The 576,716-nt window shown below is 35.5% G+C and overlaps 2 protein-coding genes, 1 long non-coding RNA gene, 1 other non-coding gene and 2 pseudogenes across 5 annotated transcripts; 4 read left to right on the top strand and 2 right to left on the bottom strand.

Moving 5' to 3' along the window:
- Nucleotides 1–79,895: 79,895 nt before the first annotated feature.
- On the bottom strand, nucleotides 79,896–79,967 carry TRNAE-UUC (transfer RNA glutamic acid (anticodon UUC)). The gene has a single exon. It is a non-coding gene; the product is annotated as a tRNA-Glu (tRNA).
- A 47,674-nt stretch (nucleotides 79,968–127,641) lies between these two features.
- LOC150103461 (phagosome assembly factor 1) lies at nucleotides 127,642–535,819 on the bottom strand. Of its 2 annotated transcripts, XM_090398202.1 has the most exons (15): nucleotides 535,793–535,819; nucleotides 445,152–445,218; nucleotides 399,131–399,216; nucleotides 339,617–339,699; nucleotides 303,962–304,045; nucleotides 286,937–286,980; nucleotides 257,589–257,668; nucleotides 239,259–239,338; nucleotides 212,626–212,729; nucleotides 203,140–203,252; nucleotides 185,680–185,756; nucleotides 179,736–179,876; nucleotides 156,985–157,185; nucleotides 150,150–150,281; nucleotides 127,642–129,264 (listed from the first exon to the last, which is right to left on the bottom strand). In XM_090398202.1, the coding sequence occupies exons 3-15, from the start codon at nucleotides 399,153–399,155 to the stop codon at nucleotides 129,187–129,189; spliced, it is 1,242 nt and encodes a 413-aa protein (XP_090254328.1). In that variant the 5' UTR covers nucleotides 399,156–399,216; nucleotides 445,152–445,218; nucleotides 535,793–535,819; the 3' UTR covers nucleotides 127,642–129,186. The 2 variants fall into 2 exon arrangements, with proteins under 2 accessions (XP_090254328.1, XP_090254327.1); XM_090398201.1 differs by lacking the exons at nucleotides 399,131–399,216; nucleotides 445,152–445,218; nucleotides 535,793–535,819 and adding an exon at nucleotides 355,162–355,296.
- Nucleotides 255,156–255,271, top strand: LOC150103464 (U6 spliceosomal RNA; annotated as a pseudogene).
- LOC150103463 (uncharacterized) lies at nucleotides 354,806–408,382 on the top strand. The gene is made up of 3 exons (XR_016548839.1): nucleotides 354,806–354,934; nucleotides 367,539–367,784; nucleotides 408,093–408,382. It is a non-coding gene; the product is annotated as an uncharacterized LOC150103463 (long non-coding RNA).
- LOC150103462 (5S ribosomal RNA) lies at nucleotides 436,361–436,479 on the top strand (annotated as a pseudogene).
- Nucleotides 500,433–568,263, top strand: LOC150103460 (protein big brother-like). The gene is made up of 6 exons (XM_090398203.1): nucleotides 500,433–500,593; nucleotides 500,896–500,982; nucleotides 503,734–503,829; nucleotides 549,993–550,109; nucleotides 550,262–550,381; nucleotides 564,556–568,263. The coding sequence occupies exons 1-6, from the start codon at nucleotides 500,459–500,461 to the stop codon at nucleotides 564,610–564,612; spliced, it is 612 nt and encodes a 203-aa protein (XP_090254329.1). The 5' UTR covers nucleotides 500,433–500,458; the 3' UTR covers nucleotides 564,613–568,263.
- Nucleotides 568,264–576,716: the final 8,453 nt, after the last annotated feature.

Raw genomic sequence — 576,716 nt, 5'->3', positions numbered from 1 at the left:
CATCTTCCAACAGGATCTCGCTCCATGCCACATTTCAAAAAAAGTGGAAGAGTTGCTCAAAAATCACAACATCTCCAGTTGCTTTAGTGGCCAGGTAACTCTCTTGACATTAACCCAATAGAAAATTTGTGGGCCATAATGAAAAAGACTGAAAAGTAAATTGTGATATAAAGGATAATACAATCCATTATAAAAGTATGGTTTCAAGATGCAGAAATAAGAAAATGTGTTGTACATTGGTTGAGTCCATGCCTAAGCAAATTAATGAAATTATTAGGAACAGAGAAGCACATGTAAATTATTACATAAGGTTGGAGTTTATGATGAAAGTTATATTTGGTCTTTTTTCAGGATTAACACATACTATTTGGAATACAAGACCATAGGTTTTAATACACATATATACAAAAATGTCTACTAGTTTCGCTAGCTGTAACTGACTAGCTTTGTCAAGATGAGAAGGTAAAAAACTACTGGTAAATGCAAAAAAAGGAATGCAGTAATGGTTAACAACAGTTAGACAAAATTGGAAGGCTCGCGTGACATGATACGCATGAAGCGTGAAGAGTCAGTCATTGTTACAAAGTCCCGTTACATAATTTTTTGGCGTAATGTAGCTCCGCTAACTAAATGAGTTAATCAGATTTTTCCACATATCCTTTAATATAACCCCTTGGTTTCGATTAAGGTTATATCCTGTTCGTAGGACTACTGCAGCTTCTTTAAACGTTCAACAACTGTAATCCTCTTCTATGTATGGCATGGAGCTGTTATCCCAATCTACTGCGTGGTTTGAAGTTGAGAAATGATGTGCCAAACCTGAGGTGTCTGTTCTGTTGTGATTGACATCTTCAACACGTTCCTTCTTTCTGATTTCTAGGCTTTGCGAAGTTTGGCCTACATAGGATAGTCCACACGTGCATGGTGTACTATAAACACTTGCATATTTGAAGAAAGCTACATTGTCTTTAGGGGATCGTAAAAGCTGTCTAGTGATACTCGTCAGTTTAAAATGTTGCTTCATGCATATCATGTCACACGAGCCTTCCAATTTTGTCTAACTGTTGTTGACCGTTACTGCATTCCATTTTTTTTTTTTTTTTTTGCATTTACTAGTAGTTTTTTAACCTTCTCGTCTTGACAGAGCTAGTCAGTTACAGCTAGTGAAACTAGTAGACGTTTTTGTATATATGTGTATTAAAACCTATGGTCTTGTAATCCAAATAGTATGTGTTAAGGTTGGAATTTAATTTCTGTACCTATTTTATTGCGAAATTAAAATTTTTCTTTAAAATGCGAGTGTTTGGATTAATTTGTTCACTACTGTATGTGGTAATTTGCACCAGTTTTGATCCTCCATTCTGCTCTGCTTGGTTGCGAAAAGATAACATGCTTTGAATAACTACTGTGGTATTAATGTTTTTTATTCAAAAATTCTTGGTTGGTTAGTGATTGTATTGCATGTGTATTATAAGAAAAATTGTGTGCAATGAGTAGCTTCCATATGGGAATGTGTAGTATTTAAAACTCGCCATTCTTTCTCAATCAGTCTCACGTTTTATTGTATTGCTGGTTGGTATCTGAATTAAAAAAAGAGTGACACCTGAGTACATGTAAGTTGGTCATTACCTTACACCAATACAAATGGATAGAATTACACTGTGTAATCTTACTGGTTTCCACATAATATATAGAGAGAGCCTTTCAATTACACTTATTTTTCAAGATTTAATGAATGAGTTCTTTTTTTTAATGAATTATGTGTCCTCATTTCAAGTGACCCTTAATGTCCTTTTATTTATTTTTTTGTTTTGTTTCTATACAGTAATGCAATTATTATGCATAATATTTTATTGTATATTATTAATATTTGAATAACTCAAAGTGATCCCTACAACATCCTTCATTGCTTCCAAAACAGTTTTAGTACCCCCCCCCCTTCACAAAAGTCCTTAGCTTTACATTTGATAATGCTCAACTTAATGAAAATAAGATCTCTCTTCTCAGACCGACTCTTACTCGTAACCTTTCCTGGAATTATCTCATCATCATAACGCCAATTACGGGTATAGACCATATTGGTCTGTTCTGGTCTCATCATCCATCCAATATCCTTTTTTGAGGTTTTGGAATAATCTAATCACTTCTATAACATCCTTGACTTCCAAAAAAAAACATGGCATACTTTCACAATGTTACTTTAACATCTGTTTAGTTGCATACTCTGTACAAATCCCAAATCCACCAAACATCTTGGAATACTGTTCTCACATTTGGGGTGGTGCAGTAAAAATGCTAAAAAGAATTCTTGATGCTATTGGAGAGAGTAGATTGATTTATTAATGACCTCTCTCAGAAGCCCAATTCAGTCACTGTCTCACAGACAGGCAATTTGTGCATTATGTCTGTTCTACAAATATATACATGCCCCATCATAAGAATGTTCTGACTATAGTATTCCTTTAATGATCTGATTGCAATGGGAAATCATTTTGCTGGCAAATAATTGCAGGGTCAATTAAATGAAGATGCAGTTACATGGCAACATAACTATATCTTAAAATAACTGAACCTTCAATTGAACAGCCATTGAATGAGTTAGCATGTCAAACTTCTATACCAGAAGTTGGCTAACTCATTCAAGGCTTGATTAATTGAAGGTTCATTTATGTGAAGATCACATAATTTAGAAATCAATGTATTATTATTATTATCATTCAGGCCTCCATGGAATCAAGAGACTCATCGTGGGAGGTCCTTCCTAGGAAACACAAAGTCTATCATACCATTCGAACTCATTGACCATTCTTGCTCTCACCACTCTATCAGGCAATGCGTTCCACGGTTCAACCACCCTCCACGCAAAGAAACCACTCCTCGCCCTTTTGCTCACAGCTTCCTTTCGTAACTTTCAGGGATGGCCCCTTGTCATTACTCCTTCTTGCTGTTCCACCAAGTGAAAGAACTTCCCAGTGTCAACCCTGTAACTGCCTCTCAACAGTTTAAAAGTCTCGATCATATCACCTCTCCTTCTTCTATCCACCAAACTTTGCAGTCCACATTCTCTCGGCCGATCCTCATAACTATCATTGTACAGTCCTGAAACCATCTTTGTTATCTGCCTCTGTACCCTTTCCACAGTTAATTTATCCCCTTCATATCCTGGGGACCAAATTTGAGAACAATAGTCTAAGTGTGGTCTGATCAGGGTCTTATACAACGGGATGACTCTTTTATCTTTAACTCTATTATCTCTGCAGGTCAGCATCCTTCTCAGTATTGTACAAATCCTCTGGGTTACCTTCACTACCTTTGCAATATGCTCCCTGAATTTCAGTTTTCTATCAATCATCATCCCCAGATCTCTTTTCTCCCCTACTTCCTCCATTCGAGTATGCAGCCTGCCATCGATGTATCCCAAACTTCAAGACTTTACATTTTGCTGCATTAAACCGACAACCCTATTTATTTGCCCATCTCTCTAGTTTATCACATCATGAAATTTTATTTTATCGCATCATCAAATCATCTTGCATTGCTGCCACATCTGCACTGTTACTAATAACCCTTCCCAGCTTCACATCATCTGCAAACAACTGAATATTCCCCTGCAATCCATTGACAATGTCATTGATATAAAAGTTAAACAATACAGGTCCCTGTGGAACCCCACTTGTAAACCTTCTGCCTCCTTGATATTGCCCCACCATACACAACTCTCTGTTCCCCTATCAGACAGCCAATCCTGTATTAAGAAATTATGGATTCTGTTCTGTATAGATTGTTATTTCAGCCAAATAGTGACTTGTCATTAGTTAGTTTGCCTTTCAGTTTTTAGAAACATTTCACTCAACTCATTTTGATTCATAAGTAGCACGAGCTTTGAGTTAAGGATACAATTTTGTTGGGCTGGATGACAGTGCAGTTGTTTGGGTCATCTTCCAATGTGTGTTGGCTTTCTGTAAATAGACAAAGACAATGAACCATTTGAAAGGTATGTGACTAGTTGAATCTAGGAAGGACCAACAGTTGATTTTTTTTTTTTTTTTTTTTTTTTTTTGTATTATGAAGTGGATTATTGGATGGTAGCTGTTTACATGCATGTAAACAGCCCTTTCCTAGTATATGCCTTTTATTTCCAATGATACTGCTCACGCAATGGAATTCATTACTGTTATCACATATTTTAGCCAATGGCTGTAACTCCTAAAAAATGGATAAAATACTAAATGTTTACCCTCCCTCCAATACACAAGACCACAGAAAACTGTTAACCAGAGTGCTTAATAAATATAAGCATAAATACATCATATCCAGGAGCGTATGAAGTGCCTTGTAGTTGTTAACTGGCTTACTATGGACAGACAGGAAGCTCTGTTCACATCTGTCTTGAAAAAATGTAAGAAATACATTCACCGCTATTGTTATGGCAAGTCAGGAATATTAACAGACCATGCCTTAGACATCCCTTCACACAGCAAGAAATGGAAGAAAATCAAAGTGCTACAAAGAAGTTGCTGTAAGTCGGATTGTTTCTGGAATTAGCAGGAGCTATGAAACATTATCTAAATCTCAACAAGCATGGCTGTATTAATTTACCAAAAATCTAGGAGACAGCCAAATATTATTATTATTAAGAGAAACCTCCAGGGAGTCAAGGACTCATTGAGGGAGGCTATACTATCTGAATTAGTGTTCATATTTCTTCCTGAATTCATTCACACTACTTGTGCACACCACATCAAATGGGAATCCATTCCAATCATGCACTCTTCTATGAGGAAACAATTTAGCCCTAAACCCCTTCATGATAGCATTCATGAAGGGGTTCCCGTAAAATGAAAATTTCCAACTAATGAAATCCTGTATGACCCTTTTAGAAGTTTGTAAGTCTCAGTCATATCCCCCCTCTTTCTTATGTTTGCTAGTGTCTGCAGTCTATAAATTCTCAATCTGTCTTCATAATCAATATTCCACAATCCCACTATCATTTTAAACACACACTCTCTCCACTGTATCAGAATCACCACAGAAACCAGAAGACCAGACCTGTGTACAACAGTCGAAGTGAGATCTTATCAATTATTATTATTCAGGCCTCCATGGAGTCGAGAGACTCATCGTAGGAGGTCCTTCTTAGGAAACACAAAGTCTATCATACCACTCCTTGAACTCATTGACCATTCTTGTTCTAACCCAGTTTTCTCAACGTAGGGCATATGCCTCACAGGGGGGGGTTAGAAAATGTACATGTACATATTTATATTATACTTTTTCAGATCTTTGAGACGTTGAGGTGGGGGCATGATCCAAAAAAGGTTGAGAAACACTGCTCTAACCACTTTCTCAGGCAATGCATTCCATGGCTCAACCACCCTCCACGCAAAGAAACCACTCCTCACACTCTTGCTCACAGCTTCCTTTCATAAGTTCCAGGTCATCGCTCCTTCCCGCCGTTCCACCAAGCAAAAGAACTCCCAAATATCTACCCTGTAACTGCCTCACAACAGTTTAAAAGTCTCGATCATATCACCTCTCCTTCTATTCATCAAACTCTGCAGTCCACATTCCCTCAGTCAATCCTTGTAACTGACATTGTACAGTCCTGAAACCATCTTTGTTATCTGCCTCTGCACCCTTTCCACAGTTAATTTATCCCCTTCAAATCCTGGGGACCAAATTTAAGAACAATAGTCTAAGTGTGGTCTGATCAGGGTCTTATACAACGGGATGATAATTCTTTTATCTCTGCAGGTCAGCGTCGTTCTCAGTATTGCAGCAATCCTCTGGGTTACCTTCACCGCTTTTGCAATATGCTCCCTGAATTTCAGTTTTCTATCAATCATCACCCCCAGATCTCTTGTCTCCCCCTACTTCCTCCAGTATAGCTCCTCCAATCAAGTATGCATCCTCCCATTGATGGATCCCAAACTTTAAGACATTTTGCTGCATTAAACTGATACCCTCATTCATTTTCCCATCCGTCTAGTTTATTCAAATCCTCTGGCAGGGCTGCAACATCTGCACCATTATTGATAACCCTTCCCAGCTTCACATCATCCACAAACAACTGAATATCCCCTTGCAATCCATTGACAATGTCATTGATACAAAGGTTGAACAATACAGGTCCTAGTACTGAGCTCTGTGGAACCCCACTTGTAACCTTCTGCTTCTTTGATATTGTTCCCCCCCCCCCCATACACAACTCTCTGATACTTATCAGACAGCGAATCCTGAATCCATTTGACTAACCCGACATTTAAACCCATGTGCTGCAACTTAAATATAAGCTTATCATGTGGCATCCTGTCAAATGCCTTTGCAAAATCCAAAAAAATGGCAGTATATGCCTTTCCCTCATCAACCACTCTTGTCAATTTATTATAAAAGGCAATCTTATTACTAAAGCAAGAGCTCCCCTTAACAAATCCATTTTGATTCTCACAAATAACATTATTCTCATCTGCCCAATGATGAATATAGTCCCATACTAATTTCTCCAAGACCTTAACAACTACTGATGACACACCAACTGGCCTATAATTAGATATTTTCAGTCTGCTACTGCCCTTTTGCAGCGGCACTATTTTACCTTCTTTCCATTCCTTGGGTACCTTTCCCGCAGCCAGACTTTTACTGAAGAGGCAGGTCAACGGAGCTGTCAGTTCTTTAGCACATTCTCTCAAAACCCATGGTGAAATACCATCTAGTTCCACAGCTTTAGTGATATCCAGAGTACTCGGTATTTGGAATACACTCTCCTCTAAACCCTGAACCTGCCCTATCCTTCTAGTATTAAAACCTTCTTCTCCAGGATGAAATACTCCAATAAAGTGCTCATTGAACAACTCCACTATGTCCTCTGCATCAGTCACTCTATTCCCATTTTTATCCTGCAATTTTTCTTCCAGAGTCATTTCTCCTCCTACTGGCCACATAGCTGAAAAATTCCCTAGGATTTTCTTTGGATCTTAGTGCCAATTTCTTCTCATATTCCAGTTTTTCCTTCCTCACCATACTGGTCACTCTCCTGGCCTGTGTCTTATATTCTTTGTGTATCTTCCCTCGCCCCAGTCTTTTTTATCTCTTCCATAATCTCTTTTTCAACTGCAGTTCCTGTTTGATATTGTTTGTCATCCACTTTACACCAAATTGTGTCCGCTTCTTCACTTGTGGAATACAGCTTACTATTGCTGCTAACAAATATTCCTTCACAACTCATATACAGAAGCTAGTGACTTCACCAAGAAATTATATACTTGGTTTAATCCTTTATCCAAATGAAGTCATTAGCTTCTATATATGAGTTGCCCCAGTCTTGATTATATTTCAGGTGCAAACTTTGTTTGCTTACACTTCGATAAAGGATTAAACCAAGCATATAATTTCTTGACATCTTTAATGAAATCCCTTCTGACACTTGGTTCCTTTTTCATATTCTGCTTGAAGAAGTTGTCTTGCAACAACTCAATAAATTCAGTTTCATTCTTCTCATGAGATTTCACAGCTACCCAATCAATGGTTGGATAATTAAAGTCCCCAATTATGATCACTTGTTTTGCATCCATCATCTTTATTTGATAATGCAGCACTAGGTCTGTAACAACACCCCACTATATATTTGATCTTGTCAGATGGTGCCTCATACCAAATGGCTTGAAACTCTCTGCCACATGAAAAACTATTACTAGTAAGTCACAGGTCTCAACTCTAACTTTAACTGGATTCAATTCGTCTAATATCATTAGCAGCACATCCCCTCCTCTCCTATCCTGTCTACCCTTCATTAAAATACTGCACCCTTTACACTCGATAACAGATAGTATGTCTGTTTCTGATAGCCAGGTCTCACTAATGTCTACAATATGAGGTCCCAACATATTGACCAAGCCAGTAAACTAGCCCTTTTTCTGATACTCCTAGCATTCTTGTACAGACAATAAGTTACCTGCATGCTTTTTTTGTATACTCTTGTCTGTAGTCTGTGTGACACAATTGGACAACTTGCAGATCTCTGTTCTGATCTAGTGCCTTACTTATGCAGACATCTTTACACATGCTTGATAGGTCCAAACTGGATGAACACAAAATTGTTCTGTCTTCATAATCATTTCCATAATAATAATACCCATTCCCATCATTAATACAGTTATATAACACTGTCACACTTACACACAAATTCTCACCATTCCTCCCATCGTAATTCGGTTTCCCTGACTCTGTGTTAAGTCTCACACTAGTTAATAATTTTTCAAGGCTCCTGATACCAAACACATTCAAGTGCAGGCCGTCCCTCTCATACAAATCCATTCTTCCCTCATGCTCACTCCATACATCCATTCCTTTTACACAGCCTACATACCAAATTGTTTGGCATCATAGCCATTCCACTTAATTAATTTCTATGGCCCCAAGAAAAACTGTTCCCAGGTGGAAACAGTTTTTCTTGGGACCATCCCTGGAAGTTACGAAAAGAAGCTGTGAGCAAGAGGGTGAGGAGTGGTTTCTTTGCATGGAGGGTGGTTGAACTGTGGAATACATTGCCTGATAGTGGTTAGAGCAAGAATCATCAATGAGTTCAAGGAGTGGTATAAACTTTCTGTTTCCTAGGAAGGATCTCCCATGATGAGTCTCTTGACTCCATGGAGGTCTGAATAATAATGATGATGATAATAATTATTATTATTATATCTAGGTAATATGCCTTTGATTTTCACTTTCTCACTTCTTCCAACAAATTTTTCATATCCTCTCTCATACTGAATTTATCGATTAGTTAAGTCATTCATACCTAGAATTATGATCTCTGACTTTTCTTTTCTGTTTTCAATTGTATGTGCTATATTTTTAATTTTGCTCCAAGAAAACCTTAAGTTATAACCAACTTACCACGATAGTCGCGATACCAAGCAACATCCTTTTTATAATCAACTTTACTTATCAGATTTTTGTTATTACACACTAACTTACCTGATTCCATGCTTTGTTGTTTTTCATTTTTATTATGATTACCTGACACCTGCAGGGAGTCCAAAGACTAATCGAGGGAGGGCACTTACTCTAGAACTCTCCGTCTCCACCACTCAATCCACAACTACAGCAAATCACATCATCTACACCAATGCCATCTGCTGCCCACCACTACCATTAGTATTTTCACAGACAATCACAAACATCCAAGGCCATGGCTGGATTCGAATCCGCAGCCTTTTGGCTGGAGAGCGGATATGCTAACCACTCAGCCAACCAATCCAGTAAATATATACCAATTCCACAGAACTTTGAGCGATATAGCCATTCTCTCTCTCTCTCTCTCCCCTTCAATAAAAAAGAGAGAGGAGAATGTTTGAATAGGCATTTTAAGTAAAGAATAATTTAAATATTTTCCGTTTTCTATTCTTCATATATATGAAAGAGAGGCCTGTGTAGCTCAGTGGAAGTGGCACTTGGCCGCTCGAAGTTAGACCTAGGTTCAAGTCTAGTCACCAACAGGAGGAACTTTTTCTAAGCCTATCTTCGACCGGTTCCCAAGTTAGTCGATCTCTGGCACAGGCGAGCGGGTTTTTTGTCCTGTAAACTCAAGAAAATCGACCGTAGTACCCACATTATTTCAGACAATAACATATCCTGTTAGGGTTAGGCACCAAGAGATGGCAGCACTTGGTTGCTGGTCCCTTCATCAGTAGCTGCCTATAATTAGTGACAGACATGGGCCAGCTATCTCTAATTGGCTACGATGGAGATTGAACTGCCCACTCCGTCTCCAAAAACTAGATAGGGTATAAAGGCCTCACCTACTCCCTATTAGGGAATAAAAGGCGTTAGCTGATATGAAACAGATGACCTCAACTAAATATAAGTGCTACCACCCATGAAAGATTGGAAAGCTGGCACATTAGAACAACAAAAATTGTGGATGGTGTATAGTGTCCTTCTTTTCATTCAAGTCAGGTTCCCATGCCTGCTTTTATGAATTTTTAATAATACCTGTTTTTGACAATCTCATTATAGAAATTTATTTTTTTTTTTTCAAAATAGTACATATTGTTCTGTGTTAAAACTAATTATTCTATAGTTTTATTCACAACACTAAATGAACAAAATAATCAAAAACAATCAGGGCACAAATAGTTTTTCACAATGGGAAAACACTAACAATCGATAATTAATAGGAACAGATTTAAAAGTAACAGATAACACAAAGAAGACTTAATTTGTACCACTACTATTGGATAAAGAAAAGTTCAAAAGTTTATTTCTAAACAGAAATTCGAGTGCATAGGGGAACACAGGGAGAATTGGTTGGCTGAGTGGTTAGCGTATCCGCTCTCCAGCCAGTTTATCACCTTAATAGCTGTACTTCAGGACAACCAGCCATTGAAAAAGTCTGGTAATGGAAACGTGGATCTGGTTGGCCAAGTGATTAGCATATCTGCTCTCCAACCAAAAGGCTGCAGGTTCGAATCCTGCCATTAGGCATGGATGTTTGTGATTGTGAAAATACTACTGGTGGTGGTAGATAGTGTTGGTGTAGAAGATGATGGTAGTTGCAGTTTGTTGTAGTTGGTGGATTGATGAGTGGTGGAGATGGAGAGCTGTAGACTAGGTGCCTTCCCTCGATGAATCCTTGGAGGTGTCATGTAATAATAATAACACGCAGATTTGGTACTGGGTTTTCATGGTCACAAGGATATGTTGGAATGATTCACAGAGAAGATTCACAAAGCTGGTCAGTGAATCATCTCTGGACCATCCCTGGAATGTGAAGTACAAGGACAGATTGAGAGAATGTAAATTGCAAAGCCTCGTGAACAGGAGGAAGAGGGGGGATATGATTTAGACATAAACTAGTCAAGGATTGTTATCAGATTGACATGGAAGAGATTTTTCATAGAATGGGAGAGGGAGGAGGAGAATGAGAGGGCATTGCTCGAAACTCTTTAAGGAGGGTGTCAGCAGAGTGAGGAGTTCTTTGCATGGAAAATGGTTGCTGAACAGAATGCATTGCCTGACTGTGTTGTGAAAGTTGAATCAGTTTAAAGCACAGTTGGATGAGCATTGTGTGCAATAGTGTGTACCTATTACGAAGAGTCTCTGACTCCATGGAAGTCTATGTTAATAATAATAATAATACTTTACTTCTCTAAGTCCAGCCAATTTTTATTTAGAGTTTGACTTAATGCTAAATTAGATATAGTTTTAATAGAAATTTTGGTACTGTACATAATGCATTTATAAAAACATTGCAAATTATATATAAGTTAGTAAGATATATATAAGTAGTTAGTAAGATCTTGGAGAAAGTAGTGAAGGACCGTATACAGCATTGGGCAGATGAGGGTAATGTTATCTGTGAGATGTGAAGGGGTGCTCTTGTTTTAGCAATATGCTAGCGTTTTATGACAAAGTTACAAGAGCATTAGATGAGTGAAAGGCATATACTGCCATTTTCTTAGACTTAGCGAAGGCATTTGGTAAGGGGTTGTTATAGGATTAATGGTGGAGAAGTTCTACAGAGAATAGTGGGAGATCAGGGGAGAACCAGAGGTCATCCCTGGAAACTGTATAAAGAGGGTGTGAGTAGGGGAGTGAGAGGCAGGTTTTTTTCGTGCAGAGTTGTGAATGATTGGAATGCCTTGCCTGAGAGTGTGGTGTCTGCAAGGAGTTTGAATGTGTTTAAGACCCGGTATGATGAGATGTGTGTGAGATAAAAAGACCTCCTAGATGAGTCTTTGACTCCATGAGGTCTTGTTTAATAATAATAATAATAATAATTTGACAGGATGCCACATGATTAGCTGATATTTAAGTTGCAGCACATGGGTCTGGATGTCAGATTGGTCAACTGGATTCAGGATTGGCTGTCCGATAGGTATCAGAGAGTTGTGTATGGTGGGGCAGTTTCAAGGAAGCAGAGGGTTACAAGTGGGGTCCCACAGGGCTCAGTGCTGGGACCTATATTGTTTAACCTTTATATCAATGACATTGTCAGTGGATTGAAGGGGGATGCTCAGTTGTTTGCAGATGATGCTAAGCTGGGAAGGATTATTAGTAATCGTGCAGATGTAGCAGCCCTGCAAGAGGATTTGAATAAGCTAGATAGATGGGCAAATGAATGGGGGATGTCGATTTAATGCAGCAAAATGTAAGGTCTTGAGGTTTGGGAAACATCGATGGGACACTGCATACTCTATGGGAGGAGTTATACTGGAGGAAGTAGGGGAGACAAGAGATCTGGGATTGATGATTGATAGAAACCTGAAATTTAGGGGACAATTGCAAAGGTGGTGAAGGTAACACAGAGGATTGCTGCAATAATGAGAAGGACACCGACCTGCAGAGATAAAACAGTTATCATTCCATTGTATAAGACCCTGATCAGACCACACCTGGACAATTGTTCTCAGATTTGGTCCCCAGGATTTGAAGGGGATAAATTAACTGTGGAAAGGGTACAAAGGCAGATAACAAAGATGGTTTCAGGACTGTACAATGATAGTTATGAGGATCGGCTGAGGGAATGTGCACTGCAGAGTTTGGTGGATAGAAGAAGGAGAGGTGATATGATTGAGACTTTTAAACTGTTGAGAGGTGGTTACAGGGTTGACACTGGGGAGTTCTTTCGCTTGGTTGAACAGCAGGAAGGAGTGATGACAAGAAGCCATCCCTGGAAGTTACGAAAGGAAACTGTGAGCAAGAGGGTGAGGAATGATTTCTTTGCATGGAGGGTAGTTGAACCATGGAATGCATTGCCTGATGGAGTGGTGAGAGCGAGAACGGTCAAGGAGTGGTATGTGATAGACTTTGTGTTTCTTAGGGGGGGACCTCCCCTCGATGAGTCTTGATAGGCTTTGTGTTTCTTAGGAAGGACCTCCCGCGATGAGTCTTTTGATTCCATGGAGGCCTGAATAATAATAATAATAATAAATACTACTATTAGCACATGTAAATACTGTATTTATTTTTAATATATATTATGATGAAACTTCAGATATCTGGGTGAGCTAAGATTTTTTTTAAAAAAAACCTCAGTTCTTCTATTTTCAACAGCAGCATCAAAATACATTTGCACCACATAAAGAAATTAATTTTAGAAATTATGGACTTTACAACCATGTTATAAATAACTATTTTAATTATTATTATTACGTGACACCTCCAGGGACTCCAAAGACTCATCGAGGGAGGGTACCTGCTCTACAACTCTGTCTCCACCACTCATTTCACCAGCTACAACAAACCGAAACTACCTTCATCATCTATACCAATGCCATCTACCGCCGACCACCACCACCCCTAGTATTTTCACAATCACAAACATCCATGTCCACGGCAGGATTCAAACCCGCAGCCTTTTGGCTGGAGAGCAGATACGCTAACCACTCGGCCAATCAAGCCGGCGTTAATTTCCTGACATTTTGACCTTTTCATATTAAGGTGTATATACGTATCTGGAGTGTATACAAATATACAAGGACAAGTTGAGTTACATTTCACACAGTATGCTAATCATTGTCTCCTTAGTATACTGTGTGAAATGTAACTCAGGCTTGTCCTTGTATATTTGTATATACTCCAGATGATGACCTTGATATGAAGGGCAAAACATCGGGAAATTAAAATAGTTATTCATAATATGGTTACAAAGTCCATAATTTCTAAAATGAAAATTACTGTACGACTCTCTCTCTCTCTCTCTCTGTGTGTGTTCTGTGTTCATGTTTGCAGTGTTAATTCAAAATACTTTCTAAGCAGTTCTTGATGTGTTCACACAGAGCCTTAAATTGCCCTGACTTAACTAGAAAATATTTGAAAGCAGATATGGCAAGAAACCAACTTGGTAGATGATTTTAATTACTATGTAAAGAAAGGTACTATCTAAAACAAGCGTGCAGTGCAAGTACCAGTACTCAGTCTTGTGATCAGTACCATAAATATCTTATGTTGAAAATCAGTGGCCCATTTAGAAGTCTGATACATTATCTTTGAGTGGAAATAACTAGAATTAAATCCTATTAAAAAAAAAGAAATCCCGGAAAAATTCCTAGCTTTTCACAAGTGAAATGTGATTGATGTAACTGTAATATAGTTCCCAATAGCACATTGCCATTCATAGCCTAAAACATAAGATAACTCACAATAAACTCAAAGCAGAGTATATGGGCTTTTCAACTGAAGGTGAGTTAGTTTGTTTCATATGGACAGTTTTACCTATGAGAGGTTCCCCTCTTTTTCAAAAAAAAAAAAAGGGATAAGCATGCAGTAATAGATATAATAACTGTCATAACTCCATTTGCTTTAGCATAATAATAGTTTATCACACTGAAATTAATTGAACTATTTCACAGTTCATGAATCACACATCATAAACAGCCTATATATATAGTTTCATCCATTATTCATCATCTGATGATGAGCTTCTCTCAGAATTAATTTTTTTTTTTCAATACTACAAAAAGCAACAAATCTGGCATCTTTTTAATGAACATGCATTTCAAAATGTTTATTATTGTCAAACATTTCATTTAGTTTAGCATAATGATTGGAAGAGTTTTAAAATATATAATATAATAACATTAAAATGATTAGGTAATTGAAGATTGTCTACAAAGGGAAAAAAAGCACATCTAAAAAATGAGCATATGAGCACTAAAAATGTATATGTGGTCCTAAGTGTGAAAGTATTTTAATGCTTATTTTGAAATTCAGAGAGCCAGGTTTGTATAATTTAGGTGAAAATGAAGGAGATGATGACATTCTTAAAATGACATTCTTAAAATATGTGACACTTTTTTAAGCTTAGGGTATATCATGTTAAAATTTCTTCCCCATTTATAGAAATCAACCAGAAAAGGGACATGTTCATCTTTTCTTTTAAATATGTTTAGCAAAATATTATTGCATTATTTCTATAATTACCAATGCTATTATAAAAACATACATTAATAGATATTTTAAATGCCTCATGTATGTTTTATTATTATCATTATTTAATATTTTCCAGTTCTTGGAATTGAGGCATTTGCAACAATGAGATGGATTCTAGTTTTGTGTGGCACTTTGCTAGAAGGAATACAAGTATTATCCTTAAATTATTTTTTAGTTTTGTGTAGCCTCACAGACCTCCATGCCACCTCCCAAATTAAAAAAAAAATGCATTACGCATTTTGTCTTTCAGATTATTAAGTAATTAAAAGAACAGTATTGCTCATAATAATATATTCCTAAAATAGCTGTATTCAGTAGTTTATTTCTGATATTTATAACACTGTAAAGAACTGTGCTGTGCTGATAAGAAGAATCCACTACATTTTCTAATGAAATGCTGGTAGGAATATCACGTTTTACTGAACTGCCACTTTAAAAATATGACATGGCTTAACGATAATTACATCTCGAATAATCACGACTGTAAAGTTTACTTACTCACTATTGCTATTCATCGCAGGAAATTACTGTTTAAGGTTTCAAAGCATGTCAAGATTTTAGGAGTAAATTTTCAAAACTACTGAATACAGCCACTAATATTGAAACAGTAAGACTGCAAGTACCACACGGTCATTAGGAGAAACAAGTGTTGAAGTGTAAAATTTTAAATCACGGCATTAAATATTAATATCATTTTATTCGTTATTTTACTTTGTATCTAATAATTTAGTGGTTTATTTTGCTGTGGAGGCGCAGAGGAACAGATTGACGTGGTTTATAAAAATTGGTTGTAGGCGAAAAGGATGTGTGTGTATATATATATATATATATATTTGGGGGAAGGGGGCGTATGATATAGACATTCGCAATTTTTCGGTACTTGATTAATGTAAGAAGAACTAGTGATTGTCTCTGGAAAAAGAATGTGGTCAGTGAGGACGTGATTTTTAATTGGAGAGTGGTGAATGACTGAAATGAGTTGCCAGAGCCGGTTGTTGTCTTCGAATGAACGTTAACACCTGGTAAAATTTAAGTGGGACTCCTGCGATGAGTCTCTAGACTCGATGGAGGTGCCCGTATAATAATCAAAAACGAAGCATTTTTGATATTTCCATATTAACATTGCGGAGATAACCGTTGGCGAGCGTGTTCATTGGAGAAGGTACACACTGCTTAATTCCGAACACTAAAATAAGCACCAAAACTTGTCGAATCAAATTATTAATTACAAATGTGTTGTAATTAATAAAAAGGGACGAAGTTCTCAAATTTCATGTTACACCGTAGCATACACATATACAGTATCATCAATATGATCTACCTTTGATAAAGTATTGATAAAAGAAGCGCCGTAGTTTTTACGCTAGTAATTCCGTAGCTTTTATCCCACAATGCTTGTCAGGAATGTAAAATTAAACCGAATATTAATGGATGGTATTATCTTTCTAATGACTTAAATCGAGGGGGAGTGGGGTCAGTAAAGAACATTTCACTCCCTAAAATTCAGTTAGCAAAATTTTAACAGTTTGTGTGTGGGGGGGTCAATTAGCACCAGTAACTGACAAAGCAAAAGATAAGACCTACATTTATAATATTTAATTAGAGTGATAAAATGAATTTTCTGCATGTGACTCGAAATGGCCTGTTCATTAAATTCAGCTACCTAATGAAAAGGCGGCTCTTAAGCCATCAAATTCACCTCCATATGTCAGAGAATTTATTATTATTATTCTTATTTTACTTTCATTCACGAAACACTAAACCTATAGCACATTAATACAATGGGTGAAATGAGGATTAGATACTGCGGAAACTTGAAAAGTTCATGTTTGCTCTAGAGAGCAAACATGAACTTTTCAAGTTGCTTCAACGAGCTGAATGGTGGTTTCACACCAATAGGTGATATTCATCTACTACCCCCTGAGACATTCAGAAACATCCATGCCCATTGCTGATTCAAACCACAGCTTGCTGATTAGATCTGGTACGTTATCTACTTGGACAACCAGGCTGGTAATGTATCCTGCAGTATTCATTGTGTTTATCTAATGGAAGAATCTTGAATGATAAGCTAGGAAAGTTGTCCCAACTTTGAAGCAGAGTAGTGTAGGAGGTAGAGAAGGTATGTTACAGTATAGTATGGGTTCGCTGGTTTTTGTGATACCAAACATCATTTGTGACACTTCATTGAGAAGAATCTAGCCAAGCAGGCCAAAGCCAATCCTACGGAATTCTTTCGTTAAGTGGTAAGCAAGAGGAATAATGACTGTGGAAGATTAATCTTAATGAGTGATGATGGTCACAAGGTGACATAAGCAGATAAAATGATTGAGTTACCGAGCCATTTTGCAAGGCATATCATCCTAGTGTAGTTACTGCTTTAACATACTATTATTATTGCGTGACGCCTCCAGGGAGTCCAAGGATACATCGCAGGAGGGCACTGTACTTCGCTAAATACATCTCACCGCTAAATACATCAATACTCCTACTATGTGACTACTACTACCATCAACGCCATCTACCGCCCATCATCATCAACAACATTATTTCTGTCTATAAATTGCGAGTGTTCTGAAGGCCGATTTGTCTGTAGGTGGGATGAAAAATCCGAGTTTTCATGAGAAAAAACCCTGCTACCCTCGTATGAGATCTGAGTTAGTATTAAGATCCCATCGTGACGATGGGATCTTAATATGGGCTGAGTTCTACGAGAACCGAACTCGGGGCTTTTCCACTCGAAGGGCGCAATGTTTCACTGTTCTTCCAATTGCGTTACAGAGGCACTTTATGTGACAGACACTGTCATGTCATGTATATATATATATATATATATATATATACTGTGTGTGTGTGTGTGTGTGTGTGTGTGTGTGTGTGTGTGTGTGTGTGTGTGTGTGTGTGTGTGTGTGTGTGTGTGTGTGTGTGTGTGTGTGTGTGTGTGTGTGTGTGTGTGTGTGTGTAGAACGTTTTTTTTACCTTGGGTGTAATATAATACGTTGAAGATACGAAGAAATTTTATACTTAGTTTTAATCCTTTCCCCAAGTAAGCAAAACAAAGTTTTGTGCGTGAAATATATTCACGTCTGAGCTACTTACTTATATATATAGATATATATATATATAATCGGGGTGAATATTCTAGGTGTGCTACGTGTGTGGTGCTCATCCACGAAATATTAGTATCAACGATATTATATTTTTGCATTTATTTCCATTAAAGAAAACTGTTTGCAGACTTTACGTGATTCCTAAAATTAAACAGAATATACGAATGCTTCATTGCCCTCTTCACGAGGATAATGAAGCATTAGTGCTTCATGAAGAGGGCACTTTTTGATGCGTAAACATTGCGTCACATTTGAAAGCACACAAAAGTGTGCTTTCAAAATGCATACGCCTTTGAAAATATGTAAAGAGGGTGCAGCAGGTCAAATTCTGTTGAGTGTTGACTTCTATGGCAAGATGGACATCAATCTCTTGGATTTATATCCCGTAAACGATACGTTTTAATTATTTAATGAAAGAAATTTATGAGCACCTGGCTCGCCCCAATTAGGGCTGTGTTGAATTATTTCAATCTGTGATCAGAGCCGCGTTTGTGTTTCCATCTGTCTTTTTCATCGTAATCTGATGATTCGCGAATGAGTTGGTTGGGATGGAATGATGCCTGGGCAAAGTACTTGGCTGTTATCTGGAAGAGAAACATAGGTATGTCTGGCAGGTTTCCGTCTTGGTGGAGGAGAGTGTTCCTTACAAACCGTGGAGCATCGAAGATCATTCTGAGGTATTTATTTTGGATTACTTGTAATCTTTTGATGTTGTTAGGGGAGGTGTGGCTCCACGCTGGTGATCCGTAAGTTGATGTGGGGCTCACGATTGCTTTGTATATTCTTAGTGTGTTTTCTGGACTGGCTTTGCTTCTACGGTTGAGTAGAGTTGAGCTATTGCTGAGTTAGCTCTGTTGCAGGCATGACAGATGTGGGAGTTGAAGTCGAGTCGGTTATCTAGTTTGATTCCCAGGTATTTTACTTCTTTTTGCCATGGGATATCAATATTGAACATTGTGACTACTCCGTGGTGGTTTGCTTTCTTCCTTGTAAAGAGTATGGCCATGCTCTTATCTTCATTGACGTCTATTCTCCATTTTTGAAACCATTCTTCAAGATTTGTTGCTGCATTTCATAGTCGTGTGTCTAGGTGTGGTCTGAGTGATCTTGTTGGTATCGCCATGTCATCTCCATAAAAAGCAATGATGGTTTATGGAGTGTTTGGGACGTCTGAGATGTAAATATTGAAGAGTAGCGGCGATAGAAGGGAACTTTACAGGACACCTATTGTAATACTTCTTGCAGAGGATCTGAGGCCACGCAGTTTCACTTGAAATTTTCGGTCTTTCAGGTAAGAGTCTATGATTTGGATGAGGCTTGATGAGTATTTTGCAGTTGTTAGTTTGTGGATGAGGCCTTTGTGCCACACATTATCGAAGGCTTTCACCACGTCCAGGAAGATTGCACTTATATGTTGTTTCCAATTGAATCCGATAGTTATGTATTATGTAGTCTGTGAACTGTTGAGTTGTGCAGTGGCTTGTGCAAAAACCAAATTGTTCTTTTGCGATTAGGTCTAGATTGTCCGTTTCGCTTTGTAGGCGTTTTAGTATTACTTTTTCTGCGATTTTCCCTAGGCCAGACAAGACTGATAGGTCTGTAATTCTGGGGGAACAGAGGTGCTTTCCCCAGTTTGTGGATGAGGATTATATCTCCCTGCTTCTAGCGAGTGGGGAAGTAGTTTAGTCTTAGCGTCGTGTTGATGATAGCCACAAGATGCATTATTGTTTTGTGAGCGAGTGCTTTTATAATTTTGTTTGAAATCTGATCATGGCCTAGTGCCTTTTTGTTGTTGAGGTTCTTGATGATTTGGTATATTTCCTTTGATGTGGTGTAGCTTGCGTTGTCCCGGCTGGTTGGATGATGAAGTGCACAGCATACTTGCCTGTGGATTTTTTCGATGAAGCGCAAGTCCGCATGAGTGTAGTTTGGTTGAAATTGCAGCTCCAGGGCGTCTGCAAAGGCTTCTGCTTTCTCGTCGTCTCTGTAGACTATGCCTCTTTCTCCATGGATTGGATGTATATTGGGGCGGTCGTTGCGAAGGGCTTTAGTCATTTTCCATAACGAGTTATCTTCGGTGTTTAAGGAGCTTAGTTTCCTCTCCCATAGCTGGTTCTTATGGTCTTTGATCGCATATAGGTCTAGGTTTGTCATCACCCTGTTTAGCTCTTATTTATCCTAGGTTGATAGAGTTGCATGGTAACGACGTCTGATCCAGTTTTTTTTTGCGGATAAGCTTTAGAATCTCTTCTGGAAGCAGGTTGGTTTGAGCTGGAGCGGTAACGGTGGAGGCTGTTGCACGGCCAGTTTGGATTGTGTTTTCCAGTTTATTGATCGCTGTGTCTACTTCTTTGGGTGAGGAGATGGTTGGAACAGGGCCTGTGATGTTGCAGAGAGTTGCATTGAGCTTCTTGAGATTTGTATAGGATTGTCCAGGGATGGTTTCTGCTTCTCTGCCTAGGCTAAGCAGAACTGGATTGTGGTCGGAGCTAAGATCATTAATAACCTGTAACTAGAACTGGTGTGGGGTGTTCATAAAAATGGCTATATCCAGTACATCAGATTTGCCCAGTGGTCCATAGTGTGTTGGTTCAACAGGACCTGCTATGGTGATGTTTCTTGTCATAGCGAATTTGTGTAGGCTCTTCCCATTATTATTGGTGTTTCTACTGTTCCACGCGGGATGTTTAGCGTTTAGGTCTCATGCCATTATTGTTGCTTCATTTGTGTCGAGGAGCTGGGAGAGATCCGTGGCTACTAGTGGTTTGCTTGGAGGGTTGTAAACAGAATATAGTTTTAGTCTACCTGTATTGTTGGTGTGTATCTCAATTCCAGGTTTGTGGTTGTTATTTTCTTGATCTCATTGTATCTTCTGTTTTTTTTTTTTTTATGAAGACAGCTGTGCCTCCCCCTCTGGCATTGAGCCTATCATTCCTGAGTAGTGTGTAGCATCTTAGTTTGGAGTTATCACATGGCTGGAGATGAGTCTCGTTGATTAAAAGGATGTCCACTCTATAACGCGCAGCAAATTCTTCCAATTCTAGGAGATTATTGATTAGTCCATTACCATTCCAGAATGCGATCTGTATGAAATTATTCGAAATAGGCTTATTAGTCATTGTTTAACATTAAGAATATTACTTGAGTGTTTTTTAGAAACTTGTTTGTATCACTTTGGTTGGTGTTGGTCTTGCTGAAAGTCGCTAACATCTCCCCTAGAGTGGCAGCTAGGATGACAGCTGAGTTATGTTTGTTGGGAGTAGATTCTGTTGGTTTGATCTTTGAGGAAACTGCTGCAGCGCATGAGCTGTGTGATGTTGTTTGCTGGTGGGTACCTCCTTCCAAGAGTACTGTACGTTTTTGAGATGGTGGAGTGTTTGCTTTTCTGTTTTTTGTCAGGTTATCTGAGTGGTGGATGCAGCCTTTATAGTTTGCTGGGTGTGGTTCACCACAGTTTGCATATGTGGCAGGAGTAGTGCGTGGTTTGGAGGATGTGAGAAGGATGATTGTTACCGCATTTTACACATTTGTACTTTGCACAATTTTTGTGAATGTCCGTATTTCTGGCACCGATGGCATTGCCCTGTAGTTGCTTTTTGCCTTAGTGGTTCCGTTTTAATCACTAGATTGCATACAGTCTTTAGATCATATATATTTCTCTTTGGTCCTTGCTTATTTCAGCTAGTACCAGGGGCATGTGACGATTGTCCGCCCTGTACATCATAGAGACCTTAAGCGGTTCGAGGTCTTTTTTTTTTTTAAGGTCAGAGGCTATTTCTTCTGCTGTCACAGTTTCTATGAGCCCTCTTAATACCACTTTTAAGTTTTTTTTCACTTTTCAGCTGAAACGTATGGTTTGTGATTTCCAGCTCGTCCATGTGTTTGGTAAGTCGGCGGTAGTCCGATACTCCTTTTGGCTGTATTCGAACTCCTTCATCTTAGTTTTTAGCTAGAGTGAAATTAATTTCTGAGTTTTTCATGACCTCCACAACTGTTGACTGTTGTTCCTTAGCACGTAGAATCACCGGTGGTATTCGTCCTTTGATCTGTGCAGATGTGTCCATTGGTGCTTCATGGTCTGCAGTGATAGCTACTTTGTCTGTGGGAGCTTGGAACTCTACTGTTGTAACCACCTTCCTGTGCTTCTTCCTACCGACTATCTGATAGTCGTCAGTGTCCTCTAGTGTGTGAATATCAGCTGTTGTGGTATTTCCTCTGCTGGTGTCTTGTGAGGTGTTGGGAAGAGGGTCAGGGAATTGGTAATCCTCTGATTCAACCTCTGCTATTTGGTGGATTGCTACTTTTCCTTGCCATTTACTTAGCAGCAGGCCTCCTACATGTTTGAAGACTGCCAATAGCTGCTTCAAGTCGAGCTCATCATATAGAGCGTCCATGATTTGGCCTAATTTGTGATTAGAAAGAGAGAATAGATGTTGCTCGGGTGTCCCGAGTAGTTTGCAAGTGATCCTGTGGACTTTGAGGGTCCACTAGCTAATCTCGTAGACACGCTTAGCATATGCGTCTACCAGCAAAAAGTTAGTTTATGGGTGGCTATCCTAAAAACAAGGAAAAAGGAGTTTCGGGAACTTACTTGGACACAATGCAGAGACCTACCTCCCTAAAGTACCATTCATCCACCACTGGTCCTCATTGTGGGTGGGGCCTGCCAGCCGTCAGACCTCGTGCATATTTCATACAGAGGGGGATATAGTAGGTCTCGAACTGTGTTAGTTCCAGTGCAATGTGAGCTTCCCGAAAAACCTTATATAAAATTCAACTAGGCAGAGTCTAAAGGAATACCTCCAATCACGTCTAACACACAGAAGAGATTCTCCTCAGATGCCTCATCAAAATCCGTCAAATTTTTCGAGATCAGGTCAAATTCTTACCGTTGTAGTATTTTTAAACCGCTTAGAAGGCGAGGCTAGGTAAGCTCACATTGGGAGCTCACCTAGCAACTGTGATTGGTTATTGTGTCAACCAATCCAATTGAATGTTGTCACTTGTCATGAGTTGAGCGCTTTCTGATAGCTGGTAATAAAGCTTGTATCCGATGGCAGTATTACAAACAGCTGCTACACATGTTTTCTGGAGGGTCCACTAGCTAATCTCGTAGACACGCTTAGCATATGCGTCTACCAGCAAAAAGTTAGTTTATGGGTGGCTATCCTAAAAACAAGGAAAAAGGAGTTTCGGGAACTTACTTGGACACAATGCAGAGACCTACCTCCCTAAAGTACCATTCATCCACCACTGGTCCTCATTGTGGGTGGGGCCTGCCAGCCGTCAGACCTCGTGCATATTTCATACAGAGGGGGATATAGTAGGTCTCGAACTGTGTTAGTTCCAGTGCAATGTGAGCTTCCCGAAAAACCTTATATAAAATTCAACTAGGCAGAGTCTAAAGGAATACCTCCAATCACGTCTAACACACAGAAGAGATTCTCCTCAGATGCCTCATCAAAATCCGTCAAATTTTTCGAGATCAGGTCAAATTCTTACCGTTGTAGTATTTTTAAACCGCTTAGAAGGCGAGGCTAGGTAAGCTCACATTGGGAGCTCACCTAGCAACTGTGATTGGTTATTGTGTCAACCAATCCAATTGAATGTTGTCACTTGTCATGAGTTGAGCGCTTTCTGATAGCTGGTAATAAAGCTTGTATCCGATGGCAGTATTACAAACAGCTGCTACACATGTTTTCTGGAACTGAAAATTTGAAAGTGGATGTTAGCAGAAAAAAACCTAAATTGTTCTCTTGCTATGCAGTATAGCATCTGTTGAGGTTGCAAAGTTTTTTAACAGTATATAGAGACATTTTTATTCTAGTCTTCGGAAACTACAGACAGTAAAAAATATCTCTTCATGAATATTCTGTGTATTAAAAGACGTTGTTGATCTACAAAAAAATACCAACAGATGTGAGATTGATAAGGCAGAAGAACCGCTGATACTTAAAAAAAAAAAAAAAAAAAAAAAAAAAAAAAAAAAAAAAAAGTAATGAATGTATGTAGGATTCCAGAAAGTGTGGACAATTCCAATGATGATGATCGGCTGTTATGTACTCTGAGTCTCAGTAAACAAAAGCAAATTCTTGGAAAACGGAGCGAAATATACACAAACCAGAGAAATACACATAACATGGGCGACAAATTTTACGAAATGATTGGCTGCTCCATCAAACGATATTTATTCCTGCCATACTCTCTGTCTCCTCCTATTTTTTTTTTAAATTATGTCATCATAAATTCACTTATTCATGTCTAGACTTTATAGGCTCGTGGTGCTATTCGCTCTACCCAGTAACTTATAGGCCACACATATCAAAAATATTAATTATTAATAATTCGTTTAGCATTAATGAAAGTATTTCTACTCCCTTATTCTTTCCTATTCTCACATGTCTTATAAATGATGGTTCACTTGTTTTCATCTTTGAGTATTGCAAATATACCAACCAAATATAGCATTCTCCTTCATTGTTGTTTTCTAATAAATCCTAAAACAAACCGATTTTTTCCCCACTGTAGAAGTATTCAAAGTTATCCTGCAATTAATTGCATTTGACTAATGCGCTATACACTATCAAAACATCGATAAAGATGCAATCATACGGTCATGTGCATCTGCAGAGGGGGATAACGTGGAACTCCCCCCCGGATCGAGTAAAAAATTCCACAAATTATAATCGTAAAAGTCATTGAGATATGTAATCTTACACTTTCGACGTTTTTTCTGTCTTAAAATTTTATTATGGGTTTGCCTGTTTCGGCCCACGGCCGGGGTATTCATTTTATGGCTACCCTGCCATAAAACACATGTTCACTATGGCCGGGTAGCCATAGAACACGTGTTTTATTGCAGCAATAAAGCACGTGTTCCTGTTTTTCGTTCATCATTTTTCTGATTTGTGACAAAAATGTTCATTACTGTTGTGAACCGTGTTCGTTTGCCCTCTGTGACTAGTGAATCACTGAGTGAAGTGTGAATTGTAAATTTATAGTGAAACAAATTTAAACAGAAAAATACTTTTTTAAAAGGTAAGTGTATGTAATTTAATATTAGTTTACTTGTTAGTTTTTTTTTCCTTTAACTGAAATAATTTGATTTAGGATTTTGGGATTAATTAGTTGATTTTTAATAAAATATGCCGGTCAATTTTTATATATGAAATATTGCGCTAAAACTCTAATAATTCCGAATACTTTTTTTCCAAGAATTTAAGATCATTAAAATTGATGTAAAATGAAAATAATGTATTTATAGTTTGCATCGACAAATAATTACATCAAAAATGCTAAAAGACGTTTATTGATGTAATTATTTAATTATATCAATAATTATAAAAATTTATTGATGTAATTATTTGTCTCCAAGCTTTCCTGGAAAATTTTCCACGGATGCCCATACGTATGGTCAAATTGACATGAAATTTGTAGTATGGGTTCATAACCACACAACAGCACACCCAACGAAATAGGCACGCAACGCCACTGATATATATATATATATATATATATATATATATATATATATATATATATATATATATATATATATATATATATATATATATATATATATATATATATATATATATATATATATATATATATATATTATTGAACATAATTTACTTGGTAGATAATGTATATAAAAATGAATTTAAATGACTCTATACCGAGAAAGAAAAGTTTAATGTTAAGATACGACTAGATTCGTTGAAATTCAAGTTCTTCAGGTATCACATGCAAAGAATTAAATAAAAAATATCAGATACACGATAAAATGCATTAACAGATCTAGTATAAAACACACAAGTACATTTAAAAACAGGAATGTGTGCTTGAGTTTCAACTGAAGTTGACTACGTGCGTGAGCTGACACGAGTGCGCCAGTATTGGACAGTGGCAATGTGTGTATCAGAAATATTGTAGCTAAGGCTGTTATTAATATGAGATGAATCAAGTACTATTTCTCTAGATTCAACCATTCTTCTTTCAAGTTCATCATAGCACACATGAATATTGGAAGTTTGTGGCCAGTCTACGAGGCGTTGGCGGCCTTCATCCGAGTTGATAGAGAAGAGAACGTGGCTAGAGAGAGCGCTGGCCCTGGTTCTGTTGTTGGAAATGTCTCTTTGGTGTTCTTCCATGCGAAAAAGGATGGATTGAGCTGTCTGGCCGTAGTATGGTTTGCCACAATCACGCAAAATATTGTAGACTCCTGGATACTGAGTACGAAGATGTTTCATTTTAGGTCTACTTAGTATAGTATGGAGCGAAGTTTAGGAAACGTAGTGAAGCAAGTTCTAATGTTGAATTTCTGAAGCATTTTGGCTAGTTTGGGGAGAGAGAGCTGATGTATGATAACGAAATAAAAGCTCTTAGTGGAGAAGAATCTTCAGAAGCAGTTGAGCGGTGGACAGAGAGAAATTTTTTAATCTTTTTAAGAGAGAATCCATTGTTAACAAAAGACCTTTTAAGAAAATTGACTTCATATTCAATTTCTGTTTCATCTGTTAATAATGATCTGGCTCGATGTGCCAGGATAGAAATAATACCAAACTTTTGTGGAGGGTAGTGATGGGAAGAAGCATGAAGGTATCTGTCTGTGTGAGTGGGTTTCCTAAAAATGGAGATTTTGATATTTTCAGCGCATCTCGTAAGTTTTAAGTGCAGAAAGGGAAGCCAGTCGTCGGATTCCAGTTCGCAAGTAAAATTGATATTCTGATGAAACTTGTTGAGGTGGTCCAGAAAAAGTTGAGGTTGTTAATACCGTGTTCCCAGATGAGAAATACATCGTCAATATAACGATACCGTACTTTAGGTTTAAGAGTCGAGGAATTAATAGCTTTTTCTTGAAAATCCTTAAGAAATATGTCAGCAAGAATCAGAGAGAGCGGACTGTCCATAGCTAAATCTGAATTTTGTTTATAAATTTTGTTATCGAATTTGAAGTATCCTGAGTTCACACAGTGAGAAAATAATGAAAAAAATTTCTTGGATAGTTTCTTCTGGCGAAGGTTTAGAACTTCTTGAGTAGGTACATTTGTGAAGAGGGAAACGATATCGAAACTTGCCATTAAATCTGATGTGTTGAGTTTGATGTCTTTTATTTTGCAGACAAAATCAGCTGAATTTTTTACATGAGAAAACCAAGTACCACAAAAGTTTTTAAAAAGGATGCGAGGTATTTAGAAAGGTTGTAAGTAGAAGAGTTTATGCCCTCGACGATTGATCTTAGTGGAGAGTTTAATTTATGGATCTTAGGGAGTCCATATAATCTAGGGATTAGAGGATGAATCAAACTAAGGGAAAGACGAATGTTTCTTGGTAACTCTGACGCGGTTTTCAGTAAATTGTTGGTCCTATTGCGTAGTTCTTTTGTAGGATCACTATTTAGTTCAGAGTAAGTGTCAGTGTTTAGTAGTTCCAAAATTTTGTTATGGTAATCCGATCTATTTAAGATGACAGTAGCATTCCCTTTGCAGACAAAGGGAATGCTGTCATCTTAAATAGATCGGATTACCATAACAAAATTTCCTTTTTCTCATGGAAGAACACCAAAGAGACATTTCCTACAACAGAACCAGGGCCAGCGCTCTCTCTCTAGCCACGTTCTCTTCTCTATCAACTCGGATTAAGGCCGCCAACACCTCGTAGACTGGCCACAAACTTCTAATATCCATGTGTGCTATGATGAACTTGAAAGAAGAATAATTGAATCTCTAGAAATATTGCTTGATTCAGCTCATATTAATAGCAGCCTTAGCTACAACATTTCTGATGCACATATTGCCACTGTCCAATACTGGCGCACTCGTGTCAGCTCACGCACGTAATCAACTTCAGTTGCAACTCAAGCACGCATTCCTGTTTTTAAATGTACTTGTATGTTTTATACGAGATCTGTTAATGTATTTTATCATGTCTCTGTTATTTTTTATTTAATTCTTTGCCTGTGATACCTGAAGAAGTTGAGTTTCAACGAAACTAGTCGTACTTAACATTAAACTTTTCTTTCTCGGTATAGAGTCATTTAAATTCATTTATATATATTAGAAAGTTTTTTACCTTGGGTGTAATATAAAGATACCAAGAAATTTTATACTTGGTTTTAATCCTTTTCCCAAGTAAGCAAAACAAAGTTTTGCACATGAAATATATTCACGTCTGAGCTACTTGTATATAGAGTTCCTGACTTCATATCACTTGCCTTAGCATGTATCCCATAATGCAAATCACACTCCCTTTCGGGCCTGTATAATACAGTGCATAATGAGAAGGGCCACTACCCAAACCGGTTTCGGCCTCTATTGAGGTATCTTTAGTTGGAGCCAGACCCGGGACAGACACCAAGGTTGAAATAATGCAGAAGTCATATTGTCTCATATACAAGTACACAAAAGGTGCTTGACCTTCTTAATAAAAATCTCTGGATGAGAGAAAGATGTAGAAAGTTTTTTACCTTGGGTGTAATATACTTGTATATGAGATATATGTGACTTATATATATATATATGTAGAAAGTTTTTTACCTTGGATATACTATGCGTTAAAGATACCAAGCAATTCTATAAACTTGGTTTTTATCCTTTTTCCCAAGTAAGCAAACGCTTGGTATTTTTGACGTGTAGTGTACCCAAGGTAAAAAACTCTCTGCATCTTTCTCTCAACCTGAGATTTTTATTTAATAAGATCAAAGCATCTCGTGGCAACTCGTATAGGTAAAATTTATAAGCTCTGCGTTACTTCAACTTTGGCTTCTCTGGGTCTGGTTCCCACTGACGAGACCTCAACAAAGGTCGAAACCGGTCTGGGTAGTGGCCCTTCCCTTAATGCATAGCAGCATACATGTTCGCAAGGAGATGTGTTTTGCATTAGGGGAGATACTAAGAGAAAGTGATCAGAGCTTTCTCCACCTTTTACCACGAGTTGCCTCAGACCTGAAAATACTTCAGGCGCAAACTTGACTTACCTGTCTGTTTGCTTACATGGGAAAAAGGATTAAAACCAAATTTATAAAATTGTTTGGTATCTTTAACATATATATATATATATATATATATATGAAATATACTTATATATGAGATATATATGACTTCTGAATTACTTGGTACTCTCCCGGGTCTGGCTCCCACTGAAGAGACCTTAATAAAGGTCGTAACCGGTCTGGGTAGTTGCCCTTCCCATTATGCATTGCATCATACACGCCTGAAAAGGGGGGGGGAGGTGCTTTGCATTATGGGATACATACTAAGGCAAGTGATATGAAGTCATGAACTCTATTATATACAAGTAGCTCAGACGTGAATATATTTCATGCGCAAAACTTTGTTTTGCTTACTTGGGAAAAGATTAAAACCAAGTATAAAATTTCTTGGTATCTTTAATGTATATTACACCCAAGATAAAAAAAACTTTCACTTTATATATATGTATATATGCGACAGACACTGATTTGGGAACAGAGGTGGATGAATTAGAAGTTCTAAGGATATTGCTGAATCTCAATGTAAATACAGCTGTGGAATTAGATGCAGTGGTATAGCTGGGGGGGGGGGGGGGATCTGGCTCAAGGCGGCACTTTGCGTTTAAGAAATCTTGCCATATTGTCTATAGAATAACAACTGAGTGATGAAATAGACTTTCACAATGTCATCGACGATTTTGCTAACGGAAAAGCAAGAAAAATAACATTTTAGAATGTTGGAATTAAAATTTTACTTCAAAAATAAACATAGTGTTTTCATTTATTTCTTTATACATCGTCTGGACTTTTTGTAGGTGTGTATTGAGAGGAGCGGCAAATTCCTCTCAATACACACCTACGTATATCGTCCCGGGCGGTAAAAGCTCTAATTCCGCGAATTCTGAACATCCTCAGCGACAGACCTCTTAGTCAATCTGGAAAATGCTGCACATCTGTTATCACAAGAACTGTCTGCAAAGATTTGCTTGCCTTAGGTTACCATGGCAGGGCTGCTGCGAACAAGCCATATTACCCTCCCACCTCAACGGCAAACGACGTGAGGTCTTTCACACTGTTCTTGGGTGGTAGAAAATTAGAAAAGGGTTCTGTGGAGCGACAAATCACGCTTCCAAATGCTTCGCTCTGATGGTCGTGTTTGGATATGAAAATTAATAATAATAATAATAATAATAATTATTATTATTATTATTATTATTATTATTATTATTATTATTATTATTATAAGTTAAATTTATCTTGCAGAAAATAATTTCATCAGGAATTCAAAAAAACCAGTTAACACCTTTTATTCCCTTACAAGGATTAAGCAAGGTCATACTTAGGTGTGTACTTGCCACAACATAATAGCAATGTCAAATTATAACTGTATCATTGGTGAGTAGGTCTTCAATACTGTCAGATATACCTATGTAGTCCTTTGGAAATTTTTTTTTTTTTCCATGGAGCTATGAAAACGTTTTTTCATAGCGCTAGACCACCCGAAGAAAGACTGTTTTAGCTTTGATTGTATTTCCGACTAGAGAAACATTTTCTAGCCATTTCTTCAGCTGCGTCGATCTTTGGCCCAGGAGTGTAATGTTTTATTCCTGGAACCGTATAATTCCGAAGCTCAAAAATTTGACCATAACATTCACACTATTCTAGATATTATTAGACATTGATAGCTTCAAACTCGCTGTCAGCGATGCCTGAATGTAGGAGACTGGCTGCCTACGTTAAAAGAGCTTTGCCTAATAGACCAAAGTGGATTATTTCAAATCTGATTGGACCAACTATTTGCCAGTCGAATGTTATATATCCAAATAGTTCCGAGACTGCTGTAAAATGATACCAAGATCTGAATACACCATTTCACAATGCTACTTTCTTTCAGTAGCTCAAAACATTGCATGTAGGTAATCCATATTCAGATATGAACTAAAAGGATGTCCTTGATAGTGGCGCTAATGTTAATGGTTCACTAGATATAATCTGTAATTGGAAATGATAACCATTTTTATATATCCCATAATGGTGGTAACAAGAGTATAATGGGATAATACTCTTGTTTCATTCAGCATAAAAAGTTCTAAGGAGTATGAGCTGCTCTGAGTTAATGCAGTAGATGGTAACCTTTCAGCAACAGCCTACAGTTTTTGTGTCTACATAGAGTGGTGAATATACGTGCCACCAAGTTGCTTAATTGATCTGTGTTATAATCGGTTAAACAAAGTTTTTGGAAAGACCTCCCAATGGCAATACTGCAGTTAGCTAAAATATTGCTTTCTCCTTTGAAGATAAAAGGCATCAGGGAATTTATTTATTTAAATTTGTTCTTGGGATCTCTTTGCGTATGGAAATGAAAGAAAAACATTCGCTAATTCTTTTTATCCCCAAAAGGAAGTAAACAGAGCCGTTTAGCCCTTGCTAATTTTTAAAGTTCTATGGGGAGCCAAACTTCTCACTCACTCACTCAATAAGGGTATAAAGAGATTTTAATTGGCGTCCGAGGTGGGGAAGAGTACGTTGCCATCTTTAGAAATCAGTTTTCTACAAAATACATTGTTCCACCATTTCTTAGACCACTTTATTCGCCTAACTTAGAATTCTCCTAGCTGCATCCAAATTGAAATAAAAACTTTTAAAAGGAACTGGCTTATCTAAGGAGAGTCCGTTGGACGCTTTAGGACGCTTCGGAAATGCTGGGACTGGTACGCTCAAGCATAGAACGTACTATTTTTGAAAAGGACACTGCGAGTCATTCAATTTGCAATTTATCAGTAAAAATAATTTTTTTTTTTTTTATTTTTATTTTATTTTTTTTTTTATTCATGGAATGTGATTTTCCGCAGAATGGTGCTACATTCGCGTTTTTGAAAAGGACACTGTCGAATCATTCATTTTGCAATTTATCAGTAAAATAAATGTGATGGAGGTGGTAACAGAGGAGGTGAGAGAAGATGCACCTTGGACAATGTTGTATGCAGATGACATCTTGCTGTGTGTAGATTCAAGAGAAGAAGCGGAAACTAAACTGGAAAGATGGAGAAAAGTACTGGAAGAGAGAGGTATGAGACTGAGCAGAAGTAAGACAGAGTATATGTGTTGCGCAGTGGGCGGTGGCCAGGAGACAGACCTGGAGCTGGAAGGAAATGTCATCAGGAAGGTGAGAGACTTTAGATACTTAGGTTCGACAGTGGAAGAAGATGGAGGAGGTGAGAAGGAAGTGGGATGCAGGATACAAGCAGGTTGGAGGAACTGGAGGGAGATGGCTGGAGTGTTATGCGATAAGAGGGTGCCGATCAATCTGAAAGGCAAAATTTATAGGACAGTAGTGAGGCCAGCTATGACATATGCTGTAGAAACTGTGGCCCTGAGGAAAAATAACATTAGCAGGATGGAAGTAGCAGAGATGAGAATGCTTAGGTGGATGTGCGGTGTGACCAGAAAGGATCATCTGAGAAATGACTATGTCAGGGGAACAGTGAAAGTTACGAACTTATAAGCGAAAATACAGGAGGCAAGGTTGAGATGGTTTGGTCATGTGATGAGGAGGGAGGACGAATATGTGGGAAGAAGGGTCATGCAGATGGATGTGCAAGGAAGGCGGAAGCGTGGGCGGCCAAAGAAGAGATGGAGGGAGCTGGTAGAAGAGGACTTGAAGATGAAGAACTTGGATGTGGTGACAGCCCAAGACAGGAAGGTGTGGAGGAGACTCATAACAAACAGTGACCCCACTTAAGTGGGAGAAGCTGCAGAAGAAGAAGAAGAAGAAGATCAGTAAAAATAAATTCAGGTTTTTTTTTTTTTTTTTTTTTTTTAAATCATGGAATGTGATTTTCCGTAGAATGGCGCTACATTTGCGAGTTAAACACAATGGTTATTTCTCAAAATATAAAAAATAATAATAAACAATACAAATTAAAAAAAAAAAAGCAGAATAATTTTGTTGCTGAGACGATACATTAGATGTGATAATTGTACAAAAGCAACAGAACAAAATGAAAAGGATGTACGTTAGAAATGCAGATTGAATATTTGTCAGTTCATATGGAATTTAACCTTACAACACTCGGAATAAAAGCCTTGATACTTGTCCACAATGTATGACATTTGGCTGTTTAGTAAAGTTTCTTTAGAGTTAAAGTTTCATTATCATTACTGTCATTAAAGATAATGACAGTAATGATAATGATAACAATGATAATGATTATTAAATCAGGTGTTTATGAAACATCCCGTATGATTCTGAATGGTGGCCATTGATTGGGCAGAGATAGTCGCAGCTTACACCTTAATAAAACTACTCAACATTAACTGTAAAGGTAGTGTGCTGAGTTTTGAATATTAATATAATTTCTGCCATTTTCTACATTTCTAATTCAACTTAAGAGTAGCTTGTAATGGCCATAATAATACGAAAAGATCAACACAGACAATAAACCAACCAACAGGAAACGTGTGGGTTTTCAATTTCGATTGAATGTAAAATATTGATCACCGATTTTTAAATCGTGCATATTGCTGTTTAAGAGCAATAGGAAATATTCATTATATAATGATTCTCGGGACAAAACCCAGAGGGCTTTAGGAATAAATTGGACCAAGTATTATCGATGTAGGCGTTATTCAAACAGTGAAGTATAATGCATTATCGTTTGACAATTTTTCATTGTAAAATCTGCGCCAATTTAATACTTACTACAACGCCAGAATCTATTGAATTTCATATGAAAGATGGTCTATCCGCTTTGATGAAATAGCACGAGATTAGATTAGTCAGCATGACTCAGTACCTTCCCATGCTGATACATGAAACTGTTCAGTAGGTGAGAATTATGGTGTCCCATTTATTATAATCATCATAGGTTATCTCAATGTTTCTCTTCGTTTTATAATCTGTACCATGAACGTGTTGATTACTTCTCAACTGTAAATATGTTATTAATCTGGATTCAATCTTAGATTCATCCGTTTCTGAGAATAACATTAATAATTCAAAAAGGAATAAATAAATGTAAAATAAGTGTTTTAATGTTTTTATTTCCCATAGCGGGACTTTGTTAGTTACCCCCCCCCCCAGGTGGTGGAGTTCATATCTACCCAAGATTTGTAGATATATGGATGACAAGAGCCGCGTTGTTTTGAGTTCTGCGGTCAAAAACACATCTTATCGAGAGAAAAATAAATCCTATTTGCCTGCTCCGAAGGTCGTATTAACTCGGGAAATGACTAATAAAAGGCATAGGAAGAGTTTTCTGTGTGATACAAACCTGTAATGATCTTTCACACAAACGAATGTTATAAACTTTCTCTGAATAAACGTATACAAACAGGTAACACCAAACTGATAAATACAAGCAGCTTGATAGAGAAAATAATTTAACCGAATTAAATTTTAAAAAAAAATCAGCTGATGCCTTTTATTCCATTGTAGGGAGTAGACGAGGCCTTTATACTCTTTCTAGCTTTTGGAGACTGAGCGAGCAGTTCAATCTCCACCGGTAGCCAATCAGAGATAGTTGGCCCATGTCTATCACTAATTATAGCAGCCACCGATGAAGAGGCTGGAAAACAAGTGCTGCCACCTCTTGGTATCTAACCCTAACAAGATATGTCACTGTCTGAAATAAGGTGGGTACTACGGTCGATTTTCTTGAGTTTATGGGATGAAAAACCCGAGTTTCTGGGAGGAAAAACTCGCTTCCCCGTGCCAGAAATCGACTAACTCGGGAACCGGTGAAGAAAGGCTTAGAAAAAGTTCCTCTAGTCGGTGACTAGACTTGTACTTAAGTCAAACTTCGAGCGACCAAGCGCAGAGGACACAAGAGTCATTTCCACTGAGGTACACAGGCCTCCCGAATTAAATTTATTGAATCTTTAATTTTGACAAAATGTTTGGTCAGATTTTATAGTCATCATCATCAGTACTACAACATGATTTCTAGGAAGGAATTACAAAAAACAAAAAAGGATAATATAACAGTAAACATTGTAAATTAAAATAATGATATGGTACTTGACTAGAGAAATGTTCTAACCTTTAATGGACATTTAGTAAAGCCAAATAGCATTTTATACTCGCTAATTTAACCGTATAACTCAAAAATTTGACCAAAGAACTCATAATATATCAAACATAATATATACTTGTTAAGATTTAGAGCCACAAGATCTCCTCATGATCTCTTCCTGAAAGCCTTAATTCATGGGGAGATTCGAGCTCACTATCAGTGATGGATGAAGGGTGGAGACAGGCTGCTCACTGATCTTCACAAAGTTAGTTAAGCTCTAACTATTCCTTTGGTGGTAAAGGCATTGGAGGCAAAAAATTATGTATTTCTTATGGTGTGGTACTTGTGGTTATACAGATTACTTACCAAAACTGGAAAAACAAGAAACTTAGGTTTCCATTTCAGTTTGATGTATGGAATAGAATTATACACTTCTGGAGAATGGGAGTCTCCCAAGATCCTATTGTGGCCTAAGTGGCTTCGACCATAATCCCACAGGTAGATTGCAGTGAAATTTCGTATTCAAAATCCCTACGAAAATTTGTCAAATTATTTCAATTTTGCTTATATCGGATACTTTTAATTAGAAAATTTGGAAACACATTTCAAAAAAGATTACAAATAAATAATCCCAATTTGAACGGATAAAAGTTTAATTACTTAAATATAAAGAGCCAATAGGTTTCATTTTGGCAATGTAAAAGTTTAATGATATTTGACATTTAAAATCTTTATTAATATTCGTTTGATTCAATTTTGGTTTCAAAAGAAATGCTTTCATCTGCGTGGTTAGCCTAGTGGCTGTGACCTTCGCAACCATATGCCTGGGGAAGGAGTGTCCTAGGTTCGATTCCAGCCGGTGACGTGAGGAGCTGAAGGATCTTCCTCAGCCATAGCCAAGTAAGCCAGTCGGCGCGGACAGCAGGGTTTTTCCTCCCAGTTTATCCTTTGGTTTTTCATCCCACAAAGCAGGCAAACCGGCCTTGAGAACTCAACATAAGATACACCAGGGTATAAATCTGACCACTTTATCCTGTGAACGGTTTGAGGTCCGATGACTAATAAACCCACACCGCAAGGTAAAAGAGGGTAAAAGGAAGATGAGATGAAGGAATGTTTTCTGTTTTCATCTCCAAAAAAATTAATTTTCTCTCAGGAAATAAAATTAAAAAAACCAATAAACCAAACACGACATTAAGCTCATTTGTGATAATAATGTTGCTATAGAAGAACGCTATTATTATGAAACGCACCTTTTCAATGATTATTTTAAATAATTTTCTTGATTTTTTAAATGTTCTAATTCAATATTATTCCTGAAGGTTACAGTACAGGTGTTTGTGTCTTGTAAATGCGGCTCCTTTCATTCAGCTGTTATCATTTTTTTCACTACAGGAGCAACAGTTTTTCATGGAATCATCATAAATAAAAAACAATCCCAGTTTTTGAATGTTAACTTATCACTACAGTGATAAGTTAACATTCATGTTAACTTATCACTGTAGATGTTAACTTATGATGTTAACTTAGATGTTAACTTATCACTACAGTTTGATCATTGAAAAAACTATTTATTTCAATTTATTTTAATACTACATTGCGAATATTAGTTGACAACCCACTCCTGAGTTAGTTGACCTCTGGTACTTGCAAGCGGGTTTTTCAACCAGTAAACTCAAGAGAATCCATCGTACAACCCACACTATTTTAGACAATAACATATTGTGTTCGATGGTGACATCTATAAGTTCTCTCTTCACCAGATGCTGAAGTGTGAGTCTTGGGTCAGCTATCTATGTCAGTCTCCAAAAGTTAGATGCTAAAACGTCCTCACTTGCTCCCTCTAAACGAATAAAAGGTGTTACCTGTTTTTTTCACAAAATCATACTCAGAGATGTCACATGCATATCAGGGTGTCTCATAAGTTCCTAGATATTTGAACAATTCATAATAATTAGAAAAATTGGTAGTGCGGTTTGCACGAAAGTGAATCACAAGGAGGGGATTTTTTTTTTTTGGTGAAAAAAAAAATTACTTCAAATTTTCACCGTTACAGGGCTCTGTACCGTATGCATCATGTGCAAATACGTGCAAATGAGAGTTTATAAAACGCAGGGTGTACTGTTGACAGCTCGTGATGAATACGTACAAATCTCCAGTCATTGGGATTGAACAGATTTTTTTTTTTTTTTTTTTTGCAAAAATAAAATTTTGTTGCTTACTTTGGTGGATAAGATATTGTTAGTGAAATTGTCTTACATAAGTAGGGAATCGGTAGTGGAAATTTTTGAATGCAGAAAAGAATGAAGAAAGGTCGATTTCGAATCACTCCTGCCAGAATACGGTCTCTAATACGACGTTTCGAGGAAACTGGAAGTTTGTCAGATCGCATTCGAACAGGCAGACCAGTGTTATCCAAAGCCCATACCAGTGTTGTGGAATCGCAAATGAATGCCTTAGCAGCAGCACAATCAACAAGCGATGCAAACAGTGCACGGGAAGCTGCAGGAATCAGAGGCATAGCGAAAATGTCACTGTTCTGCATCTTTCATGGTGCATAATCATCACACCACCAAAGTAAGTATCACAGCAACAAATTTTTTTTTTCACAAAAACAGTTCTTTTCACCCCCAGTGACTGGGGGTGAAGAGGACTGTTTCACCCCCAGTCACACGCATTCTGTACGAGCTGTCAGCAGTACGCCCTGCATTTTATAGAATTCTCATTTGCACGTATTTGCAAATGATGCGTGTGGTACATCGCCCTCTACCGGTGAAAATTTGAAACAATTTTTTTCTCCCAACCAAAAAAAATCTCCCTTCTTGCGATTCACTTTTGTGCAAACCGTACTCTAATATACCAATTTTTCTAATTTGCATGAATTGTTGAAATATCTCCGAACTTATGGGACACCCTGTATATATATAAATATAATGTAGTTTATCGAAATAGTGTTTACATCCATAGCGCTAGACATCTCAAAGAAAGACCGTTAATGTATGATCCTAGTCACTGACTATATAAACTTTTTCTATGCTTTTCTTTAACAGGTTCCTAAGTTAGTCTAATTCTGACACAGATAAGTAGTTTTTTTCTTCCCAGAAAGCCAAGTTTTAATCTCTCATCTTTAACACATCATTGTAGAACTCAAGCAATTTCAGACAATAACATACTGTATATAGTGTTAGATTTAGTGGCCACGAGATGGCGACAGTTGTGTGATCTACTTTAAATCATTAATAGTGCCTCGGACAACTATCTGATGGTTAAGGGTGGAGTTGGCTGCCTTCCAATCTTCAGGTTAGTTAGGTTAGTTAGTTACTAACTAACGAACTAGCCTGATGCTTTTATTCCATAAAAGGTGTTAGTGGATTTACTTTATTCTAATTATTACTGAATCTTCACTCACACCTTCCAGTAATGTTTCTGGATGTGTTAAACTATTAGTTTACATTGACTAAAACACATATTTTTCAATAAGCTCATAATTTCTATGGGCTTTCTTCTTGACATAAGATATCGCAGTTTCTTAAGCAGAATATAACCTGACAGGTAACATAGAATGCCTCTAATTGGTATTAAAAAAAAAAAATCAGCTAACGCCTTTTTATTCCCGTAAACAGGAGTAGGCGAGGCCATTTAGCCCTATCTAACTTTTGGAGACTGAGTGGGCAGTTCAATCTCCACTGGTACCCAATCAGAGACAGATGGCCCAAAGTTATCACTAATTAAGCGGTACGCAGTGAAGAGAGACGGCTCAAATGTGCCGCCATCTCGTGGTCCCTAACCCTAACACAATATATTTAATGTCTGAAATAATGTGGGTTCTACGGTCGATTTTCTTGAGTTTACAGGAGGAAAAACCCGAGTTTCCGGGAGGAAAATCCTGCTTGCCCGTGCCAGAGATCGACTAACTCGGGAACCGGTCGAAAAAAGGCTTAGAAAAATTTCCTCTAGTCGCCGACTAGACTCGAAATGAAGTCTTCCTTCGTGCGGCCAAGCGCGGTGGTGTGCAAACGCCACATCCACTGAGCTACACAGGCTATTACTCTTTATTATTTCATAACCATTGCCATTCGAAACTAAATTTTAAATTTCAGTTTATTATTAGTATTATTACTATTATTACGTGATACTTCCAAGGACTCATGAGAGGACAACACTACACACCACTAACAGTCTCCCCTACTTAATTCTCCAACTGCACACAATAACACTACCATCAACACACAACGCCATCTATCACCATCACCACCACCAATAGTATTTTTGTCTGTAAGTTGTGTGGGTTCTGATGGCTGATTTTCCTGATGGGAAATTGCACTTATTATGAAACCAACAATGGCTTTATTTTTCAGTACTGTTAGCCGACGTAACAATATTCAAAGCTCCTATGCTTTATTGACTTTTTTTAAAAAAAACTTTCTTGCAGTTTAATTGTATAACAGCCTAAGTTTGGTATGGATCCTAAATACGAATCGTCATCAAGTTGTCCGGATGGCACTTAAGCGACATAAATATCTATAGACACCAGTTTTTAATTATCATAGATATTATTATTATTACTATACCCAGAAGGAGGACATTTTTGCGAACATAGAAGACCAAAAGCTATATTAACCTCCTATAGCGATGCATAATCTCCATGGCCATTCAGGGCGAGCAAACTGCTCATACATTTTACCCTCATTGTAACCGCAACAGATAGCGGGAAATATGAAAAGCATCTTGCTTCACCCCTAAAGACATAAATGTCAATTGTCAATCAGGACATTTTTGTTACGTCTGGCTTCAAATTAACCTTGAATAGCATATGACCTATCTATTTTGCAGTATTATTTTTATTCAAGTTTTAAATTAAGTTCGTAGTTATTTTTCCAGATTTAGAAGGCGTTATTTTATTCATATACCCTTAGAAATTAAAATAAAGCAGATCTTTAAACGCTTATATTCCCCAAAGACAACATAGACGTCATTCGTATAGCCTTAACTTTTTGGAAATCGGTAGGCACCCAGCACAACCATTAACCAGACCATCATTGGACCTTAGCCAAATGCTGACCTATTTGCCTAACTGGTTAACTTAACTGCTCTCCAACCAACAGGACTGCGGGTCGAATGCACCATGGACATGGAAGCTTGATTGTCCTTAACTAGGAAGCTCTGTCCTAGATGAAATGCATCTAGGTAGGGTTTTCAGACGAAGTAAAAAAAAAAACGTAAAGTAAATGAAGCAATGGTTACCTGCTTGCAACTGACTAGGGAACCAGCCAAAAAAAAAAAAAAACTATACAGGCAGAATCCTAGATATCTATGGCGTGTAAATTGTTCAATCCACCTGCACGCACACATATTGAGAAGTAACTCATCTCGTTGATATTGTACTGTGTTATTGATTGGAACGTTTCGTTTCCTTCACCCCCCCTTAAAAAAATATTTCGTCAATCGTTCTATACAGGGTGATTCAGAACTCTTCGCAAAACTTGAAGGGGTGATAGAACACACCCAAACAAGCACTTTTCGTCATACAGTGCATGGTCCGAACTCAAGAGGTGAGTTCGGACCATGCACTGTATGACGTTGCAGTGCATGGTCCGAAGTTGCACTGTGTCAGGAAATGAAGAAACGCAAGAATGACAGAAGAGATTTGAAACAATTGCAGAAATTACAGAACATAAATTAAAGAATTTTATTGAACAAATTACAGAAACTGCTCAAAAGAGCGACCGCCAACATTAACGCAGGCTTCACACTTTCGACGCAGTGATTGGCGTACACTGGCGAAAACACCAGGCATTTCTCGTACAGCAGCAGCGGCAATAGAAATCCTGGCAATAAGGTCCTCATTGGAATCGATGGGGCTATCGTAGATCAGGCTTTTCATATGAGCCCACAGGAAAAAGTCTAGACATGAGAGATCGGACGATCGTGGCGGCCAAGCGATGGGACCACTCCGATCAATCCATCCTCCTGGAGATGTTGCATCCACGCTGAAATGGGGTGGCGCTCCGTCGTGTTGGAACCACATACGTGTTTGAATGTTTGCTGGAACAGGGTTCAGTAATTCTGGCAAGACCTCTTGTAAAAATATGAGGTACGTTCTCCCATTCAGTCGTGCTGGCAGAAGGTATGGGCCAATCAAATGATCATGTAGGATTCCAGCCCAAACATTTATGGAGAAACGCCACTGGTACGAATGTGTACGTGTGGCATACGGATTTTTGCTTGCCCATACATGATAATTGTGGCTATTAAAAATGTTCTTACGTGTAAAGGTGCATTCGTCAGTGAATAACACATTTGCATCAGTGTCCAGTTGCACTGTAGTCTGCTGCAGGAACCACTGTGCAAAATCCACACGAGGCGGCCGGTAATCTGCAGGCGTCAAGGCGTGTACCCTCTGTGCATGGTAAGGGTGTAATCTTTCGTCTCGTAGAACTCGCCACACCGTCCATTGGGGCACACGTACGGCATGAGAAATTGCTCGCGTGCTACATTCAGGACGATCTCCAACTCTACGTAGAATTTCCTCTGTAACACGTGGCGTCCTCACACTCCTTGCACGCCCTGTATCCTGCATGCCGCTGACAAAGGACCCCATTTCGCACAGATACCGGTGCAATCGCTGAAAGTTTTACGATCAGGCACGCGTCTAGTCGAAAAGCGCTCTCGGTACAGTCTTTGAGCTTCCCTCGCATTCCCGTCCGCAGCTCCATAAATGGAATGCATGTTAGCCTTCTCCTGATTTGTGAAAGAAACCATCCTTTTTATACTCCACGGTAGAAATAACGACGACTGCAAAAAACCAGCGCTTATAAGTGCTAGAAATCTTATAAAACCAGCGCTTTCATTGGAAAGCGCCCTCCAGCGCTTCACCGCTTGAGTTTGGACCATGCACGAAAAGTGCTTGTTTAGGTGTGTTTTATCACCCCTTAAAGTTTGGCCCAGGAGTTCTGATCACCCTGTATATTGTTCAAAGAAATATTCTTCAATGGTTTATTTTTCGATACGTCAAAAAAACCTAAAAATTAATGAAAGTCTTTCCACTCAAGTATAAAGTACGACGTTGTCGACATATGCGTTGTCCTTGCAATTAATTTGCGATGGATACGCTCAACAGCAATCGAAATATCACGCTCTGTCAAACATCTACTTGAATGGTATCCTTTCTGTCATGGTAGGCTGTTTTAGCTTATAAACAAAATTTAAATCTGAAGTGAAAAGGAGCGTAAATATAGGAGATATTAAATTACGTAGATATTATGTAAAAAGAGGATGGGGTGGCTATCTCTTAACGTTCACTCTTTCTTACCACTAGAAGTGTGGATTATATTCGGTTTTTTCGGGAGTATACCATATCTCTAAATTCTTCTGGCCAGTTTGCTTGTTTTACGGGATGAAAAACCCAAGTTTCAGGGAGGAAAAACCTTGCCGCACCTCTGCAAGCCTCAGGAGATTGCCACTTCCACTTGGCAAACTGGGCCAGCATATTTGTCAGCATTGTAATGTGCATGTGTGTGTGTGTGTGTGTGTGTGTGTGTACGTACATTCTGTTTATATGACAATGATGATCTCGTGATAACTTTATCAATCTAATATACCGTTTTCCCTCCTTTTCTAGTTATTTTTTTATTAATTAGTATTTCATTTATTTGTTTTCAGCACGGTATTCCCTATTCCAACTTCACCTAGAAGTCTGTCAGCCAGAATGTGGATCGTCTTTGACACGCTAATTGGCTTCGTCATTAATTTGCAAAGCTATGCCGTCCATCGATTTTGGATCGATGATTTTCCAGGTTGTTTAACATTTATTTAAAAATCGCAGAAGTAAAGATTAATCATTTATGAAGGAAAAATAAAAAAAAAGGGAACCATCTCACATAATAAACAGTCATCTTACATCTTGGTTCGAATCCAGAGTTCGAGTCCACATACAAGCTCTTAAACATCTTACCAGCCATTATTTCTGTGATAATTTAACTAAGAAAAATATTTACAAAAAAATTAACTAAAAAAATCCAATAATTATTTCTTCTCCTTTTTTTTTCTCCATGTATTAGTGAGGTAGTCACTTGCATAGGAAGGCAGCAGATTTTTTCTTTCTGAAACTCAGGTTTTCATCTCGCATACAAGCGGCCAAAGAACTCACATTTACAAATAATAATGATTGAGCAGATAGAGAATTAAGTAGTGCAGACGGTGGGTTGTGTGGAGTGAAGTGCCCTCTGGCGATGAGTCCTTGGTAGTGTCACGTGATAATATCGATACTGTGGGGAAAGGATAACCTGGAAACACCACTCTAGAGATCAAACAGAGAACTTTTTCAAGCCAGTCCTCCAATAAGCAGTATGATGGCCACACACATATATACACATCAATCAATGAAATCATCTACAACCTAAAATTAAGAATTATATTGCGTATATTAAACATACATGTAATATATAGGGTGGCCATAAATTAACTTTCCCTTTTTAGAGGTATCTGTAGCTAAAACTAATACACGGAATGAGACCTCTTTTTATATTAAGACTTTCGAAGGCATGGGGAGATGAATTCCGCGAAAAAAAGATATAGTACCAAAGTCGCCGATAGGGAGAATTTTGGCGCTGGCGGAGCCGAAAGCAGTCAAATATTTGTAGTAAACGCAGGTAAAAAGGATTATGCAAATTTTACTGTGCGTACGTGACAGCAGCGCCACCAATTCCACTTAAAAAAAGGGATTGAGAACGTTCAGGCAGTTATTCGAATGACTGACGAATTGTGCTCAATATGCGTCCTACCTTGCCTCAGCGTGCTTTACTTGTTAAGTTGTTTTACCTTAAACAGTGCAATGCCGTAGCGGCCCTTCTGGAATTTAGAAGGCTTCATAACCTGCGTACAGGTCCTATGTGAGCTGTAGCACTGAGAGCACTGAGACTAAGAAGTTTGAAGAAACTGGATCACTAGGAGTTAGACCTGACAGAGGACGGAAAGCAGTGCAAGAAGAGACAGTAACAGACGTTGCTACTGCGGTGTTCGAACGACAGAGGGACCAGTACTGGTCTAAGCGCTCGTGGCATAGCTTGCAAACTTGATATGGCTTATGGTACAGTCTGGAAAATCTTACGGAAAAAATCCGCATGAGTTCAGTCATATGCAAGCACTAACTACCGCAGATTATGATAAGCGCATGACCTTCGCGCTAACGTTTCTTGCCCGAATGGAGGTCGACAATGACTGGCCTTGGAGAACATGGTGGGATGATGAGGCTCATTTTGATCTGAATGGGTCGGTCAACATTCACAACTGCAGAATTTGGGCATCTGAACATCTCCAAGCGATCCAGCACGTACCACTGCATTCTCCAAAAGTAACCGTGGGGTGTGGCTTCACACCCGATTTCATAATAGGGTCATACTTTTTTGAGCGTATTACCCCTAAGGTCCTGTAACCTGATCCATTACTGGAGAGATTTATCGACGAATGCTGGAAAATTTTGTCATTTCTGCATTGTAGTAAAGATAATGTTTAGACTCCATAATTTTTATGCAGGATGGAGCATGGCCACACATTGAACGTTCAGCACGGCACCTTTTACGCCAGCATTTCAGTAATGAGAGGGTTATGAGTCAGTTCTTTCCGACTGCATGGCCGCCTCGATCCCCGGACATCACTCCATGTGACTTTTGGCTGCGGAGGGTATTTGAAATCCGTTGTGTATATTAGTGGGTATATTAGAAAGGTCAGCACATTGAAAATCGTGTATGTGGTCCAGGGGACCCTGATTCTGATGAATAAAACATTATTTTCTGTGAGTTCAATCACTACATTAACCCCTTAACATACAAAGACGTCTGTGACACGTCTTTTGTTTATTGCACCAAAACTGATTTTGAATTTTGGTTTTTCACATATAAATACAACCGAATATAGACGCTAGACAATCTTGTGCCTATTTCCTTTCAGCCGAGAAAAGTTGCCAACGGCGTGTATCGGCTATTTCGTCTGCGTTTGCACAAATTCATCATTATTTTTCAGATAATGATGAATGTGATCCAGCAAATCACCCTCGCCCAAAAAATTGGCAGGAAAACGACCGCTTTCTGATTTTTAATTGGTACGTTAAGAGGTTAATTTCTGTGTCTCTCGCAAGTTGTTTTAGTTTAATTATTATTATTTTATTATCATTGTAATGCACCACATATTCAGCTGGAATGAGTGACGGGGTTGTCGCTTACACCGTCTAAATGTTATTATTCCATTTTATCTGCCTTTAATGTAATTATCCGCTTGTTTTCGGCTCCGCCAGCGCCAAAATTTCCCCTTTCGGCGACTTTTGGTACTAAATTTTTTTTCGTGGGTCACTCCCCATGCCTTCAAAAGTCTCAATATAAAATTTGGTCTCATTCCGTTTATTGGTTTTAGCTACAGATGCCTCCAAAGAGGGAAAAGTTATTTTATAGGAATTCTGTATATTTAATATATATTTGAGTAAGTCAGGGCGGTTAGCCTAGTGGCTGTGCGTTTCGCAACGATATGCCCGTCGACGACGTGAGGAGCTTAATCTACATTCGAGATGCTTCAATAATTTCTACCTGGTCCATGTAAATATTGGCTAATTCACTTCCTGTTGTCGTTCCAAGACATGTTATTGTTTAATCATCCACAACATGCTCCACATATTGTTGTATTGTTTTAACATATGAGATTGTTCGACTGCTGTATTATATGTTGTTGCAATGTTGTCGTACTCTTGTAATATTCTGTTGTATTGCTTTAATATTGTATGCTGTAGTCTTGTCTAATATTGTATGCTGTTGCATTCTTCTAATACTGTATGTTGGTTTATTGTTCTAATTGTTGTATTGTTGTATGTTATTTTATTGTTCTAATACTGTATTTGTTGCATTCATCATCCGACTCATGCTATTTACAAATATTCATATCACCCATCGCCTGGGCTATCCTTTGCAGATATAGAATGCTCAGAAAATTATCGTCCATGCTCATCATGAGGGAACATGTTTATTAAGAGCAAAAACTATTAGAGAACTGTTTGGTTGTCCTAATTTTTCTCTTTCTGTTCAGATCATGATTCCAAATGCACTCAGTGAAGTCTTCCTTCTGTAGTATAATAACTGTTGTTCATTATATCGAGTTCCTTCCTGAAAAATAAAATACGTCATTAAAAATATGCATTTTTTTTATACTGCAGAAACCTTTGGGCCAAACCACGAGTCTTGAATAACAGCATACACCCTCATTTGCACAAGCAGTTGATGTAATATTTAATTCAGCATAATGGTGTATAAAATGAACACACACACATTACAACCCTTTTAATTTAATATAAGTCAATGCATAAAGGTATTTTAATTGAAAGATTTGCATTTAATAAGAATCAAGCTTAACAATAATATCGGAAAATTTGTACGATATAATTTTCTCAAATTAGGAGTGGAGACCAGTTGCCTACCGATTTCCTAAAGTTCGTTAAGGCTCAAAGACCTATCTCTTCTCTCTATCTACTTCCTGTGGGAATAAAAAGGCATTAATAGATTTATTTATTTATTCCTGAAACTACGCGAGAATGCATTAGGCTTCAGCTATGCTTTCTGGAAGTTAGAGCAAAGCATAATTCTCTTTTTTAAAGCTCACGAAAAGTAATCACATTATCAGCAATCTTTTTAAAATTTAGATTGTCACGACCACAGCCCGGCTTATTTTTTTGTTTGAAGCGGCTTGACAAAGTTCCATGTGTGGTTCGTAGAGCAGGGTTTCCGGACTAAGTACAAAGTGAATAAAAATACCAAAAAATATATATATAAAAATAGAAATGTAAAAATAGAAAAAAAAATCCCTAGCCCACCCACAAATGTACAATTGGTTTGGAAAAAAAACGTTTCGTGGATGAGAGCTACAGCAGGGAACAAATTAATCAGACCACTAACATTTTCAAGAATAATTTTAATTTCGCAAGGAAATAAGTACAAAAATTAATAATTCGCTTACGACCATCATGTGTAAAACAACCCCAGAACATCTTTTAGCTGGATGTTTAGGAGGTTGAAGGTGGGCGGGAGAAGTCTTCTCAGCTGCTAATTTGCAAACGTGCCGTACTCTCCCTCCTTGGACAAAGAAATGGCTCTCATCTGGGAATATGACCTTCTTCCACTTCTCAACAGTCCAATCTTTTATACTTTTGTCCACTGGAGCCTCTTTTTCTGCATAGCTTTCGTCAACAGTTGTTTCTTTTTTTGGTCTGTGGGCAGTCCTCCCTGCTTCCAACAATCTTCGACTGATTGTCATGTCAGAAACATTAATCCCACTAGCTGCCAAGTCTCTAAGTCCACAGCAGTCAATCTTGGATTCATTTTGATTTTCGTAACTAGTAAACGAACTTGAGTAAGTGTGTAATCTTCCTTTTTCGCCCACATTTTCCCACTGTGAGGAGAAAAGGTACGTCTCCCTAAGCCTCTTTAAAATCGCATTAACAGCGCCCAAACCAACACCACTCTCATTGGCAATTTGTCTTTGAGTCATGGATGTGTGCTGAGAAAGAGTACGTATTTTTGAACGCTTTCTTGGAAATATATCCATTTTATAGCTACACAAAATGAATAAAACACTACGAATATGAAGTTGTTTACACTATTAAAAACGCACAACACTGTTAAAACATGCAGCACTCAATAAAAATAGTGAACCCAAACCAAAAACCTGACGAAAATTCGACTTGTTCTGATTTTGTTCGGTATTCTACATAAAATAAATAAATAATAGATAATAATAAGAAAATGGCTGTCAGTTTAATGTTAGTAAGTGTAAAGTTATGCACTTTGGCGTCATTAGAGTTCCAGCGGCATATTATATTAGCGGGGTAATGCTACAAGAAACTGAAGAGGCAAGTGATCTTGGTGAATTGATGGATAAGAATTTAAAGTTCAAAGGTCACATAGCAAAAGTTGCAAATACAACTCAGAGGATAATTTCTATGCTGAAGCGAACCTTGACATGTAAGGATAAGGAAGAAATTTTGCCTGTTTATAAGGCTTTGATAAGACCACACCTGGATTACTGTGCGCAGATTTGGTCTCCCGGGTTCCAAGGGGATAAAGAAGCTGTGGAAAGAGTGCAAAGAAGAGTTACAAAGATTATATCCGGATTGTGGGATTTAGATTATGAGAACAGATTGCGAGTATGTGGATTACAGACTCTGGTTAACAGGAGAAAGAGGGGTGATATGATAGAGGTCTATAAACTTTTGAATGGGTGTTATAGCATTTCAAGTGATGAAAATTTTCGTTATATGGAAGGCGGGAAGAGAACACGGGGGCATCCATGGAGGTTAAGGTTGTTCTTAGTCAAGAAAGGGGTAAGAGCTAGGTTTTTCTCTTAGAGAACAGTGAGTGAGTGAAATATTTGCCTTTAGGCGTAGGGAGTGCATCTAGTGTAAATGAATTTAAGGGAAGGTATGATAGCTGGGTTGGGTAATTTACAGCCTCCCTCGATGAGTCCTTGACTCCCTGGAGGTCTCAGATAATAATAATAATAATAATAATAATAATAATAATAATAATAATAATAATAATAATAATAATAATAATAATAATAATAAACCATCAGGCTCCGTGTGTTTTCTAATGTTTTGATTATTACTTAAACTTTTATTTTCTTACACAACATCATAACCCTTAAAATATTATTACTTTTTCTTATTTTAAATCTAGTGTTTAATTTTTGACAGGGGCGAATGCTGGTCTTGAAATTCACGCTTTCTCTTGTTGTCATTCAGGGAGTGAGTGAGAGGTGTGATTGAAGTCTGATGAGCGGAATAATGAATTACTGACCATTTAAAACTATATATTTAGAAATTTATGTATATTTAATTATACAAATACAACATTTATTTTACAAATGATACCTGTCTTTTCAATTTAGCTATTTGAATACAAATTCTACCCTACGGTTCTTCTTTATGAACTGGTCAATACCATCGTCATAAAAAGTTGGTTGTAACTTAATTTTCCCAAGCAACACGCACACTTGTAAAGGCTGGCTGAAGCTCACTGGCTAGAGCTACTTTGACTGCGTATGACCTGTGTTTGAGAGTGAGACGACGTGAAATGGCTATGCGCGCGCATAAAATCACAGTGCTGCTGCGAGGACCTGGAAGCTCCTACAACCGAGCAAACTTTGACTAGACGAGCAAACATCGGCCTTCGATACACAACGCAAAGCTCAATTATTGCCGCACAAGCTTAAGACGTCTTCTGTCTACAAAAATAAAAACCTAAATGGAATGCTTATAAATGCGTGCATTTATTAACAAATAAATATAATTGTTCCTCAATTAACGAGCTTGCGCAGCAAGCATGGAGAATTCGCCACTATTTTTGATCAATGATTATGTGATATCACTAGACCATCATTTATACATAAATGTCCTTATATAATAATAATTTTCACAATAACTATTCAACGATATCTTCAGTTATTCTCGTACACTTTGTAAATAAAGGAGTATCGACATATGTCAAATTTTATTGTTTTAAATATAACATATTTAAAGATTAACAAATAAGTATTCGGGATATGGCGATTCGCTTTTTACTATTGGAGGTCTGATGCGGCTTGAAAATTTCGTTTGGTCTCTATAACAGGGTTCGGACTGTGTTAATGTAATGTGTGTTTTCTTATACCTTTTAATGTAATGTTTTAATTTTAATGTTTGAATTACATTAAAAAAATGGTTTAATCGAAATGTAGTTCAGATAAATGCAATTAAATCAAAACTAATTAAATTAAACTCAGTTAATTCAAAAATATATAAGTGGATAATAATTGCTATTATAAAATCACAACTAAACTGTGTTTTGAAATTATACTGAATAGATCTTTTTGATCAACAATACTCAATGTATAGTGTATTGGCTATGGCTTGCGCTGCGCACACTGTAAAATGCGCCATCTATGTTCTGCATCTTACCTGCATTGGTGAGCTAATAGATACTCACGAGATCGTGAATAGAAATCTAATCAAGCCCGTAAATATTAAATATGCAGGGGGAAAAAAATCCAATATTTATTCCTTTTATCTCGATTTAAAAAAAGAAAAAAAATTATATATTTTTGAGATGAATTTTCTGTTATACAAGATTAATAAAACCAAGAGGACGAGAAATTTTAGTCTTCTTCAACGTAAATGGAAGTTATTTTGAAAATAAAATTTCGATTTTATGCGCTAGATACCTGGTAAAATCACCTTTTCAAATATTTCAAAGAAAAAAATTACAGCTAAAAAAAACAGGTTTTAACTACTGTTTTTTTTATTTTATTTGACATTCCTTTTATAGAAAACATTAATTTATTTATTTTTAGACTATATTTGTAGAAATTATTTATTTATTAATTTTCCATTTGATTTAAAATTTTTCATAAAAATTAATTATTTATTTATTTTTATAAAATTATTTTATAGAAATTATTTATTTTTTTAAAGATATACTGTTTTTATATAAAATATAATAAAAATCTGCAACTTATCGCTGATAAGCTTGCGGTGTGTTCTGAAATAAAACTTGTTTTACGTGACTTATTTGTGCTGCTGTAGCGAAAGCTGTTAAAAACTCATCTATCAGCAGTCTTGACCAACTTTGCTTGGTTGAACTTGCAGAACGAGAGAATTCATACTGTAAGCGAAATTTGCTTTGTGTAGGCAAACTAAACAATAAACATGTTTTAAAAAAAAACACTTTTTATAGTTTCATATCTATTATTTCAAACGAATATTTGGAAACGAACGTGTGATACGTCCATGAATTGTCAACATAAAGATTTTTGCCTTTTTTTTTTTTTTTACCCGAATCTATCTAACAAGTAATATTTACGGTCATTTTGCTAAGATCGCCTGTTTCGTCTCCCTGACTACGTATATTTTCCATCAAAAAAAAAATAATAATACTATATAAAAACGAAAAAATAATTTATTCCTGAAAAAGTATCTCACTGAATATCTTATCGATTGGCAAATAAAAATAGGTGTTATAACAGTACGATATCAATTATGCTGCGACACACTATTGCAACAGACAACTGTACAAGTGGAATATAACAACAATCCAGTTGTGCAGATCGGATGTGACGTCATTGAAACATGCCATCTGTTACTGAACAGGCGCCATTATTATAATAGGATTACTTTAATAATGGATAGTCTAGACATTCGCGCAGGCTAAATCGAATGTTAGTAGACGTCATTGCATACTCGTGTAGCCAGCGAGTATGAATTGAAGCAATTATACCGTCACGATCGGTGGTAGTGGATAATCGCAGAAATCGTCTGATGGTCTGTACAACGTAATTCACTTGTTTACTTATTTTTGAAGTAAGCAAGTAAGTGTAACGTGTTTGCTTTCTGAACTGTTTACTTTTTTACGCATTTATTTTTATATTAGGGTGCGCTGAATTATTCCAGTGGTTTAACAGAATGGACTACACGCCAAACCGGATGTGACGTCATGGAAATAATATCGTATCAAAGACAGCGATTGATCTTCCCTAACATACATCACACCGTCTTGATCGACAGAGTGGCTGTTTAACGGCCAACTGTGGATGTCTGTGAATAATTTCGGAGGGAGGTGATTTTCACCATCAGATGTGACGCCGCCATGCTACTTATTGGAAGCCCTGAAGTGGATTTTAAAGTTTGATCTGTAGATCAAACAAAATATATTTTAAAATCCACTTCAGGCTTTTATATAAATCAAAGGCAAAATTTTGTGAAGTGTGGCATCTGTTGGAAGATGAGTTCTTTGTCTTTCTGGATCTGTGGGACCACTCTTTTCTCCAATATTTTTATGTGTCGGTCACTTTCATCAAACCCCCAGAACATCTTTTAGCTGGATGTTTAGCAGGTTGAAGGTGGGCGGGAGAAGTCTTCTCAGCTGCTAATTTGCAAACGTGCGGTACTCTCCCTCCTTGGACAAAGAAATGGCTCTCATCTGAGAACATGACCTTCTTCCACTTCTCAACAGTTCATTCAATCTTTTACGCTTTTGCTCACTGAAGTCTCTTTTTCTGCACAGCTTTCATCAACAGTTGTTTCTTTTTTGGTCTGTAGGCCGTCCTCCCTGCTTCCAACAATCTTCACCGGACTGTCATGTCAGAAACTAGTTACAAAGTCTCTATGAAGTCTACAGCAGACAATCTTAGATTCATTTTGCTTATCCTGACTAGTAAACGATCTAGTTTTCCTTTTACGTCCACATTTTCATTTTCCGTAAGGAGAAAAGGTACCGCTCTCTAAACATCTTCAAAATCGCATTAACAGTATCCAAACCAACACCACTCTCATTGGCAATTTGTCTTTAAGTCAAATATATTTTTGAAAGCTTTCTTAGAGATGTATCTATTTTATAACTACACAAAATGAATAAAATACTACGAATGCCAACTCGTTTACACTATTAAAAACGCACAACACCATTTATAAACATCGTGGAGACACGCAGCACCCAACCAAAATAGTGAACTAAAACCAAAACTATTGTGAACTTAAACAAGAACCAAACCGAAAACATGACAAAAATTCGCCTTATTCTGATTAATTTGATGTCATATAAATTGCTAGAGACCAAAATAATAACTGATTTAATATTTTATTCTCAATTTCCAGCGAGAGCGATTATATTTATCATTATCATTAACCTGCGTAAATAAATGTACGTAAATTTATTGTGTAAATAAATTACAATCCTAAACGTCATTTCGCTATTCACCAACATACCTGTTGAAGAAGTTCTCAAGATCTTTGAATTTAATTGGTTGATGGACTGAGTCCTTGACTCTTTATCCCTTCATCTGGATTTTAGATTGTGGGTGATGAGATTATTGTGGGTAATTTACCCGCTCATTGTGAGCATTGAGGCTGTATCAGCTTTCTCTTGCGATGGAGGATTTCGGTTTTTTATGTTTGAAACGATCTGAGGGCTTGTAGTCCGTTGCCCGTCGAACGAGCTGATTTGGGTGATTATCCGTTCTTAAAAGAACTGGGCGATGGACTGAGTCCTTGACTCTTTATCCCGTCATCTGAATGAAGAAAATCTGTGTGGATGGGGTGTTATTGAGCTAAAAGCTCTAGTCATGGCTGGGTAACGGCAATAGCCGAGCCTCAGTTAAAATTTCATTGGCTACAGCATTGCCATTTGTTACCCTGGAAGTCCTAAAAAGGACTTTTCCTTCTTCCTTATAAGGACTGGCTTAAATGGGCGAAGCAAGAATGCTTCTCATCTTCCCCGTTATCTGTAGAGGACAGTGTAGGGATAAGGTGTTATTGAGCTATTAAAGCTCTGATCATGGCGGGAGGATAAGATAACAGCAATATCCAAGCCTCAGTTAGAACTTCGTTGACTACAGCATTGTCATCCATTATCCTCCAAGGGTATTAATCTTAATCACCGCATCTCACGGTCGATCTATCATCCATCAACATTCCTTATAAGGACTGGCTTAAAGGGGCGAAGCAAGAATGCTTTTCATCTTCCCCGTTATCTGTAGAGGACAATGTATGGATAAGGTGTTATGAGCAATTAAAGCTCTGATCATGGCAGGAGGGTAACAGCAATAGCCGAGCCTCAGTTAGAACTTCATTGGCTATAGCATTGCCATCCATTACCCTCCAAGAGTATTGGATTGAATGAATCAATCACCGCATCTCACGGTCAATTGATTCAACCTCAGTTTTCCTTCTACCGGCTCATCCATCAACATTCACCACTTTTCCTTCTTATAAAGCATACTTTATTAATAATGAAAAGGTGTATTTATAAAACTCATTATATCTTCTTAAGTTCTTTAAATCTAAAGATATCTTGAAGAAATAGCATTTAAAATAAAACTTTATGTTGTATTCTATATAAAAATCTAATTCTATTATGCTAGTTAGTGTTAAAATATCAACATAATGGCAAATATTTAATTCAGCGCTTAAAAAATCCATGCAGATCGAATGCGGAAGTTATATTTTTAGCATCGTTCGTCACATGAGTGCTGCAACTACTTTATGCTGCTTGGAATGAAAAGGGAAAACTTCATTGATAAGCATGAATGGGTATTCCAGAGCAACAGTTTGACGTACAAGCGACTCTTGTAATACAATTCTGTTCTTTTATGGCCGTTTTCAATTTCCTCAACAATCAGATTTCTGCATTTGTAATTCTAATTCACTTATATGCCAAGAATGAATGTGATTCTTTCTCTTTAATTGCTTTTTTTTTTTCTTTTCCATTTTAGAGTATATTTTGTCACTTGTTATATTTTGTTAAAATCAGGATCATAATGACATAACAATTTTGAAGGCGTGATTATTAAGGAAAAAGTTATATTAATTAACAAAAGGTGTGTTTTCTAAAATATATCATAACATTCAAAATTTTGAAAAATAAGAAATTATTTAAAAAACTTAGCAATTAATGTAAGACTTCTTTTAAATTTTTTATGAAATATTAAATTATAATCAGTCACTTAAAACTTTGAAAAAAAAATATGGACAGTGATGACTTCCATTTTGATAGTACACATTACTTTATTACAGAAAACACCCTATTTTATAAGATAATGAGAAATTAAGCTTGAAAATAAACTGAGAATTATTTTTGAGGTACATTACATCACTTCCCCGTACTTTTTTTTTTTTTAAAAGTGTTTCGACCTAACATTACTTTTAACTTCACTTTCACGAAGCTGGTCAAATTTAGTTAGCACATAATTGAGAAATTTCGATAAAATTTGCTTTTTAAAATTCGTCTATGGATACTCACATTGATTGAATAAACTATTCATGGTTCGACAGTAAATTAAAAGTCTTGTATTTTGTCATTCTTTAGCAGAAGGCTGTAATAAAAGCCAAAAATAAATAATTTGTTAAATTGTTTCTCTCTAAGAGTTTAAAATTTTAGAATAAATCAAAATAATTGAAAAAAAAATGTTAGTGGAGACGAAATACACCTTTTTGAAATCTATATAATTTAACTATTTTAAATACCCAACTGGGCGTAATTATTGAGATGTATTAAATAATGTATGCTTCGTAACAAAGCCTTTTTAATAGTTACAAACATTTCAACTTCGGTGGGTATTTGTCATCTGTATGTTTATTAATGTGTTGGTGAAAACAATTGCCTAACGTAATACCTTTAAGAAGAGTCTTTCTAAACTGGAATGGTTTTATAAAGTAGGTTTAAAGAGTAGAATTTTAATCTACAAAATGCTATAAAAATTAAAAGTTTGAGACTCAAATTTAATGTTTATTAATTAATTTTTAATTCAGATATTTCCTCCTCATAGGCAGACATTTGTTACAGAAAAAAAAGCACTATATTCGTCATTACATGTTCTAGGGCAGTGTTCGTTTCTCAACCTTTTGTCCATCGCGGACCAGTTAAATCTCAGATAATTTTTCGTCAATATGCATTGCACATAAATCTCAGTTTCCTTCTGAATCCATCAATTTTGTTATATAAATGGAATATATTTGTCATACTTCCCTGCAAACTTAAATTTAAGTCATTGACAAATGAAAATATATCACTTAAATAAACAAATTTCACAATCCACTCTGGTTCTGAAAAATATGCTGAGAGTGGGGACTTTCTTTCAATTAAGAATATTTCTACTTCTGTCCTTAATTAAACTTAATGCTGGTCAGTAATCGTTAATAGTGTTGATCACAATAGGAAAAATAAAGATCTTTCGGAATTCGATAAATGGCTTATTTTCGATGTCCGTCTGGCTGGGGCCACAATTTTGGAAGCAGCAGAGCTGACTGGTTTCTCAAAAGATGAGATATCCCGGTGTTTAATCAGTGGAAAAATAACCCGCATTGTTTGTCTAAGAGGCGTAACTTCGGTCCTAAAACAGCCTGTTAGAAATGTGATTGCCGTTGTCTGAGAAGGCGTTTACGGACAAACAGAATTTCTTGCAACAAAAACAGAATTTCGTGCAGCAATTGACCAAACCCTTTAATGAGGACTTTTCCCGACCTGTACTATGCGCTGGGAATTGAAGAAGGTCGGTATCCGTGACTGGACACTGGAAGACTGGAAAAAAGTCGTGTGATCCGACTAGTCACTGTGCATCTTGTTCTGTACCGACATTAGGCAGAGAGTTTGGCAAGAGCCTCATGAAGCAATGAACCCAGCTTGGCTTGGGTTGTTGCTCGATATATATTCTATGCTCGGATATGCATAGAATATATATCGAGGAATCATTACCGCATAAAGGCGGAAGAAGTATAATTTTTTTTTTTAAATAGAACTACAGTGCTTAAAAATGAAATATACAAAACTGTTTCAGAATCTTATGGAATGATAGATAGTTGAAAATAATAAATGGATACATATGTTACTGCTAGACTCTGCAAAAGCACTTAACGTAATATTAGGTTGTTTTGCTGATGATGTTCATAAGTTACGTATGGCAATAGTAAATAAAAGTGGTATAGAGATCCCGCAGGATGGCTTGATAAACTGACGCTATGAGCAAAGGATAATGACTGTTGTAGGTTCACTGTGGCAAAGTGTAAAGTTATGCACTTTGAACACGACTGTGAGCTGTGATTGAGGACCTTTTCCAACCAATATACAAATTTTATTTTATTTATTTATTTTGTTGTTAAAGGCACGAATGCAATAAAAAGGTCTAAATTATCAATAATAGTAAATTCATCATTTGATGTTCAAACTATTAAATAACTAGGATTATTGAAAGTCCACGTTTTAAAGAAGAGAAAGCTACGAAAAAACCTTAACCCAAATAAATAAAATCTGAAGAATAAAAAAATAGGCTTAAATGAGCATCCAAAGTTTACTTTTGTTTGATTTACGAATCACGTGCTAAGCAGCCGAATAAAGACAGTTAATCACAACAAATTAAAAATTCTTGATTATTGTACTATGCTGCTACAATGAAAATGAACTAATGAGAGGGCGCTACTAATTAGGTAAATATTTACAGCAAGCCATATCATAAACATCAAAATTGGTTATATCGTCTGCTTTAATCTTAGGATACGGAAACATAAATGCAATATAAAATAAGGCATTAAATGCAAATAAAAATATAGAAAAAAGTATAAAATAAATAAATTCGCTTTGGAAGCTGTAGATTTTATTATTTTCCAAAAATAATATAATGATAAAGATTCAGTGATGACTTCATTTGTGAAATCTATATATAATCAAAAGGTAACCAAAAAAAGTTTGTGTCGTTGTAATTCTTTGATTGCAATTATTTGATTGTTTCTCAATTCCTTTGACTAAAAAAGGAATCGAGAAAACGAAAACTTAATCAATAATCACTAATTCAGTTGTGGAACCTTGATGTATCAGATATCTTTTGCGCTGGCGTCCAATAGACTTCTATATGAGTCTCTTTTGTATCTGCGCAATGGCAATCAAAAATGGTGGCAGCAAGGACACTTCTCGTTTTAAAAAAGAAAAGGGAGTGTGTGTGTGTGAGAAGCTCAAAGAGCGTTTCGCGTAATCGTTAGGGTCGCATGTGATGCTACTATTACCACTACAGTGGTGCCAAACTTCATTCTCTGTAGATATTCAGGAGCCCGTGTGCTGTCTCCACAATGTTCCATTATCTGTTGATTACACTCTGGACTTGGCAACGCTCCAAACTTCTTTAGACAGGCACGTAAGCACACACACACACACACACACACACACACACACACACACACACACACACACACACACACACACACACACACACACACAGGAAGAGTGAGAAGTCTGGATAGACGAATATTTTCCATGGAACAGAAAAGATAAAATGTTGAAAGGCAGCTTTTCATATGTGAATTTTACAAAAGATGAAGAGGGTGACGAAAGAAAGAATAAAATAATACAGGAAGGAAGAAATAAAATTCGTAAAAGGAAAATAATAACGAATATTAAAATAACAGAAGGAAAGATTCTAAAACTTGAACCACTTGTACCTTCTATGTAGTGGGATAAACAGATGACTTTTCTTGAGTACTTTTTTGATTACACAAACTTTCTATAGCGTGTATGAGGAAATATCCATCCGCGTTTCGATAAAGAGTGCTGTAAAGAAGGCAATATCATAAGTTGCAATAAGCCAAGTTCAAAATAAATTACAAGAAAATGCAATATTTAGATAAATCTTAAAATGTTAGAAGATTTTAAAAAAATTACAATGTTACAGCACACTACTGGCTTTATAGTTGTTGGGAAGAATTAACCTGCAATACCCATTAAAATTCTTTATTCTAATTCAAAGAATAATCTCTGAGTCTAATAGTATATAAAACAGTATGAAAAAAAAAATTCAGTAACAAAGTTATGTTAACTAACCCTAAATAATAATAACAATATATGGGAGTCATTTCAGATGTTCTGTACTCTGCGCATGCTTAGTCCGTGGGTTATATAACAGTGTCTACTCTTGCGTCAGATACAGGTGTTGCGAAATGCTCCATATCGTCCTAGGACTTCGATCTATTCTCTAAGCTGGAATAACATTTGTTCGAAAACGATCCTCCATCATTCATTGACGATTTATGTTGGCAAGAATGCGACTTATCCAAATGTTGCAGCAATGATACGTCAGAATAGACTTTATATTGAATGGCTATAATGCAATAAATGTATAACTTGAAATATGAATATAGTGCGCAGAACATTTGAAATGAGCTTATATGCATATTATATATGCATTAAGTATATATATATATATATATATATATATACAGCAATAGTCCGGCTTCGATCAGTCCGGATTCACTATAGTCTGGTTTTAAATTCTAAAAAATTAGTACACAAAATTATTTTTTTTATACATAAATGTTCGGTTTTTTCCCTTTATACGTAGGCTGTTCAATAAGTAATAAGACTATATTTATACAGAAAACAGATTACCTTTAATCGTCATCATTTACATGGCCTTTTTAGAAGTAACTACTGTGAGACGCGATGCATTTGTCCCAACGTTGCGTCCACTTCTTAAACACATGTGAGAGTCCGTTTTTTGAGAGTTCTTTCAAAACCGCCTTCCCAGCTTTTAACCACCTTACCGGCCGTTATGGATCAAATACGCATCCGCATACCCTTCGTATCCATCATATATTTCATTGTTATAACAATGGTATTACAATTTTAATAAGCACTTCGCATCCATGATAACGTGAACGTCTATAGACGTCTTGGCCGGTAGCGTGGTTTTAAACATGCGTTGTTGCTTTCGAAATGGCGGCCTCTTAGTGGTTTCTTGAGCTGAGGAAACAGCCAGAAATCGCACGGTGCGAGATCAGGACTGTATGGAGGGTGTGGTAGGATATCTGTGTTGTTCCTCTGCAAAACGTCCACTACACAACCAGCAATATGTGGCCTTGCATTATCGTGGTGCAATAAGAAGCCATTCTTCAGCAATGGACGCTTCCTTTTGACGTGCTTGATGATAATCGCTGCTGTGTTGATCATTGTCTCTGTGATGGACGTTGAAGGTCTTCCCTCACGTTCAAGATCTTCCACATTTTTGTCTTCTTTCCTTAAAAGGTTTATGCCAGCGAAAAACACTTGCCCTCGACATTGCTTCATCGAGGAAAGCTTCGCGTATCATGTTAAAAGTGTCCGATGCCGAGTTTTGCAAACGCACACAAAATTTAATCGCATAACGCTGTTCCAAGGACGCTTCCATTTCGAAGACTGGTCGCACCTCTGAGGCGCGCCGATGAGCACTTGCGTTTAGTCACGTGACACTCTGGCACATCAGCCCATCACCATCTATCAACCTCTTTTGTTAATACACACAGCAACATTTCTTTATTCCACATAAATTAATATTGTGATGAGGGTTTCGCCACAGTAATATTAGTCTTATTACTTATTGAACAAGCCCACGTTCAATCAAGTCTCTTTTTGTGCGGTTAATTTTTATGTGGTTTTAAAGTTATGCGATACGATATTTCAGTTTTTTTGGGGATTTCCCCGTTGTATTTGTATGTACCTATAGACTCGGCGAGAATATAAACGCTGTATTATGTTCAACGTCTTAATGTGTAAGTTATGTATAGTACGAGTAAGCAGTGGACGTTTGCGAACTTTAATGCTGAATTAACTTCTATGTCTATCAGTTTTCGATGCGCAGATCTACAGTAAAGTTGATTTGTGATAATTAAATTTTAATCCCATTTTAAAAAAACTACATAATTCAAAAAGAAAACGTGAAAGTGATTCTGTCACCAAGAAATAAATGGCTCACTTTAGAACAAAAGCTCGATATATTATTATTATTATTATTCCTGATACCTCCAAGGAGTCCGAAGACTTATCGCGGGAGGACATCTTCAACTGTCTCTACGCCTTACCTCTACTACGAATCAACGCCATCTACCGCCCACCTCCAACACTACCACAACTAGTAATTTTTGTCTGTAAATTGCGTGTGTTCTGAAGGGCCGATTTGTATGTATGCGGGATGAAAAACCCGAGTTTCCGGGAGAAAAAACCCTGCTACCTCCGTATGAGATCGGCTAACTCACCATCGATTGAAATCGACCAGATAAAGATTCCTCCCGTCGCGACGAGAATCGAACTTAGGCCTATTCCAATCGAAGGGCGCAATGTACCGTCGTTCTTCCAATTGCGCTACGGAGGCGCTATATATAATCAAGCTTCGTGAAGAAGGTGCATCCTTTGCTAAAATAGGCCGTGATAAAGGAATGGAGGAGTCATCAGTTCGGAAACTTGTCATAAAAAAAAAAAAAAAGATCAAACCAGAATCACTCGAAGAGCGGGAGGACAACTTAGACAACGACGACTGTGTTGATGTGCCTGCACGAGAATTAACAGCTGAACAACTATCAAAAATTATTGGAATGGTTGAAACCTTGTCAGAGCATATTATGGAAGTTGATCCCAATATTGAACGTAGCCTTACAATTCGCGATTAATAAACAATGCAATTCGTTGCTACAAAGAAATCTATGAAGAGAAGAAAAACCAAAGAAGAAAAATGTGCAGACATCGATATTGCAATTTTTAGAGTATAAAATATGAATATTACGAAAACATGTAGTTTTTGTTTAATTATTTTTGATCAAGACATTTGAATGTATTAATCTCGTTTTATTTATTGAAAAACAGGAAGAATATTTTTTTTTTTTTTTTTTTGCGGAACCGATTATCATTTTTTGTATGTATTTAGTTCCTCGATTAGTCCGGTTTCAAACAGTCCGGGATATCGGTGGAACCGTTTACCCGGACTATGCGAGGTTTGCTGAATATTGAAATTGAAAATCTGTAAACAAACCTTCAATTATATAAATATAAATATAAATAAATCTACAATTATATGAAACTTTATTACCGCGTGCAAGACTTAAAAATAACTTGCAATTGTTTGAATTTTGAACTTAAGTTGATGGACTGAGTCCTTGACTCTTTATCCCTTCATCTGGATTTTAGATTGTGGGTGATGAGATTATTGTGGGTAATTTACCCGCTCATTGTGAGCATTGAGGCTGTATCAGCTTTCTCTTGCGATGGAGTTTGAAACGATCTGAGGGCTTGCAGTCCGCTGCCCGTCGAACTAACTGATTTGGGTGATTATCTGTGTCTGAGAAGAATTTCTTCGCAATGCCTGTCATGTAGATCTTAATATCTGGAAGATTGGCTTCTTAATGTAACTGGATGTTTCTGATGAACCATGGGGCATTAAATGCCATTCTTAGGCATTTATTCTGTATTATCTGAAGTCTGTTGATGTTGCTTTTAGTTGTGTGACCCCAGGTTGGAGAGGCGTAAGTTAGTTGCGGTCTGATTACCGATTTGAAAAGGAGGATTTTGTTGCTTATGCTTAGGAAGCTGTTCCTATTCAAAAGCGGATATAGCTGTTCTATAGTCTGACTTGCCTTAGTGGCAACACTGTCCATATGTGACTTGAAGTTTAGACGTCTATCAAGATGAACTCCAAGATATTTGGTAGAATTGCGCCAAGGGATGATTTTACCAAACATTTGTATGCTTGTATTCGGTTCTGCTTTACGTCTGGTGCTGCAGAGTACTGCAGAGCTTTTGTTTGGATTAATTTTTTAATTTTGAGTTTGGAAAAAAGTACTGCAGAGCTTTTGTTTGGATTAATTGCGATACGCCACTTGGTGTACCAATCCTCCAATTCATTGACTGCTCTCCACAGCTTGATTGTGGACGGAGGGATCTGGCTATAATGATTGTGTCATCGGCATATAGAGCGGTGATAGCTGGGGACGGTTTGGGGAGATCTGCCATGTATATGGAGAGGAGTAGGGGAGATAGCAGAGAGCCTTGAGGGACTCCGGCCGTGATTCTCTCTCTGTGGATCTGATACTGTTGAGTTTTATTTTAAATTTTCTGTTATTTAGATATGATTTGATAAGTAGAACTAGTGGCACTGGAATACCAACTTCGTGTAGTTTAAAAATTAGTCCGTGATGTCACACTCTATCAAATGCCTGAGTGATGTCCAGGAAAACTGCGCCAGAGTGTTGGTGCCATTCATACCCTTGGGTTATATATTCGACGACTCTGTAAATTTGTAGCATTGTGGAGTGATATTTCCTAAAGCCAAATTGCTCATCTTGAATGACATGGTTGGTATCTGCTGCCTCTTGAACCCGTGTGAGAATAGCTCGTTCAGCTATCTTACCTACGCATGAAAGAAGGCTGATTGGTCTGTAATTTTCAGGAAACTGTGTATTTTTTTCCAGGTTTGGGAATTAGGAAAACGTCGGCAATTTTCCATCGCGCTGGGAAATAATTTAGTCGGAGGATTATCCTCAACAGCTATTATAATTTTTATATATAAACCAGAAAATGGTGTATTAACATATTGTAATTTAACTGAAAGTTATAACTTATTTAAAATTTTAGTTTAGTTATAATATGTATTGCTGGTTAATTCAATTTATTTTTGGCATTTTACAAAGCTTTAATTTTTATATTTATAATTATTTATTAATAAAGAAATAAACCATAATTACTAAATTTATTAATTATTTACAGTTACAATACGGAATCAAAGGACTGAAAATGTTTGTGAATGCCATTAGGATTAGAGCTGATTTTCATGATCACCATGCCAACATACTGGACGAAAGAAGTTGATGCTTGAAAAAAGCATCGAACCCTAGTGGCATTCACAAACATTTCTTTAACTTTGCTCAATTTTTTACCGTTTTTGTTGAAATTGGGTATTTAGAATTCTTGAGAATATTTAGCAATACGTTTCAGAATAAAATAAATTGGGTATGTATGATATTGTTCTAAAATTTCTTTATTCAATCGGCGAATATATTCGAAATAATATTACAATTACTCTCTGAGTAGATAGAATTTAAAGAATTCTGATATATATTAAAATTTGTTGCGTTATTTTTGCCAATTTTATCTCTAAGAATGATGTCAGACAAATTTAACGAGAAAATGTTTCGTAATCTCCTTTTTTCAGCTTATTTTCAAGTCAGTCGATGTTTAGGACAGACAAGTGGGCTTTCATTTTTTTTTTCTACTTAAGAACATGGGTTTTTAACCTTGCAAATCAGAAAATTCGACTATAGAATTTACGCTATTTTAGATAATAATACCAGTAGCGGTTTAGGTGAATGAAATAGTAACAGCTGTAACCTTGCCTCTAAAGTCCTTGATATCGTCGGTAGCAAGTAATGGTTTGGCTCCGTATTCAACTGTGATGACTAAGTTGCCTACTGCCTACCGATTTCCAAAAGTTAGGAGTAAAGAGTTCTGCTTACTCCTTTTGATGATTTTTTTTATTTAATACCAAACCACGAAATTCCATCCAGCTACTGCAGAAACGTTCCTAGCAACAACAAAAAAAAAAGGAAAAAATAGCGAATAATAATGTGGCCACTGTTCTCACAGGTGTACCTGGAGTCCGAGCAGTGGTATGGGGTTGGTAGGGGGGGGGGGGTATTATTATAAAATGATTTGCAGAAGAGATTAATCAACTCTCCATCTATGACTTGAAAACATTACTGTATATTCTGTATCATACCAAAATTTCAACTTAACTTGGAACCTTGTTAAGCAACCTACCTTGCAACTTAGAAATCAACACATATTCAACCTGCTTCTAAAAGTGCAGCAGATCTTTACCATTAACTTATTGTTCACCCATTCAATTACTGTCCAATTGTTCTGACTTCAATTATTTGTAAACCATTGAAAAATCCATTGAGTTTTTACGATCTGTCCCATGTTGATAGACCTACTGTCGATCAACAAGGGTTCGTCTTGCTTATGTTGCTAATTTTTGTACAAATGCTATGAAGAGGTGTTGCTTCCGATATGTTTAAAACATTTGATCAGGAATGACACAGAAGCCTGTGAAATAAGTTTCCCATCATACTTCTTGGGTCATTCCTCTGACTTCTGAAACTGGATTGCCAGTTTCCTCTCTGGTAGTAAATTACCTGTGGTGACAGATGGATCTTTTCTCAAACTATGAACTAACTAGGATATCACATTTCTTTCAGTATTAGTGACCTTCTATACTTGACTGCAGTTCCATCCAAAGGTTTTTGATGACACCACATTGCACTCTTCTTTCTCATTAGACAAACTATACACACTTTAGAAATCAGCAAAATGCTCAGAATATCAACTTCTATAGTGCTCAATTTCCGATCTTCAAACCATTCATCAAGGGGGGGGGAGGGTTCGGATAACTTCCTTTCATGTTCGTGGGATTTTGTTTAACATCTCATTTCCTCTTGTATCGCTTTCGCAACAGCTCTCCTCACTCCCCTTTGTACAATGATTCTCAAGTATTATTATAAATACTTATACGTTTTTTTGCATGTGCAGACAATTACTCAATCCATAAAAATATCTACCACATATTCTCTTATAACGTCTAGTTACTAGATTGCTAATATTACATTATTTTTTGTTTAGTTTACTACTCCCACATTTATTTCAAGTTGTCCAACATTTAATTTCAGTCGTTTGTCGATTTTCCTACCGCCACAAACTTTCTTTTTACATCTTGTTTTGATGTAATAGTTAAATCATCTGCATAAAATATATTCTGTCATCTTACTGCTTTCTATCAGTACAATAATATTGGTAATAATCTGTAAACAGTTAAACTTAGTCTCATATATATTTAATTTTAAAGTGGCATTACCCTGTTAGTTCATTTGAATAAATTATTATTTAATTTCGAAAATGGTAAAACTATAGTGATTATTAATTATTAACTGACCGTTAATGTGGAAACCAGTAATAATATCCACTTATTTCGTATGTAACCCGCTTTTGCAAATAGGATTACGCAGTTTATTTACACGTTTCGTGCTTGATGTTAAATGAGATGTTACTTTGTGTAATTGCTGTTGATAATTGGAAAGTTAATGGGGATTATTTCCTACGTTGTTACAAAATCACGACCATTATATTTATCGTTTACAAAAGCTCGTAAAACGTTCAGAGATATGAATTGTGGAATGCCGTTTTTGAGACCACCTTCTTGAGATCTTTTTTCGATTAAAGTCTGTAATTTTTACATTATTATATCACATCATAAAATATTGATTTATAAATATAAAATATACATTATAATAGATATTAAATATTATAATAAATAACAAATGTATAAAAATATATTAATTTGTCAAAATACATTTGTTAGGACTCCAGTATCATCAGATATTTAAGGGATCTTCTAAGTACATCAATCCACCTTAATCCTGTCTTTTTTTTTGGGTCTTTTCCTGCCCCCTTGGCATCAAACACAAAGGTATTTGCATTTGCCTTTCACATTCTGTTTAAATGGCTATATTACCTGAGATTAGCTCTGAATAATGTCAACTTCCTTGAAGAGCATGATACTGCCAATGATGTCATCTGTTGATTCACTTAATGGGTTGTATATTGATCTCTATAATGTTCCGTTTACACACCATATAAATGTAGTGTTTTAAACAGCTTTTCCCTTTGAACATTGTTAAATGCCTTTTCCAGATCTATAAAACTTAAGTACAGATCCTTGTTTTGTTCCAGGATTCTCAACTGTTTGTCGTAAAGTAAAAATTCAATCTTAGCACCCTCTATTTGGTCTTGACTCGGCTTGTTCTTCTTCGAGTTCCTCTTCTAAGCTTTTTCTTAACTTCTCAGTTATGCTCTCATCAATGCTACCAAGAAACTCAGTACTCAGTAAGGAAATACTTCTGTAATTATCACATTCAGCTTTATTCTCTTGTTATATAGATGGAAACTATGAAAAATGGAAACTACACATTCTACATTTACTGTCTTCTTGAATTTTTTGTATTTTTGCCTTCATAACGTTGGTTTTAATGGCCTGTTCTTGTGCTGCATAAATTACTGATTCTGTTTCTTTCTTTAGTGCTCCATTTCTCAACCATTGCCAGGTCAAGTTGCTGTCAGCGCTGTCCTCTATGCTGTGAAGGTATTTTCCATGCAATGCCTTATTTTTCCATCTTTCAGTTCTCACTTTTACTTGGTTGGTTTTGTATTCCAATTTTGTCTCCATGGGTTTAAATAAACCTTCTTTCCTTACCTCAATTAGACATTTTCCCGTTGTTTTCTGCAGATAATCATTCAAATTTCGTTTTTCTTCTTCAATAACTTGCTTTACTTGTAATAATCCTCTACCTCCTTTTTTTTGTGATAGATATAGCCTATCAATGTCACTGCGAGGATTGAGAGCATGGTGCGTTGTCAATAATTTCCGAGTTTTTCGCTCTAAATCTTCCATCTCTAGCTGGGTCCATTCAACAATGCCTGCTGAATATCTCAGAACAGGTATTGCCCAGGTATTAATTGCTTTTCAAATTTCCAGCATTAAGCATTAACTTAAGGAGTTTTCTTAGTCGTCTTATGAATTCTGCTCTAGTTCTTTCTTTGATCTTATTGTGCAGAATTTCTGATGCTTCTAAAATTCCCAAATATTTGTAGCTTCTTCGAATTTCATTGCCTTGATTATTTCACCATTGAGCAGCTCGATTTCGTTCAGATCTTCAAACTTTCCTCTTGTTATTCCAGCAATTGCACATTTGTCTAAGCCAAAATCCATTGATATATCTTGACTGAATATGTGCACAGTGTTTAGATCCGATGTTCATTCTCTGATTTTGCATACAACTTCAGATCGTCCATGTATAAAAAGTGAGATATCGTTGCACTTTTTTGCGCAGTTCGATAACCATGGGCAGTTTTATTTAAAATTCTAGTTAAGGTGATCAATGACAAGATAAACAATAGAGGAGATAACGAGTCTCCTTGAAAGATACCTCTTTTTATCTTTACCTCTCCAATTTCTTCTCTATTCAGAACCAACGTTGTTTTCAGTTTTTCATGCTGGATTGCAGAAATTTTGTACGTTTTCGCTAATACCGAATAGTTCTGTGCATTTTAAAATCCAACTATGAGGCACCGAATCAAACGCTTTTTTATAATCTATCCAAGCCATATGAAGGTCGGTTTTTCTACGTTTTCAATTTTTCAGAATCGTTTTATCAATCAGCAGTTGGTCTTTTGTGCCTCTTGAATTGCTGTTACCTTTTTGTTCAATTGGGAGAAGAGAATTTGCTTTAAGATAGCTGTATATTTTATCAGCTAGTATGCCTGTGAGTAGCTTAAAAGTTGTTGGCAGGCAGGTTATTGGTCGGAAGTTTTCTGGGTTTGGACCTTTTTCTTTATCCTTTATGATCAAAAACGTTTTCGCTGCTGTGAGCCACTCTTCTTTGCTTTGTCCTTCTAAAACATCATAAAATTGGTTAGCAAGTCTTTCGTGTAAGCCTGTTAGATATTTCAACCAGTAGCCATGTAATTCATCCTTCCCGGGTGTTGACCAATTTTTTATCTTTTTAGCTTGCTTTTGAACCATTTCAGTTGTTATTTTCAATTGGCCCATTTTTCGTTCTTGAGATTCGTTCGTAATTTGCTCAATCCACTTTGCCTTGTTATTGTGCCTCTTAGGATTGTCCCATAGGTTTTTCCAATATTTAAGTGTATTTTCAAAAAACACCTAATTTTTTACCAACAATGTTATAAAATATCACATATGGTAAAGACATAAAAAAATCTTACTGAGGAAAACAGAATCTACCATCGAATGAGGGACTCCTATCTCCCTCAATTCCTGGAGCAGGAAAGATACCTGTTGGGGGAAGAACGGTTTCTAAGGTGATGGTGTAGGCCACCCATCCTGTGTCAGATTACACAGGGGGAATTAAAGTGTGCATATATTTGTATCATCATTATTTTCATGACCTTTAAAACACAGGTTTTATTAGTTTTGTCCTTTTAGTCTAATTTAATTTTATTCTCATGTAGGGTGATTGGCTTAACAAACCTGGGCTGCGAAGGCCAACATCGAGGCTGTCCTGAGTCCTTTTAGGGCGGGATGTCCTAGGCCAGATCTCGCCAATTTGTTCACTTGTTTTTATTGTTTTTATCCGTTTATTAGAGTTTTACAGGCTTTTATACTTCGCATACTGGTTTTTATAGCATTTTAATATTCTATTTGTTTACTCTTGTTAGGTTTTTAGTGTATTTTTTTCTCCTTTCTGGGTCTTTACCTTTAATGAGTGAAAAGTGCAACGACCGTTTTAGAAGCACCCGGTGGGTCAATAGTTAACACTGGACAACTGCCTCTTTCGCTCCTCTGTCACTATTTCACTCTATCTTTTTATCTTCCTCTCTCTCTCTCTCTGCTGAATCTCAGCGCCACTTTTATGCTCAATAGGCCAGTAACGAGAGACTTGAACTGAAAAAATAAAAATAAATAATAATAATGATTAATCGTTGAAGAGCTCAACAATGCATTCACGTTTTGGCGTTACTATGGAAACAGAGATATACCTTCGCTTGAAACAATTCAGTCTTTTATAAAATTATCACAGACCATTTCACTTTTATTATTCACTGATAAATCCAAAAAAGAAAAAGAAATATCTGATCAATTTGTTCTGCTGATAAACAATGTCCACCTCTGATCACGATTCCTTCTCATACGGAAATGGAATTCATTTTTGGACATCGAAAACAAAAGTTGTTACTGAAGTCGTTAAAAAAAATAAATCACTTGTTCTAGATACAACCGGGATTAATCTACGTTCAGTTGTACTTGCAAACACTTTGTTTATCCATTTTATTATTATTATTATTATTATTATTATTATTGTTGTTGTTGTTGTTGTTGTTGTTGTTCCGGGCAACTCCAAGGAGTCGACAGACTCATCGAGGGAGGCCCTAACATCATGTCAAGAACAGCTATTCGACATTCACACAGTATCTATCATACTTTGACTTGAACTCATTCACGGTCGTAGCACCCACAACAGACTCTGGCAGCTTATTCCACTCATTTACCGCTCTCCAAGTAAAAAACCTAGCTCTAACACCCTTGTCAACCACGCTCTTGCCCAGCTTCCATTCATGGCTCCTAGTCCTCCCACCACCAGTCATATTTTCAAAAATATCTTCTGGATCAATCTTATAGAAACCCTTCAGTAATTTGAATGTCTCAATCATATCACCCTCCTTCGCCTATCGACCAATTTCTGCAACCCACAAATCTTCAACCTATTCTCATAAGGTTCATTCCACAGACCTGTTATCATCTTAGTCACTCGTCTCTGGATCCTCTCCACTTCCTCCCCATCACGAAGAAACCCTGGTGCCCATAACTGGGCACAGTAGTTTAGATGGGGTCTTATCAAGGCTCGATACAGAGGAACAACAGCTTGTTTGTCTCTGCATGTTAAAGTATTTTTCATAAGCCAAGTGATTTGGTGAGCCGTTTTAGTCACTTTTGCAATGTGCCCCCTAAACTTCAATTCCCTATCCACCAACACTCCCAAATCCCTGGCCTCATCAATCTCCTGGAGTACGGTTCCACCAATGCGATATACTGCTGCTATTCTTTCACCCCAAAGTGCATAACCTTACACTTTGGCACATTAAATTGACATCCATTTTTCCTAGCCCAGTCCTCCAAACTATCCAAATCATCCTGTAAAATTTAAACATCCTGTGCACTCACAATTGCTCTACCCAACTTTGCATTAACAGCAAACAAGTGAACACTTCCTCTCACATCCTTTCCTATATCATTGATGAACAAATTGAAAAGCAGTGGTCCAAGAACAGAGCCCTGTGGCACTCCACTAGTCACAAGTCGTCTTTTAGACTCCACTCCTGAATAAACCACTCTCTGGTATCTCTCTTTCAACCACCCTCCTATCCATCTCACCAACCCTATATCTATCCCCATCTGCTCCAGTTTACTTATTAGGGTTCTATGTGGTATCCTATCAAAAGCCTTGGCAAGGTCCAGTAGTATTACTGTAAACTCATTACCCCTATCCAGTTCAGCCGTCACTGTGTTATAAAACGTGAGCAAGTTATTGCGGCATGATCTACCCTTCACAAAACCATGTTGTCCCCCATACAATATCCCATTTTCATCTATCCCATCCTGTATTCTTTTCTTGACTAATTTCTCTAAGACCTTGACAATGATTCCTGATATGCTAATCGATCGGCAATTTACAACAGCAGTCTTGGAACCACCTTTATGCAGTGGAACTATTTTCCCCTCTTTCCACCCTCTCGGGACTAACCCAGACCCGAGACTCAAATTAAACAAAATGGTCAAGGGTACTGACAATTCTTTAGCTGCTTCTCGTACAACACGAGCTGGTATACCATCCCATCCCACAGATGTATTGACATTGAGGTTATGCAATAGACTACACACCTCCACTTTATTCACCACAATTCCCGTATAATCTACTGGTACATTCGTTTCTGCAATGTCACCACCTGGATGATATATTCTTGCAAAGTGCTCACTCAGTAACTCAACTATATCAACTGATTCGGTTACCTCCCTACCATCGGCATTCTTTAAAATCATTCTGCCATGTACATTTTTCCTTTTACTTGCTACATATCTAAAACATTGTTTAGGATTCACTTTAGCCTGCATGGCCAATGTTCTTTCGTAATCCTTTTTTGCTTTTCTTACCACACTCGTTACTCTTCTGGCCTGCGCTTTATACCGTTCGTGTGCCTGCCGGTCACCTTTCTCCTTAAATTCCCTCAATAGTTGTTTATTTTTTTACAGCTCAAGCTTAATGGTGTTATTCATCCATTTAACCCCTAGTTGATTCATTATTCGGACTCTAGGTATACAGTCAGCCATTGCTTCATGCAAACACTTCTTAACTACCTCCCATGCACTATCGACTTCTAGTCCTTGCAGTTGTACATGCCATGGCACTGAACCAATCAAAACTCCTAAGCTTGTCATACTTTCCAGCCCGGTAATTCCACATGTACCCTGTCTTAATTGAAAATTCTACACCTTTAGCCACCTCGCAAGTCAAGACCCTATGATCACTCTCACCGATTGGTGGCAATGTGGTCATATTTGTTACAGCCAAATCCTCAGATGTAATTACTAGGTCAAGCACTCTCTGACCCCTAGTATTTTCCATTACATGCTGTCGGAGATAGTTATCCCTTAATAACCGCATAAAATCCAATTCCTTCCTCCCGTGTGTGTGTCCTCTCCTCACTCCAGTCAATGCGACCATAGTTGAAATCTCCCATAATAATTACCCTCCTTCGACTCATTTCTTCTATTTGGGTGTGCATACTGTCACCACCATCTTTTCCATCACCTTGTCTATAGCAGCACCCAATTGTATTTAGTTCTGCTAGCCACAATCTCACACCAAATGGCCTCAAATGTGCTCTTTTCTCTATCCTGCAATTCAACTTCTATTCTCCTTGGCTGCAGCTCATCAGTTATCATCAACAATACTCCTCCCCCATTTCATTCTCCCTGTCATTCCTGAACACACTGTACCCATCACATTCAATCCCACTAGCTATATCATCTACAGTCAGCCATGTTTCACTAATACCAATAACCTGTGGTCTGGAAGTGCCAACCATGGCCAAAAACTCTTCCTTCTTGTTCCCAATACTCCTTGCATTAGTGTACATGAATTTAAGACCCCCATTTGCCCCAACCCTACCTTGATGCCTTATATTAACTGTCCCACTCTGATTTGTTGTCCTTATTTGCTCGGGCATATTATTTGACGGATAATATTTTTTTATTTAGGAATAAAAGGAAGTTTCAAAACCCCACCTAACTGACCGGTTTTCTACAGTGATCAAGGGACGCTCTCAAAGGCACAGCAACCATAGTTCGTCTTTTTAGGGAGTTGTTTACTTTATAAAAGAATCTTTTGCCTACTCTCAAAACGAACTCCGTGAAAACATTAACCAGAAATCCTTAAAACATATTCTCATAAATTAAGCTGTGGAGCTATGGGAGGGATTTGACCATGAAGCCACGCTGATGACGTCGTTTTAATATGTCTCCATGGTCAAATCCCTCGACGACGGTTTTCACAATCTCAACAAAATCCAAACACACGAACATGAAATTTATTGTTGAGCTGCAGCGAATCCAATTGCTCATCTCCTTTTCTGCCTATAAAACGAACGGTGTGTGTGTGTGTGTGTGTGTGTGTGTGTGTGTGTGTGTGTGTGTGTGTGTGTGTGTGTGTGTGTGTGTGTGTGTGTGTGTGTGTGTGTGTGTGTGTGTGTGTGTGTGTGTGTGTGTGTGTGTGTGTGTGTGTGTGTGTGTGTGTGTGTGTGATCTCTATACAGGAAACAACTCATACACAAATAGATGTGTGCATGCTACTTCCCGCCATTATGAACCTCATAATGTAGGCATCATTTTAACCTTGGTGCATCCTTATCAACGATCAAGAGAGATGAGCCTGACAAAAGAATTTTAATTCCTTACACACCATTTCAAGACTTCTTGCTAATCAACCAACTGAACGCACGTCTAACAATGAAGATATAAAAGATTAGATTCTTACGAAATACATTCTCTGTTGACTTCAGCGTAAAACCACAGAATGCTCAAAAAAATGCAAAATTAAAACATCGTTTGTGCTCTGAAATATCCTGGAGTTTATCATCTATGATGTGCCTGTAACGTGATACTAAAGGTCGGAACAAAAATCTGTTGAGCAGCTTATCGAAGAGCATGTCAGAAACATTAAATACCAGAGACATCAGGCCACAGCTCTCCCAACACGTATTGTCCCAGGAACTTGCATGATGGCCTGGGAGAGACACCAAGCCTGAAATCTATCACTTTTGCTATGGCAAGACCAAAAGAAAAATCAATCTCCAGTGGTACCCAATCAGGTATAGCTGGCCCAAGGCTATCGCTAATTATTATTATTATTATTATTATTCGTGACACCTCCAAGGAGTCCGAAGACTCATCGCGGGAGGACCTACTGTACAACTCTTCATCTCCACCACTACACCAAACCTGTACTACCAATCATCAACATCAGCGCCATCTACTGACTACTACCACCACCATAACTAGTATTTTTTTGTAAGTAAATTGCGTGTATTCTGAAGGGCCAATTTATAGGTATGTGGGATGAAAAACCCAAGTTTCCCGGAGATAAAACCCTGCTACCTCCGTATGAGATCGGCTAACTCACCTTCAATTGAAAAAATCCGTATAAAGATGCTTCCCATCATGACGAGAATCGAACTGAGGCCTTTTCTAATCGAAGGGCGCAACGTACCGTCGTTCTTCCAACTGCGCTACGGAGGCGCTAATATACAGTATACTGTTTTCCCGTAAGTTGAGATAGTTGCACAGAGTCTTCAGATTGTTATATATATATATTCCATTACAATATATTTTCATGACCAGATGAAAATACTGATTTCTGAACTAGGAATGAATCTCTGACGCAGAGCAGATTAATCATAATTCGCCAATAACAAAGTTGATAGTCGATAATAAAATGGTACCATAGGTATTTAAATTTTGAAAGTGCTTAATGTTTTTATCTATTTTTGTAGAAAATAAAAGAGTAACGTCATACTAAAGGGTCATACAAAAAGGGTAAAAGGGTCAATGAGTGCACATCATGAGTAAACGTTTCTAGTTCCATAATGCTAGACAGTCTACCTTTATGGGTTCGAGTCTCGTGCCCAAATAGAGGAACTTTTTTTCTTCTTCTTCAGTTGATTTTTGTAAATTTCATTTTTGCAAAGTTGATTTTTGATTTGATTGTTGTAAGGTTGATTTATAATATCTTCTTCTTCAACCTTCTGGTTCTGTCCACTGCTGGACGAAGGTCTCCCCCATGATTTTCCAGATCACTCGGTTTTCTGCTTCTCCCATCCATCCCACTGCTGCAATTTGTTCCAGTTCATCTCTTCACCTTCTTCTCGGTCTTCCTCTTTGTCTTGCTCCATCCATTGGTCTCCACTCTGTTGTTTTTCTAGTCCATCTTCCATCACTGCATCTGGCAATATGGCTAGCCCATCTTCACTTAGTTTGTTTAATGTATTTTACAATATCTATGACACCTCTTACCTGTTTGAGATCTTATCCAGATATTTGTCTTCCTATCTCTTAATGTTATTTTTAGCATACTACTTTCCATGCGATATTGTGTTATTCTCAGCTTTTTGTTTAGGGCTTCTGTGAAAGTCCATGTTTCTCCTCCGTATGTTAGGACAGAAAGTATGTACTGGTCGAAAGCTTTCCTTTTTAGACTCATAGGGATGTCACTTCTGAATATGTCTCTCATTTTCCCATAAGCCATCCATCCAAGGTGAATTCGTTCAATCTCTCTTTGACACTCCTCAAAGGAGAACAATTGGCCCAAATATACATATGAAGTAACTTGTTCTATTTGATAGTTTTCAACTTTAATAGTTCTATGGTTTATGTATTTATTCATCATTAATTATAATATACTAGTTAGGATTTATTATTATTATTATTACTATTATTACGGGCAACTCCAGGGAGTCATTAGACTCATTGAGGGAGGCCCCAAATCATATTCATCACAACTATTCGACATTCATACAGTATCTATCATACCTCGCCTTAAACTCATTCACTGTCACAGCATCCACCACAGGCTCAGGGAGCGCATTCCACTCATTCACTACTCTAAAAGTAAAGAACCCAGCTCTAACACCTTTACTAACCACACTTTTGCCCAGTTTCCATGGATGTCCCCTAGTCCTCCCACAACCAGCCCTGTTCTCAAAAATATCTTCTGAATTAATTTTATAGAAACCCTTCAGTAATTTGAATGTCTCAATCATTCTCCCCTCCACCGCCTATCAACCAATTTTTGCAACCCACAAATCCTCAACCTGTTCTCATACGGTTCATTCCACAGACCTGCTATCATCTTGGTCACTCGCCTCTGGATCCTCTCCACCTCCTCCCCATCAAGAAGAAACCTAGGTGACCAAATCTGAGCACAGTAGTCGAGATGGGGTCTTATCAAGGCTCGATACAGAGGAACAATAACCTGCTTGTCTCTGTTTGTCAACGTATTCTTCAGCAACCAAGTGATTTGATGAGCTGATTTGACCACTTTTGCAATGTGTCCCCTAAATTTCAATTCCTTATCCACCAACACTCCTAAATCTCGTGCCTCATCAATTTCCTGGTTCCACCAATGCAGTAAACTGCCGCCAATCTTTTCACCCCAAAATGCATAATCTTACATTTTGCCACATTAAATTGACATCCATTCTCCTTAGCCCAGACCTCCAATCTATCCAAATCATCCTGCAAAATTTTGACGTCATCTGCATTCACTATTGCCCTACCCAACTTCGCATCATCCGCAAACAAATGAACTGTTCCTCTCAGATCCTTTCCTATATCTTTAATGAACAAATTAAACAGCAATGGTCCAAGAACAGATCCTTGTGGCACTCCACTAGTCACAGGCCGTCTTGTGGACTCCTGAGTAAACCACTCTCTGATATCTCTCCGTCAACCACCCTCCTATTCATCTCACCAACCCTATGTCCATTCCCATATGCTGCAATTTACTGATTAGAATTCCATGTGGTATCCTGTCAAAGGCCTTAGCAAGGTCCAGTAGAATCACTGCAAACCCATTACCCTTATCCAGTTCAGCCGTCACTGTGTTATAATACGTGAGCAAGTTACTGAGGCATGACCTACCCTTCACAAAACCATGCTGTCCCCGATACAGTATCCCATTTTCTTCTATCCAATCTTGTATTTTCCTCTTGACTATTTTCTCTAAGACTTGATAATGATTCCTGTTATGCTGATTGGCCGGTAATTTTCAACAGCAGCCTTGGAATCACCTTTGTGCAGTGGAACTATTTTCCCCTCTTTCCACCCCCTTGGGACTGACCCAGTCCTGAGGCTCAAATTAAACAAAATGGTCAAGGGCACTGACAATTCCTTGGCCGCTTCACGTACGACACGAGCTGGTATACCATCCAATCCCACAGATGTATTGACATTGAGGTTCTGTAATAGACTAGTTACCTCTACTTCATTCATTACAATTCCAGTATAAGCTGTTGGTTCTTCCATTCTTGCAAAGTCACCACCTGGATGATATACTCTTGAAAAGTGCTCGCTCAGTAATTCCACAATATTGAATGATTCGGTTACCTCCCTACCCTCAGCATTTTTTAAGATCATTCTACCATGAGCATTTTTCCTTTTACTTGCAACATATTGAAAAAAACTGTTTGGGATTCTCTTTAGCCTGCGTGGCCAATTTCCTTTCGTAATCTGCTTTTGCTTTTCTTACCACCCTTGTTACCATCCTGGCCTGAGCTTTATACTGTTCCTGCGCCTGATGGTCACCCTTCTCCTTAAATTCCCTCCACAATTGTTTCTTTTTTTGCAGCTCAAGCTTAATAGTGTTATTCATCCATTTAACCCCTACTTGATTTATTATTCGGACTCTTGATATACAGTCAACCATTGCCTCCTGCAAACAGTTCTTAACCACCTCCCATGCACTATCAACATCCAGCCCTTGCAGTTTTACATGCCATGGCATTGAGCCAAGCACACACCTAAGCTTGTCATACTTACCAGCCCGGTAATTCCACATGTACCCTGTCTTAATTGTAAATTTGACTCCTTTAGCCACCTCCCAAGTCATGATCTTATGGTCACTCTCACCAATTGGTGGCAACATGGTTTTCAGCCACATTCTCAGTTGCATTTACTAGGTCCAGCACTCTCTGCCCCCTGGTATTTTCCAATACATGTTGCCGTAGATAGTTGTCCCTTAATAACCGCATAAAATCCAATTCCTTCCTCCCATGTACCCTCTCCTCTTTCCAGTCAATGTTACCATAATTGAAATCACCCATAATAATTACCCTCCTTCCACTCCTTTCTTCTATTTGCTTATGCATACTATTCCCACCATCAACTCCATCACCCGGTCTATAGCAGCACCCAATTGTATATTTTGTTCTGCTAGATTCTATCTCACACCAAACAGCCTCAAATGTGCTTTTTTCCCCATCCTGCAGTTCAACTTCTATACTCCTTGGCTGAAGCTCATCAGCTATCATCAATAACACTCCTCCCCCCTTTTTATTCACCCTGTCACTCCTGAACACGCTATACCCGTCGCATTCAATCCCACTAGCTTTATCATCTTCTTTCAGCTATGTTTCACTAATACCGACAACCTGTGGCCTGGAAGTGCCAACCATGGCCAAAAACTCTTCCTTCTTGTTCCTAATACTCCTGGCATTAGTGTACATGAATCGCAGAAGCCCATTTGTCCCATCCCTACTTTGATGCCTTATACTAACTATCCAATTCTGATTTGTTGTCCGTCGTACTCGCTCGGGCATAATATACTCATTCATACACTTAACTGCCCCCCTAAAGTCTGCATATCTACTCCCCCCCTCTTAATAAATCTAGTTTCCCTGAGTCTGTACATCCACTTCCACATCATTCATCAACACTCTTTCAAGTCTCCGTACACCAACTCCATTCAAATGTAACCCATCCATCTTATATAAGTCCTTTCGCCCATCGAACTCATTCCACACATCCACAAATTCCACACCACTCTCCATGCTTAACCCACGCATAAAGTCATTGGCAATTATGGCCCTCCTTCTAAACACTTCGCTGTCATACCGCGGTAAGATACTCACCATCCTAACTCTCTCACTCTTCTCTTTTGCTACCTCAAACAACTCCCTCACTTCCTCTATCATTTCCATTTTGTCCTCTTTCAAATCATTCGTTCCTGCCACGATTATCATCTCTTTCACCCTCTGTTTTTGCAGTCGAATAGATTCGACTTAGGATCACAAAATAGATTTAGGATCACAAAATGGCTGCATCTGGCAGGTGTATTTTCGCCCTCGTGTATCTAAATCCATTGATAGTCATTATGGGCTAAGCTTTCAGAAGTTACTCGTGTCTAAAAGAGTCCAGCTGCCCTTTGGGTAATAAAAGACAGGGGAGATTAGAACTAATAAACATTTTGCATAAGTAAATATTTAATACTTTGTTTTACGTATCGCAAGATCGCTTTCCCCATAGACTGAAGTACATTTTGAATCTGTTCATAGCTGATAGGCTTAGCTGTAATTGGGTTTACATAATCAGGAATTGTCTGCTTATGATAGCTAATTTTATTAAATTGTCAATTGCTTTTTTTTGTTTCCGGTTTAATAAGGTAATTCAAAAGTTGCAAAAAAAGGATTCAATTTTAATGATGTTACAGCTGCAGTTTGTCTATTAAGAGTCGTATTTTTAAACCTAATGGTCTGAGTATGAGTTATTTATTTGAATTTTACATGTGAAAAAATAATAAAATTTGTATTCTAATTCGTCATCAGCACATTGTGGAGCGTTACACAGAAGTGCTGAGTATGAAATGAGAAGAGGAGGAAAGAGCTAATCTCAACACCATTTGAAATGCTGATTTGGAAAGTGTACTGACCTTGAGCTTCAACTCGTTTCCGTCGTTAGATCCACTGTCCTGCTGACAGGATCAGATTTACATTTTGGGCATTCATAAGCATATTTCTTCAGACTTTTTCTCATTTGAAATAATTGTAGATCATGCAAAAAAGTATGATAAGTAAAAGTGAGTTAATTGATAAGTGTGTGTGTGTGTGTGTGTGTGTGTGTGTGTGTGTGTGTGTGTGTGTGTGTGTGTGTGTGTGTGTGTGTGTGTGTGTGTGTGTGTGTGTGTGTGTGTGTGTGTGTGTGTGTGTGTGTCCTACGACTTTTAATAAGGCGATGCGTGGATGTAAGTGTATGCGCCATTATGACTGCGCAGACCACGAACAAGTTGTTGGCTTACTTATTAAAGATGGGAGTCTATGATTGACAGACAGAATATCTTGTCGTCATTATGATGATGATAACTGTTATATAACCATAAGAAACTTTGGAAAAGAAAGACTAGCGCAGTCAATACGTAGGTTATCAGACTATCTTATATGTGTAATGGTTGTTCAGGTTCATTAAGTTGGAGTTCTGAGGTGAAAATACTTCGGAGATCCACAGTTAATAGTAAAAGTCCAATGTACCAACTGCTTTCTCTAACGAGGTCTATTTCAAAATTATTATTATTATTATTATTATTATTATTACTATGTAATGCATATTTCATATTTTTTTGAATGTCGGATTTTGTATTAACTTTATGGATTTTTTCCCTTCTGATATGAGTTAGTAATTCATTTTAAACTTAGTGATCTGCTTGGTAATGTTTGAATGCAAGGGGACTGCAAATATTCGCATTTAGTCCTAATAATAGTTTTTAATTTAAAGTCTTTTTTGTTCTAAAATAATTTTTTGTTGTCAAAAGCAAGTAATCATGTTTTTTTGTTTGTTTGTTTGTTTGTTTTCTTATTTAAATTTTTAAAGTAAAATAAGCAATAAATAAGAAGCAAAGAAAAATTCTTCCCATGCCGGGAATCGAACCCGGGCCTCCTGGGTGAAAGCCAGGTATCCTAGCCACTAGACCACATGGGAACATATAAACATTGTGTATTGACCGATTTTATAATATGTGATCATGATATTGTTAACTATTTTGAATAAAAAAATTTTTTTAAAATTTTGTATTAAATTAATTTGTTAATTTACATAAACTAAATAGCCATGTTATTCAGCAATTATAAATCAAAATTGTATTATTGTCCATTTCATTATGATCCACAGTCCACACAAATATGAAAAATTTGTTATTTTTATTTACAGTTCAAATACAGTATATATAATCTACATATAATGTTCGTACTTTAATTAACCATTTAATTTTTTTATAAATAAACTACGTCTAAATATAAAACAAATTCCCATTTATAATAACTTTAAATAAAAAATACAAATACTGTACTTATTAATGTAGAGAGCTGTAAAGATTTAACGTACTTATTCTCATAAGTTCTCGGGTAATCGAAACCTTTAAGCTTTTTTCTATATTCACCTATAAAATATGGATGGATCTATAATATTCTTCAGTTCAATGTACAGATTTTTATTTATTATGGAAAACTGAATCTCAACCAGGTGAAATTTGTATATAATGAACTCCAACATCCGGGAACTTTCTGATAACCCGGATAAACAACAAGTTAAGATTACAAATAAATAAAATGCAAATGTTGAAATTGCTATTTCATATAAACCTTAAACAGCTATAAATACTAGATTTTGTTTTTATAAACATGTACAGTCCTGAAGTTTTATATTTCTAATAAAGTTAAACATAGCATGCAGTCGTGCACTCAAAATCTTGTTTGTGCATTACTTCTCTTCTACAGAATAATAATAAAAAAAAAAGACATTAAATAAACAACATTGTGTAGATTCATTGATTTCATTGAAATTGTGTCCTCGGTAAAAACGAATCGAATGGGTTTGCTACCAGCCTAGAGTACTTAAGAATATTGCTTTCAATATGATTTAATTGAAATTATGAACAGACGTCAAAAGTTGGTCATATCCATTATACTGATTTGGGTAAACAGCGCCGAATAAATTTTCTGTATAAGAGAGAGAATACCTCAGAAATTTGATTTGTGACTGGCTAAAGGTTAAAACACAATAAAAAGCATACGAAAAAAAAAATCCATGGAAATTATCTCAGAACATCATAAAAAAGATTTTTCGTGATTAATTAATGCTGTGAAAAGACGAACAAAAAATCTGCATTATCAAATAAACAATCAAATGCCAGAGGATCATACGCAATTAATAAAGTGCCTTTTGATAGAGCATTAATAGAGAGCTCAATTAATTAAGAGAGCAATTAATAAAGCGTCTTAGAGCGCCTTTGTTGCTTCAGCAACAATTTCAAGTGGTACTAAAAATATAATTTTAATTTTTCTAATTCTCTGTGTCTTAAAAACACAATAATTAGCTTGCTATTTTATTTATTTAATGCAAGGTAGTAAATGGTCTGTCTTATTAATAAGGTAGCCTCTTTCTAAAATGTTAGAATAAGGTATTATTAACTATAGAAGTGAAAACTTCATTTTCTGCTAATTCAGATGCCTCATGGCCTTGGCACTGAAGTCATTTCCTCAGGCCTAGAGCAGAAATTATGGCATTATTCCTTCCTTCACTTATTAAATCATGAATTGATTAAATGAAGACTTTAATTGTGATTTCAGTTTGTTTGAGTTATTTATTCAGTTTTGAGAAACTCAAATGGAATGAGAAGTAGTTTAAATAATGAGAGAACAGTGAAAAAACTTTAAACATCAATTGGATAAGATGAAAGATCAAGTAGGCTGATATTAATTAGAACGAATTACTCTATGGGATTATCTTTTTTCTCTAATCAAGTTTCTTGGGCATATTCATTGCATGTTACATGCAATAATAATGATTATAATTAATCAAGTGAAATAAAACAGCATTTAAAAAAAAGATGAGCATTTTACAATCCTTAGGAGAGTATCTCTGTAATATGTTTAGCATACAAATTAAATATGAAAACAACAACAACAACAACTAAAGCCTTTTTATTCCCGTATAGGGAGTAAGCGAGGCCTTTAAATCCTATCTAGCTTTTGGAGACTGAGTGAACAGTTTAATCTTCATCGGTAGCCAATCAGACAGAGCTGGTTCATCTGCATCACTAATTATACACAGCCACGGACGAAGAGACGAGGAAACAAGTGCTGCCATCTCTTGGTACCAAGCCCTAACAGGATATGTTACTGTCTCAAATAATGGGAGTTCTACGGTCGATTTTCTTGAGTTTATGGGATGAAAAACCAGAGTTTCCGGGAGAAAAAACCCGCTTGCCCGTGCCCGAGATCGACTAACTCCGGAACCAGTCGAAGAAAGGCTTAGAAAAAGTTCCTCCAGTCGGCGACTTCACTCGAACTCTAAGTCTAACTTCGTGCAGCCAAGCGCAAAGGATGCAAGTGCCACTTCCACTGAGCTACACAGGCTTTAATTAATTAAATATGAATATATTTAGAAAAAAAGTTAGACTAATATACGGGCACATTATGATACTGACTTGTTTTTGACGCATTGCAACTAAACGATCCACTGTCCAATCTACACTCGGTGTGATTCCTCCCACCGCACGTGTAACATTTATTCAAGTATTTATGCAGTTTGATATGGATCGCACAAATGACAAGCAGAATCTACCAGGACGGATTCTGTCACTTTAGATCCACGGATGATCTTTCTAACATCCGCCAATGACGGCTAGGTTGTCCAGTGATTAGTGTACCCCGCTTCCTAACCAACAGGCTGAGGGTTCAAATCCTGCATGGGTATTTATGATTGTCTTTACTTGGGAGATGAATATTATGGCCGGTGTGAGACCACTGCCTGCTTATTGGAAACCTGAAGTGGCTTGAAAATGTTCCATGTTTGGACTCTAGAGCAGGGTATCCAGACTATGTAAAAAAATAAATTTTAAAAATATCAACAATGTATATGTTTAATTTTTTTTAAAATAGAAAACTCCTTAGCCTACCCATAGTATAAATGTACTATAGATGTGCAGAAAAAAAACTTTCTTGGGTGGGAGATAGTTTTAAAAAAATTACAAAAAAATAGCCAAAGCAACGCACAAATGAATGAAAGCTTTGAAAAACCGATGCCATTTCATTTGACATTTGAAGAACGCGTGATAGGGTATAAAATCGATTTCCTTAATCTTAATAAAGGAAATCGATTAAGGAAACGTAATTAAAGATTAAGTTTCCTTAATCTTTAATAATATCCAATTTGTCAGATAATTTGACAAGAGATATCTTCTCCCCTCCCTTCCCCGGAAACTCGAATTTTTCATCCAGCATACAGACAACTCGGCCATAAGTGGGCGGTAGATGGCGCTGTGTGTAGCTGAATAATTAAGTAGGGGAAAAAGAGAGTGCCCACCCGCAATGAGTCCTTGGACTCCTCATGCCTGTATCACGTCCATCATTTTATTTTTATTCTGTTCCACTCGATTATAGCATAACCAACATTACAGTTGTAGCATGCATTAAAATTAGCCACAAAGCTTGGTAAAAAAAAAAAAAAAAAGTAATTAATAAAGAATTACAAATTCTTGTTCCAAGTAATTATTCTATGTTTGAGTATTATTCTTGTTTGCTAATATAATTGTTAAATATGGTTTGAAGAAAGTCATAAAATCAACAACAAATTCTTGCAGTGCTACTCAAGTATTTGTCATTCTGTTTCTTTTTTTTTCCCTGTTTATTTTCTGTTCATTATTTCACTAATACCTTATTTATTTTAGTGAATCTTTTGCTTTATACCAAATTGCGTAAATAGTTTGTTTCTTTTAGTGTCATTTTTATTTAAGTAGTTTTTGTAACTGTCTTCTGTGCTTATATATCATTTTTTACAAAAAAAAAAGAAATCTAATTTCGCATCCGCCATCATTATCATTGTCGTCTGTATGAGCAGGTCTCATTTCTTCTGTGTTAATATCGAAGTTAGGGTTAAAGTGATAAATCCAGTCATTATTAATAATTACCGGTTAAAGTGAATAATTTACAGGAATTATTCACTTTAACCGGTTAAAGTGATTAATTCTAATTATTCACTTAAACCGGTAATTATTTATAATAACCGGATTTATCACTTTAACCGTAACATCGACATGAATATCGTCTGCCTATGTATTAGAATGCGATTGTAACTATATAACGCGCACACGTGATATTAAAAGAAAATAAAAATCAGTGCGTATATGAACTTTGATATTAATAGATGCATAATTTTAAATATGTTTACTTTCGACACATCATATTTAATCCAGATAATGACTCACTTTCGATATCTCATCAAAGCTGTACTAAGTACGATACACACAGTCAGGGCAGATTAAGCCAGCTGGGGAGACCCCTGGCAGTAAAATTTACGTCTCCCTCACAAAAACATTCTACATTTGGAAAATGTCACATTTCTTTTGCAGCCTGGTGTACTTGTGTTGCAGTATTGAATTTGATTTTATCTTCTTTTAAAAATAGTAGAAACTGTTCCAATTCATCCTTAAAATGCTCAATATCTACATCGTTCTTGTAGATCTCTTTTAATTTTTCAATAGCTCGGGACCGCTTGATCTGCCTCTGCATACAGTAATACTTTTTTTGCTAAGATGATCACCAATAGAAATATGGAGACGAAGCAGTCGCTTTTGACTTCAATTAAAATCCTATATTCACTTTTTAAACTGTCAAGAGTCATTTGAATTCGAACAGATAGATCAAGCCTTATATAGACGTAGTTTCCCAATGTATAAGTAAAAGATTTCCTCCGCAGAACGCAGAACGATACTGACTTGATGGGTGAAGCATAAATGCTTTTCATATTCCCCTCCATCTGAAAAGGAAAGTTCTTTGAGTGGAGAATTATGAGCTTTAAACTCGCCCTGAAAGGGCAGTGAGGTTAACTGTGTTCAGCTGAGCATAGAATTGACTTGGGTCTCTTGTATTTGCAGAAATCTGCTTCATTATAGTCTGAAGCTTGCTTGATCAGTGGGTTCGGATGATTAATTGTCTTGATGAAGAACTTTTCAGCTAGGTCGTGAAGGAGGGATGTGATGTAGGGAATGTTGAACTTCTCTGTGAATCTGGGAGCTTCTGATAAACCACGGGGCATCCAAACTCATCCTCAGACATTTGTTCTGTATTCTCTGCAGCTTTTGAATATTTGTGTTCGCGGTATGACTCCATGCAGAAGATGCGTAAGTGATGACTGGGAGTATTACCATCTTGCATATGAGTAATTTGTTCCGAGTATCGATTTTACTTTTTCTGTTGATCATGGAGTAGAGCTGCGCTATTACTTTGAATGTCTTTGAACTTATGTGTTCTATATGAATGGTGAATTGTAAATTTTTATCGAGAATTACGCCGAGATATTTGACTGTATTCTGCCATGGGATTTTAACTCCTAGTCAATGTATATCTTCCTTGATTTGAGGCTTTTTTCTAGTATGGCTGAACTCTTCTGTGGGTTGGCTTGGATTCTCCAGTCCATCAACCATTTTTCTAGCGTGTGAATACTGTTTTGGACTATTTTGATAGCTAGTTTGGGGCTGAGAGATCTTGCTAATAATGCAGCATCATCTGCATATAATGCAGTGATTGCTGAGCTTGGGTTTTGCGGGATATCAGCTATATAGATAGAAAACAGCAAGGGGGACAAGAGTGAGGCCCTGCGGCACTCCCGCCAGAACCTTGCGTCTGGTTGACACAGTTTCATTTATTTTGACTTGCATATATCTGTCTCTGAGGTATGAGTGAATTATTTAACTAGATTAGTAGGCATATTGAATGTGATGAGCTTGTAGAGAAGACCCTGATGCCACACCTTATCAAAAGCCTTTGCAGCTGTATTAAGGTTCCGGTTGAAGCCTTCGAAGATGAATTCGATCAGCCTGTGGATCTGCTGAACGATGGAGTGGGTTTTTCTAAATCCAAATTGCTCATTTGGGATTATACCTAGTTTATCCGTTTGTGATTGAAGTCATGTAAGGATTACTTTTTCTGCGATCTTTCCAAGGTTAGACAGAAGACTGATAGGTCTGTAGCTTTCACGGAGTTGGGTGTTTTTTCCAATCTTTTTGATTGGCATGATATCTGCTATGTTCCATGTTAAGGGGAAATACTTGAGTCTGAAATGGCATTAATTATGTTGACTAGATGTATCTGGGGAGTAGTTTGATTATTTTGTTTGTAATTCCATCTGAACCTGGAGCTTTATTGTTGTTCAGGTGGGTTATGACATTTATAACTTCTGTTGGAGAAGTGGGTGTGAGAGTATCTAGGTCATCTTTTTGTTGTGTTATGGCCTGCCTGACTTGGTGAATCTTGTAGATGAGATTGATATTCAAATTTTCATAAGAGGGGTTGCACTGAGTTTCCAAGCTGTCTGCCAGAGCCTCTGCCTTTTCCTTGTCAGTATGGGCTATTCCCTTCATGGTCTGAATTGGGAGTAGAAGTTGCCTTTTAGTGCAGAAGATTCTCAGGAACTTTCAAATGGAGTTATAATTTCGTTAGCTTAGATTCCCATTCTTGGTTTCGATGTTTTTGGAGGGCTTCTCGGACTTGTCTGTTTAATTTAATCAAATTTGTTTTTTTCTTGAGGGGCTCTTGTGTTATGGTATCTCTTTCTGGTTTTGTTTTTCATTCAGATTAAATCCATGATTTCTCGGGGATCCGACCACTTGGGTGAAAGACTGTAGTTTGGGTAATTGACTTTATTGCATTTTTGATTTGACTGGTAAGGTTGTTTGCAGCCAATTCTATCTCCTCTTTAGTGTGAATAGCAGGGACTGGACCAATATGATCAGGTAGGATTCTGGAGAGTTTGTCCCAAAATATGAAAGAGTGGGGAGGGGAGAATTGTTCTTGTGTACCGAGTTGAAGCAGAATAGGATTGTGATCGGTCGAAAATTCATTTGTTGTTTCCAGCTGATATTGGTATCTTATGTTTTTGAGGATTACTATGTCAAGTACATCTGAACTTCCAGCTGAGCTGTGATGGGTGGGCTCTGTGGGTCCGGTTACAACAATAGGATGTTCTGTTGACTAATGGTTTAGAGTTCGACCTTTGTTGTTGATTGTGGAGCTATGCCAGGGTGTATGTTTGGCGTTAAAGTCAGCAGCCATGATGATGGAGTCTGTGAAGCCGAGAATGGTGTCCAAGTCAGATACTAGTAATGGAATGCTGGGTGAATTATATACAGCATAGATTTTGATACTGCCAGCATTGTTGGTATGAACTTCAATGCCTGTTATCTCTAGGTTCTTGGTTTGTGGATTGGTCAGAACGTTGTGGCTTAGGTAGTTTTTAATATATATGGCTGTTCCTCCTCTGCTGCTGGTGAGTCTATCTGTTTTGTACATAATATAGTTCTGTAATTTGGGGTTATTAGCTGGCCTGAGATGTGTTTCATTTACTAGTATTATGTCAGGATTGTGTCTGTGAGTGAACTCTTGTAGTTCTAGGATTTTGTTATTCAGTCCATTGGCGTTCCATGCAGTGATCATGAGAGAGTTGGGATGGAATTTTCTCTTATTCATTATTGAAGGCTGTCAGAATTGAGTGGGTACCTTGCAGGAATCTTTTCGTGGAGGATGGCGAAGGATTTGTCTTACTGAATTCTTGTAACATGGTAGCAAGTGAGGCAGTTAGTACTGATGTTAGATTTGAGCTTATTTGATCATGATATGGAGCAGCCTTTGTCCGTGCTGCCTCTGCATATGTTTTGGGCATTTGTTTCCTTTCCTGAGTTGTCAAGCTGGAGATAATGGCAGAATAAAATATACAGTTGGGTGCTGCTATAGACCAGGTGATGGAATAGATGGTGGAGATGGTATGCATAAACAATTTGATGAAATGAGTGGAAGGAGGGTAACTATTATGGGGGATTTCAACTATGATAACATTGATTGGAAGGAGGAGAGGACACATGTGAGGAAGGAAATGGATTTTATTCAATTATTAAGGGATAACTATCTGAGACAGCATGTAATTGAAAATACTAGGAGTGTGAGAGTGTTTGACCTGGTAATAGCATCTCAGAACTTGACTGTAATGAATATGACCATGTTGCCACCTACTGGTGAGAGTGATCATAAGGTCACCTGGGAGGTGGCTAAAGGTGTGGAATTTTGGATTAAGACAGAGTATATGTGGAATTACCGTGCTGCCAAGTATAACAAGCTTAGGAGATTGCTTGGATCAGTGCCATGGCATGTACAACTGCAAGGGCTGGATGTCGATAGAGCATGGGAAGTGGTCAAGGAGCATTTACAGGAGGTTATGACTGATTGTATACCTAGGGTCCGAATAGTAAAACAAGAAGGGATTAAATGGATGAATAACACCATTAAGCTTGAACTGCAAAAAAAGGAGCAACTGTGGGACGGAATTTAAAGAAAGGGGTTACCTGCAGGCACACGAACGGTATAAAGTGCAGGCCAGAAGGGTAACGAGTGTGGTTAAAAAAAGTAAAAACGGATTATGAAAGGAAACTAGCTATGCAAGCTATAGAGAATCCCAAACAGTTCTTTCAATATGCTGCAACCAAGAAAAAACTGTACACGGCAAAATGATTTTAAGGAATAACGATGGTAAAGAGGTCATTGAATCAGTCGATAAAGTGGAGTTACTGAGCAAGCACTTTGCAAGAGTATATCATCCAGGTGGTGACATTGAAAAAATGAAGGAACCATTAGTTTATATGGGAATTGTAATGAATGAAGTGGAGGTGAATAGTCTATTACAGAACCTTAATGTGAATACATCTGTGGGATTGGATGGTATACCGGCACGTGTCTTGCGTGAAGCGGCTAAGGAATTATCAGTGCCTTTGACCATGTTGTTTAATCTGAGTCTCGGGTCTGGCTTAGTGCCAAAGGTGTGGAAAGAGGGGGAAATCGTTTCACTGCATAAAGGAGGATCCAAGACTGCGGTTGCAAATTACCCACCGATCAGCATATCAGGAGTCGTTGTCAAGGTCTTGGAGAAAGTAGTCAAGGGAAAAATACAGGAATGGATTAATGAAAATGAGATACTGTACGGGGGACAGCATGGCTTTGTGAAGGGTAGACCATGTCTCAGTAACTTGCTCAATTTTCGGTCATACTGCTGGACCTGGCAAAGGCGTTTGACAGGTCCAGCAGTATGACTGTAAACCCATTACGTAATCCGTAAACTACAACATATGGGAATGGATATAGGGTTGGTGAGATGGATAGGTGGGTGGTTGATGGAGAGATATCAAAGAGTAGTTTATTCAGGAGTAGAGTATACCCACATTGGTGGAACTGTACTCCAGGAGATTGATGAGGCCAGGGACTTGGGCGTGTTCGTGGATAGGGAGATGAAGTTTAGTGGGCACATTGCAAAAGTAGCTAAATCAGCTCATTAACTGACTTGGTTGTTGAAAAATATCTTGACGAGCAGAGACAAGCAAGTTATTGTACCTCTGTACCGAGCCTTGATAAGACCTCATCTCTACTACTGTGCCCAGATTTGGTAACCTAGGTTCCCTCTTGATGTGGAGGAGGTGGAGAGGATCCAGAGGCGAGTGACTAAGATGATAGGGGGTCTATGGAATGAACCATATGAGAACAGGTTGAAGATTTATGGGTTGCAGAAATTGGTTGATAGGCGGAAGAGGGGAGATATGTTGCGACATTCAAATTGCTAAAGGGTTTCTATAGGATTAATTCAGAGGATATCTTTGAGATTAGGACTGGTGGTGAGAGAACTAGGGGACACCTATGGAAGCTGGGAAAGAGTGTGGTTAGCAGGGATGTTAGAGCTAGGTTAGTTACTTTTAGAGTGGTAAATGAGTGGAATAAGCTGCCAGAGTCTGTTGTGGGTGCTATGATGGTGAGTGGGTTCAAGGCAAGGTATGATAGATACTGTGCGAATGTCGCATAGTTGTGTGGACGTGATGTTTAGGGCCTCCCTCGATGAGTCTAAGGATTCCCTAGAGTTGCCCGTAATAATAATAATAATAATAATTTGGACCGGGGTGCGACTTGCACGGCTGTCTTGAGCATCGCTGAAATGTGTTGGAAGGGTAGTTTTTGCTGACCCTCTGTTATTTGGGTGTGTAATGCATCCCTTGTAGTTGGCAGAGTGAGGTCCTCCACAGTTGGCGCATTTAGCTGCTGTGGATCTTGGCTTTGTTCACATGACGGTCTGGTGGCCTTCGTCGCATTTTAAACACCTGTAATTTATGTTGCAAAGTTTTTGGGCATGGCCAAACCTTCGGCACCTATGGCACTGCCCAGCTGACGACTTTTTCCTTGGTGGTTCAGTAGAAATTCTGAGACCACAGATCGTAGTCAGTTCATATATCTCTTTCTGTGCCTTATCAATTTCTATGAGTACCAATGGTATTGGCCGTTTATCTGCCCTGAACATCCTGCTCACTTTCACTGGTGTTAGGCTCTGACTCATAAGGTCAGCAGTGAATTCTTCACAGGTGACGCCTTCGATTACCCCGCGAAGTACTATTTTGAGATTCTTTTCACTGGGCAAAAGTGTGATATGGAAGAATTTTGTTATCCATTAATCTTGTCAACTCTCTGTAGTCAGTGACTGAGGCTGATTGGATTTTGACTCCTTCATCTTGATTTTTAGCCCAGGAATATGAGATTTTATGTTCCCTAAGGTCTGATGTGACAGTGGTCCATTTGTCCTTGTCCCTTAGTATAACAGGTGGAACCTTTTTGGTGTTCCTCGGGACATCTGATGTTGGTATGTCTTCATCCATCTGGTCTTCTATAGTTCTTCTTCTTTTGTTAGAATGCTCTTCCTGAGAGTTGTTTTGACAGGGGGATTTTGGTGACAGAGCAGCAATGAGTTCATCTTGTGAAATCTCATTCTCCTCCTCCTCTCCATCCTGATCATTAGAGTGAATGTATTGTTTTATAAATCCTGGCCAGTCAGATTCTAGCTTGCCTATTATGAGTTTCAGTACCTCTAGGGACTGCTCCTTATTAAGGATCTGGATCTGTTCTTTGGTATTTTCCATGTCAAAGTGGCGATTTGCTGCCGGCAGAAATTGGTTGACAGCAGTATAAATAATCCCGTAAGGCTAGGGGCCTGCCAGCAAAGTATCCTGTAGACCTAGATGGACTACTAGCAGTAGATAATCCCGCAGGGCTTGAAGCCTGCCAGCAAGTGTCCTGTAGACTGAGTTGGTCTACTAGCAATTTAAGTCTTGTTGCAACCTACTAATTGGGGAAAAGGAGTATCAATATCTCACTTGGCCACAGTTTAGAAACCTACCTCCCAATAAAACCTTAAATCCACCACTGGTCCTCATTGCGGGTGGGGCCTGCCGGCCATTTGATCTCTAGTGTGTTTCGTGCAGAGGGGGAGACAGTAGGAATCAAACTGTCAGCGCCAGTGCAATGTGAGATTACGGAGAAACCTTGTATGCAATGTAATCAGACTCAGTCTAAAATAACACTTCCGTTCTCATCAAAAAACCAAAAGCAGAATTATCTTCAAGGTTTCCTCCTTATAGTCCTTATAAAGACTGGCTTAAAAGGGCGAAGTAAGAATGCTTTTCATCTTCCCATTATCTGTAGAGGACAGCGTGGGGATAAGGTGTTATTGAGCTATTAAAGCTCTGATCATGCAGAAGGGTAACAGCAATAGCCGAGCCTCAGTTAGAACTTCATTGGCTACAGCATTGCCATCCATTACCCTCCAAGGGTATTAATCACCGCATCTCATGGTCGATTAACTTCTGATCGGTTGCAAGATTTCCTCCAACTTCTAGGCAGTCTATTGTAGAAAATATAAATAAAAATATTTTAGGTGTGCTAAAGCAGTTTTGTTATTGTCAGCGTTCGTTCCAGTTCATGATCAATTTTCTATTTATAAACAAACTAAGAAATTTTTTCTTTATTTTTTTTAACAAGTCGTCAACTCTATAAATATGAACTTGCACTTATTCTTTTATTTACTTCAAAACATAAACTGACTTGAGGACATAGGCCATTACAGACATAACATTGTTTTCTTCTTGCCTTAATAAAACTTGAGAATTATACGAATCATGTACAATAAGTAATTTAAAAAAAGAGTGTTAAAATTTTACATTTGGGGTAAAAAACTAAAGTGAGTGCATGGAGCTTACTCACCCCTTTACTCCGTGTTGTCTCTATGCTGTGCTCTTTAAAATACACTAACCCGTAAGATTACTGATTGAAGAAACGTCTTAAACATAAATTTAAAAAAATCACCTTGATCTTTTGCAGAAGTATGAATGATAAAAATGCTTCTCAATGAGACATAAAACATTTTTGTTCCTGATCAAGCTTTGGAACCGATAATTATTTCCAAGACCTGACATCAAATAAGATCTATTTCAAATATTTGTAATTCTTTAAATAGCTGCCGGTTTTTAGCGCTTTCTTTTTATGCAAAATGAAAAATACAATAATTACTAATAAATAGAATAAGGAATGACTTCAAGATGAACAGCTGACAGATCTCCCCCCCCAACACACACACACATATAAATAAATAAAATAAAAAATAAAATCGTATTATGAATATCTCAAACACCAAACTTTATTCAATTGCATGATCTACGCACAGAGTACATTAACATTTTCTGTCAAAGATCAATAAAAAAAAAGTTAAATTCTAGGGTAAATGTTACTGTAGATTATATTGAGAGAGAGAGAAAAAAGTTCCTATAAAGAAAGTTTATTTAGCTTTTTACAAAACATAATATATGTAGAAAGTAAATCTAATTGCTAAAAATCACGATAATTCTTTATGAAATATTTTTTGCAATAATAAATATCTCGACACCAGATGGTGCACATTGTCTATGTATGATTTCCAGTACAATAGAATGTTACGAAGTACTTCAACGTATCAGGTAAACCGTTTTAAATTATGATGCAGCAAATAATGTTATCATAATTATGATAATTTATCATATACACACACACAGTGAAACTGGGAATCTGCTAACGTGCTTGATATTCTCAACTTGTATTAATACAGGCAAAGAACGTGAGGTAAATAAACGTAATTTCATCTCTACATCTATAACGTTTAAACAGTATTTTAATCTCGCTACCAGAGAATTAAAAAAATAATAATATAAATAAAAAATAAGGAGAACGCTTCCTTGATTGAATAGCTATCATTTAACTCCTAAACATTTTAATTTAACATGATTTCGTAATATTGCCTTTCGAAACCAAAAAACAAACGATTCCCATTAAAAGTTACAAGAATTTTCGTTTTTAGACGTCTTTCCTGGGATCGAAATAATATTTTTTTTTTTCAAAGACATCGAGCTTTTGTATTATTGCTCTTTGTATTCTGAAATATCCGTCATGTAGATCGCAGATGACTTTCGGAGGGTAATTGCCACATGACTTAAAGTACATTTTTCATTTCATGAAGTTCATTTTTCATAGGACTTCGACATTAAATAAGCAAGTTCCGGTTAACGATAAAATGTCATTAGCTGAAAACAAATCTTGTTTTTACTAGTACAGTCAAATCCAGAGTGAGGGCGTCAAAGAACCGAAATAATATTAAAATTAAAGGTCTCGTGTATGTAACTTCTAGCTATTAGTTGTAATCTCGTTGCAAATTGACTTCTTCCACAGAAAACTCTCTGGAAATCAAACATATTTCATGCTATTCAGGCCTCCTATAAGAATCAATCCAACATTTTATTTTTAAATTTACTGCTATATATTAAGATAATACATATTTGTGTAATAAGTTAATCATTTAAAATAACACACTTTTATGTAATACGTATTTAATCACAGAGGAGTCATAGATTTTCAGATATTTTGAAATATTTTCTATTCAAGTGACTGAAAGCCAAAGTCTTCTACACAAGTAGAATTTGACTCCATCTAAGAGGAATTAGTTCAGGTTGATCAAAATCATATTGTAACTTAACAGCTTCAACAAACACTTAGGGTCATCTTAAGACCGTCTTTAAATTTGGGATAATTTCCCATATCCTCCTGTTGATATTCTGGTGACCATTTTGGATATATCTTCGTCAGTTCAAGTTCTGTAATTGGAATTTATTTGTATACAAGTAACATATAATATCCGGGAGTTTTCGATGAATTTGCTCTATGTTAGTCATTCCTCTGGTGTACGAGGTGTGTACTCTTCTGGTTGTATCCACGCTGAGTGTACTTGTTTTTCGGCAAATCCTAAATGACTTTGTCATCAAAAAGACTATCCTCACAGTCCATGATGTAGACATACAAAAACTGAAATATAAATGCATCAGGTTCCTTTTTTTATTCACCAAAAGCAGCACACAAGAACAGATGATTATCATATGAACCGTTCGCAGTCAATCATCTGTAACTGCAAATCTTGACATGTCCACATAAAATGAATTATGAAGGACTGAAAATTCACTATCTCGTTTGATGCAAGATATTTAATCTGTCAATAAACAAGGACTTTAGTCCCAAATATTAACCACAGTGTTTAAAGTACTTGGATTTGTCTTATTTTTAATGGTATATGTTCTCCTTCCTTCTTTTTTTTGGTAATGATGGAAATATGACACCATATTTCCATCATTACCAAAGAATGATGTAATGTATACATTCTATGGCGAATAGGATAGAATTCCATTATCGCACACATCTTGATCTTCACCTGTTTTCCCGTTCTGAGAGTAATAGAAAAGATGTGTGACAAATCGTAATGGTGGTTGACCCCTGGTTGTTTAAAAAAAAAACACATTCTGAGTAATGTGGGAGTACTTTCATTGAAACGTACTATGATAGAAAGAAATTGTGCCACTCAAGCTTATTTATTCCATGCCAGATGTAAGTTTAAGCTACGCTAAAAATATGCATGAAGTCATTGAGGCTTGCCTTGGTAGCCCGGTTGATAGCATATCCAACAACATATAATGGATAGCATATCCATTTTGAGGGAGTGAATCTACTCTGGTATTGATGTTTGTAAGGATGATATTCAAGAAGATGATTTTCACCTCCTCCCTTCACTCCAAGTGTGAGAGTAATGTGTGTGTGCACTGTTAGTTCCCCCACATTACTAATGTGGGGAACTAATGTGCTGAAAGTTTGCAATATTTAAGGACAGAATTATCATTAAAAATTGTATTCATTTCCCTTTGTGTTCCATTAACTTTGGAATTATAGTGTTGCTGATGATTAAGATGATATGCGATATTTTCTAAATGCCCTATTGACGATTTCCAGCGATTTTAAGCATTATAATCGACTATAAAAAGCTTAATGTCTTGGCAAAAAGATAGAAATCACTAATTCACTTTGAATAACAAGAAGACTTTTTCTTCCATCATAAACCATCGATATCCCATTCTCGTCTTTCTCCCCAGCGATGTTCTTTATCGAGTCGCATTAAGTGTAAAGTTCAAGTTCCTTGATTAACAATTCTCCATCATTCTGTTGCAGCGAACTGCTCTTTAGTCGACAGCGAAGGTCATTTGCGTTAGCAACAGCTGCGAACAAGAAACTCAACAGTCCATAAGTGGTTGCCGCCAACATTATGTGATCATCGCGCAACTACGTTTTGGCAACTCCTTTTGACTCCTACATGTATGACTCCATTATCCGCACATAGGCGACACGTACGATTTTTGCGTCACAGCTGTCAGTAAACGAGGTAGGGAGGAAGCAATACCAGCATTAGCAATCGGAATTTTGATTTGTAATATTCTAAGAAGAAAATTAAATTTCCTCTTTATGTATTCTTTGTCATTTTCCTCTCACATGAAATGAAAGAGTAAAATTACGTCTTTATCATTAAGCCAATTAAATATCCTGAAAATTAACATTCTTATTATCTTAGCATTCTAATTTAGTTTCATAACACTCAAGGGGCATGTATGTAAGTCAGGGCACTCGAAATTGATGAGTCGCATATGATTTTTCGTCTATCCATGGCATTTATTGTATCAACAAGCTATGCCAGGATCTTTTTCTAAGTGAGGCCAGTCAAACATAAGTTTTAAAAGCTAACCTGATTGTTGTTATCTTTTATAATGTCACATATTTCAGTACACGTGTTTATTTTCTAGTGCTTCAAAGAACGTTGCTAAAAACAATTTGTATTACTATCACCGAGATTGATTAAGAAATATAGAACACCAGAAGCAGTCACAATACCAGTGAGAGTCCCTTTATACTTGCAAATCATTCAACAACGTCTGTGGCTTTTAGGAGAATTATGAGTCACATGACAGCCCATCTTTGGCAACGAGCCACTGTACTTTTGGGAATGTTTCCTAATTAACAATAGGGTGTTATCTGTATTATTTTTTCCTTCCACAAAATAGTAAAACTAACCAGAGAAAACACAATTAATAAAAGTGGATTGTGCAGTGTAAATTGTGAAAATGTAACAGTCATACTTGAAAGATCACTGGTTCTACCATTAAGGTACACTTTTTTTTTGTTGTTGTTTTTGACGTTCCTACTGCTTACCAAATACCAAGAGAAACGTTATAAACATAGTAAAATTATCATCGAATTAAAGAATCTCTAAGATTTCATTTAAAGAATGTGCTTAGAATATTTATATCGTTTATCCTTGTTATTTGGATCAGTCATTCATTATGAATGCTTCTCTGCCTTATATTTCTACAAGCAACTATAAATTCAAAACCGCATAATTAAATTTCGTTTTTTTTTACAGTGTCAAAAATATAATTACATTTTGTAGTATGACATGTTCATGTCTCCCTCCAGTGATAACATAAGAAAAGATTGCTTTTACGATTTTTTTTTCTCTTCACATAATTATTAATTTTAGTTTACTAAAAGTATTTTTATTAATTGAAAATGAACTTCTTAAAATCAGTTTTTTTTACCGTTTTGTAGATTTCGTTAATTCCCAAAACGAAAATCTTCAAGTTTCTACAAGAAAATAAAATTGGTATCACATTTGTTATTCTTTGTAAAATTGACCTAACGTTCTTATTTTTACTTTGCCAATGAATTTTACTCGACTTGATAAACAAGTGAACAAAACCTATATCATTTTAAGCTACGTATGAATATTTAAATAATTTCAATAATTAAAAGAATTAATCTCACATTTCGTGAGGAAACTTTTATTTCCTTCAATTATATGCTGCCATCTAGTGTCATAAGTTAGTAAAAAAAAATAATTATTATATTTCAATACTGATTCTAAATAGAGAAGTGATGATTTTTTAAATATAAAAATGATGAGTTAAGGAAATTATTATGAACTAATATTAATTCAGATTGTTGTAAAAATAAATAAATCCCTTAACGCCATGTTAAAATAGAAATCAGTCTACTGATTGTTGACAAATGGATTTTTATTTTTATTTATTTATTAATTTTTATTTATTTTTTCATTTAGTTCCAAACCGAATTATTGTAGATGTGTATTATTGTAGAAATGGGACATATTTTGAAACTGAAGTTCAGTTAGAGGGTCTATGGTCCTCTACTTGAAGATCTTAAATTATGGTTTCCTGCGATGAGTGCTCGGACTGCATGAAGCTATTATGTAATCATGAAATCAGTTATGAGTGACGTCATTAAACGGAAACATGCAGAAAAACCCTTTGGTTGGAAAAACTTGTGCATGGATCCTGTCTAGCAGGTGAAAAAACCTTCAGATGAGCTTTCCAACTTAAGGTAAGTTAGCTGTCTCGTTATTTAGCAGAGTGCGTTGTGAGATGAGATCCAGTGACTGATGAAGAGAGACGGGGGAGGATCATTATGATATATATGTGACAATTCCTAAATGACATGGACTGTGCAAATATTGTCAGCCATCCCATTCGACGTGTCCATCACCATGTTCAGAATGTAGTCGCTTTGAATAGATATACAGTATATTGTTTGATAATTCAAGTAGGCTGCAGATTAAGCACTTTATTGGCATTATTGGGATACCTAACAAATTTCAGAACAACATTCTCCCAGATCATCGCTCTACTGCCTTGAATTGTTTTTACCAAACTAAAGCAAAATGAGTCCATCCTTGTGTAACTCTTGCAGTGCTTTTTTTCGTTTCGTCTACATGACCAACAGTACAGTGACTCATCACTCCATCTGATCCTTTTTCCATTCATCCACTGGAAATAATATCCACTGCCACCCACATTCTCTGGTGTCCACTGCTGATGTTCAGCAGTGGACACTATGACCTTTCCTGCTAGTTTTGTTGGATAAGAAGCAGTAGTTGTCTACAGTTATATATTTTACTGGATGGTATCCAACATGATACATTCAGATATGCTTCCTTGCATATACTGGTTATTTGTCCAATGGTAACACGTCTATTGAATTTACAGTTCTATCGATCATTCATCTCACTCTTTATCTGTTTTTTTTTTCCCACGTTGATCAGGTATTTCCAGCCCGAATGCCTGATCACATTCATATTTTCTGTTTAACACACTTATTTCGGTATACCAAAGAGAACGTTGTTTGTGGCCATTTTACTAGTACAGCTGAGTCCTGCTACCAATTTTCCTCCACTTCTGTTTGATGTGATTCAGATCATGACCTTGATGTGATTCAGATCAATATCATACAATAATTGGACGCACATACTGTCTTAGGAGCGAAGTAATATAGGATTTTTGTCCATTTTTATGATATATATATAAGTTTTTTACCTTGGATATAATATACGTTAAAGATACCAAGCTATTTTAAACCTGGTTTTAATCCATTTCCCAAGTAAGCAAACAGACAAGTCAAGTTTGCGCCTGCAAGTAGTGCAAGTCTGGGTGACCCGTACGTAGTTTTCAATGCTTTCATTTTCAGAAAGCATTTCCACAACTCAGGCCCTTGGGTATGGCTCCAATTAGTGGAATATAACCAGCCTTTTCTTAAGACTGAGGAAGCAAATCAAGCTTTGATGAATATTACATACATATAATTGAAATATTATACATACTGAAATTACAAATATATATCTTCTTCTTCTTTGGTGCATCAATCCGAAAATTGGTAAATATAGCAGCACTTCATCACAACATCCCAATATTATACATCACAACATCCTGTCTTGTGACTTCCTTTTTATCTCTTCATAACTCTTAGCGCCAGTTAGCATCATTATGTTATTTATATATGAAATTCTTGGTCTGCCTCGTGGCCTCTTTCCTTCTACAGTCCCCTCCATTATTTCTGTAATCAGTCCCCCATGCCCCAAATGGTGTCCAATTAGGCCTTTTCTTCTCTTATTGATGTGTTTCATTAATGACTGCTCTTCATGAACTATATTCAGAACTTCTTCATTACTTTTCTTTTCTGTCCAACTAATTTTCATCATCTTTCTCCAGCACCAAATTTCAAATGCCTCCAACTTTTTCATGTCTTGTTTCGTTAGAGTCCAGGCCTCACAACCATATAATGCAATGCTCCATATGTATGTTTTCACTAGCCCTTTTTTTTTTTTTTGAGCTGGATGCTAAGTCCTTTACTGGCAAAAATGTTTCTTCTGTTGAAAATAAACCTGGAAATAAATAATAACCTACTACAACAGGTATCCTCTTTTAAATATCTTGGAAGTCTTATCACAGAAGATGGAAGAAACCAATCGGATATCAAAGCATGAATAATCCTAGCCAAAAAAAGCATTCTATAATAGAAGAAACATATATATATATATATATATATATATATATATATATATATATATATATATATATATATATATATATATATATATATATATATATATATATAATTGAAATATTATACATACTGAAATTACAAATATATATATTGTGACTGATATTGACTCGACTTGTAGACATACCTTCAAACAGAATTTAACCATCTGAGAAGCACATTCTTAAACAACGGCTATTCTTCTCGAAGCATCACTAAACATCTACATCAAAGTATTCTACCTCGACAAGAAGATAACTCCAATCCTATTACTCACATCCAGTTGCCGCTCTCTATCTCCAAAACTGGCCAGAACAATGAAGAAATTCAACATTAAACCTACTTCACCACCCTACCAAAGCTTCGTTGTTTTCTGATTCGCCCCAAACCAAAACACAACCAGCTTCAGTTTCCAGGAGTTTATAAAGTCGTCTGCAACCACGGTAAACCTTTTTATGGAGAGACTGATAAGTCTATTTCACTACGTCTTGAGTAACACCTGCGTGACATCTCTTACAAAAGAACCCGTGCAAGCGCATTCTTCAGTCATGTTCTTTTCTCTGCTAACTCTAATCTAGAAGAGCTTCAACACCAGATAGACTGGAATCTTACTACCAATATCTATAAATACGGTGACGAACTTGAGAGACGTATCGTAGACTCAAAAGAGATAGTTCTGGACCCATCACACATAAACAGCAATTTAAGCTACAGTTTGCCTGACGCCCACAGCGCAGCGATTGGGTTCTGGCCCTCTCGAATCAGTTGCCACTCACAACTCACGCTAGTCCTGCCACGCGGACACCAGTTCAGATATGACTGTTGCCATTCCTATTTTGTTAATTTGATAAGTCCATGTTTTTTACCTCGTTATTTTTCCAGTTTTTTTTTTTTATTATTATTATTATTTACACACCTGAAGAAGTCGGCGTCCCAAAGAAACTAGTCGTGTTATATTAAAGTTTTCTTACCTTTCTCGGTATTCTTAGTCACTATAATTATTAATTAAAAAAAAAAAAATATATATATATATATATATATTTGTGAACAGCCTGTGTAGCTCAGTGAATGTGGTTTGCATACCACGGCGCTTGACCACACAAAGGAAGACTTGGTGTTTCGAATCTAGTCAGCGACTAGAGGAACTTTTGCTAAGCCTATTTTCTACCAGTTCCCGAGTTAGTCGATCTCTGGCATATGCAAGCGGGTTTTTTTCTCCCGGAAACTCAGGTTTTTCGCCCGTAAACTCAAGAATATCGACATTAGAAGCCACACTATTTCAGACATTAAATATATTGTGTTAGGGTTAGGGACCACTAGATGACGGGAGGAATCTTTATATGGACGTTTTTCTATCGAAGGTGAGTTAGCCGATCTCATACTGAGGCAGGGTGTTTTATCTCTGGGAAGCTCGGGTTTTTCATCCCACATACCTACAAATTGGCCCTTCAGAACACACGCAATTTACTTACAAAAAAATACTATGGTGGTGGTAGTGGCCAGTAGATGGCGCTGATGTTGATTGGTAGTAGAGGTTTGGTGTAGTGGTGGAGATGGAAAGCTGTACAATAGGTGTCCTCCCACGATGAGTCTTCAGACTCCTTGGAGGTGTCACGAATAATAATAATAATAATAATTAGTGATAGCCTTGGGCCAGCTATCTCTGATTGGGTACCAGTGGAGATGGAACTGCCCACTCAGTCTCCAAAAGTTAGATAGGGCTAAAACGTCTCGCCTACTCCCTATAAGGAAATAAAAAAGCGTTAGCTGATTTATATATATATATATTTGTAATTTTTATATAGTCTGGAAACCCTCTATAGATAACAAACATGGAATTTTTTCAATATGAGTGATAGTCTCACACCGGCCATGAGATCCATTTTCCACCTAAAGACAATCACAATCGTTTATATCCACACTTGGATTCGAACCCGCGACCTGTTGGCTGGAGAACGGGTACTCTAACGACTCGGCCGACCAGGCAGGCGAACATGAAACTTTCTCAACTTCCAAAAAAATCGCTCCAGACTTTACTTGGAAGCTGAGAATTTTAATGTTTGCCTGCCTACAATAACATGAGTAACAGCTGTTTCACTGCCTAGTTGTCTTTCACTCCATCTTTGTTCCAGAGAATTGCATTGCTTGTTCACTGCAACACGCACGCACGCACACACATATCGCCATCTCCAGGGAAAAAGAAAAAATGATTAACGAATGAGTAAAATTCGGACTTGTGATGAGTGGTAAAGCTGGTGAAAGTCTTAATCATTACGCAGAATGAATGCTCGCTTATACGTATACTTTTAGAACACATTCATACGCATTTCACTGATGTAACTCTAGTGATGTTATTTATTTCTGAAAAACTTGACACAAACTTGCTTTACAAGATTCTTGAAACTACAAAAACATTATAATTTGCCTTCAAACACTAATGTTGTACTTATTCTTTCACTTCGGGCACATTTAAAAAAAATGGATACCACACACAGCGGAAACTTTGCTAATCAAGTCCTAAGCGTCGTCTGCTTCTGTCACGACTGCAGCGCCTCCTCGCCAAAGTACACAGTTTTAAAGAGAATTCGCAAGTCTTTGTGACAAAAATCTTTACAGCTCCCTTTGGGGGAAGCACATCCGTCACAGGAGTGTCGATGTTGCATCTAAAAAAAAAAACTCAGGCGAGTAATTGACTCTAAAATACAAGAAATGAGGTGAGAGCTTTATGGTGCGATGCAGCTCCCACACACACAAAAAAAAACTATATAATTATCATTAACTAAACATCAAGAAAATATATAATCATTATTAAGAAACAAGCCAATAGCATTAATTAATTATATCAGTTTTTAATCTGGAAAGGGCATCAGCGTTACCGTGACGACTACCCTTTCTATATGTAACAGTCAGATTATAACGTTGTAGGGCTAAAGCCCATCGGGACAACTTGGCACCATGAGGGGCACTTTTAGTTAGATAGGTCAGAGGGTTATGATCTGAAATTACCTGTATTTCAGCACCAAATACCCATGTGTCAAACTTTTTCAATGCCTCCAAGACACAAAAAGCTTCCCTTTCAATGGTTGACCATTTCATTTGACAGGAATTTAGTTTCTTACTGAAGAAAGCAATGGGCAATTCTTTTCCTTGTTCGTTGTTTTGAGCTAAACATGCGCCAATTGCTGTTGCTGATGCATCCGTATACAACTGGAACGGCTTGTCGAGATCTGGAGTATGCAAAGAAGGCATTTTTATAAGCTCTTCCTTGAGTTTCGTAAAAGCTTCATCAGCATCAGTAGTCCAAGGAATGTTGTTTGGGACACTTTTCTTAGTCAGATTTGTCAGTGGTAATACAATTTGGGAGAATTGTGGTATGTAGTCACGGTAGTAGCTAGCCAGTCCAAGTAGACTTCTTACTTCCTTCTTTGTTGCTGGTGTCGCTAAACCTTTTATAACCTCGACCTTCTCTGGGTCTGGAGAATGTTGACCGGATCCAATCAAATGACCTAGGAACTTCACTTGATTTTTCCCGAATTCGCATTTTTCTAGGTTTACTGTTAAACCCACCTCTCTTAATGTTTTGAAGACTTCATCTATGTGGGTGAGATGTTCAGACCATGTTTTAGAAAATATAGCCAAATCGTCGATATAAGATCGGCAGTATGCCTTATGAGGAGCTAGTGCTTTATCTAATGATTTCTGGAATGTGCTTCCAGCGTTCTTCATTCCAAACGGTAAGACATTCCATTGATAGTGACCAGAATGCGTCACGAATGCGGTGAAGGGCTTTGCTTCCTTTTCCATAGGGATTTGCCAATATCCCTTGGTGAGGTCAACTACAGTGATAAATCTTGCTTGTCCTACCTCAAATAATAAATCTCTAGCTATTTTCATTGGATAAGCATCTGGAATAGTAAAACTATTCAGCAATCTAAAGTCAATGCATAGTCTGACACTTCCATTTTTCTTAGCCACACAAACAACGGGATGAGCCCATTCACTGACACTTGGCTCAATGAGACCCATATCTAACAGTTCTTTGACTTGTCGATCTACTTCCTTTTGTAGAGTGATTGGCACCCTATAGGGTTTGAGTCTCTTAGGGGAACAGTTCTCTGTAACTTTGATGGAGTGTCCATCAACTTTGGCATGACCAGGTTTGGAACTAAAAACATCTGCATATTTCTGGAGGATGTCAAAAAGTTCTTGTTTTTGTTCTTCCGTCAAGAGAGCTTCCATATCCTCAAGGTGTTTCCTAATATCTTCAACTGATTTATTCATCTTGTCAGCAGGTGCATAGTGGAGTGTTCCGAAATCTTCATCTAGTTCGAAAACTAGACCGACATGATTAATTCTTTGAATATATGGTCGAAGCTTATTTATGTGGAGCTCCCTGATACTTCCATCCTTCATCTCAACCTTCGCAGAATGTGGTCTAGTAAGTTGGACGACTGTAGCAGGTCCTGTCCAAGTATTTAGAAGCTTATGAGAGGATGAAGGTAACAATACTAAAACCTTTTCACCAACCATGAAGGATTTTTCTTTGGAACGAAGATTATATCTGGAGGAGTATTGTTCTTGAGACCCTTTGGCATTCTCGGATGCAATTTCATGAGCTTTTCTTAGATTTTCAAGAAGCTCTTGTAAATAATTTTCAACCGAGCGAGAGGCAGCAGTTGGGATGACTCGTCCACCAGTCCAAATTTCTTTTAACAAAGATAAGGGGCCTGGAGGTAATCTTCCATATACCAACTGGAAAGGTGATAACCCAGTAGTGCTATGTGGTACTTCTCGGTATGCGAATAGAAGATAGGGAAGATGTAAATCCCAGTTTCTTCCATGTTCCTGTATATTCTTATTCATCATCTCTTTTAAAGTTCTGTTCCAACGTTCAACAGCGCCCATACTCTCAGGATGTCCTGGAGTGGAAAAACGTGGAGCTATGCCTAGCAGATCTTCAAAAGCTTGAGTGAGTTTAGATGTGAAATTCGTACCTTGGTCGGTACAGACCATTTTAGGAAATCCAGTCTGAGTAAATATCCTCATTAGAACGTTACATGTAGTTTTAGCACTTATTTCCTTGACAGGTATGGCTTCGGCCCATCTAGTGCATAAATCAACAGCACATATTATGAATCGATGTCCTCTTCCCGATGGGGGTTCTAACGGTCCGATACAATCCACGCTCCATACCTCAAACGGAGCTTCTGGTCTGACGATAGGTCGTATGGGGATTCTATCTCTATATGTAGCAGTCCTTCTCATTTGACATTCCTTGCAGCTTTCGCAATATTTTTTCACGTCTTGTTTAATGGTAGGCCAAAAGAATGAGTACTTGATTCGCTGACGGGTTTTCTTTTCGCCGAGATGGCCAGCAAGAGGGATTTCATGTGCCATCTTTAAGACATTCTCTCGTTTCACACGCGGTAGCACTACTTGTCTAATATTCTCGCCACAAATATGTTCATTATGAAGCAGAACCCCATTGTCAAACGCATAGGAATTTTTCTGTCTTTTTGCCCATTCAAAACACCTTCGAAGCGTCTCATCATCCTTTTGAAGTTTGCCGAATTCGAATTTTGTTTTTTCTGGTATACACTCATTTTCTTCACCTGGTGGGGACTCTATCGTACTTACTGCCAATGCTGTACTGGTTATTTTCGAAGGCATGTCTTCATCTTCATCATCTTCTGACCGTTTATCGCTTAAATCTTTTGATTTCAGAACCGGTGTCTCCCAATGATGACTACTCTCATGTAGCTCGACGCTTTCGACCAGCATTTCATAGGCAGAGGAGCTCAGTAGCAGATCGGTAACCAGTTTTCTTGAGACAGCACATGTGACCGGAACATTACCATGTAAATTATCATCAATTTTCATTTCAAAAATCCTTAAGGGTGTTATTTCATTTTCTCCGAAAGCAGAAGATATTTCTATCTTACTTTCTCCATCATGGGGCGTATCTGCCACTAAATCTTCGCGCACTACCGATATTTGCGCTCCCGTATCTATTATTCCATTTAAAACCCTACTTCCACATTTGATTTTGACCACCTTCAAATCATCTACATTTCGATCAATGTCCACTGATTTGGATACTGGAATGGAAATTTTGGCAGTCAACACACCTGATTTATCGTCATTCCCAGTGGTAGACGTTTGAACTAGGTTACTGTGTGCTGTAGTAGGAGTACCTTTTGATTGACTATTTTTCATACAAAACTTGGCAATATGACCTTCCCTTCTACAAGTAAAACAAGTTGGTTTGTAGTGAGGCTTGTATGAATCATCATTTCGCCACGGCTGGTACCATCTCGGTGGACTTTGAGAGGGAGATAACTTATTTTTGAATGTTCGCTCAGCAGGTGGAGTATAAGGTCTAAACTTTTCAGTAACCTTGTCCTTCGGAATAGCTCCGATGGGCTTCCTTGATGTACTACGAACACTGTCGTATTCGTCCAATCTGTCAGCTAACTTAGTTGGAGAAACGAATTTTGTCCAGTCGTCTAAGAGATGTTCTCTCACTTCATGTGGTACTTTCTTCTTCAGTTGATCCGTAATAATTAGATCTTTTAACCCCTCAAAATCCTTGATATCAAGGCCACCAATCCACTCTTCGAAATAATTAGTTATTTCATAACAGAAATCCCTCCAAGATTTTTCAGCAACCTTTTGGTGCATCACAAACTTTTTTCTGAAACTTTCAGGATTCAGTCTAAATCTCTTTAGTAGAATTGTTTTAATATATTCATAATCTTCGCAATTTTCTTCTGACTCTCTACCAATTAATTGGACAATCTCAAATGGTAACAAAGTCAAGAGACATGATATCCAGTCTTTAACATCTATTTTTGTTCTCTTAGCTTGTCTTTCAAACAGGGATAGGTATATCACAATGTCATCCTCTTGTAATCTAAACCTAGGCATTAGCTTAATTAGTTCAAGACAATATGGTTTATTGTCACTGGATACTGGAGTTGAGGTTGGTTGAACACGCGCTTCAATTTCCAGTTTCTTCAACTCGAACTCCATTTGTTCTCTTTTCTGTTGGGCCCCCAATTCATCTTTCCGGCATTGGGCTTCTAGTTCTTCCTTCCGCCGTTGAGCTTCTAATTCTTTCTTCATCAGTTCTTCCTCGAGTCTGGTACTAATAATCGTCTCCAACATCCCTTTAACAAATTCTTCTTCATAAAATTTACTTCCCGTAATAATCATTTTAAGATCTATCACTTTCATTTCAACAGTTGGCTTCTCTCCCAATTCTTCAGCCAATTTACGTAAATCTTCCTTTCTACCTTTGGTTAAATAAGTCATGGTGCTAAACAATAACTCTCTTTACTGATAAAAAAAAAAATCACCCTAAAAAAAAGAATCAATTGCACTTTTTTTTTTCTTTTTTTTTTTTTTAAAAGCCCAAAAAGAGATGTATACATTTGGCGATTATGGGACTCATAATTAAATTCAACATATCATTTGTAAACATAGATAAATCTTACAATATTATCAGATAAAAACTTCAACTACACAATTTACTACACTTTCAAATACACAAATATATATATATATATATATGTGGATATATAAAAACAAAACAAAAAAATAGTTCCGATTTTACACCTCTACTATATAATAACTGAAATCTCGAAACAGAACTATCAAAACAGTATGCAAAAATTAACTATGATAACACTGTCGTGTTCTTTCTCTGGCGAGAAATCACAAGTTCTGACTGTTCCAAGATGGAACTAACATGCAAAACAGGACAAATCAGTAACTGCAGAACAAAATAAATTTAAAATGAAAAAAAAAACAACTATTCTGAACTATCTGGGACGAAAATATAGCTTGAACACTGGCGTGTTTTTCATTTATCCAAACTGTTGTACTACTGTTCCAGGATGGAACAAAATTTGAATACTGACGTATTCTTTCTCTGGCGAGAAATCAAAACTACTACTGTTCCAGGATGGAACAAACTACGAACACTATTTTTTTTTTTTTTTGTTTTGTATTAAAACAGACTTTCGCCCAAATAATCAAAATAGAACTCTAAAACATGGGAGCATGCATTTACATAACGAATTGCTCTCACCTTGTAGGTCCTGTCGACTGCGCCAGTAAAATTCGGACTTGTGATGAGTGGTAAAGCTGGTGAAAGTCTTGATCATTACGCAGAATGAATGCTCGCTTATACGTATACTTTTAGAACACATTCATACGCATTTCACTGATGTAACTCTAGTGATGTTATTTATTTCTGAAAAACTTGACACAAACTTGCTTTACAAGATTCTTGAAACTACAAAAACATTATAATTTGCCTTCAAACACTAATGTTGTACTTATTCTTTCACTTCGGGCACATTTAAAAAAAATGGATACCACACACAGCGGAAACTTTGCTAATCAAGTCCTAAGCGTCGTCTGCTTCTGTCACGACTGCAGCGCCTCCTCGCCAAAGTACACAGTTTTAAAGAGAATTCGCAAGTCTTTGTGACAAAAATCTTTACAGAATGATTAAAAATTGTTAAGATTTTTTTAAGTCTTATAAATTTATATGACAAGGAAGTGCTGCAAAGTTTGAGCTTTAACACGCAGTCGTTCCAGTTTAACCACCGTTGGGATCATGGTATCCTGGGATAGAAAAAAGGTTTAAATCAACAGACGTACGATAGATTTATTTCGACTACTTTTATTGCATATTTTGTATTGACATTGGAGTTTAAATAGTTAAATGCTAGTCGAATGTCAAAAACTATAAACGCCGGAACTGAAATTTGGAATATGACTTCCTGTTATCATAGCTTAAAAATATGCCGAGGAGGAGGAGAAGTTTGGAGTGTGTTCTCCCAAAACAATAAGACGTGTATAATAAGATTTATACTAATGTATTTTCTAAACGAGACGAACAAAAGTCCATCAACGTAGAATATATTCTCTTCTTATCACACCTAGGGGAGAAATGTAGAGGTTTGATCCCAAAAGTACACCAAGATTTTGCGTTACAATAGTTATATTTCTTAATAAGAACTAGATCAACCACAGTTGGAATGCATGCTCCTTCTTCTTCTCTTCCGTTCTCAAGACGGGTTGAATCCCTCATGGATAAGAGCCTTCCACTGTTCTCTGTTCAAAGCAAGCACTTTCATATGCTAAACAGCTTTTAAAGTCCAATGTAGTTCTAAGGGCTTTAGGTCATGTTAATTTTCGTCTTCCCCTGGGTCTTGTGCGCTCAGATACCTGTCAGTTTTATTCGTATAATGTGTCCAAACCAAAGGAGTTGATGCTTTTTACCTTTGTTAAGAATTGTTGAGTTGAGGATATTCGAATATTACAACGGTCGTGCGTTAGTCTTATGTTCTGTCCAACGAGTTTTGTTTACTTTGTTGATGCATTTCATTTCAAAAGCCAACAGCTTTTGAAAGAAGCTCTCTGCTTCTTGTTTTTAAGGTCCAAGTTTCTGCTCCATAGAGAGCTGTTTATTTTTATTATACTTCCATATAATTTTTGAGTTGTAGTAATCTTATTGTTTTTTTTTTTCAAATTTTATTGTTTGTTCATCATTGGGCATGTTATGGAGATTCTGTGTTTTATTGTTGCTCTGTCATTTAAATTTAAAGTCAAGTATGCTTCTTGGTAATTAAAACCACGAACATCTTTTGGGTGTCTTCCAATTTTCATTATCTTTGTTTCACTTGCATTTATACCCATATTACATTTTATGCAGTTTCTTCTGGTTTTTAATTGGAGATTTAATTTATGCATTATGATTACTACATCATCTGCATATATGATATATGTGATTGTTTTTCCATTAACGTTTACTCCTTTGTTGAGGACAATGTTTCTTTAATGAATTCTTGGATAAAAATGTTAAAAGGTATGGGGGAGAGTGGACATTCTTGCATAACTCCTTACTTGATTTCGTTTTTTAGTGATGATATTTTTATGTTGAGCTGCTGCACTTGTATTCTGATAGCAGTTTGAAACAAATCGTAGTGTTTCGAAGCCAATCAATGTTATTTTTTTAATATTTGAATAAGTTTTCCCTCTTCTGAGTCTACAAAACACCAATAAAGGTCTCTCCACATGTCCCATGCGATTTCGACCAGACTATGAAGAGTAAAAATATGGTCAATTATTGACTTTTTTTTTCTATAACCAGTTTGACTTGTTCTTCTTTTATTAGCTGTTTATAAATGTTATTTTTAGATGATTCCGTATTGTTATTACAAAGACTTTGTATGATTGGCAAAGAAGAGTAATTAGTCTATAATTATTACATTTTTAAACATCACCTTTTTTATGTATAGGCAAGATATTGCCTATTTTCCAACCATCTGGGACAGTCTCAGTAATATAATTGTAAGTTTGGTTAGTTTAATTACACCAAGTCCACCATTGTTATAGTGTTTTGGATATTTCATCAATTTCAGATGCTTTTGATGATTTCATTTGATTTAGTGAAAGGATTACTTCTTCCTCTAGGATTATGGGTGTTCTTTACCATAACTTAAATCAATGTTTGGCTGTGCTCTTTCAGGATTCCAACATTACAGGCAAGCACATATTCATGTTAAACAGATTATCCACTTCAGTGTTTCCAACGCTTACTCAGCACTGGAAAGAGTAAATGAAGTGTTGGGTCAATCTTGCGAAACTGCACTGGATTTGAGAACAGACAGGCATTCGACAGAGTTTGGTTGCTAAGATTTAAAAAAAAAACTCTGTGAATATTATCAATCACTAGGGGCTCGTTAGAATTCTCTTCCCCCTCACAGAAGATAGTAGGATCTTAAACACATAGTATGCTTATTTTCCAGTACGTCTAATCTGACCTCCCATGACAAGTTGTGGCGTGAACGCTTGTGCTTATCTTAGGTGGGAGATGAATTTCATCTGGCAAATGTGAGACACCATCATCTTTAATGGAGGTCTGAAATACTAATGTGTGATAGGGTTATAACCTTTTGCGAATGAGACACATCGAAATAAAATAATATACTGGCATGCGTGTTAATAGAACGATTATAAAATATCATTAAAATACAAGGAACATCAATTGTTATTAGCTTACAACCAAAGTAAATAATGCCATGGGGCTAATGTATTATATATTTTAATAACGAGTGTTCTTTTGGCCAATTTTTCCGTTTTGTGGGAGGATGAAAACTCCTCTACCTCCCTATGAGACTGTCTAACTCACTTTCAGTTGAAATGTCCTTACAAGGGTTTACACGTCCTAATCAGGATTCGAATCCAACTCTGTCAATCAAAATTTGGAAGGAGTAATGATTACAGGAAGAGAAGGAAATGAAAAATTGAGACAGCATGTATTAGGGAGAACACGAGGTTCGAGTGTGTTGGATCTGGTCATAGTATCAGAGATGACAATCTACCCATGCATCTTCTCTTGATAAAAGCGATCATGTCTTGACCTGATAGATTGTCAGAATGTGCTGCTAAAGCAGGTGATCAGGCACTGCAAGCTAACTCCTTAGCTTGTAGTGGCGTGGCATGGCATAAGAATTTGGAAGGAGGAGATGCTGGAATTGCATAGGACATGGTCAAGAGGTGTTTTAAGAAAGCAGTGAGATGGTATACCCAGAATTAGAAGGATAAATCTGGTATCTGGTAGACGTTAGATGGATGAATAGCATCATTACGCAGGAGCATGCTGGCTACTCGACTCAATTAATATCTTCTATCTACGAAAGCATCTCCACTGCTCTTGTATGATGTGGTGTAGCATTATCATCCATAAAAATGAATTCTTTGCCCACAGTATCATGGAACAATCGAACGTGATTTTGAAGAACTTCCTTGCAATATCGTTCACCAGTCATAGTCCCTGTTTCCAGCACTTGTAGCTCAGTGCATCCATTAAGCATAATTCCTTCCCACACCATGATCCTGATACCACTGCTTCAATCCTTGTGAAGAACATTTTCGATCAAGGTCGTCTAGAACTGGAGGAAAGACTAAACTACTCTCATCTGTAAAACGTACATGAGCCCATTGGTGTCTTGTCCAATTTGTATGGATACGACATAACTGAAAACGTGCTCTAAGATGAGCTATGTATAAAAGGACGCAGACTACGGGCCTTTGGGATATAGGCCTACCCGTCGCATATGTCTTGCCACAGTTTGAGATATTTACGTACCCTGTGTTTGAATGGAGTCAACTTGCAAGCTTACCGGCCGTGGTGCATCGATTACGTTTTGCTGTTATGAGGAAAAATCTGTTATGCTCCGTGGTAGAGCGAGGGTGGCATCATAGCAGCCTGGATGCAGCGCTATGTGAGATTCCAAACTTTCTGGCAATATCAGTAATTCTGCAGCCTTCTTCAAGTTTCCAATAATTCTTTCCCACATGAAATCATCTAGATGGTCTTTGAGACATTACAAGATATCAAAGCTTGCAATTTTATTCCTTCACGAAAAGAGCTTCCTTCAAACAGGATAAAAGGCCTTTTGCCTTTTATCCTGTTGAGTGCTACCACGTGACCTCTTTGCACACTATTCGAAAATTTGAATGTGAACCCGCTTTCTACGCGAATTCGTCAGCTATACAAATTGACACAAACTGATTCGTCTGAATATCCAGTTGTAATCTTCAAAAATAGTGTTCGTCTGTAGGTTTTGGACATCAGTGCACAAACACATTTGAAAGCTACAGGGAGAATAAGTTTGAAAGTGAAATGAATGGATAAATTTAACTTTACTTAAATACATTCACCGAGTAAGTTGATACATGCAAAAAAGAATCTCCAGTTGCTTATTTATTTAAATCGAATCAACTATAGCTGAACAAAGCAGATTCCTAAATAGTCGAATTCCTTTAAGTTACAAAGTTCGAAAAATCCGCTAACGCCTTTTATTCCCTCATATGGAGTAGGCGAGACCCTTGAGCGCTATCCAATTTTTGGAGACTGAGGGAGAAGTTCGATCTCCACCGTTAGCAAATCAGAAATAGCTGGCCCAAGACTATTCTAATTATACACAGCATTCATGAAGAGATGCGGCCAACATCTCGTGGTCATTAATCCTAACACTACATTTTGCTGTCTGAAAAAAATAGGGCACGAGTTCTGTGGTCGATTTTCTTGCGTTTATGGGACGAAAACCACGGGTTCCGGGGGGAATTCTTTGGGTGGCCTATCGACATCGATTAACACGCTTCCACTGAACTACACAGGCCTCAACCCAAAATAAGACGTCACAAGAAAATTATATCTTGCAGGATTCCAAAACAATGTCCATCTTACAACAGACAACATAATCAGATCATAGGTTAGTGGTATCTTAGACTTCTGGACTGAAATGTATGATGGATCCAAGGATGGAAAACAGAAAAATCATTGACATTGTGCAAAATTATATCATTTTAGTGATTTAACTAAATTATCATTCTAAACTGATGATCATTACCATTTTTAATTATATTACAATAGTTACTAAATGTTCATTTCGAATCCATTCTTCTTCAGGAGTTAGCAATCAGCTTTTATAGGGAAAATGTATTACATTATAAAATTATATTTTTCCATCTTAAAAGACAACATAATCAGATCACAGGCTAGTGTTATCTTAGACCACTAATCTTAATCCATTCTTCTGCAAGTTAGCAATCAGCTTTTATAGGGTTCTCAATTGAAAGGGGGGGGGACCTCCAGATAACAGTAATATTACATTTCCCCTGGATTCTTATCCCACTCAAGGATCTTTATATGATGGTGGATTAGCCAGTCCAATAGAGGTAGAAAAAGTTTTTTTTTTTTTTCCCCTTTCTTCAAAACACAACACTCGCCTTATAGCCTTAACTGCTCCTGGCTTCATTTCAAACATCACAATCCAACTCAAATTTTGACGTTCCTTAGTCTTTATGCAGAGGTGGTGGGTTTCCACCATTTTCTTACTTTTTTGGATGGGGGAGGAGGAAGAAGAGAACAACACTCATTAACAAACACATTAATATTAAAAACCATCTTTTCGAAAAGCAGAGTTACTTGGAAGTAGCAAATCTAACATGGAAAATATAAGATGGGATATAAGTTTATTTAATATAATACTGCAATATTAAATTAAAAGATAAAATTTAAAATCGCCTTTGAAGTAGATATTTCTTAATGCTTTTCTTATTCAAGGATTCTATAAGTACCTGTAGTCATTTTTAGATAAGTGAAAGTGGAGAGAACTACAATCACACATACACTCTCTGCACAAATGTCTCCACAGAAATTTGGACTAAAATTTATATATATATGTGTGTGTGTGTGTGTAGAATATCTGAACATTGTTGCCAATCAAGTCCATCCTGCAATGTTGACTTTTTATTCACCAAGTGATGGTTATTTCATGGACAGCAATCTTCCCTGGTCACCACCAGATTTAAACTTCATTGAGAATATATGGGACATGTTAGAAAAACAGATTTGGGAGCAAAGGCATCTTCCGTCAAATCTGAGCCAGTTAAAGTTGTCTCACAAATGACTAGTATTGAATATTGAATGACTAGTAGATGCTGTCCAACTCCTTCTGAAATCTATGTGTTGTAATTCAGACTAAAGGAGGTCCACTCTGTATTAAATAAATTTCTAATTTAGCGGCTGATAAGCATACTATATAAGCCTGTGTATGTATAAACTAGGGAACGTAAAAACTGGGTGCCTGAACTTCACACCCGTGGAAAGAGTATCTTTAGAAAGTTGTAACCTTACAAAGTCAGATTTTGTAGAAAAATTATTGTAAAAAATATATTGTAAAAATTTATTTAAAAAAATCAGCTAATAATTGTTAAATCCAACCAGAATGCAATTACTGATTTATCATGTAATTTCAATGAGATCTTTTGGGTATTATCATTATTAAGAGAGACCTCCAGAGAGTTGGGGACTCATTGGGTGGTCACATCACACCTTTTCTTGAATTCACACTACCTGCACTCACCAACTCCAAATGCATTTCATTCTAATCACACACCATTCTGTGAGAAACATCTAGCTCTCGCTTCCCTTCATTCATTCATTCTCAACTTTCATAGATGCCCTCTTGTCTTTACCCTACCCTCCACAAGATGAAAAATTCCATCTATGACTATCCTGTATGACCTTTCAGAAGTTTGCAAGTCTTAATCATATCACTACACCTGTTTGCATCTGTAGTCCATAAATTTTCAATCTATCTTCATAATCAATCTTTGACAATTCTGATATCTTTAACATGCCCCTTTGCACTCGCTCACTGCTGTATAAGCATTACTATAGAAACCAGTAGACCAGACCTGTGCACAATAGCCCAAATCAGGTCATATCAATGCTTGGTAATGAGACAAAACTTCCTTATCATTATATTCCTTGCTTATGCATTGCAATTATCCTTGGGGCTGTATTTTTGCAATTTTTGCTCTATGACCCTTGAACTTCAACTTCTACTAAAATTCCAAGATCCCTAGCCTGATCAATTGACTTCTAGCATAATCCCATATATGACAAATGAATATCTCATTACACCAATTGCATAACTTTACATTTTACTAACATTGATCATTTTGCATGTAAGTTGCATTCCCGATTACCCTGCCTATCTTTGCATCATCATCTGTCAAATCCTTTCCAATGTCATTAATGTCAAGAATGAATAAAATGGACCAAGGACTGATCTCTGTGGTACCCCACTGGTCAACTTAAATCTTGTAGACTCACCCCCCCCCCTCCATATACCATTTTTTGATATGTCAGTCAGCCTTCTTCTTATCCACACTAATATTTCATAATCTAATTCCATGTTCTGCAATTTATGCAACAGGTCTTGCATGCTGTGTCATCCTGTCAAAAAGCTTTAAATGTGGTGATGAAGATTTTGGAAAGGTTGCTAAAAGTATCATGGTATATTCATTCTCCTTCGCCTTGTCTCACTTGCTGGTTATGACACAATTATAAAATTTGTGAGCAAGTTGCTCAAACATGACCTTCCCTTAGTAAACCCATGCTGTTCATTGCAAAGTATAAATTTTCTGTCAACCCATTTCTGTATACAAGATCTTAGCAACTTTTCCAAAATCTTCATCACCACTCCAGAGATTGTGAATCTCTAAGTTGGACACATCAGTCTTTGAACCAATCCTGTGCAATGGGATTATCATACATTCTTTCTATTCCTGTGAAAATTTTCCTATTCTGAGACAAAAATTATTTGGTCTTCATTGTGTACAAAGATGTACACAATGATGGTCCCCTTTTATATTGTATATCTGTGAATAACAAAAGATTAATGATACTGTCACCGTAAAATTACAATGCACATCACACTAGACAAATCCATACCACTTTATCATGACTGAAAGTTATTTATTTTTTTATTTTTTTGTAAAGCTTAGGAATTTTAGTTATTTACTGCTTGCCAACAACTGCCAATAAATAAATAAAATAAAGTCTTTCATGGGGAAGGAAATGGATAGACAACATTGACAGAATCCCATTAACAAATGGAGAAATGAGGCAAACGATAGAACGAGACCGATTTTTTGTGTATGTGTGCATCTGAAATTAATTAAACAAAAAACATTATGGCCACCAGAACTATTTTATTAGATGTTTTAAGTGAGGAGAAATTATCAACCGTCTATACTGGTTGACCTGGGGACCAATGATGGTGTTTTGCTGGCAAGAATAAATACAAATTTCTGTACAAACCATGGCAGCAGCATTAGCAGAGTAAAAAACATTCAAGAAACTATGAAATTCATTTACATCAGAAAGCTGGTACTTGACATTTCCAGCAGCATTGCTCACACTTTGAAAGTCTCTGAAGCACTCACAAGTTTGCAATCATTCGGTTTCCTATTATATCATGCACTCACGCAACCACACACACAACCATCTCTCCATACACTCACACAAGCATGCATGCACACATACACAAAATACCCTTTCATGCACTTTTTTGTAAAAGAAACATACAGCAACTTGCACTTTAGTATGTAAACTATTAACATATTTCTCTTATTTTTAACTACAGTTTCTTTTTCTATTACAACATGTACAAATTGATTTGGGTGTATTACAGTTGCATAAAACAATACAAAAATGAGTACGGCTAGAATGGGAAATGTTTCAGATGCTGTGTATGATACAGTTTATACAGTTTTAAATAAATAGGGGTAAATATTCAGTAAATTGGTCAAGATATCACAGCCACATGCCCTGGCCTGACTTAGTCCTTCTGTCAGAAACAAATTACACCAAGCACCCTAATCAGAACACTTTGTACCTATTATGGTATTGCATGACAAATTATGAACAGGCCTATTTAAAAAATGACTCCATTTTACAAAGAAAAATAGACATGTAAAGCTTCGAAAATTACCAAGTATACATAATATATCAATCATGCAAACACATGCATATGATATCCAATCAGTATATACCAACACTCAATTATATTTAAAACCTCAAAAATATTTATAGTTATGTCTGGGTGTGATACATTGGTAAATATCTACTAAGTCTCAAATACATAATGGTCCAACTAATGAATATGCACAAAATATCCAAAGGTAACACAGAACAGCAACCCTCCCCCCCACCTTCATCTCTTAACAGCAAAATATTTCATAGTAAACTGGCAGCATTTGTGATATACATGAAGGGGCGTAAAGTAGAAACAGGGATTTAAACAAATCAGATCTAACAGTGAGTAATGCCAGTGTTAGAAATCATGATTACACAGTACAGTAATAAGGAGGAGAAAATAATCTGTTGTTTCATTTCTTGGCAAATATATAATATTTCATTCAATGTTATAAATAAAGCAGAAAGAAAATCTCCAAATAATCAAGGTAGGCACTACTACCTCAATTATTTAATTACTACCTTAATACTCGGTAGTATAACAACAAAATAAGTGAAAGAGTGCATAACAGAATCTAATCTAAACTCAAATACATATATGAAGCACTTTTCATTTTATTCCAAACATTACGATATTATTTAATATAAAACAATTTTTCCCCCAGTTTTCAGGAACACACTGATTAAAACAATAACCTAATAAAACTATTACAAAGGATGTATACATTGCATTAAAGCATATCATATTTGTATAAGAAATTCACTTTTAATGTGAATGCAACCAATTAAAAAAGCAAAACAATTTCAAAATGACTTGCTATTGATAATGTGTTGGTTGGTTTCATTAAATGCTTTAACAATACCAACTTAATATTATATAATTATAACATTTGCAAAGAAAAAACTTTATTGCACAGTTTGAAACAATTATTTACTAAAAAATACAAAACACCTTTCTGTTGGTATAAAATGCGATCAGATGTGTTTGGGTCTATGAATATAAGATAACATACTCAAAAAATCTTCTGCCAGTTTACTACAAAGTATGAAACAGCTCATGAGTTAATGAATGAAGTTAACTCAGTGATACAAAATTTAACAGAGTAATGCTGTGTAACCTCAAAACTGAAGGTTTGGAATATAAACATGTATAATTACCACAACTCATCTACATTCATATTTGCAGTTCCAGTTAGTTTCATTCCTACAAAATATACAATACTTTGAGGTTAAGATGTGTGATCCTAGCAAATAAGGATCGAGATATAGTATTCAACATACGTTAGATGGAAATTGAGGAAATTGATCGTCAAGTAGAATGTCTGTGTGTGTGTGGTGGATTCAAGCTACAAGAAGCAGAATCTTTTGAATAGAATGTACCTGATATAGATTTTAACTGAACTGCTTTCTCAATGGCACAGAATTTTACATTTATGGCATCAACATTCTACAGTGTTTACAATAGCATCTTCACACTTTTATACCTGAAATTCAATCATTTTTTAAGCAAATTACAAACATTATCAGAAAATATCAGCATAATCACAATATACAATAACAATTTTATAATTTTAAACAGCTATATGACTACTAACAAGTAATACTTAAGAGAATAAGCTAAATATAGTAGTAGTAGTTTATCTAAATGATTATAATTACAAGAACATTTAACTTTTTATGACCTTCCATAATGACAAGATTTCATACTACAAATATTGTAACATTTTAAATATCCATCTAATATAAGCTCTGACAAGTAAAGTATATGGCGGGTTAACATCCAAAAGTCTGATGCTAATTCTAGTCTATTAAACTTTTCAAATCTATCATCTTTTATAATTTGAATACAGAAATTTCCAAATTTGAGTTGTTATTAACATTAAATCAATATACATAACACCAATTTGTATTATCACAGGAATGTAATAATTTTAACTTTTTTTTTTTATGTATATTTTCTAAAGTAAGACACCAGCCATATTAGTTCCTATTTTAGAATGAATGGATCTAAGAATACAAAGTGAAATGATGAAACTTAACTGTATTAACTGTGAAATGATGAAACTTAAGGTATCTTGTTAAAACAAGTAATTTTGTTAGACTACTTAAAAGTTTGAAACTTTATACTTGGTATTTCATTCCGTACAAATATTTTAGCATCTTTAAGATGTTTCCTAAAATTTTTTAAAAACAAGTGTACTCTTTTATTATAAATTGCACTCCCCCCCCTTGTGCTTATATGTAAATTGTATTACAATAACCAGAATTATTAAACATATATTCAATCAAATGCAAAGATCAACAGAACTAGGATATATGACTACTAACAAGTAATACTTAAGAGAATAAGCTAAATATAGTAGTAGTACTTTATCTAAATATTATAATTACAATTCTTCAAACTACTATGAAATTTTATAGTCAGATATAAATTATACTTACCAAGAAATTGTATTCCTATTTAATCCTTTACCCAAGTGTAAGCCAACTAAGTCTGTGAATGAAGTATCTTCACGACTAGAATACTTGTATATACAGCAGATGCAGTTGGATATTAGATTAGTGCAATGGATTGGAGATTTGCTATTATTAGATATTAGCAAGTTGTGTATGGGGGAGCAATATCTCAGAAGAGGAAAGTTGCTAGTGGTGTGCCTCAGGGGTCTGTTTAAGAGCCATTGCTGTTTAACCTGTATGTTAATTATACTGGGTTAGATTTGAATGGAGATATTCAGTTATTTGCAGATGATGCAAAGTTGGGAAGAACTATAAGGAGTAAAGCAGATATTGTGCCCTTACAAGAAGACTTGAATAGACTGAGTGAATGGACATAGGAGTGGGGATACCAGTTCAAGGTTGCAAAATGTAAGATTTTAAAATTTGGAAAACAAAGATAGGATATACAGTTTACACTTGGGGGGGGATACATTGTTAGAGGTGGAGGAAATAAGAGATCTTGGTGATGGTGGATAAGGATCTGAAATTTAGAGGACACATTTCCAAAATTTTGAGGACAACACAATGAATTCTGGCGATGATGAGGATGACACCGACTTATAGAAGTAAAGAGATTCTGGTTCCATTATATATGGCCTTGATTAGGCCATATATGAACTATTCTGCACATTCCATAGACCCGAAAAGCTACCTTAGTAGCTTTTCGGGTCTATGGAATGTTGAGTATGAAAAATAACTGATAAGATGCAATTTCCAGTTTAGTGGATAGGAGGAAGAGGGGGTGATATGATAGAGATGTACAAGTTCGTAAGGAGTTGTTATAGGATTAACATTGAAGAGGTTTTTCGTAAAATGGTGGGAGACTGGGGAACAAGAGGTCATCTTAAATACAGCTCTGGAAGCTGTATTTAAGGCACAGTATGATAAGCTGGTCCACGTGGTTAGCTTAGTGGCTACGCGTTTCGCAACCATTTGCCTGGGGAAGGAGTGTCCTAGGTTCAATTCCCGACGACAACATGAGGAGCTCAAGGATCTTCCTCAGCCATAGCCAAGTTAGCCGATCTTGGACGTGGACTGCAGGGTTTTTCTCCCCAGTTTATCTGGGGTTTCTCATCCCGCAAGCAGACAAACCAGCCCCGTGAACACACACAGATTACAGTCATGAATATTGCCCTTAGGGGATGCAGCAGAGGAGTGGCGAACCAGCTGCATTAATATGCCAGTAACCTCTCATTAGGAGGGGACTCAACCCGTTCTAGGAAGGACGAGAGGAGTAGGATAGATGATGAGCTGTGTGTGTGTACGACAAAGGGACCTCCCACAATGAGTCTTTGACTCCATGGATGGGGGGCTTGGAATAATAATAACAGAGGCTTCTGAATTCACAACAAGTGCCTTAGTATCCCATAATGAATGGCTCACTTCCTTTCAGATGTGTATGTTGCTATGCAGTATGGGAAGGGTCACAGCCCGGTCTATTCTGCATTAATTCAACCTTTATATCTCTCTGAGTTTGGCTCTTGCTGAGATCCTTACCATAATACATAGCAATAAACACATCCAGTGGGAAATGTGCTTCACATTATGGGATACACTAAGGCAACTGATGCAAGGTGAATACAAGTAATCTAATTGTACAAGCAATACAAGTAATCTAATTGTGAAGATTTTTCTTTGTTTGCTTAGGTAAAGGATTAAACAAGAATACAATTTCTTGGCAGGTATATTCTTTGTAACTAAGTGAAAAAAACAACAACTTTCTTTCCTCTACTATAATCAGACATGGAAAGTATTAATTCATTTAGAGTAAATTCTTGATTATCCTGGGGTTGATTAACTGAGTTGCAGACTTACCAACCCTTAAAATTCAAAAATTATAAATTTTAATTTCCATTCTACATACAGGTAGTTACCATTTATTTTATTACAATAAAACAAATATACTGTGTTTAATAATTTAGTACATCAGTACAAATGCAATTTCACAACTTACACTGTATATCCTGTGACTGCCCCCATCAACTACTGTCTGGTAATCTATTATAAAAGTGTGGTAACTCCAACAGAAGCAACTACATGCAGCCAATCAGTGCCTATCACATGGTGCTCATGCAGTTCAAGTTTCAAATTGTTTTACCGTACAGTGCAAAATTTAAACCTTTTACCCATTGCATTAAAAAGAAAGAGTTGTTTTCACAGTTCAAGAAAAACATGAGCTCATAAGCAAATGCAATAAGGGCTCTGCAGTATCGACTTTAATGAGAGAATACAATTTCAGTGAACAAACATTTCTTGACCAAATAAATAAAGGCTAAATAACTGAATTTGCTAGTGTTTCTGTTGTGTCAAAATGAAACACAGCAAAATCATACAGTGACCATGACAAAGCAATGGTTTATATGGTTTAATCAGCAGAGGGAATTCCCATGTCTAGAACAATTCATTTCCACCGTACAAAGCTATGCAAGCTAAATATATTTTTTTCGGCGAGTTCAAATTAGGAGATTTTGAAGCCTCTTCTGATTGGTGCTAAATAGGTTTATATGACTGTATATGGCATTAGGCTAAACTGCCATTTCAGGCAAGAATTAAGTTCTGATGAACATGCTGCTGAGGAATTTAAAAATCCATCAAAATGAATTAAAAGAAGATATTTTGGTGATAAAATATCACACAGAACATTAATGACAGAAAAAGAAAAGCATCTATCTTTGCTTTATTTTTTTATTTTTTTTATTTTAAGTAAATAATGTATGTATCTTATTCATATTTTATGGGATTTGAATATCTGGGGAAATTGATTCACATCCCTGTATAATTGGGATGTCAATAGTTTTAGATAAAATAAAACAGACAACTGAAGTTATAATTTTCATGAATATCAATTTACTAAACACACCATTACTTCTTTGTGTTGTTTAGTTCTTTTTATCTTTTTTTTAGTTCTTTTTGTCTTTTTTTTAATACAGCTAGTGTTACCTACAAAATACAGAGGTGGCAAGTAGCAGCATTTAACAATGCTGTTGCTGCTGAGCAATTAATAATAATAAAGAGTAGAACATTCCCCTTATGAATCTATATGATGATGCTTATTAAAGAAGATTATAATTTTTTTCTGTTTTTTTTTAATTCTCAAGGTATATAATAGCATATCAGATAAAATCTGTCCATATGATATTTTAGAATATATTCTTAAATAAGGTAAGCCCAGAGAATGGCATTTTTAAGACTTGGCAACTACTGTGCAGAGACCTACACTAATGGCAAATGATATTTATGTTTTTTTTTTTTTTTTTTCATTTTTATGTACATTATTTATTTTGTGCTACAAATGAACTTAACTGATATTTACAGTTCTCTCTACCAATGGAGACAAGCTGAGAGTTTTTTTTTGACAGAAAACCCTTCTAAAAATATCAACCAAAGATAAGTTGTGAAAAATACCCTTGTCATTTTCACATTCACTGAGTAATTATCAAATTTTTTCCCTCTTCTTTGTGAGGAAAAAGTCAATCTTCATTTCATTCATTACAGTTTTCAGGCCTTATGTAATAGTCATTAGACCAACTATTTGAAAAACTCAGAATTTCTGACAGTGCTCCAGTGCAAAAATTATTAGTTATAAACTAAGCTAGTAGTATATATATTTATTTTCCCCCATTATTCATGATACTATATACAACAGATGTTGGATATCTGTGATATCCCAGAAATCCAATATGAAAATTAAATACTTCTCTTAATAACAAATATGATAAATTTTATTTTTATTGCCAATGTACTAAGGAAAAATACAAGGCTACTACAAAACAATGCTGGGATTTTAAAATGCAAACAGTTTTCACACCAAACTGTTATTTATGTTCTAAGCTTCCACAGATAATTTCTTGGACTTCATGGTTTTTTTGAAACATTCTTCTACAGACTTAATTTTCTTAGCATTGCCAATTTTTTCAAATGGATTTTACATTTATTACTTTTTACTTTTACTACTACATGATGTTTGCAATCATTTGTGCAATTTTACAGTTGAGTGTTCCTTGGTCAACTGTTCACAATAGTGCAACAATGTAAGCAGGAGTGCTTTAAAGAAAATTGCAGTATAAGTCTTATTAAATGACTGATGACAGACAACTCCATTTTTTAGTTTGCCATGAGTAGGTGTTGAAAAAAAAAATGGAAGAGGGCAATTTTTTTTTTTTTTTTTTTGCCAGAATTGTATTTAAGATGAGGCAACAGTCCATCTTTCAGGTAATAAAAACAGCTATTTTAGGATATAGTTTATAGTTAATTTAAGGATATAGTTTATTCATCGAATATCTAGACTCCAAAAGAGATTCCTGCAAAGAGAATATGTACTGTACACTTCATGAACACAGAAGTAATAAAATTGTTTTCTTTGTAGAAAAAAATAATAATAAACAGTACTTCACTGCCTCCTCACCCCTTGATTTCATTTTCAGCTAGATGGGGCAGTTTGCATTTTTTCAAAACACCAGGCAACAAACTTTGGATGTCCATTTGTCAAACAGATGGTTGTTAGAAAAGACATATTTCTTGCTTATCTCATGGTCCTGATCTCATTTTCCTCTATAAGATTGCATAAAGGGTATAAAGCATGTACATCAAAAATGACTTTATTACAAGAGCCAAAAAAAAAATTAGATTTACTCTGGATGTATTCTCTTAGAACATTGTGATAATATTTGTTATTGACATATCTTAATTTTTTTTAAACATAAAATACCAGCATTCTTATGCAGAAAACCATGTATAATACTTGAAACTAAAAATCATTTTATTTATCCAAAGACTATAGTTTGATTCTGAATCAAGAATTTTTCAGTATTAGCTCCTTTATACAGTACAGAAATTAAATGCAGAAAACAAAGTTTAACAGTAGGCCTACTATTCATCAAAAATATAAAGACATCATCCGGAGGACAATAGAAAAAAAAATGTAAATTTCTTTTAACTACTCTATACTATCTTACCAACAATGCAGCACAACAGACTAGTCTTCAGAACTGTATACCAATAACCTCAACAATTCTTAATCTCAATTTTGAAAGTTTAAACAGAATTGCTACTTTCACACACTGACAATGCATTTATACACAATTCCTATGAAAAGGTTTTAATAATAAAAAAAAAAAAGTAATGGCACAAAAATCTCCGAATTTTTTTTTTCTTTTCTCACCATGATAAAAATACTAAATCTACATGAATATCTAGCTTATTTACATATCTATAAGGTTATAAGAAATGCATAAAAATGCTTATTTGGTTTGTTTATGTATTTTTTACATCATTGTTCCATAAGTTTTCTGTGCAGAAATGCATTCATTAACAAACAATCAATCAAATGATACAAAACAATTTATGATGAAGCAAAAAAGAAGAATACTATTCATTAACTATATCTGGATTAAATCTGAAGTATCCATCCCATCCCAGCTAGAATTAAACTTTCAAAGTCATGAATTTAAAACAACTTTAGTGAGATGTGAGAAATGTTTTTAAGATGAATAATATCAATAGTTATTTAAACACACAAACTAACAACTTCAGCTTCTTTCACAATTTAAAAAAATATCCAAACTGTTAAACTATGCTATCTAATACTTACATATGAAGAAATGGCACAGTAAGTACAGTATTAAAGACAGGCAGATGGACAGTTATGCTTACAAAATTGAGCAGACTGAGGTTCAATTTTAGAGATATTTCTTCTTGATGAAACGGTATATCAATGTCATCATTATGCTAATCATATACTTAGATCTAACTCAGTGTAAATGGCTAATTTTGTGGAAAAAACTAATTTCTTTTCCAATGATTTATAAACAGGTAGGATTAACAGCAACTAATTTTCATGTACTTCTTTTTTTTTCCTCCTATATATTGCATGCATATTTTATACTGCTGTAGATTAATATATACAGGAGTATATACCTTTGGATATTGAACACTGATCTGTGATAGCAAAGAACAATAATAACCCCAAAAGACATATACTTCCAAAAACGAAACAAATTCTTTGACCAAGTTAGTGCTAGTAATTAAAATAAATAAAGGAAGCCAATATTTCCAAAACCATTTCCCAGCTTAGATGTTCTATTAACTTCCTAATCTCCACATTTTCTGATAATAAAAATCAGGTAATTATGAGCTGACCTATTCATTATCTGTATACAATATTGATCAACATGCTAGAATATGATTTACGTACATTTAATGATAAGCAAAATAATTTCTTAAACTCACATGGAATAGTAAAAACTAAAAGCATGCTTATTTTTGTTTTATATTTTAAGTGACTGGTTAAAATTCCTAGAATGAGATCAAAAACACTGATTTAAACCTTTTAAATGTTTTCTATTCCTAGTCTGATTTTTAATGATTTTTATAAAGTAATATAATGCCTTTTTTTTTTAAATAATTTTCGTTTTCCTAAAGTTGAATATCTCTTACTGAAGACATAAGAAGTAAATTCAAGATGATACTAAATAATTTTAATATACCATAAAAAACATCACTAACTCTACAGCTAATTATAACCAAGTAATTTCATTTAAATGAATATTAATAATTAACAAGGCTTGAAAACTTTTGCACTGGCTTACCAATCAGGACAAATATCTCAATAGTGAAGTGTAAGCCTGGATGGAGCATCACAGTTGCCTAAAATTATTATTACATAACATTTCCACACCACATTACACAATCTACTGTCTGATAATTGTATTTTTGTCTGTTAAATTGTATGTACATACTATATGTATGTGTGTGTCCACACATATACACACACACACACATATATATATATATATCATAGTCCTGGACCTGGTTAATTTATAAGCTTTTGTTAATGTTATGACTAACTTTGGCAACTACAAGTATTGAAGCAAATATGTTAGTGTATTTATCAGCCTACAAGACATGAAAAAACTCCTATCAGTGATATATGATGGGAAGCAATAAACAGGTTATGCTTCTCGTGAAGCATCAGAAAGTGAAAATATAATCAAAGCATATTTAGGTTAGGTTTTTATGAAATTATAAAATTTAGAAAATGAAAAAATATATATATATCTGTAGTACTTATTTTTGAACATTCCAAGTTTTCATATCCATTATTAATGGTTCAAATTCTATGTATTCCATCAGTGGGTACAAAATACTGATTACTATTGTAGTAATTTAGGTAACTGTGTTGTGAATGGCTGGCTACTGATAACTGAGCACTTTCCAGAGATCAAATGATCCATGGGTATCCTATTCTCCTATTGGTTATATTCCATCACAACAAAATTAGTGATAACTGAACAGAACAGGTGTTTATAATGACCATCATGCTCCAATAGTTCTGACAAGTAAGGTCAAATTACAAAAAACTATTTACAATATGAAATATGCCATAGAATAGTATTATATAAATATGTTCTTTCTCTCTCTCTCTCTCTCTCTCTCTTCTGATTTCTTTAACTCATCAACTAAAAATTCTCACTTGTCAGGAGCAGAAAAGTGCTTTTCAAGCCCTGATAATTAACCCATCCTGAACAGTAATTTCAAACTCTGTACTATATAAAATTGTACATGCATCACAAATCAAAGTTTTATAACAGCAAAGATAAATATTTAACTCCTCTTGCTCATTATGTTGTTGGAATTATATTTTATTTACTTAGGTTTTTTTTTTTTCAGTCTTTAATTTTATAATGTACTTATTATTATTGTATGCTTAACTATATATGTATATATATATATATATATATATATAAATACAGCCACAGAAATAAATATTAAATGAAAAGTACAATGTGGTAATAATTTTACCAAAATTTTCATTAACTACTATACCACTAGTTGTTAAAACTTACCTACAAACCATAAACCTATTAAGAAACTCACATTTTATGATTATGTATTTCATATTTTAACGATGCTTTTAAGAAATAATAAATATATGACATAGAAATTAAAAGTGATATAAGACTTATTTATGCACAATCCAAAAACAATGTGATCATATTATAATTCCTTTCTTCCACAGTTCTTATTCAGGAGAAGTCAAATGTTTTAAAATGCTTTTCATTTTCCACTTTGGTGAAAGATATAAAATATCAAATTTGAGCATCCAAACAGTAAATATCAAAGGAAAATTATAATTATTTGTACTACATAAGTAACATTTCTGACACCAGAATCATTTTAACTTTATAATAAAGTAGTCAAAGGTTACAGAATATTGTTTGTTTGTTTTGTTGGTTAGAAAAAATTGCACTTTATATAAATAAACAATATAGTCACATGTACAGCAAAATACAAAATGAGCAATTTTCCTACAATTTTTGTTCCTCTATGCTATTTGGAACATATACATGAATGCACTCAAATATGCATACATATTATACAAGACTTCAAAAATGTTTACTTTAAGTAGTATAACATCGCAAAAAGGTTCCTCCTGCAAGATAAATTATCAGTATTTGAATGACAGACCAAGAAAATCACAAATGAGCAAATACAGTGATCTCTCAATTATGACTTGTCTGAATTATTCAATCCCTAATTAGGTTAGTGTGCTAAATAATTTATGGGACAGTAGCACATAATTGTACCTTTAATTATCCATCCCTTTCTACCTGACATGACCAGCAAATTGCTTTTTGGTTTTGCTCAGATACTGAGAGATTACTGTAGATCAGCAGTCTGGAGATTACTTTTGCTTAATTCTTCTTTTTGTATTAGGGGAAGGAAGTTATTCTTCAAGTTCAACAGGCATCTGTCTTCTTTCTACTAATTAGTTATGGCTATATTTTTGAAGCCCTATATATATATATATGTTCCCCCTCTCTCTCTCTATGAGTCAGTTTCATTTTTTTTAACATAACTGTTAGCAAGTCCTGCGAGCTACACCTGTAGAAGCATTACCATGAGATCAGATATGCTGGAATGATAACAAAAAGAGCTAACACTAGAGTCAGATAACTAAATATATTTCGTTGATAGAGAATTCTTATTTCAAACTACTTCAAAAATTCCTTTTTTTTTCTTTTTCTTTCTTTCTTTTTTTTTTTTTTTCTTTTGCAGTGACAGATGATTCACAAACTTTTAAACATCACTCTTACATGCTGCTTATTGCAGCAAATAGCCCATATAGTGAAACATTTATCACAATTATTTTAAATAAGATGTTATTATTCTTTTCGAAGGTACTAAATCTCTATTAACAGATAAACATATCACCAAAATGTTAATGCTATTCAACATATACAGACACACACATATACAACAAATAAGATCAAACTATTTTAACAGTGAATTTACATAAGCTTACCAAAACACTGCCATATGTGAACACACACACACACAAAAAAAAAAAAAAAAAAAAAAAATTAATAATAATAAAAATAAAATAAAAAAATCTGAGTGGAAGGGAAAAACACAATTCCCACTTAAATGGCATACTCAATTGTACAGCATACAAATATTGTAGGATAATGGCTGTATTTCTCAGTGGATAATATGTGGTATATATATACTTGTGCCCTTGATTCCTTTCAGTCAAGGATAATATAATGGAGATATGTTATAATGCCTGCCATCCACAGAGATAATGCTCCAGCATCATCTGCAGGTTACAGCATTAATATGACCACTTCATTTTTTTTTCTTTTTTTTAATGAATGTACAATTTTTTTGAATAAGTGACTAGCAGATTTCTGCATGATTTAATGCTGTGTCAAACGTCGAGTCTTTGTTTTCTGACATGCTTTCGTTGATAAAGAGTTACAGATGCTATGTGATTATTAGGCATTACCTGAAAAGGTTAAACAATGTTAATTTTCCTTTATGGGCATCAGCAATATTCACTTAGTCTATAAAATACCAAGAGACTAACAGAATAATAAGATTTTTTTAAATTCAAAAAAGAAAATTAAATACTTAATTTTAATATTAACTACATTTATTTAATATAATAAAATACTAACAGCAGTATGATCTTAATAATAGTAATAATAAAATCAGCTACATTTTGAGAAAATCCAGGCTGTGCACTGGACAAAACTCAAATTACTTCCAAATACCAGCCTGGATGGCTGAGTGGATAGTGAATAATGCACACTATCTCCAGCTAATCAGGAGAACGCATTCTTTCTCCAAACAACATGCTGTGGGTTAAAATCCTACCATTGGCAAGGATGTTTGTAAATGTCTTCAAGGTGGGAGATGAATTTCATCACCTGGTGTGAGACTACCATCCTGCTTACTGGTGAGTTGAAGCAGTTCAAAATGTTCTTTGGTCTCCAGAACAGGGTTTCTGGATTATGGTAAAACATAAAAAATATATATTGTGTCTTAAGATCCACAGTTTGTCTTAGATTTGTGTACTATTATAGTGAGCATTTAAAAAGTCACTCTGCATGACAATCATGTATGGATTCAATATGGATCTAAATAATTATACAACATAATATTTGAATTTTTGATAATTGAAGGTGGGAGATAAGAAGAGATGATGCTGTTTATGATTACAGCAACTAAGATTATGATATAAGCATATCACGTTTACGTTTGTGTGCGTGTTTGTATTTTCTGGCCAGTCTGTTTCACAGGACTAAAACCATATCACTTTTTATACAAGGCTAGCTAACCCACCCACAGCTGCAAAACCCTCATTAATATTTTTGCATCCTAGATAGCATCTGAACCCAGAACTTTCCAAAGTGCATGGTCATTCTTCACTGCAAGGGAATAAAGATAAGCTATGAAGATATAAGAGGGCATGTCTTGAAGGTATTTAGCTGGGTTCTTTTAAGTGAACCATTATGAGCATTGAAGCAAGTGATCTTACAGTTCAAAAATAATTCAACATATCAAGCAAGTGATGAATTAGATAAAGATCCAACATGATATCACTAGTTTATTAAAGCTAAGAAACAAATTCCTTGGCCTTGACGTTTAGGCCAAATTCCTTGGCCTAAACGTCAAGGCCAAGGAATTTGTAGAGAGGCATTTCTTGAACCCTCGAGAGGAAGAATACATCTCGTTTGGATTCATCCCTAAACTTGTTTTAAAATAAGAGAGAAAAAAAGAGAGCTAGTAACAAAATGTAAGAAAGTTGTTCAACTTTTGTTTCTTACATTTTGTTACTAGCTCTTTTTTTCTCTCTTATTTTAAAACAAGTTTAGGGATGAATCCAAACGAGATGTATTCTTCCTCTCGAGGGTTCAAGAAATGCCTCTCTACAAATTCCTTGGCCTTGACGTTTATCCTCCTTATTCTTTTATCTGTTTTACATCAGCTACTAGAGACTTTGAAAGGGTCAATCATATTTGCTATGGCAATGCAATGACAGATTACCAACACAACATAACATCTGATGCAACATATGTTATAATGCCAATATGTTATAATGTTATAAATATATATCTAATTACCATGGAGTTAACAATAGTCATCATCATCAATTTTCTGATATGTACCCTCAAGGAGTGTTCAGGTTACCATGACAGAACTACATGACTAAGTTTACATTATTATTAATCTTCTATCAACAATTTTCCTCCCAATCAATCTATTACTGTACTTGTGGGCATTCCAATATCTCATATCTAACATTTTGTGCTTCTCGAGCCCTTCTGACTGAATTCAATCCACCTAGACCTTGGTCTTCCTCTGGGTCTCCTTCGTCCCATCTTGGCATCAAGCACCTGTTTTGCTATCCTTTCCTCATCCACTCTGTTTAACTTTATACCATATACCACCTTAGATTAGCTCTGCTTAAATATTCTTGAATGCTAACAATGTCAGGTTCCTTTCTAATATAGAATCCTGGAGACCTCCTCTTTGTCAAACTTAGTTCTTTGCATAAAGTTTTGCTCTTTGCAGCTAAGTGTGACATCTCCAATTCTAATATCAGGCCAAATGCCACTTTCTTTCATAATGTGATCCATATAGATGATGAATAAGAGTGAAGATCCTTGTCTTACCGCTGATTTTACTTTGTAAATAAAATGAATAATGTCTTACCCCTGATTTTACAAAGTAAAATCAGGGGTAAGACATTATTCATTTTATTCATTATTATTCATTATTCATTTTATTCATTATCCATCTTCCAGTATTCCTTTCAATTCTAACTGCTGATTGACAACTTAAATATAGACTTATGTATAGCTCTGTTTTATATCCATTCCCTCTATATAATTGTAGTATTTTGAAAAGCTTTTCTCTGGGCCTTGTTGTATGCCTTTTCCAGATCTGCAAAACTAAAGTACAAAGCCTTGTCATATTCGTACGATTTCTCAACTATATTGTGAAAATCTGATCTTGACAACCTCTATTTGGCCAGAATCCATCTTGTTCTTTTCTAAGTTTCTCTTCCACAATCTTTCTCAACCTCTTTTCAAGTATGCTTGCATAAATCTTACCTTGAACACTTAGTAGAGAAATTCCTCTGTAATTCTCACATTTAACTTTATCTCCCTTTTTTTATAGATAGGTACTGTGCAGTGGCGCACTCAGGATTTAATCTTGGAGGGGGCCCGAGTTGAGTAGACGATTTGAGAATACACACTACGCACTGCATACACCCTATGACTGAACATCTGCAGTGATCGCTAATTCATAAGTACAGTACTGTAGAAATAGAAGACACGACACAACATAAATTTTTAAAAAAATTAAATTTAATTAGAGAAAGATTTTTGGAAAATTTTCTAATGTTTTTTCCTTTTTCTTTGGAGGGGGCCAGAGCGCCCCCCCCCTCTGGGTGCGCCACTGGTACAGTGAGAGTTCAACTCCAATCATTGGGAATTCAACCTTCTGACCAGGCCCTCTGAATTATGCAAAACTTTTATACCTCCATACTTAAGCATTTCTGGTTGAATGTCATCTATTGCAGCTGCCTTTTCACATTTCAAGTTTTTGATAGCTTTTTCTACCTCAAGTATTGATATGTACTCCTCTTGAGCAGTCTTTCAAAGTCCAGACATCTAGAATATCCTTATCTTCAGTTTTTATGTCACCACTGCCATCTTTGATTCCTTTTACAGTAGTTTTCCTCCATTTCTAATCTTCTTCAATAGCCTCCAGAACATTTCCCCCTTCCTGATATTTATTTTCCATACTCTTAGCAAAGTCTTCCCAAGACTTTTGTTTTTGCTACTTTTACACATAGCTTAGCTCTCTTACATTTCCCCCTGTATTCTTTTATGGCATCTGTCAACTTATTTTCCGGGCTTTCATATTTCATAACTTATTTCATATATGCCAGGCTGGTGCATATATTGATGACAGTAATCATCATCAATAAATATATCTGTTGCCTACTATGCAGCACTGTGGAAATGGCATTTGCATCTATAGCACCAGGCCACCCAAAGAAAGACCATTATATGATTCTAGTTGTCAACCATTTCTAAGCTTTTCTTTGACCATTTCCTAAATTATTCTATCTCTGACACAGGCAACTAGGGTTTTTAATTTCCCATAAACGTGGTGATAGACGTCTGCTGTACCTATTCAGATTGCTAACTACATGTGATGACTAAAGGTGGAGATTAGCAGATCCTCAGTCTTCAAAAGTTAGTGAAGGCTAAATGGCCTGAAATACTTCATTTGGGGAGAATAGAAGGCATTAGCAGATAGTGAACTTAAGGAAAATAAACCATCTCCCTATCCATTTCTGTAAACAGTAAAGAGAAACTAATGCTGTATAATGGCTTGCATAAGACCTTCCTTGAAAGAAGGCTTAAAAATTATCTTCATATATACATTGTAAAAACTGCAGAGCCTGCATACCTCAGCTGGTATTGACAATGCTCTTTGTTTGGAAGGATGGATCTAAGTTTAAATTTAGTTGAGGATTATTATTATTCAGGCTTCAATGGAGTCAAGAGACTCATTGTGGGAGGTCCTTCTTAGGAAACACAAAGTTATCATACCACTCCTTGAACTTATTGACCATTCTTGCTCTCACCACTCTCTCAAACAATGCATTCAACGGTTGACTACCCTCCAAGCAAAGAAAACACTCCTCACCTTCTTGCTCACAGCTTCCTTTTGCAACTTCCAGGGATGGCTCCTTGTCATCGCTCCTTCTCGCTGTTCCACCATGCAAAAGAATTCCCCAATGTCCACCCTGTAACTGCCTCTCAACAGTTTAAAAATCTCGATCATATCACCTCGCCTTCTTCCATCCACCAAACTCTGCAGTCCACATTCCCTCAGCCAATCCTCATAACTAATATTGTACAGTCCTGAAACCATCTTTGTTATCTGCCTTTGTACCCTTTCACAGTTAATTTATCCCGTTCAAATCCTGGGGACCAAATTTGAGAGCAATAGTTCAAATGTGGTCTGATCAGAGTCTTATACAATGGAATAATAACTCTTTTATCTCTGCAGGTCAGCGTCCTTCTCAGTATTGCAGCAATCCTCTGGGTTACCTTCACCACATTTGCAATATGCTCCCTGAATTTCAGTTTTCTATCAATCATCACCCTAGGATTTCGTCTCCCATACTTCCTCCAGTACAGCTTCTCCAATTGAGTATGCAGTCTCCCATTGATGAATCCCAAACTTCAAGACTTTACATTTTGCTGCATTAAAATGATATCCCCATTCATTTGCCCGTCTGTCTAGTTTATTCAAATACTCTTGCAGGGCTGCCACATCTGCACTATTACTGATAACCCTTCCCAGCTTCACATCATCTGCAAACAACTGAATATCCCCTTGCAATCCACTGACAATGTCATTAATATAAAGATTGAACAATACAAGTCTGAGTACCCCTTTTAGCATGGCAGGATCTGCCCCATACTGGGCAGGCGTATTCAGCAGAAGAATAGCAAAAGGCCAAGGCAGAAGATCTCAGTGTGTTAGGGTCTGCACCCCATTTGGAGGAAGTAAGCTTTCGTAATATATTGTTTCTTGCATTCACTTTTGCCTTTGTTTTTTCTATGTGGGTTTTATATGAGAGGGGTGCAATCGAGAGTCACACCGAGGTAGACTGGGTTCCAGGAATGTTCTATTTTAGAGCCTTCCCAAAAAATCTGTAGCTTCCCTATTGTTAAGGTGCAAAAGGCCAGTCTGGGTTTTCAAGGGGTTTGGTTTTAGTTGATTGCTGGTATAGTATGTGGTTAGCAGTGATGACCGGTGAAAATTTTAAGTGGGGGTGCTGCATATACAAAATAAATTTTAAAAAAAATTATTTTTTTTCCTAATCAGTAACCAATTTATTAATAAATAAATTTACATGTTAAAAAATTGCTTTATTAAAAATATTTCACCCTCACCACTTACAAACACCCAATAATAAAAGTTTCATATATCACAGAAATAACGCGCATCGATACACTGCCCAAATGAGCGGTGTCAAGCGTATATGAATGTTGGCTAGTCTAGCTGCAATTTGCACTATCGTTCTCACACTGCGTTAGATCACAATGCATTTGTTTCATGTAACCATAATTGAAAAAATATAATTCTTTTCATATTTTCAACAGTGACATTCGTCATAATTCAGCCTTGTATCTATAATAAATAAATAATTATATGTTATTTTAACAGAATAAAATAAGATTTGCAAAAAATGGTTCACCCTCACCATGAACACACCAATAAAGAATAATGGGCGCAAACATACACTGCCCAAAGAGCAGTGTCAGATTCATTAGTTACGTGCAATGAGAAGCGCATACGAATATCAGCGAGTCTGGCTGCGATTGGCTGAATGTGATATAACGAGATAATTCTGACACTGCGTTAGATCACAGTGTATCTGTTTCGTAATCTAAAGCATTAATTGAATAATTCCAATTATTAAATATTCAATCACTGTCGAAACATAAGCTGTAACCTTTAACATGTTGTACTGCATTTATATAATGTTGTAAGCATTATTATTAGTTATATTAATTTTTTTTTTCCTTGGGGGGGGGGGTGCTGCAGTGTCGCAGTGCTTATGTACGGGCCGCCACTGGTGGTTAGACTATTTAAGGCAAGTGATCGAATAGTTTCAATGGACTTGAAATTTTTTGATTGAGTAGCTATGGCAAGGTCATCAGCATAGATAAAATTTCTAGTTCCTAGAAAGATGGGGAGATCACTGACATAGATGTTGAAAAGTAATGGTGATAACACACTTCCCTGGGGGAGGCCATTTTTTTGGAGGTGCCAGCGGGTCTTCCCACCCCCAGGTCCACATAAAAGCATCTGTTTTCCAAGAGTGATTGGATCAGGAGGACAAGGCAATAGTCTCTAGTTATTCTGTATATTTTATTTCTGAGTGTGAGATGGTTTATGGTATCATATGTTGTAGTTAGGTCTACAAAGACTGCTCCTGTGGCTCATAACTATTTTCTATATATTGAGTGAGGTTGAGAATTTGTGATGTTCAGGATTTGCCTGGTCTAAAGCCAGCCTGCTCAGCAATAAGATGGGATTCGATTAGGGGTTGTAGCCAATTCAAAATTAATAGTTCATAGAGTTTAACGAGGTTGCTGAGTAGTGATATAGGTCTGTAATTTTTTGCTTCTGTTGGAGTTTTGCCTGGTTTCAGAAAGGCCACCACTCTGGCATGCCTCCAGATAGTTGGTATCCTTAGGGTTCTGAGGCAAGTGTGTTGTATAGGTTTAATAACCACTCTTTAGTCCTGTTTCCAAAATGTTTAATCTGTTCATTACAGACATCATCAAGGCCTGCAGATTTTCTAGGTTTTAATAGGTTTATGGCAGCATTGAGTTCAGTGATGGTGAAATCTGAGTTAATCATATTTTGTTCCTCACTTGGGGTTCTAAGTATCTTCTTTTTTTGTGTGCTTTTTAGGGAATTTTCCATTCAGCAGCAGTCGGTGAGCAATTTAATTTGCTGTTACCTGCGGATAGTCATATGGCTTAGTGAAATCCTTCCTAATTCTGTTGATAAAGTTCCATGCCTTTCTGCTACTATGGGTCATATCAAGGGCTTCTATTTTTTTTTTTCCATGAGGAACACCTTTCCTCTGCCATTTTGGATTATAATGTTTCTCCTGCTTGGATAGTCTCTTCTGAGAAGGGGTTGGTGTTGTAAAGTTGTAAGTAATCAGCATACTGGACTTGTATGTCACTGGAAAGGCCTGGAATATAGTTTGTGTGGCATCCTCGGGGGGATGTGTTTGGTGGAGATTTTCTTCAGTATTTTTATGAATTCAGGATACTCTTGAGGGTTTGGAGCTTGTTCTATGGAGCGGTCAAAATCTTCCATGAAACCCTTCCAATTAGCTTTTTGGAAAATAAATCATCGTCTATAAGGGACTGTGTTAGGCATAATTGCTGGGTTGAATTGAAGCATTATAGAGTATGTGGAAACGTTTAAGACCTTTTTAACACAAATGTTGGATATTTTTGAACTAACAAATATGAGTTCAGGGTTATAGCCATGCTTCCATCTGCCACTGTTGAAAGAAGCAGGGAGTTTTGGATTATGTATCAGCTTTAGAGAAAGGTTTTCAGCCCATTTTTCAACAAGTTCTCCATCTTCACTGAACTTTGTGTAACCCCAGTTAACATTATGGCTGTTAAAGTCACCTAATACAACATTAGTCATGTATGCATTATTATTGAGAAGGATGTCAGGGAAGGAAAAAGCTTCTTCTGTTGGTTTATAGACTGAGGTGATTGAGATATTTTTAAATGTGATTGTAATAATCTCAATGTTTCTGTTGTTCGATGAGTCAATAGACGATGGGATTGCAGTCATTATCTCTGCAAATATTTGCAATAAGATCTTGCTTGACACTGGAGAAACCCTCAATATTAAGTGATATTATATAACCACCTGAGATTAGTCAAGTTCAAAATATCAAGTTTCTTCCTAATATCTTCATTTTTAATATGATTCTGCCATTGATGCTATCTATTCACTCTCATAATATTTCTTTGATGAAGTGTTTTATTTTTAATCCTGTTCTCAGATTCATAAGTTAAAACTGGTTTAAGTTAGTTTAGTGTTTTGACTAATTTCTCTCTTATTCCATATAAATTTATTCATCTGATTTCCTACCATACCAGCTTTGCTAGTTCTGTTGTCTATTTCCATATTTAATTTGCCATCTTCACTAAAAATGGTCCTACATGGCTGAAATGCTTTACTAAATGCTATAGGATCTCCATTCAAGGATGTACTTTATATTTTTAATGTTCCTGTCTATTTTCACTGTCTTTGTATTATTATTATTATTATTATTATTTCATGACATCTCCAAGGAGTCCAAAGACTCGGCTAGGGAGGTAGATACTCAACAACTCTCCCTCACCACCACTTAATCCACCAACTACACTGAACTACCACTACTATCATTTGCCACCAACGGCATCAACTGCCCACCAACACCACTAGTATTTTTGGTCTTTAAATTGCATAAGATATGTATAGTAACAGAAACAAAGAAAAAACAAAAAGGTACAAAAGAAACAAACAACTATATACAAATCTACAGTGGGGTAAAAAAAGAAGAAAGAGCAAAAACAGGTATAATGATTATGGTACATAAATCCCTAAAGAACAATATTGTATATTACAACTATTTGAATGAAAGGCTAATAGAAATTAGACTCAAGACATTAAGAGGCCACATAACAATAATTGGTGCATATGCACCAGAAGAGGGAAAAGAAGAAAACAGTAATATATTTTATAAAGAATTACAGAATGCCATAGATAAAAAACAAAACTGACTATTTACTGCTAGCAGGAGATTTAAATGCCAGAATAGGAAACAAAAAATACAAAACAAACATAGGTAAATTTGGCGAAGATACATGTAATCAAAATGGTCGCAGATTGCGCGATTTTGTCATTTATAATAATATGAGAATAATGAATTCAATGTTTAAACACAAGGAAATACATAAATATACTTGGTCAGCAAGTGGATACAAATCAGTAATTGACTAAGTTATCACAAATTTTAAATTAGCGGAGTTAATTTTAGACGTAAGAGCATATCGAGGCTTTGAATTAAACTCTGATCATTATATGGTATCAGCAAAATTTTGTTTTAAATCAAAGTGGCTAAAAACACATAGAATTGGAAATTCTTACCAGCCAAGCTACAAAATTTCTTCATTACAGGATCCTCAAGTTAGACAACAATATCAAAAATGCACAAACTTAAAAACAGAAACCACACATGAATCAAGTGAAGAACCACACGAATCAAGTGAAGAACCACACATGAATCAAGTGAAGAACCACACATGAAACATAGAAGATGAATGGGAAAATTTGAAACAAATTCTCACAAAAGCAGCAACAGAAACCTTAGGAATAAAGCACAAATGGATTAGAAAAAGAGGACTATGAGACTGGAACAAAGAAACAGAAAATATAATAAAAACCAAAAAGGACAGTTACCAGAAATGGCTAAATTCCAAAACAATAGAAGCAGAAAGAGAGTAAAAGAAATAGTGCAATTGCAAAATGAGAAGTAAGGAAAAAACATAGAGAAAGATGGAACAATTTTGTAACAGAACTAGAAAAGGATTTATTTAAGCCACAACCCAAAACCTATATGGTAATAAAATACATGAATAAAGAAATAAAAGAAAAGATAAAAATACAAACAATAGATTTAGAAAAATGGGTGACCTATTTCCAAAATCTCTGGACAGATGAGAACAATGAAATAAAATTTTATAAGACAAAGAATGACCTAATAGAAAATATCACAATGTTAGAACTGAAAAATATAATAAAGAAGATGAAAAATAGGAAAACACCAGGAGAAGACAATATAAATATAGAACTATACAAAAATGCAGGTGAAAAATTTAGTGAAAGACTTCTGAAATTTTTTAATATGGTTTGGATGTATGGAAAAACCCCTAACTCTTGGAAAAAAGCACTGGTTATCCCAATCTATAAAAAAGGAAATAAAGACAATTGCAATAATTATAGGGGAAAGAAGCCTGCTGAATACAGGATATAAAATATATGCAGGAATATTAAAAGAGAAACCAAGCAGCATTGTAGAAGACAAATTACTAGAGAACAAAATGGTTTCCAAAAAGGCCGATCCTGCATAGATCCAATTATTTCTTTAAAATTATTAATAGAAAAGAGAAGAGAATTTCAAAAAGAAACACATGTGGCTTTTATTGATTATGAAAAAGCCTTTGACAAAAATTTTAGTAGACAAAAATTGTTTAATATATTAACTGATTTAAATATACCAACTTTTACAATCTATTCAAGAAATATATACAGGAAATAAAATAGCAGTTAAATTAGAACACATCTCAGAATGGAAAGATATATCAAAAGGAGTACAACAAGGATGTACCCTCTCACCTCTGCTTTTCAATATATATATAAATGAAATATTAACAATCTGGAAACAGCATAACCCATTTGGTATACAAATGACCCTGCAAATGAAGATACATACGCTATTATTTGCAGATGATCAAATATTAGCTACATCAGAAGATGACTTACAAAGATCATTAAAATTATTAAATGATATCGCAAAGCAATATAATATGACAATATCTAAAGAAAAAACAAAAATAATGGCGTTCAAAGAAGAAACCCAATAAGAAGTAAAATAGTGATAGATAATAAAATACTAGAACAAGTAAACACTTTCAGATACTTGGGATGTGATCTATCATACGAAGAAGAAAAAGACATAGACACTAAAATATCAAACTTTATCAAAGTAAATGACATAACAAATAATATATTTAAGCCATCCTTAGTACAAAAACACACTAGAATCAGACTATATAATGTCTTGTCAAAACCAACTACTATACGGAAGCAAAACATGGACCATGAAAAGGAAAGATGAAAAACAAATTCAAACAGCAGAAATGAAGTTCCTCAGAAAAACAGCTGGATATACCAATTGGGAACCACAAAATAAATGAAGAAATCTTACAATCTCTGAAAATAAAACCAATTAATTACTACATAAGACAGTATAAACAAAAATGGCTAGAACATTTAAATTGAATGGACAACAGCAGACTACCAAAAACTATACAGATACAAAATAAGTGGAAAAAGAAGAATCGGAAAACCAAGAAAGAGATGGCATGAGACCGAAACAGGCCACTTGGCCTAAATTCCATGTTAGGAAGAAGAGAAACTGCATGAGTTCTGTATGTGGGTTTTGTATTGCTGATTTTCATATCCAATTTATTACAGCAGTTATTTAATTTAGTTAGGGAAACCTGCACTCTTGCACTGGATTTATTAGAAGTATTACATCATCCACATAAAGTAAAGAGCTGAGATTAACATCTCCAATCTTATTTAATGTCACTTTCCTTAATAATGCAATCCACATAGATGATGAATAACAGTGGAGATTATGTGCAACCTTCTTTCACATCTGATTTAACAACAAACCATCTTCCTATACCTCCCTGAATTCTAACTGCTGACTTATTCCCATGATTTTTCAACTAATTTGTCTTAAGGTGAAAATTCAATACTGACAACTTCTATTTAGCCTGACACTAGCTTGTTCTTCTCCAAGATTCTCTTCCAGTTTTTTAGCCTTTTCTCAAGTATGCTTGCATAAATCTTATCAGGAACACTCAGCAGGAAAATTCCTCTGCAATTCTCACATTCAGTTTTATTTCCCTTTTCATAGATGGATACTATAAGAGGTCTACTCCAATTCTCCAGAATTCAACCCTCTGATCAGGCCATTCGAATTATGCAGTATAGTCTGGAAAACTTTTATACCTCCATATTTGAGTATTTCTGGTCAAATATCTACTCGAGCTGCCTTTCCACATTTCAGGTTTTTGATAGCTTTGATAGATTTCTACCCTCAAGTACTGATATGTACTCCCAATTGCATTCCTGCTGAATGTTTTCTAACACTGTGCTGTCACAGCTTGTTTCATTTAGCAATCTTCCAAACTAATTACTCCAGAAATCTAGAACCTTTATCTTCGATTTTCATGTTCCTTTTACAGTACTCTTTCCCCAATTTCTAAGCTCTTTTAATAGTCTCTGGAATATTTTGCCACATTCCTGATATTTATTTTCTATGTTCTTATCAAAATCTTCCATGGCTTTTATTCAGCTTGTTTTACACAGTACTTCATTTTCTTATATTTTTCTCTGTATTCAACTAAGAGCAAAAGATGATTTACTTTCCAGAAACTTTCAATATGGTTTCTTCTTTTCCTTGACTGCCTTTATGAAATCCTGAAAGTCTGGTTGAATGAGTGGTTAATGTACTGACAATGCAATTAACAGGCCACAGGTTGGAATTTCACCAAGAGCATGGATGTTTGTGATTGTCCTTAAAGTGGAAGATTTGGTGTCCCACTTATTGGAAGCCTGAATTGGCTTGAAAAAATTCCATGTCTGGTCTCTAGAGCAGGATTTTTGGATTATGTAAAAAATAAATTTAAAAAAATATAAAAACTAATTATTATTATTATTTGGTACCTTCCATGGAGTCAACAGATTCATCATGGGAGGTCCACTCAACCAGCAACATGTCTATCATAACGAGCTTTGAAGTTATTTACGCTACATGACTGTATGAGAGTGTCATACAGTTTTTTGAAAGTGAAAATGAGGCTGATCTCTGTCAACAATTAAAAACAATAAAACATGATGCATTTTATTTGGCATTCATTTTTAAGAAATTTAATTAAATTAATTTGCAGCTTCAAGGAGCCAATCCAACATTTATTAGTTGCAAAAAGGTTGTGTCATTATTTATCAAATAACTTGATCTTTTTCGTCATAATCTTCTGAAGAGGGAGTTTCATTATTTTCTGGAACTGTCATCAATAAAAGATGATGCAACTCCAGAGGAGAGTGAAAGGTTCAATAGTCATCTCAATGAACATAAATTGGTTATGGAAAAACGATTTAGTGATATTTTGAACTTGAAGGTGTATGACTGGATGGTGAATCCTTTTTACTGCATGTCAAGAAGAACTATTAGAACTTATGTATAATGAAAAGAGCTAATCAAATTTCAATAGTGATGGATACCAAAAACTCTGGCAAAATAAAAAAAATGCCTGCCTTATATGCAAATATGTGGAAAATAATATTTTGAAATCATGCTTTAATGCTGTGAATCATTGTCACCAAACAGAGAAACTGTCTGAAAATCACTGAAAGAGGAGACCTTCCTTCACTTGTTCCTTACAAAAAATCAAACCAGATATCCAACATTTAGTTTCTCAGAATCAGGCTCATGGATTAAATTAAAAGTGATTTCAATTAATTTTATTGCTTTATATAGGGTATATAACTTTTTTCTTTTTTTTCAATTTAAATATTAGTGGGCAGTAAGGAAATTTTAAATTCTAAGTATTATAAGACCAAAGAGCACTGATATACACTGATGAAGTGTTCATTAAATAATTTCACTATATCATTTGCTATGGTTACTCTGTTACCATAACTATCCACCAGCATCAATCTACCATAATTATTTAAGTATAAAGAGCTAATAAGCTTCATTTCGGCAATGAAAACATTACTTAAATTAAGGGGATATTAAATCCCACATAGTTTTAAAATCGAATAAGAAACTCAAAGATTGGAATCAGAGAGTTTCTTGCCGAATATAGTAAACTATAGAGTATCGGCGACACTAGCATTAGCCAATGCAAGTGATCCTAGTACGTAGTACAATACCAGGGCAGCTCGTTGCAAAGGTGGGGAAGTTCAGATCGCTATTCTTAGGTATTTTCCATAATGTAAAAACACATTTCCTAGGAAATGTGTTTTTAATATTTTAATGATTTTAAAATTTTTAGTATTTTCCATAATGTAAAAACACATTTCCTAGGAAATGTGTTTTTACATTATGGAAAATACCTAAGAATAGCGATCTGAACTTCCCCACCTGTGCAACGAGCTGCCCTGGTATTGTACTACGTACTAGGATCACTTGCATTGGCTAACGCTAGTGTCGCCGATACTCTATAGTTTACTATATTCGGCAAGAAACTCTGATTCCAATCTTTGAGTTTCTTATTCGGTTTTAAAACTATGTGGGATTTAATATCCCCTTAATTTAAGTAATACCATAATTATTTTTCCTCTTGCTTGCCACATAACAGAAAAATTCCCTTGGATTAGTTTTGACCTGACTGGCCAATCTCTTCTCATATTCTACTTTTTATTTTTTAACCAAGCTTGTCACTTTTCTGGCCTGCACTTTACATTCTTCATGCATCTGTTCACTGCAAACTGTCTTGTAATTCCTCTATAACAACTTTTGTAACACTACTTGCTTGATTTCACTGTTCATCCATCTCACTCCTACTCTATTTATTTGCTTAACTTTTGGTATGCAGTTATGCATTGCTTGTGTTAGATATTGCCTTATCATTTCCCATGTACTGTCAACATCTTTTCTACACAATTCATCGACCCAATGTATTGATGCTAGTTGATTACAGAGTTTCTGATAATCACCCACCTTATAGTTCCACTTATAGACCTTCTTAATAACTTTTTCCTGTTTGACTACCTTCCAAACCAATACCTCATGATCAGTTTCACCAACAGGTGGCAATGTTGATACTTCATTCACAACCACATCCTGTGAGGATATCACCAAACCTAATACGATAAACTTTGGGTTGCTTCCATCACATGCTGCTCTACTTAGATAGTTATTCCTCAGAAACTCAACAAATTCACTCTCCTTGTTACTATACACTATCTCTTCTTTCCAATTCACATTCCTATAATTAAAATCTTCCATTAGGATCATCTTCCTTTTACTTGCTCAACTAATTTGTCTAAACATTTCACAATCAATACTCTCCAAATTCCCTGGCCTATAACAGCATCCTACTAGATATACTATTCTACTGATCTCAATTCATATCAAACAACTTCAAAATCTTCACACACTACTATTTTCCACTTTAACTCTTGAAGGACACAATTCCTCTGCTACCATAAAAAAAAATTCTGTATCCTGGCAGTACATCATCCTCAGTCAACCAGGTTTCACTTATGTCAATTATCTTCGGGCATACTAATTCAATCAATGCTACAAAACAAATTCAGCCCTTTTATTTATAATACAACGTACATTAGTATATAAGCATGACAATTCTCCACTCTTTGAGGCCATCACACAATCACTTTGTACTCTCTCTGCTATAATGCACTTCTCTCTTCAAACCCATTCAAATGTATTCCTCAGCTTTGAACCATTCTAACTTTCCTTCAAATTCATTCCATACATTCACAAATTGAACATTCTCCACCTGACACAATTTAACGATCTTGTTATTCAGTATCATTGCTCTCTTCAGTTCACTATTGTCATATCGGGGCAACAAACTAACCACTTTCCCAATGAAATTATTATCCTTCACTTCCTGCAACAACTTCTTTTTCAAATCCCTTTCCACATTCTTTGTCTCACTATTCAAGTCATTTGTGCCCACCACTAACACTAATTCTGATGCCTGTTCCTTCCTTCTAAGCAAAGCATCTGATATTCGTTTTATTGTACCACCTGTAAAACATGTCTTATGCACTTTATTTTTTACCACCCCTTTAATGATTGAGTCACTTTATAAAAGCAACCCTATCATCCTCAGAACTTGCTTCTTCTTATTAACTTCCTCGTTATTTACATTAGTTATACTCTTCTTTAAACGTTCAATTTTCTCCTCCATACACATAACCTGACTCCTCATTTTCATTAACTCTTGCCAAAGCTCTTCCACATCATTTCTATCAATACAGTCGCAAGCACTTCCATCCATTATCTGATTATTACTCGTAACAATGTTCTCATTTTTGAACGTCCTAGCCTTTCATTGCACTTCTCACATACTATAATACATTCCTTTTCATTGTTCAATCTAACAAGCTATAAATCTTTAAGGTTTCTGGAGACATACATAAAACAATTCTTGCATCTTATCCACTGCAAAAAAGTCCAAGATAAAACTTTATTGCGAGTTGAGACCTTCCGTGCTGCTGGAGTATGCTTCTTTGCTGCCACTGTCGCCATTTTTATAATATTAACTAGTTCCATGTTAATCAAGATATCAACTAAAGTGAACAATTTTAAAACCACAATACCACAGTACAATAATTATATCCAGTCTGGCTATCACACAAAAGCACTATTATACAATTCTACACAATATAATTTAAGAAAAGAAAAAAACACTTTTCATAACACTGTTCAAATACACAAATATACTGCTAAGGATTGCTAAGTATCCTTAGCAGTGTATCTGAACGGTGTTAATTATCATGGTATTAATATAGTATAGTTTACAACCTTTCATCAGTAGGAGTCACATCAAATATATATATATATATATGTGTGTGTGTGTGTGCTTCAGGGTATTTACTGGAGCATTTGGTACTGGTGCTTTTGTCATAATGTAGAATTGTGAGCATTATAATGCTTCTTTGTAAACAACATTAGAGTTTCATCATCCTCAACAAAAATAATTAAATTCTCAGGACTGCTAACTCGAGAACATGCTACATACAACTGCCTCTGTCCGAAACATTCACCTCTTAAATCTAATGTCCTTGGGGTTTATTAATCATCACTGCAAATTGTAACTTTTTAATTGTAATAATTGTAATTGTATTAGAAATTGTAACTGTTTGAATGCAAATGGATAGTTCTGAAGGAATGGGAGGTACCCAAGGAATGAAGACAATTTCGCTGATATGGACCTGTAAATATCGCAGCTTCTATCATATTCAGTTTCAACAATTTTACTTGAAGCCTAGTTTCATTGCAAAGATTTCAGGGATGTAGATTTCAGAGCAACATAATAGGAACACTCATTTTCAATGTAATTTCATGACTAGGCAATCAGGTGAATTAGGCAAATTTAAAAATTCAATGGGAAAATGAGCCTCTGCAGCTCAGTCAGTATAGACGAAGCCCTTTGGTCAGAAAGACCTGAATTCGATTCCCATCAGTGACGTGAGGAATCTTTACCTAGTTTCTTTTGATGAAAGGCGAGTTAGCAAGTCTCATACGGAGGTAGGGGGTTTTTTCACCCAGAAACGCAGGTTTTTCATACCCCAGAACAGGCAAACCGGCCCCATGAACACGTGCATCTACAGACAAAGGCCACACTGGGAGGCATAGGGCCAACCACCTTATCCTTGGGACATAAGCTAAGGTAATCAGGTGGATTAGGCAAATTTAAAAATTCAATGGGAAAATGAGCATCTGCAGCTCAGTCAGTATAGACAAAGCCCTTTAGTTGGAAAGACCTGGGTTCGATTCCCATCAGTGATGTGAGGAACCTTTACCTGGTATCTTTTGATGAAAGGCGAGTTAGCAGGTCTCGTACAGAGGTAGGGGGTTTTTTCACCCAGAAACTCAGTATAAGCTAGTATGTCCTTAGTATAAGCTAAGGACAGCTCCATTACAAGTCACTAGGCATAATACATAAAAAGGAAGAAGAAGAAGAAGACTGGGAAAATGAACTGCATCATCTACATCCACAGGAGTATCTTCATATTTGTAAACAATAACAGATCCATTAACCCTATTAAGAACCAACTTGTTCATTATTGACATGCCGTCATTTTGAAGTGTGAAGATAGCTCTCTCCCTGAACCAAGATGACTTTTCTGTTATGTTCTCAATAGATGGGTAGACACTGCACAACAGTTCGTCTGCAGTTTGGACAATTTTCCCAACATTTAGATGTGTTAATATAATTTTTCTGTCTTTTTGCTGTACTTCACCATTGCCAATTTTTAACAATTTTGAGGAGAAGGAATGTGCATGAGAGTCTCCATGTAGGTGAACATGCATATTGATTTTGAGAGAAAACTTCTCTATATCAGACAGTGACAATTTCTTAAGGCAGGCATTCACTTTGTCTGCCCTGGTTCTGTGGGATACGACAGGAAGTGTTTGTCAAAAATCACAATAAATAAAACAGTTATTCTACCCATTCTTCAATTGTCTGATCTGATATCCCTCAGTGTTCTGTCAACCACTTTAACAAGTGTTTTATGGGACATTGCACATTCATCACAAACAATCAAAGAAACCTTTTGTAATAATTTCAACAAATTACTTTGTTTTGATATATTGCTCATAGGTGTATCATTAGTCACATTAGTAAGTGGTACTTTGAAAGTAGAAAGAGCAGTTCTACAACCTTGCTATACCTAGGGATGCCACGCCCATAGCAATTTTACCTTGGCTTCTCAACTTAGCTAATAACAAGCTTAGTAAAAATGTTTTCCCAGTACCACCTGGAGCATCCAAGAAAAACAGGTTCCCTGATTGATTTTCGCAGCTTGTGAAAAACTTCAGATTGATTTGAAGTTAGTGATTGTTCGTGCCAACTTAATAAACCCCAAAGTTCACCGAAATTGTATGAGCTTTCCCGGATTAAATCTGTATCTAGAGGAAAATGATTGTTCGGTATTGGAAGACCAAAATCTTTAACACTTTTGTCACTTATTGACTTAGCAATTGATTCAAGTCTCAGTAATGCCTCATTATATATTGCTTCATTAAATTGAGCCTGAGAATTAGTAGAATGTTCTTGGTGTAAGATATCTTCTGAAAAATTATTTTGTAAGTAGACTATAGCAATAGAGGATCAGTCATGTTGCAGTGAACCAACATTACAGCAAACAAAAGGTGCAAGATGATGGCGAGTTTGAAATTATTGCAAGACAATTGAACCAGTGAGAATCATCATCTATCAAATTCAAAGCCTTATGTGCATCCCAATATGTCTGATGTACTACACCATTTACTGTTCTTGGGTCGATGAATGATTTTGGTCCTTTCATATGCATCAAGAGCATTTGTAAATAAAAGCATTCAGCATTGCTGGGATGTACACTATAAACACGATCTAGAGCATCACTCTTTTTCACACAAGGATAACTGTCCACATTGGCACCCTGTCTTCTTTGTTGAAATTTGTTTTGTTGCCAGACGTAGTATGTTTGTACCTCGTTATAGGTCAGTGTTTGGGCAAAATTATCTTCGATGCATGGCTTAAAAAAGGCTGTTAATGTTGTGTTCCTTGGTGACTCCACTATGCTGAGTGTGTTACTTTCTTTGAAATATACTCTTTGACCATTTTCAATATGAACTGTGAGATGAACTACAGTTGGATGGTGCTCATGAATATCAAAAGATAAACTCTGCCAAACGGTTTCAGAGATACTAATGTATCATCCAGTTTGGTATAGATCTACTTTGCTACGTTCATTTTGCAAACAAAACGTAGCTTGGTCTGAGCCCTTATTTGATGGATTTTATAGAAATGCAAATTTCAACATTTATATGTGCATTAAAGGTTTGTGACAAAAACTGAATTATAAGGCACTATAATCCAGTTATTATCAATCTGGCAATTTATCAATATCAAAAGTTCCTTGGCTATTATGTATGATAGCAATTCGGCCACCATCTGAAGGAACATGTAGATGATATCATGGATATCCATCCTCACTTGTTTGAGTTTCATTGATAAATGATCTTGGATATCTCTTCATGAACTTTCCTGACTTCATGCACGGTGAGTTTGGATTAACAGGTCTGCATGGACCATGCACCATATGTTTTGTTATGATATTGAAAATCCAAGTTTCTTGAAAAAAAACTTGCAATCTCTGTATGCAGTTCAACTAAATAGTCCTTATAAAGGTTTTATGTCCTAGACTTGATTTGAACCCAAGTTTGGAAAAACATCATAATTTTTTCCTCCACTAACACAGAATCAAAAATTGTGATATTTCAAATATATAGATTTTCTTATCTTGATCTGAATATTTTGCACTTCATATTCTTTTTAATTTTTTAAGATCACTTCCAGTGGCATCTGTTAATTATATGGCAATCTATTTATTTACATTTGCAGGCAACATAAATAATTGAATGCCAAATTTCTTTCTTGTTTGTTTGTTTTAGTTTTTATCTCTTCCCTTCTTGTTTACTAATAATCAATGAACCATATAATCAATAGCCAACCTACTGTGCCCCAAACCCACACATCAAAATAGATTCTAAAATTTTAGAATTAATTTGAAAGCAATGTATGAGTCAAGAGGTGGAACACTAACACATTGCAAGATTGGCAACAAAACAATTAACAGTCTTTGATGTTTTTACAAATGTTACAATTTTTTTTACTTTTATCTACTGCTTTACAAGTGAGTGAATACCAACCCATATATATGAGCATACTTTAGGTCTAATTTTAAGTTGTCCTTAAAATCTTAATATTGCACACATTTGTGTTTAGCTCCATTGGAAGTTAATGTGGCTCAATCAGATATGAAATAACAGCAATGTAAAGGAGGTACTAGTATTGCTTGGAATTATGGATAGTATTTTATGTCTGTTTTGTAGCATGAAAAATGTAAGTTTGGGAGAAAGGATCCTCATGTGCTTAACTAACTTGGCATCAGTTGAAAAGTCCTTTTATAAGGACTTTTCAACTGATCCTAGATTTACAGGATGTGAGGGACCTAGGTCTTTCCAAATCAAATGCAAATGTCTCTGAAAAACTTGCTACAATGAAGGCAGCTGACAATCTGTCATTCAGAGTTCAGCTTGGGTGATAACTAAATAAATAGTAAAACACTTTAATTCAAAAATAGTTAATACAGTAAAATGAAAATCTTCAAAATAGAAACATCAAAAGCAGTAACCTTGTCTTTTTTTTGTCATACCTCAAAAATCATGTCTTGATAACCATAGCAAAAGGTTGAACCAAATGGATTAGTTGCATTAGGGGAGGACGTTCGATTGAGTACTACAGGTCTTTCTGAAGGTTTCACTAACCTTTCTTGTATTGTGTCCCACTATAAATAATAATCATAATAACAAATATATAAAAAAGAAATTTAGCAACCTTAGTAATTATTTTCTTTATCAGAAATGATTAAATATTGGTAATGCAAAACTGTCAGAACTGCTATAATAAAAATTAACATTAAAGCACAGGTTTTGGGGAACAACTTGGTGTTCCTAGTTATTCCCAAAATAAAAATTCTTTCATCTATTCTGATATATCATTTTTCCTTTTTTCTATTTTTAGCTTGTGTGTGGTGAGGGGAGGAGAACATAAACTCAGTTTGATATATATCTATCAACTCCATGCAAGAGAGGTCTTAAGACCTATAACATAAGTGATGTATGTGTGTGTGTGTCAAGTGATTAAAGAGAAGAAAGGAATCTGTTAATGTGTGCTTCTTGAATCTTGAAGGGTTAAGAGTTGTATTCATTAAGAAAATGGTACAGGGAAGACTGTACCAAATGATAGAGGTATATGGAATGAAAGATGAAGGAAGAGAATGAGAAGTTGATCTAGTGACTTCGGAGCTGAACCATATATGGATGTGGACCAGCAGCTGTCTGTGCTTGTATATGATTAGAGGAAAATGGAGAAATAGCTGTGGCCAGTTCAGAATAGCAGTATCCATTAAAAACACCTAAAGACTAGACATAATGCAAAAACATAGCACCTATAGTAAAGTGACTGGAGGGAGTCAGTGAGAAAGGGCCCATCTATTGAATGAAGCTCTCTTCCAATTACATTTAGCATTCTGAGGGAGATATCTGGTTCACCACCACACACACACACACACACACACACACACATATATATATATATATGAGAACAATATTTTTAATTAGAATTACTTTTATCTACTGCTTTACAAGTGAGTGAATACCATCAAAGCTATACATCACCCATACAAGTTGCTATAATTTCTCTTAAAGAGAAATTATAGCAACTTGTATGGGTGATGTATAAAGAAACTCAGTGTAGAACAGCTTTTTCTTTCATAAAATAAGGAAATATTCTGTTTTGATATATTAAAATTCACTAAATTATCTTCAACCCACTTGAGAATGGCTAGATAATCAGTGTCTAAAGCATTGGCCATAGAAGATCTTGAGTCACCTCAGCAAGGTTTTGTAAATAAAGACAAGCATGGAGTGTACTGTCATCAGCAAAGTTATGAATGGGACTGGATATTAGTGAGAGAACATCACTGATGTATAGAAGAAAGTGTGTACATGAAAGTACAAAGCCTTGGGTTACCCAAGCACTGATGGAAAAATCAGATGAGAAGGAACTATCTACCATAATATGCAATGAATCACTAGAGAGAAAGATGGCAATACACTCACAAAGAGTAGAGGGGAGACCAAAAGAGGGAAGCTTGTAGGAAGACAGTAATGCCAAACTCAATCAAATACAATGGAAATTATCATCATCATCATCATCAAATTCCTGCTATGTACTCTCAAGGAGTGTACAGGATATGATAGTACTACATGAAAAAAATTACATCATTACTAACTTCCTATCTACAATTTTTCTCCAAATGTGTCAGTTACTTGTCAAGACTCCAACATTATCAGATCTTATATTTCTATCGTCTAAGGCACTTTGTACCGTATCAATCCACCTATATCTTGGTCTTCCTCTGAATCGTTTTGCTGCCAACCTGGCAGTGAACACTTGGTTTGCTAATCTTTCTTTGCCCATTCTGTTTAAGTGACCATTCCACCTGAGATTAGCTCTGCTAACGCATTCCTGGATGCTAACAATGTCATGTTCTTTCCTAATATCCTTGTTTTTAATATGATATTGCCATTGATGCCATCTGTTCACGCCTATAATCTTTCTCAGGATTCTCATATCTGCAGTCTCTAGTCTTTGGTCAAGTGTTCTACTTCTGACCCAGCTCTCAGATCCATAACTTAAAACTGGTTTGAACACTGTCTTGTATACAGCTAATTTAGTGTTTCGACTAATTTCTCTCTTATTCCATATGAATTTATTCAATTGACTTCCCACCATACCAGCTTTGCTGAATCTGTTGTCTATTTCTATACTTAATTTCCCATCTTCACTAAAAATCGTGCCTAAGTAGCTGAAATGTTTTACTTGTTCCACAGGTTCTCCATTCACAACACACTTGACATTTTCAATGATTCTGCCTATTTTCATTGTTACAACAGTTCATACCATATCTATTACAACAGTTATTCAATTTAGTCAGAGAATCTTGCAGACTTGTAGCGGATTTATTTAGAAGTATAACATCATCCGCATAAAGCAAAGAGCTGACATTAACATCTCCAATTTTGATATCATGTTTAATACCACTTTCCTTCATAATGTGATCAATATAGATAATGAATAACAGAGAGGAAGACCAAGATATAGGTGGATTGATACAGTACAAAGTGCCTTAGACGATAGAAATATAAGATCTGATAATGTTGGAGTCTTGACAAGTAACAGACTGATTTGGAGGAAAATTGTAGATAGGAAGTTAGTAATGATGTAATTTTTTCATGTAGTACTGTCATATCCTGTACACCCCTTGAGGGTACATGGCAGGAATTTGATGATGATGATGATGATGATATTCCAACTTGAAATCCATTAGGCAGTTCCAGTTGATTATCATTGTAAAAGTCTGGTTTCATAACTCATGAGTTTTTTATATTATAATGAAAAGCAACATATACATACTGGCCACTGAATTAGAAACTTTTATGCAAATGTGCGTAAACGTCACTTACACAGCAAATATGCAAAATACTTAGTCACGTGCATTACCACTTGTTCTATGTAACTATTTAAGAATGCTGCCGGTCAGTAATCATAAATAGTGAATGAGAAAAACAAGAGTTTGATTGTGTGGGTGCCCATCTGGCTGGAGCTACAATTTTGAAACCAGCAGAGCTGAGTGGTTTCTCAAAAGGTAAGCTACCATGGGTGTTAAATCCGTGGAAAAATAATTCCCAATGCCTCGTCTAAGGGGCATAACGGTAAACCTAAGACAGTCTGTCAAAAACAAGATTGCCATCGTTTGAGAAGGCTGTTCCCAACCAATATCTCAATAAACTATGTGTAGGGAATTGAAGAGGATCAATATTGGAAGCTGCATGCCTATATGGACACCACAGATTTCTGCAAAGTTTCTAATTCATTTCTAATTTGAAATTTCTAAATATATGCTCCTCAGGTAGGAGGATGATTTCAACATCTGTGGTTATTAAAGCAAATATTATTGAAATTATCTATTCTTAGTGTACACAAAGCTAGTTTTGAATATATATATATATATATATTTCATGTGCAAACTATGGACTATTGTGTAACAAAGCTAAAATATAATATGGCTGAATATGATTCTTTATCTACTACAATATACAAGGGGATACCCAAAAATAACTGGAATCTGAACTTGGCATGCACACACATTTTCTAGTTACGGGTGATGTTAGGCATCGTGAGTGCAGTTTTCCGTGCAAGTCTGGCAGGTGGTATCATCCTGTGTGAACTGGTTCATTGTTCTGGCAGCTTTTTTGTTAGTGCTTACAAGCAAGTTTGGTGATTTTGTGATGGCTGACCACAAGGAACAGAGAATGTGCATGAAATTTTTGTTTTGGGTAAAACTGCAGCTGAAACTTTATGCTTTGGCAAGCCTTTACAGATGACACTTTAGGTAAAATGCAGGTCTACAAGTGGTTTTCCCTGTTTCAAAAGTGGGGTCAATGGCAGGAAATGATGAAAAGGTTTGCCAGGCAATCAATGAAGATTGTCGAAAGACCACTGAGCAAATCGATGGTCATGCCAGCAAATTTTAACAGAAGACACGTTTCTTTGTTTAGCATAAACACATTTTCATTTACAAAGGAAATATGTGTGTGTGCTAAATTTGTGCCTCGTTTGATCACAGAGGATCAAAAAAAAATCATGTGAATGTTTGCTGTAATCCCTACTCACCCGATCTCTCTCTCCATGCAACTTTGCTTTTTTTTATTTCCACGGATAAAGAAATCCATGAAAGGGCAGCGATTCATTGATGTGAACGAAGTGAAAGAAAAGTCACTGGAGGCCATAAGCAGTCTGTTATTCCAGTTGAACAGTTCCACAACTGTTTCCAGCAATGGAAAAAACATTAGGACAAGCATTGACTCATGTGGAGAGTACTTTGACGCCAACTAGAATATGGTATTATAAACTTTAATAAAAACCGTAATAAAATGAAAAACAACCTTTGCATAGCCATTGTCATAAAATAAGTAACTTTTAAAAAATTGAATTTTTTTTTTCTTTCTTTCTTTTTTTTTGTCTACTAATTAAAATTAGAAACATGAAATAATATTATTTGTTTTTTTTTTTTTAAAGTGATGCAAATTTGCAAAATGATACAACTCATCATCACATACCTCATACAATAATATTAACAATTGCACGTTGGGACTATCATAATTATTCTATACTTCAAAGGGCAGTGATGTGCTTTTAAGATCTTTTCATATCAAGAAACTATAAACCAATCCATCCATAATCTTGTTTTGCTAATTTTTCATCTCCTTCTCTTTAAAATGGTCACATCACTTTTAAGTGCTAACAATGATAATGGTGAACTCATTTTGAATGCCTTTATTTATACTATGGTTCTTCTGGTGATGTAAGTTTTCCTCAACTAGTTCATTTTGCTCAAAATGTGTATATTTGTATCAGCAATTTACAGCCTCTTAGGAACTAATTTTCCAGTTCTTTATGTTAAAATAGAATTAACATAAATTCCATTTTAACATAAAGAACCTTGGTATTACAATAAATAATTCCCAAATGTCACTTTTCTTCTTTTCTCTGATGCAGAATCTCAAAAACTCAATAACATTTAGTTATTGAGTTTTTAACATTTAGTTATTTTTTATATTTATTGTGAATAATTTCCTATAGTCCAATCTAATTCTTTATGATAATCCCAGTAATAAAGGGTTGGAAACCTACAGTATCAGCACTCTAGATGGGCTAAGGGCAAGATAATCAGGAACCTTGCTTGTTTCCCAAGAGCAAGGTTACTATCTCAATCTTGTCTGGGAAACTGATATAATCTTATTATCTCAATTCAGAGAAAGGTTGCATCAAGTTGCAACAGAATTTAACATGAAGTCTACTAGTAACAAATGGTGAATGTAAAAAATACTTTCTCCTGATGTACAAATCATGCATATATATTCTCTTCATATATTGAAGATTTGATTTTTTCAATGTCATATAACACAACGCCCTTCAAATATTCTTATATATCCTATACATACTGCCCATAATTCTATGTACAGTCGACTGGCACTATAGAATTAACATTTAATTGTGTGATATGATGCCAAGACATTTCTACTCACTAATAATATAATGTGAATTGTTCCCATGCCATTCAAAATGCCAGACAACCCTTACTATTCTCCAACATTCTTAATCTCTTCTTCACCAATAATGTTCCATCTAAATACACTGTAGATGTTTTTTGTTTTTTTTTCACTTCAGGAATTTAGATCATAAATATAAATATAAATAAATATCTAGTATAAATATCTTCTCTGATGAAATGCTACTCAAATGCCCACTAGCAATATCATTTTTTTCTTTGGCATTATAAGAATTTCCAAGTGGAATGCCAATTTCTATACTTCATTTTCTTTATTAGATTACTGATTCCAGTTATCTTTGTTTTATAATACTGAAACAAAAAGTATAGAACCATTTATTCCACGTTCCGCTTTAACTTCTTGTCCCCTTTTCTTGGTTTTTCAAGCCATATCTGTTTTGGATAAACCAAGGCTGCCCAAGCTAAGAAAAAAACATATTATTACTGGCTTTCATCAAATCTCTAGCTTCCTTTTTATATCTCAGAGGTTATAAATAAATTATCAATACATTCAAAAGCTCATTTTTCAAAGACAAATAGGCAGTGATTCTGTATAATGTCCAAATGATAGTCATATTTTCAGGTAATGGTTGTAATTTTTGTCTGATCCTGCTCCCATCTCTTTTGCACATTAAAAAAAAAAAAAAAACTGTAGTTGTAAATACCAGATGCAAAAAAGTTGGATTAGAAGAGTAATAATGTAAATTTACCTGTGTAGTACTATCCTGAATACTACTCGAGGGTACATATGAGAAAATAATGATGAACCTTGCTCAACAGAAAGTGTGGTAAGGCCACTTTAGGGAACCAATATTCAGTAGCATGCTTTTACTAGTGTAAAATCATGCTATTGCATCTGCTATCTGCTTAACCAACCAGGGAGGTAAAAATCCACATATGCTGCTTCAATTATATGGTCTCCACCATCCCAAAGCAGTTCAATGAACTGCTTTGGAATCCTTATCAATGGACTGCAGTTCTGCATTTACTTTTAAGTGGTTGATTTCAAGGTAAAAAAAGATCCTGTTATTTTTGTCGACATTTCTTGGCAAAAACTTTATATATACTTTTTTTTTTAAACTACCTATTCCCTTCTCTTATTTTATATAAATCAGATCCTGAATGTAACCTTTTCTGTAAATATTATTTAGGCTTTAATATATTCAAATGAAGAAACTGATGAAATAGAATTTTAACAGTAAAAAAAAGTTGAACTTATAGATCACTACATGCATAATTACAAGCAATCCTTATGAGATATATAATATAATACAATATATTAAAATTATCAAATGATATATGCAACTCTTACCTTGGTAAAGGCAGTAATAATTTGTGTATTTTGTTCAGTAACATCTATCAAAGTAGCCTCTTCTGATTCTTGAGGTTTATGCGTATTCAAAGTAATAACAAAATTACATCGGAAATACATGTTAAAGTTGTAATGTCCAGGATAGTTTGTATGAAGTATAAACTTCTTCACACTATGTGTCTTCGCATCGAAGAGGACATCCTGAAAAATTATAATAAATCATGTTAATCTATTAATAGTTAAGAAAAAAAAATTGGTATTTGACCATTTTATCAGATCAAATAAGATCAAACTTACATTCTAAAGGGGAACAAAATGATGAGCAGCAAGGTTTAAGAAAAAAAAATTTTTTTTTTTTATTCAAAACCCACATCCTGTGGAAAACTGTACTAACTTGATAAATGATTTGTGCCAAAGCTTTCATAATGCTTCTGTTCATTCCAAATGGAGGGGTACATTGAAGGAGCCTCCTCGTAGATTGTGTTATATACAAAGGTGATCACTCAGAAATTACAATGCATACCCTTGACAACGTTGAAACTCAACATTGGCTAATCCTTCAGCTACCGGAACAATCATGCGAACTATAAATCCTTCTTCAAGGCTAGCTTTTAACACGACTTCAATAAATATTGAAGGACTGTCATCTGAAAAGGAAGTTTTATTAGCAGACATGTGTGATACACGCAAATGTGATGTTTTAGTTATCCAGGAGACACATCGAGGGGTAAACAGCAGTAGACCAAAAATTCATGGCATGAAATTAGTAGTTGAGAGACCACACAAGCAATACGGTAGTGTTATATTTGCTAAACCAGACTTGGATATTAAATCTATACATATGACATCCCATAATAATATAGAGATATTAACCATCAAGATCAAGTCCTGCACAATCACATTGGTATATAAGCTACCTAATGAAGATTTCGTCTTCAAAGAACTTGCCAACTTTAACACCCAGAAGGTTAAAATAATACTCGGAGACTTTAATTGTCAGAGTTTAACATGGGGCTACAAAATGACTGACAGGAATGGTGCTGAGCTGGAAAATTGGGCTGAGAGAGAAGGACTGAAGCTAATCCACGATCCCAAGTTAAGATCATTATTCAATAGTGGAAGGTGGAGAAGAGGCTATAATCCAGATAACATATTTATCAGTGAACAAGTAGCTGTACAAGTGACGAAGATAGCAGAAGAGCCGATACCAAGAACTCAGCACAGACCTGTTACTTGTGAAGTCAGAGCCGTTATCAATCCAGAGATAGTACCTTTTAAGCGACGGTTTAATTTTAAAAAAGCAAGATGGGATGGATTTGTGAAGGAACTCGATCAAACAGTAAACACTCTTGAAGCAGATCCAAGTAACTATGAAGAGTAAAGTTCGTGAATACCATCAAAATAGTATCTCGGCAGTACATACCACGAGGGTGCAGAACTCAATATATTGCTGGGCTTAATGAAGACCAGACGGAACAACTAAAAGAATATAAAATCAGATATGACAAGGATCCTTTCGCTGTAGACACAATTGAGGCATGCAAAAAACTGATGGACAAACTCACAGATGGTAGAAAGAAGAGATGGATGAAGCTATTGCAGGATTTGGATATGAAACAGAAATGGCAGATGAGCATGGAAACTGGTGAAGAATTCAAGCAACGATCCAACTAAAACTCCAGTTTATGTAACAGAGGTCATGCCAAACCAGATCGCTTACCAGCTATTATTGAATGGCAGGACAGACAAAAAGATACTGAAAACCAATCTTACACGCATTAAAGAAGCTGAGACTAATTCAGTAGCCTCTCCGTTCTCCGAAGAAGAACTAAGAAAAGCTATATGTCACCTGAAAGAGAATAGAGCTGCTGGCCCGGACGACATTTGGACAGAACAGATAAAGCGTTTCGGTCCGATAACCATCCAATGGCTGGTGAAATTGATGAATAGGTGTGTAGAATCTCTTCAGTTGCCCAAATTATGGAGGAAAGCTCAAGTGGTAGCTTTACTTAAACCAGAAAAGGAACCTACAGAGTGGAAGAATTTTCGCCCTGTTTCTCTCCTCTGTCACTTGTATAAAGCTTTTGAACGAATGATTCTGGAAAGAATAGCAGCAAACATTGACGAGAAACTTATACCCGAGCAAGCCGGTTTCCGTCCCAGAAAGTCCTGCTGTGGCCAAATTCTGAATCTCACGCAGCACATTGAAGATGGTTACGAGAAGACATTTGTGACTGGAGCAGTTCTACATAACTTTGCAAGGAAAGAAGAGCAGATGGAGAAATCAGAAGAATGGTTTACCTCAAGGCAGCATATTAGCCCCGATGCTCTACAATATTTATACTAATGATCATCCAACTCACCCACAAGTGAGGAGGTTTATCTATGCCGATGACACAGTTATATGCAGTCAAGTAAGGAGTTTTGAAGAAGTTGACAGAATCCTTAGAAATACTCTCCAATTACTATGAGACCAATTGTCTGAAGCCTAACCCAAACAAGACTCAGGTTTGCGCTTTCCATCTGCACAACAGGGAAGCAAAACGCCAGTTAAACATTGTCTGGAGAGGAAAATGCCTCGCACACTGCAGCAACCCCAAATATCTTGGAGTTAAGCTGGATCGTACCTTGTCGTATAAGGTACATTGCCAGGAACTAAAAGGAAAAATCTATGCAAGAAATAACATCATAAGAAAAATGATTGGCACGACGTGGGGGAGCTCAACCAGAAGTACTTTGCTCGACGGCTTTGGCATTGTGTTTTGCTGCAGGGGAGTACACTGCCCCAGTGTGGGAGGCATCTGCCCATGCGAAACACGTGGATGTGGCTTTAAATGATACCATTAGGATCATAACCGGATGCCTAAGACCAACCCCAGTCAACAAATTATATCCCTTAGCAGGCATAGCACCACCAGGCATAAGACGTCAAGTGGCCGGTGAGATGAAGAAAAAAAAAGCAGATGACGGACGAAAGACATCCAATGTACGGCCATATTATCAAGGCTTCTTGACTCAAATCGAGGCAGAGTTTCATGCAAAGAGCTAATCCATTGATCCACAGACCTGAGGAGCAACGCCTTGTTCTATGGAGGGAATCAGTTCAACTTCAAGAAGCCCCCATAATTAAGGAAGAGTTAACCAAGGGATATCACCTACCCTATAGCACCTGGAGGACTTTGAATCATCTTAGAGTGGGAGTGTTCAGATGCAGAAGTAACATGCTGAAATGGGGTTATGCAGATGATGACTGACAGCTGTGACTGCGGAGACATCCAAACTGACGAACATCTTTTATGTTGCCCAGATCTAATTGATGTGTGCTCCACGGATGACATTCTGAAGGTCAGTGACAAGGTGATACAAGCCGCTGTCTTTTGGATGGAGAGGATATGATTGGTGTTCCAGACTCAGAAAGTAAAGTAAGTATTCCAAATGGAGAACAAAAACTTCACCATTCAGATTTAACTTGAGATGAAGTAAGATTCCATCTGAATATAAACATTCTCTCTCTCTCGGGTATGTCAGTCCAAAGATGGTTGGTGTAACAATGCTACTATACAAGGGAATGGTGATTACATAACAAGGTAGCTTTCCATTGCCTTCCTTGCCCCAGTAAGTATTTATGTCCATAGATATGTGTGGCCAGTTTGCATGTTTTGAGAGATGAAAAAGGTTCCTAGGAGAAAAAATTCTCCATCTCCCTCTGAGAATGGCAAACTCACTTTTGATTAAAAAGCCCTGATAAAGGTTCTTCCCATCACAGATGGGATTCAAACCCAAGTCTTTCCAACCAAAAGGTTCCATCGAAACTAACCAAACTACAAAGATTCCATGTAAATGTCAGTTCTCAGAATTATGAAATATGGTTGATAGAATATCCTCGATAGTTATATTTATAGTTATAAGTTAACAATATTTATCTACAATATTAACAATTTATAAACAATATTTATAGTTATAGTTATAATACTTCACAACAAACTCCAAAAAGTTGGGAGTTCAATGTGCAATATCATGAAAGATATTGTCAATGGTAAGGATTATTTGCAATCATGCAAAAATTAGTAGAAACTTGATCACGGGATGAACTCATTAAAGTATAGTTTCAATAAGACAATGAACTTCTTCAACCATTTCATGGATGATTGATTTTGGAAGAATTATGGCCACTAAAGTCCAAAGCTTACTCTCAATTTCTTTTCATGGAGATTTTTCAAGAATCCCATGTATTCAAATCATGCTCTTGCACTGCAAGAGCTAAAAGTTAAAAATTCAGCATGCAATATTCAATTTCACTGATTCAATTTCTTTTGTGGGTCATGTTTCTTTTCTTTTCAGAATGTGCAAAACATTCTGAAAAGGTTTTCCAGAAAGGTTCAAACTGATGGTCATAATTCTGATCTGCTAAAAGAAATTGAATATATAGCTTTCTACTGAAATTCACTATTTCAATTTTAGCTTTGATTTGACCATTTGCAGTGACAAAACTATGCAAAACATAAAAATGGGTTAAGGTGTCATAAACATTTGGAATTTTGCAAAAGTGCTGCTACTCAATCAATTTCTCTGAATAATAAAGTTTGTCATAGCCATCATAATAGTTCTTGTGACTATGACAAAAATATCAACTGAAAATTTAACAGTTTACGAAACTGTATTATATGTAGAGAATTAAAAGAGATTACTACAAAGAAGTGTATTTTAGTCAAATAAGTAGGTTGTATTGCAGTCATTTTCTGTTTTTAAACTAGTCTTAGGTTCAAGACTGGCTGATAAAAGACACCCGCCCTTATATTTTTCTTCATAAACTGATATGAAAAAACATTAGACATATCCGCAAGGAGATGTGTTTTGCATTATGGGAGATACTGAGATAGGAGTGTTGGTAGCTTGCTCCACCTTTGCAAGACGTGCCCTGGTGTTGTACCACCTTACTCCAGTCCTGAAGATACTTTCAGGCACAAACTTTGTTTGCTCACACTTGGATAAAGAATTAAACTAAATTTATTATACTCTAACCAAGTGAAAAATAAACTTTCAACATCTTTCTCTAAATCCAGAGTAATTTATTAAAAAAGGGTGGCACACCATTTGGCAACTCCTATAGGTAGAGATGACCTGCTAATGCTTCTGCCTGGTATCTCCACTTGGGCCTGGCTCCCACTGAAGAGACCTCAATAAAGGTCGAAACTAGTCTGGGTTGTGGCCCTGCCCTTACTGCCCTTAATGCATAACATTAGACATATCTGTAAGGAGATGTGTTTGGCATTATGGGAGATACTGAGATAGGAGTGTTGGTAGCTTGCTCCACCTTTGCAAGGAGTGCCTGGTGTTGTACCACCTTACCGCAGTCCTGAAGATACTTTCAGGACTGCGGTAAGGTGGTACATTAAATAAAATTTGGTATTTTGGATCCTATTAAAATTTGTTGAGACATTTCAACTGTACCACTTTAATGACAAAATTAAGCAAAGTAAAATTATGCTTGCGGTATGCCAAGAATTGTTCTAGGTTGAACTGTTATAATAACGAATAGTGTTGCTACACAAAACATATATTGCAAAACATACATTATTTTATGATTGCCTGTAATAATTTCTTTATCTGTTTATTATTACTACCAGACTTTTACCGGAGAGCATAAGTCGATTTAGAGTAGCAGTAGCACGAAATTCACAAATTATCACAAAATCAGCTCTACTCAATTTATATGTACATAATGCTTTCAAAATTAGTTCAAGGAAGGTTTATGTTTTGTGGAAGGAAATAGAAATGCTAGAGGAAATGTCCAAATCATAGCCTAGGAGACCTCAGACCACTAGCAAAAACATATCATCAGTAAGGTAAACCACATAGGGACTGATCATCACATCAACTCAACTAAACTGATGAACGTGGCATAAGAATCATCCTCTACAGTGTTAAGCTGGCTATGCATCTTCGTGCTTATGGTTTAACTTTCACATAATTCTCATTATCCTCATTTTTTTATTTATATTTTTGCAAACAATATCAACATTCCAAGCCTCCATAGCTCAGTCGGTTTTGAAACAGTGTCATCACTTTTTGACTATTTTCTCTTTTATTCCATGTTATCCAAGTTGCCTTCCTACTGTACCAGCTTTTCTAATCCTGTTGTCTGCCTAAATAAAATTGTTTCACTTGTTTTGTAAGTTCTGTATTCAGGATGCAGTTGATGTTTTCAATGTTTATGCCCATTTTCAATATCTTTGTCTTTTTATTACTGATTTTCATATCAAATTTATTACAGCAGTTATTCAATTTAGTCAGGGAATCCTGCAGAATTATACTAGATTAATTTAGAAGTATAAAATCATCTGCATTAAGTAAACAGCACAGATTAACATCTCCAATATTGATATCTTATTTAATGTCACTTTCCTTCATAATTCTGAAGATGATCAATAACACTGAATATTATGTGCACCAAATTTAACTGATTTAACAAAAAAACATCTTCCTGCATTTCTTTCAATTCTAACTGGTAACTTACATTGCTCTGTATAATGTTCCATTTACCCCATATAATTGTAATGTTTCCAATAGCTTTTCTCTTTGCATCTTGTCATATGCCTATTCTCTGATATACAAAACTCATAATATAACAGATCACTGTTATATTCTGATTTCTCAACTATTTGTCTTAAAACCTCTTGGTCGTCCATGTGTTTCCGAAGTTAATGTTGAAAGAATTCAACAAACATTCATATGCAGTTCAAGAAAATCTACAAGCCACACAAACAAGAAATTAGGAATTCCTCAAACAATGGTGTGGCATGTACTCAGGAAACGATTGCATATGAAAGGCTACAAGTTCCAGTCAATGCAGGCACTTACACCCCAAGGACAAAGAAAAAAGGTTACTTTTACATAAAAATGCTGGATGACATGGAGGATGATGCAGCACAGCTCATGTTTTCTGATGAATCAATTCTTCGCTTAAGTGGTGAGGTGAATATGGCAGCCAGAACATCCATGTGCAAACACTGAACACGAAAGGAACTCGCCAAAAGTGAGCAGGTTTTGTACGATTTCCCATAGGAAAATTTATGGAATTTTTTTTTTTTGTCAAGGCAACAGTAACTAGGATGTCATACCTCGATATGTTACAAATCTGGTTGTTCCCTCAATTCGAAGACGGCTCTGCTGACTTCATTTTCATGCAAGATGGAACGGCACTTCAGTTTCGCTGTAATGTCTGTAATTATCTCAACACAACTCTTCCTAACTGCTGGACAAGTCGAAGTGGGATAGATGATCTTATACTGTGCAAGTAGCTACCCAGGTTCCAAGACCTGATTTTTATCTTTCGGGATATGTTAAAGATACCATTTACATGCCACCACTTTGGCATCAAACTGTAGCAGAGATGAATTCAATAACTGTCATACAGTTACAAAGAATCAGGCATGAAATGGACTATCGTTTTGATGTGTTTATTACAGGAGGTACATACATACATACATAGAGTGTGATATCTGACAGTTTTTTCCCTGTCAGGTGACATAACTCACGTTTATATTGCTGGAAATAAATAATTCATAAACAAGTACAATCTGCTCCTTCATTTTGAATAATCCTTATATAAGAATGAACAATTAAATATAAAGAAAATGAAGACAAGTATTATTTATATTACAAATATATATATAAAGAATAAAATTTCTCACTTATGAAGATACTTTAAAAATTATAAGAACTATATGAATTATAAGAATAAAATATTAAACTATTCAGATTTTTAAGAATGAAAGTTTCAAAATATGAAGAAAGCTCTGTAAATCAAATTATAAGCATGAATTCTAAGATTAAAATATAAACCAGTTAAAAATTAAGATAAAAACTTTTTACTGTGTGCATGTGTACAAGAATCCCTGCAAGAAAACAGTATAGACTTGTAGCCCTGCAAGGTAGATTTAATAGGTAAATAATTTAGAAAACACCTCTAGAGATCAATTCAGGGTGGTAACTTCACACTTCTTCTTCTTAAGTATTCTGCAATTAAGCAGGTTCTTCTCTTAGTAGGAAAAACTTTCCTTCCACTCTCTTCTGTTCTGAGCCTTCTCTTTCAAGGTTGTGTACCTGTCTCCATTCAGCATGTCATCTAGCACTGTTTTCCTTACTCTTCCTCTGGGTCTTTTTCCGTCTATTTTTCCTTCGATGGCATCTCTGAGATTCCATTTCCTCTCAGAATGTCCGATCCAGTTTCCATTTCTTCTTTTTATCCTCTTTAACAGACATCTTTCTTCTTCTTCTACTACTCTTTTTAAGACCTCTTCATTAGTTATTTTATCTGTTCATTTGATTTTTTTCCATCCTTTTCCAAATCCACATCTCAAAGCTTTCCAAAATCTTAATTTCTTCTTTCTTCAATGTCCAAGTTTCAGCTGCATTAAAGGCAACACTCCACACATAGCATTTTATTATTCTTTTCTTTAGGTTTCTGTCCATTTTACTTCTGAATAAATTCCATTTTCTATTAAAGGCATCTCTTCCCATCGCTATTCTTGCTTTTATGTCACTTTTACATCTTCCATCACTGCTAATCACACTTCCTAGATATTTAAATATCTTTACTTGATTCAATTTTTTCCCATTTATTCTGATATCCATATTTGCCTCTTTCCTTGCTATTTTCATTACCTTTGCTTTTCTTATGTTAATTTTCAGTCCATAATTGATACAGGATTCAAGAAATCTGTTCAACAGATGTTGTAGTCCTGTTTCAGTATTTGATAATAATGCCTTATCATTTGCATATCTTATTTCAAATATCTGTCTACCTTCAATCTTTATTCTTTCTTCTGAATTCTACAGTGCTTCTTTTAACATTGCTTCGGAATACATGTTAAACAAAATTGGTGACAGAGAACAGCCTTGTCTTACTCCTCGTCTAATGATACCTAGTTCTGTTGTACCATATATGTCTCTCACCATGGCAGTTTGTCCCATATATAGTGAAATAATTAGCCTTATGTCTTTCCAATCTATACCAATCTTTTCCGTTACATTACTTCCACCATCTTATCACATTTTACAAAGTCAAAACCTTTTTCAAAATCTATATAAGAGATATCAACTTCTTTATTCGCTTCCAGACTTCTTTCACTTATTATTATTAACAATCCAATCACATCTCTTGTTCCCCTACCCTTCCTGAAACCAAACTGATCTTTTGCAAGAAATTCTTCTGCCTTAGATGCAATTCTCCATGTTAGGATTCTCATAAGTATTTTTGATGTACGGAAAATGAGGCTTATTGTTCTAAAATCCTTGCAGTTCACTGCATTACTTTTCTTTGGTATAGGTATAAATATTAAGGTCATAAAATCTTTTGGCAATTCTCCTTTGTTATAAATTAAATTTATTATTTTGATAATTTCTTCAGATAATTTCTTCTTCTGAAGTTGATTCAGGAATTCTGCAGGAACTTCACAATATGTAATGAAATAATTTCCTGTCATCTTTATTCGCAAACATTCACTAAGTGGAATCAGAACCTATAGCTTGTTGGATAAAGAATGGACATATGTACTTAAGACAGTGAGGTAGGCATTTAGGCAAATCAATATGGATAGAAGCAAATGAAAGACAACTAATATCGGCATAAGTTTGTCTTTTCTGGTACTTTTATTCAACATATACTGAGAAAGCAGAGAAGGTGGTGGTGGTGGTGGTGGTGGTGTGTGTGGGGGGTGGGGGAAATGACATTAATAGTGTTCATCCTCACGTGTTCATTTAGAATTCCAACATACTTTACCTTTTTGAATTTTTTTTTTTTTTTTAACAGCCCATAATCAAAACATCCCAAAGTAACTCAAAATGCAAAAATAAATAAGTCTAATCTTTATTAACACTGTTAATTTACTATATGATTATTACCCTCTTGATATTATATTCCTGCCATGTACCCTCAAGGGGGTGTACAGGATATGATAGTACTACACGAAAAATTTACATCATTACTAACTTCCTATCTACAATTTTTCTCCAAATCAGTCTGTTACTTGTCAAGACTCCAACATTATCAGAACTTATATTTCTATCGTCTAAGCCACTTTGTACCGTATCAATCCACCTCTATCTTGGTCTTCCTCTGAGTTGTTTTCCTGTCAACCTAGCAGAGAACACTTGTTTTGCTAATCTTTCCTCGCCCATTCTGTTTAAGTGACCATACCACCTGAGATTAGCTCTGCTAATGCATTCCTAAATGCTGACAATGTCTAGTTCTTTCCTAATATCCTCGTTTTTAATATGACATTGCCATTGATGCCATCTGTTCACACCTATAATCTTTCTCAGGACTCTCATATCTGCAGTCTCTAGTCTTTGGTCAAGTGTTTTACTTCTGACCCAGCTCTCAGATCCATAAATTAAAACTGGTTTGAACACTGTCTTGTATACAGCTAATTTAGTGTTCCGACTAATTTCTCTCTTATTCCATATGAATTTATTCAATTGGCTTCCCACCATACCAGCTTTGCTGATTCTGTTGTCTATTTCTATATTTGATTTACCATCTTCAGTAAAAATCGTGCCTAAGTAGCTGAAATGTTTTACTTGTTCCACAGGTTCTCCATTCACAACACACTTGACATTTTCAATGATTCTGCGTATTTTCATTGTCTTTTTCTTTTTATTGCTGACCTTCATACCATATCTATTACAACAGCTATTCAATTTAGTCAGAGAATCTTGCAGACTTGTAGCGGATTTATTTAGAAGTATAACATCATTATCTGCATAAAGCGAAGAGCTGACATTAACATCTCCAATTTTGATATCATGTTTAATACCACTTTCCTTCATAATGTGATCCATATAGATAGTGAATAACAGAGGGGATAATGTACATCCTTGTCTCACACCACATTTAACATTAAACCATCATCCTGGACTTCCTTCAATTCTAACTGCTGACTTACAACTCAAATAAAGACTAAGTATTGCTTGATATAATGCCCCATTCACACCATATAACTGCAGCGTATTGAATAGCTTCTCTCTTGGTACTTTGTCATATGCCTTTTCCAAATCGACAAAACTTAAATACAGATCTTTGTTATATTCCCATGCTTTCTCGACTATTTGTCGTAAAGTGAAGATCTGATCCTGACAGCCTCTATTTGGCCTGAATCCAGCTTGTTCTTCACCAAGCTTTTCTTCCACAATTCTTCTGAACCGTTTCTCAAGTATACTTGCATAGATCTTGCCAGAAACACTCAGTAGGGAAATATCTCTGTAATTCTCACATTCAGTTTTATTTCCCTTTTTATATATGGGTACTATGAGAGCTCTACTCCAATCATAGGGAATTCGTCCCTCTGTCCAGGCTTTCTGAACTATGCAGTGCAGCCACCGTAAGACTCTTATACCACCATACTTCATGATTTTTGGTCGAATATCATCTACTCCTGCTGCCTTTCCACATTTTTAGCCTTTGATGGCTTTTTCTACTTCAAGTATGGATATGCATTCCTGACTACATGCCTGGTCAGTGTTTTGTACCACTGTGCTGTCATCACTGCTTGTTTCATTTAGCAGTTTTTCAATGTAATTACTTCATATTTCAAGGATATCTTTTTCTCTCGTTTTCATGTCACCTTTATCATCTCTAATTCCTTTTACAGCACTCTTTCCTCCATTCCTAAGCTTCTTCAACAACCTCCAGAATATTTTGCCACCTTCTTGATATTTATTTTCTATATTCTTGCCAAAGTTCTCCCATGACTTTTGTTTAGCTAGTTTTACATAGTGTTTAGCATTCTTGCATTTGTCTCTATATTCTACATTCAAATTACTGAAGGGTTTCTATAAAATTAATTCAGAAGATATTTTTGAGAACAGGGCTGGTTGTGGGAGGACTAGGGGACATCCATGGAAACTGGGCAAAAGTGTGGTTAGTAAAGGTGTTAGAGCTGGGTTCTTTACTTTTAGAGTAGTGAATGAGTGGAATGCGCTCCCTGAGTCTGTGGTGGATGCTGTGACAGTGAATGAGTTTAAGGCGAGGTATGATAGATACTGTATGAATGTCAAATAGTTGTGATGAATATGATTTGGGGCCTCCCTCGATGAGTCTAATGACTCCCTGGAGTTGCCCGTAATAATAGTAATAGTAATAATAGTAATTCTCTAAGAGCACAAGCTGACTTATTTGACAGGAACTTTTGATATGCTTTCTTCTTTTCCTTCACTGCCTCTTTAACTTCCTGTGTCCACCATGGAGTTCTTCAGAGTTTGCCATTGAATCTCCAAGGTTTAATTCCTGTTCTCAAACTCTTTCAATTTTTCTTCAATAATCTTTGTGTATTTTAATCTACAGTTCACATCTGAGAGCTGCTCAACTTTTATTCGCTTTAAAACTTTCTTACATGTTATTCTTTTCAATATGAAATTCAATTTTATCCTGCTGAACACTAAATAGTGATCACTTCCAATTTCAAATCCTCTGTACACTCTGGTGTCCTGCACCAGGGAGAAAACATCACTATCAACGATAACATGGTCAATGAGATTTTTCTTATTCCCTTGCCTCTTCTCTCCATGTGAATTTGTGCACAATTTTATGTTGGAACATGGTGTTAGTAATAACCAGTCCATGTCCTGAGCAGAAATCCAACAGATATTTGTCATTATTATTAGCTTTGCTCTTTTCTCCAAATTTCCCCAAAATATTTTTGTATGTCTCACAATCATTTCCTACTCTGCTATTTAGATCCCCAACAAGGATCAACTTTTCCTTTTTCATTGTGTCAGTTGCTTTTTCTAAAGCCTCAAAGAAGTGATTTTGTTTGAACAAAAATTATATTTGTTTGCGACAGACTTAGAGAAAGGCATATTATTACATTTTCCTACATTGAAGAAATATCAACAATAACAAACTGATAATAATTCCATAAATTTAACCTTTTTCAAAGAAATTGTGGTAAATATGGGATCTGCATTTAATGGGAGATTTGAGGAATTTAGAAAGAACAAGTCAACTATGTCATTTTTATTACGACCACTTGAAATTAATCCTGCCAAATTAAATTTTTCACCTTTTGCTGGAATTGATGAGGCTGCAGTTAAACTTCAGTTTGAGGACCTGAAAACCTAGGATTTGTGGAATTCAAAATTTAGAAATCTTAAAGCTGACCTGGAGGAGTTGGAAAGACAAAAATCTACCTTTGCAATTCAAAAAAAAAATGGTCTGAAATAGAAGATCTTAAAAAGCAAGATCAGATTGTATTTGACACGTTTAATTGTTTACCGGACATTTATATTCGGTGATTTCAAACATACACATTTGGACTTCTATCGATTTTCGGATCGACATATTTCTGTGAGCAAATATTTTCTAATATGATTTGTATTAAAAGTAAGTTGAGAAACCTATCAAATATGAGTCTTTTGTCATGTTTGAAAATGAAAATTACGGCATATTCGATGCATATTGAGAAACTAACCCAAGAAGTTCAACAGCAAAAGTAGCACTAAGATATTTTAAATTAAAACAAAATTAAAGAAATAGGTATGTTATTGGATTTTATACATATGTTTTTGTAAGGAGGAGCAAATCTTTGTTTTATTATTTAATATTTAAAAATATCATATAATTTTGTGTGACATGCCACCCCTGCATTTTACAAGTATGATAACGTGTTACTGTAAAAAAAAAAAATAATAATAAAAAAAAATAAAAAAAAATAAAAAACTGAATAAATAATTTAATTATAATATTTTTCAATGTAGTTTCTAAATTTAAAGCAGTGATGAGCAATTAAATAGTAAATCAAATACTTGGTTCGATCCGCATAAAGAATATTTTCTTTTTCTTTGATAACAAAGAATTATTTTATTTTCCATTATTTAACTATATTTTAATTTTTTAACCTGCACAAATAAATCCACATGTAAAAATCAACATTCATAAAATAGATTTTTAATTAAAATATACTAATTCTGCCGTACAAAACTAACACCGTGGACCACACAAAAAAATCTGAGAGGGCCGCATGCGGACTATTGGTTGCTCATCACTGTGTGCAGCTCCCTAAATTTTTTTTTAACAGATATAATTTTAAAAATGGCTCTTCAATCCAAAAAGGTTGCCGACCCCTTATCTAGAAGATACCTTGTTCTCATCCATTCAACTTCCCCAACCCTCTCATTGGTTTTCTTATGTGGATGATGTGTTTGCTATTTGGCCTCATTCTGAAAATGAACTTACCACTTGCCTACAACAGATCAATAGTCTTCACCCACGCATTCAGTTCACCATGGAAAAATAAAAGGCTGGTAGTTTACCATTCCTGGACATCCACCTTACACGTACAGCCTCTGGTAATTTATCAACCAGTGTTTATCGCAGATACATCCATCAAAAGTCTGCTCATCACACCTCTCAAAAAATCGGTGTTATCAAGTCTTTAATTAATAGAGCACATAGGGTGTGCTCCTCTCCCTCAAGCGTACAACAAGAACTGCTCACTATTAAAAAGTTAATGGAATTTAATGGTTCAAATCCAGCAGATAATTGACTCCTGTGTTCCAACGCCTCAGGATTCTTCAACAGACTGCACAGAGTTCCAATCCCTTATATTTCTGGCATCTTGGAACTGATTAGTAGAATTCTGAAGAAGTATCATCTCATTCCCACATATTTTCCGCTCAACAAAATTTCTCACCTGTTGCCATCTACAAAAGACAAACTGGAACCTCTATCATTAGCTGGCATTTATCAGATACCGTGTGAATGTAATCTAACATACTTTGGACAAACAGGTCATTTTGTAGAAAAAAGAATTAATGAACATCAATATTAAACCGAATACATGACACCTCAAAAGTCTGGTCTGGCGCAACATAGTGTTGACACTAAACACAATATCCAGTAGGATAAAACTTGTCTTCTCCATAGATGCAGGTTTAAATATGAATGCCTTTTCAACAAAAGTTGTAAAGCCCTTTTACATTGGCCAAATATGAATTGGAATGATTGTCTCTCTCTCCCTCCCATAAGTTTGGGAGATTTTTATCTGATATAACCATCAAAAATAGTTATTTAATAATATTTTTAATAATATTATTTATTAATACTAATTTCTAGCACGCGGCAACGTTTTTAATTGGTAAATCACCAATTGCTGTATGTACTTTGTAACCTGGTTCCTTTGATTGCTTGTTTCTACACACTAATGATGTACTGTTAGTTTCAGTATGAACAGGGGCGGCTCATGCATAGGCTGCGGAACTGCAGCACCCCCAATTTTTCTCGATATATAAATATATTTATTAATTTATTTATATTTGCTTGTAATATTTAATTTAATTGTCAACAATCCTATACAATTCTCTTATTTTATATAAAAATAATAAAAATCGATCTTGTAGCACTTAGGAGGGTGAAGGATGCTAGCAGCACTGTGTTTACCAGTGTCATATTGCTAGTATTTGCTACACCTTTTCAAAGAAAGTTGCAAAGTCCTTTTACATCGGCCAAATATGAATCGGAATGATCATCTCTCTCTCTCTCTCTCTCTCCCCAAAAAGTTTGGGGGGCTCTCTCCCAAAAGTTTGGGAAATTCTTATCTTATATAACTATCAAATAGAGTAATATAGCACTGAGATGCGAGCTATAGCGTAATGCAGCACCGTCCATCGCACAGTTCCACTGTTGTTTATATGCACTTTGCGCCAGTAGTAGAGTGTTCATAGTGCTTATTGTGTTTACTCCGTCTCTTTAAATAATTGGACATTACAATTAAAGACATAACATTTGTTATAGTTTTTATTTTAGAACATTATTGGGGTTAGGATAATGGATTTCGTTTTTAAGTAATTTTGAATTTATACTAAACTGTATCATTTTATTGATAATAAACAATATTTTTTCATGAAACAAAACAAGAAGAATATATTTTATTTTTAAGTAATTTTGAATTATACCAAACTATTATTTTATCGATAATAAACAATATTTTTTCATGTTTAATTTTTTTTTAAATTTTTACCTGAATTTTGATATTTAACCAAACACGTATACACTGTATTTAGAGTGTGTATATATTTTGAAAGTTGCAGCACACCCCACAATTTCAAGCCACGAGTTGCCACTGAGTATGAAATATCTGTACTTTCATTTCATTAAAGTTAATTACTGTGGTTATTGTGTAGCAAAAAGAAATAAGTAACTTACAGTTTGTTAATATTTCACACAGACTAGCAAACCCTGACAACTATATGTAAAATGATTATCTGACCTCAAATACTGACTTGGCTGGCCAAGCAGATAGCTATGAGTGTGAATCCCATTGTGGCATGGATGTTTTTGAATGTCTTTAGGCCAAGCGATTTTTGTTGGAAGACTGTTACCCTGCTAATTAGCAGAGTAACATTTCTGTCTCCAAATGGAGTCAGAAGCAGCTTGAAAAAGTAGCATGCTACTTTTTGAAGCTGGTTTTTTGGTTTCTAGAATAGGTTTTTGCGATTACCTAACATGCAGAGGAATGAATGTGTACATGCAACACTTTGTTAATAGTATTGTCATTAAAAAATAAAACTTTCACATTCAAAAGAGTACTGTGAAAAACATTCCTTGAACTCAAATGTAACAATGTCCATATGTATAATAATTACAGTCCAAACTGGCAAGAAGCTATATGGCAATTTAGCCAATGCTAGGCAGGTGGTCATTTCAAGATCACCACTACTATCACATATGATTTACTCACACCTGAACCTCATATACCACATATCCTCCAAGAACACTATACTGGTTTAAAAACTGGCATGTGACAACAGTACCACTGCACAATACTTAAAGGGTATTTGCATGGTGTGGCAACAAGTGTTGATAGTTTATAGAAATAAAACTGCACAAAATAAATAAATGGTGAAAAAGATCAGCTAAATACTGCTTCACACTTACAGACATTTTTGAATTCCCACTTATCCAAAGTTACATCAATTGCTTCATAGTTATAGCTCCTTAGCACGATGACACTACCACATGAAAGGTGTTGCTGTCTCACTATTGTCAGTGTGCATTCAAACACAGCTTGTGTCACATGTCTTTTTGTTGTTGTGTTGCAGTCTATGATTACAAGAATATTAAACAGTTTTTAACTTTTATTCTACTATTTTTGTTGTGATTAAACTTGATATAATGGCAGATAAAAGTGAAAAGAAAAGTCATAAGGCTATTACATCAGATTCAAAAATTAAACTCTGTGATGAAGGTGTATCACAAACTGAGAAAAGCCAAAGACTAGTCCCTCACACTACTGTTAACATTGTGATTAAAAACAAACAAAAATTCTTGCTGAAGTTAAAACATCCAGACTCTTAACAGTCTGGAATGATCAAACTAGCCACTATGTTCCTTTAAACCAGACCATTATTCAAAATAAAGCCCAAACCTTTTTAATGACATGAAGGCTAAGAAAGGTTAGAAAGTAAAAGAACTCAGAATTCAGAACAAGCCATGGATGGTTTGATAGGTTCAAGAAGAGATCAAACCTACATAACCTCAAAGTGCAATCCTTTCTTTCATGCTTACATGGTGATAAGAATACATTATGGAAAATTATGGAGACAACTACCGTGTTAGAGCAAAACTTTAGTTTAATATAAACCAAAATGAACACTCGACGTTTCAACCTTCATATCAAGTCATCATCTGGAGCATATACATATATATATATATATATATACAGAGAAGCAAGCTGCACTACACAATCTACATGGTTTGCTAAAGTTACTGACCAACCATTACAACAATTATTAACCTGACCTTTGGTGAAAAAAAAAAAAACAAAAAAACTACACCCATTCTCCCAGAATATATGGTGTTCCTAAAGTACACAAACAAAACGTTCCACTACGGCCGATAGTTGAAGGAATAGACAGCCCTAATTATCACCTAGCCAAGAATTAGCATCAACACTCAAGGAGTTGGTAGGTCATTCCCCCCTCCTATATAAAGAATACACAACACTTTATAAACAAAATTAAAAACATAACATTCAGCAAAGATGATTTATTAGTCAGTTTGACATTTCTGCCCTTTTCACAAATGTCCCAATCAGTGACACAATTCTTCTCCTACAGAACAAATTTCCGCCCGACATTACGGCCCTCTTTGTCCACGTACTATGTTCCGGTTACTTCGTGTGGCAAAATAAATTTTACCTACAAAACGAAGGTACGGCCATGGGCTCACCGCTATCTCCCCCAATTGCTAACTTTTATATGGAAACTTTTGCGCAAAGTGCTCTCGATTCCTTTACACTAAAACCTACAGTGTGGCTTAGAGGCTTAGATACGTTGACGATGTTTTCGTTATCTGGCCACACGGTCGACAAACATTAAACACATTCCTTAATCACCTGAACAAACAACATGAACGCATACAATTAACTATCGAAATTGAAAATCAGAACTCGCTCCTGTTCCTGGATACACTGGTCGCACATCTTCCCTCAGGCAGTCTATCCTTCACTGTTTACCGCAAACCGACACATTCTGGCCAATATATACATGCTAACTCATATCACCACCACCCATCGCAAAAATTTGGAGTCATTAACACCCTTAAAAACAGAGCTGTAACAATTTGCTCTAATCAGCAAGCTCTTAAACAAGAATTTAAGATTATTAGCAACACATTTATAAATAACAGCTGTAACAAAAATACTATTAATAAAATTCTTCATAAAACTTCATCAAAAAAGAATACAGATTACAGTAAAACCATACCATCCCATACATTAAAGAGTTATCAGAAAAAATCAATAGAATCCTACACCATTATAATCTCAATGCCACTTTTAAACCACCTATAAAATTAAAAAAACATATTCAACTCCTCTAGGGATCCTCTCATCCCATTGGCACATCCTGGAGTTTATTGCATCTACTTCACCTGTAACTTACCTTATATTAGTGAAACTGAACGTACAATCCCTATAAGTAAAAAAGAACACAAAAAGACATATTAAATATAACAATTTTGGTGAAGCAGGCCTCTCAGATCACACTCTCAACATCCTACACCAAATTGTTTGGAAAAGTACTTGCTCTTTACATCATACACAAACCTGGTATGAAAGAAAATTTAAAGAAGCCTATGAAATTCTGATTAACCAACCCTAATCTCAGCAATGATGGTGGCATAAAAATTCCAAGAATTTGGATGGCACATATTCAGCCTACTTAATATCTAGCATACTTTAGGACTTGAAGCAATTTTCAGCTTTTATTGGAAACTATTCCATACCAACTGGTTGAAATTTATATGTATAATCACAGTTTTTTTAATTTTTTTAATATATATATATATATATATATATATATATATATTTTTATGAAAAAAATTGAATGACTAGAACCGAGATTTAATTAAAAAGGTTTTAATATAAACACACTACTAGTTTCGGCCTGTAACAGCCTTCTTCAGGTGACATTATAAAAGAAAAGAAAAAACACTAAACATTGAGGGTTAAAAGACTATGAACAACATAGACAGTCTTTATACATAATTAGCATTAAAACGTTTTAATGCTAATTATGTATAAAGACTGTCTATGTTGTTCATAGTCTTTTAACCCTCAATGTTTAGTGTTTTTTCTTTTATAATGTCACCTGAAGAAGGCTGTTACAGGCCGAAACTAGTAGTGTGTTTATATTAAAACCTTTTTAATTAAATCTCGGTTCTAGTCATTCAATTTTTTTCATAAAACTATGTATGTTAACCGAGTCAATGATCATTCTGTCATATATATATATATATATATATATAAACATGTTGCTCTCTAGCCCAATTTAATTTTGTAACCTAATAGATAATAATAGGACTTTAGCTTTGATGTAGTAAAGGTTTTTTTTTTTTTTTTTTTTCACCAGAGGTCGGTTAATAATTGTTGTAACAGTTGGTCAGTAACTTTAGCAAACCATGTAGATTGTGTAGTGCAGCTTGTTTCTCTGTATATATGTGTATGCTCCAGATGATGACCTTGATATGAAGGTCGAAATGTTGAGTGTTCATTATGGTTTATATTAAACTAAAAGTTTTGCTCTTACACGGTAGTTGTCTCCATAATTTTCCATAATGTACTCAAAGTACCTGTCTAAGGTTGTAACCTTAGACAGATACTTCTGAAAAAGACCAGCACCATCAACATTAATCCAATCTCGTTAAATGTAGAAGATATATCTGGCACAGTGCTATGCCTGACCACCACCAACAACAACAAATGGCATTGCAGCACACAAAATACATTCAATAAACCAGTTTTAATATCATTAGGTTTTTTTATTTCAGTCATAACTGCACCATCTTCAAACTTCAACACAGTGCTTTGACCTAGGCATTTCAGAGTTATGGCACTGCTCTGGAGTCAAAGGTGACTTAACTATGAAGTATGACTGTGTTATGTCGTTGTTTTTCTTTAAATCTATGTTATTATTATCCCCCTCTCTTGTGCCTACTGAGATCTCTAGTCTATCTCTCTGGGGCCGTCTCCTTTTCGAACTCTGACAAATTTGTTTGTTCCAGATGCGCCAGTCAGAGTCCTAGGACAGAAGAATTCTTGCTCAGAGAAACTTTCCCAGAGTTCTAACAGCTACCTCAATTCGTTAAATATATATAGCGTCTGTAGAGATCTCAGTTTGCAGTCATGGCCCTATCTTTTCTAATTATTCTTATGCATAGGTTCAAACTTTTATGAGTGGTAAATTAGTCTCATGCTCAAGCAAAACTCAGGCTTACATAGTAAAACATGTTTATTAAAGATCTAACGAGTTTACAATTGGGTTTAAATATATCAAAAGCTAAGATGAAAAGCCAAAACGGCTAATTTTCTGGCGAGGTTGATAAGTTAAAGGGATAAAAATCCCTTCTTGTTTTTTCGGCTTTTCATCTTAGTTATAATACATTATAATATAATATAGTGACACACCTTTCTGGCATTCGTATAGCGAAAGTATGTAAGTTCTTTTCACTTAAACTCTGATATTCTAGGTCTAGCTACTCACTGATGAGACCTCAAAAAAGGTTGAAACCGGTCTGGGTAGTGACCTCTCCTCATAATGTAAAGCAGTACTACATCTCCTAGGAGCTGTATGTTTTTACATTATGAGAAAATATCAAGAATAGTGAGGGATCTTGCTCCACCTTTGCAACGAGTTGCCTTGCTGTGGCACTATCAAGTGGTCACTTACGCTTGGATCCGCCAGCATGAAACGTTCAGATCGTAGTTTTCGATCTTAGTTTTGCTTACTGGCTGAAAAACAAGAAGGGATTTTTATCCCCTTAACTTATCAAAAGCTTATTACAATACCTGTATTAAATCAACTGATAATCATAAAAGAACACTTAATGAACATATAACTCATATCCTCTGGTCAATTAAAACACACTTAGCATGGGAAAATACAAGTTTACAATTTTAACTTCAAATGCTAACACAGACCCCACCACATTAATTAGGTCTCACACAAGAATTTAAGTCCTCCGATTACCAGTCCAATGGAGCTAAGTTACAATGTATATAAGTCATTCAAAAAGTTCTCTAGGCAATTGTCCATTTTTCTTCTAACTAGAAATTGATTCACCCTTTTCCTCTAATGCTAACTGTTAATAAAACGAGAAATTATGTACATTACCACTGCCGCATGAGGTTACCGTGTCCCCTTTGTCCTTCCTTTCCTGTTTCTTCAGTGGGTTGCATCTACATGGAGGTCACTTCGCTCGTCATGTACAACCATTTTCTCCATTCTGCTGGGCAAACGCTCATCTCGCTGGTCACTATCATCAGACTGCCTGTCTCCCTGGAGGAACTTTCCATTGTCTCATTCTGGTAGCACTTCTACCGATGGCCCGAGTCAGTGGACGCCGTCATCTCGCATATAACTCGCACGATACTCGCCAGTCAGCAACGGGGAGAAACTTGTGGTAGAATTCCCTTCCACTGGTTAGCATCGTGGGTCCAAATGAAAACAAGAACAGAAAAAAAAACGGGGCTCAAAACCCGCATTTATTATCCCTTTTTACGCCCTCTTTTCGCTGCAGAAGTTTTCTCACAGCGTCTTCCTACTGGTCCTTAAGTTGTTTAGTCACAACTCTTCTTCTCATGAGTGCTCTTTTCGGGGAACGCGAGTTCAATTCACTTTCCACAAATGCCTTTGCTTTGGGCATTACGCTTATCATGGGTAACTCACACACAACCTTTGGACTTTTGTTTGTATTAACATACATTTTGCATAGAGTATTTTTTTCTTACTAGTGTTTTCAAACAACAATATTTCTATCTAGACAGACAAATTCCTCCTTTTTTTTTTGTACTTCATTTTAAGGTAATTCAATTATGTTCTCTATTAACAATTTCTTTCTTTATTAACAGTACAAGTATTTCTTGGTTATTATTGTATTATTGTTAAATCTTGAATGAATGATCCTTTTGATGAAAAGGTCCTTATTCAAGATCTAACAACTGTATTTATAACATAGTCATAATATTAAAATGACTACTGAAGGTCAAAACTACATAAAATTTCATCATATTTCCTTTTTTGTATATATTGATACATGTGATTAGTAATTCACACTCCAGTGGGTTGCCAGAAACTTCTGAATTATGTGTTGGAGCAAATGTGTTTATATTTCCATTTCTGAAAGTATCTAAAAATGATAGCATTTATTATAAGACTATTTAAACTTCAAATAAGGATTTCTAATCACTTACAATTCCAAGGGTAAAGTAATTATAAAAATAATCTGAAGAGCGTGAGGTTAGAAGTTTATGTGAATTAGGGGAATGGATTTTCATTTTGTCCTCTGCTTTGTAGAATACCTTACTAGGAGAACCAAGGGCAGCAGCCACATCCTTTAAAAGAGAAAATTCTTTACTTATTAGTGATCGATACAACTGTATAAATACTAACTTATGACAACTATGTTTGAGTTATTACATTAAATCAATATTACACCATTTAATTCAATAACCAAAGCAGTACAGTGAATTATATATCTGACCTCCTCAGTTCCAAGTAGACTTGGTTATTGTCATCTTGGATTATGACTGAAGCACTAAGGCTATGAGGACCAGTATATTATGTCAGTTAACTATATGTTATTCTGGCCAGTTTGCCTGTTTAAAGGATGAAATACCATGCCACATTCATGTGAGACTGGCTGACTAACTCAGTTACTTTCCATCCTTGATAGGATTCGAATCTAGGCTTTCAAAATGAAGGGTACTGTCAATACTAAATGAGCTGGAAGGGTTGGTGTTTGGAATGACCGAATGTTAAGATCAAAGCTGGAATTAAACAAAGGACAGTCAGTCTATTTATAGCAAAGGAGAAATTAACTAGAAAGCCAAGATCAAAAGTAAAACATAATTAAGCTTAGGTCAGAAGGTAAAAATAACTGGTAAAGAAGATAAAGAAAAGAAAAATGGCATAGGAAAGAGGAAGACTAGGGTAGCCTGATAAGTTAGAAGCATTCAGAAGATGAAAAATTAAGAGCAGATCAAATCAGGCATCTCAGAAATAGACACTAACATGGCTAAGAAAAAATGTTGAAGAGATTTAAGAACAAGCAGGTTTCAGGATCATATTTTCAGTTGAGAAATCATGGGAATATAACAAAACACATAACATAGATCTGGAAAAGGCATACAAGCTGCTAAGAGAAGAGATTTTCAGAACGCTAGTTAGATTGAGTAAATGAAATATTGCACAAAGCAATACATAGTCTATTTTTAAGCCATAAGTCAAATGTTAGAATTGAATTGTTATTCATTTATATGGATTATATTAGGAAGGAAAGTAGCATTAAACCAAATATTAAAACTGGAGATATTAAACTTAGTTATTTTATGCAGATGTTATGTAGTGCAATTCTTCAGGATCCTTCAGCCAAACTGAATACAAAGGTGGGGGGGGGGGAGTTCTGATAAACACTAAAACAAAAAATTAATCAATTTTGTCTTCTTATACATACTTAAAGAAAAATAACAAATTATTACAATTTGATGAAATGTGGGGTTAAAGGGTTTTAAGATATGTTGCTTCTTGTGGTTATATTAGTTGCTTTAATATCATTTTTATTCTAGGTGTTTATAGAACTTTCCAGTCCCCCCCCCCCTCCTCATAATTCCTTTAACAGATTTGGCATGAAAATCAGCAATATAATGAAAAAAAAAACTATGAAATCAATAGCAATTCTCAATAAAATGCAGTTAATGTTTTCCATACAGAATAAGTAAAATATTTTGTCTATTTAGCCAAAAATATTGTACTTATTCTATATAATAAACCATCTCCCTTGATTTTCACTGGTTTACAGCTTAAATGTAGACTAAATATTGCTCTGTATAATATAATGTTCTATTTATTTCATCTAACTGAAGTGTTTAGAAAAGCTTTTATTAAGCACTTGTAAAGTGATTCTAGATCTATGACATATGCCTTGTTATACTCCCATAATTTCTGAACTGAAAAACTGATCCTAACAAGAGCTATTTGACCTGAACTAATTGTTTTTTCTCCAAGTTTCTCTTCAACAATTTTTATTAGCCTAAGTATGCTTGCATAAATCTTACTTGCAGCACTTAGCATTTCTAAGCATGCCTAATTCTCACATTCAGTTTTATTTCACTTTTTTGTTTTGTAAATGGTTACTATAAGAGCTCTACTGCAATCATTTCGAATTTGACTCTCTGACCAGGCATACTTGGAAAATACATAAATGGATATTTAATGTCTTTCCTTAATAAGTTAGTTTTATTAAGCTTGATTCAGTTTCATTGTGGTATTTGTTCCTGATCCAAGAAGGTTGCCATATAATGCCTATGTAATCAATTATCAAATGAAATTGGTAGTTTACTTTAGTGAAGAAAGATAAACAAGCATTGTACAAATGGAAAGATAATTATTCTAGTAGAAGATGAGCTTAGCTTCTAGTAGTTTCAACTGTTCCCATGGAAATGGAAAGATCCTGTTTTGTTTAAACACTACATTAGTTTAATGTAGGGTCTTTCATACTGTGTATGCATCATTTTCAGATATGCTGTGTAACTTCTATTCCAAGAATGCACAAGACATTTTTCATTCTGCTCATGTGTGCAAAAGTCAAACAAAAGCATACGAATGTTAATGTGTGGAATTATCATTAACTCTCCTCTCTGGAAAAGTAAAAGCTGTCCCATTTTACATGTTGATCTGTTCTTCTCAATTATCAAACTTGTGTTCTATGGCAGAAAGTACCACCAAGCAATATGCTGTTACTGCTGCCACCATAGAACTTAGATTATCTCCATATTCATTTCTCCAATAACATGTATTCAATGTTTATCAAATATAATTTATTATTATATTTGAATATCTGCCACACATACACATAGGATGCACACTCCATTTTGCCATTTAGACAGGGGCACGCCGGCCATATGTGCAATGTGTGCGATGCACACAGGCACCAGGATAGTAAAGGCACCAAAGATTTGGTATGATATTTTAAATAAAGCAAATTTTTTTCAGCAAAATACTGCAGTCTTCATTTATGAATCTCCAACTTACTTTAGATGCATTGAATGATCTAAATCAATTTTTAAATGATTATAGGTCTGATGAAACTTTCAAAGAAATTAAAGGGCGAATGCTGGCCTTCAAATTCATGCTTGTTCTTGTTATCGTTCAGGGAGTGAGAGGGATGATTGAAGTCTGATTAGCGGAATAATGAATTACTGACCGTTTAAAACTATATATTTAGAAATTTATGTACATTTAATCATACAAATACAACATTTATTTTACAAATGATATTCTATCTTTTTCAATTTAGCTACTTGAATACAAATTCTACCCTACGGTTCTTCTTTATGAACTGGTCAATAACCTGTCATAAAAAGTTGGTTGTAACTTAATTTTCCCAAGCAACGCGCACACTTGTAAAGGCTGACTGAAGCTCACTGGCCAGAGTTACGGTGACTGTGTATGGCCTGTGTTTAAGACTATGTGAAGGGAGCGGAAATGGCTATGCTCGCACATGAAATCACAGTGCTGTAGCGAGGACCTGGAAGCTCACACAACCGAGCAAGTCAAGGTAGCTTTGACTAGATGAGCAAGAATCGACCTTCAATACACAACGCAAAGCTCAATTATTGCCGCGCAAGCTTAAGACACCTTCTGTCTACAAAAATAAAAGCCTAACTGGAATGCTTATAAATGCATGCATTTATTAACAAATAAATATTACTTCTTTCTCAATTAATGAGCTTACACAGCAAGCATAGCAAGCATGGAGAATTCGCCACTGAAGAAATTGTAGAAAGCTAAAATTAATTGCAGCAAAATTTGACACAGAATCTGTATTTTGTAGTAGTAGACCACTAAGGTGACATAAAAAGACAACACAATTTGATTACAAACATGAAAATGAAAATATAGTAGATCCTGAAATTTCATTTAAAGTAATTTTTTTCTCTGCATAATAGATCAAATATTACAATCTTTGAAGGAAAGATTTACTTTATTAAAAGAACATATGAATTCCTTTTAGTTTTTGTATTTGTTAAGTACTTCACAAAATAAAGAATATTTATTATCTTGTTGTAAAAAGTTACGACAAAAATTAACACATGAGAATCATTCAGACATTGACACAGACGATTTATGCAAAGAAATTTTACACTGTCAACCATTTATTTCTAATTTTAAAAACGATACATATCAGATAATTCAGTATATTTATTCAAACGACTTAATCACAGTTTATCCAAACTTTACAATTGCTCTTCAGATTCTTTTGTCATTGCCGGTATCTGTAGCATCTACAGAACGGTTCTTTTCTAAACTTAAAATTATTAAAAAATACTTGTACTCAACAATGGTACAGACTTTCAAATCTTGCCATTATATCAATAGAGTCAGATATTTTGGATCAACTTGATATACATGATATTATTCAAGAATTTTCATTAATGAAAACTAGAAAAGTTCAATTCACTAAGTGATTTTTCTTTCTATTTAAATATTTATTTAACTATTTCTTTACCCAATAATGTTTAATATGTTCCTATTTTATATACTTGTAAGTTACTATTATTTATTTATCTTATTATTTATTTACTTCATTTTTTTTTTCAAATTATTTTTGTACCCTTGTTGTATGTTTATTGTTTTTTATACTTTTTTTTTGTAATTTCTGCTTTTTGTTCAATAAATTTATAATTAATATATTTCGTATTTCATTTTAACTCACTGATACGTTTTTATAAAGTGATTTTTTATTGGGGGGAGGAGTACAGGGGCGCCAACTAAAGTTTTGCATACAGGACACTACTGGCGCACCCCTGCATTTAGATAATAACCTCAATCACCTGAAAGTTGATTTGGAATTATGATAAGGTGGCTGTGCAAAAGGTAGGTTCAGTCAGACTAAATGGACTTCAATCTGACTGACAGTCACTGATGTGCCAGCACATTTAATGACATATTCAGTTTTTTATCGTTAGCTGTTCCTTACGTTTGCCAGATTTTAACAAAATCTGAACCCCCCCCATCACAACTATTAAAATGTGATACAGCTGCCTTTTTTTTTTTTTTGCTAATGATATGGAACTCTTTTCAAACTGGTTACAGTAATAACACTTTTTGCATCCAATGATGCAGCTGTGTTTTAGATAATCCTAGGGCAAGCCACAATCATAATTTAAATCCATCTTTTCAGAATCTGTTTACTGCAACTTCATGGGATAGCTGATTTTATCAACTAATGGGAGACTACTACTCTCCTCACTGGAAGCCTGAAAGGGCTTGACAAATATGTTTTGTCTTTGGTACAGAGTTTCAATATTATCATCCTTGGCCTGTCAAAAGTACTTAGGTGTTATACATTTAAAACTGTTTGTGAATTATCATCATAATTAAAAAAGAAAACTGTGGCTAAACAAATCAACCTATAATGCTGCTTCAAAACCATGTATTCAACTATCATGTAAAATCATGTAAGATGAAGGCCATTTCTTCATGAAACCATAAGAAAAAAAATAATACCAGTGATTGGTGATAATCTTTGTCCAGAAAAGTACTCAATATAGCTCTTCTTAATGTTAGCACTCACTGTTAAGCTAACAAAGACTAAAACTTTTTTTTTACAGAAATACTAAAGCTTTCTCTATATAGATAGCATGCCAATATACAAAAATATATATATGCTATAAATATAAATTTTGCTCATTTCGGTATGTCAAACAGTAGTGGATAATAAAGGACCAAATAGAAGACCAAAAATTACCACTGTTAAATATATTTGAAGTGTCACACTTGTAACCAGTGGCGTATTTAGGTATTTCCCGCCCATAGGCCCGCAGAAAGTGCCCCCCCCCACATTTAATGAACATGTTGATTTACATGCATAACCGATTTATATCGTAAATTCGTAATATAAATATAATTACAAAAATGAGAGCCTGGAAATTTCGTTCGCCCCTCAAAATTTGTTGCTCTAGGCCCAGGCCTATATGGCCTATACCTAAATATGGCACTGTTTGTAACCAGATAATTCAACTTACAACTGGCATTTGATACAAATAAAAATTTATTCTAGGGTTAAAACATAGTTAGTTTATCCATAATATAACAATTACTAAAAAAAAATTTATTTAAATAAAATACACTTACTTGTGCTGCATCTCCAAATTTCAAGGTTTTAGTTGCAACTTGTTTTCTTAATTCTGGAAGTTTACTTGTACCAAGGGCTAAAATGTACATTATATTTTGAATGTATTAATAGATGATACTATTGACAAACTTATGTTTAACAGATGTTTAACAGTCATAAAAAAATTATTTTTTATGACTAATAAATTCTAATGACAAGTTTTTATATTATAATGTAATTCAATATAAAAATTTGTCATTAGAATTTATTAGTCATAAAAAATAATTAAAAATCATGTAAAAACGGAATTATTAAAAAATGTGAAATTTTGTATTCTGTTTAAAAGTTGTATATTTCTGTTGAAAAACTAACAAAAGAATGTGACATACTAAAAATATTATATTACTGTTCACAATCAAAAAGTTATATGGGAACAGCAACCAAAGTAAAGCACAGGATTTTTATTGCATCATTAATGCACTTTTCATGACATTAAAGGTGCATGAATGCAATAAAAAAGATGGAATATATAGTAGAATGAGAAATGACCCAACCTTTATGTGCCTAGTGATTTCTGTATGAAATAAACTATCACAATAGGATGCATGAGGAGTGTTTGCCAGGAGGAACAATAGAAAGGGTGGCTTTGGCAGTTAAGAGAGGTGAAAGGGTAGATGAGATGATTGTGATGGTGGGAACAAATGACTTGAGTGGTGGTGTAAATAGGGCAGCGAGAGATATGAGATTCTTGCTTGAGGTGGTACGAAAGAAGACATAGAGAGGAAAGATAGTGTGTGTGTGTGTTGCGTAGGTGTGATAATGACGAACTGAGCAAAAGAGCAGTAATATTGAATGACATAATAGCTAGAATGTGTGACAAAAGAGGACTGGAATATGTGGATGCTTGGAGTGCGCTTGAGGACAAAGAGGAACTGTATGCAAGAGACTGCTTACGTTTGAATGAGGAAGGACATAGGCATCTGGAGAGATTGCTGTTCTGAAAAAGTCAGTGTGTCCCAGGGAGGATGGTAGCAGGGGTGGCCTCTTGTGGGAACGGGTACTTGGGAGAAGGGGGACAACATCAGGTAACACTGAGCCCAGCGGAGTCTAGAAGGGATAATGCTGGGTATAGAAACAACGACATTTATATGCTTTACACTAATGCCAGGAGTATCTGGAATAAGAGAGAGGAATTGATGGTGCAGATAGCATCAGCGTGGCCAAAAATTATTGGGATCACTGAGACTTGGTTGACAGAAGAGGATATAATAACAGGAATAGAAGTCGCTGGGTACAGTATTTTGCGGCAGGATAGGAAGAGAAAGCGTGGTGGTGGAGTACTGCTTATGATAAGTAATGACCTATGTCCTCCAAGAGTGGATACTTTGGAAGGCAGTGACCCTAATGATTTTGAAAGCATATGGTGTGAGGTAGAGGTGGGCAAGACAGGATATTTGGTGGGGTGTTGCTACAGACCCAGGAGTACAGAGGGTGGGGACCAGGAAATGTTTAGACAGCTGAGTTTGGCAAGTGCAAGAAGAATGATTGTTATGGGAGATTTTAACTACAGTAGTATAAACTGGGGAGAGGAAGATGCATGTAGCAATAAAGGAGTGGAATTTCTAGAATTCTTGAAGGGCAAATATCTTAGGCAACATGCAGTAGAGGGAACAAGAGGTTCAAGAGTTTTGGATTTGGTTATAGCATCAGAAGAGTTGATAACTGAGATGACATCTCTCCCACCAGTTGGAGAGAGTGACCATATGGTTTTGACTTGGAAAATGAATAGACATGCAGGAGTATCAAAGAGACAGGAACGTATGTGGAATTATAAGACAGGTGATTATAATAGTCCAAGACGTCAACTTGGGGAAATTTCATGGAGGGAGGAATTGTAAGGCCGGGATATCATTAGTGCATGGGAAATTATGAAAGAATATTTGTTAGCAGCGATGGTAAGTTGTATACCACGAGTGAACAAGAGGACACAATTTGGGGTAAAGTGGATGAAAAACAATATTAAACAGGAATTGCATGTGAAAAAGAGGCTGTGGAAGAGATATAAGGAGACAGGTGAAGAGAAGATGCATGAAGAGTATAAGACACAGGTCAGAAGAGTGACTAGTATGGTAAGGAAGACGAAACTGGAATATGAGAGGAGATTAGCACTAAGATCCAAAGAAAATCCTAGGGAATTTTTTAGATATGTGGCCAGTAAGAAGAGAAATGACTGTGGAAGAATGATATTGTGGGATAAAAATGGGAACAGAGCAAATGATGCAGAGGACATAGTAGAATTGTTCAATGAACACTTTATTGGAGTATTTCATCCTGGAGGAGTCAGTTTTAATGTTAGAGGGATAGGGCAGGTTTGAGGTACAGGAGGAGAACGTGTTTCAAATACTGAGTACTCTGGATGTCAGTAAAGCTGTGCGACTGGATGGTATTTTACCACAAGTTTTGAGAGAATGTGCTAGGAAACTGACAGTGCCTTTGACCTGGCTTTTCAATGAAAGTCTGGATGTGGGAAAGGTGCCCATGGAATGGAAGGAAGGTAAGATAGTGCCATTGCATAAGGGTGGTAGCAGACTGGAAGTGTCTAATTATAGGCCAGTTTGTGTGTCATCAGTAGTTGTTAAGATCTTGGAGAAAGTAGTGAAGGACCATATATGGCATTGGGCAGATGAGGGTAATGTTATCTGTGAGAGTCAACATGGATTTGTGAAGGGACGCGCTTGTTTTAGCAATATGCTAGCCTTTTATGATAAAGTTACAAGAGCATTAGATGAGGGAAAGGCATATACTGCCATTTTCTTAGACTTAGCGAAGGCATTTGACAGGGTGCCACATTATCATGTGGCACCCTGTCAAATGCCTGTACTTGTTTAATAATAATAATAATAATAATAATAATTTGCCAGGATGCCACATGATTAGCTGATATTTAAGTTGCAGCACATGGGTCTGGATGTCAGATTGGTCAACTGGATTCAGGATTGGCTGTCCGATAGGTATCAGAGAGTTGTGTATGGTGGGGCAGTTTCAAGGAAGCAGAGGGTTACAAGTGGGGTCCCACAGGGCTCAGTACTGGGACCTATATTGTTTAACCTTTATATCAATGACATTGTCAGTGGATTGCAAGGGGATATTCAGTTGTTTGCAGATGCTGCGAAGCTGGGAAGGATTATTAGTAATAATGCAGATGCGGCAGCCCTGCAAGAGGATTTGAATAAGCTAGATAGATGAGCAAATGAATGGAGGTATCAGTTTAATGCAGCAAAATGTAAGGTCTTGAGGTTTGGGAAACATCGATGGGACACTACACACTCTATGGGAGGAGTTATACTGGAAGAAGGGGAGACAAGAGATCTGGGAGTTGATTGATAGAGACATATTGCAAAGGTGGTCAAGGTAACACAGAGGATTGCTGCAATAATGAGAAGGACACTGACCTGCAGAGATAAGAGGGTTATCATTCCATTGTATAAGACCCTGATCAGACCACACTTGGACTATTATTCTCAGATTTGGTCCCCAGGATTTGAAGGGGATAAATTAACTGTGGAAAGGGTATAAAGGCAGATAACAAAGATGGTTTCAGGACTGTACGTTATGAGGATTGGCTGAGGTATTGTGGACTGCAGAGTTTGGTGGCTAGAAGAGGGAGAGATGATGTGATTGAGACTTTTAAACTGTTGAGAGGTAGTTACAGGGTTGACACTGGGGAGTTCTTTCACTTGGTTGAGAGCAGGGAGTGATGACAAGAGGCCATCCCTGGAAGTTACGAAAAGAAACTGTGAGCAAGAGGGTGAGGAGTGGTTTCTTTGCATGGAGGGTGGTTGAACCATGGAATGCATTGCCTGATGGAGTGCTGAGAGCGAGAACGGTCAATGAGTTCAAGGAGTGGTATGAAAGACGTGTTTCTTAGGAAGGACCTCCCACGATGAGTCTTTTGACTCCATGGAGGCCTGAATAATAATAATAATAATAATAAAAACAATAATGTTAGTGGAATTTTCTGCATAATAAAAGTCCCCAGAATGCTGCTTTCCCTCAGTGCACAGGATAGACTAAAATGGTACCAGCATGTGTCAGATATGAGGGTGGTCTGAAAAGTTCTCAACCTAACAATGAAAAAACGAATTTATAATTTCAAAATTACTTTCATTTTTCAACATAATCTCCCTTACGACTAATACATTTATTCCAGCGATGCTCCAGCGCCATTATCCCGTCCCTGTAGTGGTTCTCAGTAAGATCTGCAAAATACTCCTCTACAGCTGCAATCACCACGATTCGAAGAAAAACGCTGACCAACGAGGAAGAGTTTTAGTTTTGGGAAGAGATAAAAGTCAGAGAGAGCCAAATATGGGAGATAGGGTGGATGTGCCACCAATCATAGTGCAGATCCCTTAATTTTCCCCTTGCCAAACTTTTGTGGGCAGATGCATTGTCCTGATGAAAGATGATTTTTTTTCTTCTGCAAACCAGATCTTTTCTCACAAATTTTTTCGTCTAGTCTGGATAAAAGATCGGAATAATATTCCTTGGTTATTGTTTTTACCCTTTTCAAGATAATTAATAAACAAAATGCCTTTAGCATCCCAAAACACCGATGCCATGACCTTTCCTGCTCACAGAACTGCTTTGTCTTCTTTGGTGCTGAACAACCAGCTTATGTCCACTGTTTTGACTGCTGTTCGGATTCTGGTGTATAATGGTGAATCCAAGTCTCATCCATAGTAATAAATCGATGCACAAAATCAGTTTTATTCTTGTTAAAACGTTCCAAGCACTGTACAGAGATTTCTTGCAAGTCCATTTTTGATCTGCTGTGAGCAAGTGTGAGATCAATCTTGTGCAAAGCTTTTTCATTTGCAATTCTTCGTGCAAAATATATCCTACACGTTCTTTTGAAATGCCTATAGTCTCAGCAATTTCACACACTTTGTCAATACATATCATGCGCTTCATCAATGATTTCTGGTGTTGTTACACTTTTGGGACGTCCTTCACATGGATCATCTTCAAGGCTGGTATGGCCACGTTCAAACTCAGCAGCCCATTTCTTAATTGTCGAAAATGAAGGAGAAGAGTGCCTGTAAACTGTTACGAACTTGGAATAAATTTCTTTCGGCATTAAACTTTCTTTTACAAAGAATTTTATAATAACCGGATAATATTCAATTTTATCCATTTCAAGTGATACAGACAACACTTTTGCTTTAGACAGCTGTATAAAACAAACTACTTGATAGAATGACTTGCAATTTCATATGGATTCTTATGACAGATGTAATCTTGCCATCTATGGTCGAGGCCGAGAACTTTTTAGACCACCATCATATGTGAATTTCATTATCACAATACTAGCACTTTTCATCCTATAACATCACATTAATATAATAGATTTATATTAATTATCATGGAAGTTTATTTTGCACTTGGTTAGACTATAATAAATTTAGTTTAATCCTTTACCCAAGTGTAAGCAAACAAAGTTTGTGCCTGAAAATATCTTCAGGACTGAGCTAAGGTGGTGCAACACCAGGCAACTCCAAGCAAAGGTGGACCAAGCTCTCGTCACTCCTTGTCTCAGTATCTCCCATAATGCAAAGCACATCCCCTTGCAGACATGTATACTGATATGCATTAAGGGAAGGGCCACTACCCAGACCGGTTTCAATCTTTATTGATGTCTTGTCAGTGGGAGGCAGACCCAAACGTGGAGATACTAAGGCAGAAGCAATAGGAGAGGTCATATTTACCTATACTAGTTGCCAACAGGTATAACACCTTATTATTGAATTACTCTGAATTTAGAGAAAGATGTTGGAAGTTTATTTTGCACTTGGTTAGACTATAATAAGTTTAGTTTAATTCTTTATCCAAGTGTAAGCAAACAAAGCTTACACCTGAAAATATCTTCAGGACTGAGGTAAGGTTGTACAACTTTCTCTAAATCCAGAGTAATTCAATAATAAGGTGGTACGCCTGTGGAATGTGTTAAGAACAATGGGAGTCCCAGAGCATTTCATTATCCTTCTGAGGAATCTTTATTATGAACAAGAAGCTACTGTCCGAACAGATCTTGGAGAAACTGAGTATTTCACAATAGGTAAAGGGGTGCGACAAGGATGTATTTTATCTCCGTACCTGTTTAACTTGTATAGTGAATACATTTTAAGAATGACAGGGCTGGAGGAGTCTCCAGTTGGAATCAAAATTGGTAGAAAAAATATTAATAATTTGAGGTATGCAGATGATACCACCTTGCTAGCAGAATGCAAAGAAGATTTGAAGAAACTTATTATGAAAGTTAAAGAAGAAAGTGCTAAATATGGTCTTAAACTTAACCTCAAAAAGATAAAAGTTATGGCAACATGTGAACTTAATGATTTTGAAGTAGATGGGAAGAAAATGGAAGCAGTTTTGTGTTCCTAGGATCCCGAATTGATAAAGATGGTTACTGTACCGAAGAAGTTAGAAGAAGATTATTACTCGGAAAAAAAGCAATGACAAATTTAAGCAAGATCTTTAAAGATAAAGATATTAGCCTCACAACAAAAATCAGAATTGTGAAAGCAATGATATTCCCTGTGGTGCTGTATAGATGTGAAAGTTGGATCCTGAGAAAGCGTGAAAGAAGGAAGATAGATGCATTTGAATTAAGGGTTTGGAGATGCTTACTAAGAATACCATGGACTGCAAAGCAAACCAATAAATCAGTGATAGACAGAATAAAGCCAGATTGCTCCCTTGAAGCTATGATCATCAAGCAAAAATTGTCATACTTCGGACATATTATGCAAGCAAATGACAGTCTGGAGAAGATGATGATGCTTGCTAAAGTTGATGGAAGCAGGAGAAGAGGAAGACCAAGAATTAGATGGGTGGATGGAGTTAAAGAAGCAACTGGAGTGCGCTTGGAGGTTCTGAAAGACATGGTCAGGGACAGATCGGAATGGAGAGTGTATGTTTGTGGAGTCACCAGGAGTCGGAAATAACTTCATGGATCATAACAACAAAACACCTGTTGGCAACTCATATAGATCAATATGACCTCTCCTATTGCTTCTGCCTTAGTATCTCCACGTTTGGGTCTGCCTCCCACTGACGAGACCTCAATAAAGGTCAAAACCGGTCTAGGTAGTGGCCCTTCCCTTAATGCATAGCAGTAAACATGTCCACAAGGAGATGTGCTTTGCATTATGGGAGATACCGAGACAAGGAGTGATGAGAGCTTGGTCCACCTTTGCTTGGAGTTTCCTGGTGTTGCATCACCTTATCTCAGTCCTGAAGATATTTTCAGGTGCAAACTTTGTTTGCTTACACTTGGATAAAGGATTAAACTAAATTTATTATATTATTTATCATCTTTATTATTAGTGAAAGGGAATAAACTCATAAAAAATGAAAGAAGAAATCATGAAAAGAACATAGTTTGTAGCAAAAAAAAAAAAAAATCCTTGCATCTGAGGGAGGGGGAGAGACATTTTTTTTCCCAACTTTTCCTTTTAAATAATTTATGATTTGTAGATGAGATATAGTCATTATTGAAGAAGATGAAGAGGAACTAGAAAGAACAATGCTAAAGTTATTCTTGTATAGAGGCTTAAGTGATGTGAGGACATTATGTTGGAGGTTTAATGGATTTTTTGCAACACTCAAAAAGAATTAAAATAGAATTTAATACTTCCTATATTTCGTTCTAGTCACTAGGACATCTACGGGGATTACAAAAACAATTAACGTAACATGCACACAAAAACTTACAATACTAAGCCCAACCACGTGGGTGACACTAAAGTCCTATCTAGGTGGAGCGCCCTCTAAGGGCGGTCGTAGGTGGCCTGGAATGTAAGGTGGGACCTCTGGTGATGAGTGTTTCCCAAATCTTCGGAAGCTTAATGCAACCGTATTTATTTAGATTTGGTTGGTTTCTGAGAGCTGCTGCTGCTGCTTTGCTCTCATAAAGTACTAAAGTTAAATGAAGAAGGAAAGATATGGGTTGATTCTTCTTCTTCTTCTTCTGCAGCTTTTCCCACTTAAATAGGGAAGCTGTTTGTTTTGAGTCTCCTCCACAACTTCCTGTCTTTGGCTGTAGCCACATCCAAGTTCTTCATCCTCAAGTCCTCCTCTACCATCTCTCTCCATCTCTTCTTTTGGCTGTCTGCGCTTCCTCTTCCCCTGCATGACCTTCTTCCCACATACTCTTCCTCCCTCCTCATCACATGACCAAACTAACCTTGAAAGATATGGGTTGATTCTTCTTCTTCTTCTGCAGCTTTTCCCACTTAAATAGGGAAGCTGTTTGTTTTGAGTCTCCTCCACAACTTCCTGTCTTTGGCTGTAGCCACATCCAAGTTCTTCATCCTCAAGTTCTCCTCTACCATCTCTCTCCATCTCTTCTTTTGGCTGTCTGCACTTCCTCTTCCCCTGCATGACCTTCTTCCCACATACTCTTCCTCCCTCCTCATCACATGACCAAACCAACCTTGCCTCCTGTATCTTTGCTCCTAATTTCGTAACTTTCACCGTTCCCCTTACATAGTCATTTCTCAGATAATCCTTTCTGGTCACACCACACATCCACCTAAGCATTCTCATCTCCGCTTCCTCCATCCTGCTGATGTTATTTTTTCCTCAGGGCCACAGTTTCCAAAGCATACGTCATAGTTGGTCTCACTACTGTCCTGTAAATTTTGCCTTTTAGATTGATCAGCACCCTCTTATCACATAGCACTCCAACCATCTCTCTCCAGTTCCTGCATCCCACTTCCTTCTCAGCCTCACAATCCTCTTTCACTGTTGAACCTAGGTATCTATAAAGTCACTGACCTTCCTGATGACATTTCCTCCCAGCTCCAGATCTGTCTCCTGGCTGCCATCTGCTTTGCAACACATATACTCAGTCTTACTTCTGCTCAGTCTCATACCTCTCTCTTCCAGTACTTTCCTCCAACTTTCCAGTTTGGCTGCCACTTCTTCTCTTGATTCTGCACACAGCACGATGTCATCTGCATACAACATAGTCCACGGTGCGTCTTCTCTCACTTCCTCCATCACCACCTCCATCACAATATTAAACAGGAACGGACTTAATGCAGACCCTTGATGCAAGCCAACTGTCACTGGAAAACTTTCTGTCACTCCCAAGCAGGTTCGAACACTTGTCTTCACATTTCTGTACATCTCCTGCACCAACCTGACATATTTCTCCGGTACCTTCTCCCTCAGACACCTCCAGACTTCTTGCCTTGGCACTCTATCATACACTTTCTCCAGATCAATAAATACAAGGTGTAGCTCCCGTTGCTTCTCTCAAAACTTTTCCATCATCTGTCGTACCCCAAAGATAGCATCTGTGGCCGATCGACCAGGCATGAAGCCAAATTGCTTCTTTGCAATCTCCACCTCCTTCCTCAGTCTTCCATCACGAACCCTTTCTAATATTTTCATTGTGTGGGACATCAACTTTATTCCTCTGTAATTCTTACAGTCTTGTGCATTCCCTTTACCCTTGTAGATGGGGACAAGAGTACTTTTCCTCCATTCCTCGGGTATATTTTCCTGTTGGCAAACTTTCATGAACAGGTCCCACAGCAAGTCAATTCCTTCTTCCCCCAGAGCCTTCCATGCCTCCACTGGAATCCTGTCTGGGCCCACCGATTTTCCATTCTTCATCCTCTTCATGGCCTCCTTCACTTCCACTCTACTGATGTTCTGCACCATCCCTTCAGAAGGCTGCTCTGTGAGTCCTCGCATTTTCCTCATTCAAAAGTCCCTCAAAGTATATTCTCCATCTGTTTCTTATGTTCACATCCCTCCATAATATTCTTCCTTCGGCGTCTTTGATCTGCCTCACATGTACGATGTCCTTTGAAGCCTTATTTCTATATTTTGCCAATTGGTAAATCTTTCTCTGTCCTTCCTTTGTTTCTAATTGATCATAAAGGTTGTCTTGATATGCCATGGCCTTCGCCTGTGCAACAATTCTCTTGGCTTCTCGCTTTTTCTCTCTGTATTTCTCTTTGTCCTCTTCCACTCTTGACTCGTCCCACTTCTGCTTTGCCTTCCTCTTAGCCACCACTGCTTCTTGTACATCATTATTCCACCACCAACCCTCCTTCTGCTCTGTAATCTTTCCGGATGTTTCACCAAGTACCTCAATTGCACAGCTTAGAATTACTTTATATGGGTTGATAATGCACATTAAAAAAACAAAAGCAATAATATTTGGAGAGAAGAGGATGAAAAAGCAAATAGAGATCAACAGAAGAGCTGGAAGAGATTAGGAATGTCACATACCTAATGATGCACGATTTAGACTTTAAAAAAGAGATAAGATCTTGGATAACAAAATCAAAAGTAAACCTACAGGCCATGGACAAGGTATGGAAAAGGTAAATCAATGAGCCTTCCTATAAAGTAGAGACTGCTGGCATCATGCATATTCACAAGTGCTCTCTCTATGGTTGAGACATGGATAATGGTCAAAAATGCTGTAAGACAAATATTGGCTTATGAATGAACATATTATAGAAAGATTCTACAAATTGGATGGGTGCAAAAGATAAATGAAGAACTATATAGCAAAGTAAACTGCAAACAGAGTCTACTGAAGAAAATAATTCAAAGGAAATTAAAGCTTTCTGAATATATCTACAGAATGGATAATAGTAGAATGATCAAAACCTCGATGCTTAGTACAATGGACAGTATAAATAGAAGAGGATGGCCAAGGCAAAAGTGAGCAGATAATGTAAAACAGTGGTGTGAAAAGAGTTTGCAGGATTTGAGTCACCTCACAATGGACAGAGAGATATGACAAAGAATGATGAAACAGGTATCAGACACCAACAGGCATTGGACCCATGGATAATCATGATGATTAGGTGCAAATATGGCTATCACAAAATATGTAGTAATATCACAAATCAATATTGGAACTCCCATTTGAAGTAAACTGTCCTTTGTTCATATTTGTTAGAAAATACATTTATTCTTCTTTTATAAAATTTCATCAACTGCATAAATTAAACTGTATTTAATTTGCACAAATACAGCCAGTTGGCAGTAATAATTATCATTTGTGCATTATAGGGAAACATTTCCCATTTCATTGTGTAAACTTTAGTTTGCTGTTATTTCACTAAATGCTAGAAGATGGAAGAAATATGTTTTTTGCATCTCAATTCTCTTTGCAACAGTATAGGAATGGTATAGTAGTGGAGGGGTAGTTTCTAAGAATGCTGCTATCAGATGGATCCAACTGACAGAATACCTTACCACTTATTGAAATTGTCAAAAATTTCCAAAAACACAAAAAAAACTCACAACTGTTCCTTTTTATGTGCATATTCATTGCAACATGTTGTAAGCATTCTATATTAATTTCAAGAAGCTAATATTTCACATTCCAAACAAAAGTGCAGTTCAGGAGTTTTTTTCTTTCTTTTTCATCAGTCATTTTATTTTTCTGTATACATAAGTCTTTTTTTATTAATAGAAATGAGAGATGAACATTAAAAAACAGCAAAAGCAACAATATGTTACTTGTACTTATCCAGAAATTATCATAATATTTATTGAATAATAATACACATTATCCTTTTTTTGAAATATGATTCTATAGGACTGAAATGGCCTCGCCTACTCCCTATATGGGAACAAAAAGGCTTTAGCTGATTTTTTTTAAAAAAAGAGCCTGTGTAGCTCAGTAGAGTGGTGTTTGCACTCTAAGGTGCTTGACCGCACAAAAGAAGACTTATAAGTTCGAGTCTAGTCTGCCAGACTGTCCAAAGCTAGACATACCATATGAGCAGGGAATCTGGTAGACAACTGGAGAGCTGAGTAGAGAAAGTTAGTCTTTAGGTGAAGAAAGGAAGGTAGAAATCTTTATTTTGTGTTCCACTATTCTTATTTTTCTTAAATGTTTAAGAAATTTCTTAAAAAACTTAAATTTTTCTTATAAGTTTAAGTTTCTGTCTGTAAAATTTCAACCTGTCAGGAAAATTTCTACCTTCCTTTCTTCATGCAGCCTTCCAGGTGTTTATCAGATCCTCTGCTCCTATGGTATGTCTTACTTTGGACAGTCTGGCAGATCTGCATCCATCTATCATGAAAAACATAAATCTGATATCCAGATATTGAATCCAAGTTGTCTGGTTTAGACTAAACAGTTCTTTCAAAGAAAACTACTTTTACATCAGAGTAGATTCCTTATAAAGTAGTTATATAAGGAGATCTGTGAGACCTTTCTTCAGTGAGTGAACTTATACAGATCCAATAGTCTTCAGTTATTCCCCTTTATGGGAAATGTGATTATATCAATTTTATGCAAATTCCTGATTAATATCTTATTAATTTTTTTTAATAATAATAAAGAATTTCCTGAATGTCTGTTGTCCTGCTGATGCTGTAATGGTGCTTTTTTGAAATTTTTGATTCTGTATTCTAATTTATTTTGTATTCCATTGTTATTGTACTGAAGATACATATGATACATAAGTGAAAATCTTACAACTAATAAGTTGATTTCATGTAAATTTAAGTTTCATCTTTAATTTTTGAAAGTATGTCAGCATACATTCTTATATTGAAGAAGTTAATTGCAGATATGATTACAATTATACTCAAAATTCAAACTTCAATTCATAAGAAAAATAACTTTTTTTTTTGTTTGGTGCGGTTAATAATTCTCCTCAAAACAGGGAATCAAATTTGTTTGGGAAGTAATGTAGAATTAATTACAATATATCACCAAAGTGTTAATGTTCTCTTGTATATGGTTTAATATACAGCAAATGATGTTTAGTTCAGATGTAATTTAGAGCATAAGCATAAGCTGTATCATACACAGCATTTTGTCCAGAAGTTAATATTTGTGTAATACAATATTGTTTTGGTGTGTAGATGTCCTGTTTACAATTTTAAATTCATGCTATTTTGTTTCTTTATTTTATTATATTATTATAGCTGAAAGGTTGCAGAAAGTTTTTTTTCACTTGGTTACAAAATAAGTTGCATAGATAAAAAATTATTTTCTCATTTTAATCCTTTACCTAGGTGTGAACAAACGAAATCTGTGTGTGAAGTATCTTCAGATCATTGTCCTAGTATCCCAGAATGCATACACTTCCTTTCAGATGAGTATTGCTATGTATCATGAGGAGTCACTTTGAGTAGTAATTTTTCCATGATGCAATTCTTCCTACAACCAAAAACTGGGTATTGACTCTTGCCATAACAATTAGCAAAATATGTCAAAGTAGGATATGCATTAGAAAATACTATGGCAATTTGATGGGAAGTCATCTGCATCCATATATACAAGTAGCCTAGCCATGAAGACACTTCACAAGCAAGCTTTTGTTCACTTATACTTGGGTAGATTATTAAAATGAGTATATGTTCTTAATTAAAAGCAAGGGTCAAAGCTGTATAACTGAGAGGAGACCTCCACAGAGCCTTTAAAGGAATGCAGAGAACCAACCAGGGCTTCTGACCTAATGTCCAATCTTCATCTTCTTGTGGTGCACCCTGTTGGATATCTACCTGCATACTGAACGAACGAAGATGGGCTGGCAAATTGGGATTTAGCCGACAAAATTGTATTCTTATTGGCTTAAACCAATATGCAAAATGATGGTACAACATGACAAAATTTCATGCCGGCAGGGGCGTTGCCCGGTTAAACAAGGTCCCTGTTGTTTTTGCCAGGGAACCAGGATGAACAGCGAAAAGTCAGCTACTGGAACAAATCTGAAAGCACACCCCAAATCAATATCACAAGAGTTAAAGATCGGTACTATCAACATAAGAAGACTGAATGGCAAAGAAATGGAGCTAGCTGAAGAATTAGATAAGTACCAGATCGACATAATAGGGGTGACTGAAACAAAAACGACAAAAACTGGTGAGATCTTTCTGAGCAATAAATACAAAATGTTATATTCAGTCAATAACAATCAAGGAAAAGAAGGAGTAACCATAATATTCAACACAAAATATGAGACTAATCTTCTTGAATGGCAGGCAGTCTCAAGTAGAGTGATGTGGGCTAATATCAGAATGGGGAATTGGACAATGAGACTTATTTGTGCCTATGGTCCCACAGAAGGTTCTACTAAGGTAAAAGTGGAGGAATTTTTTGATGCTTTAGAAAAAGCAATTGACACAATGAAAGAGGAAAAGTTGGTCCTTGTTGGGGATCTAAATAGCAGAGTAGGATATGACTGTGAGATATACAAAAATATTTTGGGGAAATTTGGAGAAAAGAGCAAAGCTAATAATAATGGCAAATATCTGTTGAATTTCTGCTCAAGACATGGAATGGTTATTACTAACACCATGTTTCAACATTAAAATGTGCACAAATTCACATGGAGAGAAGAGGCAAGGAATAAGAAAAGTCTCATTGACTATGTTATTGTTGATAGTGATGTTTTCTCCCTGGTGCAGGACACCAGAGTGTACAGAGGATTTGAAATTTGAAGTGATTACTATTTAGTCTTGAGTAGGATAAAATTGAATTTCATATTGAAAAGAATAACATGTAAGAAAGTTTTAAAGCAAATAAAAGTTGAGCAGCTCTCAGATGTGAACTGTAGACTAAATACACAAAGATTATTGAAGAAAAAATGAAAGAGTTTGAGAACAGGAACCAAACCTTGAAGATTCAGTGGCAAACTATGAAGAAAACCCTGATTGATTCAGCCAGAGAGGCATGTGATGAAGTAGTCTGCAAAGATTGAAAAATCAGAACTCCATGGTGGACACAAGAAGTTAAAGAGGCAGTGAAGGAAAAGAAGAAAGCATATCAAAAGTTCTTGGCAAATAAGTCAACTTGTGCTCTTAGAGAATACAGAGGCAAATGTAAGAAAGCTAAACACTGTGTAAAACTAGCTAAACAAAAGTCATGGGAGGACTTTGGCAGAAACATAGAAAATAAATATCAAGAAGGTGACAAAATATCCTGGAGGTTGTTGAAGGAGCTTAGGAATGGAGCAAAGAGTGCTGTAAAAGGAGTTAGAGATGATAAAGGTGACATGAAAAAGGGAGAAAAAGATATCCTTGAAGTATGGAGTAATTACTTTGAAAAACTGCTAAATGAAACAAGCAGTGATAACTGCATAGTGGTAAAAAACACTGACAAGGCATGCAGTCAGGAATACATATCCATACTTGAAGTAGAAAAAGCCATCAAAGGCTTGATATGTGGAAAGGCAGCAGAAGTAGATGATATTCGACCAGAAATGCTGAAGTATGGTGGTATAAAAGTCTTACAGTGGCTGCACTGCACAGTTCAGAAGTCCTGGACAGAGGGACAAATTCCCGATGATTGGAGTAAAGATCTCAATAGTACTCATATATAAAAAGGGAAATAAAACTGAATGTGAGAATTACAGGGGTATTTCCCTACTGAGTGTTCCTGGCAATATCTATGCAAGTATACTTGAGAAAAGGTTGAGAAGGATTGTGGAAGAAAAGCTTGGTGAAGAACAAGCTGGATTCAGGCCAAATAGAGGCTGTCAAGATCAGATCTTCACTTTATGACAAAAGTTGAGAAAGCATGGGAATATAACAAAGATCTGTATTTAAGTTTTGCCGATCATCTGGAAAAGGCATATGACAAGGTACCAAGAGAGAAGCTATTCAATATGCTACAGTTATATGGTGTCAATGGGGCATTATATCAAGCAATACCTTGCTTGATATAATTATTGAAGTGAACAGATGGCATCAATGGCAATATCATATTAAAAACGACGATATTAGGAAAGAACTTGACATTGTCAGCATCCAGGAATGCGTTAGCAGAGCTAATCTCAGGTGGTATGGTCACTTTAACAGAATGGGCGAGGAAAGATTAGCAAAACAAGTGCTCTCTACCAGGTTGGCAGGAAATAGACTAAGATATAAGTGGACTGATATAGTTAAAAGTTCTTTAGAAGACAGAAATATGATCTGACAATGTTGGAATTTTGACAGATGACAGATTAATTTAGATGAAATTGTGGATCAGAAGTTAGTGATGAGGGTCTTCATGTAGTACTATCATAATATCCTGTGAATTTGATGATGATTCTTTCTTTTTCATTCTATTATTAAAGGACACTACAGTAGAACATTAAATGAGGATTAATAATGATAGTGAAGGTTTAATTAGGGGCTGACTGATGCTGAAAGCAGATATTTTAACTACTCAGTCAACCAAACTTTAAGTGAAGATGAAATTCAATGCCCGGTGTGAAACCAACAACCTGCTCATTGGAGGCATTTGAAAAAATTTCCATGTTTGGTCTCTAGAGAAAGGTCTATATGAAAAATAAATGAAAAAATACAGAAAATATGTAAAATTAACAAAAATAGGAAAAAAAATCTGTAGCGTACCCACAGTACGAATGTACTATACGTTTATAATGTAGAAGCCTTTCATGAATGAGAGCCACATAAAAAAAAAGTAACTAAATTAAAAACAGCTGGCAAGGAGTAGCCATTAGTGAGCTTCATGTAAACATACCATATTCAAAATTGTGTGTGATATGCATGACCACTGGTCAAGTGACAAATTGGACTATTTACTATAAATTATATATTTAGTTTAATCCTTTATCCAAGTGTAAGCAAACAAAGTTTGTGCCTGAAGTATCCTCAGGACTGAGGCAACTAATGGCAAAGGTGGACAAAGCTTTACATCACTTGCCTTAGTATCCTATAATGCAGAGCACATCTCCTTGCTAACATGTATAATGCTATGCATTATGGAAAGGGTCACTACCCAGACCGGTTTTGACCTTTATTTGAGGTCTCTTCAGTGGGAGCAGACCCAGAAGTGATACCAAGGTTGAAACAATGCAGAAGTCATATCTACCTATACGAGTTGCCAAAAGGTGTCACACCTCATTATTAAATTACTCTGGATTAGAGAAAGATGTTGGAAGTTTTTTTTCACTTGGTTAGACTATAAATTATATATTTAGTTTAATCCTTTATCCAAGTGTAAGCAAACAATGTTTGCCCCTGAAGTATCTTCATGACTGAGGCAACTCGTGGTAAAGGTGGACAAAGCTTCACATCACTTGCCTTAGTATCCCATAATGCAAAGCACATCACCTTGCAGACATGTATAATGTTATGCATTATGGGAAGGGTACTTCCCATAATGTACCGTCGTTCTTCCAATTGAGCTACGGAGGTGCTCATTGTTTATCTTATTCAACATTATTAGTGGTCACTTCCTATTTCATATCCCCTATAACACTCTTACACCTTGGATGACAATCAACAATACAACTGATTACTTTTTTTGTGTGTGCTTCCTCCACATTAATTTATACACACTTTATGTTGGAACACAAAAATGTGAATGATTCATAAATGCCATTTAATAAATTTTACAGCTTATTTTAAATTAAACTAGAGATAAATCTGCTGTTTGTAATAATGATAAAAAAGCTGAAAATTTAACTTACCTTCAGTAACGATTAGCACTTTCACACCATGTGTCATACATTTATCCCGCAATACTTCTAACTTGTCTAAATAGCAGTGATTATAGAAACTAGTCATGGGCAGAGGTGGTGGTCTATATAAAAACAGAGAGAAAAGATATGATAGCTTAAATAATGAAAGATTAAAAATATATTTTGCAATGAGAACCATAATTTTTTTAAATATATTTCATACAATTAAGTATAGTCTCTGGGAAAAATATATTTCATACATTTTATAATGCTTTGAGTATTAAAATTATTTAATTTATCATCATTATTTCCTGGAAAGATTATACAGGATATTATTGTGCCATATCACAAAAAGATTTCATTATTACCATTTGTTAGATCTCTTATCTGATATGAGACAACGCACCCTTTAGAAAGAAAACAAGATTAGGAATCTAATTTCGTCTTCTTTTTTTAAAGCATTTCCAGGCATAATCTTCTGCTTGGTCTCTTACTCACCATTTTTGTTTCAAATACACATTATGCTGATCTTTTCAACTTCCATGTTGATTATGGTGGTTAACTCTGTTTGCATATTCATCAATAATAATCATGGTAATTCACATTCATCTTCACTTTTAAAATGGCTTTAATAATCAAACTGTTTTGCAAATTCATCAGATATGCTTATGTGAAAAAGTAGCATGATCAATATAAACTGCTAGTTTGGTGTTTGGAATAAATTCTCAATATCCTTCCAGAATGCAAATTTATTTATTTTTCCACTATACCATCCTTGCTAACTAGTTTCTTGTATGTTTAATTTCTCTCACTAAAAACTGTGATTGGATGCTGATTTTCAGCATCCAATCACAGTAGTTATCTAATTATAACCATACGGTAGTTATTTAATTAAAGAAATTATGTTTCAAGATCTGTAATGTGACCATAATGCTCACATCATCTGTATGATGAAGCGTGTGTGTTATCCCTTACTTCAACATGATTTCACTTAATTATGTAGTCTATGTGGATCAAAAATAATGCTCTATCAATTCTGGGAATTTAATTAGTCATTATAATACATATAGACCAGAGCAAAATGATATGATTTCTTACTCAATGTAATAAAAACCAAAGTCTCATATTATATCAATTATAGGCAGCATATAAAAGACCTATATATTAAAATGAATTAGGCTATGAGAGAAGTTTTTCCTGATATCAGCTAGTGTGAGACCATCACTTCACTTACTGGAGGACTGAAGTGGCTTGAAAAGGTTCATGTTTGGTCAATAGAGTAGGGTTTCCAGACCAAAAAAAAAAAAAAAATACAAAAAAATCCTTAGCCCACCCACTATGGTATTATAGGTTCACAAAAACTTTCATGGGTGAGAGCAACATGAAAAAGCAAATTATTAACATCCAAATTTATTCTGAAAGGCCCTAAAGCAGGAAATTTGAACTTATGTTCAAATAGTCATTGTTCTTTTTGGTCTCCTACCCAAAGCTACTGATTAACTTTTGTCAAATTTGCTACTGCCTCTGTGACTGTTTTTTTTTTTATTTATTACCAACAGAAAAGCTAATCTTCTGGTTTCTTACTTTTCCTGCATTTTTTTTTTCCCCATTGATGACTTGTAAATGCCCTCCTGCCATATCATATAATATTTAATGTCTCCTTTCATTTTAAGCATAAAGAGATCAGAAGAACTGTCCAAAGATTCAAAAAAAAAATTCTCTAGGTCCTGGAGAAGTAGTCCAACACTACTCTATGAAGTATGTCCATTAGTAACCTTTTATTCATTCCACCAGTTTCGTGTCTACCCCTAATCTGCTCCAACTTATAGAATAAGGCGTTAGGCAGGGTATCATAAGATACCTTGCCTAACGCCTTATCTTATGGCAGAGTATCTTATGATACCCTGCCTAATGCATTAAATAACAAAGCCATGTTACTATTATTAACAGAGACCTCCAAGGAGTCAGGAACTCATCGAGGGAAGCCACATATCACTCACACAAGCTGTCATACTCTTTCTTGAATTCATTCACATTACCAGCACTTAACCTTCAAAGGTAATCTGTTCCAATTCCACATCACACTATGAGAGAAAAATTTAACTCTCCTTCCCTTTAACTGCATTCATTCTCAACTTCCTTAGATGCCCTCTTGTCCTCTCCCCGACCCTCCATAAAATGAAAAATTCAATCTGCTGATATCCCGTATGACCCTTTCAGAAGTTTGTAAGTCTCAATCAAATCACCCCCTCCCCTCTTTCTCCTGTCTGCTAGTGCCTGCAGTTCACAAATTCTCAACTGGTTTTCATAATCTGCATTTAAACATTCTTCTTTGCACTCTCTTTACTGTGTCAACATCACCATGGACACCAGGAGACTAAGCTGCCACATAATAGTCCAAGTGAGGTGATATTAAGGCCTCGTAAAGAGGGGCAAAATGGCTTCCTTATCCTTACATGACAAGATTTGTTTTATCATTGCAATTATCCTTGGAGTATTTGAAATCATTGCTATATGGCTCTTGAACTTCAACTACCTATCTATCAACACTCTAATATCTCTATCCTGATCCATATCCTCTGGCATAATCTCATCAATATAATATGACAATGGATATCCCATTACACCAAAGTGCATAAGCTTACATTTACTAACATTGAAATAACAGCCATTTTCACATTTCCACAATTTCAGCCTATTCCAATCATTCTGCAAGTTCTGCATATCATCTGCATTCCTGATGAGCAACTGCATCATTAGCAAACAGCTGTTATATCACCTGTCAAATCCTTTTCAATGTCATCAATGTAAAGACTGAATAACAACTGACCAAGAACTGATTCCTTGTGGTACACTACTGGTCACCGTAAATCTTGTACCCCCCTCCGCATACCACTTTTTTGATAACTGTCAGTCCACCATCCTCTTATCCATTCTAATACAGTTATACCCAGACTTACGTGAATCCAGAGTTACGTGGTTTCTTATATGTACGTATTCCCATCCCGCTTCACGCCTCACCACTAGTCGTATCTTTCCGGTGCCAGCCGCATCCGCCATTGTCGCACATGCTGTGAACAAGCACTGACATGTTTCACATGGTCTCCATTCATACACGACTTTTAGTCTACAAACCTTGCGACTGTTTAATGTTATATTCTTGATAAAAATGTTATCACATAAAAAATAATAATGTCGCCCAAAAGAAGCAAGTCTGATTCTTCTCCAGCTAGCAAGAAAAGAAAAACATTGACTTTGGAAAAAAAACTCAACATTATTAAGGATTTTGAAGGTGGAATGAAAATTTGTGAGCTATCAAAGAAGTTCGATCTACAGGAATCCACAGTAAGAACAATCATGAAAGATAAAGAAAGAATTCTCACTGCTGTGAAAAATGCCCAATCATTGAATTCAAGCATAATTCGTAAACGTCATGGGATTATTGGCGAGATGGAAACGATGCTTAAATTATGGTGTGATAATCAAGTGAGAGTAAAACATTGTCCAGTTGATCAAACGACAATATGTAGCCAACCCAAGCTGATTTTTGAGAGGCTAAAAGTAGAAGCTGGAGAAGAAAAGAAGAAAATTTCATGGCCAGTAATGGTTGGTTCAACTGATTTAAAAATCGCTGTAACTGGCACAGCATCGCAGAGAGTGGATAGGCGGCAAGCGCTGATAAAGAGGCTTCGTCTGCTTTTCCTGAGACACTTAAGGCTATCATCGAGGAAGGTAGCTATAGCAGTCAAACCATATTTAATGTAGACGAGACCGGCTTGTTCTGGAAAGATGCCTAAGAGAACTTTCATCGCACATAAAGAAAAAACGTTTCCTGGCTTTAAGACTTCCAAAGACCGGTTGACAGTAATGCTTGGTGGAAATGCAGCTGGTGATTGCAAGTTAAAACCTTTCTTAATTTATCGCTCCAAAAATCCAAGAGCTTTGAAAAAAAAATCTAAAGCTGGCTTGCCAGTGATTTGGAAGTCAAATTCTAAAGCTTGGATGACAGCTTCTATTTTTGAAGACTGGTTTGGTCACCACTTCATACCTGAAGTTGAACATTATTGCCAGTTTAAAAAAATCCGTTTAAAGTTATGCTCATTATTGATAATGCACCTAGTCACCCTCCTGCAACTTTAATTGATTTTGATCCACGTGTAAAAGTTGTTTTCTTGCCTCCATATATAACGAGTTTACTTCAACCAATGGACCAAGGAGTTATCAAAACATTCAAAGTGTAGTACTACACACGGCGTTCGTTTGCAAGTCTGAATGAAGCTATGAGGCAAAATGAGCACCTGTCTGTTAAAAAGTTTTGGAAATAGTTTAATGTTTTAGATGCTGTAAGGATTATCGGAGATTCTTGGGGTGAAATTTCCCAAAAAACCTTGAATGGTGTCTGGAAAAAACTTTGTCCATCCTTTTTTAAATGCGAAACGAAATGTTGTGAGAAATTGATCAAATTGCTGAGGCAATAGAAGAAGTTGTCAACCTTGCCAGACAATCAGATTTAGAAGTCGACAGTGAAGATGTCGGCGAGCTGTTAAACTCACATAACCAGGCGCTTACTATCGATGAGCTCATAGAAATGCATGAGCAAAGCGCTACTGAAGAGACCAAAACCTCAGATCCAGTTCTACCAGAAAAGCACATGACAATTGCAAAATTAACAGAAGGTCTCAGCTTAATTAAGAAAGGTTTAGAGATTTTGGAGGACATAGATTCTAATGAGGAACGAATTGTAGCCACAAGGCAAGGAATAAAAAAATCATTGGCTTGCTATGAAGAAATTTTGCATGACAAGAAAAAGACATTATGCCATCAGACGAATCTATTAGATTTTATGAAACCATCGACATCGAAATAACTTTCTTTTTTTTTTTTTTATGTACGAAAAACTACAATTATGTTTTGTATGTTTGTATATATAAATTATATGCAAAATTATACCCCGAGTTATGCGAATTCAACTTACGTGCTTTTTGTTGGTCCCACCTACTGCATAACTTCGGGGTATCACTGTATTTCATTAGATTATTTGCATTAGATTATGTATTTCGTAATCTAATGCCATGCAATTTAAGCAACAGTCTTCTATGCTATGCTAAAAGTATCATGGTATTTCCATTCTCTGTCTAATTCAATTGTGACGTTATTATAAAATGTCACCCATTCCTTTCTTTAGTAAACCCATGTTGTTCATTGCAATGAATAGATTTTCTGTCAAACCATTTCTGTAAACAAGCTCTTAACTAATTTTTCCAAAATATTCATCACCACTCCAGAGATACCAATAGTTGGACATGTCAGTCTTTGCACCATGCTTGTGCAATGGGATTATCATACATTATTTCCACTGCTATTGAATCTTCCCTCTTCTGAGACAGAAATTATATAGCCAGTTCAGCTGAACATTCTTTTAGCATTGGTGCTTATATCCTATCAATTCCTATTACCAAAGTCTTATTCAGTTTGTGCAACACCTGTAATATCTCCTCATAGAACTGAGTTTCTTAAACACTTCTGCATCAGTCACCAACATACCATCTTTATTTAGTAGAGTTATTCTTTCATACCTATTCATTCTTTTACCTGCAGCATAACAATAGAATTATTTTGGCTCTTCTATAGCTTGCGATTCATCCATTTAACTCCCATTTGATTTACCATCCTGGCCATGGATATGCAATCTGATACTGCTTTCCTTAAACAACTTTAGATCATTTCCCATACACTTCTAAAATCCTTCTCACAAGTTCTTATTCTTATTCCTGGGTTAGTAATAATCACCAACCAGCCATGCTTAGTGAAAACTTGATATGCTGGTCCCAAGCCCGTATAAATGGGGAGGGTTCAACGCAGGGCTAGCAACCCAGTCTCAGAAAAAAATCTTTGCTATGCAAACTGAAACCTTCCAAAATGTGATACTGGACCGGTGAACAAATGGTGGTGGAAGACCTATGCTCCCAGGTGGAGTGAAGAGGATTAAGTAAGTAAGTAATAACACCAACTTTGTAGTTCCACATACACTCCTGTTAAATGAAAATTCCGCATACTGTCACCTCCCAAGACAAGACTGAATGATCACTCTCGCCATTTTGCCTTAACTCTTGGTTATGGAAAAATCTGATTTTATCAGAAAGATCTGATGTTTTCAAAGTAATCATTTCTCATCAGATTGGGCCATTATGAGATAGCAACTCATAATATATATAACCAGTCAACTCAATTCCACCTTCCTGTGTTTTAAGATTTCTCATTAGTATTGTTGAATATCTATTTACAAAATTTTGAGATTCTAGAACTAGTGAAGGTTCTCCACTTTTTGAGTATAAGCAAGTATAAAAGCAAATTTTAAAAAATCAAGTATTTTTTTTTAATACATGAAAAGATAGTCCAATATTCACAGCATATACCTTCTCAGTAAGGTTTAAAAGAAATATGTTAAAGAGTCTAGTTATATATGCAACAATCAATCACCTAAAATCTAAAACAGCTTTAAGTGGAAATCCTAGATCTAGATTAAAGTATTTATTAAAAAATGAGACAAAAAAACAAGGTCTTTTTCTTTGGATTAGGTGGTTCTTGGCATGCTGCCCAATAATCAGGATATTAAAAAGGAAGGAAAAAAGTATACAGAAAGAATCAGAATATATCCCCATCTATCATGTGGGGACATTAATTTGGAAAGAAGTCTGGAAAGGATAGAGAAAAATGAACACAGGAAGAGATAAATGGGGAGAGGCAGAATAATGTATTATGCAAGGAACATAAGTTCCTTATGCTTTGTAATTTCATCAGATTCTGGGGGGGAAAATGGAAGGTTCAGTGACCTGGAATAGGAATGCCCTTTGAATCAAGCTTGCGTAGGCAATATCATGGCCTTCCTGGAAATTACTTTTATATATGCCCATGTGATTGGCACAGGCCCCTATGAAGTTGTGTGTCCCTAGTTGAGTAGTGGGCCCCATCCCACCTGCTGTATAAAAATACAAAAGTAATTGTCAGTAAGGAGATGATATTACCAACAAAAGCTTCATTCAATTCAAAGGATATTCCTATTCCAAGTCACTGAACATCTCAGAGACCATGGCATGCTATCCCAGACTACCACAAAGGCAAAAAAAAACAAACAAAATGATGCTTCCTCTAACCAAGCTACAGAGCTATCTGCATATATAAGAGAAACAAAGCATATTCCAAAAATAGAAAGAGCATACATACATGCATCCTTAAATTCCCCATGGAATCCATAGTAATAAGAAAGGAGAACCATAATTCCTCTTTCTTAATTACTATGGATTATCTCAGTTATATATGATTGTCTCAGTTTTATATAAGAATCATTAGCTGATTGTCATATAGTTAACTACTCTTTAGCATATTCCTTTGAAACCTTACAGAGAAGGTATATGTGTGAACATTGGATTATCTCTCCATGTATTAAAAAAAAGAGTGATGATTTTTAAGATGTTGGCTTTTATATGCTTGTTTATACTAATAAAAAGTGGATCATCCTCACTAATTCTAGAATCATGAAATTTTGTAAACAGATGTTCAACAATACTAATGAGAAATCTTAAAATTTTTGCTTTAAGGTGCTCAGAAAGTGAAAACTTCAAGAAAAGTTTCTGAAAAGTTTTTTGGAATAACTTAAAACAAGTCACTAGATTTTATAGTTTGTTTTGTAGAGAACAACCAACTTGAATAATCTCATTTAGTACATCAATACCAGATGTCGTGACGTTGTTCTCTTGATGTTCGAATCCGCCATCTTGTTAAAAGTCACTTTCATAAAACAAAGGAAAACTAATTGTAAATTGATCACTGATCTAAGGGTAGAGAAATTTCTATTATACTGCGCCACTCTATCCTTAGATAAGTCTATATGAAACAGTAGGATCAATTCAAAACTAGTTAGCAGTCTTTTCATTCATTCAGGCCGAAGTATTTATTTTCTCTCTTTGGGATTCCCGCTAGATTCGAATTTTTGTGAACGGTGCAGTAAAAAGAATTTCAGGCAAATACAACAGTTAGGTTAACAAATAAAGCATTTAATATAGGTCATATAACACTTACATAAATTTTACTTCTAATTTTAAACAATAGAAATAAGTCAAACATTAAGTGAAGTCAATTACATTAGCACAATCTTCCAAGTCTTCACATACACCTTCTTAGCTTCTGGATTATAAAGTTTTTACACTTAAATGAATATAATAGAACATCCAATCTAATTAGTTTTCACACATTTTTCAGTCATGCTATAAGTTCAAAATATTACAGGATCTAATAGCTGAAAATATCTTTCAAACAATTCCCATCTCCAACTCTCAATCACAAAGGTTCCTAGAACATCTATTATGTTGTGAGCAAACTTCTGGAATTTACTTATCACACTTAAAGAATAAAAACACATCTACAAAACTTATCCACAGTTATACTTAAAGCACTATCAATTACGCTTCAGAATTCTTGACATCAATTAGGGCACTTCAACTATCCTTATTACCACTTATAAATTAATTAAAACACTGTGAGGTTCTCTTTAGGGCAAATTGGAAATAAGCTGCAATACTAGATCAGCTGGGTTTATTCAGAATTCTTCCTTGAATGTTCAGCTTTTTACTTTATCCGATTGTAGCTTTAATTTTCCTTCTATTATTACTGCTGATTTCACTTTCAACTAACTATAATATTCGTTACGTTCTTGCTCACTTATAAAAATTATCCACTTAACTCCTACCCTTAAGAACCTTTTATTTACTTCTACTTCTTTAGTTTATCACCTTACTTCCTTTTACTTCCAAGTTTCCGTCCCAACTCCTTACTTTTTTATATATTTTTTTTATTCTCTCTTTAGCCCACGCTCTGTTCCACTCGCGCTCATTTATTTCATGCGTCTCCATGACAACAGACAAACATAAACATTCTTGCCAATGTTAGATAAGGCTATACTACTACATTGAGTCATTACATACGTTAAGCTTTATACACAAATAGGAATAATTAGAATATTTGCTTTTCAATAAATGCATAGTTAATATTGCAAATATAAGTTTCTATAATATTGACATAACAATAAATAAAATAGCTTAATAATATTTAATACAGAATCTATTTACCATTAACACATTTCTTTGATTAAATAATTAAATATTTGATATAATTAAGGTAGTTATATGATATCAAATTATAATTTACGTTATTTACATTAAATAATATTTACAAACATAGCCCTTGTGATGGAAAATCATGTTGGATTCTGAATCAAATAACATTTATTCTATTTTCTACATAATTAGAATCCAACACAGGCACCCTGTACATGAGACAATGGAAACATTGGCTTCAAGTTTACCTTAAAAACAACACCCCCACCCCCAACTTTTTTTTATATAATATTTTTAACTCCTTCATTTTCCATTTAACTTTTCATCTTCTATGGCCATATAGAATGAATTTTTATGGATAAACATTACATTCTAAACTTACCTAGTGTCTGATAAACTGTTGCCACTATATATACACATCTTTGAAACTACTGGAGAAGCACCATTAGGAAACTGGAGACTACCTAATCCATGAGCATATCTTGGCTAAAAATAAAATAATATTCCATGTGTAATAAGAAAAATTGAAACAGTATTAATTATGAATTTGTTTTAGGGTTTGAGTTACCAAGTTTACACAATTTCTCTTGAAATAAATAATCTAAAAGGCTCTAACTAATAATTCTTTGGAAATTGAGTGATGCTATCCCAGGAAAAATTCCTAGCTGAGGAGTAATAATTATTTTATGTGAATCTGAAGCCATCCTTTAGAGACCAAACATGGAACTTTTTTTCAAGCTACTTCAGGCTTTCAATAAGAAGGGTGGTGGTCTCACACTAAGTGATGAAATTTGCCTAGGACCAAACATCCATGCCTGCTGTGGGATTCAAACCCATGACCTACTGATTAGAGAGCAAAATGTATTATCCACTCAGCCAACCAGGTTGAGTATCTTGGACAGTGACTCATATCTTGGGCACAAATTCCACATGGTGACTAACTGCATTGAGACATTATATTGCCCGTTACTGCTTGGGTTCTAAAGACTGGTTTGTCTGTTTTGTGGATGAAAAAGTGTTTCTACCACCATTAACAACTGCTCACTCAACAAGGAAACTTAGTTTTAACCTGAAAAGACCTAGGTGGTATATGATTTTCATTTCCCTGAGTAACACCACAACCATCTGGCAATCTTATCAGCTTATTAACTTTTCATTCACCCAGAGTGAAAGTGTGCTACAGATTTCCAACTTGTGTATCGAGCAGAGGGAGTGATATATAATTTTTTTACAAATTTTAATAAGTATTTCATTAAAGAATAACTAATAATTCATATTTCTAAACCAAAGAAAGGAAAGCTAACATACTAATTGAATTTTCTAAGAGAACAAATCAGTACAAATCTCAACACTATGATGCTCTTGAGAGACATGATCCTGAAAAGGAATTTTATTTTCTCTTTCACTGGAAAAGAAGGTATAAATCACATGGAACCTCCTGTACATATGTATATACATATGAAGATTTGTCAGAGAACCTGATAACTTGCAAAATTATGTTTGCAGCACTGAAAATGATATGCAAATTATTTTTGATAATGATGTTTTTTTGTATTCATATTTTTTTATACTATTATTATTGAACGTGTAGAAAGACTTATGTGTTCTTTGTACATGTTGTTAAATTTTTTGACGGTATATATTAGAACACAGAATAATAAGTAAATAATTATTTATTGACTTATTGCTGATATTTCACTGGTGTTATAACCAGCATCTTCAGAGCACAAAAACACAGTTTGTCACAATATGCGAGACTATAACAACATGGGGTAATCAACGGACTAGTTAAACAAAATTGTAGCAGCAACACAAACACTAAAGTCCTAATTTGGTGCCCTCTATCTAAAAAAAAAAAAAAGTGCAGCTACCACATAAGACTAGAATCCTAAAATAAGAAAAAAAGCCGGTACTAGTTTTTTCTTAAGATGACTGTCTCCCAGATTTTAGGCAAATTTATACAGCCATATTTGTTGAGATTTGGAGTGTGTTTCAGGGCTTCTGTTGCCTCTAAGAACAATCTCTCTGACTTGTAAGAGCTTCTGTGGAGTACTTTTCTTTTCTTCCAGTTAATCCTGTGTGCAGGGGTATCCAAAGCATGGTCTGCCTTGGCCCGACTTGCCATAGTGATATGCCAGATGTATCTTTTATATTCACTGATGCAGATGTTCACAGTTCTTCCTGTTTGACTGTAGTAGGCTTGATTACACGAGTAGGGTACTTCGTAAACTCCTGGATGTGATAAAGGAGGAATGCTGTCCTTGAGTGAACAGATAAGAGTTGCTAATTTGACACATAGTCTGAATATGGTGCGTAGTTCATGTTTATTAAGAATTCTAGAAATCTTTTCGGATGTGCCTTTAATGTATGGGATGGTGACTGTTTTGTTGTAGTTCTCTGTGGTGGATAGTGGGAGGGATTTCTTAGGAGCGTTTAGTATTTTGTTTATGTTATTGTGAATTATAGCCATTAGCCAAGAAGGTGTGGCGTAAGTGAGACAGTTCAGCAGCAAGAGCATTGTCATTGGAACAGATTGCTCTCGCTCTGTAGGTTAGTGTTTTTAAAATACCATACTGTTGAGAAGGGTGATGGTGTGATTGTTTGTGTAAATATCTCCCTGTATGTGTGGGTTTTCTAAAAACTGACTACACGTTTAAGAATACTTAAATGTGTAGAAAGAGTTACCTGTTCGTCATACATGTTTATTTTTTGGCGGTATATATTAGAACACAGAATAATAAGTAAATAATTATTTATTGACTTATTGCTGATATTTGCCACTCGTCTGGAGTTAGCAAAATCAAATTCAACCATCAACGCACTACATGAATTACTATATAATATTCTGAATATGGAACTATGGGAGATCCTAGACAATATCACCGACGCAACGGCTAATAAAGAATTCAGCATAGTCAAAAACCAGCACCAAAAAAAGTTTGAAAATCTCCAACAACGCAGTGCTATACAACGACTGCAATTACAACAAGATCGCGTCATCGTGAATCTATCATCGCTCACCATAAGCAAAGAAGCCACTAGTGCTTTAAGTCGAGGGCACAATTTTGCCGTGACTCCGAAACAAGTTCCAAAAGCCAAAATAATGGCATTCATCGAACGGGGAATATACAACCTGCCTCCAACAATAGCCAATAACATAAGTTTAGATGTGGCCAACATCCTAATCAAGTCTAAGCCTCCTAAAAATAATACCCCTCATAAGGAAATCATTGCTGTAAAAGAGCTACAGAATAATAGCCAGATTATCATAACAAAAGCAGACAAAGTGAATGTAATTGTGGTGATGGACACAACAGAATATGAAAACAAAATGCACGCACTTTTACAAGATCAGTCAACATACAAAATTATAGATCGCAATCCCACCAACACACAAAAGAATAAGGTATGTAAATTACTGAAAAAAAGTCACTTTCTGGCCCAAAGACACAGTAAACAAACTCAAGCCCTTCAATGTTAAAACACCTAGGATTTATGGAATACAAAAATTCACAAACAAGGTACATCCTTACGCCCTATTGTGGATAGTATAAATAGTCCCACATACAAACTGGCTGGACATTTAGCTAAGCTACTAGCCACTCTCACAAACAATTCTCCCTCCTCTGTCAAACATTCAGCCCACCTAAAAAGCATCTTACAACACCATACCATAAAAAGCTCAGACTTAATGATGAGCTTTGATATCACCTCACTATTCACAAATGTACCACTAATAGAAACCCTCAATCTGCTGAAGTCACACTTCCCCCTTGATATATTTGGACTATTCAAATTCACAATACATGCAGCATATTTCACATGGAAAGGGAAAATATACAAACAAATAGATGGGACAGCCATGGGCTCCCCCATGCCAACCCTTAGCCAACTTCTACATAGAACACCTGGAAAAACTAGCTATCAATACAGCCACTCTCAAACCAACACTTTGGTTACGCTATGTTGACGATGTGATTGCTATTTGGCCACATGGTCCAGAGACATTGGAAGCATTCTTAGCACATTTAAATAGCCAACATCCAAAAATCCACTTTACAATGGAACTGAAAGCTAATAACTGTCTACCCTTCCTGGATACACTTATCACAAGTCTTCCAGATGATTCCTGATCATTTTCAGTTTTTAGAAAACCCACACATACGGGAAGATATTTACACAAACAATCACACATCACCCTTCTCAACAGTATGGTATTTTAAAAACACTAACCCACAGAGCGAGAGCAATCTGTTCCAATGACAATGCTCTTGCTGCTGAACTGTCTCACTTACGCCACACCTTCTTGGCTAACGGCTATAATTCACAATAACATAAACAAAATACTAAACGCTCCTAAGAAATCCCTCCCACTATCCACCACAGAGAACTACAACAAAACAGTCACCATCCCATACATTAAAGGCACATCCGAAAAGATTTCTAGAATTCTTAATAAACATGAACTACGCACCGTATTTAGACTGTGTGTCAAATTAGCAACTCTTATCTGTTCACTCAAGGACAGCATTCCTCCTTTATCACATCCAGGAGTTTACGAAGTACCCTACTCGTGTAATCAAGCCTACTACAGTCAAACAGGAAGAACTGTGAACATCTGCATCAGTGAACATAAAAGATACATCCGGCATTATCACTATGGCAAGTCAGGCCTAGCAGACCATGCTTTGGATAATCCTGTGTGCAGGGGTATGTATTGGAAGAAAAGAAAAGTACTCCACAGAAGCTCTTACAAGTCGGAGAGATTGTTCTTAGAGGCAACAGAAGCCCTGAAACACACTCCAAATCTCAACAAATATGGCTGTATAAATTTGCCTAAAATCTGGGAGACAGTCATCTTAAGAAAAAACTAGTACCGGCTTTTTTTCTTTTTTTTAGGATTCTACTCTTGTGTGGTAGCTGCACTTTTTTTTTTTTTTTAAGATAGAGGGCACCAAATTAGGACTTTAGTGTTTGTGTTCCTGCTACAATTTTGTTTAACCAGTCCGTTGATTACACCATGTTGTTATAGTTTTGTGACAAACTGTAACTTGCACATTGTGACAAACTGTGTTTTTGTGCTCTGAAGATGCTGGTTATAACACCAGCGAAATATCAGCAATAAGTCAATAAATAATTATTTACTTATTATTCTGTGTTCTAATATATACCGTCAAAAAATAAACAACTATTATTATTGATCTATGCATGGCCACTGAATTAGAAACTTTTATTTAATAGCATGTTGGACCTCCTTTAGCATGAATTACAGCATATGTGTGGTTTGGCATTAATTCCAGAAGGTGCTGCATGTAGGTCTACAACATACTGCACATTCACCAGGCAGCCCTTTAACTGGCTTAGATCTGATGGAAGAGGGCTTTGCTCCCAGATCTGTTTTTCTAATATATCCCATACATTCTCAATGGGATCCAGATCCAAGCTTTGTGGTGACCAGGAAAGATGGTGGAAGTCGCTATCATAATTGCTGAACCACTGCTGAACAATTCTTGCTTAACAGACCAGCAACATTGTTCAGATATTCCTTGGAGAATACCTGACCTTCCAGCAATATCAGTGGACCCATTCCATACCAAGAGAACATGCCTCACACATGACATTGCCTCCAGCACCTTGAGCTGAGTTTACAAGGAAAGCTGGGTCCACTGCTTCATGGTGCTCCCACGAAACTCTCTGCCTGCCATCAGTACAGAACAAGGTGTACTGATTTGAAAAAAAAGTCATGTATTGAACCACATGACTTTTTTTCCAGTCTTCCAGTGTCCAGTCAAGATGTTCCTGACACCACTACAGATGAACTTTCCAGTTCGCAGAAATCAGTGGTTTCCATATAGGCATGTGACTGCCAATACTGATCCTCTTTAATTCTGTGCACATAGTTTGGTGAGATTGGGAACAGCCTTCATTAAACTGGTAATTAGCTTACAGAATTAACAACGCATATGAAGGATATTAATTAAAGGCAACTTTAATGAATAACTTCTATATTTCGGCAACGTCACGTTGCCATCTTCAGGAACATAAAGATATGGTATGTGCACGCAGGCACTAACAAAAGCAAATGAGGAAGAAAGCAAGAAACTAATATTGTTCCTAAAGTCCTAATGGTGCCATCTGGTGGGCTAATTTGGTTGACTTGGCAGTTGGGCTGAAGTTCTCAAAATGTAAGTCTCCCAAATTTGGGGTAGTTTCATGCACCCAAATTTGTTGAGGTTTGGAACGTTTTTTAGAGCTGATGATGATTCCTTGAATAATCTTTCATACTTAAACTTACTGCAGTGTATTATTTTAGTTTTCTTCCAACGAATTCTATGGTGGGTATCTAAGGCATGGTCTGCCAGCCCAGAGTGGCTGTACTGGTGAAACCAGATGTAGTCTTTGTGTTCTGAAATTCTGATATTTGCTGTCCTGCCTGTTTGGCCAAAGTAGGACAATTTGCAGCTGCAAGGGACCTGGTATACACCAGGTAGGTCTAGGGGAAGTGGTTGGTCTTTGGTAGAGCAGATAAGGGATGCCAACTTTTCATATGGTCTGTAACAAGAAGTAAGGTCATATTTTTTGAGGATATTGGCCAAAGAGGCAGGACAGCAAATATCAGGATTTCAGGACATAAAGACTACATCCGGTTTCACTAGTACAGCCACTCTGGGCTGGCAGACCATGCCTTAGATATCCACCATAGAATTCGTTGGAAGAAAACTAAAATAATACACTGCAGCAAGTTTAAGTACGAAAGATTATTCAAGGAATCATCATCAGCTCTAAAAAAACGTTCCAAACCTCAACAAATTTGGATGCATGAAACTACCCCAAATTTGGGAGACTTACATTATGAGAACTTCAGCCCAATGGCCAAGACAACAAAATTAGCCCACCAGAGGGCACCATTAGGACTTTAGGAACAATATTAGTTTCTTGCCTTCTTCCTCATTTGCTTTTGTTAGTGCCTGCGTGCACATACCATGTTTTTATGTTCCTGAAGATGGCAACGTGACGTTGCCGAAATATAAAAGTTATTCATTAAAGTTGCCTTTAATTAATATCCTTCATATGCGTTGTTAATTCCGTAAGCTAATTACCAGTTATGTATGACCAACATATAAGCCTTGCTACTAGCCTCCATTAAATGCTTCAGTCAATTGCTGCACACAGGAAGTTCTGTTTGTCCATACAAGCCTTCTCAGAGGATGGCAATCTTGTTCCTGACAGACTGTCTTAGGACAACAGTTATGCCTCTTAGACAAGCGACCCAGGAAAGCTGACCTTTTGAGAAACCAGTCAGCTCTGTTGTTTTCAAAATTGTGATCAATCAGATGGTCAGTAATAGTCATACCAGCCACTGAATGCAAAATGAACAAAAGTTACTGCAGCGTAAGGGGGTGTGTCATTGAAAGGTGTGGAATGTATGAACATTGAGATGTGCAGAATATGGCATGAATCACTACCTGTCAATTGCATGAATTTTAACCTTGAGAGGGTTAAAAAAAATGAACAGGATAGTGATATCAGGCTAGATAACTACAATATATGGTCAGTATTCTTCATGATAAATATGTTAAAAGATTATATTAATAAATGCAGAATCATGATATAACAGCTGTGAGGTCCATACAGGCTGTTACAGCACCATCCTATGAAACAAATATAAAGCTATTAATTAAAAATATTAAAAATTAAAAATATAAGGCTAACTCACCTGTAATTGAAAGCACTGATAAAGATTTTTCACATCTTAGATGGGATTCAAATCCCATCTAAGACCTAGGTCTTTCAAAGCAAAGAGCATCATTAAAATTCACTGAGTTACGGAGGCTGTGGTGATGATCATTATTCTACAACTTGTACATAGAAAATATATGATTTCTGCTGTTTGCCCATGAAGTATCTTCACAGGTAAACTTTGTCTGCATAGGCTTTGGTAAAGGATTAAAGCAAAAACATCATTTCTTGTCAAGTATAATATGCTTGTATAACTGAGAGGAGACCTCCACATAGCCGTTAAAGGAATGTGGAGAACCGACCAGGGCTACTGACCTTATGTCCAATCCTCACCTTCTCGTGGTGCACCCTGTTGGGTATCTACTTTGATACTGAATGAACGAGGATGGGCTGGCAATTTGGGATTTAGCCGACCAAACTGTATTCTTATTGGTTAAACCAAAATAAAAAATGATGGTACAACATGACAAAATTTCATGCCGGCTGGGGCGTCGCCCGGTTAAACAAGGCCCCCGTTGTTTTCGCCAGGGAACCAGGGTGAACAGCGAAAAGTCAGCTACTGGAACAAATCTGAAAACAAACCCCAACTCAACATCACCAGAGTTAAAGATCGGTACTATCAACATAAGAAGCCTGAATGGCAAAGAAATGGAGCTAGCTGAGGAATTAGATAAGTACCAGATCGACATAATAGGGGTGACTGAAACAAAAACGACAAAAACTGGTGAGATCTTTCTGAGCAATAAATACAAAAAATGTTATATTCAGGCAATGACAATCAAGGAAAAGAAGGAGTAGCCATAGTATTCAACACAAAATACGAGGCTAATCTTCTTGAATGGCAGTCAGTCTCAAGTAGAGTAATGTGGGCAAATATGAGAATGGGGAACTGGACAATGAGACTTATTTGTGCCTATTGTCCCACAGAAGGTTCTACTAAGGCAGAAGTGGAGGAATTTTTTGACGCTTTAGAAAAAGCAACTGACACAATGAAAAAGGAAAAGTTGGTCCTTGTTGGGGATCTAAATAGCAGAGTAGGAAATGATTGTGAGACATACAAAAATATTTTGGGAAAATTTGGAGAAAAGAGCAAAGCTAATAATAATGGCAAATATCTGTTGGATTTCTGCTCAGGACATGGACTGGTTATTATTCAACACCATGTTCCAACATAAAAATGTGCACAAATTCACATGGAGAGAAGAGGCTAGGAATAAGAAAAGTCTCATTGACTATGTTATTGTTGATAGTGATGTTTTCTCCCCTGGTGCAGGACACCAGAGTGTACAGAGGATTGAAATTGGAAGTGATCACTATTTAGTCTTGAGCAGAATAAAATTGAATTTCATATTGAAAAGAATAACATGCAAGAAAGTTTTAAAGTGAATAAAAGTTGAGCAGCTCTCAGATGTGAACTGTAGACTAAAATACAGAAAGATTATTGAAAAGAAAATGAAAGAGTTTGAGAACAGGAATCAAACCTTGGAGATTCAGTGGCAAACTCTGAAGAAAACATTGATTGATTCTGCCAGAGAGGCATGTGGTGAGGTTGTGTGCAAGGATAAAAAAATCAGAACTCTCTGGTGGACACAGGAAGTTAAAGAGGCAGTGAAGGAAAAGAAGAAAGCATATCAAAAGTTCCTGGCAAATAAGTCAGCTTTTAGTCTTACAGAATACAGAGACAAATGTAAGAAAGCTAAACAGTGTATAAAACTAGCTAAACAACAGTCATGGGAGGACCTTAGCAAGAACATAGAAAATAAATATCAAGAAGGTGGTAAGATATTCTGGAGGTTGTTGAAGAAGCTTAGGAATGGAGGAAAGAGTGCTGTAAAAGGAGTTAGAGATGATAAAGGTGACATGAAAACAGGAGAAAAAGATATTCTTGAAGTATGGAGTAATTACTTTGAAAAACTGCTAAATGAAACAAGCAGTGATGACAGCACAGTGATAAAAAACACTGACCAGGCATGCAGTCAGGAATACATATCCATACTTGAAGTAGAAAATGCCATCAAAGGCTTGAAATGTGGAAAGGCAGCAGGAGTAGATGATATTCGACCAGAAATGCTGAAGTATGGTTGTATAAAAGTCTTACAGTGGCTGCACTGCATAGATCAGAAAGTCTGGACAGAGGGACGAATTCCCGATGATTGGAGTAGAGCTCTCATAGTACCCATATATAAAAAGGGAAATAAAACTGAATGTGAGAATTACAGAGGTATTTCCCTACTGAGTGTTCCTGGCAAGATCTATGCAAGTATACTTGAGAAACGGTTGAGAAGAATTGTGGAAGAAAAGCTTGGTGAAGAACAAGCTGCATTCAGGCCAAATAGAGGCTGTCAGGATCAGATCTTCACTTTACGACAAATAGTCGAGAAAGCATGGGAATATAACAAAGATCTGTATTTAAGTTTTGTCGATTTGGAAAAGGCATATGACAAGGTGCCAAGAGAGAAGCAATTCAATACGCTGCAGTTATATGGTGTCAATGGGGCATTATATCAAGCAATACTTAGTCTTTATTTGAGTTGTAAGTCAGCAGTTAGAATTGAAGGAAGTACAGGAAGATGGTTTAATGTTAAATCTGGTGTGAGACAAGGATGTACCTTATCCCCTCTGTTATTCATTATCTATATGGATCACATTATGAAGGAAAGCGGTATTAAACCTGATATCAAAATTGGAGATGTTAATGTCAGCTCTTTGCTTTATGCGGATGATGTTATACTTCTAAATAAATCCGCTACAAGTCTGCAAGATTCTCTGACTAAATTGAATAGCTGTTGTAATAGACATGGTATGAAGGTCAGCAATAAAAAGACAAAGACAATGAAAATAGATAGAATCATTGAAAATGTCAACTGTGTTGTGAATGGAGAACCTGTGGAACAAGTGAAACATTTCAGCTACTTAGGCACGATTTTTACTGAAGATGGTAAATTAAATATAGAAATAGACAACAGAATCAGCAAAGCTGGTATGGTGGGAAGTCAATTGAATAAATTCATATTGTTACACCTGATATCTTGAGAATATAATATTCTCAGTTATCATGGTGTAACATGAAAAATAAATAACATAAATAAAAACCCCTGCATAAAAAGGATAATTTAATTAATAAAATATTCTTGCATCCAGTATAAATTGAGTAAAATGTAAAGGTCTATTGTTTAGTTAAGATAACAAAAGAAAAGAATGTATTAAGATGCATTATGACTAAAGAAGGAATTTGTATTAAATAAGTAGCTAACTAAGAATTAATATAGTAATGCGATTAAGAATGAAAGAGTTAAGTGCATAAGTATAAAAGAATGAGTCATGAAATACGCTATGTAAGAGGCTACAGATTAAGCATTAAGTAGAATTCTGAGAAAAGGTTTAAAAGGGGGTTAAGATAGAGGCTAACAAGAGAAATAACGGAATATCGCTTAGGGCCTATGCCCAGATAGAAACTTCCTTACGAGTTGCCGATCAAAATGACATATGGCGGCAAAATGCTACCCAATTGGTAGACAGACGGAAAACAAGTAGGAGGCGATGCCTCCTACTTGTTTTCCGTCTGTCTACCAAAAAAAAAGTAAGAAAGGGCGCCATTAGGGAAGCAGCTATAAAAGGGTTGGTAACCCCCCCTTCGAGGCTTTTTGAGAAGAGTAGGCTCTTTTGAGTTTTGGGGAAGATGTTCAGATAGTCAAGGAGGCTTGAGGCCTTTTTGCCTTTTGCCAGAGGAGAAGAAACGTTTGGATAGTCGCGGTGGTTTTAGTTTGGTTTTCTAGTGGATTTCACGGTGTTCCTGAGTGGAGAGATATGGCTCATATCCTCATGCCACAACAAGGAATCGAAGGTGAGCGGGAAAGCTATTCCCGTATTCCTATGTAGAAGGCGAAATATACCATAGAGTCATAGGAAGCTGTGAAAATATCGATGTCCTCGTTTCGGATAGTACAGCCGACCGCGCAGATGTTTATATAGCCCTGAATTGCAAGAAGATATGCAAGCAAGTTCGTTCAGTAGAAGGTAAAGGCCCGTAAGTGAAGCTAAAGAAAGGTATTGTGAATTTTGTCTTATGTTAACTAGAAGTTGTTTGTGATAGGTACCATTGTCATAATACGGAACTGTTAAAGTGATTAGGTAGAAATTTTAATAGGACTTTAGAATTTGATAGAGAGTGTTAAAAGTAAGCTAGCTAGTGTTGATAATTTGTGAATAATTAATTATCCTAAGAATCTTGAGTGCCAACTATATTGTAAAAGGAAAGTTAATGACATAGTTGTGTGTTAATGAAGTAAATGGTTTTATTAATATTGAGTTTGATTAGTGTAAATTGAGTAATCAAGTAGCCTGAGGAATTTGAATGCCTAGTGTGATGTGTAGAGAATCGGAATTGTCATAAGTATGTGCTAGAGTAGTTAATGATTTTGTTAGTGTACTTGAAGTTGAATAATCTAATAATGTGTGGTGATCTAATTTTTCCATGTTAAGTGAATTCATGTTTTGTATGAAATTTTGTGGCGGCATGATCGTAGTAACTTTTGTCGAATCATAGCCTAACTACTTGTATTAAGCTAATTTTAGTGTGTAAGTAATTTAGTTGAGTATTTTGATATGTACCATGTTTAGAGAAATAATAAACCTTTTGTTTAATGAAAAAAAAAAAGAGTTGTCTGATATTGCTAATCCAATGCACCGCTTAGAAACATTCGAGCCTAACCACGCGGGGAATTAATGTTAAGAAACGGGAAGTTTAAGGAATTAATGTTGAGTAACAAGAAATGGTGTCACGACTGCAATAGTTACACTTTCAGATATTTGAGTTCCTTTTCTCTGTTTATGTATAAAATATCTTAAACTAAATATCCCAAAGGGCGCAGTTAAAATACAAATACTAGGGATACTACGGGGAACAATAACTCAGATATTAGTAGAAATTTTGGCGATGTCTTGAAAGTAGAAGTTAGGAGAATATAGATGAAGGCTGTTTGTAAGACAAGCAAAATCGTAAGATAGGGACATAACAATATGGAATAAGAGAGAAATTAGTCAGAACACTAAATTAGCTGTATACAAGACAGTGTTCAAACCAGTTTTAACTTATGGATCTGAGAGCTGGGTCAGAAGTAAAACACTTGACCAAAGACTAGAGACTGCAGATATGAGAGTCCTGAGAAAGATTAGAGGCGTGAACAGATGGCATGAATGGCAATATCATATTAAAAATGAGGATATTAGGAAAGAACTTGACATTGTCAGCATCCAGGAATGCATTAGCAGAGCTAATCTCAGGTGGTATGGTCACTTAAATAGAATGGGAGAGGAAAGATTAGCAAAACAAGTGTTCTCTGCCAGGTTGGCAGGAAAACGACCCAGAGGAAGACCAAGATATAGGTGGATTGATACGGTACAAAGTGCCTTAGACGATAGAAATAGAAGATCTGATAATGTTGGAGTCTTGACAAGTAACAGACTGATTTGGAGGAAAATTGTAGATAGGAAGTTAGTAATGATGTAAATTTTTCATGTAGTACTGTCATATCCTGTACAACCCTTGAGGGTACATGGCAGGAATTTGATGATGATGATGATGATGATGTATAATATGCTGTATACCCTTGTATCCTAAAATAGTCTGAATATAATATTATGAACAATAACAGTCAATAAGACATTTCTTTTGTTCTCTTCATATGAATACATTGGATAAGAGTATGCTAGCAATGAATAAGCCACATCAAACACAACTCCAACATGTACTGAACTGTTATCTAGTTCTGTCCTTTTCTTCAAATTTTCATAGAATGTTTTTCTGTACATGATTTGTTTTCTATGCTGCTGTTTAGGTTATAAAGTAGAACTAGCTTTTCCTTTTTCATTATACTGCTGTTTTCCTCACCACCAACGACTCCAGAATTCCTTTCCTCCTTCGCCACTAATACCTTTGATAGGATTAGAGGCACAAATAAATCACATTTTTCAATCTACTGGAAACTGCTTGCCATTCAAGGTTTATCTTAATGTTTAGTGTTAAATACTTTTGCCATACCTTCTTTTCCCTGATCACTATTGGCTTAATTCAAATCATCTCATAACTGATATTTAGATGATTACACCTATTTTAGTCTTGTTCCTGGAAATCACAAATTAGATATATCTGAGAAATTCCTCTGCTAGCCCTGCCTGTTTTCATTGGTGCATCTTAGAATGATGGAGTCTACCTTTGATTCTGCTGAGTAGATTTCCAGGCAGACTTTTCCCTGTTCATTATGATTCACTGATAAAAATAGTTTGGACCTTTTTTAACCAGACAAAAACTCCCTACTCTCAAGCATATGATATGTCGTATATATAGTTTAATCAAATACAGAATACACAGTGTGCAGGATACCGATAATACTCACATGATTAAGTTTGCACTATTCCTAACTTCCTATCACAATTTGCCTTCAAATTAGTCTGTATCCTATACATTGTAGAATGTACAGGATACCTTGCTACCATAACCAGATAGAATGTTAATAATGCCAGAGCTTACATTTCATTCTTCTAATGCGCTTCTAACATTGCATCAATCTACCTATATTTTAGTCTTCCTTCTAGTCTTTTTCCTACTATCCTGGCAACAAATAGCTGTTTTGCATTAATATTTCCCTTCCATTCTATTTATATGTCCGTATCACTTTAGATTAGCTGTGCTCGCATATTTCTGGATGCTAACAACTTCAAGTTCCTTCCTAATATCTTCATTTTTTCCTATGATTGCTACTATTGATGATGCTGATCATGCTCCCCCCCCTGTCTTCACAAAATTCTCATAACTGTGGTCTCCATCCTTCACTGAAGTATTTTATTTTGAAATAAATGTTCAGATCAATCAGTTAAAACTAGTTTGAAACACTAACTATATACTACTAGTTTAGAGATTTAGCTAATTTCTCTTATTCCATATAAATCTATTCAATTGACTTCCCACCATAACCAGTGTTGTTTTTCTATTATCTACTTCCATATTTAATTTGCCATATTCATTAAGCATAGTGCCTAAATATTTTACTTCTTCTATAAGTTCTCTATTAAGAATGCATATGATATTCGATAGTCCTGATCATTTTTATAGTTTTTGTCTTTATTTCTGATCTTCATGCCAAATCTGTTATGACAGTTATTCAATTTAGTTAAGGAATCCTGAAGATATGTTTACTGGATTTAATTAGGAATATAATATCATCTGTAAAGTAAAGAGCTAAGTTGAATATCATTAATTCTGATCTCAGGTTTTGTTATCTGAATTTAAACTATCTGCCAGTAGTTCCTTGAATTCTGCTGTTGCTTAAGAGTCAAAATAGAATAACTGGGAGGGGATCACATAGACTTTTAAGGAACACAGAGAATGAATGAGGCTTTTGACGTGATGTCCAATTCTGACCTTCTTGTGGTGCACCCTGTTAGTAGGTATTTACCTAGATGTTGAAAGATCAGGATGAGCTGACATTGGAATTTAGATGCCCAAACTGTATTCTTATTGGCTCAAAAAAAAAAAAAAAAAAGACAGTATAGCATGATGGAATTTCATGCTAGATGGGATGCTGCTGAGTTAAACAAGGCTCCTACTGTTTCTGGTGGGGAACCAGAGCAAACAATGAAAAATCAGCTACTGGAACAAACTTCCACTCAACATCAGCAGAGTTCAAGATTGTCACCATCAACATAAGAAACATTAATCGAAAAGAAATGGGAAAAGAAGAAGAAAAGAGGAAAGAAGAAGATTTCAGATTAACATAATAGGTGTTGATCTGGAAACAAAGATAAAAACAGATGAGACTCTTATAAGCAACAAATACAAACGTTATCTTCAGGCAATAATAATCATGAAAAAAAAAATTTTTTAAAAAGGAGCAGCAAGAGAATTCAACATTAACTAAGAGAGAATAATCTTGAATGGCAAACAATATCAAGTGGAGTGAGGGGTGGCAAATATCAGAAAGGGGAATTGGACAATCAGACTTCTTTGTGCCTATGGTCCAACAGAAGGTTCCACTAAGAAAGAATTGGAGGAAATTTCTGAAGCATTAGAGAAAGCAACTGATGCAAAGAAAAAGGAAAAACTTGGTCCTTGTTGGAGAGCTAAACAGTAGAGTAGGAAATGATTATCACAGAAAAATATTTTGAGAAAATTTGTAGAAAAAAGCATAGCTAAAGGTAAGTGTCTGCTGGACTTCATACAGACTAGTCATTACTAATACAATGTTCCAACACAGATGTACACATAAATTCATATGCAGAAAAGAAACAACAGACACAATATAAGAAAAGGCTGAGTGACATCTTATTGTTGATTATGATATCTTCATATTGGCAGCATTTGAAACAGTAATCATCATTTAGTTTTGAGAGAATAAAATTGAATATCACATTGTGAAGAAAAGTATGCAGAAAAGTCCTAAAAAGAATCAACATTCAGCTGCTTATAGAAGTGAACCACTGAAGTAGCAAATATTGTTGGGAGAAAACTGAGGAAGTGTGGAAACAATCTTCAGGCAATACATATTAAACAAGAGACAAACAATGATTGATTCAGCCGGAGAGGAATGTAGTGAAGTTGCCTGCAAGGATAGAAAAATCAGAACTCTATGATGGACACAAGAACTTAAAGAAGCAGTCTTAGAAAAGAAAACATATTGAAAGTTCCTATCACTTCAGCAAATGCCCTAAGCAAATATAGAGAAAAATGTAAGAAAGCAAAGCAGTGTGTAAAAGTAGCTAAACCAAAGTTTTACAAAGCCTTTGGTAAGAATATAAAAGATAAATTATAAAAGATATTATTATAAGGAAGACAAATTACAAAGAGCAATATATGTAATTTAAACATTATAGTAGAACAGTTTGAAATGAAAATATCCATAGATAAAACTAAAACAATAGCATTTTGTGGACAAACTCTAAGAAGTAAAATAGTTATTAATAATAAAATAATAGAAGAGAAATACTTTCAATTATCTTGGATGTGAAATATCATATGAAGGAGAAAAAGACATAAAATTAAAAACCTTCAAAATTTTTACAGAAATGGGGATAAATAGAACACTCAATCCAAATATTGTACAAAACGAAAAATACTTGAAAATATACAATACTTTAGCAGTGCCTACATTATTATATGGGCAATAAACAAACAAGATAAAGAATAAAAACAAGTGAAATAGGATTCATGAGAAGAAATGCAAAATACACATTATTAGACAAAAAGCAAAGGCAGCAAAGGAAGGAAGATATTTTAAAAGAATTAAAAATAAAATCAATAGAAGAAAAATTAAACAATTACAAACAAAATTGGATAGTAGTTGTTGAAAGTTTTCCACTTGGTTATACTATAAATTAAAGATACTAAGAAATTATATACTTGGATTAATCCTTTATCCAAGTGTAAGCAAACAAAGTTTGTGCCTGAAGTACTTTCAGGACTGAGGCAACTCGTAGTAAAGGTGGTATGACTTCACATCACTTGCCTTAGTATCCCATAATGCAGGGGGTCTCAAACTCAAACGCAGCAAAGGGCCAGTCAATTAGATGTATATCTGATGTGGGCCATATTCAATATTATTCTGTGAACCAAAACATAATCTAAAAAAAGAAAGGCTCTAACAAAGGTCCTTTTGTTGCTGCGACTTTACAACTTACGTAAAGGGTTACACCACCATTTAAATTTTACATTTATAACCATTTTTATTTTTAAAATTTAAAAATATAACAAGTTTAGAAATATAAGTTCAATTACATTTTATTCATACTTTAAGAAAATTATTTAAATACATAATTTTGACTTATAAAAATAAAGATTCTTAAAGATACGAGTCCTTTTTTTAATTCCATTTTGATCCTGAAACCTGACATCTTTTCCTCTGTACTAACATGTCAATATCTGCTTTTTCATTTCATGTTGCAATATGAGCATTTAATCTAGAATCTTTTATCCGTGAGCAGAACTTTGACTTATTAAGTTTCATAATTGAAAATAATTGTTCATATACATAGGTTCTTCCAAAGATTGACAACATTTTTGCACAATAATTTGGGATATTTACTGCCAAGGTATTTATAAAAATTTGGTATGCAGACTTCGTTATATTTATTTTTTAGTTCAGTATTGCACTGGAGTTCAATTACTTCCATTTGTAATTCTTCATCAACATTTTCAATATTAATTAAAAAAGGTGAACTAAATAATAATAATTCATTTTCAAACTGGGTTGAAATTAGAAAATTTTTTTTCAAATTCAATTTTCAATTCTTCAATTTGAGGAATATACTTTTCAGCATCATTATTATTTCGAGAAATCGATTTAAGTGTAGGAAAGTGGGCTAAATTATTCTTTGCCAACTGGGTTTGCCAAAGATAGAGTTTTTCTGGAAATTACTTAAGTGAATCATACGTATGACATATCAACTGTTCACATCCGCAGAGCAGTATTCAAAGTGTTTAAGTGGCTTATTATGTCAACTAAAAAGGCCAAGTCGTTGCACCAATCTCCATTGGTGAGCTGAGGAATCAATTTTCCTTTGGATGAGGTAAGCATGTCAATTTCTTTTAAGAGTTCAAAAAATATTTTTAAAACAAAACCATCACTAAGCCACCTAACCTCTGTATAATATAGCAAACTGCTGTATTGTGAATCCAATTCATCCAACAAAGCATTGAATTGTCGATGATTCAAGGCATTAGAGCATATCCAGTTTACTATTTTAATTACTACACTCATGATGTGTTCCATCTTTAGTTTTTTAGCACAAAGTGACTCCTGGTGCAATAAAATTGCAATGAAACGATTAAAGTTTGTCCTTACACAACAGTTCCTTTTTCATTTGAAGTTTTATAAAAAGTCCGACGTTAACACCAACCATAGCAGGAGCCCCATCTGTAGTCACACTTACTAATTTTGACCAGTCTGCGTGAGCATTTTCAAGACTTTTCTCAATACACAAATATAAATCATTTCCTGTCATTGTTCCTGACATAGGCACTATATCCAATAGTTCTTCAGTCATGTTCATATTGTCATCAATGCCACGAATAAATATTGCTAAATGGGAAGTATTAATAATGTCTATACATTCATCAACTGCAATGGAAAACACTACAAAACTCTTTATTTTTTCATGCAATATATCTTGGAAGTTCTCTGCTATATCTTCAACACACTCCGCAACTGTATTTCCTGATAAGCTTATACTTTGAAATGCTTGCTTTTTTTTCCAGACATGATTTCGACGGCATTTAAAATACAATTTTTAATAATTTCTCCATCAGTAAAATGTTTCGAAGCCCGAGCAATTTTTTTACTTATGACGTAACTACATTTAACAGCAGCATCACTTGTTGTGATAACATTCAAAAATATCCTCTGTTGAAACTTCAGTTCATTTTTTAAATCTTTAAGTTTGTCATCACACATCTTTTCTGTATATTTATTACAGTTCTTATGGTTTGTTTCATAATGATGTTTTAGGTTATATTCTTTCACCACGGCAACACTTTATCTATTTGTTGGAATAAAATATTCCAACAAACATGTTGGAATATTTTTTACTTCCACAAAGATACATGCCTTCTCCTATTTTTCTTGAAAAGTTCTGCCTTCTTGATCTATTTTTCTTTTTTTAACTTTAAATTCAGACATTGTTATGGGCAAAAAAATATAAGTTATTGAGGTAACTTTTTATTAACACACTATCATATTATAATGAACCTGTAACTTATTGACATTGTTTCACGTGGCTTAAAATGGCTGCGTGACAAGTAACTTCCATTCAGTGTTGCCAACATTTGATGATAGAAACACGGTGCAAAGAATTGTAGTAATAAGTTTTACTTTTGTTTAAAGCTGTCATAAAACATTTAGAATTTTGAATTTTTTCTGTTTTAATCCCCGCAGGATGTTAGAAACATTGATTTTTAGAAAAGAAATCATTAAGGTCGTGGGCTGGATAAGAAGCCTTCATGGGCCATATCTGGCCCTCGGGCTGCCAGTTTGTGATCCCTGCCATAATGCAAAGCACATCTCCTTGCATCTACATGTCTGCAAGGAGATGTACTTTGCATTCTGGGATACTAAGGCAAGTGAAGTCATACCACCTTTACCACAAGTTGCCCCAGTCCTGAAAATACTTCAAGTGCAAACTTTGTTTACTTACACTTGAATAAAGGATTAAACAAGTATATAATTTCTTAGTATCTTTAATTTATAGTATAACCAAGTGGAAAATACACTGCAGTTGATATCAAGTAGGAGGTAATTGATGTTGATCTTAGCTCTTTACTTTATTCAGATGATGTTATACTTCTAAATAAATTCAGTACAAGTCTACAAGATTTCCTGACAAAACTGAATAACTGTTATAATAAATTTGGTATAAAAATCAGTAATAAAAATAGAAAGAAACATAGAAAACATCACTGTATCCTGAATGGAGAACATATTAAAGATTTAGGTACAATATTTAATGAAGATGGCAAATTAAATATGGAAACAGACAACATAATTAATAAAGCTGATATGGTAAGAAGTCAGCCAAATAAATTTATATGGAATAAGAGAGAAATTAGTCAAAACACTAACTTAGCTGTATACAAGACACTGTTCAAACCAATTTTAACTTATGGAGCTGGGTTAGAAATAATGCACTTGATCAAAGACTAGAAACCACACATGAGAATTCCAAGACAGACTAGGAGAGTGAACAAATGGCATCAATGGCAGAATCAGATTTAAAATGAGGATATTAGGCAAGAACGTGCCATTGTTAGCATTTAGGAATATGTTAGCAGCACTAATCTCAGGTGGTATGGTCACAAAGAGAATGGAAAAGGAAAGATAAGCAAAACAAGTGTTTTTTTTTTGTCAGGTTGGCCGATATTAGAAGACAGAAATATAACATCTGATAATGTTGGAGTCTTGAAAGATAACAGATTAATTTGGAGGAAAATTGTCGATCAGAATGTAGTAATGATGAGTAGAGACAGAAATGGCATGGATAAATGAAGAGGATGAGTAGTCAATATGATAAATATGCAGTTTAACTAAAAATTGATATTAATTAATTGCTGATGGAGTTTTAACAGATTTTAAAGGGTGCTGGAAGTATAGATACAAGTTCAAATAAACAATGCCTATAAATGTTAACTGCTGCAGCAGAGAGAGAGAGGAATCATTCATAATAAATTTTAATTCTCCAAGTTGTATAGAGTCCAGAATTGAAGGAGTTTGGGTACACCACCCAGGCATGACAACAGCATTCTTTCCCGGGGTAGATTTCAGATTAGTAGAGGATAAGCACATGTTCAGATAAGAAATAACATTGGAAGGGAAAAAGAAAACCACCTTCTTAGATGCCAAGGTACTAACACTGATATGATTATGCCTTGAGAAGATTGAAGTTCAATATGTTTAATAGTTTTTTGAATATCTCAACGATTTTTAAGACTTAAAATGTGTCAAGGTGCTGTGTGTATTTAAATCTGAAAAACAAAACAAAAATTTTTGTAAGAAAATATTTTAACTTGACATCATGATATAATCATCAAGTTCTTGTTACCATTGCATGTCATTCTCCAGACTATGCTCCTTAAGTTGTTTCAAAATACAAATTATATGGATTTATGAAATGCATCTTTCAAGAATGGCTAATATAGGTATTCTGAGTTTCCAAATATTAATTGTTAATTATATAATTATATGTAGAATTTGACGTAACATGTTACAGTTGTGGTGATTATAATTTTTAGAGGTTAGCAAGGAAAATTAAAGGGTTCAATCCTCTGATAAAGGGAAGGAGCTTTGTCAGAACTGACACAAGATGAATTCTCATGAATACGGCAAAGCTTGTGACTAGAAAATTGCAGGTGGCAATACCATTTATTGTGTACATCTGTAATACTGCAGAGCAGAAAACAAATGGAGAAAATTACTGCTCTATTCTCTCCAGACTAATCACCATGGCTCACAAATCTACACAATAGGTACCAAGTTTCCATCCCTTAAATGATACAGGGGTATAAAGAATCTCTGGACTTAAAATGGTGTGTCCACTAAAACTAGGAACCTGGAAATGTTAGAAACCTGTATGAAGCAGGTAAGCTAAGAAACAAAATCCAAGAAATTAAAAGACTTGGAATTGGGATTTTAGGAATGAGTAAAGTTAGGTAGGCAGGATTAGGCAAAAGTCAAGTTGATAACATGATAATGTACCACTCTGGAAGTAGTGAAAACAATCATCAAAATTGAGTTGGAATAATAATAAACAAAGATGTCAATAAGTCACTGTTGACATACATCCTCTACTCAGATAGGATGATGTTATTAAAATTGAAAGGTCAGCCAATAGATATCAATCTTATACAGGTCTATGCTCTCTACTGCTGACAAGAATGATACTGAGATCGAAGAATTTTATGATCAATTAAAATAACTAATGAAAAATACAAAATTAGAAAATAAATAACGAGAAGGTGGCAAAATATTCTGGAGGTTGTTGAAGAAGCTTAGGAATGGGGGAAGGAGTGCTGTAAAAGGAGTTAGAGATGATAAAGGTGACATGAAAATGGGAGAAAAAGATATTCTTGAAGTATGGAGTAATTACTTTGAAAAACTGATAAAAAAAAGAAACAAGGTGCTGACAGCACAGTGGTAAAAAACACTGACCAGGCATGCAGTCAGGAATACATAACCATACTTGAAGAAGAAAAAGCCATCAAAGGCTTAAAATGTGGAAAGGCAGCAGGAGTAGATGATATTCGACCAGAAATGCTGAAGTATGGTGGTATAAGAATCTTACAGTGGCTGCACTGCATAGTTCAGAAAGCCTGGACAGAGGGACGAATTCCTAATGATTGGAGTAGAACTCTCATAGTACCCATATATAAAAAGGGAAATAAAACTGAATGTGAGAACTACAGAGGTATTTCCCTACTGAGTGTTCCTGGCAAGATCTATGCAAGTATACTTGAGAAACGGTTGAGAAGAATTGTGGAAGAAAAGCTTGGTGAAGAACAAGCTGGATTCAGGCCAAATAGAGGCTGTCAGGATCAGATCTTCACTTTACGACAAACAGTCGAGAAAGCATGGGAATATAACAGAGATCGGTATTTAAGTTTTGTCGATTTGGAAAAAGCATATGACAAGGTGCCAAGAGAGAAGCTATTCAATACGCTACAGTTATATGGTGTCAATGGGACATTATATCAAGCAATACATAGTCTTTATTTGAGTTGTAAGTCAGCAGTTAGAATTGAAGGAAGTACAGGAAGATGGTTTAATGTTAAATCTGGTGTGAGACAAGGATGTACATTATCCCCTCTGTTATTCATTATCTATATTAATCACATTATGAAGGAAAGTGGTATTAAACATGATATCAAAATTGGAGATGTTAATGTCAGCTCTTTGCTTTATGCGGATGATGATATATTCTAAATAAATCCGCTACAAGTCTGCATGATTCTCTGACTAAATTGAATAGCTGTTGTAATAGATATGGTATGAAGGTCAGCAATAAAAATAGGCAGAATCATTGAAAATGTCAATTGTGTTGAGTGGAGAACCTGTGGAACAAGTAAAACATTTCAGCTACTTAGGCACGATTTTTACTGAAGATGGTAAATTAAATATAGAAATAGACAACAGAATCAGCAAAGCTGGTATGGTGGGAAGTCACTTGAATAAATTCATATGGAATAAGAGAGAAATTAGTCGGAACACTAAATTAGCTGTATACAAGACAGTGTTCAAACCAGTTTTAAGATATGAGTCCTGAGAAAGATTATAGGCGTGAACAGATGGTATCAATGGCAATACCATATTAAAAACGAGGATATTAGGAAAGAACCTGACATTATCAACATCCAGGAATGCGTTAGCAGAGTTAATCCCAGGTGGTATGGTCACTTAAATAGAATGGGCGAAGAAAGATTAGCAAAACAAGTGTTCTCTGCCAGGTTGGCAGCAAAACGACCCAGAGGAAGACCAAGATATAAGTGGATGGATATGGTACAAAGTGCCTTAGATGATAGAAATATAAGATCTGATAATGTTGGAGTCTTGACAAGTAACAGACTAATTTGGAGGAAAATTTTAGATAAGAAGTTAGTAATGATGTAAATTTTTTATGTATTACTATCATATCCTGTACACCCCTTGAGGGTACATGGCAGGAATTTGATGATGATGATGAAAAATACAAAGAAACATGTTATTAACATCATCATGAGCGATTTCAATGCTAAAGTTCGACAAGGTAGAAGTGGAGATATATTTGATGAACGTGGACTGGAACAAGAAATGAGAAAGGAGGCAGTCTTATTCAATTCTGCCAAGAAGAGGAACTAATAGTCACAAACAGATGGTTTAAGCTACCACCCCGAAGGCTATATACTTGGCGATCACCACAGGAAAATAATTCAAATATAGTCAGAAATCAAACTGATTACTTGCTTATTCAAATTGATATTGAATCCAACATTATTTCAAAGCCGAATTCGGTTTTGAAATAATGGTGGATTCAATATCCACTTAATTTGAATAATTTTGCATCACCAAAGTGAAGCCTTTTGGCTCTCTTTTTCAGTAATTCTTGGTGCCTTTTGTGATGTGACACCGTTTTAGCAACTCGTATGGTAAAGTATAAGTTCTGCATCACTTCAACCTGAGTATTTATTTACATTTGTGTCTGGCTCCCACTGATGAGACCTCAATAAAGGTCAAAACCGGTCTGGGTAGTGACCCCCCCCCTCCCCATAATGTATAACATCATACATGTCTGCTAGGACATGTATTTTACATCATGGGAAATACTAAGGATAGTGATCAGAGCTTAGTCCACCTTTACTACGAGTTGCCCCTGTCATGAAAGGTTTGCTCACGCTTGGATCCGCCGAAACGTTTATAGTTTCTATATTCGGCATGAAACTCTTGGCTATAATTAAGAAACATCAACCAAAAGTTTGATCTAGGAAAGTTAAAAAAACCCAAAGATAAGAAAAGAAAACTGAGTCAAGATCTGAATCAAGAGATAGCACTTATCAAGAATGATGGTGTCATGAGGGTTGATGAATCATGAGTCAAATTAAAATCTGCCTTCATGGAGAAATATGCCAGTACTTTGTGTTCTGATACAGCAGTAAAAAAGAATGATTGAATAACTGACAAAATTCTTTCTTGTGGATCAACACAGATCATATAAAAATCATAGTCCAACAAAATATAAAGAGGTTAAGAAAATCATTAAAAACAAGATCAAAGAAGCAAAAGAAATCTGGGTGAATGAAAAATGTAAAGAAATAGATTTTCCAGGAAAAGCATGACAGTTTTAATCTACACAAAAAACTGAACGAGACCTCAGGTATATTTAAGAAAAAACAACTATGTATCTGTCAAAACAAAAAAAAGGGAGAAATAATATCTGAAAAGTATGATAAAATACAAGAATGGATGAATTATGTAGAAGAACTCTTTACTGATAACAAACAAAACCCAGAAAATACTTATGAATAGATGGAAGGTCCATGCATTCTAAAATAAGAGGTAGAATATGCACTGAATTCTATCTTAAGAGGTAGAATACCAGCAGAAATAGTAAAGTTATTAGAAGGCGACAACGTTACTATATTAGTAAAGCTATTTAATAAGCTCTACGATACAACCATAATCCCTCAAGACTGGTTACAGCCGACCTTCATCATGCTATCTAAAAGAGCAAATGTGAAAACTTGTAATGATATAGAACGATCAGTCTAATGAGTCATGTTCTCAAAATGCTTCTGAACATAATTCAAAAAAGTTTATAAAGAAAATGTGAAGACAACATCAGTGATAACCAATTTGGCTTTAGAGGCAGTTTGGGAATGAGAGGGGCTCTTTTCTGTTCTCAAATCTTATTCCAAAAATGTAGTGACCAAAACAAGGAAGTATTCATTTGCTTCATTGACTTCGAGAAAGCATTCAACAAAGTCCAACATACTAAAATGATTGAATTTTTAAAAAGAATTGGATTAGAAGGTAAAGACATTAGGATCATCGAAAGCTTATATTGGAACCAGAAGGTATCTGTTCAAGTTGATGACATTATTACAGACTCCATTAACATCAAACGAGGAGTAAAGCAAGGAGGTGTGCTGTCACCTCTCCTTTTTAACATATAGTCAGAAGCCATATTTCAAAAAATCTTAAAAGGAAGAGATTAATGTAAATGGCTGACAATATTCAGGATCTTCAAAATCTTCTCAAACTAGTGAATGCAGAGAGTGAAAAAATGGGATTAAGAATAAATATCACCAAAATTAAATTCATGGTCATAAGCAAGAAACCAATTCTTAATTTAACACTTTCTTTAAAAGGGAAACAAATAGAAAGAGTGACAAAATTTAAATATCTCTGATGCTGGTTAAATGAAGAATGCAATCCAGAAATGGAAATAAACTGTGTAACTGCAATTTAAATTTAGAGCTTAGAGTATGCAATGGTTAAATGCTATGTATGGTCTGTACTGCTGAATGGTGCAGAAACTTGGACCTTGAAGACAACATTGATAAAAAAAAAAAACTTGAAGGCTTTGAAATGTGGTTATACAGATGCATGTTAAAAATCCCATGGACAGCAAAACGTCCAATCAAGAAATATTAGAACAAATGAGGAAATCACATGAACTTTTAGATACCATAAAAAGAAGAAAAATTGCATATCTTTTCACCTACTTCATAATGAAAAATATATACCTCAATTGATTATAAAAGGGAAGAGAAACATGAAGAAGTGGACAAGGAAGACGAAGAAACTCTTGCCTGGCATGAGCTCTGAGATATTGTTCAGAGTGGCTGAGGATTGCTCAAAATTTGCCAAGGTGGTCACTGACCTCTGATAGGATATGGCACTCAAAGAAGAAGCTAACAAATTTATTTTTATTTTGCTATTGGCAAAAATGGTTTGATCTACTTTTTGTTTTGTTTTGTTACTGTAAGAATTTCTGACTAACTACATGCTTTTGTTGATGTAGGAAACAGTTGGATTGTAAAAGGATGACTACATCTACATCATTGAAAGGTCTTAGAATCAAAGTTTTACAGATATTAAACAACATGCTCTACAGGCTAAACAATTAAAACTAGTAACATCAAAATTACAAGTATGTTATTTCATCTTCATCTACCAAACAATATTTGCACAATGATGAATAAAAGAGGACTAACAAAACAAATAAAACTTATTACACATAAGAAATTAGGTAAGTAGTTACCTGGAACTTGGATTCTATAGGAAAAGAAAATGAAAGTCCTCTAAAGTTTAGTACAAACAGTTGCTGTGTTGAATCATACACTGAAAAAAAAAAATAATACAAGAAAGTAAGAACATAAGTGGTATTAAGAAAGATGATTTGTTCTTACAAGAAATTATTCTATTTTAGCTTTAAAATAATTATTTCCACAAACATAAATGACTAGACAGCTATTCCATTCAGAAAAAAATGGAATCCTCTTTACTGGCAACTTTGCAACAAACTTAGAGCTGGAATGGAGAATTTTCTGGATGTATGTCTCCTCCTCGCCTATCTATAAAACTGCATAATACGAACACAATTGGTATTCTGCATTTATAAGCATCAATAGTCCTCTAAGTCACATAAAAGTCAATGCTGGATTACAGGAGATAGCATGATCTTAAAGAGCATCTAAAAAAAAAAAAAAGCTTAATAACAAATAAGAAAATATCAAACTGCAAATTGTAAGTTCATGCATCTTCTCAGATACTGAATGAATGATGATAGGGATAACAATCATCTCCTAATAATTTTGGATTGACCAACCACATATTCTGAAAACTTAAACACGAGTACAATATATATTTTATGTCAATCCTTCTCATCACTCATACAATGCTTGAAAAACCTACAGCACATTATTGCTGTGAATGAAGTGAGGCTGACAATCATGGCTTTTTTCATGCCATAAAGCATCTTATGTAAACAAAACAGTAAAAATATCAAACTGAGCAATGAAAATTTAAACCTTAACTTCATTATTTTTTTCAAGTAATCCCAATAACTTTTCAATGCTAAATTTTACTAACATAGTGTATGCCACGGTGACATTCAAACACAGAACATGCTACTGGCAAAGCAGCAAAGGCTTTACCTACTCAGTTATTGAAGTGCTCACATGAATGGTTTTACCATTTGAAAATATATATCTAATGTTCCACAATGGTGGAACAATTCCTAATGCAGCCAAAAAAAGTTTTCTTCTAACAAGGTAGGCATTTCTACTATTGCCACATCAGTAAATAATGACAAGAGGGGTGGTATGAAAGTAATGCCTCCATTCCCCCCCCCTCCCCAATCTGAACACAGCAGAAAGTTTTACACATCACAGTGGACAGTAGCACTCTAGTTTTATCACCGTGAGTGATGCTACAATCAGTCACATGAACGAATGCAGCACACAAGTAGTTCAAAATGGTTGCCATTATGAACAGCATTTAGCCTCACACTAGTGTTTGCACACAAGGATGCAATTGCAACATTTGCCTGGACCGATCTTTCCCATCCCACTCATCATCAAAAAAAAAAAAAAAAAATGTTACATTTCACCTTGTTGAAATCTGTTGTGAAACTGGAAAAGAAAAAAGTGTAAATCATCCAAATCAATCACAGAATATTAATATATAATAATAATGCAGTGTTTCTCAGTGTGGTCCATGGATCCTGGATATCTGCGAGGTCAAAACTATTTTTTATAATAATAATAATACCAAAATGTTATTTTCTCTTTTTGTTCTCATTCTGTCATGAATATACAGTGGAGTTTTATTCATACACTTCAACCTAAATGATAATATATTGCAACACATTTAACAAAAACAGATATGAATATCAATGCACCAATAATGCAGTGTTTCGCAAAGTGTTAAAAAAAAGAAAAAAAAAAGTAAAACAATGACACTCTTTGTTGGATTTCTGCTCAGGACATGGACTGGTTATTACTAACACCATTTTCCAACATAAAAATGTGCACAAATTCACATGGAGAAAAGAGGTAAGGGAATAAGAAAAGTCTCATTGACTATGTTATTGTTGATGATGATGTCTTCTCTCTGGTGCAGAACACCAGAGTGTACAGAGGATTTGAAATTGGAAGTGATCACTATTTAGTCTTGAGCAGGATAAAACTGAATTTCATATTGAAAAGAATAACATGTAAGAAAGTTTTAAAGTGAATAAAAGTTGAGCAGCTCTCAGATGTGAACTGTAGACTGAAATACACAAAGCTTATTGAAGAAAAAATGAAAGAGTTTGAGAACAGGAACCAAACCTTGAAGATTCAGTGGAAAACTTGAAGAAAACCCTGATTGATTCAGCCAGAGAGGCATGTGGTGATCACTGGATAGAAAAATCAGAACTCCATGGTGGACACAGGAAGTTAAAGAGGCAGTGAAGGAAAAGAAGAAAGCATATCAAAAGTTCCTGGCAAATAAGTCAACTTTTGCTCTTAGAGAATATAGAGACAAATGTAATGTAAGAAAGCTAAACACTTTGTAAAACTAGCTAAACAAAAGTCATGGGAGGACTTTGGCAAGAACATAGAAAATAAATATTAAGAAGGTGGCAAAATATTCTGGAGGTTGTTGAAGAAGCTTAGAAATGGAGGAAAGAGTACTGTAAAAGGAGTTAGAGATAATAAAGGTGACATGAAAATGGGAGAAAAAGATATCCTTGAAGTAGTGAGTAATTACTTCGAAAAATTGCTAAATGAAACAAGCAGTGATAGCACAGTGGTAAAAAACACTCAACAGGCATACAGCCATGAATACATATCCATACTTGAAGTAGAAAAAGCCATCAAATGGAGTAGATGATATTCGACCAAAAATTCTGAAGTATGGCTGTATAAAAGTCTTACAGTGGCTGCACTGCATAGTTCAGAAAGCCTGGACAGAGGGACGAATTCCCAATGATTGGAGTAGAGCTCTCATATACCCATATATAAAAAGAGAAATAAAACTGAATTTGAGAATTACAGAGGTAAATTATACATTTTTGGTCGTTTTATAATAGAAATACAATTTTAATTAATACAGACCAGTATTTTACAATAAAAACATTTATTCAAACCTACCAGTTTCGCCAGCAAACTGTCTGGCTTTTTCAAGGCATTACGGAGATATGAAAGTTAGTAAATGCAAATTAAAAGGAACATAAAAAACATTGTAAACCAAACTAGTATCTATGGTTACACGTTTCGCGTGACAGAGATGACTTATTGTTCTTATTCATTATCACGCATGCTTTTGTAATAACAGCTTTTGTAATAATGATATCTTTATTTTTCTTCAAGTTGAGAATTGCCTTTCTATCATAAGGAGACGTGTTGAGAACAGGTTGTTTGGCTTTGGCTAGGATTATTGTACTTTTGAATCTAATAGTGTCGGCAACGTTTTTTGGTAGTGGATATAGGCCTTTTTCAATTCCACACATAAAATCCATTTTAGGAATGTGTTTGGGCGTAATTAAAATTAATCACGAAATTAAAACCTTTTTTGAGAATACCAGATTCATTTTTTGTGAGGCTATGATTTGACAAATTGAAAATCACTTTGTCATCCAGGAGGTTGTTTTGTGTCCGATATTTTTTCTTGTAAAGTTCATTGAATTTCCTAATTTGGTTGTCCTTATAAAGTTTGAAAGTTTTTTCATAACTGCGTTGTATCATTTGATCTAATTGATTCCATATGCTGTATTCTACGTTGTTGGAAATTTCATCAAAGAACTTGTGGCAATTAATATTAGATTCAAAAGTACAATAATCCTAGCCAAAGCCAAACAACCTGTTCTCAACACATCTCCTTATGATAGAAAGGCAATTCTCAACTTGAAGAAAAATAAAGATATCATTATTACAAAAGCTGATAAAGGAAATTCTACAGTTATCCTCAACTCTAAAGATTATTATGATAAGTTAAACGTATTACTATCAGACACCTCAACTTATAAAATCCTAGACAGAGACCCCACAATAAAAAATCATAATGAAACAAGCCAACTAATCAGAAATTGTAACAATTGGCCAGAAGAAGTGAAGAGAACACTTAAATCCTCACATCCTATCACTCCAAGACTATATGGGGCACCTAAAATACATAAACAGGATATACCTCTCTGTCCAATAGTTGATGGAAGATCATCACCAACCTACCTTTTGGCAAAGCATCTTGCAAACTTATTAAATAATAAAATAAGATCAACAGAATCCTATATCAAGAATAGTCAACATTTTGTAAATAAACTCCAAGCCATTAAGATTGCACCAACTGACATGCTAGCCAGCCTAGATGTTGTATCCCTTTCACCAATATTCCAGTAGAAGAGGTAATAAACATCATCAAGACCTCTTTCCTCTAGACATCACACAGATGTTTAGACACTGCCTTCAATCTAATTTCTTCAAGGTTAACAACACCATATACCAACAATTAGAAGGCCTAGCAATGGGAAGCCCACTATCACCATCTTGTGCAGACCTTTTCATGGAAAAACTTGAAAAAGAAATTCTCTCTACAATCTCTCCGAGACCATCTACATGGTGGAGATATGTGGATGATATATTCATCACATGGCAAGACAGCTTAGACAACCTAAAATCATTTGTGGATAAAATCAACTCAATACATAGCAAGATAAAATTCACTCTGGAAGTAGAAAACAACAACCAACTGCATTTTTTAGATTTTTTTTTAATAAAAAAACAACCTAACAGTGTCAAATTATCCATTTACAGAAAGCCCACAGATACTGGAAGATATCTTCACTATACTTCAAACCATCACAAGTCACACAAACTGAGTATTATCCACATGTTGAAACATAGAGCCAAAAAGTTTATATCAGAAGAGGAGGATACACAGAATGAACTCTCACTAATAGCCAACACATTATCACAAAATGGATATCCTCAAAACATTATCAAAAAATATCTATACAATGACAACCCCAGAAAAGAAGAATCCCACCATCAGCACATTTCTACTGTAGTGATACCTTTCATCAATTCAATTTCTTATCAAATAGCAAAAATACTAAGAGCCCACAACATCAGAGTGGTCTTCAAACCAACCACCAACATCAGACAAGTTTTAGGATCTCCAAAAGATAAAGTTCCGTTCTACAAATATCCAGGAGTATATTACATTCCCTGCTCCTGTGGTCTTGCCTACATCGGATAAACTTCACGAAGTTTAGAAATTAGACAAAAAGAACATGTTAGTGATGTAAATCACAACAGAAGCATCTCTTCCGGCTTAGCACATCATTTCTGCACGTCTAACCACACGATAGATTGGCAAAACAGCTCCATGCCATATCTCAATGACGACTACAGACATCGTGTATTTAAGGAAGCCACAATAGTACTAATAACCGGTGGAAACCTCAACAGAAATCAGGGTGTAATTCTAAACAGTTCGTGGAAAAACTTGATCCTCTCTCTCTCAATCAATCTGAACTACAGCTAGCCAGTAATCACATTACAAGTCTACAACAAACACGCATGCGTGATAATGAATAAGAACAATAAGTCATCTCTGTCACGCGAAATGTGTAACCATAGATACTAGTTTGGTTTACAACGTTTTTTATGTTCCTTTTAATTTGCATTTACTAACTTTCATATCTCTGTAATGCCTTGAAAAAGCCAGACAGTTTGCTGGCGAAACTGGTAGGTTTGAATAAATGTTTTTATTGTAAAATACTGGTCTGTATTAATTAAAATTGTATTTCAATTACAGAGGTATTTCTCTATTGAGTATTCCTGGTAAGATTTACGCCAGTATACTTGAGAAACGGTTGAGAAGAACTGTGGAAGAAATAAGCTGTATAGGGAACAGTAGATCTTAGGGAATAAGCTAACCTACCTTCAGCATTTTCTGCAGCTCAATTCCCATGATCTCAACGTGGCTTGGGATCCTGCACAGACAAACACCCAGATGGAGCCTTGTTAACAACAGAACAAATGTTGGATCTGGGATTGCACTGGATGTTGTTGGTAATGCATGTCAAGCTGCATTTAAATTTTATGTAATTTAATGGAAGCTCTACTGAATATAGTTCAGTAGTATAATTAGTACATTCTGGTGGGATCTGATTGTATATTATGCTGTCTGAGAAGCAACTGCAGATTCCAGATTGATTTTGGAACCATCTATATAAACATGTACAAATCAGAGTATTCTGTTCAGTGTGTTACAAAGAGTTGCTGGTTGACAGAGAAAGGAAAGGCATGGAATGCTTCATTAATCTGCACAAGCAGCAGCAGCATGATGGAATGCAGCTGTATTTAATGCACTGAGTGCTATCTGTACAGTATGGGCTACTCTGATGTCTAGAGCTTGGATAATGCTTTCATTCAGAAAATGAAGCGATTTATAATCGCTTCGGTTTCTGAAGATAAAGTCTTTATCTTCAGAAACTTTATCTGGAGATAAAGTCTAAAGCTTGCTGTGATGTTGGTATGGGAGTTGGGGTAGCCCTCATGTTCCACTTCCAAGTGCAGTCAATTGCTTAGCAGGTAATAGTCATCCATGTGTGGCTCTGTGGTGAGTGGATGGGGCCCTCTGGCACTGAATTCTTACTTCATTTGAGAACGAGTCTCAAACAAACCCTAACCCAGTACAAAAACTATTTGCACATCAACAGACAATAAACAAAACACATCAGGGTTACCTACAAATATACCAAATTTCCTCATTATACGTGCAACAGGTAAACATCCAATTGAGAAAATGTCGCCCTCTTTTATCCAGAAGGATTTAGAAGGGTTTGCAAGATTCCAAAATCAGTGTAAGAACTCTATTCAGGAGACATTCTTGTCGAAATATCCTCCTGTAAACATTTAGAGGAACTGCAAGCAGTATAGCACTTGGTAGAATACCAGTCATAGTAATCATCCTACCACATACCAAACAAAACAACTTTTCTCAAGGAGGATTATTGGAATGGCATCTTTTCAATGTTCCTGATAAAGATTAAGGGGTGACAGCCATAAGACGAACTCTCATACATAGGTATGGTATTCTAGTACCAACTAGAAATATCATCTGTGCATTTAACACCTACCTCCCTCCCCAACATTAATGAAACCAAGGTATGGCAACTGCCTTGTTAGGCTCTATATCCAGAAAGAACCTCTTGTGCTGAAAGAAGAACCTTATAATATCAGAAATACTGTGATGGCAAGATGGCTTGTCATGGTTCTTCCATCTTTGTCTGATGACATGGTAGTAAAGAGCATAAAATGCAAAAGATCAAACTGTCCTAATTTGCAAGGGAAATCATAGCTTACTCATGAGCATTGAAGAGTGGAAAGGAGATTCAAAAGATCAAGGCTGGAGCATGCAAGGAGGCAAAGAGGATTTATACCAACTATCTATTGGAAAACTTTGTTATGAGGAGAAGGCAACAGTAAAGAAAGCCTCAAAGGAGACATTAGCCCATATGTCTTTTCCTCCTCAGAATTTTTCCCATACCTGAGTGGTATGATTTACTTGTAGTCTCCATTAGAATTAAAGAAAAAAAAATTAATATGGTCTCACTCCTAGATTTAGATTAGTGGAACCATTTCTATACTAGAAATGGTTCCACTAATCTAAATCCATCATCATCATAATCAAATTCCTGACATATATCCTCAGGGGGTACAGGATCTTATGATAATACTACATGAAATGTTACATCATTATTAATTTCCTATCAACAATTTTCCTCCAGATTAGCCATTATCTATCAGCATTCCAATATTATCAGATCTTATATTTCTGTCTTCTAAGGCACTTTTTACTGTATCAATCCACCTACATCTTGGTCTTCCTCTGGGTCTTTTTCCTGCTGTCTGGCAAAGAACACTTGTTTAACTACTCTTTCCCCTCCCGTTCTGAGATTAGCTCTGATAACACATTCCTGAATGCTCACAGTGTCAAGTTCTTTCCTAATATCCTCATTTTTAATATGATACTGCCACTGATGCCACTTGTGCTCAGTCCCCTCATATCTGTTGTCTCCAGTCTTTGATCAAGAGTTTTATTTCTAACCCAGCTCTCAAATTCATAATTTAAAATTGGTTTGAACACTGTCTTGTATACAGCTAGTTTAGTGTTTTAACTAATTGCTCTCTTATTCCATATAAATTTATCCAATTAACTTCCTACCCTGCCAGCTTTGCTAATTCTGCTGTTTATTTCAAATTTAATTTGCCTTCTTCACTAAATATTGTGCCTAAATAGCTGAAATGTTTCACTTGTTGTATAGATCATTCGTTTTCATTCAGGATGCAGTTGCTGTTTTCAATGTTTCTGCATATTTTCAGTATCTTAGTCTTTTTAATGCTGATTTTCATATCAAATTTATTACAGCAGTTATTCAATTTGGTCAGGGAATCCTGCAGACCTTGTCCTAGGTTTATTTAGGAGTATAACATCATCTGCATAAAGTAAAGAGCTGAGATTAACATCTCCAATTTTGATATCAGGTTTAATACCACTTTCCTTCATAATGTGATCTATACAAGTGATGAATAACAGTGGAGATAATGTACACCATTGTCATGCATTTGTACTTGTATCAATTCTAACTGCTGATTTACAACTCAAATAGAGACTATGCATTGCTTGATATAATGTCCCATTAACACCATATAATTGGAGAGTTTTGAACAGCTTTCCTCTTGGCACCTTGTCATGTGCCGTTTCCAGACCTACAAAACTTAAATACAGATCCTTGTCATATTCCCATGATTTCTCAACTATGAGGGTGGTCTGAAAAGTTCTAGGCCTAACAATGAAAAACAAATTTATAATTTCAAAATTATTTTTATTTTTCAACATAATCTCTCTTAAGGCTAATACATTTATTCGTGTGATGCTCAAGCGCCATTATCCTATCCCTATAGTGGTTCTCAGTAAGATCTGCAAAATATCCCTCTACAGCTGCAATCACCTCTTGATTCAAAGAAAAACGCTGACCAGCAAGGAAAAATTTAATTGTGGGAAGAGATAGAAGTCAGAGGGAGCCAAATCTGGGGAATAGGGTGGATGTTCAAGCGATTCATAGTGCAGAATTGCTTGAACATCCCTTAATTTTCCCATTGTCAAAACACCTTTGTGGGCAAGTGCATTGTCCTGATGAAAGATGATTTTTTTTCTTCTGCAAACCAGATCTTTTCTCATGAATTTTTTCACCTAGTCTGGTTAAAAGATTGGAATAATATTCCCCAGTTATTGTTTTACCCTTTTCAAGATAATTAATAAACAAAATGCCTTTAGCATCTCAAAACACTGATGCCATGACCTTTCTGAGTTCTGGGTTTTCTATCCTTGCAGATTACCTCACCACATGCCTCTCTGGCTGAATCATTCGGTTTTCTATATGGTTTGCCATTGAATTTCCAAGGTTGGTTCTTGTTTTTAACTTCATTTAGTTTTTTTTAAATAATGTTTGTGTATTTGAGTCTACAGTCACATCTGATAGCTGTTCAACTTTGATTTTCAAAACTTTCTTACACACCCCCTTGTTTTCAATATGAAGTTCAATGAGACTTTTCGTCTTCCTTGCATCTTCTCTCCATGTGAATTTGTGCACATTTTTATGTTAGAACATGGTGTTAGTAATAACTAGTCTAAGTCCTGAGCAGAACTCCAGCAGGTACTTACCATTATTATTAGATTTGCTCTTTTCTCTAAAGATTCTTATATGTCTTTTAATCATTTCCTACTGTACTGTTTAGATCTCCAAGAAGGACCAACTTTTCCTTTTTCGTTGTATCAGCTGCCTGATCTAATGCCTTGAAAAATTCCTCCACCTCTTTCTTAGTAGAACCTTTTGTGGTACCATAAACATGATTAAGTCTCATTGTCCAGTTCCCCATTCTGATATTGGCCCACATCACTCTATTTGATATTGTCTGCCATTCACTAAATATGTGGATATTCTAGAAGAATATCCGCATATTTAGTGTTTAATGTTATAGCTACTCCTTTTTCCTGATCGTCATTGTCTGAATATAACATCTCGTATTTGTTGCTTAGAAAGATCTCATCTGTTTTTGTCTTCTTTATTTCAGTAACAGCTATTATATCACTCTGGTACTTATTCTTCTTCTAGTTCCATTTCTTTTCTATTGATGCTTCTTGATAAATCTTGATCTCTGCTGATGTTGAGTTGGGGTTTGTTCCAGTAGCTGACCTTTCGCTGTTCACCCTGGTTCCTCATTGAAAACAATGGGGGCCTTGTTTAACCAGGTGATGCTCTAGCTGGCATGATATTTCATCATGTTATACCATCATTGAGTTATGGTTTAAACCATTATTACCATTATTTAAACCATTATAAGAATATAATTTGGTTGGCTAAATCCCAAATTGCCAGCCCGTCTTCGTTCATTCAGTAACCAGGTAGATACCCAACAGGATGCACCATGAGAAGGTGAGGACTGACATCAGGTCAGAATCCCTGACCTGATGTCGGTTTTCTGCATTCCTCAAAAAGCCACGTGGAAGTCTCCTCCTAGTTATCCAGCCTTGACACTTAAGCACTCCAACTCAGCAGCTATCCTTATTGTATACAACCAAAAATTCCCAAAAAATTTGCTGCATTCTTCAAATAATTGCTGGGTGACAGAGGAAAGGAATGTTTCATTAATCTGCATAATGAGAAGCTGCTATACTTTCTTCACCAGATGCAATCAATACCACCAATAGTGATATCAGCAATTTTTTTTTTTTTTTTTTTTTTTTTTTTCATAGGAGAAGCTGCATGATAGAATGTTGCTATGGCATGGTGGTAGTGCATTTAGCAGTGTCTGTGACATACTGGCTATGCTGACGTCTAGACTTTGATATTAGATGTTATATTGAAGATGTGCAAGCAAAGTCAATTTAAGATAGTAAGGTCACTTAAAAAATAAGAAATGAAATATCATCAAAGCAGGAATTTGAGAGTGAGAGGAAGATACAGAGAAAGATCAAGAATTATACAAATCGATGCAGTCAGCAGTGTTTAGAAGACAGAAATAAGAACTGACAAATTATTATTATTATCCTAAGACCCCCAAGGAGTCAAAGATTCATCTAGGAGGTCTGTTTGTCATACACACGGCTCACCATACTACTCTTCAATCAGATAACTCTGGAAGAGGTTGAAGTATTCACTTCAACCTCTATCTCACAGATGTCTGTTACATTTCTTCTTCTTGTTCTTAAAATTTGGCACTGAAAATCTATTAAATACATTCAGAAATGTCTGTTTTTGCAGAACAAAAGACAGAACAATGAAAGTAAAATTAAATCTTCAATTTGTAGTGGCATTTTAGAAATAACACTAACAACGTTGTAATGCCAATTCTGACATTACAACATTGTCAGTATCAATTATGATATAAATATATATAACAGAAAAGATGAAGAAACATTTGGTATTCTGATATATCTTGATCTGATAATATTTCACTGAATTACCATATTACATGATGGTGAAGATGGATAATGTAGTAGCTAAAATGTTATCCATTTAAAACTTTTTCAACGTGTTGGATATACTTTACAAATGAAAAAAAAAAAAAAAAAAAAAATTAAAGAAAGGTTAATTCTGTTATCAATAAAATAAATAGTGTGGCAAAAAAAAAAGACAGATGAGTTACAAATAATAATAATAAATAAAGATATCTAAAATGAAAATACCTTCGCCATGGGATCCTTAGGGGTCTCATGCCAGATCCAAACCTGGATAAAGGAGGAGGGTCAGTTAGATGAGTGTCGATGCTCTGACCCATAAAGAAAAAACATGACTGTTATGTGATGCTTCTACGATCAACAGATAAAACATGCCAGCTCAGATGTCACCCAGATGAACAAGGTCCATAATACCAATCAAGCGATCAGGGTTAGATCGAAAAGTGGGATACGAAAGGAAACAGAAACTGAAACTAACAGAACTGTTCTCAGTATGAACATGGAACGTACAGACACTTTGGATGTCAGGAAAACTAGAATTACTTCGCGAGGAAATGAAGAGATATCAGTGTGATATACAACTGGTGGAGACGCGATGGACATCATTAGGAGAGATAAATGGATGCAAAGTCATATGGTCAGGACATGACACCAAGCACGAAGCAGGAGTTGGTTTCCTTCTTAACAAAAAAGCTAGAAAGGCACAATTAGGCTACAAACCAGTCAATGAATGAATCACAGTAGCAAGATTTCAAGCAAAACAATTTAATATATCAATAGTCCAGACATAAGCACCCACACCTGACAGCAAAGATGAAGATATTGACTTATTCTACAAATATCTAACAGTGACAATAGAAACAATACCAAAGCAAGATGTACTAATTATTGAAGGAGATTTGAATGTCAAAGTTGGAATAGATAATGATGGTTGGGAAAGTGTCATGGGAGAATATGGTTTTGGAGAAAGAAATGAACAAGGTGAAAAAATGTTAGAATTTGCTGTGGACCACAAGATGATGATCTGTAACAGAAGATTCCAGCAAAAGGAGTGTAGAAAATGGATGTGGTGATCAAATGATGGGAAAACCAAGAACATGATCGATATGATTACGATTAAAAGAAGATGGATAACATCAATGTCAAACTTTTCAAGGGGGGGGGGAGGATATAGACTCAGATCATAGTTTAGTGATCGCAAACATCAATTTGAAATTAAAAATAAAATATAAACCCCATCATCAGAAACGAAGAGACCAGCAAGAATAAGTGAAGCAGAAACAGGAAGAAGGTACAGAACAGTGTTAGAAGAGACACTTAAAAGTGTGGAGAAAGAAGAAAATTCAAATCTAAGAGTGAATTAGAAGAAGAGAAGATCAAGAAGAAGTGGATTAGACAAGAAACACTGAAGTTAGTACAGGAGAAGAGAATGTTGAAGATAAGAAGGGATACATCAGAACAAATAGAGGAGCAGTATAGAAGAAAGTGTGATGAGGTGAAAAAAGCAGTCAGAATGGATAACATGAAATGGTTAGAAGCCCAATGCAATAATATAGAACAGCACTATGGAGAGCATAAAACTAGGGAGGTGTACAAAATTATTAGAACCATTAATAGCAGGTGGCAACCAAAATAGACCACAATTAAAGATGAAAAAGGAAAAGTATTGATGAATAAAGATAAAAATTGTAGAGCGGTGAACAAGATACTGTAGTGAGTTACATGAAGAAAACCTAGACTTAGCATTGGGAAACTGATTGAAGAACTGAAGCTGAATCACCATCAGGTAATATGATATAGACATTTTAAAAGGAGAGGTAGAAAAAGCAATAGGATGACTAAAATACAAGAGTCCTGGTAACGATAACATCACTGGAGAAATGATTAAATATGGTGGCGAAAGCATGGTTACAGAAATGCACCAACTACATAATATGGTAAGGTTGACGAGTCACTTTGGTAAGGTGATGATGATATTGACAGAAAGATTGAGAACACAATTGGAAGCATACTTTACGGACGAGCAAGCAGGATTTAGGAAAGATAGAAGCACAATTCAACAGATTTTGACAATGTGGTTAATAGCAGAGAAAGCTAGGAGAAAAAACAAAACAAAAACATATATATCTGCTTTGTTGATTTTCAGAAGGCATTTGACAGTATCGACCAGAAAGTGAGATTAGCAGTGCTAGAATCCTATGGAATTGATAGAAAACTGATAGCTATATTAAGAGATGTTTACAAGAATGCAGTTGCAGCAGTTAGAATAGGTGATGATTTGGGGAAATGGTTTAGAACAAGCAGAGGTACTAGACAAGGGGACCCAATCGCACATTTAGAAAGAGCAATGGATAAAATGAAGGAAGGTTTGAAATGAATATTGGTACATGGGATGAGAATTAACAATCCAAGATTTGCAGGCGACATTGTTATTATGGAAGAAGAAGAAAGAGAACTAAAAAAAACATTGAAACTGTTTTAAATGAGGAAGGAAAGGGAGAGATTTGGACTTGTTATGAACTTGGAAAAAACAAAGACAATGGTATTTGGTGAGAAGAACATGAAACAAAAGATACAAGTGGATGGAATTGATATAGAAAATGTAAAACAGTTCACATACTTGGGAAGTAAAATGATATATACGATTTAGACTGTAAAAAAGAAATAAAGATCAGTGTTGGAAACATGCATCTTTAGAAGTGTACTGTATAAATCTGAAACATGGGTAATAAATAAGGAATCAAGAAAAAGAATTTTAGCATTGGAAAAAACTTGTTACAAGAAGATTCTAAGAATAGGATGGGTATAGAAAATCACAAATGAAGAGCTCTATTGGAAGATACAACCAAAGGAGAATCTAATGCAGAAGATTATAAAATGGAAGCTGCAATTATTTGGACACATCTGCAGAATGAGTGAAGACCAGAAGATAAAGACATTCATGTTTGGTATTATGGATGGTGTAAACAGAAGAGGTAGACCATACAGAGAATGGATAGATGACATAAAGGACTGGTGTGGAATGGATGTACAGAAACTGCGACACTGTGCACCGGACAAAGAAAGGTGGGAGAAGATAGTGAAGGAGTATCGGACACCAATGGGCAGCGAGTCCATGGTTCGTGATGATGATGATGAAAGTGAAAAGATGCTAAAAAAGTAGAGAAGCATGCCTTTGGCATTCCTACTGACCTCAAACTAGTTGGTCCTCAGTTATTTTTCTGTAACACAAGAAGACTTGTAAATAAAACATTACAAACAACTTATAAGGATAGGGCTTGGCCTAAACAGAGCATACACATTTCAATGGTTTAGGCATTTTAAAATATTACATGGAATTTTCTGAAATTCGAGTTCCTGTATTATTTCCTTGCTTCAGCAGTACATATATGTACTTGTATATTATTTCATTCAAGCATACTTAAGTATACATTCATACTTGCTTCAGCAATAATACATATATTAGGCCATCCCAAAAGTAATGTCATTTTTAGCATTAAGTTTTGAAAAGATATAAAAGATAAATCACTTGCTAATTTAATTAAGTATATATATGCTCCATTTGAATCAATAACACTCTTCCAATGCTGTGAAAGCTTCATAATGCCATTTCTATAGAATTCAGAAGATTTGGAGGCAAAGAAATTGCATCAGCTCAGTTTCAATACCTCTAATGTATCATATTTTTTTAATTAATGAAATGTTGCAAACTTCAAAAGAAGTGGTAATCTGAACGTGCAAGATCAGACAAATACAGAGGATGTGGAAGCTTTTCCTAGCCAAGTTCCTCAATCTCAGTACAAGTGATTCTTGCACTATGAGGGCATGCATTATCATGATGAAAAACAACAGCCTTTCAATTGACCAGAAAACACCTCTTTTCTTTCAGTTTTTCATTCAATCAATCGAGTTGCTCACAGTATACTTCAGCTGTGATTGTTTGGCAAGACTTCAAAGTGCATAATATCAGCCATATCCCACCAAACACTTAACAAAATCTTCTGAGGGTGAAGGTCTTAATTTAGCTGAGATTTAGCCTGTTCCCCTGAATGACCCCACTGCCTTCATTGCTTAACATTGTTGTAAAGTATCCACTTTTGATCACCAGTGACCAAATAACTCAAAAACAAAGATTGAACCTCTTGAGAATGAAGAGCAGTACAAATGTTGATATGCTCTCTTTGATTATTGTTCATCAGTTTGTATGAACCCACTTACCAAGCTTTACTATTCCAAGTTCTTGCAAATGGCACCAGATGGTCAACGACGAATTAAGATCTTTGCTAAATCTTCAACAGTTGCATTTGCATTTCTTGCAATAGTGGCTTCCAGCATATCATTATCGAGAGAGACAGGGTGCCCAGAGCGAGAGGAGTCTTTCAAGCTCAAGTGCCTTGACGAATTTTTTGGCACCATTGCACCTTTTCACATTCAAAACATTATCACCATACACTTCTTGTGCATTTTTTTTTTACAGTGTTAGCAGCACAGTTGCCTTTTTTGAACTCATAAAGCATGTGCTCTTCAGTGACCTCCATAGTAATAAAAGGTTACATAAAACAATAACTTATGTATGATTCCTTAGAATGAGGCTGCCTCAGCTTAGCTACTTATAAAGCTATTCATGTTTAGACAAGCTGAGACACATTTGAATAAGTACAGTAGAAAAAATGACTAAAAAAAATTGGAACAATACAGAGAAGATTGACATGGCCCCTGCACAAGGATGATATGCAAAATTGTAAACCATTCAACATTCCAAGTCAAGACCATGCAGACTTGACTTGGAAGATTGTACAACATGAGGAATATTCTGTAAAGAAGGGGTATATGTAGACCTACAAGGCACATGATTATAACAAGCTTAAGATGAAGCTTAAATCTATGCCATGCATAAAACACTGAAGTGTAAGGATGGGAGATAGTTAAAGGTCATCTAGAAGAAGCCGTATTAAAGTATATACCTAAGGTAAAGAGAGTTAATCGGGTAGAAGTTAGATGGATGAGTAATATCATTAAGCATGAGGTACAGAAGAAGAAAATACTGTGGAGAGTATATAAAGAGAAAGTTGTCCAGCAAACTCACGAACAGTACAAGGATCAGGTATGGCAAGGAAGGCAAAATCAGATAATGAGAAGAATTTAGCCAAGCAGGCCAAAGGAAATCCCAACGAGTTCTTTTGTTATGTGGCAAGTGAGAGAAAGAATGACTATGGAAGATTAACCTTAATGAGTGATGATGGTTACGAGGTGACAGAAACAGATAAAATAATCAAGTGACTGAGTGACCACTTTGCAAGGGTATGTCTTCCTAGTGAGGTTACTGCTTTAACATGTGTGGCAGACACTAATGCGAGAACAGAGGTGGAGGATTGGAGATTCTTAGGATATTGCAAAATTTCAATGTAAATACAGCTGTGGAATTAGATGGGATATCAGCTAGGATTTTGCCAAAATGTGCAAGGGAACTGGCAATGCCTCTAACTAAGCTCTTTAAGTCTTAGCTCTGACAGTATTCCAAGAGAATGGAAAGAGGGCAAAATAATTTCCTTGCATAAGGAAGGTTCTAAGACTGCAGTAACAAATTATAGACCAATCAGTATCTCAGATGTAGTGGTAAAATTACTGGAAACATTGGTCAAAAAGAGAATTCAAGAATGGGAGGATAAAAATATGATACTGTATGAGGGGCAACATGGCTTTAAGAAGGGTCTATCATGCCTTAGTAATTTACTATCTTTTTTATAATAGAGTAATAGCAGAGTTGGATAAAGGGAATGGCTACATGATTCCACTGGATTTTGCAAAAGCATTTGACAGAATACCATATGGAACTCTATTATGCAAATTAGAACAAATGCAGATGGATATGACACTGGTTAGGTGGATAAGAGGGTGGCTACTAGACAGATATCAAAAATTGGTATATGGCCAAAGTCAAGGTGAAAACAGGTGACTAGTTGTGTGCCACAATGTTCTGTGCTTGGGCCATTGCAGTTTAATTTGTACATAAATGATATTGGAAATAACCTGAAAGGATATATTCAGTTGTTTGATGATGATGCAAAATTAGGTAGAGTAACAGTTAATCAAGGTGACATGGAGAGCTTGCAGAACAATTCAAATAGGCTGTATGGACAAAAGATAATGGATATCAGTTTCATGTGGAGAAATGTAAAGTTATGCATTTTGGGATAACTAAATTACAAGCTGTATATCACATTGATAGTGATATACAAAAAGATGAGGCTAGAGATTTAGGGATGGTGGTAGACGTAGTGAAGTTTAGAGGACATATTGCTAAGGTAGTCCAGAAGATTACTTGGCTATTGAAGAACACATTAACAAGTAGATATAAGGAAACTGTTATTCCTCATTTCCAGGAGATCAGACTGTGCTCAAGTCTGTCTCCTGGGTTTCTTGGGAATGAGGAAGTGGTGGAGAAGATTCAGAAGGGAGTGACCAAGATGGTTAGTGGTCTGTGGAATGTTCTCTATGAAGATAGATTGAAGGTGTGTGGACTGCAGAAGTTGGTTGCTAGGAGAAAAAAATGTATATAATAGAAACATTTAAGTTGCTTAAAGGGTTTTATAGGATTGATGCAGGGGAAATGTTTTAGCACTTCGCTGAAGTGGCCAAAATAAGGGGTCATCCCTGGAAGTTGAATAAAGGTGTGGTTAGTAGGGGTGTGAGGACTAGATTTTTTGCTCAGAGAGTTGTGAATGAGTGAAATGGGTTGCAAGAGTCAATTGTGAGTGTTTTATCTGTTAATGGGTTCAAGGAGAGGTATGATAGATTGTGTGATAGGAAATCTATTAAAATAAATCAAGTTAAAATAAAATTAAAAATAGGTATTTGAAAACATTTTCCATAAGTTACCACTAATCGGTAGCAATGTTTCTTAATAAATGGCAATAATAATGAAGATATTTCAAAAGGTGTGGTATTCTAGACTGAATTTAGATTTAAAAATCTACTGCAATTTTAAGAATTTCTCAGAGTATAATTATTACTATAGTAATTACTGTTAAACAATAATTGGATTAATGAAATCAATTTCTAAAAAGTTCATAGTCACCTCCTGGATGAGTTGCCCCAAAAGAATGGTCTATCTGTTCTATTGTCGGAGGTACTTCAGGAGAACAAAATGCAATACCACTAAACAGAAAATACACAAATGATTACATACTAGTGAAAATTTTAATAGCAGTAAATAAATATATTCAATAATAGCAGTAAATGAAATATCAATTTTTGCCAAAAATATTTTTTGGCAAAAAAATAAGGATGCTGCATTTTTAAAAATAAGTCTGAATATTTACTACTACTGGAACATTTCATAAATTATAATAATATCTTAAAATTTAAATTTTTACTGTAGCAAACAAAGAAAAAAAAAAGACAGTTGACTTGAGGGGCATGGGAGAGAAAACTTCACCCTTGTTGGAGATCAAAACATGAGAGAAATTAATATCAGACATATTTCTATATGTTGTGAATATCTAGAGAAAAGAAGAAAGCTAATAATAGAGATAAGTACTTGCTGGATTTCTGTTCAGGACATGAGACTAATCATTACTAACAACATGTTCCAACAAATACACTAATTCACATGGAGAGAAGACAAGAAATAAGAAAAATCTCCATGCCCATGTTACTGTTGACTCTGTTGAGCTCTATTTTGCTTTATTTGTATTTTTATTTGCTTTATATTTTTATTCAATCTCTCACACATGGCAATGCATTTGTGAGTGGTAAGGTGTAGTAAAAATCTTCTTAGCATTTAGCAATTTACAGAATTGTAACAGCAATTCAGATGTAAAATTTGCTCCTTGATCTGAAAGAAAAGTCTGAGGAGCTCCATACCTACAAATAATCATATTCAAGAACTTTCTTGCAACAGTCTTTGCAGTTTGATCTTTCATTACAACTCCTTCAAGAAATCTGGTAAGCATATACATGGCTACTAGAATATACTTATTGCTTTTTAGTAGTAGTTGGCAGTGGACTTACAGCAACAGCCTGAAAAGGTCTTGTTGAAATAGAAAATGGTTGCAATGGAGCTTTTCCCTCTAAAAGTGGATCTTATTTGAAACATATGTGATTTAACATATGTGACTATGTCAGTTTCATACCGCTCTAGATGTGCCTATTCTTCATTCTTTGCCAAGTTCTAGAAATTGCTTGCCATCCTGCCAAGTCAGAATCATGGAAAGTGTACATAATCCATAGAATCATTTGAGTTGGTGAAAATATATTTTCACTTTAACCTTCCTTCTTCCATATGTCTAGATAGGAGTAATTTATCCTTATCCAAATATAAGTTTTCCAAATTTAAAAATGTATCTAACTGAGTTTCACCTCCCAATACAGCTTCATAAATAGTTTTTAGTACAGGATCATCTTTCTAAGCTTGAATAATCTGATCCATTTCCCAGATTGGCGAGCTCAGTTCTTTATTCACTTTATGAAAAACATGAATTTGGGGGTTGTTTTCATCTTGATCCAAATGGTTATCTCTAGATGATTCGTCATTATCATATCCTAAAGATCCAGATAAGTAATCTTCTCCCACATTTCTTTTTCCTGGAATATAAGCCATATCAATATTATATTCCTGTAGTTCCCAGTGCCAACCTAAGGGTGGGCACTGAGAACTACAGGAATAACAAAGGCTGGTGATCAGATCTTATTTTAATATGTTGTCCTAATAACAAATAGCTAAATTTTCTCAATGGAAAGATTATCACTAGTGCCTCCTTCTCTAAGGTCAAGTAGTTTAGTTTTGGACCTATAATTTCCTACTCACAAAGACTACCAACTTAAAATCATCTCCTTTCTTCTGTTCTAATACAGAAGCAACAATATAGTCATTTGAAGCATCAGCAGAAAGATAAAAAAATTTTCACCAAATTTAGGGTAAATGAGAACTGGAGCTCTAATCAATGCTAGTTTTGAGTTGTCAAATGCTTCTTGTTGAGCTTTATCCCAAATCTAACACTTTTGCTGTCAAGGTCTCAATAAGTGTAAAAAATTAAGAATAAATTTTCTATAGAAATTTAACATGCCGATAAATCTACAAAACTTGCCTGTTTTTGGAACTTTGGCTGATAACATACCTTCTACATTTGTATGTGTTGGCATAATTCACTTTTTTATTGATTCTCTGGTCTAAGTACTCAGCTTCTAGTTTTAAGAGAAACATGTGCCATAGTTCTATTAATAAACAAGGTGTAACTATTAAATAACAAGACTGGTTGCAAAAATGTGGTTTATTATTATAATTATACAACTTAATTGTTATCCCCTTCAACATACTCCCCCTCTATCTATACACCGTTAGATATGAATTTTCCATTGTTGGAAGCAGTCTGCAAGTCATCAGGTGTTATCTGCTTCAGCATTGCTGTCGTTTTCTCCTTTACCTAATCCACTGACTGAAAATGGGTGCCCTACAATGTGGATTTCAACTTTGAAAAAAGGTAAAAGTTGCGTGGGACTAAGTCTGGCGAGTAAGGTGGATGGTTCAACACTGGGATCTTCTTATCAGCCAGATACTGCTTTACAGACAGTGCACTGTGGGCTGGAGTGCTGTCCTGATGGAGAATCCATGCATTGTTCTTCTACAGACTGGGTCTCTTCTTCCTCACTTGTTCTCTCAGCTTGGCCAGAACCTCAAGGTAATAATGTTGGTTAACTGTCTGACCCCTCTGGTACCCATTCAACCATTACCACACCATTGATATAAATAAAAAAAAAAAAAAAATAGCAGCATTGTCTTCACTTTTGACTTACTCATTCTTGGTGACATAGGAGTTTTCCAGTGCATCGATTGTCCGTTTGTTTCTGGTTTGTACTAGAAAATCCATGTCTTATCACATGTGATGATCTTCTCCTGTAAGTCCGGCTCCACTGTCAGCTGTTCCGGCAGCACTACTGAAGCAGATAATACCTGATGACTTGAAGCACTGCTTCCAACAATGGAAAATTCATATGCAACAGTGTACAGATAGAGGTGTATAGATATAATAAACCAGGTTTTGGAAACCTGTCTCATTATTTAATAGCCACAGCTCGTATACACAAAAACACAAAGTAAAAGTGTTATTTATTAAATATACTACTATATATATTTCAGTCCAAAATTAACAGACCTCGTCAGTGGTTTAAAACAGTTGTTACAAGGCAGAATGAAAAATTGATTTATTCAAAATAGAATGTGCTGCGTGATGTTAAATCACTAATGCTGTTATGCTTTCACTGAAGAAAAAGTTAATCATAAAAGTGTAAAATAAATTGAATATATATATATATATATATATATATATATATATTCGACTCGCATAGAGTCACAAACGACTCTATGCGCAGGTTATGCAGATGGTGTGGTGTGGAATGAGTTTGATGGGCGAAAGGATTTATACAAGATTGATGGCCTGCATCTGAATGGATTTGGTGTGCGGAGACTAGAAAAAGTGTTCCTGAATGACGTGAAACTGGATGTGCAGAAGCAGGGCAACTAGAACTACCAATGGGGGGGGGGGGAGTGGATATGCGGACATCAGTGAGACAGTTGAGTGTAAGAATGTATATAATGTACCAGAGCCAGTACTAAAGACAAGTAATTGAAATGGGATAGTTAGAATAACGCATCAAAATAGGAGTGGGACAAAGGGACCTCTGCATTTCATGTATACTAATGCCAGGAGTATTAGGAACAAAAAGGAAGAATTTTTGGCCTTGGTTAGTTCTTCCTGGCCACAGGTTATTGGCATTAGAGAAACATGGCTGACGGAAGAAGATATAGTTAATGGGATAGAATGTGTAGGTTATAGTGTGTTTAGGAGGGACAGAGAGAATAAAATGGGGGAGGGGTGTTCTTGATGATAGCCAATGAACTGCAGCCAAGGAGAATTGAAGTTGTATTGCAGGATAGTGAAAAGAGCTCATTTGAGGCTATTTGGTGTGAGATTGTGATTAGCAGAACAAAATATACAGCTGGGTGTTGCTATAGACCAGGTGATGGAATAGATGGTGGAGATAGTATGCATAAACAAATTGATGAAATGAGTGGAAGGAGGGTAATTATTATGGGGGATTTCAATTATGGTAACATTGATTGGAAGGAGGAGAGGACACATGTGAGGAAGGAAATGGATTTTATTCAATTATTAAGGGATAACTATCTGAGATAGCATGTAACAGAAAATACTAGGGGGTGTAAGAGTGCTTGACCTGGTAATAGCATCTGAGAATTTGACTGTAATGAATATGACCATGTTGCCACTTACTGGTGAGAGTGATCATAAGGTCTTGACCTGAGAGGTGGCTAAAGGTGTGGAATTTTTGAGGAATTACCGTGCTGGCAAGTATAACAAGCTTAAGAGATTGCTTGGTTCAGTGCCATGGCATGTAAAACTGCAAGGGCTGGATGTCAATAGAGCATGGGAAGTGGTCAAGGAGCATTTACAGGAGGTTATGGCTGATTGTATACCTAGGGTCCAAATAGTAAAACAAGTAGGGGTGAAATGGATGAATAACCATTAACCTTGAGCTGCAAAAAAAGAAACAACTGTGGAGGGAATTTAAAGAAAGAGGTGACCTGCAGACACACGAACGGTATAAAGCGCAGACCAGAAGGGAAACGAGTGTGGTAAGAAAAGCAAAAGCGGATTATGAAAGGAAACTAGCTATGCAAGCTAAAGAGAATCCCAAACAGTTCTTTAAATATGCTGCAAGCAAAAAAAAAACTGTACACAGCAGAATGATTTTAAGGAATGCCGATGGTAAGGAGGTCACTGAATCAGTCGATATAGTGGAATTACTGAGTGAGCATTTTGCAAGAGTATATCATCCAGGTAGTGACACTGAAAGAATGAAGGAACCATTAGTTTATACAGGAATTGTGATGAATGAATGAAGTGGAGGTGAATAGTCTATTACAGAACCATAATGTGAATATATCTGTGGGATTGGATGGTATAACGGCACGGATATTGCGTAAAGCGGCTAAAGAACTATCAGTGCCCTTGACCATGTTGTTTAATCTGAATCTCAGGTCTGGTTTAATCCCAAAGGTGTGGAAAGAGTGGAAAATAGTTCGACTGCATAAAGGAGGATCCAAGACTACGGTTGCAAATTACCAACCGATCAGCATATCAGGAGTCATTGTCAAGGTCTTGGAGAAAGTAGTCAAGGGAAAAATACAGGAATGGATTGATGAAAATGAGATACTGTATGGGGGACAGCATGGGTTTGTGAAGGGTAGATCATGCCTCAGTAACTTGCTCAAGATTTATAACAAGGTGACAGCTGAACTGGATAAGGGTAATGGGTTTACAGTGATACTGCTGGAGCTGGCTAAGGCCTTTGACAGGATACCACATAGAATTCTAATCTGTAAACTGCAACATATGGGAATGGATATAATGTTGATGAGATGGATAGGTGGGTGGTTGATGGAGAGATATCAAACAGTAGTTTATTCAGGAGTAGAATCCAAAAGACAGCCTGTGACTAGTGGTGTGCCACAGGGTTCTGTTCTTGGACCACTGCTGTTTAATTTGTTCATTAACGATATAGGGAAGGATCTAAGAGGAACAGTTCATTTGTTCGCTGATGATGCAAAGTTGGGTAGGGCGATAGTGAATGCAGAAGATGTCAAAATCTTGCAGGGCGACTTGGATAGATTGGAGTTCTGGGCTAAGGAGAATGGATGTCAATTTAATGTGACAAAATGTAAGGTTATGCATTTTGGGGTGAAAAGATTAGCAGCAGTATACCACATTGGTGGAACTATACTCCAGGAGATTGATGAGTTCAGAGACCTGGGAGTGTTGGTGGATAGGGAGATGAAGTTTAGGGGACACATTGCAAAAGTGGCTAAATCAGCTCATCGAATCACTTGGTTGCTGAAAAATACTTTGACGAGCAGAGACAAGCAAGTTATTGTTCCTCTGTACCAAGCCTTGATAAGACCTCATCTCGACTACTGTGCCCAGATTTAGTCACCTAGGTTTCTTCTTGATGGAGAGGAGGTGGACAGGATCCAGATGGAAAGTGACCAAGATGATAGCAGGTCTATGGAATGAACCTTATGAGAACAGGTTGAAGATTTGTGGGTTGCAGAAATTGGTTGATAGGTGGAAAAATTGAGATATGACTGAGACATTCAAATTGCTAAAGGGTTTCTATAGGATTAATTCAGAGGATATTTTTGAGATCAGGACTGGTGGTGGGAGAACTAGGGGACACCTATGGAAGCTGGGCAGGAGTGTGGTTAGCAAGGGTGTTAGAGCTGGGTTCTTTACTTTTAGAGTGGTAAATGGGTGGAATAAGCTGCCAGAATCTGTTGTGGGTGCTATGACAGTGAATGATTTCAAGGCAAGGTATGATAGATACTGTGAGAATGTCGAATAGTTGTGTGGACATGATGTTTAGGGCCTCCCTCGATGAGTCTAAGGACTCCTGGAGTCACCCATAATAATAGTAATAATATATATAAAATCTATATCATATTAAAGAGATCATCAGATAGATGTAGTATCTAGTTGGTTTCTTAAGGCCTTTCTATTTCGATAAAATCAATTGTTTGCATTCTACTTTGTAACAACTGTTTTAAGCTACTAACAATGGTCTGTTAATTTTGGACTGAAATATATGGTAGTATATTTAAAAAATAATACTTTTACCTTGTGTTCCCATGTATATATTGTATATACTCAACTACTTTCAAAAAAATTGGCATTTAGAACCTTTTCAAGATAAATTTGCTTCATTTCCTTAATAACATTCCATAGCATCTTATTATTATTACGGGCGACTCCAGGGAGTCCTTAGGCTCATCGAGAGAGGCCCTAAACATCATGTCCACACAAATATACGACATTCTCATAGTATCTATCATACCTTGCTTTGAACTCACTCACCGTCATAGTACCCACAACAGACTCTGGCAGCTTATTCCACTCATCTACCACTCTAAAAGTAAAGAACCCAGCTCTAACACCGCTGCTAACCACACTCCTGCCCAGCTTCCGTAGGTGTCCCCTAGTTCTCCCACCACCAGTCCTGATCTCAAAAATATCCTCTGAATTAATCCTATAGAAACCCTTTAGCAATTTGAATGTCTCAATCATATCTCCCCATTTCTGCCTATCAACTAATTTCTGCAACCCACAAATCTTCAATTTGTTCTCATATGGTTCATCCCATAGACCCACTATCATCTTAGTCACTCGCCTCTGGATCCTCTTTACCTCCTCCCCATCAAGAAGGAACATAGGTGACCAAATCTGGGCACAGTAGTCGAGATGAGGTCTTATTAAGGCTCGGTACAGAGGTACAATAACTTGCTTGTCTCTGCTCATCAAGGTATTTTTCAACAACCAAGTGAGTTGATGAGCTGATTTAGCTACTTTTGCAATGTGCCCTTGCCCACTAAATTTCATCTCCCTATCCACCAATTCTCCCAAGTCCCTGGCCTCATCAATCTCCTGGAGTACAGTTCCACCAATGTGGTATACTGCTGCTAATCTTTTCACCCCAAAATGCATAACCTTACATTTTGTCACATTAAATTGACATCCATTCTCCTTAGCCCAGAACTCCAATCTATCCAATTAGCCCTGCAAGATTTTGACATCTTCTGCATTCACTATCGCCCTACCCAACTTTGCATCATCAGCTAACAAATGAACTGTTCCTCTTAGATCCTTCCCTATATCGTTAATGAACAAATTAAACAGCAGTGGTCCAAGAACAGAATCCTGTGGCACACCACTAGTCACAAGCCGTCTTTTGGACTCTACTCCTGAATAAACTACTCTTTGATATCTCTCCATCAACCACCCACCTATCCATCTCATCAACATTATATCCATTCCCATATGTTGTTGTTTACGGATTAGAATTTCATGTGGTATCCTGTCAAACACCTTTGCCAGGTCCAGCAGTATCACTGTAAACCCATTACCCTTATCCAGTTCAGCCGTCACCTTGTTATAAAACTTGAGCAAGTTACTGAGGCATGATCTACCCTTCACAAAGCCACGCTGTCCCCCATACAGTATCTCATTTTCATCAATCCATTCCTGTATTTTTCCCTTGACTACTTTCTCCAAGACCTTGACAATGACTCCTGATATGCTGATTGGTTGGTAATTTGCAACCGTAGTCTTGGATCCTCCTTTATGCAGTCGAACTATTTTCCCCTCTTTCCACACCTTTGGGATTAAACCAGACCTGAGATTCAGATTAAACAACATGGTCAAGGGCACTGATAATTCTTTAGCCGCTTTACGCAAGATCCGTGCCGGTATACCATCCAATCCCACAGATGTATTCACATTACGGTTCTGTAATAGACTATTCACCTCCACTTCATTCATTCATCACAATTCCTGTATAAACTAATGGTTCCTTCATTCTTTCAGTGTCACCACCTGGATGATATACTCTTGCAAAGCGCTCACTCAGTAATTCCACTATATCGACTGATTCAGTGACCTCCTTACCATTGGCATTCCTTAAAATCATTCTGCTGTGTACAGTTTTTTTTTTTTTTTGCTTGCAGCATATTTAAAGAACTGTTTGGGATTCTCTTTAGCTTGCATAGCTAGTTTCCTTTCATAATCCGCTTTTGCTTTTCTTACCACACTCGTTTCCCTTCTGGTCTGCGCTTTATACTGTTCGTGTGCCTGCAGGTCACCTCTTTCTTTACATTCCCTCCACAGTTGTTTCTTTTTTTGCAGCTCAAGGTTAATGGTGTTATTCATCCATTTCATCCCTACTTGTTTTACTATTCGGCCCCTAGGTATACAATGAACCATAACCTCCTGTAAATGCTCCTTGACCACTTCCCATGCTTTATTGACATCCAGTTATTCTAAATATCCCATTCCCATTTTTTGTCCTTAGTACTGGCTCGGGTACATTATATACATTCTTACACTTAACTGTCTCACTGATGTCCGCATATCCACTCCCCCCCCCCTCCTTGGTAGTTCTAGTTTCCCTGGTTCTGCACATCCATTTTCACTTCATTCAGCAACACTTTTTCCAGTCTCCGCACACCAAATCCATTCAAATGCAGGCCATCCATCTTGTATAAATCTTTTTGCCCATCAAACTCATTCCACACCACAGCATCTGCATAACCTGTGCATAATGTCATTTGCGATTATGTCATACTCCTCTCTGTCACACCGCGGCAACAGACTCACCATTCTAACTCTGTCACTCTTTTCTTTCGCTACCTTTAACAATACTTTCAAGTCCTCTCTCATAAAAAAATTTATCTCCTTTCAATTCATTCGTACCCGCCACAACTATCAACTCTTTCACCCTCTGTTTTTGCATTCTAATACTCTCACTTACATCCTTAAATTTTGCCCGGTAAGTACGATTTAGTTAAACTCCCATCTATCACTCCTCTTAATAACGAGTCACCATACAACACTCTTTCCTTCATTTCAGAAACTCTCCCACTTTCACGATTATTTATCCTTTCAAATACTTGTTTATTAACGTTAGCCGAATCACTCTGGAAAGAGTTTTGCAGGTGCTCTAATTGCCACTGCGCAATTTGTATCACTTGCCGCAACCTTGCGATCTCACTTCCTACAAATAATTCCTCATTTTTTTTTTATCATTTAAACCATTTTTTCTCTCTGTATAGTTGCTTTCACTCTTTCTTTGATCACCACTCTCATTGCCATCTTGTACATCGCAATTCCCTATCAAGCGACTATTTTCACTCACATTCTGACTTTCTTCAACCATAACTGTCTCACAACCTGATACATACTTCAACTCCTCACTTTGCTTACACTTTCTGCACATTCTCCCACCACTTTCAATCCAAACTCCAGCCTCATTCGGGAATGCATACATCCCACACACATCACATTGGACAAACTCTCTCTCACATTACAGTTTTTGAAAAATGCCGTCGTATTTTGGGGCACGATTATCTTACGTTGCACTGCTGCCATGTGCAAATCTATGAAACGTATCACTAAAATACTAAATTAAATAACAGAATTCACACCAAAATCACACAAACACAACAAGCTACCAAAATTAGACAATAAACCTATATTCTAATTTTCACTCAAAATTATACTTAGCTTTCGGGAGCTCTCTGAAAACACTACAGACCATGTAGCCCTCTACAATGGTTATGTAAGTACTTTGAATATACTTGAAGATCATCTTAAAAAACTGATGATTCCATTTCCCAACATATTTGATAAGACAGAATTCATCATCAATTTCCTGATATGTATCCTCAAGGGGTGTTCAGGCTGCTATGACAGGCCTACATGATTAAAATTACATTATTAATAATAATGTAATTGCTTAAGGATCAAAGCCAAATAACTGAGTGAAGACCTCCGGATCGACTTTAAGGTATGTGGAGAATGAACTGGGCTTCTGACCTAATATCCAATCCTCACTTTCACGTGGTGTGTCCCATTAGTACATTTCCACTAGGTACTGAACAAACAAGGATGGACTGGCAATTTGGAACAAATTGACTGAACAAATTGCACACTCTATTGGCTTAAACCACAAATATGATAGTGCAACATAATGAGATTTCGTGCGGGTTGGAGCACTGCCCAATTAAACAAGGCTTGTTGTTTTCGTCAGAGAACCAGGGCAAACAGTGAAAAGTCAACTACTGAAACAGACTCAAGCTAACTATTTGGAAGAAGAACAAACCCAATGTCACAAGAATTAAAGACAGAATTCATTAAAGACTGAAATGAACATGGCAGAATTTTTTGCGCCTTGTGGTAACCCATAGTTGGTATTTCTGCCATCTACATCTACAAAGTACTTTCTGTCTTCTTTCTTCAAAGGGATCTGAAGATAGCCATAATTTAAATTTAGTTTTGTAAAATACTGTGCTCTTTCCAGACAGATCAATAATTCCTCTATCTTACAGAGTGGGAAATCAATAGGCTTTGTAATCTTATTTATAGCTCTCAAATCTAAGACAAATCTCAGGCTTTCATTTGGTTTTGAATTAAGACGAATGGGCTATTATACTGAGAATTTGACTTCTCGATTATTCCTGTTTTTTCATATTCCTACAGTAGTTTCCAAAATTGCTTTGCTCCATATACTTCAATAGCATCTGATATTGCTTAATGTAAATGGGAGATTGAGTAGAAATTTGTACTGGGTGTTCTGAGTCTTGCATTAGTGCACGACATCGAAACAATATCCTCTCTGAAAACAGTGGAGAAAAATTCAAAAGCAGATGTAAAGAATTCTGCAATTCTGTTCCTTTCTTCAGAAGGGTACTACAAATTTTATCGAATTCTTCACTAAGCTCTCTTTTATTTCTTCAATGTTTTCCTTCTTATCATTAAAAAGTCTCGATATTGAACACTTGATCATTATCTTTAGTGTTTATAAAAACTATTACATATTGCTCTAATTTTATCCTGTCAAAACAGTATTCTACTCCACACAAGGATACTGCATTATCTGCAAAATATTGATGTTTCAGAAAATCAATTCCAAATATCACTTGTACATTTGGATTTGAGAATTCTGGAAGACCTATTAATGGATGACAGACTTCAAAAGGAAAACAAGGGACTGAAATAAAAGTGTTTTACTTTGCAAATATGCAAAAATTTTACTTTGCATATCAGCTGATGTTTCTGATTCAAAAATACCCTTTAGCTTAATTGGATAATTCAAAACTAAAATGTCATTTGGAATGAGAGTTTTAATTCTGTTAAACAAACTATATCAAATGAGTGAAATATGTGCACCTTATAAAACAAGATTTCACCAGGTACATTTTCAATAAATCCTTGTAGAACAGTCAAAGGATTATCTTTATTAGCATACAGAGCTAATACTACAAACTCTCTTTCCAGAATTGAGCCGCATTGAGCTTTACTCATGTCCAAGTGGTTTGACGTTTCTGTTCTTGTTAGTGTTATATTAGAATCAAAATTATTTCCAAATTTTCCTTTGCTCTCAAGATTCTTATGTTGATAACTAAATTTATTCCAAACACAACAATTTTTAGCAAAATGACCAACTCTATTACAACAAAAACATCTTGTAACATATCTCTTTTGAGATGTTTTATTTTAATCAGGAACATTAGATATGCAAGAGAAAGACTGATTATCTGTAGGAATATTCTTGGATATCGTTAAATCAGATATCATCTTACACAGTTGTCCATTCACAGTTCATCTTTGTTGCCTCTCTATTTTCAGTTCCTCTAATTGTCTCAAATCATGTGATTTTACTTTGGACTCAGCTTCTAGAACAACTTCAGTTAAATTCTCAGAAAATTCTTTAGACTGTTTTTTTTTTTCTTAGCACATTTTAATTTTTGCAACTACCCTTCTCTCCCTGTATCTACAATCAAAGTATCAGGAGAATGAACTTCATTGTAAGAGTTTACCTATTTAGTGTGTAAGGAATTAAGTATGCCACTAAGTCTCTCCTCTTTTTCTCTATCAAGCTGAAAACATTGTTCAAGACTTTTAACCTTTTCCTTATATGCTATTTCTTTCAAATTATTTCTAACCATGCCTAAATGATGAATAAACAGTAACCATTCTTCAGATGAAACATTAAATTCATGGGCAATACTCAAAAAGTCTGTAATAATACTCAGAAACAGACTCCCTGTTACCTTGAATGAACTAGTGAATTTTACAAATATTAAGTCCTAATTCTCTCACACATTTCAAAATTTTGATATCAGCAAATTTTTAAGGTTGTATAATTGTCAATGTCTCTTAATAAAGGTGATGTATTTAAGTTTTGGATTTACCCATTAATTTATTACGAAGTATAATTAACAAGTGGAAATCAACCATTTTCCAAAATTCCTAATTCTTTCTGCATACTTAAGTAATTTTTAAAATTACTTAAATTTTTAATATTTAAAAAACATTTCTATGTTTTCATGACTATCTCTGGTATTACTAAGTGTGGATTAACTAACCTAAAAAATTCATCATTTTTAATAGAAGCAATCACACTATATGAACTACTGTCACTAGACATTTTTCTTGAGTCAAAATTATGCTTTCTGGAGTCTAAAATAAAGGTAGTCCACAACCAATCAGAAGGATTGGTTGTAACTTAATATTTTTGTTAATTATCTCTCTCTTTCTTTCTCTGTAATGAGACTCTGCAATTTGTTTATCTCTTTAAAGAGACTGTTTTTATACTGATTTAAGTAAATATACAAGAGTTCAATCTGATTGGTGAGATATTTTGGATCTGATCTATCCATCTTGTTCTTGGTCTTCCTTTCCTGTGTTTTCCTTCTATGTCTAAAATATTGAATTATCTTCTTGTTAACTATGTCACTCAGTCTCTTTTTGATGTTTAATTGATTGAGAATAGAATACTGACATTGGTTCTTTTATCCATCCATGAGATATTCAGCATCCTTCTCCCACACCACATTTCAAAGTTGTCAAGTGTCTCTTTGTCTCTCTTACCAAGTGTCCATGATTCTGCACCACAGAGAGCAATTGAGAAGATATGGGTATTCACTAGTTTATATTTGGTAGCGTTAGAAATATTTCTATCTTTCCAAATTTTTTTTCAGTTCTGTTGTAGCATTCCTTCCCATAACAATTCTTCTCTTTATTTCAGTATGTATATAGTAAATGTAATTAAATTAATAACTACAAACCTATTTGGATCCAAGGCCTTGAAAATATAAATTGTGCTTTAAGATTTTCTTTATCTTTAATGGATAAATTCATTCTCTTGCAACTCGTTCTATTATTGGTTTGTTTAACATGTAGTATTTAATCAGTTTACTAGATTGAACATTTTATTTTTCACAACAATCTACAAACAAATGCTCATTAGTCAGTTCTTTATCAAGCCTTTTCTCTAAATATTAAACTTCATATTAACTTCCATGGGACTATACAGTGTTTTCCTTGTTTTAGCATTAATTGTTTCATTCATCCTCACTGTTTCACTGGAGTATAAATATTCTTACCTCAGGCAATTATATTACAAGAAGCACAAATTATAAATTCTTCATCATGGGGGGAAAAAAGTTTCTTTTATTATTTTAGGAATAGCACTACATCAAAGTAAAGCTTTTCATTAAAGCCACTTCACAGTTTCATATTTCACTAATTCTGTTAATTAGAGATGCCAAAAATTTATATTCCTGGTTTAATCCTTTGTCTATGTTTTTATTTTTATTTTATTTTTTATTTTTTATGTTGAGTGTAAGCAAACAAAGTTTGCATGTGAAGTATCTTCGTGATTCTGCTACTTGTAGAGGCTAATGACTTCACATCAATTGCCTTAGTATCCCATAATGCAACACACACACACACACACACACACACACACACACACACACACACACACACACACACACACACACACACACACACTTTAGGGTGTGTATAATGCTATGCATTATGAGACGAGCCACTACCCAGACCAGTTTTAACCTTTATTGAGGTCTCATCAGTGGGACCCAGACCCAGAAGGGAGACCAAGGTTGAAATCTTTAATTTATACTTTAACCAAATGCCCCACCTTATAAACATCTTTACCTACCCGTTTTTCACCTATAAATATGCCCAACCCTTCCTGTAACCTGAAAAAATACACCCACCCACTTCAAAAACACCTGCCCTTTTCCACCTCAAGAAAACCACCCATCCTGCCCACCACCTTATAAAAACACACACTACCATACACACCTTTCTCCAAAAAAATACCAACACATATGCCCTGCTCAAATTGGCAGATTCATCATAAAAAAATAAACTCCAGAATATAACACAAACATTCATAACAAACAAGAGAATAAAAACAGTATTACAACTAGCTCACTTCAAGAAACTCTCCTAAAGAAAAGCATACAAAAAATATAATCACAAGCAACTTCAGGAAAAAAAAAAAAGAAAAGAAAAAGAAAAATTATCTGGGTAACAGTTGCTGTTCTTTCACATGGTGATATGCTGATTGCATCTGTGACATAGCTTTCAGTGGCACTACAATAGCTGCCTACTAGGTCATGTGATTTTGCTTAGGTAGTAAGCATTGCAGGCTATCATTGTATAGTCAAGCCTTTCAAAGGATCTTGGATTTCATTATCTCAAATCCAAGATCCTTTGATGTATGAGGTGTCGAATCTCTCTCCAGTTGGTCAAAGTGACATGAAGTGATTACTTGGATCAGAAATATAAAGACTTCCGTGAGAAAGGGATATGTGGAACTATAAGGCTGGTGATTATGACTGACAAGCTAAGGAGATAGCTTGTAGCTATATTATGGAACGAGGATCTGAATGGAAAGAGATCAATGCTGCTTGGGATCTGTTCAGGAACTGTCTGGCAGACACAATGTCTGAATGAAGAGGTGATGCATGCTATTTGGAAGCAGGCATCATGAAGGCAGCACAAGATGAGTGGTAGTCAGTTCATGAAAAGTACAAAGGGCATGTAAGAAAGGCAACTTACTTGGTAAAGATAGCAAAAGTGTAACATGAAAAGCAGTTAGCTAATGAGGCCAAAAGAAATTCTAAGGAGTTTTTTCGATAGGTGGCCAGTAGAAGAAGGAATGATTATGGAAGGATGGTACCAGCTGGAAAAAATGGTAGAATGATAACAAATGAGAATATAGTAGAGATGTTAAATGAACAATTCAAAAAGATATTTCATTATTGTGAAAGTAACATCATGCAGAACTTGAGAGGGAGAAGGAACTACTGACAGTAAGCAAGCAGGAGATATGTGAGGAATTGAGTAAACTTGATAAGGCTGTAGGACTTGACAGTATATCACCACATACTCAGAGAATGTTCCACAGAGTTAACAGCATTGACATACCTCTTTAACATGAGTCTTAGATTGGCCCAAGTTCCAAGGGAGTGGAAAGAGGGCAAAACTGTTCCGGCTTCAATTAAAGGCTGATCTGTTTGTCCGGAGTTGTGGTCAAATGTTAGAGGGGCTAGTGAGGACCAGGATTCAGAATTGGATTGCAAACAACATTCTCTTTGATTCTCTTTGCTAAAGGAAGATCATGTTTTAGAAATCTATTTACTTATTATAACAAGGTTACGGATGCATTGGCAAAGGGAATGCATACACAGTGGTATATTTAGATTTTTTACTAAAGCCTTTGATAGATTGCTACATAACAAGCTAGTAATTAGATTGTTGGATAGCAGATTAGTGTACTGAAATGGAGATTGGCTATCTGAATAAATATATTTATATATCGAGAAAAATTGGGGGTGCTGCAGTTCGCAGTGCCTCAGCAATTTGCACAGAACAGTGATATCCCAGAAGAGCAAAGTTATTAGTGGTGTGCCCCCAAGAGTTTGTTGCTGTCTAATTTGCATGTAAATTGGCCTGGCCAATATTTGGCCAAGTCAGGAGAGCAGCTATGCTAACCAACCAACAGGCTCAGGTTCAAATCCTATTTATGGACTGTCTTTAGATGGGAGATGAATTTCATCGCCTAGTGTGAGACTACTGCCCTGCTTATTGGAAGCGTGAAGGGGCTTGAAAAAGCTTCATGTTTAGTCTCCAGAGCAGTGTTTCCAAGACTATATAAAATAAATAAAAATTCAAAAAAATAAATTAATAAAAATAGGGGAAAAAATGTCCTTAGCCCACCCATAGTATGAATGTGCTATAGGTTTACAGAAAAATCTTTCATGGGTGGGAGCTACATAAAAAAAAAAATGATATTGGATTGCACCATGATATACAGCTGTTTGCAGAGGATATGAAGTTGGGCTACTGTGAGGAGTAGCACACATGTTGTAGTCATGCAAATAGACTTAAACAGACTGAGTGAATGAGTGCAGATACCAGTTCAATGTGTAAGGTTTTAAAATTTGGGAAGCACAGATGGGATGCAGAGTATAAGACTGGTGAGGGGGAGATGATGAGGGATATGGAGGTGTTGGTATATATAGGATTCTGAAATTTCAGGGACATTTTGCTAAAACTGTGAAGACAGCACAGTGCATTATGGAAATGATGTGGAGAACACTGACATAGGATTACTCCTGCATGTCAGTGTTCTTATGATTATGTTACAATTCCATTACATAAAGATTTGATTAAACTGCATATGAATTAAAGTGTACAGATTTGGATTTCCAAAGGATGAAGAGACGTTAGAAACCACTTTAGATTGACTTGGTTAAGATAATAATAATCTCTTGGCTAAAGTGGTTTCTGGTCTCTGGAATGGTGAGTATGAACCAAGTGAGAGAATGCAGTTTGCAGTAGATAGAAAGAAGAGGAAAGATATGATCAAGACAAATAAGTAGGAAAGGGGTAATTACAGGATTAATATGGATGAGATTTTTCATAGAATGGGTGGAGATGGAGTCACCTTTGGAAAGTTGCGTAAGGAGAGTATGAGCAATGGGGCGAGGAGTAGATGTTTTGATGGAGAGTGGTAGATTATTAGAATGCAGTGCGAGAAAGTGTGGTGGGGTGGAAACTGAATTCTTTTAAGTCATGATATGATGAGGTGTGCATGTGATAGTAGATCTCCAACAATGAGTGTCTGATTCCATGGAGGTCTGATAATAATAATCTCTTGGTTATTATTCTTAAAGTGATTTATGATCCTGACAACTCTGATCTGTTCGGAATGCAGCTGGTTCTTTCTCTAAGTTTTTCTTTTACAATTTTTTTAGCTTTTTCTGATGTATGTTTGCATAATTTTTACCAGAAACACTGTGTAGGAAATACCTCTAATTTTCACATTCACTTTTATTTCTCTTTTTACAGATATGTACAATAATAGTTCTAATCCACTCACATGGAATTTGACCTTCTGGCTATGCCTTGTGAATTATGGAGTGCAGCCATTGGGAATATTTTATACTTCCATATTTGAGCATTTCTGACAAATTATCACCTACTGTGGCTGCCTTTCAACATTTCATGTTTTTGGTGGCTTTTTCCATGTTAAGTATTTATATACTTCTAATTGCATTCATCTTGAACATTTTCTACTAATGTTCTGTCACTGCTTGTTTCAGTGAGCAGTCTCTGTCAAAGTAATTACTTTAGTAATTACTTGAACATCTCAAACAAAAATGTTTGCAATATTCATATCATTCATATCTATCTTCATATCATTGCATAGGCTTCTATGGAGATGATAGGAATTGTTTTGAGTATTTTTCCACAAAAAAAATTCACAGAGAATAAGCAACTGTTTTTTATTTTCTCGACTAATTTCGTGAAAATTCTTTTGTTTCACTTCATCAGAATAATTACATGCATAAACTAAAAAAACTGGAAAACAAGTAATAACAGTTGACAACTCTAGTGAAAATATTTGAACAAGATTAAATAATGGAGAGTATGCATTCACTATTACACTGGTTGCTGGTTCGTGGGTTGCTGTATACTACTGGTAGATATGAGCATGTCATGATGAATTAATGAAGACCAAATTTCTCTCTTAATTTTTGTAGAGGATGTTTCAACACTTCAGCTGATTCTGTGAATGCTCTTGAGAAAAAATGGTAATCTAAGTGGAGCATTTTTGTTTGTTGCCATGCTACTTAATATTATGTTTCAGTATGTGCTGTCAGTCTGATTTGTGTCTTCTTTTGTTCTCAATGCCTTTGAAATGTTCTGATCTGTTCCTATGTAGTGCAAACTACAATTACAACTGATATTTGAATTTCACTGTTTAATCTTGTTCAAATATTTTCACTAGCATTATTAACTTTTATTACTTATTTTCTGGTTTCTAATTTCTAATATGGTTTAAGCCAATAAGAATACAATGTGGTCAGCTAAATCCCAAATTTCCAGCCCATCCTTGTTCGTTCAGTATCCAGGTAGATACCCAACATGGTGCTCCACGAGAAGGTGAGGATTGGGACATTAGGTCAGAAGCACTGGTCGGTTCTCCGCATTCCTTTATAGGCTATGTGGAGGTCTCGTCTCAGTTATACAGCTTTGACCCTTAAGCACCGCTTAAGGGTCAAAGAAATAACCAATATAGAAAATGATGGTACAACATGACAAAATTTCATGCCGGCTGGGGTGTCGCCAGGTTAAACAAGGCTCCCCGTTGTTTCCGCCAGGGAACCAGGGCGAACAGCAAAAAGTCAGCTACTGAAACAAATCTGACCCCAACTCAACATCACCAGAGTTAAAGATCGGTGCTATCAACATAAGAAGCCTGAATGGCAAAGAAATGGAACTAGATAAGTACCAGATCGACATAATAGGGGTGACTGAAACCAAAAAGACAAAAACTAGTGAGATCTTTCTGAGCAATAAATAAAAAATGTTATATTCAGGCAATGACAATCAAGGAAAAGAAGGAGTAGCCATAGTATTCAACACAAAATACGAAGCTAATCTTCTTGAATGGCAGGAAGTCTCAAGCAGAGTGATGTGGACAAATATCAGAATGGGGAACCGGGCAATCAGACTTATTTGTGCCTATGGTCCCACAGAAGGTTTTACTAAGGTAGAAGTGGAAAAATTTTTTGATGCTTCGGAAAAAGCAACTGACACAATGAAAAGGGAAAAGTTGATACTTGTTGGGGATCTAAATAGCAGAGTAGGAAATGATTGTCAGACATACAAAAATATTTTGGGAAAATTTGGAGAAAAGAGCAAATCTAATAATAATAGCAAATACCTGTTGGATTTCTGCTCAGGACATGGACTGGTTATTACTAACACCATGTTCCAACATAAAATTGTGCACAAATTCACATGGAGAGAAGAGGCAAGGGAATAAGAAAAATCTCATTGACCATGTTATCGTTGATAGTGATGTTTTCTCCCTGGTGCAGGACACCAGAGTGTACAGAGGATTTGAAATTGGAAGTGATCACTATTTAGTACTGAGCAGGATAAAATTGAATTTCATATTGAAAAGAATAACATGTAAGAAAGTTTTAAAGCGAATAAAAATTGAGCAGCTCTCAGATGTGAACTGTAGACTAAATACACAAAGATTATTGAAGAAAAAATGAAAGAGTTTGAGAACAGGAACCAAACCTTGGAGATTCAGTGGCAAGCAATGAAGAAAACCCTGATCAATTCAGCCAGAGAGGCATGTGGTGAGGTCGTCTGCAAGGATAGAAAAATCAGAACTCCATGGTGGACACAGTTAGTTAAAGAGACAGTGAAGGAAAAGAAGAAAGTATATCAAAGGTTCCTGGCAAATAAGTCAGTTTTTGCTCTTAGAGAATACAGAGACAAATGTAAAAAAGCGAAACACTGTGTAAAACTAGCTAAACAAAAGTCATGAGAGGACCTTAGCAAGAACATAGAAAATAAATATCAAGAAGGTGGTAAGATATTCTGGAGGTTGTTGAAGAAGCTTAGAAATGGAGGAAAGAGTGTTGTAAAAGGAGTTAGAGATGATAAAGGTAACATGAAAACAGGAGAAAAAGATATCCTTGAAGTATGGGGTAATTACTTTGAAAAACTGCTAAATGAAACAAGCAGTGAGAGCACAGTGGTAAAAAACACTCAACAGGCATACAGTCAGGAATACATATCCATACTTGAAGTAGAAAAAGCCATCAAAGGCTTGAAATGTGGAAAGGCAGCAGGAGTAGATGATATTCAATCAGAAATCGTGAAGTATGGTAGTATAAGAGTCTTACGGTGGCTGCACTGCATAGTTCAGAAAGCATGGACAAAGGGACGATTTCCCGATGATTGGAGTAGAGCTCTAATAGTACCCATATATAAAAAGGGAAATAAAACTGAATGTGAGAATTACAGAGGTATTTCCCTACTGAGTGTTCCTGGCAAGATCTATGCAAGTATACTTGAGAAACGGTTGAGATTGGTGAAGAACAAGCTGGATTCACACCAAATAGAGGCTGTCAGGATGAGATCTTCACTTTACGACAAATAGCTGAGAAATCATGGGAATATAACAAAGATCTGTATTTAAGTTTTGTCGATTTGGAAAAGGCATATGATAAGGTGCCAAGAGAGAAGCTATATATAATACGCTACAGTTATATGGTGTCAATGTGGCATTATATCAAGCAATACTTAGTCTTTATTTGAGTTGTAAGTCAGCAGTTAGAATTGAAGGAAGTACAGGAAGATGGTTTAATGTTAAATCTGGTGTTAAATCTTTGTTATATTCCCATGAGAAATCATGGGAATATAACAAAGATCTGTATTTAAGTTTTGTCGATTTGGAAAAGGCATATGATAAGGTGCCAAGAGAGAAGCTATATATAATACGCTACATATAATACGCTACAGTTATATGGTGTCAATGAGGCATTATATCAAGCAATACTTAGTCTTTATTTGAGTTGTAAGTCAGCAGTTAGAATTTAAGGAAGTACAGGAAGATGGTTTAATGTTAAATCTGGTGTGAGAGAGGATGTACATTATCCCCTTTGTTATTCATTATCTATATGGATCACATTATGAAGGAAAGTGGTATTAAACATGATATCAGAATTAGAGATGTTAATGTCAGCTCTTTGCTTTATGCGGACGATGTTATACTTCTAAATAAATCCGCTACAAGTTTGCAAGATTCCCTGACTAAATTGAATAACTGTTGTAATAGATATATGGTATGAAGGTCAGCATTAAAAAGACAAAGACAATGAAAATAGGTAGAATTGTTGAAAATGTCAACTGCGTCGTGAACAAGTAAAACATTTCAGCTACTTAGGCACGATTTTTACTGAAGATGGTAAATTCATCATCATCATGCATATCAAGGATTTAGGCCTACCATGGCCTGTTCGGGCCTTAGAAGTCATCGTTGAATCGTTTAAGAGGACATCCTGGTTTTCTTTTTCCTAATGGCTTGTACTTTAAGGCTTGTTTTGGTAATCTTTCTGTTTTCATTCTTTGAACATGTTCCATCCATTTATGTTTATATTTTTTAATTTTTTCTATTACTGGTTCTTGGTTTAATTCTTTCATAATATCTTCGTTTCTTTTGTGATCAAATAGGGCATACTTTGCAGTTTTTCTCATAAACTTCATTTCTGCTGGTGTTAATCTTTATTTATCTCTTTGTTTTATTGTCCAGATTTTGCTTCCATACATTAAGACTGGTAGGGCTAATGTATTGTATACTTTAAGTCTGGTTTGTTTTTGAACTAGGTTTGGTTTAAATATAGAGTTAACTACACCTGTTATTTTTAAATATTTAGCAATTTTTACGTTTATCTCTTTTTCATTTTTATATGTGATCATACATCCTAGGTAATTAAATGAATTCACCTGTTCTATGATCTTGTTATCTATTACTATTTTTGTTCTTGCTGGATCTTGTCCTTTAAAGGCCATAGTTTTTGATTTTTCTCTTGATATTATCATACCGTAATCTTTCGATATCTCATTTAGATCTAAAATAGCTTTCTGTAGTTTATCTTGAAAAATTATAATTATTATTTGGTTTGGCAAAGAGGAGAGTGTTTAAGTTTACTGTAGAAGAAAGTTTAATTCCTTGATGTAAATTTTTATTCCATTTTATTATTATTTCATTTAAGTAGATATTAAAAAGAGTTGCTGAGAGGGGACATCCCTGTCGGGCCCCTTGGTTTATCTCTCTCTCTCGTATATGATAGCTCGTGATTGATTATTTTCATATATACTTGTGATATGATGGTAAGATGGTAAATTAAATATGGAAATAGAAAACAGAATCAACAAAGCTGGTATGCAGTCAATTGAATAAATTCATATGGAATAAGAGAGAAATTAGTCTGAACACTAAATTGAACACTAAATTTAAACAAGACAGTGTTCAAACCAGTTTTAACTTATGGATCTGAGAGCTGGGTCAGAAGTAAAACACTTGGTCAAAGACTAGAAACTGCAGATATGAGAGTTCTGAGAAAAATTAGAGGCATGAACAGATGGCATCAATGGCAATATCATATTAAAAACGAGGATATTAGGAAAGAACTTGACATTGTCAGCATCCAGGAATGCGTTAGCAGAGCTAATCTCAGGTGGTATGGTCACTTAAACAGAATTGGCAAGGAAAGATTAGCAAAACAAGTGTTCTCTGCCAGGTTGGCAGGAAAATGACCCAGATGAAGACCAAGGATATAGGTGGATGGATACGGTACAAAGTGCCTTAGATGATAGAAATAGAAGATCTGATAATGTTGGAGTCTTGACGAGGAACAGACTGATTTGGAAGAAAATTGTAGATAGGAAGTTAGTAATGATGTGAATTTTTCATGTAGTACTATCATATCCTGTACACCCCTTGAGGGTACATGTCAGGAATTTGATGATGATTTCTAATTTATTCATGTAATTATCCTGATAAAGCAAAACAAAAGAATTTTCACAAAACTAGCCAAGAAAATAAAAAATAGTTTGATATTCTATGTGATTTTTTTTGTAGAAAAATAGTAGAAAACATTTCCTAGCACCTTTATCTTCAGTTTTCATATTAATTTTATCATCTTCAATTCTTTTTACAGTATTCTTTCTTCAATTTTCAAGTTTTTCAACAGCCTCAAGAACATTTTGCTACCTTCCTGATATTTATCACTTACATTCTTACCAATATCTTCCCATGACTTTGGTTTAACTAGTTTTACACACTGCTTTTTTTTCGACTGTAACCAGTCTTGAGGGATTATGCCTGTATCGTAGATCTTATTAAATAGCTTTACTAATATAGCAATGTTTTTGCCTTCTAATAACTTAAGTATTTCTGCTGATATTCTATTAGAGCCTAAGGCTTTACCATTTTTAACTGGGTTAAGCGTATATTCTACCTCAGATCTTAGAATGCATGGACCTTCCATCTCTTCATAAGTATTTTCTGGATTTTGACTGTTGTTCTTCTACATATTTCATCCATTCTTGTATTTTATTATCCTTTTTGGATATTATTTTTCCCTTTTTGTTTCAAAGGATACATAGTTGTTTTTCTTAAATATACCTGAAGTCTATTTCAGCTTTTAGTGTAGATTAAAACTGTAATGCATTTCCTGTAGAAAATCTATTTTTTTACATTTTTCATTCACCCAGATTTCTTTTGCTTCTTTGATCTTGTCTTTAATAATTTTCTTAACCTCTTCATACTTTGTTGGACTATGATTTTTATATGATCTGCATTGATCCATGAGAGAAAGAATTTTGTCAGTTTTCTTTCTTTTTTACTGCTCTATCAGGACACAAAGTACTGACATATTTCTGATGGCAGAATTTAATGTCCCATGATTCATCGACCCTCATCACATAATTTTCTTGATAAGCTCAATAGAAATAAATTCATGATAAATTCAAATAAATAATAAATTCAAGATCTGAATCAAAAGATTCAGATCTTGACTCAGTTTTTCCTTATCTCTGGGTTTTTTAACGCTCCTAAATTAAACTTTTTTGTTGATGTTTCTTAAGTATAGTTTCAGTTTAAGTTTTAACTCTGTCACCAGTAAATTATGATCAGAAGCGATATCTCCACTATGATAGGTTTTTGGAACTTCAAAATCATTGATTAATTAGCAAGTAATCAATTTGGTTTCTGACTATATTTGAATTATTATCCTGTGGTGATCACTAAGTATATAGCCTTCGGGGTGGTAGCTTAAACCATGTGTCTGTGACTATCAGTTCTTCTGCTTGGCAGAATTGAATAAGATGGTCTCCTCTCTCATTTCTTGTTCCCAGTACAATGTTTGCCAAATATATCTCCACTTCTACCTTTCCCAACTTTAGTGAAATCACCCATGATGATGTTAATATCATGTTTCTTTGAATTTTTCACTAGTTGTTTTAATTAATCATAAAATTCTTTGATTGCAGTAACATTCTTGTCAGCAGTATGGAGCACAGACCTGTATAAGATTGATATCTATTGGTTGACCTTTCAGTTTTAATAACATCATCTTATCTGAGTAGAGGATGAAGGTAAACAGTGACTTATTGGCATCTTTGTTTGATGTTATTTCCTCCATTATGATGATTGTTTTCACCACTTCCAGTACATTGTCATGTCATCAACTTGAGTTTTGCCTGATCCTGGCAACCTAACTTCACTCGTTCCTCAAAATCCCAATTCCAAGTCTTTGTATTTCTTGGATGGTGTTTCTTAGCTTACCTGCTTCATACAGGGTTCTGACATTCCAGGTTCCTAGTTTTAGTGGACACACCATTTTGTGCTAAGAGATTCTTTGCATCCCTGTCCCATTTAAATGATGCTGAGAACTTGGGGCCATTTGTGTAGATTTGTATGCCATGGTGGTTAGTCTAGAGAGAATAGAGCAGTAGTTTCTTCATTTACTTTCTGCTCTGCAGTATTACAGACATACACAACAAACTGTATTGTCACTGGCAATTTTCTAATCACAAGCTTTATTGTCATCATGAAACTTCAACCTTGTGTCCATACTGACAAAGTTGCTTCCCTTTGTCAGAGGATTGAATTTTAATATTATCAAAGAATTACACAGTTGTGATGTGATATCCAAGATAGCAAATCATGACAAAACACATGCACACAGTGTCTGAACAATGTTTACCTTCTTTACTATGATATAGGGATAATCTTTCAATTCCAGATGTTCCTGTATGCCTGACAAAAATTTTGTTTTAAGAGAGCTAAATAGATATATGAGCAGTGTAACTTAGTGCTGCTACAATAACATTTCAACTATCACATACAAGCTGGATAAAAACTTATTGATTGCTGTCTAGATATAACTAGTGCATTACATATCTGCAAAGAATTATATTACTGTATTCAGAGAACATTAAAAAGAATCGAGAATGCTATACAGCAAAAAATTAACTCTTAATCAGCATCAACTGATATGTACCCTCAAGGTGTATTAGCAAATTATTATGAAGAGTATGTAGATTTTTTGACCAAAAATTAATGTGACAAAAGATAACTGACACTGGGTTTAATAAGTCATGATAATACAGGTAGTTAAACCAACTAGTTTCACCACATATGCTAGTGGCTTCTTCTGGATTAGGATGAACAAAAAATACAATAAGGGATAAACATGAACCATTACACAACTAAAACCAAACATGTAGGAACTGTTACACAAAAGTAAAAAACAGAAACACGCGGAACATGGAAGCTAGCAGAGGTCAGTTATTGTTAAGTAGGTATGCGTGATTAGTTAACAGAAAAAATAAAGTCTGACATGTGGAAAGTCTAATAAGTGACTTCTAAATATCACATAAAATCATTCTCTGGTTTCTGTTGAGTATGCCTTGTGAGTGGATAACCATCGTAAACTCTTTGATGTTGTGGACACTGAAATTGTCTTCTATGTTAAGAATGGAGCTCTTGTCCCATTCAATATTGTGGTGAGTGTGAGAGAAGTGGAAATAGGCTTGAGCAGTCTTCTCTGTTGTTGTTAATGTCTCTAATATACTCTTTTTGTCTAATTTCTAAACTTCTAGATGTTTGCCCTATGTAAGTAAGGCCACAAGAACATGGAATATTGTAAACTCCAGGATGTTTGTTGAAAGGGTTGTGGTCCTTAAGTGAACACAATAGAAGTATAGTCACAATGGGCTTGAAAGTCACTCATGTCATGAGATTTCGTGATAGTTAAACCAATTAGTTTCGCCACAGTTTTGAGAGAAAGTCTACAATGCAAGAGATGGAAACTGAGGCTCTATAGTGAATGTCAGGAATTTGCTGTGAAGCAGAAGTAGAAAATAGCATTCTTTGTATGACAGTTAAACATGAAAAAGTTTTATCATTACTAACTTCCTGTGGACAATTTTTCTCCAAATTAATCTTGTATCTTTCAGGACTTCAATATTATCAGATCTTATATTTTGGTCTTTGAAGTCATTTCTTACTGAATCAATCCACATAGATCTTGGTCTTCCTCTGGGTCTTTTTCTTGCCACCCAGACAAAAAAAAACACTTATTTTACTAACCTTTACTTTCCTATTCTGCTTATAGGAAACCACCTGATATTAGCTTTGCTCAATGTCAAGTTCTTTCCTAACAGCCTCATTTTTAATATGATTTTGCCATTGATCCCATCAATTTACTTCCATAATCTGTCTTGAAACTCTCATATCTGTGGTCTCTAGTCTTGAATATAGTTTTATTTTTAACCCAGATCTCAGATCCATAATTTAAGCTGATTTGAACACCCTGTATACAGCTAGTTTAGCGTTTTGAATAATTTATCTCTTATTCTACACTGGCATTAATAATTCTGTTCTCTACTCTACTACCTTATTTAATTTGCATCTTCATTAAAAATTGTGCCTAAAACAGCTTAAATGGTTTACTTGTTCTATAGGTTTGCCATTCAAGATGCAGTTAATGTTTTCCATGTTCATGCCTATATTCATAGTCTTTTTATTGCTTAATTTCATATTAAATTTATTACGGAATTTAAGTAATTTAATTAGGGAATCATGCAGACTTGTACTCAATTTATTTCACAGTATAACATCATCTGCAGAAAGTAAGAGCTGAGTTGAATATCTACAATTTTAATATCACGTGTAATGTCACTTTCCATCATAATATGATCTATATAGATGATGAATAACAGTGGAGATAACATGCACCCTTAACTCACACCTGTAATGTTTTGAACAGCTTGTCTCTTGGCACCTTGCATATGCTTTTACAGATTTACAAAACTTTGCTTGTTATATTCCAATGATATCTCAACTATTCATCTTAAAGTAAAATTCTGATCCTAACAAGTTCTATTTGACCTGAACCCCACTTGTTCTGCTCCAAGTTTCCCTTTCACAATTTTTCTTAGCCTTTTCTGAAGTCCGCTTGCATAAATCTTACAAGGAACTTGGTAGGGAAATATCTGTGTAATTCTCACATTCGGTTTTATTTCTCTTTTTATATGTGTACTAAGAGAGCTATACCATATGGAATTCAATCCTCTGACCAGGCCTTTTGAATTATTCTGAGTTTGAATTATTACCAGAAAACTGGTATACCTCCATATCTGAGCATTTCTGGTTGAATATCATCTAATATCTACAAAAAATTAACTGTCCTAATCAATAATCAAGCATCTAAAGGAAACAAGATTTGATGAACAATTCAATTCACTCTTTTCAAAGTTAAATAACCAATTTTATTAAGGTTAACAGAAGGCTTATTAATTTTGTAAGAATGTCAAAGTTATTTCCAGCATATCTCATGCAATAATTTTAATCTATAATTACATAGCCTGGAAACCCTGCTCTGGAGACCAAAAATGGAATTTTTACAAGTCACTTTAGGCTTCCAATAAGCAGGACATGCAGTGAAGTTGTCTGCAAGAATAAAAAAAAATCAGATATTACTAAAGCATGGCCTCTCCATAAAAACTCATGCTGCTCTCTTGAAAGATTCCCATTCTTATCAATCCTGGTTTGTATTCTCTCTCTCTCTCTCTAACACCTGTACCACTATACCTGATACACACAGTAGCTTATAGTTTGACATGCTGACTTGGATTCTCCTTTATGCAGTGGCACTATTTTTCCTTCTTTCCACTCTCCTGGGCCTGTTCCTATTTGACAGATTTCTGTTGAACAACCAAATCAGAGACACTGCCAGCTCTTTTGCACATTCCCATAATATATTTCATGATATCCCATCCAGTCCCACCTTACTAACATCAAAATTATTTAATATTCTAAATACTTCCCATTCTTGAACTGTCAGTCTTCTGTCCTCCTTCCTATTGCTATTCAACAATACTCTCAGCTCCCCCTTACATGAAATATATTCATGAAATACTCACTGAACATTTCCACTATATCTTCAGCAGATGTCACTCATGTTCATCTCCAGCAATTAAAGTCTTCCAAATTCACCACTCCACTTTTTTCTACTAACATGAACTGTAGAATTCTTTAGGGGTTTTGCTTTATTGCTTCAGCCAATCTCTTTTCACATGCCAATTTCTCTTTCCTTACTACACTTGTCACCTTCCTAGCCTGCACCTTATACTCCTCATGCTGCTGAGGGGGAATCCTGTTCTTTATATCTCACAAGGTCCTGTATAATTCCATGATTCATCTATTTTACTCCTACTTTATTTATTCTCTGAACCTTAGGAATACAATCTGACATTGCCATAAGCTAGAAATTCAGAGTTTAAATTTTTTTTTTTTTAATGAGTTATTTATATTTAACATCTTGGTTAATGAAACACATAATTTTAATATATCAAGCACATACAATCTACATATGCCAACCAACATTTGCCAATAATTAACAGTCAAACACAAGTTTTCTTTGAAAACTTACATCTGTAGAACAAAAAAAGAACACAAAAGTATGCAATATATTGATAATGAAAATATAATTTCATCCAGCTTATTACAATAGCAGGTTACACAAGCTTTATCGTCTATACTATATAATGAAGATACATTGAACAGTCATTAGCAAAAGAATATAAGATAAATCATTCTTACCAATATTTTAACTTCACCTTGCTCACATTATATACTTCTATAATCTGAAATTAAATGTAAAACTATTTAGTTGATGTACAGAATGGCATTTTCTCTAATATAATAATCACTTTATAGTCCAAACCTAGTTATTTCTTCAGCAAAAATATTGAAGTGGTGAAAAATAATCACTTCTAAACAAAAATAAAAGTTAAAAAAAAAACTATAAAGAAATTTTTTGAAATATTTATTTCATTGTGAATGCAATATTAAAAATAGTGGATTAGAGCACTTTTCAGTTCAAATCATCTGAATAACTGCAATCTTTAGCTGTCTACTCTTACTTTGAAAAGCAAATATAATCATATATAAATGCACATTATTCATAAGCCTCTTCAAATGACTGCCACTGGGTAGAACAGTATCACTTTATTTTCACAATTTTCACCTTCACCAAGCATCTATTTCCTGTTTTACATCAATATAATTTCTAAATTTTGTTTTCCTGGTTTTAAGATGTGTCTAAATAGAAATCCTCTGGAATAATTTACAACTCAAAAGATAATTGCAATGCTGAAACAAACGTAAATAGACGAAATAACATTCGATAAGAATGTTATTTCGCTTATTTACAAGGCCTTGATAAGACCTCACTTGGACTATTGTGCGCAGGTCTGGTTTCCCGGTTTCTGTTGTGATTCTGATATATTGGAGAGAGTGTTAAAAATGATATCAGGATTGTGGAATACTGATTATGTAGACAGATTGAGAATTTGTAAACTGCAGACATCAGTCTGCAGTCTACAAACAGGAGAAAGAGGGGTGATATGATTGATATGAAAGGGTCATACAGGATTTCAATTGATGGAAGTTTTCAATTTATGGAGGGTGGGGAAAGGACAAGAGGGCATCCTTGGAAGCTGAGAAGAAAGGCCACCAAGAAGGATGTGAGGGCTAGATTTTTCTCTCAGAAGGTGGTGCATGATTGGAATGGATTGCCATTGGATGCTGTGAGTGCAAGCAGTGCGAATGAATTCACGAATAAGTATGATAGTGTGTGTAGTATGTGACCTCCCTTGATGAGTCTCTGACTCCCTGGAGGTCTCTCTTAATAATAATAATTTAACAAACGCCACCATATTTATGTTCAGGACATGGACCAGTCATCCTTGACATCATGTTCCAACACAAAGATGTACAAAAATGCTGATGCAAATAAAAAAAAAAAAAATAAGAAATAAGAAAATTCTTATTGACTATATCATTGAGGAATATACAGGGATTTGAAAGGAAGCGATCATCATTTAGTTTTAAGTATATTAGAAAGGAATTATCATAACAAAAATAAATGGGTAAGATATTTTAAAAAGAATCCAAGGTCTAGCAACTTTCAGAAATGAACTGTAGATAACCATACAAATATTATTCAAAAAACAATGAAAGAGTTTGAAAAGAACCAAACTTAGAGATTCAGTAGCAGGCTGAAGAAAATATTGACTGATTCTTCCATGGTGACATGTGGTTAAGTCTATAAAAATGAGTTGACTCAGGAGGTTAAAGAGGGGAATCATGGAAAACAATAAATCATATCAAAAGTTCCCAGCAAGTAATGTGGTCTGAAGGAAAGGTAGAAAAAGGTCTGGAGTACTGGCGACTCATCCATAAGGACTGCATTGAATGCAGCTCCAGTGTTGAGTATACTAGCGAGTAGTACTGGCTAGTATACTCAACGCTGGAACTGCATTCAATGTAGTCCTTATGGACGAGCCGCCACTAGTCTGGAGGCAATTGAAAAAGCTTAGAAAAGGGAATCAGAAATGATAAAAGTGAAATAAAAACAGAAGACATTCTAGATGTCTGGAGTAATTATTTTGAAGATTGCAACATTATTATTTCTCAGGCATCTCCATGGAGTCAAAGACTCATTGTGGGAGATCCACTCGAACAATTATTCACACAATATCTATCATACCTCTCCTTGAATTCACTCACCAGTGGCAATCACAACCACCTCTGGGCCCATTTATGGGCATTCAAGCAAAAAAATCTAGCCCTAATATCCTTACTAATCACACTCTTATACAATTTCCAGTGGTGATCCCTATGTACAAAAAAAAAGTTTTTAGTATCAATCCTATAACCCCCCCCTCCCTTTAATAATTTATATGCATCTATCGTATCTCCTTTTATTCACCTATCAGTTAGTTTGTAAAGTAGAGATACTGTGAACTCCAATGTCAGTATAGTATTGGTTTAGTTGTTTTTTTCTTTGTTCAATAATTTCTAGATTGTAACTGAAAATAAATAAACCATCATGTATTATATCTGCAGTGTTTTTTTAAAGTTTTATTGCATTTTAGCACACACTAGTAATGAATGTATCTCTGAGATACACACGACCTATGCTGCAATTTTTTCGACTACGACCTCTGCAGAGTTAAATACTTTTAAGTTGAAATCAATGGTATTTACTGGAACAACTGCTAAATTTATTGAAGCTTTTAAGGAAAGTATCAAAACCATGAGTTCAAATGTTTGCTTTAATTTTAGAAATGCTCCCAACTATCACTATAATGAAAACTGTATTTATGTAAAGATGAACATTTATTTATTTTTTTTCTGGAATAGGCACAATGAAAAAAATTAATAGAAGTGATATTTTATTCTAAAATAAATATTATATCTACAATATTAGATCCAAGATTTAAAGTTAGATTTTTCAGGTCAGACAAGACTGATTTATGTTAATCATCATCAAATTCCTTACATTTACTCTCAAGGGGTGTACAGGATATGATAGTACTATATGAAAAATCTTCTAAGGCACTTTTTACAGTATCAATCCACCTATATCTTGGTCTTCATCTGGGTCGTTTTCCTGCCAACCTGGCAGAGAACACGTGTTTTGCTAATCTTTCCTCGCCCATTCTGTTTAAGTGACCATACCACCTGAGATTAACATGCTTTCACATGACCACAACTTCACCACTGCGCTCAGAAAAATACCTAGTGAGGATATTATGATCCAAATCGAACGTGGAATCTGCCACCTTCGAAATCAAATTGCCAACAGTGTAAGACTGGATGTAGCTTGTGTCCTCTCCAAAGCAAGACCACCAAAAACCAACATATCCAACAAGGAATATAAAGCTCTGCAGGAAATGAAAAATAATAAAGAAATAGTTATCACCAAAGTGAATAAGGGAAATGCAACTGTAGTGTTTAACCAAAAGGACTACTACAGGTAAGCTTGATGCTCTTCTATTAGATCGGGCTACTTACCTCCCTATCGATTATAATCCCACCAACTCACAAATCAGAAAACTTCACAGGCTCCTTAAGAAAGTCACTTCTTGGCCTGTAGAAGTTACCAACAGATTAAAGTTGTTTAACTCTATACGCCTCCTCCCCTGTATTTATGGACTCCAAAAAATACATAAAGAAAATGTGTCATTACATCCCATAGTGGATGGCATTGATTCTCCCACATACAAATTAGCTAAACATTTGGCCAAAGTGCTCACAATATACTGGCAACACACCATCACACATAAAAAACTCAGCCCACTTTAAGCCAGCACAGAAAACCTTTCACTCCAACATACCGACATAATGGTCAGCTTTGACATCTCTTCCTTATTCACAAATGTCCCACTCAAGGAAACTTTAGAGCTAATCCAAGCTAAATTTTCTCCCGATATCTCAGCCCTATTTCAGTTCACAATGAACTCAGGCTATTTCGTTTGGCAGGGAAAATTCTACAAACAAATAGAGGGGACAGCTATGGGTTCACCACTCTCCCCACCCTTGGCCAATTTCTTTATGGAGACCTTTGAAGAAAAAGCCTTAGCTTCTGCCCCACAAAAACTAATCATATGGCTTCACTACGTTGATGATGTGTTCGCTATTTGGCCACATGGCTCTGATACACTCTACTCTCCTTAACACACTTAAACAACCAACACCCCAGAATCAAGTTCACCATGGAAAACAACAGCCTCCCTTTCCTAGACACACTAGTCACCTGCCAGCCTGATGGAACCTTGGTTTTCTCAGCTTATAGAAAACCCACCCATACAGGCAGGTACATTCACCAACAATCCCCCCCCCCCTTCACAACAATATGGAGTGGTGAAAACACTATACAACAGGGCTAAACTAATCTGTTCTAATGACATGGCCCTAAACACTGAACTAAATCACATCCTCAACACTTTCTCAGCCAATGGCTACCCCCCCAAAATCCAAAAAATATTGAAACCTACAAACCCCTCCACAACAAGGATTACTCTAAATCCATCACCATTCCCTACATCCGAGGCACTTCAGAAAAAATTACCAAAATCTTAAAAAAACATGACTTGACCTCCTGTTACAGACCATACAGAAAACTGGCATCCCTTATCTGCTCTACTAAAGACCAACCACTTCCCCTAGACCTACCTGGTGTATACCAGGTCCCTTGCAGCTGTAAACTGTCTTACTTTGGCCAAACAGGCAGGACAGCGAATATCAGAATTTCTGAACACAAGGACTACACCCATTTTCACAAGTACAGCCGTTCTGGTCTTGCAGAGCATGCTCTGGATACATGCCACAGAATACGGTGGAAGAAAGCTACAGTAACACTATTTATGAAATCAGCCTCAGCCCTAAGAAACTCTCCAAACCTTAACAAATTTGGTTGTATGAGACTGCCCCAAAATTGGGAGACTTACATCAGTAGACCTTCAGCCCAACGGCCAAGAACACCTACTTAGCTCTTTAGAGAACACCATCAGGACTTTTAGGAGAACAATAGCTTCATCACTTCATTCTTAGTTACTGTGTTGTAGTGCCTACATGCACGTGCCTTTTTTTGTAAGTTCCTTTTGAAGATGGCAACGTGAAGTTGCCAAAATATCGGAAATATTTATTTAAGTGTAATTTAATTTATATTCATATCTACGTTTGTCAATTTCTTAAGTGATTTAGTAATTTCATTATCTTTGTCTTGTTCTTGCTGACCTTCATACCATATCTATCACAACAGTTATTCAATTTAGTCAGGAAATCTTGCAGACTTGTAGCAGATTTATTTAGAAGTATAACATCATCTGCATAAAGCAAGGAGCTGACATTAACATGTCCAATTTTGATATCAGATTTAATACCACGTTCCTTCATAATGTAATCCATATAGATAATGAATAACAGAGGTGATAATGTACATCCTTGTCTGACACCAGATTTAATATTAAACCATCTCCCTGTACTTTCTTGAATTCTAACTGCTGATTTACAACTCAAATAAAGACTAAGTATTGCTTGATATAATGATCCACTGACACCATACAACTGTAGCGTTTTGAATAACTTCTCTCTTGGCACCTTGTCATATGCTTTTTCCAGATCTACAAAACTTAAATACAGATCTTTGTTATTATTTAAATTAAGCTGATATTCAATCCTACATCATTTCAAAGCCAAATAAGAAACTCTAAGATAGAAATCAAAGAGTTTCATGTCAAATATAGCTAGCTATATGTCTGATAATCCCCTTAATTTAAATAATTTTTACATCGCCGAAGTGAAGATTTTTGGCTCTTTATTTCATTAATGATGTTTGTTATATTCCCATGACTTATCAACTATTTGTCGTAATGTGAATATCTGATCCTGACAGCCTCTATTTGCCCTGAATCCAGCCTGTTTCTCACCAAGCTTCTCTTCCACAATCCTTCTCAACCGTTTCTCAAGTATACTGACATAAATCTTAGCAGGAACACTCAGTAGAGAAATACCTCTGTAATTCTCACAATCAGTTTTATTTCCCTTTTTATATATGGGTATTATGAAATCTCTACTCCAATCATTGGGAATTCGTCCTTCTGTCCAGTGAATCAGTACTGGAAAAACTGTACTGAACTATGCAGTATAGCCACTGTAAAACATTTATACCTCCATACTTAAGCATTTCTGGTCTAATATCATCTACTCCAGCTGCCTTTCCACATTTCGGATTTTTGATGGCTGTTTTCTACTTCAAGTATGGATATATAATCCTGATTGCATGCCTGGTCAGTGTTTTTTTATCACTGGGCTGTTATCACTGCTAGTGTCATTTTGCAATTTTTCGAAGTAATTACTCCATACTTCAAAGATATCTTTTTCTCCAGTTTTCATATCCCCTTTATCATCTGTAATTCCTTTTACAGCATTCTTTCCTCCATTTCTGAGCTTCTTCAACAACCTCCAGAATATCTTGCCACCTTCTTGATATTTATTTTCTATGTTCTTACCAAAGTCTTCCCATGACTTTTGTTTAGCTAGTTTTGCACAGTGTTTAGCTTTCTTACATTTGTCTCTGTATTCTCTAAGAGCACAAGCTGACTTATTTGCCAGGAAATTTTGATATGCTTTCTTCTTTTCCTTCATTTTGCCTCTTACTTCCTGTGCCCACCAGGGAGTTCTGATTTTTTTATCCTTGCAGACAACTTCACCACATGCCTCTCTGGCTGAATCAATCAATGTTTTATGCAGAGCTTGCCAGTGAATCTCCAAGGTTTGATTCCTGTTCTCAAACTCTTTCATTTTTTCTTGAATAACCTTTTTGTATTTTAGTCTACAGTTCACATCTGAGAGCTGCTCAACTTTTATTCGCTTTAAAACTTTCTTACATGTTCTTCTTTTCAATATGAAATTCAATTTTATCCTGCTTAAGACTAAATGGTGATCACTTCCAATTTCAAATCCTCTGTACACTCCAATGTCCGGAACCAGAGAGAAAACATCACTATCAACAATAACATAGTCAATGAGACTTTTCTTATTCCTTGCCTCTTCTCTCCATGTGAATTTCTGCACATTTTTAGGTTGGAACATGGTGTTAGTAATAACCAGTCCATATCCTGAGCAAAATCCAACAAGTATTTGCCATTATTATTAGCTTTGCTCTTTTCTCCAAATTTTCCCAAAATATTTTTGTATGTCTGGCAACAGCGCTGGCGCCTAGTATTTTTCTTGTGTGTGCGATTAATGTTCAGCACTTTGCCAAAAAAGTTTTTTTGAATAAAGTGGCAAAAAAATGAACAGGAAATGAAAAACAAATGAAAACCACTTTACAGTATAATGTTACCTACAGATTAGCTTTGTTTATACAATTTTTTTTTACACTGAACTCGAGAATTTCTCATAACTTGATTTATGATACATCAAAAAATAAAGAACTATTTTAGCTATATTTTCGTAAATTTTAATCAAAAATTACAGTGATATAATTGGATCTAGGATACAATTTCAGAATTTATTTGTTCGTTTCCGGGAAGATCTGAAGGGGCCAAAACAGAAGACGATGTACATTCATAATTATATGTACCATTCTGCTATTTAGATCCCTAACAAGGACCAACTTTTCATTTTCATTGTGTCAGTTGCTTTCTCTAAAGTCTCAAAAAATTCCTCCACTTCTACCTTAGAAGAACCTTCTGTGGGACCATAGGCACAAATAAGTCTCATTGTCCAGTTCCCCATTCTCATATTTGTCCACATCACTTTACTTGAGATTGCCTGCCATTCAAGAAGATTAACCTCATATTTAGTGTTGAATACTATGGCTACTCCTTCTTTACTTGATTGTCATTGCCTGAATATAACATTTTGTATTTATTGCTCAGAAAGAACTCACCAGTTTTGGTCTTTTTTGTTTCAATCACCCCCTCGATCTGGTACTTATCTAATTCCTCAGCTAACTCCATTTCTTTGCCATTCAAGCTTCTTATGTTGATAGTATCGATCTTCAATTCTGGTGATATTGAGTTGGGGTGTGTTTTAGGATTTGTTCCAGTAGCTGACTTTATTATTATTATTATGTGACACCTCCAGGGAGTCCAAAGACTAATCGAGGGAGAGTGTGGCAACAGCATCAAACGATTGAACCCCTTTCAACTACTAACCACGCTCAAACTTGTTTAACTTTTTGCGTGAGCCATTAGTAGCAGAGGCTGTACCAGACTTTTTGTGGTTCGCCCTGGTTCCCTGGCAAAAACAACGGGGGGTCTTGTTCTCCACATTCCTTTAAAGGTGTGGAGGTCTCCTCTCAGTTATACAGCTTTGATCCATAAGCACCCCGATTTATATTAAAAGCAGTCTAATTAATGAGAAATCTGAATTTGATTTAGAAATATCAAGTGATGAAGAAATCAATAATATTCCTTTATACCTTTCTTAAAGGAATATTATTCATAAATGAATCAATAATATTCCTATATCCAGAGCATCAGAAAATTGTAATGATGAAAAGAAAAACAGAAGTAAATTATGGCAGTTTTGATCATCTCTACTACTGTATTGCGAACAGGTTGAAAGCAGAAGCAAATGCAGAAAAACATTAACGATGAGATCATTATATATTTTAATAAATCACATTGAAGCTAAAGTGTAAAATCATGTTTTCCATTTTGAATGAAATGGCAAAAAAATGTCAGTAGTAGCTGCCAAATATACAGCAAAAGTTGTTTTTTAGAAGCTGGAAATATTAATGAACAGAACTAGATTTTTTCAAAAAAAAAAAAAAAAAAAAATCTCCCCAAAATGTTTTTCTACATCACAATTTATCACAACTATTTTGATTATTAAAGCCATAATTATTCTTTATATTTAACAATTTAAATTCAAAGTTCTATTAATATTTCTATTGTTATTTAAGGCAATAAGTATATTTTTTTTTTCTAATTTTTATACTGTATTCTTTTATTTTTAATTAATGTTCTGTATTTTCATGTAGTTGCACTGCAGGTGAAGTATTACCACATAAATTTTAAAATTATTCTATAATCTTTTATAAAATCAATTTTTAATTTTTTTTTCCTTTCAAACTTTATTTTTTTGAAAATTTAATTTTTTAATTCAATATGCTTCAGTTTGATTATTTGGTGCTTCAGATAAATTGAAAATCAGATATTCAGCATTTGTTTATTCAGTTAAAATTAAATGTTAGCTTAATGATTTTAATATTCTGTTGCTGTCATAGGAACAGCATTGAGAGTACAATGTAGAACTGCAGCATGCATAAGCAAAATAAAGGAAATGCAAATGATTAGAATAAGAACAAAGAATACTCTCCATGAGCACTGGTCATTTCTTAATGCACTTAGAGGGAAATGGGGAAATTCCTGACACCACCTCTAAGGAACAGCAACCACTGAATTATCTGTATCTGTAGAAAATACATGAAGCAGAATGTGAATGGAATAAACTGATAAAGATGACTTCTCACTAATCAACAGCCTTAATTATTGGACGGACATCATTAAACTTAGTTTTCCATACTGTGAGAAATTTCACACAATCATATATTTATTTAGGTTAATGGGATGGAGTGGACACGGTGATTCAAAATGTTATATATTATATACGAGAGTAGTCTGAAAAGTTCTCGGTCATAGAGGGCAACACTATCAGCAAGATTTTTTTTTTCTAAGTTGGTACATCTGTCATAAGCATCCATATGAAATTGCAAGTCATTCTATCAAGTAGTTTGTTTTATACAGCTGTCTGAAGCAAAAGGGATACAGTTGTCTGTATCCCTTGAAATGAATAAAATCAAGTATTGTGCAGTTATAAAATTCTTTGTAAAAGAAGGTTTAACGCCAAAAGAAATTCATTCGAAGTTCATAAAGTTTATGGACACTCCTCTCCTTCATTTTTGACAATTAAGAAATGGTTCTAGTAGCAAGGCTTATACATTGGTCATACATAAAGATGACTTCTCACTAATTAACAGCCTTAATTATTGGACGGACATCCTTAAACTTAGTTTTCCATACTGTGAGAAATTTTACACAATCATATATTTATTTAGGTTAGGATTTCAGAACACAAAGACTACATCCGGTTTCACCAGTACAGCCGCTCTGGGCTGGCAGACCATGCCTTAGATACCCACCATAGAATTTGTTGGAAGAAAACAAAAATAATACACCGCAGCAAGTTTAAATACGAGAGATTATTCAAGGAATCTTCAGCAGCTCTAAAGAACGTTCCTAACCTCAACAAATTTGGGTGCATGAAACTACCCCAAATTTGGGAGACTTACATTTTGAGAACTTCAGCCCAACTGCCAAGTCAACTAAATTAGCCCACCAGAGGGCACCATTAGGACTTTAGGAACAATATTAGTTTCTTGCTTTCTTCCTCATTTGCTTTTGTTAGTGCCTGCGTGCACATATCATATCTTTATGTTCCTGAAGATGTCAACGTGACATTGCCGAAATATAGAAGTTATTTATTAAAGTTATCTTTATTAATATACTTTATATGCGTTGTTAATTCCGTAAAGTAATTACCAATTAAGAAATGGGCTACCAAGTTTAAACATGGCCGTACCAGCCTTGAAGATGATCCACGTGAAGGACTTCCAAAAATTGTAACAACACTAGAAATCAATGATCAAGTGCATAACATGGCACCCATCTTGCTGTGAGCAAGATGGGTGATGCTTGCTCACAGCAGATGAAAAAAACACTTGCATGAAAATCTCTGAACAGTGCTTGGAGATGCTAAAGGCATTTTGTTTATTAATTATCTTGAAAAAGATAAAACAATAACAGGGGAATATTTTTCCGATCTTTTAACCAGAACGCACTGCATGAAAATCTCTGAACAGTGCTTGGGACATTTTAACAAGAATAAAACTGATTTTGTGCGTCGATTTATTACTATGGATGAGACTTGGATTCACTGTTACACACCAGAATCCAAACAGCAGTCAAAACAGTGGACAGAAGCTGGTTGTTCAGTGCCAAAGAAGACAAAGTCAGTTACATGAGCAGCAAAGGTCATGGCATCGGTGTTTTGGGATGCTAAAGGCATTTTGTTTATTAATTATCTTGAAAAGGATAAAACAATAACCGGGGAATGTTATTCCGATCTTTTAACCAGACTAGACGACAAAATTCGTGAGAAAAGACCGGTTTGCAGAAGAAAAAATCATCTTTCAACAGGACAACGAAGACAATGCACCTGCCCACAGAGGTGTTTTGGCAATGGGAAAATTAAGGGATCTACACTATGAATTGTTGGAACAATCATCCTATTCCCCAGATTTGGCTCCCTCTGACTTCTATCTTTTCCCAAAACTAAAACTCTTCCTTGCTGGTCAGTCTTTTTCTTCGAATCAAGAGGTGATTGCAGTTGTAGAGGCGTGTTTTGCAAATCTTACTGAGAACCACTACAGGGATGGGATAATGGCACTGGAGCTTCGCTAGAGTAAATGTATTAGTCTTAAGGAATATCATGTTGAAAAATAAAAATAATTTTGAAATTATAAATTCATTTTTTCATTGTTGGGCCAAGAACTTTTCAGACCACCCTCATATATAAGTAATCACACACAGAGAGAGGTTGTTCGATAGTATATTAGTACTATGGAAATTGAAGAGAAAGAAAGGACTTGTTAGCATTACATTTCAAGAGTTGCAGCTTATACCCTCTTGGAATACATAACAGAAATGGCTGTCACAAAGAATAGCAGCAGAAAGAACAAATGAAGAGGAAAAGAGAGAGAGAGAAAGTTACTGAAAAGAAGTGTCGAGCAGCTACTGCATGTTATGTTTACATCATGTATTATTTTTTTGTTTTGTTTTGTATAGAGCTATTTTCTTGGAATTTTAGAGGTATCTTTTTTTTGTTGTTGTTTAGCAAATGATTCTTTTTTTTTTTTTTTTTTTTTGAGATTTTTTTAAATTACTGTGAGACTAAAAATTTTTATGCTTTCATGTTAGAATATTCTAAAATTTTTAGAACTGGGATATCAAAACTGTACATTGAAATTTTTTTCACAGGAAATGGGAGAAATTGATATTTAGGTTGCAAAACACATATAATTGAAGTGTTTTGCAACTATTTGGCTTTGATTTAGCAAAAAGATTCTGCTAGGGAAATCATTCTTTTAGGTAAAATAATGATTCCCTGTGATACTCATGCATCAGCTGCAAAGTTTCAGGATAAAGACATCATTACACATAATGACCTAATATGTGAAGAAAGAAACTTGGCAATTCAGTTGCAGAAGTCAAAAGATTGACAAATTGCAAAACATTTGTGCTAACCCAATCAAATACTGCAGATATTTTAAGAGCAACTAGTTTCTCTAAACTTTTCCATTGCCTTTGTCCAAAGATAGATGACATAAGAAAACATATTTCTTTTGATCAATAATGGCAAGAATTTATCAGCAGAGAGGTTTGTTTCCAGGTGGTGTAGAAGTTGAATGTTCCATAGATTTTCCCATTACTTTATAGAGAATTGATTTAAAATTGATTTATAAAGAATAAATTAATAATCTGGAAGGTAAAGAGTTGATGTCATAAGGAACAGGCTGCATGCACCTTCCAGGATTCAAGGACTCAGAGGGGTGGCCCATTTAGACACTCATACTTAAATACACATCACTCTCTTTGAACACCAAAAATGCACTTACAACATCTAATGATAGTTCATTCCACACACACACACACACACACCATAAGAAGAACCTGGATATCACATACTTCCAACCTTAGCCAGCTTCCAGAGATTACTCCAAGCACTATATTCATAAATTTTCAAGTTGTAGAATAATTACCAGTAGAATATGAAATTTAAAAAAAAGTAAGCAACACTCTGTTGCTTTTTTTTTTGATTATTTGAGTTTCTGGAGAAAATGTGTATACAGGAACTGAACTTGCTGCTTTTTACATTGATTGAGATAATAAGACCGGCAAATAAATCCTAAATTTCTTAATACACTTAGAGGAAAATGAGGAAATTCTTGACACCACCTCTAAGGAACAACAACCATTGAATTATCTGTAAAAATACATGAAGCAGATTATGAATGGAATAAACTGATGAAGATGACTTCTCACTAATCAACCTAACTGCCATCTCCTATGTTGAGTAAAGATTTAAGGATTGCTTACGTGCTAGCTCACACAAACACGGTATTTTATGATTACCAGATATGCAATTCAACCAAGAACTGTTTAGAAACAAGTAAATACTTGGCCAAAGAAAGCAAATTAGATGTTTGACCTTATATGCTTAATCTGGACACTTTGGGGGGGGGGATGAAGAAATACATGTGACACGGTTATTACAAAGAGTGAACTTTAGTGGCATAAGAGATGGCATTTCATTTATCTCAAGATTTGGTATTAAAGGTAAGGATGTGTGGAAAGAGGTTATTTATTATTATTATTAATCTCCTATCAACAAATTTTCCTCCAAATTAGTCCATTACTAGCAGCACTCTTGTATTGTCATATCCAACATTTCACACATATAAGGCTCTTCTAACTGAATCAGCCCACCTAGACCTTGGTCATGTTTTGGATCTCTTTCCTGCCATCTTGTCATCAAACATCTGTTTTGCTAACCTTTCCTCACTAAATCTATTTAAGTGGCTATGCTAACAACGGCAAGTTCCTTACTAATAACTACATTTTTAATATGATTTTGCCATTGATGCCGTCTGTTCATTCTCCCAATTTTTCTCAGAACTCTCAATCTGTGGTCTCTAGGTTTTGATCAAATGTTTTATTTCTAACCCACCTCTCAAGATTCATAACTTAAAACAGGTTTGAACATTGTCTTCTAACTGCTAGTTTGGTGTTTTGGCTAATTCCTCTCTTATTCCATAGAAATTTATTCAACTGACTCTCCACCATACTAGCTTTGCTTATTCTGTTGTCTTTCCAAATTTAATTTCACTAATTTTATATTTTATTCCACTATTTCCAAATTTAATCTTCACTAAAAACTGTGCCTTAAAAGCTGAAATATTTTACTTGGTCTATAGGTTTTCTATTAAGAATGAAGATGAAGTTTTCTATGTCCCTACATATTTTCATAGTTTTGGTCATTTTATTGCTGATTTTCATGCTAAATTTCTTACAAATGTTATATAATTTACTTAGAGAACCCTGGAGACTTGCACTTGAAGTGTTTAGGAGTACAACATCATCTGCATAAAGTAAAGAGCTAAGTTTGATATCTCCAATTCTAATATCAGGTATCAGGTATAATACCACTATCTTTCATAATGCAATCCACAGAGATGATGAATAAGAGTGGAGATAATGTGCATCCTTGTCTTACTACTGATTTTACATCAAACCATCACCCTGTATTTCCTTCAATTCTAACTGTTAACTTACAACTTAAATATAGACTATGTATTGCTCTGGATAATGTTCCATTTACCCCATATAGTTGTAGTGTTTTGAAAAACTTTTCTTTGAGCATCTAGTTGTATGTCTATTCCAGATCTATAAATACAAATCCTTGTCATATTCTCATGATTTGTCAACTGTTTGTCATACAGTGAAAATCTGATCTTGCTAATCTCAATGTGGTCTGAACCCAGCTTGTTTTTCTCTTCCACAATTTTTCTTAATCTCTTTTCTAGTATGCTTGCATAAATCTTACTTGGAATACTTAGTAGAGAAATTTCTCTGTAATTCTCACATCCAGCTTTATTCCCTTTTATTTTTATTTTTTTAATACATGGAAACTATGAGAGCTCTTTTTCAATAATCTGAAATTTGACCTGAATCATGCAGTGTAGCCACTCCAAAACTTTTAGGCCTTAACTGTTAGAGATAACTAGATTGAAAAATGATCCTCCACAATGAAAAATACCTCCCCTCTCACAGACACTATGCTACACACACACACACACACAGGCAAAACAGTTTTATTGTAGCTACAAACATATTTATTACAATAAATTTGTCCAAACATCCTGTTTCAAATTTTCAGTTGCAGAAAATACATGATAACACCTGATTATAGCGCAGTCAGTGGATGCAGACAACAAATGATTTATGTAAAGCAAATAACATGCATATATATATATATATATATATATATAAATTGAAATCAGTTCAAACCGCATTTGAGATTTTTTATATCATTAAGGCAGTTAACAAATGCTAATTTTACAAATAAAATTCTAACAAAAAAACAACTAAGACACTTCCTGGAATGAACATGCTAAAACATTAATAAAATATCTAACCCTGACAGATCCCTATCCCTCCTGCAGCTAGCAACACAGCAAAATAATTTCCATCCCTTGTATTCAGAGTACAACGGAAAGCTCAAGTTCTCTGCAAATATAATCTCTATGCCACTTTCAAAGTACTCATTCAGCTATATATCTTCATCCATTCTCATAAAGATGAACTTCATCCTCTTGCACATCCTGGAATGTATAAGGTTCCTTGTGCTTACTGTTTAGACTACTTTAGACAGTCTGATAGATCAGTAAACATACACCATGAAGAACACAAATATTACATCCACGATCATGTCATGTGTGTGGTGGGTTGGGACTTGTGGACCATGCTCTGGATGCTCTTTCACATAGGATTAAATGGAGGAAGACATATAATGCAAAAGTCACTATGGAGCCTGAGAGCTGTTCATGGAATCTGAACTGGCTTTGAGGTGCTTCCCAAGCCTCAATAGGTATGGCTGCATTGGTCCACTGAAGATCTAGGAGACATTCGTTCAAACCAGATATCCTGATATCTTCAAATTGGCTTCATGGGTACCCTACCCATACAGGGTGCCATGTTAGAAAATTGATTCATTTTTGGTTACTGTTTCTACAATGATTTAGTTGAGTGCTGTGTGCTTGTCATAGTTGTAATTTGTGCTCTGTGGATGCTGGGTAGAGGACCAGTGAAATGGTAACTTAAATAAATTAATTATATTTTTTCTTCTATTAGTGTTGTTTAAACAGTGGAGCACTATTATGAATAATCAACAACACTTAAGCCTCTCTATACACATATATATACATGCATGCATGCATACATACATACATACATACATACATACAGTATGAACCTGTACATATACTGCTTCCCACCAGATTTCTCTCATTTTAGCTAACATTTGTTTGAATACCAGATCGCTGTTTTACTAATTGCATAATTAGTACCTTTTTTTGTTAGTGGTATTGGATTTTCATCCACTCAAAACAGAAAAGGTTGTATTCATTACAAAGTCATAGGTAGAATGGTTTCAGCAACTTTTTCACCACTCTATCACTACCTTAGTTGATTGTCATCTTGTTTCTTGAGTACTGACATTATCTGCATTTTTCCAGGTTGTAATCAACTCTTACAGGAACAAGTCTCTTGCTTCCTGTGGCAGACTCGACAGTCTCGTATGAAGCTATGGTCTTAAGAGAGAAGAAGATAGGAAAGATGAAGTGAGTGTTTTGTCCTGAAGGCGATGGGGGGGGGATAGTTATAGACCTAATAGGATTTTCTCTTTAATTTCACTTTTGGGGTTGGGGTCTCTCTCCAGTTTTTCGGGGGACAGCTTCCCAAAAGTGGATTCTGGCCACTCCCTGGCTAGACAGTAGTGTTTTCTATAATTAGATATGTATATTTCCCTTATTGTTAGTGTTTTTTCCATATTATATATATTTGTATTTTATTTTATTTTATTTATTTATTTATTTATTATTATTATTTTATTTTATTTGTTTATTTAGTTTCAGGATAAGAGATAATGATTGCTAGTTTGTCTTTTTTGCATCCAGAGAGTGGCTCAGGAGTTAGTTATTTGGGAAATTTGACTATTATTGTCAAATTTCCCAAATAACTAACTCCTATAATATTCCCATGCCCTGCATTCACATTGGTTATTAGGTGTATGTCAGAGGCTTGAAGAAAACACTTCTCTAAATCAGAAAGAGATATTGGTATGGTTGTTAGCCTGAATAACTTATGCTCTGGTAAAGTGGCATTATTTAAGTATAATTTAAGAGAATAGTGCTATAAGCTTTAATTGAATAAAGTGAACATAAAAGGGTAATTAAACTCAAGCATGGGAAACAGGCTAACATAAAGGCTATTTAGGATTAAGCTCATTTTAACTAACTGTTTTTAAAAACAATAAACAAAGGAAAATATGAATAAACTAACTGTAGAGAGTATAGTTCAATTTTCTAAAATTTATAGCAAAACAAAAATTCTTGCACAAAACAAAATGAAATCTTTCTTTTACCTTAAGTCGTTGAGAAAGAGAATCAAATATGAGCCTTATTCCATCCTGAGAAAGATTTATTATAAGATCCATGGCAAGAGGATTCTGTAAATACAAAGTTATAGCATAATTTGAAAGAATAACATAACACATAAAACATTTTTATTTAGCTGTTTGCTGCAGAATAAATTTAAGAATAATTTGACTAGAATGTAAGTGACTTCAAAAAAATCCTACATTTATTACTTTTCAATACTATTATTCACAATTGTTAACACATTATGCAGAAAAAAAATGTTCAGAGAAAACTAGATCAAATTGTTTCACTATCACAGTATTCTGTCCATTCTTTAGGAAGACATTCTACATTACACTGGATTATTTAGAATTAATACAGAGGTAATCAAGATTTGTGAGACAATCACATTTTATATAGAAACCTCTACTGAATACAAGAACTCATTTATCTGCTCTCCACAAACACACATCCCACCTATCATACCTCTCTTTAAATTCATTCAGAGATGATATACTCACCATTTCCTCCAATGATCCATTTCACTTACCATTTATCAGAAGAAAAAAAAAAAATACCTGTGGCATAACTATAAACTACAATTTACATGGTAACCACAGTAATCAACTTTAATGAAATGAAAGTACAGATATTTCACACTGAAAATAGCAATACATCACCTGTGTCGAAACAAGCAAATCAAAGAAGCGGAAATACAAGGTATACAGGTATCCCTTGTTGAACATGGGATTTGATTAATGTGGCGAAATTAATTGCGGCAATCCCTTGATATATGCGGCAAGAGTTTTGATTAACGCGCCTTTAACCCTGAGGAGCTCACAGCTGATCTGACAGATACATGCAAAATGTTTAATATAAATATACTGTACTTACGCAATTCAGTGTATAGCTTGGAGGTCATGAGTAACTGTGCATTCATATGTTACGTACTGTTTTTTTGCTGTCAGTTTGGTTTAACGCACGTTATGTAATGGTTTGTGATATTTGACGGTAAATTGTATCTGAGAGATACCGCGACCTCCGATGTCAGCATAGTATGGTTTAGTTGTTGTTGTTTTTTAATTTATTATTCTTTGTTCAATAATTTCTAGGTTGTAACTGAAAATAAATAAACCATCATATATTACTGAAATAGAGAGCCAAAGGCTTATTTATCATATATGTCCTCTAGGAGATGTGCTTTATGGAAAATACTAAGGAAAGTGATCTGGAGCTTGCATCTGCCAAAACTTTTTTCTATATATTCGGCAGGAAACTCTTGTAGTTTCTATATTCAGCTATGAAATAATGTTGGATTCAATATTTATCATACGTGTCCTCTAGGAGATGTGTTTTACATTATGGAAAATACTAAGGAAAGTGATCTGGAGCTTACTCCACCTTTAATACGAGTTGCCCATAAGGTTGCTTATGCTTGCATCTGCCGAAACTTTTAGTTTCTATATATTCGGCACGAAACTCTTGTAGTTTCTATATTCAGCTATGAAATAATGTTGGATTCAATATTCACTTAATTTGTACCATCATGTATTATATTTGCAGTGTTTTTTCTTTATGGTTTATTACTTGTTTGCCGAGGTCTGGAGAGTCATTTTGCTTGTTATCGTAGAATTTATGCCGATAAGAAAAAACTAAAACTGTTCAAACGACTCTTGATAACTTCTTTTGATAAAAAAATTGCAGTAAATAATGTAGGTACAAGTATTTATTAAACATTTACTTTGCATTATTTCTTATCTTTCCATAAAGAGTAGCATATAAAACAAATTATTAATACAGTAATCAATCATGGACGAATTGTAATTTTTATCATTATTAGATTTGATTAACATGATTTTGATATACGCGGTAACATCGAGGGATTAATTAACTGCGTTAATCAACGGATACCTGTATAAAATAATCTGTTTACCAATTAAAAAAAAGTTGCAGAGTGCTAGAAATTAATATTAATAAATAATATTAAAACTATTTTTGATGTTTACATAGAATGAGAATCTCCCAAACTTTTGAGAGAGAGACAATCGTTCCAATTCAGGTTGAACCAATTGTTGTATACGCGTGGATAGGCTTATGTGTTCGTCAGACATGTTATGATAGGTTTCACGGTATAAAAAGAACACAGATGGTTAAGAAAATAACTATTTATTAACTTAAAAGCTAATATTTCGCTGGTAATATATCCAGCATCTTCAGAGCACACAACACAAAGTTTGTTACAACACAAAGACAACCACAATCCAGTGTAACAACTTCTACATAGAACATCTGGAAAAATTAGCTATCAACACAGCCACTCTCAAACCTAGCCTCTGGCTACGCTATGTTGACGATGTGTTTGCCATTTGGCCACACGGCCCAGACACATTGAATACATTTTTAGTGCATCTAAATAGCCAGCATCCTAAAATCCACTTTACAATGGAACTAGAAGCCAATGACTGCCTGCCTTTCTTGGACACACTGATCACACGTCTTCCAGAAGGTTCCTTATCATTTTCTGTTTACAGAAAACCCACACATACAGGGAGATACTTACACAAACAATCACACCACCACCCTTCTCAACAATACGGTATCTTAAAAACACTAACCCATAGAGCTAGAGCAATCTGTTCCAATGACATTGCTCTCACTGCTGAACTTTCTCACCTACGTCAAACCTTCTTAAACAATGGTTATAATCCCCGTAAAATCGATAACATACTAAATGCTACCCATAAATCCTCTCTATCTACCACAGAAGACTACAACAAAACAATCACCATCCCATACATTAAAGGCACATCTGAAAAGATATCTAGGGTGCTTAACAAACACCAATTACGCACAGTATTTAAACCTTATAAAAAATTAGCAACTCTCATCCGTTCACCTAAGGACAAATGCACTCCTTTATCACATCCTGGTGTCTATGAAGTGCCCTGTTATTGCCATCAAGCATACTACGGACAGACAGGAAGAAATGTGGACATCCGCCTCAGTGAACACAAAAAATATATCCGACACTTTCGCTATGGTAAGTCGGGTCTGGCAGACCATGCTTTGGATACCCCTACACACAGGATCAATTGGAAAGAAACAAAAGTAATGCACAGAAGCTTCTACAAGTCAGAGAGGTTGTTCCTGGACGCAACAGAAGCCTTGAAACATACCCCAAACCTTAACAAGTATGGCTGCATAAATCTACCAAAGATTTGGGAGACAGTCATCCTAAGACCAAATTAATATTTATTACTTTTATTTTTTATCATTTGGACTACTATTTCAAAACTTTGATTTTTTTTTTTTAAATTTTATTTATTTATTTATTTTTTTTATATATATATTTTTTTAAACCTAGATGGCGCCATATCAGGACTTTAGTCTTGTGTTGCACGCTGCAATCACTTATACTGTCCCCGCTGTTACACCGGATTGTGGTTGTCTTGCCTTTGTAACAAACTTTGTGTTGTGTGCTCTGAAGATGCTGGATATATTACCAGCGAAATATTAGCTTTTAAGTTAATAAATAGTTATTTTCTTAACCATCTGTGTTCTTTTTATACCGTGAAACCTATCATAACAATTGTTGTATGTATCTTGTATTCGTGCTTCTTTGATTTGCTTGTTTCGACGCATTGTTGATGTACTGTTATTTTCAGTGTGAAATATATGTACTTTCATTTCATTAAAGTTAATTACTGTGGTTATCATGTAAATTGTTGTTTATAGTTATGCCACAGGTGCCTTTAAAGATTTGTTGCTCATATATGGATTCAATCTTTAGTTTATTAATCATCGTCATCAATTTCCTGATATGTAACCTCAAGTAGTGCTACTATGACAGCAATACATGATTAAATTTACATTATTATTAACCTTCTATCAACAATTTTCCTCCAAATTAGTCTATTACTTGTGAGCACTCCAATATTGTTATATTTAACATTTCATGCTTCCAAGGCACTTCTGACTGAATCAATCCACCTAGATCTTGGTCTTCCTCTAGGTCTCTTTCCTGCCATCTTGGCATCGAACACCTGTTTTGCTAACCTCTCCTCACCAATTCTATTTAAGTGGCCATAGCACCTTAGATTAGCTCTGCTCACGCATTCTTGAATGTTAACAATGTCAGTTCCTTTCTAATAACTTCATTTTTATTCATGCCATTGATGCCATCTTTTCACTCTTCTAATCTTTCTCAGAACTCTCATATCTATATTGTTAACATGTCATATCAGTAGTCTCTAGTCTTTGATCAAGTGCTTTATTTCTAACTCGACTCTTGGATCCATAACTTATCTTCTATCATATCTCCTTTCTTACGCCTATCAGCTAGCTTTTGGAGCCCACTGACCTTCAATTTTTCCTCATAGGAAACATTCAACAGACCTGCAACAATCTTTGTCACTCGCCTCTGGATCCTCTCCACCATTTCTTCATCACAAAGGAATCCAGGTGACCAGATCTGTGCACAATAGTCCAGATGTGGCCTTATAAAGTGGAACAATAACTTCCTTATCCCTGCTTGTCAGTGTGCTCTTCAACAACTATGTAATCTGATGCACTGGTTTGGCCACCTATGCAATATGCCCTCTGTCCACAATAACCCCCAAGTCCCTTGCCTCATCAACTTCTTGCAGTTCAATTCCATTAATATAGTACATAGCATGTGATCTCATCCTCCCGAAGTACATCACCTTACTTAGCCACATTAAACAGACAGCCATTTACCTTTGCTCATACTGCCAGCATATTTAAGTCATTCTGTGAGATATCTACATCACCTTCATTGACTATTGCTCTTCCCAATTTTGCATCATCAGTAAACAAGTGGATATTTTCTGTCAAATTATTTCCAATATCATTAATGTACAAATTAAACAACAGAGGACCAAGTACTGAGCCCTGAGGTACATCACTAGTCACCTTCTTTCTCCTGAACTCAGCTCGTCCATAAACCACTCTTTGATATCTGCTCATCAGCCACCCTCTAATCCAAATCACCAGCTTTGGATCCATTCCCATTTGCTCGAATTTATACAGAATCCATGTGTAATCCTGTCAAATGCCTTTGCGAAGTTCATCACTGAGTAAGAATTTCCTCCATCCAACTCCACTTTATGATCACTGTGACAATAGGATTCACAGGTTCCTGTGCAATATGCCCTCTATTATGTGATGTAATGTGCACTGTAATAGTGTTCGGCACATTCAGTTATGACTAAGACTTGTAAGTGCATAACTTGCACCTTTTAAATGTTTTATTATTAGTAGTACACTTTTCTGAAGACACCTTGTAACAAGTAGTGAAATATAACTCACTAAATACTAATTTTTACTGCATCAAACCACCATGCATACTTTTAATAAATCCTATTTTTAATGGAACTTAAATCCTATTTTTAATGGAACCTAAATCCTATTTTTAACGGAACCTAAATCCTATTTTTAACGGAACCTAAATCCTATTTTTAACGGAACCTATAGGTAATTTTAATTACTCTTTATTCAACTATTTCAGAAACTAACCACAAAAAGTACAACAATCAGTGTTTGAAATGGGTTTTTGTAGTGACACTCCAGAAAAAATTATAAAACAAATAAAATAAACTAAGCAGAAAACAACAAAAAACATTAAAAATCTGACAAAAAAAAAAAAATCATTTTCACATCTAGTTCAACATCCACAGCATAAATTATGTACATCACTCATATACATCCAAACTAGAACACCTATTTTTGACAAAAACACAATTACAACCACAGTCTGCCTTTATCTAAATTACATTCTGTAATTTAGATAAAGGTAGACTGATTCATTTTGCATTAAGAGTGCCATGTGTATCTTTCTAAGATCTGATATTGCTTGCCAGAGAATGCCAAATTAAGAATACAATACTTCTGACCCTCTCTGGTTTAGGATTTCCTTGTCCCTTTCAGTAACATTCATCTTCTGTTCATATTTATAAATTTAGAGACACAAAACACGTGTTGAAAAGATTATTTTATTAATTATAAATAAAATAGAACTTAAAGTTTCGACCCCTGTATCGAGGTCATCAGAAGGATACATGCGTATAAGGAACCAAGTTACATGCTCTAGCCTTGAATACCGGTAAAGTAAATCTACGTAGTTAATTAATCCTTTTTCCTAGCTTCACCTCTAGTGATAAAAAATAAAAAATAAAATAAAATAAAAAATATATAAATAAATAAAAATAAAATAAAATAAAATAAATTACAACTACAATAAACTGCTAAAGTCCTCATGTGTTAATATTCTTCTGAATTTGTACAGTTCTGATTGTTATAATATGATTTCCTTCAGTTGCTGTTGAATGTTACAAACACTTCACCAGGTTGTCTTCTTGTAGTGGGATTTTTCTTCGGCTAGTATGGGTTGTTATACAGGTTGCAGATGGGTCCTCCACATTCTTGGAATGGTTAGGCCATCATTTTTGTTGAGATTTGGATTATATTTGAGCATTTCACACGACTCTTTAAATTTCCTCTCAAACCAGGTTTTGGTGAAGTGTAGGTTATTATTTTTCCAGTCAATTCTGTGGTATGTTTGGAGTGCATGGTTAGAAAGGCCGGTTTTTCCAAAATGGAGGTATTTAATGTGTCGTTTGTGTTCGTCTTGTCTAATTGGGATAGTTCACCCTGTTTCCCCCTATGTATGCTATGTTACATGTGCTATGTATTTTGTATTACCCTGGGTGGGCTAGGTGTGGAAGAGGATCTTTAGAAGAACTGAGTAGGTGTCCTAATTTATTCGGGGGTTTAAAGATAGTTTTAATGTTGTATTTGTGTAGTGTTCTGTCTATTTTTTCAGAAATGCCTCTAACATAAGGAATGGCAATAGCATTCCTGAAATCTATTTTGTTCTTACTGGTATCTTTGGGGAGGATCTTGTGAATAGTTTTCTTACTGTATCCATTTTTTATAAATGTTTGGTTGACGATCTTGTATTCCTGGTTTAGAGCTTATTCATTAGAACAAATAGTTTGAACTCTGTGTTTAAGGGTGCTTATGACACCTAGTTTTTGTGTTGGGTGGTGGTAAGAATTTTTGTGTATGTATTGGCCTGTGTGTGTGTGTAGGTTTGCGGTAGACTGAGAAGGAGAGACAGCCAGATGGAAGACATGTGATAAGTGTGTCTAGGAACGGAAGAGAGTTGTTTTTTTCCATTTCAGTGGTGAATTGGATACGTTTGTGTTGTTTGTTTAGGTGCCTAAGGAAGAATGTGTTGAAAGTTTATTTTATTTATTTTTTATTTATTTTTTTATTTATATTTTTTAAGTGCTTCGCAGCCATGGGGCCAAATGGCAAAAATATCGTCGACGTATCTGAGCCAAATTTTGGGCTTTAGACATGCTGTCTCTAGAGCACGTTGCTCAAAGTCTTCCATATAAAAGTTAGCTATTGGGGGGAGGAGCGGTGAGCCCATGGGTGTACCTTCTTTTTGAAGGTAAAAATTGTTTTTGCCACATGAAATATCCGGAGCACAGTACGTGGGCAAAGAGGGACATAATGTCGTGTGGAAATATGTTCTGTGACCAAGATTTATTATGTCAAAGCTGACTAATAAATCTTGCTCGTTTAGTGTAATGTTTTTAATTTAATTTATGAAATGTTGTGTATTTTTTATGTAGAAAGGGGACTAACCTACCAATTCCTTGAGTGTGGCCGTTAATTTTTTGGCTAACATAGTGGTGTGTCTACTTTGTGTATTTACACAAAAATACACAGAGCAGACACATAAATACGTTCCTTAGGCACCTAAACAAACAACACAACGTATCCAATTCACCACCAAAATGGAAAAAAACAACTCTCTTCTGTTCCTAGACACACTTATCACACGTCTTCCATCTGGCTGTCTCTCCTTCTCAGTCTACCGCAAACCTACACACAGGCCAATACATACACAAAAATTCTTACCACCACCCAACACAAAAACTAGGTGTCATAAGCACCCTTAAACACAGAGCTCAAACTATTTGTTCTAATGAACAAGCTCTAAACCAGGAATACAAGATCGTCAACCAAACATTTATAAAAAATGGATACAGTAAGAAAACTATTCACAAGATCCTCCCCAAAGATACCAGTAAGAACAAAATAGATTTCAGGAATGCTATTGCCATTCCTTATGTTAGAGGCATTTCTGAAAAAATAGACAGAACACTACACAAATACAACATTAAAACTATCTTTAAACCCCCGAATAAATTAGGACACCTACTCAGTTCTTCTAAAGATCCTCTTCCACACCTAGCCCACCCAGGGTAATACAAAATACAATGCACATGTAACATAGCATACATAGGGGAAACAGGGTGAACTATCCCAATTAGACAAGATGAACACAAATGACACATTAAATACCTCCATTTTGGAAAAACCGGCCTTTCTAACCATGCACTCCAAACATACCACAGAATTGACTGGAAAAATAATAACCTACACTTCACAAACCTGGTTTGAGAGGAAATTTAAAGAGTCGTGTGAAATGCTCAAATATAATCCAAATCTCAACAAAAATGATGGCCTAACCGTTCCAAGAATGTGGAGGACCCATCTGCAACCTGTATAACAATCCAAACTCTAGCTGAAGAAAAATCCCACTACAAGAAGGCAACCTGGTGAAGTGTTTGTAACATTCAACAGCAACTGAAGGAAATCTTATTATAACAATCAGAACTGTACAAATCCAGAAGAATATTAACACATGAGGACTTCAGCAGTTTATTGTAGTTGTAATTTTTTTATTTATTTATTTATATATTTTTTTTTATTTTTTTTTATTTTAATTTTTTTTTTATCACTAGAGGTCAGGCTAGGAAAAAGGATTAATTAACAATGTAGATTTAGTTTACTGGTATACAAGGCTAGAGTGTAGCTTGGTTCCTTATACGCATGTATCCTTCTGATGATGACCTCGATACAGGGGTCGAAACATCAAGTTCTATTTTATTAATAATTAATAAAATAATCTTTTCGACACGTGTGTTTTGTGTCCCTAAATTTATAAATATGAATGCTGATCATCGTGTAACCTTAAAAGAAAGATTCATCTTCTGTATTGACTACCCTCCAAATTATGAAAAACCTTTCTAACCTCTTCAACTTCTTATTCCTGAAGCTTGACACGCTGTAGTCCAATTGCCCAAATGGTGATATCTTCTCGTTAAGTGATGATTACTCAATGTCTACAACTACGGCTGGCTTCTCCTTACCAATTCCACTGACCAAGTTATAAAAGATGGGGAAGTATTTGTTATGATCTAACTCAAATCATACGTCATCAACTCAAATACCTGATAACCCTCTCCACCTCTTCCTCTCCTCTCTGCAACTTAGACATGCAAATTTTCTCTCCCATAGAATGACTTTCCCCAACCAATCAACCTTGCATCCTTTGGCACTACAATGGTGTTAGGGTGACCTCCAAAACTGTCTTCCTTTCTATGGTCATGTTGCTTTGACTCCTCCTAACCAAAACACCTGTGCTGAGAGTTACAGATGTTATTCTCACCAGCAAGAAAGCCATTGTCACTTCATGTAAAATTTCCACTCACTTTCCAAGCCATAGTTTAATGGATGATTTGCTAGCTCTGTTGGCTGAGTGGTAAAAGTGGGGATGGATGTTTGTCATTCTCTTTAGTTGGTTGATGAATTTCATTGCCGGTGCGAGACCACTGTCCCACTTATTGGAGATCTGAAGTGACATGAAAAGTTCCATGTTGGGTCTCTAGAGCAATATCTCTAAATTGTATTTTAAAAAAATGAAATTATTAAAAATATATGTAAAATAAAATAAAAAATAATTCTCATCCCACCCATAGCGCTAATGTGACAAAAACTCCACTGCCATACAAAGTCAACAAATGCAGTGAAATTAAATTAAAACTGGAAATTTATCTTCTTGGCATTTCTAAGGACAAACCCCATCATCTCCTTGATTAACCCACCTTCAGTTTAAAAGTCATTATAGCACAACTACCACTACCACCACCACCACCACCACCATAAAATCCAAATCTGATTTTTAAAGGTCCAACAGCAAAAAATTCGCCTTCAAATGGCAGTCATGCTTTCTGATCACTTACAAAGGCCAATGGATGGAACTTCTACTCTGTGCTTCCACCCTTCTAACAGCAGTGCCATCCAGATAACACCACTGTTATATAAGCATATAAGCATATATCTAACATATACCAAATGAGATAAAAGTTTGCCACCAAACTACTGACCCACTGTATTCAACTGGCCTATCCAAAATAATGGAGAAGTTCATCAAGTCAACATCTTCATACCTAAAGGTCCATCAATGTATCAACAACCACCAGCGTATATACCACTACTCTAGATTTGAAGCAAATTTCTTAACTAACATCATTCATCACCTGACATACACAATGGAAGGTTTGAATAAATGTGCTGTTTCCCTTGACATTTCCCAAGCATGTGACTGCATCTGGAATTGAGGCCCTTAGTAAACTGCCATCCTCTAGTCTACCTTTCATCATATGAAACTGGGTAGCCAGCATTCTTTCTGGTCATTCAATACATATCATAAACAGATGATTTCTTCTCCACAAGCTTCTTCATCAATACAGGAATGATCTTCTCTCATTGACTAATACTTCTATTTACAGTTTTACTCCATCCTCCTACTTCTTCAACAAATCCTATAGTGCCTGAACCACTAAGTCAGTGAGATAATGCAATTATGTAATTTTGACATGTATTACCTCTTCTTGCCACTCGTAATAATCCAAATTAAACAAAAATTGACAAAGCACTTCTAATGTTACGGTTTTGTTCAATAAAACTTCAATAAAATCCTTCAATTTTATAAGCTAGGTTTTAATCCTTTTTTCCCAAGTGAAGCAAACAGACAAATAAGTCATGTTTGCGCCTGAACGTAGTTCAAGTCTGAGGCAACTCGTAGTAAAGGTGGAGTAAGCTCCTTCCTTAGTATTTCCCCCTAATGCAAAGCACATCCTCTTGCAGAGATGCACGATGCTATGCATTAAAGGCAAGGGCCACTACACAGATCGGTTTCGATCTTTATTGAGGTCTCATCAGTGGGAGCCAGACCCATAAATGCCAAGGTTGAAGTGATGCAGAGCTTATAGATTTTACCTAAACAAGTTGCCACAAGGTGCTTGACCTTATTAAATAAAAAAAATCTCCAGATGAGAGTAAGATGTAGAAAGTTTTTTAACTTGGATATACTATGTTAAAGACACAAAGAAATTTTATAAGCTAGGTTTTAATCCTTTTTTCCCAAGTGAAGCAAACAGACAAATAAGTCAAGTTTGTGCCTGAAGATAGTTCAAGTCTGAGGCAACTCGTAGTAAAGGTGGAGTAAGCTCTGATCACTTTCCTTAGTATTTTCCCCTAAAAACCTTTCTACATCTTACTCTCATCGAGAGATTTTTATTTAATAAGGTCAAAGCACCTTGTGGCAACTTGTTTAGGTAAAATCTATAAACTCTGCATCACTTCAGCCTTGGCATTTATGGCTCTGGCTCCCAATGACAAGACCTCAATAAAGGGTTGAAACAGGCCTTTGCCTTTAATGAAAAGCATCATGCATCTCTGCAAGATGCTTTGCATTAGGGGGAAATACTAAGGAAAGTGATCGGACCTTACTCCACCTTTACTACGAGCTGCCTCAGACTTGAACTACGTTCAGGTGCAAACTTGACTTATTTGTCTGTTTGCTTCAATTGGAAAAAAAAAGGATTAAAACCTCATCATCATCATTATCAAATTCCTGCCATGTACCCTCAAGAAGTGTACAGGATATGATAGTACTACACGAAAATTCATGACTTATTTTTCACGGTATTAACAACACCACAAACACTTTTATCAACAAAGATGTTTTATTAACGCTTATATTTCGAGGATTTTCAACTCAGCATCATCAGAGTACAACACACACATGTAAACGCGACAGTGAGAGAGTGAAACATCTGTTAGATTACTACACGAAAAACTTACATCATTACTAACTTCCTAGCTACAATTTTCCTCCAAATCAGTCTGTTACTTGTCAAGACTCCAACATTATCAGATCTTATATTTCTATCGTCTAAGCCACTTTGTACCGTATCAATCCACCTCTATCTTGGTCTTCCTCTGAGTCGTTTTCCTGCCAACCTAGCAGAGAACACTTGTTTTGCTAATCTTTCCTTGCCCATTCTGTTTAAGTGACCAAACCACCTGAGATTAGCTCTGCTAATGCATTCCTAGATGCTGACAATGTCAAGTTCTTTCCTAATATTCTCGTTTTTAATATGATATTGCCATTGATTCCATCTGTTCACGCCTCTAATCATGCTCAGGACTCTCATATCTGCGGTCTCTATTCTTTGGTCAAGTGTTTTACTTCTGACTCAGCTCTCAGATCCATAAGTTAAAACTGGTTTGAATACTGTCTTGTACAGTGCTCAAACCAGTTTTAACAGCTAATTTAGTGTTCTGACTAATTTTAACAGCTAATTTAGTGTTCCGACTAATTTCTCTCTTATTCCATATATAAATTTATTCAATTGACTTCCTACCATACCAGCTTTCTTCATTCTGTTGTCTATTTCTCTCTATGTCTATTTTAATTTACCATCTTCACTAAAAATCACGCCTAAGTAGCTGAAATGTTTTACTTGTTCCACAGGTTCTACATTCACAACACAGTTGACATTTTCAATGATTCTGCCTATTTTCATTGTCTTTGTCTTTGTATTGCTGACCTTCATACCATATCGATTACAACAGTTATTCAATTTAGTCAGTGAATCTTGCAGACTTGTAGTGGATTTATTTAGAAGTATAACATAGTCCACATAAAACAAAGAACTGACATTAACATCTCCAATTTGTACCACTTTCTTTCATAATGTGATTCATATAGATAATGAATAACAAAGGGGATAATGTACATCCTTGTCTCACACCAGATTTAACATTAAACCATCTTCCTTTACTTTCTTCAATTCTAACTGCTGACTTACAACTCAAATAAAGACTAAGTATTGCTTGATATAATGCCCCATCGACACCAGTATAACTGTAGCATATTGAAGAGCTTCTCTCTTGGCACCTTGTCATATGCCTTTTCCAAATCGACAAAACCTAAATACAGATCTTTGTTATATTCCCATGCTATCTCGACTATTTGTCGTAAAGTGATGATCTGATCTTGACAGCCTCTATCTGACCTGAATCCAGCTTGTTCTTCACCAAGCTTTTCTTCCACAATTCTTCTCAACCGTTTCTCAAGTATACTTGCATATATCTTACCAGGAACACTCAGTAAGGAAATGCCGCTGTAATTCTCACATTTAGTTTTATTTCCCTTTTTATATATGGGCACTATGAGAGCTCTACTCCAATCATTGGGAATTCGTCCCTCTGCCCAGGCATTCTGAACTATGCAATGCCATGCAGCCACTGTAATACTTTTATACCACCATACTTCAGCATTTCTGGTCGAATATCATCTACTCCTGCTGCCTTTCCACATTTCAAGGCACTGATGGCTTTTTGTACTTCAAGTATGGATATATATTTCTGACTGCATGCCTGGTCAGTGTTTTTTACCACCATGCTGTCATCACTGCTTGTTTCATTTAGCAGTTTTTCAAAGTAATTACCCCATACTTCAAGGATATCTTTTTCTCCTGTTTTCATGTCACCTTTATCGTCTCTAACTCCTTTTACAGCACTCCTTCCCCCATTCCTAAGCTTCTTCAACAACCTCCAGAATATTTTGCCACCTTCTTGATATTTATTTTCTATGATCTTAACAAGGTCTTCCCATGACTTTTGTTTAGCTAGTTTTGCACAGTGTTTAGCTTTCTTACATTTGTCTCTGTATTCTCTAAGAGCATAAGCTGACTTATTTGCCAGGAAATTTTGATATGCTTTCTTCTTTTCCTTCACTGCCGCTTTAAATTCCTGTGCCCACCAGGGAGTTCTGATTTTTCTATCCTTGCACACAACCTCACCACATGCCTCTCTGGCAGAATCAATCAATGTTTCCTTCAGAGCTTGCCACTGAGTCACCAAGGTTTGATCCCTGTTCTCAAACTCTTTCATTTTTTCTTCAATAATCTTTGTGTATTTTAGTCTACAGTTCACATCTGAAAGCTGCTCAGCTTTTATTCGCTTTAAAACTTTCTTACATGTTATTCTTTTCAATATGAAATTCAATTTTATCCTACTCAAGATTAAATAGTGATCACTTCCAATTGCAAATCCTCTGTACACTCTGGTGTCCTGCACCAGGAAGAAAACATCATTATCAACAATAACATAGTCAATGAGACTTTTCTTATTCCTTGCCTCTTCTCTCCATATGAATTTGTGCACATTTTTATGTTGGAACATGGTGTTAGTAATAACCAATCCATGTCCTGAGCAGAAATCCAACAGATATTTGCCATTATTATTAGCTTTGATCTTTCCTCCAAATTTACCCAAAATATTTTTGTATGTTTCACAATCATTTCCTACTCTGCTATTTAAATCCCCAACAAGGACCAACTTTTTCTTTTTCATTGTGTCAGTTGCTTTCTCTAAAGTCTCAAAAAATTCCTCCACTTCTACCTTAGTAGAACCTTCTGTGGGACCATAGGCACAAATAAGTCTCACTGTCCAGTTCCCCATTCTCATATTTGCCCACATTACTCTACTTGAGACTGACTGCTATTCAAGAAGATTAGCCTCATATTTTGTGTTGAATACTATGGCTACTCCTTCTTTTCCTTGATTGTCATTGCCTGAATATAACATTTTGTATTTATTGCTCAGAAAGATCTCACCAGTTTTTGTCTTTTTTGTTTCAGTCACCCCTATTATGTCGATCTGGTACTTATCTAATTCCTCAGCTAGCTCTATTTCTTTGCCATTCAGGCTTCTTATGTTGATAGTACCGATCTTTAACTCTGGTGATGTTGAGTTGGGATGTGTTTTCAGATTTGTTCCAGTAGCTGACTTTTTGCTGTTTGCCCTGGTTCCCTGGCGAAAACAATGGGGGCCTTGTTTAACCGGGTGATGCTCCAGCCAGCATGAAATTTTGTCATGTTGTACCATCATTTTTATTTTGGTTTAACCAATAAGAATACAATTTGGTCGGCTAAATCCCAAATAATTTGGGATTAAAACATAGCTTATAAAATTGCTTGGTATCTTTAACAAAATCCTTCTAGCTCAAGTCCAACAATAATAAGCATATAAACAGACAAGAATCTAACACGTGCTTACACAAATTTTGCAAAATGTACCTAATAACAAAGTTGTAAACCTTCATCAGTGTTTACTGGCTTATATTCATAAATCATTTTATATCTTTTGACAGATGATGGCTGCACAATCACTAGCTTGCTGGATGCAACATAAGAGCAAAACAATTATAATATCAATATTTGCAAATAATTTTGCTTTGATTTGCATATAAAAGTATGGAACCAGTACAACACTGAATTCTTTGCTGTAAGAAAGCCAATGAAGAAATATGCGTAACATATGCAAGTGTTTTCATACTTGCATATGTGTTTTCATATGCAAGTGTTTTTGAGTAACACTCAAATAAATTTTTGAGTAACACTTTCTCCAGTGAGTGCACTGGAGAAAGTGTTACTAGATGGAAGTACAGTGTGCTAGATGTATTCAAGAGATCAGAAGTAAGAAATGAAGTGAAAAATCAGGAGAGTGGTATGGAAAAGACAGAAGTGCTTGGTGACAGTAGTGTGAGAGGAACAGGGAAATGGGGATGGGGGAGGCCAGGTGGATGGGAAGACATGGCATAGGGAGAATGGATATTGAAAGTGACAGTGAATGTGTGTATGAAGATGAATATACTGCAATGTGGGTAGGGAAGTTGAGACTAAGCAGATATATGAGAAGTGGTGATAAAGGTGATTGGACAAGGGCAGGTGTGGTGGGGAAATCACAACCAACAAGTGACTTGGATAGAACTGGGTATAGACCTAAAAATGAATTACTCTGTTTCTTTACAAATGTCAGAAATATCAGAAATAAGCTTCAAAATTACAAAGAAATTTGCATAATACCTGCTTACCAGCAGAAGGTGAGAAACACCTAAGTTGTTGTATATGAAAGTATGTATCAGTATGAGTAATATATTGAAATTTATTTATTGTAAAACAGAAAGCTAAAAATCAAGAATAATGTCAGATTAGCATTTTATGTAGAGGATAATGGTTTAATTATTAATAAATTAAATAAATTTGATAATAATTAATATATTATCAAACTATCATAAAATCCTAAGTGGCTAGGTAAGAAATGACTAATAGGATCAGCGGTCACGTCTAAGCTGCAAGTACCTGTCGTAATGCCAAAGGCTGACGTAAACGCTTTTCCTCAAAAACAACACCTAATAGCAAGGAGGGAAAGCAAAGGGATCAACCTAAGGGCGATGTAAACTATGAATCGTGCGAAAAACAATACAGAAAAGAGGCACTGAGAAAGAATATTTAAGGCAATACGCGCCAAGCTCAAGGCTTTTTTCCTGTTTTCTTCGGGGATTTTGGAGATCGAGAACTCTCGACGAGTGATCGGAGATAGGACAAGCCGAGGGTGCTATGTCGACAACAGCCGGCCGTATTCATGACCTGCACTGAGAGGTATTCTGTGGAGATCCATACGAGAATCAACAGCTCATGCAGAATGATGCCAAACGTTGAACGACCCACCCGAGCGAGCGGAGAAAGCTCGTAGCAACAGCCATTTCTTGATTTGCGTCCAGTAGCAGAGAACAAAACAACTCAGTCAAAAGACGAAGGATGACCCGAGCAACACGTGGCAGCTAATAGACCTTTGGAGGAACTTGGTGAAATAAAGATTCTTTTGTTTTATATGTTGAGATTGTTTGAAGGTAGAATTTGTGTCTTGATAAAGCAAGACTGAGGACATTTTAGAGAACTTTGATAGGATAGAGTAATTAATACAGCCAATTCTATTAGACAAAGAATTGTATATCATAAATCTCTAACGTGTATATGATTGAAATAGTGAAAACCCTTTGTTAATTGAGTAAATTTAACTGAGAGAGAAATGATTTGAGAAACATCTATTTAAAGTAAATGTGAATGAAGGAACTTGACTTGAGTGTAATATTGTTTAAATTATCCATTGTATTACATGATTTTGCATGTCAGTTTATGTGAGAAAGTCAGATTAGTATTGAACAGTTTGTATAGATAAGCATAAGACATTAACTTAGCTAAAAATTCAGAAGTTTTGATAACTTGATACAAGATTTAATGTACCTGTCTTTTAGTATTAATAAACATGTTTTGTTATTTGAATCTTCTTGCCTGAATTCGAAGTGTCAACCTACCACTTATAAAATTCGAACCAAATAACAGGAAAGAGTTCAGAAGGTTATATAATAGAGATTAGATCTTAGGTCACGACTGCAAAGTACCGAGGTCTATATACTCGCGTGTGAATTTAGATTAACGTATATGCCTAAAACTTAGGAATATTTCCCTGAGCCTGAATTATATTCTGGTTATAGGAAGCTGGCTGGTGCAATTAAAATATAAATTTGCCAGTTTCTGAAGAGGAAATATCCCTAGGGGTCAACCCAGGTTATATATTAAGGAGAAAGATATAAAATTTAGGTAGAGATATAGAGGACTGGATCAATTTGGATCATACTTAAATACGTACTCTAATAAGGAAACGAAAATACAGAGACGTAACACAATGGTTATGAGGCAGTGTGGTGTAATGTGGAGGATGACAGGAAGACATATTTAGTTGGATGTTGCTATAGGCCAGGGAATGTAGAGGGTGGTGATGAAGAAATGTATAAACAAATTGGATTAGTGAACAAGGGAAAGATAATTATTATGGGTGATTTTAATTATGGCCAGATAGATTGGAATGAAGCAATAGCATTTGGGAATAAGAAAAATGAATTTCTCGAGTTCTTGAGAGATAAATACCTCAGGCAGCATATAAAGGAGGGCATGCGAGGATCAAGCGTTTTAGTTGATGAGAGTGATCATGAAATGATCACCTGGGTTGTGGCTAGCCATATGCAGATTTCTGTGAGGAAAGGATATATATGTGTAATTATAAGGCTGGCGATTATGACAAGCTTAGAAGACAACTTGGAGCATGGAATGAGGAGTTGCTGCTTGGGAACTGACAAAGAAATACATAACAGCATTAATGTGTGAACGTATTCTGAAGGCCAAAAGGCTGAATAAGATAGGTGTAAAATGGATGAATAAGGGGCTAAAACATGAAATATGGAAGAAGAAGAAGGTACTTTGGAGATAGTACAGGACGAATAATGGTAATAATCAGTTACATGAAGAGTATAAAGAACAAGCCAGGAGAGTTACTCAATAAGGAAAACAAAAACGCAGTATGAGCAGAAATTGGCAAATCAGGTGAAGAAAAACCCTAGAGTTTTTTAGATGTGGCAAGCAGAAGGAAGAATGATCATGATAAGATGATGTTAATGGATGAAGTAGAATGGTAACTACTGCAGAAGACATTATTGAAATATTCAGTGAGGGTGTTTCATTCTGATTAGGGTAGAATCATGAAGAACTTACGTGTAGAGGACATAGGAGAGGATGGCTTAAGTGAGTGAGCAGGAGATATTTGAGGAAAAAAAATAACCATGAATCAATAAGGCAATAGGATTTGATGACATATCACCATACATCTTAAGGGAATGTTCCAGGGAATTGGCCAGTAGCATTGGCATGCCTGTTTAATAAGCAGAATGCCAGAATGTCTTACAACAGCACAGGTTCCAAGGGAGTGGAAAGAAGGAAAAATTGTTCCACTGCATAAAGGTGGTGATAAGGCTGTGGCTTCAAATTATAGGCCAATTTGTATATCTGGAGTTGTGATGAAGATACTAGAGAGAGAGAGAAATTGGTGAGAAGAAGGATACAGAAATAGGTTGATAACAGCAGTATTCTCTGTGGTATCAGCATGAGTTCGTTAAAGTGAGATCATGTTTTACAAACTTACTTATGTACTATAACAAGGTGACAAATACCTTGGACAGGCGAGATACATATACAGTGGTGTACTTGGATTTTGCAAAAAACTTTTGATAGACTACCACACAAACTGTTAAATAAATTGAAACTGATGGCATTGGATAACAGACTTCTGAACTGGATCAGTGACTGGCTGTCAGATAGGTATCAGAAAATTGTATATGGGGGTGCAGTATCCCGAAAGAGGAAGGTCACTAGTGGTGTGCCGTAGGGGGTCAGTTTTGGGACCATTGTTGTTCAATTTGCATGTTAATGATATTGGGATGAGTTTAACTAGTGATCTACAGCTGTTTGCAGATGATGCAAAATTGGGGAGAGCAATGCAGAGTCAAGCAGATGTTATGGCCTTTACAGAAGGACTTGAATAGATTGCATGAATGGACAAATAAGTGTAACTATCAGTTCAATGTTGCAAAGTGTGAGGTTTTGAGATTTGGTAAGCAACAATGAAATGCAAAGTATACACTTGATGGGGAAACTTTAAAGAAAGTAGAGGAGATGAGAGATCTCAGAGTAGTGGTGGACAAGAACCAGAAATTCACGGGCCACATTGCACAAGTTGTGAAGATGTCACATCGGATAATGGCACGCAGAAATAAAGAAGTTATGATGCCATTGTATAAGGCCTCATATGGATTATTGTGCACACATTTGGTCACCGGGATTTCATGGTGATGAGGATATACTGGAGAGGATCCAAAGAAGAGTCACAAAGGTGGTCAGTGATCTTCGAGACGTGGAGTACAAAGACAGATTGAGAGAATGTAAATTGAAAAGCCTCATGAATAGGAGGAAGGGGAGGGGATATGACTGAGAAATATAAGATAGTCAAGGGTTGTTATCAGGTTGACATGGAAGAGATTTTTCATAGAATGGGAGAGGGGAGTAGAACAAGAGGCCATTGCTGGAAACTGTATAAGGAGGGTGTGAGCAGAGGAGTGATGACAAGGTTCTTTGTGTGGAGAGTGGTTGGTAAGTGGAATGCACTGCTTAAGTGTGTTGTGAATGTAGACACACTGAATCAGTTTAAAGAACGTTTGGATGAGCATTGTGTGCAATAGTGAGTACCTACCACGATGGGTCTCTGACTCCATGGAGGTCAGATGTTAATAATAATAACAACAACAAGGAGCATGAACTATCTTTGCCACAAGTTACCTTGATGTCAATTCACTAAGTTTAGAACCTGACATCTTCTTCTTCTTTTTTTCTCAGCCATTTTCAATCCACTGCTGAATGAATGCCTCCCCTAGGATCTTCTAATTTTCCTGGTCTTCTGCTTTCACCACCCATTTCCTTTCCAGCCAGTTTTTCTATTTCATCCACCCATCTTGTTTTTTGGGTATCCTTGTCTTCTCTTTCTGCCTGGTATCCATTCTGTTACTTTTCTGATCCATCTATTGTCAGTTCCTTGAGCCAGATGTCCTGACCATTTCCATTTGGATGCTTTTACAATTTCTATTGCATCCAAAACTTTTGTCTATGATTGATCCATTCCTTCCTCTTTTTATCCATTAGTGTTGTTCCTAGGATGATTCTCTCCATTCTTGTGACGTATTTGTTTTTCTATTTGTTTAGTTAGTGCCCATTTCTGAGCCATAGGTGAGTACTGGTAATATGCATCAGTTGAATACTTTGCCTTTCAATCAGATGGGTAAGTTATTTTTGAAGATGTAGTTCAATTTCCCAAATGAATACCAGGCTAACTGTATTCTTCTTTTAACTTCGCTCTGTAATCCATTTTCAATGTCAAAACGTTGCCCCAAGTACACATAAGAGGAGATGATTTCTATTGGCTCATTTTATTGTTTTTGCTCTTAAGTACTTATTGAACATAACATTTGTTTTTTCTCTATTGATTTTAAGACCCATATTCTTACTTTCTATGTTCAGTATAATTATCATTTCCTGTAGGTTTTGTGCTGATTCTGAAATTAATACAATATCATCTGCATATCTTAAATTGGTTAATTTTTCACTTTTTATTGTCACCTTTGGAACTCCAATTAATTTTTTGAATCATCTCCTGAAGTGCTGCTGTAAAAATTTTAAGGGATAGGATACAGAATCTCCCTGACTTATCTTCTTTTGTATAGGGATCTTGTTGCTTTCTATTTGTTGTTCCATTTTTGTATATTTCTTTTAACAGTTCCACATATTCACTTGGTATGGATTCATTTTCTAACGCTTCTATTATTGCAGAAGTTTTGATACTGTCAAAGTCTGATATACATCATGGAAAAGGTGTCTAATGTTATTGATGCAAGCATTTTTAATACAAATTATTATCCACCTCTCTTGACCAAAAAAAAAAAAAAAAAAAAAACATTGATTTTTTTTTAATCTCTGATTATTTAACAAACTTAAGAAAACTTGTTTTATTTCATCAGAAATCCTATGGAATAGTTCAATTTTGTAGGACTTCTGATGAAATGGACAATAAACACAGTTGATTATCAGATTGGCATGTTGTATACAGACACCTGTGGAGTATTACATGCCAATTCACACACTTAAACCAAAGTAAATAACTTTTTTTAACCATTAATAACTAAACTAAACAATATGGCTAAAGAATACAGTATGACCATAATAAAGGACAAAACAAAAATCTTGGTAATTGGTAAAAAAGAAGAAAAAGTGAATGGATCAACAATTAAACAGGTAGAACAATTCAATTATTTAGGAACAGTAATAACAGAACACTTATATACCATGACCACTATTAAACACAGAATATCGACTGCATGGTCGTCATTTAATAAGTTAGGTAAAATCTGGAAAAATAATAAAACCTACAACCTCTAAAAATAAAATTATATAATGCAATTATAATACCTACTGTGCTATATGCTTCAGAAACTTGGACACTCAAGAAGACAGGGATACGAAAACTGGAGGCCTTTGAGATGAAATGTCTCAGAAAAATAAATAAAACAAAATGGACAGAAAAGAAAACAAATGAAACCGTAAGACAAGACCAAAACTATACAGACTCATTAATAGAAAACATCAAAAGAAGACAACTTCAATGTCCAATGAAAACAACCACCAAAAAGGCTACCCAACCTTGCTTATGTGCAAGATTAGAAGAAGAAAAAAAAGAAAAAAGGAAGACCAAGAACAAAATGGATAACATCAGTAAAGGTTAACTCTGGATTACAATACTATAGACAGCTCACCAGCCACACAAGAAACAGAGACTCCTGGAGGTTGTTGTGGAACACGGAAGACTCAACCTGTCCCCAATGGAAGAGGACAGTAAGTAAGTAAGTAAATAACTTTATTAATCAAATGTACTTTGTTTTACATCCAGTAAAACTTCAGGATGGGCTGAAAGAAAATACTAGAAATTTGAACAGAACTGAAGAGTGAAAAAACACGTTACAATGGAATTGTCTGATATATGCGATCACAAATTGTTAGGATAAACAAAATTTGGAAGCATTTAAAAAAAAATTATTTCATCGAATAACACAAACTTTGGGAATAGAAGGGCAGTAATCATGATTTAGATTTGGCTGATATAGTAAAGCATCAGCACCTTCTATGAATAAACATTCATATTTAGAAGTACTATTAGGTAAGAGCTCCCCTAATGATGTCTCCACCTTGACATGGTAGTGTGCATCCTGTGAGTCATACCAGCTGTATCATTGCTATAAACAGGTATGGCTCACAGGATGCACTTTTCTGTTCCTCTTCCTCCTCTTTTGTCTTATTAAGCCCGACAGAGAAAAGAGGAGGAGCAGAAGACAGCCACCTTAGTCCTCTAGGCCATTGTTCATGCTGGATCTTGAGGATTCTAATACTTGAGCACTGCATGGTCTGTCAAATGAAAAGGAGGAATAGAGTGTACTGACATCGGCAAAGCTATGGATAGGATTGGAAATCTGTGAGAGCAGATCGTTTATATACAAGAGGAAGAGAGTATGTGAGAGAACGGAACCCTGAGGTACTCTGCTACTCTGATCATAAGATTTCCAATTGGTGTGGAAATCTGATGATAGGAAACTGTTCACCATGACACATAATGAACAATCAGACCATAGGATGGCAGTTTACTCAGTACGCTCCTGCACCAAACCTGATCGAATGCTTTGAAATGTCAAGAGCAACCACATGAGTTTCTCCAACAAATTTTTCCATTGCTTGAGTCCAGTGATGGGTGGGAAAAGCTAGATCAGTAGTTGATCAAGTGGGAAATCTGTACTGCTAGTCACTGATAAGTTGGTAGGTCTCTAGGTAGTGCAAGAGTTGGTTATTGATGACCTCCATAATTTTAAAGAGAACAGAAGTGAGAGAAATGAGAAGTGAGGACACAAGTTTTTAACACAATAGGTAGGATGCCATCAGGACTAGATGCCTTGTTTGTGCCCAGATTATTAATTAAGGATTCTTCAAATTTTCTTTCTGGCAGAAGACCATGGGTGATATGGAGAGAGCAGTTCTTGGTGGAGTGGAGGAAACTCTGCCCAAGTCATCAATGCAGAAGTTGGAAGAATAGTGATCTTTAGGTCACTTTTCTTCCAACACACACCTTGTCACATCAGCTTGTCTTTATGATGACTAGAGCACCATCTGAATGTGAGAGTGGTGGTGGAAACCTTGGCCAAAAGTTGTGCCCAATGGCCTCGGCAAGTACTAGAAGGGGGCTACTGCCATTTGGACAGGCAACAAGTTTGCAGCATTTAGCCCTTTCAAAGTCTGATTTGGATTTGATGATGATTCCTTTACTGCTGTTGCAAGCTATAGTATAGACAGAGTGAGCAGCTGGTCTTGAGACATTTGTTGTATGCAGAGGGTTTTTCTTTTACTGCACTGGCACATTTTTTTTTTTTTTTAAACCAAGGCTTGGATGGTTTGGCTTATTTAGATTTACAGCTGAAGCAACTCAAGCTATGATGCTAGTGTTATTATGACTGTTAACTGCATGTTCGAATGGCCAGTTTGCCTGCTTTGCAGGATGAAAAATCCTGCCACCTCCGTATGACACCAGATAACTCATCTTCAGCTGAAAAGTCCTGATAAATGTTCTTCACATCCTAGGTGGAATTTGAACCCAGGTCTTTCCAACCAAAGGGCATCATTGAAACTAACTGAGCTATGAAGTGGAGCCCGCTTTGATGGTGGCTGTGAATTTGGTGTAGAATAAGAGATGGAAGCCTTCATTACTGTGATGATGATTTCTGTTATTTGGTCTGAGCAGGTGTTTGGACCAGAAGTACTGAAGCAGTATTCAGACCATGGGAAAGAAGAATAGAAGTATGGAGGTCATCCTATTTGGCACCCTTGTAGTGACAAAAGACATGAGATTGAGAACTGGTGGATGAATGTTGTTCTGTGGCAAAAGAGACGTGTATGAGATTGTGATCTGAGTTACCAAGAAGAGAACTGACATTCACAGTATACTTGGAAGGGGAGCTTGTTAGGCAAAGATCAAGTGTGTTGGAAAACTGGAGAGGGTTGTCAGGTATTCTGGTAGGGAGATTGATGATCTGCGATAGGTCGTTGCTAATGGCAAACACCTCAGCATCCCTGCCTGCTTAATAAGTGAAATGGTGGAGGGAAGCCAATTTAAGTTTAGGAGGTTGAAGTCTCAAGAAGAATGACCTCAATATTAGAGTATTTCAACTGTAGAAAGTCTAGCTTTAGAGAGAGATAGTTGAAGAGGTCAGAGTGGTTAATGGAGTTTGGAGAGCAATAGAGAGAGAGAGAGAGAGAGAGAGCATGTGAAAAGAGTTGGTTTGGTGGAGAAATTTTGAGCCAAAGCAGATCAAACAAGCAGGGGAGGGGAGGTTTTGAAGTTTTGCAATCTGGCACAGTATATCAGTTCTGATGAATGCACAAGTGTCACCGCACAAATGCACAAGGTAGACAGTATTGTTGAGGTTGCCAGTTGAGGGTTCTGATAAGAATAGTAGTTCTGGTTTAGATGTTTAGATGACTGCAGGTGGTGCACATCATTTAGATTGCTGTTTAGGCCACATGTTGGTGAAGCGGATGCAGAAACTTTTTTTTTAGTAGAAATTAATGTTGGCAAGTTGTTCAGTTTCATTTTTTTTTCCTTATTATAGTTTTTAGTTGTATTTTGTTGTTGTGTTTTTGTTTTTTTGTTGGACTTTTCTTTTATGATTTTTTTGGAATATATTTTGTGGGAGAATTTGTATGATCCACAATAAAATCTCATTTCTTTGGGTTGTGACCCATTGTATGTGATGAGTAAGAGGAAGGAAATGGGGCATGCAGTGAGAGATGACAGACTCACAAACATAGTGCCCACACAAGAATGAAACACAAAATTGTTCATAAACTGAGGAAAGAACAAGCAGTTTTTGAACCTAACAGATCGTGTACAGACCAAATAATAACTCTAAGAATAATTCTTCAACAATCAATAGAATGGAAGAAGTCTGTATTTAGGATTCACTGACTTTGAAAAAGCATTCAATAGTATAAACAGAAAAGTCATTTGAAAATTAATGAAATAATGTCATACCAAAGAAAATAACTAATATAATAAAAACAATGTACAACAATTATAAAATCAAGATAGTAGTATGTAATGAGAATTTAAGTAAAGAAATAAAAACAACAAGAGGTGTAAGGCAAGGGTGCATACTCACCTCTACAATCTTCTTAATAGTAATAGACTGGATGATGAAAAATACAATAAATGAAAGCATTAATATGCAGTGGGGATGGACAAATAAATTAAATGACTTACAGTTTACTGATAACATATGCTTGCTAGCTCAAAAGCACCAACACATATAAAGAAAAATAGATAATTTAAACCTGGAAGCCTCAAAGTGTGGCTTAAAAATAAACAAAAAGAAAATCAAAAGAAATATTAATCCCAACAAAATCTAACACTCCAATTTATGGATAGACACTTTTGTTTATCTAGGATCAGTGGTAAACAGTGAAGAAGGAACAGAAGAAGACAAAAAACAGAATGCAAAAAGCCCAAATTGTTTTCAATACAATGAAAAATATATGGATAAGTGAAGAAATAAATCTCAAGACAAAAATAAGTCTCTTCAACACAAATGTAAATACTATTCTGCTTTTATCAATCTGAAACCTGGAGATTAACAAAAAGGAATTTAAATAAACTGCAGATTTATTTGGTCAAATAGAATTTCAAAGAAGACATTATGGGATAAAACAAATGAATCTGACATCAAAAGAGAAAGAATAAAAAGAAAATGGAAGTGGACAGGTCACACAATCAGCAACTCAGATAAGGATATAGCAAAAACAGTCATGGAATGGAACCCACAGGGTAGCAAAAGAAGGGGAGGTCCCAAGGTGACCTGGAGAAGAGAAACCAAAGCAGAGATGAAACAGCTGGAAAAATCCTGAAATGAGATCAAGAAAGAAGCAATGAACAGAGTCCAATGGAAAATAATGATTGAGGTCCTATGTCCTGCAAGGAGTGAAGCAAGCGAGTAATTAAAACAAAAACTGAAAAGTAATCAGCTGAAAGAGAATAAAAATATCAATAACATCTGGAATCCTATCAAGAAAAACAGAAAACTCAGTTGGAATTCAAAGTAAAAGATAGTGAAAAAAAGACATAGGTTAAATAACTCAATATTCATGCTATTCAAAGATATGAAGATGGCGGGCAAGGAAGCCAATAAAACAATCAGACAACAAAAAAATAAATTTTTTGCATGAACATGAAAAAAAAAAAAAAATCAAGATACACTTGATATTAAATAACAAAAGAAAATTCTATGAAATTAAAACCAAAAATCAAGTCCACATACAAAAACAAAAATAATCAACAGCAGCAAGAGCCAAACCCTAGCTACTCAAGATGAAACAGCAAACAGATGGAAATAGTACTTTAACCAACTTTTAAATTCTGACAAAGTTGACAGAAAAACTTATCATAACAGTCACCTAGAAATATTTAAAATATTTCCAGGTGAATAAGAAATATTCTTCATTGGCCAAAGTAGAAGAAAGTTCAGAGCAATTCAAAAATAACAAAGCAGCAAGTACTGACAGAATAGCAGCTGAGTAGCTGATGTAAATATAGTGGTAGTGAATTAATTATGAAATACATAAAACAGTAAATTTACGAAGAGATTCCGTCAGAATTGAATGAATCGCTACTAATCATATCAACATATAAAAAGGAAACAAAAATGAATGTAAAAATTAGAGAGGCATATCACTTCTGCCGATGGGCTAGAAATGTTTTATCTAATAATATACTAAAACATTTTGCATGCTGAAATTTCCAACGAACATCAAAGTAGGATTCAGAAGAAATAGGTCCACGGTTGACTAAATTTTTACACTAAGACAAACATTAATGCAAAAATGGGAATACATTCAGCATGTCCATATTTTATTCATAGACTTTAGAAAAGCATATGACAGCAGTCATAAAGAAGGCTTCTGAAAAGTAGTAAATGAACTTGGAATACCTCATATGATAATAAATTTAATCAAAATTTGCACCACTGACAGTCAAAGTATGGTAGTGACTAATTAAATCAGATCTGAACCTTTTGCTATTAAGATAGGATTGAAGCAAAAAAAGATGCCATTAAACCCATCCTGTTGAATTTTAGCTTCTTTAGAAAAATGCATTTGAGAAAGTATAAAAGATAACTTAAGTATAAAACAATAATATTAGAATAGTCAGGTGATATTATCCCAGTTGGAGAAAATGATGAAAATATTAGCATAACATTCAGAAAACTCAAAACTCCTGCCAAAAAATTAGGATTAAAAATCAAAAAAGTTAATATTTAAAAGAATGTAGAAACAACAACACATGGGGAAAATGACCAATTTACTATTGATAATGAGATATTTAAAAATACCACTTCTTACAAACATCTTGGAATACTTATTACTCAATATAATAAAATTAGTACAGAAATATAAGCTAGAATACATGCCTCCAATAGATCTCATCGTTCACTACAGTTGTGAGGAAATGCCAACTAGACTTCTAGGTGGAGGTGTGAAGTGGCCAACTAGACTTCTAGACTTCTTGGAAGTGTGAAGTGGCTTCTGTCATATTTCATTGCCAGAGTAAGGCCTCCAGTTTCTGTCCCTCACCTTTCTTCTCACCTGCAGTTTGAGTGATGGCCTTGCTAGGCATACTCATTATACCATTATCATTTTCAATTAGGGAGTAAGTTTCTGCTCCATTTGACAGTAAAGCAGTAAAACAGTTTTCCACAGGTTGGCTGCCAGATAATGCACAGAACCAAATCTTGACGGTAACACATCTGTTGGAGGCTTCCCGATCAGCTAGCGAATTCTGCTGCCACTAATCCTGACAAATCCAGACTCCAGTCCAAGGCCACACTTGGACTGGAGTCTGAGCACTTCCTGTGTGTGAGTTATGTGCAAAAGTCCCTCACCCCAGTTGCTTCCATTCCCCCTTCTCTTTATTTTTTGAATCAACCACTCTACACATGAAAGCCAATCATGAAAATACTAGAGTTTTAACTGCAGATACAAAAAATATCCCATAAAAAAATTGTGAGATTATCCTCTTTAAGGACTTTAACATCCATAACAAAAACTGGCTCCCCTACTCCAACTTCACAGATCAAGCTGGTAGGGAAGCCAAATCATTAATCATCAGTCATGACCTAACACAAGTAGTCAATCTACCAAACAGAATACCAGACAACCCTCATCATTTTATCAATGTTCTTGACCTTTTCTTAGCCAACTCTCTCTCCAAATACACCGTGGATGTCTGCTGTCTCCTTGGCAACTCTGACCACAATCTTATTCAAGTTTCCTTCTCTACAGTTCATCCTCTAGAGCAGTGGATCTCAACCTTTTTCCACTTGTGTACCCCTTTTAAACCCATTTCTAAAAATTGTACCCCTTGTTTTTAAAATAGCTATTTTAAATACTGACATTTATTGCTCCATAACTGACGTTTTCATTTTGTTTACTTTACTTGTTTTTCCACCATTACTGATTATTTTTCATGTACCCCTGAACGCCCCAGCACATACCCCCGGGGGGTACGCGTACCATCGGTTGGGAACTGATGCTCTAGAGCAGGGTCTCCAAACTATGGCCTGCGATATGATTCTATCTGGCCCGCCAATTTGACTAATTTTTCAATAAGAATCCGCAAAAAAAAAAAAAAAAAAAAACACGAGGTGTTGATAGATTTCAAATGCATTAATTAAAATTTGTGTTCAAAATATATTCCCGAATAGCAAAAAAGTAACCGCAATCCAAGTTACGGTGTTTCTGACTATAAGAGGTCGGTTAAAATAGACTAACGAAGAAAAAAATTTAAAAGAATTCAAAACGAAATAAAAAAGTTACATCCGAATAAACTTTTTTATCAACAAAAAAAATTTATGTCGCACGAAATAAGAACACTTAAAAAAGTCGGTAAAAACACGACTAAATTGAACTAACAAGCAAAAAACAAAATAAAAACAAAATTTCCCGATCTGTATTCATTGACAAAAAACTCGAAGTTATACAAAATTAAAAAAAAGTTATGTGTAAATTGTCGGTGTATATTCGGTTGAAAAACTAACAACTAGCAAAAATTTAAACAAATTGTTTCCCTAACGGAAAAAAAACGAATTCGGCCATTTCGAAAAAAAAAGTATCAGTTCGCACGTAAATTGTTGTGATAAGATTTTTTTGGTAATTTTTACAAAATTTTTTTTGAAATAAATAAAAAAAATAAAATTTTTATATATAAAAAAAATTTCTTTTCTTTTTTTTTTGGATATTTTGGATAAGTTATTAACTGAAATATCTAAATTATTACATTGTAATAATTTGGATATTTATTGGATAGTGCAATGTAATAATTCAATAAAACTCATATCTAGTTCTAGAGTTTTTTTATTACTTCGGCCTGCTGAACAGTGCTGAAGTACCCAATGTGGCCCTCACTGTGAAAAGTTTAGAGACCACTGCTCTAGAGCAATCCAGCCTCATACTCTATGGCACTATAATTGTGCCAAATGAGATTACTGCCTTCACTCTCATGATCCAAACACCTGCACTAAACTAGTAGCCAAAATAATCCCCATTCATTCCTCACTCCATTGCAAATCCCCAACCTGTATCCAAGCCCTGGTTCTCAAAAAAAAAAAATGTGCCTTAGCCGTCCATAAAAAAAAAATGCAGCTAAAAAAATATATTCAATGATTATTTAAATTAAACGGATATTAAATCCCACATTGTTTTAAAACTGAATAAGAAACTCAAAGATCGGAATCAGAGAGTTTCATGCCGAATATAGTAACTATAAAGTATCGGCGATTACTAGCATGAGCTAATGCAAGTAGTCCTAGTACGTAGTACAAACTCGGGCAGCATGCATTGAACAAAATGTTCAATGGTGAAAATTAAAAACTCCAGCTTCTCATTCAGCTTACACAACAACTAAAAACGTGTAAAAAAGTTATCATTGATTCCAAAGTAGATTTTGTAAGAATGAAATGCAATAAACTTGCCTTCTGCTCAACTGGCAGTCAAGCATCTGGTCCCTTGCTAAGGCTGCTGGGCATAACTTCTGTCCTTCCAAGTTGCACCCTGATGGCACTATGGTCACTACACCCAAGGATAAGGCAGGGCCTCTTAGCATCAGTTTCTTCTCCAGCTCTTGCCTGGAAGACCAAATCACCTCCCCTATTTCCACAAACTGCCCACTGCATGCCTCCTCTGAACTTCTACCAAAAGGACATCAGAAAATCCCTCATTAATCTTAATACTAATAAGGCTCCCGGTCCAGATTGTATTCCTCCAGTTGTGCTCCAGAATTGACTCATTCTGTATCGTCTATATGACCCTTCATATTCTACTGGCATCTACCCAACAGCATGGAAGTAAGCCCACATCCAGCCTGTACCCAAAAAGGGAGATGAAAGTCAGCCATCTATCGCCCCATTGCACTCACCTCAGTACTTTCAAAAGTGATAGAGAAGGTTATCAACCAGCTTTTTCATTACCTGGAGACTCATCAGTTAATTAGCGATCACTGATATGGATTCTGCCATTCTCTATAGCCGAACTCCTAGCTAATCTCATCTAAAATAAAAGATGAGATTAGCTAGGAGTCCTTTTCATTCCTTTTCATCATTTGATAAATCTTGCAGTACCCCAATGTTAGATGCCTCCAGATCTTCCATAACCAGTGACTCGAATTGACCTCCTCAATCTCCTAAAATGGGGTGAAGACAACTTAGTAATGAGACCACAGAAAGATTTGGAGAAACTCATGTTATTGCTCTCGATATTTCTAAGATATTTGAACATGTCTGGCACCAAGGCATCCTGAACAAATTGCCATCTTATGGCCTCCCATTTACACTCTATAACTGGATTGCCAGCTTCCTCACTGATCATTCATTATGTGTCATGGTGGATGGCTTCCTCTCATCAGATTTTCCCATCGATGCTGGAATGCCTCAGGGTTTTGTGCTTTCACCCATACTCTTCCTCCTTTACATAAATGACTTCCTTTCTCCGATTTCAAATCCTATTGACAGCTTTGCTGATGACAGTACTCTTCATTCCTTTTCATCATTTGATAAATCTTGTAGTACCCCAATGTTAGATGCCTCAAGATCTTCCATAACCAGTGACTTCAACTGACCCCCTCAACCTCCTAAAATGGGGTGAAGACAACTTAGTAAATTTCAATGCCAAAAAAATTCAAGGCTGCCTTATTACCCCTGAAAGCAAAATCCTAACTCATCTCCCTCTCATTTTTGATAATAGTCCAGTTTCTTTTCAAGATCAACTTTCTCTTATTGGGTTGACTGTCACATCCAATTTATCCTGGCACATATTACATACATAGTCTCCTTAGCCTCTAAAAAGCTTGATGTTCTTTTCCATTCTAAACATTATTTCTCTTCCTCTCAAATCCTAACATTCTATAAGTCTCAGATTCATCCAACGTTGGAGTACTGTTCCCAAATTTGGGGTGGCTCACCCAAGACCTCTTTAAGAATTCTTCACGATATTCAGAAGAGGGCAATCCACTTAATAGACGACCCTTCCCTCAGAGACTTCTTCCAGTTGCTTTATCAGAGCTGCTCTGTCTCAGCACTGTGCCTTTTCTAAAGGTACTTTTATGGGCATTGCTCCTCTGAATTGGCTGCTACCATTCCTCCACTTTCTTCTAACCACAGAAGAACTAGAGCAGCCACTGCCCTATCCCAATACACTGTCCAGCTTTAAACACACCAAACTAACTTCTCATCAGCTTCCTTCATTCCTTCCACCTCTATTCCTTCGGAACAACCTCCCAATTTTTTTTTTTCCTGATGAGTATAACCTCCCACTCTTTAAGAAAAATATCAACAGGCTACATTTTCCTCCTTAATCACTTGCCCACACATGGCACTGTAGTGTTATAGGTCTTGTGACCTTTCATGTGTGAGATCAACATAAAAACTAATGAAATCAAAGCTTGAAGATTTGGATAGCATGGACATCTGAAAAGAATGGCTAAATAAGCAGTAACAATTGAGGCCTGATGAAAAGCAATCTAGAGAAAGACCATGGCAACATTAGGAGGAAACATCCAAAAAGACAGCTAAGATGGGAATCCTGAAATGGACTGAAAAAGCTCAAGATAGAAACGAATAGAAGAAGATTTAGTAGGAGTTGGTGTTATTGCAACAGATCCTGTGACTAGTGTTGTCAACTACATGTTGAACCAATCCCAATTTATGAGCCTTAATAAGTTGAATAAAATTCTGATATTCTAAAATATACTTTTTAACTGATCTTCCTGTTTGATCAAAATAAGTTACAATATGGGAACTCGGAAAACACTAAGGACTGCAATAAGGGAAAGAGTTTTATCTTTATGATAAAAAATGATTTTGGAGATTATGGAATTTCTTAAGAATCACTGTTATACATTTTTTGAATGCAAATTATATAAGGAATAGGAATTCTATGAATACTTAACTTGGAAAATAGAGAGAAACTGCCAATGATTTTTTTTTTTTTTAATAGTTCTTGGAATGTAACTATTTAAAAGGGATTTTCTTAATAGTTTATTTCTTGTGTAAGAAATAAATTATCAAGAAAAACCCCTTTTAAATGGATTTAAATTTTAAGATATTTTAAGGGGTCTAGATACCAAAGATTTAATGATTCCATATTTTTGAGAAGGGCAATGTATGTATATAAGTCTGTAAATGTACATAAGTCAATTCAAATGTACATTTGTGGTAGACAATGAGTCATGAGTTTCATGTTTAATGAAAATATCGATACGATATTGTTCCTGATGATTCCTTTTCCAATGGAAATTTTATCTTATAGCATATGTTATTAATTTCACATAGAAAAGATCATAACTCTTGTTCTATTTTCTATTTGAAATAGAACCTTTTCAAATAGGAAACTACATCATCCACACAGTATAGCAGAAATACAGAATTATTAAATCTTTGTTATCTAGAGATTATAAAATATTCTCCTCTGAAGGATCTCTTACACAAGAAATAGAAACAATCAAGTCAACTGCCCTTTTAAATGGTTATAATCGAAAAAATATCTCCCCAAAAAATTCAATTCAAAGTCATTGAAATGACTCTTTCAGTTTCTCTTTACATCATCCACATCTTTCTTCCTATTCCTTACATAAAAGACATTTCAGAATGCATAGTAAAGATTCTTAGGAAAAAATTCCAACTCACTACCTCCTTCAAATAAATCAACGAAAGTGGTTAGCATACCCACTTTCCAGCCAACAGCTGCAGATTTGAATCCCACCATGAGCATGGATGTTTGTTGTTGTTAGTGGGAGATGAATTTCATCGCCAAGCGTGAGACCGCTGTCCTGTTTATTGAAAGCCTGAGGTGGCTTGAAAAACGTTCCATATTTGGTCTCCAGAGCAGGATTTCTGGACTATGTAAAAAATAAACTTAAAATAAAAAAAAATATTCTTAGCCCAACCCAAAGTACGAAATGTATATAGGTTTACAAATAGCCTTTCGTGGGTGGGAGCAACATAAAAAACACATTTCAGAATATCAAAGCCATATTCAACTTTTAAGCATCATAAATGAGGATTGGCTCAACATAGAATTGACAAACTAGCCATGGGATCCACAGAAAATCACCAAACTTTGACCAACAGTATTTATAAATATTAATGTTTATTCACAGAAAGTACTGAAGTCCTACTACATTTGTTAATCATAAATTGCAATGACTGCCTTTCTATTCCAAAAGTTGGCAAAATTATTATCCTTAACTGTACAATATTTTAACATGTTCGCTGCCACACTACTTCGGCATAGTCTGTTCCCATACGCCGAGCAATTTCACTTCTTCAAGGTCAGTACGGTAATCTCGTTGCTGGCGGTAAGCGTCCTATGAGTATACTTGTAGTTGGCTTGTGCAGAGCATATACCTTCTATGAGAATACACAGTTTTGATGCTAGCTCCACAAGCCAAGCATTTTCACTTCTTCAAGGTCAGTACAGTAATCTCGTTGCTGGCAGTAAGTGTCATACAAGTATACTCGTGGGTTGTGTGGTTGGTTTACCAACTACGAGTATACTCGTAGTTGGCAGCAAACGTGTTAAAATGATTCACAATAGTGTTTAGTCTAGCAATTTGTTAGTGTGTATGTCAAATGATTCCACTATAATACTTATCTATAACACTTTGATTAACAAAATTATTTAATGTGGATTAGGTGTATCCAATAATCACATTGGCATGATAATACATAACTTTTTTTTTTTATTCACTTATCCTCTGTGTCTTATGGCACATAAGGCTAAGATCTGTTTCCTCCAGATACCTCTGTCTTGAGCAGCCAATTCAGCTTTTCTACAGTTATAAGTTAAAGATTACAAGAAATTATATTTTTGGTTTCATCCTTTATCCAAGTGTAAGCAAACAAAGCTTCTCTCTAGTTCTGCCAGCTGGCCATTCTTCTTTCCTCTTCTCATTCTCTGCAAAGTTAGTTTAGGCTTTCCCCTTTTCCTTCTGAGATGTCAAAGCCACTAGGAATTTCTCTCTGATGTCCATTCTCAGTATGTGAACAATCCATTTCCATCTGCATTTTTTTTTTATTCCATCAGTAATATGTTTTTGCTCAATCAGCTTATATAAGTCATCGTTTATTATACATTAGGACCAAAATATTTTTAATACTTTATGCAGGCATTTTGCTTGAAAACCATTTAATTTAGCCTCCTATTTTTTGGTCAATTTCCATGTCTCTGATTCATATAATAATATGACCTTAACATTGCTACTGAAGATTTTTATTTTATTATCATATTTGGATGATTTCCATATATAACTTACTGTATATAAAATATTGTGATGATAAAGTTATTTTGGCCTTTGCCTTTCAAATTTATTCTATTATTTTCTATACCTAAAGTTTCACACTAAAAAATATAATGAAGCATACCTGTTTGATCCTGTTGTAAGATTAAAAAAAGGTCAAATATGCATGTGAATATATGTCGAAGCAAATATGGAAATTTCTATTTTTAAAAAATTATATATTAACACTCAATATAATAAAAATAAAAATAATTACTCAAGTAACTTACAAGTTCACTGTACAAAACTTGAATGCCCCTAATGGTCCGGAACTGTTGCTGGAGGACTTGTATAGCTTGGCTGAATGCCATGCCTAATAAAAATTTACTTTAGCTCATATTGGAGTAAACATTTTACATTTAGTGCAATATTATCAAAAAATGTCTGTAAATTTATTAACTATGTTAAGCATATTCACATATATTAAAATTTTAATGAAATTTTGTTGAGAACGAAAAGTTGTTCCAGAAGTAGAGGAATAAAAGTGGAGGAAAAGCTGATTTGAAATGTTTTTTAAATATCAAACTAATGACTTATCAGAAGACTAGATTGTTCTGAAGGTGGGTGGCAAATGGATATTGACCAGCAGGTGCTCTTGTTCTTTGTTTTTAAAGAAAGTGGCCAAATTGATAGTGGTCAATTCAGCAGATCAAATGAAAATATCCATAGAAGTGGCAGAAGGCAGACACCAAACATCTGTAAAAGAGGGATGAAGTGATTCTGTGAGAGAAAGGACTGTCTATTAATCTGATTGCCCTATTCTGAATATCATCAAGCAATAATAATGAGGCTTAGGTGCACCGTCCCAAATTTATGAGTAGTATTTCATGTTCTGATGGAATTAAGATTCATAGTTAGTAGTTGTACACATGTAATGCCTTGTGCAGAAAAGAACACCAAGTTTTTTGGCAGTTACAGATGCCACACCTGAAATGTGTTTGTGCCATGAAAGGCTGAAGATGTAGGTCAGTCTAAGAAGAGAAATCTGATCATGTTTTAATATCTGAGTATTATCGAAAATGTTTGGAAAAGGGGAGGCTCCTTGTTTCACAAGAAATCACAGGATTGGAACTTAGAATGTTAGAAGTATGAACCAAGGTAAGCTGGAAATAATAAAGATGGAAATGGAGTGCAAGAAGCTGGATATATTGGGAATAAGTGAACTTAGATGGACAGGAATGGACCATTTTCAGTCAGGAGACTATATAGTGTATTACTCAGGACATGAGACAAGTCATAAAAATGAAGTATCTTTCTTACTCAGGAAAAAGATGGCTACGCATGTATTAGGTTATAATCCAGTGAGTGATAGAATCATTTCCCTCAGAGTGAGTGGATATCCAATGAATATGACCTTCATTCAGGTTTATGCACCCACTACAGAGGCACCAGAAGAAGACAGTGAAGAATTTTATAGCAAGTTATAAGAATGATAGTTGCAACACCAAAGCGAGATTTATAGCTACTTATCGGAGATTGGAATGCAAAATTACTGAGAAATTTGAAGAGCAGGATTATACACAGGAGCCAGTACCACTGGAGAGTGAAGTAAGGCAGGCACTGCAACAGCTATTCAGTAAGAAAGCACCAGGAGAAGATGGAATACCTACTGAGCTGCTCAAAGCCCTGGGAGAAGAGGCAGTTAAAATTTTAACAGCTCTATGTCAGCGAATTTGGATCACAACTACATGGCCTAGGGAATGGAAAAAAATCAGTTTATATACCTTTATTGAAGAAATGCAATGCAAGAGAGTGCAAAAATTACAGAACTATAGCACTAATTTCTCATGCAAGTAAAGTCTTACTTAAGATCATTCAGAAAAGATTGGAACCATTCATGAAGAGAGAAAGGCCAGATGAACAGGCAAGATTTCGAAAAGGCAGAGGAACAAGAGATCAAATTGCCAATGTGAGATGGACAATAGAAAGAGCACACGAATATTAAAAGAATGTCTACTTTTGTTTCCTTGACTACAGCAAGGCTTCTGACTCTGTAGATCATGTGAAACTGTGGAATGTATTAAGAACAATGGGAGTACCAGAGCATTTCATTATCCTTCTGAGGAATCTTTATTATGAACAAGAAGCTATTGTCTGAACAGATCTTGAAGAAACTGAGTATTTTACTATAGGTAAAGGGGTGCGACAAGGATGTATATTTTATCTCCGCACCTGTTTAACTTGTACAGCAAATACATTTTAAGAATGGCAGGGCTGGAGGAGTCTTCAGTTGGAATTAAAATTGGTGGAAGAAATATTAATAATTTGAGGTATGCAAATGATACCACCTTGCTAGCAGAATGCAAAGAAGATTTGGAGGAACTTATTATGAAATTTAGAGAAGAAAGTGCTAAATATGGTCTTAAACTTAACCTCAAAAAGACAAAAGTTATGATAACATGTGAACCTAATGATTTTGAAGTAGATGGGGAGAAAATGGAAGCAATTAACAATTTTGTGCTCCTAGGATCATAAAATGGTTATTGTACTGAAGAAGTTAGAAGAAGATTATTACTTGGAAAGAAAGCAATGACAAATTTAAGCAAGATCTTTAAAGATAAAGATATTAGCCTCTCAACAAAAATCAGAATCGTGAAAGCAATGGTATTCCCTGTGGTACTGTATGGATGTGAAAGTTGGACCCTGAGAAAGAGTGAAAGAAGGAAGATAGATGCATCTGAATTATGGGTTTGGAGATACTTACTAAGAAAACCATGGACTGCAAAGGAAACCAATAAATCAGTAATAGACAGAATAAAGCCAGATTGCTCCCTCAAAACTATGATCATCAAGCAAAAATTGTCATATTTTGGACATATTATGTGAGCAAATGACAGTCTGGAAAAGATGATGATGCTTGCTAAACTTGATGGAAGCAGGAGAAGAGGAAGACCAAGAATTAGATGAGTGGATGGAGTTAAAGAAGCAACTGGAATGCACTTGGAAATTCTGAAAGATATGGCCAGGGACAGATCTGAATAGAGAATGTATGTTCATAGAATCACCAGGAGTCAAAAACGACTCGATGAAATATAACAACAACAACAATTATCGAAAATAAAGGGAAGTGATCCAAAATCTTTCTTACAGGGAATTATACAGGCCTATGGTTTAGCAGCATTGAAGTTCAAAAGGTTATCCTCACCCCATTGAAGATTAGTAAGGAGTTTAAAGCATTGCTATGGAGGATCTTGAGGCTTCTGATGATTAAGATCTACAAAGTCTGTCGAATGAGGCAAGAATGGAGTGCATTACTGTCAGCATAGCTATGGAGAGGATTTTGTCAGTGAGAGCAGGTCATTTATGCACAAGAGTTAAAGAGTGGGCAAGACTAGAAAGCTGTGTAGTACTCCTGCACTGATAAGGAAATCTAAGGAAAGGAAACTACCTAGCATGACATGTAGTGATGATCTGAAAGGAAGTTGGCAATCAAATTGAAAACGTTGAAGGTAATTTGTTAAGTAGACCTCTGTGCCACACCTTGGAAATGTTGAGAGTGACCATATGAAACTTTCTCATATTCAGTTTGGACAAGATTCTTCTGACCTTGAAAGCAAAAAAAATCAAAGCGGTATTGAATGTTACACATATGGAATAGCAGGAGGATATTTATCAAGAACAATGAAAAACTGGAGGGGAAAAGTAAAAAAACAGGAGATAGACTAGCTTTTTCTGTGAGGCAACTATGCAAAAGAAATATCCAAGTGCAAAGTAAGTTTATTTTGTTATAAATGAATCTTTATAATCTCTAATTACTTTTATTAGCAATGTATAGGACAAAAGTTTTGGCAAGGTACCAGAAAGTATAACTGCCATTCACATAATGCAAGTCTCTTTGCTTGCAGCTATTTTGAGTTTTATTATAAGCAGAAAAGAAAGATGAGGATCTCAATGGAGGTCAATATGATATGCATGTTTGCTCTTCTCTTGGCACACCTCCTGGAGAATCAAGGCTTATTAAATAAGGGATGAAAATTTTAAGTAGAATGGGAAATTAATGTTTCCATACAAATAACACTTGTTTCAAAACATTCAATATAAATATCAGAAGACAAAGTAATAATTCAATCAAGAAAATGAAGCATAGAAATCATGATCATCCCTTGGCTTCTTACAATGCCAAGACAATATGTGGATGAAAACAGCTGTGCAAGTATTCTTCTACAGATAAAGAAATCAACATACACTGGTGTCTGAATTAAGAAAAATTAATCTAGATAATATATATAAAGAAATTAACTATTTATTAGCATACAAATTTTTTTATCCATGCTTCAGAGGCATCTTCAATATGAAATAAAAGGAAACTGAATGGCTGCATACATAATAGAAAAATTCAACAATTCAATATTAACGCTTCAGTATAATAACAATTATCAATCATCCCTTGAGTCCAAATTTAACAAAAAAAAACAAACTAATAAGTAATAAAAATTAGAAGATGAGCAGTTGGAGAGTATTATTTCCTATAAGGGGAAAATAAATGTAAACCATTCGATCTTTTGAGATTGGAGCAATTTAACTATTTAGAGAGATATTCAAAACTTTAGCTATACATACATGTAGAAAGTTTTTTACCTTAAGTATAATATATGTTAAAGATCCAAACTATTTTAAACCTGGTTTTACTCCATTTCCCAAATAAGGAAACAGACAAGTAAGTCAAGTTTGCGCCCGCAAAGTAGTGCAAGTCTTAGACAACTCGTGGTAAAGGTGGAATAAGCTCTGATCACTATTCTTAATATTTACCCTTAATGCAAAGTACATCTCCTTGAGGAGATGTATGATGCTATGCATTAAAGGCACGGGGCCACTACCCAGACCGGTTTCGACCTTTACTGAGGTGTATTTAAGTAAAGACCTCTCTAAAAATTGGGATGATCCCTAGACCACCCCATAGTGGCCGAAAGACCGTCCAACTCAGCATTGTTTCACTCAATGACAGGCTCACCCCGTCACCGAGAAGAACTTCTCAGCGTTGGCTCTACCCAGTGGCAGGCTCACCCCACCACTAGCCAGAGCCATAATCTCAGCGGTGGCCCTACTCAGAGACAGGCAAAAACCTATCCCCAAGCAGAGCCTCTCAAAGCCAGCCCCCACCAGTTCTGACCCCTATCGAGGTCTCATCAGTGGGAAACAGACAAATATAAGTCAAGTTTGCTCCTGCATGTAAGACTTGCACTACCTTGTGGGTCAGTTAGACTCACATTACGTGCAGGAGCAAACTTGACTTATATTTGTCTGTTTGCTTACTTGGGAAATGGAGTAAAACCAGGTTTAAAATAGCTTGGTATCTTTTAACATATATTATACCCAAGGTAAAAAACTTTCCACATCTATCTCTCATCCTGAGATTTTTATTTAATAAGGTCAAAGCACCTAATGGTAACTTGTTTTGGTAAAATACTTATAAGCTCTGTATTACTTAAACCTTGGTATTTCTAAGCCTGGCTCCCACTGATGAGACCTCAATAAAGGTCAAAACCCGGTCTGGGTAGTGGCCCCCTTGCCTTTAATGCATAGCATCATACATCTCCTCAAGAAGATGGGCTTTGCATTAAGGGTAAATATTAAGAATAGTGATCAGAGCTTATTCAACCTCTACCACGAGTTGCCTAGACTTGCACTACCTTGTGGATCAGTTAGACTCACACTACATGCAGGCACAAACTTGACTTATATTTGTCTGTTTGCTTACTTGGGAAATGGAGTAAAACCAGGTTTAAAATAGCTTGGTATCTTTAACATAAATATACATATATATATATATATACAGGGTGTTCGGGATAAATTTGACAGTTTCGTAAGGAAAAAGAAAATCTTCTTTGTATCTATTAAATTTAATGAATTGACAAAAAAACATTACAGGCAGAGTTAATTACAATACTATCAACAAGATTTACTCAAAATAACCACCATTAGCATCGATCACAGCTTCAATTCTGCTTCGGAACCTCGAACAAGCTGATGCTACAGTCTCCCTGGGAAGGGCCGCAAAAACTGTTTTAATTTTATCCATTAACTGGGCTTTTGTATTACTGGAAGTGCGATTGGTGTCTTTTTCAACTGCGCCCCATACAAAATAATCCATGGGGTTAAGGTCTGGGGAGTTTGGAGGCCAAACATTTGGACTGGTGAAGTCGTAGAAATTTTCAGACAACCATTTTTGACTTTTCCCAGAGGTGTAGCAAGGGGCCGAATCCTGCTGCCATACATACGGCCTACCATTGGCTACCCTTGTTATCCAGGGCTTGACTACAGTTAGCAACTCCACGAACAAAGCCCGAATTCCAATGCCAGGGTTCTTCAACACCTGTTCCTGCAGATTTGCGAGGAATTCTGCTGTACGAACGCAATCAGATCGTCTGCTAGGGATCTTTCTTCTTGCTACATCCTCGTAGTCACCATTGCAAGTCTCTAGTTCATGCCTGATTGTTTTTACTGTATTCAGGGAGCATTGGGCAGCAGTCGTAATATCCTTATTTTGATGGCGGGCACGAATCATCATGATACAAGTTATTCTCTTCCATGATTCAGGTGGGTTCCAGCTATCCATCCTTTCTGACATCTTGTATATGAATGAAGAAGGGTCCAAACTTTTAAATGAAGAGAAGTGTGTGTTAATACATGTAACTTACGGAAAAATATAATTAATTATAAATATGTCAAATTTATCCCGAACACCCTGTATATATATATATCCTCATGGATATATGGGCAAGGACAAGCATTCCTTAAAAAAAAAAAAAAAGAAAGAAATCCAGCAAATCTAAACCCTTAAACTAGATTACATATACACCCTATTTCTACCTTACACCAAAAGCAAAAGATAGATTAGGCCAACTTCTAAAACAACACAGGATTAGAACAGTCTACACAGCACTAAACAAAGTTCCTATCTTCTTGAGGTAGGTCAAAGGCTGCCAAGATCCTCCTTTCCAAATATCTGTAGTATCACCTGTCTGTGGTATCCAGTTTTTTTTAGACAGGCAAAATGAAGTACCATGGTCAGAAGAAAGGGAAAAAACAATGTATATGATATAGACAACCAAAAAAAGTGGATTAGCACAACATACCTTAGAAAAATGTCTCTTTCTTTTAAAGAATACCTTTTTAGAAAAAAGGTATGTTGTGCAGTTCACCAGATGAGAGGGGAAGCCAAGTTACTGCATATTACAAAAATTGCTCCTAGAAGCAGATCAAGTATTACAGAACACTAATAACTACAACAGAAATTATGGTGATCTTCTAACTTTGAAGAACCACCTTATCTTCTCATCAGTGGCAATTACAGAGGATTGCACAAGGAGTGTAACTCTCACCTCTGGCTTTCTGCACATTGTCATTGGTATATAAATTGTTTTACTTTGTCGTTGTTGGATGTGTATTATTTAAGTACCTAGATAAAATCCTAGCTTAAGCAGCAAAACATCAGATATTAAATATTTGATTTAATTAGTGTAAATTATTTCTTTGCATTCCTATTTTTATGCAGTAGTTTGTCCAGAAAACTTCAATATGAGCAAATTTAACAGCTATGAAAACCTGAATATGGAAATTCATACAGATCCATCTCAGTTATCCAATATTCTCTCAACCACAACAATGAAAAATAATAGTCAACATATTAATAACAATGTAGTACAGTGCAAGAGGCATGTGTATCCACGGCACTAAGCCGCTTGAAGAAAGAGTGTCCTAAGTTCAATTTGAGTCGCTGACTAGAGGAACTTTTTTGCCATGATGAGTCTGCCGACTCCATGGAGGGTGTAATAATAATTTCATGCAGATCACTAGTAACTGTTTCCCATTCATTTGCTAGAGTTATTTGATAAAAAATTACACTTCAATTTACTAGAAACATATCTGTAAAATCCCTTATGATGATTCTTAGTTACAACATTTTTCTCTCTCTCTCTCTCTCTTTCATTATCTGCACTACATGCAAGAAAAGAGTGCATGGGAGAAGGCAGAAGAAACAGGAACTAGAGGTGCTCTTATGACCACACATGGTAGCAGCCACTTCAGGCCCTCAATATGTAAAGTGATGTTTCAGTGGGTGATGAAACATCTACTAGCTAGAGAGAGATCTAGTTGACACTGGCTTTGACTAGGGAAGGTATGCATTTCTTCAATAATACAGGCATACCCAAGTCATATGGCACATTAGGTTCCAGACCACTGTCATACAGTAAATCTTTTCCTATAGCAAATAACTGCTCCCCCCCCCACACACACACACAAACTTGTAGATGCATGTAATGATTTAACAACATTTTTAAGCAGTCATACATGTGTGTAAATGATGTAAATAAAGTATTTATTTATGCCATATATGCAAAACAAAAAATGAAGAATAATTTTCACAAACAAAAAAAGTTATTCTGAAAGCGCCTCCGTAGCGCAATTGGAAGAATGACGGTACATTGCGCCCTTCGATTGGAATAGGCCTAAGTTCGATTCTCGTCGCGACGGGAGGAATCTTTATCTGGTCGATTTCAATCGATGGTGAGTTAGCCGATCTCATACGGAGGTAGCAGGATTTTTTCTCCCGGAAACTCGGGTTTTTCATCCTGCATACATACAAATCGGCCCTTCAGAACACACGCAATTTACAGACAAAAATTACTAGTTGTGGTGGTGTTGGAGGTGGGCGGTAGATGGCGTTGATTCGTAGTAGAGGTAAGGTGTAGAGACAGTTGAAGATGTCCTCCCGCGATGAGTCTTCGGACTCCTTGGAGGTATCAGGAATAATAATAATAATAATAATAATAATAATAATAGCTTGGCTTAAGGGAACAAAACAACCAGTTTGGTCATCAATATACATCACTGAAAGTTTTCCATTTCAGCAATAAGATTGTCACATTTAGGGGTAACTGCAGTATTAACTAGCATAGCACTTTTACTTCACTAATGAAGGAGGTATTACTGTACCTGCTGAGTTCAGAACTTTACTTGTGAAAATGTACCAAACCTTGACAAAGTGAGATTGCCTGGGAGAGGCTGTATGTTGCACATCACTATTTTGGGACAAAAAAAAAAAAAAGAGATGCAGATATTCTTCTTGAAATGTTCAAATAGATGGTGCATTTTCAATGTTAAGGGACCAACACCTAAAAAGTCTAAATTTATGATGGAAATAATGAAGCAACCACAAATTTTAGCGAAAATCTGGAATTTTAGTGAAATCTGGTTGGTCTGCAGTAACATATCCTCTACCTACACTTTCATGTTGGTGGGACTAGAAATTGCTTGGATATATCCCCCTGCCACTATGCATAAAGCTATCAGGCTAGAAGAAACTACATAAGGATGAACTAGCACAGGTAGGAGTTAGAGTGCAGTGTCCATACCTCTCTTTGGAGGGGGAGAGGTGAGTTTATGAGTTTCATTACCACCACTACTTACAGGATACTTGAAGTAGTCAAAAACAATGCTCAGATGACAGTGCAAACACCAGTTTACTTTTCCCAATTTTGTCAGCATGCACACATATGAATGATATTTTCATACATAATTAACAAGTTGGACATCATGAAGAGGCCCAGGATTTTTTCCTTTACAGAGTACAGCTTTAAAATGATTATTTTATGGACTGGCTGATAGACTGCATATGGGACCACACCTAATAGTAACATTTTAGGGACTTCCAGTTCAGGTAACAAATATTGCTGTGGCTTTCCTTTGTGACAAGCCTTTCCATGCGATTGCTATTACTGTCCTACCTGGTGTGTCCAGAAGGAGTGTGAGTAGTAGTGGTATTTGTAGAGAACTATTGATGACAGGATGTGCAGGAGTTGAGTGAAATGCCCATGGATAAGACTTAGTAAAGAATCCATTGCTGTATATTCTATGTCCCTCCCAATCTCAACTCACCTTAAACAATAAGCATGAAAATCAGAGATCAAACAAAGAAAAATAGATTACATGTGGATAAAACAAATATCCCCCAAACTTTCCAGATTTGCTTTAGATATATGTAGTCAGGGCTGTTTAAGAGTCAAAGTCAGATAACTGTAAGCTAACCTTCATATAGCCTTTAAGGAATGTGGAAAACCAACTCAGCTTCTAATGTCCAATCTTTACCTTCATGTGGTATGCCTGGTACTGAATGAATGAGGATGGGCTGGCAACTTGGGACTTATCCAAACGAACTGTATTCTGTATTGGCTTAAACTAGAAACAAACATGATGAAATTTCATACTAGCTGGGGCATTGTGCCTGGTTCAACAAGGGCCTAAGAGTTTCACCTAAGAGTTTCAATTCTTAGGTGAAAATTTTACATTAAATAATTTTTTTTCTATGTCAGTTTTCCTCTGTTTTTATATTTATTTTGAACAACTGATGTGAAGAAGACAAACAGGTGAGATCATGCTAAATAATAAATATCATCATCATCAATTTACTGATATACACCCCCATTGGGGTGTTCAGGTTACTATGACAGCACTACATAATTAAGTTTACATTATTATTAATCTTCTATCCACAATTTTCCTCCAAATTAGTCTATTGCTTGTAAGTACTCCTCTATTGTCAGATCTAACATTTCGATCTTCTGAGGGGCAGTTCTAACTGAATCAATCCACCTAGACCTTGGTCTTCTTCTAGGTCTCTTTCCTGCCATTCTATTTAAGTGGCCATAACACTTTAGTTAGCTCTGCAGACACATTCTTGAATGCTAATAATGTCAAGTTCCTTTCTAATATCTTCATTTTTAATAAGATTCTGCCATTGATGCTATCGGTTCACTTTCCTAATTTTTCTCAGAACCCTCATATCTATGGTCTCTAGGCTTTGATCAAGTGCTTTATTTCTAACCCAACTCTCAGATCATAACTTAAAACTGGTTTGGTCTTGTATACCACTAGTTTGGTAATTTGACTAATTTCTCTCTTATTGCATATAAATTTATTCAGTGGGCTACCCACCTTTGCTTATTCTGTTGTCTATTTTCATATTTTTTTCTTTTTATTGCTGATTTTCATGCCAAATTTGTTACAGCTGTTATTCAATTTAGTTAGAGAATTCTGGAGATTTGCACTAGATGTGCTTAGGAATACAACATCATCTACATAAAGCAAAGAGCTAAGTTGGACATATCCAATTCTAAAATCAGGCCTAATGCCATTTTCTTTCATAATGTGATCCACATAGATGATGAATAGCAGTGGAGATAATGTGCATCCTTGTCTTACTCTTGATTTTACATCAATCTTCTAGTATTTCCTTCAATTCTGACTGCTGACTGACAACTTAAATATAGACTATGGACAACTTAAATATAGAGACTGAAAAGCTCTTCTCCGGGCACCTTTCTTATGACGTTTCCAGATCTACAAAACTTAAGTACAGATCCTTATATTATTCCAATGATTTCTCGACTATTTGTTTTAAAGTGAAAATCTGATCTTGACAACTGCTATTTGGCTTGAAGTCTGCTTGTTCTTCTCAAAGTTTCTCTTCCACAATCTTTCTCGACCTCTTTTCAAGTACGCTTACCTGGAACACTCAGTAGAGAAATTCCTTTGTAATTCTCATATTCAGTTTTATTCTCTTTTTTATAGATGGATACTATGAGAGCTCTATTCCAATCATTGGGAATTTGACCTTCTGTCTGGGCCCTCTGAATTATGCAGTGTAGCCACTGCAAAACTTTTGTACCTCCATACTTGAGCATTTCTGATTGAATGTCATCTACTGCAGCTGCCTTTCTACATTTCAAGTTTTTGATGGCTTTTTCTACCTCAAGTATTGATATGTACTCCTCTTAAAAATTTTCTAGTGTGGTTCTGTCACTGATTGGTTCATTTAGCAGTCATTCAAAGTAATTACTCCAGAAATCTCAGATATCCTTATCTTCAGTTTTTGTGTCACCTTTGATTCCATTTACAGTATTCTTTCTTCCATTTCTAAGCTTCTTCAATAGCCTCCAGAACATTTTGCCACCTTTCTGATATTTATTTTCCATACTCTTACAAAGTCTTCCCATGACTTTTGTTTAGCTACTTTTAATATAGCTTAGCTCATTTGCATTTTTCTCTATTCTTTTAAGGCATCTGCTGACTTATTTGCTATAAACTTTTGGTATACTTTCATCTTTTCCCAGACTGCTGCTTTAACTTCTTGTGTCCACCATGGTGTTCTTATTTTTCTATCCTTGCATGCAACTTCACCATATACGTCCCTAGCTGAATCAATCAATGTCTTCTTCAGAGTTTGCCATTGAGACTCCAAGGTTTGGCTCGTTTTTAAACTGCTGAAAATTTTCTTCAATAATGTTTGCATAATTGAGTCTACAATTTACCTATGAAAGCTGCTCAACTTTAATTCTTTTTAAAACTTTCTTACATAGTATTCTTTTCAATGTGATATCCATTTTTATCCTGCTTAGTACTAAGTAATGGTCATTTCCAATTTCGAATCCTCTGTACACTCTTGTATCCTGAACCAGCTTTATGATATTACTATCAACGATGACATAGTCAATGAGGCTTTTCTTTATTTCTTGTGTCTTCTCTCCATGTGAACTTGTGCATATCTTTATGTTGACACATGGTGTCAATAATGAGTAGTCCATGTCCTGAGCAGAAGTCCAGCAAATATCTACCATTATTATTAGCTTTGACCTTTTCTCCAAATTTTTCCAAAACGTTCCTATATGCCTGGTGAGATTCATTTCCTATTCTGCTGTTCAGGTCTCCAACAAGGACCACTTTTTCAATTTTCTTTATGTCAGCTGCCTGTTCTAATCACTCAAAAAACTCCTCCACTTCTTCCTTACAAGAACCTTCTGTGAGACCATAGGCACAAATAAGTTTGATTGTCCATTTCCCCATTTTGAAGTTTGTCCACATAACTGTACTTGAAAACTGCTTTCCAATCAATTAGTTTATCTTCATGTTCAGAGGTTATATTCAAATAATAACAAAACTTCTTGACTGGCAGGCAATGTCAAGAAGAATTATGTGGACAAATTTCAAAATGAGGAATTGGACAATGAAATTTATTTGTGCCCAAATGGCCCCACAGGAGGGTTTACTTAAGAAACAGTAGAGGAATCTGAGTCATAGAGAAGGCAGCAGACATAAAGAAAATAGAAAAGCTGGTCATTGTTGGAGATCTGACTATCAGATCTCCAACAATCATAATCAGATCCAGAAATTGCTGGATTTCTGTTCTAGTCAAAACTTGAAGCTGCTCATTACCATGTAAGTTTTGAGGATGTTTCCAAACACTTATAAGAGTATACTGAATTTGCTGTTTCATGTGATTTAATGGATAAAGCCATGAATATTAAATGATTAGGATCAAACAAGAACAGAATATATACATATATATCCACATGAAATGCAGTATTGAATGTTAAAAACAATACTAAACAGCATCTTAATTCACTCTTTCATCATGTACACACACATACATGATCAAATACAATAGAGAATAAATTATTTAAATAATTTATCCTTAAATTATTTAAGGATAGTTAATTTTAATAAATTATGTTTTTTTATAGAGAGGAATAATTCAATAATTCCATGCTATTCACTGCTCTAATTACAGTTTTAATATTCAACAGGTCACAAATTGCAAAAACTAAAAAAAAATTAAAAAATAAAACCCTATCCCAGCAGCTTCTCTATCTAAAATAAAAACAGGCAATTCTTAGAAATGGTGAATTTGCTCTTTAATGTGCTTTGAAAAAAAAATTTAAAAAAAAAAAAACTGGACAGAGCCATGAATAAAACAAGAGAATTTATATTTGCATAGTTAAATATTGCATGTGAAATATAGTGAAAATAGCATACTGTTACTATATAGTATCTGAATCCACTGTTCCGTCATAATAACATAAAGAGTTAGGTTGTCAGGCTGTTTTAAAATATGGACAAAGCAACTATGAAGACCAATTTAGCATATTATTATTATTACATGACACCTCCAAGGAGCCCAAGGATTCATCAAGGGAGGACAATACAACTCTCCACCACTCAATCCACCAACCACACAGAATGCCACTGTCATCGTCATCTACACACAACGCCATCTACTGACCACTACCACCATTAGTATTTTTTATCTGTAAATTATGTGTGTTCTCATGGCGATCTGTATGCAGTATGAAAACCCAAGTTTCTGGGAGAAAAAAACTCTGCTATCTCCCCCATATAAGATTGACTAACTCACCTTCAATTGAGAAAGCCCATATAAAGATTCCTCTTGTCACAATGAGAACTGAACTCAGGCCTTTAATGATCTTAACTGAATGTGTTCTTCTGAATGGTTTGCCTGTTTTCCAGGTGAAAAACTGGAGTGTTCAAGAAGGGGAACCCTGCCACTTCTGTATGACTCAAAAATTTGCGGAGAAGGGACATTATCCCTAATTAAGAATGTATTCTTCAAATTTAAAGTTAAGTTACTGATTTATTTAACTTAACTACATTTATGTAGTTAAGTTAACTACATAAATGAAAAGTGATCACTACTTTAATGATGGTCTTGAAGTAATTAGTACAATTTATTCCATGCATTTACCTGAAAGAAATGCTTTAAGATATTGATTCATGGATGGTATACTTGATAAAATACTGTGCTAACTGCATTGTTATTTTAAATATATATATATATATATATATATATATATATATATATTATGTCAACCCGCGCACGAAAAATCATAAACCTAAAGTACTATGAATGGACTAAGGGTACTTTAACACTTGTAAGTCGGTAGGTATTTTTTCTTCACAAAAATTCGGATTTTAACTCCTGAATACAGGCAAACCGCGCTGAGAACGCACGGCGCAAATTAACGGATAAAAACACTTGGTGAGTGGGTTGCCTATCGCGTTGAGTCAATGAGACCCCATGGAAATGCCGCGTAACAACAATATATATATAACAAGCTCTACAGAAGTTACGATAGCAAATATAAAATGCACAATTTTCTCGCGTTTTGACCAAAATATAAGAATGAAGGCGCTGTTTTGTAAATGCCTTCATTCATTAGTATATATAAATATAGCTAATATTTGTTTCCGAAAATCAAGTAACAGACTTGATGCTGCTAAGAACAAATCTCCCGCAATGAGTCACAAGAGTCAATAGACATTCTACTGAGTAATAATAATATAAGATTTAAGAAATGTTTGAAAATTGGATAATACAAAATACATGCTTTTCTAACGTCTAATTTTTGCCAAGATAAAGCGGAATGCTAATGCACAAAACTGGTTGTTTTAAATTATACAATTTCTGAGTATGATATGTTTCGCAAGGATACACAGAAGAATATATTTACAAAACGCAAGGATAATAATAACCATTTCGATTATGGCATAACGCCACGCCAAACATACAGATTTTGCAGCGGATTGCACAACGTGAACAAAAGGATAAACAGATAGTTCTTACAGTTCAATTATGGCAGGCTTTTAAATTATGAATAGTCCAAAACTGTCGAAATAAAATATATTAGCTCATTCATTTCACGAAGACTGTAGCTGGATTTAGGAGTTATTCTATTTGTTTATAAAGTTAACAGGTAATGTAAATGTGATATCCTTTGTTTGTTATGATCTGTTTTAAAATAATCTATATGTGTCAGCGTTTAAAGAGCGTCAATATAACATTAAAAATACTCAACCCAAAGTCCTGGCATCAGCTGAGAACCCATGGGTGGTGATGTCAGCTGTGCACAGATGAACTGACGTAAGGTTACAAAACAACGCTTCGAAAACACATTTCACGCAAAGCTTGCGAACAACTTACCAAGAACGAACTCCCACTGTTCATTTCCCAGTGATCGCTCAGGCACAACCTCCAATTCCAACATCCTCGCACAAAGTCACTAAATACTGTATTAGAGTAGTCAATCATCAACCCCACAATGCATTGATAACGAAGCTGCAATAAGTCACACCTCGCCTAGTTACTCTTTGTTTAAAGTACCTGACGCCATCTTTACACAGGTTAGTCTGTGGGTGCATGCGCAATAGACGTAAACATACCATCTTCCGTTTGACCTTGACAACATTTCAGATTCCGTTCCTGGGTCACAGATCTGACAGAAACAATAATAACAACAAATAAAACAATAACGAATGTGATTAACGGTAGCAATAGCTCACATGATTACTGATTAAAACAGAATATATAACCTAACAAATATATACATTTTTAGCTCCTACATATACATGTTTTCTTTCTTTTTTTAAGACAAAGTTAAACCTACTATTTCGCTGAAAAATTAAACTAGTAAAGTGTTAAGTGATTACCGTCGATGATAAATGTTTTATATATGAAAGAGTTTTAACTCGTGAAATAATACTTTCAAGAATACTGTCCAAGCCTCCTAAACACTGTAATGAAAACAGATGGTATGTGATAGAGAAAAGGTAAAAAAAAAAAAGTCATAAGCGTATCAGAGAAATGAGAAACGTCTGCTTTCTAATAATTCATAAAGTTGTGCGGGTGAATCCTTCAGAGAAGTTGGTTTCGGGAAGTACTATGTTAAAGTGGTAGCTGAGATAGTAAAATAACCCTGAAAAGTAAAATAACTCTAGCTAACCGTTGGCAATTTAAAAATTTCAGAAACCAGTTCAGCATCCAATAAAAAATATAATATGTGTGTGTGTGTGTGTGTGTGTGTGTGTGTGTGTGTGTGTGTGTGTGTGTGTGTGTGTGTGTGTGTGTGTGTGTGTGTGTGTGTGTGTGTGTGTGTGTGTGTGTGTGTGTGTGTGTGTGTTATTATTTATGTTACTGTAGGATATAAAATCCTGACATGTAGAAAAAACATAAAAGAAATATCTAAATATTAATGAAAGGCTATAATTAATTAACAGCCAATGAGGAACAGAAATTGAAAACATGTATAGCCGTTTTGAAATTTCACTTTTTTTTTTTCGAAATAAAAAAGACAAGACAGAAGAAAGAAGTGATATTTTAGTGCATCGTACAAACAGTGGTGAATAATAATAATAATAATAATAACAATAATAATAATAATAACAATAATAATAATAAATTAAATTAAATAAGCTGAAAATCAATCCTCTTTGAAAGCAGAATAGGAAACTAAATTTGAAATTTACCTGACTAAAATAATTCGTCAGTTCGAGTATATTAAACTGTAATAACATTTTATTTATCATCATACAGGGTATTTACATATATACAATAAAGCATACTGTTACATTTTCTGTTCAGTACAAAATGTAGAGTACAGTAATTTTTTTTTTTAAAATGTAAATGCACATATATATATTTTTTTTTTCGTTATCAATATCACAGCTTATTATTATACAGCCTATTTACATATACATGTTTTTTAAATTAAAATTATGATTAATATTGTAATTGCATATTTACAACATAAGATTACCTATTTACAGCAGGTTAAATTCTGTTTTTTTTTAACAGTGAAATTCGTACAGATTTTTTTCCTTTCTATGTTTTTTTTCTGTATAATGTATTAATAATAATAGTAATAATAATACAGCATTTATTCATTTAACAATGAGTTATATATATATATATACTGTATTTACAATTTTGATTTTTTTAAGCACTGCAATTACAGCACTGAAATGTGATAAATGGGTTTGTATTTTTTTTTTTTTTAAATCTTGGATGAGATGTAATTGCTCAGCTTTCATCCTCGAAGCTTATTTGTAAGCTTATACCAGTTAATTATTATACATTGGTTTGCTATATATATATATATAGAGAGAGAGAGAGTAAAACCCCTTTTTTACACTTTTCAGGGGACTGATAGAAAAAAGTGAAATTGTTTTTGCTTTTCGTTTTTTTTTTTTAATTTTTTTTTTTACATAGCTCCAGATTGCTTTGCATTGAGTTCAATGCTTGACCTCTGTTTTTTACTATCATGTTCAAATGGACACTCTTTTCTTCTACTGAAATACATTTTCTGTCTTTTTCTCCGTGTTACTAACGTGGATCATCCACCACCGCAACTTGAAAGCAACTTTCACACGCTAAATTACGTAGCAGAAATTCTGCAATATCAATTCGTAGGTGTTTGAAAAATCACGGTATCGCTCATCACTACATTACTGCTGCAAGCGTGCAGTTCACCGTGATGGCGGAAACAAAACTACAGCCGAAAGCAACGCCATCTGGGAACAGAAATGCGCAGATTTCCGCAATAATCGATTCGAAAATCAGTATTGCCACCCGAGAAAAAAACGCAAATCATGGGAAATAACGTCCACATCAAGTTGTTAATAGCAAGAAAACAATATATCACAAGAATAGGCCTTAAGACGGGACCAACGGAAAATGACGTAAATGGCAGGAAAACGTAAATTGCGAGAACGTAAAAACGGGGTTTTACTATGTGTGTATATATATGTATATATATATATATATATATATATATATATATATATATATATATATATATATATATATATATATATATATATATATATATATATATATATATATATATATATTATTATTATTATTATTATTATTATTATTATTATTATTATTATTAATTTGATTGTTGTGTTGGAAGTAGGTTGATGTTTGGAAGGTCAAATGAATGACCTGAAAGGTCCGATCAAAGTGAAATTGCCGATATATTCTGGTGTTATTGCATCTTGATGGTTCACATTCATTTTTATAGTGGTCTTCTTTTTGAACTAATTAGGAGACTTTTTTTTTTTCACTGTGGCAGTCTTTCTATGTCTTCTGAGCTTTTTATTTGTATCAGCTTTGAAGTTTGTGACTTCCTCCAGAATATCTTGACATCTCTGATCCACAAAAATTGGTAATTTTTTCTGTTTTTGCTTTTCTTGCTTGGTACAACAGATTCTGGTTGAATGGTGTTAAATATTCGGATTAGGAAGATTGGTGTATTATCTTGCAATGCGTTCAAGTCCTTGGCAACTGTTTTTTTCTGTCTGCTGGCTTTTATGAGATTGTCTTTTGTGGACTTGCTTGCAAGACGAACTATAACTGGTGCAGGTCGTGGTAAGCCTTGTTTTTTGCTCTTCCTTCAACAATAATAATAATAATAATAATTTATTATTATTGTTGTTGTTGTTGGAGAGCAAAAAAAAAAAATCACTAGATGTATTTGTACTTGATTTATTCGCAGCTAAAAGTGACCAAAAACCACGAGAGGATTTTAGAACAAATTCCAGGTTTGCTTTTTCTCCAATTTCTGCAGTATGGAGGATGTCTTGAGAGTTAGGCTAGATAACTAGACAATAGTTATCCTGTAGATCTGTAATTAAAGAGAATGCCGGATCAAACTTAATGATAACATTTGGTTTCAGGTCAGCCAGTGAATAATTTTGCTGCCACTGTTTTGAAAAATGTATCGGGGGGGTGGGTGCTAAGCATTTGTTAGTGTGATACAGCACATGTTATAGTGTTTCATCTGGATGGGATTAATACATTAGCTATAATATCTTGGATAGGCTAAAGGTCAGCTTCTCTAGAGACCAAATATAGTACTTTTTCAAACCGCTATCCAATTTTGTCATATTGATCTCCAAATGCTACCTACATTTTGATCAATTTCTTTAAATTTTGATTCAAATAGTTCAACATTCCTAACACGGAAGAACTCTTCCTCAGAGACTTAAATGTTTTCCATTCCAGCTGGCTTCTCTTTTCTGAATGCATTAATCCAATAGGCACAGTAAGCCAATACATTTGTTGTTGCCAAGTCTCACAAAAATTGTTCACGTCTAACTGAATTTCAATGCGTCAATAATCGTAATCAATAGTCCAAACCGCTTGATTTCTTCCTCATCCTACTCCATCTAGCATATTGTAACTTATGTTTGTCATCTAAAGAAAGCAAATCACAACCGGTATTCACTTCTCCTATACAGGGATGCTCACATTATCATCACCGTCATTCTCCTCATGTTGGAATGTAATATGACGTCCATGAATTCTTTTATTCATCTTTGTTGAGCTATTGTTTCCAGTCATTTGATAGTTATTACACCAAAACATCACTTAAACATTTTAATAATGTGAAACATCATCCATTCGACTTGTAGAACTGTAGTGAATTCCTAATTTCTGCAAGGTTATTCAATGATAGCATCATGTACATCGCAACTGGTTTTCATGGAAATCACTTTTCTCGCTATCGCTCTCTCCTTTTTTTTTTTTTTAATATAGTGAATCAAGTTTCTTGAATTTGGTTCTTTTAAGATCTTCAATTTGAAAGGTATAAAATCAAGAAACTATCATCTTTCATTATTCCTGTTCAAATGACAGTTCATATTTTCTAGTTGCGTGCTAAACCTACTCATCATAATTTTTTGTCCGAGTATTTCTGTACAGCTTTTGCACTGTTTTATTCCACTGTTAGAAAGGAGGGGGGGGGGATCCTGCTTCTTAAGTTTCTTGCAACTCATGCATTAACGATCTTAGTAAATTTCAAAATAAATATTTTGAAATTGTGTAATAAACACTTGCATATATTATTATTATTATCAAAAATAAATGCATAAAGGAGAATTCACAAAACACAAACTCAATTTACGAACGGGAATTTGAAAACGATTTTATTTACTAAACAATGTCTATTTCATTAAAACACAAATACGTTATCAAAACTCCCGAACTGGGTATTTGAATAAACAATAATGCCTTATTTTTCGGCGAATTTCCAAGAACTTGCAACATTAAGTTCTTGGAAATGCAACATTGTTGCACTATCGATAAATACAAAAATTCGTCGCGACGGCTACAGTCTCTGGTCATTTGATCGATTACGAGTGGTAATATTAGTGTTACATTTTTTTTTTGTTCAGGATTTCATTTGATAATAGGTAAGTTGTAGGTAATATAGGAAAATTTTCTTTAATATATGTTTTTATTTCGGTTTTTCTTTTTTTTTTTTTTCAATAATTACAATAATTTTAATCAGGGTTTTGCGGTCGAAAAAGCGGATATCCGTTAGTTGAAAAAATGAAATAGAACGAAACTTCTTAAACATTAAAAGGACAAAAATTGAAGAAGCAGAAACAAAGACATCTGAAGATACAATAGAACTTTGTGAAGAATCAAATTTTTCATAAAGCGAGCCGGTTGTTAAAAATTTACCAACACATCACTTCCTATATCTGACCTATTTCTAAAAATAGCAACAAATCAACAGACCTCCAAATTACGGTCACATTAATCTCACTTCATTTTTTTTTTTTTTTTTCCTAAAAATGAAGAAATCTATTAAGAGTTAACTTCTTTGCCACGTAGAAACATTCCAAATAACAACAATAAAAAAAATAAAAAAAAGCGCCAGTATGCTTTAGATAAAGCTGGGTTGCTTGGAATTACGACCGAAGTAACCAAAGCTTTTAAGTAATGTATTGTCTGTTATTGCGAATATTCCTCTAGCCAGCTGGTCATTTTGAAGAGTGAAATCATCCTGCAGGTGCCTACAGACAGAAGAGACTAAAAGCAGATGGAGGGAAAAAATGTCACTGTTCGTCTTGCAACTGGATTAACAGCGTTTACTGGTTGCACATTAAGCGTAACAGTAAATGGATCGTTATTCCCAAATACTGCAATAACTCATTTTAGATACCACACAGCTGCTTTTCAAGTACTCGCTTCCTTATGCATACGATCTCCGTTAGTTAATATTAACACACACTGCATAGTTGTAAGGTGATAATACATCGCACCTTTTTTTTTTTCCTTCGATTCATTTTGCATTACATGATAGAATATAGTCTTTCACAACTTTCAGACTTCTGTTTCCAAACCATTCTTCAATGGAATGACCTTGTTAAATCAAATTTGTTTTTAAATCTTCCATCCACAGAAGGATATTTTCCAACTTATTTCCAACTTATTCCAAAAAATTTAAAAATCATAGGGAAGGGATTTAATGCAGCCGGTTTGCGATTCGTCTGCTTTATTCGCTAGTATAAGTCTTTAATTTGTTGAATATGAAAATCCTGCTACCTCTGTTTGAGTTCAACTGATTATCTTCAGTTGAAAAGTTTCTTATAAAAGTTTTTCGATAGATGGAATCCGTCGATAGAAGAAATCGCAAATCCAATTCATTAAGTCTATGAATTCTACTGAATTCCAACCGTCTATTAATTCTAAACAAACTCAAACAATTCAATTCTGTTCTCACATTTCGGATAGTGCTTCTAAGAGTTCCATAAAAAAAAAATATATATATATATATATATATATATATATATAAAACCCTTCTCTCCCCCATTCCGTTCTCTTTCACGCGTATACGTTTCCGATGCTTACATATTCGACAAACTTTTCCAGCTACTGTCTGTTAGAACTGGCATTGATAATTCCCTCTACTCTCCTGGAAATTTGCTAGTTGTCATAACCTTTTCGTTCTAAAAAACTTCAAACTTCCTAGGAGAATTTTTTTTCCCTTTTCGGTTCAGTGAATCTATAGCAACTATTTTTTTTTTTTTTTTTTTGGAACAGCCTTGCCTTCTGTTTCTTAAAAACACAATCTGAAGCCCTTCAAATCGAATATTCACAAGTTTCTTCTTTATCCTCGAGTTTTTATGCGCTCATTCATGGCACAAAATCCTGTGTCTAGGAAAAGAAAGAAACAGTTCCAGACTTTAGTTATTTTTGGGGGGATGAGGAATAGGAGTTATAATTACAAAGGAAGATGGCGACTGATAAACACTCGTTTGTTACACTGATCAACAAGGATTTTGTAACCAGTATAAATTTATTATAATTTTTCTCCAATATGTGGTTAATGATTTTTTTTCCTTGTTAGTTAGGGCTAAATAGGACCTCGCCTACTCCCTTTGAGGAATAAAATGGATTAGCGGATTTCTTTTTATTTCTTTTATTAATTTTTATCATTTTAAGTCACTTCAGGCGTCCAAAAAGCGAGAAGTTGGTTTCACACGGACAATAAAATTCATCAATCACCTAAAGACAATCGCATACATCCATGCCTACTGGGGGGTGGGGGGATTCCAACCCTCAACCTGTTGGTTGGAGAGCAGATACGCTAATCATTGCGGCCAACCAGGCCTGCAGTGTTGTCGAATGACAAAAATAAAAACGCAGTTGTCGATTGGACAAAAAAATTGTATTTTGTAAAATAAATATAATAATCCAAAATTCAGGTGTTTGCATTCTTTACTATATTTGCAAAGAAGTAATAAAATAAAAAGATTATTAAAATATGTGCGAATTTAAACGTGCGTTTTAAGTACATCGGATGCCTTGCGTGGTCTTGTGGTCATTTCAGTAATTCTGGATCAGCAGAAGAAACCACTTATAGGTTTGATTCTAGTCCATGATGTGAGAATTTTTTTCTAGGCATTTGTTTTCAGATCGTTCCATTTTTTTTTCTTTTTTTTTTTTGTCGCTTGTTTCAGTTAGTCAATTCTTAGTGTAGGCAAGTAGGTCCCCCCCGGAAACTCGGGGGGGGACCACAGAACTCACACTATTTCAGATAATAACGCGAATGATGGGAATACATGGATATAGATGTTTGTGATTATCTTTAGGTGGGAGATGAATTTCATCTCCCGGTGTGAGACCACCCCCACGCTTATTGGAGACCTGAAGTGGCTTGAAAATTTTTCCATGTTTGAGTTCTACAGCAGAATTTCCGGCCTATGTAAAAAATAAATGAAAAATAAAAAACTATATAAAATTAGTACTACGATCACGAGAAGGCGGTAGTTTTCTACACTCTCGTTATCCTTAAGGCAACAAATCGCCAGTAGACACGAACTGAATTTCAGGCAGTAAGGAAGAAAACATATCTGTTACTACTAAAGGAGTTCTGACTACTCCTTTTAGAGAATGAAACTTGCGTTAGAGAGGTGAAACTGTTCCCCCCCCCCCCTTAAACACAAGTTGCTCAGTGATCCAAAGTTTTCAGGAGTTCAGAAGACCAAGTAAGAATAGCGAAAGTCAATCTTCGGTGACAACTAACCTCATAATTGCTATACTTGAGTTAAAAAACGATAAGATACCTAGATAAGACAATTTTCAGCCTTATTATTTCCTCCCAAAAAAAAAAAAAGCTCCGATTTCCAGCCTTCTGTTTGAAGATTATTTTCAATTTGCCATCTTTTAATACGTCCATGGTTTAGATTAAAAAACAAATAAATAAATAAAATGTTATTTAATTTTGTATTCTTTGGAAATCATATAGTTACATATCGGAATGCAGGTCTATTTTTGTTCGATGTTAAGCATACATTTTTATGAGATCCAGTTTCATAAGCAATGGTGGAAGAAATATTTTATCAAGAAAACAATTCTGCCGTCTAAAATCTTTTCGAAAGGTTAAATTTTCTTGGCACTGTATCCTCTCATGCTGTCCGATCAGCACAAAGACAGTAATGTTTTGTGACTACTCCTTGCATGTATAGCAGCACCGCAAGAATTTTTATATCGCCACAAACATTCTCCTGGTAATTCTCATACTTTATTACTTTCCATCACATGTCTCCTTCATACATATTGCAGTTTTTTAATTTTATTTTATTTTTAATTTTTTATGTGACTTCCACCAATGAAAGTTATACACTTATAGTATATTCGTACCGTCGGTGGACTAAGGTTTTCAATTTTTTTTTTTCAATTTTTTACATAATTCGAAAGCCCTGCTTTAAAGACTAACATGGCACATGCCTGTAATGAGAATCGAACCTGCGACCTATTAGGTGGAGAGTGGAGGCGCTATCCACAAGGTCAATGGTAGATATGGTGTGCCGGAGGTATCAAGATTTGGTTTGGTTGGAATTACAGCCAAAGCAACTAACTATGTGTTCTTTAGCTCCTTTGCCTATTTCGTTGATTAAAAATAAATAATTAATTTTAAAAAAAAGGAGTATCCTGGAAGAAAAACATGTCCTGTCCATATGAGGCTGACTAAATTACCTTTAATTTGGTTGTATGCTCGGTGGAATTCGAACTTGTGCCTCTCCAACTTAAGGGCAAATATCATATCGTCCTTATAATATACGATAAGAAAGGCTTCTCGATACATGAGCAACCAAAGTGTCATGAACAACTCGTTTTGATGGAATCCAATGTCGGTGCCAGGTTATTTTGCGCCCTAGGCAAAGTTTATAAGTGCGCCCCTTATTTCATAAACTAAAATGTTTCTAATTGACATTAAACAAAATAAAATTGTCTTTCGGGTTAAATTAATAGGGCTTTTTTATTTTCTTTTTTAATTAATTTGAAAATTCTCCGTTATAATTCATTTACGGAAAAAAAAAAGTTATAAAATACCGAAATTTAATATTTTAAAATGTTAACGTTTTAAAATCATTTAGATAAGGAACAAAAAAGAACCAAGAGTTAAATAGTAAAATAGTGTGACGTGTGAGGGATAAGGAAAAAGAATCGATACCTAAATCATATATCACTATTTAATTTTGATATTTTAGCAAAGTATGAATAAAGCATAGCTTGAAGTTTTGCGCCCCTTCATGGCTTGCGCACTAGGCGGTTGCCTAGTTTGCCTAAATGGTAGCGCCGGCCCTGATTTAGTATCACAAACAAGTGTGTCTTCGACTCCAATTTGCCAAGTCTCTAAACTGGAATTAAAAGCCTCTATTCATTTGAACTGCAGAATCATCCATTGATCCGTGACCCCTTTTGGCTCATTAACTGCACATCATTTTCCCAAGTTAATAGTTTCTATTGATGAAAAAAAGATCCAAGCAGGAAAGATTACGGTTTAGATAAATTCACATCTCTAATAAGAGGGCTTCATTTCTTCAGCAATCATGTGAGGTTCGTTGACAACGAATCTGTCAATACCAAAATGTATTTATTTAGAGTATAATGATGGCAGTGAGGCTCATATAAGCAGGTACAGCACCAGCTTATGAAACCAGTATAATGTTATTAGTTGTAATTTAAATTTGTCTGTAAATATTTATTTGTGTTTTCTCTGGTCGATTTCCTTGTACGCAGAACGAATAATCCAAATTTGTGGGATAAAAAAGCTCTGCTAACCCCGTATGAAATCGACTAACTCACCTCCAACTGAAAAAGCCTAAAAAATTCCTCTAGTCACGACGAAAATCGAACTCGTGTCTTTTGAAATCGAAAGCGCGTTAGTGATATATCGGCCAATGTAAAGAAAAGCCGATTTAATTTATGAGTGATCAAGAATGAGAAATCCACTTTTTATCTTGGCCAACTATTACACATGCAAGATCCTTAACGCACGAGTGATGATGATGTGTCACTACTCAAACTCTTCGAAACGACTCACACACACACACACACACACACACACACACACACACACACACACACACACACACACACACACACACACACACACACACACACACACACACACACACACACACACATAACAAAAACATTTCGTTACAGCGTATAACTCTTAAATGTGTCAAATTAACAAATTAAATAAACAAGAGATTTAAAGGTGTCTGGGAACAAATGAGAACTCTAATTGAGTTTAAGTTGTAGTACTCCTTGATGTAAGGCAGGTTCGGAAATGTTAAAACCATGTCTTCATTCGTTTTCAAATTTTAGTAAAACTAAAATATTTAAAATATCCTCTAACGACATCCTCTAACTGATAAGGAAATAAACAGAACTCTTATCCTTAAGTAACTTTTGAAGTTGTATAATCTCTGGCTTCCACCTTAATTGTCACCGATAGATCAGTTTATGACTCATAATGATTTGGAAGACATCGGGAAGTGTAGTGTGTAGTAAACAATTGCTGCCAACTCGTGATACTAAATTCTAATTAATATTATTTTCCGAAACCAGAATTTCCGCGAGAAGAAATCCTACCTGCCTGCGCTAAAGGTTGACTAATTCGAAAAATGGCTGAAATAAAGGACTAGAAAAAGTTTCCCTAGTCCGCGACTAGAATCTAACATTATGGAGCCAGAACCACAAGTCTTGAAATACGTCTTCCTTACATTAATTTTAGCTACAAGAAAAAAAAAAAAAAACTTATGGGTGTCATTTATCATTTGTTGTTTAAATTATATAATTTTTCACATTTCATTAACATTTATTTCATTTTCATATTATGTACAAAAGGTTTTTTTTTTTAATTGCAAATTCTACAACACAGCCACAGAGCAGATCATTTAAATATGTGGCTTCTCCTGTTCAAGGATATTTGAAATTGACCACCCAGTCCATCTGTCTGACAAGTTTGGGAACCCCCCGCTCCATTCTAGAATAAAGGCTTCATAAAACAAGCTGTCGAGAGACGCACAAAGAATGGACAATAATGAATTCAAGAAAGACCAGACCGGCGTTAGAAATGGGCAAGGGGATATCGTTTTAGTTTGTTCAATCTCATGTGCTATTCAGTTGCTAATATATCATAGTATATCACTGAGATTATGTCCTCACTAATCACTGAATTTGAGAAACAGAGCAATGATAAGAATAATAAGAAGAAAACTGAGTGATGAACTTAAATTTCTAAACAGATCGAAGTAACAGCAGAATACATGGGCAACAGTTCCTAATAAAATAAATCTAAAATAAAAAAATATAATAAGTAATCTAAATATATGCAAAGAAGAAGAATGCAAAAAGTGTAAATGCGATTTGCTTTCTCTTCTTGCCATTCACTTGCATTCTACAGTCGAAAGCAAGATTTCTCCTGTCGTAACGATAACGATGTATCGCAAGGAATAACGTCTCATAAGAATGAATCCCTCTTGATTTCAGCGAAAATATTAATGGACAAGAAATGACGTGAGTCGTTGGACAGGAAATGATGTGAACCGTTGCTCCATTTTCTATTGTACATCGCAATATTCTTAGAAAAGTCGCTTCTTTTTTTTTTTTTTTAGAAATGAAGTAATTTTTATCATTTTTATCTTTTTATTATCATTTTATTATTATTTTTTATCATTTTCATTTTTTTATTATAGATGAAAATTAAATATGACTATTTAATTTTCATCTATTTTGCTAAGTAGCAGGAACTCCCCTACAACTTTGGGCTTCTATTACACTCCTACACTCAAAATAGCTAAATGTGTGATACAAATATGTTATTATGATTTAAACGTTTATCTTTCCAAAATATTTCAATTTTAAAGCTATTTTCCATAGATGAAGACTTGTAATTCGAAGTGTTATTGTTTTTTTTTTATCTTTAGATATCAAAAAACTTTTAACATGCCGTTGCAACTAATATAACTTTAAATGGGAGAAGGAAGAAGAAGAAGAAGGACCATTAAACTCTGAATTCAAAACAAGAACAGGTTTATTTTCCATATAACAACTACACTTGAACCATGCGGTAACTTACATGATGTAAGTTACCGCATGATTCTAGGACAGTGTCTACGATTGCTCTAATCCGGGTTCTGAGAAAACTGAAATTATTGAGTTGAAAACATCTGGTAAATATTTTTATACGTGTTTAACTTTTGTAATATTTTATTCACCAAATATAAATATAAACCTCAACAGTTTAAAAGTTTGAGCTCAAGTTAAATAAGAATACTATATTTACGCACTGAACGTCAGCTTTGAAGACGGTTTTCTATAAATGTATATTAATAAGAAATCGCATCGTCTCTAATCAAGGTTTCTGAATTTAACCCGAGGAATCCAAGTTTCGGGCTGTCAACTCTATAGTCCGGGATGTCTACTAAAATCTGCTAGCATTGGCTTCTTTTGTTCTTCAGATTTTTGTGACGAAATATTTATTTTAGCGCTCCAAAATTTTCGTGAGTGGCATCTATGAATAATATTCATTACTTTCTATAACTTTCTTTATATAATTATAACTAAGGATAAGAGGACACCTTGGAAGCTGAGAGTGAATGAATGACGCTAAGAAGGGGGTGAGGGCTAGATTTTTGGTTCGTGATTGGAATGGATTGCCATTGGATGCTTCGTATGTAAGTAGAGTGAATGAATTCACGAACAAGTATGAGAGCAGGCGCTTGTAATACGTGGCCTCCCTCCATGAGTCCCTAACTCCTTGGAGGTCTCTCTTAATAATAATAATAATAATTTTATATGTATAAAACTGATTCTAAATGAAAGATTCCCCAAATATGTAAGTTTGGTATCAGTAACTGTCTGTCAGTTGTGAAGTGCGTGCAAATGGTGACCTCTCAATCTACATGAAGCCTTCTTATAGTAGCAAGAACATGAATGTGTTTACAAATAATAAAAGTATCTAAATTTAACTAGTTTCCAATTTTTAGATACGTATATAATTGCTACTTACCTATTCAGGCTTTCTATTGGAAATGTGATTACATACAATATATTAGATTACTTTGAAATTACTATCGTTATTATTTCTTGTTTTGCTTCTGCCGTTTTTCTGTATATTATATAAAATTAAAAAAAATCGCGTTTTTATTTATACCATTTTTGTGAAAGTCTCCACATCAAAGAATAAATTTAGAAGGTGATAACCCTCTCTCTAATGTGTTACTATTATTATTACATATCGGTATACCTCCATGGAGTCCGTAGACTCATCGTGGGAGGTCCATTACATAAACATTAACAATTAATAACTGCCATATGTTGCCTTGAAATCGTTCACCAACAAAGCACACACCTGACTGGCAATCTATTCCACGCGTTCACCACTCTCCAAGCAAGCTCTTGCTAACCACACTCTTATTCAATTTCCATTGGTAATTTCCAGTTTTCCTTGTATTATTCATGTACTGAAATATTTCCTCCATATCAATCCTATAAATCCCCCTAAGCAACTTATATGTGTCTGTCATTATTCTCCCCTTATCTGCCGATCAACCAACCTCTGTAACTCATAATCTTCAATAATCAATAATCTTTAATTTTTCCTCATGAGGAGCATCACACAGTCCTGCCACCATTTTGGTCACTGAATCCGCTCCACGCCGTCCACATCTCCAAGAGACCTAGGAGACCAGATCTGTGCGCAATAATCCAGATGAGGCCTTATCAAATCCTTATAAAGAGGAGGAATAATAACCTGCTTATCTCTGCATATTGGGATGTTCTTCAATAATCAGACAATCTTATTTTTAGCCACTTTTGCAATATGCCCTCTGAACTTCAACTTCCTATTCACCAGCACCCCCGATATGGAGGTGCTGGGGGATTTGTGGGTTCATCAATTTCATGGAGCGCAGTTCCATCAATATGGTACACAGCTGGTAATCTTTTCATTCCAAAATGCATAACCTTACAACATTAAACTGACATCCGTTCTCCTTTGCTCATACTGCTAGTTTATTTAAATCATCTCTGTAAAATATCAATATCATCTTTATTGACTATTGCTCCACTTAATTTTGCATCATCTGTAAACAACTCAATATTTCCCCTCAGATCCTTTCATATAGCATTAATGTACAAATTAAATAGCAGTAGCCCAAGTGCAGATCCCTGCGGCACTCCATTAGTCACAGTGGAGTGACTAGTGGAGTCACTCCACTGTGACTCCACTAGTCTGGAGTCACAGTCTGGGATCTCTCCATCAATCGCCCTCTTATCCATATTTGCGGTAATTTATGTATCAGGATTCCATGCGGCATACTGTGAAACGCCTTTGCGAAGTCCAACAGTTTCCAACAGTTCCCCCTATTGGGGGGAAGCATGGCTTTGTGAAGGGTAGGTCATTCTTCAATATCTCATTCCTATCCACCCATTTCTGAATTTTGTCTTTAACCAACGTCTCTAATATCTTGACCACTACTACTGAAATTCTAACTAGTTCGATAATTTTCTACTTCTGTTTTGAAACCTCCTTTATGCAATGGAACTATTTTTCCGACCTTCCATTCCTTGGAGGCTCAACCAGAGCTGAGACTCAGATTAAACAATCTAGTCAAAGACACTACCAATCCCCTAGCATCCCATACTCGTAGTATACAGGAGCTGACATCCCGTCTAAACGTATAGCTGTATTCATATCCAGATTCTGTAATATCATATGTACTTCAACTTCCTCTACGTTCACATTAATCCCTGTCATGGTTATTACTGTAATATCTTCACCTGGACGATGCACCCTTACAAAATGGTCACTCAATAATTCAATGTTTCGTATACTAAAATAAAAGATAATAATTTGTAAGAGCAATGGTGATATTACTATTATATTGATTCCACTCTTCCACCTCATTTACAAACTTGTTTTTTTTTTGGGGGGGGGGATTAGAGTACCTTAGTACTGAAACTTTGATAGCTGTAGTTTGGAGGAATAAAATGGCAGAAGCGCAAATAGCTATACCTTAATTCTTTTATTCATTCATTCACGACTAGTGTAAATTAATCAATACTTTTTGCTTAATTTATATATATATATATGTGTGTGTGTGTGTGTGTAATTGATGCAATAATAATAATAATGATAATGATAAACTATTCTGAGAGATAAAAATCATCATTTTTAATATCCATTCGCTGTGCAAATCAGAAATCTTACTATGTTGGATTTCTCTGCTGGCATTTGATCGAGTGTTTAGCTTTAACATTCTTCGACCAACAGGTTGTAAGTTTGAATCCCCCCCCACACACACACACATCAACGAGAATGGATGTTTGAGAATGTCCTTAGGTATTAATTAAGTTTCATCGCCGGTGTGAGAATGTCATTCTACTTGATAGAGATCTGAAGTGGCTGAAGCAATTCCATGTCACTAGAACAGTATTTCCGGATTACATAACCTTTAAATCACCTTTAAATTGAAGTATTTGAAATATACTGTTAGAGAGTATTACTAGGAGTAAATTGGAGAGAGAGAGAGAGAGAGAACGAAGTGTCATGTGACACTTCATTCTGTCATGAAGTAAAGGAGAACTGGTGCTGAAGAAAATAATCATTCGTTGGAAGGAAGATTAAATTCCTAGGCCACAATAAATAGAATAAATATATTAGAAGAGAAGATAGCAGGAAAAAGAAGAAAAAGACGATCCAAATATATGTTATTAGAGAACATCATTCGATAAACTGAAAGTTATAAGAAATAAACTGAGGATAGAAAAACCTTGAAGAAGGAACTCACCATAGCGATAAGGACAGTCACTTATGTTGATGAATGTGCTCGCTTAAGCTACTAGGTTTAACTTTTCGAGGGTGCGATTCGCATTAAAAAAAATAATAATTACCTCATGTCATAGCAACTAATCCACTTCTAGTCCTTAATCGGTTTTTTGGTTCAATACGTTTTGTAAGTCTTGAGCAACCTAGATGCTAGTCTTCTAATTCCACCCCTCCCCTCCTCCAAACGTCTCTGAAAGTTGTTTTCGGCTCTGTGCTTTAAGAACCGACACTGACACCTTGTATCGATGCTTTGCATTTTCCGGTTCAAACATCCTTTTCCCTCAAAGAGTTCCCCACTGTGAAAGGGATATATATGCTCCAGTTGTAGACTTGTTGCTTTAATTTCAGTCCTTTCCAAACCAGCAGAGATTCAGTACTAGGCAACTTCTGCACAGCCAGAGTTGTGTGGAGGGAGAGAAGTAGGTGGGCTCATCGAGTACTGACTTCTGTGGGAAGGCATTCGCCTTCATATCGTAAACGAGTATGCGGATTCCCCTCTAGCTGATTCTTGTAAAATTAGGACAGGTGAATTTGTATTCTCAAATTTCTTTGCCAGTGTTGAAGTATACTCAAAGTTATTTTGATTGCATGATCTCCTCCTTATGTATCATCACTTGTCTTTTATCTCATTAACGACTTTCGCAATAATCAAGAATACTTTGACCTCATTTTCCTAATTAAAGATGGCGAAACATTATATTAACTAGTTCCCCCCCCCCCAACACACACACTCATTTATGCTGTTGTACTATGGATGCCTCCATGACTACTATGCAGCTAAACATCTGATTCCGTCGCCCCTCCTGAGGGGTAAGCATAAACGACAACTTGTTCCCATCCTTTCGTGGTCAATATATTGATTCTTTCTTGAAAAACAAGCCCTCGATGTTTCTCAGGGATTACAATCTGAGATCGTTTGGAACAGATGCCAACGGATTTCTCTTTCTGCGGAGTTCCCTCGGTCAAAGGACGCACAAAGGTCCCTTTCCAGCTAAAACTATCAAAGACTCTGAATTACATGTGCTGATTGCATTTTTCAGATAACGAAAATGTACACATTTTCTACATATTTTTAAAGCACGATTATCTGAAACAAAATAAAATATTGCATGCCTTCAGAGCTGGAAAAAAAAATTAAAAATACCCTATATTATCAGTATAGATACATGTAAAATAAGACATTCAAGATAAACCCTGACCTGAAATGTAATTTACTGGGGGGTTCTATAAAAATACCATTAATGATTTTTTTTTGTCCCATATCGTCTTTCCTTCCACTTATTTACACATTTTTGTGAGAAGTAGAAAACTTGAGTGATTTTTTTCCAGATTTATCACAATAAATAATTAGCAGTCGTTAAAACTTAGCAAAGAAGAATCACAAAAATTATACCTGAATTATGGAATGCGGATTACGAGGATATATTGAGAGCGTGTGGACTGCAGACACTGGTAAACAGGAAAAAGAAGGGTGAACCATGGAAGTTTGTGTGCGGTTAAGAAAGGGGCAATAGCTAGATATTTCTCTCATAGAGCGTGAGTGAGTAGAACCGTTTTCCTGTTGAAGTGGTGAGTGCATCTAGTATGAATGAGTTTAAGAGAAGGTATGACAGCTAGTGTAGGTGATATATGGTCTCCCTCCATGAGTCCTTGATTCCCTGAAGCTCTCAGATAATAATAATAATATTTAGATATATATCAATCCCCCCACTCACGCATATACATTTCTACTGACTGATTGCCACACACACACACACAAAATTCAATGTGCAATCTATCCGGCGGCTGTGACTATTGTTTCATTTAGGACTATTTCTGTTGTCTCTATTTGTTTGTAAAGAAGCGATTTTCGCCATTCCATCTAATCTCCCTCTCTCCTGTTTATCTTTTGTTTCTATTTTCTATCTAGTCTTCTGTTTTTATCTAGCTGGGAAGGAGGTGGGTTTCTTTGCAATTTTAGCACACTTACTGAATTCTTTATAAGGACTTGTCAGGTGAAGGAAACTTAGCTAGTCTCACAAGATGATAGTAATAATAGCAAGGTTTTCCTTCCAGAAACTCGGTGGTTTTTATATCCTGATATACTTAATAAAACGAATCTATAACAGAGTGAATAACCACTTCGTATAAAATGAATAATCTCTTAATGCACTGTTGTGATTTTATTCTCCGCACTTTTTTTTCCTGAAAATGTATCCTTTAAAGTCTAATGCGAATTTGTAATCGGTGAAAATCGATATCAAAATTCATGGCAGTGATTCTCAAGCCAAGCACTATGGAGACATTGTACTACTTATTACGAAGCTTATTAGGGTCAAAATTCGATTTGCTGTACCTTCGCTTCTAGATTGAATATTATCGATCTGTGACTTGTTATGCGACAGAGACATTCAACAGGACAGACCTTAATTTTGAAGTGTTAAAGAAAATAGCGAAAAATTTCCCAACAGCAACGAATGTTTCTCTTCCTCTTCTGTGTCTACCTCAACAGACACTTCTATGAGTTATATCGTTCAAGCGATTTCAACCGAATTTGAAATTAGTTACTTCTTAAGTTGTCTGTGCTCCTCTGAGAATTTCGGCCAAAAAAACCACTTCGTTAATTGGACATTAGCGAAGTGGTTTAAAAGGAAGAGGTTACGACTTAGCTCTTCTAGATAACCTCTATTGGTCGCATCGTTCAATTGATTTACACCAGATTTGGAATATAGATATTTCTGACTTTGTTTATAGTATTCTGAAATATTCAGCCTAACTGGACTAAACAGAAAGGAATGTTGTAAATGGCTGGATTGCTTCTTCTTCTATATACAGATCACATCGTTCAATTGATTTTGACCAAATTTGGCGTTTAGTTGTCTCATGTTCTTAACATTTTCTTAACAGTTTCGGCAACTGGAACAAAACAGAGGACTGGGTTTTGAAGAAAAAAGAAGAAAGTAGAATGCTGCAAACACTTCTACAGGTCGCGTCATTCAACCTATTTCGGCAATTTATTCCTCGATTGTTTTATTTACTTCATATGGAAAATTTTTCGTAAATAATATCAAATATGTAAAAAGAGAAACCAAGTACTAAGGAAATAAGTCGCTGTCTGCAATGTAAAACCGGCTGTTTTATTGTTCTAATATTAAGAAAGTATATGTCAGTCAGAAATTCCAGCAATACTCTAGTAATACAATGCAGTGGAACACTATAATCAAAAGTTAAATCGCACAGAATTTTCTTTCAAATCTCAAGGGGATGTTCAGTATGAATTCAAAATTAATCAAGACACATGTCACATAACTGATGAATCAACGATGAGAACACATCCATCCCAAATGGGAAAAAAAAAGTAGTCATACCGTCCGAACTCCTCTAAAATCCTAACGATTTTTATATATGTAAAACAAATACTATAAAATAAATGAAAAAATAAATAAATGTTTGGAGAAGAACAATTTAAAGGGGAAAATTTAAGAGCTTATCATCTATTCAGATGAGGGGGAGATGTAGCAAAAATTTCACAGCTTTCTTTATACATCTGCTTCACAGGAAAATGGCTTTTATGCAGGATTTTGTCTTTTTCTAAATAATTTCATGTCTGGATGAGATGGCATGTTCGGTAAGTCTAGACCATGTTCGGTAAGATAGACTGTTCCTGTTCCGGCTGGTGGAATCTAATATAGTCTAGATGTTCTGCACGAAAAACAGTCACAGATTTGCCGGTTTGGACTAAGTATGATAGATCATAGACAGGTAATTTGACAGACACTAGAGCGGACTAAAGAGGTAAGTTTGTTCTTTGCAGAACCTACAAAGGAGGTAAATTTATTAATTGGGGAAGTAATCGCTCTCAGACCAATATACTTAAGTAAGTGGAAGATTTCAGATACATGGGATTGCGATACGGTGTGATCAGGCACAGATATATAAAGTCCGGTGTTGGGTTTTTTTTCTAAAGGCTCTCATCTGGCTGACCAAGAATAAGAAGATCCAGAAAGGAAATGCAATGATAATTTTCAATTTCTAGAGTAAATTGTTGTACAAGGATGAGCTGCATTGATCATTATAAGATATTATTCGCGTATCTGTACCATACTGAAAGTCTAGGATGAAGGATACAAAGTAGTCGTTGTTTAAATCATTACATACATACAGCAATCTGCGAGGATAGAAGAGGGCCTATCTATGGCGGTACCTTCTATTTATTGGTAAGATTTATTCTGATACATGAAGTAGCCCGAATAGATTACAAAATGGAAAAAGACGGGTAACATCTGCAGGAAAGTGTTGTCGTAGTAACTCTAGTGTTCATCTAAGGGAGCTTTCGCAGAGAGAAAGACAGAGAGAGTTAAGAATTTTTTCTTTAAAATGGAGACTGTTGTTTGATAAACCAACAGTCTCAGACCAATATCTTTCACAGTTACCTGTGAAAGATATTGGTCATTTAACATATAGATAACAAGGTGAACCTATGCACTTGACGAGGTCGTAAAAGAACACCTGCTCTGTGGATTTTGGAGGATAACATGCAATCTAGGAGTGTGGTCATAAGGTTTAAGCTTCGTTTTGGTTTTTTTCATCCCAACAGGTGATGCTATCAATAGTTTGTTTAGTTTGTTTTTGTTCGTCTACCTATAATGTTAAGCAGCAGCAACAATATCACTAATTATTAAAAATAATGTTACTAAATCAGCTGCTTTTTAACTGAAGCCAGACTCAAAGGACGACACAAAATAGAAATCGACTCCTGAAGGACAAACAATTCAGAAAAATGGGAGAAATGTCATGCCTCAACCAGGACAATCCAGGATATAAATTTAAGGCTCATGTGATTCTTGGATTTTAAGAAATACAAAAACTCATACAGGATGCAGCCTTTAAATTATATCATTGGTACTTCTTCAGTATTGATCAACTTTGTCTATTGAGAACTATCCTGGAGCGATGACTTCCATAAATATAATACGTTATCCTGCATGATCATTATGTACTCCACTATGAGCTATTTCTAAACAGCAAATTAGAAAAATCTGTTCTAGTTTCTTTCATAAAGTGATTCTACGGAAACTAGTTAGATTCTTGCATTATTGATATGCTTGAACCACATCTACCTGTAAACCATGGTACAATATGCATTATTACAGCATCTACGTGATCACAATAATGCAAGCGTCTGCAGATTAAAACTGGTGTCGAATACTAATTATATGCCCAAGCGATTTTTCGTGTTCCTATTCAGAAATGTCTTTTAAAGAGTATGGAAATTTTATAATTAAAATTTTGTTATATTTTCCTTGCGTGCAACAGTCTAACACAATCATGAATAAATATCAATAAAAATGACATAAATATATACCTTTAACGATACTAAAATAAAATCAGAATGGAACTTACATGGACAAAATACAGTTTTATTAGCTTTTATGGCCACAACTAAGGAACAAATATGTCAAATCGCTGGTCTGACTGCACAGTTTTTAACCCAGTTCTCCTTGAAGAGGAAAATTTTCAGTAGAAACTCGTAGCAAACTTCATAATCCAACGATTCAGATATTTTGGTTTCGTGATATAAACATTTACTTGGATTGGTTATAAAATATTGATTTTTTTAAGATTTTATTTACGGCATTCACACTCGGTTAGTTGATTAGAAGTAATTTCCAAGGTTTAGCCCCCATTTGTTTGGTTGCTCAAGGTTTTTTTTTTTTTTTTCTTTTTGCTTTGCTCATATGCAGGGCGTACTGTTGGCCAAGCGGATAGTATGTAATCACCAATCAACAGGCTGTGAGTTCGAATTCCACTGCGGGCATGGATGTTAGTGAATGTCTTCATGAAAATGGTAAATGAATCTCCCAGTCAGGTATTAGATCACCATTCTGCTTATTGGAGGCCTAAAGTAGATTGAAAAAAATTTCATGTTTGATGCCAAAGCAGGTTTCCGAATTATTTGACTTAACCTAATGTGTAATAACTTTTTATGGGCGGAATTTATATAAAATCATAAAAAAGTCAGAGACCAAAATTAAAAAAAAAAGAGGAAATCAGATCATCACTAAAGAGATTACTAGAAAAGAAAACGTATGGCTTATAAAAACACGCTACCAACAAAAAAAACTATATCAACTGACAAAATGCTACCATGATCTTTATCTGTACATATGTTTAATATACTTTGTTTTGTGATAAGTTCAGAGTTCAAAGTATTTTTTCCTGTAAATTTAAATACAGCTATTATTTTAATATTGAAACTTATCTGAAATTCATGATGCTCCTAATTACTTAATGTTAAATTAAAATGCAAAGCTATTTAGTTTAAGATAAAAGAGATATAATTAAATGAGATTTGTGACAAAAGTGATAATTAAATATTGTCGACTTTATTATGATTATTAAAAAATAAGTAAATAGAATCAGCACAGCATGAATGACGCTGTTCACCTCTGCAACACATTAATCTACAAAAAAATCCACTCTCACTCTTTTTATTCATTACCTCTATATGATGACTTGCAGTGCAGCGATGGTCACTTGTACTTTTACCACTTCTTACCCTCCATTCTATGTATAATCCCCCTTACCAACATAAAACGACTGTATCATATAATATCTTTTCTGCCTAATCACTGAATTTACACGTCCTCAACCGCTCTCCCCCATGGCCACCAACATTCTAGAGTCCAAATACTGCCTTAGTTACGGAATTCTGGATCCTCTCCAGAATTCCCATATCCAATGGAAACGAGATGACCAAATTTGTACATAGTACGCCATGTATGGTCTGATGAAGACTTTACACAGTGGTACAACTATCTCTTTTTGTCTATTTGTGGGTTTCCTCTGTATCGTAACAGCAACTTGCTGTATAATCTCCGCGATGTCTTTTGAACTTGAGGTCTCTATCCACCATCACTCCAAGATTCCAAATCTAATCCACTTCCTGAAGAATACTTCCACCCCCCCCAACACACACAGTCTTATATTTGTAGTGCAATGAAATATTTTTTCTAAATTAACCAAAACTAAAAAAACACCAATCGTATTAATAAACAAGAATCTCGCAGTTTAAGTAATAATCAAAAGTACCTTCCAAAAGAAAATTAATGTTAATAAATAGAAGTAGATCTTCTTCGGGAAGATTTTGAAATGAGATTATAGAGCAGTATAGAAGAAATAAACTTACACAGTTCTGAATGAAAAATATTTGAGAGGAAAAAAAAAGAAAACTATGGGGAAAATGAATATGATCACCTGGATAAAGGAGAAAATATAATAATAATGCATTGTTGAAAGGCTATTTTCAGTTGGAGCTAATAGCAGGAAACAGTGAAGACAAAAGATCTAGCGGAATGAAAAAAAAATAATCATTGACTATTCCAAGAAAAATAAAATATACCTCAATTAGCGAACTAATTGGGAGAAAAGGGCGTTCTGTAAAATCAAAAAAAAAGTCCGTTAAATAAAAAAGAACAATAAAAGAGCGTTTATATGAAACCAGAGGCCCGTTAAATTTATAACCAGTTATATACAATAATTTGAAGAAAAAAAAGACTCTTAAGAAAATGAAGATACAAACGCCTCAAGAACGTTGTAGCAAACATCATTTCAATATGGCATCCTCCGGTAAAGATTCTTGTGCCATCTTCATGCTTTTCTTGGGTTATATGGAGCATCAACAGCACTCATTAAACCAATTTTTTTAAAGTGATCTTCAGCTCTGCAAATATCCGAGGCAGATATAAAAGAGACAGTGTATGCCTCTTCATCCCATATTCTTTATAAATGAGATTGACTTTACATTTTAATATATCGATCAGTTTTAATTTCTGTTTTACAGTCAAATACGTTCTTTTACTTTTTCTATTAATAATGGATTAATTTAAAAAAAATCGTGACGTAGAGCAAACTAAACATGACATTTACATATATATATATATATATATATACAAATCTACAACTATAATATAAAATGAAAATAGTAATTGCAACAAATATTCAACAAAATATAAATGCATGAGAAGTGCTTGAAGCGCTATATGAAGAATACACGAACTACAATCCTGTGAAATAACTTCTATCAGAGATGAGATTTATTATACGAATTTCGATGAAAAGCTGTTACTTCTAGTTTTTATTATATTTTCATCATTTGGGCATTTTTAATTTTGCTGCATGATGAGTTTCTGTCATTGAACATTATAAAGGAATAAATACTCTTAGTGTAATTTGTACTTGTTCATTTCACGTCTGGTTATTCCATACCGTCTTTTTTTAAAAAAATAAATTATTTATTTTGAAACAACTAGAATGTATATATATATTCTACTATAAAACAGTGATAATGGTATCATAAACAAAACCGCAATTAATTCCCGAATCATAACGAAAAATTGAAAAAAAAAATTCGACGTTATAAAGAAAAAGAAGACATAGCCACTTTTGAGAAGAATAAATCTAGAAGAAAATATTAAAAAATTATGTAAAATAACCAATATTGTTTTTGTTAACGAGACTTCTGATTCAGATGTGACTTCCATGTCTTTCAATAATAACTATGTTTCTAGATCGATGCCCTCGAATACTGATGAAAACGAACAGTGTTCTCTCGCGCATTAATATAGTAAAGCAGAGGACGAGACTGTTATTACTTCAGACACTATAGGACTGTAATTATCGCCAAATAAAAAGCGAAAGCACTGGTAGGTTGCGATGACCACCAGCCTTCTGTCAATTAAACTTTGCGTCCCGTTGGGTTAATAAAGACTTTATCTGGTGGTGAGAACAGTGTAGTTTTATTAACTCAACTTCTGCACACACATTTGGCTGTGGAGTTAAACAAGACATTTAATTCAACATATGCTTGAGCAACAGTAACGCTACGGAGGTTATAGATGGATAGGTTATTTACTAGACGTAACAGAAAAAAATTGTAATGCTTTGTATGCAAATTATTTTCGCACACTAATTCGCCATTAACAAGCAGAATTCGTTAACAAGTAGCTAAGTAAGAAACCATAATATTTGCGCTTTATGGAACTGCTTAGTCAATTTGATCCATTTTTGCGTGAACATAGTCCGAAGTAGTACTGCAAGAAAAGGAATCTCATCACTTATTGCCACAGTTTATGAAGAAATGCCAGAAATTATGAGATCAAAAATATTGGCTGCTATTGTCATCGAAGTGCAGAATGCACAATATTTTTTCAAGGGTATTTTTTCAATTTCATTAGATTCTACCGAAATTGAAATATTGTTCCAAATCAATATGTACCATATGTGACATACGATCGATTAGCATTTGTCATACCGTATGTAAAAAAGAAAAAAATCCCATTCATGGACATAAAGGAAATCAACTTGTCGATATTCTTATCTCATTTTTAAAAAGATGACGGTATCTCATTACTAAACTGTAGAGGTCAATCATACGATAATGTATCAAACACGTAATATGTACAAACAACTAAAAAAAAAAGCTTTTGAAGTGGAGAAAGCTTAGGATATGAAATATATTTGAATGAAGAATACAAAGAAAATCTATCTAAACTTTTTCTGAGATGACATTTTAAATTATTGACAGAAATATCTCAAAAGGAAAATATGAATCTGTCAACAGTCACTAAAATAATCATTAACATAATGATTATTTTAGTGACTATTTCTCTTTTGAATATATATTTGAATATATATATTTCTCTTTTGAATAATCTGTATTCCCGAATGCAGAATATTTTGCAGGTCTGATACTTGCTGCTCAAGAACAAACACTACAAACGAATGCAATAAAGGCGAAGATTGAAAAGATCCGTAACGATAGCGAATGCCGACTTTGTAGAGATAAAGAAGAGACAGTGAACCATCTGATTAGTTTTTGCAGCAAGATTGCTCATACACACTAGAAACAAAGGCATGATCGGGGGGCAAAAACTATATACTGGAGTTTGTGTAGGAAATATGGTCTCTTCCAACCTTCATAACCCCCTGGGAACACACAAAGTTGAGAAAGTTATTGAAAATGAAGATAGCAATCATCATCAAACTGGTTGCTCTAGTTGATTTGCTTTTGAATTAAAACACCATTAATAACTGGGGGGAAAAATGTGAAATCCAGATTTGTTCAGGAGTCTTCGTAATATAATCAGGTTAATTTATTAAAAGCAAATTTTGGCAATGGCGATAAATGTTATTTTTGAAAATATGAAAAAGAGCAAGTGTAAGCAGTATAAATTAGCTAACATTTCGTTTTCTGATATTTCAAATGTAATTCGCCATCAACATCAATTTCCTCATATGTACCCTCAAGAGATGCAAAAGTCTTCTTCTTCTTGTAGTGCCCCCGTTTTCAACACCATTCCACCATCTTCTCCTCGGTCTTCATTTACTTCTCTTTCCCTTTAGTATATAGTTCTTTATTTTCTTGCCCATCTTTAATCCTGTCTTTCTCTATGGTTTTTCCATTCTTCTTTCCGTTTTTGGATCCACTCATTTGCTGGTTGTATTTTGCAATTTTCTCTGATTTGTGAGTTCCTAATTTTGTTTAATATTGTTACATCTTCAATTTTTCTTAATGTTTTGATCTCAGTGGTTTCATAAATTTCTCTAGTTTGATAGTTGCTGCATGTGTTTCTGCTATATATGTTAGTAATGGTTTGAATACTCCTTTGTAGATTATAATTTTCGTTTCTTTACTTATGTTTCTTATTCTTAGGGATGAGGCTATTGAGACATGCAGATATTCTACCAGCTCTTATTGCTTTTTCACACTTCATTTTGTGTGATGCCATAACAGTTTATTTCTATTCCTAATTATTTTATCTTACTAACTTCAATTATTTTCCATTTGATTTCTAATTTGCATCTTATGGGTTGTTTTGCAACTGTCATTCTTTTAGTTTCTTTCTGCTGATGTCTGATATATATATAATTAGTTATAATTTTGTTTTGATATTTTTCTCATTTTTAAAGTAATTATTGTATCTTTTACCTGTATTCTATCTAATGCGTTGGTTAAATAAACCATAAGAGCCTCCGTAGCTCAGTCGGTTTCAACAATGCCTTTTGGCATTGTTGAAACGTTCGTTATAAGGCAATACCAACAATGCCTTATAATGAATAGCTTTATATTGGATTCATAAGATGGTGCTGTATTCCCGTGTGGTACTCACTGCTATATTCATCATACTCTAATTAATTAATTAAATACATGCAAAGATGTTTATTGTATTCTAAAAATTTCTCTATTATTTGCTTTAATATAAATATTGCACCTATTGGTTGATCTTTTTATCTTAAATCCTGCTTGCTCATCAGATAATTTCATCAGATAAATCAGATAATCAAAATTTTTATTATATTTCCAATTATTTTTGTGCATAATTTTAATGTAGTGCAGAGCAGATTTTACTCCTTTGTAGTTCTCAGAATTTGTCCTGTCTCCTTTCATAAAGATTAGTAATCACGAACTTATGGAGGAATACAAATATAATGTTCAATAATTAAAATCTTTCCTTAATAAATCCTGATTCCCTGGAGATGAGATGCCTACATAAAATAATAATAATAATATGTTTTTAATTGGTTGAAGATTGAATTTCAATTGAATCGAACTTGATGAAAAATTTTTAGTCGCATATTTAATTTTTATAAATGCTTGATATTCAAATAAATACATACGTAGAAACATTTACAGAGTAAGAATTAGACTAGAAAGTGGATAAGTATTTAATCCTATTTAAGAGAAATCCCAGAATAAAACTACCTAGTTATTAGTCGCCAATTAATGCTCGCTGAACAGCAGACAGAAATCCTAATGATCCTCTCATACGACATGAATTCACCTGTACCGAATTCGTCTTCATTATATCAAAAAGGAAAAAGTCCTAAGTCATTATGAATGAGTGTAAAAAAATAGTAATAAGATGCACATCGATAAGTTTTAATTAACATAAAATAATAAATTAAAATTAATGAAAATAATGTGAATATATATATATATATATATATACATCGTGGAATATGTTACGTCATACATTTAAAAATGAGCAAAGCTCTGAAATAGCAGGATGTAAGCTGCCTGCAATTTAAAAGCGATTAATTTGCTAGCAATCTTTATCAGTGGTATTGTTGTCGCTGTTGCACATTCCAAACGCAATGTTAGCTAAGCCTCCTAAATTGCAGTGAGGCATCTGCATTATTTGGCTTAGTATTTGGATCAATTTTTAAATATAAGATGCTGCTTATTTTTATATGAACTGAACAAAACAGTTAATCAATTAAGCTGGTCGAAAGATGATTGAACGATGTTTGATGTAACTGCTTTTTTATGTATAACATATTTTGTATATTTTGTATAACATATATGTATAGTATATTTTTATGTATATAAAAGCGATTAATTTGCTAGCAATCTTTATCAGTGGTATTGTTGTCGCTGTTGCACATTCCAAACGCAATGTTAGCTAAGCCTCCTAAATTGCAGTGAGGCATCTGCATTATTTGGCTTAGTATTTGGATCAATTTTTAAATATAAGATGCTGCTTATTTTTATATGAACTGAACAAAACAGTTAATCAATTAAGCTGGTCGAAAGATGATTGAACGATGTTTGATGTAACTGCTTTTTTATGTATAACACATGAAAAACTCTGACGCTTTAAGCCATTTTTTCTCTTTTTCAAAGTAGTATTTAATGCTTCAAATTTGACAAGCTATTTGCTGTTGAATACCTATTTCCATTGAATAAAAGTGGCAAATCGATAATATCAGTAATTCGTTACCGTACCTGCTTAAAATCACTGTCCCATTGCGTGAGTCTTGAGTTACTGTTTGTAATTACAACCAAAATAACAGACCATGAAGCTAGTATATTGTGTCTGTTAATTATGTTAATTACGTGCGTTCTTCTGGTTTTTAAGGGTTTTTTTTTCATTTTTCACAAAATGAAAAAATCTACGCGAGTTACTGTGAGGAAACACTCTGACACAAGCTGATTAACGGTTACTTTAGAACTCCTTTAAAAGGCATTGAAGCATGCTGCCCATCCTTACAAACGGATCATCACAGAGTAGACAACTTAAACTGCAGAACAACGCATGCTAGATCCAAAATTTTCATGAAGATAATTTCCAAGCTCTAGTTCCGATCCTTTAGATTAGAAGGAATTTTTATTTATTTGATTATTCTACCACTGGTAAACAATCTCTAGACATCCTTAAAGACACATCCTTCATCTCCAAAGAAACAAATTATGCAATATTTACGAACTGTTTTCATTTGAAGAGATTTTAGCACCTATGTTTTTGTGTATGGTGATAATCTTCGCCTTAGGTCATATTTTCGGATGCAGTTCGCGTAATACACCAATCACTGTTATTCATTTTGTCTTTTAGTAGGAATTACTCTTGTTGCTGTTGCAGGTTTTTCCCTATGGAAAAGGGAAAAGTCTGAGAAATAGTTTTCCTTATGGAAGATTGCCCTAAGGGGCTTCATAATTTCACTGAAACGCACGTGCTCAGACACACAAACACGCTCGCAAGCGTACACGTGTAGCTACCTTTACATGCCGCTCCAGATGTACGAATCTCACAGATCGGGCCTCTCTGGAAGTCATTAACATTGCCTGTAACTCTCATGCTGTTCGTATTATGTTGACAGATTGCCTCTGCGCAGGTGCTACTGTACCTGGCGTGATGTGTGATGTGCAAATTATCCTCTTAAGGCACGCTGAAATTGGTTAGATGTGAGATCTTCGATTTATGGTTCTTAAAGAGACTGTTCTAATGAATAGCTATAAATGAAAAATTACTTTGGATCATGATAAGTATCTTTAAAAGTGGTTCGCTTCTGCGGGGGACTACTTTTGCATCAGCTCTTGCTCTTTAAAAAATAGACATAACTATAGAAATCATATTCGTGTCATCGGGTTTAAAAAGAGATGCTGCACATGGAGTGAAATTCATTCCTTTGAGATCGCTTTTTTTTTTTTCATTTTAATTTAGAAAAAAATTAGTCAGGATACGACAAATATGACAGTGTTCTGGGATTTATCTTTCCTAAAAAGATCAAGTAATCCTTCCAAAAATTCTTGGAAGGGTTTATCGAGTTCACGTATTGGAATATTTGTACACAAACTTTCTTCATGTGCCCAAATTTCCGGTTAAAATTAATCGGGTGGTCGCTCTTGATCTTCCGTTCATCAGTGCCTTTGTAATGTAGTTGGTAGCGATGAGCTCTTTAATTGGAAACACCTAGATCCGATTTTAGGATGAAAGAAACCTTTATAAGGGTAATTCAACGGAAAGCGAGATAGCGTCTCTTACAGAGCAGGGTTTTTACTCCTCGCTAAACATACTAAAGATGAGGGTGATATGCTAAATGACCTCTGCTTAACAAAACGGACTTGATGACATAAAGAAGAGATAAAATTTAGTTCATAAGTTTCTCTGCCTTGCGAAAAGTTTTTCTCCTCATTCTAGGCAGCGCGTACACCTCATTTGAAATCCTCATAAACGTGGTTATCATTTCAGGGTTTCTAAAACTTTTTTGAGACGAAAAAAACTTTTATTAGGGTTACTATACATCCTCTTTTCCCTGGATGTGTCTTCTTTTTAAGACCTTAAATTTTAGGATAAAAAAGGACGTATGTTAACCCTAATGGACAGGGAATTTAAATATGTAAAAATATCTACGTTTTTGACCTCCCGTTTTTCCGTGAAAGCGCCCTCTTTTGTCGACTTCAGTAATTTATACCATCAGGAGAGAAAAAAAACAGATATCGCATATTGATGATTTGCTGAGTCAATATTCAATCCAGTTCAGTCGAAAACACTTGTCTTCTCCTTTCTCGTTCGTGTTGTTTAACTTCCCTTTCTAATGTTAACACTAAATTACGATCCCCATAAATAAACGATGACATAATGAAAGTGCAAATTTAGTGAAGAGCTAATTAGTGACCTCGCTTTTTTTGAAAAAATAAAATAAATAAATGGCCGAGTTGACTACGAAGTCAAGTGTTGACTGTGTAAACCTGGAGCTTCGTTTTAGTGAAGGTGTTACTACTTTAAAAGCTTATTCAGAAAATGATGACAAGGACAAGAAAACAGTTCAAGAGGAGAGCTCGTAAATTAAAAAAAAAAAACTGACAAGCTACTTTTGTAAAAGTAGGCAACAGATTAGAAGAAAGAAGACGATACCATACTCGTAACTGAAAATGGTGTTATTTTTCACACTCTTAACTGTGTGAAAAGCAACAACAATTATAAACCAATGGATTGTATATTGGTACTGTTGAAAAATACACTTGCTGACTCTGAAGTAGTTCAAAAATATTCTAGTGCCAGTACCAAAAGAGAAAAATTGTTAATTCTGTACTTGTACCACATTCGGTTGAAGCTGTTTTAAAATAATTTGAAGGAAAGATAACTGACTACTGTGGAATTACTAGAGATGGAAGCAGTCAATGGATTAATAAGAATATTTTCAATAATAATCGAGGATTTCGACTAGAAGGACGGCAATTTGCAGTCAAAATTAATCGATATATGCTAAATACGTTTGACGAGTCAGTTGAAACTATTTCGTCGACTGACTCCGAAAAAAAAGCACTTGTCCGAGAAATGTTGGAAAAAATTTCCTTAATCGGTGTGGGTTGAATACCTGTATTGATACTGTGGAAGAAACATTGGAATTTATTTAAAATATATCAACTTTTCTTTTTTGATATAGCCTGAAAAACAAGATCGCTGTCATTATTTCTAGGCACAGAGAGAGACAGAGAGAAAGAGAGAGAGAGAGATACTGATCTCCACCTTTCCAACCTTGAAGTTATACTTTTTTTTGTTTCAGGAAACTATCATGTAAGAGGTAAGTCTTACTGAACATTAATTCAGTAAGACTCTGTCAAATGCATCCACTGATGAGCGTATTGCAACTTCACATACAATGCATTGAAAAGAAAAGCAACTCTGTCGTGGAAGTTCTGAATAATCTAAACTCAATCGAAAACATCTTTAATGAACGTACAACTGAAAGGCTTTCTGTCTGTAAAAGTTAAGGAACCTACTAACAGAGAAGCATAAGGAAGGATTTATTCAAGAGTCTGAAATAAAATGCCTGTATAGTTTTATATAGAATATTAAGTATTTATCTGCAGCTAATTTGCCGCAGATAAATATTAAAGAACAAATCTAACTAAAGACATGTCATCTAAATTCCAAACGAAAAAAAAAAATTTAATTTGATAGTTTCATAAATTGTACTGATTTGGATTCAACTTTTTCAACAGAGAAAATCTCTAAATGTCAATGTCACATGCGACATGTCGCAAAACCTAACACAACAGTACAGTGTGTGAGGAGAAAAGTGATATCGGAAAAGAAGGAATATGTTGATGTATCTCTTCAACCGCTGGAGGTCGTAATTCTTAGGAAAAAAGTGTATGGGAAAGACTATTCGAAATTCCATGAAAATACCTACAGAAAAGGCATAATGAAGAGACAGAGCATCCAAAAAAGCGGTTGGAAACAGTTACTAATAAATGACATCTAAGATCTAAAATTTAACCGGTGCAACCTTTTTATCTTGCCCCAGATGGCTGAAAAACATTAATGTAGGCAGGTTAGGGGGTTAAATAAGGACAGCACTGAAATCCACAGCCTGTTGGTTAGAAAGCAGAGCCGCTATCTACTTACTTGGCCAGCCAGGCCGACATAACATATTAAACACTTTTGAAAAATAATCTTCATTATTCCTAGCTGTTGACTCTCAAGGCACCTTGCATCGATCTTTCCTCAGTGATTAATAGCGTCATTTATTTAATACCAATAGCTAGTGTCAGGAAGACACTAGCTATTGGTAAGAGCAGGAAATATTGTAATCTATGCCTGCATAATTGGTTTTCAAAACCAGGTCTGCTATAGTAGTTTTTATATTTATGAAGAAAAGGAGCGGATGTTCACTGCTGTAGTAGTTTAAGATTACGGAAAGTAAGCAGGAAAAGTTGCTCATCCAATTTTGTTTTTCCTAAAACATTTAGCGATTCATCAGTAAATAACATCAGATAATGAATAAGTAAAGGGATACCATACATATAAATAGTTCGAAATTAAATTTTTAACTTAGTCGAGGAATTTAATTTTGGCTTAAGCATATTAAGGTTAATTGTTCTATAAATAATTCAACTTTTGTCGATCCGCTTTTCCCCACATCGATTTCACAATTAATAATTTACGCCTGACATATTTTTCTATCAAACTCCGACTAATTTCGATGAGAACAGATCAGACGAAAATATTTGTTCCTACGTAAACACTTTTGGTAGGAAAAATGTCAAAACATGTTTTCACCCCAAATATCAATATTTAGGTTTTCTAAATTAAGAAACAACGTAGTATTTTAGAGGTGATGAATTTTTCCAATATTAGTACGTTAGAATTACTGTGTTCAAACTTTAAAACATATTAATATATGCCTCATTTATATGTAGTTGCGTGTTTGGAACGATTGGTGTACCCACTTGTTTGGTTCTTTGGCACCAATATTTAGGTGCCTTCGAAATTCTCCGAAATAAGTGATTGAACATTAGGGTTAAAGTACTCGATATTCCATCATCTGTTTGGAATGGGAACACGGCATTCTCCACTCAGTGTTAGTCCACACCGACTTCCTCTCAAGTAAGGTTTTATAGTGTTCTACTCTCATGCTGGAACCTTGCCAGCCACTGGAAACTTGCCAGTAAAACCGATCTTTTCTAAACTCAGTATAATATTTATATCTTTCAATACGGCGTCCATTACTTCTCCACATCTATTTAAAAAAGGGGGAGGCAAAAGAGTACTCATAGAATTTTAAACGAATTTTTGAAAAGGTTTGCCCGGACGTAAAAGGAACACGCCCAAAGAAAAGGAGAATATAGTAAAATTACTTTTTCAGACAGAAGTCGTGCTGTTAAGCTCAGTGATGACGAATGATAGAACTGTTCTAATTTGTCATAAAGAAAGGTCTCCAATGCCTTCATTTGGTATGAAAAGTTCTTCAATGCTTTCGTGCTGGGAATGTGGTTTCGATCATGTATACAAGCTAAATGATAAGCAATTCTGAATGTTTTTTATCATGTCATGTGTAGGCTGCCAACTTTCTGGAAACCTAATCTAAGCCAAATGTAAAAAAAAAATTCTAGATGTTTTTCTTAATCTGATTCAGTGGTTACTGTAATTCTTTTTATGGTAAACGTTCAGCTAGTAACTTTTTTTGACCACTTGGCAAGATTCAAGGGGAAAAAAAATCATGCGATCATCGGATGCAATTGTCTGTTTTTATTACAACTTTCCCATTGCAGTGAGCTCTAGCATCATCAAATAACAAATATTCATTTGCTTACAAATGTAATTTTGTTAAACCTGGGGAAATCACCAAACGAATGTTACTGGAGAGAAAACGCATAGGGGAGATGTAATTCCGCGAAAATGGTTTAAGTGAGTTAATTATGTTATATTATGTCAAAGTGATATTAGAATCATCTTCATTATTCTAAGGAACAGTCCCTATCGCTAGGGAACGTTCTCTCTTCCAGGTCATTCTATTTCCGGCTTTCCACTCTGGCTGCTTATAACTTCTTCCGATTATTCTAAACATCTCCCTAAGAGGAAAGAAGTCAATAAACACCACAGTATGAGGAGCAAACAGCCATGGCCCCCACCTTAATAAGATGTAGGACCTCCATTCACTTACTGCAGCAATCCTGCGAGGCATATTTACCATTCTTCCTGTAGGCATGTAATGAGGTTCTGGGCTGTTGTGGGACAAACGTCCCTTGACCGCAACCAAAGCTCCAATTCCATGTTCAAAGATGTTCAATAGGGCTGAAATCAGGACTCCGTGGAGGCCAGTCAAGTGTGGTGGCGTTCATGTCTATGTCTACAAACCATGCAGTTACAGCAGCAGCTTTATGACACAGTGCATTGTCTTGATGAAAGAGACAATGATGAGTTCCGTAGAAACGCTACAAACTAGGAAGCATTTCATTGTCTGGTGAAAGAGACAGTCCAGAATGTTCAGATACCTCTTATTCAATGTTCTTGGCACCACAAACCGAGGTCTGAGGTCAAACAAGGAAATACAAGTCCATACCACCACACTATCACCTCCTAATTTCATAGTTGAGGATACGCACTCTGGTAAGAGACGTTCACTGGACATCTGCCACACCCGCTAATCTGCTCGGTAGGTGTAGCGTGATTTGTCGCTCCATAACTCAGTTTTCCAACTGAGCTTGAATATTGGGGTCATACCATGTTGTGAGCCTCGGTTCTGCATGTTTTTGTGCAGATTTGTGTTCCAGTCGATTCCCCGAGCTCCGCATTCAAGCAATCGGCCGGCGAATGGCGGTTTTTACATATTATCTTTTGTAGCACCCTGTGGTCACTGTTGGTGAGTGTGGTGGGTCATCCATTGCTAGTAGCATTTGCAGTTGACTCCCTGCCCTTCTATCTTAATATGGTATCACTGATTGTTGATCTGGTATGGCCCAATTTGTCAACAATTTCCCAAACAGATAAGCCTGCAACATGACAGCGCCCCTTTCAAACTCCATCAGTTCCCTTTTCGCAGCAATTTCACCCGAAATTGCTGGGAGCATCATATTATTCCAATTTATACAAACACATGACTCATTGCTTGGAACGATGCACCTTGTCCATGGGGGTGTCCATGGAATACTTTCCAAGCAGTGTATATTTCAGCCGTCCTCTATCTTCCTTTCTAATATGTTTGTAATACATTCGGTATGTCTCCATACAGGTCCCAGAAATTTCATTTTTTTTATCTTTCTTCATTTTTTTTCTATGTCTTCTTCGATACTCGGGTCTCTTTTTTTGCATGCAAGACTTCTTAGTTGGTTTTTCTTTCTCCCCAATTTACTCCTAGTAACTCTCCAATAGCACATTTCAAACGTTTCTATTGTCTAGTCGTCTGCTAGTATAGTCCAAGTCTCACAACTATATTATATTAAAATAAAACATTATTTTATCTTCATCCGACATAGTTAGATTGAGGTTTGATGGCATGAGTAGTTTTTTGTTTCTCCTTCCGCCTGATTACTGAAAATCATAAACACGCATTCTCATCTGACATATACAGGCAGAACACTGAATTATGACTACTTCCCTAATATTGTGTTGAGCAGCCTTTCATATATCCCGTTACTTACCATGGCATTGATTCCACGAGATGTTTCGTAACGTCCAGATCTGTAATATATCATTGCTAAACAGTCCCTGCATGAAAAATACAGTTTATACGTCTCACAGCAGTTCAATAACGTGTCAGAGGGTGTGTGTGTGTGTGTGTGTGTTCAGCTCAGCTGAGTTGAAATACAATGAATTTGCCGCCCATTAAATGGGAACAATATCCTTACAATATTGTTCCTATTTCTTACAGTAACAATATTACATATAGCATATAACGATATTTAAGTTGGGTTGAAATCAAATGAATTCTCCCCATTATCTGGGAACAATATTCCTTACAACCAGGACTTAGTTGCATGGGCATTATCGCCATGTAATACTCTCTATTTCTCTAGTGGAAATAGTCAACTATGAGCATTCAATGGGCAATTCAATATGCAAACGGGGTTGTAATTATGACTAGTAAAATATATGCATACCATGATACTTCCTTCATTGAGTCTCCGTAGCTAGGTAACGAGGATTATATTGCGACGTCGACTATGTCAACACCTTGTTAATTAGCGTTGCATCCAACGCTCCAAGAATATCCACTTATCACCTCGTTTCCCGGTAATCTATTTGTTTAGAGGCAATCTGTGTACACCATAACTACTATAGACTGTGTGCAATAAACAAGGTATACCATATCCAAGATGGGGGGCTCGCGACGAACGATCGTGCCCTTTTTAAACTCCATAGAAATTGTTACTTTTGTCACAACTGCCACTTCAACACATTGGTTTGCGACAATATACCCAAAAATATGGTAGCATATACTGAGGTGTGCTACATGTACCTATAGACAGTAAAATGGGTTTTCCACTCTGAATGAGAGTGGTCATAATTCAATGCAATGTTACATTAGTGTATATTAATAAGATGAGAACAACAGGCTAATCTGGGGGGGTGGGGGGAATATATCGGGCTGTGGCCAAGCAGGTATTGACACTGATGCTGCCAAAAATTATGTGGAATCACTCTCAATAATATAATTTCATATACACAAGTCATAAATTTCCTAAATTTATCATACAGACAAATTTCATCGCTCTGTATAAGACTACCATTGTATTGGAGGGCCTGAGATGGTTTAAAAAAAGTTTCATTTGGTCTCTACAGCAGGAGTTTCTGATTATATTAGTCCACCCACAATACTAATACAAATACGCTATAACGTAAGAGCCTTGCCTGAGTGGGATTCACATAAAAATATAATTAATTTTTAGTTTTATTTTAGTTTAGGAAACGCTGTTCATCCAAGTGTTGGGGAGTATCTTTGGCTGATGGCTTATTTTCATTGCCCGATGCGAGATCACTGCAATACTAGAAGTCTGAAGTGGCTGGATAAAGTATCATGTTCGGTCTCCATTCCCGAATTTAAATGACGATTTCCTTCAATCCAACTTTCCTAATAGCGAAATAATTTCGGAAATTCTAATATTCACATCACCCATTTCAAATTACACTGATCTTGTGAGTACAGACTGCCGAGACAATATGTTGTCGTCAACAATCTCGCACAAATCGAAGAATTTTTTTTCACATAAAAGAATATTCGAAACTGATACTTTTTTTTTAGTGCTCTGAGAAATAACTTAAATGAGCAGTGAAATATGGCTACAGTATATGAGTTCCTAATAACATTCCTTGAAAACGATATCTCTGAAACACACCATATTTTCACAAATCCGCCATCGTGTTACGTTTTATTGAGAAAACCTCATTACAGCGGTAGACATATTAATGATAGCTAGGATGTAGTAGCATTTCCAACCCTATACTTTTTTTTTGCTGCACTTCCTCTCGATCTATCATATAAATGATACTTAATTCGTAGTTGCTCTGCTTCAACGCTTGTACTCCAAGTCGAGATAAAATGATCTTGTAATATAAAGCTACCATACGGACCTTTAGCCATGTGAAAGAAAACTGCGTTACCCGAACTAACTGCAGAAACCAGACTTCTCTAAAATGCTTACGTTTGACATTCGAAACTATCAGAAGTCATACAATCCCCTCTGTTTTGAACTAAACAAAATTATGGAAAATACTGCATTTAGCTATGAAAAAGATTAGATTCCGTTACTTAATATTTTTATTTTGAATTGCATGATAAAATTTACTGAAAATTTTTAAAATAAATATTAATTCCAAATTAATATAATTAGTTTAGATCCCAGATGTTTTTTTTTTTAATCCCAGCAATACCTTCCAAATCCCCACCTACTAAATCCTGATTCTCGAAAAGCTCCATCGATAGAAGGCATCATTCATCAACCAATGCTCCATAAACTGTCAGGCCAAGTAGATTAAAGTTCATTTCTCTCTCTCCGTCCATATTTTTTCTTCGCGAGAACCACTATTCAAGCCCAAGTTTTCTTTTTTCTAAAACTTCTCTTAGCTACTTTGCATCTCTGCATTCTTTCTCTTAGCTTTTTCTCCTCAATTTTTATTTCAGAGATCGGTATTATTTCTGAATTCACTCTCCTTATATATCCAAACCACTTCGATCGAGAGTTCATAAGCATTTCTTCGAATGTTTGGGAACTACATTCCTAATATTCATATTTCTTATTTTTGCCAACATTATCCTCAGTACTTTCATTTCCATTGTTTGTATTCTACTTATGTCTCTTTCTGTAAGTCTCCATGTCTCTGCTATAAGCTAAAGTGAGAAAAATTTCTATCGATAGAAATCTTTGCCAAAAATACCTGGATTATGCCAATCCATTAAGCGAACAGAGCATAGCAGAGTGTTAAGCCAACAAAATTTGAGCTTCTTTAGTATTTGGCACGTTTACTAATTCAAATAAATTACCAAACTCGGTTTTATAGAACAGCGCTTCCCAAACTGTGGGCCGCGGCCCCCTTGGGGGCTGTAGGTTTTGTTGAGGGGGCCGTGAAATAATGAAAACAAATTTAAAATGTTTTAAGACTAAGTATATATATATTTTTTTTTAAAAGAAACGTATTTAACTTTTATTATTTCTTTTTTGTTATTTTTTATATTTTAATGGAAAAATTCACACATTGGTGTTGGTTCACAAACTTTGCTTCCTGCGTATTTCGGCGCTTAACGAATATTAGTAAATATTGCTTATTCATATGTTTCATTTCAAAGTAGTGGTTAATTGTATTTACTTCGAATGTTCTCCAGGGAAGTTCCAAATCTTTCTGTCCCTTTCATAACGCGTTCGTAATCAGGGACTGTTGATATTGACTTTATATACATATCAAAACTCGTTTTATATTATCACTGTCATCCGAGCTAGTTTTCTGTTACCAATAAAAGTTTCGCATATACTTCACACATGAAAAAAAGCTTAAACAAGTTCATGTGGAGATATAGTAACTCGCTTGCAGTGGTAAACAACACGCCCTCCCTAAGAGCCACTATACTGCAGAGGCAATAAAAATAAGTACTTTTATTATGCCAGTGAATAAGGTATGAGGAGTCTGTGTAATATATTTCTCAACAAATAGTGCAATTGGAGACAATTGGGATAAAAACACACTAATTAATGCATCACATGTCCCCTCATACAGAAACTATGCTGTATAGACTGAAACAAAACCATATGTTGCATGGGCAAACATAGTATCTAACTAAAAACTATTGTTATTAATTAGATGTATGTGAGTTCGATTTCCCAAGGCAGCAATAAAATTCAACCGAACGTGTTAAAATTCGTAAAAGTGTTAAAACTAAGTAATATATATATATATATATATTAAATGTTATGGCAGTTTCACATATGGAATTCGGTTGAAGAGAGTTAGCATTTCAACTCAATTGTCAGCAATGCTTTTATCTTTCGGTTGCGCGATCTTTTGTTAATACCGCACCAATCATATGCACGTTTTAATAAACAGACTGTCTTTGCTGTCTGTTTCGCGTTAGGCTTAATTACCGTAAAAGGAGAAAAGTCACAAAAGTGAAAAATGTTCCTGGTCCGGGGATTCCCGTATTCAGGTAATATTCACTAATTTCATGTTATCAGTCTGTGGTGTGCCAGTATCGGTAAGTGGTGATATTATTTGATCTATTCTACGTTAAAAAATTTAACCCTGAGATGGATAAGTGGTTGATAAAAAATAAAAATAAAAAATCCCGCGAACAATCAGAAGAAGCAGAAACAGACTAAAAAAAAAAAGGACAGTATTTCATATTTTACCAGAACAGACCGTATCGTCTTCAGAACCAAACGGTAAGAGGCAAAAAATGTAATATATGCATTTGATTTTTGCAATATTCGCTGTGTATGTTTTGTATTGAATATAAATACAATAAATATAATAATAATATATCTCTATTACGATTTTTTTCGAGGGGGGCCGTGAAATATTTTAATTTTTGCAAAGGGGGCCCTGACATCCAGAAGTTTGGAAAGCACTGTTATAGAGGATAACTAGTAACTGCCTTGAATTTAAAAATAATGTTTTAGGGAAGATGTCCAATTAATTATTTGTATTTATGATATTACTACATTTATGTTAATATTCAAATGGTAAAATAATATTGTTTTATTTACTCATCATATCACGAAACTAATTCTTCTCATTACAGGACGAGGTGTAGTTTAGGTGAAAGATGAAATTTTAAAGGCGAAACAAACCTTTAAAGTTTTTAAATCTAACTATAATAACCAAAGATCTTGCCCACAACAACATTTTTTGCAAATTTAGGACAAATTGCTCAAAACAACTAACCTAAGGTACGTGAACATAAGTTGAAGAACAATATTAATACAAGAATACGTTTTGAAACATGATTCGTTCAGAATTTAATTGTACAAGTGAAATTGATATTGCTATATAGAATGTAAAAAATTGTTCAGAAGTACTGATATTTTCAATATATAAATTTAAAAGCTCTCTATTGAATAGTCAATAATAAAAACAATCTCAGCTATATCAAAGGGACTCAGATATACTTTTCCACGTTTCTCGTTTTCTACTTATTGCTATGCTCTTATTACAAACAAACAAAACGCTATTCCACGCTCAAAACCGTATACCGTAGTTCAAACGTAGTTTAAACTTAGTTCACTCTTTGCTTCCAATCTGTGACCATGCTGTAAAATCTTTCCAGCTAACGATGAGTTAGCCATCTGATACTAAAGTAGCAGTGTTTCCATGTATGGAAATAGTTTTTATCTCTCATTTCATAATAGAAAATAACAACAAAACTTGATATGAATTTTAGATACGTTTTAGGGAGAATAGAAAGAAGAAATGAGGATTTCCATGAAGGAAAATATATATACAGTATGTATAATTATAACCGAGTTCTGAATTTTGTACGAAAACGAACCTGAATACAATTTTTTTACTTTATATTGACCTGAAGTCAAAATAAAGAATAACAACACTACAATCCAAATTAATTAAGTACTATATAAGATTCGAAATTACAACATGCAATATAGAATACATCAGCTTAGAATGAAGAACTAAACTTAATATTTTGATTTCATGTAGTGAATAAATAAATAAATAATGAAAGGTAGTGTTGGATACCTTACGCTGATTTAACATCAAACCATCTTACTGTATAGTCTATAGTCTTCAAATATAACTAGCGATTTGCAATTTATGCATAAGCTAAGTATTGGATCTACATAAGGCGTCTTTTTACAGACTACTTCGCCTTCATTTGAAAATTACTTTATAAAGTTTCTCCGTGTCCTAGCAGGATTCGAATTCAGGTCTTTTCAAACACAGGACATTGTTTATCGACGGAGCTACAAATGATCCTCTTTTAATGGTTACTATTTTTAATTTTTTTAAAATTAGTATTTAGAGCTAACGTTAAGTATAATTGCAATTTTTGGTCTAATCCATCCCTACATGAGTCGGTATTGGTAGATGCCCTTTGATTAGAAAGAGCTGAGTTCGCATCGCGGTCTCGGACGCGAAGAACTTTTATGAGGACTTCTCAATCGAATGCGAATTATCCAGTCGCTTATGGAGGTGGCAGGGTTTTTATTTCCGGTATCTTCATGCTACCAAATAGGCAAACCGAAGAATATGTGCAATTTACAGACATAATATGCTAACCTTGGACTGAGTGGTTTGGGCTGTAATTCCAAACAACCCTCCATGAGTAATTAACAGATTATAGACAATAACCTTAGATAAATAATCAAATAGATTCCTACTTGGTTAACCGATTGCATGGCATCTTCAATAGGGTGCGGGTTAGAATCCCGAAGTGGTTTAAAATTTTCTGTGTTTGATCTCTAGAACAATGTTTTCGTAATATGCAGCCCTTAGCCTACCCCTATACTAATGTAACGTAAATATACAGCCTTTCGTGAATAGGGATCACATACAAAATTATATGATCGACTGGATCGTGGGAAGCAGAATCGGATCTAGTTTTTTTCGCCCCCGAGAAAAAAAATTTATTCGCTTCTTTTTTTTGTTCATCTTTGCATTTTTTTACTCAAAATTATAAAATAAAAATAAAAAAATAGAAAATCTGTATTTCGTAAAATAAAAACTTTTTCTATTAATGTAATCGATGTAATCCATTTTATTTTAATAAAGGAACTTCGGATAATATGGAATACCATTTTATACACAAAACTGAATTCCATATTACAACAATACAATACTGAAATTTTCAAATAATTATTTCGTATATTTATGGAATGTGGTCCTTGTAAATATGTCGCCCAAGCATTTTTTTTTTTTTTTTGCTTTGCTGATTCCTCGAAACCACTGAAAAGGGGAAGTTTCTGCACTCCAACATGCCAATAAAATGCACGCTTACACATACGTAGTGTGCATTTCAGCAAAATCATAATTAATTATCCACAGTATTTCTTTATATTTAATATTTTCAAAGGTAAGTTTACCAAACTGTTTCCAGCTTGGAAACTTGCAGAAGAAGATGAACGTCTCAAATACGAGATTTGTATAAAATTGTCCAATAAATAAAAATATTACTTTCCGTTTAGTGAACTTAGATCGCTACACGTTGCAAAACTACAAATAAACACGTTCCATACACACGGAATGCAGATTTTCCTGCGTGATACGCCTACATTAGGATGACATAATTTCCGCTTAAACAGAAATAATAATACCCCAACACGATTTGTAGCTGAGTTGTGTTTTGTGCCGTATTACATCTGACGCGCCCACACGGTCTAAATTCTTCATATTGATGGGGAGTGCTTGTGCCCTGAATAAATAGTTCTTTGTGTGTCCGATTACTTGGAATCTTATACGTATACTAAGAGAATGATTATACAAATACAGATAAGGATCCGAAACTAACTCTAGAATATTTAATATTCCAACACAGAAGACAATACTTATGATAACGGCAAGTATTGAACAACAAATGGTATCAGATATTTAATTTCTAAAAAATATTGGTAGTCGTATTTCTAAAATGACCTTTAACGCATTATTTAGTAACAGTAACAAATATTCTAGTGAACTAGCTATGCCGCAGAATACTCACAGATTACAAAATGCTCTCCTTGCATTTGACCGATATCTTTGGACTAAGACTGTATCCAGGTTGAGTTTCTGGCGCTTTGGCTTACCCTGTATGCCAAATAATAAAGATTAATAAAAATACATTAAGTACCAGCTTATTAATTTGTACTGCATATGGCTCCATTCTAAATTATTTTAACTACAATACACATATAAGGAGTGAAGCTAGCCCGTATTACATGGAACTAACAGAGAATTATGCGCAATACTATTCAGAATAAATATAAAGTACCCAGCAATTACAAGTGCGTTGGAGATAACAACAGTATACACATAAAGAAAATCTAAATCCAATGCTGATCCATTCGAGGCTTTCCCTTACAGATGATTATGTGGACAAGATTTATGCCAACGTTTATGTACGGATTTAATTGATGTGTTGGTTTTAGATCAGTAAAAACAATTTTAATCAGTTATCACCACACAGATAAAAAAAAAAAAAAAGTAAATCATTTAATCCGATATTTCGGGTACAATAACCGAGTCATTTTAAGGTTAAAAAAACAAAAGGCAAACGAAACATGATTGAAATAAGAACAAGAAATTTCAAGCAAATATTCAAATATTCTGATTAAGCCCTCGAATGCAGTTCAAAGGCGGCCAACTTTTTCTTTTATTTAATATTTACTTGTTTTTTAAATATTAATGAAAATTGAATTTGCAATGAAAAATTGAAAATTGAATCACAGGGTATGAAATTGTTTTTTAAAACAGCTTACATACGCTGTGAAAACTGTTTGTGCTTACAGGGGAACGCCAAGGGTATTTGCCTCCCGGCTGCAAACTTTTATCGGCCACCCCTAATACTGCATTGTATAATCCAAATTAGATAATATTAGGTACATAAAATGTTGCCCTATCAATGTTGCCTCCCGGGTGCGGTGCACCCCCTTTCACCCTCGGGTTGGCGCAGCCCTGTGTGCTTAGTTTATGTATTCACATTTTATCGTTAATTTCACTAAATCGTTAAAGGGCTAGCATGAAAAGTCTACTTAATAAAATCCTGTAGATTTGCTCAAAATCTACAAATATAACCTCTCTTGGTAGTTCTGAATAAATATGTGGTTCTATTCTCTTATCAGTTTCTGCAAGAGAAAAATCAGACAAGAGCCTGCTAGACAAATACAAGCAGGTATTGCTTGTACTTGAACTTTACTCTCTCTCTCTCTCTCTCTCTCTCTCTCTCTCTATAAATGTCATATAGTCACCTCCCTTTTCTCAAGGCACCACAAGTTGTCCTTTAAAAAGTTGCTGTTTTCACATCTAGAATTCTGAGTGGGTTGATAATATCACATTTCAAAAACACACCCGTATATCTATATGCTAAACGCTTCTCTCTTTTTGCTATATAAATATATAGACAGATTAACAGATGTTGTTACATTCTTGAACAATATAACCTGTAACTATCTGTAGTACTAGCACGAATTATATAGCATGCGAGATCTTGTATTCCCTGTTTCACAAGTTTTGTCTTATTTATTTATTTATTGAGGTATACAAAATTCCTTATTCAACCAATGTAACGACGTTATTTTTGTAATGCTAGATAATTACAGTACATTGTTTTGCAATGATCGTCCAATTAGGGGAATATATATTTTCTATATCAACTTGGTAAAAAAAAAAATTCATTCTCATTATGTGTGACCAAACAAATTACATTTAGAAAAGCATAATATTATCTGATGTACAAAAATACATGTTTGATATGCTGAAAAAAAAAAGTAAGATCTACTGAAAAGGATATATTTTTCCAGTTACGCAAACCAGAAGCAAATTTTGTATACTTCTAGCAGAGAAGTTTTGAATGGGTTATCACCGTCATGGAAAAAATTCACAAAGTGAATTCTGTTCTATAAAACCACCTAGCTTAATTCTCTGTGGCAATGGTGATGATATTCAAAAAATCTTCTGTGTAATCTCCTGCGTAGACTGCGTGAAGTTTTCACCAAACTCAGTGACAGATGGATGAATTTGTCTTCTGTGCTTTAAGCCTTCTTCTCATCTGTATAGAGTAGATATCGGCGATCTTCTGGGTTGTGTGGGTGTGCTTGATTTCAGATAAAAGAGACCGGACATGCAAACGAATAACGAAGAAAAGATGGTATTATTTTTTTAAAAAAAAGAAAGGTTAATGATATGTGATAAGAACAAGACTCTCCCACATCGTCGATAGTAAGATGAAATCATTCCGATTCGGTCGGTGGATCTGCGCTTTCTTTAGATAAACGTTCGAACTTATGGCAGCAACGTTGTAACAAGCGCATCTCAGACCAAAGGATATTGTGGTCAGTATCAATTCCATGTTGTGCCAGGCCAGATTTCTCAGATTTCCTATTAAAAATGTAAGACTGGTGTACTTGCCATCTTTTCTGTAGTGAATGTCCAGTTTATCCAAAAGGATCGCTTATCTTTAGAAGATGGAAACAATGATGATAACTTATTGAAGGAATGAACGTAGCAAGAGATTATACTTTTTTTTAAAGGATCTTAGAGATTGGTTAAGAATTGCCAGAAATGTATGGGATAGGTTCCTATTGGTTCATTGTTGTTTGCGATCGGATTATAAGAATCAAACATATGTTATGTGATCCGCTCTCAGAAGCCATTAAAATGAAGTTTAGAAGTTCTTACTGTAGCTGTTCTGGTTTAGGGCATGTAATGTGAGCACGATGTAATGGAGTTTTTATAATTCCAAGTTTCTGAGAAAGTTGGTGATGGCAGATTGTAGGTTTCGTTTATTAAAACCTACCTTTACTAGACTTAATATTCGACAGCAATTTTAAAAACACAGTTGAATGAACTATTAAAGAGAAAGAGATTATATGTAGCAATGAATGATAACATCATGATTTTTAAAGATAATTAAGGAAATACTCTTTTAGGATAATAAGAAGAACTGATTTAAAGAAAGGTGTGTGAGCGTCATGCATTAGTGAATTCTGTCAATCAGAAGTGGCTTCCATGGAGAGAATTCTGCCATGTGCTAATATGTATATATAAAAGGCATTCAACCTCATAACATTTCCGGTTCGGTTCGGTTTGCGTGACTTAAAGTTGGTCATGATTCATTACAATGACCTTATGGTTTAATCACTATCTATGAGAAAGATAGTGGTATACAAGGATATCTGAGCTTCCTCTCTCTCTCTCTCTCTCTTTCTCTCTCTCTCTCTCTCTCTCTCTCTCTTCTCTCTCTCTCTCTCTCTCTCTCTCTCTCTCTCTCTCTCTCTCTCACACACACACACACACACACACGCTTGGGGATTTATGATATGTGTATTCAAATCAGATGGATGCGTCCTAGTTTGGACTTCCAAGAAATATAAACAATGTTGTATATTGATATACTGGATACTTCTGTACAGTCAACATTGTGGTTTCTATGGAGTCGATTCAGTTGAATATCTATATAAGAATGGACCTCGTCTCATTGTAAGGGGGTGTGGTGGTGACATAGTTTTAAGTAATGAGTGTAAAAGTTCGACTACCACACTCCCGAGCTAAACTATACAAAAAAAAAAATCTTTAAAAAGAGTAAGAACGCTAGCTAAGGCGATACGTCCAACTTAATTGCAGATTAAGTTAAAATACCCGTGACTTCTTATCAATAATTCGGAAGCAAGTCAACTCACGAAAGCAGCATTTCTAATCTCGATCAAAAGTGGGCCAATGGTGTATTAACGTTGTGAAAATAAAGGTTTTCAAAAACTCAAATATCTATATAATTTTTATATAATTTTCATAGAACTGCTGAATAAAGTCATTCATTTTTTAAGGAAAAGTTTTAAAAGACTTTATCTAGTATGAAAACTTGTTTTCATGTGATGTAAAGCGACATTTTCATGCCACTTCATCTGGCATAACACCAGGCGGCGTTGTTAGGAAATGCTAAACAGGATCGACGCTATCATTACGTGGTAAAAATTTTTTTAGTGATGAATATGGGACACATGGTAACGATTTTCCAAAGACAATCCACTTTATATCGAGGAGATTGAACATTACACAATTCATATGATGATCCTGAGTTACCTTTGCCGATCCAATAAATCAGTAGTAACTGGATATTAACCAAATGGTTGTTCATCATCATCATCATCATGATTGTCAAGGATTTAGGCCTAGGTGGCCTGTTCCGGCTTTAGCAGTCATCGATGAATCTCTTAAGAAGACTTCCTGGTTTCCTTTTTCCTAATGGTTTGTAATTTAAGGCTTGTTTTGGTAATCTTTCTGCTTTCATTCTATTAACGTGTTCCATCCATTTATGATTTAAATTTTTCTATTACTGATTCCTGGTTTAATTCTTGCATAATTTCTACATTTCTTTTGTGATCGAATAGAGTATACTTTGCAGTTTTTCTCATAAATTTCATTTCAGCTGTTATTAATCTTTGTTTGTCTTTTTGTTTATTGTCCAGATTTCACTTCATTACAATAGGACTCGTTGGGCTAACATATTGTATACTTTTAGTCCGGTTTGTTTTTGAACTAGGTTAGGTTTAAATATAGAGTTAATTACAGCTGTTATTTTTAAATATTTTGCAATTTTTAGGTTTATAACGTTCTCCTTTTCATATGTAATCGTACATCCTAGGTAGTTAAATGAATTCACCTGTTCTAAAATCTTGTTATCTATTACTATTTTAGTTCTTGCTGGATCTTGTCCTTTAAAGGCCATAGTTTTGATTTTTCTGTTAATATTATCATACCATAATATTTGGCTATCTCATTTAGATATAAAATATCTTTCTGTAAGTTATCTTCAGAATTTGTAATTATTATTTGGTCATCAGCAAAACGGAGAGTGATTAAGTTCACAGTAGGAGACAGTTTAATACCTTGATGGAAATTTTTATTCCATTTTAGTATTATTTCATTTAGATAAATATTAAAAAGTGTTTAAGTAAAGGGATAATGCATCCCATATTATTTCTTAGCCGAATAAGAAACTCAAAGAGTTTCATGCCGAATATAGAAACTATATAAAGTTCGGCGATTCCAAGCGTAAGCAAATACCTGGAAAGCAGCACCTGATCCATTTAGGTAGTGCAAACTGTGGAACTTATAGAAAGGGTGGAGCAAGTTCCAATCACTATTCTTGGTATTTACCCATAATGTGAACTTAGCTCCTAGGAGCTGTATTACTGTTCGGCACTATGAGAGGAGGTCACTACCCAGACCGGTTTCAACCTTTTTTGAGGTCTCATCAGTGAGTAGGTAGACCTAGTTAATACCAAGTTTGTAGCGAACAGAACTTACATCCATTCTATGAGAATTGCCATGAAGGTGTCTTAATAAATTATTAATTATATGAAGAGTCAAAGGCTTCAATTCGGCGACTGGAGCTTGCTCCACCCTTTCTATGAGTTGCCTCAGTTTGCACTACCTAAATGGAGCAGGTGCTGCTTTCCAGGTATTTGCTTACGCTTGGAATCGCCGAACTTTATATAGTTTCTATATTCGGCATGAAACTCTTTAAGTTTCTTATTCGTCTAAGAAACAATATGGGATGCAATATCCCTTTACTTAAATAAGTTCATGTCGCCGAAGTGAAGTCTTTGGCACTTCATATAATTAATAATTTATTAAGACACCTTCATGGCAATTCTGATAGAAGGGATGTAAGTTCTGTTCGCTACAAACTTGGTATTAACTTGGTCTACCTACTCACTAATGAGACCCCAATGAAGGTCGAAACCGGTGCGGGGCGGATCTGACTTTGAGAGGCTCCGCTTGGAGGTAGGTTTTTGCCTGTCTCTGAGTGGGGCCACCGCTGAGATTATGGCTCTGCTTGGTGGTGGGGTGAGCCTGCCACTGGGTAGAGCCAATGCTGAGAAGGTCTTCTCGGTGACGGGGTGAGCCTGTCATCGAGTGGAACAACGCTGAGTTGGGCGATCTTTCGGGATCGTCTTATTTTTAGAGCCCGCTTCACCTCTACATGGGGTTGAAACCGGTGAGGGCTATTATGAGTTAGCTCTCTTAAGACTCAAATTGCCTTAAGGGAGCAATTTGAGTCTCTGGGGAAAGTGTTTTCCGGCACGGCTCGGTGAGGGGCTTTGTCGGTGAATGCTTTTCTTCGGAATATGAGCTGTTCTGCTCGGTGGTGGCTCGGTGGTCCATCACTGAGTGGAGCCAACGCTGAGATGGACGGTCTTTTGCCCACAATTGAGTGGCCTAGGGATCGTCCGAATTTTTAGAGACAGCTTTACTTATTCATAAGTTTGAAACCGGTCTGGCAATGCTGTAGCCAATGAAGTTTAACTGAGGCTGGGCTATTGCTAATATGAGTACGCTCTCTTAAGGCTAATATGAGTACGCTCTCTTTGCCTTAAGGGAGCAATTTGAGTGTCCAGGGAAAGTGTCGGTACGGCCCGGTGAGGGGTTTTGTCGGTGAATGCTTTTCTTCGGAATATGAGCGGTTCTGCTCGGTGGTGGTGGGTGGAAGGCCATCACTGAGTGGAGCCAACGCTGAGATGGACGGTCTTTCGCCCACAACTGAGTGGCCTAGGAATCGTCCGAATTTTTAGAGACATGCTTTACTTATTCATAAGGGTGGAAACTGGTGCGGGGCAGATCTGGCTTTGAGAGGCTCCACTTGGAGGTAGGTTTTTGCTTGTTACTGAGTGTGGCCACCACTGAAATTATGGCTCTCCTTGGTGGTGGGGTGAGCCTGCCACTGGGTAGAGCCAATGCTGAGAAGTTCTTCTCGGTGACGGGGTGAGCCTGTCATCGAGTTGAACAACGCTGAGTTGGGCGATCTTTCGGGATCGTCTTATTTTTAGAGCCCGCTTCACCTATATATATGGTTGAAACCGGTCTGGGTAGTGACCTCCTCTCATAATGTTGAACAGTAATACAGCTCCTAGGAGCTACAGTAAGTTCACATTATGAGTAAATACCAAGAATAGTGATTGGAGCTTGCTCCACCCTTTCTATGAGTTGCCTCAGTTTGCACTACCTAAATGGATCAGGTGCTGCTTTCCAGGTATTTGCTTACGCTTGGAATCGCCGAACTTTATATAGTTTCTATATTCGGCATGAAACTCTTTGAGTTTCTTATTCGGCTAAGAAACAATATGGGATGCAATATCCCTTTACTTAAATAAATTTATGTCGCCGAATTGAAGCCTTTGGCTCTTCATATAATTAAAAAGTGTTGCTGAAATGGGACATCTCTGTCGGATCCCTTGGTTTATCTCTCTCGTATATGATAGTTCATGATTTAATCTTATTTTTATTTGATTATTTTCATATATACTTATGATAGCTTTTAGAATATTATTTGGTATTTGTCTTTCTTTTAATATGTTAAATAAAATGCTTATTTTAACTTTGAAGAAGCATTTGACAAAGTCAATAAATGTAATATGTGTTTCTAAATTGTATTCTCTTCTTTTCTCTATTATTAATTTTAGGCAGCAGGTTGGTATATACATGATCGTCCTTTTCTAAATCCATTCTGTACTTCTAAAATAAAGTTTTCAGAATATTTTATTAGTTGTTATTTAAAATTCTGCTATATATTTTGTAACAGGAATTTAGTATACTTATACCTCTATAGTTTTAGGGTCATCTCTACTACCTTTTTTTAAAGATTGGGATTACAATTGCTTTTTTTATTCTATTGGGGGGGGGGGTTACTAGTTGAATATATTTTATTTTAAAATAATAGGAGCTTTTCTTTGAACCATGTTCCTGCATATTTATATAATTCTGAACCTAACATATCTTCTCGAGGTGATTTTTCGTTTACTGTTTGTTTCAGGCTTATTTCTGATTTTTCTTTAGTTATTTCATTTTCATTAAATTTTTGCCAGTTACCTTTTTTTGAATATTCATCTGTCCACGGTACTGTATGAATATTTAGAAATTCTTCTAATTTCAATTCGGTGTTTAATTTTATGTTTTCTTTAGTATCTGTACTTAAGTGTTTCAAAATCTTATATACATTGGGTCTTATTTTATATAAACCATCTTCTAAATTAGAAACAAATTTGTTCCATGATTCTCTATGTCTTTTTCTGACTTCTCTTTTAGCGCTTATTCTTTTATATTCTATTTCATCTTCTAATCCTTTACTGCTTAATCATTTATGATATGTTTCTTTTTTTCATTTTGATTATTTCTTTGATTGTATATTGTCCCATATCTTCAGTTTTTTTCTTTTTATTGAATTTTTTGGTCTTTCCTAAGCTTTTATTTGCTGCTGTATTTAGTATCGTTTTTATATTAAGAAATTCTATTTCTATTTCTTCATTTTGTTTCATTTTATGTAAATATTGGTTGATTCTTTGTTCATATAGCTATCGTATATTTGTGTCATTTAATAATTTAGTTTTATAAACAAATGTTTTAAAATTTCTTTCTGTTCTTCTTATTTGTAGCCATCTAAAATCTAAAGAAAATCTTTGATGTCTTTTCATTTAGGATAAAGTAATCTAATATTAATTTCCATCCTCTTGCTGCCGAAGTATATTAATGTATGTCTTTATGTTTATAGAAAGAATTCGTTATTTTAAAGTTATTATAGACTACAAAGTCAATCGAGTTTTTACCATTCCTGTTTAGAGTATGCTCTCCATATATTCTTATATTATTCTTAATTTTTGTGTTTCCAATTCTTGCATTTAGATCTCCTGCTAATATTACATAATCATTTTTATTTATTTTATTATATATATTTTGTAATTGATTATAAAATTCAATATTATCATCTTCTCTTCCTACTTCTGGAGCATGTAAACTAATTATTGTTAAATAACCTCTATCTATTTTTATTCTAGCTTCTATTATTCGTTCATTCCATAATTTATAATATTTTAACTGTTTTGAAAGGAAATTATGAATCTAAATCATAAAACATGCTAGTGCTCTTTGGTCTCTGACAACTCCACTATATATTATATTAAAATTTTCAGTTCTCATGGTACCAAATGGTTGTTGCCTAAATTTACACTCTTAGCAGAGGATGCTTGAATCCGGTCAGTGTTTCTGGACAATTCATTTCATCGATACTGGATTGGTCAAAGACCATCACCACATGGCTCTTTAACAGGAAAGTTATTACATCAAGGAGCATGTAACTGAATAACATTTTCATGCTAAAGAAACAAGGACACAGTGATAATGATGGACAGTTTACAGATGTATTAGACCAATTATAGTTGCCTATGTATGCAAAATATTTCAAAGGTTTACGTAATGTAGTTCTTCCTACTCTTTATTTCTCTCTTTTCTTACTGTAAATAAGTAGAACTTTAAAAAATAAATCTTGAAATCGATATTAGTACTGTATTATTACATGATATCTGCATGAAGCCCATCGAATCATCACGCGAGGCCATTTTGCACAATACAACACAACACGATCTACCGTCTACACTACATAAATCCATCATCACACTCTATAAATCCCCCGCTGCACTACACCAAGATATAGATTATTTCTACTTGTAAATTGTATGTGTTCTGGGGAATGTCAGTAGTAGGGTAGGCACTAATAACCAGATCAAGATAAGATAAGGAATTCTGACGTGATTGGTTGTTCATCTGATGACGTCTTTGTGTGTGTGTGACGTCATGGGTTTGGAATTTCCCTGGGATTATATGTGGTTTCAGTTCTTGTGTTTTGGTTCGCGTATAGAATTATGGGTGATGGTAGAGATAAGTAATCATGTCGTGATTGGTGGGACAATTAACCAGAACAAGATCAAGATAAGATAAGGAATCGTGACGTGAATGTTTGTTGTTATCGGATGAAGATAAGTGACTTCATTTGTTAGTTGTAAATAAGTGACGTTATTGTTTTGAATGGAAAGGAAATTATATTAGAGGATAAGGAATCGTGTCGTGATTGGTGGGACACTTTTAACCAGATCAAGATAAGATAAGATAAGGAATCGTGACGTGGGTGTGTGTTATGATAGTGTTTGGAATTTCGCTGGGGGCCCCCTCTTCTGTCAGGGACATCACGTGGTGTGTTGGGTTCGCGTATAGTATTGTGGGTAATATTTAGAGATAAGAATCGTGACGTTATGTGTTTGGAAATTTCTGGGGAACATATGTCTATCTGTGATATCACATGGTGTTTTGGTTTGCCTATGTAATTGTGGGCAATGTTTTTGAGATAAGATATCTTGGAATTTTCCCAGGTTGACACACACATCAGTCATTGTCGTCATGTTTTGTCTTTGGTTGTCTATAGATGACTGTACTAATTTTCCAATACAGTTTGGAGTATTTCTTCCTGTTAAAGGGAAATGCCACCATCACGACTCTACTCTTAGAGTAGAGTCGTGATGGCGGCACCGATTAGGCTTTTCTGAATAATTTAATTATATGCTGGTGTCCCTCAAACACACACACACACACACACACACACACACACACACACACACACACACACACATACACACAATAGACATGAAAAGTCGCTAATCTATCCATGTTGATACTTTAATACGTACCCTATAATTATTCTTATGTAAAAAACAAGAAAAACGATTCAGTATTAGAATTACACTTACCGAAACATACGAGTAGTGATTATTGAAATTACAATTATCAATTGTTATGTTTAAGTTAAAAAAAAATTAACTTACATTTCTTTCCAGAATGGGAACATCTTGGTACTATCTAGGTTTTCTGAATATTCCAAATTGTTGATTTTTAACATATATTCACAGCACAGAACACAAACACAAGTCTGAAAATGCAGTTGACTTTTTAATTATAGTTACTGGGGCTAACATATATTCACAGCACAAAAACATACAAAACATACGAGTTGAAAGATAATTCTGTAAACAACCAGAAAGGCTAGTTGACTACATAATTTAGATTACTATCCGATTGGTTCTCTGTATTAATTCTTTCCCACAGTTGCTCATGCTATGTTTTCCCAAGCTTGGTGGGAAAGTCTATGGGCCGTTTTGTTTAGGGTAAGTGTTACTTCCTGTTTCGAATTCGGAGTACTGTTAGAGTATGGAATTCTGACAAGTGAAATGATTTTTTTTTCCAAATTGATTAGTTATTTTCTCTATTTTACTTTTAAAATTCAGTTTAACTACATATTCTAACAGAATAATTGAGCAAAATTAATAAATAAATAAAATGTATGTGAATTTATTTTCCAACACTGTAGATTTCTCATTCAGTCTTATCTTAAAGATATCTCTCGTATCCGGCCACGTGATGTCCCTGACAGATGGGGGGGGGGAGAAATTCCAAACATTCCAAACTCTATAATAACACACACGTCATGATTCCTTATCTTGATCTTGATCTGGTTAAAAGTGTCCCACCAATCAAGACATGATTCCTTATCTCTACCATCAACCATAATTCCATATGCGAACCAAAACACAAGAACTGAAACCACATATACCCCCAGGGAAATTCCAAATATTCCAAACCCATGACGTCACACACACAAAGACGTCATTAGATGAACAACCAATCACGTCACGATTCCTTATCTTATCTTGATCTTGATGTAGTTATTAACACCTACCATACTACTGTCTGCTTGATTAGCGGAGGAAATACCCGACGAGATCGACTAACTTGCCTTCAAGTTAAAAAAAAAAACAATTCCTCTTGTTACGACAAGAATGGAATCCAGGTCATTTGCAATCAAAAGACGCAGGTCCCATTGTTCTTCCATAAGCGCTTTGTCATATGTCACGCAAATATTTATCCAAACTAAAACGTTTCTACATCCTAGTGTCTTCCAAAAAGGATTCATATGAGAGGGAAATTTTAGAAAAATAAACCAACTTAAAATCTTTGGGATATCACCATGGATTTACAGCATAGTTGGCAAAATGGTTAACGTGTTCGCTTTCTGAAGAACAGGATAGGTGGAATCCTGCCGTCTCCATAGATGTTTTGTGAATGTCTTTTAGGTGGGTGATAAATTTTATCTATGGGTGTAAGACAAGCGAAGTGTTGTGTATCCTCCTCCCCTTTTTTTTCTTTGTTTTATTTTATTTATTTTTATTTTTTGCAGTCAAAATAAATTGTCAGACTGGAAAGAGTTCTACAGATATGTATACCTCGGCAAAATTGAAACCATAGCCTGTAGTAGCAAAGAGAATGCTTAACCCGTCACCATTTCCGGAGGCGCAGTGGGTCAAACACCGAAGCTGTCTTTGACGTAAACAACAATTTCATCGCACAATCTAACAACAAAGCATTTGTTCGGATGAGAAATAATTGCCTGGGGACAAGAACACAGCTTAGCTTTTTGAATGCTAACATCACTACTTATGCCAAGTAAACTGCGAGGGATTATCACTCTTCCGAGAAGTCAAGTCAGGAGATCCGCAAAGTATTAAACGCGATAAAGTCTAGTAAAAAGAATTTTTTATTTCTTTCATTTTATTTTCTTGAAAAATATTTAAATCGTTTGCGCAAATATTTCGGTGGAAAGTAGTTTACTATAACACGATTTTTTAAACTCAGATTTACACAAAATATATCAGCAAATAATCAAATATTTAAATCGTTTGCGCAAATATTTCGGTGGAAAGTAGTTTACTATAACACGATTTTTTAAACTCAGATTTACACAAAATATATCAGCAAATAATCAAAACCGTTGCGTTTAGGTTTTGATTATTTGCTGCGCACATAAAGAATAGCAATGACCTAATACTGCGACAACACAGCTGGTATTTTATCAGTAATATTTACACACAGTGCTTACGAATCAAAGTGACGCCATATTCACTTACGCAATTGTGCAGATGAACAATAGCGGCCAGGTTTTATCAGTATCTAACAGACGTTACCTTTACGTAAAAACATATTCACACAAGAAAAATAAAAGCGAATATTTGAAATGCAATTAAATATTTATATATATTCATACCAAAAAATGTTATAATAAAACAGGTAATAATTGTTCTTATAAAATCCCCAATTTCGCTGAATTTCGAAAGGAAATAGACATTTTTTATCACTTGTTATTTTAATACAGTTAAGATATTGCCAGGTGGATATTAAAGTTTATATGAATACTTAAAGTTCCAGTCTTACGGTGTCATCGAGAATGTTATTTTTAGCAACTCGTAACATGCCAATCTAGAAAATTATTCGTCGTCTGCTTATAGATTCTTGGAGTAGACTTTTCATTCAAGCGTTGTTGTAAATCCCGATACGTTCCCTTCCCTCCCTGTTAAGCGCATACGGAATTCCTCATTTGATAGAACTGAAATGTGTCTACAGAAACATAGAATAGAATTGTGTGAAAAGACGAATATAATTTATTTCATAAAAATGCCAATTAATTGCAATTAAAAAACATCAGTGCCATATGACTATTGCTCTGAAATTCCAGCGTTTGTAAACTTGGCGGATCGAGTGAACAATTAGTAGATTTGGGGGTGGATTGGGTAGCGCTTTGAATAATAACTAAAATCATGCATTTACGCCATTACTCTGGAGTTTCAGTGGCCCAGTCGGTAACCGATAATACCCTTATTGGATTCGAATCCTTGGTTCGAATCCTCTAGGACGCGAAGAACCTTGATAAGGGCTTTACAGTTGAAGGTGAGTTAGCCAGTTTCATACGATGTAGCAGTTTTTTCTCTCATAGAAAAAACCAAGAAGAACACAATTAATAAACATAATATGCTGGACTCATTCTTCGGCCAAACAACAACAGTCATTCCGTCAACGATTTTGATGTCATTTCGCAGCAGATTTTCAACTTCTGAGATTTCGAAAATAAATTTAGTATTTATCGATAACTTTTTATAACTACTGTACTGAGATCTTTCGTACATAGGCATTGTGTGACGTAAGCTAACTGTAATGTACGCTTATCTTAAATAACCTTAACACTTTTATTGGGAAAAAAAAAACTATCTTTATATACATGACAACAGTTTACAATTCAGGGCGTATTATCGCAAATGTGATAAGGTCAAAATAGAGGCAGAATAAAAAGGCAGAACAATTCTGACTTGTCGATAGGGATAAACAGAGAGTTAGCCATTTAAAAATTTCGATTATATGCATATATCCAGAAATATTAATGTTTCAGTGTTACTAAATAACTCCAGTCTCAATCAGAATTCTGGATAAGAAGAAATATAATGATTATTACACATTGACGACGTCCAGTACCGCCGACAGGATATAGTTGGTGGTGTTCAACCTTTTTTACTATGCGAGCTACTTTTCTATACTAAGTTATTCGGCGATCTACTCTCTTATATAGATCACGTTCCCCCAACCTGATATCTGATTACGCACAACTATGCAGTTAAATGCGCTCACTCACTTCGGAGGACCCACTCTTCCAGCCCTAAAAACTTTAAAGAAACTAAAAACTTTATTTGTGTATTTAATAATTTATTTATCACTTTTAATTATTTTAATACAACAAATAAAATAAATATATTGGAATAAAATATTTACTTATTTTTTTGAATTTTTTACTTATTAGTTGAAATAAAAAATTTCAACTCTTTTCATAACCGTTGTTCTGGAAAATTGTAAATCTTTAATATTCGAAGTGATTTCATTTTTATTTTTAAAATCAGAAAATAAAGACTCTGCTGCAGCAAGATACGATTACTTTATTAACTCTCCATCAGTAAAAGGCTTCTTTTGCTTTTGCTAATAAATGACACACTTTCAAAGATGCAAATAGTGGCTGATATTGGTTTATTTATTACTTTCGAAATCATATTTTGTTGTCCAGAAAGTCCTCCCTTTAAATTTATAATTTTTGATTCACGTATTTCGGAATTTTGAGGAAAATCTTCATCATATTTTGCATGTAGCGATCGAAAATGTCTCTCAATATTACCTTTTTTTGGAATTGCTACAGATGAATTACAAATCAAACAACAACACTTTCCATTTACCATTGTAAAGAAATAATCCATTTCCCATTCCTTGTGAAAATGATACGTCTTCGATTTCTTTGATACACTCATGATTATCCTCAAATTAAAAAAAAAAAAACTTTTAAATATTTTATTAAAATAAAAAATGTTTATAATTTATCAATTAGCGAACAAAACAATGGTAAATCCAACGATAAATTTAGAGCAACTGAAATTCTAACAGTGGGTAGTGAGAAGTGTGTGATGTAGTACGAGTAAACACGATTATAAACGAAACGCATACGATGTGCTTTGCTTATAATCGTATTCACTCGGCTCGCTGTTTGACTTCCACTGATCCAAATTAAGGTAATTCATTTACCCGGACTTATAAGAAAATTGCTGATTTGACAATTTTAACGAAAAATAAATAAACAATAGCAATACACTTTAAAGAGAATTAAAAAATAATACAAAATAATGATAAATAAAATATTATGGTTTCAGTTTTAATTAAATTTGTAAGTAAGGAGGAATAAACAAGAGATCGATCAAAAATCGCTCCGCGATCGACCTGTCGATCACGATTGACTGGGATATAGCATAGAGGCAGCCTACCTCACAGCGCGGCTTAATAAGGGCGCTGGTTCAGCCATATTGCGACAGGCGCCGTCACCACGCTAACAATTCCTGTTAGCATGTGGAAAGAAGATTTTTTCCAAGCTTAAACTGATTAAAATTATTTGCGAACAGCAATGACCCAAGAAAGATTGGTTGGTCTAACAACTATATCGATAGAGGCAGACATTGCTTATAATTTAAATTTAGAAGAGCTTATAAATAGTTTTATTGTGCGATATCCCCGTAGAGCAAACATTTAATTAATATTATTATGTAATCGTTTTGCATTAATGTTTCTTTTGTAATAAAAACGAAATAGCACTTGGAGATTTTCTTATATTTTTGTCTTATAACATCAGGGGTAATATTTGATTGTTTGCCTCAGGACGCGATCTAATCTGGCGACGACCCTGACTACGTCCATTGATTGTAAAAACGCTGGTTAGATTCTCATTATCATACGATAACCATACGATGGAGTTATAAGTGTTTAGACATAATATACAGCACCCGCTGCTGTCAACCGATGGACGGAATTAACACGAATACTAAATTTAAATAGCACTTTTATCTAAAGGAGGATGGAGAGAACGTGTAAGAAAAATATTATTATACATACAAAATGCTTTTCGAAATATTAAGAAAACAGTTATAATAATAATTATTATTATTTCTCAAAATGCGTAAACGCCTATTAAATATCCAATATTTATTAACGCCGTTTAAATATTAGACATTAGCTTTAAACTAATATTTAATGCCTTTTTCAAACTATGTAAGCACCCATTAGATTCGCTATTCGTTTCATTCGTCCATCCATAGGAAGGCAGCAAATTATTCCATACTTAAATGGAGGACTTTATTCGTCAATCTGGAGATCTTGTCTCCAGATCTAAGCATTATCAAAGATAAGAGGCAGTGAAGTGAGATCATCCTTATGATAAATAAGACAGGAGATTTTGAGATAACTGAAGTGGGGGAGAGAGTAGTGGAAAGTAGTTTGATGGCTGATTATCCCTTTTCTTGGGTAGGCGGGCTGATTTAATCTTGCTTCCATGCTATCCAGTAGATGTAGAAAATTGTTGAAAATTGTTTTCTACAATTTTCCATTCTGTAGCACAAACGTTTAGCACAACTAGAGGGGGGGGGATACACCATCAGAACCGGTGGACTTGTTAATATCCAATTTATTAAGAAATTTTTGGTAACGAAAGATCAGAGAAGGCATTCTAGGGGGCTATTTGGTATAGTGGAAGATAATTTGCCTTGCTCATCTACGAGTATATTAGGTTTGAAGGAGAAGAATGAAGCCAGATCAGCCTTTTTTTGTTTTGATGTTACGAGGATACCATCTGAATAAAACAGAGAATATAAGCATGGAGTAGCAAAAGTTGCCTCAACAAATTTGGCGACAGACCAGGCGGCTCGACTGCCATTTGAGCAGGAGACAAGTTTTCTGCATTTATTATTATTTTTTGTTGTTGTTTCAGTTTGTTGTTGACTGTACTGGAGTTTTTATCCTAAGTCACTTAAGATATGTCGATGTTTTTGTTTCTTGGACTGCCATTTTATTATTATTATTCCATTTTTGTTTGCAAAGCGACTTGATTCTGATAATAAATTCTCACTCATTTTATTATAGGCCATTTTTATTAGCAACACAACTAGAAATATACAGTATTTCGAATTACTATTTTTTTTTCATTACAACCAGACCACTTTAATTAAAAAATCATATCCCAGTACAGTCCTGTTTAAACCAGTATGAATTCCGAAATATGAGTTAAGCAAGAAGCATGTAGGTTTGACACAGTCCTGTTTAAAAACGATGGGTATCGCGAACACGTTTTGTTATTTAGCTATGGCAACACAAGATACTAGTCTTCCCCCGAAGTAGCTCTAAATCCAGTTGAGTCTTGAAAAAGAACCATCTTATAATTATTCGAAATTCATTTTCTAGGGTTGCTCAGTATAACAATTCTACTGACAACACTGAGGAATACACACACACACGCACACTCGTTTCTTGAAGTTTTCTTTCTAAGGAAACAGTAGCGGTTCTTTAGAAAGAAGTTGATAATTTCTTTACGATTACCGAATACATAAGGGATTAAAGTAATAACTGAGTATGGGTATCGAGGAAGTGTCACTATAGGAGTATGTTATTGCGAAATGCACTTCTTATAAATAATTGCCTTCAGTCATTTCCTTATTTTCATTGATTTGGCGAGGAGAGGAGAGATATTTTCATTGATTTGGCGAGGAGAGGAGAGATATGTGAGGACGCAGAGTAGGCGATCACTTTCCGAAGAATTCAGATTTACGGTTGTTTTGGAATTATGGCAGAAGCAGATGAGGATATAAGGACGGTGTATTGTTTTTCTGGTCGGTTTGTCTTATGGAAAAATCGCGTTTCCAAGAGGAAAAAACATGCCATTGCCGAATGAGATCGGTTATCTCACCATCTTATGAAAAATAAAAGTTCTTTGTATTCTAAACAGGATTCGAACCCAAATCTTTCCAACCAAAGAGCGTCGTCGATAGTGAATACGCAATGGAAGCTCAAGAATTGGCAATGATGTCGATAGCCATAGAGAAAGACACAGAGAAGACGATAATGCCCACGATATCTACATCGATGTTCGGACAAGGCCTTCTGTGGACTGAAATTTAAGTTGCACTTTTCCATAACTTACCTGCATCTATCCTCCTCCTTCTCTTAAGTATATTAGGCTTAGTGGCCCGTTACGTTCGTATTAGGCATAGTCTATTACGATTTGAAACAGCTACCGCCTCGAGGATAAAGTGGTTAGCCTTATTCCGTAGATGCGTGTTGACGAGGCAGGTTTGCCTGTTCTGGGGGACGAAAAACCCGAGTTTCCGGGAAGGGGGGGACCACCTACCTCCATATGAGACCGGCTAACTCACCTTCAGTCGAAAGAGACCAGATATTTCCTCAAGTAATTGGACGGGAATCGAACCCAGGTCTTTCCGATTAAAGGGGTTCGTCTATACCGACTGAGCTATGGAGGCTCTTACCTGCATCTATAAATATCTGTTAATACAATGTGTGAATAACCTACTGGTAACAATGTACAATATGCCAATTGTAGATGGATCACGGCTGACGTATATCAGATACACGAATTCATTAATCAAATGTGGCCACTTGCATGGAGAAAACTGTAACTTAGAAAGTGTACTCAGAACATTTTTTTTTCCAGTCTATATCTTCCTACTGGGTAAAGGCCTCATGGCGGGAGGTTTGGGTCTACTTCTTCCATGGTGACCCACTCCATCTTGGAAGAGTGTTTATAAAGTTGTATGAATGAATGTATGAAGGTGAAAGACAAATCACAAACAACCCTGCCCTTGACGGGATTCGAACCCGCAGCTTCTTGGGTGGAGAGCGGATACACTAACCACTCGGCCAACCAATGCTCCTCATTATGCTTACAACATAATGAGGAGCAACTTAGTTGATTGGATAAGTGATGACGGACAACTTCTCGGGTGTGGAACTTCATGTTGAGCATACGTAACTATTTAATAATATTATCTGGTACTTTCTTTTTGACGATGTGCTTCAGTTCCTAGAATGAACCATTAGCGAACTCCTAATGTCCTGTAACTAAGTTTTATGGCTCGGGATGTCATTACCTCATCTCTCTCTTTCTTTCTCTAGTATAGAGAACGTGGATATACTTGTAAATAATACAATCACAACGCAAAACTAATGTCCTACTAATAAATACTAAACAATCACAAAAATAAAATAAAATAAAACAACTTTCTTGGAATACTGTTGTTTCACCGATATAGTTTTGTTTGCTTTAGTTGGAATTATGGCCGAGCAACTAAAACTATGAAGTCTGCAATTAACATACATAAATAGTATATGTTCTTTGCTGGTCGGTTTGCTTGTTTTCCGGGAAGAAAAACTCGAGTTTCTGAGGAGACACACCTTGCCACCTGCGTAGGAAACCAGCTAACTCACCTTCAATTTTCACAAATAAAGATACTTCCAAATAACCTGAGGTACTAATAGCAGATAATTATCTTCGCCAAGCATTAGTAATGGCTACAGTAACGTCCCCTACCCACAAAACGCAACATTCGGACAACATCGCGTTGTGATCTCCGGATCAAGACAAACAGCAAACAGATTTAAGGGCACTTTCCAGAAATAAATTTCGAGAAGTAAAAAGTGTGTGTGTGTGCGCCCGCACGCACGCACACACAATGGGCTAATGACACCTCATTAAACGTTTATAAAGTCGTTTAGAATTATGGAAATATTGATAAACGTAAATGTTTTGTTTACTAAATAATAAAAATGTAATAAAAATTATACAGAATAACAGAGTGAATTGAATGAAATTTCTATAATGTATTATTGGATTAATGCAAGACATTGCATTACTTGCATAATGATTTCAATTTATTTTCAATTTAAATATTTATACTGATAGAATATATATAAATATACAGTTTTTCTTATGCAATGAAAACAATTCGTAAAGGAACTACAAAATAAAATTAAATCGATAGAAAATATATGCAAGTCAGGACTCTATTGATAAAATTGATAACTTTAAACAAACTACACACTTTTGTATTCTGTACTGAGTATAATAAAACACAATTTAGTAACCTTGTGTGGTTGAAGGGGTTTTCAGTTCAGTTTCAAGTTCTACTGTGCACAGCCGGAATTTAAGAATACAACATAGAGATATGGAAAAACACCACTCCGTTCTCTAGCCAATCATAAAGATCTATATCTGTTCTTTAGAACAGCTTCCCTCACTCTGTCTTCCCCCAAAACTAAAGTCTTTATCTAAAGAAATAATATCTGTGCTTGCGCAAAAAAAAAGAAAAGAAAAAAAAGACATTAGGAGAAATATAGAAATTGCAAAATCGCCTTTAACAAAACAAAAAATATACTAACATCAAGAGAAATAAGAAAAAATACAGATTAAGAATTATTAAATGCTTTATTCGATCTACTTTTCTCTGAGAATAAACAAGGAAGACGGTGATGCTTTCGAGATGTAGACGTACAGAAGTGCATTGAAGATCTCATGATCCAGAAGAAATGAAATGAAGTTTTGGAGGTACTAAAATGGAACCAATAAAGAATATACAGAAACGAAAAAAATCATAAATGGATTTTTATGTTGTGAAGCGTGATAGTCTTCAAAAAGATTTATCAGAAAAAAGAACTGAAGGAAAGCGAGAGAAAATAAAGACAGCGACACACAAATGGTTCAAAAACAACTGGCTAGGCCTGAACTGTGCAGTGAATAAGAGAGTGACCCAAGACAGAAATATATACAGATGCCTAATAGCCCATCTCCTGGGTGAAGACAGCACTTGACAGGACAGCACAGGACAAACAAGTATATATGTGTGGAAATCGTTGAATAATTAATAAATTACTGGTCTATATCCGCACTGTCGGCAAGAGACAAAATCATGGAAGGAATTCTTAATGATGGAACCACATAGAAATTCAATGCAATACCCAATACACAACTGGGATTTCATAAAGATAAAGAAACTGTAATTCTATGGCACACTACTAAGCAGCTCTGAATGAATACCAGTTAGCCTTTGCACTATCATCAGACTATTCTAAATCCCCTTGATTCCATAAAACATGCAATTCTCTAAAGAAACTAAAGCAATTGGTTCACTATCAAAAATATAACTTGTAAAAGTAAATTATAAATATGACAACAAAATAATTAAGTTGTGTGCAGCATTCCACAAGGGACTACACTTATTCGAGATTTTCGTAAACAATCTAACCATCTACACTAATATAGTTGAATCGATCAGTATGAGAATGTCACACTACTCATGTCCATACACAGAGAACCTTCACCGGTCTTACATAATTTACAGGCTGATTTACCTACTCTCAAACTGCCTTATGAATAAATCTGCTATAATAAATAGCAATGAATTTTAACTCGTCATCATTAGAAAATCCCTGTGGTTGTAAAAGATCTTTCACACATATAATTTAAATATTTAGCATACTGCCTACAGGCAGTCGAAAATGTATTCTTGGCTGAAAATTCAGGTCACAAACCTCAAATGCCTAAGCCTATATTTTGATTGCGAGTACATTAACTTTAATTATACACCCGCTGCTGTGCTTATTACTTTTCAAAATGCATTAACTTCATTACAAGATACTACCACAAATAGATGAAACACACACACGCACGCACACGCACACACACACACGCACGCACACACACACGCACGCACGCACGCACGCACACACACACACACACACGCACACACACGCACGCGCACACACACACACACACACACACACACACACACACACACACACACACACACACACACACACACACACACAGTGAGTTTCCAGAAGGAAAAAAAAAAATCTTTCACTTTGGCATTAGATCCGCTAACTGACTTTCAATTGATGTCATTTATAAATGTTACTCACCTCCGAAACCGAATTCGAACCAGGTCTTTGAACCGAAAGGGCAAAGATCACATAGCCCTCTTGACTGCTCTGCAGCCATGGAAGGAAAGATGAATGTCAAGTTACTACATCACTTGTTAAGAATAAGGATAACATTTAAGATACTCTGTATTATACTTAGGGTTCTTAGTGAACATAAGACCGAAAGTCTTTTTTGGGTGTTTGGGATTATTTAGTTCTATTAACAGACATGAGAACAGTTCGCGTTATATATTAACATGCTGGTGGATATGGCGTGACATTCGCTATCCTGTACTTAGATATACCAGTGAGTTCAATACATTAGAAAATAAATAAATAAACCAGCTCAGATTATGAACATTGGTTATTAAGGTGTGACAACGGGAAATCACTTTACTGTTATTATTCTCTAGTAAAGTATTATTGCTATCCACTTCTCTCTTTCTTCTTCTTCTCACCTTACCCTAACCATTAGGCTAAGGTAATATGTATTTCTGTTATCTGTCATATGTCTTTTTTTTTTCTGAATCCGCGCTTAAAATCCATTATGGTGCTGTTACAATTACGTGTAAGAATAAAATGCGAGTCAGAAGGATGAGAATGGGAAAAAAAATTATAAATCAGTACTATTTCCTCCCGTCCTCTCTCCAGTTAGAGTTCTTTCTCCAAACAGCGATCAGGTATTTGAAATAGACGTATGAAGAAATTCTATTATGTTATTATAGTTTGTTTACTGGAAGAGATTTATAATGCAAATACAATCCCTACGAATGCTTTCCTTCATGTTTTCTTTCCGCAAACAACATTATAAAATATGAAATGTAGCAACATAGAAACGGTATCTAAAGTATTATTTTAATATTACTGCATTTGCTTCAAATTTCAGATAAATTCAAAGGCAAACAAAAGCATTTTAAATTACAGTTTATTCGCAGTTTGCAATTCAGAGAACCTTCAGAAAGAAATAATCTTCCCATGATAGTAGGACGAATAAAATGAATTGTAATCCTAACTGTTACGTTAAGGATAAGGAGCGCATAATTAGACAACTACTCAAGGCCGAAACACTCCTCTACCGGTATGAATAGTCGTTAATCTCGTTAGTAGGATACAGCTTGTCAGCGAGTGACCTGTTTTATATAAACATAAAAATGCTGGTTGACAATGACAGCCTTGTAAGAGAAAGAAAGAAAAGAGGAAGGTCGATATTAAATCCTAATAGTTCACCAAAACTAATAAAGCAGAAGTTTATGGTTGCCTTATATGGTTGGTGTAAATATATATATAAATCATATATTCCAACGTTTCCCACACACGCTGAAGGTGAGGTAGTTTGCCTCAGAAGGAAGTGGTGAAATACACACACACACACACACACACACACACACACACACACACACATATATATATATATATATATATATATATATATATATATATATATATATATATATATCTCTCTCTCTGTGTGTGTGTGTGTGTGTGTGTGTGTGTGTGTGTGTGTGTGTGTGTGTGTGTGTGTGTGTGTGTGTGTGTGTGTGTGTGTGTGTGTGTGTTGTTTTATTTTGAGAGAAAGAGAGAGAGAGACTTATTGTCAGATCATTGAAATACTAGTATATAACACTAACTGCCTTAGAAAGTTGAACTTTATTATTATTTTTTAATTGCTGAATATGGCTTACTTCTATGCTGTAGGGAAGGTCGCGGATGTAGTGTATATGTAGAACTGTTAACACAAGATAAAATTAACTTGTCAGTTCTGAAGGATTTAATTCGGAATCCATTTGTGCTTCAGCTCAAGACTGAAGATCAACTTATTCAGGAATTCTTTTTATGTCTCTGGCAAAAATCTACAGGAGGTGTGCAATTAGCTATTCTTGGTATAATGATTACTAGTCGATAATTTGCTGTGGACATCTGTAAGAGTTGGAGGAGAAGGCTACCATAATGTCATCCTTATGCTATCTGGATGCGGGAAAGATGGAAGCATTATTATTATTAATGTTATTATTCACTTTTGTGTGGCGGCACTTGTAAGACGAGTATGAAGCTGGAGTTTTCGAACAAGTTCAGTATGTCAAATTTTTTCCTTTGGATTGGCTTGGTACAGTATTCTCTCGTTCTACCACAAATTCTCAATCACCATAGTGATTGAGAATTTGGGGTGGAACGAGGGAATGAAGGTTTCATGTCAGCAAGATCAGTTATTTGATCACTAGAAGATGTTCGGATTAGGAGAAGAGAATCAGACAATGAAAAGGAGTAGAAATTACGAAGTCATCCCATTGGACATTATTAGTGTGAAAGGACAAGACTGAGAGTGGCTGGGGAAGGATTTCGTAGAAAAAGAAACTCGAACTAAACTATGGCCCCAGTTACAAAGAGGAGAACTGATATACATTGTTTATTTAAAGGGAAATATCTTTAAGTAGAAGTGTCAAAAGCGCTGCAAGTACAGTGAGGGTTATTTATTTTGGTGGATAGGCAGACAATTTGCATAAGGTCATTGCTTACAACAGATATCTAGGCGTTTCTTCGGATTGATCTGTAAAACTGGAAAAGATAATGCAGTGTGAGTTGTAGAAACTGGAGTCCTTCAGGAAGGCGAACACTGTTTGGGTATTTGATTTTCAGAAAATCACTAGATAGGAGTCACAATGATCATTGCAATTTCCAGAGAGCGATAAAGACAAAAAATGAATACAACAAAATGCGGTAAGGAAATTTTCAGTCAAAGTAGATACGAAGAAGGGGTTTTTAAGTTTCCCATTCTTTGATGGGATGTCAGGTCTGACCAATGCACAAATACCACCCTTTCCATCATAAGTCAAAGTAGTTCGGATAGTTCAGTGATATGTGGAATGATAGTTGAATCACGTGCATCATTAGGCATGTTACGTGCAGTCTCTACTCTGTTGTGTAAACGGCATGTGATTTCTGGCATAGGAGAAGTCTTGAATGTTACACATATTAATTTTTACTTAAAAAACGTTTGCTTTTTTGCTGGTTTTTTACTTACGTTAAATAACCTCCTGAAAATATAATCAGCCATATAGATAGCGAAACATGTCGAGGAAATATCTATTGTTAATAAAAAATGCCTACGAGTTAAAACTTGGTTATTTATAAATCCACTAGAAATCAGTTTGTGAAAAGAGGCCCTCATTACAGGAAAGTAGAATTGACTGGGCTGGGAGAGGCTATATGTTGTGCATCCACGCTATTAAAATAAAATGCGACTAACATTGAGTAATCACCGCTGCCTCAACGTGTAGTAACAATACATTTTAGTGTCCGTGTATATTTATAACTCTGATTTCTTATGTGGATTTTTTTAATAAATTTATCTATCATCATCAACGGGATCGAAAAATTCCCTGCGTGCATCTTACAAATGGAGTGATTTATTTACTGGCTATCGTCCTTCAATAAACACGTTAAAAATTGTGTCGTAACTCTGATATCGGTTAGTAACAAGGTAGCGGTGTTTTCATTTAACAAATATATGCATATGCAGGAAAAGGATAAACGGTAAACAGTCAGTACGGGCATGAAACTGAAATATAGTGACAAGGAAAAGTTTATCCATTCGGTTAACTGTGGGTGTTTGAATAAAAATAAAATAAAACTATGAAGTATCTACAGATAGGTGACCTTGACTGATTCTTCATCTTGATCAAACTGAAGATAAGACTAATGCCAACTCTTCAGATCCACCACTGAGGAATTAAATTAACTGTCGTATGTTGCACGCAAAAGCACACACACACACACACACACACACACACACACACACACACACACACCTACACTACTCATATGATATACTGCAGTAGTCACAAAATATATCACGATCATAGAAAAGCTTTCTTAAAAACAAATTTATGGCAATGCATTCGTGATTAAAAAAAAAAATCAATGTGGGCCCTTAAGGATCATTATTTTAAAATTATAAGTACCCAATATAATAATCTTAACTATTTCACTGTAGTAATTTCTTAATAATCCGTAACAAAATGTGAGGTAAAACGAGTTTAACTTTTGATGTTATCACCGTATAATAAGTCTAGTTATTTTCCTTTCCCCAGGAAAAAAAAACAAAACAAAGTTTCAAATAAACATTAAGTAGCCAATAAAAAAGCCCCTAAGAATTTGAACATTTCTACTTCATATTTTCGAAAATAAAGGAATAAATAACTGAAATGAAAGAGCAACTGCTATTAATGTTTACTTTTGAATGCCGCATAAATGTCCAAAATTTATTTTGCTATTCTTTTTTATCATCTGTTTATTATGTTGTCGAACAATGAATATGTGTGTGTGTGTGTGTGTGTGTGTGTGTGTGTGTGTGTGTGTGTGTGTGTGTGTGTGTGTGTGTGTGTGTGTGTGTGTGTGTGTGTGTGTGTGTGTGAGTTGCACGATAACCACTCGGCTTGGGTTGGTTAGCCAGATCGAGTAGTTAGTGTACCCCTCTCCGGTCATCAGGCTGCGGATTCGAATCTTGCCGTATACACGGATGTTTCCGATTGGCTTCAGGTGGTAGATGATTTTCATCGCCCGGTGTGAACTCACCGTCACGTTTACTGGAGACCTGAAGTAGCTTGGAAATAAGTTCCATGTTTGGTCTCTACAGAGGAGTTTCTAGCCCATCCAAGGTACAAAATGTACTATAGGTTTGTAAATAACGTTTCGTAGGTGGGCAACTAAAAAATATTTTACTTTTACGTATTCTGTTTTTACTACGGTTATTTTAGAAATTTTGCACACTGTACTCCTCTTGATAAGCCCAACATTTATTTAACAAACTACATTTAGATGCCGTCAAAATATTGTCCATTCTGCCTTTTATAACTACTGCAGCCAAACGTTTGGATGAGTCCTTGTATTTCGGTCACTGATTTTTATTATTATTGTTATTGTTGTTGTTGAAAAAGTCAGTATTCACTTCAGAGGTCAATGACAAGAAATGTTCTTTCAACTTAAGAACGGATCGAATTATAAATTTAATTATGAAAATTATTTTTATAATTAAATAGCACTATTTTATGTTAATTAAAATACCAACTTGATTATAAAACTGTAATTATGAATACTTCTATTATTATTAAAGAAAGGGAGAGCGTATGTGCAGAAAGTATAGCACCCTTAAGAGACAATTGTTAGCTACGAGCGAACATGGGTCATTCATAGACTTTTTCAAGCCTCGAAATTAAGTGTACAATGGTAACAAAGTGATGAGAATTTGTGGGCTAGTAAAAAATACTCATGCATAACGTATTGAAGCAGTCATGACTCTTTTGGTAAGAAATTCCTTATAACGCTCACCAAGAGAAATGAATCCTTCCTAACGGATAGTTGGAAGGATTCGTAGATAACAGAACTAATTCAGTTTCTTCTAATTCACTCTCAAATGCTGCTTTTACGAAGAGAGAAAATGTAGAATGTCCATATATTTTCGGTAAAAAACAAATGAGGAAAAAAAATTATAGTGAGAAACTACTAATTGCAATACGTAGGTGAAGAATTCATCTTTCTAATTCTCATAAAACTATGACTTAATGCACAGACTTATGCATGATGCCTTCTTCGTTTCGAAGACGTGCAGGCTCATCATTGCGCGAATGGTAGCCGATGATACTGTCTCTGTTCATGCCAATAAATAACTAAATAAATAATAAAATACTATCTACATTAGTTCCTATCTACCTTTACTTGATCGAGGGGCTCCACTGCAATAAAGTTGCTACTTCTTTCAGGATAGATATGAGTGAAGGAGAAGGTGAACGGTCTTACCTCCGACATTAATCTAGCGTTAAGTAACATGCAACTGGAGTGGTTTCAGGCAAACTAAAATGAGCAAACATTCCAAAAATTATTGTTATGTAATTATTCGTGCCTCCTCATAATGATTTCTTTTTGAGGCATTAGTCAAGGCCATTTCCATAAAAAAAGAAAGTCAAATAACTTATCTACAACCACATAAAATCTGTAGAGGAAGAAATAATAAAAACAAAAAGAGCAATATCCGCTCATGCGAAATCGCTTCTCGCTTCTGCACACATACAAATGGATATTTCCCCTCATTTCATCATAAATAGACAACCCTGTAATCTTGTATAATGTCTTCAGTACAGTTACACTTTTCCAATGGTAAGAAATTTCCTGTAGCGGCTAACCCCTACATAAACAGAGGAAATAACGTAACTGCAGCATGAAAAAGTAAAATCATGCCCAAGTACGATTAACAGTCTTTGACATAAAATACTGGCTCGGAGCCCAACGTTGGAACCCTTCAGTGTTCTTAACCTTTGTATACAAATATCTTTGCAGTTTCAGGAAATTCCATTTGCTATTTTGGCAAGGCATGACTCCTCTCTCTCTCTCTCTCTCTCTCTCTCTCTCTCTCTCTCTCTCTCTCTCTTTCTCAGTGTTAATAATGTCATTTTTTTTATTGAAATATTCTGCCAAGAAATTTGGTTTTAAAATCTTAAAATGCTATTTGATGGCTGCCAAGAAACGTGCACGATAGTAGCATAAAGAAATTTCAGAAATATCAGAAAGGAAAATAATAAGCGAACAACAAAAGCTTCAAAATAATTAGAATTACTTAAGCCTAACTTGGAGCAGAACAACTTACATTTTTTTTCTTACTTACCCACAAGAAAAAATCCTATCCTAGGACTGCTGTAATTTTTAATTTTATAACTTCACACTGAAGCAGTGCTGTATATTATGATCCCACATGTAGGACCAGAAGAGGCCTAGACGACAACAACAATATCCTGTACTATCCAACTCCAGACCTGGGATTTCGAGAAGTCATTCTCTGGTAAGTCCTTTAGAGAATACACGCATAGAGGGGTATCTTGAAACCAGCCCGAGAGAGAGAGAAAGAGAGAGAGAGTCCAAAGCTTAGTAACTCCATATAACTCTGTTAACACCATACACCTTTAAAAGATACGGTTACAGAGGTAAATTTTGGTACGATGTGGTGTTCCAAGCCTTGGATTTCAGCATAGGAGACAGTTTTCTCATGACAGAGGGTAGGGAGTGGTCGCCCAGCACCAACAACTTGTACATCAATAACGACTAACTCATCTCTCTCTCTCTCTTTACTACCAGGTCACGCTTCCCCCAAACGACGTTAGTCCTATATTGGGGTTTTTACTGCTGTTATCCAACCTCTGTTCTTCAACCTATTCTCTCTAACCCTCACTATTTGTGTCTACTGACCCGTACTCCATGTGTGCAATAACAACATTGAATAACATAAGCCAAAGTTCCTATACTCTGACAGCCTGCTCTGCAGTTCTTGTCATCACTTCTTCCCCGAGTTATACGAGCTATAGTCGGCAGAGCATTGATTCTCGTCCTAATTAAATCTATATATTCAAAACTAGGCAGGAAGTGAGTCCCATCCTTGATCCATTGATACTGAGAGAGAATGTGTTTAGATTCTTGTAATACAGCTCCATCTATACACGAAGTCCTAGAGGCTGCAAGGCAAATACTTCTAAAGTAGAGATAGAAAATTTCTGTAAGTTGGATAGACGTAATCTAGGCACTAACCATCGCAACGAGAGAATGCCAAGACTTCCATAGTTTCTTACAGTGGCATGGAAAAATGCAAGTGGCACATCGTGAGGAAGACGTAACCACGAACGGACTGCTGAGCGAACTGCTACATCCATCCGGGACAGTACTGAGAGAGAGAAACTTTACCTAGAACTAAACCTATGATAGAGTCCAGGAAGAAGGAAATACTTCAGAATGAAGAGCCGCTGTTGAGGTTTAAGTGGAGCTTTATGGAGAGAAGAAAGAAAAGATCCTACAGTGGATGGCCTGTCGGAGAGAAGAGAACGCCAAAGTATCTCCACTCCTCCAGAACAAATATAGAGTGCAAGAGCATGATGTGCAGGGAAAAAACTCAAAGTTCTCAACCTTCAATTTCTTGTCTCTACCTTAGGTGGGATAGGGGCAAGAGAAAGCGCAAACGTATGGTAGATTAGTGTTACTACCATAGGTCGTCTAAAGTAATCCAGAAACTCTACTCTAGAGACCAAATATAGACTCTAGAGCAGGATTTCCAGATTTCTTTAACAGAACTTCACACATTTTCTGAACACAGCAATTAAAAGAACTTCAAGGCTGTGCCATTAACAAATTTCTGTACTGATTGTAGTTCGTTTGTGATACTATGTTATAAATGGCATAGTGACAGATGTTCTTCAGCGAAAAACAAAACAAAACAAAAAAAGAGACTGTGCAGCAGTGTTGAATTGATGAAGAATATCGAGAAGACTCAAATTTAGCCAATTTCTCTCTCGAGATTATCATCCAGATGAATTATAGCTTACTTTTCAAGCGGATCCGACTTCTGTCGTTGAGCGTTCTTCTAATAAATGTTTTTGGTAGAAAGATGTGACAGGAGAAAGTCTATTCCGTATAATTATATTTCCTCACTAGTGGATAAGCATAATAATAGACCACCAAGCTTAGAACGTCTTTCTTCAGACGGTCTAGGGTTATATAGGCAAACTCTATTTCCACAGGGAAATAGAGTCAAATAACAATAATGATTATTGTTGTTAGCTTGTACTCATACTTCGGGATAACGTAATACTACACTGTGCCAGTTTTGAGAAACAGACTTGTGTCTCTCAACTCGACAATGCACCCTGTCATTAAAGGTACAAACTACTGAGACATAGCTTGAGAAAAACGATGTGGATATACTGGATAACTCTAAAAGTGTATCCACTTTTAGAGTTATCCAGTGTTATTTAGAGCTGACGATCGCAACTCTAAATAACACCTCTGTGACGAAATGGAACTTCGGGTATGAGTCAGCCCATTGAATTCAACAACGTCATACGGACTTGTGGTCATGCGAAACGAAGAATGGTCCAAAATGCTTGACCGGTATTATAATAAAATGATGAAGAAGAGTAGAAAAAAGAGTAATGTGATTAAAGGCGAAAAGGTCCACAGTATTGATGAGTAGATTTCTCTGACATATAAGCTGTCCCCATTACTTATTTCGACAGTGTATAAAGCAAGTGATTATTAATGCGTACAATGGCTCTTTCATGTAAATATTCCTCAGAATATTCCACTGTAGCAATATAACAGTGGTTATATAAATTGATTTTCGACCTAAGTTGAATTAGTTAATTGCTGGAGAGAAAATCAATAATTCAACATCATATTTCTCTTTGAGGACATCTCCGCCTCTTTGCTGTAGCGTCAGGATTCGCCCATGGTACGCAAAGCCGAAACAGATATCCTATCTTCATATCATCAATTTCCATAATTCTTGTCATTTTTATAACAAGAACCACGAATGTTATTGAGCATACAGTTAAAACTTCTTAGCTGGAAAATAAAAGTGACAAATCAGCATTAATATATATGACTTTTGTATGTATACATCTACGTTTTCAGCTCAGGAAGTAGACCATTTACGAACTATTTCATTTCCTTGAACACACACACACACACACACACACGTGTTTCTCTTAATTAATCTTAATTAAACAATCTAGAGTTAAGGATATACCAACAAAAACGGTTTGAATAGTAGTTTAACAAGGCGTAATCTAGGTTCAACCTCCAAGGCAAATTACGATGCAGTTATCCTCCTTCTGCTTTTATTTCAATGTGTATAAAGAACTTCAGCGTCTGTTCTATGTCAGGAATAATATGTTGGGAATCTTTTGAGAATAAGAACTTCAAAATGCAAACTAAAATTTGGTTAACTTCCTAACTAAATTGCATAACAGATTGAAATAGGAAGAAAAGATCTCTGCACTAGGTACCTAATTAAGGTACCCAAATATGGTCGAAAGCCAAGGTCTGCGAGTGACTTACAGCCTTTAGTCAAGTACCTGACATTTAAAATTGGCAATGTCAAAATTTCCTTCAGCACGTGAAATTCGCAGCCACTTCTTCTCTTAAAAAACAAGGGAGGGAGGATACCAGCATTTTTTCTTGGTCTTTATTAATGCTGGTGATGTTAGCAATTTAGGTTAGTGAAGGAATAATTGTTTTTAAGAGTGTTTCTCGAGTGGTAATGGACACGAGTCCTATCCACCAATGTTGGACAGAGACCCGAAGTTTTTTTTTTTTTCCCTCTTAAGAGTCTAGAGAGTCGAGACTCAAAAATCTAAAGTTCTACTGCGGTCTTGACGTAGATGAACTAAATAGTAGATATTGGAACTGAATATTTCGTAGATTATAAACATGATTTTCTCAGAATTAGTACTTGTGCCATCGAACATGAAACTGCTGGCTGAAAAAATGTAAATTAAATTAGAATCCTCCAAAATTCTATTATAGTATCATTGGCGTATAAGATAGCATTTATCGCATGCCTCTAATAAGTTGTCAATAAAGGCTACCATAAAATCCGCTAGAGCGCTCAAAAAAAAAAAAAATAATAATAATAATAAAATAAAAAATAAATTAAAAAAAAAAACGTATTTGTGAGCACATCCAAAACAGAGGGCAGGAAATTTCATAGTGTCAAAGAACAAATAATTATTTGACTGAAGACAAAAGGTGTTTTACTTTGTGTGTGTGTGTGTGTGTGTGTGTGTGTGTGGCTGTCTAGCTACACATACCGGCCACTGAATTCGAAACCTTTATGCAGATATACGTAAATATCACTTACGCATCGTAACGCAAATACTTGGTCACGTGCCTCACCACGTGTCTAGGCAACTATTTAAGAATGCTGCTGGGCAGTAATCGTCAATAGTGTTGATCACAATGGGTAGAACAAAGGATCTTTTGGAATTCGATAAAGGGTTTATTGTGAGTGCCCATCTGGGTGGAGCCACGATTGTGTAAACAGCAGAGCTGACTGGTTTATAAAAAGGTGAGGTATTCCGGGTATTTATTCAGTGGAAAAATAACCCACATTTCTTGTCTAAGAAACGTAACTGTGGACCAAAGACAGTCTGTCAAGAACGAGATCGCCTTCGTCTGAGAAGGCTTGTACGGACAAACCGAACTTCCTGTTGCAGCAACTAACTGAAGACTGTTCACGACCCATATCTCACCGAACTATGAGCAGAGGATTGAAAAGTATTGGTACCGACAGTCTCATGCCTATACGTAAAATAAAAGTTTCTAATTCGGTGGCCAGTATGTGTACCATGTTTAGTCTCGATCTAAATCTTAGCCCGCCGTGCAATAAGTTTACAACGCAGTGGAATTCGCTTAAAAATATTAACTGCATCAAATTTCATCCAACCAGACGAATTATTATTATCATTTCGAATCATTTTGCTAAATTTTTCCAATAAAACTGATCTGAGTGATATTAGAATTCAATCTAGTGTCGTGAGTACATTCTGAATCCTAAATTTTCTAAAATTTTTCAATTATTATCGCAAAAGGTATATAACACGTATATAAATCGAAAACATGTTTTCGATACGTTTTACCCTTCTGACCCTGCAAAAGGTTTGACTGAAACAAAAACTGAAATGGCTCGGCAAATTGTTGTAAAGATTCCAAATGCTAAATTTTAATAAATTCCATCTAGACAGAGTCCCGGAATAACTTATGTGCAGATGGCTGGACAAACTGAATTCAATAGATGCTTAAGCATTTTGAGAAACGTATCTAAAATGCAAAATGTAATAACGTAACGTGAGCTACAAGGAACAAAGACGAAAGCACTGGGAATTACCAGAAGGTCCAAAGGTAAATCAAATGGAGCAAAAGAAAGAAAGAAAGAAAGAAAGAAAACAAAAGCGGATCGTGTTCCCAAACAGTAGCAATCTCTTTCTAAGAGATGAAAAGATCATTAATTGTTAGGCCAAGATGGATCACAAAGAAATTGTTGTAAAACTAAAGAGAAGTTACCAAAAAGTAGATAATAATGGAGCAATACGGGAAAAAAAAAAAAAAAAACTAACAACGCACTGCTGCTGCCACTACTAGTACTACAGTATTACTTGATATCAAGAAAAGCGAGATCCATTGAGATACTGAACACTATTTCGTTGTCAAAACTTCTCATATTTCTCATACTTAAGCAACAAAATTACTATATATATAAAGATATACGAGGGTGGTCTGAAAAAACGAACAATGAAAAAACTAATTTATAATTTCAAAATTATTTTTATTTTTCAACATAATCTCCCTTAAGACTAATACATTTATTCCAGCGATGCTCCAGCGCTATTATCCCGTCCCTGTAGTGGTTCTCAGAAAGATCTGCAAAATACCCCTCTACAGCTGCAATCACCTCTTGATTCGAAGAAAAACGCTGACCAGCGAAGAAGAGTTTTAGTTTTGGGACGAGATAGAAGTCAGAGGGAGCCAAATCTGGAGAATAGGGTGGATGTTCCTACAATTCATAGTGCAGATCCCTTAATTTTCCCAATGCCAAAACACCTTTGTGGGCAGGTGCATTGTCCTGATGAAAGAGGATTTTTTTCTTCTGCAAACCGGGTCTTTTCTCACGAATTTTGTCGTCTAGTCTGGTTAAAAGATCGGAATAATGTTCCCCGGTTGTTGTTTTACCCTTTCCAAGATAATTAACAAACAAAAAAATGCCTTTAGCATCCCAAAACACCAATCCATGACCTTTCCTGCTGATGGAACTAACTTTGTTTTCTTTGGCACTAAACAATTGGCTTCTCTCCATTTTTCCTTCCGGAAATTCGTTCTCCTCCTGTAAAACAGAAGAACCCGGATAGAAGAATATCAGCAAACAGACACAGTACGCTGGTCTCAGCCTCTTACTCACATTCTTTTTCACTCAAAATTTTTCAGTAATCCCACAAATTTGATTTTCCTGGTACCCAGTAAGACTCATAAATACTTTACCACCCCCTCCCCCACCGAAAAAAAAAAACATGTCGAGATCGTATCCTTTTTTTGAGAAAAATGTTTTTCGCCTTTTGTTTTCTTGGGATGTTTCCCAGCTCTTATTAAAAGCTTGAACCGTATTACAAACAATTTATGTGGATGAGACGTTGCTCAGCATTTCACAATACTGCAGTAACACTGAAAGAGTGTTTATGATTAATCAATGAATTTGTCACTCACGTATTTAGTGTCGGAATGACTCAAGTATGCTGACATTAGCCAAGAGAAAGTGTGCAAAGGATTTCTTTTCCCTACCCCATCCTCTCCAATGTGGATTCTTATAAATTGCATTTTTGGCAATTAAACCATATTTCTTTATCATTTTTATTTCATTATATATTTTATTTATCCCCCCCCCCCCCCCCCAACAAACGTGTCTTTTCCGCTTTCGAAACCAAATGAAAAAAAAAAAAAAAAAAAAAAAAAAAAAAAAAAATCGGGAATGGCATATTACCACTCACCAGCAAACACACGAAAGTTCTTCACTCAATCCCAAACAACTCAAAACTTGTAAAGAACTCGTTTTCCTTTATGTAGGAGGAAAACCGAAGAAATGCTGATCCGAACGAGGGACGTCTATTATGCGAAGCCTCGTATTAGCTGTTGACAACCTTAACTCAAGACTGCTTATCAATTACAATACTAGAGCAGATGTTTTTGATAGCAAAACTAAAATTCCATCAAAACCAAAAATACCTAAAACATTTTTGAAATCGATAAACAGCTGTGCTGGAGATATCTGAAAGAAGTAGCGGTTGTTGTATTTATATCTAAGAATGTTCGGTCCCGTAGCTAGATAACGTGCGGGAGTCTTATTCCTCGCAAAACGTCTGTCGCAACGGGAGTCAAGGTCGGGAACAGTTTAGATAGCTTACAGCTGGTAACGGGCCAGCTGTTGACACTGCAACGCCGCCAAGCGAGAGAATTGCGAAATACACCAAAAAGTGTTTTTTTTAAAAAAAAAACTCTGGCGCGTCACGAAGGTCGAATGATAAGAATAAGTTACAGGTAAGTTAGGGTATATATCTTTCAGTAGCTGTGGCAATTTTTTTTTTAGATGCAAATAAAGCGTTCGAACACGATATAGGTTATTTAATGTAAGTGCCCTCGATTCCGTATTGGGACGACAAAATGCTCCGTACTTAAAATCAGCAGGAAACGTCATGACTGCCAGCGTGACGTATCAGACTGTTTTTCCATCGGATGTTTACAGCAAATAAGCTATTAAAACACAGATAAAATAGTAAAAAAAGGTCATTTTATGCTATGAAATATTTATATCGTTTTTTTTTAAATTCTTTTTATACATAAAATGATGAGAATATATGAATGAATACACTACTAGGAAAACGGTTGAGTTTTTTCTTTTTTTTTTTTTTTCATTTAATATCGCTAAAAATAGTCAAATTCCACGTTCTGTAGTTACTGTTGCCAAAATCGATTTTACATTTATTGCTCTACAAGTTTCTTGGAGGATTAATGGGGATAAGGAGCTTTTTTTTTTTTTTCAATGGTTATATTTCGTGAAAAATTCCTATTCATACTGCATTCAAAAACATATGTTCAGATGCAACGGAACATCATGAAAAAGTCCATCAATGTTATTTAATATTTTTTTTATTCTTTTGTTTAGACTGTGTAAAAGTCTAGAAACACATTCTAAGGGATAAAACTGTAAACGTGATTTGTTCTTCCATGAAAGAACACATCTGTATAGCTAACGGAAATAATTTATTACACTATTACTGACGCAGTTAAATGTCACATTTCCAATATGTATGTGAATGAATCATAGAGGGCGCTAAGTTATGAACTGGTATTTTACTGGGGTGAGTAATGTACATCCACTAGCTCTTTTTTTCCTTTTTTTTTTCGACATGCCTATTCAAACTAAAGAAATATTTGTGAAATTTATGAAACAAATACTTTTCTCTTGTCGCGCTAATTTTCCAATATTCTTGGAAAACTTAAAATATTCTCCAATCAAGTTCTCATACGCGCTAGATCAGTTTCTTTCTCAAGTCGGCAAACCGACCCGACCAAGAAAATTAATACAAACAATTCTAAAGTACGGTATACTGACTAGATACTGTATACTGTAGAAAGTTTATAACCTCTAGAAATATGTTTTTAACAATGTTATTTTTCTTTTGAGGAAAAAAAAAAACAGTATAAACCTTGTTCTGTTAACTACGTCAGCAATATATAGGTTTTACTTATTACTATTTAATTTTATCGTGCTTAAAACGGCATTCTAATTTTTAATTCCATTCATGTAGAGCTTTTACTCGAAATAATACTATAAGCTTGAATAAGTTTATAAGTATCTTACTAAGTTTATATTTAGTAAGCCAACAGTCATATGACGTTGAATACACCGGTTCTCGTCTGATCACCGAAGTTAAGCAGCGTCGAGCTCGGTTAGTACTTGGGAGGGTGAAAACCTGGGAATACCGAGTACCGTTGGCATAAGATATAAGAGCCTGTGTAGCTCAGTGGATGTGGCGTTTACACACTACGATGCTTGGCCGCACGAAGGAAGACATGGTTTCGAGTCTAGTCGAAGACTAGAGGAAATTTTTCTAAGCCTTTTTTCGACCGGTTCCCGAGTTAGTCGATCTCTGGCACGGGCAAGCGGGTTTTTCCTCCCGGAAACTCGGGTTTTTCGTCCCGTAAACTCAAGAAAATCGACCGTAGAACCCACATTATTTTCAGACATTAAATATATTGTGTTAGGGTTAGGGACCACGAGATGGCGGCACATTTGAGCCGTTTCTCTTCACTGTGTACCGCTTAATTAGTGATAGCCTTGGGCCATCTATCTCTGATTAGTACCAGTGGAGATTGAACTGCCCACTCAGTCTCCAAAAGTTAGATAGGGCTAAATGGCCTCGCCTACTCCAGTATACGGGAATAAAAAGGCGTTAGCTGATTTTTTTTTTTTTATTAAGTTTATTGTAATATTCATTTGTTTTTAGAGCATGAAGATCATTTATTGAGGGAGAGATAGTTTGTCACTACTTCCAGATTCGCATTTAAAATATTATATATGGAATATGAAGAGAAGATCGATACAGAGTCACATGGAAAGAATGAACACAACCGTGATCTTCATAACAACCTCTCTTGTAATTTATATGCGATATTCTAAAGCGAGAATTAATTAACAACATAATTCTATGAAATAGGTTTGGCTGCATAAATCTTATCTCCCTCGGAATGATGTGGGAGCACTTGTATTTATAACTATTTTTGACTGCAAATCGTTATAATTGATTGCTCAGATAAATGTTTGCAAAATGAGTTCATATCCGATATGATAATGTTAAAGTGATATCAACGACCTCGTATTAAGAAGTGCGACATATCAATCATACAAAAAAATCTGTTGATAATGGTAGATAATTTTTTTTCTAGGATTTAACAGCACAATTTTATATTCTTAAAAAATTGTATATGTATCCAATAGATTCTTTCGTAAGAATGTTTGTAGTGTAGCTCAATGTCGGAAAATATTCTTGTTTTTTTAATGCATATGTTAAATTTCCTTAACTTAGCAATGGTTTGGTGAACAGAGTACAAGGGAAAGAAAAAATAATAATAACTTTCCAACAACAAGAAATGGGCACAATTCCGATTTCCAGCTCTTGCAAATGGTTGCAATTTATCAAACTCAAACAATAAAAATATATTTTTATGTCAACCAGTATTCGTTTACACACAAAGAGCGTGCGCCAGTGATTTTGCACACAAAATACACTTCGACAAAGAAATAAAATAAATAGCGTGCAAAATGACTGGAGAAATGACAAATTGACTATTAGTTTCCATTCTATATAAAGCTACTGACTTCTGTCATGTGATTTATCAGCTTCGGAAAAAAAAAAAAGGAAGAAAAAAAAAGCATGCCCGCCAGTAAACCAAGTTTCCTTCCCACATATTTCTAATGCTCAACTACAAATCTGAATATTAATTATAACAATTAAAAGTACGCATTTAATTATTTACGCATTTTATTGCTGATTAAAATATACTGTGTCCTTATACAGTATGTATTTATTTATCAACGGTTGCTAGTTCTAATTCAAACAGTTTTTATATCACAAGTGTGTATTCAGGCTTTATTTCTGATGGGGATGCTCAAGCAAAAGCGTATCGCGGTTTTTATAATAATAATAATAATAATAATAATAATAATAATAGTAATAATAATAATAATTTTTATGTGGCTTCCACCCACGAAAGATTTATATTTGTAAATCTATAGCATATTCGAACTATAGGACTGAGCTAAAGATTTTTCCTATTTTTATTGATTATATTTCTTTTTGTATTTGTATTGATTTTTACCTAATCTAGAAACCCTGCTATAGAGACTAAACATAAATCTTTTGAAGCCACTTCAGGCTTTCAATAATCAGGAGAGTGGTCTCACACCGGTTGATTAAATTCATCTCCCACCTAAAGAGAATCCGAAACATCTAATGTCCGCGACGATATTTGATTCGGGATCCACAACCTATTGGTTTGAGAGTGGATACATTATTTGGCCAATCAGGCTGGCTTGAATAATAATAATCATGTATGGTCTGATAAAAATGAAACACCAAAAAATTAATTAAAATTAAAATAATAAAAATTATAATAATAATGATTATTATTTTACTGAAGCTGAGTATAGCTTCCTATTTCAGTGAGAAGATCCTAAGCTTTGTTTTAACTCAAATTTTATTCCAACTTTGAATTTCAATGAATCAGGGTTGGAAATCATAATAATATCTCAAAAGTCGCATTGAAACACTGTTCATTAGGGGAAAATTACAGACATATCGGCCATAAGAATACACGCAATCTACAGACAAAACATACTAGTGGTGGTGGTGGCCAGTAGATGGCGTTATGTGTAGATAATGATGGTAATGACGTTCTGTGTAGTTGGCGGATGAAGTGATGAAGATGAACAGTTGTAGAGCAGAGTTCCCTCCCTCGATGAGTCCTTGAACTCTTTGGAGGTGTCAGCTAATAATATAATAATAATAAAAGTAATTCAATTAATTATTGCGTGATACCAGATAATCCTGCTAGTTTGTTAGAATAATAATGATAAGTATTTTAATTATTCAAAGTAAGATATTATAGTAAAAATCAATAAAGAAAGAAATTTCAGTGGGGTTAGAAAATACATCTTTTCAGCTGTTTATGATCCTAAGCAACTTGTTGACGCGTAACCTATTTTATTAGTTTCATGTACAAGTGAAGCAGCGATTGCGCATGTCTTCTCACGTGACCGAGCTTAACGTGGCCATCGTTTATTCAGTGTCACGCATTACTCTGAAGTAAGGCAGCAGGAATACATATTACAGATGGACTACGTGATCACGAGCTTTTGCGGTATGGATACGAAATTGATAACTATCTGAAAATAAACACATTTGTTATTTGTAATCTGACAAAAATACGTATTTGTAGTTCAGCATCGATGTAATCCAAAAGATTTTTAACGCTGATTTAGTAGCTGCACATGTTTGGGAGATTAGCGAATATTGGGAAAATATTACTATCGCAACGGAGGCTACTACCAATACTGATAATGCGATAAGTTGATGGGGGAAACGCACGCAATGAAGGTTGACTCTTGTGTAATAAAATGAACATTTCACGACTTACAGAATGCTAAACATGGCGATGTTTTTGATTCGGTGACTTCAGCGAAAATAACACAATTAATTTTGTATGTACAAGCTTTTAGATGATATCTTATATTTGGATGTTTTAAGAGATTATATTTGTTATTTCATTAAATAAGTTAACTGCATCGAAGTGAAAAGGAGCATGTTTACAATTTAGTCAAACTGTACAAACAAGACTGAATCTAGAGTCATCGAAATAGCTGCTAGATAACTTATTACAGATTTCATTGCTCTTCTATTTAGATTTTCTATCCGTTTCTATGTTTGATAGGTGCACAATCCTAAACTATCAGAACAAGGTTTACTTAATCGATTTTCTATGTTTAACGAATCTTTTGGTGCGTCTTCACATGTTAGGAAAATAACTTTGGCAGTTCTCTCGATAGACAACCAGTCAGACGGCTTCCAGGTGTGCGTAGTATAATAAGCATCAAAGTTATTCACCAGCTGATCTTAAAACCCCCTTAATGCGTTTACTATTAGGTTCAGTATAGTGAACTACTGGCGGCTCGCATGTTGTGCAATTTTTTTTGTTATTTCCAGGCGCTCCATAACACTCTCGAAAGACATATTTCACACTCCGCATTAGAAATAAGACAGAAGGAAAGAATGAATAAGAGAAAAGAAAACAAAAAAACTCTGAAAGATCTGTTCCGCTGTCCAAACATACCGCATATACTTCAATAAAAATAAAGTGAGAGGATGACGTCACAACTGAAGATGAAAAGGATGTACTAGAGGAATCACAAATGTCACTTAGGATTCTGAAAGTTTCTAGAGCTTACAAAAATCAAAATGAATTCAGCATTTTCTAATATACAGAAATTTTCTAAATTTTTATTAATTTTAATTTTATACAAAAATGTCTGTGTACTATTTTCATGATGCTAGACCGACAAACTGTTATGGGAAATTCTTGAGGATCTCTTTTCTAGGCCTTTTTTTTTTTTTCTGCTGGTTACTGAGTTAGTTAGTCCGTCTTTTCTGGAAAGGATGGACTAAAATCAGGTTTTTAACTCAGTAACTCACAAAAATTGATCGCAAAACTCGCCGTATGTCAGAAAATAATACGAATTACGAGTATAAACACGAGGTGGTAACAGTCTTTCATGCTTTCGCTCCCTGTTTAAGTGTACAAATCATCGTAAGCTCTGAACTCAGCAACAATGATAACTAAGGACGGAGACCGATTGTTTGCCGGTTTTCATAAGTTAGAACTAAAAGAGGCCTGCCTACTTCCTTTAGGAAATAAAAGGTATTATGTGGTATTTTATTTTATTTTCATGGTGTGTGTGTCCATAAATTCTTACTTGAGTTTTAAGAGGCTATATCTTTAGAACAGAGGTTTCAGAAAGGAAAATAATTAACCCATAGCCCACCTACGGTACTAATACAATGTACCGTTATAGACTATTAGATATTTTTCGTGGGTAAGATTCACGTTTAAAAAAAAAAAAAAAAAAAAAAAAAGATGTAATAAGGTCGAGCAGACAGTTATTCTAAAAGGTGACACAGTCAAAAATACTTCAATTAATTATAGAGCCGAATGGATGAAACATTCCTCAGCGTTGGTCCCAGGAACTATCAATTTCAATATAGCATTAAACTAATCACGGAAGTGGAAAGTACTCGTTGATGACAACACAAACTTCATTATTTATAATAATGGACTGGGAGACAGCAGACACCCAAATGAGTAATCGCATGCACCGTACATGGCTACATCAAGAAATGCAATCATTTAAAAAATATCTAGGACGCAGACCCTATTTACGATAATGCATTATATGTTATTATGATTTCAACATAAAGGAAAAGCATTATCTTGCATCGTTCCAGATTGGGTAATATCCCTGACTTTTCGACAGTTGATTAGCCTTTTCTTGCTGATGAATTCCTAGATATTTTTACTGCAGCAGAACATCTAGGAATTAGTCTTCTGTTGGATCTGTTGCAAAGTCGAGAATATATGTGTGTGTGTGTGTGTGTGTGTGTGTGTGTGTGTGTGTGTGTGTGTGTGTGTGTGTGTGTGTGTGTGTGTGTGTGTGTGTGTGTGTGTGTGTGTGTGCGTGCGTGCGTGCGTGTGTGTATACGGGCATTATGAATAACGAGTAAAGCGGTCGCGCAGCCTGATAAATACTAAGGCAACTCGTGAATGCCGGAGATATATTATTTCCGGAAGCTAACTCGCCTTCCGTATGCACTAAATGTTCACTATCATATTTATTTGTTGAGATATATAATGCATAACATATCTGATATGTACATCGAACCATCGAAATTTCAACTAGATTTTTTATCCGAGCTAGAAAAGACATTTTCAATATTGCTGTGAATCATTGGAATGCTTTGTGTTTATCAGTTAACGTCATCAGCTTTGGTATGAGCTTTGCGAAGTAAGAAATAGTACCAGTTGGCTACGAAGACATTCCTTTAAGTTGTTTACTGCATAGGTTGTTGCCCGCAATGAAATATTATCTTCGCTGACTTAAAAGGTCGGGTTAAGTTTGCCAAGGACTAAGTCGTGTTTGATCTTTCTATGCTAACGAATTTGAAGTTATTTGGCACTATTTCTTGTCAACAAGAAGAATGAATGGGTGCTCAAATTGCTCAGGAAAATATGTAATTAGATAAAGTGACTCAACACAATCGTTTTTGCTGACGTATAATCGTTTGTATGATTAGAAAATGGGGCGATCATGTAGTTCTTTCATGAAATGGCATATCGTCTCACCTTGACGATACGCCATTTTTTTTTCTTTCCTTTCTCCTCCACAAGAGCATGAAAAATTTTTACTTAACGCTAAACAGCTAACCTTTTCCAAATATTAAATTTTAGTATAATGTATATAATGCATTCTGACTTGAATATTTTAAAAAAAGTAACCAATTTTATAATTTCAAAGTTTAACTAATACATTTTATTGTCCACAAAGTTGTTGAAAATTGAATGTTAGAAAACTAATAAATCATGTGGGGAAAAAAAACGGATTGTCAAATCCAAAACTGGACAATCTCCAGGTATTTTAAACTAACTAGCGTGTTAGCAAACATGCTGTTTAAAAATAAAAAATAAATAAAATATCCTTCAGAAAGTTCCCAAAAATAAAATTCCCAAAAATCGGGTGGTAGATGAACAATAGTTCATCTACCACCCGAACCTATCAGATGTTAACTTTTTTTTTTGGCAATATGAAGTAATCCTCATTAACAATGAGGATTTTTAAAATACTCCTCTTCTACACACACACACACACACACACACACACACACACACACACACACACACACACACATTTTTCCAATGCAGGCAAAGCCATCTCCAATCAACTTTGAATGCTAACTTTTGCAACCTCCTATATGGCAACGCTGAGAATCGTCGACATTGGGATGATTCCATTTTGGGGAAGTAGAAGGTGCATCGGTAAGTACGGAGAGTGATTTGAACAAGTATTCAGCATCGATACGAAAAACACTGCAGCATAAAAATTTAAGACTTTTTGTTGCTTTGCGCAAAATCTATTGATTTTTGAATTCCAGCATGATTAACTCAAATCTAATTATTATTATTAAACTTCCATGGAGTCAAAAGCCTCATCGTGGAAGGTCCCACTTTTACACACACACACACACACACACACACACACAGTTTATCATACCGAGCCTTAAATATGTTCACCGTCTCCGCGCTCACCACACTCTCGGGCAATGTATTCCAATCACTCACCCTTCTCCGTGCAAAAAACCTGCTCTCCCCCACCCTGCTCACACAATCTCCTTATACAGCTTCCGGGGATGATCTCTTGTTCTCCTGCTATCCTCACCCATTCTGTGCAAAACCTCCCCGACATTAATCTGGTAATAACCTCTTAACATCTTATATGTCTTGATCATATCTCCTCTCCTTCTCCTAGCCACCAATTTCTGAAAATTGCACTTTATCAATCTGTCTTCATACTCAACATTCCAGAGACCAGAAACCACCTAAGTCAATCGTCTTTGGACCTTTTCCAATACATCTTCATCTTTTTGAAATGTATTCAAGTTCTCTTGTAAAGCCACAGCTTCCGCTCTACTCCTGATAGCTCTCCCGAACTGCATCATCGGCAAACAACTGCATATCACCATTCAGACCTCTCCCAATATCATTTACATACAAATTAATGTATAATTTTTGTACCACTCGGTGTTTTTAAAGAAGTAAAATAAAAATCCGATACCTATGGTAAAATTTTAATAATAACTAAAAATACTGCATAAAACTTATTACTAAACTGGAAAGTTATTTTTGTTTATTTAATTTCTTTTTGCTAATATTTTTCGTTTGTAAGCGCCAGTAGCCATTTCACCTTTCACTAAAATCGCAGTATGCGATAGAGCATAGTGCATCCAAGTGACTCAGGAGGAAATCCAAAATCTGAATGAAATCGAATAAAATAATAAATAAATCCTCTAATGCTTTTTTTATTCCCCGAAGGCAGTATGCGAAGCTCTTTTAGTCCTAGCTAATGTTTGGAAATGTTGGGAAGCCAGCTCCATTCTTGAGCCGTCACCGAAAGCTGAGCCCATGGCTGTCGATGGGCGAAAGAAAGAGAATATAGCAGAACAACTGCCGATATCTTCAGCTCCTAAACTAAACTTCTGGTACTGTTATCTGAAATAGCGTAAGTTCTACAATCGCTTTTTCTGAGATGCAGGAACAAAAATCCAAATTATCAGAAGAAAAAAGCATGCTTGCATGAGCTAAAAATTGACTAATTCGGGAATCGTATGAAAAAAGGGCCTAGAAAAAGTTTCTCTAGGCGGCAACTGGAGACGAACCTTCAATGGTCTTTTGTTGTGGGTGTGCAACATTACGTGTAGGAACCATTACCACAGGCACTGAATCAAGGGGATGCACATTTAAACATATGGTAACTCATGAATTTATAGCATTTGAACAGCTCGATCAATAGTAACCAGATTAGCATCATCAGAAAACAAATATGTCAATCTCATTCCAAAAGGCTAAATCTTAATCCTCGTGGTGGGGGAGAGTTGAGTAGATGATTTGAGAATACACACTACAGTACACATTGCATACGACCTAAGACTGAACATCTGCAGTGATCGCCAATACATGATACCCGCGACCTCCTCTGGCCCGTGGGATAGTAGTCACACGCTGTACTATGAAAAGCATTTAACTCCTAAACACGTTCACGAACATATTTTTCTACATACAAGTAGGATTCGAACCCACAGTTTGATAGTCGCAGAGAGACAGAGATGCTAATCCACTTAGCTAAACTGGACTTCCATCGAGTGACCTCAAGGGCTAACTGTCTTATTTTTACTTCATTATTGCTTGCTATCAAAACTGGTACGTAATCTGGAAAATTTATTCCTCAAATAAATAAATGTTTCACTATTCTTATTTAGAGATTTAACAAAAAAAATTATGAAGCCTACTTGAATGTGAAGCGATGGCAAGAAACGTTTTTAGTGAGCTACTAGACCAGACCGTCATTCTTCTGTCCTGAAATACAGTCCTGATTAGCAGGCTAATCTTTATATACAAATACCAATGAATATTTACATATAACAAGAGCAGTCTTAATGCAATGTGAATATGATTTTCCTGAAAACATGGTGCATGATACGTAAAAAAAAAATAAAAAATAAAGGAAGCACATATTCACAATCAATAATAATAGTTCAGAATACATAAAAATAAAAAAAATTAGTGCAAGTACAAAATGTGTGTAGCGTGTAATATGTGTAATCATGTAATCACGTGTAATCATGGAACCGAAGCGACTAGAACTGTTGTTCTGGTCGTTTCGGTTCCATGAAGTATTCAAACACTTTTGAACAAGTTTAGAGTTACTGTAGCATAAAGCCAACCTGACTTAATATTATCAAGTTGGTTTTGTTTCCAGGGGCATAATTAGGTCTTTCATATCCTCAATCTGTATCTAACTGCCATTTTGTTGAAAGACTACGGTTGGTTCAAATGAAGCCTAAAATACGAAAAACTTTTATAAGGATGTTATCAACTGAACGTGAGTTAGTGTTGGAGGTTTTTTTTTTTTTTTTCTTGTGCATCGTAAATTTCTCGTAAATATCGTGGAGAGCGGATTGCATTAATTTTACTTTCCCATCGCGTTTCTGATGGCTGTTTCAATGTTAATTTTTTTACGAACTTTAAAAGGATTGCCCAACGTTTGTAAGAGAATGAAAAGAAATTGTACATTTCTTGAATAATTGCAAAGAAACTAATTGTATCTGCATTTACTTTGGCTGCATCGTTAATGATTAAATTTAGAGTATGAGCAGCACATGGCACGTAAAAAGCTCGAGGATTTTTGTTCAAAAGCAAATTTTGGAGCCCATATTTTTTCCCTTTCATATTTGCCCCATTGTCCTACCCTTGACCTCGCATGTCTCCAATGGGAATGTTCCATTACTGTTGCGCATAAACCACGTCCTGTGGAATGTGATATATCTGCAAAACCTAAAACGTTTTCCCTGATCTTGACAATTCCATTGTCACAGGAAACAAAGCGAATAATAATGGTCATTTGTTCTGTTTCACTTGCATAAGTTGTGCAGTCTAAAATTATGGAATAATATTCAGATTTTCGAATTGATAATAAAATTGTATCCCTGATTGCGTTACTTAAAGTTTCCAATATTTCATTTTGACTGTCTTTACTCAAATAGTGTACTCTATTGTTTCGTTGTAGGGCCCTTTCAACATGATTTCCATTACGGGATCAAACTTCACAAACAGTTCTACTAATTTTAAAAAATTGCCGTTATTCCTTTCATATAATTTATCAGATGATCAATGAAAAGCTAAATTTTGGCTACCAAGGAATTTTATAATTTCAATCAAGCGTTCTAAAGCACTCGTCCAATGTTTCTTTTCCATTTTATACAAGCTTTAGTCTGGCAATCAACAGTAGTTTGTTTTTTAAATTTTCATTAAGTTCCTTCCATTTTAAGAAATTTTTCACTTGAGTTAAACTAGTCTCATGTCTATGCAAAGTTGTACTTACATTTCTCCAATCGTTATAACCTTCTACAAGACTACTTGATTCAGTAGATGCGAAAAGTTTGTAACAAAAGCAAAAAACAAAATTTAAAGTTTCGGAATAAATGAGCCATGTTCTTGGCACGAGCTCCCCGTTTTCCATTTTTCTATTATAATACTTGTCGCCAAATTTACGACCATATGTATCTCTGGAATATATTATATTTTTCTTTTGAACAGGCCCCATTTCAATTAAAACGACTCGAAATTTTTCATCAATATTTCCCCATTCACCTGGATCTTCTAAATTTACAGAGACTAACAATGTGTTAGTTTCGTGGTCAACTACAACTAAAACTTCTCCTAACTGTTTTTCACTTAAATCATGCGTCTTGTTATCTTGTTCAAATAGTTGCAATAATACTTTCATGCAAACTGGATGATGTGCACTGTTCTTCAACTCTAATTTCTGACGTATCGAGTTGGTTATAATCTGCATCAGAATATTTTAATATTTAACAAATTTATTAAGAGCCCCAGTTTGTTTCTTAATATCTGCTTCTTTCGCAGCATGAAGTTTACGATTTTGTGCACCGGATAAGTTTTTTTTAATTTTTGATTCCATTTCTATTTTATACCCACAAGAAATTATTACACAACACGACACAGAGACGAAATAATAGTCCGCACTGCGCTACTGTCAGTAGCCTACTGAGATGCGTACCATATAACTGGTTAACTAGCAAAAAATGTTTTGTACGAAAATTCGTTTCTGCGCATAAAAACTGTTCACAGTTTCACTTTAGATAGACTGTAGTAGACACAACATTCTGCAGCAAGCATTTAGTCTGCTCTTGCTGCAAAATTGTAAACAGCCTGCTGATCAAAGAGGTGGCAATATACAATTTTTTAAAATTTGTATTCGGTGTATCCGTCCTTATTTATTTTAATATTGATCATTCTAAGAATTTTTTGTTCTTATGCTAAAAATTTTGTTTCTTAAAAATGAACTTATGAACCGTGCCCAGGCGGCGGCGCCCGCATACATCGCATGCCCGCTTCCGTAGACCCTGATTATATTCTAATTCACAGGTGAATTTTACGCTAAGATGTTGACGATTCAGGTGCTCATGGAAAAAGCAGAAGTGAAGGTAGTCCATGGCTCCAAACTAAGAAGATATCTTCGATGTACCTTTTCCATCCAATTTTTGAGGTCTGTAATGTAATGATGTAAGTGTAAGTGATTATATTTTGTATATAATCTTTTTTATATAAACTTTTATACGAATATATATATATACTGTATGTATATATACTACAAGAATTTATCTTGTAGTAGTAGTACAAGTAGATCCTCAGTAGGAACGTTGGTAAATAGAGTTACTATATCAAAGCTTTTAAAATGTTATGTTCATCAAGGATAATGTTGATAATGCTGGAAATAAAATGCTTGGAGTTTTTAACAAAGGATGGTATTTGTCCTGTCATGTCCTTAAGTAGTTTAGTTAGATGTTTGGCAAGAAGATATGTCGGAAAATGTATTTCTACTACTATTGGGCGTTGAGGTACGCCTTCTTCATGAATTTTGGGAACCTCGTATAGGAAGAGGATGAAGAGATTGAAGAGTTAGTCTGTTATCTGTGTTAAACTCATAGGTTGTTTTTAAAAGGTTATTGGTGTGAATTTGAAGCTCTTTCCAGTACGGTTATGATCCATGATGGGGTAAGTCAGTATAAAGAAGCTCTAATTTTGTAATCGTAATCATCTGAGTTGAGAATAACAGTAACATTTCCTTTGTTTTCTGGTAAGAACACTATTTCAGAATTGTTTCTTAGGTTATTGAGAGAAGCCTGTTCTAAAGGTGAAATATCAATAGAAGGTTTAGCTGCACTATAACAAGTGCTATAAATTAATTAATTCGGAAGAATATTTATTCCTACTAAAAACTGATAGGTATTTGCGAAGTTGTTTTATTCTGGCATCACTATAAACGATTTTAGTATTTTAATGATTTAGGATATTTTTATTTCACAAATACTGTTTCCATTTTCAATCTACCGAAAATGGGGCAAAGATCACGATCTTGTTTCTCAAAATCGTTTACTATTTTGACTAAGCTTCCCTTCGTCGCACTTCGTGTGTTCGTCGAACATGTGCGCATCTTTCTTATTACAAAGTTTATAGCGATATTAGTACGTAAAAGGCTGCCACGGTGATATCTTGACTCCTTTAAATTGAGATTTCGATTTGCAAAACAAATGAAAAAATCGTGAATGCCTATTTAAACACATTTTTGAGTTTAATTTGGAACACGAACGTTACTTTAGTTCATTATACCAAAATAAACATACACTATACCTGCCATCACCCCAAACCAAGAGCCAAACACTAAACCCAAAACACTTCCGTACCAGCAATCAGTAGTCAGTTTTTTTTTTTTTTTTGCAGAATTAGCATTACAGATTCCACTGTTGTATTACGTGACCTAAAAGTATCATCTTACATCTCACACGGATATCTCTACATTAAATGATAATGGGCAACAAATCAAAACTTAAAAAAAAATTAATTTTCAATTTCTTTTACATTTTTCGACTTTTTTTAAAAAAATTTTAAATTTTTTTTAAAAAGTCGAAAAAATTTCAATCACGTACAGATTTTTTTAAACAGATAAAATATTTTATCTTTACATTTTTATTTTATCTTTAATTTTATCTTTAAAAATATTTTTATCATGAACTGGTTAATAACAATTCTAAAATTATTTTAATTTCGTTTTTTAAATCACCCTTTGTAGCTGTTTTGACTCATGACATGTAGCAGTAATTCGAAATGAAAGAATGGTTTGAAAACGTCTGAACTGTCTTACATCAAGGACTATTGTAATACAAACTGTCTCTTAGTTCTCATTTGGCCACCAACATATTTGAATCTTTCATTTTTTTTAATTGATTATATCACATTTAAAACTAGTGGTAAGAAGCGATGACATCACTTTGCGTGCTAAGGACTGCAGAGTTCAAGATAAAAAAATGTACTCAATGCATTCAGGGATGATAGGTGACAATGACTTGAAGAGAACCGAGACGTAGCATATTCTTGCTTCTGTTTAACAAATGTATCTGAATTTTCTATGAAAAAATAAACATCGTGCCCAAACTTAGAATCTGCCATAAGACCAGTGGCAATATATATCACCGCAGGACAATGAGGGTACGACTGATGATGGACCTTCTGCTTCCAGAGAGAAATATAAAATAGAAGTCTTTCAGTTATTCCAAGGAATATTCTGTCACTATTCACATATTAAGTTGGATCTCATGAAAGAAAAAAAAAAAGTTTTTAAGACATTTGGCTAAAATGGACCCACATTCCAGTGACCGCAAAATTTCAAAAATATCAGAAGCCAAACTAAAGGAAGGTATATTTCTTGAATTTCAAATTAGGAAGATAATAAAAGATGAAGAATTCAAAAAGTGTCACCAAAATAGAAGTAGAAACCTCGAATTCGTCTAGAGGCATTTGGGTAACAATAACACTAAAATAATAACAACGAACTAGTTGATTAACTTGTAAAAAAATACAGTACCACACAATATTGGCGAATATATCCTTAATGAAAATTCACTTCCTTCATTTACAACTAGATTTCTTTTCTGAAAACCATACTGTTGACATGTTTAGGCAACAACTGTTAAGGCCATAAGTTGGATTCTTAGAAACCTGCTTACTGCTAATGTGGCGGTTAATTTAATTTGATAATGAGTGCTGTCTGATTTGTAAATTGTGTGCATTTTTTTGGCCGGTTTGTCTGTTTTGAGTAATGAAAAAACAGAGTTACCGGGAGGAAAAGCCTTTCCGCTTCCGTATGAGCCCTATTAATTCACCTTCAGTTTGAAAAGCAAGATTCTTAGCGTCTTAGATCAGTGCTTCCCAAACTTCTGGATGTCAGGGCCCCCCTTTGCAAAAATTAAAATATTTCACAGCCCCCCCCTCGAAAAAAATCGTAATAGAGAGATATATTATTATAATATTTATTGTATTTATATTCAATACAAAACATACACAGCGAATATTGCAAAAATCAAATGCATATATTACATTTTTTGCCTCTTACCGTTTGGTTCTGAAGACGATGCGGGCTGTTTGATAAAATATGAAATACTGTCCTTTTTTTTTTTTTGAGTCTGTTTCTGCTTCTGATTGTTTGCGGGATTTTATTTTTAATTTTTTATCAGCCACTTATCCATCTCAGGGTTAAATTTTTTAACGTAGAATAGATCAAATAATATCACCACTTACCGATACTAGCACACCACAGACTGATAACATGAAATTAGTGAATATTACTTGAATAAGGGAATCCCCGGACCAGGAACATTTTTCTCTTTTGTGACTTTTCTCCCTTTACGGTAATTAAGCCTAACGCGAAACAGACAGCAAAGGCAGGTTATTAAAACGTGCATATGATTGGTGCGGTATTAACAAAAGATCGTGCAACTGAAAAATAAAACCATAGCTGACAATTGAGGTTGAAATGCTAACTCTCTTCAACCGAATTCCATATGTGAAACTGCCATAACATTCATTATATATATATATATATATATATATATATATATATATATATATATATATATATATATATATATATATATATATATATATATATATATATATATAATGTTATATATATATATATATATAACATTATATATATATATATATATATAACACTTTTAGGAATTTTAACGCGTTCGGTTGAATTTTATTGCTGCCTTGGGAAATCGAACTCACACACATCTAATTAATAACAATAGTTTTTAGTTAGATACTGTGTTTGCCCATGCAACATATGGTTTTGTTTCAGTCTATACAGCATAGTTTCTGTATGAGGGGACATGTGATTCATTAATTAGTGTGTTTTTATCCCAGTTGTCTCTAATTGCACTATTTGTTGAGAAATATATTACACAGACTCCTCATACCTTATTCACTGGCATAATAAAAGTACTTGTTTTTATTGCCTCTGCAGTATAGTGGCTGTTAGGGAGGGCTGTTGTTTACCACTGCAAGCGAGTTACTATCTCCCCACATGAACTTGTTTAAGCTTTTTTTCATGAGTGAAGTATATGCGAAACTTTTATTAGTAACAGAAAAGTAGCTCGGATGACTGATAATATAAAACGAGTTTTGATATGTATATAAAGTCAATATCCACAGTCCCTGATTACAAACGCCTGATGAAAGGGACAGGAAGATTTGGAGCTTCCCTGGAGAGCATTCGAAGTAAATACAATTAACCACTGCTTTGAAATGAAACATATGAATAAGCATATATTTATTAATATTGATTAAGCGCCGAAATACGCAGGAAGCAAAGTTTATGAACCAACACCAATGTGTGAATTTTTCCATTAAAATATAAAAAATAACAAAAAAGAAATAATAAATAATAAAAGTTAAATATATTTCTTTTAAAATAAAAAAATCTACTTAGTCTTAAAACATTTAAAATTTTTTATCATTATTTCGCGGCCCCCCTCAACAAAACCTACGGCCCCCCAAGGGGGCCGCGGCCCACAGTTTGGGAAGCGCTGTCTTAGATGGAATCAAGATCTTTCCAACCAAAGGGTATTGTTGATACCGACTGAGTTACAGAAACTGTCATAAAATACATCTTTTCCTAATTAAGACGTGTTGGAGCTTCCATATCTCAGTCAGTATAGACGAAGCCCTTTGGTCGGAAATACCTGGGGTTGGATTCCCGTCAGTGTTCCCGTGAGAAACCTTTATCTGGTCTCTTTCTACTAAAGGTGAGTTAACCTGTCTCGTATGGGGGTGGAAAAATTTTCATCACTTCTCAAAACAAGCAACCGGTCCCGTGAACACGCACGGCTAGTCATAAAATATACCATGGCAAGGGAGACAACGGAAAACTACCTTGCTCATAATCAGCTCCCTGGTATGGTAGCATATAGCTATCCCCACCAGCAGTACAGCTGAGAGAATAGAAGGAAAAAGGGGAAGACGTGTTCTTTTTTATAACGGACAATACTTCCTCTCAAAAAATCTGCTGACGCCTTTTATTCACCAAAGTGGATGTTTTAGTCCTAAATATCGTTTTTGAAGATCGATGGCCAGTTATTCTACACCCTTCGTCTTCACTGATAACTGGCTTAAGACCATCAATAATCCGAAGGCATCTGGGAAAGAATATGGCAGACGACTGCTGCCATCTTGCGGTCTTAATTATTGTCTGAAATAGTGTGTTATACGGTCGATTTTCTTGAGTTTGCAGGACTAAAATTCGTGTGTTCGGAAGAAATAAAACCCTACTTGCTCGTGCCAAAATATATCGACCAGCTCAGTAACCGGCTGAAAAAAAGCTCTAGAAAAAAAGTTCCTTTAATAGAAATGAAATAGAACTGAAATAGAACTTAGAATGGTCTTTCTGTAGCCTAGTGCTATAGACACAATTGCCATTTCCGCAGGGGCTTTACAGGCACTTGAATAATACCTTGAAGCTTGTTTTGACATATAAATGTGTTGAATGTGGTTAACCCAATTTTGTATTTATAACTGGTGTTATAAATACGAATGAAATAAAGTTAAATGAAATAACATCAACCTCAGTATAGTACGCCCACAGATACGAGACCCTTCGACACTTCTGCGCATGTCAAAACAAGGAGAATCCATTCCGATAATAGGGTAATCAATCCGTATTGTGGGATGAGTTTTATAAAGCACGTGATGTTGGTGACCAATTCGTACATCGCCTTATTTCTTTCTCCCCCTTCAACATGAATTGACTCTCCTTGGCAGTCTGCCAACGACAGCTCTCGCTTATGTGGTCAGACTATAATACAAACTGGAATCCCGCGCACACCTTACTTATTGAAAAGCCTGGTCTGGTAATTTCCTTCGTAAAGAAAAAAAAAAACAGGTTTATCAAAAAAGTACCTCTACGCAGTCAACGCTCAATGATGTCTTCTTCGACCATGCTAGAGATTTTTAGTTGATTATAACCGAGGTTATCTAAACATCTTATCACTGTTTAAAGTCTATAAACTTTAGACTAAACACTACTAACAGTGAAGGCCAAGTTAACTGAGTCACTAGCATCTAGACTAGATGTAAAATGGATATTTCAAGTAAGAAGCACCAGTGGAGCGATCCTATCGCGGAGGATTATCATGAAATTTTAAGTTCAATAACTACGAATAGCAGTCATGCATCATCACTAGATATGAAAGTAAACAAAAACATAAACTACTTTGAACACTAACAAACATTAGATAAAAAAAGAATATCATCTAAAATTTTAAGGTATTATCTAAGGCCTTAAAAGCCTTTAATTACTGCGAATTGTTTATTATTATTATTATTATTATTATTATTATTATTATTATTTATGGTCGTTATTCAATTCTCTCAAAGAAAATTTGCTTTTATGTGGATTCCACCCACAAAAGGTTGGCAACATATGGTTGATTTAAACCCGTGGGTAAACTAACGGATAAATCATCCCGAAACCCTACTAAACACACCAAACATATGAAGCAACTTCAGGCCACAGTGGTCTTACAATGGATAACGATAATCTTCTGTTACCGATTATATTCGCTACCATTAAGTAGCGAATATCTATTGATCTATTGGTGTTCGATCTTAGCATTTCTCTACTAATGTAGGGATTCCTCCGGACCTATGTCCAACTACTAACTTCTATTAGCAACGTAACAAATCCCAATTCCACCCAACCTCAGAATACTGCGTTCGCATTTGGGGTAGTGAGACAAATGCCTCTCTAAAAATTCATATTACCGTCCAATAGAGGGCAGTTTGGATAACTGGCGATCTCTCGCTCACAGACGATCTGTTTCTGAATTGCTTTTCTACAGATATTTCCATGAGCACTGTTCAGCAGAGCAGGCATCCCTCACTTTACTTATTTCTGCTAAACTCAGACATGAGCAAACTGACCAACATCATTTTACAGTTGAATTATTGACTAGTGGCGCGTTGAACCTGCTACTATCATTCAACTTTCATTCTGTAAATTAAAAAATAAAAATAAAGAAAAGAAAGGAAATTATCATGGAGACACTAGTAGAAAGAATATTAAAAACCACCATAAATACAAAATCGTCACATTTGAACCATTATACAGGGTGTCTCACAAAGAATGTCCCGATTTGAAAATTGTATATCTCTGCAACCACGAAGCACAAATGAATGCGACTTTTACCATGTGAACGGCCTTAGCCCAGAGTTTTATATGACGACCGCTAGATGCCACTACTAGACCCAAAATAGTTAATGAGAATGCTTAGTTAATGAGAAGATGGCGTCTAGTTAAATATAGTTATTTGAATTCAGGTCACTTTTTGAAACACCCTGTATTTTCATTGGCCTAGGCTGAGTGGTCTGCATATCTGCTCTTCAACAAACAGGCTGCGGGTTCGAATCCCATCTTGAATATGAATATTTGTGACTGCTTTTACGTGTAAGATAAATTTCATCTTCAGGTGTGAGAAGATTAATACTAAACTGTGTTCATGGGCTCTTCATGGTAAGAGAGTCAGTACTATTATCTAATTTTATTAAAAATGAAAATTTATCGACAGTTATTTAGTTAAATATTAAGTTTCATCAAAATCGGTTCAGTTTATTATTTCAAATGGATGGATAGACAGATAGAGAAGCCAACACATGCTATTAGTTTGTGAATATATCTAAAAACCAGTTATCCAAAATGAATAAAGATATGAAACAAGCAACTTCTACTCCATATCTGGGTTAGCAACTGCTTATTTTGATGGAATTAAAAAAAAAACAAACAGCTAACACCTTTTTATTCCTGTATAGGGAGTAAGCAAGGCCGTTTTATCCCCATCTAACTTTTAGAGACTGAGTGGGCAGTTCAATCTCCACTGGCAGCCAATCAGAGATAGGCCCAAGGCTATCACTAATTAAGCGGCATGCAGTAAAGAGGCGGCTAAACAATTGCCGCCATCTCGTGGTCCCTGACCCTAACACAATATATTTAATGTCTGAAAATAGTGTGGGTTTCGATTTTCTTGAGTTTACAGGACGAAAAACCCGAGTTTCGGGGAGAAAAAAACCCGCTTGCCCATACCAGAGATCGACTAACTCGGGAACCGGTCGAAAAAAGTCTTAGAAAAATTTCCTCTAGTTGCCGACTAGATTCGAAAGCAAGTCTTCCTTCGTGCGGTTAAGCGCGCTGGTGTGCAAACGCCACATCTACTGAGCTACAGGATTTATGTTTTGTTTTGTTTTTAATTTTTATATTAATTCTGAACATAAATCGTCATAGGATCGATAATATTGTGCATTAATGATAGTTCTTCAACCAGTCATATTGGACTAGAGGGTGAGAACTATAAAGAAATCCATCGACCTTTGTTGAATATCTAAACTTTTCATTTTCCCAGACGCATTGTAATTCTAATTTATGTCCAATACAAACTAGCGAAAAACTCGTGTTGTTTCAACAATCTCAGTGGAAAACAGCGAAATGAGGAATATCAGTTCAGTGAGAAAAATTCCATGGAAGCACCTGTAGAAAAGACATAAGGCAGGTGATTCCATGGATTTTTTTTCTCTCTCACTGAACTACATCCATCATTCCACCGCTTTCCACTTTGACTTGTTGAAACAATACGAGCATCAAGACGTCACAAGACTTTTTAGGAAGATTTTTGGTACGCCATTCCAAATACGAAATATATATTCTAATGTTAAGTAGATATGAGATTTGTACAAGGTTCGTAGCTGAAACAAATCTAATCTTGTCTGGCGATCTTGTATCATCAATTGAGAACTGAGAAGTTATTTTCATTTTTTCTTGCAAGAAAGTAGGTAAAATTAAGGAAAGTAAGAATATAACGAAGTGAATTGCTACATTCATAAATAATAGTATTCTTACTGTTTATTTCATAACAAAAAAATCCCGAGTTTATCGTTTTTCTAGTGCCAACGGGGAACCTAAATTCAGTGAGTCATAAAGCTCACTATGACAACACCTTTTCTCTCTTTGGAATACCTGCCTAGTTGGAAAGAGTGGATAGCGTTTTCGCTCTCAGCCAACGGACTGTCGTTTTGAATTTCGTGGCATAGATCTTGAGGTAATAAACAATATTCTTCGATGGGTTCTGCCACCATTCCGTTTATTGGTGGCATGAAATGTAGTTGGAAAATTTTTCATGTTTTATTTCTAAGAGTAGGGTTTCCGAATTATCTACTCCTTACTCCATCATCCATGGTACTAAACGTATGATGCGGTTTCAAGCTTGACAAAAATAATAGTCCAGTTGGGAAGAAAGTTGTTGATACGAAACTATCATGAAATATCGTGTGGGCTATCACAGTAAATCGTACACCTCCCTCTTGACGGTATACACCAGAGAGTGATTGTTTTTATTTAAATATTTAACCTTTCATGGGTGGAATTGACATTAAAAAATCAGCAAAGTTTGATGTTTGAAGATTCCGTGTTCGAAACGGAATTCGGAATCATATAGCTCATCGTGTGCAAATATTTTACTGGTAAATCATGTGCAATTGTTTTAAATTATGTTTTAAAATTTTCTTCAAAATTTTAAGCTCAAGTCTCTTATTCCAAATTTTTTGGAGATGTATACAGTGGAATTTCAAAACCTCTATCTAACTCCCCGTTTAAGGGAATATAAAGGCGTTAGATGATTTTATTTTTATTTTTATTTTTTTTTATACAAAGGAGGGGATAAAGGAAGAAAAAAAAGGGGAAAACAGCCTATGATCACACGGAATGCATAAGCGCCTCGATAGATGGCGCCACCAGTTTTTGGCAGACATATTACTGATGACTTCAAGGGTTAGTTGCATTATTCTATGCTATCAATAAGTAGGGGGGCATTAGGAACAAACGAATCATTTATCTATGTGCCAAATCGAAAAATGCATTCAGATTAAAAAAAAAAAAAAACTGCAAATATTCAATACGAAAGCTGAGATGGCTTAAATTTACTCAAAATTTGAAAACATTTTAAAAAAGGTTTTGCGAAATGACTTAGAGTAGTGCTTCCCAAACTTCTGGATGCCAAGGCCCCCTTTGCAAATATTAAAATATTTCACGCCCTCCCCGTAGAAAAAAATCGTAATATAGACATAAATATAGACATATATTATTATAATATTTCAAAACATACACAGCGAATATTGCAAAAATCAAATGCAAATATTACATTTTTAGCATCTTACATACACATTTGACATGGCACATTATCTCATATTTTTATATAGATAGATATATTGTTATTGTATATATTTGCGTTATTGTACATTTGCGTTTTACGTTTCATGTACAAGCACATGAAACGTAAAACGATTAGGAATAAAACGATTAGGAATAAGGCAAGAATTAAAACATAAAAGAAACAAGTTGAATAACAATTTAATGTGATGGATGTGTTTCAATACTGCTACACAAAAAGTCAATATGAGGTGAAATATTTGAAACTGCAATTCTTAAATTTCTGTGCTTTGAAATGAAACTTATATAAATAAGCATATATTTACTGATATTCGTTAAGCGCGGAAATACGCAGGAAGCAAAATTTGTAAACCGCACCGATGTGCGGTTCACAAATTTTTTCCATTTTTTCCATTAAAATATAAAAATAACAAAAAAGAAATAATAAATAATAGAAATTAAATACTTTTATTTTAAGATAAAAAAATCCACTTAGTCTTAAAACATTTTAAATTTGTTTTCATTATTCCACGGCCCCTCTCAACAAAACTTCGCCCCCCCAAGGAGACTGCGGCCCACAGTTTGGAAGCGCCGACTTAGAAAGCTCTGTTCAATATAATGCACTCAGGGATCTAAACAGTAGTAAAGCAAGCAGATGCTGGAGCGACATTTACGAGGTTGACATTCCATTAGTATAAAAAAGTAAATAAATGAAATAAAATAATCAACGAAAGAGGCTGATTGGATAAAGCGACAAAACCTAGAGCCGATTCTGAATGCGCGTTTTCGATAAAAACCAAAATTTTAGAACCTATACAGTCCAGATCTTAAAATTGTGAATCATTTCAATAGCGTCAATATTTTCAATTGGGAATGATAGGAAGTGTTAATTACATCCTACTATTATTGATATTGGGGGGAAAAAACGGTGTCCATACACCAGAAGTGTTGTGTTTATCTCTGAGGAGGCATATCAGTAGCGTTTGTTACTATGGAAAGTCTGATATGCTTTCTCAGAGACCGCCTCCTCAAGAACTTGACACTTAAAAGTGAATGTCGTTGCTATCTAGCTAAGGAGTTTAAACAAAGAACTTATGAATGAAAATCTGACTCGAAAGGGTCGCATTTTCCATCCATATCAACAGGTCACAAGTGCAGATACGGGACAGAATAAGAATTCACAAACAAACAAAACTCGTTTTATAAGTATGCGACTCTTACCTGGTGCGCGATCCTTTGAAAATATGAAAATAAAATTAATGGATGCAAAGTATCGTGTATAAAGTAGAATGAAAAGATCATGAAGAAGTATACTGGGCGAATACCACTTCACTTATGCACATTTTTTCTTTCAATTATTATTGGTGGTAATAAAACGACTAATATGAAGTCTGGGTTCAAAAATGTTTACGAAATTTTCAGCTTTATTTTCGTATGCTTTCTGATTATATCAGCGGGTATCACTTTACTTTCAAAAAGGGGCAAATTTACAAACATGTAACATTGCACGTCCCTGTGAAACTTTTCTTTAATCAAAAGTAGATAATTTTAGCATAACTGTAATCACTGAATATAAAAATGACATCCACAATATTCTATCACCCACAGTTAGCTTAGGGAACCGTCTTTTGTGCGGCAGAGGTCAGCCGCGTTGAGTTACGTGAATTATTTCAAGGGCGACACTCTCCAATAGGACATGCACGTGCACAAGGATTACGTCATTACAGGTAAAACGTAGATGTGCCGGTGTCATTGTCCAATGAGACAGCCTCATTCGTGAGTTGTGATCGCAGCCCTATTCAGAATGAGAGCAGGCAGAGATCATGGCTACCATGGGAACGTAACGTCTGGTTTTGCGCCGATATATATTGTGGAGTGCATTTCGGTTCAGATTCATTTTGCCATGTGTGTGGAGAAGTGAGAGATCGGGATCCGACCGGACTCTCCATAGGTGTGCACAGCATTTAAGAAGATACCTAAAATGCATATATTTTCTCCAAAGTCGAAACGTGTAATAAAATACTAAACCTTATTATCTACCATGAGCAGAACCATCTGAGATGGACTATACAGTCGAAGACAATTTTACCGATGGACCTGAAATTACAGCATCGTGTTCCAGCCAACTGGATACAGATTTTCAGCAGCCAGTTATACAAATAGTGCATTTAATAACTATCAAGGTTGAATGATGTAAGAGAACTAAATCTTGCCAAAGCAAGTCGAAACCTTAACGTTAACATTGGGAGTTTGGAACTTGCTCGAAAAAGGAATGAAGATCATCTTGTTTTGAAAGCGTCGGAAAAATTTAGTGTTATTGTTTTCTGTTGGTGGCTAAGACCTTGGGTTTTGTAAAAACGTTAATGATTAATGGAAACACTGGAGAGTAAACATGACCCGAACAAATGGGGTTTATTTATAGACACTTTGATGGGTCTATAAATATAGTTTATTTATAGACCCATCAAAGGACAGTTCTTTTTTTTTTCTTGATATGTTAAATTGATATGGAGGGGAAAAAGCATTGATACGGAGGGGAGCTCATGGAAGGAAGGTTTATAAAGCTACTAATTAGTGCCTATTTATAAGGTTTGTAAAAAGTGCCAATTTCAGAGATCTTACAGAAGACATGCATGATCATTGTATTTGTCTCTCATTAGGGTGCTATCGATGACGAACACTGCACATGATTCCATCAGAGCATTTCTTTTATGAAATAACAGTAATGAAGTCAATGGAACTCCAATATGCTTTCTGATTCTTAATCAAAGAAACAATTGGTGCCTCCAGTTACAAGTGGGAGTGTTTTGAAACTCCAAATAAATTTGCATATGTTATAGGTTCATATGAAATGCAATTAGTATGTGAAAACAATTTTGATTCCTGATGAACGGGATGAATGACAGTGAATTTTAAGGTCAGATGGGTGATATGTGGTATATCACCCATCTCTGGACAAATGCCACGGAGAAGTTTAGCGAATCTCAAGTATTTGCACTTATATCTCCAAAGCTTTTGACCGGGTCTGACACAAAGGTTTACTAAGCAAACTCCTATCATTCTTCAAGAATGAAGAATACGAAGAGTTAGATCAAAATTTTCTAACATTTTCTGATGAGAACCTTGAGGGCTCACTACAAGTTGCAACCGCTTCCATCGTACCAGACATTGATTTACGTAAATAAGGCCAAATATCTAACTAGTTCTGTTTATGCTGCCCTTTTTTTTTATGTTAGAATAAAAAAATTTAACAAAATAAAGGAAGTTTTGTTACTTATATACTCGTACATTAACTATATTATACATTTTATATGCGGCCCAAGACAATTCCTCATCACTCAATGTGGCCCAGGCAAGCCAAAAGGTTGGACACTCATGATGCAGACTTATTTGTATAATGCCTATAATTGGCAAAAGATGGCGCCATGGTACACAAACAATAAACCATTTCTGACAGCTGTTCTTAACCTTTTTTTAATCTTGTCGTTTCCATTGCAGTTTGTTTCTAAAATCTTCTCCTTCCCTCCTCAGGTTTTTAAATATTTTAAACTTTATTATCAAAAATCAGTAGGAATTATGCATTTTAAAAAATTTAAATAATATTAAGCGAAGAAATTATGAAAGAATTAAACAAAGAACCAGTAATAGAAAAAATTAAAAAATATAAACATAAATGGATGGAACACGTTCAAAGAATGAAAACAGAAAGATTACCAAAACAAGCCTTAAAGTACAAGCCATTAGGAAAAAGAAAACCAGGACGTCCTCTTAAACGATTCAACGATGACTTCTAAGGCCGGAACAGGCCATGCTAGGCCTAAATCCTTGATATGAATGATGATAATTAACGATAAAACAGTTTCCAATTTAACTGCCCTATATAAATATATAAAGAAAAATTATTTTTAATTTAAATTCTGAAGAGTATATACAAAGTGATAATTTTTTACCTCTTTATGGTCTAAAGCAGCGCTTCCCAAACTGTGGGCCGTAGGTTTGTTGAGGGGGGGGGCCGTGAAATAATGAAAACAAATTTAAAATGTTTTAAGACTAAGTAGATTTTTTTATTTTAAAAGAAACGTATTTAACTTTTATTATTTATTATTTCTTTTTTGTTATTTTTTATATTTTAATGCAAAAATTCACACATTGGTGTTGGTTCACAAACTTTGCTTCCTGCGTATTTCGGTGCTTAATGAATATTAGTAAATATTGCTTATTCGTATGTTTCATTTCAAAGCAGTGGTTAATTGTATTTACTTCGAATGCTCTCCAGGGAAGCTCCAAATCTTCCTGTCCCTTTCATCGCGCGTTCATAATCAGGGACTGTTGATATTGACTTTATATACATATCAAAACTTGTTATAAACTTGTTATATATTATCACTGTCATCCGAGCTAGTTTTCTGTTACCAATAAAAGTTTGGCATATACTTCACACATGAAAAAAAGCTTAAAAAAGTTCATGTGGGGGATATAGTAACTCACTTGCAGTGGTAAACAACACGCCCTCCCTAAGAGCCACTATACTGCAGAGGCAATAAAAACAAGTACTTTTATTATGCCAGTGAATAAGGTATGAGGAGTCTGTGTAATATATTTCTCAACAAATAGTGCAATTAGAGACAACTGGGATAAAAACACACTAATTAATGAATCACACGTCCCCTCATACAGAAACTATGCTGTATAGACTGAAATAAAACCATATGTTGCATAGGCAAACACAGTATCTAACTAAAAACTATTATTATTAATTAGATGTGTGTGAGTTCGATTTCCCAAGGCAGCAATAAAATTCAACCGAACGTGTTAAAATTCGTAACGTTTTTGAAATTAGCTCGCAGTATAATTCCACCTTTGCCAGATGGTTAATACGCTCCTTAGTGAAATACGACAACTAACTTAACCATCTAGTGTTCCTAATCCTGATTGGTACTGTAGTACTGTATGACGCAGTGTGTTCTATGATCGAATTTTCTGAGATACATGGTTAAAAACCTGAGGAAAATGTCAAATACCTGAGCCAAAAAGAAAGAAAAAAAAAAGCCCAACTCACGTTTGAAATAAATCGTATGTCTAAAATTTATCCTTAATTCTCCAAAAAGAATTTTATTATTATTATTATTATCTGAAGATCTCCAGGGAGTCAAGGACTCATCGAAAGAGGCTGTAAATTCGCCTTTTATGTTGTTATTAAATTACCAATTTTATAATTATAATGAAAAGCCAAAGGCTTCAATTCGGTGACATGAACTTATTTAAGTTAAGAGATATTATATCCCATATTGTTTCTTAGCCGAATAAGAAACTCAAAGAGTTTCATGCCGAATATAGAAACTATATAAAGTTCGGCGATTCCAAGCGTAAGCAAATACCTGGATAGAGCAGCAACTGACCCTTGAAGGTAGTGCAAGCTGAGGCAACTCATGTCAAAGGGTGAAGCAAGCTCCAATCACTATTCTTGATATTTACCCATAATGTGAACTTAACTCCTAGGAGCTGTATTATTATTCAACATTATGAGAGAAGGTTACTACCCAGACCGGTTTCGACCTTTTTTGAGGTCTCATCAGAGTAGGTAGACCAAGTTAATACAAAGTTTGTAGCGAACAGAACTTACATCCCTTCTATGAGAATTGCCAAGAGATGTCCTATTAAATTACTAATTATAATGAAGAGCCAAAGGCTTCAATTCGGCGACATGAACTTATTTAAGTTAAGGGGTTATATTTAAGTTAAGGGATTATATAGTTTCTATATTCGGCATGAAACTCTTTGAGTTTCTCATTCGGCTAAGAAACAATATGGGATATAATATCCCTTAACTTAAATAAGTTCATGTCACCGAATTGAAGCCTTTGGTTCTTCATATAATTAGTAATTTATTAGGACACCTTCATGGCAATTCTCATAGAAGGGATGTAAGTTCTGTTTGCTACAAACTTGGTATTAACTTGGTCTACCTACTCACTGATGAGACCCCAATGAGGGTGGAAACCGGTGCGGGGCGGATCTGGCCTTGAGAGGCTCCACTTGGAGGTAGGTTTTTGCCTGTCTCTGAGTGGGGCCACCGCTGAGATTATGGCTCTGCTTGGTGGTGGGGTGAGCCTGCCATTGGATAGAGCCAATGCTGAGAAGTTCTTCTCGGTGACGGGATGAGCCTGTCATCGAGTGGAACAACGCCGAGTTGGGCGATCTTTCGGGATCGTCTTATTTTTAGAGCCCGCTTCACCTATACATAAGGTTGAAACCGGACTGGGTAGTGACCTTCTCTCATAATGTTAAACAATAATACAGCTCCTAGGAGTTAAGTTCACATTATGGGTAAATATCAAGAATAGTGATTGGAGCTTGCTCCACCCTTTGTATGAGTTGCTTGCCTCAGCTTGCACTACCTTCAAGGGTCAGTTGCTGCTCTATCCAGGTATTTGCTTACGCTTGGAATCGCCGAACTTTATATAGTTTCTATATTCGGCATGAAACTCTTTGAGTTTCTTATTCGGGTAAGAAACAATACCAATTTTATGTTGTTATTGTCAATGGTCCTCAACCGGACTTATTTTTTCAGGTTGTTTAGCTTAAAAAAAGCCTATTAGTTCCTCACATGTCTGTATGAATGACTTCCAGAACGGTTGATCTCGTTTCGAATAACTCAATATTTTTTTTAATTAAAAGTGGACAATAATAACTACTGCTTTATCCAAAGACCAAAATATATTATAACTGTACCGGTGATGCTAGTAATTTCGCTCTGTGAGTGATGTGAGTGTATGACCTACCCTTGAGCGATATAGTTATATATAATATATATTTGAAGTATAGGCAGTGATATTGTAAAAATTTTAAAATATTTTTGTTCATCTTTTACATTTTTACATAGCCCCGAAGTCCTGATCCTCTAAAGATCAAACATGAAACTTTTCAAGCCACTTCAGGCCTCCAATAAGCAGGGAGGTGGTTTCACACCAGGTGATGATATTCACCTTTCACCTAAAGAACATTAATAAAAATCCACTGCGGGATTCCAATCCCGCTTGTTGATCTCTCTCTTTAAGGGAGGCTGTAAATTCTCATTTTATGTTGTTATAAAGTTACCAAGCTCTTCATACAGTACACTCACATGAATCCCACAAAATCTTACATATATTTTTGAAAGTGACTAAAGAAATGATGTAATAATTTTATAATTACTTAATAATAAATTAACAATTAAAGGTCCCAATCCGACTAGAAGTTAAATAACAATAAATAACAAAATTTTCGAACAAGCATATTTTGGGATGCATTCGCACGAAGATGAAAAGAACATAAATATGAAAATTACAAAAATACCTAAAAATAGTAAGTGTAATAAATTCTGTGCTTAAACCTAATCTGGTAACAAGACAAACTACATTATAAGTTTATAATACACTTGCTATACCAACACTGCTACACGAAAGTGAAATTTTGACAATAAAACTAAAAGATGAGTAAAGATTAATGCTCGATCATAAAATAATTAAATAAACAGGATATAATTAAACGAAGTCATTAATCCACATAGGTTTTTATGTATAAATCGCTCGTTTTCCTTGGCTTTACCTGAATGCGAGATGAAAATCAGTTTTTTTTTTTTTTTTGAGGGGAGGAAGAACTTTGCCACTGTATGAGACAGATTACTTAACTTCTTTTGAAGATCCTTGATAAAGGTTAATAAAGAAAACAGTGAGCAGAAATACAACATTCCATTTGTAAATTTGTGAACCATCATCCCTAGACAGTATTGGGTTAAAACTGATTTTTGTATGAAATGCTATGTTCCGCTCGGCATCCTCATTGATGCGTAAAATTCAAAAGAAAGCAGTCTAAGAAGATGGTGTGGACAAAAGCATTTATTTACAACATTAATTAGATATCTCGCTTTCCTTCCTCTCGTAAGTAAACACACAAAGAACGCAAGCGTATGCTGATTCAACGGCTGACCAGGTGGTGTGTGATCATATGACTTAGCTTAGCAAAGAACAAATAAAGAGGATTTGGGGATTATTCAAAGTCGTGAGCTAAGCTAAACAGAAAAAACAAAACATGATCATCTGTAATGTAATGCCATAATGCTTCAGTACGCTTTTTTTTTTTTTTTTTTAATCTGTTCTTTTCTCATAGAGGCTCGTCTTCCACATTTCATGTTCCACAACCGGAATGCATATATACTTTGTCTATTATATTACTGGTAGCTATTTCGTATACGAAATAGCTACCAGTAATATTTTGTAAAACCTAAATAAATGCGTTTTGCAAACACGTAACATATAAATTAACAATTTACAAGAATTTTTTATATTAATTTCTATAACATTAATAAAGTGGAGCAAGGGAGCTAACGGCATAGACCAAACAAAACTTTTTTAATCCCTTCAAGCCACAAATAAACAGTGTTTCTCACGCCAGCTAATCAAAATCACCTACTCAGTTAAACAACTGGAATTATCTACAATAGTATTACAGAATATTTTATATTTTTCACTATTTAAACTTATTTATACGAGCACAAACAACACTCAATAATAAATGAAACGCTAAAATGCTTGACTCATAAACTGCAAAGAAATTTTCAAACAAAAATAGCTGAATTCTAACACTGCCCCATTCTTTCTATACAGGATGAAGATGAATGGAAAGCTTTCTTTTGAAATTCTGGATGCGAGGAATCTTTTAAACCTTCTGAAATCCTGGATTTGAATGGAGCTGACTAAAATCCTATCGACTGTACTACCAAAGTATTTCATACACAAAATTAGCGATAGATGGCAGCACAGATCTGCAACAAATATGATGGAAACTTGATTTTTTAAATTTTTTAAGGCAATCCTAAACACATATTTTGTACTGTATATTTGTATGCAGCCCAGCTCTTCAAGAGATCGGATGAAAACTGGACAGGAAAACCAGCCGACTATTTTCAAAAGCTTTGCTGTTTAAAGGGGGGGGGGGGGGGGAAGCTGCCAATATCAGAGTTCTAGTACTATCACGTGGATTCATACCACGTGCGGCTGTTTTTGTTAGTGTAATATCCCCGCTGTTAACATATAAATTTAAATATTTAAACAACGCATAAGGGTACAGGAATTTTCTGTTTTCCCTGACAAGTATGTTTTTCTGTTTATTTTAATAGAAAAGAGATGAACAGACTAATAAAGAAAAAAAATATCGTTTTCTTTGTTTTATCACGATGTACAGCTATTTGTACCCTGTGCAGTATGTAAGAACGACTGCAGTTCAGAATATAAAATACAGCATTTGCTATAAATTAATTGATTATTGTAATAGATAGCTCAAGTGTGATCAGTTAATGTGGATAATAAAGAAATTAAGCAAAATTGCGGTTTTGGGTTGGAGAGTAGTGACTTGAATGTGTTGGCTAACTCAGTTCTGAGTGCTTCGTCTGTCAATGAGTTCAAGAAGAGGTATGATGGATATTGTGTGGGCATTTCAGGTCTCCCGCGATCAGTCTACTGACTCCATGGAGATTCCCCTATAATAATAATAAAGGATGCATTTCATTATGTCTTCTCAGTATTTCTCGTAAAAAAAAAAAAAAGTGTGGACTTGCGCATTATTTAATAAATGGCGAAGGTCATAGACAGATCATTTAATTTATTGTTACACCATTACAAAATTTAGAAGGTATAAAGTAGCCTTTGGAAAACACCATGAAGCCCTCAACGGAGACATTTCAATCTGTCTTAAAAGGAAAATATTCGACAGTTGTATACTTCCGGCCATGACATATATAAGCAAAACGTGGATGTGGACTAAAAAATTCAGCAATAAGTTCAGGACTATCCAGAGTGAATGGAAAGATTCTTGCTTCGTATTATCATTAAAGATAGGAAGTGCAATACTTGGGTCAGAGCTCCGAGTAGAGTAAGAGACATTATAACAGCCATGAAAAGATCCGAATGGCAATGAGCAGATCATATTGCAAGAAGCAACATTCATAAATGGACAAAGCTGATATCTGAAGGATGTCACATAATTGAGCTACAGGAAGACCAAAGTAACTGCAGGAGGATGAGATTAAAGGGATGCAGGAACTCAGTGGCATAGAAAGGTTCAAGGTAGGAATGAATGGAGGACTTTGGGGGAGGCTTTCGTCCAGCAGTGGACAGAAAATGATGATGATGATGACAGTAAACGATGCTATTATTACTACATAGCATACGTTCAAGGCAAAACTATATCTCAACCACAGGAACATCGTTTTCTTATTATCATTTTAATTTTACATATTTTCTTGAATGTCAGATTGACAAAATAGTGTTTGCCTAGGGGCGGCATATACCATATACTGTAGTTAAAAGTACACTTAGATTTTGGTCGTGTAACGTAAATTTAATAGGTGATATTTCTTTCCTCTTGTCGCTGCAAATAGTTTTGCCAATCGTTATCTGCCTTATAAAGTGACCTAAGTTCAAATCTCATCCGTGATGAGAGGAAGAGCCTAGGCCTTTTTTTTAAACCGAGATCAGGTGTTTTTTTTTTCTTCCAACAATCATACCAGTCTTAGCTGTCTCACATTAATTTTAAATAATCCAATAATCCTACCACTGACCGAATTCTATCTGCTATCTTTTGCTACTTATTTGTGCAACAATTAAACTATGTAGAAGGCAGATTACTTTCATTTCTCGGTGTCTACATCACTTTGCATACTAGAGACTTGATTCCGCTTGAAAAAAAAAGAGGGAAGAACGGTCCTAGTAGTAATATTAATCAACCAAGCTTCCTTATACGACGGTTGACAACAACGACATAGGGTACTGGTATTAATCCATGTGCCATATGAAGTCAGAACCCAAATGATGGCAAAACAGCAATTTCTTTCCGATCTAAGAAGATGGAAACAAATTGCGGTTCAAATCCCTTTTGGACACGAGAATCATTAATGGACATGTTTGGACAGAACAAACATGAAACATTTTCGAGCGGCTTCAGACCTTCAATAAGCAAGGTGGTATTCGCAAAACTTGCTAATGAATTCATCTACTGCCTAAATCTCCAATGTCACACGAGCTTCGAAGTGAGATTTTCGAAGCTCGTGTAGGTTGGAAAGCGAATATGCTGTTCATTAGGCCAACCAGATTTACTGTTTGACAAATGCGTAATTCCTCGACATACCATAGAATAAATATATAGTCTTAATAAATACTTGGAGGGTCAGACGAACATTGTACGAGTATAGCCAGGGGCACGCCAAGGGTATTTGCAGCCCGGGTGCAAACTTTTATCGGTCGCTCCTAATACTGCATTGTATAATCCAAATTAGATATTAGCTACATAAAATTCCGCCCTACCAATGTTGTCACCCGGTGCAGTGTACCCCTTGCACCGTCGGGTTTGCGCGGCCCTGAGTATAGCAAGGATGTGCAAACCAATTGTTATCAATGAGTACAATTAGGCTAACCATGTTCATATAGCATATATAACAGTGCCAGAACAAACCAGAAACTATAAACTACATCGAAGCGCCTGTCTTAAGCGATCTACGCCATAGCGAGCTACAAAAAGTGATATCATTAGTAGTAGTAGTAGTAATAATAGTATTAAATAATAAAAACTAAATATCAGATATTCAAAAAGAAAAATATTCATCCATTCTTTATCTTAGTTGTTTTCATAAAAGAAAATTAATAAAAATAAAAAAATTAATATAATTTAAAAACTGATTTGGTTTTAGGAGCTCCATATATATAATATAATACAATAAAATGCCGATTTATCTCTGTGGCTTCGTATAATTCTAATTACGGTAAATGTCTGGTCTCATATGCAGCTGAGATATGACAATGTACAGGCCTCGATTACTCTTGGCCTGCTAACTAACAATAATTAACTCTAAATATTTGTGATATACCTCTTGTGAATATATGATCGGCATTATTATTATCTCATTGAATTGATACCGAGTTAATGATATAAACTTGGAATGCTGTATGCAAATCAATTCCCTAAATTCAAAACTGCCTTCTTTACTCAGAACCTCTGTGAATAAAATACAACCATTCGACTCAGAAACAGAACGAAAGGGAAAAAAAGGAGGGGGGGGGGTAAGTTCCGTTTTGAATAGAATTTTTTTAATCCGACACAGGTGTCTGTGTGCGTTGCTACAACTTGCCCGACATCACCTGTGTGGGTTCATCAAGAGTGGACCACCTGCATCTTACTGACACTTAATCCCTCTTCACTGTAGTGGACTCGATCCCTTACACAAACAAATCTAACTTGCAGTGACCAGAAGATGGCGTCACGGTTGCCTGACAAAACACCGATCATGACAAGCAAGCGCACGTGCGGATGACAGACTGGAGTTCGGAGTGCAGCGAGCTTAAGGGCTTTTTTCACCTACTGTAACCTTCTTAAGGGCGCACTCGAGTATATTTTTATACCCCCCCCCTTCTTTTGGATGTCAACTGTGTTTGCTTTGCAGTGAAAAGGAGGTAAACACTGTGCTGGTGTGTGTGTGTGTGTGTGTGTGTGACGTTGCTTTCATGTGTGAGGATTTAGTTATTTTAAAAAAAGGCCTCGAATGTACACAAGTGATTACCACTCATCGCCGTCAATGACACCCAAAACCTCCGTCATCGTGGTAGCCTAATCCGTAACTTGTCTTCGCATACAGAAAAGAATACTAAGAAGTATAAGCAAATAAATGAATAAAGCGAGGATGCCTAAAAATATGTTGAAATACGGGACCTCTGGACTTAGGATGAATGTAGATGAAAGCAAACTTGCGCTTTACTACTCACAAAATTAAATATGATAGGTCTAACCAAAAATGAACTATATAGTAAGCCTGAAGTTGTATAAACCATGTTTGGTCACTACAGAAAGGTCGTTTTTCTGATTCATAGGGCACTATAGATTTCCCATCTTTTGTGTAAAAAAAAAAACTAAATAAATAAATAACAATGAAACAAATGAAAATAAAATCAAAGTTTACTAACATGGCTAAGTATAAATGTTACTTCTAGACTCTTCTACATAAAGTTTAGAGTAACATCAATAGCACGATCCTCCGAATCATTTCAAACATTCGCAAACAGCATGTAATTTTACTTAAATATAAAGAGCCAATAGGCTTCATTTCGGCGATATAAACATTATTTCAATTAAGGGGATATTAAATCCCACATTGTTTTAAAACCGAATAAGAAACTCAAAGATTGGAATCAGAGAGTTTCATGTCGAACATAGTAAACTATAATCGCCGATACTTTTATAGTTTACTATATTCGGCATGAAACTCTCTGATTCCAATCTTTGAGTTTCTTATGCGGTTTTAAAACAATGTGGGATTTAATATCCCCTTAATTTAAAAAGCGTGTAATTTGTTCTTTTTTTCCTGATAGTGAAGATGTCATTTGATGATCAGATGATTTTTTAAAATTATTTTGTGATATGACATTCTGACAAAGTTAAAAGAAGCATTTTATTTAACATATTAAAAGAAAGACAAATACCAAATACAAATAAGATTAAATCATGAGCTATCATATACAAGAGAGATAAACCAAGGAGTCCGACAGGGATGTCCCATTTCAGCAACTTTTTTTTAATATTTATCAAAATGAAATAATAATAAAATGGAATAAAAATTTCCATCAAGGTATTAAACTTTCTCCTACTAGGATCAAATTACAAATTCTGAAGATAACTTATAGAAAGATATTTTAAATTTAAATGAAATAGCCAAAGATCATGATATGATAATATCAACAGAAAAATCAAAAACGATGGCTTTTAAAGGAAAAGATCCAGTAAGAACTAAAATAGTAATGGATAACAAGATTTTAGAAGAGGGAGGTGAATTCATTTAGCCACCTAGAATGTATGATTACATATGAAAATGAAAGAGATATATACCTAAAAATTGCGAAATATGCGAAATATTTAAAAATAACAAGTGTAATTAACTCTATATTAAAACTAAACCTAGTTCAAAAACAAAGCAGACTAAAAGTATACAATACATTAGCCCTACCAGTCTTAATGTATGGAAGTGAAATCTGGACAATAAAACAAAAAGACAAACAAAGATTAATAACAGCAGAAATGAAGTTTATGAGAAAAACTGCAAAGTATACTCTATGTCCTCTTATAAGATTCAACGATTACTGAAAATAAGAGTCAACAAATGTCCTATTAATGTGGTATTCAATATCTACTTAATTTTGGATTCAACGATGACTTCTAAGGCCGGAACAGGCCACTGAAGGCCTAAATCCTCGACAGGCACGATGATAATGATGATGATATTCTTATATTTCTGTGGAATATGCAGATGGTGAATTGAACTGCGTTGCCTGCAAATGAAATATGAAATTTTATTGTAAATTCGGGGAAATAAACGGAATGTTACACCATGAAGTTGTATTTAAGTGGAAAAGTCATCAAAGCGTTCCCAAAGGGCGCTCTATCATGATATGATATCAGATGTCACGTTAGTAGGCTATATTCACAAACCATTTAGATATACGAGTATATCGCAATGAACAAAAAAAGTAAATTAAAAAACAAATTTTGACATCCTTTCATGTAAATAGTTATATAATTCCTAAAATCTAAATATGGAAAAGAGCTTGCCTTATTGTAGTCTATCAAATGATGAATGGTAATAATAAGAACTAATTGTTGTAATGGAATGCTGAAACTAGTGGATGATTCTGCTTGTACTTCCGAGTGTGGTATTCCGATTTGAAGTTCAAATTTAGTGTTCCATTATTTCGCATTCCGGTTTAGATTCTTAGTTGAAGTGACTCTTATGGTCTTGCTATTGACGAATCAATTTTTTTTCTTCGTTTTTGTTATTTGATAATAAATGCATTCTCAGATAACAAATCGAATTTATTGTTTTTAAAGAAAAAAAAAAGAAAAGAAAAAAGAAAAGGGCAGCTTTTGGTTTAGAAACATTTGTTAGATGTTTATAAAATTGATGCTTCAGTTAAGGTTGTTGAAAGGGATGAGATGGATTGAAGAAATAGAGTATAAATAAATCTCTTATAAATGATGCATAAAGATTGCATGATGATATGGAAGACAGAATTAGAATCGGAAACAAGGTATCACTGTTTTTGAACTGTCCAAAGGACTGAGGAACAAGGATGTCACTTGTCTCCCAGGGCGATATTTAACAAATTCATTTAGAACAGTCTCTGAAAATACGTAAAACACGATAGACCGTTTTACGAAGTGGATTTATAATGTAGACGATCCTGTGGTGTTAACTTCTGATAGGAAACACTGCCTATATGCTTTCATACATAAAAGAGCATCATCGCAGTAACGGGGAGAATGGAAATTAATTGGGGAAAACACCTTATCAAAACCTTGAGGCGATTTTTTTTTTTTTTTTGTTACGGATGTTATCATAGCTCATATTTTATAAAGGAATTTTACGTTCTCTACGATCAAAACAATAATGTCAGCCAAGCGGTAAGTGATGAGGAACAAATTTTATTGTCTAGTGAATGAACAGCACCCTATTTATTAGAAGCCCGAAGTAGCTTGAAAAAGTTTCATGTTTCATTTCTATAAAATTTTTCTATATATTTCCAGTTTTCAGATTTCAAAAGCTTCTTTTTATATATATATATATATATATATATATATATATATATATATATATATATATATATATATATATATATTACATGTAATGTCAGAAATGCAGCGTAAACATTTCAAACTTGGATGGCTAGAAATAGGATCCCATGAGAATCAGTGATTAATCTTACTGGGGAGGTGGTGGATGATACAGTTTTCTTGTGTTGTAATTATACATATAGGTTTATTTCTTTATTTCGGTTTAAACTGATATTTTTCATTTTTTTTTTTTAAATTCGGATTCGACTTTTTTGTTGTTGCTATTTTCGATTCCGCTCTAAATTTCGATTTAGATTTTTCAAAAAATATTAGTTCAATTTTTTTTTTTTTTTCGATTTAAGCCCAAGAAAAATATCGATTTTATCCGTTTATTTATAGATTCGAATTCGATTCAGTTTCCCATCCCTTGTTGTAAAGTTTTTCAAAATTTTGCCTTCCTTACAATCATAGTTTACTCATTTACTTGAATGAGCAAACTATGAAAATATAAATATATAAACAAGATAAGAAAACAACTTGCTTTATGCAAAAATCGTCAAATGCTGTAAATATAATATAACTGCATTGTTGTGAAAAAATGTTGCTTGGCCAAGTACGAGTAGTTAATGTCTCCGCAATCTCCAACCAACAAGTCTTGATTCAAATTCCACTACGGGCATGAATACCTGTGTACGTCTTTTGGTGGGAGAGGAATGGGCTTGAAAACGTTCGATGTTTGGTCTCTAAAGCAAGGTTTCTGAACTAGGTAAAATATAAAATAAACAAAAAATACATGAAAGAACTAAAATAAAATAAAAAAACTTAGACCACTGATGGTATACTAATGTACTATAATTTATAACTTTCATGGGTGGGAATCAACGTTAAAAAATCAAACGGCAGGCACTGTTTTTATGACAGCAATTTCAACACTGGATTTTATAGAAATCTTCCATGAAGGAGAGGAATATATCAGCCTCCCAAGCTCAGTCAGTTTCGACGAAGCCCTTTCATCAAGATCTAAGAACTGAGTTCCAATCCCAACTAGGACACGAAAACCCCTTTTATTGGGCTTTTCAGTGGAAGGTAAGTTCTTTTCGGGATAGAAAGGTCCTCCCCAAAAGGAACTTGGAGTTTCGTACGCAAAACGGCTAGGAGAACACACTCAATTTACACAAAAAATATGTATATTTAGGCACATATTTAGATTACCCACCTTATCTTAAAATTATGGTTACGAAAGCCGATCTGAACAGGTTGTCGGCGTTAAACAAATTTCTAAATAGCATTTCAGAAATAATCTACTAAATCATTAGTTATTTCAGTTCAGCAAGCTTTTAATGCAGAGATAATGTATTAGAATGTATCAAATGTATCGGAGCATGATGAAAAGGTATTTCGGAATCCGATGTTCTATAATAGTAGTTCTTTAGAACATCGGATTCCGAAATATTTTTTCATTATACACTGAAATTTCTCGGAGTATAATGTCTCGAATTTTTTAATACGATAAATACAGCGTGTTCAACGAAATTATATATTTTGTAAATCAACATTGATCACGAGATTTTCACATATAAAAACATTTTAGTGGTCTACAGTAGAAGTGGTTCTGCCTACGTACTGAGCGTCAAAGTAACGCCATTCACAGTATAGCATTGTTTTTGGCTTCCTGAATTTGATCGTGACATAAACAGTTGGTGGAAACTAGTCTGTGTTGAGGAAGAAAGGAAGTGGTTTAATCAGCCAGTATTTACGGATCTATTCGAAGCGATGTGGGAAACTTATCACATAATCCCCGAAAAACAAAGTAGAGCAAGTTTCAGTAGAAATGATATCACGGACAGATTACGAGAATGAATTTATCAACTATGTTGCTGTCTCTTTTGAAGTCTCCTTTCTCGTTTTTGGTGAGATAGACCGAGATAATTATCAAATTTTGAGACAGTGAAAATCAGCTCTCTCTCTCTCTCTCTTTATGGAATAAGAGAGAGTTCCGCATTACACATTGAGTATGTCTTGACTTTAGATTCCATGAGTATTTTTTTGTTTTTGTTTTTGTTTTCTTACGGAGGCCACATTAAGAGGAGCAACGTACCTTCGAAATTACACAAATCAAGGATACCACAAGGATACGACGAGGTCCTACCTCATTATACCAAGCCAGCAAAAACTTTCCTGATGAGCAGTTTACAATACAAAACGATTAGGAAAAGAGAGTCTCGTTGCATTGCTTAGGTCAACTCACCAAATATGGACATTCGAGATTTCTATTTTTGTGGAGGTATATAAAAGATCCAATGCACCAAAACGTAAATGATATGGTTGCCGTGCTTCGGTGAATAACCATCATTGACAATTCGGACGTGCTACCCAGAGAGAGAGAGGACAAATCAAGTATGCATTGATGTGTGCAGGATCGCCAGGGTCACACATGTGGAGATCGACTTAAAGCCATAAAAACATGATGAGTTTCTGCATCTGCGAAAGAAAATCTCGCGATTCCATTGATGTCACTTTTATCGTTTTTGTTACTAATTCTGCCTAAATAGTGTGCTGATTTATTGACAAAGTAAAAGCTTGGTTGAAATTTAAGTAGCTACTTGGGTATCATTATTTTTATTAATGCTTTTAATAGTGATGTTGTTCTTCATGTTGTTATGTTATCTAGAATTTTAATTCTTGATAATTAAAAACAGTTAAAACAACAACGAATAGTCACTTGCGACTGTTCGTTGTCATTTTATCTAAATTGCAGCTTAAACGTGCTTTCCCAGTACTTAACCCACTTTGACATGATACTGTGAGGCGATATAATAAATAAAGATTATTTATTTTTCAGAAGTATGTAAACCAAGAGAGAGAGAGAGAGGGAGATCGATGTTGAACTCTCTTCCATCATACTTCAAATATGCTGAAATCTCAAACTCTCAGAGGAGTGAGAATTTGATAAAGAAATAGATTGCAAATCTTTCGACGAAGTGATGTTCAGGTATCAGTAGAAAAAAAAACTTTTTTTTTTTTTGACATCTTGCTACTTTCATTTGTTGGATGAAAAGCTTTAAATTTTGCATACCTTGTTCTATTGAACGAAGTATGAGAAATTTAAAGGACTTTTAAGATTGCACTGTATTTAAAGATTATGGATTAACAGGAACTAAGCCATAGTTAACAAAGACGGCTAACTGGAATGAGGTCGGCAAATGAGTGACAGATGTGTCGATGAAGACTTGGACAATGCTTCATCCATTTACTAAGAATCATGTAGTCAAACATGTTGACTACATGACTGTTGTCAGTTTTCGGGGACATTTTTTACTTATAAGTAAAATAAAATAATAAATAAAATTAGAAATACTAATTTTAATTAGTGTCTGTTCTGCTTTGCTAGGCAGTTAAAGATAGGGAGATCACCTTCCTAGCCCTAAGCCTTCAAAGCAAAATTCTTTATTTTCTTTCTGCACAGAATCATAAAACCGTATTCATTCCCACCTACCTCCTAAGATGTTTTGCAAATTTACTCATGCTTTTGTAATTAGATATGCGAAACCCATGACAAAAATACCTTTTAGCATTTTCTAGTATCTCATGGATTTAATTCTCTCCTATTCTCAATGACGCTAAGCATTGGCCGAGTGAACACATATGATTCAATTCCCGATTTATCCATATAAACTTAAATATCTTATGCGCCAAGTACTGATGTGAGGGAAAAAAGAAGCATAACCGTATGTGTGATGTAGAGAAGATACAATTTTGTCTAAATATTTTCCTCTCAGTTTACAGCTTGAATTATCGTCTGTGATTTACTGGGGGACGTAGAAATCTTTCCAGTGGGCATCCTACTCCGAACTGGCAGTAATATATATCACATTGAGAGATTTTCAGTGAAAGATTCGTTCATTTCGAGAGAGGAATTCTGGGAAACAAAAACTGACTATGCTGGAGTGGAAGTCGGGGAAGGGGGAAAGAATCAAATCACACATATATAGCGCCAGCATCAGTAAGGATAATATTTTAGTACACGACACTTTCCATCCCTAATTACCGACAGTCATCAGCCATCTGTCTGTTTCTGCAGCAGCATATCGAATAACCTTCACAAGCCAGTAACTCCATTCGGACACTGTCAATATGCACTACTGGCAGGGCCGATTCCCAGGAGCGGATGACAGCTGGACCCGGCTTGGAGATCACAAAGACTCCGCCAGAGAAAGAAAACCGCAACCCTTAGACTGGAGAATAACGCCTGACGGACACAGCAATGCGGCACACCCTCCAGTGACGTCACGACCGACTGGAGGCGGAGTCTAGAAAACCGCAAGCCGACGCGCAGACCGTTTTCATTCCGAGCGCTCCGACATGATGACGGAGGTCGTGATACGAGCAGAAAATCTATTCTCGCTCTCATTTTTTTTTTCTCCCTTTCGAAGACAAAAAGGACACTAGCAGCGCTTCTGGACATGGAATACTAGCTCGCACGTGTCCGTGTGACAGATGGAGGACTGCTCTTTATCACCGTCACTAACCTTTCTACCCCCCCCCCCCCCCCTTGACACACACACACACATCCGCTACTGTGTGCCGTATGTTCAACAAAAATGACCATTAATTTCTGCAACGAGTAAGCTTTGTCCGTTGCAGTGAACAGGTGAATACTGCTGGGTCAATTACCGCCACCCCATGCAAGCTTATATGAAGGGCGAACAGTGCACAGATTTTTCAGTCTAGTACTATTAGACTTATATCAACTGATTCCCACACTATTCTGTTACTATGGAAACTACGAAAGTGTCAAGTCGTTGTTATAGTTCTCTTTATACTTTTTTTTTTTTTTTAAATTAAGAATGATGTGGATTTTGGCTTTTGGGCATGTATTGTATTATGATTACTGTATGCAGTGCGATTGTTTCAATGAATCCATAAGTATCCACGCCTCCATCCCTAAAATACAGATGGGAAAAAAATCATAAATCCTCTAACAAAGAAAGAATGAAGATAAATGTGTTACTCAGCATTATTTTCTCCTCTAGCTTTCCCACTTTTATTCGTAGAGTTCAAAAATGTGACATCATAATTCACTACTATAAAAACTGACAGCGCTCAAATTTATTATTATTAATATTATTTTGCTCCCGTCGCCACACCCAGTTATTATTATTTCCTTAAGATAGTAAACTAGTTTTAGAAAAGTTTATTGAAAGATACTCTGACCAGTGAGTAGTATTACGAATAATTTATTTCCAATTTCGAATGCTAGGTTCGATTATACAACTAATGAAATGATATTTTATTAACCTGGAAGCTTGCTTTCGAAGTGGTAGTAAAATAGTTAATAGGATGGCTGAGAATAGAAGTAATCTATCGGAAATGCTGAATTAACGAATAATTAATGAAGGAAACGTAGGATCTTCAGAAAAGATGGGGAGGTGAGAAGACTAAGAGACAAATTGGAAAAAAAAAAAGAAATTAAATAGAAAATGGGAGGAATAAATAAAAACCACAGAAGGGAGAAATGCAAGAAAATATATATTAAGAAAGAAAGAAGGAAATATTACTAAAAATATAAAAATATCAATTTTCTAGATCATTTGTTCTCTATTCCATCACGCTATCCAATGATAATAGTAGTTCAGCTAGAAAATCAAAATAATCTTTTCAACCTTATCGATATACACTCGAAATACAATTTTGAATATTCTAAGTTAAATTTTCATTCAAGTATTCGACTGCGTTTCTCTCTCTTTCTCTCTCTCTCTTTTTACACTGACTTAGTTTCATCAGAAACTGAGGAATTGTGTAAACGAAAGCAATATTATATGAAACTGGATGACTTCATTATCCTTTGGTAATTATAAAATTTCATAATTTTTAGTAAACGATAAACAAAACCTAATTCGAATGTTTGCAAAGCATGGAGTGAGGCCCAATAAAGGGGATATTGATTCCTAAGAGAGAGAGAGAGAGAGAGAGAGAGGATGTACATAAACTGCTAAAAGTGGAGCAGGTTACGGAAACATTAGAAAAGATGAAGAGAAAATGCTAAACGGAAGATTATCTTAAAAAGCAAGTGGTGGGATTTCGCCTTTCATGCAGATGCTACGCACACTTACAGAACTGAGGGTGGCCATTAGGGAAATCTGTAAAGGTATAGGCACGTGATCCCAAGCGCGGAATCAGTAGGCGGTCTTCTACGGAGACGGTCACGCCTTGACAGGATTACCAGCAACGTCTCTATTATCTGTGCGCGGCAGTAGCGGCATGTAAAGCGCCCCCTAGGCGGCCACGCGACCCATGACGAAGCTCGAATAATGAACCTTCTCTTTCCCATGTCATTTACTTTTCAAGGGGCGGGGAAGTCGGTCATTTTTCCCAAGGATCTACACTAAGGCAGAAAAAAAGTGCACAGCGGGACGAAGGGCAGGCTCGCATGACGAATCTTCGATGCACCTCGTAATTAGGCGCCGTGGTATTCAGATGGAAAGATATAGAAAACGTGCGAGTCGTAGCTCTCTGCTTGTCGAAGGTCACCTATCAAAAACCAATAGGCAACAATCGGCGCACGTGGACGGTGATCGCTGGCCAGCCAACGAACCGTTACTATAGTGTCGTCTATATTTAATAGTCGTGCAATATGGCGGTACCGGATACGCTCGTGCCGTTTTTCTTTTTTTTTTTACAACCATTCAGATTTACAACCATTCAGATTACTATGTTGACTGGTGAATCAACATTGCCAATGCTGCACAGTGAAAGTTGCAGTGCTGATCGACTCAGCACAACGCTCTTCATTTAGCCTGTAAAGATCACTTTCCTGCAGTGCACAAGAACGATGCAATGCCTTTCTGACTACGTCTTCAAGAAAGAGAGGTAAATGGCAGTTATTTACAAATACAATTCCCCGCCCCCTCACACACACAAACACTTTTTTTATCGCCTCTTTCTTACACAGTGCTGCCTACATATTTTCATATTTCGACATTTGAATGTATTGCCCATCCACATAAGACTGTAATTCGGTACTGCGATAAGAGAAGTACATCTAAGCAGCGAGTATTAATAATGCATCACGCCGAAACGTCAAAGAGAGGAACATTAAACAGTCATATTTGCATCCGTAAAATGCGTTATAATACTGACCAAAAATTATAGCCAGCAAAAAAGATTATCATCATTATCAGCCATTGTCGATCTACTGCTGGATGAAGGCCTTTCCAAATTACTCCAAAATTTCTGTCCATGGCTCTCCATTTCCATGTCACTCCTGCAAATCCGATATTATCAATCCATCATGATTTAGGTCGGCGTCGTGGTCGTTTTTCCTATCGTGGAATCCAATCCAATCCAGTACTTCTTTTGTCCACCATTGATCTTGTCTTCGAGCAATATGCCCAGCCCATTGCTACTTCAGATGTTTCACTTTTCCTGTAATGTCAGAGACTTTGGTTTGGTTTCTTATCCAAGAAAAATGAATCAAACAGAAGAAAGAAATCAAACAGAAGAAAGATAATGTTATACAAAATATATGAAATTCTCGTTAAATTACCGCATGTTTAGGTCTTTGGACATTCTGTGCAATTCAGTTTTACTAAATTTTCTCGGGAGGGTTAATCCGATATTACAGAGACATAAGACGGATGAAATCGAGTCGAAAAGTGACTCCAGAAGGAGCAATCCACTTTAGAGCAAACGCAGGTGACTGATATGGTCTCATAAACTAACAGGCTAAAAGATAATCTTTTAATCTAGTGGTCTCTCGTTATTTTTATGATGTGTAAGTACCACTGCCGAATGACGGCACAAAACTGTGATTCTGACATTAGGAAAATAGCCACAAATTAAGAAATATACGCAGATAAGAAGTAGTGAAGGAATGCTACTCCCCAAATATAAAGTATCGGAAGATCCCATTCCCACTGCAAATTAGACAAAGCAACTGCTGTTAGTAATAACAACCGATAAACTTTCAGTAAACGTGCTGTTTATTTAACAAGCTGTGTAGATGTAAAGTGAAAAACAGTGGTTGGTTGTTTAGTTTGTTTTAGTTGAAATTATGCCGAAGCAATTAAGGCTATGAAGTCAGTGCATCATTTTTCAAGCCCGGTGTAAGAGCTTTCAGGTCTTACACCGGGCTTGAAAAATAGTAATCGAAACACTTCCTTTCGCGCTTATTATTATTATTTTTTTCCAATTCAGTATAAGACCTTGAAAATGTTTGGACGCTACTGTTTGTCATATTAGTAATGACATTCGTAACGGCCCTCCTTATCTTCTCTTTAAGGACATCATTAACTCTTATGGTAAGCCTTCATTTTTTAAGAACACTTGCAGAAGTCAAGTATAAAAAAGTGTGTTGAGTGGTATTCAGTAAATTCACCGAAAACGATCTTTAAATTCGTCTGCTGTCTCAAGCCTAATAAAGTAAGAACTAAGTCACTAATACGAAGTCTTTATACAGAGTGAAGTGGGTATAACTTCGATATAATATTGCCTCACAAACAAATATACAAATCTCAAGATTATAACAGAGTGAAACTAAGAGGAGGTCGTAAATAAATATATTAGGATAAATGGGGATTGAGATGTCTTATGGTGAGAATTATATTGGATTGTGAAATAGCAAAATGAAAAAAAAAATTCTTTTGAGATAATGAAATTCAACATTCTAACAATTAAAAAACCGGGACATGAATGAATACTGATCAATCTATTGATCTGTCTATCTATATATATATATAGATAGATAGATAGATAGATAGATAGATCAGTATTCATTTTGCCGTGCTTTTTTTTTTTTGCATTAAAATATTTTGATTGAAACCAAAATTGAGACAAATCCACAAATTTTAGTATGAATTCTAAAGAAGTCATATAAAGAGAATTCTATGTGAAGAGAATATATAACGATTCATAAAAAAGAACTGTAAACATAAATTCGGTTAAGCATTATTATTAATATTTATCATCAGAGTTGGATTTTTGCAAAAAAAAAAAAAAAAAGGAGGGGAGTAAAAATACTAATTCTCAAGGTACTTCAATCAAATCATGGCCGCATGCTAATCGCTATTTTAAAACGACAGATAACATTTCATTAGTGAAAAGAAAAGCTAACTGAAAAATCAATAATACTTGAGAAGTTTCAAGTCAAGTTCGTAAATACCGAATTATAAATCAGTACTTTCAACATTCTATTGTATGACAGCAGTGGCTATCTATATATCTATGAATGCCCAGCATCGAAACGCAGATTCCGCCAGTTCTTTATTATAATTACATAACGTAGTAAGATTTGCATTCAATTGGGATTCAACATGTAACCCTTTTCACGACATTATAAACCGGAAGTGTACAAAAAAAAAGAGCAAAATATGGGATCTGATGATCATGTGTTTTTCTTAGGCGTTGTTAAACTGATCATGTAACGAGATAAAAAGAAAAGAAGAAATTAGGAAACTTACAATGTAACACTGTAGGAAGGTCAGGGATACTATGTCACGTTAATTAATTAGTGAGAGAGAGATTGCATAACCGGAAGCGATTAATATCCAGTAAGAGAAATTATTAAAATTATCGGTGTCCAAGAGTAATTCTACTGCGTATAACATCATTAGCACGGTGAGAGCAGTGAAAAGGTGTAAAGAACCTTGGAAACTACTGCTGTCTTTTAACCAATCACCAATGTCTACTAATTGTTATCTTTCTTAAAGACAAACTCCCTTCTATTCTGGTATTTATTAAGTTCCATGTTCATGTAAGTGTGGTTACATTTCAATGATTATTACAGCATGTAAATAAACAACTTTTCTACCATTTTGAAAATAATGATAAAGAGTGGATGGCACGAGTGTGGCAATGAGACAATCTGCATTCATATACATATAAATAATGAATAAATAATATGAATGAATAGTAATAACTATCTAAATTCCAAACCATCGGGTACACGTGGAACATTTATAATAGTTTTTCAACCGAAGTTAAGTGACAAACAGGAGATTGTTTGCTTTATTCGCTCTCCCGAAAACTTAGGTTTCTATTCCACGGAATGAAATTGCAATAATGCAAACTGTTAGACATAATACCCTTGCCTCACGACCCCACTAATTCAGTATTAATTCCAAAGTGATCCAACTCACTCTAGCTATACGAAGACTATCATCTCATCCCGTTTATTCTACACCCGAATTCATCTTTCTGGAATAAATGGATTGATTACATACGGCGAACCACTGGTTTTCATATACTTGAATTAAAGTTTTTTTTTTTGTCTTGGCCATTCTGATTAAAGCCACTTCAGAAATTTTATGAAGCTTAGTATTTCCTCTACATAATCATATTTCCTATCACGGCTTAGATGCTCTGCATGCAAGTGAAATATGCTGAATAGGAGAAGTCTAATAATGATTAGTTACTCGTCTCCCCAGCAGTGTAGAGTTTGATAATGCTTCATTTCTCTTTCTCTCTGCTTCAGTTTGTAGTTCGCATCACTCACGATTATACACACTTACGTTAACAAATATATGGGTACACACACACACACACACACACACACGGAGAGAGAGAGAGAGAGAAGAGAGAGAGAGAGAGAGGCGCGCGCATAGTTATATAAATATTCGTTTGTTTCTTCTCCCCATACATCAATGGTCAGAGGTGTAACCACAGAAAATATCTCCTAAGCTATTCACCATAGTATTTTAATGTTTCGCACGACACGACATACATACACTTACATACGAATCATTCTACAGCCTGTTCCTGCATGAACTTTAAGAATTAGAGAGAAATCTGTTTTCGCTGTCACTGCGATACCTCTTTCACTATCTACAACCAATTATAATATAAAAGCTTAATATAAGTTCTACAACCTCTCCTCTCGTTAATGGAACATATATATATTTAATGCAACGCCTACCTATGAAAGGCTGTAAACTTTTCAGTGATTATACAATTATACATATAATACAATACAGTAATTAAATGAAAGTTTATTTTTCACTTGGTTAGACTATAAATAATAAATTTAGTTTACTCCTTTATCCATGGATAAATCACACTTGAATAAAGGATTAAACTAAATCTATTACAGTAATTAAATAATGCAGTATTTAATTAGACCGCGGTTTAGTCTTATGTGCAGTACTTATAGCTTTAAGTGAAGCTTTGTCTGTTTTCATGATCTTATAGTTAAAAAGTTAAAACACATGGCCAACCAGTTCTGAGCAGACTTTTGCATGCTTGCTACTATAAAATAAGCACATGTAAGTTTAAAGCATCGGTAATTCATCATTTTCTGAGTCCTGCATCGTAATGTTTGCACACTGTGTTATACTACGAGTATTTATAATCACATTAATCTCCGTTTAGGATGAGCTAGGTGCAATGCTCTTGCCGTAATCTCTTTACATCTATACGATGTCACCTTGAGTGTAGCTGATTACTTCCACCGGAAACAAGAAGTCACAAATGAAAAGCAAAATATAAAGCAAATATTCAGCTGACAGAAATGGTTAGCATATCTAATCTGGTCATAGTTTTCATCCATAAAGGTGTATCATTTAGGTAATATTCTGCAGAAACTTATTTAATGTAATAAACTTCTGAATAAAATAAAATCGAGAGGTAGATATTTGGAACCTAGAACAGTCATTATGTACTTCTAGTGAACGAAATTTTATAGATTTAAAGGAAATTTGGTCATTAATATCTGGACACGAATGCATCTGAAGAACGCAGTATTATTGCAAAAGTAAAGGCATATCTCTATGCAATACCCAATATACAATACGCTAAATGACTGTTGTCCGTAATTCGATGAGCTTAAAGTGGTGTCTCTAAGTTTAAACTAATGAGTAAAAAGCAGACAGTTTTAGTAGTACAGAGGACGCTACAGTTAGAGTTACCGTACATGTGCGTTTTGGATATGATAAGTTTTAAAATTTTTTTTTTTTATTTCTGAAGATGAGATTACAATCTTACAGACTTCATTCTGTATTATTATTGTTGTAATTACTGTCGCGTTCCTGTAGTGAAGATTCAGAACACCTGCCGTCAGTCACGGGAATACTACATGGCAACAGTCCAGTTAGTTTGTTATGTATGTAGATAGCGTGTGTTTTCTGGTGGGTTTCGTGGTCTGCAGGATGAAACATTCGAGACTCGAGTTTTTTTCGGAAAGAAAAACTTTTCACCGGCTAACTCACAAGTTGAAAAGCTCTATAAAAGTTCCTCGAGTCATCGATGGAAATGAACTCAGCTTTTTTTTCTGACCAGCATATGTTGCGACATCCTCCCGAATGGCTCCTCCCTCTACCAGTGAGATCTCAAATAGGATCAAAAGCCGTAGAATCGATCTAAGATAGAGGAGTATTCTCAGAACGTAGTGAATATTTGGAATCACTGGTAGTTAATCTCTCTGAATATAATTAATAATAATTTTTAGCATAAATTTCTTTGCTTTTTTCAGGTGTAATGGGGTGTAATAAAAGTACAATACAGAGAAAGAATATAATTTCTTGCACGCTGTAATATACTGCTGACAATTTTAAGAAATCATAAAGATATTTGGCGTATAACAACTGTCCGCAAAGTGTCATAATACTACAGTTTGAGAAATTATTAACTGAAAACAAAATGAGACCTTTAATGAAGAAAGTGGGAAGGGGAGAGTATCAGTACTTAAAATCTGTTCACAGAAGTGACGACTATTTTTCAATGTCCTGACTTTTAAGAACTAGAACTACTCCCATCACGTGATCCTCGTATGATATTCTGGTCAACAGAGACACTTTAAGCTAAAAATGTGGTTTCGTTCATATACAATCAGCGCTGTGTTTGTGATAAACGGATTCCAGGAAACACATCCATTATGAAACCCAGCATGGCTGGTGTTTGTTTGTACGAAGAAATATTTAATCTAAAGGTGATTTAAATTCATTTATGGGTTCCTAGAAATACTTCACTATTTTAGTTTTAGGCGTTCCGTTTACTCAACTAAGCAGTTCAAGTTAAGAAATTTAAGAATAACACAATAAACACTGTAGAAATCGTATCGCATCGAAACTTAAGTGATAGCGAACTCTAAAAATTAAATGTTCAGCACTTCTTCGCTTCTTAAATAAAGTACAACCACTAAGGATTCCTGCTAAAAATAGCCTTAACAGTAAATTAAAGAAGTGTCTTAACTCCTAAATAAATAAATAAATCCTCTAATGACTAAGCAGTTCTAAAAATTAGGGTTAAAAACCTGTTTATTTAGTTCTAATTTTTTTTCGAAATCGCCCTACATTATTGTAGTAGTTCAACATTTCTACCGCGTGTTATGAAAGGGATTATCTTAATCCTGCGTATATATAAATAAACATATTTAAACGCATTTGCATATCCTGTGTGTATATAAACATATAAACACGTCGCACATATCCTGTGCATATAAACATATAAATAAACCAGTGTTTACTTATATATACTTGTGTATGTCCTACTGTCGATTTTACTGAGTTTCGAGGTTAAAAAACTTAAGTTTCTTCCTGATTAAAAACATCTGCTTAGAGCGCCAAATTGCCTAATTCTGGAATCGACTAAAAAGCCTAAAATCAGTGACTAGAATCAAACGTAAGTTTTTCTTCTGCGCATCTAGCGTCATGGAAGTTACCACGAGGTTAGTTACATAGGCTCAAACTCATTTCCTAAAACTTTTGCAATCTCTGAAACGGGTTCATTCGTTCCAAAATTGAATTTCTTGCTTAAAAGAGAGACGGGGAAAGAAAATAACACAAACTCGCGGAAACTCAAAGCAGAACACATAAAAAACTTATAGAAAACTGTCCGGTGGACCTAACTTCAAAACTTCCTTCAAAACTAACTTCAAAACTTCCTCTACTCTGAGAACTTTCTTTATCGTGTGAGCTCACGACAGCATTGTCATATCACTTGCAAGTCCGTCTTACTTTAAGCTATATACATTCATGAGACAGTAGGTATAATTTCTTTGTTGTAAGGAAACCATAAATATTCGAAAACAACGAGTAAATCTTTCATAGATAAAAGGCTCAGATAGCTCCATTACCACCACAGACCACTTGTCAGAAATATCAATCCTGGTTGCAACTTATTTAAAGGTGTATCGTTAAAAGCCAGATTAAGAAAGTCAAGTGCGATAATCAAGCTGCTAATGGCGAAGTCGGTGATTGATCCTGGGAGATTCAAAAGAGGAATGCAACTCACCTTACACAAACAAGTTTTATAGCCATAATTACAGGTCTGTTTACACACTTTTCCTCAGGCTTTCATTGAAGGATTATAAAACGACTATAACTTATATTTAACGTACGGATGGGAAATGGAAATTACTACTATCTAGCGACTAGCAAGGCGTGACCGACTCCTTTTTTGCATACAAATCAATAACTTCCTGAGAGTAACAGCTGGTTGGGTGGTAAGTGTAATTAAGAAAAATAGTAAATGCACAAAACTGTTTTTTTTTTTTTCTTTAATGTACGTATTTTCAGAAAAGGTTCTGCTGCTTATATGGTTCATAAAAATGAAATGAAATTGAAATAGAAAAAAAAACTTTTAGGAACACAGTCGTAATAACAATTTCCCATATAAACTGTTCAATTAAATTATTAAACTTACATAATTTAATATCATAAATAATAGACTGTGCCATAAGTAATTATTACGTAAGTAAATAAAGAACAAAAATGGGTTGAACAGTCAAATCGAATGGACAATAGCAGACTACCTAAATTACTGTATAGATATAACATAAATGGAAAAAGAAAAATTGGACGACGAAAAAATGCGATAGCTTGAGGCCGGAAGGCCACCTTGCTTAGAATAATGATAAGGAGAAGAAATACGCGCAAAAATTTTCTCATATATAAAAATCGTGATAACTTTTCATGATGATATTGGCTTGTGAGTAAAAATGCAAAAGTGCTATTATCACTACCTATTTTCAACTAATAAATAAAGATTGTTTATGTCACTAATTTGCATTACTTTGGAAAATACTTTGAAAAAGCTGTATTTTAGGATAAAATTAAAAGCATGGATAATGCCGGCTGAATATGAAGTGATGCTAAACTGCGGATATACAGATTGATTGAAACAGCGTGTTAGAATAGTAGGATGTTATTAAACTTTTCGACTCTCACAAAAAAAAAAAAAATCACGTAGAAAAGAATAAACAGATTTGAACTGTAATGTTGGAGAATAATGCTTAGAATTTTCTGGAGAGCAAAACGACTAATCAAAGTATTATTAGAGTAAATTAGCTAAAGACAAAAAAATTAATGACATGAATCAAAGAATTCTGAAATTCTTTAGATACATAATATGAAAAGAAATAACAGCGCTGAGAAAAACTATCCTACAGGGTAAAGAATGGTAAAATATCCTACAGAGAAAAGAAGAGGAAGACGTAAGATGGATAGATGAAATTGCAACATTTACAGAACTCGCACGAAAACCTGTGAATTCAACGCCTACATAGAGATACAACGAGGAAAATGGTGAATAAGCTCACGAGTTCTCTGCCTTGAGGAGACAGAACATGAACAAGAAGATATAATAATAGTGATCAACATGTTTCTTTGATGAATATTTGATAACATTCAAAACTCATTTCTGCAGGCTCATAACCACAACATTTAAACTCAAAAAAAATTTTTTTTTCAGCTTATCGATAGATAAGCTGATTCATAAAGTTTTTTTTTTTTATTATCGCTGTGTGTATGTGTGACACAAAACAATCAGGCTCTTCGAAACAGAATCAAGTGCAACAAAATTTCCGAATGCATTTTAAAACCCTCTACCATCAAAGATCAACATCAGAACTTAGTCCGCGCGGTTAGCCTAGTGGCTTTGCGCTTCGTAACCATATGGCTGGGGAAGGTGTGTCCTAGGTTCGATTCCCGTCAACGACGTGAGGAGCTTAAGGATCTGCCATAGCTAAGTTAGCCTGGCGTGGAATAACTGGCGAAAATAACAGCAGGGTTATTTCCGCCAGTTTATCTGGTGTTTTTCATCCCGCAAACCGGTCTGAGGACACACGGATTACAGTCAGGAATACTGACCCAGCCACAGGTCTGATTCGTCAGCCTATGCCGGTTCCGGAGCCCGGATAAAATTTGGGAGGACTAGATGGTACCGTGAACTCCCGTAAAAAGGGGAAACGCAGTATCATCACACGAAATTTATTTATTTTATCAGAACATACATTGAGAATGTTCTTGATTAGGAAAGAAGTGGCTATGCACAAGCTAAGGTGAACAGTGACGTCGCAAGCGAAGCATTTCTGCGGAACCCATTCAAGTGAATACGAGCTGATATTACAAAACTGTGAATCCTTCTTGAAACTGTGCGCCGAATTCCCCTCATATGTGGAGAATATAGTGCATCTATTTTACGTCAAGATGCATATTCTATAAGTGTTGAAAGGGGATGACAAACCACATGTAGCATTCCCAAAGGAATCACGACTGGGATCACGGATGATAGATGTCTGTAGAAAATTTTGTTTAAGGATAAGAAAATTGTTACAATGTGAGAATTTAAGGTTCCAAAAATCCATCAGTGTTATGGAACATCTTCAGGAACAGTTCTGGTCTGGTTGGCGAGTGGTTAACTGGCTGAGGGTTTGAATTCAGCCGTGAGCATGGATGCTTGCTATTGTATTTAGGTGGGAGAGAATTTTATTGTCCGAAGTTAGCTCCTAATAAGCGTGTCCACTGCCACGCTTATTAGGAGCCTGAAGCGGCTTGAAAAATTCTATGTTTGGTCTCTAGAACAGTTTTTGGGAGAAGAACATGCAGACAATAAATAAATAAATAAAAATCCTATGCCCGTCCACGGTGCTAACCATAAGTTTACAACCTTTCGCGGATAGAAGTCATATTAAAAAAAAAAAAAAATTCCAAAGGTGAATCTGTAGTGTGAGTGAAGGTTTAATCGCATTATGCGATCGTTTTCTTTTCTTTTCTCAATCAATAAAAACAAAGGAAACTTATTTAGACATGTTCCAGTTGTGTCGCAGTGCCGCAAGTTAAAATTTTTGAAAAACATAGTAATATTCAGCATGATGATCCCCCCCCCTCCCACCACCACCACCACCACCAACTCCGAGGAAGACTGTGTGCCACTACATTGATATGGAATTTCTAATCAATAGATAGGCAGGGATAGCTACCCTCATTCCCATCACTAGACATGTTACACCACTGAGCTTCTTCTTTTTTTTCTTTTTTTTTGTGGGAATATGTAAAAGAGTATACTTATCAAAGGTGACAGGACTTGAATATCTGAAGATACAGCATGCTACATCGACAGAGCCTGCGATCCGCTCATATCAAGAACTGGAATTCCGACAGGATGCTCACATTGAGAAAAACTCAGCGCAAAAAACTTCATAAATTTGTTTTCAACTGACAAAATGTTTTTCGCATATTTTTTATTATATTATTACGGAGGAATATAAAGGCGATTTTGATGTTAATTCTTCTTTTTACTATTAAGTTTAATTTCAAAAAGATCGAATTAATGTATGTGCAATCTGATGAACATTTCGGCGTCTCATTATCCATTCTTAGAGTTAGTAGTGTTTGTAGATCGTTTCATATAATTATTATTAAATGTAATTAACTCAAAGTTGCGACTTCCTATGTTGTGTGTGTGTGTGTGTGTGTGTGTGTGTGTGTGTGTGTGTGTGTGTGTGTGTGTGATATATGCAAGTCTATGTCTACGGAACTGCTCTTGAAACATTTTGTTGAGCTCCTCTTTGAAAAGTTGTCGACCTTGATATAAACTAACCAGATAATAGCGCTCAAAGCTCTTTGTGTCTAGTATGAAAATTAGAAACAATTAGGGATTCTCCTAGTACTGGAAAAAAAATCGCAGACAATCATATGGTGTGCACATAAAAATCGTATTCTTGTAATACCATTCATGATCACAGTAATTGAGCCTAGAGTCTTTTAACATATGTACTAGAGACATAACTGTTTTTCTTAAATTGACTATTCAAGTGTCCAACTGAAATGTATCTTCAAATTTAAATAATGATCGTAAACGTATTATTCAGGTGAAGGAATTAATATTATCACTTCAGATCGAATCGTTTTGCCAACAGAAATGACCCAATTATATTGAAAAAAAAAATTATCAGCACTTCAAATTGTTTCGCTAACAGAAACGGATTTAAAATAAATAAATAAATAACGGTCAGTCGTTGAACTGGCTTAAAAATGAAAATTACAGCACTGAAGCGTATTCAGTTGACAAAATAGCTATGACCACAAGCTGCTATAATTGTTTATATACAATGTAGTTTAAAATGATTCAGAGTTCAATTTTGAATTGTCATCAACACTTTTCACGAGAACTATCATGATGTCCTGACATAAGTAGAGAATTTAAAGAACTCTGTTGAATGATGTAAAAAAAAATTGCGTAATCGTTTCGTCCACTTTACAAAATGCCTAAGCACCTATTCTTGGTATTTTATTTTATCAATTTTTATTTCATTAAGGTCATTTAAAAGGGACGAAACAGGTCAAAATTTTTGGAATTAAAATGATGATTTCTCGCTGGCATCTTAAAATGTAACGAAACTTGCTATTTAGGAACACGATTAAATTGTTTAATATATTCTTTTGGGCCATTTAAATGATAAATTTATTTCTACAGTACAGTTGTTATGATAATGTATTATAAAACAGGAGCCATTTTATGTTTATCTACAAACAGTTCTTTACTTCTTGGTTAAATTATTTGGTTTAGGTAAATATAATTTACCTAAACCAAATAATTTAGGTAAATATTTTTAACACGGATGGTTCGATTGAAATGCCTTGACTAAGCATTTAAAGAAATTTTGATCTATCCTTGATGTGTGGTTGTGGACCAGATGTCGGATAGCAGAAAAGGCGTCAACCCCAACACACACACACACGCGCGCACTAAGCAATTGAATTGATAGTTTAAAAGGTTTATCCACTTCCTGTAAGACTAGGAAGAAGTCGAAATTTTCACGGAGGTAGCTTTTTTGACGTGCAACCAACGAGAAAAATTTGAAAAATTTTAATGTAGGACTCTTCCCCCCCCCCCTCCCCTAAACATTACTCTTTGATCATTTGTAGTTTTCGAGAAATAAAATTCGAAACAGAAAAATCTGATATTTGGTATTTCGTAAATTCTACAGATCTCCAATTATGAGTACAGTTATACGCATAAACAATACATCTGTTGAATCTGCGTTTCTTATTGAACAAAAGGAATAAAATACGAAACGGAGAAATCCGAATTTAAAAAGCACCAAACCATTGTTCTTTTGATTTTCCGCTCATGAAAACGAGCATTACCACTGTGTGTGTGTGTGTGTGAGAGAGAGAGAGAGAGAGAGAGAGAGAGAGAGAGAGAGAGAGAGAGAGAGAGAGAGAACATCTTCATGGCATGTATATGTTTCAACTGACCGATGGTCCGTTCAAATCAGTCCATAGTGTGTATATACTGTCTGTGATTATATATATTATGAAATATTCACAAAAATTCAATACAGTAATAGAATTTGCTAAAAGAAAATCAGTAAATGGATATGGATATACAAGTCAATGATTTTAATGTGCTTATCTTTTGAGAAAAGGTATACATATTTCTGTATGGAGAAATTAATGAGTCTATAAACTCCCATGCATTCTCTCATTCCTAGGTGACAATGTCGTTTCTCGTTTCTAAACAAGTAATAATGAATGCGCTGCTGGGTGGTGACCAAATTTAGGGATAGGCAGTATCGCAAAGTCGTCATCATCATCTTCCTTTTAACCTCTTTTACCTTGCGTTGTCGAGGGTTTATTAATCATAGGAACTCAAACCCTATTCACCGGTGTATCCTATGTCCGTAGTGTTGAGTTCTCAAGGCCGGTTTGCCTGCTTTACGGGATGAAAAACCCCAGGATAAACTGGGGAATAAAACCCTGCTGTCCACGCCCAGGACCAGCTAACTTGGCTATGGCTGAGGAAGATCTTCCAGCACCTCATGTCACCGACGGGAATCCTAGGACACTCCTTCCCAGCATATGGTTGCGGAGCGCACAGCCACTAGGCTAACCGCGCGTATCGCAAAGTAAATTTTAATAATTATGAATAAAGTAAAAAATCGAAAGTAATATTAAATGCTAGAATAATATCTTTAAAATGTAATTAACGTAACTTGCCATTTTTTGAAGCAACACTAAAAATTTTATGATGTGCTACACATACACACGCTCACACACGTGTTTCTTCAACAAATAATTTCTATCTGATATGATCACACACACACACACACTGATATGATAAACAAGCAAACCACCTCTCCTGAGGGTTGTTATGCTTGTTTGGACTAACGGCAGAAGCAGCTAAAAGCTACGAGGCCAGCGTATTTTGTCTGTTTATTACGCGCGTGTGTTTCTTTTCGGTTTTGAGGGACGAAAAATCCGGGTTTCTAGATGGAACAAGCCTCATATCTCCGCTATGAGACTGGCTAACTCACTTTCATTTGAAAAGCTCTTAAAAGATTCTTTCATATCCTAGACGGAATTCAAAACCGCATACCAACGGGTATCGTCGATACCGATTAGCTATGCAAGGCGTTTCCTTGGAGATCTTTACAACTTCCATCTACTCCATTTTAGAAAAGCCCTTATACACATCCACGCATCTTTATATATAAAAAATATTGTCTGTTTTTTTTTGTTTTTTTTTGAGACGGATATAACATCCGGTTTAGGATGCAAGCTAGAGTACTGTTTTGAGCTAAATATTCAGCATGTGCAATAAAAGAAGTAAACAATTAAGTAAACATGGACGTAAAACAGTAGACAAATAAATTATGTTGTTAAGAATATTAGACGATGCCTGAGATAAGAAATTCAGATATCGTCAACCTTGAAAACATTATTGTGTATTCGTACGCTGATCACTCTAGTACAGTGTTTCTCAATCTGTGGTCCGCGACGATGGGACAGGTAGCCCACAGGCAGACTTAAATTAAATAAATATATATTTTTTTAATTATCCAAACAAAAATTAAAACTGAATAAGTAAGTAAAAATTATTGAAATAAAACGGATACTTAAAAAAACCAAAAAATGAACATTCTGCTGCTAGAATAATTTGCGGCAGAATGACGAGTCATAAAAGAGGGGTGAAGTGAACAACAATATGGTTTTATTGCTTCAGCCTTCCCTTGCTGTTTTGCCAGATTTGAAGTAAACATTTCAACCAAGTGCTTGTTGTTTATTAATTGTTTATTGATTTTTATTACTGAAGATTTTCCTCCTTCAACCAAGGCTCAGTATGCTAAGTGATACTTGGACAAAGTGTGTCGTGAGTTAACCCCAGTATTTATATATTTTTCAGAAACTTTTTTTAATAATGGAAAAATGGCTTAGAACTAGAACTTTGAAAAGAAAAGCAAATGAAACAGGTGATGCTAACCCTAATTGTGATACACGTATTGTAACAGTGAGTAAATCTGATACAATGAAAGTAGAAGAAACAAGCAGTTCAAAGAAAAAATACAATAGGAAATATAACTCTTCATATTTGGAATTCGGGTTTACTTGGTGTGGAGATGAAAGTGGACAGAAACCTCGTGTGTTTTGTGTTATGAAGCGTTGTCGAACGAGTGCATGAAACCTGCGAAACTCCGACGACATTTAGAAACTAAACATTGTGATGTGAAAAATAAGCAAATTGAATTTTTTCGGAGATGTATAGAGACATCAAATAATGGGAAAAATATAGTTTCGGTCATGGGTTCGATTAATAGCAAGGCATTGGAAGCATCCTATCTCTTAAGTTTGCGCATAGCGAAAACAGGGAAACCTCATTCTATCGGGGAAAATTTACTCTTCCAGCTATAAAAGATGTAACAACTATACTTGACAACAAGTTACTAAAAGATGTTGATTTGATTCCTCTTTCTAATGACACTCTCTGTCGTAGAATTAATGATATGGCAGGTAACGTAGAACTTAGTTATCGAAAGGGTTAAGAAGAGTCCTTATTATGCGTTACAAATAGACGAGACTACTGATGTTACAAATGATGCGCAGTTAATATGCGCATGATAACAACATTCATGACGATATTCTGTTTTGTAGAACTTTGTCATCCTGAACAGCTGGAGAAGAAATATTTCACACTCTCAATAATTACATAATACACAAAGGGATCCAGTGGGAAAAATATATGGACTTCTGTTCGGATGTAGCTTGCGCCCTTACAGGCAGGCATAGTAGGGTTGTTTCTAAGATCAAGGAAGTAGCTCCGGATACGAATTGGGTACATTGGTTCATACATAGGGAAGTATTATTTTCAGTATTCTGCGATGAAATGGGCAGTGAATATATACAACGTTTGCTTCATTCTGAAATTCGCTGGCTTTCCAGGGGCTAACAAGGTCATTTCAATTAAGGCACGAAGTTTTATTGTTTGTAAATGAACGCAATTCTGATTTTGCATTACTCTTTGTTGACGAAACATGGTTATCAACACTATCCTATCCTATCCTTGAGACATTTTTTCGTAATTAAATGAACTAAATCTCTCCCTTCAGGGAAATTCTTGATGCTTACGACAAAATAAAGGCATTCGAGAAAAAACTGGTGTTATGGATTAATTATGTAAAAGACAGATAATTTGCATCTTTTTCAATATTGGAATCCTTTTAAGTGGAAAATGATATTTTTATTGATTCTGGGTTTCTGGAAAGGGCTTGTGACCTTTCCAGAAACTCAGAATATCTGAAACGAATTTTGAAACATATTTTCCGAATAACTTTTATAAGAAATTTGTGTGGATTCACGATCCATTTCAGGCTTACAGTCACGAGAACGACCTTTCATTATTGAAAAAATAACAGTTAATTGAGCTTTCAAGTGACAGTGGGATTAAAATGCAATTCGGTGATCTTGGTTTGGTTCGATTCTGGATCTCTCCTTCAGTGAGAAGTGAATTACCAGAATTATCTGAAGAAGCATTGAAAATCGTCATGCAGTTTTCTACAACCTATCTTTGTGAGAAAGAATTTTCATCGCTCCTTCAAATAAAAACAAAATACAGAAATCGTTTTGTGGGGGTGCCAATCTTCGACTGAAGTTGACCAACATTGAGCCAGATATCCAGCAACTCTGCAAGGGCTGGGAAGCTCAATTATCTCATTAAAAGTAAGTAGTAACATAATTATATCATATTATTTATTTGTTTAATAAAAATTAAAACTTTGTTCATGATGATACACTTTTAAACGTTTACTTCCGATATAATTATGTTTCCATATGTATTTAAGACATGCTTTTAGATTTATTCTGTTATAAATAGCACAGTTTTTTCCCAAATGTTGGTAATCCCGACATAGGTTTTTTTAAAAAATTACATAACTTAGTGGTCCGTAAAATTGATTTAGGCATTTTACTGGTCCTTGGGCTTAGAAAGGTTGAGAAGCGCTGCTCTAGTATATATGTATGTATAAATACTGTACATACAAACGCACATACGCTGGGTGGTTGGTTGAGTGGATAGCGTTTCCGTTCTCTAACAGAGAGTGTCTGCTCGCGAATGCTGGTGAACGTCTTTAGGTGGCGTATGATTTTCATTGCCGCGTGTGGGACCACCGGTGCTCATTGGAGAGAAAGAAATGAAAGATCACTGATATACATATGATAGTAAGTGAACAAAAGAAGAGTTCTGAAGTGCGCAGATTAACAGAAAAGCAGTGAGAAAATTGCCCTATCCCTCCTAATAAACAGTGAACGAAAGAGCGGAAACTGAGCATCCACACAAAACGAAACGCAGAAGACTTAGGATAGTAGCTTGTTCAAAAAGACCTTTATTATATGAGATAATTATCAAATAGTTGGAGATGTCAAGAGCAGTAGCTTGGATTTTGTCCAAACGTTTTCATAACAAATGTGCAAAATAAAAAAGTTACTTAAGTATAAAGAGCTAATAAGCTTCATTTCGGCAATGAAAACAATACTTAAATTAAGGGGATTTAATATCCCCTTAATTTAAGTAAAAAAGTTACATTTATGAATAGTACGTACACTATATCTTATTACATTAGAAATAGAAACGACGAATAACAATATACAACATCAATAGCCAACTTAGGCAGATCCAGGGCCCATACTTTTTTTTATGGTCAGATAAATTGGACATAGGGTTTTCAATATAAAAAGGCCATTACGACGGAGATAGTAGAGTAAGGATTTTTTAAATATTTATAAAGCGTAAAAAGAAAATTATTATCCTTATGAAAAGAAATATAAAATACAGTTTTTCTTTTCATATGGTAAACCATATTTATAAATTTCCTATATCAGACATGAGAATAAAGTACTATCAAACCCATACAAAAACACTGTAGAAAAGTAGCCATAATGGGGAATAGGGCTGCATCACTGGCAGGAACCCTGCCAGCAGGTCATCATCTTCTTGCAAGGTAGCTTGTTATATGATATATATGTAAGATATCCTTAGTTCGCTTTGGAAATGCATGTGCACAGAAACATTAACCACTGCAGTAACTGGCTCAAGGGCGAAATAGAAGCGTTTCTCGTGTTCAGAAGGAAACGAAAGTTAGGATGCCAGTCCTGAATACTGTAATTTCGCATATTGTGGTTTTAGACAACTCAGACATCACATATGAAACGCTCCAGCACTCTTGTGGAGCAGATATCCTCCTCTTTCGGTATGATGACAATGATTTCGTCCCATATAACCGAGCATATAAACACCTGGCTTGAGAAAAACAAAACTTTCAGAACTGTCCTGGCTGTCTCAGATATAATCCACATATTTTCAGGTGTGCTTTAAAAAAAAAAAAATATTAAAAAAAAAAAAAAATATTAAACCCTACTTTGAAAGCAAAATAAATAAATCATATCTGGCTTATTTTAAAATATTTATTATTAATTTTATTAGTTTTCTTTTTCATTTTTAATTACTCATTTCACGTTATTTTAAATCATTAAAATGACTTATTCCTTTTAATTTTATTTTTTAATTCTTGAAAACGGTAATTGCATTTTTAATTAAAGATGGTTGGATTAGCCACATCGAGTACGTTTTAATGTGGAAAAAAATTCAAATCATTATCTCACAATGAACTAGTCGCTGTGAATTGGTTAAAAGTATTCCAAAGATGGTTCACTAATATCATTGCGACATTAATTAACAAGTTGAAAAACTGCGCACAGAACACGGAAACAGAAATACAAATGAAGAGAATGGGTATGAGAACAAAATTGAATCACAAAATTTTAAAAAGAAAACTTGAAGTTTCTAAATTGGCTTCTGTAAATGTAGCAAGAATCAGACAGAATACATCCTCGCAAGAGAAGATGGGAGGAAATTTAGAGTCATGACTTCTTCAGGAATCAGTCCAAGTGATTTTGTAATAATAATACTATAGCTTAATGGTAGCATAGCATGTGATGGGATATCAGGTACCTCTGATGTAATCGGTAGGGCATATCTATCAGTTGGAAACACTTGGGTTGAATTTTTTCTAGTCACTTTTTTGAAGTGAAGACGAATCAGTCCAGGAGGAAGATGACAAAGTCATTTCATTTTATGCATCGTGCACGCACGCACGCACGCACGCACACACACACACACACACACACACACACACACACACACACACACACACACACAAAATTCAGACATATCAAAGTTTGTACATGGAGTGTAATGAGCCCTAGCCATGAACACTGACGTGTCAATTCTAATTATAATAAAAAGAATATAAAAAGAAAGGAATTTGCGGGTTACTGTGAGTCGTATATCGCAGCCTCTTTCTGCTGGAATTAGCAACACCGTTATCTAAAACTCTCCACTGTTAGACATGCTTGATAGTCGCGAACTTCTAAGCCTCGTGTAAAATTATTCTTCCCATCATGTTTTTGATTAACTGATACCAACAATCATATCTTTTACTCTTTTTTTTTTTAATTTTATTTGCTGCGTGCAATGTCACGGAATCACGTAATACAATTCCAATATTTTATCGAGTTAATATGTACAACTTTCGCTTGAAGACACATACAAAATGAAAGATTAAATCAGTTGATCCATTTGTCTTCGAGCCTATTTACCTTTTCCGGACTACACATTACGGGAATGTCATCACTAGGTCATAATTAATCGACAACTCGCAGTATATGCGAACAGTAAATACCCACACTACAGCTACAACTTCCGCGCCTCGCAACCGGATTTAAGTGGCCGACTTCCTATTATTGCATGCCATGCAATAGTTGTGGGAATATAGAGGAGTCGCTACTGGGAATGTCAGTTTACGTTTCTCCGAGGAATATTTGTTAATCTCTTAGGCGTAAAATCAACATTAACGTGACGCTACGATTAGCAGAAATGCAAATGAGCCAGTTTCAAGAAGCCATTGCTCCATGCAGGACGGATGCCTCACTTCTCTGGAAGCAAATGAGCAAGCTGGAAGCCGTTGCGTCATCGGTTTGCCTTGGCAGTTTTTCGTGCCACGTTCTAGGGACTGACAGTGTTACGCTGAACCGCACTTAGGTCTGTGCTGCCGCTGACTACATCGCGCTGCCTTCTGGGAAAAACCGCATAATGAGGCCGTGACGTCACAGTCTTGAAGGCCGCCCATTTTTCCCGAAGCGTAGAGCCGAGCTCCCATATATGGTAATCGTCGGTTTTCCGGTTAGCCGATGTGGTGACTAAGTGACGAACAGGCGCCCAATGGGAGAGTCAGTGTGTGCTTAGCCACGAACGGAGGTCGTAGCGCGGGAGTATTGCGGCAGTGAGCGAGCACGGACGGCCGTGACCATGTTGCCTTTCGAGACGCCGAATATTTTTGACCAGTTACCGCGTTTTGTGTTTAAAATGCCAAGAGTCGTGCCCGACCAGAAATCCAAGTTTGAATCGGACGAACTTTTCCGACGGCTGAGCCGTGAGAGCGAGGTAATTATTTTAAGGCTTGTGTTCATTTCTCGCATACTTATACGGTCAGAACGCGAAGGTCACATTCAGGTGAAACGGCTCACCCACAGACCACTCCGGAATGCACTGGATGCAACTTTGTGTTTACCCGGAAGTAAAAAAAGCTGTTTGGATGGAGAAGTCGCTCATCTCCAACCTGATGGATTAAGGGATTTTAAGCGAAAATTTCCCCTTTTTTTTATTCTAACAGGGAGGTAATTGAGTGGGTGGGTGAGAAGTATTTCTTCAACCCGTTCCTAACGTTCGTGTTTCTTACCTTACAGGTTAGATATACCGGATATAGAGACAGACCTTTGGAAGAAAGACAAATGAGGTTTCAAAATGCCTGTCGAGAAGGCCACACAGAAGTGGTAAGTGTCTTCATTCAATCCTTTACATATGTCTCGTATTTAAGAACACAAAACACGCTGCTGTTGTGATGACTATCCGATTTTCAATGAAAGAAATCTGCACATTGAACATATTTAATAAAAAAAAAAAACCACCTTGTAATTGGTAAATAAAACTATCCATCTACCCATCCCTATTTTTTTCTATTCCTCGCACCTTCTAATTATCTCTTCATTCATCTGATAATTTATTTCTATTCGTCATCAACGTCATCTCTACCTCTTCTCTCCGCTAATTCTTCATTCACTTATATTAAATGGTATTTATTTTCATTAAATGTACATGTCTGCAAACAACGCTTTGTTTTTTTTTCTCTGTATTTCTACTGCATACGCCTTTGTCTATTTATTCGAATTATGCGCATAGAGCTAAGTTTACTTTGAAAAATAAAGGGAAACCGTAGACGCGATAAACGTCGATTTATATTTCACCCGGTCTGACATTCGTCACTTTTCCCCCTCTTTTCAATTATATCTTTGCAAATTCAGAAATGCTTAAAAGGAATTCGATCATTCATCCTTACTATAACTGTGAAACTTAAACTTTTAGCAGACAAAAAAGACACAATTTCATTCTGCTCTTTAGCCACACAAGTTAACGAAATTATCTTTTTTTACATACAATATTCCTTCCTCTCTTTCCTAATATGCTGAGGGACGGACAAAGTGCTATTGGATCTTGCAATAAAGTGCAAATTTCTCTCTAATTTTTAGTAGGAAGTTACTTTTAGTAAATGAAGCAGCTCCTTATGAAATATTTCGTATGATAATATCGGTGGTTCTTTAAATTCGAAATGGAATATGGAAGAATTTTTGGCTGATTAGAATTACGACCGAAAGAACAAAGTTATGAGACACCAGTATATTATGTTTTAAGTGCATGTGTTGTACGGCGGATTTTCCTTTTTGTGGAAAGAACTCGAGAAAAACTTCAGTTTTGTCGGAAGAAAACCGGAGGAAAATTCTTGCTACTAAAGCTTCCTCATGTCCCAGACGGGAATCGAAATCTTACCAAAAAAAAGGGCAAATTTCGCCCTCGATACCGCACTAGATAAAGGGAGGGGTGATGTGTGGAGTATGAGATCTTTTACAGAATAATAACTTCTTTTGGAAAGGCTTAATAAAAACTGCGAATAATATAAACTTCTGACTTTATAGTTAGAATGTCTGCATATCGTTAGTTGTGGATATGCCAGCAATAGACTGTGTGTGTGTATGTGTGTGTGTGTGTGTGACGCTTAAATATGAAATTCGAATTAAGTTGCTAACTAGAAATGTTCATCTTCAAAACTTCCATTATGCCTAAATCGTAACAGATAGGTATCACATATGATGGTAAATTAACAAGACAGGTCTGCCAGAGTTTGTGATATTCTTCGTAAAAAGGCAAAGCACGAAGAGAGAGAGAATCTCGATGATTCTCTCTCTCTTCGTGGAATGGAATGGAATTGAGGATCACTTTTGGCGACAGATCTCAAGAATGCGCCATCAACGACAACAATAAGAAAAAGAAAAGATTGGTAATAACTTTCAATGCTAAGAATGCCATCCACTACAAACAAATTCTAATAATGTATGCAGCATTCGAGTTGTAGAAGTGGTTTCAATCCTAATTTTAGAAACCATTAGAAATGAATTCTTATCGTGAAGAATTATGGATTATATTTAGAATAGCGCTGGTATAAATTTTAGTAACAAAGAATACTAGACGAAGACATGCACTAAAATTACTCCTTAAATTGTGTAGCTATTATAAATGAATAGCTATTACATATTCGAATATACTGAACTAAGCCTATCAGCAATTTGGTGAAATATGCCATATTGGAATTTTACAACTTTGTACTTTGTAATATTACCATATGTTTCTTTCTGCTTGTGATACTTCCAACACGTCGCTACTGTCGAAGTACTTTGAAATGTATGTATATTTGTGTGTGTGTGTATATATATATATATATTAAATTGTAATCATGATGATATACTTAAAAATACTGGCGAAATGGTGATATATTAAAAACTGTTGACGAAACAGCAACTAAAAAACTTTAGAGAGATACGTGAACTCTAATCGCAGAACAGTTAAATATGCAAATACATACTTAGGACAGTTTAAAAACGTCTGTAAACATAGTTGAAGTGAATACATGTACGTATTTACTACAAGCTACAAAGAAGACATTAAGGGTGTCGATTTAAGCACTTTTCTCTACTGTTTTATGATTTTCTCGACCTTGGGGCTGTTTATGGCACGTTTAGTTTTATCGTTCTCTTGCATATCATGGGACAGCTTCCTGGCTATCTCCGGCATGCCGCAAAACCTTTACCGAAGTCATAACCCTCAAGAATGTCTAATGGAAGGGTACAGAGAAGAGAAGAAGGGGGGGGGGAACCGAACGAAGTGACCAAGAATAATCCCTTGAAGGCGCAATTACAAGGTGTTCGAATGCTAGTCGCAACGGAGGAGAACGTTCTCCGCTGTACGAAATCGAAGGAAGTTTCAGTCTCCTTCGAAAATGTTCCTTCGATTCCGTGTGACGCCGCTGTAGCTCTTGCGGTAAGACAGACGCAACTCTGCTAGAACTAGAAGTATACACTCCAGAGAAATTGTCCTTTTAAATGCCTGCAAAAATTAGCATTTTATACTCTATTCTATTTTACTGCAGTACTATATACACTTAATTCTAAGGGATTTTTTCTCTTTTATTTTAGGCCTTCATAGCGACAGGCACAAACCTCCAACTGGTCTTCAGTCCATGTACCAACGGCTATAGTGACGGCTGTGACTTCGACAAAGAACAGGGAAAAGTAAGTGCTACTTCATCATACTTTTAGTGAATGTTTCATCATACTACTCAACGAGTTGTAGACTGCAACACGTCTATTTTACATGATCTAATTTAGGATGATATTTCGTGAAAAAAATATTTGCAAGATAAGCAATATTGCTTCTTGAACGAATTTATTCGAATTGGTGTGAATATCAATGGAATTATTTGAAAGACTAATATTATTGAAGTAATTAACAATTCCACACTTGAAATAACTTAAGTATAATATCATTCGTAGAGAGCAGTTTTGTTAACTGAATTTTGATTTTTTTTTTTTTTTTTTTTTTTGCGAGAATGCTAACCTTAAAAATAAAGATCTACTTAAGTACTTATTTAACATATTACATATTTCAGCAGGGAAAAAACGTTTCGCTAAAAACGTTTAACGTATTTGAAAACGATATTAACAGTTGAAACGATTTGAAACAACCCTTTTCAATTTTAGTATTCTCGCTCATACATATGAAATATATGTTAAATAAGTATCTGGTGTATTCGAATTGCAAGCTTTAAAGGGAAGAACATATCAGTCCGTTAATATTTCTGATATCTTAGAATGCAGCTATCAAGATATTCTCTATATGGATTATCCACGAACGGTCGTAAACCTATCGTACATCAGTACTACAGCGAAGCAGCGGTCTCACACTGAGCAATGAAATTCATCTCATTCGAATCGTGGAGCATGGAGTCGAATCTGAACATGGTTATATGCAGTAGGTTCCTGTTTAGTTCCCAAGACTATCAAAGCAAAACAACAGTTTTCTTTTGATAGTCTTGGAAAGATTATCAAAGGGAAAACTTTGATAATCTTTCCTAGGCGATTACACAGGTACTGAGTAATCGCCTAGGAATAAACAGATCCCGTGATGCGGAAAGAGCATCTTAAAAAAAATGAATTTTATCAATGCGGGATCTCTTTTTTGTGTAATATCGATTTGCATATTCATCCAGAAGCATGTTTATAGGCATGCATGCAGATAAAGGATAAAGTCCTGTTCGCTATAATTTCTGCCGAGACAGTATCGACCCAAAAGCTCTTAACAAAGGTACAGGAAATATCAACCTTGATGTAAAAGGGCTGGAAAACGCATGAAACATGAAAATTAAGGTCCATTCTGATCTATCTGACTTGTTGAGGCTTTATCAGCTATTTGGCTGCCGAAATTCATCTTTCAAAACAAGGTGCGCTATAGATCATGGGAATAAGTTCTGTTCAATGAGCCGATAAGAGAAAATAAAAGTATCATTGTAATTTGCTAAAGCATTCATCTATATATTTGTTTGATTGTATTTTTTTCAATTTCTCGACGCGTCTTCCCACTCCATGACATCAGAGTAAACCCTCCTAGGAATGAACATCTTTATCCTTCGTTACACTTGGAAATTGGTGCGTCATTCAAACCTTTTTTAGTCTTTTAATAAATGTACTAAAATACATCAAAAGTAAAAGAAATTCCGATTAAGTTTGCATCAAAATCATCAGCTATTTGCTTTTCTTACTGAAGCTTGTAACTAAATTATCAGTAAAGGGCAATGTACAAGACGACAATCCTATAGATATAAAGCAACCTATATTTGTAACGCTCTATTGGAAGTTTCTTTTATATCCTAGGATTGCTATCCTATTAGTAATTATCTTAATAACACTCGTATGGTTGCGGTACTTGCATGTAATAAATGCGATTTTTAAAAAAGAGGCGATTATGAAAAAGCGAAAACTAGAAAATCTGTTTCATGCACAATTGAAAGTTATGTTTTCAAGTTCCTTGTTAAAGATATTTGTCAAATCTTCTGTCCGCCTTCCATGTATTTTGCATCAAGATAGTTTAATTTCATTACTGTCTTTCCATAAGGTGAGCGGTAGCGTCCAGGAAAGGAGGTAAGTGGGGAGACAGGAACATTAAAATTATTGTGTAAAGAGGAAAATTATTATCACGTATAATTATGAACGACTTTTATATCAGCCACAGCTTCGGCAGTCGCCAAAAAACTCGATATAGTTTTTTGTACAAGGCATTACTTTTCACTTATGCAACTGCTAACAATGTATAAATCTAAAATCCGTCCTAACATAAAATAATATATCACATTTTGGATGGAACATTCAAAGTTTCACTAGCCGCACTTGATAATATTCTGATGAGGGCGATCAGATTAATTGATGGTTTCTTTCTCACAGATGTTTCTGTGAGAAAGGGATCTGTTTCTGCCTTATGTCTTCTACAGGTACTTTCATGGTCATTGTTTCGCTAAATTGGTCATCATTCCTCCGCTTTCTTCCAAACAAAACTGTAGACACGAAAAGCTACTGGTCAATGTCCACTTACCAACCACCTCAAAACGTATCGAACAGACTTCTCCTGCTCTTTTTTTTTCATTCCAGCTACCTCTATCTTCTGGAACAGCTCTCCCTCAGTCCACTTCCTCAAAGACTACAATCTTCAACTATTCAAAAAACATGTCAACAAATGTCATCTTTTTACATACACTCGACAATGATGTGCTATAGGTTATGCTACCTTTCGCGGGTCAGATTACACACACACACACACACACACCACACACACACACACACATATATATATGCCCAAGTCGTGCAACTCACCACCACTGACCATTTCAAAATGAATTCGAAGAATTTGTAGTAGAAAGTAAAAATCTTTGGCAAAAAAAAAGAGTTATCCACGCTAGTTTAAGTAAATTTCTTATTGCTATGCCAAACAGTATATATAACGCACTCTTTGCTCTTAAACTAGAAATAAATGAAAAAAAAAATAACCACAATATTTTAAAATTTCCAAATTAACTTCCAAATTAACTTTTTTCACTCTAATTCCAATTACACTTTATCCTTTGGCTTGGGAATTCGTCTCTATCCTTTTCCTAAAAAAAGAGAAGAAACCTGAGATTGGTTTGCCATCCAATTATCATTCGATTTGGCTTATTAATTACAGCAGAAACCCAGTCCAGAGCGCAATAATTTATAAAAATAGAGCAAAAATAAATAAATATAAAGTTGTACGTTTTAATTATTTTATGTATTAATGCGTGGTTTGTGAGGAAATGATTATTGAATAAAAATTAAAACTGAATCACACTACTTAAATATTTTAAATTCAATACTTAAAACTGAGTCATTTTTTAACTGGAGGGAAACACGCAATTAAAATTACATTCTGCGCGAAAAATCACCCCTAGTTCTAACACTAATTCCATTACATTTATTAAAATTCTTGCAAAAATGGAGAAATCCATAAAATCTACCTTCGATATTTCCATGAATATATTCAAAGAATTAAGATTCGTCAAGTATGGAGTCTGCACTGTATTTATATAATACTAACTTTTTACTATATAAAACAACTTCCCAAAATGAGATTGCTATGGTATTGAAAAGAAGGTTCTTGTCCTCTTTAAGTTTCCTGCTTTGTATCTGACGAGAATCAACAGTTTGAAAGAGCTGTCAGACTAGTGAAACCTTAATTTAAAGCACTAATAAAAGCTGAACATACGCGCTCCCGGGCAGAGTTCTTGTCTTGACAGTTCAGGTCTTGTCTTTTAAGATAACTCCGAATGGCGAAGGCTGCATTCTAACAAGCGCTCTGGTTAGTCACAAACATTCATGCAACAGCAGTATTCGAACTAAGCTCTGGTTGGCTGGGTGGATGCTATCCACTCGGCCAGCTAGATCAACAAATTGCACAAAAACTAAATTTATCCTTTTTAAATTAAAAGAGTACGGAAGCAGACCTGAGAGCATACACTTACCAATATTTCAACATATGCATTGAACACAATTTGATATGGAAAGGTCATATTCAATCTGTTATTAACAAGATATACTGTACATCGTATAGATTACATTATACTGGTGTCTCAAATTTTAACATTCTATTATGCGATAATATACTCAGATATATTTGCAAATGGAAGGGTACTTATAAAATATCTGTTGCGAATTATAAAATTTACGTAAGAGACTCTTAAAGAAAATTTTCAATCAAATCGCATACTGCAGCGAATTATTCTATTTCGAATTTTTATATCAAAATGAAGACTGGATAACTTTCATTAAGTAGTAGCGTATATCCTTAGGCAACATGGTTCTTTTCCAGATTTCCGGTTAAAAAAAGGATCCTGCAGCGACAGTTTATACTCCTGACACCAAGAATTTTTAACTCTCTCTTAATGTCAAGCTCTGAGAGATGAGAAATCTAAAGTAATCTTTCAGAGGATCAAGATTGTTTCTTGAGACAAATTATTGCTAAATGTTTATTTTTAACTAAACAGTAATGCAAGCGAAGAGGGTTTCTGTATTTATGTGTTTCGAATTATTATTATTATCATCATCAATTCCCCACACAGATGAGATCTTAAGACCTATAACACGGCCGTGCGAGCTAGTGATTATGGAGATAAACGGAATCATGTGTTCCTTGACGAATTCGGGGGGGGGGGGAGGAGTTGTATTTAATACTTATTTCATTATTTTGCTTACATTAATTCAAATTAATACTAGAAATGCCTGTTCTGCTATTTTGCGTGTAATATAGTCTGATCCAGCTAGTGTGTCATACGTTACTAATAAATCTATGGATTCTATCCCCCCTTGGATTCAAATTGTAAAGAATCTAGCGCACGTCTCTATACTATGTAAACTAAATTGCATATTCAAGTACTTCGATTTCGAAATTTAATTATGTATTTTAACATGCATTTCAGTATAAAACAGACAATTACAAAACGTTGAATTAACAAGAAATATGAAAGTAGTGTGGACTGCAGAGTTTCGCTAATAAGTAGAAAAGAGTGGGCATGATCAAAACATGTAAAGGGATTTTACAGAAGTCCCCCAATAGCAATAATCTGTCTTTGCCATTTTTTCCCCTCTCATCCTTTAACCAATACGCAATAATATTGCATCATAAGTTCCACTGAGTTTACTGTAGGATATTATCATACAAAAAATCAGCTCCTAGAACTCAGAAGTGAATGTCAGCTAGAAAAATTCCAATGAATAATAAACCATAAAGATATGCTGTGATAAATAGGCACACAGAGATTGGGGGTGGGGAGGGCGGCATGGGGGGAACTGACTTAAGCAAGCGAACACGGAGATAAAGGAAGCTATTCCGGCCCACTCCAAAGAAGTGTGACTCATTTCTGCGAAAAAATTTCTAGTGTGGATGCGCAGACTACAAGATACTACCAGTCTATATGTAATAGGATACTACAATTCTACATTAATCATGTCTTCAAAAAAGGTCTTTATGAATCTATGAACAAATTAATAGCTACCCATGCGCCTGCAAAAGAATTTAAATAGCTGCTTGCAATACTTGTAGAAACGTCTGCATCCTGGTAATCCACCCCGTGATTGTGTCAAGAGTAGGTGATTACATTTTTATCGAGTGACAAATTCTATCTCTCCTTTGACGGCTTCTTTGTTCTCTCGAGAAACCTGAGATCTTTCACCAGGAACTTAATAATATGCCAACAGCATTACGTTCTGGATGGAAGACATGTTTCCGTCATATACGAATGATGCTAATTTCCCACATCAAAAGGGCGTCAACATTGTACTGGACAATATCCGCATGTTTTTGACCATCGGCACATTGCTTTCAAGGGTCTAACTCGATGCACAAGGCATAGCGACTCTATTATTGAATCACTTTAACGCTGTGTTCTACCTATTTCTCTATCGCCCGCCTCACTTCGTTGCAAGCCACATTTTAGCCGAAAATTGAAGCCAGGTGCCGAGGCAGCTCAAACACACAAGTTTCGAACACGCTTTCTACCACAAATAATTGCTTTAAAGAGATAACAGGTAGGGGAAAAAATGCAATAGCGTCATCCAAATGGTTGTGCTGTGCACTCAGGCGAACCTATGTTTATTAGATGACATGAACGAGCAGTGTTACAAGAGGCTGTAATTAGAGGTCATTAGTCCATCCCACTTGTTAGATGGACAAAACAGACATCAGTTAGTACTTCATCCGGTCTATTCAGAAAGCGTACATCCACTGGTATAAAGCTGGTGTCTAGATTCATCATTCAAGTATGCCGGTGTGAGGGCAATAATCATACAGGGGTTGACAGAAATGTTGTCACATAAACATGGACTGATAATGAGGGGAGGGGGGGGAATAACTACTATTGAAAATGATTATCGTTAAATACAAAGTTTTTTTTAAAAAATTGAAGCATGCGATAACCATTACAGGAATATTATTTTTAAATTGAATTTTCACCACAGAATATCTTTACATGTACTGTATTTAAAAATAAAACATATCTAACGCCCATCCGTATTAATTCGAATATTTTAAAAGCAGAATTCAAACCGTTTCTAGATATATCTTGAAAAACACACAAAACTGCGGTTTGCCTCCAACAGTTGTGCGTGCCGCCTTGCAGGCCATCTGTGAATGCTTGCCACGCAGGTGTGTTATCTCCAAGTGTCACAGATCACGTGTTTTTTCCATATCATTAACTGCTATACAAAAGCAATCAGGTCTCTCATAACGAAGCAACTATTAACAAAGAAACAAAAAATTGAAATAATGATATGATTATTAGGAAATAGATAGCTATTTTGCATTGAGATATTAAGAGGACCCAACCGCTATCTGCAAAATCCAGATTATTTGCTATTACGTATAATTGAGATTTCAGAAATCATCTACCCTTTCTTAATGCCAAATGGATGAACTACTAACTGGGGAAATATTCGAGAAATTTCATAAGTACTTGCATAAGATATTTACTAAACTATTCTACTAGCGTACAAGTGATATTCTGATCAACCACTTTGTGATGTCATGGGCAATGATAAGAGCCTCCAAACACGGAGTCATGCATGGCGGACGACAGAGAATAGAGCAATTTACTAGCAAAGCCGTGATATTTGTAGTGAGGTTTTTTTCTTTATTTCTATTGTGCGTTTTCATCTCTTCCTGGGTGGTCATGGCCGATAAGACTGATTAGGAAACGCCACTTTTTTTTGGTGCGCTTAAAATGCAATAATCGTACTCGTTATGATGGTCATTCAGAACTCTTCTCTCCTCCCCACTCATTTCCACCGCGAACTGAGTATGAGTTTCAGTAGGCCTTTCACTGACGACTCTCGCTACTTAGTATAATTTAAGTTTTTGTTGTTTTGAATGTGAAGATTAATCCATCTATTCTAAATAACGAAAACTGATTCCCTCTTTTGGTGAGTGGTGGAGTGAGCTACCCACCAGTCAGTAGTCTGTAATCTCACACCCACAGTGTATGAGAATAAGTATATCATACAGATTCTTATCTTGAATGGTAGGATTCGATTTCTAAAGTCGTAAGTTTTTTCTCCCTCCTTTCTTGTTTTTAGTTAAACATGTATACACTCATGCTTGACCACTTCCTTTAGTAGAACATTCCATTAGCGTAATATCTAATCATTACACTTACCGCAAGGAAGCGCAAAGCTTCTATGCTATACATGAATGCCTGGTCAATGACGTCACTTATGACACAACACCTTACAACACCACCAGTTACTACATGCAATTCACCCACGCTTATAACTCACTTTTTTTTCTCTCTCTTGCTTTCTAGTCGTACGGCCACATCCTGTGAGTCACACGAACTTTTCTTCATATCCTATAACTAAGTTTTTAATAAACACTGTTCTACAGAAAACATTTAGCTCGGAGTTAGTGGGGTGGGGTGGGGTGGGAAGGGTGATCTTACCGTAGATCGAAAAATGTTTACTGCGGATGTGGTTTCATTATCGTGCCTACTGTGTGTTAGGGTGGGAAATATTTCCGAGAACCATCCTCGAGGGAGGCTATTTCGTATTTGAGGATGGCGCAATATAATTTTCTTTAGAAATTCGTGTCTAAGACAGAATGTAAGGCGGGCTATTTTTCCAACGAAAAACATGCCAAGCCCTATGATTATGATGCACTTGGAATACTCAGAAATGTGAACTTTCTGGACACCCAGAACTGTATGACCTTTCAAAACTGCGAGCTAAGTTATTAAACTTCTTAAAACTGAAAATAATATTCTTCCCCCCCCCTCAGAATAAAAAAATAATAAAAATAATATTTAAAAAAGATTCAAATTACGAATACACTTTACATAAACTAAGTGGTTTTGGAAAAGCGGCAGACATTTGTATGCACAATACTGATACTTAATAATATTTTTATTTCACCACACTGTTAATTAATAATATTTTATATTATGTGATGCCATTTTTACTTATTCTGAGAATGATTTATTGTTATCATTTACCGATAAAAAGCACTGTTTATGAAGAACACTGAGAAAAACATATAGATTAACGGGTTCTTCTCATTGAGGATATATATACGTCAAAACTATTCCGCATCAACCCATCATTAATTATAATTACATTTTACATATAGAAATCAGTATGTTTGCATTTAAAAGATATCACTAAAACTGAGGTGTTTCTCAAGTTAAAAGTCCCCCCCCCCCACTTCCAAATATTGAACTAGCAATACTTGTCAAGATTTGTCTTAGAAACGATATTCATTTGCAATAATCATCTTCCGACTTTTAAAACACAAAAATTATAAGCAAATTAATACAAATGTATTATTAAGTTCGACTACAAATTATTTGTTTTTTAAAGATATTTTTGAATTTAAAATAAACGTTTTTATATGCGACTTTTTTTTTTCTATATACTATATTGCATTTCATCCTGAGAAAAAAAATCATTCTACAAAAGCACGATGCATTTAATTTCAAAACTTGTAACAATCAAACTCGCTTATTTCAATGAGGAACTGGAAAACAAAGAACAAGAATGAATCATACTCTTCTCGCAACTGAACACTAACCGTTTCTATGAAATATCATACAAGTTTCTGGCATTGATTAAAGAATTGAATTTTATTTCCCAATATGAGGACAGTCATAGAGGACTCCAAATAAGGTGTGCCTGCAATTAACAATGACCTCTATGATTTCTAATCTCTGTGAAACCAAGGTCAAAGTATAGCAGATGGTACTGAATAGAGTTAATGGTGCTTATTGTACTATCATATTTCCTACGATTGTCGACGAGCGTGTCCCTAATAAAAGTTGTCGACAGCCTGATATCACTTAAAGTGTTGTAAATGGGCACTCACTTTACGGCTGCGTGGAGGGAAAAAGCGAACCATATTGGTCAATGTTTATATTCCCTCATTCCACAACTGCAGCATCTCTTAGCGGGTTGTTCAGTGCGGCGACTTTCAAGACTGCCGTAAGGCACATTTAGGGTAAGTGATGGTCACACTCCCGGCACGCATGTTTCCCCTTTACAAGGGACCTTTTCCGTCCTTACGGCACCACTTTGTCGTACCGCCCCACCTGAGTACTGGGTTCACTTCATTCTGTTACAAATTGCAGGGCTATCATTGACCACCCTGAGTCTTTTGCCGCTTGCTATTTACGGGTGTTTACCCACAATAAACGAAGCCCCGCCAAGGGAAACAGTAAAACCATTTTCCGCATTTTCTCTCCCACAGCGAAATCCGTTCAGCTACAATTAAGAAAGTGTCTTAGCCGTGGTTCAGCCGCCATTTGCAATGCGTGTCCGGGAACTCAATTTTTTTGTCTTTCTTACAAGTTTTTTTTTTTTTTTTTTTGTCACGGAGAAGGAAGAGCCGTGATTCGTCTGAAAGACTACATCGCCACGTTGTGGCGGCTGCTTCTGTATCCGTTTCTCCGCTGGCTGGGAAGTCGATCGATAAGGACAAAATCGACACTGGGATGTCGTTGTCCACTTGCGGGCTTTGGGTAAAAGGGGGTGGAGCTTGACGAACATTCCGTTCGATAATACATGCGCAGTAGCATCCTTCGTTCGATATTGTCTGTTCTCTTTTAGCATTATGCAAGGGGCACAAGATGGAACAAGAAAATGGCCGACATGATAACAATACAATCACATATCGCACATGATGTGGTATTTCATTTTAACAACCTAGCACCACCTAACAATATTAATGTATCGTAGGTTTATAACCTCACGTGGTTGGGATTCACATAACAACAACAACAACAAAAAAGAGCACAGGTCTAATTTCATATGAGACAATAGTAATTAAAAATGCTTTTCATAATTCCTTCCGACAAACAGTGGGGCAAGTCCTGATCATTAAAATCGAGAAATGTTGCTTTGGGTCAATGAAGTCATTTTTTGTCTCATTCATAATGAGTGAAGCCTTGTGCATTTTTAATCTCAAATCAATCAAATTAGTGGTTTTAGCTTGGGTAGGCTTTAAACGCTTTAATTAGTTTTCAATATCGAAATTAAGCTTATATAAATTGAATTTTATTTTTCCGATATGAAAATACCCAGCACCTTTTGTTTCGCAATAGGTGGTGTAATTGCAGAAAAAAATATAGGTTTCAATCTCGTTTAGGATGCAAGAGGAATTTATGAGTTTTTAATTGGAAAGTTAGTAGGCCGGTTTCGTACAGACATTAGGGTTTTCACTCCAGGAAACTAGTATCCCCGCGAAAAACAGACAAATCAGCTAGATTTGTCTGTTTGGGAAACAAATATTTGGACTCATTTTTATAAAATGCGTCAACAATTGCAGCACGATTAAGGCAGAGCTTTCAACTAAGCTTTTTTTTTTTTTTCGCCAAAATTTCTGCATCAATCTGTCGTTTAGTCACAGTATGTTTTTTCATTTATGGTAAATTAAACTTTCTGACATGGGATGTTTACGGTATTGAGAATATTTTTGCCCTCTCTGGGTATCGGCCTGGTTTCGACGAGAATCAACAGTTCGAAATAGTTTTCAGGTCAGTGAAACCTAATGTAAGCACGAACGTAATGGCTCCCGGGCTGAGTTTGAGTCTTAAGTAGTGCAAATCAGCAACCCCGATGTCAGAAGTCATATTCTCATATGCTCTGTGATAAATTTCCAACCTTTTTAAAGCTTCTTTCTGTGATTATAAAATATGGATGGATCCATAATATCCTCGTATATCTGTCTCGATCCGAAATTCCAGGAAACGTTTTTAATCTTTCTTGTCTCAAGTCCCAAAGAAACACCTCGAGAATTTCATAAATTTAAATTTACAAATCTGAAACAGAAAAGTGTCTAATTTATTATTATAATTTTTAAGTTTAGTAAAATGAGCATGTGAATGAGTAAAATGAACACACACACACACACACACACACACACGAGAGGTTGCAAAACTTATAGCACATCAGTGCCATATGTGGAAAACATTCAACAGTAATGAGGAGGTTAATGATGACCTGTCAGAGGGCGTCTTTTGTTTCAATCCCATCTCTCTATCTCTTCTATGACTTTATCGACCTTCTTTATAGTGCTTACACATTAGAAGAGAAAAGAATAAACAAAAAAGTGAGATGAAGAAACGCATCTATACCCATGTATTATAACATTCCGTAAGTGGTTCCCCTGTTGAACTTAAATTTTCAATTAGTATATATATATATATATATTGAATTCAATTCTCGAGAATGTTATCAATGACATCTGATGATCATTTTTTTTTCTTCGATGTTATTACATAACGCTTACTAAAAGAAAAAAATCATTTAAAAATTTTTGATAGGACTTCATATATTACAGAGATAACCAAAGCAAAAACGACTGAAAGTAAATTATAAAATTCGATTTAGAAACGTGCTCAAGAAGTATTCCAGTCACGTATTCCTTAGATATGGCACTTTGTTCAAGATTAGTTTCACTTGCATGCTTATATCAAGCAGGCCTACTTCAAGATGCGTGCGAGGGGAAGTATTTATCGATGCTTTGGAAACACGCATTATGAAAAATCTTACACGTGCTGTATTGAGAAACTGCTTGTTTGTCACTCTGGAATTACGAAAAGATTTGTGAATGCAATCGGCATGGCCAGGAAATATTCTTCTACTTATAAAGCTTATAAAGGTGAAAATTACTCAAGATAAGCGTATAGAGTAAAAAATTGTCGGATTATGTTGCTGAGAGTGTCTGACTATTCTGGAACACGGATTCCGTTAATTCATTACTTTTCCCTCTTTAGCATCCATGTATTCGTGCTTGAACCACCACCCACCCATTAGGCCAGTGTCCCTAAACATTGTCAATTATGTCAGACGTGTCACACTTTGACTGGCGCAGCTAACTCTCTAACAACCCCCGCGTTTGTTTCGTGTCACGGTCTCCCGCCTCCCCGTGACGGAAATGCCAGCGAAAAGCGGCACCAGAATCAAGAGGGAGAAGATGGAAGGCTTCTGAGATGCCTTCCATATCGATCCTTCTGGCTTGACTGCAAAGGAAAGTTTGCAGACAAAGTAAAATGGCTACTTGGGCGACTTACAGGTTTCCTCCATGAATTACTGAATGTTTATTCGTAATCTGTTGAAATATGTATATATTGTTTTTATAAGCTAAGCAGGAAGAAAAACGCATCAAATCTCTATTCAGCATTTGTCGAAAGAAATCCTTCGTAAATGTATTTAAATCTGTAATAAATTTAAGGGAAGCTTCAGCATAACCAATCGGCTGAGTCTTTTTTGGGAATCTTTTTCCCCTGGACTGATGAAATGCAGCATAAAATTGTGGTTGTTTTCCTTGTTGCCGTGGCGATAATAATTTGCTAAGGCTTTAATTGCAACAATGCTTCAATGACTACAGAACATGTCCGATGTGAATGTACGATACGAAGTAGTTAATCTTCTTTTCTAAAAAGAAGGATGGATTTCAAATCCATTTTAACGTATAATAATATTTTAGCAAACTCTTTTCAAAACCGTTCAAATGAAATTAAATAGAGGAGATGGAAATAAGAAAGAATTAAAGCGATAAGATTTATCGATGTTTAATGTCAGTACTCATTTTCAGGATATTTTTATTTATTGACACGTATTAATAATAATATTGTTTTACATATGCGTCACAATTTTCACTTCGTGTTCTCTATATAAGTGTTTGTTTTATCATTACATTAGTAGACACATAATTTTTCTACTGACAATCTCGCGCAAGCAGAGAGTGGGTAGACTAGTATTGAATATTCAGAAATCCTACTCTAGAGACCAAACATACATCTTTTTTTCATTAATTTTTATTTCTCCAACAACAAACGGAAGATGGCCTCACACCTGGTAAAAAAAAAAAAAAAAAAAACTGGTTGACCTTATAAAGTCTGAACTCGAGTTTTTTCATACCACCAAACAGGCAACCAATCAGAAGAACATACCTAATTAACAGACATATTCAATCCTCAGAGCCTTAATTCCAATCCAAGAACCAAAATGAAAGCTGTTTGGAAATATTTACCTTACTTTACCTTTTGTGTGTCTGTAATGTAGTCGCGAATCCACTCCGTGTGGAGCTAACACTGCAATATGCACTTAATCAAGAGGCTACAAACACACAAAAATTGTGCCCTTTTCTACTTTTTACTGTTAAATCCTAGGCAACATTGAAAATGAACCCACATTCCCAGCATGGATAAGCACTGCACAAACCTGAGAATCCTGAATGTCAAAGAATACAGTTATTAAAATCGTGTTAAGAAGAACGCAGAAACCGATGGCGAAATAAATGAATTCAAAATAAGTATTGGGGGAGTGGGGGGGTGGAAGTAAACAGAAGCTGAGATACCTGTGTGAATTGTCACGTTACACTCATAGCCTAAACTGGTTTGTTTTCAACACCGTTTCTAATCCTTTCAATGGTAAGGAGAAACAAACAACAACAACAACATAAAAAAAGTTGCGGTTATCACAGGAACTTACTCAACAAAGGGGTAAGTTTCTCTATATTTATCACGCTTTCAGTGTGATTACTTCTCCACCGAAGTCGATTTGATGAATATAAATAAATCCCAAATAAACTGTGTTCACTCCGAAATTAACTTCTAAATCATTCTGGAAAAACAGAGACTGAAATAAATCATTAACATCACAAAACTTCAATTCGGAGTCTATGTAAGAACGGTATATTGATAGAGATTGAAAAGATAAAAAGCAACTAAAGAATTCTCAAGGCAAGATGAGAGGGAGCACTCAGAAAAATATATTACACTCTCAAAAAAAAAAAACGAAAGTAGAGCCTCAGTAGCTCAATTGGTTTCGACGGAGCACTTTGGTTGGAAAGACCTAGGGTTCGAATCCCGTCTATGACGCGAGGAATCTTTATCAGGGCTTTTCAATCCAAGGTGAGTTATCAGGTCTCATACGCAGGCGTGTGAGTGGGTGGGGTGGGGATTCTCCCGAAAACTCAGGTTTTTCGCTTCGTCTCTCAAAAACTATGCAAAATGGAAGAGATAGAGCCCCACCATCATATCTTTCTACTGCACATCCGTGACCGCACGGATGCGAATAAAGTTAGTTATTTATTTTTATGGCGAAAAGACATCAATGGTCATACTGCGTCAGATCACACGTTACTGCAGTACATATGGTAAACAGTTAGTAGGACAATCACAAACATCCATACCCCCTGGCGGGATTCGAACCCGCAGCCTCTTGGCTGAAGAGTGGATACGCAAACCATTCGGCCAACCAGGACCGCTGCGAATAAGGAACAGGGATGTTAGTTTGGGGATTACGATTGAAGCAAATAAGGCTCTGAGGCCAGTAATCTGTTTGTAAATTGCGTGTGTTCTTCTGGCCAGTTATGAAAAAACCAAGTTTCCAGGAGGAAGACCCCCATCACCGTATGAGACCAGCTAACTCCCTTTCAGTGGATAATTAAAAAAAAAAAAAATCATAAAGGTTCTTCGCGTCCTGGACAGTATTCAAGCCCAACTCTTTCCAACCAAAGGGCATCGTTAATACAGAATGAGCTATGGAGGCTCTAGGACAGGGACAACACTGGAGACGTCGAGAATGAGCACAACTATGAGAACTTTTTCATTTTCCTCTCCCCTCCCCCATCGTTAGCAGTAACACATGCGCAGAAGAGCAGCCAAGCAGTACATGACGAGCTTGCCGACGGCAAAATAATCATGGTATGAATACCATGACGACCTGATGTTTTTGCTGTTTTGTAGAGTGATAATTTATTCTTAATCTCTATAATTATATCAAATCACTAAAAATTGCTAAAAACTGTTTATAATAGGAATTCATAACATTCTGCTGGTGGACAAAACGTGAATTTCTACCTCTTAAAATAATCTATGAATAATCATTACTATTTAATGATTCATATGGAAGTCATCAGGCCATCCTGGCTTAGTCATGCGTCATTTGCACGTTTCATACTAAAAACTAGTGCCACAGAGCAGGAAACAAAAAACATTCTGTACCCTCCAGATCTTTTTGGCTGACTCTTCATTTAAGAATAAAACCGTATTTTAAGAACTGCGGATATTTATCAATGGAAGAGGTCAAAGAGACTGCTATGGTTTTATCGAAATTGTTTATCTTTTCCCTAAGTTGATAAAAATGTGTAAATGCCAAAGGAAAGTACTCTAAAGGCAAGCCTTTGAGATGGATGAAGACGATAACAAAGCCAATTTTCAAAGACATTTTGATAAGTTAATGATGAATATTAAAAATCCACGAAAGGTAGTTTAGGAATATCTGTAATGTTTGTAATTTTTTTTTTTTTAATTTATCGGACATTATAAATGTTATTCATCTATCAAACTATGAAACTTCTTTCAGAATCGGTCGTTAGCGAGCCCAAGCGAACAATGATATCGAATGAAATGGTTCTCATTCAAAATAATAATAATAATAATAATAATAAATAAGGAATGGAATGCACATTTGATGACTTAAGCTATCTTGGCTTAAGTCTTACAAGAAATCAAATCTTAGAAGAAAACAGTGTAATTACTAAGAGACGATGAAACAGCTAATTGAATAAAATATGTAGTTGTATTAGAAAGCCGGTATCCAACAGATTACAGATGTCGGGAAGCATCATACTAAATAAATTTGTTTTCCGCTGAGTCATGTAGGGGAAGAAGTTATCCGAGGAAATAATTACTTGCTAAAAGAAGGCACATCAAAAGACAAAAAAATTATTTTCTTTGCCTTTATTTATTTTTTATTTGCACTCCACTAGAACTGTTTTCCCTTTAAAGGCTTTTACCATGGAAAAGCGGAAATGGCGTAGCACACACCACTTCTCTTCAACCCCTTAAATGACGACCTAGTTCAGTGAGCCGAGCAGTTGCTCATTTTGACAATTCTGGCCAGCCATCGTCTGGTGGCTAATGAGATTGAGAAACGCCTTACACACATTAAGATTGTCTGCAGCGCACCAGACTACTGGAAAGGACAACACGAAAAACCACAGCAGAAATGACAGGATTGTAAACAACGTAAACAACACAATGTCTGCCTTATTAAGGACGCAGCAATATATTTAGTTTTACGCTTTGTGCATATCACACAATCTACAGGAAATGAAGCAATCTAAGGATTACACCAAGCCATAGATTATCTTGAGTTTTTGAATGGATATCAGACATCTCTTCGTCGGACGTAACCGACCTTTGAAAAACGCAAACTTAGAGTTAATGACAAGAAGCGCCATCTGTTTATTCTAGACGACTGAAGTGCTTCTGTTTAAGCGACACACAACACCTCTTCACCTGTCGACAGACTTTTAGCAGGAAGAAAAGCAAGTTAATGGCTGAGGTAATTTCCACGAAACTTCACAGGTGCAGGTTTTAATAGCCTCCATAAAATAAAAGAGTGGAAAAAAAATCAGATTATAATGATGGAACTATACAGCAAAATAAAGTGAAAGGTGTGGTCAAAGACGGGTTGTAATGTTCTAGGAAACCAGCAAAGAATTTTATGACAAACATAGTTTTCTGGTTGTTTGGAGAGACTTCAAAAATGAACAGATGGCAGAAGAAAACAGAAAAGAGACTGACGATATAAAAGTTCTTATCAAAAATTTCATAGACTGGTTCTTTTATTTATGATTTTTAGCATGGTTATCCTTAAATAGTTCATTTTGGCATTCATGAGTTTTTTTTCAGTTATTTTTGCTAAATTAAAAAAAAATAATAAAATAAAAAAAACTTGGAAGCTACTTGGCATCGGTAACAGTCATCTTGACCTCTTCCATAAAGGTCTCATGACGGCAAGATCTGATAGATATTCCAAATCGGGCAAGTATAAGTAAAGATGAGCAAGCTTTATTTGCTCAAGATGCATTATTAAAAAGGGCGCAGATTTACAACAATTAAATGCAAGCATGAGCTACATTCTTTTTCCATCCCAAAAGGCTTTGCGCACTTGTCCTGGTTATAAACACTTAAACATGTTTTCCCTTCTGAATAAAAGAAATGGCGTTAACATGCCTTTACCCGAAGAGCTATTAAAGAAAAATTATTAACCTTTCAAAATGCTTAAAGTACTTCATAAAATAACTGTGCCAGCTACAGAGATATCCTTCGTGTATGTGTTTTTCATCACACTGTAGCATCCTGGTGGTGGTTAAAAACTTGTACAACTACAAGGAATTGAAATTGTGGAAAAATATTCAGATAACCAAAATGTAAAAGCAATTGCAAACATTGTTTTAAAACCGAATAAGAAACTCAAAGATTGGAATCAGAGAGTTTCATGCTGAATATAGTAAACTATAAAAATATCGGCGATTACTAGCGTGAGCTAATGCAAGTAGTCCTAGTACGTAGACAATACCGGGCAACTCGCAGCAAAGGTGGTAAAGGTTAAAACAATGTGGGATTTAATATCCCCTTAATTTAAATAATGTTTATATCGCTGAAATGAAGCCTATTGGCTCTTTATATTTTAGCAATTGCGAACTTTTTTTTTAGCCTTCGCATAACATATGCGAAGGCTACAAAAACATCCACAAACAAATGATATTCTGACTAGGCAGTATAGATATACTATGCTGACAAACACAGGTGGTAGTACAGGTGATACAGACAATGTGACTTCTATACTGACACGACTTTCAGAGATAACGTCAAATTTTTGACGTAGTACAGATGTTGAGCGAGTAAGACTACAATTTGAATTCGGTGCCTTGCGTGCCTGCTATAAGCTTACAATCATTCCGTAGCATCGAGGTCGTGACGTTAAAAACATATCGGAAATATCATGTTCATATCAGCAGATGAGTTCCGTTGAAGAGGCTTTCGCACAAAGGTCCTAATACAACAGTGGGAAAGGGGGAAAAGAATGCTAGTGTGGGTGAAAACCAGCGTATTTGCCTGCTTCGCACATGGCCCTTCGTTACGGAAGGTTAACGTTGGCTATGGCACGTGAGTCTACGCTATCGCAGTTGTTCCCCCCCCCTGTTTTTGTAAACCAGGCGAATGTGTAAGTTAGGATAGTGAAGTCTATAATTTAGTTAGATTCGGATGAGTAGTAAAAAAAGAGAAAAAGGAAAACAGCACATCACTAACCTTTTTTTTTTTTTTTTTTTGTATATTCGTTTGAAAATAAACGATTACTATCTAGCAAGTTCAAACCACAGTTGCAGGTTAAATCCCAATAAAGTTTTTTTTTTTTTCTGAAGTTCGGAGTCTTCAAGATATCGTTAACCTTTATTCAATGAGTTATATATAACCCATTGCGCGCGCGCACACACACACACACACACTAGGGGGGGCTACGGCGCCCAACCCCCCCTTGTTCCGGACTGGTAGGCCGGTTTTCCTTGAATTCTGATGACTCGAATTTTGAAGACTCGACACTCAGGGTATCCCCCTGAGTGTCGAGTCTTCAAAAAGGGGGCTACGGCGCCCAATCCCCCGAGTTCCGGACTGGTAGGCCGGTTCTCCTTGAATTCAGATGACTCGAATTTTGTAGATTCGAAAGGGGTATGCTCCCCCAGCGCCCAACCCCCAGGGTTCCGGATTGGTAGCCCGGTTCTCCTTGAATTCTGATGACTCGAATTTTGAAGGCTCGACACTCAGGGTAGCCCCTGAGTTTCAAAACGTTTCAAATAACTTGACAAAAAATGTGACACAAAAACGTTACAAAAAAAGGCTTATCATTTTATATTATATTATATATATATTGTTTACAGCAAAATCGTGCTTCAAAGCAGTCGTATACGAGTTTGTTCTCTCACCGATAATGGTTTCATGGTGGTCCAACTATACGATCTATACGTAAACAGACACGTCTATAGATTTACCCATGCATAAAATGCATTCGGATTGCGTGATCATTAAGCAATAGATAAGTCTTCATCATATAATTATTATGTAAGCTTGGTTACTTTATTGTTCGCTTAGGATAATTGTTCCATTACTTTCCGAAGGTGACAGGGTGAATGTTAATACATTACAATAGTTTTTTAGCGTTGGAACATTCGCATGTTGGTTATTACTGCATGCCCCGAAAGTGATGTGATTTAATAATCAGATGTATTAAAAAAAAAGTGCTTATAATAACATTATCAGAGTCTGTTTATTAACATTTGCATACGGAGAAATCTTTAGCACGTAACTGCTATCCAATTCACGTACCAAATATATATATATTTCTAACATGAAGTTTTCTTTTATTATTTTTATTTCGTCCTTCATTCTTTTCCATATTCTGATGCATATTCGCTACAAACAGTTTCTCTCACTCTGTCTCATTTCCGGGTAATTAGATGTCGCGCCTATTACCGGATGCTCGGCTTACGAAAAAGAAGGAAGTTGTAATTACGTGGTTGGCACATCTCAATACGCACTATAATCACGGAATCCCATGTAGTCTATTTAAAACTTGGGTTTCGTTAAGAATTAGCGAGTTGGATTTCAACACACGTCTTGAAGCTATCAGCACTCCACTCTTGAGGGTACCATTAGTAAACAAATATTGCGTGCATTGATGTTATCACAATGATCAGATAGACGATTTTTATCTTTCAAAGATCTTATGTGAGAACTGGCGGATCTCTGTGCATTTTGTCCGTTGAAGATCCTTTAAGAATGAAGAAGGAAGCAACTTTTTTTTTTGTTTTTTTTTTGACAATTAGCTTCAATGTTTCTGAAAATGTATTGAGTAAATACATGAATTTATGGAGAAAGATGAAAAAAATCCGTTTTCGAAATGTTACTATTCCAGCAACAGAATGAAGATCTTGTGTTGGAATCAAAGGTTTGTACATATTTTTATTCAAAACCACAACACGAATAGTTGCAAAACTTATAATATATTGGTGCCGTGTGTGTGTGTGTGCATTTAAATTATAACTTTTCAACAAGTTAACTGCTATCACGGACGCATCCCCCCCCCCTAAATGTATGTTAATCTACACATGGGTTATGTCGTAAAAACTGAAGCGAAAACTGCATATTTTAAAAACATCATTATCTGAAAACGTTTCACAAACACTTATCTCCCATTACTGGATTCGAATTTTCATCATTCGGCGAAAGGAAAGCGTTTATCTAGTATTTACTATTTACCTATCACTGCCAGCCTGACTGGTTAATCCACGACTGGCGGTAGAGAACTTATAAGCAAATCTCCCCCATCCCCGTGTGAAATTAGAAATGTGAATATGAACATAATAATTTTTCTCTAAAATATCAGAAATTTCAAAACTGGTCTGCAGTTCACTAAGATGACCTCTAGATACCTTTTAAGGTCATACACTGAACACTAATCCAAACCGAGTTATGCTTATAATCGAAAGCATGGTAGTAACTCTTGAAACTATTGTAGCAATTCGACTACTCTCATCATTACGAACACAATTCGACCTGCTGTAACTCCGATTCTACGTTGAATATTATCGATTTGCCGCCTTTATTCGAACATCGGTAATCAACAGGACGCGGAATGCCAAATTCGAAGCTTTCAATCAATAAAAGAAAAATAAAACCTAGAGCACTTTGAAAATAGAAAAACGTCATAATTTTTTTCCCCCTCTTCCTCACAGGTCGCGCAGTTCAACAGATTTCAACCAAATTGGGAATATAGTAGATTCTTAAGTTGCTAAAGGTGCCTTGAGAAACTGTGGTTGGAATAAGGGGAAAAGATGGAGAAAACGCTTCCTTTACAAATACATCTAAAGATCTCAGTGTTCAATCATTTTGAACCTAATTTGAAATATACTTGTGGATTGTGTTTTTATGATCTCTTGATAGGTACAGGTTCTATAGTTAAACCGATTGTGACAAGTTATTTCCCAGTTATTTTGCCTGCTTTACCTAAAAAAAAAAAAAAGTTAGGAATAAACGAGAGAAAAAAACGATATAATTCTTATATCATTCTTTTATATTGACACCATCATTATGACAATAAGTGAACGTAAAGCCGTTTTTGATTGTGCACTGAAGACGTAAAATTTTGTTTTGCCTAATTATGCCGCTATAAATGATCCTACCGAAAGGAAAACTGAAACGATGCCACACAATTTAACAAGGTCAATTTTATTAAAATCAGTCCAACAAGTACGGAATTGTATCGATAGTATCAATATCAGTTCGAGTCCCTTTGCCAAATTTTGCCAATAAACTGAACTTTTTTTTAAGTGGCTCTCACCCATGAAAGGGTTATTAGTAAACCTATAGTATATTCTTACCAGGAGCAGCCTAAAGATTTTTTTTCCTATTTTTATTAATCTTATATATATATATATAGTCCGGAAACTCTGCTCTAGAGGCCAAACATGGAACTTTAAAGCGACTTCAGGCCTCCAATAAGCGGAGTGATAGTCTCAAACTACCCGTCGATGAAATCCATCTCCGTCTAAAGACAATCACAAACATTCATACTCACAGCAGGATGATTCATTGCCATAGTTGGCCCCTCGGCCAACCAGGCCGGCAACTACATGGACATCTTGTACAAAGGAAGAGGCAGCAACCGTAAGTACCTCATTAAAAAATAAAACTGCTGAGGAAATAAGTCAGCCAAAGTACTCAAGAAGCAAGCGTTTTATGTTTATTTGCGGATAATGCAAATTATCTTCTTAAATTCTAGCATTGTCATAATATGGCAGCAACAGGAGCATAAATTTTACTGGCAAATTAAAAACTACTGTTCGAATTGGTATGATTTCGTAGTGGAGAGATAAAATTTAACAAATTTGGTAAGAAGAATCGCCATACCTTGAAAAATTGCCTTCAGTTGTATGCAGTAAGGCATACAACTGAACATAATATTAGAGATTTAGATTTAATTCTTAAAATGTCCGTGTAGACAGGATTTAATTCGTAAAAAAAAATAGTAAGCTTTTTTGGAAACGGAATTCGATTTCTTTTTGTTTTAATTTTTGCATTTATCCTACTATGAAATTGCTGTAAATCGAGGGGGGGGGTCTGAGATGTGTCTGGTTTTAAATTAATTTACTCGTTATATAAATCAAACCATTTGCCAGCCGTCGGACAACTGGATGGCATATCCGCTCTCCAACCCATAGGCTAATCCAAATTCTACCGTGGGCATGGATATGAATGTCTTCAAGGGGTTGATTATTTTTGTCGCCTAGTGTGAGAGAACCCTCTGCTTATTTAAGGCCTAAAGTGGCTTTAAGAAGTCCCATGTTTTGGTCTTTAAAACAGGTAAACCGGAATGTTTACCTTTAGTCCACCTACAGTACTAAAATGTACGCGATAGGGTTGCCACCTTTTGTAGACGAATTCACATAAAGAAACAAAAAATAATATTGTAGACCTTATAAGCTCATATTATTTCATGTTACATGCATGTGAGCTGCTCTCCTGCGAGCTATGTGTCCATTGGCATTGATCTGCATATATCATCAAGCCTTAAAGAGGAGAAACGGTTATGATACGTTCGATTTACATTAAGGTCACAGCCCTCGGTCTTTCCTCAGTCCTAATGAGGTCTACATCAAGGATTTTATCACACCTTTTAGGTAGGCAAAAAGAAAGAAAAGAAAAAGAAAACTACTAACAACAGTCGATGGTGTAATACTTTCGAGTTGAGCACCCTCGCTTTCTCCTGCTGTGTGCCGATAGGAGACGGAAAGTAATGAGGAGAGGAGACTAGCGGCGTTATTTTAAGACCAACTTGTGCTGCACCGTATGTGTGTGAGCAGGCTGCATCCGGCGTCAGTGGCCTCACGTGCGCGCGCGCTCCCACACATACACACAAGTGTCTACCTTCGTGAAGAGGTTGTCATCGGCAAAAGAATGACTCTCATTAGCGGGTATGTTATGAAGGCAAACCGAGAAAGTGTGCTGTACGCTGAGGTTCAAATTGTCCCCGGGCAACTTTAGTAGGCGTGGTCAGGTGATATTGCTACTGACAACTGCTAGTGATTGACACATCTAACCACAGCAGCGAGCAATGAAGAGAATTTTTTTGTTATTATTTTTTTTTATTTTGCTTGTGATTTAATGCTGTCAGTAGTTGGCACGTGTGTTTTGATAACGGATAATTTGCATCCAGTTTTTACTCATGCAAACACGTTGCTTTCATCTATGACACCAATTTATCCGCCGTAATCTAGCAACACAATGAAGAAAGAAAGAGAAGAGAGATTCTGGATCATGAAACCATTTTTCTGTATGTGTAAAGAAAGAGAAAAAGAATTTGATGTTGTGGAAGTTACAAATATGCTTCTAAACATAAAGAGAAAGCCAAAGTCTCTCTCTCTCTCTCATACAATGCAGGAAGAAACTGAGAGAATCTTTTGTATATGTGTGTGGGTGGGTGGGGAGGTGATTAACCATATGCAGATTGTCTTCGTCAGCCGGTTAGATTTCACAAGATGGCTGTTGAGAAGACTAGCTATCCTCGTACCACCACAAACCGGCTTTCGTGTGTGCTAAGTGTCGACATGAAGTGCTTATTGATTTTCATGGCGGAGGCTACAATAGCAAGAAAATAAAGGATTTGTAAGACTGTCATTCAATTATGTTCATCGTGATTGAAATACTTCGACAGTGAAAAAATTTCTTTTTTTCGTCGTGTATATATACGGGATTTATGAAACATATATACTCGTGTGTGTATATATATATATATATATATATATATATATATATATATATATATATATATATATATATATATGTGTGTGTGTGTGTGTGTGTGTGTGTGTGTATATATATATATAGCCAAAGCCTAAATATTTAGTTTTTGTTTTTCTGAAGATATTTGTATAAAACTGACATGCATTTTCAATTTCTTTTTTAAATGCTAAAAAGTCTCCAGTTCGTGTAAACAAGGAAAATAGCAATTATCCTGGAACAATGCAAAATTTAAACCTGTCAAGTAAGTGGTACGCAGGTGTGGGAAATGGAAAAAAAATACCAAGTATAGAACGTCCATAAAAAACCTACAGCTTTTTGATAGACACTACAATTTAAAAGTAATCTAGTAAATCAAACGGATTTAGAAGCACAAAATACTATTGTTTATGGCTTTCGATTTTTAACTACAATTTTAATTTATTTGTTAGATATTTCGTAATCATTCCGTGAAGCTTTTTTTTTTTTCATTATTTTAAACAGTCATACTCTACATAAACGTTAACAGTCGAGAAAAGTTTCTGTTATATTCTGTTTTCTTCCCTTATTTTATTCCTGCGATTATAGCTTTGTCATTCCACTGGAACAAATCGTACAATGATGAACAACTATAATCTTCCTGCCGAAGACATCCATTTGCTTCTTCTTTGTAAATAAAGGGGTTAATGTTCCAAAATCGTGTTATCGCTGGCGTCTACAAGCAGGAAAAGCACACTTTGCCATAATTGCATTTCCAACGGATGTCTGGCTTTTGTTTCTTGCTACTTATTTACATATCATCTGAAGCAAACAGAAAATCTATTCGAAAAAGGTAACGAATCAAACGTCTAAAAACGACGTTTGACAGGACTACTTGGTTTTGTAACAAAATATCCAGCAGTGCCTAGTCGTCATGGACACTAGGTTTGAATTTTAATTCACGTTCTCTGGCTAGGATTTTGTCAGTTGTCAATTTGCCTGTCCTTTGGACCAAAAAACGACAATATTTACACACTTTGCACGAATTATTTTTTTTTTTCTTTGACGTAAGAGCAGTCCACTTCGCTGATCGTCACGGCAGTTATTTTGGTAGCACAAATCCGGATAAGCGAGAAAGCTAAAAACTAGCTGCAAATGCTTTCGTTCCAGAACACTACATCTTGGTGGAGATTGGCTCAGAGGACAACAGTGTCTAGTGATTGAGGTTGAAGTGCGGCACAAAATTTCCGCAGAAATGGAAACCAAAGACTAATCCGACATAATGTATGTGGTGAGACGTAGCCTCTGGTGTTCTTTTCCTTTTTTCTTCCCCCAAATCCCGTTCCAATTCGACGGCACTAGTTAGTGTAATTCTCTCGCACGAAGATGCCTGGCAATAAATCTTAGTTTATATCAACGACCCTGAATTAAACAGCATAAATATAAATAAAACAATAAAATTCATAAATTTATAGGTAAGTTACTCAGGTGTTGTGCTTATAACTTTGGATATATTGTGGACTTGGAGCAGTTCTTACGGTATGTTCATGTGTCATCACGTAAAAAATAATTACACAGATATTCTTTTTTTTTTTTTTTTAAGAAAAACAACAACAATCGAAGTCCTGCTCTGATCCGATACTAGTTAAAATCTTAAAAAGTGTCCTCAAATTTCTGTTTCGGAAGATCTTTAGCGTAGTATTAGTCACCAGTGAACTAAAAAGAATGGCCACCCATGCTAAGATAACGTGCTTCCGGCATGCCTTTGTATCGTTACGCATCACAAGACATTTTTAGTTATAAACTTCTAACTACTTTTACGAAGTAATACAAACGAAAAACATTGACGAAATTATATCTACGCGAGGTTTATAATTAGAGGCAAATGATGAAAAAACGAAATAGAAAATAGTTCATCGTCATAATTTATCCAATTATTATTTCATTTTATTTTTTCATTATTATTTTGTTTTATTTATTTATTTATTTTTTCTTTTACGTCGAAATTCTGAGGATTGATCTGACTTCAGAGACGTGTTCAATCACGGCAGCTATGTTTGAAGTTGTTCTGTTAACACGTAGTGAATGTACTAGCTATAATTGCAATACCTTAACAATTTTTGATTGTTTGCAAATTTTATGTATTGTTTTTCCTCTCTCTCTCTCTCGCTCTTTCTCTTCCAAGCCCTCAGGTTCTATATTTCTTTTTTTTTTTTTTCGTTTTTTTGCCTCCAAAATCTTAAACAGCTGATTGCATTCGAACAGTGCCAAAGAAACTAAAACTGTGCGACGTTCGAAGCCAATCTGTGTGTTTGGGAAATAAAAAAAAGGGTAGTTTTCCTATAAGAGAGCTCCGTAGCTCAGTCAGTATAGACGAAGCCCTTTGGTCGGAAAGACCTGGGTTCCATTTCCGTCCAAGACGTCAGGAACCTTTATCTGGTCTCTTTTAACTAAAGGTGAGTTAGCCGGTCGTCTCATACGATGGAAAGATTTTTTTTTTTCACCCGGAAACTCGAGTTTTTCGCCCCTGAACAGGTAAACCGGCCCCGTGAACACAGGACACACCGGGAGGCATAGGGTTAACTACCTTATCCTCGAAACGGTTGCGAAGTCCACAGCTAAATAACCTCAATAGTTATTAAATATTTAAGACAAGACACGTTTTCCTATAAGAAAAACCCGCCGCCAGTCTGAGACCAGACAACTCAGCCTAGAATGAACAAACGCCAGGAGAGAAAAAGAAAAAAAAATCATGCGAGTCTCAAATTTTTAGCCCATTCCAAAAGCGGGACTTCATGTTTCAGTTTCCATCACAGAGGCGTCCTCAGCAACCTACTGCCTATCCCCAAAAAGATACTCTGGCAATTTAAGAGTCATTCTGTCACACAATGCAGATCCGCATTGTCAAATTTCCTATATTTTATATGGACGTGATGGATTTATTCAGTCCATTCCATATTTGAGTTAACATTGCAAACTTTAGCCAGAATCTAATTTAAGTTTTTAGCGTTCATGTGCATATTCTGAAGTGTATTTTTATCCTCTGATTTACAAATACAACAGCTAATCTGTACGTGTATTATATACAAATTATAGTAATTATAATTTGTGTAGTTATAATAACAACTATAATTAAGTATTATAATTAAAACTATTTATAGAACTTTGAAATCACATGCAATGAATTATAAAATTTAAACCTTTTCTACATTGTGCTAAATAAAAAATTAATATATTTTTATTTAACTATATAGCTATGAATAATTATTATATATCTGGTTGTAATAATTAACGATTCTTGCGAAAGAAGGATCCGATTCAAAATAAATAAGGAGTGTGAATTAGAATGCATGTGCACACACTCGCACACAATGAACAAGTAGCAATTCAAATTTTGATTACACTAAATTCTGGAAGCATAAATAAAATATTACGAACGAGTATCCCAAAAAAAAATCACGATTATGTAATATTGGATTACTTATGACTTTTTTTAGTGTCGAACAATTTATAAAAAGAAATAAATAAAATAAAAACTACCACCTTCAGTAGTTGTAGTATTTCACTATCAGTTCAGATTCCGTTGTTTTCATAGCTTTCTTGCACTGGCGTATGCCCTCGGCTAAGAAACAGCTAAGAAACGACAAAATATTGTCTTGTTTATCTGCTATCCCCCCCTCCCAGTAATCAATAAAACACTCGGGGCACTTCTAGATCTCCGCACGCACTCCATGCGACTGGCTCCACCGGTAGCTTGGCAACTAGCATCACTCGAACACAACGCGTCGGCTTTCAGATAAGCGAGGGAGGAAGGACGACAGGAGAGGGGGGGGGGTTTGAGGCAATGAGCTGCTCACGTTCTCTGATACAGCGCTGGCCTTTTATTCGATCGCTCGTAGACGTGTGGAGCAAATACTGTCATCACTCTTGATGCACTGATTGCCCGGTCGACATCGTCTGTGCGCTTCGAGAGGACTCCCCGGGTCGTGGATGGTGCGTGACCTATAACCGGGTTAATGGCTATTTGATTGGCTCTCCTTTTATCAGCAGCAGCTGCTGTGCGTAACAGTAGACAAGTGAGTTCTCGTTTTAAGGACCTTCGTAAAAAGGATCGTCTATTTTAATAATACTGTGCAAACAAAACAGACTATCCAATTGTCTTCACAAAAGACAGTAGAGATTCATAAATATTATGCAATGACTGAATATATTATATCTGTGGAACCTTCATGAAGAGGCTAAATTGTAATTATCATTGACCGACAGCTAAGGAATGCACTGGCCACACTTTTTCTACAATGTAATAACAAGCAAAGAATTTATGGTTAATCAAGATATTCAAAATATGTTGTACTAAATAAAATAATTTAACTTTTTTTTAAACCTCTTCAAATATTTTTTTAGTTCTTTCGTTCTCTCATAAAAAGAAAATGTTATCTTGTGATCATGTAGATCACAAAATGTTTCAAAGGCATCACTAACTAGCAACTTTGTGTATGTGTGTGTGTGTGTGTTATATTTCATTAAAATCGATAAACGAGACAATGTCCCATATTAAGGCCAACATGTGTGGAATCCGAATTGCAACTCTAATATAACATGAGGCAGAGCTGCAATTTCCCCGTTTTTTCTTTTTTAAAAAACTCGTGTAGAGTGAATAAACGAGACGATAAATTCGGAAGGACATTTCATTTCAAATACCTGAAGAGAATATTCTGTAAACGGAATCTTCTGGGAGTATATGGTTTCATAATTGATACTTAATTTCAGTTTTTTGGAGTAATGTATGACAAATGACATCGTCGTTTTAAGAATGATCTCCGCAATCGAGGTACAAATCGGTACATATTTCGATTGCTAATGCTAATCACGCGTACCGCAGGAGGAAAAATCTCAGATAAACTGGGGAGAAAAACCCTGCAGGTCCACGCCCAAGACCGACTAACTTGGCTATGTCTGAGAAAGATCTTAAGCTCTTCACTTCGACGATGGGAAGCGAGCCCAGGATACTCCTTTCCCAGGCATATGGTTGCGAAGCGCATAGCCACTAGGCTAACCGCTCGGATCGCAAGCTTATTTTACACATCAATATTTACATATTGCATATTTATTCGGTATTCGAAAATAAAATTACTGTTTTACAACTATTTTTGTGCTTAATCTAACAGATATAAAATCTTTGAGAGAAATATAGAAAAAAAAATCAGTTATGGTTAAAATTTCTAAGAACACGTTTAGACTATGAACTCAAGGGGCCATATGTTGTCGACCACAGCCGTCTTATGTCCACTTACGTCTTAGTACGATCTTTCCTATGACTCGCGCAATACAATCGTGACGCATTTCTTCATGCTTTCCTCATCAATTTTCATCACCTAAATGTACTCTTATCAAAAGTCAGACACTTTTGGCCGTAGCAATGGTATACAATTACCAAAGATTTTGTTCCCTTTCAAGGTGGTTATTATTATTATTATTGAAAAGAAAGGAAACTATAGGACTGGAAGGTCCTAGTCAAATATCTTTGGCTCTGAAACTTTAATTCAATGGGATATGATTACTGTGAATGATAATCCTCCTCCTGATACGTATATTAGGCCTAGTGGCCTGTTACATTCGTATTAGAAATGCATATTACGATTTGAAACCGCGACCGCCTCGAGGATAAGGTGGTTTTGCCCTGCGTGTGTTCACGGGATCGGTTTACCTGCTCTGAGGGACGAAAAATCAAAGTTTCCGGGTGAAAAACCCCCGTATGAGAGCGGCTAACTCACCTTTAGTCAGATAAAAGGATCAGATAAAGGTTTCTCGCGTTTTAGACGGGAATGGAACCCAGGTCTTTCCGACCACAGAGCTTCGTCTATACCGAATGAGCTACGGAGGCTCAGTGGATGGTGATAATAGGTTGTAATAATTAAACTTTAGAGCCTTCTTCGATTGCCTAACTCCTCCGTAATTCTACTGTATTTGTCATTTGTTAGCAAATAAATTGTCGTTTTGACATTACTTGAAGTACTGAAACTTTGGTCTTTATTGCCGCAGCAGAACATTACAGTGAGACTATTTTCCACATTTCAGGTAAACTGTGTGCAGTAATTACTCCCAGTCGATTTTTTATGTTAATCTATTCATGTTAAAAAACGTATATTTGCGAAATATTTGCTCAAGGATTTAAAAAAATCCTGAGACAATATCTTATTTTGAGTAGATATAAGTTCGAGCAGCTCTTCTTTGTAGTTTTGAGTATGACATGATTCCGTCATATGATTTGAGTATCATATGACACTTCAAATTCAGATACTCTGCACTCATTAGGGACGGAAGGGGAAGTGGGAAGCTATTAATTTTCAACTTTGTCCAAAACTGCATAACAATGAAAACCAGTAGCGTAACGCATTTTTCCATGACTCATGTCTGCGGGCCGATGGTCCAGAACGGATAACAGAAAGAGAGGGCACACAGACGGTCTCTATCGCAACACATCCGCCACCAAAATCTTGTTGCGTCATCTCTAAAACTGGATCCATGGCCGATTTCCCAAATCTCCCCGTGAAGCCATTAGGAGAGGCCTTTTAACAACCCGGATTAAGACAGGTAGATTTTCTATTAGATGGCGGTTTGTAAGGCCAACCAGACGGAGAAAGATTTGTGATAACATTTGAGAAGAGCACTTCGTGGAAAACGGGGGTGGGAGGCGGCCAATAACGTCATCCAAGTGAAGCAACAAACTGAAAGATACTTGAAATCCTGTAAAAGACCAGGAAAATAAAAACAAGAAGTAGCATTGCTCATAATCCTTAAGTAATAATTTCGCAAGTTCAATTTCAATGGCCGCCAGAGGGAACTGCAAGCACGAAGTGAAGTAAAATACAAAGTATTAATGATGCACATCTTTCAAGAGCGCTTAAGCCTCCGAATATCCTTCACGTGAACCCTCATCTCTCACGGCTTCCGTTACTGGTTCTACGAGATAAGAATGTCTACTGACGTTCGGTTGAACTCCGAGTAGCGCTTTGTACATGTTGACTGACATCTAACCTCCTAAAGTGATGGCACTAGTGATTCACAGAGGGCATTAGGACCAGATAATGTTAACTGGTGAGGTCATGACCCTGAGTCATAGCTTCAGGGAACTGCTTTTTTTCGTTTGCTACGAATTCATGGCTATTACTAACGTCTTTGCTACTGAGTTGATGTACTAACTCATGTACGAACCACACAAAGCGTGACATGAGTCACATATACATTGCAAGAAACAAATAAATCTTAATGACTTAATTTCAACCGATGAAATTGTTGTCAATTGAACACTGCATTTAAAAGTACATCGTTATTATGACAACTCTCACGTACTCAAGAACTTGCCGACTTCCTGTATGTCGGCGAATTCTTCAAGCAGATGTACATCTCTATTTTTTTTTTCTTGCTTTCAGTCGGGTATTTATTTCCTATCTGATTTTATATGTGGTGAGGGGACAATTATTTACTAATTATCATTTGTCATTGATGCTTTCTCGACACCTCTAATCGACCAGGATCACGCAAGGAATCGCTAGCCCTTGACCAAACTGTTTAGATGTCCCGAAGAATTCAATTAATCACCAACAACATTAAATTGTTCAATACGCATTTCCTGATATACGTTTGGAATGATCACAAGATAGGGATGTTTATCGCAGAGAAATTATGTGTATTTGTGTTTAATATTCGTAATATAAACATGAAGGTAAGCAAGCTGATAAAGCAATGTCAGCAACGTGTTAAAAGAAGTTAAAAACTGTTGTTTAACTTAACAAATGCTTCCTTAATTATCGTAGGACACAAAATAGATAATTGTTGCGTGACTCAAAGGAAATACAAATGTGTAGTTGGTTGCTACAGTTGCAACAATAAAGAAATGATCACAGACTCAAAAAGGTCTGTTTTTTTAACAACGAGAATTACTATAAGGCATATTCCGGTAATTGGACCACATTTTTTTTATTAAGCTAAAAGCACAATAAAGAAATAAAACCCGACAAGTTTCGTAAGTTTTGACTTACATCTTCAGAGGTAAAAGGTAACTGAAAGTTAAAACAACAAAAAAGAGAAATTAATAATTCATACTATACCGTTGTAGCCGTCTGACTGTTTATAAAATTAAAAAATCAGAATGCAGATTCAACGCAGTGCTAAGTTTAAACAATGCTGGATGATGCCATGATCTGTTGTTCACGATCAACCTCAGTCAGACCTCGGACATTATGATCGTGAACAACAGAACGTGGCATCATCCAGCATAGTTTAAACTTAGCACTGCGTTGAATCTGCATTCTGATTTTTTAATTTTATAAACAGTCAGACGGCTACAACTGTATAGTATGAACTATTAATTTCTCTTTTTTGTTGTTTTAACTTTCAGTTACCTTTTACCTCTGAAAATGTAAGTCAAACGACTTACGAAACTTGTCGGGTTTTATTTCTTTATTGTGCTTTTAGCTTAATTAAAAAAAAAATGGTCCAATTACCGGAATATGCCTTATGAACTTGTAAACCACAGAAACTTCCACTCACAACGAGAATTACTGTCGTAATTTATGCCATGGCAATTAGGATAAACACTCATATATAGCTGTATAAATTAGTTTGAAACTATTCAGAGAGTTAAATTTTTGATCGGCGATATTTCCATTGCTTTTGCAAGAACTATCATATATGCAACAAATTTATTTTGTTCAAAGAACTGTATCTCGTGGTGGTATTTTGTAAAAATCCGACGAATGTGTCAAAAGTTATAATTATTCTTCGATTCGGTTTTGGCTTATGTACCCTAGATGTTTTTAACAGCCATCCTGAATATCAATTTCATTAAATTCTACATAGCTGGTGCATAATTATGATATTAATTCGAATTATTTTGCTAAATTGATTTGACAACAGAAATGAATCTCGTGGACATATACTTGCTTGCATCCTAAATCCCAATTAATTGTAGTGAAGATAATATACATAAATTAAAATTGAGACAGCCCAATAATGTTTAGACAATGGAAGGAATGCATAAATACTTATATATTTTGTATAAACGCATAGAGTTGGGTTGTTTTCGATTACTAATGGAGGACAGTGTGTTATATCTGTTAAGAGTAACCTGCGCGTGTTTTGCTGGCCGGTTAAAAACCCGATTTTCGTGGAGGAACAAAGCATTCCACCTCCTTGTGATACCGACTAACCTTCAGTTGAGATTACTTTATAAAAATTCTTCGCTTCCTAGATGGCAATCGAATCCAGATCATTCCGACTGTAAAACGCGCGTAACAAATCAATATACATTTGTTTTGTATCGTAATAATGCATTATATAAAAATTACCATGGTTCAACGATAGAAATTTATCTTGATTATTACACATGAAACAATTCAGTATGACCATTTACCTGTTGCACTGCACTTTAACAAAATATATAAGCCATTATTACACAACTAAAAATATAAAACGCTCGTCTTTAAAAGTAGCAATAATCACAATTTTTTCACGGTGCAGAACATATTTAGGGTAAAAGTAAGATAGCACCTGTTTATCGTCTTCTCACTTCCTTTAGCGAGCCACTGAACCGCCTCTTATTAATATTTCATTAGCTACACACCCAATACTTAACTATAAATAACAATCCCTCTCCCGAAGTTATTATATGAGATAGTATTTTACAAGACATCTTTATCAAGCTGGACACAGCCTGAGGATAAACAAAAGGTAATTGTAAAGATTTACCTTAATCCTCCTATTACAGTCCTAGATACGTCTGTCAAGATATTGCGTTCATGTTAAATATTCAGATATGAGGCCAACAATGTTGGTTTGCTTTTGTTTTGAATATTTAGCACTCAAATGAATCTCATTAACCTATCTTAAGCATCATTAGCCTACTTGACAAATGCACATTGAATCTTAAAGAAAGGGAAATAATAGATAATAATTTACATATTCAGCATATCATGAAAAACGTATACTAGTAAAAAAAAGTTGGAATGATCTTTCTAAAGCAGTTCGCAGTTTTCAATTACTTTACAAGTTTTAATGCAAACTCTCACATCATGGAAAAGTGATAGTGGAGTTTATTTCTCCATCTCAAAAGCTATAGGACAGGAATGTGAAGGATGTTGCAAACTATAGACTATCTTGAATTATTTATTTATTTCGTATGATGAGGCAACGGTCGTGAGTCCCTTTTACGGGGAGGTACGGCACCATCTCAATCCACCCTAATTTTATCCGGGCTCGAGACCGGCATAGCTGACAAATCAGGCCTATGGCTGAGTCTTACGTATTCCTGACTGAAATCCGTGTGTCTGTGTGCGAATGTTCGCGGAGCCGGTTTGCCTGCTCTGGGGGAAGAAAAACGCCCTAACTCCGTATGAGACCAGCCAACTCACCTTTCGTCGAAAGAAACCAGATAAAGCATCCTCACGCCACGGACGGGAATAGAACCCAGGTCTTTCCGACCACAGGGCTTCGTCTATACCGACTGAGCTAAGAAGGCTCTATCTTAAATTGCAACTAACCGAATATTTTTTCATCTTTTACTTTACGTCTTGTTGCTAACATTCATATTCAGGAAGATGTTTTTTTCCTACTTCCATCCACCTGCATGTTATCCTAATGGATCTCCCTTTTTAAATATTCTTCCTGTTGCTCTTCTTCAGCCAAATTCTCTACCCACATCTTTTCCCATATTTTTCTTGATATTATACTCCCCATATAAAACTTTCACTTAGTATCCTGTATATATCTCTTTCTTTCTCTCTTCCTAAAGCCCCAATCTCTTGTCTTCTAGATATATTTATCACCAAATTTCGATCATTTATTCTTATCGGTTTCCTCACTAAAATATACTGAAGTGATGGAACTACTTATGCTTCAGTCGTGGTCACATTCTCTTTAATCCACTTCTTTAACTATTTCATGCTCTGGAAAGTATAAAATCCTTATACGAAATTACGATGATCCGTTATACATTTATTTAGGAATCTGTCAAGTGTTCAAGCATTTTGACAAATGCTCTCGAATTTTCTCGTAATAAAAAACAGCATCGGCAGTTTATTCTTTTCATAATCTCTTGACTTGTTAGTTTAATCTGCTTCAGTTCATCATCTACTGTTCTTACCGCAGATGTAGTGCAAACTTTACACAGAAAATACAGAAAGAATTATCACCTGCTTATTGGAAGCCTGAAGTGTTTTCAAAAACACTAACATGTTTGATCCCAGGAGCAGGATTTCCAGGTTATCTAACCCTTAACCCACCTGCCGTATTAATGTGCAATAGGTTATTATTATAAAAGCGTAAGGAATATGGGAATTTAAATGCATTTTTATAAACGAATTTAATATATCAAAAAAGTGAACATATTTTATATTATGCTTAAACATATATATTCTTATGTGTATTCTCCTGGCCCCAAATAAATATCCCTGCTATCTCCGTATGAGACTGACTAACTCGCCTACAGCTAAAAAGCCCTGGTAATGATTCATCGAAACGACGGTCTACTGAGGCTATTTAATAGCATGTTGTTCAGTTTAGTGGTACGTAGTAGCATGATATACAGCAGTAATACGCGGATAAGCAAATCAATTTCTTGTAACCGATGTTTCTGATAAGGGCAGGTATTACGCTTGAACCACCTGTTTCGCCAAGTTCTCTCGTTATGCATTACGCAAACAGGTATATAGCATATATACCGCAGCAACACTGAATATTTTGGTAGTACTCAGGATCTTAATAAATACATTCGTTTTCCAAAACATTTGAGTTTAATATGCTCATATTTACTTTACTAAAACATGCGAGTCAGCCAGAAGCACGAAACATTAGAGGCAATGAATCCTTCTACTTGTTTAATATCACGATAATACGTCGCAAAATAGCCTTTTCTCTATTCCAAACGATGAAAAATAAATTATTTTGAATCTTTGCGAATATGTTTTTAACGCAAACGTGATATAAAAAAAAATTTATTGTCTATTGAGTAGACGCTGAAGATAAACAGCGGCTGACTGCTCCTCTCTCAACCAGCAATTTACTGTGGTCATTAATGGAATAGGAGAAGGAAAAAAACGCAGTTCACAAATGTGTATATTCAATGAATATAGAGACGAACACTTTTCTGCATTCCACTTCGTTTATCTCATGGGAATTGATATACGGTATATCGTAACATCATCAAAAAGCGCTAATCAGAAAAAGCCGTAACATCTTAAAACGCAATGTTCTCTGGGTAGAGTATTCTTAATGGCATATTTTAAACTTTTGGATGCAATTCAACGATCTTTTGAAGGAAAAAAAATAGCAACGAAAACTTGAGTCTCATAATTTCCACAGATTCTAAATGAATAAAGGTATTATTTTAGAATTAATACATGGATATAAGGAAAGTTATTCTATATGTAAACTGAATGTGTTCGTAGGCAAGTCCGTAGGTCGATAACAACGGTAACCTTCGGCTGGATAGACACGGATGCAAATTTCATTAGGACCATAAATCTAATTTTTTTTAAGCTAAAGGCGAGTTAGTCTCATAAGGAAGTGATAAGTGTTTTTTTTTTTTTTCCAAAAAATAGGCAAGCCAACCAGGATACACGTAATTAACAGACACACTACTTTGGCCATACAACCTTAGTTTCTACGGCTACAATAATCGCCAAAATCCCAGTGTATTATGTCTTAATTGTTTGTAATATCCTCCAGAAAAAGCAAGTTTTCGAAATTAAAAAAACAACTATATATATATGATCATAGGCTTTTACTCGGTTGTTGTGATACATTTTAAAACATAGATTTAATGACTTAAAAAACCGAGATAACTTATAAAGACCTTGACAATGATTCCTGATATGCTAATCGGTCGGTAATTTACAACAGCAGTCTTGGAACCACCTTTATGCAGTGGAACTATTTTCCCCTCTTTCCACTCCCTCGGGACTAACCCAGATCCGAGACTCAAATTAAACAAAATGGTCAAGGGTACTGACAATTCTTTAGCCGCTTCTCGTACGACACGAGCTGGTATACCATCCAATCCTACAGATGTATTAACAGTGAGGTTATGCAATAGACTACTCACCTCCACTTCATTCACCACAATTCCTGTATAATCTACAGGTTCATTCGTTTCTGCAATGTCACCACGTGGATGATATATTCTTGCAAAGTGCTCACTCAGTAACTCAACTATATCAACTGATTCAGTTACCTCCCTACCATCGGCATTGTTTAAAATCATTCTGCCATATACATTTTTCCTTTTACTTGCAACATATCGAAAAAACTGTTTAGGATTCTCTTTAGCCTGCATGGCCAATGTTCTTTCGTAATCCTTTTTTGCTTTTCTTACCAGAGTCGTTACCCTTCTGGCCTGTGCTTTATACCGTTCATGTACCTGCCGGTCACCTTTCTCCTTAAATTCCCTCCATAGTTATTTCTTTTTTTGCAGCTCAAGCTTAATGGTGTTATTCATCCATTTAACCAATGATGATGATCAACAAAGCCACTCCGTTTGCTGGGATAGATCAGAAAATATTTTTCGCTGTGATGATGAGTTTGAGAGAAAAATTGTAGAATCAAGGGAAATCCTGCTGAACCCTGTCCACTTAAACAACAATTGGAGTTATAACATCCCAGACAGCCATGCTGCAGTTATTCAATATTAGCGTTCACATGGGTCTGCACGCACACTTTGCAATAAACAATGGCACGCCTGTTAGAACAACTTGAAAAAATACAACGTTTTTTATATATCAATTATGTGTGGCAATTTTTACCTGTAATTTCCAGTTGTTTTAGATACTTCAATGTTTATTACTATTCTTTTCCTTTATGGATACCTGAGGAAGGCTGTTATAAGCCGAAACTAGTTGTATTATTCTCATTAAAATCTTTATAAGTTATCTGGGTTTTTTAAGTCATTAAATCTATGTTTAAAAAAAAAATATATATATATATATAATTGTTGAGAGTTTATTTTTCACTTGGTTAGACTATAATAAATTTAGTTTAATCCTTTATCCAAGTGTGAGCAAACAAAGTTTGCGCCTGAAAGTATCTTCAGGACTGGGGGTAAGGTGGTACAACACTGGGAAACTCGTTGCAAAGGTGTATTATATATATATAATGAACACTAGAAGCATCGCTCTTGTACAAAGGATTTCAAATAATTAACATACAAAAACTTCTAATGCTTAAAGAACTCTAACTATCAGCTAGGTCGATGATAATGAAGTGACCAACGACTGTGCTCCTGGCTTAGCAATACTTGAAGAGAGGGAAAACAACAATAGTATATCAAACTATTCTTTCCTTTTCTCCGTGGTATTTCTACTCTTACTTCTCAAATAAGTTCACTAAATCTGAAAGGGAGTGGGGTCAAATTACATTATAAGAACATTAATTAACCGTTCTACAATACAAGAAGAGAATCTTCCACTCTGTTTTAAAATTAAAGGAGTGGTAAGTTCCTTTTCTTATAGTATATTGCTAACTACTAGGAAATACATTTATCTAGCAAGATTTCAAGTAAATTATATGAACTTATTAACTCGGGCCCAGTGATATTAAATGAAACCAGCGTGCAGAGTAAGGTTAGGTTCATTTTAGTCGTAACGCATGCACAGAAAAGAGTTCAGAAAGAGAGAATAATAATTAGTATAGAACATAGGGAATAATTTATCAGCTATATGGATAATTTGGAGTTTATTTACCAGTAGATTATGCTTACATATGTTTATTTTCCACATTTTATTAGAGGAAAGTTAATTAAAGAGTGGAATGGGGGTTTAGTTTTGCAAATATTTCGAAACTTAGATTTAGAATTGAGATCAAATATGCCGAGAAAGTTCAGTTTCATATACGAAATAGAAAGAATAGCTTGCTTAACTTTCTGAAAGAATGAACCATTTTATATCTCGGAAACTTAGTTTCACCTCAGTAGAGCTACCATTTTATAATACTTAAAAAGATGGTGGAATTATGTGAACTCAAAGCAAATATACAGTTTTAGAAGTCACGCAATCCCTTCCCACATAAAATAATTATAATGGATTGCATGACAAAGGGTAGAATGCTAGCCTGGGGTAACATTCAAAGACCCTCGTCTGTCTGATTTATCTAATATCGTCACCTTTTTTTTTTAATCCGGTATCTACGGTCAGCCTGCACTTTTTTGTTGCTCGGTTTTTCATGTTACTTAGCGAGACCACCCAAGCACTTCTAATAGTCATTGTTATTACAGCAGGAAAATGAAATCATTTGAACAGTTCGTGACCTGCGTTGTTGTCGCTGTCGTATCGGTTGTCGATCGATCTACTGTTAGAAGCGAGAGTGTTTTCGTGATTGAAGGTAGTTACGTTTCCTTCCTTCCTTCCCTCTGCCAAAGACTCGTCAAGCTCCAGTGCGCTTTTTTCCCTACAGCGTGCTGTATTGGCTCATCACGTGTTCTCTGATGCACGTGCTCATGTAAATATCGGTGCTTGTTTAAGCAGGGATGATCAATAACTACCTTTTGGTTGGGAGGTGCTTCATGTTCACTGTTAACAGACCATTTATTATTGTTATATTTTTTTTTTTCTTGAATACAAATACAAAAATTGCTGCCCTTTCCAGACCAATAACGAGCTATCATGTACAACAAAAGATCGTTCAAGGATGGCGAGCAACTAATTTAATTTCAGTTTGTCATTTTTATCCATAATTTAAATAATTTACAGTTATAATTTTAGTAAAATCAGATTCAGAAATACTGATCAAAATATTTAGCCTGCCCTTTAATTCCTAGCCTTTATGATTTTTTTAAAATTTCATTTTAACTTTTTTTTCTTTTTTTTTTCCTAGAAGGATAGTCTTATAAATAATTTTAAATGAGATGATTATTAAATTTCTAAAAGTAAATGTTTCTTTTAAAAAAAGGCAAATTTCGACACGCCATGCTCTGCATGCCATTGGAGTTCTAAAACAGCGTATGTATTTAGTAAAACACGAACATGTTAACAATCACTATAGCAACATGTACGGGGTGACGAGATAGGCAAAACAAACAAATAAGGCTAAGCAACAAACAAAAAATCTTGGGACACTAGAGACGAAGTGAAATTCGTTAACTGGTTCCATATATTTCTTGTTTTCAGATTTATACAAAATTTACTAAAACGATAATAAATGTGCACCGTTTTAATTTATAGCTAAGTAAAAAACGTCCAAGTATAAATTCAATGTCTATACAGAATTCAAATCAGCAGTTAAATGGGGACATCGTATTTCTTCATCAAAGCTACTAACACGCATACACTTACATGCAGAGCGAGTTCGGGAAATGTCCATAACTTAGAGAGCCTACAGGAGAGATCTTTTTGGGTAATAAACTTCGTATGACGAATGGTTTGATACTGAACGGTTACGATTCTGTTGTGGTTGTATTTTTAATAAAATATCTATGGCTATGGAAATTTTACGGATAAAAATAGGCGTAAGTCGATATCTTATTTGCTGAAGTATTTATTTAAGAATGAACATCAGTTTACAAGAGCTTCGCAAAAATACTGCCTCAATATCAGTTTTGAATGGTGCATGTAGCTCAAATCGCTTAATTAGAATTGATGTTTATTCCACTGTATCCAATATGAGAAATGCAGTTGTCTATTCCCACAGACAAAAAATCCAATTGGTTTATGACCCGAGATCTGGATGGCCAATTTTATATAACCTAGAAAATAAACGGACTAATGAACTGACCGCGGAGAATATTGTACCACACATCAGTATCGAAGCGAACAACATATATTGATGCACTCGACATGGTTGTATGTTTGATTTTTTGATTTACAGCCAAAGCGACTAAAGCTATTAGACTAGTATTATGTTCGTGAATGGTGTGTGTTCTTCTGGCGGGTTTGTCTGTTCCCAGGTTCCAGCAGCTTAAACACAGTGAGCGGTATGAATAAATTTCTTATTCTCTCGCGAAACAGCAAGATATGGGAATTGTATACACGAGAAACTCCACTGCACCACACCATAACAAAGTTTTCTGGTTCAGTCACTTGCTATTCAATTGAGCGATCAGATGAAATACGAGGTATGAATATAAAATACGATGAAAATCGTAAGCTAGAAAATGTTCCGTTTTCTCGCATTGTCTACAAAGTTCTGCTAAACACCTTTCCACTTGAAGTTCTTTGATTTGGAAAATGCTGATGGTATTGTTTTCCGATGGACAACAATTCCATCGGAAATATGAGGAATTACCCATTCTTTACAGATCTGATGGGCAAATATGGATGTGACATGTGCTCCAAAATATAATGGTCAGGAATTATTTCTCCTTGTGCTCAGGCCGTTGATTGGTTGTATTTGAAAAGATGAATGCTAACGGATATATGCATTACTTCTAGTTAATGACTGCTACAGTGTGTAATTTTTACAAAACAGACTCGCGCCTTATTGCAGTTGTTAATGCGACATTATTTGAGGAAAATGACATGTAAAAACTTGATTGGCGCTTAACACTTTCATTGCCAAGCTGAAAATTGGAATTTCGTGTGGTGGCCAAATTTTTTATATTTTTTTTATTTAGTTAGCGACGTCCACGCGATAACACGTGATCGGCCGTTCGGTGAGAACTCGCATCGCGCGATATCGCGTGATTGGCAATGAACGTGTTAAGCCAGTCTCAACCCAAGAGAAAATCTTTCGAACTGTAATATCGAGTACGGGTCGGAACAGTGCTTCCAATAATGGGATTAGTGGTTATTTTGAAAGATGAATAGTCCAAAATACTGACTCATATTATCATAAAACAGATGAAAAATATACCCAGAAGAGCTGAAAATGTGATCAGAACCAAAAGAGTTTTTTACATTGCTACGGAACTGAGCAGTGTAATTCCTCTAAAATATAGTGATTAATACTTATTTTCAACATAAAGTTGTATGTTGAAAATATGTATGTAACAACATTTTTATTCATTTTAATAACATTTCTTACTTATGAGAATATTTTTTTCCTTTCAGTTTTTTTATATGCTTAAAATTTAAAATCATTCAGAGGAGTGAGTTTTTTTTTTTCCTGATGAGTTTCGTTGTTTCATACATTTTGTGAATACGTCAAAAAAAAAAAAAAGGTGTCCGGTTCTCTACATGCCATCTAAATTACCTCGTAGAAATCGCAGCAGTCCATTGGAAGCAGGCTTGTTATGGCCTGTCGCTGTAGATTTGCGATAATGCAACGTTTTCAAGAAGTCTCTTTCTCTCTCAAAGCAGCCTAGTTTTCGAGAAACAGTTCTGTCGGAAAAAAACCCTCTCTCTCGCTCGCACTGGCGGTAATGCGACAGCGAGAGACGCCTCCTGATAGAGCCACCCTTCGCTGTCGGTTTCTGTGCATCGCCTGCGTAGCCTACCATTATCCAATGGTAATCACACCATCCCTTATACTTCACTTCGTGTTGGCTACCTACCTTCCTGTAATCATCTCTCGCCTGCAGATGCTAGCGGCAATTTCCTCCCCATTTTCCCGATAGGGAAATCATCCTCGTTGCTTCTGTGAAGGTGGACAGTATTACCCCCTTTGTAAAATAAATGTTTATATTTTTATTTATATTCATGAAAGAAATTCTTACTGTCCATGTCTTATTTCTAAACCCGGAAGTGTGTGTGTGTGTGTGTGTGTGTGTGTGTGTGTGTGTGTGTGTGTGTGTGTGTGTGTGTGTGTGTGTGTGTGTGTGTGTGAAAAGCAGTTGCTTTACTAGAAATGCAGCTGCTGCTTCTATAATACAATCCAGACATTCCTCGTGTCCATTACGTAAATTTCAGATACCTTATTTTCACGCAAAGACAAATTAGCTGCAATGTTTGAATGGCTTAAGTATTATACTAATACAACCATCAAGAAAGAAATAAACTGAGTTTTTTTTTTTTTTAACTCCACCACGCCCCCTAGTTTCTGGTCATTTTGCCTTTGTTCACTTTATATCTCTACCGAGTGACGTCACCATTGCGACAGTCGTCAAGTTGTTCGGGAAAATACCGATGGCTTTCAAATAGCCAACTTCACTTAAATGCAGCGCAGGAAGCTCTTTGTTTCCACCCAAATTGCAGGTAACAGTTCTAAAGGCGCCTTTAAGAACCACAGCCAAAGAGGTATGATCATTTACCAACCTCGTTTGCTTCTTCAGCCTGTTGTCCATGGCCACTCAACCATTTCACGCAGTAATTTGTTTAAATTAGAAATTGCGACTGTCCGACCGCTACCAGACCACATCCCAAAATGGTCTACCTATGAAGATAGGGGGAATTAAGGGGACGGGAGGAAATTTAAGAGCGGGGGGGGGGGGAAACCGAAGGAAAAGAAGAAGGGCAAAAAACGTTTGAAGGTATAAATCGTACAATTACATAGAATTGTGCTTTCATTCTGAACTGAAAAACAATGATTATATGAAAGAGAACTATTGTTGGAATTTTATCGCGGTTTATTTCACGATACATTTAAGCTTACATTTGATCAAGAGTCACGTTTTGTAGATAATAATTGAAGTCTTACATAAATTTCGAGTAAGTGCAATAAAATATTTCACAAATCAATTCCTGTATTCTCTTACTACAGAGATTCGTCGAATTTCCCTTTGCTCAATAGCTTAACGTATAAATGAATACTAATTGCAAAGATTAATTAAATGTCATAAGAATTTGTGAGGATCACTGGTGTACTTAGCTGAGAACAAATGCACAATTATAATTATTTATATGAAAATATTGCATGTAAACTAATATTAAGTGAACACATTATTACTTTCTGCCCGATATCACAGTACGGATGTACAAACATGTAAAGAATTCGAAAGCCGGAAGCTTACGTGCTTCTTATGATTCAGTACTATAATTAACCGGAAATTCCTTTGAAATGCACCTTTTATCAGGTTTCCCCTTAAGACTCTTTAAAACTTTGAAGAAAAATGCTCGCAGGAAAAAAAAAAAAATCCAGAAACTATTACTTTTAGGAATATTGTCTAAGCTTATTAGTTCCAAGACATGCCATAAACACTACCAAGCCTCGGGCGACTGTTGAACAGCCATTTTGTTTTCCTATGGCTCCACGCTAGCCTCACTTAATAGCAGTGTTCATGCAGGAGGAACGTGGACTTAGCTCCCTTTCTCTCCCCCTATTTTGGAAGGTGCGGTGTGGAGGAGGAGGACTCGAAAGAAGGGCTTTCTCCGACTCCTGTAATTGCCGTCAGCGGTGTATAGCGAGGGAGGAACTGATAGTTATTGTGAAGATTTTTCTCAAGTATATCCTTAACATATAAGACAGAAACTTAACGGCTCTTAATTATAGAGAAAAGAACAAAAATTACGCTTAAAGAAGAATTACACGAAAACAAGACTGAAAAAAAGAAAAGAAAAAAGAATATGTGCACAATAAAAAAGACGCGGAGAGGTAAATAGTTCCATATTATGTTTCGAAAACCTCGTAAAAGTGTAACATAGTTATGTTTTGTTTAGTTTTTTTTCACGTTTCTGCAGAGCTATCTTTTCAATAGTTCTTCAGAATTATAAAAATTTAAAAATTTAAAAAAATCTGAAATGAAATGAAAACTAGGGTTCTGAGAAGAGCAGTAAAACTTAGTATGTCACATCTGAATAACTGTAATTAGATTATGATCCAAATGTTGCTATCGCAATAATATGAAAAATCAATCACGTGATGATTTATTTTTAGTGTTTGTTAATAATAACACAGTCCAAAGGACTGCTTATCCAAGGATTCTGGATTTTATATTTCGTGATGCTTCTGACTGAGCATGCATGATTCGATTTCCAAAACTTTAATGATGAATATGGCTGGTTGTAGTTTAATATTACGACAAGACACCTAAGACTGTGAAGTACTCACTACACTGTCTGTAAATTGCGTTTGACCACGGTCTGTTTATCTGTATGGGAAAAAATGACACTTCGAAGTTGGCTAACTCATATTAGCTGAGAGAGCGCTTATAAATATTATTCACATCCTAAACGGAGTTCAAAATGATGTCTCTCCAACCAAAGGGCACATAAGGTCTTCCATCTAAGCTACGAGATCCAAATGGGAACGGTACCTACAGGATTCTAAAATCGATCTTTTGTTTTCTACAGATTTCACCTCCATAAAGCATGGATGCGCAAATATTTTACGACGCACACAACAGTAAATGCACTGTAAATTACGAGTGGGTTAATTAATTACGCTTCACAAATCGGTTGTTTACCTGGCATCTTAATTGCGCCAGGTTTTGAACTGCGAATCGCTAATCTTTTGTTCCCTAATGGATGAGGAAGAAAATGCAATATACGGCTGCGACGATATCGTCAGTAAACGGGCACCTGACGTCTCATTAGAGCTGTCGACTGCTCTTGTTCCGTCTCGAGCAAATTAGGTGTGTTATACTTATTAAGAATATCCTCTTCTGGCGCCATCTGGTGTGTCTAATACGTGTATGATTTTCCGGTTAACGAATGTAGGAAAAAGGAAAGAAAAAGTAGCTTCCATTTTAAAGAACAATTTTGCACATAGGCCGATTTCTTGTGTATGTGTATTAGAGCGTGGTGTCAGAAGCATGTCTGGAAAAACCGGATAGCGTGCGTGTATATGTTCTCTTGTATAATACAAAAGCAGATTCTACAAATTGGCAATCTAAGGCATATCTTGCCACGTGTACACCTATTTTTCAATACACCTTTTTCTGTTTTCTTTCAGAATATATATATATATATATATATATATATATATATATATATATATATATATATATATATATATATATATATATATATATATATATATATATATATATATGCTACTCAACCAAAAGTTATGGGATCAAGTACTAGAAATGGACCATTACATTTCGTTTCTTGCATAAATTGTGATGCTACACGAAAAAGAGATTGAGAATATTGTATAAAGAGATTAAAAACAGTTTCTGGAAAATATCAGGAAGAGAGTACAGAAAAAAAAACGCATTATAAGCTTTAATGGTGTAAGATCTGGATGATGAAATGTGCAAAAGAGTAAAAATCCATTTGGAAAAGCAACCAAACACACACATTATGTATATATATATATATATATATATATATACACACACACACACACACACACACACCTTTAAACTACCGAATTATAAATAGTACTCTTAGTTTCCAGATCAACACGATTTGGTACAGCGAGATTTTCTTTCTTTAGGTGCACATCAAGTCCAGTTTCATCATGAATGGAGTGTGTGTTCGATGCCGAGGCTGGGTCGATCTCGAAAGGTTAGATGGCGTTGGATGTCTAGAATATGACGAAGAAAGAGCACAGGTCAGTGCACACTATACTTTATCTTATTATTTAGATCCCTTTTTGAGTTTTGCGATAGCTCTTAAACTCGACGGACTGTAAATTAAAGTCTTTGTGACCAATTTTCTATTATTTAAAGTTTTTTTTAATTATCTCTTTCTTTTTCATTGCAGGTGGAGGATACCCATTTGAGGGAACAAATCGAGCGATATAACCAGCGACTGAGGGACTTCGAAGAGAAGCAGAGAGCGTTTCGGGCACAGCAGGAAAGGCAGGCAGAGGCGGAAGTGGAGGTGAGTAGACTAGGTGCCGCACTTGACACTGAGGTCAGTTTTTGGAAGAGGTGCCGTAACCCTGTCCTGTTGGACAGATGTTGAGAGGTCTCACATGCGTGAACTGAATTTGCACACGCTCGTAATAGACACTGAGGTTGTACACAGTGGAACTCTCTCTCCCGCTCCTCCACCTGCTTTTAAATGAGTTCCCAGTTTTGAGATTTACACAATTTAAAAAAAGGAAAAAAAAACTGACGTGTGCCGTTCGTCCAGAAACGCGGGAAGAAATGACGGAGCTCATTGTGAGGAAGCAGATGGTAGACAGCAAGTGTGTGCCATCTCGGTCCCACGTGCGCTTTTCGGAGGAGCAGCACAGCAGCCTACCCCAGTCGGCCAGGCAAGCGCTCCATCTCTCCGAAAGCAGAGCGGTGTGCCGCACAAAAAACCCACCCAGAACGGCATCCCCTCTCGCACCCTACTCTCCTTCAAACTAGAGGGGACATCACCTCTTCAAGTACTCTTCGTTTTAAAAGATCTGAAATGTGATCTATAGTCTCAACCCGTCAATTAAACGCCTCTTTGGGAGTCACAACACTCGTTTTGTAGGAAGATGCAGCACAAAGAGGAATCGGGGGAACAGGGAAGGAAGTTAGCAGCTGCTTCAAAAAAACTACGGTTCTAAATTTCTTCGCTAATAATACGCTTTACAGCTGCTGATTGAACGTATGTTTCTCCCTCCTCCCGTTTTGACAAACTCCTCCAACGTCGCAAACGAGGGGGGGGGGGAGTTGGAGCTTTTAGGGAAATTTGGTAGGGAAGTATAATTCAGTATTTGTCTTCTTCGAAAGAGAGGAACTGATACCGAGTGCTCTGGAAATTACCCAAAACTCCGTATGTGGCCATTATAAAACTCGGCTGACTCAATTCCAAATATATGGAAAATAATAGCTTTGTTCTGAGTAATTTCGTCTCCATTTGCTTTAATGACTAACGTATTCTGAACACAAACAGAAAACCTAAAATGGAATAATAACGAACGAACATTCAATTTTGTTACCTGAATACTCTTTATCCGTGGTTTTTCTCCTGTGAAACATTTACTAATACATTAAAAGTGCCGGCTGGTCAATCTCTTTATCTGGAAAACAGAAATTATAGCGAGAAAAGGAGAAGGAAAAAAAATGAATTTGAAAGAGTGTATTAGTTTCTAGCGCGAACAGTAGGAAACAGTCCTTTAGCTGGAACGACGAAGTTCAAATCCAGTAAAGGTCAAGAAAAACATTTGCGAGCACCTTTGAGGGAGTGACAAAATATTTATCTTCCAGATTTTTTTTTTTTTTTTTTTGCAAAACAGCTAGAGAATGAGCACACTGCCAAACATAACATGCTGTGGAGAAAGATTAGCTGCTCTATCTTTATCAAAACTTAAGTTTATAAGAAGCTATATTACCTGACCATAACAAGCAGGCCCCTTGGGCCTCACACATCGCACAAAGATAGGATAAATTGAATTGTTTTGATTAATAGAGGCAGTTCAGGCAATGATGTTCTTATATATCATGTTAGTGAAGTATGGCTCTAAAGGAGGGGACTTATTTCGTGAGACGAAATGCATTACTTTTACAAATAAAAACAAATGCTTTCGTTACTTATCTCCGACACAACAAAGAGGGAAATTTTTAAAAGATAAGATTAGTAGAATTTATATATCGGATAACTGTTTGCCCACTGTTCAGTCTATCGGGGGGAGAGAAAGAGAGAGAGGGATGTCAGTATGGATGGTGAAGAGACGTGATATGAGGTAAGGAGGATTCAAAACTTTTCAGACCATGGTGATTAAACGGAATAGGGTAAAATTCCATTCTAATATTAAGTTCCATTCTAATATTCAATTCTAATATTTACCTTGAATACATGAATACTTGAATACCTTGAATACATGCCGGCCTGGTTGGCCGTGTGGTTGGCAGATCCGCTCTCCAGCTATAAGGCTGCGGGGTTCGAATCCCGCCAAGGACATAGATACATTCATTCGTCCAAGTATATATATATATATATATATACTCTCCCAAGATGGAATGAGTCATGGGAGAAGTAGACCCAACCCTCCCGCAATGGGAGAGGCCTTCACCCTGTAATGGGTAGAAAAAGGACAGGCTGATCATCATCACATGTACATTGATTTCTGTGACCTTCATTCCTGAAGTACGCAGAGATGGTGATCAGTTCTGCAGTCAGATTCTTCAACTTTGCGACATAAAGTGGCTGGGACCACATCTAGAAACCATGCTTGCATGTTTTCTAGATATGTATTATTGATTAAATCGAAAAAATATCGAAATTGGCGGATTGACAAGGTAGAATGTTTCTGGGTAGAGGGGAACCATTTCTATTTCGCCTCTTTTGTGGGGTTTTCTTCTTACAGTATATCGTGTATATTTATCAACATTGCAATGTAATACTGATTTATCGTTTGTCCAGGTGGGCCGTATTCATGCCACCACTCTTTATTAAAAATAAATAATGAAATAAATCAACACGATCTTGCTCTCTCTCTCTCTCTATATATATATATAGACCAGATAAACACAAATACATATGTATATATACTCATACTTTTTTGTACTGACTGAGATCCGAGAATTAGAACAAACAATTAAATTTATTAATTACGCAACATGTTTCATCGGAGTGGCCGACTTCTTCAGGTGTGGGAGAACATAGAAAGCCAATAAACAACACTATAAAGAAACATTGAGTCACTATAAAACTATAAATTCGACTATAAACCACAGTTAACTTTGAACTGGAGCTACAGTCCGAGTTAAAGCTCTATTGTTAGACACCTGTGCGCGTGTGGCTTCAAGAGTGCGCCAATATCTGACAGCAGAGCTGAATGAGTCCGGTAAATTGTAAGTGAGGTTACTGTTTATATGGTCCATGACAATTTCTTTAGACTCGACTATGCGGCGTTCTACCTCGTCGTGGCATATGTGAAGGTTTGAAGTTGTCCAGTTTATCTCATGTTGGCGGTCTTTTTGTGTTTACTGAAAACAGGACATGGCTTGAGAGGGCACTAGCTCTGGTTCTTTTGTAAGCAATGTCTCTTCGGTGTCTCTTCGAGACGTAGAAGGATAGATTTTTCCGTTTGGCCATAGTATGGTTTTCCGCAGTCACATGTGGTTTTTGTACACGCCTGGGAATTGTAGATGGTTGTGAGCTTGTTTGTATTTGCTTAAACTTGATCTTAGTTTGGGAAGAGTGGAAAAGCACGTTTTTATGTTAAACTTTCCCAAAATTCTTTTTAGTTTCTTGGAGAGCGTGCTGACGTATGGCAAGGGGATATAACCTTTGGGGTCGTCCTGTGTTTCTACGTTGTTTCGTTAACGAGACACCGAAGAGACATTGCTTACAAAAGAACCAGAGCTAGTGTCCTCTCAAGTCATGTCCTGTTTTCAGTAAACACAAATAATGAAGGCCGCCAACATAAGATAAACTGGACAACAACTTGAAACCTTCACATATGCCACGACGAGGTAGAACGCTGCATAGTCGAGTCTAAAGAAATTGTCATGGACCCTCTCCATATAAACAGTAACCTCAGCTACAATTTACCAGACTCATTCAGCTCTGCTGTCAGATATTGGCGCACTCTTGAAGCCACACGCGCACAGGTGTCTAACAATAGAGCTTTAACTCGGACTGTAGCTCCAGTTCAAAGTTAACTGTGGTTTATAGTCGAATTTATAGTTTTATAGTGACTCAATGTTTCTTTATAGTGTTTTTTATATCACCTCGCAGTCGTTTAAAATTTCGAACTATTGCACAGTCTTGTTCTTTCCAAATAGAAAGATAGTTACAAAGTGGTGCGCACAAAAATTTCATTTGAAGGTCAGACCAAGTGTATTTTTATTCCAAGTAGTGAACAAATTAAGCTAACAAAGATAAAAAAAGATTCGCTTCGTAATAGAATTATTGTACAATGACATTATTCGTTATCACAATCTCTTGTTTCTTATGTAATTTTCTTTTGCCTAACTTTAAAATGACAATTTTTAATAGATATCCTAAGAAATCCTAAAAGTTTTAAATTTCATTATTATTTCGCATCATTTAGACAATAAAAGAGCAGACCTGATTAGCCGAATGTATAGCGCACCTGCTTTCCGGCCAACAGGCTTTTGATTTAAATCCGGAATAGGCATAAATGTTTGTGAATGTCTTTGGTAAGTGAATTTCATTTCCACTTCAAGCCTAGGCCTCCAATAAGCAGGGCGTGAGAGCACCAGCACCACTCCATTTAAAGCAGGGTTTACGAATTATCTAATCCTTATTCTACCCATCATCCCTATCTTTGGAGGAATTCCCATAAGAAAGGGGGGGGGAGAAGGAAAAGAATCTTTTTAGTTAGTCTAGGACTGAAAAGTTATTCATGCATATGAAAGTATACCTTGAGTCAGCCGCTTATAACTGTTTACATGCAATATTTGTAATTGTTCAAAGCTAAATTGATTGCAAATAATTGCATTGTTTTGTCCAAAACAACGCCATGAAAATGTCATGAAATATGCCAAGGGAAACAAACAAACAAAAAAAGTATTCCGAAAGTTCTGTTGAATGTTGGCACTTTTGCAAAAATCCAACAAACTAAGTTTAGGTACGGTTCACAAAATGCGAAATTACCCATGAGATTCATTTCGTCCGTTAGTCTATAAACTATCCTCTGGCTCTGAATGTATTTCAGTGAAATTCGATATTTGGAATCCTTACGAAAATGCACTGCTGAACTATCGCAATTTTTCATTTCAGCTGGATCAGTTGCAGGGACATGCCACAAAAGGCAAAACGTGTTGAAATTATATTTTACAATAGCTCCATTCTCGCTGAGTGGAATTTACTAAAATTTTCAGATCAGATGGGTTTAAATCGGAATACTTTTATGGGAAAGATTCAAACTGATATTCATAATTCCGTAGTGGTTAAATGAAATTTAATGAAATACGGTATTTAGATCTTTATTCTGTGTATCGAAGAAAAGAAAAGAAAACGAAAGAAAAAAAGATAAACCAGACAGCTTCGGTATTTGAGAAATGTGATCAATGATAATGCATTTCCACTTAATGTGGTGGTGTTAACAAGAACTTGGTAAGCGAGCAACCGCGTGCACATGTTGAAGATCTTCATTTCCAACTGAAGACCAACATTCATCAGCGAATGAAAAATAAACAACTCAAATGTCAACAAGTAATGTGGTTATTTTTTTAACCCATGACTTGTTTTCTCATACATGTCTGTGATTGTTAACTCATGTGTAACTGATGCTGTGAAATTTTTGAATAAAAAATTACTTCGTCTGACTTCCTTCTGCAATTTTTATGTGTAGTCTATTTGTTGTTTTTTTTTGGATCACAAAATATATCATCCTTAACTCCGTATAAGAATTCCTATCGGTTATGGAGAACGTAAATGGCAACCACAACAGTTGCTGCTTTTACGACAATGTTAGTTATGTAATGCAATATCCACCACGCTGTTTGCGACTATTATTCACGACCTCAATTGCTTATTCTTCAGAATAAATAGTTTAGGTTCCAAAGTTTAGAGGAGTCGAAAGTATGAAAAAAAAAAAAAAACAGTTTGTGTACTGTTAGTGCTTCAGAACCGTTTACAACCCTTTGACTCGCATTGACTGTGTGTTGAATCGCACTTAAACTAATTTAATTTAATCAAGAACACGATTTGCAATATCTCATGCTAGGCATTACGAAATGTCTATTTTTCTAATATGCTATATATTCTTTCTGTTTATACTATAAATGGGTATTAAGTATCCGTTATTTGTTCATAGCTAAATATGCTGAACCTTAAAAGTTTCAATAATGACCTTCCAGAGAGCTTATGAGAGTTGAACTTTTGCATCGGAGATGTTTTCGTATTTTACTGTTTAAAAGATGACCTCTGCAGGAGCCCATATATATCCACTTTTTATTAGTATTTTTGATTAAAGTTTCACTTGCCTGGCAGCTGTTTCGAACTTTTTTTTTTTTTTTTTTTTCCCTAATCGGTGGGTTAATTGAAAGCCTTCTGCCTGATCTCTGATAAGATGCGAAGAATCTTCATGAGCTTTTCAAGTGAATGTGTGTGAATGAGCCGGAAAAATCCAGAAAAATCGTTTTTTTACCCCGCAAAAACAGCCAAACCGGTCAGAGGAACACACAATTAATAGATATGATACATTGGTTTCAGAGCCCTAGTTGCTTCGCTCCAAATCAAAATAATAACAAAAATAGCCTGGCCTCTGTTAAACTAAGTTTCCGCATATTTTGCTATGAATAGTAATAGATATTTAATATTATTTTATAGAATTCATTGTTTCAAAATTTCCCTTTATACAGTACTTGAGATAATCGTAAACAACCAAAATCGGTTCGAAAGTGTTTTATTTAGTTTATGTTTTTAATGCAATAAAAGATATGAAGAGAGAAGTTCCTTCGGTATACTCTTTCTGAATTCTGATGAATACATAATTTTCGATAAAAAAATACGGGGACTTTGCGATATTTGGGAATTGCCTATTGCTTGAATTATAAGATGTTTATCAGATATATATTTTTATATTTTCACATATTTAAATAATCGTAAAGAACCTTGAAGTGATGTCATTCTTAAAACAGCTCCAACCACCGGAAGAAGAGCTTCAATAACCGTAGATTAGTGTAGGTACAGACACCCCTACTGTATAAAGCCCGAACGGAGTGCGAATCATCGGTATCATCGGGCATTCGGTTTGTGTCTACACAAAGAGATCGTCCGTTGCCTCCAAGAGACCGATTTTATCACTGAAGGAAAGAAAACGGATTAGGTCCCACCCGAGACGGTTATTTCGACACCACCTGACCTCCCCTTTGCCCTCTTTTTTTTTTTTTCCTATTACTTCTCACCCCCCCCCCCCTCTTCAGTGGTCGTCTCCCAACAGAAACTTTGCTATAGCTGTCCGGCTTATAGCTTTTAGGTCTATTCAGTCACCCTCCTGTATCCTCTAATGCATGCTGTCAATAGTAATGGAAAAAATCCCTTCAAAAAAAGACAAATGTTGGCAGAAAAAAAACCTGGTGTTCTAGTACAGAGTCGGCAAAAGCACGTGCATCCCCTTTGATATTCGGTGTACGCTTTGGAGGCACTCTTGATCGAATGTGTGTGTGTGTGTGTGTGTAGCATTATCGGTGGACATTTTACTCTGGGGTCAACGTATTTGAGCTGTGTTTTCTAATTCAAGCTATCATATGAAATATCTGGTTGGCAGAATCATTGCTCGATTGTAAGCGTTTATCTTCTCAAGCTTAAAAGTCTGGGGATTAGTAATATGCACATACATGCAAAGACCATTGTGGAGTAAATGTTTCTTCCTTCCCTCTCTTTTCTTTAAATTTCTCCACGCATATTTCTAGTAAGGGATAGCATGATTCCAACAACAATCGCGAAGGCCATCTGCTGTATCTTCCTTTTATATTTCCACACCTGGTATAGTAGCGAGCCGACTTCCAACCTGTGACCTGCTGTTCTGTTGGGGATGTGATCCAAAAATCAACGACTGGACGCTGCCTTCCTTTGCTGTGAAAAGAATTCGACACGAGAGAGTCTCTGTAAATCCTTTAATGGGATTATATCACGACCTGACTCCGCCAAGCGTGGGCTTACAGCGGCGCGTGAGAAAAGTTCAATAGCTTATCCAGTGCAGGTTAGGCTGATTAGACACGTAATGAAGGCCTCACTTTTCGTGTGCTGCAGCTTTGCAATTATGTTTTCGTTGTATAGGTGGACATTAAAACGTAAAATGTTTACACTTTTCCCCAAACCTCTCTTTTTGACTTAAGTAATATAGAAATTATATAAATGTAATATTTTTATCGCCAGCGCATATATACAGTTTCTCCCTATTATATATATAATGTTTATCAATTTATATTTTTTGTTTTATTTTAATCACCTATTACTATTCTTCATTTTTTTTTTTTTTTTTTTTTCCCGCGAAGTATTCGCCTACTTTTTCCACACTGTTTTGGTAGATATAGAAAAGTCAATTTCTGGATTTAGGAAGAAAGTGGAAGTAACGAAGAAGAAAGAAAGAAAGAACAGAAAGGAAAGAGCTGTTTACTTGTAAGCAGTGTCTAAGCAAATAAAGAGTATTTGCTTAGACACTGCTTATCGTAATACGCTGATAGGTTTATAACTGCTTTTGTTTAGTTATTCTCCTCTGCAAAACTGAAAGCCTTAAGCTTCTGGCACCGCAATTTTTCTAATACTTTTCTAGCACCTAACATCCAAAATGAAAAATGCTTAACAATTTTAAATTTCTATCTGATTTTAAGGCTTCTCTCGGAAGATAATGATCCCCATATTTTGTACAAATCTTCTTTTATCGTATGTTCAGTGGTGCATATGACGCGTTCTGCATCTACACAAGATTTCTTTTAAACAGAGCCTGACATGCTTTATCAGGAGCAAAATTTAGAAGAGGATTAATTTGTTCAAATTGGTGCAGTAGTTGCAAGCATCTTCCTACAGGATGATCTTTAACAGGCGTGACAGTCAGTTCTCTCTCTCTCTACCCCTCCCAATCCCCCATATTCCTTCTTCTCACAACGGTCGAGTGAGCTTTGTCTAATCCCATAAGCCCCTTACAGTTAAATGTCATAAATAGTATGCCGAGATTTATGCTTCCATGAGTGCCCTTAGAAATTAGGGAACTTCAGAGAATAAAAGAAAGCAACTAAAACCGCAAGAACAACGCTCCGCCTAACGTTCAAAGGAAGTACTGTTTTCTTTTTTGGTGATGAAAAATTTTATTTTCTTCAAAGCTTTAATTTAAAAATGAAAGTGAAATTAATGTGCAGTAGAAGAGATGAAAAATAAATTTGCTGACAAACGACATTGGTAAAAGGCAGGCTACTGCGTCAGGGTATCTTTTTATCATTTTTGAAGGCTCAAATTTAAAAAGCTGACAACAAAACAAAACAACAAACAGCAGCAATCCCATTTAAGGTTCCTACTGCACAACACATGAAATACACTACGTTGTAGAAGTCCAGAGGCAAAGACAATAGCGACCGACACACGAATTTAGGATCAAACTGATGTAAGACAGTAGGAAAGAACGAAGTACAAATGACAGTAAATGCACATTCATAAGCAATTCCTCGCAATAGAGATGTTTAAAAATGCCTCTTGAGATGACATGATGGGGAAAAAACAACAGTTCTACAGGGGAAAAAAAAACGGAATCATTACAAATGGAGAAAATTATATGCGAGGTAAACACTAACAATTATACAATGTTATCACCAGGTGAAAGATACATTTCTAGTTTGATTTATTTAGTTATTATTTTTGTTTTGTTCTTAGTATAAAGTGGTGATTTTAATTTCATAGTTTTTTTAGCTGTTTTAATGAGTCGTGCGTCAGAACAGTGATTCCCCCCCCCTCCCTTTTCATACGTAATGGATCTGTTGGGGCTTTCAATATTTCCGTAGATCTGTTTTGCAGGGTGACTGGAAGGGACATCGCAATAGTTATTGTTATTATCTTTATCTGAATAAAGGTTATCTGTGAAATGATTTTACCCAGTACTACCTTCGTAAAGAGAATAAAATCATGAGATTCAAAAGCATTACAAAGAAACTACTAACATAAAGGAAAAAGAGCAAAAGTAGTCACAACCATATTTTATTCATTTTTTTCATTTGTAAAATTACTACTATACAAGACACATTTATAAGGTACAATAGTTGAATTGAATTACGTATTGGCTTAGCCATTCTTAGAAGAGTTTTCCATTGTGATTTGTGAACAAAAAATACAGAAGATTTTTAAAGGAAACGCCATAATTTGATGTCGTTCAACAGTAATTTCCTTTGGGATTTTCATATTTTCTACAAACTCTTTTTGTTGACAGAAAATTTATATATTAGCAAAATTACCCAGAATTGATCGAATCTTTAAATTAGATTTTATAAGAAACCTGAAATCCAATTTTTGGAAATAGACAGTTTTTTCTCTGAAAGTTACAGTCGGCGTACATCATATCCCCCCCCCCCCCAATTTTTTTGGGGGGATTTCCAACAGCAAATTTTTATAACAAAAAGTCACAAATAAGTATTCTTTATGCATGATGTATGTGATAATTGGGAACAATAGCGATAAACAGTTTCAGCATGCTTATTCATAACTGCAGAACATCATGACAGTTCAAATGACTAATTTATCTAAATCAGATATTTTAAAAAATCTGCAGTTTGTTTTCGCGTACTTGAACAACTCATGTCTCTCTCTCTCTCTCTCTCTCTCTCTCTCTCTTTGTCTGATTGCTCATTTACAGAAATGACATGACGACTCATTAACGAAATTCTGGAGATCAATCACTTAAGCACCCAACTAATAACTAATAAATGAGAAAGCTAACAAAATTATGCTATTCATCTTAGCACTTCTGAATCACTAATAATACTGATAGTGGGTTAAACTGGCTAGCCCTCTATCAGATCATTTCACAGATTACCTTCATTCTTCTTCTTAAGCAGTTGCTCCAATTTAGCGATTAACAATCATGACCAGAGTGACAGTCCCTATGCTATCCTTTTAATCTCGTAATAGCTCTTATTACCCATCCGTTTCTTTAACTCATCAACACAAGAAGTTCGTGATCTGCCAAGAAATCCCCCCCCCCTTCCAATTTTCTCTCCAGTGTTTCCAGAGACATTTATCCCTGCTGATTTTCATAATATGTATACCATCAACTTGCACTTTCTCTTTATGTCTTCCACGAGCGCTCTTTCGGTTAAGTTCAATACCTCTTCATTAGTTCTTTTCTCTTTTCAAGACATCTTCAATGCGCGTCTATAATACATCTCACATCCAGGATATTTTCGAAGTAGCTACTTCCCTTAGAAGTAAAAAACAAATATACTGGACATTTTTTTTAATTGAGTGCTTTTAATTAAGCCAATTGGTGGTGGAAAAAAATAAGAAGAAGAAAGATCCGGATTCGAATTCCGCCTAGAACAAAAGAACTTTTATAAGATCTTTTTCGACCGAAGGTGAGTCTTATACGAAGGTAGAAAGGCTTTCCCCCCACCCCAGGAAAACAGACAAACCTAGCCAATGATTTTAAGAAGTCGTTGAGTAGATTTAGTAATTTCCGAAAACTTCTCTAATCCAATTCGTATGATGTCAAGTCGCCAATTATCACAGAAGGTTCGAATATAGAATCTGAGTTCTTAAACAAATCTAGTGTGTATAAAATTGCACTAAACAGAGAGAAAAATGTATAACAGCACATTGATTTATGCAAAGGTATTATCATGAAATCCAAATTCATTAAACTGGCCTCTTTGCATATCTTTGTATTAATTCTTTATATATTAATTTTTCTACTTTTCTTGTGCATCCTTAGTTAATCCTGATATAGTTTGTTTTACCGAAAGGAAAAAAATAAATAAAAAAAAGCTGATCGCATATGTTGTCAGCCTGGTTTGCCGAGTGGTTAACGTATCCGCTCTCCAAACGGATACGAATGCGGGTTCTAATTCTACAGTCAGCATGAATATTTGTGATTATTTTAAGTGGAAGATGAATTTCATCTCCCGGTATGAGACCATCTAAAGTGGCTTTAGAAAGTTCCATGCTTGGTCATTAGAGCAGGATTTCCGGTTTATTTTAAAAAAATCCTTACCTTACTCCTATGATTATACTCACCTTTAGTGGGTGAGTACAGCATTAAAAAAATGAGTATCTGTATGTTTATCTACGTGCTCTCCGCAATAAGTCTGAATAACCATTTTTTAATTTTTCACTTAAAAAAATATTTTTTAAAAGTAAACTGCAGCTGTGAAGGGTTGTAATTCTTCAACTGCAGTGGGCTAAGAATTATACAAGCAAAGTGGTGATTTCACTGAATGATGAAACTCATCTGCTACCTAACGACATTTACAAACGCCCATGCCTGCAGTGGGATTTGAATCCAGAATCTGTCGACAGAGAGGAAGGAGATGTTATCCATTCGGCCAACCAGGCAGACAATACGATATCATGATTCACAGTTGCACAATCCTGTGGATATTGCCTGCGTAGTGTGCGATTTCTGTGTTTCTACCAAGAAATATTACAAAATGAAGAAAGTTAGCAGCAATGAAGTTATCTTAATATAAATAAAAACCAAAATTTCTAAGGCGGTTGTAGAAATATTAATAATGATAACATTAATTTATTCATTGTTAACTGATGCTTACACGGTATTGATTTGCTATAGGCTTTGCTGACTCGTGCATGGAATTGATATCTTAAAAAAATGTTAAAACTACTTCGATAATCATTAATAGGCTTGAATTTTCGTTCTCTTCACTATTTGTACGTGAGTCGCCAATTTCATCCCACAAATCTGTGAGAGGTGACAAAATGTCACAAAATCCCATAAAGAAAGAAGGAAAACTGAATTATTTATGCTTAATACGTTGTCCGACAAAGTCTTTTATCGCAATCACATGCATTACCATCATATAAGCCATTAATATCATTCTGTCAAAAACACAGAAAAACAAATTTTGCGAAGTACAAGCATCTGGTTTCACGTAATCACTGTAATGTAATCAGATCCATCTTTTAATACTGCCTAGACGTTATCCGCCACAAAACCTGTCTCGAACGTTAGGCCCAGGTTCGTGTGACCTTTCTCAATAAACCGGGCGGACGCTTAGATAAAAGGCGATCAGGCGTCACCTGTAGGCTTTAGAAAGCACGTGCCTTTTTGGCAGGTTAACCTCGTTACTATTCCATCATCATTATGTAATTGTGTAACTGGAAACCGTCTACACAAGAGGGCGCTCGTATAAACAGCGATAACTACATTTGAGGCGACGTGATGACAGGGCAAAGACGATGTTAACAACAGTTGCGATCATCTACTGTTTCGATTCGTGCCAGTTTTTGGCAGCAAACCCCCTACAACAGGCACGTGCACCCTGGGCAACCGTTTGTTCCCTCGACGATGTGGAACGTTGGCCAGAATTTAACACGTCAATAGTCGGATTTAGCCCGCACGCGCACCAAATCTCATCCACTAGCTCTGTTCGCACTCGTTGGCAGTAAATCCCGTTTTAGTTTTTCATCAGCTCTCAATCCCCCCTCCTCCCTTTTCCCTTTAGTTGGGGAATGGAGGTAGATTTCTTCAAACCTCTGTCTTTTTCTCTTGCTCTGCTCGCAATTAGAAATGATATCAAGTGTAGATTAGTACCAGCTTAAGACTACTTGACATACATGAAGTGTGGGAACTCTAGCACATTTCGTCTCCCTTTCTATTTTCCCCTCCCTCGCAGTATTTTTCCATTTTTCTGGAAAAAAAGAGAGAAAGAAACTCTCTCGCTCTCTCTCTCTCTCTCTCCCCACATCATCTATTCACGATAACATATGTATTACGCGCAGTACAGTACGGGAAATTTGCCATGTGCTAACTTTGTCTATTCACTAAGTTTAGCTGTTCCCACAATGTTTATTATTGTCATTACAAAAGACATCATGCAAATAAGTGAAAAATAAATATCGAACATTAAATAAAATAAAACATTATTAACGTTTTGTTCTCCTTCAAAATTAATATTTGTACGAGCGAAAATATTAAATGAAATAGAACATGATTTATTTACTACAAATAAAATACATCAGTTATTATTATAGTAATCCTGTCCGTTTTATATCTAATAGATACTGTACGAGTTTTTTTTCACGTATTATTAATTATTATTAATTATTATGACATTAAACTAGATTATTTTAACATAAACATCAAACATATTAAACTAGATTAATAAATTCTCATTTTAATATTAAATAATAATATGTATATGATATCTGTAAAAGTTCTTGGGTAATTCATAAAACACGAGATTGTTGTCCTCTTAAAAAAATATAATAATCAAATAAAATCATTTTGAAATTGCACGGACTCTCTGAGCATTGACAGTTTACAAATAAAATTCAATTTAGTTTAAAATATCAACGGCCTGCTTATGTTTTCTGCATCTCACAGTGTAGAGAAATGCCTAGTTTACTAATACGAAGTAGATTACATTCGCTAAATTTTCATCATAATAAAATAATTTGTATGCATAGTTTTAATACTTCGATTGCATTTTTCTCCTTAGGCCCGTAAGAAGCAAGCTGAATTGAGTCCTGACCGAGCAGGATCTGCCAGTAATTGAATGTCGTCCTTATTGGTTATGTCTCCTTATTGTCTCCCATCCTCCCGGTGTCCTGTTGAGGGAAACCTCAATCGCTTGGACCACCATTGACCCTACTGGAAAAATTACAATATGATCATAGCATGCTGTGGAGCTATCTGCCATGTTTGTGTTCAGTGTGAAATCGGTCTTGCCTAGACTTCGTAGATCAACAGCCGATTTTATTCCACAGGTCTTCGAAATACAAAGAAAAAAAAAATCCAGCTCGATTAAGGTGTTTTACGTGGCCATTCTTATATATTTGTGTGTTATCACATGAGTAATGTAAATAATGAAAGACAAGACAGTCGATCACGTGCAATTTTTTTTCTTCTTTCACTATACAGTCATTCATCAAAAACAAATTCAAATAAGTACATGATATAAATACATAGGTTGGATTCGAATGACCATATAATCATTTTGTTCCGATGAGTATATCCGTAAGAGAAAGTAGAATCTAAAGTGGATTTTGGAATAATTTATTGTCCCAAAAAACACTTAATCATTTTTGATATCGATCCAACTGCAAAGATTTAATCATAATGCTTCACTTCAACTATCAGATATAATAAAAGGAAAGCGAACTCATCACAAACATTAACTTTATAACCATATGAGTTTTAGTTTTTTTTATCTTTCTTTTTTAATGAAAAGCTAGTGCCGTAGTTTTCATTTATTGCTATTTGATCGACAAATAATTTAACTGCTCTTTTGTTCTTTCTCTAATGGCATTGCTCTAAAACACTTCAAATCTAAAACATATTTCTTTGAATGTAAGGCCAGAGAAAATGAATATATAGTCATTCAAAATGAAACTAGAAAATTGCTATTTGAAGGTGCGAGTTTTATGTACAGGCTTATTCAGAAGTAGCTTCACAATTTGTCACACTAACAATATTATTGACTTTTTTAGTGGTAATGTGTTGAGCAGTGTGGCTATCACGTCAGCAATGTGATAACCATCGTGGATATACTCGATTTTACTGTTCACTTACTCGTACTTTAAATATTTAGTATAACATTTAGTAGTGTGCAATTATTCATTTTAACTTCAATGTCCTTCACTTTCTTTACATATTCCTAGGTGAGGTAACAGTCACTGTTTAAAACTTATCTTTGATGATTTGAAGAATTGCAGTAGTCACATGAATGATTGTCCATATTGGATTCGGCAAGCAGAAATGAGACCGTCATCGCTTTGTCGATATACCGCTAATAAGACGCCTTCGCCTTTTTTTATTATTATTTATTTATTTATTATGTAAATCCCACCCACGATAGGTTGTAAAATAATGAGATATTTACTAATATTCGTGAGTAGGGTTGGATATTCGAGAAACCCTAGAGACCAAATATGGAATTTTTTCAAGCCACTTCAGGTCTTGATAAACGGGATACCAGGAGATAGAATTCTCTTAGCTAAAGATATTCACAAAGATCCATGCTCGTAGTGGTAAGATTTACATAAGCTTACCAACTAATTTACATAAGTTGGTAAGCTTATGTAAATCGTTTTAATTGGAAAGTACAACCTATTGATTGGAGAGCAGATACCCTATCCGTTCAGTCAAGCAGGCTGGCCATCATAGTGAAATCTTCAGTCAGGCTTTGAGCAACAGCCCGCGCGTTTTCAACTTTAGCTACTTGCATATTTTCTGCAACTTTACTTACCGTAATTCAAACAGTACACTAACTAAATAAAATCTTAAGGCACTTTTTGTAGATAACTGTCTAATGTTCATAATTATCTTTTAGTTTCCTACAAGGATAAAATTATCTTAAAGTAACAATGATAACCAAGTCCATGTTCTTACATCTGGTACACCACCTTTTTTATGCTTTGAAAATCATACACAAAACGAAACATTTGGAAATTATGAAGCTACTTTTGAATAACTGTGAAAGGAAGATAATACTACTTTCTTTCAATCTGTGAACATGTTTTCGCTAATAATTCCTGTATTACTATAACTAATCTACCCAGCAATACTTGTTGGGACAAAATGTATAGCTCTTTTCAATTTTTAGATTTAATTTAAGTTAATTGTTAAAAATGTATTGGTAGTTAGATTACATATAGGTTGAAATTCGATCAATAATTCATAGCTAACCTCTATGAATAATTAGAAGCAATATAAATATATTCGTTTTATGGTATTCATACTTCTAAAGAACAAAATAATGAACAAAACAAGAATGTTTTTGTAAAGTATACTGTTAAATTTTATAAGTATTTTTTGATATTCTTCTCTTAGGGTTATCATTTGACAATGCGAAAAGCAAGCGCTAGTCTATCTGACACAACACGATGTAGACTACAATCTCAGGTTTATCTATTTCTTTATGCTTAATGAGAATAATTTTTCAAATTCATCCAGTTATTCATTTTGATACTAACAGTCAAGTTGGTAAGCTTATGTAAATCGTTTTAACTTAGGAATGTTTGATGTTGTTCTACCTCAAGAATCGATATCTCAAAAAAAAAATAAAATAAAATAAATTTTCTCCGAAGTACATTTAATATTCACCAGTAGTAATTTGATCAGAATTTTAATCCAGAGAGGACCTGTATTATTTCAAATTTCACGATTTTCTTCTTTCTGTACCACATCATTGAACGAAAATTTTTATAATCATCGATCACTCTGCGTGTTTCCATCCCCTCGCGTTTATATTATTCAATCTGCATTGAATAATAGCTGTAAGTGTTCATCCTGATCCGTCAAAAACTCATTCATATGATATGATTACTCGTTTTTAAATGTACTTGATAATAGTATTGGCAGTTCGAAAACCTATAAGCAAAATTTGTCCTATATCTTTCTGATTTTTCGATAAGTAGAATATCATTGAAATAAACTATTTTCAAGTTTTACGTGTTTTATGCTAATTTGTCTCAAAAAAGGTAGGACAATTACACTAGATACTGGTAAATAAAGTCTTGCTGAAACTACTGTTTTATCAGCGCTGTAATATATTGTTCTCGTATTTCTTTTAATTATTTCAATCTCCGCTCAATCCTAAAGCTATCGTAATTTCTGCCATTTCTAAACATGATTTTTTTTTTTAAATTTGTCTTTCCTTAGAAATGAAGTGTTTTTAGAAACGTTCCGATTAAAATAAATATTAATTTACTATTTCATACAAATATCGTGTTGTGCTTTAAGAACTAATTTCTAAGCATGTTGAAATAACTTTCTTAATGTATGGGTGTAATCAATATTGGAAAGTATAAACTACAGTTACCAATACAAAAATATGGTATACTTGTGATAATAACGTGAATTGCCAAGCCATTTTTTAAATTATAACTCTCAGCCTAGTGTCATATCTGTTTTTGATAATGCCACTTAGAACACTGTGCTTTAAGCATTTTTTTTTCCTGTGTATTGCGTGGCTGTCGGTCTTGTGTATGTGTGTGTATACGTATGTATGCATGTGTACAATATGAATTGTAAAGAGTGTTTATTTAAAAATGAGCCATAATGGTTTAAGTCCTGATGTTGTAGCTGGCCTAACGAGGGCCGCGATCATAATAGAGATATGTGTGTATATTGTTGGACTAGTCGATAATTATGAAAGGATTTACACTTGTCATTTAGTGCAAACTCTAGTGTATATAAGTTATTGTATTACTTCTGTAGTCAGATCAGAATGGAAAATAAAGTTTACTGATATCAAGTGACTAGTTTAATTTGTTTCAGTTACCTCAATACAATAGACAGCAGTGTAGTATTTATTATATTGTCTTGCTCCAATACTTTTTAACTTACAGTAGCTTTGGAATACGTTATTCGATCGTTACTAACAGATACTAAAGACATTCTCATAAACAATTCAGTGCAGATTGTAGCATATGCAGATGACATAACATCATGTCATGAATCATACGGAAAGCAAAATAAAGGTATTTGGAATTAGAAAAATCAGCACAAGAGAGAGGACTAAAAAATAATCAATAAAAAAAAATAAAAATAATGATAAATACCAGACACAATCAGTTAAGTGATACAAGTGTGGGAACCTTGAAATTGAAAAAATAGAGCAATTTAAGAGTAATAGTTAAGAGATCACTAGCCAACTAAATGAGATGCTGGAAGTGCAGATCGAATAAAGAGAGGTAATAAGGCTTTCTAATAATTCCAAATAATAATTACAAATTCTGAAGATAACTTACAGAAAGCTATTTTAAATCTAAATGAGATATCCAAAGATTATGGTATGATAATATGATAATATCAACGGAAAAATCAAAAACTATGGCCTTTAAAGGACAAGATCCAGCAAGAACTAAAATCGTATTAGATAGCAAGATCTTAGAACAGGTGAATTCATTTAACTACCTAGGATGTATGATCACTTATGAAAATGAAAAAGATATAAACATAAAAATTGCAAAATATTTAAAAATAACAGGAGTAATTAACTCTATATTTAAACCAAACCTAGTTCAAAAACAAACCAGGCTAAAAGTATACAATACATTAGCCCTACCGGTCTTAATGTATGGAAGCGAAATCTGGACAATAAAACAAAAAGACAAACAAAGATTAACAACAGCAGAAATGAAGTTTATGAGAAAAACTGCAAAGTATACCCTATTTGATCACAAAAGAAACGAAGATATTATGAAAGAATTAAATCAAGAACCAGTAATTGAAAAAATTAAAAAATATAAACATAGATGGATGGAACACGTTCAAAGAATGAAAACAGAAAGATTACCAAAACAAGCCTTAAAGTACAAGCCATTAGGAAAAAGAAAACCAGGACGTCCTCTTAAACGATGACTTCTAAGGCCGGAACAGGCCATACTAGGCCTAAATCCTTGATACGTATGATGATGATGATGAATAAGGCTTTCTATTCTCATGTGCGCTTAGTTCAAAAAGATATTCATTGAAAGACTAAAGTAAAAATATAAAAATCGATAATTCGTCCGGTAATTACCTACTGATGTGAAACCTGAATATTAACGGCAAGAGTGGAGAATTTGATTTCAGCTTTTGAAAGGAAAATCTTTGGACTAGTGAATGATAATTGTCTCTAGAGTATCAGATACAACCATGAGTTATATTAACTTTAAAGAACCCACAATATCTAGTGTGAACAGGACATGTTTTTTTTTTTTTTTTTCCGTATGGAAAATGAGTATTCTTCTAAAGACAATCAATAGTAAAATTGTTGGTAAAAGACCAAACGGAAAACCTAGAATAAGATGATTAGTCAAGATAGTGATATTTTTAGGACCCGTTTCGAGAAGGTGACCACTTAATGGGTCATCAACTAAGCTAAAACATCGACTTTTCTTCTGCCCAATCCTTCAATCAAGAGAACCAAATGAATATATAAAGAATTTACAAGTGATAAAGATCACTTCTATTGTAAATACCATGAAATCTTGATTTATCTCACAGAGATAACCGTTTCAGCTGATTCTAGAATCACATGAAACGATACTCTGTAAAATAAATCAAGGTTTCATGGTATTTCATATATATATATATATATATATATATATATATTTCATATATATATATATATATATATATATATATATATATATATATATATATATATATATATATATATATATATATATATATATATATATATATATATATATATATATATATACACACTATCTACTCACTACAGAATATCATATAATACCATATATAAGCCCATATTTTTTTCCACTCTATCAGTTTCTAAGCAATGTTACTTTTTTACACTGACATCACTATGAGGATCTGTCCATTCACCTTCCATCCATAAGCGGTGGTGGTGGAAGTAGTTCTTCTAGTGTGGAAGTGAAGTAACATGAATTTTAGCAGGTGGAAAGACACCAGTTTTACTGCCGGACGGAAGGCGTATAATGTCACTTTCTAAACTATGTTACTTGTTTTACTGCACTGACATCACTGTGGGGATTTCCTATCCCTTCACCTCCCATCTATCCATAAGTGGCTGGTGGTGGAAGCAGTTCTCGTAGGGTGGAAGTGAGTACAAATGAGTACAAATAGGTAACCGATGTTTTAGTAGGTTAGCACATGTGGTTGGTTGGGAAATATCAGTAATGGGGGGTGGATTGTGTGTGTGGTAGGTTGAAAGTACCAAAGGCCAGCCTGGTTGGCCGAGTGGTTAGCGTATTCGCTCTCCAGCCAAAAGGCTAAGGGTTCGAATCCCACCGTGGGCACAGATGTTTGTGATTGCCTTTCACACTCTCCCATGGTGACCCATCAGCAGACCCTGCACCAAGCGGGATATAACGCTTGAAAGAAGAAGAGTCAAGATAGTAACATCATACCATTGTCCAAAAGGAAGAAGTAAAATTTTGGACAGACAGGATTGGAGGCAACAAATCCAGGAAGCCAAGAGTCGATGAGATTGTAGAGCCATAATTGAAATTTAATTTATCATGACTACTCAATAAACAAGAATCTAACATTTCGATAAATATGTTGAATATTTACTCATAATTCCTCAAAGTTTGTGACGCCCCTCCCATTTTGAGTTTGATATCCTATGAGACACCATATTGAGTATCAACAGACTAAACAAAGTTTTGTTATCTTTAAATTATCAAATTAAAAGAATAAATATTTAATAAATTTAAGGCGGTAAACTACATCAATTCCATGCTTACTAAATTCATTCCTCTAAAAATAAAATAAATCTTCTAATCTAATGCCTTTTCAGTTCCTTAATTGATAAGCAGTTACTTTCAATCCTTAGTCGTCATCAGCAACTGAGTTCAGGAACTTCGACGATGTGTAAATTTTCCAATGATGAAAGTATGGCAGAGAACTGCCGCCATCTCATGTTCCCAACCCTAAATTGTATTATTGAGTAACTAATGAGTTCTACAATAAAATTTTCTGAATTGCTGGCTTAAAAAGTCGAGTTTCCAGGAGAAAATGTCCTGAATGCATGCGCCAAAAATTATCCTAATTTAGGAAGAAGTTAAATAAAAAGGTTAAGCAAGAAAAGTATCTCTAGTCGGCGACTAGAATCGAACGTCTTTTATATAACGTTAACTGTCTAGTCTCGCAGAACTACTTTTATTCCATATTTTTTAAAAGAAATCTGCGAACCTTATTTAAAATCGGTACCTAAGCACGGGAGTTGGATAATCTCTGGTCTCCTCTCATGTGAGAACTGCTGATATATCTTCAAATATTAAAAAATAATAAGTTAAAAAAAATATTATTAGAAAATATTTATTCATTTGTGGATACTGTGAGGAAGGAAACTGGAAGTGGCGTAGCTGATCTCATTAAGGAGAAGACGTTTTTGCTCCTAACATTGCAACTAACAATATTAATGGAGTTAATGAGTGAAGGTAGCAAGTAACTATAATAATGCTTTTAAATTAATAATAATTCATAAAGACATTCAGTATAGAATTAGCGCAATATTCTTAAATAATTAAAAAAAAAAACGGAAACCGAGCCAGCTCTAGTTTTCTCTATTCTGGCGAATTATGCTCCATATACAAATGTAAAATAAAAGTGAAGAATCCAGAAGAGATGTCACTTTTAAAATGTCTTGGGCATTTTAAGAAAATGGCTAAAAGAAGAGTAAACTGCAATACGGTAAGAGTGCACGAAAATTTCTAGATAAAATGCTAAACATAATTTGTTGGTTTATGGGACTTAATATCAACATCAGCAAAATAAAACCATCCGGTTTCACAGTTAACCTATTTACAAATTACTTAAATCTTTGATCACTAGTCCATGAAGTTGTTTATTAATACAAATGGTTTCTACCCTTTATCTTTTTTCCTTGTTGACAAATCACTGATAAAAGTAGTCATTCATTCTCCTCCAGTTTTCAAAATGACATAAAATATGAATTATTAAATCAGAGACTCCTGCGGTATCCACAAATCAACCTCTAACCAAGAAAAGAAGCAAAAATAAGTCTACTAAAACTGCAACTCGCTATTGTGTGTTTGCAGTTGGTAACTGTGAAATTGTCTCTTAGTGTCATCGCCAAAGCTGGTACCCTATGTTTCCAGGACACCTTTTCTCCTGGACAAAAGGCAGATTCCCACTGAGAGGTCACGCCTCGCGTTCATCTTTCTCTTCCCCTTGTCGGGAACTGAACCTCCCATGGAATTAGAGGGTTTATCCCTGACAGCAGGGGGCCCCAACAAGATTCACTATGCCACCCTGGTTCTACCCGTCCTACTGTTCAGTAGAAACTGGGAGGCAACTTAACACCTGCCAGTGACTAGGTGGCAGGGTGGGCTTCCCTAAGGTTTTATTGAAGGATTCAGATGCAATCTGCGTCCTTCTTAATGAGCTTACATGGAACACAATGCATATCAAGGGAATATCATCTGTAGTTAGAAACTAGGACGTCTAGTGATTATCAATATAATAATCTATTATGAAGTAATCGCACTTTTCTTTCTTTCTTTTTTTTTTTTTTTCTGGAATATGAAAGAGTTCGTAACATTTTCACGTCCACAATAAACAATAGATCAGTTATTTAACACTGATCTATCTTTTTTATTTTTTTTTGTAAAAAAAAAACAAGTCATGTAATATAATAAACGGAAAAATGATATATAAAAGCGAAATATAAATGAAACAATATATCCCGATTAAGGTTTAAAAAGATGTTATTTAGAGAGCAAATAATTGAAATCATAATAGCTGTAACAGTGCAGAAAAATCAATTTCTATTTCCTCGGGAATTCTTGAGTAATGGCGGAGCTACATAAGCTTCTGTTTTCTCATATACATCACAATATTATGAGAGTAATATTTTACTATCTTAATTTATGAATTTACTACTTGCTCAGAGTAATTGCTTTACAATACTGACGATATATGCTTACCTTTTTTTTTTTTCTGGTAAATTAAATGACATAAATAAAATAAAATTCCGGGAGCACAAATAATCAAATTTACCATAACACCAACTGTAAACAAAAGTTCATCTCGTATTTGATTGGTGGAATTATATTTTGCCAAGATGGCGCTACACTTACATACATTTTCGTCTTCTGCAGAAAGGGAATTATTATTATTATTATTATTATTATTATTATTATTATTATTATTATTATTATTATTATTATTTAAAAAATAAAATATCAAAGCTTTTTGAAAAGTTGTGATTTTACGTGAAAACTTTTGTTAATATGCAAAGTTAAAAAAGTATAAAATAGCAAACGATTCGAAACACTTATTAATATAACATGGTCGATAAGTACATGTGTTCGAAAAAATAAATAGTAATTTTTTTACGATAAAAGGTGTAGATATTTAATTTATATTATACTAAGAAAACTCCATACTTTTAAGCTCTTAAGCTTGCATTTCAGAGTCGAAAGGAAAAAATGTTTATTTTACTGCAGCACTTTTAGACATTTTAAGTAGCGGTACTTTTATCTTAGAAATAATTTTATTGTCCCTATTCTGAGAAACATTTTCGTTACGTCCCCCTTTTTTTATTAAATATTTTTCACAGATAATTATAAATATATTTTATTAAACTAAAGTTTATTATAAATACATTTTGTTTTCTGTCCCTGCACTACATTCTACGACGTTAACTTAACATGCGAATAAGCTTCATAACTTTAAAATGTTAACAATTGAGGATCGTTTTTCATATCTATAAAAACTATCTTGGAAGGTTTAAAACAAAAAGGAAGGGAACTCGCTAGGCACTTTGTTTTTCTTCTTTTCTAAAGAAATAAACTGATTTTTGTGAACTTTGGAAAATTGTTTATTAATAGGAATTAGTGCTTTTAATATTTTATTAATAGTTCAGCAAAACTGGCACCTGGCACCGAGGCCTCCTGAACAAGTTGCCATCTGATGCAACTTCTACACTCTGATTGGATTGCCAGCTTCCTCAATAGGCGTTCATTGTGTCAATGGATGACTTCCTCTCATCACATTTCACAATCAATGCTGGAGTGCCTCAGAATTCTGTGCTCTTACCCACACTCTTCCTTCTTTACATCAATGACCGCCTTTCTCTGAATTCAACTTAGTAAAATCCTACCTTACCCCCTCTCATTTTTGATAATGTTCCAGTTTCCTTTCAATATCAACTTTCTCTTCTTGGGTTGACTGTCACATCCAGTTGATCCTGGCACAAACATATTACTTACATAACCTCCTTAGTCTCTAAAAACTTGGTGTTCTTTTTCGTTCTAAACATTACTTTAATTCCTCTCAACTCCTAACACTTTACAAGTCTCAGATCTGTCCAGCTTTGGAGTGTTATTCTCACATTTGGAGGTGGCACCCAAGACCTCTCTCAAAATTCTTGATGATATTCAGAAGAGGACAACCCGCTTAACAAACGGCCCTTTCCTTCATAGACTCCCTGCAGTCACTTTTTCATACGCGCTCTGTTTCAGCGCTGTGCCTGTTCTATAGGTACTTTCATGGCCATTGCTCCTCTGAATTGGCTGCTGCCATTCCTCCACTTTCTAGTTCTTCTAACCACTTCTAACCATAGAAGAAGTAGAACAGCCATTGGCCAACACTATACACTGTCCAGCTTCGAACACATTGAACTAACTTCTCATCAGCTTCCTTCATTCCATCCACCTCTATTCTTTGAAACAATCTTCCCATACTGTTTTTCCAAATGAGTACAACCTCCCACTCTTTAAGAAACATATCAACAGGCTACATTTTTCTTCTTAATCTTACCCACACATGGCACCCTAGTGTTATAGGTCTTGTAACATTCCATGTATGGGATTAACATAAAAATAATATATATATATATATAATTTTATAAGCCTTGCTCATTTATTCATCTTTTCTTACCCAGCACTTCTGTTGCAGCAAAAAGACTACACTTCATTATTAATAATTTTCGTCAATGGCTGAATAGTTTGAATTCTGATTTTCTGTAAACTCAGTATTGATTTAACATAATTCAAAATTATAAGATGGAATTAAAAAAACATGAAATTCTTGAAAAAAATTGCTATCTACCAGTAATACATTAAAGGTTTTAATGTATTATTTTGTTCCCGATCATACCTTTCTTCATGCAGACTATAAAGAATGGTTTGAAGAATGGTTCTGCAGACTCTACTGATCCCTTTGTATTTGAAGGTAGGTTAGAAAAGCAGGTGCAAGGAGGTCTAAAATCACCATCAATACCTTCGGGCCACTAAAACACGTGTGCAGATGTCCATTCCTCGTTTTCGTAATAATGCAATCAGACATTGAACTTAATAGAGTCGAAAAATGGCCTTTCTTTTGTTCGTTATTTTAAAAATGATGCATGACAGGGGGAGGAAGAGAAATACTTTATTAGTGGATTCTATTGAACTGCATACCCCATCGATACTGCCTTTGGAAGGTCTTTCTCACCTACCTTCAAATACAAAGGGATCAGTAGAGTCTGCAGAACCATTCTTCAAAACCATCGAGCCAGACTCGATTTGAGCAAATAAAACCAAGATGCACAAAATAACGCACATACACACGCACAAACGTACGCTACAGAAAAACCCTAAGCACAAAGTTAGCCTGCTCGTGGGGGCGGCAACACTGATTCGTATGAATACCAAACGGAACGGCTGAGTGACCTGTCGCTTTGAAACCCGGTGGACGAAAGCGGCAGGGGGCAGCGGAGGAGGCGTCACTTTTGCACGTGCGCTCGCCATTCTCTCAACAGAGGCAGGCGCTAATTGTAACTAATACAATCGTAGAGCTAAAAACACTCAGTCGGCTGGAAGATTCGGAGGGGAGGGTCATAAAACATCGTCAGTTACAGGCTGGAGGCCGCACAGCGGGGGGGATAACTCATTAGGATGTCTGCGTTTGTATAACTTGTAATTGTGCAAAGATGCGAACTTCCAAAAAAATTGATATATCCTTTTTTTTATTATTATTTTATTTCCCCGAAGATTCAAGATAGCAGGTCTCTTTGTCATTATCAAAATAAATTATTGAAAGTCCATCAAAGAAAATCAACCAGCATTGAACGTCTTCAGCTTAAAAGAAAAAAACAAAAAAGTGGTAATATTTTCTTTTATTTGTCTAATCTTCTAGACAATAGAATCACCAATAAATGACGATTATATA

The sequence above is a fragment of the Typopeltis vanoorti genome, chromosome 9 (genome assembly GCF_054136105.1).
Source record: "Typopeltis vanoorti isolate ZY-2024b chromosome 9, IOZ_Tvanoo_1.0, whole genome shotgun sequence".
In the NCBI taxonomy this organism is placed as follows: Eukaryota; Metazoa; Arthropoda; class Arachnida; order Uropygi; family Thelyphonidae; genus Typopeltis; species Typopeltis vanoorti.
This window is presented reverse-complemented; position numbering and strand designations above follow the sequence as displayed.

What these genes read in the sequence shown, in the direction of transcription:
- LOC150103460 (XM_090398203.1), top strand. Translation starts at nt 500,459, where the DNA reads ATGTTGCCTTTCGAGACGCCGAATATTTTTGACCAGTTACCGCGTTTT. An exon ending in TCGACAAAGAACAGGGAAAA is followed by an intron (nt 503,830 to 549,992) that starts GTAAGTGCTACT and finishes TTCTTTCTTTAG; the next exon opens with GTGCACATCAAGTCCAGTTT. An exon ending in AGGCAGAGGCGGAAGTGGAG is followed by an intron (nt 550,382 to 564,555) that starts GTGAGTAGACTA and finishes TTTTCTCCTTAG; the next exon opens with GCCCGTAAGAAGCAAGCTGA.
- LOC150103461 (XM_090398201.1), bottom strand. Translation starts at nt 355,225, where the DNA reads ATGTTGGAATTGGAGGTTGTGCCTGAGCGATCACTGGGAAATGAACAG. An exon ending in CTATAGAATCCAAGTTCCAG is followed by an intron (nt 212,730 to 239,258) that starts GTAACTACTTAC and finishes TTTTATTTTTAG; the next exon opens with CCAAGATATGCTCATGGATT. An exon ending in ATCAAGACATGATTTTTGAG is followed by an intron (nt 129,265 to 150,149) that starts GTATGACAAAAA and finishes TAACCTTTTCAG; the next exon opens with GTAATGCCTAATAATCACAT.